General features: G+C 45.6%; 4 protein-coding genes and 1 non-coding gene across 6 annotated transcripts; 2 read left to right on the top strand and 3 right to left on the bottom strand.

Moving 5' to 3' along the window:
- Positions 1-12335: 12335 nt before the first annotated feature.
- On the bottom strand, positions 12336-26604 carry LOC126548059 (selenoprotein F). Of its 2 annotated transcripts, XM_055063204.2 has the most exons (5): positions 26478-26604; positions 26028-26204; positions 25910-25924; positions 23148-23211; positions 12336-13057 (listed from the first exon to the last, which is right to left on the bottom strand). In XM_055063204.2, the coding sequence occupies exons 1-5, from the start codon at positions 26586-26588 to the stop codon at positions 12879-12881; spliced, it is 546 nt and encodes a 181-aa protein (XP_054919179.1). In that variant the 5' UTR covers positions 26589-26604; the 3' UTR covers positions 12336-12878. The 2 variants fall into 2 exon arrangements, with proteins under 2 accessions (XP_054919179.1, XP_050052097.1); XM_050196140.2 differs by lacking the exon at positions 25910-25924 and having other exon boundaries at positions 26478-26603.
- Positions 26605-26668: 64 nt separating this feature from the next.
- Megf8 (multiple EGF like domains 8) lies at positions 26669-247950 on the top strand. The gene is made up of 34 exons (XM_050196139.2): positions 26669-27218; positions 38150-38476; positions 50882-51045; positions 53930-55118; positions 70475-70655; positions 74450-74537; positions 75590-75791; positions 81342-82204; positions 83948-84051; positions 84595-84744; positions 93912-94066; positions 97045-97258; positions 107654-107845; positions 112127-112303; positions 116371-116535; positions 131734-131900; positions 132895-133142; positions 137594-137881; positions 143141-143305; positions 150965-151139; positions 159496-159674; positions 159966-160110; positions 162744-162996; positions 175735-175879; positions 176615-176822; positions 185604-185818; positions 190352-190616; positions 200695-200872; positions 201706-201931; positions 220328-220498; positions 230746-230885; positions 231776-231914; positions 238434-238539; positions 239239-247950. Exons 2-34 carry the CDS (start codon positions 38272-38274, stop codon positions 240234-240236), a joined length of 8460 nt encoding a protein of 2819 aa, XP_050052096.1. The 5' UTR covers positions 26669-27218; positions 38150-38271; the 3' UTR covers positions 240237-247950.
- TRNAS-UGA (transfer RNA serine (anticodon UGA)) lies at positions 29623-29695 on the bottom strand. Its single transcript has one exon. It is a non-coding gene; the product is annotated as a tRNA-Ser (tRNA).
- A 9479-nt stretch (positions 247951-257429) lies between the features above and the next one.
- On the top strand, positions 257430-261065 carry LOC126548492 (leucine-rich repeat-containing protein 14-like). The gene has a single exon (XM_050196701.3). The coding sequence runs from the start codon at positions 257704-257706 to the stop codon at positions 259066-259068; it is 1365 nt and encodes a 454-aa protein (XP_050052658.1). The 5' UTR covers positions 257430-257703; the 3' UTR covers positions 259069-261065.
- A 47944-nt stretch (positions 261066-309009) lies between these two features.
- LOC126548226 (histone-lysine N-methyltransferase SMYD3-like) lies at positions 309010-368281 on the bottom strand. Its single transcript, XM_050196371.3, has 12 exons — positions 368028-368281; positions 335320-335383; positions 332853-332963; positions 327559-327628; positions 326183-326310; positions 326039-326106; positions 324817-324925; positions 324601-324702; positions 320455-320536; positions 314260-314446; positions 311851-311959; positions 309010-309650 (listed from the first exon to the last, which is right to left on the bottom strand). The coding sequence occupies exons 1-12, from the start codon at positions 368132-368134 to the stop codon at positions 309543-309545; spliced, it is 1245 nt and encodes a 414-aa protein (XP_050052328.1). The 5' UTR covers positions 368135-368281; the 3' UTR covers positions 309010-309542.
- Between the last annotated feature and the right edge of the window lie 119306 nt (positions 368282-487587).

Genomic DNA, 487587 nt, shown 5'->3' with positions numbered 1-487587 from the left:
GAAATGCGAAAACACCCGTGTACTTAGATTTAGGTTAAAGAATCCCAGCTGGTACAAATTATAACGGAATCCCGCATTACCGCGTGCCTCATAATCAGATCGTGGTTTTGGCACATAAAACCCCATAAATTATTATTTACCATTCCTTAAGGATGTCTTTGGGAGTCGCACAACTCTTGAATACAAGTGTCAGGAGTTGCGCGCGAGGTCTTGAGTATGTAGGTAGCCATTCTGGCGTTCGATATCTGCTAGCCTACATTGCGGCTATCATTACATAGACGGAACGGAAAATGGTAGACAATATGGAGGACAGACAAATCCCGCATATATTACTGCACAATAATCTTAAATAGTGGTCTTCCTTCACGCACGTGGATAACCGTGACAGGACAGTACTTTTACAACTAACTGGAAGTACTGTATGTGTCATGTCCAAAAGTGTACCTGGCCTAGTGGCCAGTAGATGGGACGTAATAATGTGAGCAGCTTCGGCCATAGCATGTTAAGGGACGACCACACAGAGACAGTTTGTACAATTCTTGTGTCGTGCCTTTTGCCTCAAGGTGCAAAACCATCTCGATTTGGAGCTGCTGCGGTAGCCCATGAGTGCGGACAGCAAAGTAGCTAGCGAAATAATTGGGGGCACTTTAACGAAATCGATGTCTAAATCAAAAGCCGTCCACGACGGCGTCTCTCGTAGACGTTGTGCGATGTTCGGAAGTTAACATAATGTGTCGACTGAAGAAAGGCTGCTGCGGGGTGTTTCTTACGATTACCCTAGCTTGTTTACTCCTTAGCGTTAAAAAAAGGGAAAGAAAAGAAGAAAAAAAGGAACCGTATCAAAAGCCCAGAATCAATCGTCGCTCGTCACGACTAAACGCTCTTAGGATAAGTCATTTCCAGGCAACGAGCGGCTATGCTTTATCAAGAACACTGATAACGCCGGTGGGACAAGCATTGTGACAAAGTTCAATACGTAGGGATAGCTTTTAATTATATTATTTTTGTTTTGTTGACGTCATCACGCGTAGCCGCGGGAAGTTTGAAAAGTTTAAGGTCAGTACGCCACATGGTGGAACTCACGCGAACTAAACCCTCGTGTCCATTTCAGCTGGATACAGTGGCAACTTAAGCACATGCCGAGCTACACAACCAGTTGACCCTTTCCAGAGGAAATGAAAGAGGTCCCTCTCCAAGATAAGCTTGGTTCGTGTTGGAACAGAAGACACACGCCACGTACGTAATGAAGGAAAATAGAAGGGAAGGAAGAATTGTCGCTCGAGCCGTCAATGGACATGACAACGCGCTGAATTCCTGAATTCTGGTTTCAAGCTTCCCCTTAGCTTGCTGCCAGTTTTCAGGAGACAGACCCTCTGAATCGAATTGGAAACCTATACTGAGCAACCGCGTTTTCACGGGAAGAGCATGAACGGGCTGCGGACTGGAGTTCAAGTACATGGCTGCACTTTTCGACCTATTCAACCTTGCACCACTCGCCGCGCAGTAACTGTCCACGACAGGCACGTACCCAAGGGGGGGCCCGGGGGGGCCCGGGCCCCCCCCGAAATCAAGTGGCATACCCCCCCCCCCCCCCCTCCCCACCCACGCCACCACTCCTCACACATTCCTAAAGCACCGCCAGATCAATGTTGAGACTTGGAAGCTGTTCATCGGTCAGCATTATGCTGCCTTTTTCACTCCTTTTAGATCGCGGTAGTTATCGGCATCTCTTGTAATGTGAAGGACCGTTTTTCTCATAGATTCCGCACCCGCGCGATTAACTCGAGATGCGTTCATTTGGCACTATCTATTCAACCGTCACGCGCATAGCTGTTGCTTTTGTTAGTTCAACCTTCTTTGTTTACGCTGATGCTGGGACCAGGAGAGGGATGCGGCTGTTACTCAGCTGGTCTGTACTCTCATGGAACGAGGTGCGGCCGGAGAAAACGCCAGTTGCGTTTAACTTATCCCTTTGCTTCATTATTTCCTTGAGTTACGGCTCGCCGCGACGCTGGCAGATGCGCCGGAAGCGCTGCCCGGAACCATACACACGTGATATGGGTTAGATAAGGTGGGAAATGAAATAATGTGAAAGAGCGTCCATCATGAAACCCTGCAATAACCCTTAAACCCATAAGCAAGATGACTGTCGCCCGTTACCTCGTCTGTTTTTCCCTAATTGTATAGCACTTTTCGTGCAAAATTGGCAACTGGAAACAAAAATCGCAAGGAGTTGAGAAATTAAGCGATCTACTAAGGGAGAGAGCCAAGGCAACAACCAAAGTGCGAGCAAAAGCGAATAATAAAAAAGTTAACCGTTGTTTATGAGAATATTTATAGATCAACATCTTTTTATTTAAAAAGGAAATAGAGAAAACGCCGCCGGAAGTGGAGAACAATTGCTTGTTTTGAATGACGCTTCTACAGTTATCGGTCGAACCGCCTCACGTAGCCGCTTCTCTGCTGTGCTTATGTGGGTGTTTTTCTAACCTTTCGCGATGAGCGCAGTACGTCTAGAATCGTAGAGTCCTGCGCTCTATGCGGTTGTATTGGACTGGCGGCCGCACAGCGTTATGCAATTCGCGGAACTGTCAAAACTGATCAACAAGGCGAAAATAACTGATATTCGAAACTATAACATGAGAAAGACTGAAGAAGCCGTAAAAAATGAACGCAGCCTGAAATCAGTAAAAAAGAAACCTGGCATATCTATAGGACAAACCATGATGTATGCACTAAAAGATAAGAAGGATAATATCATCAGCAATCTCGAAGATATAGTAAAAGCAGCGGAAAAATTCTAAGCTGACCTGTATACAGTACCCAGAGGGGTCACGATACCTCACTTAGACACAGTAATGAAGAGGATACAGAAACTCTCCTATAACTAGCGATCAGGTCAGAAGGGCCCTGCAAGACATGAAACGATGAAGAGCGGGAGGAGAAGGTGGAATAACAGTCGATTTAATCAAAGATGGAGGAGACATAATGCTTGGAAAACTGGCGGCTCTTTATACGAAGTGTCTATCGACTGCAAGGGTCCCAGAAAACTGGAAGAATGCAGACATTCTATTAATCAACGAAAAAGGAGACGTTAATGAATTGAAAAAATTGTGGGACCATTAGCTTGCTCCCAGTATTATATAAAATATTTACCAAAATAATGTCCAATAAAATAAGGGCAACACTGGATTTTGTCAACCAAGGGAACAGGCTGGCTTCAGGAAGAGATACTTTACAATGGATCACACCCATGTCATTAATCAGGTTATCGCGAAATCTGCAGAGTACAATAAGCCTCTCTATGTGGCTTATATAGATTACGAAAAGGCATTTGATTCAGTAGAGATTCCAGCAATCGTAGAGGCACTACGTAATCAAGGAGTACAGAACGGTTACGTAAAAAGCTTGGAAAATATTGCTACATGCGTGTGGTATTTGTTTGTTTGAACGAGGCGCGTAGGCGCCATCACTCCAGAAAAGAGGAGGAAGAACGAACTGGGCTCGCGCTGTGAATCTAACCGGTCAGCGCTGCAACCGTTGTTGTAAATATAATCTGTAAATAGTTTCTCGTCTTACTGACTCGTCCTTCGCGTAAGAATATCTACAGAGGTTCTACAGCTACCTTAATTCTACACAAGAAAAGCGGGGAGATACCTATAGAGAAAGGGGTCAGACAGGGAGACACAATTTCTCAAAAGCTATTCACTGCTTGCTTAGAATTCAAGCTATTAAACTGGGAAGGCTTAGGAGTGAAGATCGACGGCAAATATCTCAGCAACCTTCGGTTTGCCGATGACATTGTTCTATTCAACAACAATGCAGACGAGTTTCAACAAATGATTGGCGACCGTAACAAAGAGAGTGCACGAGTGGGGTTGAATATTGATATGCAGAAGATTAAGATAATGGTAAATAGCCGGGCAAAGAAACAAGAGATCAGGATCGCCAGTCGGCCACTAGAGACAGTGAAGGAGTACGTTTACCTAGGTCAATTAATCACAGGGAACCCTGATCGTGAGAAGGAAATTCACAGAAGAATAGAAATAGGTTCGATCGCATACGGCAGACATTGCCAGCTCCTGACTGGAAGCTTACCATTATTATTGAAAAGTAAGGTGTGCAATCAGTGCATTTTGCCAGTGCTGACATATGGGGCAGAGACTTGAGAGCAAGTTAAGGACCGCGCAAAGAGCGATCGAACGAAGATTGCTAGGCATAACGTTGAGAGAGAAAAAGAGCAGTTTGGATCAGAAAGCGAACGGGTATACACAATATTCTAATTGACATCAAGAGGAAAAAATGTAGCTGAGCAGGTCATGTAATGCGCCGGTTAGATAACTGTTGGACCATTCGGGTTACAGAATGGGTACCAAGAGAAGGGAAACGCGATCGAGGACGACAAAACACTAGGTGGAGCGATGAAATTAGGAAATTCGCGGGCGCTAGGTGGAATCGGTTGGGGCAGGACAGGGGTAATTGGAGATCGCAGGGAGAGGCCTTCGTCCTGCAGTGGACATAAAACAGGATGATGATGATGATGATGATGATGGAGGTGGTGGGCCCCCCCCCCCCCCCCCGAAAAAAAATCCTGGGTACGTGCCTGGTCCACGACATCCAAGACGGTACAAGCTGATGCCTCGTCCGGGACGACAATAGACAAATAATCCGCATAGGCAAAGAGTGCAACCGGAGGGGAACCTGGCGGAAGTAGGAACCTGCCAATTCTACTGTCAAAGGACAACCTCTGCAGAAGCGGTTCAAAAGCGAGCACGTAGAGGGCAGGCGAGAGAGGATCCCCCTGCCATACACCACGTCCCATAATCAATGCCTCCGAGACGCGATCATGTATGAGAACAGCAGAAGTCGGTCGAGAATATAAAGCTTGGATCATATCTGCCAAAAAACCACGCTACGCTAAAGCCAGCCTCTTCCAAAACCCGGAACATGTACCTATGGCTAATGATATCGAAAGCCTTCTCCTGATCGAAGGAGCACAGAATACTTGGAAGTTTCCTGGCATTTGCCTAGAGGAGAAGGTCCCCGACTGCTGAACCGTGAAGCTGAGTGGAACGTCCCTGGACACAACATATGTCTGGCATGGACCCAAAACAGTGTTGCGTACTGGAGTGAGTCGCATACACAGACACTTTGCTATGAGCTTGTAATCACAGTTCAGAAGTGTGATTGGACGCCATGATCTTAAATCGGTGCTTCTCGACTCATCCTTACAAAGGAGAGTGATTATATAGCCCCCCTCCTTGAGACGCTGACAGAATCCCTTCACTGAGTAGCCTGTTCGCCAATGCTGTGAACGGCTTCCCTAACCGTGTCCAAAACTTCACATAAAATTCAACTGTCAGGCCAGCGGATCCTAGACTGTGATTATGCTTCATAGACTTGAAAGCCGAAAATAGTTCGTCCTCGACTATGACTGAGTCAGACTTCCGGCGGCTCAACTGGTGAAACGAATTGAAAGAGCTGGAGTGGCAGCTAGTTCGGCATACAAGTTCGTGTAAAACTGCCTCGCCAGAGCAGCAACTCCGTCTGGTGAATTTACTATGCTTCCATCACTTGGATCTACTATGGAAGAGAGAGTCGTGCTCTTCATTGAAAGATGTCTACATACGACATTTCTGCTGCACCACGCTTCCATTTCGCACTGCTCTGCTCAGGTTGTGGCTCTCAAGCCATCCCAGCATCGCTGCAGGTGGATCCGAAGTTCCTTTCGGAGTGAGGCCAGCACCGGAGCAACACCAGGCCCACAGGACAGTGGCTTCGAGAGCAGGAGGATCGCGTCGGAGACGATTTTAATCTCCTCGCGCGCTCGACGCTTGCCCAAAGACCTGAAGCACTCGCGGACACTGGCCTTCACTTCATCCCATTCTATGCCATCTAGATTCTCTCTTGCGCAGCGATCGCAAGAGAATGGATGATACATCTACGGTTGCCTGTCTGTCCTTCAGGAGCCGTGCATGGATTTAGACGCCACGGTCTCTTCCCTTGCGAGACTATGTTCAAATCTGCAAACCGCAGAATTAGGAAGCAGTGGTCACTAAAAGCAGAAGGAACCAACCATGAAGAATGCATACTGGAAGCCAGTGACGATGAGACGTAAAAACGATCGATGCGGCTCTGCAAGCCCCTTCCTCATTCCCGACTGTCCAGGGTGAATCACGTGCCAAGCATCGACCAGTCCCAGCGCATCGACGAGCTATCGCAGTACAGCATTTCCAGCCCTATCATTGAATTTTGGAGTTCCTCTACGGGAGACGCGATCAACGTGTTCTAACACACAGTTGAAATCTCCCACAAGAATAAGCCGAGAGGGGCCTACCAAGTATGGATCTAATGCAGCGAAAAACTCTCTCTGACCTCTAGCCTTGTTTGGAGCGTAAACATTAACAATTCGAATGCCACAACCAAGATCCACTGACAGGATACGGCCCTCGGCATCCCTGGCATGACGAAGAACAATTGGCAGCTAAAAGCCGGCATCAAAATGATGACAGTACCTCAGCAGCCCGACTCGCCATAACTCCAGAAAGACCCGGTGCGGAAAATCCTGTCAAAGTGGCTGATCTGACCTAACCTATGGACATAAGTTTCTTGGAGCACGAGAATATCTACCTTTTTGGATTTAGCTAAGTTGACAACCTCTAACTGTTTGGAACACGGAGGAAGGAAACTAAGGAGAGGCCCTGACGTCACTCTTTGTGAAGCAAAAGTGAAGCCGGAATTTGGCGTTGCTCATGGCGATGCTCCGCCTTTTGGGCCACCCTCCTCTCTTGTTTACATCTTTCGCGAAACCACGCCGCGCTGCGCGTGGTGTCGCGCGCGGAGCGCGCGCGCTCGCGCAACATCTGGCAGAGCACGGTGCAGGTAACACAGCGCAACAAGACACGGTGACTAACGCAAACCCGCCCACTCAGCGCCTTTGCCACGGCCCGAAACCTACCAGAGCAACACGTGTGAGCGCTCAAAACCATAACAACGCCGCCATTGTGGCCCAAAAGGCGTGGCCATACAACAAAAAAAATAAAAAAGCAGCAAAAAAATGAGAACCTACTACGTCATTTCCGCCACACTTTTCTCCTAGCGCGCGGAGGGGGTAGGGCCTCTCCTTAGTTTCCTTCCTCCGTGGTTTGGAAGCTCGAGACAAACCTCTACAATTGAAAGAAGCTATAGCGAGAGAAGGAGCCATATTGGGTGAAAGAAATTTAGCGGAAAGCTAAGAAGAGCAAAGGAAAAACAAGAAAAGGGCTAGAGAAAGAAAGAATTGGTTAGTATTGAGTAATACTAGCCGAATAAGTTACAAAAGCTAGAACTGCCTATGAGGTAGTCTCCGAGATTGGAGACCCCTCATAAGAAGCGCACATTGTATCTGACATATCGGAGTAGTCACTTCCGATCCCCTTACTGTGTACACTAGTAGAAGTGCTTTCAGTGACCTAAGAGACGTCAGTGTCCGAGTCTGAATCTGAAGGTTCCAGAGCAGTGCGCTTGAATTCAGGAACGCCAGGCTTCGAGCCAAGGGAGCCACCGCCATCCGAGTCCGACGCGCGCCGCGCGGCCACGTCCCCGGCAGCCGAGCCAGCGCGCTTACTGCGCTGTTTTATACGCTTCTTGCTCGCCTTCGGTGTCCAAGGAACACCGTCAGCTGCGCTAGTCAGCGGCTCCGGCTTGCCAAGGCCGCGGCCGGCGCAGCGGGCGCCGTAACAACTACGGAGGCAGCAGCGACAGTCGCGTCAACCTCCTCGTCCACTCCCTCTTCGCACGCAGACAGGTAAGTGCGCGCGTCGGAATCCACGGAATCGTCGCCGCCCTCGGCGGTGTCTGCCACGCTCAAAGAAGCCGGCTGTCCCCGTCCTCCGGGTGGGCTGTTGTGATATCTACCGGCGAAGCAACCGCCTCCACTGCTGGAGGTTCCTCCTGCTGTTCTGGCCGCGCGGCCACTGACGAGTAGGTGCGGCCACTACACGCCGAGACCGCGTGGTCTCCACCACATCGTACGCACGCCGCGTCGCAGGCCACGTGGCCGAACTGCTCGCAGCGCGCGCACATCGGCGTGTCGCACACGGCCGTGTGCTGGCCTTCCAGGTTACACCTACGGTACAACCCAACGACTCCCCTATAGTCAAACTCCACGACCCGCTCTCCATCCGAATGCGCCAGTTCCCCGTGCCAATGCCAGAGAACCCCGGCACGCACTCTTTGGAGATCCCGTGGATCATACCAAAGACCTACAGCTCGGTGACAAGAGCTTGGTCTGGAAGATCCGCTGGGTAGCCAAAAACCCTTACAATCTTCACAAGGGCACCTAGGTACTCGAAACGAACCTCTACATCGCGAACCTTCAATGCAGGATCAGTTGAGAAACGATCAACCGCGGCCTTATTCTTGAACGTCACCTCAAAACGACCCGCTCTCCCAAATCCTGAAACGACTTTCGCAGTCCGAAAACTCGCACAGCGAAAAGCACTGCACAAGCGCCTTAGAAACGTCAACATTGGTCGCGCCACCATCGCGGCGAAAACCACGTGGCGCCCGCGCCTAGCCGAATAATACTAAACGAGTCTAAAAGCCAAAAGCATCGGCTAAACGCAGGAAAAACAAACAGAAAAAAGCCACGAGGGCAGCTCACCAAACGGATGGATACCTGGCTGGAACCCTCAGGAACCCGCGGCGTATCCAGACATTCTGGGACGAGACGACGTGGAAGGAATCAGCTGCTCATTAACTCACAAACTCCAATGTTTGCTATAGCAGAACCAAGAATTTTTTTTTTTTCCACTGCGAAAAAGAGGACTGCCGAAGCGAGCGCGCGGGTTTTTTATCGACGAGCAATGACGTCACACCATCCGTGTCCGCGCCGCTTCTCCCCCGCTTGGCTCCACCCACCCTCGCCGCTTCGCTATGCTGCGCGATGCTAATCTTAAAGCGAAAGCTTTACTGGCCGCGAACTTGCGATTTCGCCGTGGCGGTGCTCCGAGGCACATGACGTCACAACGCGCGCCTCGCCGCGGATATTTCTCTCTCTCGCTCCCTAGTGACTACTGCGCACGCGCCACTAGTAGCACCGAGCCACAGGTCTTCCGCCGCTGCGCAGCGCCTTTCCGCCTCCGCCATATGGTATGACGTCACACCGCGTTCCTCGTCGTTGAGCTCGCCTCCGCTCGCTTCGTCAGCTGCGTCGTATGCCTGATAACGTGTCGGAGGATTGCAAAGGAGAGCTCGCGTGCGCCGCAACCACAGTTGAGGCGGCAGTATGGACGGCGACAATTCTGATAAGCAGGAGGAGGCCTGGAATCGACATCGGAACGAGATGAAGAGGAAACGAATCGCCCAGGAAACCGACGAACAGCGCGCCGAACGACTGGCTAAATGCGGCAACATAACTAGACAACCAGACTAACCTGGACTTGCAATCAAGATTAACCAAGGCTAACCATGCTATGCCTTAGCTTTCGCTACGTATATCCTGGCATAGCCGAGCTAAACCACTGCCAATTTTTATACTCTGCTTTCACTCTCTCAGATCTCTCCCCCAGCTCGGCGATGCTGCAGATGTCAAGAGAAACCCAGCGAGGTCCTAACAGCTCCACTGTAAAAAAAAAAAGGGGGGGGGGTCTAATAAACAAAGCGAAACGGCCCCAACCGTGGCCAACACAAAATGCAGTGCACGTGTTGCCACGGTCGAGCCAGCCGAGCCAGACGAGCCGCAGAGCCACCTTCTCAGAGCTGTCGCTTTGCTGCGGCAGATGGCGCCAGAGTAGCTGCAAACTCGACTGTACGGGTGCTGCTGCATACCAAATGCACAGTCTCTTGTTTGATACAGCGGTAAACAATACATCTCTGGAATTAAAAAATGTGTCAGCATAACAACACGTACAGACCCACCCATCTACGTAGTGAATGCAACCGGCAGCCTACCAGTATGGCAACATACAGATATTGGAACAGCGCTGCCTCGCTGCTTGCCACTTGTTGTGTATGCACCGTGCGAAGTGAAGTGTAGTTGATTTCAAATCGCTAAGGACAAAATTGAACTAAAAAAGCAGTTTCCTTTGTCCTAACTGCTTACATTTCAGCTAAAGTCCACCGGTAGCGGGTGCATGAACACGATGGCGCCAGGCTTAACCTTTGCTTAAAAGGTTAGACATTGGCTTAAACTTCATGTGCATGGCTTCAGAGGGTTGAAGCTTGTGCATTTCAACTTCATAGGCATGTTCTGACTCATTTTGAGTATGCTTAATTATATATACAAGCAAAGGCGCTGTCGCTATCACGCTGTCAGTTCGATGGCCGATCGCACAGGGTTCGGCCGAACGATGGTCGGCACACCGATTTTGTCAGTGCTGTCCGGAAGTTGTCGAAAATGCACGCTCGTCGGTTGTATTGTTGTCAGACTGGTAGGATAAAATGCTTTCAGTGACACACTGTACTGAATAATTGGTCAATTGGTGACATGAGCGTCCTGTCGGTCTTGTATCAACCCAGTGTTACCGCGCCTTAAACAAGTACGTGAAGTCAGGCACGCGCTGCCACCACCAGTAAGTCAGGACCGACGCTGCAAGAAGACTCATCAGCAACGTGATGTTTTTAAGCGTCACCCAAGTGTAACGTGCGGGTTTTTCATTAAATTTGCTAGCTATCAATTAAAGGCAGCAACTACCTGGCTCTTGGTGCAGTTCGAACCACTCGGACGAAGCCCTGGTCACTTTCCGTTTTAAAGTGGAGTTGCAGTCTTACGCACTGCACATTTTCGGCACTGCAAAGACGTTGAGCTACCAGTGGAGTCTCAACATGGTACATGGCATGGGTGTTTGCAGCAGCACGTGTCCGAGCGCTCTTTTTTTTCTTTTTTTCGGGGGACTTTCTGACACACGGTGACGTGCGCGACCCTTCCAAAACGTTTTGCGATAAATCCACTAGGGCAGGGCACAGGCGCTGTCGCACTATGAAAAAGGCAGATTCTAAAGTTGCCAATAACTTCGGTGGATGCTAAGCGTTCCTTTTCTGCATGCAAACCAATACTGAGTGAGCAAGTGCGCAACATGAAAACCGAAAACCTTGGGAACGTGTTTGTTACTGTTTCACAACTTTTCTCGTGGCGCATATTCACACAAAATTTCAGATAAATCTTGTAACTACGCAACTTGTCTCATCCCATTTTATTGAGAAACGAATTTCACAAAATGTTTTCACAAAATTAGTAAGCTGTGTTCATTAGAAAACATTAATTTCTCCTCATATACATGCGTGCGCCGTGGACAGTATTGACAGCTTTAGTGCCGGCTATAGGTACCTAAAACCAGATTTTAGTGCATATAGCATCCACTCACTACTGATTAATAACCCGAATAGTAAGCACGTCTCTTTGTTCTATTAGTACATTCATGAAATTGCTTACATCTGCACAGTTAATCTGAATTCACTAAAGAGGTAGTACCCCTGGCCTAGCTACATCATATGCACTGTCACTAGCAAACTCATTCATTCCTCAGCTCATTACTGCTCTCGCAGAAAAACTTTTTGTTGGAGAAGACTCATAAGGTGATGCCCTCTGGTACAAGACATATTTCATACCTTTTCATAAAAGGTGTTGTGGGGCCCCTTTAAGCACCAGTCATTTATTACTACAGTCTTGTGAGTCCACTAATAATTTTGTTAAAAAGCACTAGAAGCCTTCATATTCAAGGCTTAGAGCAATCTGCTCCTGCGTTCCCTCCATTTCCATTTTAGCTGCTAGCATACACACGAGCTGCAGGCCAGGACTCGATCAGTTGTTCTGCCTTCTTGCATATTCTGACAGTGTGTCACATTCTTAGAAGAGGTCTAGGGCATGAGAACAGGCTTCTAGATGGTTAATGGCAATAATTCCAATGCCTGATCAGCAATACCTGCAATGGCAATCTTATCGCAGCAGCTGTTGCTGAGGCTGTGCACAAGACTGTAGTGCATTGAAGTGCGTGCTTCTATACTTTATACAGTAAGACAAGTAAACTGCAGTTACCCCATAATATGACAAGCTAATACTGAAAGCCAAAAGCAGGTCAAAGTTAGCCCTACAAGGCAGCTACAATGTAATATTGCAACAGAAACAGTCTTCATGCATCATGGCACCTCCAAGAAATTACAGAGCAATTGGCTGCAAACTTTTGTCTGACATACACAGAATGTGCACTAACTAGTAATACCAGTGGCTACCATGTGACGGTGCAGTTAAGTATTGCTGCTCATGCACTGCTGCTAACAGCGAAGAGGTCAGTATGTGGGTGGAAAGGGTGACAATAAAAGGTTTTGCCATTTCAATGACTTTCAGAGGCATGTAGAACATTTGTACTCAGTGTAGAGTGGTTTATTTAACTGTGAAGAAAAATTTTTTTCAACAATAAAGCACTGGTAAATGAAGCAATGACAATGTATAAAGCTTACTGTCAACATCATTAAATGCATTGCTCCTCAAAAACAGTCGCACTCCTACACAATGCAATAGCAAGTTAAAGTAAAAAAAAAGGTATTCGCAATAGTTGTATTAACATAGAAGTTAAAAGTTAGCATTCAAAACTGTACATGTTTGTATATATCTAATAATTGAGCCTTGATAGCTTTTTTTTCTCCATTTCTTCATGTATGCCCATAAACTTTCTTGCATATGAAGGAGCTAAACACAAGACTGCAAGCACATGGCATAAAAACAGCTCAGAAATATTTTGAAGCAGCATGTGCCCTAAAAAAGTGTCGGCACTTACTGCAAAAGCAGCATTAAAAAGGTAGCCTACAGGAGGAATCCATGGTTCAACTGTTAGCGCAATTTTTCACACCCCCCTCGTGCCTATCTACAGAAAATTCTTTACAGAGTCTCCCAAGCCGTGTCACGGAGCTAAGTGCTCAAACAGAAATTCCTCGATCGTGTCCGTGTCCCACTTCTTAATGCTGAGTTCCTCTTGTACTTCTCCACTTTCATCATAGAGCTTGATGATAGGATCAGCACCTCTTAGGTACTTGATGGTCAGGTTCGGAAATTGCTTTGGCTTGGGTCCACGACAAAATGCTGCAAAACCAAAGTTGTCGTTATTTACAAGCTTGGGCAAAGCACAGATGTAATATTACATGAGTGTGCTACTATACTCATATACTCAAAGAGGCATGGCAACACTTTTTGAACTGAAAAGAAAATGTTTGAAGTTTGTAGGCAATGACGCAGGAATGGAAAAAATATTGCAGTTCTCCTCTTTAAGCTTGCTATTTGATATTTTGACTTGATATTTTTGACTACGAAGTCTTTGTGTTAAAAAAAGGTCCTAGACCTCTAAACCATAGAAAAAATAGTGACAAGCCCCAGAGCACTCTTAATAATTTAATGCAACAGCTTTTCTACAGTGAGTTTTGGCTTCACTTGCCAGGAGGATACTGTGTCATGACGTCACAACGCAGTATGTGAGAGCAGGACACTGCAATGTTTTGACATTCACTCTTGCTCGCTCGGTCGTCCGCTGTGCTGCTACATCGGCCCTCACAATGAGCAGCAGCATACGAAGCGACTGAGCGAGCCAGAGTGGTTATCTCACATTGCAATGTCCTGCTCCCATGTGACCACATACTGTGTCGTGACGTCGTGTATCCTTATAGGAAACCAGTTTTAGAAAAGCCATTATACTGAATTGACGATGCTCTGAGGCTTGTCACTATTTTTTTCTAGGGTTTAGAGGTCTAGGACCTTCATTTAACACAAGAAAGAAATATTAATAGTCATAAATATCCTGTCAGTAAACCTTTAAAAGCTAGCTTGCAACACAGTTCTTAAACTAAGCTTAAAGAGGCCCTCAACTACCCCTCATGCTTGTTGAAAAAACACAGTCTGCGGCTAGCATACACTGCTGTGAATATCACAGTCAAATTTTGCAGTCGTGTGCAGTACGTGGATCTCGCAAGCAGAGCGCAAAGCCATGTTTCTATCAAACACTCTTTTCAACAGAAGCCTGCTCCTCACTCTTTCCTGGACATTTTATTTCATAATATAGCAGATTCCCATACACTGCTGATACTGGCTAATAGCCAACATCAATCAAGAAGGGTGCTTGGATCAGTGCACTTCTTCCGACTGTTACTGTGTTACTTACTGATGTAGTTTAATGAACAAACTGATGTAAGCGAAAATCTGCTTTTGAATTTTGGTAATAATTCCGCACTTCCGGAAGAAGCAGACTATCATCTGCTCATGCTTGGCCACGGCCACCCGTACAGGAATTCAACTTTGGCCGCCCTACTTATCGGTGTTTTAAGGTCAGACAACAAGCACGCTTGCCAGCGCACTCATGGCTGCTCCTGCTCCTGGAAGCCTTGGCAGACTTCGCTCCATAATTAGCTATTGATAGCGCTTCAAAATATGCAAGTTGGACGTGACTAGTATTCGTCAGTCAAGCTGGTGCAGGACAAAGCCAGTCTGCACCTCGCAGCACAGTCAGACGGGAGCATATGAGCATGAGCACACACCCTAGACCAGTTTTGCACAAAGCAAATGCTGCAGTTGCATGTAGCGTAGATACCACGACGGCCGCAGGGTGCTGCAACAAGTCCACTGGCTGAGCGCACTACGGCTCACTGAGGACAACCATGTTTGGTGCATCGTAGGTGGCAAAATCAGAAATAGTGGTGTCTATGTGAACATCCAAAATCAAATTTAAATTGCTCACCAAGGTGACGTTCAGTAGGCAGAACGTTGTGGGCACACCCCCCTCTGCCATAGCCTTCGCAGTGCAAATCATTGAAGGAGTGGAAGCACCGCGAACGACATTGTTTGATTACCAATAACTCCGCTTCTGCTGAATGCATTGAAGAACTTTGGGCACCAAAATAATTCTTAAATAGTCTAATTGGACTTCAAATGCATTCTGGACATTGATGGAAAGTGGCTCAGGGGACGGCCCTTTGAGGTGATCGAGACTTTGGTGGGTGGCATCAGTGCTCGCAGAAATCTAAATCACAAACGCGCTCTGCTTTAATATTTCATGGCAGGAATTTGACAGGTCTAAAGACTCTGAAACAAATCAGTAAGCTCAAGATATTTGCATGCATAGGCACTTAGCATGAGGCCATGTGGCCAGAGCACCAAGAATTTATGGAAAGTTGCTTTATGTTGGTTACACAAGCCGCTAGTAGCATGTGGCCAGCACTCATTAGGGAGTGGTCACACTTGCTTTGGGTACTTGGTTGCTCTATTTGCTTTTCACATTTTTATTAGCTTTTCCAATGCCCTTCAGTCTCCCTTCTATGTGTGGGGAGTGAGCAGCGTCTCCTTCACAAGGAAAAATAAAATATAATAATAAACAGTGGAATTTTCCGTAAAACAGTGACAAAGCTTTTTCAGTGCTGTGAGTTGTCCACAGCAGCTCACATAAAAAGACGAAAACAGAGACGATGGCAAAGTGAGAATCTGGGCCCACAAGCTAAAGGCATGAAACAACAATTAATTTAATACAATAAGCAACACCACTTAATTTGTGAATATGAAGAAAAATTTTTTGCAGCAGCAGAGCTCATGCTGACAAAACACCTCTGCAGTCCTCTGAATGGCAGAAACATGGGCCAGGCGTCGGTTGTCCGGATGCTTCAAAATCTCTAGGAGCTGCTAGCCTTTATTCCAATACGATCTATGGGGGCAAGCATGACGACTACGTTCAATGCCTCAACTTCAATAAATGCCTTTTCCAACAAAAAAAGTACTCCTGCTTGGGTAAGCCTGCCTCATCGATTCCTGTGTGTGATCAAACGATAGGTGTCGCGTGACGAGGACCACAAAAGTATAGACTGAGCACAAGGCCATGATCACAAGTTCCATCCAGACACCTCTTAAGTAAATAAGGATGCCATATGTCGGGCAGCAGGCCGCCAAACGTGAAACTTGGGTGTTGCAACCCTTTGGACAGTAGCCTCATGAGCTTGACATGAGCCTATTGATGTCTGCTTGGGTGTGTATGTTTGTGTGTATGAATGTATGGTGGATATATCTTGAGTGTGTATAAAGAATTTACATTCATGTTTCTGTACTGGATGCATATGTAATTCTGCATACCTTTCTTTAATGCATTGTGTACTCATTTCCTGAATATAAAAACTTCACCACATGAACAAACATGTTGACTCCCCTCCTTCCCTTTTCAGAGGGCGCAGGTGGGGAGGGGGTGGGGGGAGGGCACATACCCACTGCGCCTCCCTCCCCACCCTTGGCTACACCTTCGGTTGCATGCATGTGCAATCGACGAAGTTCTCTTGGACAGTCACGTCTCATTTTCAGTACTCGACGACTTGACCATACAGGAACTGTACGGAGTTCCTTAGCACCGTGATCGGAATAACATGCTACAGTAAAACCTTGTTAATATGTAGTTGGCAGGGAATGTGGATCAGGCACGTACTAAGCAATGTACTAATTAACTGATAATGGCAGATGAGTGGCTATAGATGTACCGTAAAATTTCGAGCAAGTGCCCCCACCCGTGCAAGCACCCCCCCCCCCCCTCAACTTTACTGCTAATTTCAAGTTTCTGCGCCGTTCTGGAAAACTAGCCATAGTAGCTTCTGGAGGTGAAGCTGCCTTGTTGACCCTGCCCTCAAATCCTCTGCTCATGCTACCTACGAACCAAAACCTTTTAGAGGTTGACAGCTATCCTGTCACTGCACTGATCGATACAGGAGCCCATCTTTCTATTAGGAGTACTACCTTCCGATGACGACTTGGAAAGCTCCTTATCCCAGCATCGGCACAAGTCGTCTGCATGTGTACAGCACATGTCAGCATCGCCGTGCACCACACTCCTGTCCTCTTCACCACAATTGCTCATTGCCCCCATGACCAAATTCTCAGGCTCATTTTCTTTCTGCGCATTTGGCTCTCATTGACTGCTCTGCCAGTGCCCTTCACCATGAGTTGCTGATTCTTCCAGAACCTTCTGATGCACCCCCATGTCGCTTATGCACTACCGGCTTTATTCACCTGCCACCAAAGTCATTAGCCTATATTGGACTGTCATCTTCACCACCTGTTCCTGATGGCAAGTACCTCATCACTCCTCTGGCCGACATTCCACTGCAGTATGATGCCACGATGCCTCACAGTGTTCTTACTATTACTCTTAACTGGAGTCACATGCTTATTTTTAACTTTGGATTTGCAAAGCAAACTATACAAGATATTTGCCTTGCCAACGTTGATTCCTTCGGTGACCATCCAGTGGCGGCTTTATCAACCAATGATTCTTGCGAGCTGAGCAGGCCCCTCATGCCGCCCTTGGGCACCGATCCCAATGTAAAGAAAATGGTTGCGATGGACCTGCCCTTTGTGCAGGCTGAAGACCTCTGTAAAGTTTTATTGTCCTACAGAGAGATTTTCGACATCGACGTTCGCCCTTTAGGCCAGACGTCCATGGTCAAGCATCGCCTTCATACTGGCAATGCTACAGCTATTCACCATTGACCATATCATGTTATATGCGTAGGAACACCGAGTAATTTAAGTAAAGCCAACAAAATGCTAGATAAAAACATCATTGACCCTTCTTCGAGTCCCTGGGCATCACCTGTCGTGTTGGTTAAGAAGAAGGATGGCACGTGGTGCTTTTGTGTAGACTACAGTCATCTGAACAAAATTGCTACTAAGAAAGATGTTTACCCATTCTCACGATAGACGATGGCCTTGACTGCCTCCACGGTTTCAATTACCGTATTTACTCGAGTCTAACACATACTTTTTTTCTGATAAAACGGGTCCAAAAATTGCGTGCACGTTAGACTCGAGTACGACCCTAAATCTGCGTTACCATATCGCCATCGGCATTTCAAAATCGCCGCCTCGCATGGGCTCTGAGCCTAGCTGCCGTAACTTTCTCCATGTGCTGTAGTATGTGTGCTTAGGCAATGCTTCCTTTGGCCTAGATTAGTGCACTGTCCATCTTCCTGTTTGCTGCGTTTGCTCTATCAGCATGGAAGTGCAGACTGCAAAGACATGCTGAGTTCATCACGATGCCGCAATTAAAATGAAAGTGATCAGATGTGCACAGACAGACGGAAATAAGGCCGCATCACGGGCATTTGTAGTTTCCGAAACTTGCATGTGGGACTGCCGCAAACAGGAGAGGCGTTCTACACTGGAGGCTGCTACGTATGGCATGGCCGCGCGGCCCCTATATTGAAAGTGATCTGCGGCGAAGACAAGAGTCTAGACATCTAGGCAAAGCACACTGTGTCCTCGTCGCTCAGTTTGCATCGAAGCAAGAGGCTGCACAAAGGTCAATTCCCTCGCTCTTGCTACCGCACTTCCTCACTCCAGCGTTTAAGGAGTTTCCGCGGTCATTGAGTGAGACGTGTTCATGCTTGTGTGCATGTGACACCATGTTTGTTAATTTAGTTAGCAAGCGAATGCTTAAAAGTTTATACGGCTGATAAAGCTACTATCCTTACTTTTCGTATGGCTGTCTACTAATTTGCTATCCTAATCGATGCTTCGCCTTTTGCGCGAAACTGCGACTTTATTTATTTATCACAACTTTAGTGCACTGGAACTAAATCTTTGTTTTTTCCAAACGAGAGAAAGTTGTATTTCTGTATGAAAGAATGAGGTGCGCGGTACTGTAAAAGACTTTTCTTTCTTTAGGTCACGGCAAACAGGTGAGCGTTACAATCGAGGGCGTTTTCCCCCCCTTTTTTCTGGTCACGAAAAACGGGTGTGCATTACAGTCGAGGACACGTTAGAATAGAGTAAATATAGTATTTTTCTTCTACTGATCTTCGTTCTGAACATTAGCACATTGCGGTTGACGACACGGACACAGAAGAGACCTCGTTCATAACACCTGATGGCCTATACCAATTTAGAGTGATGCCCTTTAGATTATGCAATGCTCTGGCCACCTTTGAGCATATGATGGACTCCTTGCACCAAGGTTTTAAATGGTTTGCATGTCTCTGCCACCTCAATGATGACATCGTCTTCTCGCCAACATTCAACACTCACCTTGAGCATCTAGCAACTATACTCGACGTTTTTCGAAAGGCGAAGCTGCAACTCAACTTGTCAAAATGTTGTTTTGGCTGCTACCAAATTACTGTCCTGGGACATCTCGTCGACGCTTCCAGAGTAAAGCTTGATCCCGACAAAACTCACGCTGTGCGAGACTTTCCAGCTCTGAAGACAGTCACAGACGTCTGAAGTTTTGTCAGGCTATACTCGTACTTTCGTCGTTTTGTTCAAGATTCTGCGGCAATTGCTAGACCCCTCACGAATCTTTTGAAGAAAGGCGTACAATTGTGTTCTGGAGTACTTGTCTCATCACTCTTCTCACCTCCCCACCCATCCTCACCCACTTCGACCCTGATGCCTCTACAGAACTGCATACAGGCCAGCTTGGCCAATGGGCTTTGAGGCAAGGCTACAAAAGTTTTCACATTCCATGGTTTACAAGTCTGGCTGCCTGCACCAAGGTGCTGACAGCTAGCTGCGTTACCCTGTGGACGACTCTGGCCCCTCAAATACTGACAGTGCTGCCTGTGTTTTCCTTTCTCAGCATCACAGCTCCTTCATATCGCTGACGTGACGAGCAATGTCATAATGCCTACATCAAAGCACTCGACTGTTTTGAACATTCTCCCGGCCGATGCTACTCTACGCATCTTCGTCCTCCGTGACGGTACTCTGTACTGTTGATAATATTCATCTGGTTGGCTCCAATTTCCTACTTGCATTACCTAAACTGCTCAACTGTTCTAGAAGAGCTTCTTGATGCACCAGCGGTGGGACACCTTGGCGTATCTCAAACCTACGACCGTGTACGCCACCGTTCTTTCTGGCCAGGCCTTGCCGGTTCTGTAAAACATTATGTCACCGCTTGTGACCTATGCCAACGAAGCGAGAAGCCATCCCAGCTCTCTAGTGGTTACCTGCAGCTATTCAACTTCCCGGCCGAGCCATTCCATCGTATCAGCAGACCTTTTTGGCCCATTTCTGGAATTCACATCAGGGAACAAGTGGGTTGCTGTAGCTGCGGACTATGCAACCCGCTGCGCCATAACACGCACTCTTCCGACCAGTTGCACAACTGATGTTGTGCAACTGGTCGGAACACAATATCATTTTGATGCATGGCGCTCCGTATCAAATACTCAGATTGTGGCCGTACATTTTTCTCCAAAGTCATTGAGGATATCATACATGTCTGCTCTATACAGCATAAAATTACCACCTCCAACCATCCACAAATGAACGGCCGCAATGAGCATTTGAACCGAACCCTTACAGACATGCTATCGAAATACGTTTCAGCCGACCATCGTGACTGGGACCTTGCTCTACCTTACATTACCTCTGCTTACAACTCTTCCTGTCTCAAAACTGCTGGCTATTCTGCTGTTCTACCTCTTGTAAGGCCAAGAACCGATGCTACCAACAGACACTTTGCTTCCGTCCCCCCCAGCTTCAACTAATAATTATGCCCGTGATGCTATCGCCTGTGCTAACCATGCTCACCAACTTGCATGCACTCATCTGCAAGTGCCTCAAGACGAACAGAAGCACTGCTACAACCTCCATCACAGTGATGTCTATTTTTCGCCCGGCACCCTTGTGTTGCTTTGGCTACCATCTCGTAAAGTTGGCCTTTGTGAAAAACTACACAGGCCCATATCGTTACACAGGCCCATATCGTGTGCTCCATCAAGTGACTGATGTCACCTGTGAAATTGCTCTAGCCATGTCCACTACGTCCTCCGGTGTGACAACCAAAACATTGTCCACATCGCCAGACTCAAGCCTTACAACTTTCCACGTGCCTTAGATATTTAACAGGACCGGGACGGCGCTTTTTCTACCAGGGGGGTAGTACTATTACTATATCAACAACAGATACTCAAGAGATGAGCAGCGACGAGAAATAGGAAATGTCTGGGCTCTTGGCGTGAGCGAGTGTCCACCTGGCTGCCAGCTCCAGTGTAAATACCACGTAAATAGTCTCTTTTGTTAATGTCTTTCCATATGTAACAATGTTTGAACCGGAATTACTTATTAAGTGGGTATGTGTTAACGAGGTTTTACCATACTGAGCATAACAGTAGACCATGCAAGTCATGCTGAAAGTGTACCAAGAGTAAAAAATTATGGAGTTTTATGTGCCAAAACCACTTTCTGATTATGAGGCATGCCGTAGTGGAGGACTCCGGAAATTTTGACCAACTGGGGTTCTTTAACATGCACCTAAACCTAAGTACACGGGTGTTCTTGCATTTCGCATCCACCAAAATGGGGCCGCTGTGGCCGGGAGTGTACCAAGAGTTCTATAAATACCAAAGTCACAGTGCACAACCATTTGGCACTTCCCTCAACACAAGTTTTCCGGCTTAACATTCTTTCAGGATGGTACTCTGCAACTACAATTTTTGGTAAAGTCAGTACTCAGTGCAAGTTAGCTATACAGAGAGCTCACACTATAATGCAAAGCCTGATGACAACCGAAAGCAAGCAACCTCACAAGGTTCTAACCTCAACTTTAATTGAGGTGATGCTGAGGAGGGGTTAGCAACTTCTAGAAACTGCGAGTAAGGCCAAGAACTCTGACCGCAAGCTCGCATCTGAGTTTGAGGCTGAGGCCGCATGCTTGGTGAGGTGGAAATTTGAGGTCAAGCTTTTCTGGAGCTATTAATGTGCATATCTACTCCTACTGAACGAATGAGCCCATGGTATTTAGGAGACTTGCTTCTTACGTTAAATTTTACATCTTTAAAAATTTTTGTACCTGCTGGTATAGTTCACCAAAGTCATAAGATGCCTTGACATAAAATCTCCCACTGAACAAGCTTTTCCTTGAAGCATGATACTTAATTTGGTGTTTCATGGCTTTTAAGCATCCTGTGTTGGAGATATCAGAGAATGCTTAGATAGGTTCAAGCATGAGAAACACAAACACAATGACATTCAACATAGAGAGCCTGACCTCGAACTCAGGAATTGAAGATGAGCTGGAGAACTCTACCTAAATAGTAAGGTTGAGATGAGGCCACTTGCAACCGCTGAAAGTTTAGGTGAGGTCTTCTAAAAGCATATCAACTTTATGGGATGAGGTTGAGTGAGGTCGTCAAACCAGACTGGAGGTTAAAGAGTCTTGTGAGGTGCTTTGCTCAGCTTTGGTCATGACACAATTTCATTTGCCTTTTCATTTGAATTCAAATAAACTTGTGGGGGTTGTGGCGCTCCCCCTGCAACGATGTGCTAGTGGTGCCCATTCAGTGGTGTGTCACTTTTCATGGAAACCTCTACTTCCCGTTTCACCTGGGACGGGGTGCTCATACTGTGTTGGGTGTCGCTGGAGGCAAATAAACCTGTCCTCCGTTAACTTGGGCAATATTGTATTTCTTGTTGCACTGCACTCGGTGCCCTTTTGAGGCTGAGCATGAACATGCTGCAGGGCACCAGACTACACGAAGCGATAGGTGATCAGGCCCTGTGACTTTCTAGGCCCAATTGATTCATGGAGTTTATTATTCCAAAGCAACTCTGGCTATGAAAGACACCATAGTGGAGGGCTGTGGATTAATTTTGACCCCCTGTGGTTTTCTAATGTACACCTAAATCTAAGTACACGAGCATCTTTGCATTTCGCCCTTGTTGAACTGCAGCTGCCGTGACCAGCAAACGAACCCATGACCTCGTGCTCGGCAGCAGAACACCATAATCCACTGAACTATCGTGGTGGGTTTGCTAGCCTTGAACCTGCAGTGCTCACTACTCCTGTGAATATAGAAGTCACCTCAGACTCTTCAAACACATTTTTACAATGTGAGCCTTTGTTGTTATAACTAAAAATCTCTGCCATCAATTCTCTTTAACACAGTTCCGATTTACTGCAGCCAGTATAAGAGCCAAAACTGTTTTTTTCTTGTTAGTTCCCCCAGAGATATTTGCATCCTGCTAAAACAAAACAAAAAATGTTTTACAAGACGATACATGCAACACTATGACAGTCTTTGTGAAGTAAAGTAGCATATTTCTTAACTATGAGGCAGTCTCAAACAGCATGAAGCATCTCTGACTGGGAACACATTGAAACAATCAACACTTTTAAATGAAACATGTTATGATGAGGTTAAGATCCCATTACCTTCAATCTGAGGCATATGTCCAAACTTGCATGCGCATACTTCCAGCACAGCACGGGCATACCTCTGCAGTTCGAAGAAAACAGAAGTGCAAGAACGCAATAAGCAATAATATTTAATGAAGAAAAATGCAGTTCAGCACATCATGAAGCAAATATAAAAATATGTGCCAATGAATTTAATCTAAACTTTAAAGTTGTGACTAAATATAATCACCATGAGGGCATATAGTATCACAGTTGCCCCAGCTGTAACCATTGTGAGCTAAATACACATACAAACGGCAGCTTTGCACGTCTTGATTGATAACAACATGTGAAAAAACATTATGCAGGTGTCACACGGAGCACTTTTGATCGTGATCGAGCCTCATCCAGATCTAATTTCTTGGTTGTGATGGGCTCTTTTGCACAAGTTGTAGGAGGGACATAATTGCAGTAGAGAATTTCGATCTGGATTGGGCTTGATTGTCATCGGAAGTGGCCTTGTGACACCGGTATTAGTTCTAGACTGCAGCAGCCTAGTTTTTAGTTTTTAGTCTTTTAGTCAGCTTTCTACCAAACATGCCTTGAACAATAACCTTTTTTAACTCCTGCAACTACGAAATCTTTTAATGCGATTAGCATTCTTCACAAATGTGTGGTATGTCTATCTGTCCCCGTCTAACCTCTTTCATGCCAACTTGGGTCACTGGGTAGTGCATCGAGCTGTTGCACTAAGGGAACCCAGTTCGATCCAAACTGTAAGACCAACTTGGGCCACTGGGTATAAGTCGCTCTTCAATGACAATAAAGAATCCTTTAAAATTTATCCAGTGCTAGGCAGAATGAATCCCATGTCATATATACTCAGAGAATCTTATCTGAATAAATATCAGATACGCGCAACGTGCGGACCTTGCGGCGGCACCAGATGGTGCAGTGTGTCCATACGAAAGAATGCTAGAATGAAAAGCATGTATTATCCCCGAGAACAAACTACAGGGGTGCTGCGAGCACCGCTCGCGTGACGTCGCGCCTGTCGTCTGCTGCAGTTCGGGTGGTGTCCGGGCGCCTTCTGCAGTGTTTTCGTTTGTTCGCCCTAGTTCTCTCTGCTTGTATACTTATGGCAGTCGTCTCAAACATATTTTTACGATGTCTTCGCTCGCTAAAATTTATTCAAAGAATTTATTTCTTAGACGACAACGCAGCTCTCAAAGGCAATGCTACAGTTCCAGCCAAAGGAGCGCAGACCAGCCCATTGCAGGTTTTTCGTGCGCGGATCGACAACCGCAAAAACATAGCATATAAAAATCCAGTTATGATACCATACCTGCTGCGGTGCAACAATTATGTCAGAAACGCTGCCTATACATGACTTCTACAACAGTTACCTTGATTTGAAAGGTTTGCTCACGATGACTAGTTCATGGTATAATATAGAATTTTTGCATTTCTTCACAGAAACGCTCGGCAGTAACACGAGGACTTAACACTGCAGTTTAGATTCTACAAGCACCACCTGCTTCTCAAAATTAGGCAGTTCTTCACGTGTTATAAGTGGCGGTAATTTGAAGCAAGGATAATGAAGGCTTACAGCTATTTGCAGAATACAACAAGGAATGTACCAAGATATATTCCCTTTTTCGTGCTACACGTTCAACTCATTTGTCAAATTTACTGGTGCTTGCTGCTTGAGGAATATACATGACGAATCTCTTTCGTGGTGAACTGATACAGGCTGCTCGGCCCAAATTTTTTTGTGAACTATGCCTTTTGGACCGTATGGCTGCAGCCAGAAAGAAGCCGAAGCGTCAATCATTAGTAGCATGAGACATATTGAAGATATCGTAATTCCCCGGTAGAGGGTCAAAAATGAAGTGAAATATGTAAGGCTTGCAGTGTTTTCTTTATGAAGGCTTGCGAGGTTCTCTTTTATGTACCGATGAAGCGAATAGTTCTCCGTTTGCATAATTAAACAACGCTAGATCGAGACATGGTGAGGCAGAAGGTCCTTGAATTTTCCTTTTCCAGACAATCTAAGCTGTGCTTTATTACCTCAAGAATACTTTAGGCATTCCAATTGGCGCTGTAAAAAACTGCTTTATGATTTCGATTCGAAGTTGTAGTGAATTGATACGTTTCGCGAACAATGTGTGCCTCGCCACAACGACATTTGGTTGCTACCATTGCCTAAAGGTGTGGCATATTGTCGATAAAGGCTACTGACGGCCACCATGAAACATTCCATCGCTTGCAATTGATTGGCTCTCGACCTTAACCACAATACTTTTCTTTCACGTGATTGCTACTATGGTGTTGGTGAATTAACTATGTAAATACTCTACGTGACGCGCCGTTGTGTTAGCAGCCATGAGCAATTCGTGTTAACTCAAGCAGGCAATGTGACTGTCACCACCACGTTTCAAAGGGGATGCCGATAAATCACCATCACGACGAAGCGCGGGAGAGGAGCCCGGCTGCATTCACACCCTATACACGACGCGTTTCAATGGTGGCATACGGTGTGTCGCTCGAGTGCTTCAATGCTAATCGCATTAACGTCGACATTCATCGTGAGATTGTTTCTGCCGGAATATTTTTTTTTCCAACAATGTAGCAGGCAATGTCGCATACCGATGGCTAAAGCTTTCAGGTCACGGACAGGGCAAAAAGTACACGTATGCACAAAAGTATTAGAACGAGTAGACACATAACCATTACAGAATCATGTAATTTGTCATACAGCAACCTCAGAAAATGAAAACAAGCAGACAAGTCCCTACCTTTCTTTCAAATGCCTGGTTTTGCGTTCAGAGAGTAAAATGAGAAAAGACGAACACAGTTAAAACGAGAGCCGCGAGCAATTCTCGTAATATGTGTTGATTATCATAAGTTAATTACCTTTGCAGTGGCCCGCTCCTCGGTTTGCACACAGCACTTGTTGCAGTCTTCTTTAAGAAAGTCGAGATCAAAATTTGGCAAAATCCTACACGACGAGCATATCAAATCAGGTTTCCTAAATCCACGCGCGAGGCACTCCTCTGCCGAAAGGCCGCCGGTTAGATCCAATGCCAGCACCTGAAACCAGACACAGAACGAATATAAGGAGAGCGTGCGTTCAACGCCGAGCACACAGAAGAGTCAATACTGGTTATGAGAAGCTAGTGCGTGCAACTCGAATATCACAGAATCACCGCTACACGATTAAACAATACAACAGAATGCCGTAACTCCAAAAGTCAAGATTCACGGCAAAGCATGTATATTTTACCAGTTAAGGACAGGGTTTTGCTGCGAAAGTACAGTATTCATCCGGTAGTCTTGTAACACGAAATTTCACTTTAAACTCACAGTTAGCGGTGCTACGAACAGCTGAAGCAACACGTATAGGCGGGCCATTTCATGCGCGGCGTCGTAGTCGTGGCCGCGGCGGTGACGGCGACGACTGCTGGCTTCCGACATATTCAGCCAGCTTGGCCGCTGGCGCCATTTGCGTAGCTTTTTTTTTGCCAACATACTTATACATTTTAAACGTCCTGCTTTGCACAAATAAATTAGCTTGTAAGTTGTACGTACATTTTTCAACATAGTGTACTTACGGCAAAGCTCATTGCCCTCAGAACAAATACCAGGATTTCCCATCACCACCAATATCATGGCTGTCAGTTCGTTGTTTTGCTTGATATTTCGCTTTTTGCTCTGTGGGTGTTCGTGTTTTGTAGGAAGCTGTGCGGGCAGTACCGACATTCGCTTTGTTGTTCCAAGTTTTGCCTAGCCTACCCATTTGCGTGCCGTGTGACAAGAAAAGCGAGCAGAGGGTTCAAGCTCGTGCATGCGCGTGTGAATGGTGATCGCGAAGTGATCGCGTCTGTCTCGCGCTCTAAAGTGGGCACCTCCGGAGACTCCGGCGGATGCCCATTTTTTGCCAGCTGTGCTGCGTCGGAACACTGTGCCCTTGCACAGTGCGCAACGATCAGAAAGTTCCAGTTATACTGTTTTTCGGTGATTGTGGTTCCTACTGATTTGCACTGGAAGTGCTGGAAGCAGCGCAGCGTCACAGCAGGGCGTCACAATATGGGTCGTTGTCATCTGGTGCGTAAGGGTGTCCTGAAATAAGTTTGTAGCTTTTACAGTTGCTCTAAAAAAAGCAGGCGGGTAATGCATTTCTGCCTGAATACAAATACACTGTTCACATTCCTGCTGTCGTCTGCGGTTTACTTCCGCGCGAAAGAAAAGCGACGAAGGAAAAGTTTTAAAGCTTCCGTCCAAGAGCTCAGGTAGAAGCAGTAAAATTCCATACGCGGAACAAGAAGAAAACTTAAGCGCTCTACTTGGGTATATACAAAATTCCGTATATTTAAACGCGCAGATAAACGTTTGTAAATACGTCGACGCGTGCAGGTGTAGTTGACAAAAAAGTAGAGCTAGAACCATCTTTACTCTGACAAGAAAATTTCCTGATCGGGTGTACATAAAATGCCTACGCCAAGCATTTTACTAAATATTTCCATGTAACTACCGCCACGCCACCCGTTTTGTCAATTCTTTAAATAACTGCGGCAGTTTACATCTGAAAGTACCCCTCCCAGTGAGGCACATTGCAACTTCTGTTGCGCATATAGTACTAATGTAGTAATGTGCGAAATAAGCAGTGTGGCTCTGTTGCTACATATTGGAGTCCTAAGTAAGGCAACATAACAATTTGCAATGCCTGCCTCGTAAATTTGTACCACAGCAGTGTAGCAGTGGTACAAGTTCACGCAGGTTCAATGCGTGATCGTGCTGCCAATTTACTAGACGTCACAATGATGCTTTGCCATTTTTTGTATGTAGAGGATTTTTTAAGCTTATAAGTTAGCACTGCCAGCCATTTTGTGCCTTTTATGTCTTGCTTCTGTAATCTTTTTGTTGATGCTCTACCGATTTCAGCAGATATTCAAAAGAATTTTCTTTAAGCAGGCAGTTAAAAAATTAAAATGAATTTCTGCCGCAGTGTCCACACTTCATTCTTGAAACTGTCTGATAAAGAAACATAAACAGTAGAAAACCTAATATATTTTCAGCTTACCTGTGCATGTAGCCATAGTAGACATAAATGTCATCAATACTAGCAATTCACAGTACTCTCCAGCACATGAATTTACCCTGCAGCGCAGTTGCCTTTGAGATCTGCATCACCGTTTTTATTTTACTTGTTCTTGGTAACTGCCATTTCTTGGTTTTAAAGGGAGCTTAAAGTACCTCTGATCAAAATGGCACTTTCCTTGCATTTGAGGCTTTCCTGCACACATTCGTATTGCTAACATTCTGGGCATTGCAGGGGTGTGCCTGGTGCCACATGTGTAAAGCTCTCACAGCTCACTACATAGTCATGCTCATCCTGTTGTAATATCCCAGCTTGCTGTGCTCTCGTAAATATGCACCTCCCTCACATGAGGAATGTGCCGATGGAGACATTTAATCTGTTGCAAGGGTGCAACAAAGCCATGAGAGTGCAGAAAAAAAAAAAAAAAAATGTGTACATGTCAATACTTAAAGGGTCCCTGAACCACTTTTTATCAAAGTGGAAAAAGGCATTTGAAGTGAAAATAGGCTATTTCAGAAATATTTTGATAAAAAAGTAGTTAAATGCGTTCAGTAGAAGTGAAGTTATTGACAATCAGACACGGCCTCCACTGTGCTCCCGTTCCTTCTTCAATGCCTTCCACTGCGAAGGCTACGGCACAGTGGGGCGTGCCCGCAACACTCTGCCTTCTTAATGTCACCGTGGTGCGCAATTCAAATTTAATTTTGGATGTTAACGTAGACACCATGACTTCCGCCTTTGGTGCCTACGACGCGCTAAACATAGGCCAAATGCTGTTGTCCTTAGCGAGCCGCAGTGTACTTAGCCAGTGGACTTGTGGCGGCACCCCATGACAGCCACAGTGTCTATGCCATGTAGCCGGCCACAGCTTGATGTCAGCTAAAAGCAACCATCTAAGGGAAGGACGAAATAGTGCATCCGATGACAAAATAGTGCATCTTGAAGAGAGTGAGGACAGAGCGTTTGAGAGAAAAGTGACTTCGCAATCCGCTTGCAAGCTCCACGTACTGTGTACAACAGCAAGGTTTGGCTGAGATGGTGACAGCAGTGTGTGGTACCCGCAGACTATGTTATTTTACTAAGCCCGAGGAGTGGTTCAGGGCCCCTTTAAAGAGCTCAGCAAATCTAATAGCTGTTTTATCCCTAAAACCTGGGCAAGTTTTTCAGTAACTGCAAACACTTTAATTGAGCTGGGCTGCAGAGCATATGATCTGTGGGCCGCGTGCTGCCCTTGAGCAGACATTTAGCAGCCCGTAGACAATGACACACACTATTGTGTGCATGGTGCTGCAATTAGCACATGCCCATATATATATATATATATATATATATATATATATATATATATATATATAGATGAAATAAAGAAACGATAAATTAATGGAAATTAAAGTGGATGAAAAAACAACTTGCCGCAGGTGGGAACCGAACCCACAACCTTCACATTTCACGTGCGATGCTCTACCAATTGAGCTACCGCGGTGCTGTTTCCCCATCCACTTTCTTAGGTGTTTATGTGTACTAGTAGAACTCTGGGAGTGTTAGCCAGCGCCCTATATATATATATATATATAAAATGGCACTGTTGCTACGAAATATGCGACACGGCATGAACCGTTGGTGGCATCAAGCAAATTTAAAGAAGGAAATGATGCGGGAGTGTGGGATCTTTTGTTACGTATAGTTAAGGGTATGCGACTGATGGATGTACTTGTCAAGTTAATAACGGCAAGACTGCATTATTGGCACAACGTCCATAATTGAATTGAACATATGTTTTCCCAGTATGCTTTGACTGAATGATCACGGGTGGTACACCTGTGAATTGATACTTTTGCTTTTGTGTCTTTGCCTGTCTCTTTAACGTTCACAAATGTTTGCTCCCCCTGCAACGCATTGTAAGCTTCAATTGAGGTTCTTTCAATCTGTTAACATTGGTACTCTTGACGTAGTTCGTTTTATGCATAGGAGGATACAAAGGGCATGTCTCTCTTCGTCAGCACACATTAAGGAGCTTGTAAGAAAATAATGAGGGCTTGACAGACTGATTTCTTGACATGATGCTAACCCGAAGGTATTCAAATGCGCATGTAGCCACGTCTCATCCTTTTGAATTATGAAAGATACTATCCATCTTGTATTTAAAATCTGCAAAAGAAGTATAGTCTTCTCCAATAATTCTTAGCATCAGATAATGCTTTACAATTCGAAGATAAACATTCATTCCATGGAGAGGAAAACATAACGCCAAATGGGCAGAGCTCCAACAGTGTTTGAAGACATTTGAAGGTGAGAAACAGGACAATCACCTATTTGGTGACCATCTTTTGGTCATGCTGGAATACTGCAACTACGCAATGTAGCTGGAGCTCGTTGACCTGTCAGAGCCAAATAGCCCACACCAGGAGCAGCCCTTCCTTCGGTTTTATAGGAACCTTATAAAACAATTGCAGAACCACAGCTAACAAAATGCCTTGAAACTGGCCTCTCTCTTTGGAAGCACCTACGTCTGTAAGCAGATGGTCTCTTTCGTGACTGTATTTTCATCCTGTGTACTTCCAATGATAGTGCACTGAACCAATCCTGAAGGTCGTGATATCACTTATGCATACACCAAGTACTCAAGAACTATGTAGTGAACTGTTACCAGTAATTCATTGTAATGTGAGCAAAAATGTGTTGGAGCTGATGCAATGAAGAAGCATTGTACTAATATTTTTTTTTTGGCTGCTGGCACTGCCAGCACCAAGCATGATGATGTTAAGAAGGTTTAGTGCAATGTAGATACAGTAATTGTACTGTGCATGGTGTACCACTGTAAAAAAAAACATTATAGCACATGCATATTTGCCCCCAGATATGTCTACTGTCAATATATAATAATTGAAATTTTATCATAGTTGTATATGACATCATTGTCAAGCATTGGTTGTCATAGTTGGCTGATAAATTCATGTGATTATGAATAATGACAACAAACTTTGTAATTATTAGCAGGACCAAACAAAATGGTTTTGTAGAATTAGTTCAGCACATTCTTGACCAAGGGCATTATTCTTGAGCAATAAATTGGAGATACTTTCACTTCCTAGAGATTTCACATGACTAGTGCCAGATGCATTGGCACCTGCTGAAGATGGCATTCCTGGCTCAATGCTGAGCATGCTGTCTTAACACAGTGCCAGGAGTGTTTTCACCCATAAACGCTGATTCCTACAGTGCTAGCTCTGCGAACTCTCTTGAAAGTGAAAGTATCCGAAAGCGATTGCTCAAAAATACCGCCCCAAGGTTCACCTAGCTGCACTGTTCTAACTGGTCTGAGCATAGGCATAAACATTTTTCTGACATCTTGTATTTTTGGTGGAGGATATTCGCCAAATTATAAGTGGTGTGCCTTACAAATAATTCTGACATTGTTTTAGTGTAAACAGTGTCAGAATTATTTGTACGACACACCACTTATAATTTGACAAAAATTGTTTAAACTAAAACAACAAGCACTCACACACAATGTACAGTGCTCACGGAATGAAATGGGACACGGAACATTTAGTAGAACCATACATGTGTGCAAAGTACGCGAGAGCACCATGTCATGTCGCTAAGAATTTGGTCACCAAAGGTGACGAGGACTCTGATGTAAGTGTACGCGCCGGAATTACGTCGATGTGACACGAACTGTAGCCGGTTGAAACGAAAGTATGCGCATTACTTAGCCCTAAATTGACGCGTTTCATTCCGTGAGCACTGTACAAGTGTAATGCTCATCAGTGTTAGTGTTGCTATTGCTACCGTTCGTTCCCTCATTGCCCGACTTAGGGATCAGCTGACCATCTTTCTCATTATAAGGTGAAAGTGCAGTATTCTCTGACCCTTGGGCACTGTTCGTACCTGCCTTTGTGACAATTTTTTGGGGGTCTCAAAATGATTGATTCACTTCTTGGCAAAGATCTGACAGCCCTGTTCTCAGTTGCTTAGCCAAAGTGGCGTGGGCACCCTGCAACTGTGTTTTCAGCTTTTAATTTCTGCATGTCTTGGAATAAAGTAAATGTGTCTTGTTTATTCAAATTTAAAGGACTACCAACACAAAAATCTTGTATCTTGTAGAAGTGCCCGAAAGCTGGGAGCCTTTGAACATTTATTAAGATAACTTAATCACCATATTTGATCTCTCTTCTATCTTCCTCTTCTTTGCTTCCTTGACCGCGTTGTTATCCGTCTTCATCTTCATCTGCTTCCATTCCTGACCAGAGAATCTCATATCCTCCCCGCTTTCTGTTGTCATTCCTCCGTGGATGGTACGGAATAACGTTTTGGATGGAAGCTTCTTCTTTCTTCCCTCTCGGTCCTTCGTAATAAAGTTTTCAGGACCCTTGTTGCCTGGCTGTTTTAGTAAAAGATACAGGCCAGAGAATGGAGTCCTTGAATCAAGGCCTTTTTTCACCCAAATCCTGCTTCCCGGAGTTATATCCAGTATCTTGGACCGATTCCGTTCATCAAAGTTCCTTTTCATAGCACGGCGGTATCTGTGTTGGTGCTCTGTACACAGCGGCTTTTCCCGAAGTGTAACATTGTCTATAACCCTTAGTTCCTTATCGGCTGCAAGCCACACAGACCTTCCAAAAGCAACGAAATGAGGGCTACAGCCTAATGCAGCAGTGTAGGAATGGTTATGATGTGAAACAGCCACTTCTGACACACACTTCAAGCCGCCTTTGTAGTCACGGTAGACAGCCAAAAATGTCTTCAGGTCACGTATGACTCTCTCTTTAAGAGAATTGGCTTCTGGATGATACAGGATGGGAAAAAAAACCTAGTTCAATGCCGTGTTGCTGGGCCCAAGCATGAAGCTTGTCACTATGAAAAGCGGGACCATTGTTGGCGACAACAACTTTTACATTCCTAAATATATCCCTTTCAAGAAGCGAAATGATGCAGTTCGTGTCTTCCTTGCTGGGCTTAGCAGCCACAAATCTGGTGCATTCATTTATTGCCACCAGAAATGCTTAGGTCTTTCTGTAAAGCAGTGATTTGGGCTTGTTGGTAAGACATCGTGAGGCTTATAGCGCGTTAAAAAGACAAGGACGAAAGTGATAGCCTATGTGTGTCACGTCTCACTTTCGTCCTTGTCTTTTTTAACGCGCTATAAGCCTCACATTAGGTCTTTCTTACTCCTTCCCCTTTCTTTTTAAGTTTAGCGAAGTCAACATGAACTACTTTGAATGGGGTGTCAGAGTAGGTTGGTAAGACCACAAGGTTTTCACGAGATCTAATGTTGCCTTGTATATTTGGCATTCATGGCAAGTCTTGATGTACACAGCCACATCAGTTTTCATGATTTTCCAAATAAACTGTTGTGTCAGTTTTCGGTTGGTCCTCCAAAAACAGTTGTGCCCTCCCGACTTGGGACTATTATGATATATATGCAGTATGGCTGGAACATATGTCTCAGGTACATACACCCGGCCATTCTTTACTTCTAAGTCTTGTGTTCCCTCTCATTGCTTTGCCAAGTTTATGCTTTCGGTGCTCGCTGCTTAGGATAAATGAATTCTTGACAGCGCATCAGCATCCCGATGATTTACCCCAGGGCGATGCAGCACTTCGAAGGTGAATTGCTGGATCTCGCTGATTCATCGGGCCACCCTTTCTTTAGGCTGAGTTAGTTGAAGAGGGTGTGTCAAGGCTTGATTGTCAGTGTAGAGCTTAAAAGTGTGCCTTTCCAAGTAGCTCTTGAAATTCTTAGAGCCATGACTACTGCGAGTGCCTCTTTTTCTGTAGTCACGTAGTTCACCTGTGCTTTTGAAAGCGTGCAGGAGTAGTAGTCAATCACTTGTTGCCTTTCACTGGGCTTCCGTATGTCTTGTTAATAAAGAAGAGCGCCAATTGCATAATCTGATACCTCAGTATACAATTCGAAAGGCAAATTAAAGTCCAGCAATATGAGTATTGGGTCTGATGAAATGGTCCTAACGAGTTCAGCATAGCAATGTTCACTCTCTTCGGACCATATGAAAGGAACGTGTTTCTGCATTAAAGTTGTCAGGCACGTTGTCGTTGTAGCGTAATATTTAAGGAACGCTCGGAAGTGTCCTGGAAGTCCTAAGAATACTTGAAGAGAGTGCAAGGCATATGGTTTGACAAGTTGCGAGATAAGTTGCACAGTTTCCTCCTTGGTGCTCTTCGTTCCTCTATCGAAAACCCTGCTGAGGAAAATAACCTTCTGGCAAAAGAACTCGCTTTCCTTGATAATAATTTTCAGTCTTGCTTGACTGAGTGCTTCAAGGACTTCCAATAAAGGGATCACATGGTCATCCCTTGTTTTCGAGTACACAATTATATCATCAACATAGACACTGCCGAACTTTCGTACACAGGCTTTTAGAACCAAATTCATGATTTTTTGGAACCAGGCTCCAGAATTTTTCCACCTGAATGGTAGCCTGTTGTACTCGTATATTTCAAAAGGTGTAATAAATGCTGTGAACTTCTTTGTATCTTCTTTTTTAATGGAACCTGCCAGTATACTTTACACAGGCCTATTCTCGAGAAACATTCGCAGCCACCCGTGTCATCAGTAATTTCGTCTATGCGTGGCATTGGAAAAGGGAAGAGTTCCGTTTGCTTGTTAATTAATTGGTAGCCTGTGCATAAGCGAAGTGATCCATCTTTCTTGGGTACGATGGTTATTGATGAAGCAAATGGTGAAGTTGATGGTCTAATAATACCAGAATCGAACATTCCTTGAAGCTATTGTGTAAGCCAGAACTTCTTCTCTTAACTTAGGCTATATGGCTTTTCCCTCACAACGGACACACCTCACAACTAAAATGGAACTTCTATAGTCGTCGTAGGTGGTAGGTATGGGCCCACACATATTAATTGTGGAAAGTTAGATGCAACATCTTCAGAACATGACACAGTTCTTCTTGTCTTCTCAATGGTTGCACAATTTCTGCTTTGTACATCTGTAGTGATCACGTCATTCCACAGTATAGTAATCTTTAAATGGTTCATGTCTGGTCTTGATAAGAGAAAATCAAACTCGCCTCCAGACAATACCAAAATTTCTGTTGTGATCTCATGGTCTCTAATCTAAACCTTTGCGTCTGTCCATTGCTTCAACTCCTCTGAGGCTCTATCATAACTGTAGACTTGAACTGACTTTCCTGTGGTAATGTTCGCCTCATATACAATTTTTGCATTTATGAGGATGATTCATGCGCCAGTGTCTGTGAGTGTCTGTGAGTGCTGTCATTTTTTATCCATATACAAGCATAGGGCCAAAAAGAATGTTTGTCATAACAATAAAGATACTCTGGTTTTGATAGCTTCATTGTCATTGCAATGTGGCTTCATAACGGGTTCCTCGCATTCAGTCAATTTCCTTTGTGAAATTGAGGTCTCGCAATGATGCATATACATTGGGTTACTTGGCACATTTCTCATAACCGATTTGTCTGTCCTCTGCCTTGTTGTCGAGCATTTTCGACAGAAAGTGGTGCGTCTGAGATTATGACATATCTTAATAAGTAGAGAAGGTCATCTGTGATGGAAGGTCACCTGATTTGAACCTATTGTCGACATTCATGTCTCATTCCGAACATGACAAGTGGCACCACTGATGATTCGGGAAGCATGGGTTCTGCTATTTGCAACAGACAGCGCTTTTCAAAAAATTAATTCAAAAGACCCTCATCTTTCTGGTTATAAGCAATCGCCTTGTCCAACAAGTGAAGTGGATTTCCTCTAAATGCATACAGAAAGCTCTCCCTCCATGCCTTTATTTAAATTATGGGGTTTTACGTGCCAAAACCACTTTCTGATTATGAGGCATGCCGTAGTAGAGGACTCCGGAAATTTCGACCACCTGGGGTTCTTTAACGTGCACCTAAAACTAAGTGCACAGGTGTTTTCGCATTTCGCCCCCATCGAAATGCGGCCGCCGTGACCGGGATTCGATCCCGCGAACTCATGCTCAGCAGCCCAACACCATAGCCACTGAGCAACCACGGCGGGTCCCTCCATGCCTTCCACGACTGCTTCTTGTGCTCGGAGATGCGAAGGTCGAACCATTTATTAGCATTTCCTCCAAGGTACTTCCGCAGGTGAAACATGTGATCAGTATCGATGTACCAGTTATTGTGTTCGCAAGCGTACTCATAGTAGTCGAGCTATGTAGTGACGCTAGACTAAACATTGTCGAATGGCTTAGGTTCCACTGGTAATTCAAATCTTCTGTAATTTGCAAGAGCAGATATAAAAGCTTTCTGCTGCTGAGTTTGTTCCATTTGTATTGCGGCAAGCTTGGCAAATGCATCTGAGAGATTAATGGGAGACGAAGGCATGCTTACGGTTGTGTTACAGCTTGCAGAAAGACCATGGCTTGTCTAAAGGGCTTGTTCGCTCAGTCCCACATTGATTTTTGCAGCACCTTTAGCGATGACATCTTCCATTGTAGTATTGGTCCTGGTGACGATGACGTTGAGCAGAGCTAGGGTGGGGATCTCGTCTTGTGCACAAGCGAAGTCCTCCCCACCCGGCTTGTAGCCTGTGATGACTGGCTGGCCTCCTTGCTGCGTCATGTAGAACATCACCCTCATGTCGAAGTCTGTAGCCGACTGCACCAAAATGTAGAAATTCCCGAAAGCTGGGAGCCTTTGAGCATTTATTAAGATAACTTAATCACCATATTTGCTCTCTGTTCTATCTTCCTCTTCTTTGCTTCCTTGACTGTCTTGTTATCTGTCTTCATCTTCATCTGCTTCTGTTCCTGACCAGGGAATCTTATATATCCTTCATTATTTTTGCTTTATGAAATAGCTGGCAATCCTGTAACAACAGTATGATGCCAGAATTCATTGAACACACAACATATTGTTGATAAGATCCTCATATAATGCTAAATGCAGTGCAGATTCTTTGGTGTAAGGTGTGTTTACAAAGATTCCTCTTTACATCATAAAAACTGAAGGTAACGCTAAAGTGCGATCGCATTCTGCGGGTGCACATGCCAGTCAGGCTGATGCAGTGGCCGCAAGCCACACAATTACCGTGTCACGAAAACCTTGGCAAACACAGCATTGGTAATTTTTTTCATCTTTCACTCTGTGCTTCTCTGCATTCGATGCAGGATAAGTATGGTCCTCTGCTGTTGTTTCTCACAGACTGTATAGCGCCATTCTCACCTTTTGTCTCCATTATCCCATCATCTAGAGGTTTTAATAAGACAGGAATGGTGGTTTCGACCACTGCACAGACCCATGCATCAGCGATTTTACGTGACCACCACTCCTTTATTTTCGTGACTTGTAGGAGAACCCTTCTAACACACTATGCAAGAAGCCATGCTTCATTTGGCATGCGATTTGAATTCGTTGCATTATAAGATGATATAATTAATGACTTGCTGTGCATTTTGGAAATTCGGGCCTCGTGTCATGTGTACAGAGTCGGCAACTATATAATATAGCAAAGAAAAAAAAGATGGGTCTAAAAGTTTTGTGTCAGTTCTCTTTTGAAAAGGAGCGGCATGCCCATTTTTCCTTTTTGAAGTGGAACTTTGTTTATGCACTAAAGCACACAAACCCTACAGTGAAAGAAAACTGATTTGTCTACAGCAAGGCACATGCACTTATGTACAATCAGGAAAGGAAATGGAAAATAAATTGCAAAAAAATGCTGTGACACTTTGATAATGCCTGGGAAAGCCTCGGTCTTGCTAGGTCCTGCTGTTATTACTAACCATGATCGTAGCATCAGATAGGTGACATGCCAGGTACATGTCGCTGCGTGGATATTATGAATAGTGCTTCATGGATCTCTTTTATTCTTATTTCTTGAGATACCATCAGTTGTAGGAATGTGGAATTTATTTATTTGTATATGCATTCTGAGTCATCTTTAGCAGTGGTTAAATTTTTTAAAATGGACACAGGTGTGGCAGTTATTTGATGGGGGCAGTGAACAAGGAGCTGCATGGCCTCGGTTGGAGCACCCGTGTGGCTACTGTCGGTCTGAGCCGGGCGCAGCCGTCTGGTGGCCAAAATGAGCTAGGCCATGGCCATATGGCTGCTGCTGCCCAGCGGGGCCGGGTCGCTGCTGGTGCCACTGCTGCTGGCATGTTGCTTGCCAGGCCCAGTGGCTGCCAAGCCATCGGACACCTGCAACCGTCATCGCAAGATCCTTACTGCTCCCTGGGGCATCATCACTGATGGCAACGACAGCTACCGTAATGACTCGCACTGCGAGTGGCTCATTAGAGGTGGGTGGCAGGCGACCAATAGCTGTTTCTGTTTGCATGCTTTGCCTATTTACAATAAAATTTTTAACCTTGATGATATGCAGTGTTTAATTTTATAAAAGGCAGAAGCGAGCTAGAAACAAAAATAGTGCTTTTTCTACTTCTATAAAGCCACTTAAACACTTCTGCATGTTCATGTCTCCTGGAGACCATTAACATATTATTTCTTTATTTTTGTTTTAGGGTAGCGGTGTCGAAGAACGTGGCATAAGTTTGCACACATCCCTTTCCTGCAAGCTTGCACCATGATTATTGCATTTCTTAATGTTACCTACACTTCTTAAATTGTGTTTCCTATGTTCCTGCTTTGGTTCTCCCTCTATGGCTGAATGGTCAACAATACTAGGGATGCACGAATATTCAAAACTTTCGAATAACAAACTGAATAGTGTCCTATTTGATTTGGTCTTTGAATTGATTAGCCACTATTCATAAATGCAAATATTTTTCGGATACTTTTTGAATATTTCAGAATGTCAACTTCGCACAGATATACATAAAACTTAAGCAGAAGCACAGTAAATATTCACGCCCGCAGGCATAGTATAGACATAAAACATGAGAACTTGCTTAGCGGAACAGGCTATGTCAATTAGGTAGCCATACTTTACAGGCTGTACAATCATTCGCACTTTCTGAAGAGCCCTGTGCATGTGAAGAAACTACTTGTTTGGCAACAATGCGACATTTATGCTTTTAATAAACAACCCTTCATAACATACTACTTAATCACAGAAACATGCTAACTTTCAGAATACTGGGTTGTGAACATTGTGTTAAATTAATTATGATAAAGGCTATCTATTATTTGAAAAGTACTCAATATTTGATTCATATTCAATTCAGTCTCAAAAATCACTATTCGCACACCCCTAAACACTACATCTATAGGCAGTAAAATAGCTTGTTTCAAAAAGGGTCCTTTAAGCCGAGGTGATGTTGAAGTAAGTTCTTAAGTATTCCACTTTTGGTTTGGTTCTAAAATTGTCAATCTACCCTGCAGGGGCGTCTGCGTAAGCAAGCGTTTGGTGTGTTGCGACACCACGTACCCGAGCACACGAGGGTTGGACCCTCTCGCGTGTAGCCATGCGCGGCTTAACCGTGTCTGGGGAAAGGGGGATCCTGGGGGTTGAGCTGATGCTGGGTGTTTGGACCTTAAAGCCCCCCCGGCAGAGGCAACACACCTCTTCTGCCTTTGCTTCACATAGACCGCACTTCCAGACTGACCCACCTGGAGGAAATCGACAGTTGCCTTTTCCTGTCCTCCTCTCCAATCTTCGTCTTTTTCTCCCACTTTTCCATCTTTCCTGTCTTCTATTCATTTCTTTTAACTTCCTATTTTCTGGGCGGCAAGAGTTAACCTTGTGTAATATATCCAGTCTTGGGTATATATATATTAGGTTATAGTGGGAACGTACCGCTGGTGTGCGCAGAATAGAATTTTTCTAATCCTTTGACGTCCCAAGGTTGGGCTCCGAGGTGGGTGGTGGGCATTCCTGCCGAATGCAGTAATGCTACATATGGCTTCTGGTTTCCCCCCACTTCCTGATCGCTCCCTGAAGAGGGGGCACACTGATAAAACGTTCAACTTTCTGATGAAACCAAAAGAAATATTTCCCAAGTACCATGTAATATATAGTCAACATGAAACCAAGACAGTCCATACTATATCCCCATTTGTTGTCGCAAAATGTCTGACAGAAGCAATTGGCTCTGGTTACAAAGTAACTAAGATGAGAAGTGGCGACCTTCTGCAAACTGACAAAACTTGTTGCGTTTGGTGACATTCCTGTCTCTGTATAGGCCCCCACAGATCAGTGAACACTGTGCGTGGTGTCATTTCTGATGACGACCTCTTTGAACTCAGTGAAAGCGAGCTGTTGGATGGATGGCAAGACCAAAACGTGGTAAAGGTGCAACAAATTAAGTTAAGGCGCGATGATAAGGAAATTCCAACAAAGCATGTAATAATAACGTTTGGAACAAGTGAACTGCCTGATTCAATAGAGACCAGATATTGTAAACTTCGCGTACGACCGTACATTCCCAATCCGCACCAATGCTTCAAGTGTCAGCGTTTTGGGCATGGGTCTCAGAGCTGCCGAGGGCATGCTACTTGTGCAAAATGTGCATCTAAAGACCACACCTCAGACAACTGTTCTTCCGCAACCCACTGCACTAACTGTGACGGAGACCACCCCGCGTATTCGCAATCGTGCCCTGTTGTAGCTTTGACGGGGCAGCCGGACGAAAGGTTTACGGCATGAAGCCTAAACGGCCGGGGCGCGCAGTGCCGCAAGAAAGAGCCGGACTGCTTCAGTCGGGGACCAGACAAAGAATGCTCTTTTATTTCTGCGAGGGGAAACAGGAGGCAACTTGCAGCGTTTGGCGCTGAGTGGCGCCCTGACGTAAACGACCCAAAACCGAAACCAGAAGCTAACACAGGATACCACATCACCTCTCCCTTGAAAGGAAGAATGCTCTACTCGCTCTCCTCGCAACAAAAGTAAGTCATGAGTCAAAGAACACATGTTAGCACTGTAACACACATGTTTAGTGATGACATCTTTACACAATAGAAAATGACATCTTTGGCTTCCCCATTTAAGAAAACACACATGAAAACTGAATATGAACTATTGCACTCCAGTTCTGCAGAGTTTCAGTACCCGTCTTGGGAAGACGATGAGATGCAGCTTTGCACACACAGATCACACATGAAAAAAAATTCGCGAAGTACAAAAGTAGACAGTACAAACATCTGTGTGCCCCCTGAGACAGCACTGATTGGTGGCTCATTTGCCCTGAGCCTGACTCGAGACAGTCTCTGTGGCTGTCGTGGATTGGACATTGTGCGTAAAAGCACTTTACACTCCATAGTCCCCCCCGTAAGAATGCTAAGGACTTTTAATGTTTAAAAAAAAAAGCTTTTTGGCATGAAAGACAAATTCGTATGGCGGTCAGCACCATAGTAATGATGTGCGTACTGCACGATTACGCTACAAGAAATGTAATGTATCCCCTATACCAGTAGTAACTGGAAGAAAAGGTGGGAGACAATCATCAAGGGAAAGGTAGTCACTGGAGTGACTCTTTTCAGTGAATTTTCCAAGAAAATCCTGTAGTGCAGGGCATTTCACAAGTTTGGATGCATTCCATCGTTTGCCATTTTCAAGCGTGAAAGTATTGGGACCTACCCTATGGTAAATCTTAAATGGACCCGAGTATTTAGGACCGGACTTGCTCGAGTTACGTACTCGGACAAGATCTCCTGGACGAAATTGAGGGCATTTTGATGCACGACGACGGTCCACATATGTCTTAACACTTTTGGCATAAGAGCCAGATTCGCATGCAATCACCTCCTTAATAGTCTGGAAGCTATACTCGGTATCCTGATCCCAGACAAACAGTTGTCCTTGCTTTAGCAGTTTCCTAAGCGGCTCTACCAATTCAGCATACTGGGGAATCAGTTTAGCGTAGTATCGCGTGACACCAAGAAATGAATGCAGCGACTTCTTGTCAGTTGGCTGCGGTGCCTCAACAACTGACTGAACTTTGTTTTCCAGCGGCGAAATACCGTTTGCAGCGCAGACTTGCTCACGGAGAACCCGAGGTTGAGGACGCAGTTTCGCCGAGACTGGTTGCATTAAAGCTCGAAGATGAACGTCGTGGATGAAGTCATTTACAAGTTACGATTGTCCTGAGTACGACTGGGCGAACTCCGAGGGAGCGTTATGCGGAAGAGACAGAAACTGAACGCTTGGGTCAGCTGGAACTCCTGACACTTGTTGGCATGTAGCGAAATCAAGCTGCGTACGAGCAGGGGACTGTCGATGCTTTCGGTTCCTCGAACGGCAAACTGAAGTGAAATGTCCTACTTTTCCGCATGCACGGCAGGAAACGTGCTTGGCTGGACAGCCTGGATCAGATGCGATGTGGTGAGGTGAACCACATCGGTAGCAATGGCCCGCGATGTCTCGACTGGCTTCGCGGAGTTCAGGCTGTGCGCCATGTTGGCCGGCCTCCCCAGGTCGCGACTTTCCGCCATGCCGCCGAGCGCCATCTTGAAGCCGCCGGGTCGAGGGAGAAGGGTGGCGGGAACCGCCATCTTGCACGCCCGAGCGAGGAAGGTGATGGCTGTCAACGCCATCTTGGCGTTGCGTCGAGACGCGCTGAACAGACGAGCTGTTAAAGACTTCAAGTTCTTTGTGAACTTGTTGTACGGTTCGTCTGATTTCCTGGGCCTTCTTGAGCGTGAGGGACGCTCCTTCGTAGAGTAACCTTTCTCTAATTCTTGTTGATGCGACGCCTTGGAGGATTTGGTCGCGAAGGGACTCGTCGTGCCAAGCGCTGAACGCACAAGCAGGCGCTAGCCTTTGTAGCGCTGTGACGAAGTCCTGAAAGGTTTCTCCAGGTAGTTGCTTCCTGTCCCGGAAGATAATGCGGTGCACCAGGGGATTGATGCATTCTTCGTAGTGCTGGTCGAAGATGCGGAGAATGTCTTAGAACGGAGTACGTGTTTTTCCGTTTGCGACGCGAGGTCGTAGTAGAGACGCTGCCCCTCGAAGCCTAAGTTACTCAGTAAAATGGCCTTCTTCCTCTCGTCTTGTAGTGCCTCGCCTCCGGTTGCCTCGAGAAACATGCAAAAGTGCCGTTTCCACGTGAGCCACGGTACTGCAGGAGTACTGGGTAGCTGCAGGAAAGGCGGCATGGGGGGTACGAACGCCATGCTGGGCACCGAAAACAAAGGCGTAGGAGTTGCGGTTGACGGAGGAGACGTAGTTGCGGCGTCTTGCATGCCGGAAGCAGGATGAAGAGCAGAAGTACGGCAAGGGCACGTAGGAAGCAGAGTAATGGTTTACCTCGTCGCCAGTTTGTTGTAGCTTTGACGGGGCGGCCGGATGGAGGATTTGCGGCATGAGGCCTAAACGGCCGGGGCGCGCAGCGCCGCAAGAAAGAGCCGGACTGCTTCAGTAGAGGACCAGACAAAGAATGCTCTTTTATTTCTGCGAGGGAAAACAGGAGGCAACTTGCAGCGTTTGGCGCTGAGTGGCGCCCTGACGTAAACGACCCAAAACCGAAACCAGAAGCTAACACAGGATACCACATGCCCGTCATGGAAGAAAGAAAAGAAATAATTTAACTGAAGGTCAAACTAAACAGCTTTTTTCCAGAAGCCCGCAAGCGTTATTCTGTTCACAATCAATCGAATCCGTCCTACAGTGATGTGACATGCTGGAGGGCAGTGCCACATCCTCCAGCGGCCGTGCGAGTCACATGGAGTGTGACGCCGGTCACGCCATCAGCCCCCCTGCCACGAAGGGCCAGCAGACCTCTGGGCCTGCCGGTCCCAGGGCCACTGCTCGTGCAGACAGGACCGAAAAACCCCTGAGCGTGCCCGATGAGCAGGCGTCATCCAGCGCCTCTGAAGAGGCGATGGATGTAACAAACACTACTCCGGCGTCTGAGACACTGAAGGAACGGCGTAGCTCCGTGGAGCGCGCCAACAAAAAAGAAAAATCCCTTATCACGGGACCTGGAAAAATCTCGTGAGCTAACCTAATTGATTTCTCTTGACGCACACCACAAAACACTTCCAATATGGCCACACAGATAATGCATTGGAATGTGACAGATCTAATAAGCAATCTTGATGACATTTAGGAACTCCTTAACAAGTTTAATCCAAGGGTGCTGTGTGTGCAAGAGACACACCTCAATCATTCACACACTAACCTCAGACAATATGCAACTTACCACAAAGATAACAGTGGCGCTTTTGCCTCGTCAGGCGGTGTTGCTATAATAGTTGATAAGGGTATCGCCTGCCAGCATTTACATCTGCATACACTCCTTGAGGCAGTGGCAATCAGAGCTGTGCTGTTAAATAAGCTAGTCACAGTTAGCTCTCTGTACATGTCTCCCAGCCATCAGCTTTCCAGAACAGGATTCCAGGGCCGCTATTTTGTAGCTATGCCTTATGCCTTATTCTATGCTATTCTTATCATCCACCACACACGGCCGCCTGATCCCATTGATAATGTGGGCAGACCGTCGCTCTGACCACTGGCCAAGCGCGAAAAGCCTGAAAAAGCATAGAATAGGAAAAGGTATCGCTACAAAATACCGGCCCAGAGCTTTATCGCGGAACTCCCCGAACCTTACATTGTAGTAGGCGATTTAAATGCACATAACACCCTCTAAGGAGATTCTCAGTGTGATACGAGAGGGCGCTTATTAGAAAATTTCCTTTTATCCACAAGTGCATGCTTACTAAACAAGAAAGAACCCACATTCTGTAGCGTGGCAAACAAAACGTTCTCATCTATAGACTTAAGTATAACATCAAGTACACTCGTGCCATACCTGGAGTGGAACATGATCAAAAATCCATATGGGAGTGACCATTTCCCAATTGTCTTAAATTTAAAAAAAGGCGATAAGTGTTCTCCACATCTGCCCCGTTGGAAGGTCGACTGTGCTGACTGGAAACGATACAGAGAGCTGACACATTTGACCTGGGATGACATCTGTACTCTCTCAATCGATGATGCAGTGTCATATTTGACGGCATTTATAACTGATGCTGCATCAATATGTATCCCTGAAACGAATGGATCGCCCTCTAAATGACGTATTCCTTCGTGGAATGAGCAGTGTAAGGAAGCCCGTAAAAATCAAAATAAGACTTGGAGTCGCCTTCGCGACTGTCCAACTACCGAGAACTTGATCAGCTTCAAGAAAATAAAGTCGGAAGGTAGAAGAATGCCCCGCTGTGCCAAAAGGGAAAGCTGGCAAAAATACATCTCTAGTATTAATTCATATACAGACGAAAGAAAAGCCTGGATCAGGGTAAACAAAATAAAAGACTGCGGAACTCATCCTCTACCATTGGTAAATACACAAGGAGACACACTTATTGACTAAGCTGATTCTTTAGGGGTACATTTTGAAAAGATTTCTAGTTCATCCCACCACTCAGATACATTTCTGAGATACCGGCTACAAGCGGAGCTACTTCCCCTGGGTCGGAAAGGAAATAGTAATCAATTTCAGGCTGCACTAAATACCTGTAACAAGTCCGCTCCAGGAAGTGACAGAATATTGTATGAAATAATGAAACACCTACACCCTAAAACCCACAAAACACTACTGCCACTTTTCAACTCTGTCTTCTCTGCCGGCTGCATTCCATCCGCCTGGAAGGAAGCAATAATCATTCCAATACTAAAAGACGGCAAGGACCCGACTTCGGTCAACAGCTATAGGCCTATAGCCTTGACGAATTGCCTATGTAAACTGTTTGAGAAAATGGTTAACTGGCGTCTCCTTCATTTTCTTGAAAGTAACAAACTATTAGATCCCCTACAGTGTGACTTCAGGGAAGGTAGATCCACAACTGATCACCTTGTCCACATTGAGACGAATATTTGTGATGGTTTTGAGCATAAGCAAGCCTTTTTGTCAGTATTTATTGACATGGAGTAGGGTTGTGACACCATGTGGCCTTTCGGAATTCTCCGTGACCTGGTTGAGATGTGAGTACGGGGCAATTTGCGGAATGTCATCCAAAGTTATCTGTCTAACCGCACATCTGTGTCAGAGTTTGTGATGTGCTGTCTCGTTTATTTACACAGGAAACTGGTGTATAACAAGGTGGTGTGCTTAGCTGCACTCTATTCGTTGTAAAAATAAACTCGCTTTATGCTATCATACCACGTGGGTACAATGTTTTATTCTGTTTATGTGGATGATGTACAAATAGGTTTTGAATCATGTAGTATTTCCATCTGTGAGCGACATGTACAGCTTGGGCTAAACAAATTGTCAAAGTGGGCTCATGAGAATGGGTTCAAATTAAACCAGCAAAAAAGCATGTGTGTTCTCTTCTCGAACAAGAGAGGTATATTACCTGATCCCGCTGTTTACCTTAATCGACAACAGCTCCCTGTGAGCCATGAACATAAATTCTTGGGCCTCATTTCAGTCTCTAGATTAACATTTATCCCCCACTTTAAATATCTGAAGGCGAAGTGCATTAAGACAATGAATCTTCTGAAGCTCTTGTCCCGTACATCCTGGGGAAGTGACAGAAGGTGCCTTTTGAGCTTGCGCAAAGTCTGATAAGGTCACGCCTTGACTATGGTCCTATAGTGTGTAGCTCTGCTACACCTAGTGCCTCGAAGATGCTAGATTCGATTCACCACTTGGGTATCCGTCTTGCTACAGGTGCTTTCAGGACTAGTCCTGTAGAGAGCCTGTACGTTGAATCCAACGAATGGTCTCTAAGTCTACCAAGAACATATTTAACTTTCTTTTACGCCCTGAAAGTTAAATCAGATATTGAGCATCCATGCCATTTTACAATTCGTGACTTGTCCACTGCCAGGCTATTCCGTAACCGCCCAGCCACCACGCCTCCTCTGTCCCTCCGATGAGAAGCACTGTCAGAAGAAGCAGGCACCCCTCTTTTAGAGAATGTCCTAACGGCTCCTACTCGGCTTCCACCGCTTTGGGAGTGGCAAACTATCCAATGTGACATCTCTTTCTTAGAAATATCGAAACGAGCACCTGAGGCTCACATACATTCACATTTTCTTAAACTTAAAGAGAAGTATTCTTGTGCTGAATTTTACATAGATGCTTCGAAGTCTCCTGGTGGTGTTGCTTACACAGCTCTCGGACCCTCATTTTCAACATCTGGGGCACTAAACCCACACACATGTATCTTTACAGCGGAAGCATACGCTATACTCTCGGCTATTAAACACATAAGGCTCACAAATGTCGCTAAGGCTGTTCTCTTCACAGACTCATTAAGTGTCGTGAGAGTCCTGATTATGTTACGAAAACATAAGAGTTCTGTTTTGAATGAGTTGTATAACTTATTGTGCTCCGCAGATGTGTGCAACCAAGCTATTGTCTTATGCTGGGTACCCGGCCATAAAGGTATAAAAGGCAACGTAGCTGCTGACGAAAATGCTACGTCAGTGAGTTTTAGAGACACAGATAGTAATGTCCCCATCCCTGCCACAGACCTAAAGTCTTTTCTACGTCATAAACTGAGGAGTCCTTGGCAAGGAGAGTGGGATACACAAACATTGAATAAGCTACACGTGGTAAAGCCAAAACTAGGGAACTGGATAAGCAAGAAAACAGCACGATACAAGGAAACACTTCTTTGCCGATTAAGAATAGGACACACGGTACTCACTCTTACCTCTTGACTGGGGATGATCCTCTGACTTGTAGTAAGTGCGGCAGTAGTTTGACAGTTCTCCGTGCCCTGCAATAGAAACAGAGAGGAAAAAGTATTTCCGTTCTGCATATTGTGAAAATATACCTCTTCACTCTGCATTTTTTCTTAGCGATGAACCGCTTTTTAACCTGAAATTAGCCTTAAGACTTTTTAGCTGAAACAGATACTCTGAAAATCATTTGGGCAGGTAATTTTTAGCACACGACTAACAGCCCTTCTATTCAAGGGCTCTCTTGAAGCTCTAGTGTCACTGTCCATGTTTTGTTTTGTTGCATCATGTTTTTAACAAAACCCAATTTCCATCGCCCATGTCCCTAACTAATCAGTGTCATCATTTGAGTACCTATATATTTTATGCCATTTACAGCGACAGTTTTTAGGCCCTTTTGCAGCCATGTCACATCTACCATGATGAATTCACTGTCCACGTCATTCACAATACATTGTTAAAATTACCATTTGCCATGGCACTCTTTGGCCATACCTGGCCCTTGCGCCATTAAACACCACATATGAAAATTGTCAATCTAGTCTTGATGTTCATATTTGAGTAGTGATAAATATTTTTAAAAATTCAGAAAGTGAGCATAGGTTTTATTTCGTCTAAGGGATCAGTATTGTTGCAAATAATGGCAGTAATGCTTTTGGCAATTATGGAAACATTGCTGAAGAAACAAGAAAGAGTTGTACTAGTGGCCCTTGTTGTAGGATTGTGCTTATCTCACACATGCAGAGAGCTTACAGGGGTGGGACTCCTGCGCCAATAGCACCATTTTGATACAAATGAAGATTCCTGCACCGACGTGCACCAAGCACAGAAAGTTGTTAGTAATTGCACCGCATGGCACCAGACTGGCTTTGGCATGTGTGCTCCTGCAGTTGCTACGAACAGTGAGGGGATTCAGTCTCCGAAAAAGAGTGCAACCATTCACATTCCGCACACCATGTGACAGCGCCTCCCGCACAGTTTCTCATAATTTTTGCACTGGACTTTTCAGCGCTTCCAGCATGTAGCTGATTGTGCGGCCACTCCCGGCTGTTGTCGCTGCTGTTGGAACGGCCGGGGCGGCTGTATTTAGAGTGTACTAGAACGCGGATGAGTGGGCCCAGTGGCGTGGCGCCTCCTGCCTGAGGTGCAAAACAACGAAAAGTAGCAAACAAACTAGATATTATCGAGGCATGTGATGCAGCGCGTGCTCTGAGTGTGCGTCCCTGTCCCTAGGGCTGGTATAACATAAGACCATTGCAATCTGTTTTTATGCCCATATTGGCGAGGCCTTAGCCATTCTGACATATCATGAAGGGCTAATGGAAGACTGGGAATACGAACAGATTGGAATAGGTTTACGTTATACCAGAAAGTTAAGTGTTAGGGGCTTTAGAATCACCCTGATTTATTATGTAGAAATGGCTTTCAATAAACCACAGTAGTTCATAACTCCAGCTTCTCCGGAAGTGCATCTCTGGGCACCTCACCCATACTTTCGAGACAGTAAAGAAAATCGTATTTATAAAAATATTTTTGGCTACCTTTCGAAACTTTGGACTCACTATTGCAGAATATGTTTTTTGTAATTGCTACCACTAATTAAACATCTACAGGCACTATTACCAAAATTTGCATGCACTAGACGGTTTCTGTATCAGGGTAATCTGCTTTAAAATTCAGCTTAAGAAGTTGCTTAAGGCAGTTGCAGTACAGCGCTCGTGTTGGTTTATTCTGTGTTTTGTTGTGGTTTTGAAGTGCACTGCCATATTGCATTTTACACCAAAATTCAGATTGGTCTGCTCTTAACTGCTTCAAAACAAAATTGTATCTGCTCCAAATTGCTCCAAAATTAAATTTAGTCTGCTCCAAATGGCTCCATAACGCAATTTTACTTGCTCTGAAAATTGCTCCGAAATGACTTTGGGCAGTCCCACTCCTGACTTTACCAAATAATAAACATTTTGCCAATGTTGGGCGCCTGTCTTTAATTGTATCACATTTATGCATAATTAACTGTCTTACACAAACGACTTGACATTATAATCAGCTTCAGCCATAGATTGCCTGATTTTTTTATATAACCTAGCGAAAGTCTGTCTTTGTGTTAACTCTTGCTTTGCAGCATACAATGAATGTTGTTTGACAGCACTGCTCATGAATATGTTAAACAGCACTCTGGAAGAACACATGGGCATCCTCATCCTTTATGGGGAGCGGCAGCAATAGAATCTGCCCGTCACATTTTAGCTTTGTAAGTGGCACTTTAGATTACATGTGGGCAATTGTAAAGAAAGAAAAAGGATTTAGAAAAGATATGAAAGAAATTTGGGGAGATCAGTGCAACTTTCACCAGCTGTACTTCGTTGACAACAAACTGGTTATGCTGCTGACTGCAGAATTACACATTGGTGATTACCTTGATACTGAGGCTTTCTGGGCTGACAACACCACCACATGCCTTGACTGCTATTGCTGGTTGGGTTCTTAAGGCTGACACTTTACTGCACTTCTGTGGAAACTGCAGCTACCCTGCACTTTCACTTCCCTTCTATCACCCCATTGCTAGTTTAAGCTCGTCTCATGCACTGTGGCACGTTGGGTGCCCTGTGAGCCTTTGTGGCTTTTAGTGCTCACATTTTTCATGGCTTAGTTCGATGGAGTGCCAATATTGAGGAGGAGAGGTTCCAAGTTCATTACCAGTTGCAGTGCTTTCTTTTCCTTGAACTTCTATATTGTGTTATCATTGTCAAGACAACATTATGATCATCATTTCTTGTGTACATACACCTGGTTGCAGATGGGGCACATCTGTACAGCTGTAGTGTAGTTGGTGTTAACAGCTATTTGCTGTAAAATTCGCTGTAAATGTCTGGGTGACATTTTTTACTTCTGGTAGTTGAAAGAGTGTGATTATGTGAAGACAAAGAGGTCAGAAACTTTTGCTCAAATTCTGTATGATGTAGAAGTGTAGCCTAGCAGAACAAATTAGGCAGGTTTGCTTTTTCCAATGTGCTATACTTGCATGCTAGTCAGTCTATTTTACTGGGCAGAGAGCACGTTATGTTGTTTCCACATTATTCTTTAGGCCCTAATTGAGTGATTACCTCTGTTGCAGCTAACTCCAGCAAGCTGTACATCACATTGCGTTTTCACGAAATGGCTACAGAATGTGCCTATGATCATGTGTTTGTCTACGACGGTGACTCCTATAGCAGCCCGCTGTTGGGAACCTTCAGTGGCGAGTCTATACCCCCACCTGTGACGGCAACATCTGGTTCTGTAAGTTGTTCTCTTTATTGAAGCACTGCTGTAGGTGGAGTTTATATTTCTTCATTTCTTTGCAAACCATCTTTCTTTTTCTGGAGTGTTTGTTTTTTGGCATAAATTCGTACACGTGTACTCTGTTTTTAAAGCTGTAATAAATGGAGCAGCTGTGGCTTATTGGCCATTAGTTTTCAGATTATAAAAGCCACTTGTCAAATCCTATGCAGAAGCGTGTTGTTTATTTGAAGACTGGTGGCAGTGCTCAGATATTGATAATTCCCCTTCGTGCTCCCTAGTGCCATTAGCAGCCTTCAGCAAAGACTGAAAAGTCGCTCATTAGAGAGAGAGAGAGAGGGGGACAAAAAGGGACGGAAAGACAGGGAGGTTAGCCAGTGTAAATGCCAGCTGGCTACCCTGTGCTGGGGAAAAGGGTAAAGGGAATAAAAGGAGAAAGAGGAGAGAAAAAAAATAGAAAAATTCACACAGTTACGCAATGTTACGTGCAACAACAGTCAAAGGCGGTCGCCCAATTCACAGGCCCTTAAAATCTTCAGCAAAGGCCTTAAGGCCTTGAGTGCCGAAACCCGTCTGGACCAGTGTTCTAGAACTTTCTCTTCCGTGAAGGGGCGATTGTCCAGTTTTTCGAGCGCGGTCACAAGCACCTTTCTTGGCACCTTGCAACATGGACAGTCACAGAGGAGGTGTGTGATCGTCTCCTTGCAGCCACAGGTGTCGCAAGCAGGGCTGTTGGCCATTCCAATGCGGAAGGAATAGGAGTTCGTGAATGCCACGCCGAGCCATAGGCGGCACAGAAGTGTTGCTTCGACTCGTGGTAACCCTGGTGGAAGACAGAGTTGCAAACGTGGATCCAAACTGTGAAGACGTGCATTTGGAAATTCACTGGTGTTCCACAGAGTTTGCGTAAGCTTGCGTGCGAGGGAGCGAAGACTTGTGACTGCATCTGTTCTTGACAGTGGTATGGGTATAATATGGGCACCATCGTGGGCCGACCGGGCAGCGTCATCCGCACTGTGATTTCCCGAAATTCCGCAGGGACCCGGTATCCACTGGTAGATGATGTTGTGCCCCCTTGTCGATTGTGTGACGGTGGAGTAGCCGGATGTCTGCGACTAATTGCACATTAGGTCCGCGGTTGAAAGGAGACAGCAGACACTGGAGAGCTGCCTTTGAATCACAAAAGATGGATCATGAATGTGGTGATTTAGGACCAATGAACTCCAGAGCAACACGAATAGCTACGAGTTCTGCAGACGTCGATGATGTAACGTGAGACGTCTTTAATTTGATGGTGACAGATTTAGCGGGAATTACCACTGCTCCAGCTGAACTTTCAGAGACAAAACCGTCCGTGTAAACATGGGTGCGTTCGTTGTGCTTGTCATGTAGGAATGAAAGCACGGTTTGTTTGAGGGCGAAAGATGACATCTCCGTTTTCTTTTTGATGCCGGGAATGACAAGAAGGGCCTGGAGTGGATGCAGGCACCATAGCGGTAGAGATAGTCGTGCTTCGGGTGCCAAGTTTGACGGTAAAATTCCATGGTTGGTGGCAATAATTCTGTTAAACGCTGAACGAGGTCGAGCGGCAGGAAGGGAGGCGAGATGATGCGATGGAAGTCGGGCGGAGTGCCTGATGTGCATCCTTAAAGAGTAGACATGAATATACTTATTGATGGGGTGGTCATGCACGATGGCTATTGTTGCTGCCGTGGATGCACACCTGGGAAGGCCAAGACAAGTTCGCAGAACTTGAGCTTGCACAGACTGGAGGGTTCGGAGGTTGGTCTTGCCGGTCCCACCCAGTACAGGTAAGCTGTAGCGTCGAAGACCCAGGAGCAGTGCGTTATAGAAGTGGAGCATCGCACTCACAGACGCACCCCATGATTAGGATTTTAATTGCTCTGGTTGGAAAGCTTGCTTGTTCCACAACTGTTGATGCTGGCTACAGTAGAACCCCGCCAATAAGCTGAGGGACTGCAAGAAAAAAAAAGAAGTAACAGCTGGGAAAACCTAACACTGTAAGGCCCCAAATCGCGCTGAAACAGCTCTGAATGGCTGCCTGTGCTGTTATTAGATGTCTCGATGGTCGTACTGTTACCAGAGATGGTGCATGCATGCGCGCATAATTAAGGGACACGTAGCTACTATGTTCCTTGACAATGGCCCCTTTCCATTCTTAATATTCTTCACTGCAATATTTTGCATATGCTTCTATGGATAACAAACCTGTATTACGGCAAAGCTAACTTTAGAAACCGGCAGAACCACAATCGCGTCAAAACTCTCTTGTCAGGACTGGCGGTTGCATACTTCGGCCATTTTGGAGGCGGGGCCATGGCTGTGGCTTGACAGGCTTAAGCACTTGTATACTTTTATCTCCTTTGTAGTAACGTGTGTGACCGAATTTGCCTCTGCACTGCTAAATTTATGTGACTGCATTAAAAACGCACCATAAGATGTAGGAACATTACAGAATTGTGATGTATCAACTGGGAACATAATACATGGAAGTCAATAGGCTTTAGGCGGGGCCGCGAGAAATGTGACGTAGCAGCCGGGAAAATGCAACAGCGAGGAACGTAACAATGGGGTTCCACTGTACAAAGGTTCTGAGGAAGCCATAACAGATGAGTGTTTAGCAGCCCTTTGTGCAGGCCTGTTTGGTGTGAAGCACAAACAGTCTTTGGTGAACTCAGTTTTGCCGTCATTTATGCCACTCTTTCATATACTGCATAGTAGAGCTGATGCACTTCTTTTAATTGTTCATTTCCTTCTGCTTTGAAGTCAATGTTCATGTGCAATTTGTATATCCTGATTGTGCATTCAGCTGCCGGTAGCTAGCTTTTTTCTCAGTGGACTGTTTTTGGCTTTCTTTCTGCAGATGCTGATTCTTCTCTACAGCGACACTAACTACGTCCTCAAGGGTTTTGTGGCTGAGTACTCCATCACACAGTGTCCATCCAACTGCAGTGGCCATGGCAGTTGTGGTCGTGAATCATGCGTGTGTGACCTCACCTGGGCAGGACCTGACTGTGGCACACCTGTCTGCCCTAGCTCCTGCCATGCTGACCAAAGCCAGGGCAAATGCAGCTTTCCTTGTGCCACAACAAGCTCCCCAGGATCATCTGAGACTCCAAACTGCTGCCGCTGCTCCCATGGTTTTGCTGGGATCTCTTGCAGCTTGCCTGAAAACCCGAATGACTCTGCTGCTGGTTGGCACCTCCTCTCAAGGGGCAGTGTCCCATTTGTTGCCCGTGCAGGACATGCGGGCGTCTATTTGCCTTTCACAGATCAGTTCTTTGTATTTGGGGGCCGCGCGTTTGGGCGTGTGCTGGGGGACTTTCTCGTGTACAACTTCAATGAGAGCGCATGGCACGATTTGACCATTGTGAAGCCACGACCTGCAGCTCGCTGGGGTCATGCGATGGCTCCTTATGCCCACACCATTGCTCTTCATGGGGGTGAGCTTGCCAATGGGAGCCTTTCATCTGAGCTGTGGCTCTACAATGTTGCCAAAAGGGAGTGGACACTTGAGTTGCCTTCACCTGCTGGCCAGTACCCACCTGCTGTTGCACTGCACACGTTGACTCCTGGTGACGGCAATCACCTATACGTCTTTGGTGGTAGGACAGCTGGGGGTGTGTTCTCAGACGCATTGTATCGAGTGAATCCACGAAATGGTACCCAGTGGGAGCGTGTGAGTTATGTAGGTTCTGTGTCTCCTTCAGTTGGCCATGCTGCAGTGTTTCATGCTGAGTCACGATCTCTGCTGGTGCACGGTGGTGTGGTGGTAGACTATGCACGCTTCAGCAAGCTGAGCTCGGCACTGTGGGCATTTCATGTGGATGCCAATCGATGGACACGTCTTCAACGAACACCTCTTGGTGGTGATGCACCCACAGAGCGGGCATTTCATGCAGCAGCCCTTGTAGGTGGCTACATGGTCCTCTTCGGGGGTTATATGCACAAGCACTCATTTGAAGAAAAGTGCTTTGACGACGGCATCTACTTGTACCACTTGCGCTGCCACAAGTGGGTCTCATTCAAGCTTGTCGCGGGGGATCTTCTTGGTAAGTCCGCGGATTGTTCCAAGTTGTCTGCTCGCTCTCATTTTACTTTGTTCTTGGGATGTTTCAGGAATGGGGGGGGGGAAGTGCTTAAAGCCCAGCGAAATGTCCCTTCGGCCAGATTTCTTATAAATGAGTAATATGTACTACTGAATCGATCTTGCCAATGCTACATGGCTGGTAATTGTATAGTTTTCTTGTTAGCAACCTTCAAACGGCACACAGCAACGTGTGCATGTGGCGATTGTCGCTACGACATGTCCCAGCTTGCTACCTCTGTGACTTTTCAGCATGCCACGGGCACTGCCTTATTTCGGAGGTCCTGTCAAGGAGCCCCGTGTTCTAGATCATGCGTAACTTCAAACAAGCAGTAACAGTGTGGATTTTTTGCAGTTTCAGTATCAAAAATGGCTATTTTTGCAAGCTTTTCATTACACTTTCGATCACATTTCAAACATCAAATTTTGCACGGCGCCTCTTCTATATCTACACTATCTTCAACTAGGCTTTTGACGTAGTCCAAAATTTCATTGCAGTTAGCTTAGAATGGTACCCTGAAGGGTCAACTTCTGAAGCAGTGCGCTGATTTTGCTAAAAAAATTTCAAGATGAATAAGCTTACTGCCACTAGAACATATTTCAAATTTTATTACTCTTGAGTGAGCGAGAAATAAGTGGTCATCACATTGTGCAACTGAATGTCTCAGCTTAAGAAAGCTATAATTTCAAAAATAATATATAATAATTTCTTCTGAATAGACACTTTGTCGATTTTCTATAGTACAGGGTAAGCACAGCTAACTATTCTACACATTTTTCATAAATATTGCATAATTTGAAAACAAAGTGTTACTTCCTTGTTTTCAATGTATGTCAGAAATCGGATTTTTCTTCCTCTTTGAAGCAACTTAGAAATTCAAGAAGTACATAGTCATGCTCCTTGTTAAATTTCAGTCTAGAAACCATCATTAAAGCATGTCTTGCCAATGCGGTTTGCAAAGCATAGTTTTCCTGGATGCTGAGTTTGGGTGAAAAAGCGTGAACTGAGAATAACAAACTTGAAAGATTTCAAAGCGTGCCAGTTGATTTCCCGGGCCATTGTTATCAATCAAAAGCTTTTGCTGCATATTTTGGGCCCTCGTCTTGTACTCGACATTGCTCAACGGCAACTGCTTTAAGCTTTCTCCTGTTTCCTAACATCTTAAACCTGTCAAGAGCCCTTATCTGTGTTTGTGAGATGCTTGTCTTAGTAACTTGCTCAATATGCTTGCTTGTCTGCACTTCATAATACAGCTCCAGCTTCTCAGAAATTCTCTCTATGCTTTGTACCCTCGAACTAAAGCACAGCCAAGGCTGCTGCAGTCTCCACCATTCCCAGGGACACCAACTCAGTCTTCAGGCATCTTTTTCACACTAAAGCATTAGATGATTTATTTGCATTTTGCATCTGCACCCTGGAACATTGGGCAAGAAGCCCTGGCTTACTAAGCTTGTTGTAAATAGGCATAAGCTTTTTGGCAATGTCTCTGTTAAAGCCTGGACGATGGGTGCTGGCTGTGAGGACTTGGCAGCATCAACTAGGACCAATTCCAATCCGAGTATTTGCCAAGCATGATCCACCAATCTGAGTGTCATTATTGGCTTGCCAATCAATCCGGACTCACCACAATTGAATATATACCTCTTTTTTTTTGTTCTCTTCCCACCAAACTGAGTTTTAGTTTGTTGTTTAATCGCAACTCGCCACAGACTTTTTCTAGCACTTTTTCTGCAAGTCATGCTGCAGCCTCGGTAGGTCTTTTAAGCCAAAAAGTGCAAAGAATTATCTTTCGAACAAGGACATTCATTCCAAGTTCAGTTTCTCTTGTGCTTCGTGGCTGCATTTTGACGACAGCATTCATGGGTGTTTTTGTTGGCATGTGCATGCCATCATCACATGCAAAATGGTAATTTTCTTCTGTTCTACAGCACAGATAGCAACCAACCTTTTTGAGAATCTTCTTTATTAATTAAGTTGAGAAATCCAAAACAATATAAATTTAAAACTTTATATTTTTAGTGAATATCCAGATTTTAGCTCCACATCCTCTCTTTTGTTGCAGAAGTGGAGTGCTCTTTGGGTCAAGTGCCATGAAATTGAGAAATACTGAACAATAGTCAAGGGTATTATAATTTAGTCAGCTATTTTTGTATTCCGTTACCAGTGAATAGGCTACAGTTTGTAAAGTTTGAGATTGCAGGTTGGAAATAGGTGTTGATCTGTTGTTGACTGGCTGACTCTTTATACGTGCTTTCTTGGCATCATTGCTTTATTTGCAGAATTAGAAGGACACCATAGTTAAAACAATTTACTGGGTTGTGCTGGCACATCATGCTTTTGGAACTCTTGCAGCATTCATTAAGCACAAAAAGATTACTTATTAGTAGTAAAAATCTAAATTGAAGCCCCACGGGCTCATTTTCAGTTTCTTTTGTGTTAAAACTGTAGCAGCAATGATATGATCATCATGTGGTGTCCCAGATTTCACTAACTTGGTTAGCAAATAATTAACATTTGTTAGTCATCCCAATCTGTGACCTGCCTTTCATATTTACTTTTAGGTAATTTTCTGGCATACACATTTGCCATTTCAGAAACACTCCTAATAATCTAGCTTGAGTTCGTATCTTGCTGCTTCTTGGCATGAGGTCTTTGTATAATTCTTCTAGAAGTTTCTTAGTAAAAAATGTGCAGATCCCACGTGCTGTGGGAATTGATGTTAGCGAAGCTTTTCGTGCTGGATGCTTTGATTGGCGATAATTAGTGGTGATGTTGACAGCGAAAGCTTAATTTCTTCAACATTTAGGCTAACACACAGTTTATGTTAAACGTTACCTTGTGTGCACCACTGCTGTTTGTCTGCGTAGTACACAGAACACACAGGGAGAGGTGTTTACTTGAGGCATTGTTGTACGCCATATTTTATAACCTCTGAAATGGTTGAACATTGTCATTGCCTCACATGGCACATCGCATTGTGGCAGAATTATTAAACTTGAATTGGATTATAGGGCTGTACATGCCAAAACCACACTCAGATTATGAGGTACGCCGTAGTGGCAGACTCCGTATTAGTTTTGACACCGTGATGTCCTTTACGCTGTCCCAAAGTCTAAGTGCATGTGCGTTTTCTATTTCGCCCCCATCGGGATGCGGCTGCCGCGATTGGGATCAAATCCACGACCTCTAGCAATGCCATAGCCGCAAAGCTAATGCGGCGGGCACAGAAGTGTTGATCTGACGATCGACCGCTTCCATAGTGTCTCCTGGACCCTGCGGTGCGCTTTAATTAATGCGGCTCTGCTTTTGCATGCCCCGCGTAAGTTGCCCGCTTGACATATTTGCATGCCGTTTATTTTTCAGAAATAGCAGCGACGTACTGTACCGTACCTTGAACTTAAGCTTATCCTGTGTCCCCGCAACCGCTGTCGTATAGTAGTGGGGTTTCCTTGCCTTCTCACGTCACCTCCCCTTCTCTTGTATGGGAACAGCCTCATCTCCTCCCTCTCCTTCTTCTCCTTTTTCTTCTCTCTACAGTTCTATCTGTGTCCCCTCTGGCCTCACACGTTAGTAGAAAGGGAAGCACTGCACTTTCTGCAATGCTTCTGAGGCGAGTCACAGATAATTACAGTTGCCAAGCAGCCATTGTGGCGACTGCCAGGCAGCTCCAGAGGGTATTGTGCACATTCAACGCGTTTCTTCCGTCTCTCCCGTCGCCTTTCCTCTCTTGCTTGCGCCTGTCATCTATATACACGCTCTCAACCACCCCCGGACTCGGTGTGCGCCACAGCAGCAGCACCAGCAGCAGCAGTGGGAAAGTTGAAGGAAGAGGCAAAAGAAGCTTCGCTTTAAAAAATTTCACTGATGATTACGATACTTTGTAATGCGAATTTTGAGTGCAGCTGTTTAGGTGTTTTGAATTCACAATATATTGTGGCAAAGAATTTGACACTAAACAAAAGGGTGCTCTCGGCGGCGGTTCTGAGCCTCTGCTTGGGCAGCTCGTTTAGCAACATTTCCACCAGTTGCCTCACTCGTTCAGAAAGAAAGCGTGAACATGGGAACGCGTAGCTCGCATGGAGCGCATTGTCTAGCGGTGGCGGCGGAACCACAGGTGAAATTGCGCATGTGCAGTCGGCCCGAAGCCCATGCCAGCGCTTTGTTTCCGCGCTCGCCACATGCCTGGTCACCACTGGCACTCCACTTTCCTCCTCACCCTTTCACCATACCCTCCTTTGCGTTCCACTTCATAGTTCTGCTGCACCCTCCTCTACACCTTTCTCCTCGCGCCTTTTCTCTTTTGCCACTTTTGGTGTGTTCGTTCGCTCGGATACAAGTGACGCCGATGCTCGCCGCAGGAACGGCCGCCTAAGAGTGGTGCTCTAAAATCAACGAGAAAATGGTCATTCGCCATCATGTGATGCCCTTACCCTTGCATGTATTAATCCCTGTGCCAGTTGCCTTTGTACTTCCATTCTGGCATCACACATGACATAGTAGGTAGGGCCCTTTATTTTTCAGTACAGCTATTTTAGACAATTTTTGCACCCTTGTTACATATTTATGAAAGGTTAAAGGTGATTCCTCTGTGAACAGCTGCATTCAGAAAATGTAGTTGTCAAATGAATAAGGAAGGCTCTGGAGTCTGCACACCAAGATCTTGGTCGTGAATGGGCTTTGGCCCCTCCTAGAAGTGTATAGAAAAATTCAAAATAGTAAATTTCAGCTGCTACACTTTATAACCTTGTCAACATTAAGCTGCAGTAAGCTTGACGTAATAGTTCTGCGGAAACCCGCAAGGTGGAGAGAAGTAATTAATAAAGGGCCCTGCCCTGCCATCTGCTAGCCGCCTGGTTGGCTCAGATGGTATAGCTGCTGCCCCTGAAAGGTGTTGGTCCTGGGCTCGAGTCCCGGACCAGGACGAATTTTTCTTCAACTCCGAGGCTTTTCTTTCGGGGAACCTGTACGGGTTTCCTTTGTAGCAATTGCTACGAACAGGTGGATGTCTGATTTTCCCTTTATTAATTACTTCTCTCCACCTTCCGGGTTTCTGCAGAACTATTACATCAAACTCTTGCCTTTGCTTCGAGTTGTTGACAAATTCGACTTCACCCTGCCATCTGCTAGCCGCCTTGTTAGCTCAGATGGCAGAGCGGCTGCCCCGGAAAGGCGGTGGTCCTGGATTTGAGTCCCGGACCAGGACGAATTTTTCTTCAACTGCAAGGCTTTTCTTTCGAGGAACCTGTACGGGTTTCCTTTGTAGCAATTGCTACAAACGGGTGCAGTAAGCTATTGGAAGACTTTCAGTAATAACCATATAAAAGCAATTAGGCCAAAGCTGCTCCAAATATGTTCTCCAAATGGTATGGCACAATGACATGGGTTATTGGCTGAAGAAATATCAACTTACAGTGCCAAGTTAATAGCTATCCTCCGCTGATTTGAGAGTATCAGATGAATACATGCTACCTCACATTAGACATATGCAGCTTTTACTTTGTTGCAAATATTAAATGGCTGCTATGCTCAAGTAATGTGTATTTAAAACTACCACAAATTTGAGATAGTGACATTCAGTATTCATGGTGAAGGAACAAAAGAAAATATAAGTTGGACAATGCTTCCTTGGAGCAACCTGTTAAGCGTGGTTGTGAATAAAGCCTGTGGAGTATTCACTGTTCTGTTGAGCAGCAAATGTCTAATTAGAGTAGAGAAACTATTTAACCTCTTAAGTAACAATATAAGCACGAAACCTTCAATGCAAAAGTTGTAAAGCATGTTTAAAAATATTTCATTGAATGGTTTTAACGAAGATAGCTATTGGGGCTATAAGTTTATAAAGCTGTAAAGGGAGTAAATGAGGTTTTTAACCTTCCACATGACTAGATAATTGCATACAGCAATGTTTATGCCTTGAAAAAAGGTTTGAATGAAAGATCTATGCTGCAGGGTGTGGGGTTCTCCTCCCGTGCTCTTGGGACAAAGGAAAGACAACACAGTAGTGCAAACAATCACAAGGGCATTTATTGCACCTTTCATAGATCAATGCCAGCTAGCCGAGTTGCTATCCACAAAACATGCCGATGGGCGCGCGACAAATCTAGAAGTCCGACTCACCGCGACCGGATAGCGAGCGAATATGTTTGCCCCATGCTGGATCCCAACGCCTGGTCGTTCGCGCGTACTGTCACGCGAGACGGTCTCGCAGAAGCATGGGTCGGCGCACGCGTGGCACGGCACGTCCGTCCCGTTCGCTGTCCCAAATCCAAGAGAGAGCGCCTTGTCTTACCCGCACCCAAGTAACCCCGCAGCGGCGCGACACTCGCGCCATCTCTCGCGCTGCGCTTCAACCACATCGACCGCCGCGGGCGTCACGGAGGCCACGCGGCGAAGCGGGATTGCAGGAGATGGGGGAAAACAAGATATCTGGGGACGCGCGAGACTCGCACATCCCCACAAGGGGAAACTTGGAACGTATCTATAGGCTGTGAGCAAAAATAATGCATAGAAGGCAGCAGCCATGACCACATCGCCATCCACTACAAAGACACCCTCATGCCCTTTCTGCATTCTGTCAGTAGCAAAAAAGGTGACAAGTTTTAAAGATTTGCCATGCGCTGTCTGTTGCAATCTTGCATGGTGACATCACTTCAGCACATAAATTATCTTTGAAAATTGGGATGTTATGACTGCCATCTTGTATCTAGGACTGTCACAGCTTATGAGTACATGCTGTCTATGTGTAGAAGCAATCATTTAGTTGAAACATGTTTGAAAGCGTCAACATCACTTCTTGTAAGCACTTACTCATGTGACACTTTATTTAATCTGTGGCTTTCTGTTTGAGCTTGGAATAATTAAAATTCTAAGAGTTGTATTGATGGAAGTAGCTGATTAGGATGTTTTTTAATGAGGTCTACAATTTTTTCATCTGAGGTTTTTTGATGAAGACAGTGGGTAAAAATTTAGCTAAATAATTTTTGTTTATAAAGCTGCTAGAATCACAGAAAAAAATTCTTGAATTGTGCAAACTGGCAGTGAATGACACTGTGTTGGTTGTGTCTGCCTAGTGTGCATCTGCGTTTTTTTTAAGGCTCGGCACAAGTTACCGAAACCTTATCTACTAAGCAGCTCATTGTTTGGTACACGCATGTTCTGCAAGTATAGTAGCACTCTTTTTACAATAGGACTCCACTAACATGTTTCTCAATCATAGGTTTTCTCAGTTAAAACGTCACCAAAGTCTGATTCTCATGATGCTAACAACATGTTTGGATAATCTGTTCCTTTGGCACTATGTTCTGTCACATGGCCCTGTGAAAAGATATTGCACTGGTTCTACTGTATACCCTATTCCTGGTAGCGTGCAGCTCATCGTTTGCCATTATGATCATAAATGGCAAACAAATTGCATGTCAATTGTGCATTGGAGATTGCATAAAGTTTGCAATTTATTATAAAATGTGTAAGGAATACCAAAAAGGATAAGTGTATGAAAACTGGCATTAGTACTAATGGCAAAAGTGAGGGTAGCATATGGTGCTGAAATAAATCTGGATGTGATTACATATGAAGTAGGCCTCTGAAATATAGCATGTAGTATTAAAGTGTATGTATGTACACAGTAATACACCCATGAGCTCCTTTGTGTTTCCATGTCTTAACACCAGCTAACACAGGGCAGGGAGCTTTGAGATAAAAATGTGAGGTCCAAGAAGCTGCTGTAAGAAGTGTTGTGGATGTAGGTGGGAAATCAGTCGTTGATAATGGTCAAGCCCTTTTGTCCATGAAATCTCTCAAGCTCCCATTATGGCTGTTCATTGCAGCAATTGTCCACTGAGGATGGTGGGCATTGAAATCTCCAGTACCATTATGAGGGCCTGTGGAAATTTGCAACAAAGATGATAGGTAGAAAAGGTCAAGTCTTTGTCTAGGAGGTGGGTAGGTGCTGATAATCAAAAATATGTCAACTAAGTTTCAATATCACACAAATCTATTCGTTGCTGTCATCTAGGTCAAGCATACGCCGGACGTAGTTATGCTATAGTGTACACAAATGAACACTTTGGTCTTCACAAGATGATAGGTTAGTGTATCCTGAAAGATGTAATTGGTGGTATGAAGTTTGACCGTACACCAGTATATGGGCAGATGAAGTCGTTTGTACTATCTGCCGCATCTGCCATGCACTGCGCCGATTGGTCCACTTTCCGTATAGATGTTAAACAGCATTGTGGTGGCATCACTTCGCCACCTGATATAGAAGGCCTTATTGTATCGTCAGTGCAGGAGACAACAAAGTTCATTAGTACACCTACTTCAGTAACGACAATTGATCTTGAGCATAAATTCCCCCATGCAATTTTTTCTTGAGTGGAAAGGAAATGTAGGAGGACTAGGTCTTCATCACATTTTGTCTTATGTACGTGAGCACAATAGAAATTACTTTGTCACCTTCAAAAGTTGAAAAGGAATGGTCGAGGACTTTCTCTTCATCACTGGATCCACAAAAACTACTTTCTATGATTTGGCAAATAGTATGAAGTCTTCATGTTTCTCAACAAGAACATAATTTCTGGGCTTTAGCTCGTCACCAGTCTTGGATAAAAATGAGTGCAGGTCGCAGGAGACTTCTTTATGAGAGAAGTTCATATAATACAACCATTTCCTATCCGACAGACTCTCACTGCCTTCTAGAGGTGGTCAGTCAACTTGATTTTCCTTTCACGATGCTGAGGTTACTTATTTATCACAAGATTTTTTAGGCTATTCTAATATAGATGATGCCGTATCATACTTTACTCATTTTATTATCGACGCAGCACAAAAGGGCATACGACAAACAAATGGTCTTTCATGCAGAAGACGTGTCCCCTGGTGGAACGAAGATTGCAAAGAAGCACGAGAGAGGCAGAATAGGGCATGGGGCACACTTAGTTGATTGCCAAATGTGAAGAATCTAATTTAATTCAAGCATATGAAATCACAAGGGAGGCGCACACGATGACAGGCAAAAAGAGAAAGCGGGGTGAGCTTTCTATGAGGTATCACTTCTTACACACAAGAGAATAAATTATGGGATGGTGTAAGAATGTTCAAGGCACAGCAAATTCAACCATTACCTTTGGTGAACGATAAAGGACATAGCCTGGACGAGCAGGCCGATGCTCTTGGAGAGCATTTTGCACGTGTGTTCAGCGCCATCCATTATTCGAAGTTATTCCTAAAACACAAACAAATAGCAGAAATGATTGTACTTGATTGTAAATGTACACTGAATGAGCCATATAACCATCCTTTCAGTATTGCCGAGCTGAGAGCTGCCTTGATCGCATGCAAGAGCTCTGCACCAGGACCTGATAGAATAATGTATGACATGATTAAGAACGTACACACTGATACACAACTGACACTACTTGCGCTTTTGAACACTATTTGGGCTGCCGGATATCATCCACCCGCATGGAAAGAAGCGATTGGGGTCCCAATTTTGAAGCAAGGTTGGTGGCAAGTTACCGCCCGATAGCTCTCACAAGTTGCCTTTGTAAGCTGCTTGAGAACATGATTAATCGGCGGCTCATACATTTCCTTGGCCTAAACAAAATGCTTGATCCCTATCAGTATGGATTCAGAGAAGGAAGATCCACAACCAATCACCTTGTGCGCATTGAGAGAAATATCCATGACGCATTTGTACACAAACAGTTTTTCTTATCCATATTCCTCGATATGGAGAAGGCATATGACACAACGTGGTGCTACTGAATCTTGAGAGACTTGTCGGGAATGGGCATCCGTGCCAATATGCTAATCCTAATAGAAAGCTATTTGTCCAATCGTACCCTCCGCGTTAAAATCGGGAACATATTTTCACGTCCATTTATGCAGGAAACTGGTGTACCTCAGGGAGGCGTGCTCAGCTGCACACTCTTTATAGCTAAGATGACCACACTTTGTGCTTCATTACCACAAGCCATTTTTTATTCTGTCTATGTGGGTGACATTCAAATAAGCTTAAAATCCTGTAACCTTGCAGTGTGCGAGATGCAAGTACAGCAGGGCTTGAACAAGGTGTCTGAGTGGGCAGAAAAAAATTGATTTAAAGTGAACCCCCACAAAAGTTCTTGTGTTCTTTTTTACAAGAAAGAGAGGCCTGGTTCCAGATCTGTGCGTGTAACTATGTGGACAGCAAATACCTGTCAACAAAGAGCACAAATTTCTAGGTGTAATACTTGACTCTAAGTTTACTTTCATCCCACACATAAAATATCTCAAAGCGAAATGTCTAAAAACAATGAACTTACTGAAAATACTATCTCACACAACATGGGGTAGCGACAGGAAATGTATAATGAATATATACAAGAGCCTCATTCAATCATGGCTAGGCTATGATGCCATAGTACACAACTCTGCCGCCCTGAGCGCACAAAAGATGCTGGATCCCGTCCACCATCTGGGTATCTGCCTGGCTACAGGCACCTTCAGAACAAGCCCCATTGAAAGCTTATATGTAGAATCGAAGGAGTGGTCACTCCATCTGCAGAGATCATACATCAGCTTCACATATTTCTTTAAAGTGCACTCTAATCTTGAACATCCGTGTTCTAAAGCCATTAATGATTTGACGTGCACTGAGCTTTTCTATAATCGACCCTCTGTGAGACGGCCTTTTTCACTGTGTGTAAGGGACCTTAGCATGGAAATGGATGTCCCACCCTTCGAACATCGCTTAATGCCTCCAGTGAAGCAGCTACTGCCATGGGAGTGGCAGGTAATTGAATGTGGTATATCTTTTGTAACAGTTGCAAAATACGCACCAGAGCTGGAAATTCGAATGCATTTCCATGAACTCCATTCAAAGTACTCTTGTTTTGAATTCTACACCAATTTGAAATTGATTTTATTCATTATAGATTACAGGTTATAAAATAAAATAATATACAGAAAGAGGTCCCATAGCCAATGACTGTATCGGGACCTCCTGTTATTTATAAATATGCATTTTATAAAGCAACGAATAGAACTATATTAAAATCATATATAAGCAAATATGGAAGAAAGTAAGTACTGGAGAATGCAAAACAAGATTAGGAGTTAGTTACAAGAAATATAACGAAGGAAATTATACAATTGCAAAGAGCAAATGCAGCAAAACTAAATGAACTAAGCGAATTTAACAGTAATGGACAAAACATTTTACCCAAACATGCAATACAAAAAAAAAATTTCAAATATACATGACCATAAATACAACAATAGAAACAACAACAAAAAGAACTTCGAAATACACATGACTATTAATAAAAATGAAAGGTATCAGAACAGCAGAATATTTGAAGTAATAAGGGTGAAGAAAAAAAAAGAAGAAGAAAAGAAAAGAAAAAAAGTTAATGTTAAATATTTTCTGTTAGAAAAAAATTTTTCAGGTGTTTTTTAAATATGGATGTTGAACGCGAAGTTTTGACGCAAAGTGGTATGGAATTCCAAAATGAAAAAGCTGCAAAATGAACTCGCTGTTTGCCATAGTTGGTGCGCACCTGAGGTAAAATGAGATTATTGTGTAAAGCAAATCTAGTGACATTAGCGTTTATCAGGCACGTTTTAGGAATTATACATGCACTTCATTATTCAATAACTTAAAAATAAGTATACCCAGATTATACAACACAGTTTCTTTGACGGACAGAATGTTATTAGAGGGTAGCAATCGGAGAGCTCTAGTAATATAGGGACTAGAGGTGACTATTCTAATTGCTTGGTTTTGCAAAGTTTGAAGTGAACTGAGGTGAGTATTATATGTATTTCCCCAACATATTAACAAGTAGTTAATGTGTGAGTGTATAAAAGCGTAATATAGTGAGACAAGTGTAGAACAGTTAAAGAATTGGTGGGCTCTAATCAGTAACCGAATGCCGTAAGCAACTTTCATTTAAATATTCGAGACATGATAATGAAACTTGAGGTTAGAGTCTAGTTCTACCCCTAAGAATGAGCAATGAGTGCTAGAAGGGATTAAATGGGAACCAAGAATCGGCAATGGAACTGAACAAGATGGTTTCTGCGGGGAATTAAATACAATAAACTTGGTTTTCGAGGGATTAATAACAAGATTATTATTTATACAACCAGTTTGTAACCTTAGCCAAGTCATTATTGAGTTTAGTAACCAAGGATTAAATATTTTTATCGTAGTTAATAATTGTTGTGTCGTCGGCGTACAATACACAGTGTGAGGATGTTAGACAGTCAGGCAGATCATTAATGTAAATTAAAAATAATAAAGGTCCGAGAATAAAACCCCGTGGTACCCCTAGGTTAGTAACCTTAGCTTCGGAAAAAACATTAGAAATTTTAACTATGTTATGTCTATCCTGCAGATAGGTTCGTAGTAACATTAGTGCTGGTCCAGTTATGCCTAGAGCTTCCAACTTTAAAAACAAAATGTGATGGTTAATAGTGTCAAAAGCTTTCGTAAGATCAATAAAAACTGAACCAGCAAAATACCCTTTATCAATAGCTTCCTTTAAGCGGTCCGTTATGGAGATAAAAGCAAGGTCGGTCGAATAGCCAGGACGAAAACCATACTGAGAATTGGAAAGAATATTAAATTTAGACAGGTAATTGGTTAATTGAGTAACAGTCAACTTTTCAGTCACTTTACTAAAGAATGGCAGTATACATATTGGGCGGTAATTTGTTAGTAATGAATGATCGCCTCTCTTAACTGGAATTACCTTTGCTCGTTTCAGCTCAGATGGAAAAATGCCAGTCCTGAATATTAAATTGATAATAAAACATAAAACATCACACATGAGATGAGCAACTAGTTTTATGTTACTAGGATGAATATTATCAAGACCGGCACTGGTTACTTTGAGCTTGCGAATGACATCAAGAACCTCATGGGGAGTTGTAGGGTAAAGAAAAAATGAATGCGGCACATGAGTCATTGACAAAGGACGGCTACTGATGACTGGTTTGTTCGGAAAAAAGGCATCACTGAACGCTCTTGCTATCTCAAATGGTTGATCATATGTAATGTGATCGTTTGTGATGGTATCGATAAATGAGAGTTGTTCATTTCTGCGCAAAAGGGAATTTAAAGCTTGCCACTTTTGTCTTGAGTTACTGCCAGACTGACCAAGTTTGTGCTCATAGTAGCTCTTCCTTGCATTCTTTATTTTGCTGTTGAGTGCGTTGCAAAATTTTTTGTATCGTGCAGAGAGGGCGACATTAAAAGGTTGCCTTTTAGTTTTTTTATATAGGTTGTCACGTTTCCGCATATTGGCTAGTATGCTAGCATTTAACCAAGGGTTTTGAGGAAGGGAGAGGATTTTCTTGCATTTTTTCTTGACAGTATGTGAATCGATTAATGATAACAAAATTACCGAGAACAATGCATCAGAATCGCATGTTGGCATGTCTTACGTGGCTGTTGGTCCCTCTTTCTCTGAATCAGGTGTATTGAACCCCTATATGTACAAGTATCTTTACTGCAGAAGCCTATGCAGTACATCTGCGGTTAAACACACAAGGAAATTGAAACTGGAGAAAGCAGTAATATTCACAGACTCGTGAAGTGTCATAAAAGCACTGATGTTCTTAAGAAAACACAAAAATCCTGTTTTCATTCAGCTTTACTCATACTTGTGCAATATTTATTCATTGCATAGGCATGTGATAATATGCTGGGCTCCTGGCCATAGATGTATCGAAGGTAATGTGCTGGCAGACCAAATGGCCACATCAATTACATCTCAAGCTGCTAGTCCTACTGCTGCTATTCCTGCCACAGATCTCAAGCCTATTTTCCGAATGAAACTGGGAATCCACTGGCAACACTTATGGGACAGTGAAACAAATAATAAGCTTCACTTGATTAAGCCAAAGTTAGGTTTCTGGCCCTCTATTACAAAAACACAACGAACTGATGTTCTGTCCTGTTGTCTCAGAATAGGACACACACATGGTACTCACAGTGTTCTACTGACAGGCAATGAACCTCCAACCTGTGGTAGATGTGGTGAGAGGCTCACCATACTCCACGTGTTTGTGGAGTGTCAGAAAGCCAAAAGCGAGAGAAGAAACCATTTCCCTCTAGCATACCGCTATTGTATCCCTCTCCATCCTGCTATGCTTCTTGGTAAAGAACCACTTTTTAACATCAAAGCTGTCCTAGGTTTCTTGAACGATGTTGTTTTTCATGTAAATAGCCCATCCTTTGTCAGAATTTGTCAGAAGCAAAAAATTTTCAAAGAGCACTACTGCCTTAACAGAGCCCTTGAAGCGCAAGGACCTGAAGGCTTGTGCTACAGAAGGACTACTATCACAGCAGCATCCTCTGGGGAGGATACTGGGGAGGATGCTGCTGTGATAGTAGTCCTTCTGTAGCACAAGCCTTCAGGTCCTTGTGCTTCAAGGGCTCTGTTAAGGCAGTAGTGCTCTTTGAAAATTTTTTGCTTCTGACAAATTTTAGTATATTGTTGTAAATTCTTTCACAATGTATCTTTCGTGTCCTTGGCATGCTTCATAGTCATTGCCATAATTGTATTACATGTAACTTTTACACACTTTACAGCGACCGTCTTTTAGGCCCCTTTACAGCCCCGTCAAATCTATTGCTCGTACTTCATCACTTCACTTCTAACTCATTATCACTGGCCTGGCGCTCTTTGGTCATACTTAGCCCTTGCGCCACAAAGCACTATATTCATCAACTCCACCACCTGCTTCATGCGGCAATGTTACCTTACAGAGAATCAGTGGTACCATTTTTGTTAATGCAGGTAGGGCTGTTTTGAGGAAGGCTGTGCTTTATATCAGCAGCATTTTATAATTTGTCGAGAAAGCCTGAGCAATGTTACAGACAGTTCAGCAAATCAATGTAGTTTGAGTTGAAACTCATGTGTGTAACAGTCCTCTGCAGCACTTACTATAACTTTTTATTGGTCTTACCTAAAATACTACATACTGAATGGCATTCTTCTCACAGTGGGCAGTACTTCTAACAAGGCAGATGGTTTGAGCACTTGCACACATAGAGCTTGATATTTCATGGTTGCAACAAGGTACACTTTGAGGAACTTGTGATTTGGTGTTTGTAAAAAGGAAAACAAAAATTCCTTTAGGCCTACACAAACATTTTCACAGAATGCTAGCAGCGATTACCAAGTGGCTAAAAAAAAAAAAGGCAGTACATACTTGAAATGGTTTCTTCACTGGGCAAATTTTTTTGTCTCTGCCCTTATTTAAGGCAATGGAGCTTGCCTTAACCCTGTAAGCACCTACACATGCATCTTAATTTTACAATGTTTAAGGTCATGGCCGCGGTGATCGGTGTCCCGGTGTGTACTCTCACGTGATGGCTCTCCGTCGTGGTCACACTCTCCTGGTATTGGGAGGCTACCGAGGAGTCATGTCCTCTGACCTCTGGGCTTTTCTCTTACCGACCACTATTACACACGCTTATTCAGATTCAGCCTCTGGAGCCTGCATTCGGTGAGTGTTTGCTCTTTATTTTTTCTAGATCTTGCATTCTCTTTTTTTGTGTGCCTCTCATGCCTCCTATCATGTGTGACAACATATGGAAAGCTGTTCTACTTCTGGCAGCTCTACCCTATAGAAGAAAATGGGTGGAAGCATGATTCTTACATTCTCTTTTTCTTGTATGTGGTAGTACATGATGCTTCAGTAACCACAGTACACAAGATTAGCTGGTGTGTGCTGCATAATAATATAGCTTCATTACTGTGATTTTTTACTTTAAACTGTTGGAAGCAAAAGCTGCATGCATATTGAGTCACAAAACATTACTCTACACCACATGGATCAGAAATTATATGGGCTTGCACTGCAATGCACTGGAACTCTGTAATTATATACTTCTCGGGACATGTTTGCTGTTTGCAAGCTAGAACACATACAGCTTGTCATTGACAATGAGCAAGAAGAATAAGGGGATCAAAGGGGCTGGTGTTTTTGCTAGTCACGATCATACAAAAAAGCAGAAACTGATGCCAGAGAAATCATAGGGGAAATCAATTGTTACGTTTAATAGAAATTGAAAAATAATATTGTAAAAGGAAATAAAAGTGGGGAAAAAGATAACCTGCTACAACAGGGATCCAAACCTACATGTTCCGCATTATGTATGCATTTATTTAGCAGTTAACCCTTTACCCGCCGTTGACGAGTATAGTCTTTATGAAATTTTGTACCAACGTAACCAGTGACGACTATAGTCGTCATAAACAAAAAAATTGTCACACAGCGAACCTGTGGTGGCTCTACTCGTCCTATTGCATATAGCGTCGATTCCTGATACTAGATGGTCACACTTGTCCATGATGTGCCATTTGTGTCTCGCCTTTCATTATATTGCCACCTCGGACACCGCTGCATAAAGCATGGCTTCATCCTCGAAACGAGGCAAAGAAATTGTTTTGATCACTCCTCATTAGACGACAGCTCTGTAGAGTTTTGCGCGGAAATGGAAAGGGATGTGTTCTCATCTGAGGAGTCTGATGACGATGATTCTGTAGATAGACCAGAATACCTTACGGCTGTCCGTGAGTCTCCAATATGAAGACAGCCTACTAACTGCTTTATGAGCTGCCGAAATTTAGCCACTATTCATGTACATGTTTTGGCACCGTTTAGGTTATTTTTTGTTCGTATTCTCTTTTTTCTTAGTGTTTCAAGCCCTGCAAAATGCTTTTATGCAAGACACTAGGGCCATGCAGTGAAGCCTTCTTCAAACGATCTTTTTATGCAATTTGTGAAATAAGGGAACTCCATTGAACTGTAATAATGGTGCTATTTTACTCAGAAAAAAAAAAACGCTTTACAAACGAAGTGAAAGAAAGTATCAGGTAAATTTGGTAAAATTTTCTTTTTTTTTCGCAGTAGGAAAAGGGTTAAGCTACCACGACACCATCCTCTTGTGCAATTTACTTCGGTATTGAGCAGTTTGGATCCACTCATTCTTATTGCTCATTGCATAGCGAGGGTCTCAAATTTGACAGTCTTGATGCCAGGAGCTAGCATACGAGTGCTTATTGGCCATTCGCCTGCTCCTGAGCTTAAGTACTATATGATGCCTGTGGTTAAAATGATGTTCCATGTGCGATGCCTTGGCTATGAGTGGTGTTGGCTAACACTCTCAGGGCTAATCTTGCACGCATACACAGACACAACAAAATGGCGACTAGGCTGGGAAGCCCAGTAAAGCAGAAGTAAGAAGGCTCTCAGTTTTTAATAGCATGGCTGTTACCATTGTTGAATCACATGGCATGTGATTGATCTAGCTCTCCTGCTTGAAAGCAGATGCCTGGATGCACTCAGATATAAATGTGTGTGCCATGCTTTGGCTACAAAATTTGGTGTACTATACTCATGGAATGAGATGCGACAATTAATTATTAAAGTAGAACACCCAATAAGTGCAATATGCGAGTGTGCACTGTCACGCTGCTATGCATTTGGTTGCTAAAGACGGCATGAATTCTGGTCTAAGCATAAGAACAAAAACTATGCCAGTGTAACACAATCTGAAGGTTGTAGAAACGAAAGTATGCATATTAGTTAAGCCTAGATTGACACGTTTGATTCCGTTAGAGTAGTACATGTTTTGAATTCCATAATTATTGGCATATGGACACAATTACCTCTTAAACATGAATAATTATAGTACTAAGTATTTCGCTAAAATTGACAAAATTGTATTTTAAATTACCTGAAGGTATAAGTGGCTAAATTACTGTAACAGCATTACATTACAATTACTTCCAAAAAATAATGAAGTTACATTGAAATGGCCTTTCAGTTCATGTTTGCATCTATATAGAGTCAACTTGTGTCACATTGACTTCTGAAGTGCATACTAATTTAGTTATCTGTAGTCAATATTATCAAACTTCCTTACGAATGAATTGTTCAAAAACATAGACACCTTCTGAGACTTTTGAATATGATAAAATTAAAAGAAAACAAATTACCCAATGGCTTATGAACAGAAGTAGATTTGGTATAAGTGTTTGCACATCAGGGCTGTCTTAATGTATGGAAGAGACTTTATGGTTTGAGTGAGCTTCACGGAAAATGTTTATGTATAACTGCTAAGTGATACAAAGAGAAGGTATACACACTCACAGAGTGTGTATGTTCCTCGCTATATTTGTTCAAGTAGTTTAGTGCATGCACTTTAAGGTGCAATGCCAACTCACTCAAGAATCTCTTGACTTGCAGTGTCACCTTACAGCAAAAAATGCACCGACGATTACGATACTCACTCGTGCGAATTTTGAGCGCAGCTGTTCAGATGTTTTGGATTTGTGATATATTGTGGCTAAGAATTTGATTCTGAACAACAGGACCTTCTCAGTGGCGGCATTAAGCCTCTGCTCGAGCAGCTAGTTTAGCAGCTGTGGCAGACAAAGGACTTCCACTGGTTGCATCACTCATTGTTCAGAAAGAATTGGCTGGCACTATTTTGTATTATGATTGTATTGTCGCGTGGTAGTGACAGTGAAGAACAACACAGTGTCGAAACTGTGAGTTACAAATTTAACTTCTTATTGGGCTAACTTGTGCCCAGTAAAACAAGTAACACTCGGGCACAAGAATAGTGGTGAGCAGAGTCGGCGATCGGCAAAAATCTGATCTGTGGGTCAAGCCCACTGGCTTTTATACATGACTCGTCGAAAGTTCCAATGTAATCACTGGTGCCTGCGTGGCTTCTAGAAAGTACTAAACAATTCGCATCCCGCATACAATCAGATTACAAAAATCGCAAACCACGACAATCGAAAGAAATGTGAGCGAAAGATGATGCGAGCAGACAATAGTACGAAACGAGCAGTCGGGCGGGTCCGCATGACAGCAGTTTCCCACGCGCATGTCACTAAAGGGGCCGCTCTCATTGGTCTCCGCCGTTCGCGGCTCGTGTCTTTCATCTCTCGCTCTGTGTTTGCTCTTTCATCTTTAGCTGTGCTCGTCTGCTCGGTTGCGCCACCGACGCTGACGCCGATGCTCGTCGTAGGAACGGGCGCCTGAGAGCTTGAGAGCTGCGCTCTAAAACACAACAGTTCTTTGCTTTGAAAAATATAACTAAATAAATTGAGTAATTATTTTATGGAATTTCTACCTTGAAGTAATTACCTAAATTTCTGACATGGAGAAGAATTCATTGTCCTGTGTTATTTAGAAAAACTAAATTACTTACCTCTGCCTTGTGTCAGTTTATTGTTTTCAAATATTTTTTGCCTTCGCATTTTTTACCTTTAATAACGCAGCCATAGATTTGAGACTGCTTGCCAGGCGAACCCTGCCTGTGCCTGGTGTGGTGGCTCTGGTGTCTGTCTGGACCGAAGAAAAGTCAAGGTATGCTTTCTAGTAAAACTCACAAACTCTGCAGCATACTGGGCCTCATAGGGGGGAAGTTAGTGTTTGACAAAGAACTTAGTTCCAGATCCCTGAATAGTTCCTACAGCTAAGAGGTATATCCCAAAAATAAAATTCACGTGTTGAGCATATTTGGATACAGTGTTGCAAAAAGAAAACATGCTACAATTCAAAGCAAAGTGCAAAATTCTCCCCAAGTGACTGTGCTGACCAGATAAAATTGACCATAACAACCAACATTTACTATTTTATCATAAAATGTATTTTTAAAAATCATTTACATTGTCATATTGACACCAATTATTTTTATATTTATTTTTATTATTTTTGTTTATTGTGTTTGTTATAATATTTAATATTTATTTAATTATTTTTATTTCCATCTAGTTTTGAGCAAAATCGATTTTAAATAAATGCAAATGCAGTTGCTGAGCAATTTTTCGGACCCAACAGTTATATGGATCTATCCATGCAGCAGCAATATCAACCCATAGTATCAGTGTAAAGCGGCAAGCAATATTTTGGCCACCATTACATGAATATTTCATGAATAAACTTCATGAACATTCCAGTTTGTCTGTGACACAGATCATAATTGCTGTGACTATAGAGCAGAGAGTCTGTTCACAGTATCCACACAGAACCAAGTCTGTAAATATTTAATGAAAAATCAACATCTTGAGTAATCAAGGTGTTTTTAGCATTTTTCACCAATTTTAGTACAGTTTTGCCTTCGACTATAGCATCTTTCAATTTGTAAAGCTGGCAGGTCTGAAATATAATATACTCCCCCTAGGACTCCTCTGTCAAACCCAAGTTTTCTATATGCTTCACAGTTTGAGAATTTTTACTGAGATCTGATTTGTTGAACTATTAACAAAAATTTCTGATGTGAAACTGTAAGTCAGATGTGCTAGGTGAATTCACAAAGATTGAACACCGTGCATTTAGTGCTGTTGTATACATCTTTGCTATTATATATGCCAGTTTACAGCAGGATCATCATGTCTTCTTGCCATTGGCCTGTGCAGGATTGCCGTTCTGGTAACTTCCGCCCGGGTAGCTGCCCTGGCTTATGTGCAGCTCTGGGTGATTGTCAAAGCTGCATGATCTGGGGTGGCCATAACAGCATGCCTATGGGTAGCAATGAACTCCGGGGTCTCTCTGCCAAGGCTACTTTCCCACAGGCCTGTGGGTGGTGTGTTGAGGCATCAGCCTGCCATCCCATTCATGGTAAGAGCTCCTTTCTGGCACTTGGTGTGTTGAACGCAGGCCACTTCAGGTTACCATTTTTTTCCTTTTGATGTGAAATGTATTTCATTTCTGTTAGCATAGGGGGATTTCTGGCTAAAGCTGAATGTAACATTACATGTTTGTAACGAAAACCTGTAATAGTAATATTAATATCACTTATATCTTTGCAGCCGTACTACATGCGCACCTTATTTTGGTATGATGGAGTAGAGGAACAAAGACATTACTTGATCATGCATGTGTTGCATGCACAGATCGTGCTGTTGTTGCATCATGCATGATGTAATTGAAGCTAAAGTTAGCCTATTGCTTAGCGTTCAGAGAGGCATGGCTTGGCAGTACATTTGTCAATCCAAGCAGGACAGGTTGCGTTTTAGAGAGCTCACTCAGCCATAGTAGGTATAATCTATCAAACTCAAACCTGCGCTCATCAGGAGTTACAAGGCCTACAAGTGTGCAATTTTTTTGCTAAAATTTCACGCTTGCTCGTCTATGGCACCCTCGCATTTGACACCTAGGATCCAGAAACGGCCTGAAGAGACTCTGGCAGCAAGTGAGAGGGATGCCAATTAGCACCCACCGCCGTTGACCACAGTGGGCCCGTTATAAATGGGGAGTGAGCATGATTGCAAGATAAGAACATAGGACACCCAGTAGCTGTATAATAAGTTAAGCTTATGACTTATAAGCTTTGTGATGCATGAATGAATGTCAGTTTTGTATTTGGTTAGGTCATTTTTGTACCCTAGTGCCCATACATTCTCAGTAGCACACACAAGACATTTCATATACCCCACTGCGGCTGCATCCCTGATACAGCCTACCCGATAATTGGTTTTTATTTTTTAAAGCAAAGCTTTCTTTGTAGAGTCCAATGGGTTTAGACGCTGTGGTAAGTGATAAGGATGATCAGACGCTGGAAAGAATGGTTACCATAGCTTGAAAGAGTGTTTTATACATAAAGTGTGAGTTACCTTATCTGCCAAGCTAAGATCTGGAGGACTGAGCCCCACTCTGAGGCATACAAAGGATACCATGGTACGTTCTCAAACCTCTGACACAGTGTAGATTGGCTCATAGTATTGGGGTCAACAAAAGGCTTTTTTTTTTCTTGGAACGCACAGTGTACAAGATGTATTATCAGCAGACAGTGAGGTGTGAGTACAATCAGCTTCCATTAATTCAACCCTGACGGGACCGACAAAATTGATTGAAATATCCAGCGGGTCGAATTAAACTAGATTTTAAAAAAAGTCACAACATATTGCTGATTCATTTCGCAGTATTTTCCCAATTCTAACACGCCCCCGATTCAAACGCGTGCGCGCCTTCTATTTGTCCAAATTAGAAAACTAACGTAGAAATGACAAACCTCGTAGACAAAGTAAAAATCTAATCCACACGCCATATTTTTTGTACAGGAAAAATGTGCAAGGGTCTAATATGTGTTGCACAATAGTGGCCAATTTTCTAAAGTCAGCTTCGCCGCAACACAGTCGTGTTACGTGGCACAGCATACAGGTGCTGCGAACACAGTTTTCGGTATAATTTTCTTGGGAAAAAAAGGCAAGCATTAGAATTTGATAAATACTGTAATCAGACATTGTGAGCTACCGTTATTGCTTGGAAATCTTCCTAGAGCAGGCTGACAATAGGGATTTTTGGTGGGTGATGTGTGTTCAACACATTCACTTTCTCCTAAGCTCTGCAGAGACAGACGCTGCCGATATAAGGGTCGCTCTTGTGGTCACCATAGGGGGCCAGGCACATGCATGCTGACTGGTCAAGCTCTAATTATCCGGTGAAGGCCAACTTTAGGATTGAAATAATGTAAGTTTGGGCTTATAGAAATGCATGGGGGCCGGATGTGACCTTCGGTAAGGATCAAATTACCCAAACATTTGAATTAACCAGAGTCAAATTAATGCGTCTACTGTATAAGTTGAAATTGACTAAGATTCATATTTGAATGTTTAGGTTTGCCTGCATTTGTAATGGCTTCATGGTTCAGGATCTGACGTTGTGGGGATGCGCGACTCTCACGCCTCCCCTGAGATCTAGTTTTCCCGCATAGCTCGTCTCCTGCAGGGCGGCTTCGCCCGCCGCGTGGCCTGGCGCCCGCGGCGGTCGGAGTAGTTGAAGCGCAGTGCGAGAGGTGGCGCTAGTGTTGCGCTGCGGCGGGGTTACTTAGGCGCGGGAAAGAAACGCTCTTGCTCTTGAGCGGCGGACTGGCGAACGCACCGGACGTACCGCGCGCGCGCCAATCCATGCTTCTGCGAGACCGTCTCGCGTGGCCGCCTTGGAATGCGCCACCGTTCGCGTTGACAGTACGCGCGAACGAGCAGGCGTTGGGATCCAGCATGGGGCGAACATATTCGCTCGCTATCCGGTCGCCGGTGAGTCGGACTTCTAGATTTGTCGCGCGCCCATCGGCATGTTTTGTGGATAGCAACTCGGCTAGCAGGCATTGATCTATGAAAGGTGCAATAAATGCCCTTGTGACTGTTTGCACTACTGTGTTGTCGTTCCTTTGTCCCAAGAGTACGGAGAACCCCGTATCTCCCACAACGTATACTTAGATTTCTGAATACACCTTGTATAGAAGCTAAAGGCACAGGTGTTGCATATTACACTCTAAAGTGATTATGTGTAAGGTGTCATAATTTTTTGTGTTTATATTTCAATTCATGCTGATGGTACGCTTGTGTGGCAGTTGCAGCCTGTTGTTGAAGGCCCCAGGGAAGGCCACTGCATCACACATGATCGTTGGAGGGTCATTAAAAAAAGTTCTGCTGAGGTAAACGTGGCACAAACTACCAGTGTCCAACTTTGCTTAAAAAACACCTGATACACTTTTTGAAGATTTAAGAAAACGTTGACAATTTGTAGAAGAGGTGCCTGTGAATATGTGAGCCAATATTATTGCACTGCATGCAGCAGGGAATTTACAATCTTGTGTCAAAAACAGTTCAGAATCGCTTGCTCTTGCCTTTGCAATGCCGTCATCGCAAGTAGTGAAGCTCACCAACAGCTATTGGCTGATTTTGATGGCTTGACATTCTTAGTAATACTATTACTCCTAATTTTGAGGTAAATAAATGAAATATATATTATTTTATTTTTTATTTATTTATAAATACTGCCACCCTGATTTGGGGTTTCAGCAGAGTGGAGTTAAATTTGTTGGGCTTTGCAAATTGGCAAACATCTGTAACAATAAAGGAAATACACGGAAAGGAAGTACATAATTTGGCAATGTAAACACAATGATGAACTGGAACCAAGCACAAAAGCATATAATAAGCTTAGCGCAACATGCGAGACAAGTCACTGCTGTAGGTATACAGCAAGAAGGTTTACGGATGGTTGTGGAACAACTTCATTTGTAAGTTGATTCTGTTCAGTTATTGCCCTATGAAAAAACGAATACTTAAATGTGTTATTTCGAGTAAAAGAAGGAGTTATGGTCAAGGCGTGTCGCTGCCTTGTAGCATATCCTGTAGAAAAAGAAATTATCTGTAGTATGTCCACCTTATAATAGCCTTTAACTAACTGAAACAAAAATTTCAATCTCAGAACACGATTTCTTTTCATTAGCATTAGGAGGTTGGCTTTTGCTAATAATGATGTGATCGAAGTTCGCCCAAAGCTGTTATAAATAAATCTCACTGCTCTCTTTTGCATTTTTTTTTTCAATTTGATTAACATGTTTCTGAGTGTATGGGTATCAAACTATAGATGTGTAATCTAAAGTTCGCTGAACAATTGCCTTAAATGCAATGAGGCGAACAGCGGGAGTAGAAAGTTTGAGAGCTCGTCTTAGGTAAAATAGTTTATAGTTAGATAAGCTAATTACAGCGTTTGTGTGTTTTGTGCACCTAAGGTCATGTGAAATCCAAAGATTAAGTTACTTGTAGTGCTCCACTTCCAACAGAAAGATGTTACAAGCTGAATATGTGTAATGAAGAGGATTATGTTTATAAGAAATTTTCATGAATATGGTCTTTTCAAAATTAATGGACATTTGCCATTGACCACACCAACGAACAACCCTTTGGAGTGCTTCGTTTAAATGAATTTGATCTTGCTGGATTTCGATTTTTGAGTAAAGGATGCAGTCATCTGCATATAACTTAACTTTTACAGGTATGTCTTGTATTATATCATTCATAAATAAATGAAACAAAAGGGGCCCGAGCACAGAGCCCTGAGAAACACCAGAGTCAACTGGTACTGTGTGAGAACAGCGATAATTAAAGGAAACATACTGTTTTCGATTTGAGAGATAAGCAGAAATCCAATTTATATGTTGAGAGTTTTTAAACATTATATCTAATTTAAAGAGTAGTTTATTGTGAGAGACATTATCAAAAGCTTTAGTGAAATCCGTTTTCCGGAATTAATAGCTTGAGTGAAATCATGTACGGTAGTTACTAATTGAGTGCAAGTAGAAAACCCTTTCCTTAATCCATGTTGAGAACTTGACAAAATATTGTATTTATCTAAAGATCCCGAAATATGCTTATGTATTATATGTTCAAGGATTTAACGTGAAGTGGAAATTAAAGAGTTGGGGCAATAATTCGTAACGTAATCTGTGCTTCCACTCTTATGAAGGGGCTTGACTCTGGCTGTTATATACTGAAGCAGGGTTTGGGTACGGGCTAGTTGGTATTTCTTTGTAAACATCACTTACAGCGCGTACATAGACAGAGGGACTGAAAGAACGACATATACAAGCACTGAATCGACAGCGCTTCTATTCATCGTTCTTTCGGTCCCTCTGTCTGTGTACGCACCGTAAGTGATGTTTAATCTGGCAGTTACCCAGTCACCTGGAACTCGGCTCTCATTCAAAGATTTAGAGAATAGAATTGTCAGATAGTTTGACACCCACTCTGCATAGCGTCTTAGGAACTCATTCGGTATTCCATCCAGCCCAAGAGATTATTTTACGTCAAGTTGCAAAAGTAATTAAAAAAAACTCATTAATCGTAATGTCAGATATAGGTGGACACGACACGTGAAAACGCTCAAGGACTCCATTATCCTTAGTGAATACTGATTTAAAATGAGAAATGAAAGCATTAGAAATAAAATGAAAGAATGCAGGAAGTGAGAAAAAGAGTGGCCAGCTCCTTTGGCACCACTGCCATGCAGGGCATCAGAAACAGGGAAAAGTGAATAATGCAAGACAACAAAGTTCATTGCAAGATGTCACTGGCTGAGGTGGTGACCTTCATTGGCCATGTTGATGAGCCATGCCTTGCCACCTGTGCACTGACCAAAAGGGTTGGCAATAGGCAGCTAAGCCTGCGCATGTGCATGCAAGAGAACTGGGACTCACTGTGGCTCCTTTGAAGTGCATCTAACCTTCGGGTTACTGGTGCTTTGAGCTACATATATTTATGGTGGAAATTACTTTCCAGCGTATTTATGTTAATGTTTAGATGTTGCCATTCACTGTATCGATGTGTACATGATACGTTCATTCGAGGTTCATTTTATTTCTCTTCTGCCTGTTTGCAGAGCCTCCTGGAGTATGTCGTCCTCCCCATGATGGTCGCCTCTCAGCAGAGCAAGCAGGCTTCTGGGGTCCGCATGGCCAAATTGTGGCCTCCTTGCATGAATGCCGCACATTTGACTTTCGGCCAGGCCTTTTTCTCCTGCAGTACAGGAATCCAGTCAACCTCTCTCAACCAGATCAGGTGTCGTACGTGAACAACAGTAGCCAGCATCTGATGTTCACCTCCGAGTATCAAGATGAACAGGAAGGAGGTGGCGAGCACGTGGCACGTCTACTAGGCTTTCTGCACCCTCGGGGAGCCCTGCCACCATCGGGGGGGCCACTGCGCCTCTTCCTTGATATCAATGGAGGACGTGCTGCACTGCGCTTGGGCCAAGCCGGAAACGCCCGCCTCGAAGACGCTGAGCTGGTAGCACAGTTGAGTGCACATAGCTACAATCGAACAGAGGCAAAACGCCCGAGTGGCCAGCCGCTTCTGCTACCGTCAACAGCAGCGCGGGAGCTACGTTACCTTCTCGATCTCTCTCTACATGCACCAGCCAAGTACTGCACCAAACACTGCGATCGCAACTTAGATCTACGATGGAATGCTCATGACTCTCATCAAGTAATCTCCAGCAAACACCTGGAACCATATCGCAATGGGACCCAGTGCCCATCACGGGGCACCTGCCTGGCATGCCTGAGTGATGCTGGCTGTGGCTGGTGCCCATCAGCTTCGGCTTGCGTGCCACGGCAGCCGACCTCATCATCCACTGCCAAGGGGGCAGCACCGTGTGCCCCAGGGAGCACACAGCTCTTGGTTTTGGAGCCGCACCACTGCCGCACCTGCTCAGTGTTCATCTATTGTCACGACTGTGTCCAGGTAAGCCACTCATGTATTCTTTGCACTGACGTGGAAAGAAAGTGTGTGCAACAAAGTTGTTTTTTCTTCATTGAATGACATTGTTATTAGTTAAGAGCTATTTTGCCTGTTGCACTACTTAGTGTTAACAGTCACTCATTTGCCTTGTCTGCTTCTCTTCGTACTCACATTCATTGGGTAAACTTCTTATTGAATAATTTGCTGAATTATTTTGTGTCGATCATGACCAATATCTGTGCATTTTGTCCAACAAGTGATTTTGTCCATTTGCTATTGGCTATGACTCACATTGAACGATACCTTTTCCAGCAAAATGCCCTGGGGTTACAATTGGAAGACCTTTACAGTCACATTTACTTGAGACCTCCTTAGCACAAGCTGTTGAGCTGAATCTCCTTATAAGCTACACTTGAGGGCATTTAGTATTTAGTTCCCGATAGGTGAATTATAAAAGGAAGTCTGGTTAACATAAACCATTTAACTCATGGGTTGGAAAATGCAAGCTCTCACAATGCCACAGGGATCTAACATTCTGCAACAGTGACTGATTATTTTGTGTCATCTCACTGCATTATACTTAGAGGTAACAGTGTGTGATACTGGGAGCAACAACATGAAGAAACTTTCAGAGTGTAATTACACAGGCTTTTGCATTAAGACGTACACGCTCCAGCCTGGCATGAATAACGGTAAATCATAGGAGGGTATGTACACCTGTGAGCAAAAGTATACAGATCACAGGTTTGCTTAAAAAAAAAGTGAATGTCTTCATAATTCAGGTACACAAATTGAAATGGTTTAGTGCAGTAGAAAGTTCACAATGCCAAGTTTGGGCTGCAGTCCTCACTGTCCTGTTACATTCATAGGCAAAGAAAAAAATTGGCTTTATCGTGGAATTCTTGGTCTGTATACTTGAGCTCACGGGTGTACATGATGAGTAGTAAGGCCCATTATGCTCTGTAAACACACCTTATTAGTCAGCAATGTGGAGGTTGGGGGCAATTCCTCATGAACATTGGGCAGAGATCCCCTCTTGTGATAACAACGCAATTCACACTGAAAAATAAAAAGCCACAGCTATGTAATTGAAGGTTCCTTAAGAGCTAGCTGTTGGAGATCTACAAAAGTGACTTTTCTCAGAGAATAAATAGTAAAAGTTGCTCTGTAACTTCCTTTTACTGCATCTACCTTACCTTAGTTTATCCTAATTTATGTCCTTCCCTGCCTTATTGAATATGTATACCGAATAGTTTAGTACCTGAAGTAGACATAATCTGTTATAAAGTTTCATTGTATTTGTTATCTTGGTTGCATGCATTTTTTGATGCTAGCAATCACTAATGACTTGTGCAGTTTAAAGCAAAGCTTAATATTTCAGATTTTTTTTTCACCTTCCCTCTTTGTTTGCTGCAATTAATTGCAAAGTATGTTTTTGTTGTGGAGTTATGAAGTTGTAAACTTGCCATGACAATTTTTGTGAACTGTGATTTTGTCAACATTTGTGAAATATTTGAAGGCCTAAACCAAAATGCTTTAACCAAGAATTGCTATATATATATTGTTTTCAGTGCAACACGTTTTTTTTTTTAAGTGGTCCAGTGATGGCCTACTGAGAAGGCATATCTGTGCTTCATAATAGGCAAATCGGAGTCGGGTCCAAGCTAAAGTTTCTTGTCAAGTAGGATAGCTATGCAGTGCCTTGAACTTTGTGTGCTACTCATGGCAGTTATTTCTTGATTACAGGATCCATTCTGTGAGTGGATTGTGGAGGGAGCCTTCTGTGTACGTCGAGGCCGCCACAGTTTGGCTGTCAGGCATCCGGATCTTTGTCCGACTCCATGTCACCTGTGAGTTGAGGATGCTTTCTTACTGTGCCTTCTGCTAACTTGCCTTCTGTGCTGGGCTAGGAGACAATGTGGGAACAGTGGACTCTTGGTTTTCACAAATGCTTTTCAGGTATGCATTCCAAGTCTAATGGAAGTGCTTCTTATTAGATAACCCTGCAGTGTGATCATGGCTCACTACTTTAACCAAAGCTTTAGTCACATGTAAAATGCCCATTAGTGCAACAAACCAGGTGGAGTTGACCCTGTTCTAAAACAGTCAACTTACAATATCATGATGTTATATTGTCTTTGCAATCCTGATTCAAAAGTGCCCAAACAAGGGAAACCTCAGCCTTCAGTCAGTGTTTCTACAAAGGCGGATTGTCTTCATGAGGGCATCAACTTTCGTTCAAAGTTTGTGAAAATTAGTCTGCGAGTTCTTATCGGAAACTGAAAGTGGTTATCAAATGTGATAAGGTGAGCCAGTCTGGTTGCCCTACTGCTCTATAAGTGGATGCACTCTGAGCAATTTGTCAACAGTGGTTGGGCCCTTCATCCTTGCAGGCGAAGAGGATGCATTTCATGTCTGGGGGACCCTGGGCGGTGTGCCTGGTGTCGAGAGACGCAGAGCTGCTTCCTCTTCTCCACGTACACCACCTCCTTCATGTATGGTGGCTGTCGTGAGTGGGTTGATGAGGACCACGGAAGCCCCAAGTGAGTGCTGGAGGCCTGAGTTTGTTTGCTGTTTGTGATACCAGAAAATTCATTGGAATCTTTCATAAGAGCTTCGGCCATTTTGGATGCACCAAATATGCTCTCCTGCATGAAAAATACCAGCATTAGTCAGCCCTTTTCCTGAGCATAAAGGGCATGGGCACAAAGCTCTTTGTGCTACAGTCCTACTTGTTCATATCAATCCTGCAAAAAAGTGCCCATGAGTTCATGAGTGCAATATGTTGCGAGTTCCATACATATGGCATCGAATTCTAAGTGAATGTTTAACAAAATCTAACTATTAAAACCACATCTGCTATCTTTATTTATATTTTTGAAAGGAACTCCTTTACTATGAGGTATGCTGATAGGCTGTTTGGTTAACATTCTGACATCATGAAGTCACAATATAAACCATTGCAGACAGAAATATGGGGACTCTGCATCAACCTATGTATAAACCAAATGTTCTTTTTTTTTTTTTGGCGGTGGAGAAGGGGGATTGTTGACTTCACTTGTCTTTATGTGTGACAACGACATTGGGGAATCCACATGGCATACTTCATGGCTGCAGCAAAAGTTCTTATATTGTTTTTTCTTTCTTCTGTGTAAGAAAGCCAACTTATGGAACTGTTTGTTGCTGTGTTGAGTTCAAACCATTGGGTGGGAATGATGTTTTCAATCAATCCAACTCTACGTTTTGTTATACTGCATTTTTCCACTAATAACCCGCATCGAAAATTTTCAAAATTCAACAGTAAACTTGGGATGCAGGTTATATGTGAATTTCGCCTTGAGGTGTGACTTCAAGGCAGCACTGCATGTTGCCATGAAGCCATACTTCAAGGCAAGGTTCTCTGTCATTTAACATTTCATTACCTCCTAGGAAAATCCACCTTCTCCTCACGTTGTGCGTTCAGGCTCCCTTCTCCCTTCCTTCATGGTCACCCATTCTCCTCCTCTTTACGGGGCGCCATTTTGCATTTTGAGTTAGTGAATCGTGCATGCGGCGCCAGCAACTAGAAGTTGGATCACGATGAGGTGCACTGAATGCCATCCTTTAAACAGGATGCACAAGAAGCATGTGATTGTGGATGAATCAGCTATGGGACATGTGACGCGAATCGGATCACTTTGCAGCTAGGATAAAAGCGCAGACTGAGCAGCCCTTGCATGGGCGATGGCGATGGAGCAAACGTGACCATGCCAAAAATCCCATCAGTGATTTGGCTGTCCGCCGTATTGTTAAGTGCTTCGCACGGACTGAGGCAGCACCATGAAAACGGGTGGTGTATGATCACGTGATACTATGATCATGTATGATCACATGATCAGTATCTTCGACGCTATTTCTTTGAGACCCGAAACATTTGGGGCCCCTATTCTAACCTGGTGTTAACAATGCAAAACGTAGAAGGGACACGAGACGAGAAGACAACACCACAGCGCTTGACACCACAAGCGCTGTGGTGTTGTCTTCTAGTCTCGTCGCCCTTCTACGTTTTGCGCTGTTAACACCAGGATGGAAAATCAACAAGCCCAAGATGCTATTCTAGCCGTATTCTAAAACTCTCTAATGTATAAGAATGTCTGAAATTCCGGACGAAAGAACCTGTCGGCCGTCTGCGTTTTCGGACTTTTTGATGTGACTGCAGATCCAAAACAGCATCAATTAAAGCCATCACAGCCGCCGCTTTGATTATCTCGCCGCCTTGAACCGGCACTCTCGCACGCACATCCGCTGGCAGCCATAGCCACTACCGCGGCAAACACTAGGCCTAGCTGCTTCGATGTTCGCTGCTAAGCTTCTTGCCGTTCAGCGCCGTGTTTTTCATTGAAAGAATTCGCTGCTGTCAGCAATGGCACCGACTCTGCCTTTGTGGTCCTCGCGGTTGTCTTCGAAGTTCGGAAAGCACGGCACGTTGCATAATGCCTGATCCCAAAAGTCAGGTTCGCCTTAATACAGCAATGTTACACGGTGGAGCATACGCGAAAGTATTGCGGTGAAGCTTGGGAAGGGAGGCAATTGTAATGGGACACAGTACGTATTCCTTAATTATACACGCGTCTACCATCTCATGGCACAGTACGAGCACCGATATGCCTAATAAGTGCACTGGCAGGCCTTCCCGGATGTCCCTGTGGCGTTTTGAGCCCTTAAGGGTAGTAAAAGACATGCATTCATTTTTTCGCACTGTCCGATTTTTTGGACGTTTTCGTGGCCCCTAGGGAGTCCGAAAAATCGTACGTTGACTGTAAAACTGACCAAGAGGATGCTTCAGATGGTCCGTGGGGCAAACACACGGTGGAAGGAGGACGAGAACAGAAAGGACCTACGCACTGAGGAATGAACGGGAAAGGAAGCGTGCCACCGCTTCTTTCAAGGAGCTTGAGCTCAAAAAACAAAGTGTTGGCTGATGCCGAGATGCAGGTGTCCCTCATACAAACCAAAATAAACTCTTTAAAGCAGTGAAATGCAACACTGAGGGGTTGTGCGCGGGATGAGAGTATGTCAGGGCAGTTGAGGTTGACCCACCAGCTGTTGAAAGAGAACCTCACTTGTGAAAAAGTTCGGGCCTCATACCAATGAGGTTGCTATCAGTTGATAGAAATAGCTCACATCCCCTTCAGTCACGCTGTCCACATTTGTGGACGCAACCTATTTTGCCATTTCTGTGCAGTGGTGGCAAGGAATAGAGCACAAACATTAAGCATAGAGTAAATTGAACATTCTGATAAGCTAAATTCCCTTTTACTTCTGATTAATATCTATCGTTACAGAGTACCACATTGGTGAAGGCACTACTGTGTTTTACGGAACGTTTGACATGGAGCATGTTGATAGCAACCTCGAAACATGTATATTTTTTTCTTTCTTGAAATGCTTGAGGCCAATGAATAACTTGTGCATGTAATTCGAGCAGGGGATTTAATCCTTTTTATGAAGAAACGTAGGATGAGTGACTTTACATTCATTCACAAAACTTTATTAGAGTCCTGAAGCCCGGTCTTTTCAGACCGAGGCGGGCCGCGTCCACGTCGGCACCACCAGACCGAGCCTCATAGCGTCATCGTGGACCCTCTGGACAGCCTGTAGTTGATCTTGATATGAAGAGCTTGATATCATCTTGTGCCAGTAAAGCCATTATTCTTCGGGGTCGGCGAGAGTCGCGGGACAGCCCGCCAGCATGTGTCTGATGTCAATGATGCCATCGCACATGTTACATTCTTTCCTAATTTCTCTTTCGGGGTGAATTTTATTTATGAAATACGGAGTGGGGTGCGTCCCAGTTTGCAGTAAACGTAGCGTGACTGCCTGAGCCCTGTTCAATTTTACGTGTGGCAGTGGGAATTGCCTACGCCCCAAGTAGTAATATTTAGTGATGTCGTTGTAAGTTAGTAAGTGATATTTATGCTCCCCGGAATGGTATTGGGCATTGGTTCGGTTCTGACCGGCACGGCAAGCAAGTCCTTGGGCCAGGTCGTTCGTCACCTCGTTGAGGTTGGCCCGAGTTTCGTCCACTTGTCCTATATGTGCAGGAAACCATCGGATTTCAGTTTTGATAGTTTCGACCTTGTCGATAATTTTAGCCGCAGTCCCAGCGACATAGCCTTTGTCAAAGCTCTTAATTGCTGCTTTGGAATCGCTATAGATGAAAGACCATTTACGGTTCCTGATGGCTAGTGCAATCGTGGCTTGCTCCGCCACTGTGGAATCCTTAGTGAAGATGGTGACGGCGTCCCGTACCTCGCCGCGGCTGTCGACCACCACGGCCGTGTAGGCCTCTTTGCCTTTGACCCAGGCAGCGTCTACAAGGGCCGCCTGTTGTCCTAGCTGTTCAATTTCTTTCAACAAAGCTTTCACTCTCGCTTTTCTCCTGCTAACATTGTGTTCCAGATGCATATTTCTCGGGAGGGGGGTGGTTCTGATGGCGTCTGTAAGGTTCGCGCTCAATTCTACCTCGGATTCCTTAGGGTTCATCGATCTATTGGGGTCTATTCCTATCGCTTTGAGTATAAGCCTGCCCGCTCGCGTTTTCGTCAGTCTTTCCTGCTGCGCCATCTGTTGCGCTTCCGCCATCGCTTCTATCGTATTGTGCACGCATAGGTTCATGAGCTTCACGTTCGAGGTGCTGATGGGTATACCTAGGGTAGCTTTGACTAACTTTCTGATCATAGTGTTGAGCTTGTTCAGCTCGGCCTGCGACCATTTAAATAGACCTGCCACGGAGGTGAAGTGACAGAGAGCGAAGGCGTACACTAGCCTTAGAGCACTGTCCTCACTCAGGCCTCTGTGTCTGTTGCTGATTCTCCTTATTAGTAACCTGATGACTTGGTCCATCTTGTTTGAAATGTGTTGAATGGCATTGAGGTTGGTACCTCCCACTGCTATGTGGAAGCCTAAAATTCTAATCTTTTCCACCTGCTTGATCGCGGATTTGTCGTGACAGCGTAAGATAATCTTGGGTTCCTCCCAGGGGACGTAGCCCCTGGGTCTTCGACCCCTGCGCCGATGTTTTAGGACCAAAAGCTCCGACTTTGCCGTCGAACAGTTGAGTCCCATCTCGCCTAGCGTGCTTTCCACGGCGTGTATGCTCTCCTGCAGTGTGGTCTCCGTTTGGCCTACGTTACCGTTGGCGCTCCATATGGTTATGTCATCGGCGTACATTGCAAAGTGTATACCTTCTATACTCTCCAGTTTCCTCGCGACTCTGGTCATTGCTAGATTAAATAAGAAAGTATGGCCCCTTGCGGGGTGCCCCTGTTTCCCAGGTTCATCACCTTCGATTTTAGTTCTTCTAGCGTGAGGCTCGCTTGCCTACCGCCCAGAAACGCCTTGACTACGCTGAATAGCCTCTCCCCCAGCCCCAGCTTGGACAGGACCTCGAGGATAACCTTGTGCTCTATGCGATCAAAAGCTTTTTCGACGTCTAGTCCCAGAATCGCTCTCGCGTGCACCGGACTAACGTGTATGAGCTTGTGTTTGATCAGGAGCATGGCGTCCTGAGTCGATAGTCCGGGGCAGAAACCGATCACGTTATACGGGAGTATGTCATTTTGCTTGACGTATATAGTGAGTAACGTGTTCCATAGCTTTACCTATGCACGATGTAAGCGAGATTGGACATAGGTTATCCAGATGGAGTGGTTTACCCGGTTTTGGTATGAGGATGGTGTTGGCCCTCTTCCATTCCTCCGGATAGTCTCCCTTTCTCCACAACTCGGTGAAATGATCAGTCAAGAAAGTGATCGACTCATCGTCTAGATTCATTAAGAGTTTATTGGTAATACCGTCGGGTCTGGCTGCCGATCTACTAGAGACCATGGAGGGCGGCCCGTACCTCACCCTCGGTAAAATCGCGGTCAATTTCCTCGCCCGGTCCTCCCATGTACTCCACACGTTCGTTGCTATCGCCCGGTTGTTTGAGCGGGAGATATTTGTCCGCGAGCTGTCTCATGACTACCTCCTGAGTTGTGTACTGGCTGACTTGATGTACTAGTTTTGTAATTGCCGTTCTCTTGTTTGACTTAGTGTCGCTCTCGTTCAGTAGATGTTTGAGGATGTTCCAACTGCCTCCATGTTTGATTCTGCCGTCTGCCAAGTGGCAAACTTCGTCCCACTGCTGTTTCACGAGCATTCTTAAATGCTCCTCAATCTGTCTGTTTAGCAACGCTATCTTTTTCCTGAGCTTTTGGTTCAGTCTTTGCGTTTTTCATCTTTGCAGGATGGATTGTTTGGCCTCGATGAGATGCGCGAGCCTACTATCTATGCTCTCTATGTTTTCTTCGGTCTTAATTTCTTTAGTGGCCTCCCTGAGGTCCTCTTCGAGCTGGTTGATCCAGGTCTGGAAGGACTGTCTGCCCACTTCTATCGGTTCCGATTCTAGTCTCTTCACTCTAACTTTCCTAAAAAGGTCCCAGTCTGTGCACCGAAAGGTACTAGTCTCTTGTTTCGGCATACCTATACCTATGTATATGATATAGTGGTCGCTGCCTAGATCGGTGCCCGAGTTTTCCCAACTAGCTTGTTTCGAGTTGTTGACAAAAGTTAGGTCGGGTGTAGAGTCCCTGCACGTGGACGTGCCACAGCGGGTGGGGAAAGCCGGATCGGTGATCAGGCACAGTCCCAGGTCCGTGGCAAGGTCCCATAACCCCTCACCTTTCTTTGTATTCCAAGCGTATCCCCACACTTGGTAGGGGGCATTAAAGTCCCCTCTGATGATGAGCAGGGAGCTCTTTGCGACTGCGAGTGCCTTGTTGAAAAGTGCCCTAAAGCTTTGTTTCTTGTAGGTGGGACTGCTATAAATGTTTAGGTAGAAGATACTCTGTGCCCTGCCCTTGTGCCTTTTGAGTACGTCTTCCACTAGGATATACTCGATTTTACTCAATCCCAGATGCATATCGTGTTCGATAAAGGGTAGCTGTTTGTCAACGAGGGAGGCCAATCCCCAATCCCCTCCCGCAATCTTTTTGTCTACATACTGATTTGTACCCGGTTAGCTTTACTTCATCCGCTAAAATTTCCTGCAGCATAATTACTTTTGGCTTGACCCCCATCGATCTAATTAATTGGAGCAGCGATGCCTTTTTGTTGAGGAATCCGCGACAATTCCACTGCCACACACTAAAACTGTGGGCGCTATCCATGATTATTGTATGGGTTAATTTTGCTGTTACCGGCGATCGCTCTTTGGAGCGCCCTCTGACGTTCCGGAGAGCGATATAACGCTTCCTGATTCTGACGGCAAGAATTCATCGTCGTCGCATCTCGTTTCGAGTTTCTTGAATCGCTGTTCGGCCGTTAACCTCCATTTCCATAGTTTATCCACATTAAAGTTAGTCCTTTCCATCGTCTCTCTAATTTCTTTGATTACATCTTTCAGCTTGCTGAGGACTGAGAAAATCGAGTCAGTTTCGGGGCTTACTGCTCTTTTTTTCGGGGCAGGGTAGTTATCTCCCTCGCTTGGTTCGTTGCTTTGACCTACTGGTATGGCTACTGCTACGCTGGCAGGGCTCGGCTGTGCCTTTTTTTTCAGTTCTACTACCTGTTTGGTCAGCTTTTCGTTAGCTTTACGCAAAGAGTTTACCTCCCTAATCAACTGTTCTATTGTGGCATCATTGCTTTCAGTCACTGCCGGCGTAGTGGCGCCACCGATGATTCTCACCCTACCTTTGACTTTATCCACCCAGGCGGTCCCAACTGTCGGCCTGGCACCAGGTGTTCCATCTTCTAAGCGCGCCTGCGCTCCTCCTTACTTGGAGCGGCTTCTCTCCCTCGCAGCCGATCGCGACCGGGCGCGTTCCCTTTGAACCTGCGCTCCTCCCGACTTGGAGCGGCTTCTCTCCCTCGTGGCCGATCTTGACCGGGCGCGTTCCCTTCGGCGAGCTCGTACTACATAGGGTGTTTGAAATCTCTGCTTGCACGCCTTGTCTCCGATGGGATGGTCTCCTCCACATAACTTACACTTGGGCATGCAAACGTGTTCCGCTCGTGGTTTGAGGGTTCCACACCCTCTACACTGAACAGAGTCCGGCGTGGGGCACACGTCCGAGCGGTGTCCTACCCTACCACAAGTAAAGCACACATCAAATTGTTTCCTGTGGAGATAACATCTCAACAAGGTCGGCCCGTAGCGCACAAAGTTTCGCACTCTCAGTCCATCGAAGAGGACGATGACTGAGCCCGACGTCTTGATGCGCTTGGCGGCCGAAGCGAGTGGGTTGCGCTCATGCACGATATTCCTTGTGATGGTGGACTGGGAGTCTCTGATGTCGACTCGTCTAATCACTCCTTTGCACGTGGCGTGTGGGGCTGTCTCGTACGCATTGACTTCGTACTCCGTTTCCACGATTTTGAAGGACTTGATTCTCACGTACCTTGCCGCATGGTCTGGTTCAGGTGTGCTCACCACCACAATATTTTATGTGAAGTTGGGGCACACCATGTCTTCACTTGCTTGTTCTGTCGTTAGGCCTGAAGCCTCGATCACTGTAGTTCCTATAGCGGTGGTACTTACTTTGCTCAAATTTAGTCCTCCTCGTGGCCTGATCATAATCTTCCGATGCTCCTCGGGCAGTTGGGGCATCCTTGAGTCCTTGACTATATGATTCTTGATCGAGCCGGTGTTGGTGGCGGGTCCCTTGCTGCCGCCGGTAGCGGCGTCTCCGCTGGACGCTTGCGAGGTACTTGGCGTCGCGTTGGCCGCGTTGCTGCTCTTCTTTCCAGCATGAGATCATCGTCTGGTAGCCACTTGCCAACCGAAATCTTCCTCGTTGTTGTCCTCTTCCTCTTCCATATGGGAGTCTGCCATGTCCGCCTGGCACGTAGGCCGGCAAGGCCTAATGGGCCCTGCTCCTCGCTAGGGTTAGCTCCGCACGTAGTGGGATGAACAGAGAAAGTCCAATAAAATTGTCAAAAATTGGTTCCCACCTCGAAACTTCGTATCAGTCGAGTCTGGGCAACTTCACGAATCTGATGATGTGCTTGAAATCGTCGTACCTCGAAAAATTGGCCAGCGGAACATCGAAAAAGACGGAGCCGATGTGAGAGACGTGTAATTATGATAACTCATCATAAAATGCTCAAATAGTAATTCTTTTGCTTTCAGTAGAGTCTCAAGCAACATCTATGTTTCACACATGTATCGACACTTGATCATAATTCGTGACTGAAGGGGATATACAAAAATATTTGTTTCTGTATGCATCTCCTTTTTATTCGTATTTGATAATGTTCAACTCGATTTGCAATTAGTTTTATTATTTTTTTCAAAGGTGCTTGTATTCGCTGTGCATTTTACTAACCCCTCCCTTCTGATTTCTTTTTGAATAAAATATATGCTACTGCTTACTATTCAAACTGGATTAAGTCATATTTAAAAAAAATTTTTAGCATGCTTACTAGAGAGGGACAGCATCGGGCAACACGGTATCAGCCTGTCTTGACATAAAACAAGGTTCTGTGTCACTCAGGGAATTTTGCAAGGGTGCTGAGGGAAAACCTGGAACACTCAGAGAATTTGGCAATGTCAACTTGGTAGACACCCTCGGATCTACTAGATCTGATTTTATGACATATAGCATACAGCAGACATCATTTTTGAGTTTTTTAAATTACATGCATTTTTTTTCTATGTTAGCAAATCTTCATTGCATTCCCTTTACAGAGGAGCAACATTCCCAGGAGCACAGTGTCCCAATTGCTCAGCATTTAAAGACTGTGCTGGCTGCCTGCAGAAGCTGGGCTGCGGTTGGTGTGGCAATGACTACAACCCAAACAATGGGGTCTGTGTGGAGGGAGACTTTTCTGGACCTTACGTGGGTGAGCTGTTGACTTTGTGTCTCTGAATGCACCTATTGTATTCACTAACGAAACCAGTATCCAGTCACTTGTGAAGTATGACTTCTTTTCATCCATGACAGTTTCAAGTTCAACATTTTGGTATTGAGAGCATTATTTGCTACTGGCCATTGGACACTGGTAAATAAATAGCACCGAATTTGGTTTGGGTATCATACAAACTAGGTGTAGCAGTTCTGAAGTTGTGAACCAGAAGTTGAAGAGAAGTGTATGGACAGGAAGCACATTCCAAAAAATTTGAAACCACATTATCATGCTTCTGGTTTCAACTTCGTGCTCTGCACTGAATACCATATATTTTTGTTTAAGGGCTGCACTCCTACATTTAAGTTTAAATATTTAAGAAAAGGTACAATGCATTGACTGCATCTGCCTTTCCTATGTGCACACTTTGTCGTCTGTACCAACTCAGCCTGTGCTGTGTTATATCAATGCACTTAAGTGTGGAGTGTCAAACTCCTCTTCAGTCTGTGGTTTCTGCATCTGATAGCCTGTCAGAGAAGTCAGGCATGTATTCCATTTGACCTGTGATCATAGTGTCACATGGTAGTGACGGTCAAGAACACAGTAGCAAAACTGTGATTTGCGAAACTAACTGTTTATTCGACGAACTTGTGCCCAGAAAAACAGGCTACAATGATAGCGGCGAACACAATCGGCGATCGGCGAAAGTCCGATCAACAGGTCAAGCATGTCGGCTTTTATACATGAGTCATGTTCCAGAGTAATCGCTAGTGCCCACGTGTCTTCTTGAAAGTACTACACTATTCGTGTTGTGGATACAGTCAGATGACACAAGGTTCAGTGACAACAGACAGCGGATAGAACCATCAATAACATTCGAGAAACTTTTGATACATGCGTGTGTGTCCTGTGCTGAGTGATAACATTTGTTAGACAATGAAAAGTAGTCAGCCGAGAAAGATAAACAAGTACACGTGTCAATAGTTTAAGTGTATGGCGTCTTAGTTCAGTTGAGCAGTATTCAACTTCATCGCATCTTCATAGCATGGCATCTTCATAGCATGGCACTTTTTGTCTGAAAAAAGTTGTTTTTCATGTCATTCTGATGCATCCGCTCATAACTTTGCACATAAACAGTAGCATTGAACCATTTGTTATATTTTAGCATTGACAGTGAAGTGTGTTGAATAAACCAAAAACATAATGTGAGCATTGATTGGTGAGGGTTGTGGGGATGTGCGACCCTCGCGCCTCCCCTGATGTTTTCCCGCATAGCGCATCCCCTGATATGCTGTTTTCCCGCACGGCTCGCGTGGCCTGGCGCCCGCGGCGTGGTACAAGCGCGGTGCGAGAGATGGCGCGACTGTCGCGGCGGGGTTACTCGGGCGCCGAAAGGGAAGGCGCTTGGCCTCTTTGGGTTCGGGAAGCGAGCGCGACGGACGTGCCGTGCCGCGGGTGGAGCGACCCTCTTTCCCGGCGGGTCGGGCGCACGGGTGGACGTCCCACGCGCGCGCGGCGACCCATGCTTCTGCGAGACCGCCTCGCGTGGCGGCCTTGGAGCGCGCCTCCGTTGGCGTGACCGAACACGCGAACGACCAGGCGTTGGGATCCAGCATGGGGCGAACATATTCGCTCGCTCGCGGTGAGTCGGACTTCTAGATTTGTCGCGCGCCCATCGGCATGTTTTGTGGATAGCAACTCGGCTAGCAGGCATGGATCTATGAAAGGTGCAATAAATGCCCTTGTGACTGTTTGCACTACTGTGTGTTGTCGTTCCTTTGTCCCAAGAGTACGGAGGAGAGAACCCCGTATCTCCCACATCTGGCGCCCAAGTAACCCCGCCGCGACAGTCGCGCCATCTCTCGCACCGCGCTTGTACCACGCCGCGGGCGCCAGGCCACGCGAGCCGTGCGGGAAAACAGCATATCAGGGGATGCGCTATGCGGGAAAAACATCAGGGGACGCGCGAGAGTCGCGCCTCCCCACAGGGTAGAATTCAGCTCCTGGCAGATTTATTGCCATTACACAGTTTTCTCGAGACCCTACGCATGTTGCACCCGCCACAGTAGCTTAGTGGCTAAGGCGTTGTGCTTGAGGTCGTGGTTTCGATCCTGGGCGTGGTAGCCGCCTTTCGATGGGAGCAAAATGCAAAAAACGGTCATATTCTTATTAGATTTAAGTGCCCGTTAAAGAATCCCAGGTTGTCAAAATTAATCCGAAGACCCCACTACTGTGTGCTTCATAATCAGATTGTGGTTTTGGCACCTAAAAGGCTAGACTTAAATATTTTTAACCTATGCACATTCATATTTCTACTGTCGGAGCATTAACATCTCTAGAGGATGAATACGTATGTGTTGCCAACACTGCGGTGTATTGAGTGTTTGCAGAGAAGGCACTTGGAACCTGACCTTGGCATTGTGTTCTGGAGTTTTATTAGTAGAGAATTCTTTGACTGGATATGGGGGGGGGGGGGGGAACCACACCTAATATTTAAAACTTCTTAACCACCTTGAACTGTTAAAAAAATGTGCCAAGAGACTGCAACATGTAAAATCTTTACGTGCGAGTTGAAGAACTTGCCTCATGCCCAGCACTTGCTGTGTAGTCTTCAGCTGTTGGCCGTAGTCATTGCATGTGCATTGCATGAAGCAATTATTTTAGCCTCATTAAATAGTGGCTTACAGGTATGTGATTGTCACGTAACCTGATTTTTGTTGTAGCTTGTCTCTTAATTCTGCCACTCTGGCAGTGGTCTCAATGCCTTTATTCTTTGTTTTGTGCAGTGTGGCTGGTTGTTGACCTTAAAAGTTATGTGTCCTTTTCTTTAGAAATTAACTTTGTAGTGAGTCCTGTCTGCATGTAGCTGCTACCTCCCAGTTGGCATGGCTTCAATGTAGCTTCTTTATATAGACAGCGGTGGTGTGTTTGCCCCTTGTGAAACGGGCGCTGAAATTTTTTTTACATTGGTGCAGGCACCTGCTCAGAGCGTGTACGCAAGCAATTTCCTTCACTGGGGGGCCCCCGGGAAGCATCATGGTCTTATGCACAATGCCCTAATGTGAACGAGTGCAAACTCAAGCTGGCACGCTGCCACCCAGATGCTACCTGCTACGACACTGTCCACAGCTATCGATGCCAGTGCAACCGGGGCTTCAAAGGAGATGGCACCATGACATGTGTTAAGACGTAAGTTTCTTTTTCCTTTTATTCTTTCTGCTGCCTGCAGAGTTTGCAAATCTGTATCTGCCATATCTGTTCCGTTCTTTTTATTGTGATGGCAACTATACAGACACTCCGGGAAAGTTTGTGCTGCCACTACTGCTATCGTTGCCATCGTGTTGTCTTGGGTGCGACGGTGCTTGCATGGCCCATGCAGCTTGTATCGAGCATGCTAGCAGAGGCCTCATTGCAAATCCTTTTCCACGTGGTGGTCACTGCATTTAAGTATCATTAGTCCATGCAAAATAAGATGACCATTATAGAAATGCTAACAGTGAAGCAAAGTCCATGGGCATGTTTGTGTCGAACAAGACTGATACAGTGAAACTTCGTTAAACCGTAGTTGGCCAGAGCTCGGAAAAGGTACGTACTAAACAGTAGTACTGTTTAACCGAAATAGCATCAGATCGCCCACTTACATGTCGAAAACGGAAAACGGAACTCAAGAGAGAGTGCGATGAAAGGGGGAAAAGAACATGCAGTATTTATTCACTTCACGCAACAAAAGTGTTATTTTCGTTTGATGCTGTGGTGGCCTAGCATGACGACAGCGGCCTCAAACTTACTGAAGCTGCGTGCCAGCTTTTCAGCCAGCCCCCTTTTCTCGGCAAACACTCACATGGCAGATTCCTCGTTGGTGTTACGTATTCTCCGTGCACGCGCGCGGTATTGCTGCAGAAGCCCCGGGGCACCTTTTTCATTGCCGGGTGCTGTTCTCGTCGCGACGATTGCATTCATGAGGCTGACGTAACGTGCAGCTTCTGCCACTGTCAGGCCTGAATCGCCCTTGCTGTCACTTTCCATGTCGTCCTCATCACTGTCGCTAGTCGACACTTCGGCAACAACAGAGGCAACGATGGCGAAAAGTTGAACCTCATAGCCGATATCTCTTCGCGGTCACAGCAGTGCTGCCGAGCAACTTCTTCGCATTCCAAATGCCACACACCGTAGTCAACAGCAAATCCCTGTCGCGTACCAGCGTAAACTTCTTCGTGTCACGTTCGATAGCACGGACGATGTCTAATTTTTCTTCTATGCTGAGCACCCAGCGTCTTTTTTATCCGAGCTTTGGCATGACACGAGTCCTCGCTTGCACGATGCCACAACGCTCTCTTGTAGAATAAAGAACGCTCTCTGGCACGGTGCCGAAGTGATGTTGATGTTGATGTGGCTTCACGCGCAAACACACAGGGTGCTTGGAGGCCGTTGTTCCGATCTCTGAGGCTTGTTCTGCCGGGCCGCCTGATCGAGATGACGTACCGCCGTGTTTGCACGACGAAAAGTGGAAACGCTACGTTTTAAACGATGCGTACGCAATAAGCTGGTACGGTTTATACGGATACAAAACACATTATGTTCAATGGCCGCTGAGTCGGGGATTTGACTTTACTACTTTTAAAACGAAACTACTGTTTAAGCGGGTACGGTTTAACGAGGTTTTACTGTATGTGCAAAACAGGGTTTCCCCAGGAATTTTTGAGGGGTGGACATAACACTGCGTTGGCCGCATGCCTTCAGAACTGCGTAGTCACCATTCGTAATTACGCCGATAGCAACCATGTTTTCATCTGCAATGGTAGTGAGCTGTAGTTTCATTCTGACTCGTTGCAATGCACGTGTAATGTCAAATGTGACGGAAGCTGTTGAGGATGAAGAGTGATATTACTGTGGCCTGCATGCTGGCACCAGACACACCAGCTACATCGTGATGCTGTTGCCAGATGGCTCACTGGTGAAAAAAATTATCGAAATGTGTGTGAGGCAGTGAAAAGCATATCTCTGATGAAGACATGGGTCTTGCGTCGCAGCCACACTGCAAAGGAAGTCGTGAGCCTTTGTCGCTGCAAGCGCCTATCAGTCACAGCATGACGAGAATTACAGCTTCTACACTGCTTTTGTGCAAAATAGAAATAAGATTTTCCGATTCATTCAGTAAATCAGTAAATAATACAATCGACTCTCGTTACAACAGACCCTGATAATCCGACAAAAAACGTCCGCTTTATCCGAAGTCTGTAATATCCAAAACACCTCACTTCCAAAACTTTCATCATGATGTCGAGCAACTTTATTGCAGAGAGTGAGTAACGAACGTCCAAAGTAAAAAAAAAAAACAAAAAAAGTTGCAGTTTTGCCCAAAAGGCGAAGCATCGATTACGATAGCAAATTAAGCAAGATAAGCACGGCAGCAGCAGCGAGCGAGTTGACCTTCGTGCTTTCTCTCGCTTCAACGCAAGCTAAATGTCGAAAGCGTAGCGCATATGAAGCTACCGGCACTCGGTGCACATTGTCCACATCGCAGATCGCTTTAAAGATGAGACCCGCGCGGGCGCGCACTTTGTCCACGTCGCAGATTGCTTTCAAGATACGGCACCTGCGTGGCCGAGCACTATGTCCACATTGCAGGTCGCTTTCAAGATACGTTGGCCGCACCGTAAGCAGCCGCCAAGTTGAACCCCCTCTCTCGCCTCCCCCATACCTCACGCACGAAAAAAACAGCGTGTTTCCACCCTGCCTTCCTCTCTCACGCATGCGAAATTGAGCTCCGATCGTCGGCTGGCCCTCGCAAGTCAGTTGTCAGCCCTTCTCGACATGGCAAAAGAACGTCTTATGCGCCTGATTTTAAAAAAAGTTTTTGCTAATTTCGTCCGCTGTAGCCGATAGTCCATTATAGTGTGGTTCGTTAAAAGCGAACTTCATTGCATTAATAAAATAGGTAGAACAAACCAAGGCTGCAATATGGTCCGTTATATCTGAAAGTCTATTGTACCCGGGTCCGTTGTAACGAGCGTACATTGTAGCATGTTAATCTGGTTGTCTTGATTGTTCTCTTGATTCCTTCGATAATTCGACATTCGGTTAATCCAGACATTTTTTCCTGTCCTATAAAATTCGAATTAAAAAGATTTCTTTGTAGTGTAAAAATTGCAATCACTTATTTCATTATGCTCCAGATTTTGAGTGTTCTGCAACAAATAAGCTGCTCCAAATTTTTCAAATTTGTAACTCTGGAAATGTTCTTTTCCTCTCTATTCTAAATATTCTGCTCCAGAAATTGCTCCAAAACCTGTTTCAACTGTCCCACTTCTGCTTTTTAGTAATTAACACAGTAAATTGCGCATCACTAGATGATCATTGAACTGATGATTTATGAAAGGAAATGGTCGTAACGGTAATTTGCTAATAAAGTTTTACATGTAAAAACTGCACAGTTGGCTGTGAGAGGTGTACGCTCAGTATGAGTTGCAACACGAGAATCCGTTTTTTCTCCTGTGCAGGCACTGCCATGCTGCCGTACAATGCCCTTATGGCAGCATGGCAGTGCCTACCCAAAAAAATTGCTGAGCACCATTCCAATTACCGGTAGCACTCTGTTTACAAGAAAAATGGCACTTGTCATTTTATTATTGAAAGAACTGACAGGTGTATGCCCATGTTGCAACTCATATTGCGTGCGATAGCACATGTACCTAAATATTAGTTCATGAGCTTTTTTTTTTATTCTGCGGCCATGAGATTGTGGCCACAGCAGCTTTACACAACCACTAAGCCTCAGTGGCAGTAAAGTTGGTTTTGTATGGAAATAAACATTGCAATACTTGCTGGTGGGCTAGTCAGTCATTGTTAATTTTCCCGGAAAAAGGTGGAAAAAGTGCTAGGTGCAAGCTAGGCACACATAAGGAAGGACAGGATAGCTGCATGCTTCTGACTCACAAGATGAAGTTAGCCATAGGATTATAGGTACAGGATGGCAGAATAAATTTAGTCACGAGTGCAAATCTTTTGTGCCCTTTTTCCTTGTTTGTGCACGCCATCTGTGCTAATGACTGCATTATCTATGTAAACATAACATGCTGGCACTGAAATAAATTAGACCTGCTGCTGTAGCTCAGTGGTTATGGCATTCCACTACTGAGAACAAGGTCACAAGATTTATTCCAGGATGTGGTTTCCACATTCCAGTTCGGGCAGGCTTCATGAACACTAAGGGTGTGCCAATACATTTGAAATTGTGAATATGAATTTAATAGTCCTTTCTGTTCCTAATTGCCAAATAACCATTTCTGTTAAAATGTAGGAGATAAAAGTGCTTATTGGAGTCTCACGGGAGAGTGATCAATGCAAGAGAGAACTGTTCAGAATAACTTTGCTACAGAAAAGCCATGGTCGTTGTGCAGAGGCACCAGTTCCTGAGTGAATGCATCGATCAGATAATTTCTCAACGATTTCCAGTCATTCAATAAGAATGCCTCACATTTAGGCAGCACAGTGGAACCTCATTATTAGGTAGCTGGTGGGAACGTATCATAAGGATACACTATATGGTAGTACATAGTAACAGGCAACTACACATTGGCATCTCTCTACATGTGCCACCACCAACAAAAAAAAAAATGTGGCACCACTGTAAAGGTTAACTAAAATACACACTGAGGGGGCATCTCTTTTGCTTTTTTTCTGAAAGCGGGTAATCAGGACAGTCGATACCAAGCAGCATTTTGAAACTTTGATAGAGGAGCACAGCAGCAGAGTGGACAATGTATCAGCTCGTGAAACTTTCCCCAATGTTTGTAGTACTGGTCGTCCAGGCGGTGGTGTATTAACAGCTGTCCGGGATACCGTTGTTTCCAATGTTATTATGGTTGACAGTAATTTAGAATTTATTAGTACATGTATATTTATAGGGCATAAAAGGTTTATCTTCAGCGTGTGTTATAGACTGCCAATGTCTTCTACCACATTTTGTCACGAATTACATGATGTCCTAAATAAGCTAACTGTGCAATTTCCCAACTGCCCTTTGATTCTTTTCGGGGACTTTAATTTACCCACTAATTATTGGACTACTGACCCGCCAAGCCTCGTAGCAAACTCGTTGGAATATTTGTCATTTTTAAATATTTGTCGGGATTTCAACCTTAGGCAACTTGTCCTTCAGCCTACCCGTTGCTCACCTCATTCTGCTAATGTACTAGATTTGCTGCTTACGACAACTCCAGAACTTGTTTCACCCCTATTTATTTTGCCTGGCCTAAGCGATCATTGCTATATTAACTGCAATATTCAGGCCTGTATGCCTCACAAGAAGCAGACTAAATTTATTAAAGATTACAAAAATGTTAATTTCTCTGCCATAAATAACGAACTAGCAGAATTCATTACTGACATCATGCCGAGGTTTTACAGTCGCACCGCACCATTCAAGAAAATTGGTCTCTCTTTAAAGAAAAAGTTGCCTTCTTTATCGATTGCTACATTCCTAAAATATGCATTGTTTCTTCTTCCAAAGCTCCATGGTTTAATGCCCATCTGAAGTGCTTGTTAAACAAAAAGGAAAGAATGTTCCACCGAGCGAAGGTGGCAATGACGCCCGAACGATGGCACGTGTACAACTGCACTGATCACGAGTACAAAAGTGGCATTGCGCAGGCAAAGTACATGTTCCACAATTGTACCTTGCCCACTCTGCTTAAAAGGACAATAAAGGCAGATACTAAATCGACGTAGACTGTTTAACTACCATTCCAGAGACCTCATAATGCTTTTTTCATGCCAAGAAAAGACTTAGTTTAGGTGAAAATTGCATCTGAAGGGTCCAAATACCTTTTTCGAAGTTCAAATCTCCTGCCACCCTACCAGAGGAGTGGTGATGTTGCATAGGCCATCACCACCCTTTGCTGCCGTCAGTGAGTAAAACGGCACCTGACAGACGGTGGTACCGAGCCATGACGGAGCGGTGGATTCGCCGCTGCAGCTGCTTTTTGGCCAAATGGCGTAGACCGTTAGGGCATCCCGCGCCATCACATAGAAGTTGAATTCTCTGCTACTTGCAGTTTGCGCGAGTTTCGCGAGCCAGCTAAACCAGCGCAGCAGTATGCACTAACGAAACTACTGAAACACGAAAACGTTTTAGTAGAGTCGAGTGAAAACGAAACCTTTCGAACGCCCGCATAATTTTCAAGGGTAAATTCAATGAATTCTTTTTTCTAAATATGAGATAGAACTGGACAAGTAGCATTTTATTTCATCTTATAATACAATACAAGGATGTTTTTTGCAACTAGTAGTTGAGTACTAGTGAGAGAATTTAACTGAGGAGTGCTTTCGTCATCGAGCAAGTGCTTAAAGGGACAGCAAAGGTTACCAGAAAGTCAAGTTAAAGTGATAAAGCAATGCTCTAGAACGTATAAGGCGTCAATATAATTGCGAACAGAGCTTTAGTAACCGAGAAATTCAGGTAAATGCATGACACGATTTGAGACCCTCCAGTGACATTCTGGTACTAGCCCCATGAGGAAAGTACTCCTCATCATAATTTATGTCACTAGTACTCAACTACTCGTATTAAAAAGATCATTTCATTAGATTATAAAATGGAAGAAAATGCTACTTGTCTACTTCTATTCAATTCTAAGAAAAAATATTTCGACGTTACCCTTGAGTAGTATGGGTGATCGAAACGTTTCGTTTTCGCTCGACTTTGCGCCGCGCGCACTTTGCAGTTTCAGTTGTTTCTTTGTCGCTTCATGCTGCGGTTGTCCTGCTGGCTCGTGAAACTTGCATTTGGAACAAGTAGCGAGAATGCCACGTCCATGTGATGTCGTGGGATGCGCAAACGGTCCGCTAAACTTGGCCAAGGGCAGTTGCAGCAGCGAATCCAACGTTACTTATCACTGTGTGCCAACAAGTGAACCTCTCCGTTCGAAGTGGTTAAGTGCCGTACCTCTGCCACAGCGCGCTGGCAAAGAGCCGAAAAATCACGTAGTGTGCTTGCTGCACTTTCGTCCAGAGGATTACGAGTTCAACGCCGACTTACTGAAGTCGCGTGAAGTACCTTTCAAAGCAGGCCGTCGTCGTAGTAGTACGCAACGACACCGGCAGTGTGAGCCCTCAATAGCAGGTCACGTTCATCAGTACTTAAATCGCTGAACTCGAGCCCAACATCACCAGCTAATGTGTCGTCAGGGTCATCGATTGCAACGAGCGTCGAAGTTGGCGTCATAAAATAAAGAACCAGCTTATCGTCGTGCGCTTTCCCTTCCACTAGCCATCATAGTTTCGCTTTTGCGCTGCTGTCGGCTCTCTCTTGGCTCTTTCTGGCTGCACATTTGCGTTGTGTGCAGAAAAGCCATAGTGCTGTCTGCGGGAGCCGTTTTACTCACCGGCGGCGCAACGTCACTATGAGACCATGACGTCAATACTCCTCCATCGGAGGGCGGGTGATTTGAACTGCGCTAGAGGTACGCGGACGCTTCAGGAGGCATTTTCTCTTAAAGTAAGTCTCTTCTTCGCACGAAACAAGCGTTTTGAGGTTTCTTGGATGGTAGTTCAACAGTCCACGTTGACTCAAAATTAACCTTTAGTGTCCCTTTAAATGTCCCGTGGGAGTCTCTAATCATGTCCTGCATTTACCTCAGTTTCTCAATTTTTAAGGCTCTGTTCGCGATAATATTAACGCCTTAGAGATTCTCGAGCACTAATCTATCACTTTAGCTAGACTTAATCTTTGCCTTTAGTGCCCCTTTAAAGACAACCCTCGACTGTTTTGGAATGTATACTCGCGGACAACTTTCTGTGGCAATGAAGGGAAAGCTACGGAGACAAAGCACGCATAAGTGAGAGCATTTCTGAAAAGAGTCCCCTGTTTTCATCCACATTAGTTTAAGCTGGGGAAGAGAAAACGTAAACACTTTATTAGCAGCAGTTAAATAAGATAAAACACGGCACTGGATGTAAATCTTTACTTATTTTGCGGCTTTTCCCTTCCACGTCTGGGCAAACGCAAAACTGTCGCACATGAAGCTTTGTCGACTCAGCGTTTGTTCTGAGCAACCAAAATCACTGTCAAACGCTGGCGGACTACTTGGCACCGTAACACATGTGCAGCAGCCACGTGCCCCTAGCTTTTCCTTCATTGCCACAGAAAGTTGTCCACCAGTGTAGTTCGTGGCAGCAAATGTAACACAATTCGCTTGCTCGACAGCAATGGTGATGCTGTTCCTAATGGTGACTGCTGCAATGTGCTGAACGACGTTCTTTTTCTTACTTTTCTGGCTTAATGGCCTTTTCTATGCCAGTGGTTTTTTCTGGTTTTGTTCCAATGGATTTCATCTTTGTAGATTCAGCTGGGGTGTGCTGTCTGATAGAAAATTTCAAATTGTCTAGCTCTGCAGGTAATGACAACATAGAATCAGAATCAGAATCAGAATCAGAATTTATTGTTAGAATTTGGGTCATATTACAAGTATTTAGTATGCAGGAGGAGGTCCCATAGTCAAAGACTGTATCGGGACCTCCATAAATTCAAGGTTCTCAAAAATTACAGAAGTTTACTGTTCCATCATACTTGCTGAACTCTATTCGCAGTCTTTACAGACTTCCACTTTGCCAGATGATGGGAAGGTGGGTAAGGTGGTTCCACTTCACAAATCAGGTAACACCCATTCTGCCCTAAACTCCAGGCCAATATATTTAACCAGTCTACCCTGCAAACTTCTCAAACACATCATTTATTAAAACTTGGTATCTTTCCTTGGATCATGTATGTTTTTTTCTCCTTGTCATCACGGTTTCAGGAAGCACTTATCTTGTGAAACGCAGTTACTCTCTTTTACTCACAATCTTTTTGGAGCTTTTGACAAAAATTTTATAACCAATTGCATCGTTTTAGATTACGCTAATGCCTTCGAGACTGTCACACAAACTCCTCGTACTAAATATGAGCAAGCTCAATATAGATCCTGATATCCTAGACTGAATTCAATGCTTCCTGACTAATCACTTACAGTATGTTCACGCTAATGATTATGACTCCCCTACTTTTCTTGTTACTTCAGGCGTACCACAAGGATTGGTTTTAGGCCCATTACTATTTCTTATTCATATTAATGTCGGTATTAACTCTCGCATTAAACATTTTGCTGATGATTGTGTGCTTTATCATGTAATTAATAACCCACAGGATGTTTCTATTTTGCAATCCAACATTGACGCTATTTCTAACTGGTGCAACAAATGGCTTTAAAGCTAACTGGTTCAAAATGTAAGGTCATGAGAGTAATGCATCACAATGAAGTTAATGACAACTTCGCTTATACTCTTAATAGCTCCGCTTTAACCCCTGTTACTAGTTACCGGTATCTTGGCATGCATGTAACTCACAACCTGTCATGGAATATACACGTTGAACATGTAATTAACCACGTTAATTGCATGCTTGTATTTCTATGCTGAAATTTTTTCTCCGTTCCATCCTATTTAAAGGTAAATTGTACGCAACTCTAGTTAGATCAAAATTAGATTATGCTTGCTCTATTTGGGACCCATCTAGCTCTGCATTAATCACCACCCTTAAATCCGATCAGAACCGCACTGCCTGATATGTGCTTCTAATTACTCTCGCTATGTCAGTGGTTTTTTTTCAACGAAAGCTAATTTAGGTCTACCGACACTTCGGTCACACCGCAAGTGCTTCCGCTTAAACCTCTATCAGCAAATGTTTTACACTAACCCAACACTTAAAAACGATCTTTTTCTCCCTCCAGATTACGTGTCCTCACGGATCGATCATAAACTCAAGGTTAAAATTCCTTTGTCGCACCAACACTTGCTATGCCTCTTTTTCGCTGCGAACAAGTAGTGACTGGAACCACCTTCCCCGCTCCGTGGCTGCAATCAAAAACCTTGCCGCCTTTAAAGTTGCGATTAACAATTTATTGTTAGAACACTCCTCTCTGTAATACCCTCAGGTTCTGAGAGTATGAAAATAAATAAATAAATAAATAAATACATTGATCTACTGAGTGAGAACCAGTGGCGCTTCTTTGAAACATGTGGTATCTGCTGTTGCATGGTACCGATCATTCCGTGCCATTATTAATTGTGTGCATTGCATAACCTACTAATCACACACTGTCCTTCTTCTAGTAAGTTTTCTGTACGCATTCACCAGAGTGTCTGTCACTTCATGCCCAGGTTGCTCCTGGTTGTACACTGATGCATGATTGCAGCGCACAGTTTACTTTGAGCCAATAGGGCGGCTTCAAGCTGCGAACAAATATCAGTTTCAAAACATATGTTATCACTTTGTCATATCTGGGCTGTAAAGACAAAAACTTAAAAACCTTCATTATATTCTTTTCTAATCACATACATATGTATAAAAATGTTGTGAATAAATTTTCAGGTCATTTTCAGAAATTTTGATAAAGTACTATGTATGGATCCGAAGAGGTTAATTGAATCTCATTTGTCTGTTTTTGTTTCTATTGTTACTAACCTTATAAGTGGGTCGAATGATAATTTCCAAGTGATCTCTCTAATCTTTCAACTCGTCTCTCTACTCATCTTTCAACTCTCCAGGTGTGCGGAGCATTGTACTCACGGTCACTGTTCGGAGGCACCTGATTTCAAGTGTATCTGCCACTTGGGCTGGACAGGACCACGATGTGATGTTGACTGTGGCTGCCACAACCACAGCAGCTGTGAGCGTGGAGTGGGGCGTTGTGATAGTTGCCACAACCTCACTGAGGGAGACCATTGCCACCTCTGCAGGTGTGACAGCCTTGTGTGGCCATTTGACACCCTCAGTCATTAATCCTGCCCTTTTGTCTGAGTGTTCAGGCTGTGGTTTTCTTAGTGTTTGCCAGTATACTTAATATCTAGTAATTGCTATTTTAGCTTCAAGTGCACATGTATTGTTTTTTGTTCTTTAGGCTTCTTTAGTGCGTGTGTGTGTGTGTGCATGCGTGCGTGCGTTTTATGCCCTTACTCTCACACAGACACTAAGCGAAGGTTGCCACGTTCCCTTGATCACAGGGATCATGACTGCAGCTGATTAGATAGAGAGCTTTAGTTTAGGGGACACAATGCGTTGGGACCCCTAGCGCTTGGGTGCGTTTGCGTACGCAAGCAGAAACATGTTATATGTTAGCGGCCCCAAACGCAAGCCGCAGTGAGGTCGCATGCGCTTGCAGCGCCATCAACGTCTGATCTTTGCTGCGTTATCATTTTTGAAAACATGAAATCAAGCATATGAAGTAAAGCACATAAGACTATTCTTATTAAAAGCAGTTAATAGAGAGGTTTAGAGTGTCCACTATTCGGGTAAACGCAGGCGGACGGGGCGTTGGGGCGGAGCTGTAAACAGGAGCGGTGTTGTAGCTTCGACGGGGCGGCCAGACGAAAGGTTTACGGCATGAGGCCTAAACGGCCGGGGCGCGCAGCGCCGCAAGAAAGAGCCGGACTGCTTCAGTCGGGGACCAGACAAAGAAGGCTCTTTTATTTCTGCGAGGGGAAACAGGAGGCAACTTGCGGCGTTTGGCGCTGAGTGGCGCCCTGACGTAAACGACCCAAAACCGAAACCAGAAGCCAACACTGGATACCACAAGCAGCCTGCATGGTGCAGCGACCTGGTGGCGCAAAGCTCAAACAGACAAAAACAGCTGACATTGCTGTAACCAAGTGCATTTTACTTTGCTGTGGGTGTAAATTTTTGGCAGCAACACGATTACGCCAGTGCCGAAAATTTACACCAGCAGCGAAGTAGAATAGACTTGGTTACAGCAATATTAGCTGCTTTTGTCCGTTTGAGCTTTGCACCACCAGGTGGATGCACCATGCAGGCCACTCCCATTTACTCCCCCGCCGCAACGCCCGAACTGCGTTTATCCGAATACCAGACACGCTAAACTCTTTAATACCGTATCTACTCGATTCTAAGCACCCCCTTTTTTTCACGATCACAATGCCCAAAGTGAGGGGGGATGCTTAGATTAGAAAAATCTAGAATGACCCCTCCTCCCTCTTTTCGCTGCGACATCACGAGACGGGTGTGAGAAATAACATTTTATTTTGCAAACATTCAAAAGAAAAATCGGTGCAGACAGCGAACCCACCACTTGTGTCGGATGCTCAGTCACTTTCACTGCCACTCGAGTTTGTCATACCGCTTGAACCGCCGCTCTCAGTATCCCACAGCAGGTCGTCGAAGTGGTTTGTAATCAAGCACTTCTTAAATGATTTGACCACAACGTCCACTTGGACCCGCTTCCACGCGGGTCCAAGTGGACGGCTGTTCCAAGTCGAAATCGCACCGCGGATGCCTTTCCACCTCGGGACTCCGACGGCTCCGGCTCGATGACAGAGTGAGTAAGCTCGCTTGGCGGCCTTGGCTACGCGCTCTTCCTAACAAATGGGAGGTGCTTAGATTCGCATGCAAAATTTTTTCCCAATTTTTTCGCGAGAATAGAGGGGGGGTGCTTAGAATCGCGAAAATACGCTATATATAAAAACAATGTCTGTCGACACTTGGCGAAAGATTCATAAGATTATCTTAGAATGACAGAAAGCTGAGCTAGTTGGTAAGGATTCATTATGCAAAAAGGGTGATGTGTGCAGACAGGACACAAGAGAAAAGAAGTGGACAACACGAATGCCGACTATCAACTGAAGGGAGCATTGAGGCGAAAAAAAGAAAGAAGACACAAAACTCATATGCGCAAGCTCTGGAATAGTATCACCACGTGTCAGTCGGGTACATGTGCCGGTCTACGTGAGAGATAGCTGTTAAGGCACTTAATCTCTTCCTTATATAAAGCAATCGAAGGCTGACTCATGCACGCACTTCCACCATTATAGATATGCCATGCCTTTACCATAAGACTCGTATCCTCATTCTTGTGCCTGTACAAAATCGCGCATTCATCAAACTCAGGCGTGCAGTTACAATCTTGGCAATGTAGGGAAAGCTCGATCCACCGGTTAATGACCTTTTATGTTCAATTAGCCTCTGATTGATACACCGCCCGTTTGCCCTATGTATAACTGCCCACAGCTAAAGGGAACTTTATAAACCATACCCACAAGACCGCCAGTAAAACTGTTGTTCTTATTGTGCTTCAAAGTACAAATATCTGTTCTCTTCTTGCCTTTTACCTGCTCCTTCTTCCTCTGCACGGCAGCGCATATCTTACCTAGCTTATTAGGAGCAGGGAAAGCAACATTAGCATCATATCTACTTGCAACTTTTTTAAGCCTGTGCAATACTGAATGAATGTACGGAATAGCCACTACTCTTTCTTTTGCTATTACTTTTTTTTTTGCACTTTTTTGTCCAAAACAATTGACGCAAATTCAGGGGTGCGATCATTACGTGGGTTAAATTTCCGGCAAAAAGAAAAAAAAAATTTTTTTCATCTCGCATTTGCTACGGGATGACAACAGGCTAACAAATAGGGGGCTGCCGCTGTATGTAGTGCGGGACACCAAAAAAAAAAATGGCGGCCGGCAGAGCAAGCTGAACGCGCCAAACGCGATTTTTTTCTTCTTGTGAGTACATTATGTACATTGAAACAGTTTCTTCTGTATCAGTAATGAATAATATTTGTTAATATCGGCAAGTTTGCGGCAATAACATAGCTATGTCCACTTTGAGGGGACAGAAACAGAGGGGCTCACTTAGCCGCCAGTGACATATGAACACATGACGGGCATGCTGCGGAAACCGCAGCATTTGTCTTCACTACTATCCTAATACGGCACGTTGCCGCTAAGGGTGGGCGAATGTCTTAGCTGTGTTACAAGCGTCAGCGTATGAATAAGGTACACTTCTAACATATCAGTGTAAACGTGGCTGTTATCGTTGCTGCTCGCGATTTGTTGCATGCCCACGAGTGCAGACGAGAAGAACTGAAAGGCGCCTTTTTTGTTGTTGTTGTTCGCAAGTTGGCAAGTTCGGGGTGCGATAATTACACGGGAAATTAAAAAAAAATCGAATTTTGACGACAAAATTTAGGATTGCAATCATTATGCAAGTAAATACGGTATATGTTTGCGCACATAGCTTGTTCTTATGCCGCTGTTCATATTTTGTGCTGGCTTGGCTTGTGTTATCTTGTGTTATCCTATCATATGTTATTCTATAATGCTGTCACCAGTAACATTATCTTTGGTCTTTCTGTTTCACTTTTCTTAATTTTCCTCTCTTTCCCTTCTTGCACACTATATTTGAATTGAGTTTTATGTCATCGTTGAAAATTTTGGATTGAATTATTTGTGGTAAACTATCTATTGCACAGTTACTTTTCCTGATTAAACGTAACCTCACAATATTACAAGGAAAAAAAAAAAAACATTGACCATGCAAACCTACATGCATTCCTCTGCAGTGCTGCTCTCACTAGTGCCCTTGTAGTGCCTTACATTTGCATCATAATGCGCACCTCACCAAGCATCCACAGTCTCTGCATATAAGGGTGGGGGACCAAGGAGCAACTTGCACAGTTTTGCTCTGGTTACATTCTGAATGCACTTCAGATGAAGCATTATCTAAGCACCAACATTTCATTACTATGTTTACTCTTTTCTAAGCTCCCTGTCTTGTTCACAGCGACTCGAATAAAGGGCAGTGTTGGGCTGTGGCTGGGCGGTGAAGAAGGGCATTTTTCACTGATTGCACTTCTTCATTAAATGTCGGGCATCAAAAGCAGGTTATTGCTTTAGTTCCTTTGTCAGCATTGTCTTCAACTTGCCATCTCATGCACGTACAGGTGCATGCAACAGCTTCCACACAATGCTTCTCTAATTGAGTTTCACATAGAATTCTTTTGCAGCTTGAACTAGCCTTTGGCATTTTCTCATACTTCCACATCATCTTGGTCACAGTGGTCACCGATGACACTCCATAATATTAACTGTGCACCATGGTAACACTTCTCTCTCATTAATCTGAAGTTAACTGTAGTTCACTTATTTCAGTGACACATTGATGTCACAAGTGTTGTGTGTCTAATCAGCAGCTCCCATGTGCCTCCTGTCCTGTTTCCCACCAAGCAGGAAAGGGAGCTTTGGGAATGCCACCAGTCCTTTTGGCTGCCGTAAGTGTGCCTGCAATAGACATGGCGATGCCACACGAGGCACATGCGACTCAAGCACAGGGGATTGCTACTGCCTGCACAACACCCATGGGAAACATTGCGAGTCTTGCCATCCAGGGTACTTCGGTGATCCCAGGTACGTTAACCCAGAGCTTGTATGGGAGTGCATGCAGTGGTGGTGGTGTGTTTCACAAAGTTAAACAGTTAGCCAAAAGAGACAGCACGCTAGGAGAGGAGCCTGGCTGCAGTACACGGCTCATACATGATGCCTTTCGGAGGTTGCAGTATGATGTGTCACTACATTTATTGAATGCTAATTGCAGCAGCGTCGACGATCATCGCGAGATGGGTTCTGCCAGAATTCTTTTGCTCCTTTAGGTCAACTTTCAATGATGCTGTGCAGTTTCTCGGTTGTAGCGTGCTCTTTAGGCTTTATAATCACACTTCCAAAAATGACATCTTATACACATCTTATTGTCCCAGATTGTTCACTTCCTGCACAATAAGTTAATTGGAACAACCTATCATTGCACCTCATTGTAGAAGTTCAGTGGAAGCCACAGGGAACTGGGATCAGGAGAGTTCTATTAGTAATTACTCTTGTCCAATGATAAAAGAAGCCACTCTTGCCATGAGAGGAGGTTTGATAAGCCAAAAAATTCACTGACGATTGCGTTACTCCCTAATTTGAAATTTGAGTGCAGCTCTACCCGTGTTTTCATTTCGCGCTAAATTTGCTGGTATGGACAATCTGTCTCATGCGGCACGTTCCAAAAGGAGTCTTCTGCCTTGCTAATTGGGAGATTGCAAGAGGCAGCGCGTGGATGACACGTGTGTGACACTTGGGTGCGATTCACAGCAGCCACCGCAGACAGATGCAGTGCAGTGCTTTGTTTCCATGGAGACGCAGCACGCTACTCTGGCACCATATTGTAGCCATCGTCGCCTCACAGCCTGCCTTGCTCGGCACTACACTTTTCTTCTTGTGCTTTCATTCCACCGACGACGAGAGTAGCCCTTCATCGTGGGGAAGTTGTGCCACCAGTGTCAGCAGTGACAACACCCAAGGGAGTGTCACATCGAGCTCACCATTGCCCCTTGCAGGAGCAGCGATCCCCGTCACACACGCTGGTACTGCGGACTGACCTCAGCAGCTGACGCCGTGGACGAGCATAGCCCTCTCCAACTTACGCACCCTAGGTCCCCCCCTCGGAAGCACAGATGAGATTGCCCACACAGCTGCGGATGCCTAGGCTGCTGGCAACTCTGCGCATGTGCAGGCCATCTCCCCTCCGCTCCTCTTGACTTCACAAGCAGCAATGGTCTTGACATCCTGAACGACGGCTCACCAACATTTTTTCGTGGCACAACATACAGCAGCCGTCTCAATTTAGCTATCGCTTCACGATGCCTTTCGTCTTCTGCTGCCTACAGATGCACAGGTGCACAGATGCTGAAATGTATGGCAGTGATCACCTACCTACTTATGTACAACTGAGATGGTTTACAAGGCTCCCAAGTTCTCATACACGACGCACTGACTGAGATGCTTTTCAAAACAAGCTGGAAGAGTCCTGCAACCATATAATTTCTCCAAAAGGGATTGAAGAACGCATTACAGCAGCAATGCACGCAACAACGCGCATCATCCAAACATCAAATTCAAGAACATCTGTTGACGTTAATATGACGAGAGATGAGTAGCAGGCTAGAGACACGCTCTCCAGGCCGACCTCTCCTCCTTTCTCTTCATTAAAATCTATTCTTCCTCCTCCAGGCAAATATGGAAGCAAATGAGAAAAGAGAAAGTAAAGATAACTTGATCCGCAAACAAAAGCATGGCGTTGACATCACCAGGCTCCTTGCATCGTAGCACAATGTAGGCTTGCATCTACATGGCTATCATCATCTTAGCTCTCTAAAAAAATTTACGTGGTCTGACTGTTCTTGATTAAAACCAGACATCTGTATTCACTGTACAAAGATCTTGGCAATGAGATAGCAGTATTCCTAAATAAATAAAAGTTCCTAGAAAAAGAAAATTTGCATACTTCTTTATTTTATTTTTTATTTTATTTTAGCTTCACACCAAAAATGCTGAACCCTAGTTGTAGCATATCAGTTTGTTGATTGCAAAGCGTGAGTGACTGCTTGTGTGTGTAGATGAGTTAAATAACTGCAGAAGCTTGTACTGCAAAGTTAGTTTGGACTTTAACAGAGATAATATCGTCAGACTTTAGCATAGTTTATCATGATTCTTTGCTCGTAATCTTTGTGCACCCTGAATTTTTGTGAAATTTCGCATTGTAATGTTCCTGAAAATAAATGGGCCATGAAATACATCTGATTTATAGTGGGCTTTGTTATATCGCTACAGCACTCAAAGGAGTGCTGGCCACTATGTGTTTGAGCTTTGTGAGCAGCAGGACCATGTCAGCTGTCATTTCACCTGAACTGGGGCACTGCAATGAGCTTGCACTCTGCCTCTAAAGGGCACCGAGCACCATGCCGCAAGAAACTCAGTATTGCACAAGTTGACGAAGGACAGGTTTATTTGCACCTAAGCTCTCATGACACTTTTTATTGTACAAACACCTGGTCCCAGTCTATTTATATATATATACAAAGTCCCCTAGGGCAAAGTTTGAGTAGACAGGATAGGTGCCACTAGCATGTTTATTATTTGTTATTTATTTATTTATTACTGCCAGCCTGACTACCAGGTCTTTGGCAGTAGTGGGTGTTACAGATGGTAAGTGAGTAGCATGTCACCAAGAAAATAAAGCATCTGCAAGGACCATTTCATACATACGCCTTAGTAGCATTGTAACATTGCAAATGATATAAAAATGAACAAAAAAAGAAAGAAAGAAAAGGAAAAGAACGCTGCAATATCAGAATAAAATATCACAAAGTACAGAAGTGCTGCCAGTACACTGCATAGAGGGAAATAAAAAGGAAGCCAGGAAGTCATGCAAGTGGATGCATGGTTGTAAAATGGAAGGACACAAACATGCCGTTGCCTGTCTGTTATCGAACAAAATATTTGCAAGGCTGATATATGGGACAAAAAATACTTACAATTACAGTTTTGTGAGTGCATGCATGAACAAAGGTAGCGTCAGACTCACTGCTGTTCTTTCTGGCAACGTGTTCCATTCGTGAATGGATCGAGGAAAACAAATTTTTTTTAATAAGCTGGTTTGACACAAGTATTTATTTAGTTTCATAGAATGAGAAGAGCACGGGTGCCTGTTGTAGTGTTCTCTATACACTACTGTTACAGGAGGAAAGCTCTCATGAAATGCTGCAGGAGTGGGGGGGGATGCTCGCAAGGGTTATGATGCTGTGCACTTGCGCAGTCACCAAAGGGCCTCGTCACGATACCATAGGGCAATCTCCTTCAGGTGTTTGCCTTTGATGAGTGCAGCATAGTGTAGTAGGAACACACACGAGCAGTAAACACACATATTTGGCTTAGTGTTGAGAAAGGTGCAGTGCAGTGTGCATGCTCACCATAGATGGAAGCACCATTGATGAGCTCAAGTCCAAACAATGCCTAAGTGGGCTGTCTGATGAAACAAAAGTATGTATGCACCTTGCACTGTCCCAGAGAGATCTCTGTGCTTGCTTTCAAGGTCGTGCTGTACGTGGCCAGAAGAGTGAGGGCTCAGTTCCTGGCAAAGAAGGTTCAGTGAAAACTGCCTGCTGGACCTTTCAATGCAGAGCAACAGCTGAGTGACAGCTTGGCCATGGCTGGAAAGGGAGGAGGAACAGGGATGGAAGAATAGGCAAACACCCACACAAAGGCAATGGGGCATCTCACAATCCTGACAGCTTATAGTTTTCAAAGGAAATTACTGATGAGAGCTCAGTTCTACAGGTAAACAAATAGTATTAGTCATGATGACAGTCAGTGCACTATGCAAAGGGACAAAAAAAAAAAAAAGAAAGCGTTCTTGTTACCTTCTTGGTTTTTTGTCTCTTGTTTTGCATAGTACGCTGACCACCATCATGAACAGTTGGAACTGTTCCAACTCGCCCAAATCACCATTCTGTTAACCAGGGTGACCGCATTTCAATGAGGAAATAGTGTGCCACTTGCTGTGGAACAAAATCCTGTGCAGCTTTTTGAGGGAAACAGTTATAGATGCCTCTTTCTTGCTTCGGGATTCTCATGCTTCTTTTTATTGGTGCACACAGGAATGGAGGCCGCTGCTACATAGACTGCAGTCCCAAGCGTGTTGTGTACGTGGAGCCAGATGGAGGTGGACTGGGTGTGCCAGAAATGGAAGGTCCAGTGGAGGCCCGCCACTGCCTATGGATCCTCACCAGTACTCTAACCAACAAAAGCAACACTCTCTCTATGTGAGCCTCCTTGTGTGTAATAATCACCACTATGGTCACTGATGGCTGATACTTCACCATTACAGCAAAACTGCATTATTATGAACACAAGATATACAAATATTTCAGCTTAACGAAGTTGTCTGAAACCTTGCGCCAACTGTCTTGAGTTTCACTGCAAAAGTATTTGAGTACTACAAATTTCAGAATACAGGCAACTTCCGTTAAGGGGTCCTCAACCATCCCTCAGGCTTGGTGAAAAAACTCAGTCCACGGATAGCATACACTGCTGTGAACAGCAGTTATTCAACGCTCATGTTAAAAAGATTGAAACCGAACTCGCATACAAAAAGCAAGGCACAACTGTTGTCTAATCACACGGCGAGAAAGAGGAGGCACTCTTCGGAAGGATCAGACGAGCTGGCATGCTAGCTGGTGATTGGGTCGCACGAGACAGTAAACGTCAACACATGGTGCAATCCCATATCGCGTAGGCAGTTTAGTGATAGCAAAGCAAAGCTCTGTGTCATCGTGTAGTGAACAATGATACGATGCAGATGGTGCACATGTGCTGTACAGCAAACCGTACAGGACTGTGGACGAGGTACCAGCGCTCGTTCCTGCAACTTTCCACGCAGAAGCGGGTTCTTGCCGTCAAGACCCTGTTCTGAGACCAAGTACATATATAATATCATCATTAGTGGAAACAGTGCATATGGAGCACTTAGAACGTGAACGACGTGAGACAGTGCCTCCGCGGCTTATGGTTTGTGTTGAACCTGATGTGGGTCCCATGTGTGTACCGTATTTACTCGCATAATTTGTGCACTTTTTTTCGTGATTTTAGAGCTCTGAAAAGGGGGTGCGCAAATTACGCGGGGATTTCACGAACACATCCGAAATAATGTGCATTATGTAGTAGTGCGTGCAATATATACATTAAAAAGAAAATAAATTATAGCAAAAACGAAGGATACTTCTTCCGGTCATGCACGGTGTAGTCGGAATGACTGGTCAAGAGGTCCCACTGGAAATCACCGTCGCGGCTGCTGTCACCGCCCTCCCGAAACGCATCGTCCTCGGTTCCGTCGGGCACGTTCGTCTTCTTGAAGCTCTTCTCGACAATAGTGGGAGAAACCAGGTCCCACGCTGTGAGTATCCACTCGCAGACCGTCTCTAGTAGCGGTCTCTTTATTCTGCCAGTGGAAGTGAGCCCATGCTCTCCGCTGGCCATGCATTCCACGTACACCTTGCGCACGTAGTCCTTGAAGGGTTTATTTACGGAGGCATCCAAATGCTGCAGAACAGATGTTAGTGCGCCCAGGATAATGGCCAGGTTGGTCCTCATGTCCCGCAACTTCTCCTTTACGCTGTCCACGAGATGGCCTGTGAAACTGTCGAGCACCAACAGCAATGGCAGTCGCAGTAAGGCCCCTGGTCGCTTACCCCATACAGTGTAGAGCCAGTCATTCATCAGTTCTTCATTCATCCAGCCTTTTTCTTGGGCGCGGATGTGAATACAGCCTTCAACCTTCAATTTGGGTAATGTTTTCCGCTTGAAGATCACGAACGGCGGGAGTTTTCGGCCATCAGCTGTCACGGCAAGCATAACCCTGCGCGTTGCTTTTCACAGCCGGTTGTTTTTACAGGAAGGGACAAGACACCTTTCTCGCTCCCTATTGCATTAAACTTCCGAAATCAACCAAAGATGCTCTGCAGCGCATACGCAGAAAACGAGGGGCAACGAGGGGAAAAGTTGGCGCGACTGGCCCTTGCACGCCTCCGATGCAGCAAATAGTCTGTGCCATGTCACGTGCATGCATTACTCATGGCGGGAGAGAAGGGGAGATAGAGGGAGGCAAACGCTCGAGCAGTTCCGACAACCCGTGAACTGGTTCTCGTCTTCGGGTACGGTACCTAGAATATAATATTCTAGGGACCGTAGTTCGGGGGCTTCCAGAGAAGGGACTTCGCACTTGCAGCCCGTCTTGTGTATGACTGTGCTCACCTGCGCGGCAAGGGGCGTGACCGTCCAAAGTCTATCCGTGCTATCGCGCCGGTGAGCTGGCTCAGGTGGGACGGGGAGCGCAAAATATGCAAGTAAATCTTTTTGTGTGTAAATCTGGGTAAATATTAGGGGTGCGCAAATTATGCGAGGGCGCAAATTGTGCAGGTAAATACGGTATTGTTGACTGTGGTGAGTTTGGCAGTGCGGTTGCCACCTTCGGAAAACGAATGCTTTGACATATGAGCAGGGGATTTTTAAATTTTTATAAAACAAAAGTTAATGGAGGTGCCTTTATAAAAAATGTTCCATATTGTTTCCTTGCAGGACACTGGAACAAGCACATGAAGTGGTAAATGCTATTTCTCATGCTGGTTCTAGGGCCAATACAGGACTTTACAAAAAGCTTTTGCCAGGTTTTTGGAAGAGTACAGTCACATATTTAATATGGTAATTCACACGAAGACTAGAGCTACAAAACATTGTCATTAATATTGCTGTAGCTGCATTCTAGCAAAAGTTACTGCTGTGTAAAACTTCAAGTGCATTTTTCTAGGTTCTATATTTTTACGCACTGCGCTCAGCTTTACAGAGCTTTTTTCTATGTTGTTGTTGAGTGACAGTATTCATATTGTAATGATCTACAGGGTGATGCTATTTCTATTACTCTAGCGCCAGTTCACAAACTGCAATAAAACAGTAATGAGAGGAAATTTACTAAATATATTCACAGTAAATGTTGATGTTTCCTTATCTACAGATTGCTTTCAAATCAATAAAGATAGCATCACCCCGTAGAATAAGTCAATGGCATTGGGGCTACGCACTTAGCAAGACTAAATTGCCAAAAAGCCTGCAAGAAACATGCATTAAATTTGTTATCTATTATGAATACAGTGCAAGAGAGCAACAGACAGCTTGTCTCAACCAGAGCAGCTCAGGCAAATCTCGAGCTCGCGCCTCCCGGACGACTGGCGATGTGGCTGCAGCGCCGGGCATTTCTCTTCACTACAATCGCCCCCCATAGGAAAAGGAGCCATCCTGGCAACTCATGGTGAACATAGAATCATGGGGTCGTAACACGGCTTCAGGCGTTGTACGTGGACGGTTTCACGACCACGACAGCGTTGGTCCGTAGGTCGCGTGACAGGCCCGACAATATAGTTCACAGGCGATGTCTGTGCAACAACACGGGAGGGTCCTTGATATTTGGAGACAAGCTTGGATGAGGGTCCAGCAGGAATGGCAGGAACCCAAAGCCGCACAAAAGACTCCGTACGAAAGTGACAATGCGGGTGATAATTTCTCTTCACTACAATCGCCCCCCATAGGAAAAGGAGCCATCCTGGCAACTCATGGTGAACATAGAATCATGGGGTCGTAACACGGCTTCAGGCGTTGTACGTGGACGGTTTCACGACCACGACAGCGTTGGTCCGTAGGTCGCGTGACAGGCTCGACAATATAGTTCACAGGCGATGTCTGTGCAACAACACGGGAGGGTCCTTGATATTTGGAGACAAGCTTGGATGAGGGTCCAGCAGGAATGGCAGGAACCCAAAGCCGCACAAAAGACTCCGTACGAAAGTGACAATGCGGGTGATAATTGTCGCGTCAAGATTTTTGTTGCCATTGGTCGACGGCTGTAAAAGAACGGGGGAGCTGACGGCATTCTTCTGCGTGGCGGGCAGCTTCAGAGATGGGCGTACATTCAGATGAGTCGGGTCTGTACGGAAGAATGGTGTCAAGGGTAGTCGAAGGTTCGCTGCCATACAAGATGAAGAATGGGTAGAAGTTTATGGTCGCCTGTGGTGCAGTGTTGTAGGCGAACGTAATGAATGGCAAAATGAGGTCCCAATCAGTGTGATCAGAGGCGACGTGTTTGGAGAGCATGTTGCCAAGGGTGCAGTTAAATCTTTCCATCAGACCATTAGATTGAGGATGGTAGGCGGTGGTGGTACGATGAACAATGCGACATTCAGCAAGGAGCGTGTTTACGACTTCGCAGAGGAAGACACGTCCTTTATCACTGAACAGCTCGCGAGGTGCACTGTGACGGAGAATAAAGTTTCTCAGGAGGAAGGATGCTATATCACGAGCGGTGGCAGCAGGCAGAGCGGCTGTTTCTGCGTATCGCGTCAAATGGTCGATGGCGACGGCTGTCTAGCGGTTTGTGGAAGCTGTGCTCGAAAGGGGTCCATACAGGCCAATGCCAATGCGATCGAAGGGCCTGGCCAGGCCGGATTAAGAAAAATGGGGGCCCTGGGCGGATGCGCATGCAGGCCCCCTTTCCCTGTACTGACCCCTCCCCCCCCCCTGTCACCTTCTACGCTACTGGAAATATGCTGTGTTTCATTTTAATTCCACTAAAATTAAAAAGAATGAAGTGCGATCAACGGGATTATTATTGTTATTATTATTATTATTATTATTATTATTATTATTATTATTATTATTATTATTATAAGGAAAACAACAAAACTTGCTTGAAATGCGTGCTGTTGTAAACACCAACACATATGTTCACTTTGTGATTAATCTGCATTCTCTTTTCAGCAAAAGCTAGGCTTTAAGGAAAAGTTTAGTGCACTCAAGACGAATAAGAACGTAGAAAAGACAACACAGCTCATATGTCGATCCTTCTGAAACTAGGCTTTGTTTGCATCACTAAGTTTAATCCCGTGAGGAGACGCATGGTTGTATCCAAAACATTCTTTATTAAAATTCAAGCATCAGACTGCAGTAATCGTTATACACATTACTCTATAAATATGCAATAGATATATACAATACTTAAGGCAATACAAACACCATAAAAATGCACTAGAGTACAGATTGAAATTACCAACTGTAATTACAACACATTATTTGAAAACATTATCGTTAAAGGTAATACAAGCAAGCACGACACCAAATAAACGTGGCATTATCAAAAACAACAAAAATACAGTTCTTTATAAGCACGCTAAATATCACAAGAAGAACAAACAAGAGACGAACAACGAAGATTTCCATATCTTGAATTACACTGCTCAGCGTTTCATTGGCAACGTGGAAGCTTGGAGGCGACACTACGAACTTTTTGGAACTATTCATGTATAGCGCAAACAGTCCTCTTTTAAAATGGCATCTTTCGTGCCTTCGCTTTGGCGTAATCAGATATAGCCTGTTCGAAGGATAGATCACGGAGGAGGTCACTTTCAATGGACATGATAGCAAGCGAGACATGATAGCAAGCCATCAGATTCATCATCATCTGCTATCGGACTCATCCTCCCCCGCCCAAATTACAATCACGGTAAAGAAAAGTCGAATGGGAGGCACTGTTGGGTACTGCAGCACATCCTTTCTATGAGAAGGACAGTGGCAGAACTATTTGAGAAGTGGAGGGTGGCGTGGTGGTGACGAGGGGCAAGGGAGATTTAGGTCCTCATCCCACATTACATGTTTTAGGTGTTCCCCCTTGCCCCTCCTCTCCAGACAGCACTGGACAGACAGACTGACAGGAAACCACGAAAACTCTTCCAAGCAAACGCACCTCGCTTCGTAAGATAGAGGGCCCCGCCGGGGTGGCGGGGGATTCCTGTTTTTGCAGCTCGACAAGCTCTCCCCAAATGATCAGGCTAAACGCATGCTATTACATTAGGCGGGGAGCCCGTCTGCTCATTCTTGTTTTCTCACGTCATACATGTCGCTCGAAGTTCCGTTGCCCATGGTTCCATATACTAAGCAGGTTAGAATAAATGGGCCCCCTTCTCCTACTGTCCGAGGTGAGGCCCTGGGCTGCAGCCCCCTTAGCCCCCCCCTTAATCCAGCACTGGGCCTGGCAGTACACGGGATTGGCTGGAGTGGACCAGTGACATGCTGAGTAGGAACCTTGCAGCGTTGGCACTGAGGGCATGACTGAATGTACTTGCACACAAAGATGTACATGCCAAGCCAATAAAACCTGAAGTGAAGTTGGGTGTACGTCTTGAAGACACCCGCATGTGCACACTGCGGGTCAGTATGGAAGGCAGAACATATTTCACCACGAAGATGTTGAAGTATGACCAGCAACCACTTGCGGACGTCAGAGACATAATTCCGGCGATAGAGAAGTCCATCCCGAATTTCGAAGTGAGATGCTTGATGGCACAAACTCGAGAAGGTGAAGGAACAGTCGACGGGTTTGAAAGGAAGCGGATAAGAGCACTAATCCAGGCTTCCTTGCGTTGCTCCGAAGCCATGTCACAGCCTGCTGGGAACGAAAGTACTTGGTCAACGGCAGAGAGGCAGGCATCGCTTTCGGTTGACATGGGCGAACGGGAAAGCGCGTCGGCATCGGTGTGGCGGCGGCCAGATCTGTAGACAACGCGCACATTGAAATCTTTGCAACCGCAAAACCCAGCGAGCTAATCGACCTGAAGGGTCCTTCAATGTGGACAGCCAACAAAGTGCATTGTGGTCTGTAATCACATCGAAGGGGCAGCCATTGAGGTAGGGTCGAAATTTACCAAGTGCCCAGATTATGGCCAAACATTCCTTCTCCGTAGCAGAGTAATTCTCCTTGGCTTTGGTGAGGGTGCGACTTGCATATGCAACGACGTACTCGTCGAATCCAGATTTGCGCTGCGCGAGCACAGCGCCGAGTCCAACACCGCTGGCGTCGGTGTGTACTTCGGTCGGAGCTGTCGGGTCGAAGTGACGCAGTATAGGCGGCGAGGTCAGTAGACGACGCAACTCTTTGAAGGCATTGTCACAAGCGGACGACCAGGCGTGATCGTTCAAATCGCTCCGTAGAAGCTGATTCAAGGGAGCGGTGACGGACGCAAAATTCTGAATGAAGCGGCGAAAGTTAGAACACAGGCCAAGGAAGCTGTGAAGTTCTCTTACGGAGGCAGGTTTGGAAAAATCAGCAACTGCACGGAGCTTGGCGGCGTCAGGAAGAATACCGTGTTTAGATACTACATGACCAAGAATGGCGAGCTGACTTGCGCCAAAGTGGCATTTCATCAGGTTGAGCTGAAGGCCGGCAACAGTTAGGCACTGTAACACTTCCTCCAGCCTACAGAGATGGGTGGGAAAATCGGGCGAAAAAATAACCACATCATCTAAGTAGCATAGGCACGTTTTCCACTTGAGACCACAAAAAAGGTTGTCCATCATACGCTCAAATGTTGCGGGGGCGTTGTAAAGCCCAAAAGGCATGACACGAAATTCATATAGTACATCTGGCGTTACAAAGGCCGTTTTAGGTTGGTCTTCGGGTGCCATGGGGACTTGCCAATAGTCGCTGTGTAAGTCGATAGAAGAGAAGAACTCCGCGCCTTGGAGACAGTCAAGGGCGTCGTCAATTCTCAGAAGAGGGTAAACATCTTTGCGAGTTATATTGTTAAGATGGCAGTGATCCATACAGAATCGAATCGATCCGTCCTTCTTAGCAAGAACAACGGGAGATGCCCAGGGGCTATCCGAAGGCTGAATGACGCTGCGCTTGAGCACATCAGCTACTTGGTCATCGATAACACGGCGCTCTGTCGCGGATACACGATATGGTCTTTGTCACAGTGACGCACTGGTACCCGTGTCGATGTGATGACAAACAGTTGACGTGCAGCCCAAGGGAACATGCTGGCAGTCAAAAGATGAATGGAACTTGTCGAGAAGGCGTAGAAGCTGGGCGCCTTGAGAAACAGTCAACGTGTCGGCGATGGAGCTATGTAAAACATTGGGCGAAGTCTGCTCCTGCACGGGGTTACAGGTCACTCTGGCGACCTCATTAGTGGCGATGGAACCAGTTGGCATGTCAATGATGGCAGCAGGGTTGACACACTGGGCACGGCCAACGCACTCCCCACGCAGTAAAGTGAGAGGACAGGACAATCGGTTGGCGACGAGCAGTCTGCTGAAGCCGCCATGGACATCCAAAAGAGCAAAAGGCAGCGGGGAACATTTGTGACGAACGAAAATTGCAGATGGTGTAAAAAGTGCGTTGCCATCAGCAACAATGTTGCATGACACTGTGGCAAAGCCGGATGAGTGCGGTGGAATTGTAACATCTTCAGCAACAAATACTTTATCTTCAGGTTCACGAGCATCAAGGAGTGGGGCATGACACAGCGTTTGAAATTCCACTTCAGCAAGAGAACAGTTGATGATGGCCTTATTAACAAAAACAAAGTCCCAGCCCAAAATAAGATCGCAGGAACAAGAACACAGGGCCAAAAATTCTATGATGTAGAGGAGGCCGTTGATCACAACACGAGCAGTACACACAGCTGCAGGCATGATGTGGTCTGTGCTGGCAGTACGAAGCGACACGTTTGACAGTGGCGTCGTAAATTTTCTGAGCGAACGGCAAAGTTTGGCACTGATAACTGAAACTGCGGCACCATTGTCAAAGAGGGCAAGTGCAGCGACGCTGTCCCCATATACATCAATAACATTAGTCGGAGAAGGAAGAGTCCTTGGTCTGTTCGTGGGTGACGCAGTTCTTGCCTCTGGAACTGCGATGATTAGATTTCCCATTCCGGCGTAGAAGGACGACGGCGCATCGGCAAAAGCGAGCGGTGTCGAGGTGATGGCGAATGGCGGTCAACAAGAGGGCAGTGGTCCGAGGAGGAAGACATCTGGCTATTGTTCTGAGACACGGAGGATGACGGGAATGGGGAAACGTATGGTTCGGTGTCGAAGCTACGGTGGTAGGATGTTGCGCGGCGACGACAAAATCGTGCAACGTGGCCAGGTAGACCACACACAAAACATATTGGCCGGTTGTCAGGAGTGCGCCATTGTCCACTGCTGTGTCGTTACCGCGGCTGAACGAAAGGAGTAGCTGGACGCAGTGGCACGACTGATGGGTCGGAGGTGGTGGCCGCGCGAGAGCTTCGGCATAGCTGAGAGGTGCTGTCACCTCGGGAAAAGCAACGGGTGTCGGCACCGGCAGAGTCTCGCGGGCAGAAGGGAGAGCAGTGCAATCTTGCTCCTGGATGACCTGGCGAAGTTTGGCCGGCAAAGGCAAAGGTGGTGGTGTGGCTGAGGACAGCAGCGAAAGCTGATGCCATTTCATTCCTTTCATTACTTTCCGCACTTCCATAAAAAAAAAAAAAGCTACAACCAAACGTGCCTCGGCTTTATTATTTGTAGGCTTCATAATGGTTTTGGTCAACAACAACAGCATAAAGAGTGCCTTTCGATTCTTCTCATCTGCACTCGTGGGCACGCAATAAATCACGAGTGACAATGATAGTGGCCACGTTTACACTGATATGTTAGAAGTGTACCCTATTCATACGCCGCCGCTTGTAACGCAGCTAATATGTTCGCCCACTCTTAGTGGAAATGTGCCGTATTAGGATAGCAGTGAAGACAAATGCCGCAGTTTCCGCAGCATGCCCGCCATGTGTTTCTATGTCACTGGCGGCTAAGTGCGCCCATCTCTGTTTCTGTCCCCTCAAAGTGGACATGGCTACGTTATTGTCGCAAGCTTGCCAGTATTGACAATATTATTCATTACTGATATGGAAGAAACAGTTTCAATGCGCGTAATGTACTCATGAGAAGAAAAATAATCGTTTTCAGCTTGCTCCGCCGGCTGCCATTTTTGTTTTGGTGTCCCGCACTGACAGCGGCAGCCGCCTGCTTGTCATCCCGCAGCAAATACGGGATGAAAAAAGAAAATGTTTCTTTTCGTGGGAAATTGTACCCCTGAAATTGTACCCCTGAAATTGCGTCAATTTTTTTTAGAAAGAAGTGCGATCATTATGCGAGTAAATACGGTATATATATATATATATATATATATATATTAAAAATTGCGACTGTGAAGATAGTACTATTTAGGTTGTACCCTGTACTTCTGCTTGCACACTAGCAAAATGGCTTTTAGGGCTTCTTGAGAGCCATACGGCCGCTGCGAATAGATTTACGCCGCCATACCACTAAAATCGTAACTTTGGTGGCTGACACCCTATGAAACAGTGTTAAGGCCAACAGCCAAGGTAAGCGCAGCGGTGCAAACCGTTGCAGGAAATTTGCCGCTCATTGGGGATCAGTCCCGAGATCATGCACGGGCTAGACTGAGGACCATAAAATTGGCGAGCGGTCCTACCAAGTTTGTCCGTGTGCTTATAGAATGGGACGGGTTAAGCTTGTGTGAAACAAACTTCGCAGCAACTTTGTCTACAATGACAGAATTGTAGTATGCACATTACCTATAAATGTACCGTGCTTGTAATCAGCCAAGCCATATTAAAAATACTGCTTTATTGTTAAATTTGAGGCTCTGACTTACGAATCTTTGTCAACGTGGACTGGTTGGTTCTTCGGCATATTTTAACAAAAAACAATGTGTAGACGAAAAAGCACTCTTATTTTCAGAAAAAGACGTAATTCTATCCCCATTCCAGGCAAAAGGCACTTAATTCCATTCCAATTCCATCCCTCCAAGCATTGTCACCATTCCAGGGTTGCAAAATGTGGAATGATTCCGGAGTCATTCGAATTCCGAAGTGGCAGCTCTGCAACACTGGTTTGCACAGCTCTCTCGTTTTAAACAAACGATGCCAATATAAACCCGACTATGCGAGCAGCATAGACGTGTTTCCACAAGGCCATGTCCACAGTGTTGGCTCCATTGACAGCCGCCGGTGGCTGATAGCCAGCAGGCGTAGCTCACTGGGATGTCGAATCAGAGACCAGTGGCGTTTGCGATACGACTGCAAGCAGCTCATAATAAAGCGCCTATGTTGGTCAGCACAACATGTACACAACTATGTCACACTTAAAGGGCAATACATTTGATTTTATTGACGCTGATGGAAGCGAACGTGCAAGCCAGGCGAGCTTGTGATTGCTGGGAGATGGTGTAGGCCTGGCTCGCTGACTCCCCCCCCGAATCCGGGGCCGACAGCTCGTGAATTTCAGTCGGCGAGCGAGCGAGCCTCCCCCCCCCCCCCCCCCCCCCTAACGTTTCTTGGGTCATCTTTCACCATAAGGAGAGTGGGGGGCTTGCTCAGAATTACTATTCGCTCTGACTTTGCTTTGAACCCCCCAAAATTATATTTGCATAAACCTAATAACGATGTTTCAGAATAATAAACAGATTTACACTGTGCCATGAAGTTCATCATTCCGAAATTTCTCTAATATTCTGTCCTTTTCTCAATACAGTGAAATCCTGATTATTCCAAATCCCTAAATTCAAATTGACAGATAATTCGAACTGATTTGTTGGTCCCAGCAAATCCCTATATGTATTTGAATAGAGAAAAAAAATTCTGCGGATTCCAATTCCAAAAATGGCACAATGGTTATTTCAAACAAACTTTCTTACTCCCATGGACTACGTAAAACTCGAGCCAAAGGCAGATGTTAGATGCGTCGCCAGCTACCGTAGTGTGGATTGCTGTAAAAATTATGAGAAAAGAGCTGAGAGCAAACCGGAACAAGCAGCGCGTGCGTGCCCTCCTTTGCCATCCGGCTTAGAGGGAGCAAGAAACAGCCCCCTAGCGCACGCTTGATCACGTTACCGCGCACTCGCCTGCGCCCCCACCCCCCCACACCTTTAGCTTGCACTCACCTGTCGTACTCCCACCCTCTTAGCGCACGCTTCATCATGTTACCATCACGTCATCTCCGTCGGAGGACAGCGCACATCTAGCCAGCAACCTTCACTGCTCACCATCCTACGTTTTCCCTCGCACCCACGGCAAATGGCGCACAAGGCATGATCTTATCGCAAGTGGACGTTATACGGAACCTAGGCTTTTCCTGCACACGTCGTCGCCGTCGCGCGCTGATGGAGGAAAGATATGACTTCTTCAATGCGAGCCCAGTCACAATTTTTGTTTAGCGCGGTGTATCTCGCAGTTGATCGGGTGCTATATTTAAAGGGATTCTTTTACCGTACTGAAGATAAATTACTCTTTGTTCAAACATTACAATTTTAATATAGTCAGTCGACTTCTGTTAATTCGACCTTGACGTAACTGACGAAACTGGTCGAATTAGCCGGCGGGTTGAATTGAACAAAAAAAAAAGGAAAAAAAAGCGCCGTAACACGCCGTTGGTTCACTTGGCTGCATGTGCCTTTAAGGTTAGCTTCGCCACTGTACAGCTGTTGTGTGCGGTGAAGCATATCAAACGGTGAAAGGTGCCAACGTTATAGAACATAGCTCGTGTTCCTTAATTTACACACGCACTTGCGCCTCTCCAATCGCAGTACGAGCACCGAGACGCCTAATAAGTTTACTGGCAGGCCTTCGTAATTTTAGATATACCCCCGCTCTTTTGTTGGCCCTAAACGTCCCCTCGACAGTTTTTTTCATCTTACCGCCTTCCTTTTCGCTAGCTTTCCCAAAACACAGATGGTTTTTCTCCGCTTCTCAGGGTACGGCTCATGCGCGCGCGTATAATTAAGGAACGCGTATAGGCCTCGTCAACGATCTCATAAACAGAGCTCAAATAGCCACAGAAACATAAAGAACATCCCTGAATGGCTTCCAGTATGCATATTTTGCGTCTAGGGGGTTGTACTGTGACAGGAAATGGCGTGTGCACGCGTGTATAATTAAGGAACGCGTACTGTGTCCCGTGACAGTGGCCCCTTTCTATTCTTAGTATGCTTCACCTCGTAACATCGCTGTATTGCGGCGAAGCTGACCAGTCAAGTTTGAATTATTTGGCGAATGCTAATTTTGAAATCAAGATAACTGAAGTTAGGTTCCCATAGGAATGTATGGGAACCTGCCGGTACCTTCGGTCAGGATCGAGCTAAATGAAAAATTGAATTAACTAAAGCCTACTGTATTCGTATTTGGTTCAGAAACCACATATTCAATATTTTCAGAATATTCAACATGACAAGAATGTTTGGAACTGCAAACTATTTGAGAGTGCACTTGCAAGCACCAGCTTCCATTTTTTTCACAACAAAGCTTATCGTAACAGCACTATGGGGACTTCAGGCATTGTTTATTCATATTGCTGGCCGTGTAGTAGTGGGCAAGGTTTTTAAGCTTGAAATGATTTTAGCTCCCATTGTCGGCAACCTTCAAGTTACCTTGAGCCAAAAGCCAGAGCCGTTATCTGGACACTCGAATGAGAACATCCGAGCACTCAAACTAAAACATCCGGGCAAGTTGCAAGAGCAAAACAAGATCATCCAGGCAACCAGTCAAAATTTTAAAAGATGAGGTCCCTATGTACAGGACTGCATTGCATACGCTAGTTACTGCCCAAACAAGTTACAAAAAATATTGCTTCTGAGTTCTTCCTAATGTTTGTTCGCAATATCACTCAAGCTGTAACCTCTAGTACGCTGAAGTTTTATTTTTCATTTTGAGTAGGGCAACATTCAAAAGGCATATACAGGGCACCATACACTTCATTATCTTTTGGTGCTGAAAGCGGAACACCAGCGGTCTGCGAGTTCCACAGCGTGGGTTTTGTGCCACCTCGAGAGATGGTGCCATGCTGCGTGGCGCCTCCTTCAGGCGCTTCTACCTGCCGCAGTGGTTTAGTAGTTATGGTGTCATGCTGCTAAGCACGAGGTCGTGGGATCAAATCCAGGCCTCGACGGGCTGCATTTCAGTGGAGGCGCAATGCAAAAATGCCTGTGACCCATACATTGGGGGCACTTTAAAGATCCCCTGGTGGTCAAAATTAATCTGGAGTCCCCCACTACGGCGTGCCTCATAATCAAATCGTAGTTTTGGCACGTAAATTCCCAGAATTCATTTCATTCTTCTTCTAGCTGGGCAGTGCACTCTGCCTCCCTGGCATCTTTCGTTGCCTGTTGTGCGGCCTTCAGCCGGTTTTCTTCTTGCTGTGCAACGTCCATGTGGACCAGTGCACAGTATGGCGTGGTGCGGTTTGGTGCAGTGTGGTGTGGTGGGGTGGGGTGTGCTGTGCTGTTGCAAACATGCACTACACAAATTTTTAGATTGTGGATAGTATCATCTCCCACCAGTCTGCTTTGCTGGTTGCCATTTCATGCTTATATCTACTCTCGATTATGGGAGAGCCAGCAATTTTTTGTTTGTTTATATCTAACGTACCATTGGGTACTGGATTTTGTGCTACCTACTTTGCTCACTCGTGTCATAGTGGATGGCATGATTAGAGTGCGATCTTCATGGGAGGATTGACACAATGGACATACTTTTGAACAAGAAGGCCATGTAATGGCAAGTGTGTACACAGCAGGGTGCAATAGCAGGTAGCACAGCTGACGAGCTGGGCAGCTATGAGCTCTGCCACACGTTCCATAGCCAGGCTAGAGACTGCTCATGTACTGTGCCTGGCCATGGCCTTCCACACCCCCTGACAACATATTCTGAGAATGGATGATGCAAAATGTAGGATCAAAGGTCTGTGTGCTCTTTTCATAACTGTTCGGAGAACCACAGCAGTAATCCTTCAGAGTGGCAAGGGCCTCACAGCATCCACAATGCTATGAGGGTGATGAGTTGGAAAAAGCACTTTTGCCCAACAAAGCACGATTTAACAACTGAGCACATCTTCTGACTATATTTAATAGCTGTTGAGCTACCTGGCTGCCTTGCATTGAAGGAAAGTCAAAACAGCGTGCCATATCTGCCATGCCTCAGGAGCTGTGTGCATGCAAAACCAAAAGAAAAAGAAAAACTAAGTGCTCCCGTCATGCCTTTCCGAGCAATGGTCACAGTGATACACTTTTTGTCACTTTGGCTTGCTTAAATGCTAATGCCGCTTTTGCTGCATTCATTTGTCACCACATTTTTGGTGGTTGCTGCATTCCAGGGCAAGCGCACCACGTGATGAGTGGCAAGCAGCTGAATGCCTCTGAATTAAAGAATAATAATGCAGCTGAATAATGCATGTGGTAATAAAGCCAGATTGTGAATGGTTACTATTAAATTTTCTGAATTAGCAAGGGTTAAATTAACTTTTGCTATAATGACTCGCTGGTTCATTTCTATTCTTGTCAAGATTGTTGGGAGGATTCAACATGTGAAAATATGTAAAGATAAGTAAATGTATCTGCATTTGATTGTTCAATATATAAAGCTTTGCATTCATATTCGGTTTGTATTAGAAAAACTTCATGTAATAAATGGGGCAGGGAGGGGGGTGAAGCTTATATCTTGTACCCAGTGAAGAACTCGCAAGCGTAAAAACTTAATGATGAGAATGATGTTTCATGTGTGTAAATTGAGTGCCTTTCCTTTTTCTTCTTTTTGCTTACCTAGGCAACCAGGAGCTACCTTGGAGTTAACACTGCTTCCAAACCTGAGGGTTCCATGCCCTGAAAATCATATCTATGTTTACTCGGGGGTTCCACCTTTCGTGCTTTCTGCTGTGCGTGGCAGTGAAGAAAGTGTGCTGCTGGGAGCGTTTTGTGGTACCAACCTGACAGGTAATAAGTAGCTCACTTGTAGACAGTAATGTTGATATTCTAGGACCACATTGTACAGGATCTTCTTTTCTGTGGCAAAAATTGTACAGTATTGCCGTTCTGTGCTTTGTGAAAGCATTCTAGCTGTTCTCTTAGTGCTCTTCCAAGTATGACAGCCGTAAAGACGCAATCAATTATCTTGCCCTGATGTTGTTCTGTGTGTTTCTCATTCGTTTACTGCTCTGCACATAGTGTGCATCTTAAGTGTAGAATTGAGGTGTTGATTTCTGGAACTCTTGTAAATTGGCAAAACATTATTAACAGTGACGTACCTCACCAAATGTGTGATAATTAATGAAAACTACTTTTAATTAATTGCATCAGGGCACATGTTCCAGTTGTAAAATTGAAGTCAGTCTGTGCTTAAGGCATGACTACTTATTAGGTGTCTGAAGACTAGAACAAGTTTTGAGATATATCTTCGTGAAGTTGCAGGGAAATATGTTGTATTTGTGCACTCCAGGACATAACTTACATGGAAAATGAATGTGATGATGTGTATGCTGTTTAGTGATGTGTATTGGTGATTTATGCAAGTAATTTGTGATGTGTATTTTGCTTTGTATATTTCTGTATGTGTATTTCTTGGCTAGGTGCATTCTTGAACACTGACTGGCCTCAATTCTACAATTCCTATACTGCCCAAAATTAATTCAATGCAATTGTGCAATTTCAAAGAGATTATCACACATTTACAGATGTCTGCCTCCATTAGTATGTGTTTCCAAAGAATTCATTGACTGTATTGTACTGTCTCCTAGAAAAATGAGACAATCTTCGTCAAAACAGGTGGTATAACCTTTTTATTCTGATGTGGGCCTTCTTTTTCCATGTCTCTGCTTGCAAAACAAGACAGCACTTGAAGCTAGATCTAGTGTTCGGGCCACTTACCAGCATGGGTGCACAGCCATTGAGTTTTGTGCCTGCAAACCTGATGGGTTTTCCCTATGTGCAGCAAACATCACACTGGTGTCACCAACAGGCTGGCTTTCGGTGTACTTTCGGCGGGGCCGCTTGCCCCAAGGGTTCAGTGCTAGTTTCCGTCGCCTGGACTGCCCCAGTGCGTGCATGTCTGAGCAGCAGCGCCACTGCAGCCATAGTGGAGAGTGCGTGTGTGGCCGTGGCTATGTCGGCAGCCACTGCCAGGTTGCCAGCTGCCCCAACGAGTGCTCAGCCAGCCAGCGCCATGGCCTCTGTGAAAAGGTGCCACGATTTGGTAGTATGCATGCTGCTGTGTCTAGCTGGCGCAGATAACACATGTGTCATGCGAAATCTAAAGCTGGAACTTGATCCTCTTCATAAAGGTGGCTTGCTACTCTTACTGCATAGAGGCAGTGTTGTTTGTGTTACGTGAAGACTGCAGAGAGATCAAAAGATTCCACATGTCATGTGGCTAATAACTCCTTTACCTTTTACAGTGGAACCTTGTTAATAATATACCTGGTGGGAATGCAGCATAACTATGCATTAAATAGTACTAGTAGGCACTAACCAGCAAGTACTAATTTGCATCTGTTTACCTTTGCCGCTGCCATCAAAGAATGAAATGTGACACCACAGTAACTGTTACCTTGAATGAACACAAAGTTTTTTTTATTGCTTTTGTTATTTTTTTGCAAAGCAGGGGAAAAAAAAGTTATGGCTCTTTCGCACAACCGTGCAACCGAGAACAGGCACTATACCAAGCACCACCTTGAAACTGTGGTAGGGCCCAGAGCACAATGGAAGAGCAGACAATGTATAACTCGTCAAGCTCTGCCCATTGCATCATAAACTTTCCGCAAATTTTTCAAACCATTGAAGGTAATTAAAACCAAAAACCACTTTGCCATGTTAAAGATATGCTTAAAAGGGTATTTATAAAAGCGTAGAGATTGCATTATTTCCCTAGTTAGCCAAAGATCGTGCCACCAGTGTCAGCGGCGACAACACCCAAAGGAGCATCACATGGAGCCTTATTCGTAGCCGCTCGCCATCACTCCTTGCAGGAACAGTGATGCATGCCACACACGCTGACACCGCGGACGAGCGTAGCCCTCCCTACCTCACGCCACCCTGGCCCCCCCTCGGAAGCGCAGATGAGATCGCCCACGTGGCGGCGAATCCCTTGGCCGCCGCCAACTCGGTGCATGAGCAGGCCGTTTCCCCTCCCCTTCTCCTCCACTTTCCTCCTCGCACTCTCTTTCATCTACCGCTGTGCTCTGCGTTCGCTTTTATCTTTCGCCTGTGCTCGTTCACTTGGTTACGAGGTATAGTGCCACCGCTGAGGCACAATGCTAGAACGGGCGCTTAACTCTTTCTCTACTGTGGGGAAAATTTCCCTACTGTGGGGAAATCTTCTAGGTTACACCAGATTTTTTTTTTCTGAAGGAACTACTGCACTCAATATTTTATGCAATACATAAACAAATAGCAGAATGAATGCACATTTCACACACAAATGTTTTATTAACGAGATATATGTCATAAAAAAGATATAGATTGCCACAATCAAGATTGTGGGATAAAATTGAACAAAATTTGTAAGGACACACTTGTATCTACTAAGAATATTATGTAAAAAAAAAATTTGAGATATCCAAAATGTATTGCTGTCTAATAGGCAGTTTCTCCAAAAAATAAAAATTTTTCGTTGAACAGGTATTCCACTACAAAAATTTAACTGCAAGCACTACAGTTGGGCTTGCCAGACTGTGGCCGTCTATGTTCCAGACTAGTTTGCGTTGTCATCACTCTCAGAGTCAAAGTCTGATGAAAAGGCAGCATCCTCAGACTCACTCCTGCTTGATCCATCCAGCCTCTGAGAGCATGCGCCGCTCCTGGAGGCGGCCATTTTTGCTTTCCTCTTTGACAATCGCAAAACTTCAGAGCGCATTAAAATATCACCGCCTGGTGGGAAAAAAAACGAGCTGCTTAGAAAACAAAAACATAGTTCTCCTCCTTCATATCCAACAGTGCAGTGTGTCCGTGAGCAGCACGGAAGGTCTCGAAAGCAGCGATTCCAACTATCGTTAGCAGGCTAATGCACCATTGGGTGCGGTAGGGAAAGAGTTGGAAGCTGCGCTCTAAAACAATGTACATCGTATTCTTCTCTCTCTCTCTCTCTCTCTCTCTATATATATATATATATATATATATATATATATATATAGTTCTACCTTATCTATAAGTTTAATACCTTAATACCACCGCCTCAGGTATTAATCAAATCACCTGGAAACTCACCTGCTTGCCATCTGATTAAAACAAAGTTGTTATAGTCGAAAGGAAACTCCTTGTAATTTAACCGCAGCACATGCAAAATGATCTTGTTTCGTGCTGACATGTCCACATATCCTCTCTTTCTTTTACTCTGGTTGTAGCCGCTACTGTGTCACATGGCTCCTTCGTACGGCAGGTCTGTGGTAGAGTGGTGTCTCCCTATCTGAAATGATGACGGTCCCCTGAGACTGGGGAAAGCGCTGCCTTAGGTGAGGGCTCATTGCAGCCACCAACATGTTTTCTGCCACCATAAAAAGGATGCTTTCTTTTTCCCCCACTTCTTTGAGGGTGAATACAACGCTTCCTCGTCCATGACTCATCGTAGCCATCTATGTGTTGTGTTCTGTCCATGTGTTGTTCCCTGTTTAAAAAGAAATCTGTATTTTAGTTGTTTATTTATTTATTTATTTTTTTCACTAACACTTTGGAGTCACTTGTCCTATCCATGTGTCTTTTCCCTTTCCAACACTTTGGGAACGAAAGTCTTTTGTAGTCTCGTTTACTCCTATGAAGGCCGGGCCACTGGCCGAAATGTTAGTAAAATAATAGTATTTTGTTGGTGTTAAATGTGTGAGTATTTCTTTCATGATTATTTCTCCGAGTTCAGTGCACCCTACTAATCAAATATGTATATATGTATATATATACACACAAACACGCGTGCACGCAGGCATGTGACAAATATACCTAATTTTGAAGTCAAGTGCATGACAGAAGCACGTCTGGTTGGGATGATACATATACATTTTGAAGAGAAGGGGTCAGGACGTAAACAAAAAACAAAAGGATTTAGAATTGTTAACGTTTTGGCTCCCTTTCGAGAGGCTTGCTCACAATGAGTGAGAACTGGCACAATGCGCTGTTTATGTATGGCGCATAACATGATTAAAGGGGCCCTGAACTAGTTTTTATCGAAGTCTTTTAGAAAGGCATTTGAGGTGAAAATAGACACTTTCAGAAGTACTTTGCCGCAAAAAGTACTTCAATACATTCAACAAAAGCGGAGTTATTGGCAATCAAACACAGCCCCCAAGGTGCTTCCACTCCTCCTTCAATGCCTTGCACTGCGAAGGCTATGGCGGAGCGGGGCGGGCCCACAGCACTCCACCTTCTAAATGTCACCGTGGCGCGCAGTTCAAATTTGGTTTGTGATGTTGACGAAGCCACTTCTGATTTTGTCACCTATGACGTGCTAAACATAATCCAAACCCAGTTCTACGCAGCGAACTGGAGTGTGCTTAGCCATTGAACTTGTTGCGGCACCCTGCGGTGGCCACAGTGTCTATGCTACGTAGGAGACTGCAGCTGCATGCAACAGTAGTGCGTATGCACAGCGTTTTCTATGTGCATGATAGGGCTTGAGTGTGTGCTCGCGCTAATATGCTCGTCTGGCCGTGTTACATGCTGTGGACCAGCTTTGTCCTTCTCCAGCATGACTGACAGATAGTAGCCACAACCAACTTGCACATTTTGAAGCGCTATCAATAAGTCTGCCAAAGCATCTAACCAGGAGTGGCCGGGAGTGGACACACGCTGGCATTCATGCGTGCGGTCTGGCCTTAAGTTTCACTTGGTTTGAGGCTAGTTAACCGTTCAAAATTAGTCAAAAGTAGCTCTGACCCGACGGCTCTGAGTCCGATAAGCAGGGTGGCCAAAGTTTACTTCCTACTCGGATGGCTGTGGCTGAGCATGAGCAGAGATAGTTGGCTTGTTCCGGAAGTACGTAATTATTATAGAAATTCGAAAGCTCATTCTCGCTTACTTCAGCTGGTTTATCGAACTTCATCAATAACTATGCACAGTAACAGTAGGAACAAGCGCACTAATTGAAACACCCTTCTTGATTGATGTCAGCAATCCAATAACAGTCGCACATGGGAATCCGCTTTATTACAAAATAAAACATCCAGAAGAGAGTAAGCAGCAGGCTTCTATTTATGAGAGAATGTTTGAGAGAAAGGTGACTTTGCCCTCGGCTTGCGAGCTCTACGCATTGTGCACGGCTACAAAACTTGGCTCAGATGTTCACAGCAGCATATGCTATCTGCGGACTGTTTTCTCACCAAGCCCGAGAAGTGGTTCAGGACCCCTTTAAGGCATCTGGCATACATGGACGGAAGACTGCTGTCGTTGTGATTAAGGTTGTGGGAAGTGGTTTGGATAATCAATGACTTATTATGCCTTTCTCTTTTGTTACTTATTTTTGTCATTTTGTACAAATATATATATATATATATATATATATATATTTTTTTTTTTTTTCTGGAACAATTGTTTTTTCTTATTTATGCACTTGCATTTTTCCTCAAACCATGTACACAAAGTCAGTTTCTTTTTTATGTGTTCTTGTATCACACCGACCCGTACATTTTATCGTGATCCTGTCATTGCAGGGATACCGGCTCTGCCACTGTGGAGACCAGTATGGGGGTGCTGACTGTGGCCATGCTCTGGTGCCGGGGCAAGTGTCGTGGAGCCTTCTGTTTGAGCTGGAACGACTCACTGGGCAGATTCAAGGGGCCAGTACAGGTGGTGCCATTGAGCTGCCCCACTCACGCCTGGGCCACTCACTCCTCTCTCTTGAGCCCAACCAACTGTGGCTGTTTGGAGGCAGGGACCCTGCACGGGGTGACAGTGATGAACTTTATGTGTATGACCTCGACTTTGATCGTTGGAAAAAGGTGGGCAGCTGATTTTCTTTCATCTCCCCCGCTCCCCCTTTTTAATGATTGGCACAAATTCACATTCTGCTGGAGGCCATGACATTTTTTAATGATTGGCACAAATCCACATTCTACTGGAGGCCATGACATTTGGTTTTACCTGCCAACTTGACAATATGTACTACTTAGTTGTGCTCAAGATATCACAGTCTCGTTTCTGAGAACTGCATATAAAAGAACAGATATGTTGTTCACATGTCCCCTGTGCTGTGAGGCTGGCAGCTCTCATCATATGCCAGGGTGGAAGCACCAGCTCAATCCCTGCTCAGTAACGTGCAGAACTCTGTATGCTAGTGTCCCAGAATAACAAGCCATGACAAGCCAGTATTTTTTTCACTGTACAGCTTTGATAAAGCAAACAGCTGTAACTGTTGTACTCTCCAGCAGCATTCACAATGTTGCCGTAGGTAGTCGCTATACACCTAAACCTCAGTACAAGAGTGTAGTACAAATCAGCATTTTACACTCGAACCTCTTTGTAACGGAACAAGATATAACGAAATAATTGATATAACAAAGTAAATGAAATTCCTCTTGAAATTCTCATAGAGATCCATGTATTCAAAACATTGTTTAATGAAGTGGAACTGACCTGCCAACGGATAAAACGAACTAGATTCGTCTCCGAAATAAAAAATACCCGACCGTTGCAGACCGAGCACAGCGCTTTCCGCGGGGTTCCGCACTCGTTTGCCATGGCAGTCCAAAACTCCCACGACGGCATGTCAAAAATGCTGTTGAGCAACACTGGTCTTACCACCACGCGTAGCTCCACTGACCTCTCTCTCTTCCACGTGCCTGGCTGCGCGAGCCATGCCACACTTTTGCTATGCGTGGCGTTGCGAAAGATTAGTGCATTCACTTCTAATGTGCGGCACGGCATGGAGCCAGGCATAGCTGGGCGTGACCTCTGATACCTCCCTGGCGCAATCTCGGGGGTAACACACATGCCTGTGCCGGTCGTGCCATCGGTCGCTATGTGCGGCGGTGTGAAAGATTAGTTCATTCACTTCCGTCTTTCTCTACGGTGCACCGTCCAGGCAGCTGCAGCTGGGTGTGGCCTCAGAGATCTCACACCCAGGCTGTGCATTCACTTCTACCTCTCCCTGTGGCGCGCCACACGGGCTGGCAGCTGGGCGTGGCCTCTGAACTCGCATTGGCATTTGTGCAATCTTGTAGGCCATGATCCGCCCGAGCCAAGCCAACGAGGCGAAGTTTGTTTGCCTCTTCGAATCACACAGCAGAGCGCTGTGTTGTGTGCCACTTGCTGCTCGATTGCGACGAGCCAAGCGGAAAACAAACACAAAAGACCATCACAATGGAACAGAAGGCAGCTATCTAAAGGCTCTCGCATCAAGTGCTAAGTCACAAGGTTATGCACACTGAAAATTATTTTATTGTTTTATTGAAATTTCATCCTATGTGTGGCTGTGTAGTGGTTCTGTGGGCCGCAACGCCGTCTTCTTATTTCCATGTTTATAACGTGCACCCCATTGGGCATTATTGCAGCAAGTGGCAATAATGGATATAACGAAGTACAGTAACAGATATAACCAAGTAATGTCGGCTCGCCCTTCAACTTCGTTATAACGAGGTTCGAGTGTACTTCATTGCGTAGAAGTTTCGTTACCCTGAAATACCCTATATTTTTCTGTAAGGATCACACCCCTAAATTTTGGGTTCAATATTTTAGAAGAAAATCTATAGAAAATAATTTATGCATTGGCTGCACCCTCTTTTATTAACTCTCGTTACTGCAAGAAAATGGTAGTTTTTTATAGGTCTCGGAAAAAGATTATTTACCACCGCAAACAATATTCTAGCACACATTGCAGCATAGCATACTGTGCAGAATGAAATGCTCTTTCCAAAAACATATGTTGCCAAAGAAAAAAAATTATTAGGTAAAAGAAAAATTCTAGAAAGCGCCATTTTTGCTGCCAGTTGATAAAAACAACAATAAAAATCATGTTATCTACAAAAATATTAATATCAAAGAAAATTCAGAATATACATTTCAAAGATAAATAACCCACGAATAGTGTCGGAAAAAATAAATGCTCAGTACACCTCCGTTCTTCCGATACGAAAAAGAAACTAAGACCAGTTCATCACTCATGCCATGCGGTGAAGCAGTTCCTGGATTTTGTGAAGCATAGGTGCACTCCACAATTTTCCCACAAACTGCATGGTGTTTGTTCAACTTTGTGACACATTTTGCACTTCCGCCTTTTCGGCATTTTCTGAGGATGGTCCGATGAGAAATCCAACGAACATACTTCACCAGTTCGTCTAGAGTCATGCACCTGTTCCAGGACGGATCACTTTCAGCGTAGCTGAGCAACTACAAGATTATGCATCCAAGCATATCTGTTTGCATTTTTGCACATTGTCTTTATCACCTCTGCAAAGAAGAAAAGTAGAAAGAAATCCCACGCCATTGTAAACTGTCTTGCGCTGCTTTGTAGTGCTCGGCCGAGATGTGCTATACGCGGCCTTCTTGGCGTGAACGGAAGTTTCTTTGCTGCCGATGGTAGCACATAATGACCAAGCGAAGTATGCACCCTGAAGATAATCAGTAGAGCTCTCAGGTCATGCAAAAAGATCCGAAGATAAGCACGCACAAGGAGGGAAACCCCTCATGGCGTAAAGGAAACTCGGCGGTGAACAGCTGCGGATGTCCCATGCTGACTCAAAACATTGTTGCCGTCAGAGCTTAAATCTGCTTTTCTGTCGTCCAGAATCACAACTCAACTCCTCGTCACCAAACTCAAGTGTAGGTGCAGCATAGTTTCGAGTGCGACGCTTTTCTCGCGACACAGCTGCATGGGACGACGACATGAGAGCGACTTTCAATAACTGCGCAGTGACACTGGCAGCCCTTGCCGGGATTTTACGAGAGAAACGAAATCGAAACTCTTGGAAACTGGTTGAAAATGGCAGGTCCACATGTTGGACATGCAGCGGACCTTCAGAAATACGCTTTGGTGGAATAAAACGACTTGGACTCCAAACCAAAGCTTACTAGTGAACAGCTGGCTTCATTTTCGGGTAATTATCACTGCTCATCACTTTCGGACGCCAGAGCCAGAGATATAATTTAATTCTTGACTTGCTGGGAGTCATTCGAGTACAAAATTTTGATGCTAATGCAGCGTAATTGTGAGCGGCATACTTTTTTCTCGAGCGTGGCAGAGGGTGACAGCCACACCCCATTTCGTTACAACATACGCACATTAGTTCATGAAAAGGTCCGTTAAAAATCCCAACGTCGCCGGAGTGGGAAAACTTAAACTGATTCTGAAAGTGCAGTGTCTGTACTAACTACTGGATGTCGTTAAGTTGATAAGAAATGGCTACAGCATGTCGAAACTGGTGATCTAAAGCGTTGATCACCGGTGACCGATTTTAATAGGCGTGGTAATGACATAGTTAAAATAACATTACACTCAGTTTCGTTTTCTGCTACTGGCAAATCTCGTGGGTCATCTCATGCTGCGTCTGCAGCTGTCACAACCAAATCTATTGTGACAAGCATCTTCATTTGTCTAGCTGTTTGACCGCATATGTGGCATAGTGCTGTTGTCAGCACACTGCACACTTGTAATAGGCGATAACCCAAATACAGTGCTGTTACCTGCTGTAGGCGGCGCGAAGTGAGCATCGTGTTTTGCTCTAGGCATCGTAGTCTGGCGGTGCCCACCAGCTCAGTTTCCTTTCCGTTTCCCATTGCTGTCTCCAAGCACTACGCAATAGGAAAACAAGGTGCGCCTCAAGCGGCTCAGGCCCCACCAGGTCGAGGAGAGTCGGCATCTCTCACTGAGTGGGCGCATGAAAACTTTCTGCCAGAGTGATCCACCCGAAGAGACTGTTGTCGTAGACTGAATTCAAGGTGCACAAACATAGGCTTGCTAAAGCTGCAAGTACAACAATGCGTGTATTGGGCCATGCGGGCCCCATAAGCTCAGCGAGTGTGGGCGTCTTGTGATGCAATGCTTTGCATTACGCAGATGTTGACTGCAGTTCAGTCTGCCAAATTTTTTAGTGACTCCAGATTGTAAATTTTCCTGTTAGTAATTGTTTCTCACTTTTTTTTCACTTTTTTTTTTTCAGCACGTATGAACGAGATTCTACTGTATTTTGTCTGTGACATAGGTCATTCTAGCTGTAGGCATAGAGCAGAGTGCCTGTTCACAGCATCCCTGTAGAACAATGTCTGCAAATTTATTTAATAAACAGTATGCATCCTAAGTCATAAAACAATTTTCTTTTCTTCTTTCTTTTTGACTGTAGTAGTATTTTTTCAAATTTTAAGGAATACACATCTGATACTAGGACTCAACAATACTGCCAAGAGATGCTGCTTATATTTCTTCTGCAGCCAGTAATCCACCCTCTCAGCAACCATGCCACATGCGCTTGGGCACATTTCGCTTTTGACACACAAATGTAGACATGATACCTTTGGGCTCTGTGCACTTGCCGACTGATTTTTGTGTGACAAGAGAGAGAGAGAGAGAAAAGAATGCAGGGAAAGGCAGGGAGGTTAACCAGAGGTAGTTCTGGTTGGCTACCCTGCACGGGGGGAAGGGTTAAGGGGCATAAAAAGAGAAAGAGAGTGGAAGGGGGAGATAGGAGAGAAAGAGTGACAAGCACAAACAAAGCGCATTCACTACAGAGCGGTAGGGGGTGGCATTCTTAAAGTCTATTGTGAAGCCTCCTAGACTGCAGGAACCTTAATAATGTGAGTAAGGCTTTTAACGCGGATGTTCTTTCACAGCACTGACCTAAAGCTTTCAGTTCTGATAGTGGACGATTGTCCAACTGGTCCAGTACTCTGCGCATCACTTGTCTCTGGGCACTATATCGTGAGCAGACACAGATAATGTATGTGAGCGTCTCATCGATGTTGCATGTGTTGCACGTGGGTTTTGTGTGACAACAATGTTTTTGTGGTTGTCTGGAAGAGTTGGAAGACAATGACATTATAAGAAAACACATGGGTTAGTAACATGTTTTCAGGTAGACACTGTACAGACAAAGGATGCACCAGCTACACTGCCTGTGCAGTTCTTATGTTATGCAATTATGTGTCACTTTAAATGAAGGTTGGTTCAAGTACATCATGTGAAACACTTTGTATAAAATACAGGAGAGAGTTGTTGATCGGCCAGAACTTTTAGCAAGTTGCTTTGTCTTTGGTTTCACTTGTTTCAGCTTAACGTGTCACGTGACATGGGCCAAGCTCCAACGGCTCGTCGTTCCCACGGAGCTGCTATGGTGGCTGGCAACATGTACATATTCGGTGGGCTCAATGCCACTGGTGTACTGGGTGACTTCTGGAAATTTGCCACAGACTTCTACACATGGACTCGTGTTCCAGTAAGCGACAGTAGAGCCCTTTTATATTATTGTAGAGGCACATTTGTAAGGCTTAACTACTTTCAATCTGCTTTTCAGTTACCAGTTTGTAATTATGCCTTTGTATGCACCACATTTATTTGAGAAAAGAAGAATTCTCGACTGGATAAATGAAATTTCTATGCACTCCCATACCCACACATATACTCACATGAATCAGACAAATATGTGATGTCAGCTGATGCACTCCATTGCTACCAAGGCATTGCAATATAGCTTCACTTTATGTCCTCATGGTTTGTGGTCTGCACTTATACAACATGCTAATGTGCCACTCTTGAGTTTGCAACTATGCATACAAGATTTTAATGTATTGAACAAAATTGTGTTGGCTGAAGGTAAAATACCACAAATTAGTTTACGTAGTGCATTTTAATGGGGTACTTACAGACATTGTAGGCAAAAGTGAGACATTGCCAGGCACCGACTTTTTTCCGCCTTTTGTCATCATTATGTCCGACATTTTTCTTAATCTCTTTGTAATGCAGTCGACTTCCGTTAATTCGACCCTGACGAGACCGACGAAATTAATCGAATTATCCGGTGGTTTGGCTTAAACAAGATGCAGAAAAAAAAAAATGCTAAAACATACCACTGACTCATTCGACAGTATTTTCTTGATTCTAATACGACCCCAAATAAAATGCTCATTTGCTTTGTGTGTGTCCAAAGTAGAAAACTAATGGAGAAATGTCATTAACCCTCGTAGTCTAGAATGCTCCTCCACTCAGCACTTGACCTCGACTCAAGAAAGTTGATCACAGTGCCGCCTCTTGACATGATGGGTCACCAAACTTCATTGACACTCCACCGCCGTTCTTAAGAAGCGCAGCGTCTTCTGCAGTCGAGGGGTGGCACTGTGCTCAATTCGGTGGAGTGGGGGAATAGCTTCAAGTCCAGTATCGTTGGAGACTGTGGGAGCAAAGCTCCCAAACAGAGTAGAAATGTCACACACACCTGATGTTTTAGCAAGGAAAATGGGCAACGGTCTAACTAATGTACTGAACCATAACAGCCGGTTTCCTAAAGTCAGCTTCGCCGCAGTATATCTGTGTTATGTCGTAAAGCATGTGAACACCACAAAGGCGGTTTTTCTTTTATGTTAAGCTGCACTGCGCAGGCAATATTCAGCCCAATTTTTTAGAAAAAAATATGGACACACATTAGAATCAGGTAAATAAAGTAATCAGACATTGTGAGCTATGGTTATTGCTTAAAAATATTCCTAGAGCAGGCCGAAAATAGGCGTTTTCAATGGGAGATGATGTGTTTTGAGCAAATTCACTGTCCCCAAGCTTCGCCGAGACAGACACTGCCACTAAAGGGGTCACTATTGAAGTCACCATAGAGGTCATGCGCACGTGTTCCTGACTGGTGACATTAGGATTATCCGGCCAAGGCCAATTTTAGGATTGAAAAAATGAATGTGAAAGTCCATAAAAATGGCCATAGAAAGGCCTGGGTGCAGGCCGAGACCTCTGACCGGGTTCGAATTAACCGAAAAATCTAATTGATCAGAGTTGAATTAATGGAAGCCTACTGTACAGTCAAACCCTGCTACAACAAAAGCCAGAGGCAATGAAACTTGTCACAACAAAGATTTTCATATCCACAGTGAACATCTAAAGAATTCAATGCATTTTCTATCTCACCAGTGCAACGTCACTAAACTGCAATCCCGCTTTAACAAAACTTGTGGGAATGTTAGTCCCTATATTATCTATCCATGTAATGCTGACAGAGTTTAAAAAGTGCTCAAATGCATTTTCTGCCCCCTTAAATTGCATAAAATATAGACACAGCATGTTTGCATGGCCACTATTTTTGTTCGCAAAAACAGCAAAGCTCTGGAAGCACTGGAAACTTGTCATGCCCACAATCTTGTTTGTCAATTGCCTGTTTCAAGTGGTACGTCCACATCACCATTGACTTGTACTGATAGGTGATAACACTTTGTGTGCCATGCATAGTGCATGCGTACTCTTGAGGCTCTGTGTGCATTGAAGTTGACTTGAAGTGTGCTAGGAAAACAAAGTGCTGTGAAAACAAGAAAGTCCACATTCCACCAATGTGGACTTGTTTATGGTGCTTGAGATGGTGGGCACTGCGTGGTGTTTCAACTGTACACCCAGTTTCAGGATTCATGATTTGGGAAGTTACCGCAAGGAACACACTAGACAAAGAAAGGGACAACACGAAGCTGTAATGTAATATAGCAGAGTCTGGGTGTAGGCCAGTTGGTGATTCATGATTTGGGAAGTTACCGCAAGAAACACACGAAACGAAGACAGGGACAATATGAAGCAGTAGTGTGGGCCTAGTGGTCTCGAGCTTGACTAGCAGTAAGGGGCCCAGGCAGAGACATGAGACGATCAATGTAACGAGTACCAAAGACATTTAATTACATCGCTATGGAGCAGTCAGCTCTATAAGCTTCGTGACGGAGAGCGACACACATGCTCTAGTTTGTGCTGAAGGCTGGAGTCCATTGGCAGGGGCATCTTTTATAGTGTCTACGAAATGCTCTCGCTCAGGAGAACAAAAGAATGAATGCTCTCCACGCTTGCGGCCGCCACTCGGTACATGGAAGTAAGTTAACATATTTTTAACAGTCTTTTCACTGTTGCTTACTCCAAGGCTGCGGGTGGCTCGGTGTATTTGAAACATCTGGGCTTTTGCCGTGGCTTTACCGGCTTGACTGAAATTGTTCATCACAAAGGCCAGTTGTAACAGTGGGTTGCTATGCCTCCAGCCATGTTTGAAAACTGGAGTTGTATTGTGTTACCAGAAGGCATCATCCAAGAATACGGCCTCTGATTCAAGCACGCTGGCTTCGGTACTGCCCAGCGGGCATCACGTGAAGGTATGGCGTCACCAGATGAAAATTTGCTGGAAGACTGCCATATTCTTGGCCAATCACTTTCACAACATTTCACTTGACTCGGTACCGAATGTGTCACTGTCTATGGACGACAGTGGGCCTCTTCAATTATGCAGTCCTGGACTGTCCGCAAACTATGCGTGGCTTCCGGTTTGACTAGCTCTGACAGAAGGGTATGTCAGAGACATGTGACCCAGCTGCTGGGGACTGTCCAAGGGGGTCCGGGGTTTCACACGAAAGCACCATGACCAGAATTCAATCTCCTGGCTGCCATCGTCTGCTTATACCCTGCCTATCACTCAGTGAATTCGTTAGTGTGACCTCCGAGATACGGCAATCTTAGAGGCGACGTTGCCGATTCAACCACGAAGCTTGCATAATGGAATATTGTGGGCCCGAGTGTGTAGAATGTGTTCGCAAAGCTTAGTTATAGTGCAATTTAGGTCGCACTGTCTCTTTTCATGCCACTTATAACTACTGTAAGCTAGCTTGTCGGGTGGGAAATTGAGGCGAAATATCTATACAAATGTAAACAAAATCACGATCATACCGCGTCACTGTTCATGAAACAAATGCACACGAATATCATATCTATATGTTGCAAAAGCAACTCATTAGGCTAAGAAAACACAATTACATTGTGCATGGTTCTTGAAGCTCGTGAGAGATTGTCACGAATTCTGGCAAACTAGAGACAGACAGGAACAAGTTGCACATGTAAGGCGAACATTTATAATTGAAAAAAAAAAACATCAATGAAATCAACTCATAACTCTTTTTTTTATGGCCGCAGCACTCCGCTGTCAGGCAGTGCCTGACACGCTTTCTCATGGTTGAATTGCGCGCGTTTTCTAATTATGCATGATGCTCCATCTCTTAGAAAAGTCAGTAAACTTATTTTCTTTCTGCTAGACTTTTTTCATGCTAGAAGGCGCAGCTAATGCATGTGTAAAAAGCTTGGATTGTGCGAGTGCTGCATAGCTCAGATTCTATGCCACTTGCATCGAAGCATGGCTGCATTCTTGCCGAGTGCCTTCTACGGTGATGCCTTTAGCGAAAGGGGTGACGATTGTAGTGAGGAAGAGAATTATGTGCCTGCATCAGATAACGAAAAAAGTAATTCTTCAGAAGCCAGCGACGAAGAAGAAGACAACGCTGGAGACAGTGGAAACAAGAACAACAACACAGGACCACGTGGAACAGGCTGGCAAGCCTACTTGGGTAATTCTCCTAGCTTTGCCCTTCTTCCCTTCACTACCACCAGCCTGGGATCCCAAGTAAGGTCTTCCAATCTGAACTGTGAATTGGACTACTTTAAGCTGTTCTTCACAGACCAGCTGATTGAGGAAATAGTGTGTGAAACCAACCGCTGCGCGTGTGAAAAAATCTCGAGTGCTGGTGTCCTTCTGAAGTACTCGATTTGGAAGGACTGGGAAGATGTGTCCTCGGAAGAATTCAAAGCCTTCCTAGGTGTAATTATCAACATGGCCTTGAATCCCAAGCCGGAACTGAAGGAATACTTCAGCAACGACCTCCTCAAGAAGATGCCTTTCTTCCCACATGTATTCCAGCGGAAGAGATTGCTTCAAATCTTTTGGATGCTTCACGTTGCACCAAGCCCAGATGCCTCTTCAGGTCGACCAACTCGTGGAAGCAAGGTCAGGGTTGTTGTGAACTACATAGATGCAAAGTGCAGTGAGCTTTGCAGCGCCGGCCCCAAAATTTGCATAGACGATAGCACTGTCGGCTTCAAGGGCCGAGTCTCATTCAAGTGCTATAATCCCCAGAAGCCAACAAAATGGGGCATTCACGTTTGTGCACTTGCTGACTGCCAAACAGGCTACATTTCTGCCTTTGAGCTATGCAGTACTACGGCAGCACAACAACTGATAGCCTCTGTCTTCCTGAGCTTCCCTTCACATGCAGGATTGTACTCCACCTGCTGGAGAAAGTGTAGTAAGCTACGCTGGGCAGTGGCTATCATCTATATACAGATAGATTTTATTCGTCCCCAATGCTTGCGGAAGAACTACTTTCGCAGAGTATATTCCTAACGGGGACTGTGATGACAAATCGAAAGCAAGTGCCCCAGCAGCTCAAGAAGAAGCTGAAAAAAGGTGAAGTGGTGGCTTATTGCAAAAGAAACTCGTACATGGCTCTTGCCTGGTAGAACAAGTGTCAAGTGACAATGCTAAGTTCAGGCCACAATGTGTCCACAAAAGAAAAACTGTATCAAGGAAGAAAGCTGAAGGAAAAACACTGACACTGAAAAAGCCCGTGGCGATATACAACTACTCCGAAAATATGAATGGAGTTGACAGGGCCAATCATTATTGTGCAAGTTATGCACTTTCTAACAAATCAATGAAATGGTGGAAGAAGCTTTTTTCGGGGGGGGGGGCTTCTAAAATGTCCGGCTGAAGCAGCAAAAACTGCGCTGTTTGCAGTGACTGGAAAACAAAAGGAAGGAAACAGTGTTCTTCTGCAAAACTTGTAGCAACAATCCTGGACTGCACCCGGGAGAGTGTTTTGAGCGCTTCCACATGCTGCCAAAGTATCGCTAAATGACATCAGGACACAAAAAGCAACTGAAAAAATAAGCATCCTGTGAGTTTTTTTTCTGCAGCTGTTATTTTCTTTCGTGGTGCCCAACATTAGCGAAATAGTTTCGGACCGGAACGACCGGAAAGTGGCTAAAAGTTTTGGACCACAAAGGGTTGAACAAAGAATGCAGACATGTTAGAACACTCAAACTATACAATATATACAGTCTTGCTCGGAAATTAAGTCCTAACCATTTACATCGTCGCTCCCTTTTGGCAGTGTCAGGGCAACCGCCATGGCACAAGACTGGTCAGGTTGCCAGGTGGCTTCCGTTGCACAGGACGGGTCCTGACAAATTGGAGCCGTGACAGCGCAGGACTGGGCTTAGTGCATGGGTGGCCGCTGTTGCACAAAACGGGGCTCGTGAGCAGCGCCGTGGTTAAGCCTGGGCTGGCCTCTGTGGCACAATGGCACCATAACTGCAGCGGGAACCTGCCCAGCTACTCTGATGCACCATCGCAGCACTCTAGGGAGACAGCGAGCGAGTGTGTTGCCAGTGGGTCCCCTATCCTACCAGGTCTTCTAAACCACCTGCTGCCGTCTCCAGAGCATGTGTGGAGACATGTCCACACTATCCCGAAGCCGCATCACCGACTGACCTGTCACCTCATTCACGCATCCTTCTTCCGCATCCTTTTCATTGCGGTCTCGTGCTGCCTGATTGCAGTTCCACTTTTTCACATATCAAGGACCTCTTCACTTCTTCTTTGTCTCACTCTTCTTTATCCTAAATCCGCACATAAACTCATGACAGACCCGTCTGCGAAAGGGCCGATCGCATCACTACATGCGATGCGCATCTCGGGCAGAGTGCATGTGTGTTTTATTGGCAAATGTCATCCTCTACTAATCATGGATGTTAAAAAGCAAACGCTCAAACTTTGCAAGAAAAGGGATCAACACGTGAAGAACACTTTGTGAAGGTCCGATTGTATACCACTCCAGCTACTGGCGAGAAATAGCCACACACACTAGCTTCCCTCACCTGAAAAGCAAAATCCACGTTTACTACACATAGCAATGAGCATGACAGATTTCACAAAATGCATCAAGAAAAGCAAGCATGTGAGTCTGATCGCTGTGCTTGTCTTTTTAAAAGACACAGACTAAAGCGGCAGCAATCACACAACTCATGGAAAGCTTGCATGATGGCACAGAAAGCACCAATGTAGCAGACTTGCAATAGTTGAGTGCACAATATTTGCTGTCTGGAACATGCAACATACATAGAAGCACACGGAATCTTTCATAACATAGTGGCAGATGCCACGTGCATCTTTTTCAGGCAGCCGTCGTCTACTATATATGTTTGTGCTGGTTCAAGCAAAAATCTGCTGACAGCTTCAAGAGTCTGCGGACAGTCTGCGACTTCCAGTCTGTGAAAAACAAACATGATTCTGGCAGCTCCTTGACTGGTGGGTGGAGCTTCTGAAGCTGTTCAAGAAATTTGAATGCGGGGCAGCAGTCCCAAGCAGTCTGGGAATGTCAGGGACTGATAATCGAAGAGGCCCAGTGTTCCACACAAATGAGCAACAGTGTTGTCTGCACCATGCCAAGAAGACACTGTGCTTAGCACTGCAGGAAAGCTGTTGCTTGTGGATGCCAATGCATCCTGTGCTGAGTCACCCAGACTCTCGCAAAAGGGATCTTATCCTTAAAAGTGATAGAGAACACCACTCCATGCCAGTGCCTTCATCGCTGACCAACGCATGGGACTATCTCTGTGCTGTTGGCAATAAGATTCTGGATAGACTCAAGGAAATCTTGGCAAAGTATGTTAACAAAATTTTTTATTGCAAACTTTCGTTTTTCAATGCATTCCCTGTCTATGCTGTCTCATTTCGCAACAACAAATTTCTTGTGAAAGCTCTGCCAATTTTGTTATTGCAAGGTTCAACTGCAATAATAAAAAAAATCACACATCAGAAAACCACTATTGAATTGTCAAGAATTGCTAAGGTCTGAAATTTCATTTTAATTTACTCCTTCCACATGCACAATTCCATGCACCATGTGCTATGTTCCTGTGGTGTGTGTTGTTGAGCATTCCCACCTAAGTGTAGACTACCATTTTATGTTTAGTTGCATAAGTTACATAATTACATAATTAAAGCTAGTAATTACATTTCTACCAGACAACTCCAGATGTACCAGCCTTAGCAGGCCTGACACTGACCAACGTGGACAACCAGCAGCTGGTGCTCATAGGAGGGTTTTCTCCTGAGTATGGATTTCAGGACAAAACACTTGCCTACAGCATTGACGCCATGGACTGGCGGGTCCTCAATACTACAGGCACTGTCCCCATTGGTAAGTAACTTGTTTTACCTTGTTCATATGGATGAAGTTGAATTATTTAGCGAACCTTGTCATCTTTTGTCAAGTGTGTAACTATGGGAAGCTCTTGAACGGGAAGGGTGACCCTAGAAGAACACCCTGCTCCCACCTCATTTCTTTCTTTCTTCCAATACCAGCAAATGCAGTAGAACTTCATTATAACAAAGTTGCATCGACACAAAAATACCTTCATTATATCTGATATTCATTGAATGCATATTTTGTTACACACTGGTATTGGCAAGAAACATTTTAAATTTAAAAGGACAGACTAATGGGCTAGTTGTTATGGCATCATATACCCTGTAATGAAAATGCACACAGACGTCGACAGAAAACACAGAGGACTCATCCTTTCTGTCACTGTCTTTGTGCCTTTTGCGCTACTGTGTACATGATTTTAGGTTTAGCTCGTTATGTCCAATAACTTATATCCAGGCTCATTATATTGAGGCTCAACTGCATTCACTTCTGGAAATTAGCTTGTGTGGTCCAAAGAATGTCTTTCATCTTTCCATACATGTGTAGATCTATGCTGTGCAACTACAGTAAAAATCTTGATAAAGTGGCAACTTTTTTTTTCCTTATCATGAAAAAGAAAACTGGCCTTTTTTGAAGGCTTCAGTAAGGATTTTTTATTGAATACAGCATCAGGGTTACAATAACATGCTATATATCAATAGGAAGCTAAAGAAATGTACTTTGCAGATATGAGCTTTTTTTTTTTTTTTTCAAAATCTGATCGATCGCGAAATGAAAACCCCAGTGAAATTCCGATGACAGTGTGTGCAGATGTGTTGTGCAGTGTCTAATATGCCCGTCAATCACATGAGGTCGTAATTGTCAATTCTGAGCATGCAGTGAGCACGTAGTAAACATGCCTCGCACCATAGAGCTTCCCGCTAAGTGTGAAGTGCATGCTGTCATTCAGTTTCTGCATGCTGAAGGGTGCAGTGTAGCCGAAATTCATTGACAAATAGGTAATGTGTACGGTACAACTTTCATGAGTGACAGCAAAGTGTGGCAGTGGTGAAGGAACTTTGAAGCAGGACGCACAGACTTTCATGATGCAGGTGGGCAGGGAAGGAAGTGAATGTCACCTGACTATCTTGTTCAGCGAGTGCATCAGGCGATTCAAGAAAATCATCAGTTCACAATTTCTGCGTTGAGTGATTTGTTTCTTGAAATTTCATGGTCAGCTCTCTATACCATCATTAGTGAGAGACTCCAGTACCGCAAACTCTGTACGAGGTGGGTTCCCAAAATGCTGACTGACCATCACAAAAAACAGCAAATGGGCACAGCCTTAACGTTGCTCCAGCACTACCATGATGAAGGAGATTTTCTTTTTGAGAAAATTGTCACAGGGGACGAGACATAGTTCTCGAAACTGAAGAAACAAAAGAACAATCCAAACAGTGGATGCAGTCTGATTCCCCAAAAGCAAGGAAGTTCAAGCGAACCTTCTCCAGTAGAAAGTTTATGCCTACTGTGTTCTGAGACAGCAATGGTGTTCTCTTGGTGGAATTCATGGAACGTGGCACAACCATCCCTGCAAATTCGTACAGCGTGACCCTTGAATATCTACGAAAGGCAGTTCAGAACAAGCAACGAGAAATGTTGTCAAGAGTTCGACGAAAGTTCATCTGGTCAAGTAACATGATGATGAAGAAATTGCGGCCACTGACCAAGTCAAGGTGAAAAAACACATAGAGACGTTTCGTGAGTGTGATCAAGGAACCCGTACGGGTCCCGAAACGTCTCTGTGTGTTTTTTCACCTTGACTTGGTCAGTGGCCGCAATTTCTTCATCAAAGAGAAATGTTGTCATCAGGCATTGTCTTTCATGACAATGTGTGGCCGCACAGTGCAGCTGCAAATAAGAAGCTCCTGCAGTGTTTTTGATGGTAATTGTTTGATCACCCACCGTACAGCCCGGACTTGTCACCCTCTGATTTCCATCTCTTTGCTCAGCTGAAATGCTGGCTAGGAGGACAGGAATTTGACTCAGGCAACGAGCTGCAGACTAGCGTACAGAATTGACTGAAAGCGCAGCTGGCTGTGCTGCCTTCTATGACGAGGGTGTAGGAAAGTTGGTACCGCACCACGACAGAAGTCTCAATTGGAGCGGTAACTATGTAGAGAAGTAGAGGGAAAGATGCAATTCCTGCCTGTGGCTGCGCCTCTTACGCATGCGCAATCAGTACGCAGGTCTTCGCCGGTTCCTTTCTTGACCCAGTCCCAACCAGTGTCACCGGAAGCCCATGCTGCGTCTTGGACTGCACCGAGAGCTAATCCCTGGAGGACGCCTGACAATCGTCCCATCTGTTATTCCTGCTGCACTCCCAGACACGTCATCCGATTTTGCCACCGTCGCCCTCAAGCGTTCGGCGACGCCTCTTGGCCGTTCCAGTACGACAGCCAGCTCTTCTGCCAATACGCCACTCCTTCCCCCCAACCGTATCCTCATGCTGACCTCCCAGAATTTCCGTCGCATCGCTCGCCATCCCCTCGCCGATGCTCGCTCTCCCCAATGTGTCTGCGACCCATACCATCCGACCAGGAAAGCTGAACGTCGCAGTTCAAGAGGCAAGAGCTGCACCCCATTCGCACTGTCTACGTCCTTGTGCCTGTCCTGCTAATGTGGTCGAAATTGCTATAGAAGGTGTTCCTGCATTTGCTCTTGTGGATACCGGCGCAGCCTCCAAACTGTGCCGTTCACTGCGCAAGGTGACCACGCCGCGTTCTGGACTGTCGCTTCGTACGGCAAGTATGCAGCACGTCACTCCTCACGCAGCCTGTACTGTATGTGTGCTTATTCATGGCATCGTTTATATCGTCGAGTGTATTGTTCTGCCCGCCTGCTCGCATGACATCATCCTCGGATGGGACTTCTTATCCAATCATAAAGCCGTAATCGACTGTGCACACTCCGAATTTGAATTTTCCCCTCTGTGTGACGCACCATTGCATGAAGATCATGATCGCCCTTCTAAACTGACCGTGCGCGAGGACACAGATATTCCACTTAGCTTCTTCACCCTCATACCCGTATCCTGTGATGTCATCACTGATGTAACAGTCCTCTTCGCACCGTCTGACGTCTTCATGAGCTGTAAAGCTCTCCCACTACTCATCGCTGGCAGCTGCAGCAATATTTACTTCTACAATCCCCTCTGTGCACCTATTACATTACTCGTTGGTGAATGCCTTGGCTTCGTGGAACACCTCGACTCTTTTTCTTTGGTTGACGTCCCCTGAGACTTTTGATGTCGACTCCGGCCAACCATCTGCAATTTCGACACTTGAAGAGACGTCCAGGGATACGTTCTCGAGTGCCGTCGCCGATACCCTCACACCTGCCGAACGCGCCGACCTTCTTGATCTCCTGCACCACTTTAGAAGTTCAGTCAACGTTTCACAACCTCAACTGGGCCGCACGTTAGAAACGCAGCACTACGTTGACACTGGTTCGCATCAGCCATTATGTCAACAACCATACCGTGTCTCTGCCGAAGAGCGTCGTGTCATTACGGCCCAAATCGAAGATATGCTGTGCGTTGACGTTATTCAACCTTTGCACAGTCCCTGGGCATCTCCTGTCTTTCTCGTTCGCAAGAGGGACAGGTCTAGTCGCTTTTGCGTCGACTACAGTCGGTTAAATAAGGTAACACGCAAAGATGTCTATCCTTTGCTGCTCATTGACGATGCCCTTGACAGTCTTCAGGGAGCAGAATTCTTCTCGTCGCTCGACTTGCGTTCAGGGTACTGGCACGGCCGCTCGATGCAAAGCAAAGTGCGGCCAGCTACGTCGCGCCCCGGACATTAGGTGGGCGCGTCTCGGCCGAGTTTACAGTTGCGACCGCTTTTTTTGGTGAGGGCGTCACTGCTCGGGGATGCTTTCGCGACTTCGCGCCGGGGATAAGCGGACGTTGGTTCTCGCGTCAGAACGTGTTTGCCTCGTGCTCTATGCACTAATCTCGTGCCTTTTCGCATGCGTGCGTGTGAGCAAGTTGGTTCGCATCAGAACGTGTTTTCCTCGTGCGATATGCATTAATCTCGTGCTTTTTTGCGTGCGTGTGTGTGAGCAAGTCGGTTTGCGTCAGGACGTGTTTGCCTCGTGCGATATGCATTAATCTCGTGCTTTTTCGTGTGCGTGTGTGTGAGCAAGTTTGCCTGTGCTTGCTGTGCTTTGTTAAGGCTCTTCGGTGTGCGTGTGTGCCGTAGCCAGCCTCGTTCATGTGGCGCGATGCCGCGCAACTGTTGTGTGCCACTCTGCGATACAAATGCCAAAAAGGACCCGACTGTGAAATATCACGAGTTCCCCTGCGACTTGGAGTGTCGAGAAGCGTGGCTAAAAAATATATCTCGTCAAGCAGTGTCGGGAAAAGGAAGCAAGTGGGAACTGAGCGATAGGTCTCTGGTACGTTCCCTGCACTTTACAGAAAGTGACTATAAAAAGAACACGAAACCTAGGCTCCTGCTTCCGAATGCGGTACCGACCGTGTTTTGTAAATATCCACAGTACCTGCAAAAAGAGAATGTGCAGCCCAAAAAACACCATCGAAGAAACTACTGATCACACAGTAGTTGAGGCAAGCGATAATTGCGGCACCTCAGGAGAAAGCCCCAACATCGAAAGTGTCTTGCAGTTTCTCAGCGACGAGGTGGAAGCTCTAGTTCCAGAGACTGCCTTAGAATCATGCTCTGAACATTGTTTTTCTGTTGACCAGACCTACCAAACTACATTAGATATTGTAAACGTCCTAGAACAGTCAAAGAAAGCAGTCAAGAGATTGAAAAACACAGTTGCCCGTCAAGGAGAAGAGTTGAAAAAATTGCAGTCCGAACGGGACGAAATGAAAAACCGCCTCTTATTTTATGAAAACAACAACGAAATTCCGTCCTTTGTTCAGGTATTACAAAGAGCGGAAAAAGGAGACAAAGCTGCTGTTTTTATCAGCAACCAAGTGGCCACTTCAGGGGAAAAAAAACCTGCCTACAATGAAAGAATCCTGCGAAAATGTGTTTTATGGAAAGCGTGCTCAAATAAAGGGTATGAGCATGTTCGAAGCAGAGGCCTTTTGAAGCTTCGTTAAAAGGGGCCTAGCGTCACTCAATATGCTTGGTTTTCATGAGGAACAATCTACTGATGATTATTTGCAATGATAAGCATTTTTATTTCATCTAAGTTAGTTTGCATTACTTGGGAAACTCGGTACAAGTTCTCCCTACGTAAAGTTTTTACTTTGCGTACGTGTTCACGAGAAGTGAATAAAAGTACTGATAGATTGCTTCAAGCAGAACCTCTCGATGGGAGTGCACCACCCAGTCGTGCATCATACGGGCAACCGTCACGGATAGCGTTCAGGCGTATTCTAGAACAGATTTCCACCCCTGTGACAATCTGTTTGTGCTTGTGGCGTAATGAGCACTTCCAATGTCGACTTAAAAGATTTTGTCTGCAATTTCCAAATATTAAACGCATTATTTACACCTTGACTGGAGTGGAGATCGCGTGTGCCGACACAGCTGTGAAGGCGCTCTCTATCAGCAGCCATCCCCGAGCAGCGGCGCCGCAGCGGGCGCACGGAGAACTAGGCCCGAGACGCCGTTCAGGCGCAACGCAGCGGGCCGCACCTTGTGCTTTTGGATCGAGCGGCCATGGTACTGGCAAGTCCCGATAGCTGCGGCCGATTGCAAGAAAATTGCATTCATTACGCCTGACGGCTTATATGAATTTAATGTGATGCCTTTCGGGCTTTGTAACACCCCTGCCACATTTGAACGTCTCATGGACAACACGCTGCGTGGCCTCAAGTGGTCTATGTTTCTGTGTTACCTCGACAATGTCGTGGTTTTCTTGCCTGATTTTTCTAGTTGCCTGCTCTGCCTCAGACATGTTTTGACCTTTCTAATGAACGCTGGCCTCCAACTCAACCTCAAAAAGTGTCGTTCCGCCGCGCGAGAGCTCACCATCTTAGGCCATGTTGTGTATAAGCACGGCGTTCTACCTGATCCTGCAAAACTTCGAGCAGTCACTGAGTTTTGGAAGCCTAAGACCATCAAAGAACTTCGAAGCTTTGTGTGTCAATCTGTGGCATGGTTGTGCTTAAACATAGCTTCATGTCTGCTCTGACGTTTTAGCCAGTTGTGATACTTGCTTTTCAAGTAAGCAAGTCTTTAAAATGCGTGTTCACATGCATATGTTGTCGAAAACTGTAACAACAATCTTACAGCCTTTTCATAGAGCAGGGGAAACACTTCAGCTGTCCCGAACCAAAATGTTTCGAGGTCCATGGTGGCAAACTTTGCCTTTAACAGCATTTTCTAGAAGCTCGATCAGCTCATTTTCAGCATCAACACTCTCATAAGTGAATCAAGTTACATCTGTCTGGAATGGGGCCACAAGCCATGTCTCTGGAGCAGACTCTGGGAAGTACTAACTCATTAGGTGGCACCTGGATGGGCTCAAATCTGTGATTAATGCCTCTTTGTCAGCTGCAGATACTGTCCTAGATGCTGCAAAGTTGCAGTCACTAAGCAACTTAAACCGAGAATAATCATCTCTTCCCACCTGACTCAGCCTACCTTGAAGTTTTGTACAGAAGCCCCTCATTTTGTCACCAGACGATACATCATTACTCCTAACCTATGGTAGTAATGCATGCTGGAGTTTAGCTGATTGAGCTGCTCAAGCATGTCACACAGATAGGTAAGCTAGTGAGGGATGAATGATCTCTAAAAGGCTCTCCCAGCCCCTGGTTTTCTGCTGCTCACTTCCTCTCAGAGCTCAAAAACCCTGGCCAGCACTTCTCCGCATGACAGCCAACACCTTGACAACATGACAGCACTTCCTTGTGTTGTAGCAGGTGCTGGTGGTCTGAACCCATCTCTTCACAAACCACTTTGAAAATGTGACTGGTCTTAGGCCTTGCTTTAAGCTGTTCACAACTTTGACACCATGCTTCATCACACTCACTAACACTTGGCTCAGTTTGTTGGATGCCAAAACCTCCCTGTGAAGTTTGCAATGTATAAATACGACTGAACTGTTAACTGGTGTGGACCGTCCTAGCAAACCTTCCGATCTGCCATCCATTGCACGGGCACCATCAGTGCACACTCCTGCACATATATCCCAAGTCCATGCAGAACAAGTAAACTGTTAAGCATTGAAGAGATCTTGGACCTTTCGCTGTTGCTTCGAGCTTTTTGCACAAAAGCAACTCTTGAGTGATGACCAAGTGATCCATGAAGTACACAAACATGATGTAGCTGTGAGCTAATCTTGTTTACCCTTATTTTTAGCCTTTACCCTCATATTTACCCTTTGTCCTTGTATTCACAAACAGGCCTTGACTTTAAGCTCTTCCTTGTCTCCACTGAGGGAAGCACAGCACCACTTTTTAACTGAAGAAGGCACTGCTCTTGTTGAAGGAAGCACACCATCTTCTTGGCCGCTTTTGTGATGCCTATGTTCTGCGTGCATGAAAGGATAGTTGCTTATGGAGTGTAGCTCTACTTAAGGGAGAGAGAAAGTTTAATGATAACAGTAGAGATTGACTTGTTTTAGCTAAGAAGGAGTGTTGAATAGAGCAACATCCTAGAATATGGGGATGGTATGTCCATTTCATTTAAGAAAGTTAATATGGCCTGTGAGCAAATAAATGAAGTATCAAAACAGAGACTCAATTCAAGATTTCAGCAGCCACTTTTATTGTAATGTTACATCCTATAAATGAACTGGTCCAAATATTGCATTTTTAAAATAATCACAACATTTTGATTTACTGGTGCATGTTCTGGGATCTGTTGGTTTTAACTTCATTCCAATTGGGACTTAACCAGCTTTGATACCACTTGATTGTACCAGACACCATTTGAGTGTCCCAGCTTTATCAGATGAACTAAAGGGTTGTCATATTTTCCATTCAGGATACTACTAATAATTCTTCCATTCAAATGCACTTTGTTTCATTTGAAGATTACAAATGAGTTCAACAGTACTTCTGTACTAGGTTTAGTTGTGTAAAAAAAAATGGGGAGGAGGCTGCCTTACATTGAGAAACAGATATCTTCAGCATTACCAAGAATTGTGAAAGCAGGGTTTAGCTTTGTTGGTCACGGCAGAGCAAGTACATGCTGTCAAAATTAAGCTGTCAGGTAAAACGTGTACTAAGAATAACCTTTGGTAGAAGTGCCGTCTTTTCATTTGAAAATGTGTCAGACATTAAACAGTGTTTATCAGAAAATTACACTGTGAAAAGAAGGAAAATGCTTTTTGTCTTCTTTCACTGTAAACATTGTATTGTGCCTGTTGGATGCAGGTGTGTACGGACATACCAGCAACTACCATCGACCAACGCAAAGCATCTATGTGTTTGGAGGCATTGTGTACTCAGTAGATCGCCCACTGGTGTCAGACCACCTGTACGTGCTGCACATGCCAAGCCGCCGCTGGTCTCGCCTGCCACCTGACGATCGCGCCAACCCAGCATACTCTAGGGTAAGCGCTGCAGCATTAGGCTGATTTCGCTAAATGAAACTGATTTCGGGACCATAAAGTACCTTAACAGCCTTTGTGAGTGTTTAAGGATTGAAATTGTTGCTCATATAAATTCAGAATAGCAGTGCTGAATGGCAGCAAAAAATAAAAACAATTCTTGCAGATTTGATGTGACAGTATAGTAACATTAAAGTGGTGAAAACAAAGAAAATTGGCATCTTACATGCTGAAATTTGCCTGTTTTCTGTATTGAAAGTCTGTTTTGATATATTTTTTTTTGCTTCTGCCTAGATATCCCCTCGCTACTTTCATGCTTCAGCCTCCACTGAAAACTCTTTGTTTATCTTGGGTGGCCGCAATGGTTCTGGAGAGGCAATCTTGGAGCCATTTGCCTATGACTTCAGTTGCAACCACTGGATCCCACTTGATGGGCCATGTAAGTGGATTTACACAGTGTAATATACTTTGGTGGATTTTTTTTTTTCATGGGTTATCATTGGGAGTGTTCGAGTAATAAAATTTCCTAATCGAATCTAATACAAATATTCGAGAAAAATGAGCATCAAATATAGAATTGAATATAGAATATTTTCTTATTTCTAAAGCAGTATCAAATAAGAAGTTTCCATGAAGTCCATTTAATTAAAAAAAAAAGATGAAATCAAGCCTATACGCATTGGCACATTCATCTAATACTGTTACAAATTCGATGTCCAGGAAACTGAGGAGCTTGACAAATGACAAACAATTGATTTTAATTGTTTGAAGCACCATTTCAGTGACAGTAATGTAACAAGATAAACAAGAGAGGAGCATGTTACCAGATGTGCGTACAGTGTTGTGTTCACTGCAGTAGAGGAGTGTGATAATACAGAACTGCACTTGTCTTAAGGGGGTAACACGGGTCGTAGAGACCGAAAAATAGCGGAAAAATCACTTTTTTGAAAACATTATTTTTGGATTCTACAGTGTCTGATGCATTATCTCAGAAAATTTTAACCCATCTTGGACCAATATTTCGGTTGTAATGGCGTTTTATATCATGTCGGCAAACTGTATTTTTACTGATAAATGCAAGAAAAAGGGGGTTCTTCCTGTGACGCATGGTTACTGTTTTAAGTTTCTGATCACAGCCGCCTTGGTCTTGTTTGAGAGCCGCTGTTCTTGTTTAGTTTTTGCTCCATCGCTCCTTTGTGCGCTGAATGGCTATGAAAAAAAAGCCCCTGAAAAAGTTGTCCTGATGTGCAATTCCATTCAACAACTGAGGCATGTGATCGTAAGCATGCCATGCCATTGGCAGATTTTTGCCGTTGTCTGCTCGGGCATGCTAAACTCGGTGCGAAACGATGTCAAATTCAGTTTTCTGCAAGCCATAAATTTGGTGAGCAGAAGAAGAAATGATGGTTGTTAAACTTTCGAAAGTGCGCATTCGCTTTGGAAGATACCAGCAGTATTTTGCTACCCGTGCCGAGCACCGCGGAACCACCCCCCATGACTGCGTTGTAGGCTTAGCAGATGAAAGCGGTTCTGGTAGCGGCCGGTGTTCATGTGGCATTCCAGCACAACTACTGCAGCCCACTGATTTATAGAAAGTGAAGAAGACTCAAGAGAAACTGCAAGTCTTTGCTTCAATGTCGTCTACCAAGCGAAAATCGGATCTTCACGCTCACGCTGATTCAGCTGCGGCTAGCTCGGATGCGATGTAGACGCGCTTCGTTGTTGTAAGACTCGGTTCTATAAATGCTCTGCTGTCTTGTGTAAAGTGCAAGTTGCGGTGCAGCCGTGGGCAAAGGTGAAAGGGACTGCAGTCTCGCCATAGAGATAGTAATCTCGTGTGCAATCTGCGGCGATGCCGCGTCGGCACGGAGTACGCCAAACGTGCACGCCGTTCCTCGTGAACAACCTCGCTGTGTACGAAATGCGCAGCACCGGTACTTGGCAAACGACATTAAATGACATCTTTTGCGAATAAAGTTATTCATTTTGAGTGCGATCTGCGGTGATAATGCGTCGACAACAAACAGTGTAATGTAATTATTATCTCGGCGATTTGCAAAATAAATTGGATATATAAAATAACCACAATACACTGAATGAGCATATGCAGTTTTGTCAGATTTGATCCAGAAATAACAAAGTTATCTCAGTAACCCATGTTCCTCCTTAAACAATTGAAGTGAAATGTTAATTATCTTTGTAACTACTTGACCAGTACTAACTAATACAGCAAAACTAATTACATATTTGAAATCAGCACAAAAATGTTAAGCAGACTGGATAGTTTCATTAATATTGGTGAAGAAAATAGTGATCATTACGGTATTTCAATAGCCGTGACATTTGTTTGTTTTCTTGATTTTCTCTAATTCTAATTTTGCACACCCAGCTAGCAAATTGCTTGCTGGGTGTGCAAAATTAGAATTTCCTCATTGTAGTGAGGTTGACATAACAGTTCTCGTGCCAGAAAAATATGAACATCGGGGATGGTATAGCTAACACAGACAGACCTTTCAAAGTGGTAATGGAAAAAAAGGAACAAGAAAAGAGCACTGCATGTTTAGCAGTGTGGTCCTTGAGAAGTTACATAGACTGGATGTGGCCCAGTGCCAGAGATGAGTTTTAGGCCGCTGATGTACGCTTACTGAGGAAATGCCATCCATCAGGAATGAACTTGGAACCTGGGAACTATCTTTTACTGCTGAGAAGTAACCACAACTTCATGAATATTGCACTTAACAAAGTTTTTTGCTACAAGTGAAACTTGGCTTTCTCAAGTTTTGATTACAGTACCAAAGTTTGTAGTGAATTGACTTACTGCTGTATGCGTTTAACTCCAACCTGTTGTATTCATTTAAAATAAATGTGTGGGGCATGTGAAACAAGTCCAGGAGCAGTTGGTTGTTTTCTTTCATAGACGTTGTGCATGGAATACTGTTTTATGCTCATATCAGAGCTTGGTGCTTTTCTGGCGTCTCTGTGCGCATGCACCATGTTGCAGCAAGAACTGCAAAGTAGAGCCCTTCTGAATTTTCTGTCATATATGTGTGGTGGGGATCTCGTTTATTACAGATGTACAGTTAGTTGGTGAGCAGCCTGCAGCCCTGGTGGGTGCCTCAGCAACCCTTCTCCAAGGCAAGCTGTACATACTAGGTGGGACGTCAGTGCGGCTGCAGCGTGTGACCCTTCCCCAGGATTTGTGCGCCCTCTTCTCGCACAGCCGGCTTGGATGCCTGCGCTCTGTTGGTTGTTCTTACTGCTCTGTCCAAGATGCCCAAGGAAACATCACTCACTGCTACTCCAGTGCCAGGGCAGTCCCAGCCAGGTTAGTAATGAGTGATTTAAAGGTTTATCATCTTTGTTATGAACTGCAACCTTTCTCTTCTAGCAAAATTTTCACAAATGGTTGTTGCTAAATATTGAACTGTTTGGTTCACCTATTCCTTTCACAACTTACCTCTTGGCCTTTTGTTGCCAAGTGGGCATGTGAGTGGTGCCTCTTGTTCATCTGTACTCTTTGACCCAGCTCCCTAGACTGTGTGAGAGTCAAGGGCAGCCCTAAGGGTTACAATGCATGCTCTGATGATAGCACCAATATTTTACTTTGATTTGGTGAGACTGTGCTTCGAAGTTGGGGTGATTGGCACCATGGAGAAAGAAGTATTTGAGGAGAGGAATCTGCTAGGCTGCAACAGCACACGCGGTCAGCTCGATAAGTCACGGTTGGGCGAAGAGGAAATGCAGTTTTTGCTGCGGCAGGACAGGTGAAACATTGGGCACATTGCCATCGTTTACATGTTCTTCTATGGACGCTACACACAAAAGTCATGACATTGTCTCATATATTGTAATTATTTTCCCAGATTTCATCCTATAACATCAATAATTAGAAGTGGCAGACATTTTAGCAGCAGCTATTAATGATTACTGTCCTAATGACATGCAATATTGCGCTTGAAATGAGCTACTAGCAGTAATCCTGGAGCTGACAACGTCTGCTGACGCCGCTACAGTTCAATCACTCGCATGTGGTGCGAGTGCATGCATAGGTGACCTTGGGAGGAAAAGCTTCCAATTTGGGCATGCAAGCTGTTGCGGTTTCTTTTGCGATCTGCAGTCTTTCCGTCGCTATTAGAGCTCTTGCGGGTATCTGCATTGCACCGGCGGTGCTGGCTTTTCACACTTCGCACACTTTCCACGTTGCAACAAACCAAGTGCTTTCCATCCGTGCTTTTTCTAGGACGGGGCAGAAATGGTGTCATGCCGAACTGCAGCAATGGATATGCATCCTGCAAGGAAATGGTAGCTACATTCAAATTTCCGAGTGACCCGGTATGGTTGGAATTGTGGGCTCATGCTATTACAAGGAAGGATCGAGAGCTCAAGTCTCATGATTATGTTTGCGAGAAGCACTTCTCGGAAAACGACATAGAAACTACAGCGGTATTATGACGAACTTGATGGCGAAATCCTTCTAGACAAATTTAAATGGCCTGTCCTGTTACCAGATGCCATGCCATCATTATTTCTGCACTGTGCCAGCTACTTGTCTTCTGTTTGCAAAAAGAGAAAGCCAATTGGATCTGTGGTGAAGTGTGCAAAGCATGCCAAGACTCTTCTGTTGTTGAAGATACGAACATGCACACTGCTTGAGTGAGAAAAATGAGATGGTGTGTCCTGTCACCTTCAACGTTTCCCATTGCTTTCGATCTCGCATTTTCAGAAACATGCATTATAGATTTGGCATTCTGAAAAAGTACATCACGCAGGTAATTGCTCTGTACAAAACATATTTCTTTTGTTAATTTTTCAAGGCATTTGGAGCCGGCGAAGAGGTGCAAGAAACACACCCATTCGTGCCTAAAGCGCTAGTGGTGAATCGCCACCAAACGACCTTGAATGGGCAAGCCTCTTCGAAGAGCATGCCGCGCGCGTTTTGCCTTCTCGGCGAGCGCCGACTCACGACAGAGGGCGCGTCAGCACTATGCCCAAAGCAGTGACTTTATCGGGATGCCCAAGCAAGCATTGTTTCGCCTACCCAATATTTCTTGCTCCGTGGTTGGCACTACGACTCCACTGTCCAAAACATCATGACCTGCCCCATGTGTTCATAAGGATGAGGTGTAAGTCTACTATGCCGTGATGGAAAGTCCAGAGCAAGCTTCCAAGTTTATGTAGCCATTGGTTTGTTGACTTTCATTTTCATTTTATTCAGACAACCAGTACATAGTTGCCTAGCTGACTGGCCTAAGGGCAGAGGTAGCCTGACATAGTGGCCATACTGGACACCCGTTTTCCGCCGCACAGCTTGACCAAAGCGAGACAAAATTTGTACAAGTCAGAAAACATGCATGGCAGCTAGGTACTAGAAATAAAACAAGATAAAGGTAAATATATATGGGTCATTCCACACCAGCAGTCCCAACCATGGCGCTCGACTACCGTCCATTTACTAGAAAAGAAACTTGGGCGACTTGGTGGTGATTCATGTTTTGGAAATTAACAGCGCAGACCAGACGAGGGCAAAAGGAAAGAACATGACACTGGTGCTGACTCACAACTGAAGATTTACTTTGGTGGAAATCACATTTGTATACACCGGCCAACACAGGCCAACATGTCAACAACTAAGCGATGTGCATGTGCATTAGGAGCCATCCTGGAACCATCCATTTCATATTGACAGGGAAAGGGAAAGGTGCGTCAGTAGACCGTCTGTCACTCTTAGTAAAAAAGAATTGAGATATCTGGAAGAAAGTGTTTCATGGTAGATTATTATTAGGTTGACAGAGAATTTTTTCTGTTGGGTTTATGGTATTTTATGTTTTGACGGAATAGTTTGATGCACATTATGACGCACTGATGTCTTCCACGTGTGTATTTTGACAAGTCACCAGGATGGCTCCTAATGCGCATGCACATCGCTTAGTTGTTGACATGTTGGCCTGTGTTGGCCGGTGTATACAAATGTGATTTCCACCAAAGTAAATCTTCAGTTGTGAGTCAACGCCAGTGTCGGGCTCTTCCTTCCCTTTGTCCTCGTCTGTTTTGCGCTGTTAATTTCCGAAACATGAACCATCCATTTCTCTCAAAAAATGACACAAAAATTACATGTATATATAATCATTGGTTGCACATTATTTTCCCAAAGTATCTTGAGCAGAGAAAAATTTTTGGGCATGTGAGGGCCGTTTGAATTTCACAAATTGGTGGAAAACCAGATGCGAAAGAAACTTCGCCAGAAATTGACTGTTTCAAGCATTCTTTCAAAATTTGTGTTCTTGCATTGTATGATCATATTAACCCTTCGAGGGTCGATTTTTTTCACCATATGCGACCGCCCAGGGTCGATTTTTTTATTGCAGATTCCAATTCTTCTTAGAGAGTTATTTCGAAAAAATTTACTGTAATTTTTCTAGAGTGACTGTAAATTGAGAAAAAATATTTTGTGTTGGTATATGTGTACTCTTCATTCATGAATAACAACAATTAAAAAGGAAATATACTTATAAGGATTGAAAATTTGATGCATTGTTATAGTTCAAGGCTTTGAAGATGCACACACAAGAATATTTCGCAAGACTCAAATGTTCCTCCTCTTACACTAATATGTACATCCATAGTGTAATCGAACTGCGTAGGTGCGCGCACTCAAGAAAACTGTGTGGTTATGTGCCCGTCAAAAAAGCAAAACGTGTGACAAACTTCCGCTAATCTTCATCTCAACGCCAACCAGACTCAATTAGTTTTCGCGAGTCTCAAAAAAAAAAAGAAGAAAGCAACGGAAATGTGTGCACGACATCATCCTTCCTATGCGCACCCCCGTGAGCACTAGACGAGCGAGAAACAAACGGTCGCCCTTTGAGAGATTAGTAACGAGATAGCCATCAGTTTCGCAAGCGCAAGAAGCCGAAACCGCCTGCAGAACAAAACCCAGACCGCCACCCGCCAATGTGCGAGTGGTAGTATATAGACGCGCTTTAGCGAACTAGCGCTAAAACAAACCATGCAACGAAAACCGAGAGACGGAGCGCGCGAAAAAAATTCCCTGTATTCCCACATAGCGGCAGCACATGACAGAAAAGAAAAAGTTAGGAAATAGATGCGCTTTTTTAAACGTACTGACAGCGTCGTAAATATACAGCATCAACCATTTTGGATTTCGTTCGTGGCGCCGTATATTTACGTCATTGACCCTCAAAGGGTTAATTTCATTATAAAGCAGTTTCACAAACTACGTACTTTGATTTTTTCAACCCCTAACACTGCGTTAAAAGTCAGCAAATTATAGTGTCTCGGTAAAATTTTTCTTAAAACACAGTCACTGAAGAAAACCTGGAAGTATTTTTGTAGAACTGTCCCTGAAATATACTATCTTCTACGATTTTATTTTTGCCTCTCTGCTGCATACAGGCTCCAAAATATAAGCCTGAATTAGGCAAGAATGGTATTTTGACCTTGGTTTAGACATTGGTAACACACTAAGGTGGTCCATTAAAAAATACACTGAAAAACGGATATAACTGAGAAGCATAATAACTTTCCCCAAGGAAATTTTAATTGAAGTAATTTGCGTTTTCATTGAGAAAAGTTATTTTGATCTTCACAAGTCCCATCATTGCAATATTTTGGTTTGTGAATCAACTTCACCTCATAGCTTATTTGCGAGAAATACAAACCAGGGTGATGCAGATGTTGGTGTGTGCGGTGCGAAATAAAATCGGTGATCACCAGGAGTTTGTAAGGATTTAAATCCTGAAGGCACGCTTGCTTAAGGTCTACCAATATTCTGCAATTCCGCAATGGGAAGTATACATATGCGGCTGCCTACACATAGAGTGACAGAGCAGGCCACAAATTGCTTTCATAAGCGTGAACTGGGAGTACCACTTGCACAACACGCATTCAGTCACCATGAAACCAGTGAAAAACAATGAATACATTTGGTGAATATTGTTGATAGGCAGCTTTATTGAGCATATTTTATAGTTCCATGATATATGTCTCTACTATTCTTCCAGCTACTTGGGGCCAGATAGACAGTAGTTGACAAAGTTTTTGTTTCGACATGCAGCACAGGGCCTTGGAGATGTCACGCCTGAATGAACCATTTTCTCAGACTACTGTTATTGTATGGCCTCATCCGCAGCTTGTTTTCAATCTGTTTTTCTTCAGTTTGTCACTACATTTTGCAAACGTGAACTTCCTCTATTGAAGTGAGGTGCAGGATGTCATTACGACAAGAAGCGTGCGGCTCGATGTCAGTTTGAAGTGGTGATACTGACGCGTTCGTTTCACAGGGATGGCTTTCAGAAACCTAGCAGAGAGCTCTGCCCTTTTTCTCAACAGTACTTCTCAGCACCCAGACGGTACTAATAACTTTAATATTATGTCAAGCCCCTGTGACGAGTTAATGCAGTGTGAGTATCTGCTCATTGTATGGACTTCGCAGTCTGGCTTTTGCTGCTGGACGCTTTACAGTTCCGCCGACATCGTCACGAGCACTCTTCCCATGGCATGTGGCGAAGAAGTTCCTCTACGCCGAGATGTTGAAATTTGTTTTGTGGTGACAGAGGTTAACAAAGTTTTTCTTGTTCTTATATTACAAAGCTGCCCCCGTCTCTGAAATATTAAATGCGCTTAATGGATGGAAGATCTTGCTTGTGTATTTTCAGTACCTGAGCTTGAAATGTGTAAACGGAGGCTGTGTCATGTTCTTATCAGTCTGAAATTACAGCAAAGCACATGACAGAAATTTGGCTGGAAGTGTTGTCTGTTTGTCAGTAACAGACAACCACTGGGTGCGGTGATGCTTGTGTGTTCACCCAGTGAAATAGCTGTAGTGTCCTGCACTAAAAAACTAGTCGCCGGCGGACGTCGAACCCACAGCCTTCGCATTACGCGTCGTGATTAACAATATTAAAACTGTATGCTGTGGATACACCACCTTTTCTTACGCAGCAAATTCACTTGGCTTGTGTTTCCCACCAACGTGCTCCCAGGTGAAATCGAAGTGTGATCCAAAATATTGTAGTGGTAGGACTCAAATGCAAAACTTTTTTTCGGTGAAGACGAAAATTGCTTTAATTAAAATTTCCGTGGTGAAAGTTATGCTTATCAATTATATCCGCTTTTCCATTGATTTTTTTATGGACCACATTAGTGGGTTACCAACAACTAAAACAGGCCAAGATAGCGTGTTTTGCCAAATTCAGGCTTTTATTTCTGAGCCTGTGCGTAGGAAACGTAGGAAATAGGCAAAAATATAATTTTACAATATATTAAGTTTTAGGGACACTTCTATGAAAATTATTCTAGGTTTTCTTCCGTGACTGTATTGTGTGAAAATTTTCGCAAAAATGCTATACTTGTGCATTTTCACTTCGGTTACCAAAGATTGAAAAACATAAAAGTATTTTGTGAAACTGTTTTGAGTCTATACGAGAATGCAAAGCTTGAAAGAATGCGCAAAACGGTTGATTTTTGAAAAACTATTTTTTCACCCCTGGATTTCCACCATTTTATGAAGTTCAGTGGCCCTCATGTACCTAAAAATGTTTTATGCTTAAAATGTTTCGTAAAAATAATGTGAAAATAATGCTTATATACATGTACTTCAGAAATTTTTTGAAAGTAATGGATATTGCTCAAGCGCCACGGTTTGGATAGTTGGCGTGAATTGACCCCATTACAGTTGAACCTCCTTATAACGAAGTTGCATCAAGCAAGAAAATGCCTTCGTTATATCCGATATTCATTATAAGCATACACGCAAATATTTCAAAAAGAAACAGAATCGAGATCAGGTCTATGCAAAAGGAATGCAAGCAGAATGCCACCGACAGGCCAGCAAAGGGTCTCCGGCAGATTTTGGTGACCCTGTCGACCTTTTGCCGTGTCAATACGATGCAAGGGAACAACAATTAATTACATGCATACACTCTGCACCGCTGTGAATACGCAACTGTGCAAATGGTGTTATCCTGCGGGATCAACAAATTGGCACGGTCAATTTTTCGACTGTGGTCCAACCAAGCCAAGTTGCTAGCCAAAACGTACACACTGCAGACAGACTTTTTCGACAAGAAGGGGACTGCATGTGGATCCGTACTTTGCTGCTATAACCATCAGTCTAGCCCATGTGTCTGCTCTCGCGTTTGACGTTTTGTCTCATGCAAACAAAAATTTACTTCGCAATAACCAATACCATGTTGGATGCCACATCTTCTATTTCATTATAGCAGGGGGATACTGCATTGAAATAAAGCATGACCAATCAAATTTTATATTTACTTTGTTATATGCAGTAAATCATTAATCAATCTTCGTTATACAGTCAAACCTCGATATGACGAACCTCAATTTAACGAAATTCACAATGTAACAAAATATTTTCATTCCCATATCTTAGTTGCTCGTAAACTATTTATTTTACGCAATTTAACGAAGTAATTTCATGACACGGTTTTGGTTTGACAAAGTTTTCAGCCATTTCAAGCATGCACTTGGAGCGTATATGTCTAGTAAATCTAGCAAAAGACTATAAAAATGTCGGTTGAGACAAAAGTTATTTCAAGCGTCGTTTTGCTTGAAAAGTTTGAGCAGTCGAGCCACTATCAAAGCGCACATGCCAGGACGTGATGGGGAGGAAATACCGCTGCTACATTTGTCGCATTGGTAAACAACTGCTGTTGGTGTGCGTGGCAGCTCAGAGAGCTTGAAGAAGCACGAGGGCTGATGATTCCTTCTGTGCAAAGGGGATGGGGAAGGAGTGAACACACGGTAACGTGATCAAGTATGTGCTGGGTGGGGTCGGGCAGATGGGGGGCGGGGGCCAAAAAACGAGCTGAAATGGTTGGTGCCCTGTGCATTTTGTTGTTCCTGTGCATCTAGTGATGGCGGTCATATAATCTCAAGTTTCCAAGAGACGGTGTGATGCGCTCGCTCGCATTGTGACTGCAAGTTCATGGTCATCGAGTGAGACCTGTTGTTGATGTTTGTCTGAGCACACGTGACACCGATAAAACTACGAACCTTACTTCATGTAGCTGTCTCCTTGCTGTCGCCATCAATGCTCCGTCTTTCTGAAGAAACTGTGACTTTTCTTTCGTTTCCTTTTTTTTTTGGTTCAGGATGGATATCCATATTGTCTTGCACTTTTGTTTTTAATCTGTGAGCGCCGGCTGCCGGCACTAAGCGTGGCAAGTTATGGCAACCAAGATCTACAGCACCGCACAACACAAATCTCAGACGCCATGAGCCACGTCGATGCACTGCGCTTGGCACAATCTGCATCACATACACTGGCGCTCATAACCGCGCTATTATGGTTCGACCTTCTTGCAAGTCGTTTGTAAGTGTTTACTAACAAGGTACTTATGCACCAGGAATGCTCTGGGAATTTGTGAAGTCGTTTTTAAGGCTGAAGCTTTAAAACCTTGAATTAATGAAGTTTGAGGTTTAACAAAGGTTTTTGCTGGAAGTACAACTTCGTTATATTGAAGTCCGACGGGATTGTGGTTCAATTTATATGCAAATAGATACATACATAAACAGCATAATAGAAATTAAGTAACAGTATACACAGTGTTGTCGTTTTAGAAATATTGTCACTAGATTTAGCGAGCATTTCTTCTATTTAGCCATCAGCTACCTTTTTTATCAATGTGACAGCACAATTGCCAACATTTCAGCCGCAACAATGTTAACAAATTTGCTTCGAAAATTATCCTCTAGAATGCACTTTATTATTCCAAAGCTACAAAAATTTTGCAATTTCGTCCGAAAGGTGAAATATTGATTGCGATAGCAAATTATTAGACAGCTACAGTAGCACTTCGTTCATACGTTTTGGAACAAGATGAGCGGAAAAAAACATACTAATCTAGGAAATGTACGATACGGTCACTAAAAAATTCTGCAGACTCAACTGTAGTTGACACCTATGCAATGCAAAGTGTTGCGCGAACGATTGCACAAACTGATATGGCACGAGACGCCGATGCGCGCTGATCTGGTGGGGCCCGAGTGGCCTGTGACATGCATTGTTGTCTTTGCGGCTGCAAGCTTACATTTGCACTTTTTGAATTTGGCCTGGTTCAGCAGCTTCTTCGGACATGCACTCTGGTGGGAAAATTAACGTGCCCAATTCGTCAGTATCAATGTGGCACAAGAAGCTGACACGCATTGAGCTCATGGGGCCTCTGGAGCCCGAGCGACCCGAGATGCGCATTGTTTCAAGACGGGCACAGGAAAACGAAATGAAATCAAGCTGGTGATCAACGCTGGAATATGATGCCATGGTTCCGCTAGAGCGAAACATGACACTCACTTCGCATTGCCTGCAGCAGGGAACAACGGCACGTTTGGGTTATCGCCTGTTAAAAGCATGGAGTACACTTCCAACAGATAGATGAAGGTGCTTAATACAAAGGATTGGCAGCGATAGCTGTGAATGGCGACATGCGACGACTCACAAGAAGATTTGCTGGTACCAGAATAGGAAACCGAGTGCGTGGCAGCATTTTCACATGACACAGGTAGGCAAGTACTGCAGGGAAGCTGCCATTGTGGGCGTCTACTGCTCGCAGTCGTATGTGCCTTGCACCACTTCTTGTTTACATGGGATTTGGCAGCCATAAAACGTATCATACGATCGCACTTTGGTGATATGCTAGACGTTGGTGCTGAAAAATCGCGTTTTCCATTAATGTAATAATTGTTAAGAAAGAAGGGTAACCACATTGGGTCTTGGGGCTGGAGTAAAAGAGATGCGCACTAACCTGCCCCCTTCTCCACACCTTCTAGCGCACACACATCTCCCCACTCCCCTTCTCCCCTTGCGCGTGTGAGAAGATGGTGGGAACCCTCCCCGCCTTCCTCCTTTGTGCACACAAGAAGACGCAGTCACACCAAGCCACCATCCTCCTCGGCTTACCCTTGCATGCTTCCCCTCGCACCTACAGCATAGGGCGTGTGGCCATGGTCTTATCACACTTGGACTTTATTCAGAACATCACGACAACGGTGGTGGAAATTCGCCTGGAGTGTCCATATAATTCTATCGCAATAAAGGGTGGCAGAAATTGACTCTATGATGCGCGGGCCTCGTGATCATAATGAAGCAACTATGATCTGCACCCACAGAAGCCATACACTGAAGTCAAGTGTGCCGAGGTAAACAGGCTTCACATGGTGCTCATGCACTCTTTTTTTTTCATCCTTTATAAGACTCATTGGAATAGGTCTTAGCACTGTGGGTGCTGCAGTTTCACTTGTCATTTTCGGCTGGTCATTTCGGAGTGCTCCAGACCACTCTTGCGAGCAGCATTGTCTTGAACTGGTCGAAAGAGAGTGCTCAATTCGCTCCGGCCGGTTCTTTTCAATCGCTCTTCTCCCACATTGAGCGCTCTCATGTCCTCTGAGCCTCATTGTCACAGCAGTCGTTGAGATTGAGAGCGTTTTCCACCACGTCATCACAACGCAGCATTGCTGCTGTTGGCTACAGTCCATCGTAACCTATTCCACTGCATGCTGGCGTCTCAACAAACGCTTGTTTTCTCCAGCGCATGGCCATCTTTTCTAGCAGCGTCGTGAGTTTTGGTTAGGTGAAATCTGACTTTTTCTGTAGTAACATGGTTTCGCTTGTCATTTCCTCCTCCGAGAGTGAATCACACTGAATTGAGTTTAAGAAAAGCTGTATCTGTCTAACTCGAGTCCGAGGATGGAGGCAACTAGTCGAAGATATCATAAATATGTTTCATTGGTCGATATTTGCTAGTATAGCAGCAAATAATTTAGAAAACGTGATGCAATCAATTTTATGGACAGAGTTAGAATGCAGCAGGTGAATAATATGGCACATCAATGTAGAAGTGCATATATATCGGAGCAGCTGCACTCATTCATGCAAATCTGAAGGCACCGCCTCAATTTCTCACGGATTTCTGGCAAACCAATACTGTGCAGAGCTTTCAGAGGAACCAGTGGGTGGCAACATAATACTTAACCTGTATAGAGGTTACATAATTGTCATTATCATGTTAACAATGTGATCAAGGTTGTGTCACATAATTCTTTCACAAGCGCTGAAAATGAGAAAATTTGCAGGCATAATGTGTACCACGTGCATCCTCATGCTAGGAAAGTCAGGTGACCCGCATTGCTTTGAACCATGCTGGATTTTTTTATCTTAAAATCTAAAGGTAAACATAGGATTTCAACTGTTATCATGCATCCTTTTTAATACATGAGTAACGTAAATGTTCTCTACACCCTTCTGGTAATTATTCACTGTTCGTTCCTCACCTGCATGGACAGTAGACAAATGTGAAATGTTTCGGAAGATGTGTTACACCATGTTAACCCATATTGTAGTGTTCCAAAAATGTCTACATTATATACAATTCTCTTGATAGTCTTAGCAACAAATTTAGTGACTTTAGCAAAAATTGACTTCTTTGTCTCGGTATAGCGACACGTTCGAAAAAAAGTTGTTAACACTAACTATACACAACTTTGAATTGCAAAAAAAAAACAAAAGAACCAAAAGAAAAGAAAATTGTGCAACAAAAGCAACACATATATGACAGAACCAGCAATAAACATGATGTGAAGTTAGCTTTGGCTTGATAATAAATAGATTTACATCTTCTGCTTATTGTTCTTCTTGTAAACTTTACTATAACACTATAAATGGTTTCATCAAACAAATTGATTGCTAAGGATATTGGCTTAGGAAATGTGAAATTTCAATAGCTAATTTTGTGTGCCGTAGTTAGTATGAAGTCTGTCTTTTCTGTGATTGTTATGTCAGCAAATTATGGCTGGTATTCCTCAGGGATATACTGAAAAAGAATCATATGGATTAGATTTGATTTGGTGATAAATTGCCCTTGCTGATTTTTATTTATGACATTATTAATTATTAGTAATTCATGCTTTCTAAAAACATGTGCTAAATGAGAGTGATATGACACCCGTTCAACCAATCACAGAGCTCTTTCTTAATATACGCATGTGGTCTAGGTTAGTTGCTATGGTTTCCCCGTAAGAAGGCGATAATGAAGGTGTGGACAGACTGTTGCATATTAAGCTGCTTTTTTGACCATATCAGTAACAAGTTGCTTAAGTGCAAATTAAATAAGTAGCACAGTCAGTAGGTTGTCCCTCGAAAGCAATAGCGGTTTCGTTTTCAAGTGCCTTATTATGTCGACAAAATGTAAAATACTTTATTTTCTTAACATGAAAAATAAAAATTCAGCCTAGTATTTGCTATGAGCCATGGACATAAATTCTGCTACCAAGTATTAACCTGCGACTGAGCATCAAAAGCCACCCCAGAGAAATACATTTGTGTCACCAGCATACAAAATAATGTCTTGTGATAGCAATATGCGTACGATGTCGTTGATGTATGTAAATACAGGGTGCTTAAAAAAATGCATTCGAATCTTCTTGTAAATATGGTAGACACAATAATTAAGCAATTTTTTCAAGGTTGCTTTTAGTGCAGTGGTGTGCACTCAAATGTGACTGGAGGCAGTAATTAGACTAGTGATTATGAATATTAAGCCACTTAACCTTTTAGCCAGAAAAGTTGGACAATTGATCCCAATTAAAGACTTGAAGCCCCTTACCCATTTTATTTATATTCAGTACCAAACACGCATTAGGCTGATGCTGCTCATTTCTGCTGCATAATGTATTCCAGCCAATTTCACCTGAAAGCTGAAACTGAACTGCCAAAGAGTCCATTTGTCACGTCCTTAGCAGACTTTCAAGGGAGACATGACTGCTTAAATTTCATCATTAAGCAAAAGTGAAGCAAGCAGTGTCACGGCTCGATAAGGACTTATGTGGTATAATATAAGAATGTTTGTTATACCAAATGGGTACACAGCAAAAACATTAGTCATTGTTGGCTGGAAGACTCCCACCCAGAAGTACTGTATTTGTTCTTCGCAGTAGGCATGCACTTAGTTGTGTCTTTGATTAAGCAAACCAACTGCAGAACTCTACAGTAGTGTTCTCAACCAACTGCTTTGAACATTTATCTAAACAGCTGCATTCATCATCGAGGAGGAACATTGGAGGTGGCTCAAGGCAAAGTCTGTGATGCAGATTGGCTTGGGAACCGCACCTGTTACCAGTACAACAACTGCGAGGATTGTGTGGCCTCATGGCCAGTACATCCCAGTGTACAGCACGTGAGTGCAACCTTTGATGTCTCTATCCACTTTTCTGGGCTATTTGAGCCCAGTCTGGGTGTTGACAAATCAAGCTGTAGGAAGTTGCACTTTTTTTTTCCTTTCTTACCCTCACAAATAAACCAATTTTACATGTTTGCCTTTCTGGTGTAGCCCAATTAAATGCATTGCTCTTTTCAATTGGTAGTGCATGTTTTCGTTTCTATTATAATTTATCTTTTCCTTAGCCACAGGACATTTCAGGTGTCCATTGAAAAGTAAGGTAGTTATGATGCCCATTGCATTTCCTTTCCCTTCCCTGTTTTTCTTCAATGAAATAAACTAAATTACCATTACTACTTAATACAAACTATCTTCCGCTCTCATGTGCAATGACACAGTTGCAATGGAACTGCATGGAGAGGCCTGCTCTTGTTCCAAGAATTCACTTTGGTCATGATGGCTGCAAAGCAAAGGAAGCCATGGAAGCTAACATTCATGGAAGAATAAAAGCCACTTCTGAGTACTGTGGCACACTTTCTATCCAGTTTGAAATAATGGATGTAAGTGGTTCGCACCTCGAGCACTAGGTGGCACTGAGTGTAATGGTCCATTGTGGTGCATACAGCTTGTCGTCAAAACTAGTCTGGAATGTGACAACCATCTTCAAACTTATCTCTCAGTATATTGATGAGTGCCTAATGAGCAAATGCGTCTTTTTTGTGTACATCTCTTTCCTCTATTCGTCTTTCACAGACATGCCAATGGTGCACAGGTTGCCGTAAAGGCCGCTGCTTCAGGGCAGGGGAGTCATCATGTGAGAAGCCCATTGGCTGTGATGGGCCCAGACACCCACTTGTTTCAGACCCTGCTCAGTGTCCACTGCGTTCTTGCCTTGCCTCAGAGTGTGAGAAGTGCAGAGACCTCGGGTCCTGCATGTGGACTCGACAAGTGGTCCGTTCAAGTGAGTACACCTGCTACTATTTGTTCACTGCCATTTGCTTGTGGGCAGATGTCATAGGCTTTGACATTTTAGGAGATAGGATTATTGGCTATAACAATTATATATGGCTACCAGGTGCGTCTGTTGAAAGGAAAAGAAAAACGAAATCCTCAAAAAGAAAAAAAAATACAGAAAAATCGCGATCCACTGCACCCACCTGCATGCTGCACCTGCCTGTGTTTCACGTACCCAGTCCGGCACGTCTTCGCCACATCGCCAGCCTTGTGCCTCTCTCTCCCATCTTTCTTCCACCCCTTCGAAACATGAATCAACTGGGCTGGCAGCGCAGTTGATTCATGACGTCAGACGTCAGAGTGGTGATGTCACAGTGGTGGAAGGGAGACAGGAGAGTGGTGCACGAGGCTGGCGATGCAGCAAAGGCATGCCCACGTGCTGCGTTCGCAAAACACAAGTTGGTGCAACTACTCAAGTTTTTTTTTTTAATTTTTTTTTCAAGGATTTCCCTTTCCTTTTGTTTTGACAGAGACACCTGGTAGCCAGATTTAATTATAGCCAATAATGCGGCATGGGAACATTGCAGTAAGCAATTTATTTTACCATAGAGCACACACAAAATTTCACCAGGGCTGCTTATTCGTAAATCCGAATATTGTCAAAACCGGTAATACTTTAAGTGAGTTTGACCGTACTTGTTTCTCTCTAATTCAAACGTTTCAGTGTTTATCCTCTGTTTCTTTTTTTTTTTTTGTGACTCAGTTATAACAATTATTGGTTATAACAATGGAATTTTCTTTGCACCTGAATATTGTTATAAATGGGTTCGACTGTATAATACATTGCAGCAGATTATCAGTGGCAGGACAGTCATGCCAATTGTGCCAAAGGGCTACATTCAGGACTTGCTGCACCTAGCTGCCCCCAAACCACAAAATTGCATCGATTGTGCCTGTAACTGCTTTGAAACTTTGAGTGCAACAACCACAGGCTCACGTCCAGACCAGTTTCAGCAGAAAGTGACAGTTATGTAGCTGAGCTCAGTTTTGTTAGTTTCATCTTCAGTTTCATCTTCAGGAAGAGGCACTTTTCATCCCGCCTTATACCATACCGACCTACGTTTGGCTGTATTCACATGCAAAAATGTACGACCTTAGTATGCACTCTGTGATGGGACCTGTGAGCACATTACCATTTTTAGTCAAAGGCCCAATAACTGCATATCTGACATCTTCATGCTTATTCCGTGAAATCCCAACACACCTATAGCAGAAAGTGCACGCAACTCTGTGAGGTCTGCAGTAGAGCCAGTAGACCAAACAAACATTGTTGACTTGGCCACCCAGTGTCAAAAAAATGGCTTGTGGTTCTTCTTAAATTAGGTTTCATGCGACAAATTTCAAACAGACACAGATTTCTTTGTGTATTTTACTGCGCAAAGCAGTTAACAGCACAAAGCTGACAACATAGTGACAATAACAACAATTGCATGACACAGACAACAAGGAAGATTGGTGTATGATGATGATGGCGGCATGCTGAATACCGTGGCACAGCTACGAAGATGAGGACAGCGTGAGGACACTTAATTGACAGACATATGAGACGGCAAAGAGCTGTATTTGTGAGAAGGCTGATAATGACTGCTGCCACTGCAAGCTACCACACTTCACTCGGTCTTGAATTAGCCCACTTTAGCAGTTACAGCTATACTAATTACCCCATTACCTTGAAATTTTGCATATCTCATCTTCAGTTCAACTGCCTCCATAGCTGTTAGCTGTTAGTGTGCCCATGAGAATTATTTAAATTTTGCACTGGTTATTAAACTAGAATGTGATGTTACGGACACACAAATTTGATTTCTTAGTACATCAGTACTTTGTGCAGTTATACTCGTTTTGCTGATTCAACCTGCGTATTTATTTTGTGTAGGTTTGTTTTTCTTGTGGTGTTATAGATGTATGAAATGGGGCCATATGTATGCATTTTAAATGCATTTGCAAAAGCTTCAAGTGGGCTGTGCATCACCTTGGAGGAACATTGTAGCAACACATCAGTTATGTTTGTGTCTGATGACATTCAAAGCCGTTTGAAGTGCTTGTGTCACAAAAAACTTCAGCAGTATTTATCAAATACTAGTCGCTTTTACTTGGCTAGGCCTATACTAAGGCTGTTTTGTGTTACAGGTTTTTGGTAAGCACTAGAAAGTCCAAGGCAGAAGCTTTTTATGTTTCATGTTTCATGTTCTTTACTGGTCCCCGATAAATCTAAGCACTTGTGTCAACATGTATTCATTGAAATTTAAATATTGTACTTTATTGAAACCAGACCTGCCACAATGGTTTAGTGGCTATGGCATTGTGTTGCTGAGCATGAATTTGCAAGTTCAATCTCTCAGCCATGGCGGCCTCATTCTAATAGGAGCAGAATGACAAAACGCTTGTGTTGCGCACTTTGGGTGCACTTTAAAGAGCCCCAGTTAGTTAAAATTGATCCAGAGCCCTTCACTGTAGCATCTCTATAACCCATTGTGCAGTTTTAGGGTGTTAAACTCCACAATTTAATTTTTTATTGAAACCAGTTTTATGAAAGCTGTTGGGCACCTTTTTTAAGAACACTAGAGGGGGAGGATGGGGTTAATGCTAAGGAAGTACAGTGAAATCCCTGTACTAATTTGAGTTATCCTTATTGAAATTGACAAATAATTCAAACTGCGCAGTTAGTCCTGGCAGAGTTGCATGTATTTCAATACGGAAAAATGCCTGTTAATTTGCACTCCCAAAAACTGCCCAACGGTTACTTTACTGTCCCAAGGGACAGTAAAGGCAAATATTAAGTTAAGCTAAAGTTATAGATTAGTGCTCGAGTCTCTAAGGCATCAATATTATTGCGAACAGAGCTTTAGTAATCGAGAAATTTAGTAAATGCAGTACACGATTAGACTCCCTCGGGACATTCAAGTACTTGCCCGATGACGAAGGCATTCCTCATTTAAATTCTGTCACTACCGTAAAATTCTGAGCAAGCACCCCTACCCATGCAAGTGCTCCCCCCCCCCCTCTCCCTACCTCCACTTCCGAGTGATTTGCAATTGGCACCAACTACCGGGCAAGCGCCCCCTCCCTTTCTTCACCCTGTTTACTGCTTCGTGCATTTTCACCAGACCGCTTCGCTTGCTTTTTGTCAGCTTTTTACGAAATTGCATATTAAATTACGTAAAATGACACAATTTAGTGAGAAAGAAATTTAGTGTTTCGCCGCACTTCTGCTGAAGCTGCCCGATAGTTCACCGTAGCCGGGTAGTTGCATAGCCATACTCATGCCATAGCCTTCGTCAGCTGCCATTTTGGTAAAATGTGTGAAGTCGGAGTCCGACTTGCCGCATGCGACAATTCAGGGCACATGGTACGAATGAGCAGCGCGTAGCTCCGCCCAGAACTGGTGCCCCTGCATGGACGCTCGGAATGACGTCACAAATAAAGTGAAAACAGACGTATTTGCACAGATCTCTCGTTTTAAACAAAAGATGTCAATGTAAACGCGATGATGCTAGTATCGTCAACATGTTTGCGCAAGGTCATGTTCGCAGTATCGGCTTCATTGACAGCCGCCGATGACTAGGAGCCGGCAGACTTAGCCTGCTGGGCCATCGGATCAGAGACTGGTGGCGCTTGTGACACGATCACATGCAGCTCGTAATAAAGCACCTATGTTGGTCAGCACGTGTTCACAATTATATTGAGCTTAAATTGCAATACATTTGATTTTATCGACACCGATGGAAGCAAACGAGCAAGCTAGGCGAGTCTGCGATCGCTGGAACACGGTGTAGGCTTAGCTCGCTGGCCACCGGATCCGGGGCAGACAGCGCTTGAATTTCGGTCCACAACCGAGCAAGGGCCCCCTCGCAAGCTTAATTGGATTGATTATCTTTCACCATAGAGGGGGCACTTGCTCGGAATTTTACTGTAGTACTTAACCACTCGTTATAAAAACATCATTGTATTGCATTATAAGACAAAAGAAAATGCTAATTGTCCCGTTCTGTTTAATTTTTAGAAAAAAAAGAACTCATTGACAATGATGTGGGCGGTCAAAAGGTTTCGTTTTCGTCCACGCTTCGAGTTTCAGTAGTTTCGTTATTGCATAGTGCTGCACGGGTTTTCCTGGCTCGTGAAACTCGCGCAAACTGCAAGTAGCAGAGAATTTCACGTCCATGTGATGTCATGGGATTCCCGAACGGTCCATGCCACTTGACCAAACGCAGCTACAGTGGCGAATCTAATGCTTTGTCTTGACTCGATTTCTCTATGGCCGCGCATTTGCATTGTGTACAAAAAACCGTACCGCTGTCTGTCAGGCGCCATTTTACTCACCAAGGGCAGCAAAGGGTAGTGATGGCATATGCAATGTCACCACTCCCTGGTTGTGTGGTGGGAGATTTTAATTGCGATAAAGGTATTAGGACCTTTCAGATGCTATTTACTCATAAACAAAGTTTTTTCTTGGCACAAAACAAGTGCTGTGAGGTTTCTGGAATGATATTTAAACAGTCCACGTAGACTTAGCATTTGCCTTTAGTGTCCCTTTTAAATGACATGTCTCACTCCCATAGGCTGCCTTTCAGAAAAACATAGCCTATAGATTATAGTCCGATGCATCACTAGACATCGTAATGTCGTGTACCATGAGAGTTTAGCATTTTAGCTTTGCACGATACTTTGCTGTGATAGATGATACATTATGCCTACAGCGTTGTTGTGGACCTACTACAGAACTGAGGTAACATGCCACATGCTCAGTGTTTTAGCATGCCATCATTACGTATCATGCTTCACCGGATCAGTGAATTAACGATGCAGAGGAGAATTGGGCTTTTCTATGTGGCCAATGCATGACCAGTGCTAAATGCTGTGGCCCCATCGAATATGTAGAAATAAAAACACTTATGTAGCTCGTTGGCGTCTTAGGCGTAACAGCTTTAAAGCAAATAGTTGATTTGAAAAATAATGACAATACGTCACAATACTTTGTCCTCGGCGTGAGAGGCTACGTGATGGCCAATTTTACCATTTATTTCTTGCTGTCATAACTGAGAGCAAATAGCAAGAGTGAATTCAGATTGGAACGGGTAGCCTAGGCACTGTCATATTGTTGTGCAATTGCACACATTTGCCAGCGCTAGCCTCCGCTATCACTGTGATTCACTGGTGCACATCGGTGTGTTTATCCTTCTCTTTGCTTTCCATGATTTAATTAATTCCACTTGCTCAGTTATCCATCATATCATGAGAAGACAATAAACAAAGACACCAAGGAAAACATAGGGTAAATTACTTGTATTTACTAATGGAATTAAAGAAATTATAAATTAATGGCAGTGAAAGTGGATGAAAAAACAACTTGCCGCAAGTGGGGAATGATCCCGCATCTTCACATTACGCATGCGATGCTCTAACCAATTGAGCTACCGCAGCGCGATTTCCCCAAACACTTTCTTGGGTATCTATGTGTTACTACTAGAAGGGTAAAAGCAGACAAATTTAGGCTGGTACTTGCAAACAAATATGCGGCCTTAGAACAGAGAGATGATGATGATGACATAGAGGTAATAAATGAAACTGTAAGGAGGCTGGCTTCAGAGGCAGCAATTGAAGTGGGAGGCAAGGCACAAAGGCAACCAGTAGGCAAGCTCTCCCAAGTAACAAAGGACCTAATAAAGAAACGACAAAGAATGAAAGTGTCAAACTCAAGAGATCAGATAGAATTTGCGAAACTGTCAAAACTTATCAACAAGGCGAAAATAAGTGATATTCGAAATTATAAAGTGAGAAAGACTGAAGAAGCCGTAAAAAATGGACGCAGCCTGAAATCAGTGAGAAGGAAACTTGGCATAGAACAGACCAAGATGTATGCACTGAAAGATAAGCAGGGTAATATCATCAGCAATCTCAAAGGTATAATAAAAGCATCGGAAGAATTGTATACTAACCTGTACAGTACCCAGAGGACTCGGGAGTACTCTATTCGAAACAATAATGAACTGGATGCAGAAACTCCTCCTATAACTAAAGATGAGGTCAGAAGGGCCTTGCACGACATGAAACAGGGAAAAGTGTCAGGAGAAGATGGAATAACAGTCGATTTAATCAAATATGGAGGAAACATAATGCTAGAAAAACTGGCAGCTCTCTATACGAAGTGTCTATCGACTGCAAGGATCCCAGAAAACTGAAAGAATGCAAACATTATACTAATCCACAAAAAGGGAGACATTAAAGAACTGAAAAAGTATAGGCCCATTAGCTTACTCCCAGTATTATGTAAAATATTTACCAAAATAATCTCCAATAGAATAAGGCCAACACTGGACTTTAGTCAACCAAGGGAACAGGCTGGCTTCAGGAAGAGATACTTGATAATGGATCACATCCATGTCATTAATGAGGTTATCGAGAAATCCGCAGATTTCAATAAGCCTCTCTATATGGCTTTCATAGATTACGAAAAAGGATTTGATTCAGTAGAGATACCAGCAGTCATAGAGGCATTGCATAATCAAGGAGTACAGACTGCTTACGTAAATACCCTGGAAAATATCTAGAAAGAGACCTTAATTCTACGCAAGAAAAGTAGGAAGATACCTATAAAGAAAGGGGTCAGACAAGGAGACGCAATCTATCCAATGCTATTCACTGCGTGCTTGTAAGAAGTATTCAAACTATTAAACTGGGGAGGTTTAGGAGTAAGGATCGACGGCGAATACCTCAGCAACGTTCGGTTTGCTGATGACATTGTTCTATTCAGCAACACTGCGGACGAGTTACAACAAACGATTGAGGACCTTAACAGGGAGAGTGTAAGAGTGGGGTTGAAGACTAATATGCAGAAGGCAAAGATAATGATAAATAACCAGGTAAGGGAACAAGAGTTCAGGATCGCAAGTCAGCCTCTAGAGTCTGTGAAGGAGTACGTTTACCTAGGTCAACTAATCACAGGGAACCTGGACCATGAGAAGGAAATTCACAGAAGAATAAAAATGGGTTGGATCACATACTTCATTGATTGCTTTCTTCATAGGGAATGGCACTTTTCACCTCTTCAATTTACGAATGAAGCCTGTACTGGGGAAAATATGGCAATTGCTTTTTTGACCCTTTTGTTTGAAATTGTGGGCACAGTTATTAGCATTGCATGTTGTATTGAAAATGACTACTTTGCATTTTTTCGTCCTCTTTCTTTTTTGAGTGTTAGGGTAAAATTATCCCATCAAAATTTTCATATAGAATGGTAGCAGTGTTGTTTCTTTTCATTGAACTTCATTTTGTCGCCACAGACCACATAACAAATGACCCATTTCATTGTACAGTTTTATTAAAGCATAATCATCCTTGGCATTTCTATCCCAACTGTCACAATTGATTTCCACCGAGCTCAGCGATAGGCACATCATGGGCATGTTTCTGCTGCTTTCTAATCTTGTACTAGAGCTGCAAAAGTTCATGCTGAAGTGTTTCAAGAGAACAAACATAAATGGTGCATGGCATGTTGGCAAATTTATGTGAACCAAGGAAGTAGTTTCAAGCATGACATCAAAGCGCACACATGATGTGCACACGCATCATTTAAAAAAGGGCTATTTAATTTAGTGGAGCAGCTCGACAATGTGCCGATCATAACTTTGTACTGTATTTAATACATCAGTAAATATCTGACGATGTCTTCAAAATATGCTTGAGCTCACACTAGCTTATTCCAGGGGCTTCAAGAACTGCCAGATAATCCTATATAGGTTAGAGGTAAAGGGGCAATATTTTTCATGATTTGTGGTATTGGAAGTCAGAAAGTGTGAAATAATGGCTGGTAAGCTTATTAATTAATTAAAATGAATTAACTCTTGAGTCACTAACATTGTGAAACATGCTCCGACTATGGAACTGGTACCAGCCAATGCCCAAAGCATGTTAATTTACTAGTGGTCCTTGGGACTGGCATCAGTTTCAAGGTTTTTGTCCTTGAAATCTGTGGCTAAATGATGTGGTGGCTTCATGTAGCAATGTCATAAGGTGCTCAAAAGGTTTGGGGGAAAAAGCTACCCAAAATACTAGCATATCTTGCAGCCTTGGGCATTGTCTAGCAATTTGGCAGTTGCAGCATGTTGTGTAAAGTTTACCGTTTGCTTTCCAAGAGGATATCATTCAAAACACATATTTTCCCCTACACTGTCCTTTAAAGTAAGAAGTGTAATGTATTTTTCTACTAAAATTGCAATTTTACACCTATCTCATAAGTCCTGTTATATGGTGTATTACACGCATATGTTAATGTAAAGACTCATTCCATTGATAAATAAAAGAGGTATTAATAGTAATAATAATAGTAGTAATGGGATTATTTCTTATGAAGTGTAGCCTTAAGTCTGTGGCCAAATAAAAAAGAAGGAAACTTCAGTAATCTCTTTTACACTGTCTTTAGGAGTTTTCAGAAATCTTTATAAAGGCATGTGGTAGTGAATACTGATGTGTTCTGCAATCTTCTTCATGTTCAGCATACTTAAGTTAACTGCATTGATGGCATGCAATTTTGTTTCGAACATTCTCAGATAGGTTTAATCTTGCTGCTTCTGTACCAAAAAGTTTAGCCTTTGTGTCTGGTGGCAATGCTTGACATATCCAGAAATATTCTAAATTCATGCACGTTTCAGAACTGTCATGAAGGGTGTATCTCTCTGTGAATTGTTGTACAGCCGCTGATAAAAAATTGTGCTGCTGGGCTTTTGTGCAGGTGAACTTGGTCACACAGTTAATGTTCGTCCAATCTTTGACTGGACCTGTGTGGGGAGAACATTGAAGGATGCGTCGAGTTTCCCGGTGGAGTCAAATCCTCCACGGCCCTGCCCCAAGCGCTGCAGCCAGCACACATCTTGCACCGAGTGCCTTGCCAGTGCAGGAGGTGAAGGTGGCTGGCACGAGTGCCGCTGGAGCTCTGCCCTGGCTGAAGTACGTTCTCAGTCTTTGTAAGGGGAACATTTAAGCTAGTATGAGCCAAACTAGACAGGGAAAGTCATAATGTGCAGAGCCCATTGTCTCTTGTACAAGATCTTCTTGTGCTACAAATACTGTGTTGGGTGTGGACATTACATAAATGACCTCCTGTGTTAACATGACAGTAATGAGAAGGGCATCTGGCAATACATTGCAAAGAGTGTGGCGGCAAATTGAATTTTGTTGGCTGCATAGCTATTGGTAGAAATGGAGAAAATATTACTAACAAAGGAAATATAATTGAGGTAGCTGAGATGGTGTGATATACCAATACCTTGACAAGTTTCTTCGAAAATCTTGTCAGTAAGTGTATCAACCTTTTTATTCCTTTAAGAACAATGAAATTAACTGAAACAAACACTGAAATTCCTTGGATGACTAGTGACCTTTCGTATTTATCACGTCGTGTGGCCAGATTATGTTGATTGAAACGCTCTGGTGACTCAACTAAACTTATGCAATTCCATAGCACTAAAAAAGAACTCTGTTCTAAAATGGTTGCCGCGAAAGAATTTTATTACAAGGTAACCTTGCTGAATTTAATGATGGCTAATCCCCATAAATTTTGGAAAGCTATCCTACCATCTGGGTCATCCTCGGACACGTTAATAATTAACAATGTTGCAGTTTTTGGTTCACAGACAATAGCTTCTTCTTTTAACACCTACTTCCACTCTGTCTTTACGACTGATAACTCTGTAACCCCTGTTTTTTTATTCCGAACCATACCCTCCAATCGACGATATATCACTGTCTCCTGAGGGTGTACTTAACTTAATCCTAAACTTGGACACCAAGAAGTTGTGTGGTCCTGACGGTATCCTGACTGTTTTTCTTGTTCGATACTCTCTTTGGTGCAGCGGATATCTAACAATTATCTTTAGAAAATCTCTCTCAACCGCCACCCTTCCTTCCTCGCGGAAACTTGCTTCAATTCTGCCCTTATTTAAGTCGAGTAAAATGCAATTTTATCTAACTTATAGGCCAATCTCATTAAAGGGTCCCTTAGCAGGCCCCATAGCAAATTTTCGTTATATGCTGGAAGTTGTTACGTGTACTCTAGGGAGCGTTCCGCTGAAAAAAATTTTTCAGATCAGCTCATTAATAGCCAAGATTGAAATATTTCAGTGCTGCGAACCCATGATTTCAGCAGGTGGGCTCCACTGCCAAGCAAAACGCTCTCTCCACTCGCCCCGTCTAGCCTCCGCAAGCGAAATTCCTTCCCTGCTTTCTACCATACCAGACCTCATGGATCGCGTGACGCATACGTCACAGGCCCTGCCTCTTTTTTTTTTTTTTTTTTTTTCTTTGGCGTTACACACTTCCACTGATGGCGTCGCGCACAAGCTGTTGCCTCAATCGCACAGTGCACGATTTTGCGCGCTGTGCACAAGGAAACATGACTAGCGGCATAATTCAGTGCTACACGAATACTGAGGCAGAATAAGCGGATTGCAGAGCTTGATCACGCGCTGGAGCATGGTGGAAAATGGCATAGTTTTAGTACCTGCGCACGTGACTGCACAACCGTGGGAACAAGCAGACGATGTGGAAGTAAATCTCTCTTGCTTCGGTGCGAAGTCAAACAAAAAGCACACAGACATTCCATTTGTATGTTTTATTCTTTCTCTAAACTTCAATTCGTTAATTCAAGCAACAAATCACACAAATAACAGATAGTGCCTTGAATAATTCTCGAAGTCACGTGTCACGACGAGGGACATCACACTGCGAACCTGAGTACGTAGGCGTATGGACGCGAGTATGTCATCCTCCAGCTTGGAGCGCGGCGGCCACGAGGAGAAGAAAAACCAGCATTCGATTTGAAATTTCAGATCTTTCCGCGGCGCCTAGCGATGTAATACTTTGCAGACACGATCGTTATTGCGCAGTGTATACTCTACGCTTGTCAGCTCAATATGGCCAGACCTGGTGGAGGCCCTTTAACAGAACACTCATGTAAATTACTTGAACACATTATCCTTAAACATAATGTGGAATTTCTTGAAACTAACAAAATTTTATGCACTTTCCAGCATGGTTTTAGACGTGACCTTAGCACTATAACACAACTGACAGAATTCGTTCATGACATCAGCAGCTCTTTAGACATAGGTGACCAGATTGATGCTATTTTTATAGACTTTGCAAAGGCCTTCGACACTGTCTCACACCCTAAAATTATGCGCAAGCTGTTTGCTATACTAAAATATGCATCTTTGGTTGGCTGGATATAGGACTTTCTTTCCCAGTGTTCACAATATGTGTGTTTCAACTCTACTAACTCACCCTTAATGCCTGTTTCATCAGGGGCTCCCCAAGGCTCTGTACTGGATCCTCTTTTATTCTGGCTTTATATTAATGATCTCCCCATACACACCACAGTTAAAATACACCTTTTTGCAGATGATTGCATTTTATGTCATACGATTAAATCTCCGTCTGATCATGTTGTCCTTAACAATTATATAGCTGACTTCGGTAATTGGTCCAAAGCATGGCAAATGAATATCAACTTTTCCAAAACTGTCTCCATGCCCTTTACATGACGCTCATGTCCTTCCTTCTGTCCCTATGCCTTTAACAATATTACTTTAAATAGGGTCTTCGAATTCAAATATTTAGGTATCCTACTAACACTTGATTTGTCATGGTCAAAGCACATTGATGTCGCTTGTAACAAGGCCCTTAAAACACTAGGTTACTTACATTGTATTTTGCATCTTGCTCCTCAAGAAACTAAACTTCTTACATATAAAATCCTTGTTCGCCCCATCCTCGAATATGGCTGCGTTGTATGGAATCCACACAAACACTGTGATGTCAAAAAACTAGAATCAGTGCAAAAAAAGAAGGCACTGCATTTTGTTTGTAGGAGATATGACAAGGGATTTTCGCCGTCTAACTCTCTTCCCCTACTTGGCCTCACTCCTCTTGCAGAGCGCCGCAAACTTGAATGCCTAAAATTCCTTCACACGTTAATCAATTCTCCTCACCTATTCTCTCTAGATAGCTATTTGACTTTTTCCAAACCCTCATGTACGAGGAGTCACTATCCTCTAAATATCTCAACCTTTTTTGCCCGTACTGATTCCTTTAAATACAGTTTTTTTTTCCATCAACAATTGAAGTCTGGAATTCATTATGGGCAACATCCGTTCACTACCACTGAAACAATTCACGCAAGCTTGTTTATAAATGTTTGTATGTTTGTTGTTCATCCTACTCCTGCAATAGCCTCATTGAGGCTGCAGTATGTATAAATAAATAAATAAATAAATAAATAAATAAATAAAATATGGCAATATGAGTGTAAGTGTGCCATCAGTTGTCCTCAACGTTAACAAGATTATTTGAACATCATGCATGCCTCTATCATGACATAAAAGATTTGGTGGTTCTCTTTAGTGTGATTTGGTGACAGTCTTGCTTCTGTTTTTAGTTTTTTTTTTTCATAGCACACTTCCTACACAAGTGTTCTTTCTGCTAATAATAAAATAAGTTCGAAGTCAGCACTTTCCGTGTTGTTTCCCACTTCCATTCGTCCTTATTTTGTATGTGTGTGTTTTATGTACTTTTAGGTTTATAACCATTAGCTTCGTAGCATGTAGCTGTCATTTTAGTTTCTGGCAATTGTCTGACAGCCACATTAAATGAGTGCCTAATGGACCGGATTTGGGAAAGCATGGCAAATGGGGCCCGCACCTTACACTTTCCACTACCTGTGTATGTTAGGAGGCAACCTATGGCATATCTAGGAAGGGGGTATTCACACAAGGGAGAGATACCTTGCTGCATAGGAAGGCCACTACGAGAAGATGTCAAGCCTTTGTCAATCGATGTGGCCATGCAAAAATGCAAAACTTCACCTGGGCATGGGCAGTTGTTCATATGACAGGAGCAAAATGCCACCATGGCTGAGGAGACATTTTCTAGTGTGTTTAAATCAATGGCTTCATGCTTATGCAATAGAGGTTAAGCTGTATTCTCAGACAAAAGCCAAAGGTACATGGATATACACATATTTTGTCCTGAGCAATTTTTTTTTTTTAAGAGAAGGATAACAGGTGGTTGTTTCACTGCATTCTGTGTTAGTCATGGATGCTGTTTGTAGTAATGGATGCTCTTTGTCAAGAGTTTATAGTTGCAGGTAAAGCAAAAGCTCACTCGCTGCAGAATTCTGAATGGCAAGAGCTGTCATTCTTATTTCTTAAAGCTTTGCAGTGCTGGGGATGAAATCGGAGACCTTCTGCATAACCCAGTCAACTTTAGTTTCTTATTAAGTATGCTATAAATGTATAATGAAGGGTCACCTTACCTTTGTCTCAATGATGTTCCTTTCAATATTCGTTCAGCACAGGATTGAACAGTGCTGCTAAAAGAATATCCAGTGCACTATTTATATCTATAGAATTTTGTACATGCAGTCTGTCCCCCAGGAGGGCAAAATACTCATGCATTTTGAATGTTCATTTTGGTTGCGTGCAGTGCATGACTCCCAGCTACGTGGGCCTGCGGTGTGAAGGAGGGGCATGTGGACAGGTTCTCGGTGGGTCTGTGGAAGCGTGCGGGGTGCCGTGCTATGTTCATGGCCAGGCAGCCCATTGCCTGCGTGATCCACGGTGTGGCTGGTGTGGTCTCCGTGCCCCGGGTGCCAATGGAAGGGGCCTCTGCATGCGTGGGGGACATAGGGGGCCCACAGGTGGCTCTTGTGGTCCAGCCTCTGTCTTCTTGCATGGCCATCCTTTGCCAGGTGAGTGGCCATGCTCAGCTCTCTTTTTGCCATTCCAAGGAAGCTGTTGGACAGTAGAGGAAATCAATCATAGCGATAACAAACAATCATCATACTGTGCTGACTCTCAGGCATCAACAGCCTTAAGTGGTAATCAGAGCTGTTCTCTTTAGGGTTTCTCATTTCGTTAACATTTGTGCAAAGTAGAGTGATAGGAGGGGTTTGTCTTCACTCTTTTGCACACAAAGCTAGACGTAAGAGTGACAGGACAGAAAAAAATTCCAATTCTTATTTGACGTTGACATGTTATCTTATACTGCAGTTGAAGTGTGTTTAGTCTGGAGAGAATTTAGGAAGCAAGATATACGACAAAAACAAAACAAAAGTGAATGTACAAAGAGGTGACTACATAGTATAAGAAGTAAGGAAAATCATTGTGGAGCAGATGGAACATGCAACTAGGTTTGTGCAGGGAGACCAGATGAAATAAGGCCAACAAGTGGGTAACCTTCTAAAAACAGATGTAAATAAGCAGCACAGCTGTGCAAAAAAATCGCCAGAACTATTTATATATATGTAAACAAAATTAAGGCCTCAAGGGTGATTTAAATATTAGCCCCAAACGCCTTAAGTGACACCCTCTCACATGTGACATCAGTGGGGGGACTCCGCAGCCCCGCGGCGCGTGCGCCCTCTACGTGAAAGCTACTTGACACTGTCAGCCAACCTGCTCTGCTCAAGTTATTGAACTCTGCAAGTTTGTAGAACAGTACGTACGGAATGATCCAGGACACTATTCCCTGCGAAATCAAGCAGAGTCATCGTATTCACCACATTTAGGGTGGATTGCTCCTGGCGTCGTCTGCTAGTCATCAGTGTGTACACGTAGATGCATGGCATTGGTTTCTCATCATTGCTGTTCTGTTGTCGTAGCACACTCATAATGATTTGTCGGCCTGTCTTTGACGAGGAACTGCAGCATTTCACCTTCAGCTACTGTGTCTGCTCTGCAATACTGTTTGTCTGTCCAGCACGTGCTGCGCATTTGCTCGCCCGCTTCGTTGGCCACAAGGATTCAAATTTTCTTGCTGTCCAGCACATTAAGCATATCATGAACGACGTCTGATACCATTCTCAGGAAACTAGGTGGTCACTGAAGTGTGTAAATGCATACACTGCTTTAGCGGCATTGCATCAAAATGTGATCTACAGTGTCTGATAGAAGGGCAAAATTATTGGGCAAAACAAAGTGACAAAATCTTGTGCTGTAGTACTGACCTTCACAAGATAATTATTACCCGCCGTGGTTTCTCAGTGGCTATGGTGTTGGGCTGCTGAGCACGAGGTCGCGGGATCGAATCCCGGCCGCGGCGGCCGCATTGCGATGGGGGCGAAATGCGAAAACACCCGTGTACTTAGATTTAGGTGCACGTTAAAGAACCCCAGGTGGTCAAAATTTCCTGAGTCCTCCACTACGGCGTGCCTCATAATCAGAAAGTGGTTTTGGCACGTAAAACCCCATAATATTTTTTTTTTAAATGATCATTATTAGGCATGCCGTAGTGGAGGACTTCGGATTAATTTTGACCACGTTGGGGTTCCTTAAATTGCTGCTAAGTCTAAGTATATGCATGAGCGTTCCTCTGTGGAAACACCATAGCCACAGCGCTACCATGTCGGGTGGTCACATGGAGGATACATTAAGTATACAGTGAAACCTCATTACTGTGAATACCACAATAACAAACTTTTTTCAGATTAACAAACTTTTCAGAAATCCTTTGCTAACTGCTTATGGTTTCAAAGCAAAAATACGATTTCAGTAGTATGAACTTCAGAATAATAAACTTTTCAGAATAATGATCGTTATTCAGTTTCCGTGTCATGTTAACAATGAATCAGTACTACGAATTAATATTTAAATATCTGGTGATTCTTAGATTCTTGTGTATCCTTCACGGCAGCTGGAACTGTAGGCTAGCACACAACAAGGCACAGAAAGCGGGCACCGTGTTGCATGAGTTCAGAAAGCCTGAGACGGCGGAGGAGAAAAACACAGCGAAGGACCTTTTTTTTTTTCGTTGCCCCTTCCCCATCCCTTTTCCTTTGCGGAGGCAGTGGTGTATCAGGTTTTGCCAGCACATGCTCCGCCCAGATAGTCACTGGCCCAGACATGTGTTGCCCAGCAACCAAGGCACGTCGCTTCCTTCTTTCTGCGCACGCCTTTCTTTCCTTTTGCACTTCTTTCTGCGGCTGCAAGAGCTACGTGTGCAGAAGAATATAACCTCCGTGCTTATGGGGGTGTCACACGGTTGCACTTTCCCAGTGGTGTAGTTTACATGCGCTTGTGCTTTGGAATAGTTCAATTGTCTGGCTTGAGCGAGACAGTTGCGGTATCCACGGACAAGGAATGTGAAAAACAAACAAACAAAAAGAAACATTGCACTTTGGAGGCAACGGGAAGCTTCCTCCTTGTCAGTGGTTATGTCAGCATGAGTGTCCCTTTTTCAAATGCCACCCTTACTATACAATGCTTCATTGGTGTGTGGCAATAGAAGCTATGGAAAATAGCAACAGCACGGGTTGAGAGCCAAGAGTGACATTTTTGTAGATAGCTCATACGATGACAACTGATGAACTGGTGGGTTGATGGGCGGAATGGTTGATTTTGGGGCATTCACTTTAACAACCTTTCAGAATAACGAATAATTTGCCACGATCTCCTGAAGTTCGTTATATCGAGATTTCACTGTACATGTTTGTTGTCCTCCTAATGCTGCCAATCATAAAATTTACACTAGGAAAAAAATAGAGATAGTAATTTGAGAATGGCATGCTACGCGCTCACAAGGTCAGAGCATGAGCAAATGCATGTAAATGAAGCTATTCTAGCTGAAGCGTAGCAGATGACAAAGACAGGTCCCCTGTTTAACGTCACCGGAGCGCTTTCGCAGCGCCACCATTGGTCACGCATGAGGCTAAAAGTACACTTTGCACATTATATTTCTATATGAACTTTGAAAGATGATTGAATTAATAACACATTATAAAAAAATGTCAAAGGTCAGTTGTCATCTTTGATTGCAAGGCTACCTTGCCCTCCTAAACAATGATGGTGGCATCTCTTCTGCCGCTCTTCTCATTCCTAATGAGAGTTCAGGAATCTAGCAGTTCAGGTTGCCTGGTTATTTTACCTTGTCAAAGGTCTCATGAATGCTAGAATTGTATGTTGAATTAAAATTTTTTAAACACTCAAATATCAACAAGCCGCCCAAACAACATAAGGTACAAAAAAAGGTTACAAGCAACTCGGCAGGTGCAACAAGCCTAAACCCACTAATAGTAAGCAGAACCTGTCACTCTAGGGTTGAGGAATCCATAAATGTAGCACTTGTAAGCACATTTTATATTGTGTTTACATTAGAGGTGGGCAAATATTCAAAGTTTCGAATATGAATAGAATATTACACACTAACTATTCATAGTCATTTTTGAAAAGAAGCTATTCAGTGTATTAGAAACTAACCAAATGTTTCACAGTGATGGAAACGTTAAAAGTTTGGTTACTAGTCTTTGTGTACTAAACAAAGGATTGCAAATACATGCACCACACGCTGTAAAACAGATAAGTGAAGATGCTTATCACGATAGGCTTGGTGGAGATTTGCTGGTACCGGAATGAGAAACTCTGCGTGCCGTCGTTTTCACATGAGATAGGCGGCTAAATACTGTTCTTGATTGCGTGTGTGCCTGGCACCATTTATTTTTCGCATGGGGTCTAGCTTCCAGGAAACGTATATGATCGCAGTCTGCAGTAAGGAACAGTGGCGTGTTTCAGTTATCGCCTATTAAAAGCATGCGCTACGCTTCCAATGGCACCACGCGCTGTGAAACAGATTGGCGAAGATACTTATCGTAGTAGGATTGACGGTGGTAGCTGTGAATGCCGCGTGTAACATCCCCGGAGATTTGCTGGTACCGAAATGATAAGCTGAGTGCGTCCCGGCATTTTCACGTGAGACGAGCGGGCGAGTATTGCTGTGAAACTGCTGTGGCGGGCAGCTATGTACTGTGCTCAATCGCACGCGCCTCGCGCATTTTCTTGTTTACATGGGATCTAGCAGCCGGAAAACTTATCATACGATTGCAGTTTGGTGACGTACTGAACGTTGGTGCTGAAAAATCATGTTTTCCGGGAACGTATGAACCGGTAAAAAATGAGCGTAACTCTATTGGGTCATTTTTTGTGTTGTCGATTGCGAACGTTGGCTGCGGGAAAATGTACATAACAGGGACATATCGACGACGTTCTACTGTATATGTTATGGAAATAATTTTTCATAAAGACCTAGTACAAGCGTAGATACTATGATGGAAATATATACCCTTCAGAGAAAAGAAGTATTTTAGAAGGGGAATTTGTCCTTCTGTAACAGTGCATGTGGGCAGTGTCGTAGCATCACAGTTTGGCATGGAGGAAATGCAGTTTTCATCGCAGCATGGCAGATGACATGGCAGGCACATTCCCATCGCTTACATGCTCTTCTATGGGCACGACGCACAAAAATTGCAATATCATCCCATATTTTGTAAATTTTCCCAGATTTCAGTTGATAAAGTTGAGATACAGAAGTGGCGGACATTTTTGCAGCAGTAGTTGCTTAGTACTGCTCAAATTACATGCTGTGCTGCCCCTGAAAGAAGCTACCAACACTTTCCCTGTGCAGGTTACGTCTGCTGGTCCCACGAATTCACTCGCTCACATGCAGCGTGCATGCATAGGTAAACTTGGGAGGCAAAGCTTGGATTAGTGGGGGCACAATGTGCTCTGACGAGCAAACTGTCATGGTTTTCTTCGCGGTTTGCAGGCTGTCTGTCTCTCTTGTTTTTGCGGGCCATATTGGCCAGCGGCGCCAGTTTCACAGACATGCACGCATGCTTTTCACATTACTACAAAAGCAAGCACTTTCCATTTCTGACATTTGAGGATTAGGCAGAAATATGTTGGCTGAACTGCAGCAGTGGCCATGCATCCTACAAGGCAACCTTCAATGTGCCTAGTGACTTGGTACATTTGTAAGTGCGGGCTCATGCGATCCCCCCCAAAAATTGAGAGCTAATGTGTTGCTAATATGCTTGCAAGAAGAACTTCTTGGAGAGCAACATAGAGAGGAGATGGTATTATGGTGAACTAGGGGCTAAAGTTCTTCTAGACGAGCTGAAACAGCCAATTTTTGGACTGTCCCAGCTAGTTGTCTTTCATTCACAAAAAAGAAAGCCAACTGAATGTGATGTGACATACGTCAAATACACGAAGCATGCTAAGGCAGAGACTTCTGCAGGTCAAGATATGAGGATGCGACCTGCTTGCGATGGTGAGCAAATCGAGATGCCACCTGCCACATTTGCTACGACTATGCAAAATGTTTGTGCCATTGCTTTTAAATGTGGGAAAGCAAGGGCCGGTATCAAAAATGAATGCATCCATTCATGTGTAGAAGCGACTAGCTGCAGATGGTCCCGGATAACCTTGAACCGGCAAGCCTCCGTGACGAGCGCACCGCACACGTCCTCCTGTTCTCCATGAGCTGACTTGAATGATGGAGGGTGCGTCAACGCTGTTCTCTCCATCGTGACTTTATTGACAAGCTGAAGCAAGAGTTTTTCAGAATGCAAAACAACGGAGCAAGCGTTGTTTTGCATCCTGAAAAATTCTTGCTCCATGCCTTTCTCATTCCTCCTCAATGCCCTCAGTTCCGAAGAAACAGGGCAGTGCCGATAGCGGTGCCCTGCCTAGAGCGTTAGGTCACCTGGTCAACGTTGTGTTTCTTCTTTCAGCAGAAATTGACAGGTGCTGTGGGCACCACATACTTCCAGTCGCCCCCCCCCCCTCTCTTTTTTTCTTTTTCTCCCTAAAAAACGAGGTGCATGTTAGATTTCTACTTCATTTCAGAGCTTTAATGTAATATATATGTTATTTTCTGCTTTGGACACATGGAAAGCTGGCGCGTGTCTGATTCTGGGGTGCATTACAATCAGTCAAATACTGCCAAATGAATCTACTGTGTTGTTTTGTCATTCCTATTGCACTTATCTCTACTACAGTTACACAAGTTCTGAGGCTGGAAGGAAACATAATCGTTATGTTTGGTTGTGCGAGTACATAGGCAATGCACACGTCGGCTTAGTGGTGGGTACCACACTCCAGACTTGCGTCAAAAGGATTCCTAACATAACAAGCTCCAACCATGATGGCAATGCACCTCGAAGGTGTGCAACTCGGGAAGCAGACGACGTGTTCCCGTCAGATTGCTTGATGCAGGACCTCCTATTTATCTATCTTGGCAGTTTTTTTACTGCTAAGATGCATAAATAGGAGCTTCTAAAGCAACTTTTCATACATTCTTCAGGTTCTTGTGAAGTTCTGTGAGGCTTATCATTTCACACAGTTGTAAATCCTTTTCTTTCACCTTAGCAAGCGAAACATCAATCTGAATGAAATTCTTGACAATTGCCTGCTGTGCCTTCTCCTGGTACATTGCAAATGGCAAGACTGCAAAGCCACCTTCTTTTCAGCAGTTAGTAAGGCAATGTCATTTGTCCTGAGGTAGTCAGCTGTTTCTTTGGCACGCTTATTAGGAATGAAGGAAGTTTGTTGGGATATCAGATAATCAATTCCTTCAGTACATCTTTCACATTCCTCAGGAATAGCACTTTCAGCTACATCTCTGTCAAGAGACATGTGAACAGCACTGTTCCTGGGCTCATTTGCAAACTTTGGACCACAGTTCAAGAGACTTTGAACATTATCAGGAAGGCAGAATCCACCGAGACACATCACCTTTCCAAGCAGTTTCTTTTGTCTCCTCTGTTCTGCACCAAGCATACAGCTTAGAAAGCAGAATGTTCCAAATGGTCTAGGAATGCTAACGTTCTACCTTTTCTGTCATCCTTTTTCTCTGCACGTCTTTTCAATTTTTCTGCGTGCCTCATAATAAAATCATTGTTTTGTCACGGAATACCCCAGAATATAATTAAAATATTTTTCTCTATTTTTTTCTGTGTGCTAGAAGGTGTATCTCTTTGTTGTATTCAGCTGTTGACAGCACTTCAAAATGCACAATCTGGATTTGCCTACTATCCGTGCAGGATAAAACTGGTCCAAGTCATGTAGCACAGCCAGACTGGAGCACGTGAGCATGCACTGCAGCCCTGCTATGCACTTAACAGTTGTGCGTAACTGCATCTGCTGCATAGCGTAAATACTGCGGCCACTGCGGGATGCCGTGACAAGCCCTCTAACCATAACGTCGTAGGCGAGTCACCGCCACTTTACTGCCGCTTTCACTGCTCCACTCCTTCAGAATGGAGGATGTTGAGGGGAAATAGGAAAGGTTGGCATTTTCCCTTGTTTTAAATAAATCAAGTGGTTAGAGGGATGCGTTAGTGCCACACTTTAGCGACCTGTGGCGATGCATTGATCTCTCCGCACTCTGTGATACCATGCAACGTGAACAAGGTGGTAAAAAAGAAAAAATTAGTTAGCAAGCACTCATTATCATGTTGTACACTTGATATTATAACTGCATCATAAATTCTTGTGATAATTTCACAACTATCGATTAGTGGTTATGCAGCGACCTGAGGTATTCTTTTAATATGTGGTTTGGATGCCATGAGAGTGAGCTTATTTTGCCTCACGAGTAAATCGTGGCTTTCTTTGTTTTGACTCATTGCTATAAAAGCAAAGCTAAAATAGGATGTTAGTGAGGATCGTGTGTGGCAGCAGTCCCCAGGCACAGGATGTCATAACACTGTGTCAAAAGGTGCAGTTACTATAATTTCCTTTTGCTTTTCAGTGTGGAGTTGTTAGCTGGATGGAAAACAGGCCATTATTAGCTGAAATAAAACAACCTAATGATTTTAGCTTCTCAAATAATTACAATTTTGCACGTAGCCATGCAAGGGCAGCTTTGTGCTTACATTACTCATTTTTAGTGTTATTGCAATAAAAGTATTCTCACCTGAAGCAACCTGGTAAACCTGCTAACGTGCTGTCACTCACAGTGGTCTAACTTGTGTAATTGAACTCATTAACTGTTTGCATTTTGCAACGAATTAAAACAGAAAAAGGAATGGAGATGTATGCCTAAAATTGATGTTGTAAAGTGTGCGTTACCTCACTACATCAAGTTCATTGTACAACAATGCTGACTTTTTTATAAGATTGCACAACAATTTAGCAGAGCAGGCAGAATGCCAGCGAAACATGCACAAAAAGCCTCAAGGAAGTGCCGAAACACATTGTTTGGCTGAATGCCAATCCCCCCCCCCCCATTGAATGGTCATTTGCGCTTCTTTCAAGTAAAAAGAAACTTTCGGTGCATTTCGTGCAAAAATACGGCATTGGAGGGCCATTTATAATCAGTTCACTGCAGTCAGCGCATTTCATTACCATAAAATTGGGCCAATTCGTTCACTGCAATGCGCCGCTGTGTACATTTCAATGCATGCCGCCAACCGCCTATCCACACTAATGCGGCAACAGTGCTGCTACCTGTAGCTCTATCTCACTGCAAATAGTGCCTGATGCCAAACTTTATTGTTGTAGAATACTGTCAGAATTATGGCTCTTCAGATGTTCAAGTAACTGTGGGTATTCACAAAAAAATACCGTTTTGAGTCCACACTAGCATTCTGTATAAAATTTAACCCCAGAAAACTCTCTAAAGCGAAGTGTGTCTAATGTGACGTAGAAACGATGGTTCTTGAAGAAAACTTGCAAAGAGTTGCCGCAATGACGTTGCCAAAAAAAGCAAAGTGAATGAAATGCCTTCAAAGATTCAGATTTTGTTTGCCTAAAACCTTCTGGAACATATGTAGGGCCTTCTTGTATACTGCATTGTTTCAATCTTCCAAACACCTTTTTGGTCACTTTTGCACATGCTTCTGCATTTGCTGTCGCCCTGAGCTTTAAAGCTCTTTTCTAAATAATGTACCGTGTGTGTGCCACAAACAGTGGCCAACTTCTTAAGCATTCTCTGAAGCCTTTCTGTTCAACATTTAATTTTATGACTGCCAGGACTGCAGCCATTTGAAACACCAGAGCTTGCTGAGCAGACACGTCTAGCATTGGGCAAGAAGTCGCTTAATTTATCTCTCACGGTGGCCTGGAAAGTCCGGAGCGCAAGCCACTTTTTCATGCGGTCACTCGCCCACCACAGGCTGTCCCACTTGGCTTCATGAAACAATGCTGGTTTTCAAAGGTGTACTGCATTTCAATTTCAGGGCCATTTCACAAATGCAAATGTGTTCACCTGAAATGCCAAAGGGACTAAAAGCACAACATGCACCAAAAATAACAGTCAAAAAGGCTTGAATGTGGGAGGCTGCATCTCCTAGGGAATTGGGTGATGACGTAAAGCCTCATGTGGTGGTAAATTACAGTCAAATGATAATGTCTGGGCCAACAGTGCCTTGAGTTTTGTTTTCTTTGCAGTTACTGCCCAAAATTTGTTGCTTTTGTCTTCATTCATCAGCCTTTGCACACATCCTATTGCATCCATGATGCCGCTGCTTGAGCTTATAAATAAGAGAACCTTTATAATAATGGTAGATATTTTATATTAAGTCTTCCTTGTGCCGTGAATGCATTTCTAAAATGGTTTTCATGTGGAGATTTCTTTTATCCGAGATGCCACTAGCCCATCAAAAAATACAGATTATTGCTTTATTACCCGTGCAGATGTGGCTGAAATTTTGCTGGTACATTCTTGAATAGTTGAGGGACCAAGAACTACAAGAAACTTGAAATGTGTTATCTGGCCAAAAATTTTGATTTTTTTTGCACCATGTTCCCCTCCTAAGTCCAAAATGTGCCATTGGGTTTTTCGCCTTGGTGACTAAACACCAACCACACTTGGTAAAAAGGTGTTGTGTCTGGTTGTGACTGAAGAACAGTCTTGAGAGTGGGCCAAGCAGTAAGCATGGATTAAAATTACTGTTGGAAATGCTTATCTTTAGTGACAGCAAGGTCATTGGAGCTTATTTTGTGTGTGCACTATTTCACTCATGTGAACTGACTTCTCTTTTCCTCTAGCCAATGTATCCCACTGGCTTCAGACACTCGGGAGTGAAGTGCACTGGTACTACTTTGTGCGGCCTCCTGAGAATGAGTGCACCAATGGACACCATACATGTGATGCCGAGAGGGAGGAGTGTGTTGATACACCGGATGGCTTTGAGTGTATCTGCAAGCAAGGCTATGCCATCAGCAGGTACGATTCTAACAGAATGTATTCATGAACATTGAGAGTCAGGTGGTACTTTTCACCCTTTGTGTGCAGTGGAGATCAAATGTGTTTTTTTTGCAAAGGGGAGCACAGAAGTGTTGCGGAAAAAGGAGACCTGGACAGGAAGGACGCCGAAAGAAATGTGTTGTCTGTAAAACTGCTGCTTCATGAAATCAGACTGTTCATGCTGGAAAAGCTTTTATGTCACATATCATGAGCTCATTTTACTTCATTTAATAATGTGTGAAGCTTCTTGTAGGCAGGGCTTCTTAGAAACTAGCCATTTATTAATGTAACCTGTTACAAAGCTGAATTGACATACTATGCTGAAGTAACTTTTTTCCAAGTGAAGTTAGTGTAAAACCCAGTAAAAGCCAGTGTCCAAATGGTGAACATTTCCTGAGCTGCAAGCCCTTTGCACTGCTTCACAAAAGTTAAAATGAAGTGAACAAAACAGTAAAGGTGTTTTCTCAAGCCTCTAAAAATATGGTAGGAGAGAAAAGAGCTGCTTCTTGTGGGGTCTCTGGGCGGAGAGTCGTCAGAATGAGATTACAGAGAGAAGCTTCAATTTCTTGTTTCCTTTCTCTGAAATTTTCTAGGTTGTCTTTTCTTTTCTACAAAAATAAATATCAAGTAAAGTGCATTAATATTTCATGCTATACTTTTCATAGGATGTATGGAGAGAGGACCACTCCCTTAGAAATTTTTTACTTATAGCGAGAGCTTTGCTTAACTAAACGCTTCTTTCAGTCCTTACATTATTTCTTGCAATTGCCACTGCAATATTTATTTGAAAGTTTTATAATTGTATACTGCAGCAACAGCAGCAGTGCTGGCAATGGTGGCGCTGCTGGAAGCCCAATGTGTGAGCCTGTCTGTCCTGAAGGATGTGACCAGGGCCAGTGTGTGCGACCAAATGAGTGCAGATGTAACTTTGGCTACGTTGGGCGCAACTGCTCCATACTCTGCCACTGCAACGGTCACAGCGACTGTGCTGGCCCTGACCACCTTGATGTTTGCACAAAGTGCCACAACCACACAAAGGTAAGCTCACAATGCAGTCAACAAGCTGGGTCATTTTATCTTCACCTTTGAAAGTTGAAAGCCTATGTGACTGATATTCTCAATATTGTCACGTGGTAGTGACGGTGAAAAAAGCAGCAAATTGTGAATGGCGAAACTAGTGTTTTATTGGGCGAACCTGTGCCCTCAAAAACAGGCTACACTCAAAGCACGGTAGCGGCAAACACAGTGGGTGATCATCGAAAATCTGATTTGCCGGTCAAGTGCGTCGGCTTTTATACACATGTCATCGAAGGTTCCAGAGTAATCAATGGTACCCACATGTCTTCCAGAAAGTTCTACATAATTGACATTTCACATCACACATGCAATCAGATTACACAATCTTCGGTGACAACAGAACCATCAATAGCATTCGAGAAACTTCCCATACAGGCGGGCGCATGCTGAGTGATAACATTTCTTAAACGGTGATAAGTGCTCACCCGTAAAAGATAAACAAGTCCACATGTCAATGCCCCCCTCTCAAAAAGCATCGTCCCGATGCTACAAACATAACAGGAGAGCGAAACAGAAAAGGACACTTATTTAACAAAAGTAACAAAACAACAAAAGCCAAAGGCCTAAGTAACACAGTCCAAAAAAAAAAAAAAAGTCCAAAGTTCGTTAGCGCTGATAGAATGACTTAAGTCACACAACATGGACTTTCAGGTCGTGAGCGGCACCACTGTAATAGTGAAATGCCATTAGGCACCACCTCATAGTCAAGTGCACCAATGTGTCGGATGATCTTGTAGGGTCCGAAATAGCGGTGTAAAAGCTTCTCGCTGAGTCCTCTTTGGCATATCGAGGTCTAAATTCAAACGTGGTTGCCGGGCTGGTACTCAACGTAGCATTGTAGAAGGTTGTGGTGTCGGCTGTCGTTCCTCTGCTGGTTCATGATCCGCAGGCAGGCGAGCTGTCGGGCTTCCTCGGCGTGCTGGAGATAGGTGGCGACGTCAAGGTTTTCTTCGTCAGTAACATGCGGCAACATGGCATCGAGGGTCGCCATAGGTTTCCTGACATAAACCATCTGAACGACGTGATGTGTGTTATTTCTTGCACCGCCATGTTGTAAACGAAGGTTACATATGGCAGGACCGCATCCCACGTCTTGTGCTCGACGTCGACGTACACCTGTGAGCAAAAGTACTGTATTTACTCACATTATGATTGCACTTTCTTGTCAAAAAAATTTACCCAAATTCAGGGGTGTGATCATTACGCTGGTTAAATTTCCCACGAAAAGAAACATTTTCTTTTTTCATCCCGCATTTGCTGTGGGATGACAAGCAGGCGGCTGCCGCTGTCAGTGTGGGACACCAAAACAAAAATGGCGGCCGGCGGAGCAAGCCGAATGTGCTGAACGTGATTATTTTTCTTCTCGTGAGTACATTACGCGCATTGAAACAGTTTCTTTCTCATCAGTAATGAATGATATTGTTAATATCAGCAAATTTACGACAGTAATATAGCCATGTCCTCTTTGAGGGGACAGAAACAGAGATGGGTGCGCTTAGCTGCCAGTGACAGAAAGGGAGAGTTCTGACTGGTGTGGTAAAAGTCTGTTGCCAGATTTGTGGGTCAACGTTGCCAGGCTGCCTGCCAAATTTGACGGTGAAAAACACCCTCAAATGTAGCGAATGCAACGACGCCGTTTCTGAAGCGCACAGAGTTACCAGGTCAGGAGTATAACACGCGCACTCTCCCAGCTCCCGATAGTACTGTAAAGTTGCTGCAAAACCTTCATGCTTTCGAATTGCTTGTTCGTTGCGGGCCCGGTTCTCCGATGGCATGAAGCGCTTTCTTTCGCTGCGCACGCTGTGCCTGGTCCGCACGGGATGAGGCTTTCGCTCGATCTGAAAGTGTGACGTGTTACATACACTCGGGGTGCTTTCTATCGCTGCGTGCGATCACTGCAATGGTAGGAAATGGCTGCATTGCCTTGCTTTGCATGGTTTGAGAGTTCTTTATTGTGCATAATAATAAGGTTACAAATGGGGATTATACATACATACAGAGGGAGGTCCCATAGTCAACAGACTGTACAGGGGACCTCCCATTACAAATGAGTAGGATATGTAAATACAAAGCAGATATATGCAAACACAAAAGACACCATATTAAGTTAGTCACTAGCTTATGCTGTAAAATATTTAACGACACAACGCACTTATTAATATAATGATAACGATCAAGTTGTTATATTGAGTGAAAAAATTTACGAAGGTTTGATTTGAATGTGTAAAAATGAGAGAATATCTTAATATGACACGGTAATGAGTTCCAAAGTAGTGTGGCTGAAAAATTAGTAGTAAATTTACCATAATTAGTTCTAGGTTTTTGTAGTAAATAGCTGTTGGTAGAAGCGAAACGGGTAGACATGGAATACGGATACTGGCTGTTAGTAATTATAGGGAATGGGGGCGTTCCGTTAACAGATTTATAAACAAGTATTCCAAGTGAGTATTTATTTAGTTTCTGTAACGATAAAATGCTGTTAGATCTGAGCAATGGAGATGCTTCTGATGTGTAGCTGCTACGTGTAATGATGCGAATTGCTTGATTTTGGGTATGTTGTAGTGGAGTTAAATGTGTGGGATACGTGTTTCCCCGTGATGATATGCAATAATTAATATACATGTGAATAAAAGCATAGTAGAGGGAGATAAGTGTCTTCATATTAAAGAAATTGCGAACGTTAATTAATATTCTAATTCCATATGCTGCCTTCTTTGTTAAGGATAAAACATGCTCGTCAAATTTGAGGTGTTTATCTAATATGACGCCAAGAAACAGTACACTATCAGTAGGATAAAGTGCACTGGAAGCAAAGGTTAGCTATGGATACACTGAGATATGCTTTTGTTTAGCTGAGAAGATGGCGAAGTTAGATTTGGCAGTATTAATGTGTTGTCTGTTTAGTCGGCACCAGGTTACAATATTAGCCGCGTCGTGATTAAGCTTACACATCAATGAATCAAGACTTTTGTCTGAGGAGAAGATGGTAGTGTCGTCAGTGTAAAGGATACAGTCAGAGGACTTTAGGTACTTTGGGAGGTCATTCATGTATATTAAAAACAAGAGAGGTCCTAATATAGATCCTTGTGGTACACTAATGTTAGTTGTTTTAGGGTGCGAGTAAGTGCTGGAGATTGATACAGTATATTCTCTATCTTTCAAATAATTATGTAGTAATTGTAGTGCCGGGCCGGTTATACCAATTGAGTCTAATTTAGCAGAAAGGGTGTTATGAACAAGTGAATCGAATGCTTTAGAAAGGTCAATACAAGTAGAAGGACAAGTAGAAGCAGCATATGTATTATTATGCAGGTAAGAATAACTTGCAGGTAGCATTAGATCCGTGCCGGCGCGCGACACACTTGTGGCAGAAACCACGTGCGTAGCAAAAAAAAAAGCCCCCGGGGTTTTGCGTCACGTTTCAGAAATAATTGCTACACAGAGAAAGGCACAGCAGACACTTTGCCCTGTTGCAGCTATCACGCAGAGCGATAGAAAGCGTCCCGAGTGTTATGCAGTGCGTCTCAGTTTCAGAAAAGTATGTATTGCAAGCAGCATAAGCCCCAAGAGATTCTTTGTGCAAACCAAGGCAATGCAACCGTCTCCTACCATTGCAGCGATCGCACGAAGCGATAGAAAGTGCCCCGAGTGTTATGCAACGCGTTTCAGTTTCAGAAAAGTATGTATTGCGAGCAGCATAAGCCCCAGAAGATTCTCTGCACAAAGCAAGGCAATGCGACCGCTTCATCCCATTGCAGCGATCGCGCGAAGCGATAGAAAGCGCCCCGAGTGTTATGCAACGCGTCTCAGTTTCAGAAAAGCATGTATTGCGAGCAGCATAAGCCCCAGGAGATTCTTTGTGCAAAGCAAGGCAATGCAACCATTTCCTACCGTTGCAGCGATCATGCATAGCGATAGAAAGCGCTCTGAGTGTTATGCAACGCGTCTCAGTTTCAGAAAAGTATGTATTGCGAGCAGCATAAGCCCCGGGAGATTATTTGTGCAAAGCAAGGCAATGCAACCGTTTCCTACCGTTGCAGCGATCACGTGAAGCGATAGAAAGCGCCCCGAGTTTTATGCAACGCGTCTCAGTTTCAGAAAAGTATGTATTGCGAGCAGCATAAGCCCCAGGAGATTCTTTGTGCAAAGCAAGGCAATGCAACCATTTCCTACCGTTGCAGCGATCATGCATAGCGATAGAAAGTGCCCCGAGTGTTATGCAACGCGTCTCAGTTTCAGAAAAGTATGTATTGCGAGCAGCATAAGCCCCAAAAGATTCTCTGCACAAAGCAAGGCAATGCAACCGCTTCATCCCATTGCAGCGATCGCGCGAAGCGATAGAAAGCGCCCCGAGTGTTATGCAACGCGTCTCAGTTTCAGAAAAGCATGTATTGCGAGCAGCATAAGCCCCAGGAGATTCTTTGTGCAAAGCAAGGCAATGCAACCATTTCCTACCGTTGCAGCGATCATGCATAGCGATAGAAAGCGCCCCAAGTGTTATGCAACGCGTCTCTCAGTTTCAGAAAAATATGTATTGCGAGCAGCATAAACCCCAGGAGATTCTTTGTGCAAAGCAAGGCAATGCAACCGTTTGCTACCGTTGCAACGATCGCACAAAGCGATAGAAAGCGCCCCGAGTGTTATGCAGCATATCTCACTTTCAGATCCAGCAAAAGCCTCATCCCGTGCGGGCCAGGCACAGCATGCACAGCGAAAGAAAGCGCTTTGTACGATCGGAGAACCGGGCCCTCAACCAGCAAGTGATTCGAAAGTGCCCAGGTTATGCAGTAACTTTGAGGTACTGTCGGGAGCTGGGAGACTGCACACGCGTTATACTCCTGTTCTGGTAACTCTGTGCGCTTCGGAAACGGCGTCGTTGCATTCGCTACATTTGACGGTGTTTTTTGCCGTCAAATTTGGCAGGCAGTCTGGCAACGTTGACCTGCAAATCTGGCAACAGACTTCTACCACGCCAGTCAGAACTCTGCTGACAGAAACACATGGCGGGCATGCTGCAGAAACTGCGGCATTTGTCTTCACTGCTATCCTAATACGGCACGTTTCCACTAAGGGTGGGCGAATATTTTAGCGGTGTTACAAGCGTCGGCGTATGAATAGGGTACACTTCTAAAGTGTCAATGTAAACGTGGCCACTATCGTTGCTGCTCGCGATTTGTTGCATGCCCATGAGTGCAGACGAGAAGAATCGAAAGGTGCCCTTTATGCTGTTGTTGTTGTTGACCAAAACCATTATGAAGCCTACAAATAATAAAGCCGAGGCAAGTTTGGTTGTAGCTTTTTTTTTTCATGGAAGTGTGGAAAGTGTTGAAAGCAATGAAATTAGGCATCTGCTTAAGAATGTTGGGTGCATGCAGACCGCTTGGTATGTCTTCAAGAGTCGTTCGCGTAGCATTTTACAGATGGTAAGCGTGATCATCATTAGCTAGACTTGGCACACGACATATTACTGCGACAAGTTCAGGATGCGATCATTACACGGGAAAGAAAGACATCTAATTTTGACGACAAAATTAAGGGGTGCGATCATTATGTGAGTAAATATGGTATACAGACCAGGGATTACTCTATAAAGCTGATTTTCTCCTCAGTCTGTGAATGCAATTTGAAATTAAGGACTGCAGTTCAAACTTGGCATTGCGAAATTTCCAGTACATCCATCAATTTCAGTTTATGCCTGTTAATAATGAATAAATTCAATTTTTTTCGGTGACCCTGTGGTCCGTATACTTTTGCTCATGGGTATACATTGCTAGCATGTCGGCGAGGGTCTTGTTCAGGCACTTCGTAAGACCATTCATCTGCGAGTAGAAGGCAGTTGTCCTCCTGTGGCTTGTCTGGCTGTATTGCAGAATGGCTCAGGTGAGCTCTGCTGTAAAGGCCGTTCCTCTGTCGGTGATGAGGACTTCTGGGGCACTATGTCGCAGCAGGATGTTCTCGACGAAGAATTTCGCCATTACGGCTGCGCTACCTTTCGGCAGAGCTTTAGTTTCAGCGAAGCAGGTGAGGTAGTCCGTCACCACTATGATCCACTTATTTCCGGATGTTGACGTCGGAAAGGGTCCCAACAAACCCATCCCCATCTGCTGAAATGGTCGGCAAGGAGCTTCGATCACCTGTAGTAATCCCACCGGCCTTGTCAGTGGTGTCTTGCATCGCTGACAGTCTCGGCATGTTTTGACGTAGCGGGTGACGTTGGCGGTCAGGCGCGGCCATTAATATGTTCCTGTATCCTCGATAGCGTCCAGGAGAATTCGAGGTGCCCAGCGGTCGGATCGTCATGTAGGGCGTGCAGTACTTCTGGATGGAATGTTGAGGGAACAACAAGAGGGTAGTTGGCGCAGACTGGCGAGAGGTCTTCTTCACGCAAGTAGGTTGTTTTGAAGCAAAAACGAAGACTCCTCGCTTAAATGCCTTAGGGACAACGTAGTTGTTCCCTTCCAAATACATGATGAGGCCTTTTATCTCCGAGTGTGCTCGTTGCTGTTCAGCGGAGTCTTTTGTGCTTACTATTCCAAGGAAGGTGTCGTCATGCTCGTCGTCTTGCAGGGGAGGGTCGATGGGTGCGCCTGATAGGCAGTCGGCATTAGAGTGTTTTCGTCCAGACTTGTAGGTAACAGTGATGTCATATTCTTGCAGTCTGAGGCTCCACCGTGGCAAGCATCTTGAAGGGTCCTTTAAATTCGCTAGCCAACACGACGCGTGATGGTCGCTGATGACTCTGAATGGCCTGCCATATAGGTAAGGGCGGAATTTTGCTGTAGCCCAAATGATGGCGAGGCATTCCTTTTCAATCGTAGAATAATTGCCTTCCGCTCTTGATAGCGAACGGCTAGTGTAAGCTATCACTCATTCAAGTCCGTCTTTCCTCTGGACTAGGATGGCACCAAGGCCTAGGCTACTTGCGTCAATGTGGATTTCAGTATCAGCGTCCTCGTTGAAGTGCACAAGTACCGGTGGCAACTGCATGCGTCGTTTGATTTCTTGAAATGCGTTGGCCTGCAATATTTCCCACTTGAACTCAACATCAGATTTAGTAAGATGTGTCAGCGGCACAGCGATGCGTGAAAAGTCCTTGACAAAGCGCCTGTATACAGTGAACTCTCACTTGAGTGAACTTCAAGGGACCGAAGGAAATAGTTCACTTAACTGAAAGTTCACTAAACCGAATATTCACTAGACCAACATAAGACATGGCATACAGAGTCAAAAGTTTGAAGTGCAATTCATGGAGCAAAAGACATTGCATCCATAGTGTTAGAAATGTGTGAAATGTAATTTGTACATATCAATGAAAAACACACCACGTGGGTTGTATGTGTGCACACGCGGAACCGACGAGAATGGAAAGAGAGAGACGACGACCATGCCACGACTAGCCGATCGGAAAAAAAACACACACCACGTTGTTTGTGGTGTGACAGATCACCGCTTTGCTCAGCGGTGTTGTAAGCGCCAGCGATGTTACTTCGTTCATGGCCTCCGAGATTACATGTTTGCTCGTTTTGTGCGGGCGATCTCGGAGGCCATGCCTCATTGCCGTTCGTTTTCCGAACCGCCGCTTTGCCCCAGGGGCGCTGTAGCAGCAGCGACGTTACATTGCCGCTGGAGCGGCGGTTTGATGAGGGTGGGCATCGGTTGCGCCTGCACTGCAGTGCAGTGCAAGCCTTGGTCCTCTGAGCGAGTTCGTTAAACTGAAATATTGACTGTTCCGAAATTCGTTTAAGTGAAACATTTTTGCATAGAATCTATAAGAAAACTGCCGGGCATTTTAAAAAGTTAATTATTCTGAAATATTCAATAAACCGACGTTCGTACAACTGAGAGTTTACTGTAGTAGGCACGCATGCCAAGGGATCTACGCACTGCCTTCTTGTCGATGGGCTGCGGGAACTTTGCAATGGCAGCTGTCTTCTGCGGGTCGGGGCTGACTCCTGACTTGCTGATGTCATGGCCTAGGAACAGAAGCTCATCGTAAGCGAAGCGGCACTTTTCTGGCTTCAGAGTGAGCCCTGATGACTTGATGACCTCTAGTACTGTCGCAAGCCGCCCAAGGTGATCGTCGAAGTTCCCAGCGAAGGCGACGATGTCATCCAAGTAGACAAGACAGGTCTACCACTTCAACCCTGCTAAAACCATGTCCATCATGCGCTGGAACGTTGCAGGCGCCGAGCACAGACCCAATGGCATGACCTTGAGCTTGTAAAGGCCGTCTGGAATGATGAAGGCGGTTTTTTCTCTATCCCTCTTGTCGATTTCTATTTGCCAGTAGCCAGTTTTGAGATCCATCGACGAGAAGTATTTTGCGTTGCAGAGTCGATCCAGTGCGTTGTCTATCCTTGGGAGGGGCTATATGTCCTTCTTCATGACCTTGTTCAGTTGACGATAATCGACGCAGAAACGTAGGGTTCCGTCCTTTTTCTTCACCAAGACCACAGGAGATGCCTTTGGGCTCTTCAACTGCTGGATGATGTCGTCGCGTAGCATTTCGTTGACTTGTCTTATAGCTTCACATTCTCGTGTTGAAACTCGGTAAGGGCTCTGGCAGAGTGGTCGAGCGAACTCTTCGGTTATTATGTGATGCTTTGCAATTGGTGTTCGTTGAATCCTCGATGATGTCGAAAAGCAGTCATTGTATCGTTGGAGAAGACTTCTGACCTGTTGCTGCTTACTCAGCGGGAGACTTGGATTTATGTCGAAGTCTGATTAGGAAATTGTGGTCGTAGAGGTAGATGCGGCAGAATCCAAGAGGACAAACGCATTGCTGGTTTCCACAATTTCCTCAAGGTATGCGATCATCATGCCCTTGTTGACGAGCTTGAACTGCTGGCTGAAGTTTGTCAGCATCACTTTCGTTTTTCCTCCATGCAGTCGAGCGATCCCTCTTGCGACGCACATGTCAGGATTGAGCAGTAGGCGTTGATCGCCTTTGATAACGCCTTCTGCGTCTGCGGGTGTTTCGGTGCTGACGGAAATGACAGTGCTGGAGCGAGGCGGGTTGCTCACTTGATCTTTTAGCACACTCGATGCATGGTCACTATGAAGGTTCTCTGACGGTATCGCTTGACCTTCAGATAGCGTTATCGACTTCGACTTAGGTTGATGATTGCGCCGTGTTGGTTCAGGAAGTTCAGGAAGTCGAGAATGACGTCTCGTGAACACTGTTGGAGGATAACGAACGTGGCAGGGTAAGCTCGGTCACGAACGGTAATTCTTGCTGTGCAGATTCCTGTCGGCGTTATTAGGTGTCCTCCAGCTATCCGAATTTGAAGGCCTTCCCATGCAGTCTTAACTTTCCTCAACTGGGAGGCGATGGTTCTGCTCGTGACACAGTAGTTGGCTCCTGTGTCCTCTAAAGTGGTGGCTGCGTGGCCATCGAGAAGCATGTTGAGGTTGGTGGTTCTTTGTAGTGCATTGCAGTTTAGTCTTGGCATCAGATCACAGTTGCATCGTGTTGACCTGTGGCTGGAATGTCGCATCGTCAGATCTTCTTTTGTTGGCGTATTCCTTGCTTCTAGGTTTCATCGGAGTGGCAGCGTCTCATTGATATGTCGTTGAGGTAGTCTTTTCAGCGTTTTTTTGGCGGCGGAGGAGGATTTTTGTCAGTTCGACAAACAGCAACCACCCCTCCATCGGTTGCTGCTTTTAGTTTTCGGGATATGGGGTGACGGACCGGCCCCAGGCTGGGCCAGTGTGTGGTCGGCACTGCGGCGACAAGTAGCGGCTTCGTGACAGCGAACGGGATGGTCATCGAGGGCTCCACCGAGTGGCGGCAATGTAGTCGACGATGCCATGTGGCCGCTTACCAAGTTGTGGGTGTGGCGCGTTGACGGCAAATTCACGTAGTTCCATTTTGCGGTATGGGCACTGGCGGTAGGCGTGGCCCGCTTCTCCGCAGTGGTAGCAGAGAAGGCAGGGGTCAGGAGTGTGTCAGATGTCTGTCTTGCTTTGGTAATTGTGCTAGACAACTGGTGGGCGAGCTGGAGGCAGTGGCGGCGGACGATAGAACTGCGTCGTTACGGGACTCTGGCGTGAGCGGAGAAAATTACTTTGACGGCAGGCGATGGCGGCGTAGGTCATCACTTCAGGCTGAGCCTTTGGCGATTCCAGCTGCCGTTCAGGAAGTCCCAATGACCACTGGATTTCTTCTCACATGATGTCAGCGATCGAGGCAACCTGAGGCTGCGATCTTGGGAACATCCTCTGAAATTCCTCTTGCACGACTGCTCTGATGGTCTCGCGTAGGTCGTCAGTGCCCAATGGTTGAACTTCAGCTTAGTTCGTTGGAAGCGTGCGTCGGTTGAACTGCCTGTTCCTACTTTCGAGTGTTTTCTCGATGGTTGTGGCCTCGGAAGCAAATTCAGAAACTGTCTTGGTCAGGTTGTGTATCAATCCGACAAAGAGCTTGCTTGACACCTTTCATCAAAAAGAGAACTTGTTTCTCATCTGGCATGTCGGGGTTGGCGTGTCTGAACAGGCGAGTCATCTCCTTCGTGAAGATCACAATGCTCTCGTTAGGAAGTTGCGCTCGGGCTTCTAGGAGAGCTTTGGCCTTTTCCTTGCGCACAACACTTGTAAAGATCTGCAAGAAGCGATTGCGGAACAGGTCCAATGTTGTCAGGGTTGACTCTCGGTTCTCAAACCACTTTTTGGCGGCGTCTTCTAAGGCGACGTGTACATGCCGCAGCTTGTTGTCAGAGTTCCAGGTGTTGAACGTGGCGATTCTTAAGTCTCCAGCCAGGAGTCTGGGTCTTCAGTCAATGATCCATAAAAGGTTGGTGGATCCTGAGGTTGTTGCAGCAGAATGGGGGATGCTGGGACAGCCATTGGGGTTGTCTTGGCCACAATATTTTTGGTCGTCTCAGGTAGAAGTGCATGCTCAGGAGGCAGCTGTTGCAGTCGGCAGCTTGCTCAATGATCCGGGACGATGTTGGTGTTGTCTTTGCGGTCCGGGCTTGGATCACGGCTTGTCGGGGGCATCCAGTACATGAACGAACTAGTACCTTCACCAAATGTCACGTGGTAGTGACAGGGAAGAAAGCAACAAAGCTGTGAATAGCGAAACTAGTGTTTTATTGGGCGAACCTGTGCCCTCAAAAACAGGCTACACTCAAAGCACGATAGCAGCAAACACAGTCAACGATAGTTAAAAATCTGATTTGCCGGCCAAGCGCATCGTCTTTTATACACAAGTCATCGAAGGTTCCAGAGTAATCGGTGGTACCTGTGTGTCTTCCAGAAAGCTCTACGCAATTCGCATCACACACGCAATCAGATTACACAAGCTTCTGTGACAACAGAACCATCGATAACATTCGAGAAACTTCTGATACATGCGGATGCATGCCGCGCTGAGCGATAACATTTCTTAGATGGTGAAAAGCGCTCACCCGTAGAAGATAAACAAGTCCATGCGTCAATATGGTCAAATCTTGTGTAAGGAGACAACTCTTCGAGATGTTTGGTTGTAAAATGTTCACCACTATTTTGAACCCGTGACAATGATTTTAGCTTAATAAAACTGAATTTCAGAAACACTCTTTTATAAAGGGGCACAATCTAAACAATGTTCAAAAGTTTCATCCATAACTTAGTTTTCAAGGCTTGAAGCTATGAAGATAAAGAACTGCATTAAGCCCCATTAGAACAAAGTTTCTTGAGGTCCCGCTGATGTGCTTTTGTGTTGAGATGCATTGGTACGAAGTGAAAGGTCTTAAGACTTTACTTAATAGGAAGGTCAGACCACTAAACCCCCTCTAGTTCACAAAGACACTTACCATGATGTTTACTGTAGTGGCAAACAATGCTGAGAAAGTATCACCTCCATGCTACACAAGCTCCTTCAGTCTTAATATCTTATTACAAGATGGTAATGTGTGGCAGGAGAGCCAGCTGGTGACTATTGTTTACCAGTACCATGGGCTTGCTCTTAGCATGTCATCTTGGTGGTACCAAACATGAACGGGCAAGCAGGTGGTAAGGAACAAAGAAGGCGAAAGGGTATGGAAACAGGAGATGTGGTAGGACAGTGTTCAATGAAAAAGGTGAGTGGTAAGGGACCCTTCAATCACTCTTGCCAACACTCATGCACATTTTTCAGCCCTTGGTGTTGCGAAACGTTGCTTACATCAAAAGAAAATTGAATGCCATGGCTACAAATGCACACAAAAGTGTCATCAAGACCACTGAAACAGGCACTACTTACACCTGGACACCTGGGAGAAACTCAATAGATGCTACATAGAATTATCTCTGAGCTAGAAGAAGTGATCTTACCAGCAGAGCACACCAATTGGCTTCAAGGTCTTTAATACTCTCAAGTGCAAACCTGGACATTACATAGCACCCATTTGTTGTCTTGGAGTTCATACTAAGTGAACTGATCGTAAAACTCGAACAGCATTCAAAACATGAGTGCAGTTTGTTTGAAAAATACCTGTGATCACAATCAACTCAAGGAATTCAGGTCCAGTTTATCTTTCATTGACAAGAAGTATAACCCTTTTCAGGCTGAACGAAAGAAAGTTCTTGAAGAAAACATAGATCTTAAGAAACGATATGACAAATGAAGGGTGTTTGATGCTGTGCGAACTAATGCTAACATTGAAGTAAAAGGAATACCAGTGGAAGCTGGCGAAAAGTTGACTGAGATAATGTCAAAGATTGGTAATGCAATCGATGAAGACATTACCACGGCAGACATTGAAATATGCCATAGGGTCACCGACCCTGGCAACCCGTCAGCAAAGAACATAATAGTTCAGTTCGTTCACCGGCAAAAGTGGAACGCATAATTGAACGACGAGAAGAGAAAGACAACACGAACACCGTGAAATGGTTTTTCAGAAAGACAACATGAATGCAGCGATGGTTTTTCGTAACCGCGCATTTTCTAGACTAGCAGCCATCCAGTACGATGTACCACAGGGAAGCATTTTAGGGCCTCTACTGTTCCTTCTATACATTAATGATATATTTTTGCCCCTCTTGCAGTGAATATCATAGTGTATGCCAATGACCTCACTATGCTAAATTCAGGTAAAACAGAATGAGAAGTATTTAACAAAGGCAAATATTTTCTGGAATGTTTGCAGCAATGGGCACTCCAACTGCTTAAAGCTTAATAGTACAAATAAAACTGAAGGCATTCTGTTTAGACCGAAAGACAGAATATATCACTGTAGTTTTGATTTTATTTTAGGGAATAGTAAAATTGAGATCGTACCAGCCGTAAAAGCCTAAGTGTGGTTTTTACAGAATCGCTTAGTTTCAGGGTGTCTACCAAACGGGAAAACCGGGAATTCTCAGGGAATTTGAATAGTGTGGAAATACTCAGGGAAAACTCAGGGAATTCGCACTTTTATCAGGGAAAATTAGCTGTAACTTTATTGAAAGGGAACAAAAGTCGTGTTAATGCTGGCTCCAGTAACAGAGGAATTGCAACGAATCGTCATTGATGCCGTGTCATCTGCACGAGGTATTGCCAGAGTAGTTAACGACCGATTTTCCAGACGCCTGATTTTTCTAACATGCCCGATAATTCGCACGGCTTTGCGGCACCACCACGTACTCCATATAGTCAATGTATATTGCCTTGACGGCAGGTCTGAAATGGCATTAATCAAAGCCACCATCGCCGCCATTTTGATTATCTCGCCGCCTCGAACTGGCACTCTCGCACGCAGATCCGCTGGTAGCCGTAGCCACCACCGCGGCAACGTTAGACCTAGCTGCTTCTACGTTCGCTATTAAGCTTCTTGCCGTGCGGTGCTGTGCTTTTCATTGAAAGAATTCGCCGCTGTCAGCAATGTCACCGATTCCGCCTTTGTAATCCTCGCGATTGGCTTCGAAGCTCGCAGAGCACAACGCATTGCGTAATGCCAGTCTCCGAAAGTTAGCTTTGTCTTAGTGCAGCAGTCAGGGTGTCAACCGGGAAAACCGGGAGAACCAGGAATTCTCAGGGATTTTGATTAGTCTGGAAAAACTCATGGAAAACTCAGGGAAAACTCAGGGAATTTGTGCCTCTATCAGGGAAAATTAGCTGTAATTTTATTGAAAGGGTTGAAAGTCATGGTAATGCTGGCTTGAGTAACAGACAGGAATCATAATGAATCGTCTTTGACGCCCTGTCATCAGCTGGAGGAGTTGCCAGTGTACAGTCAACGACCGACTTTCCAGATGCCCGATAATTTGGACGGCTTCGTGGCACCACCATGTACCCCATAGAGTTAATGTATTAGAACGTCTGAAATTTCGGACGTAAGAACCCTTTGCTGTCCAATTTTCCTTACTTTTTGCCGTGACCGCTGGTCCGAAAGAGCATTAATCAAAGCCACCACCGCTGCCGTTTTGATTACCTCGCCGCCTCGAACCGGCGCTCTCGCACACATATCTGCTGGCAGCCGTAGCCACCACTGCGGCAACGCTACATCTAGCTGCTTCAACGCTCGCTATTAAGCTTCTTGCCGTTGGGTGCCGTGTTTTTCAGTGAAATAATTCGCTCTGTCAGCAATGGCACCGACTCCGCCTTTGTGGTCCTCGCGATTGGCTTAGAAGCTTGGAAAGCACGGTGCATTGCTAATGCCGGTTTCTGAAAGTCAGCTTCACCTCTTTACAGACATATTACTTGGTGAAGCATACGAAAAAGTATTGCAGTGAGGGAACGGGCTATTGCCATGGGACACAGTATGTATTCCTTAATTATACACTCGTGCACCCAGTATCTCCTGTCACAGAACGAGCACCGATATGCCTAATACATGTACCGACAGGCCTTCAGAGTGTTTTTGAATGCACCTGTGGTGGTTTGAGCCTTTAAGGGCAGTAAAGGACATGCATTTATTTTTTCCAACTGGGCGATATTTCGGACATTTTCGCGGCCCTTAGGAAGTTCGAAAAATCGGACGTGGACTGTGCAACTGACCAAGAAGATGCTTCAAATGGTCTGTGGGGCGAACGAGTGGTGGAAGGAGGACAATAACAGACAGGACCTACGCATTGAGGAATGAACAGGAAAGGAAGCGTGCTGCCGCCATTTTGAAGGAGCTTTAGCTCAAGAAGCAAAGCGTTGGCTGACGCTGAGATGCAGGTGTCCCTCATCCAAACCAAACTCAACTCTTTAAAGCAGTGAAACGCAACACTGAGGCGTCATGCGCGGGCTGAGAGTATTCAGGACAGTTGAGGTTCACTTACGAGCTGTTGAAAGAGAATCTCAATTGTGACAAAGTTCGGGCCTCATACCGATGAGCTTGTTATCAGTTGATAGAAATAGCTCATATTCAAAAATATTTACTTATGTATGCATGTCCTTTTCATTCGTATTTGAAAATGTGCGACTCAATTTGGAATGGGTTTTACCATTTTTTTCGCTGTCCCCTCTGTTTTCTTTTTAAATAATATAGCTATTACTCCTTACTATTCAAACTGGATTAAGTAATTTTTTTGTTTCAACATGCTTACTAGAGAGTGACAGCATTGAGCAACATGGTGTCAGCCTGTCCTGACATAAAACAAAGTTCTGGCTCATTCAGGGAATTTCGCAAAGGTGCTCAGGGAAAACCTGGAAAACTCAGGGAATTTAGAAATGCCAACTTGGTAGACATCCTGAGTTGGGATGCGCATGTAGATAGTGTAAGATTAAGAATAAACAGAATAAATGGTATAGTAACTCTCCATAGACACGTACTTCCTAAACAGGCAAAGATTTTGATAAATAATGCTTATATACTACCAATCATTTCGTACTGTTTTACTATATAAGGCAAAATGAAAAAGCAAAATGAACAAAAAATTATTGTTGCTCAAAAGCTAGCAATACGTCTAATCGCGAATGTACCATGGTACAGACACACTAACCCTTACTTCAATACTTTTGATGTCCCCAAAGTATCCCCACAAGTTGTGCATGTACAAAACCGTAGTTGTCAAAAATAATGACAGACTCTTGTCCTTGTTCAAATTAAACCGTTCCATACCAGCTTACGATACCTGACAGTCTGTCCAATGGTGTCAACCTTTTTGTTGCACTACATATCGCCAACAGTCTCTATCTTATATTTTACCTAGGTACCTTAATATTCTTAATGCAAATAACATTTCTGTTGAACAAATCCCAAAAGGGCAAGGTGATTAACCACCTTTACATGTTTGAAAATGTTTAGTAATTATTTCTCTGACCTGTTTCTAGCTGATCAGTGTTATAAATATCACTTCCTTATTTATCTATACAAATGCTTGTATTAATGGCCTACTGATACTAGTATGTTTCAGTAGGAGTGTCTAGGTGTTGTAAGTACGAGAAGAAAGCGGGTTAACCAAGAGGCCTGATTTTTATTACTCATTTCATAAGAAGCCAACAAACACTGACACCAAGGACAACATCGGGGAAATTACTTTTGCTTAATAAATGAAGTAAAGAAACGATAAATTAATGGAAATGAAATTGGATGAGAAACAACTTGCCATAGATGGGGAACGATCCCACAACCTTCTGCTACTGCGGCACCGTTTCCCTATCCACTTTCTTGGGTACTTATGTTTTCCTAGTAGAACCTTGGGAGTGTTAGCCAGCGCCATCACTCACAGACCTTGCCACAGTATAGCCGTGTAATGTGGAAGGCATACAAATGCAACAAAGGCAGTTCTTGGCCCAATTTTATCAGAGAAAAAAAAAAAGAATCTGTTAGAATCAGGTAAATACCATGATCATACATTGTGAGCTACCATTATTGCTTGCAAGTCATCCTGGGACAGGCCACAAATGAGTGTTTTCGATGTGAGGTTACGTGTGTTCATCGTATTCACCATCCCCTAAGCTCTGCCGAGATACTTGCTGCCAGTAATGAGTTCGCTATTGGGATCAACATAGGGGTCAAGCACGTGCATGTTGGCTGGTCAAGTTTGAATTATCTGGCGAAGGCCAATTTTAGGATCGAAATAACAAAAGTTTGGGCCCTTAAAAATTCATGGGCACTGGCTGGGACCTTCGATGGGGATCGAATTAACTGAAAAATGGAATTAACAGGAGTTGAATTAAAGGAAGTCTACTGCAGAACAGACTTGCAGACTTGAGGACCAAGAAAGCAGTGGGTATGTTCAGTTATATTGGAACATCTACCTGGTTTGAATTATACCGTATGGGCTCATGTAAGGGCTGCACTCTTTTTTTTTTTTTCGATTTTGACAAAGTGCGGCTCTTACATGGGAGCGAGCCATTTGAACTAATTTTTGCAGTAACAAGTTCCAGGAATTTGCATGGTTTTCCATGGAACGCCTTCCTCAATTGTTCATTGCGGCGAGCTCCTCTTTCTACTTCAGCCACCCGTGTACGCACTTGTCATTGACACCAAAGTTATAGTCCACTGCTTGCTTGCTGTGCTCCCCGGCGTATCCAGCAACCTTCAGTTTAAACGCAGCATCTTACACCATCAACTGCTTCCTCTCCATTGCGGACTCCCGGTAGCTGACTGCTGAGCCAAAGGAGCTCGCTGCGAAAACTGCACAAAGATAGGATGGCGCCGGCAATTAGCGCACTGTCATAGAAGGTGACGGAGGAACCGGTTGTGGCCATGCCTCAGATGTTAGACATCAAAATTCAGCTCTCGTCATCTAGTAGTGGCACATGAAAGTAAGCTGTGCACAATAATTTGCTGATGCATATGCAGCATTAGCACGTGCATCAGTACGTGCAACACAATTGCTTCTCAATTGGAATTTTTTTTTCTCTCCAAATTTTGGACCGCCAAGTTGGGGGTGTGGCCCATGCATGGGTGTGATCCTCACTGGAGATTATACAGTACATCAAAGTAGATAATGACACACGTTGATAGCTGTTGTGTTTAAAAACATCACACATTGCACCAGCAACCTGTGCTGCAAAGCAGGAACGTGAGGCTTGGAACAGGCCTTTGTCCTGCAGTATGCTTGATTAGGCTATAATGCTATGCTTCCCAATCTTCACACCACATGAGAAGTTCTTTCTGCTGTGTGGTGATGCATCATGCATCATCCTTTGAAGGCATTTTTACCTGTTGTATCACCCCGGTGTGTCAAGTTACAGCATTGTCTCCAGTGCAGCAAGGGCACAAGTAGATAGTAATAGAGCATCTGCTGCCGGAGCCATTTGAAGAATTTAGCTATGAATTCACTTTATGCAAAACACTGGTGCTAAGGTTATTACATGAACTTTGTTTTGGTAAGGGTCAATGAGGCCTTGCAATCTCTCTCATGGTTGCTTGTGCAGTATGCAAGGTTGCTCAAGACATTGGCATAACACCTATACTAGTAGTTTGTTAATAATTTCATGAGTGACATTCATAGCATGTTGTGCACTGTGTACAGGGCCCCCAGTGCAGCCACTGTGAACCTTTCTACGTGGGTAACCCTGCCAAGGGAGGCCGCTGTGTGCCATGCCTTGAGTACTGCAACCAACATACAAATATCTGTGTTGAAGCAGGGCAATTAGACTTCAATGAATCGGCCGGCAACCTTTCACCTGCTGAATTCCTGGAGGTAAGTTTTCTATGGTGTTAGTTTCCTGGCTATATCATGAGGCACAAGTACTTGCATGTGGAATTCTCTTTGGAAAGTCTAAAGTCAAGCTGTGTCATTGTTGAATAGGCTCTGATGGAAGCACTTTGCGAGTTTGCAAAATTGTACCATGGAGTGAACAATGATATGTTGTGCCATATAGTATATTTCTCATGCAGTTGCTACACCAAGCTTGCATGTTCGAAAGTACAAGAACATAAGCCACCAATTTATTTCAAAAGCTTATCATTTCATGTCTAAAACTAGAATTCTGAGCATTAGTTATTGAAATGATAAGACAAGCATTTTTTTTCCATTTGGACATTTTTGCCAAGCCTTTTAGGGTGCCCATTAGGGTGCCCACATTTAACATCTGTATGCCAGAGCACTCAGTCATGGTGCAGGTGTATGATAGTCTCAGAAGTAACCTTTTTGAAGATCACTAAAAGGAGCTAACTTCTGGTCTACCCAACACTTTGACCTCGTAAGCATCTCAAACATCTTGAGTTGCAGCAGCACTCTCAAAGCAAAAGTCAAGCCAAATTGACAGTTTAACATTGCAAAATAATAAATGTATCATTTTCACCTAATTGCATGCAAGGCTTCAGAAAGTTTTTAAAAAATGCAAAAGCACTAAATTTTTGTCACCACTTTGAATTCCAGAGCTTGGTCTCTTAGATGTAAACCTGTTGACAAACATTTTTGGAATGTGGAAACTGCAGAAAAGTTTAAATGCACTGTGGCCTGAGTATACAGCCTGCACTTTAGTGGTGCATTCTGCATTGCAGGGTCAAGGCATCTGCTAATCCTAGGCTGTAGCTTAGGTCGTCAAGTACTACTTGAGTTCACTCATCCCCTTCCGGGGCGCCCTGATACCTGTGCCACACAGGCGAGGTTAATGCCATTAAAAGTTTAAGACATTAAGCGTTGCGATGGCGATAGCTGCAGTGAAATGGTTAAGTTTGCTTGCCAGTCGTAATACAATAAAAAACAGTTATCTAGGGAGCAGATGTTTAAGAAATGGCATGAGAAACATTAATCGGTGTATTGTATGTAGTTTACTTCAGGAATGTCATTGCTGCACCTAGCCGTAAACTGTTTGAAGCCAAAGCTAGCTCGACGGCCAATCCATAGCGTAGCCAAAGCATTGAAATTGGAAAAATAGCGCTCACAGCTTCCAAGCTCTCAAGCAGCGATCCTGAAGAATTTGACCGTGTGCTCCAGTTTGTTCTGGTGTATGTGCTTCTTCGAGTCAAGCATCGTCGAGAAATTCGAAGGCTTCAGTATGAGGCCAACAAGGCAAGGAGCCGCCGCCGTGCAGTCGAACAGCTTCTCCTGGCTAATGGCTCATGATTAGTGCTCTAGCCGTGAGTAGCAGCAAGATCACCAGCTGATCTCTACGAAAATACAGAGCTCCTTTTTAAAAAGTGAAGAACATATTAGTTGTTTTTATCTACAAGTTTGCTTAATATCGTGAGAATATGGTCACTATGGCCATGGCGGGGACATTGTAAACGAGAGTATGCATTCGCCGGCCAAGTGAGTTGTAATAATTGTAAGAATGCACTACACCGCGAGAAAGAGCAATTTTTTAAAGAAAGTGAAGAATATATTAATTGTTCTTCACTAATAATCTGTTTAGTCTCGTCAGAATGTGGAGACATTGGGATCGAGATTACGCATTTGACGGCAAAGGGAGTTACGAGAATACACTATGTCGCCAATGGCATTAAGCTTTAATGCCATTAAGCATGTCCATGTAGCACCCCGCGAATGACATTAACGTTTAAGGCATTAGCCAGTTAATGTCATTTTCTGTGCCCGCATGGCAGGGGTATGAGCTCATATATACTGAAAACTTTTGTGGGCAGATGTGCATTTTCTACCAACAAGCATCAGGTCAAACATAAACACGTGGTGTACAGTAGGTGTGAAGCCAGTTTGCACTGATATGGTATGAAAGTAGGCACACACATGAACTTATGCACTATGTACTAACAGAGTGCCTGAGAGGGCTCACAATGGCGCAGCACTTTGCAAATGAAGTTAAATGCTAGTGGATTAAGGTCACTGAGAGCATGAACCCATAGAATGAAACAAAAACCACAGTGCAAGCTAAGATTTTTAAGGCACTAAAAATAGAAATTGTGGCTGCCACCATTCGAGTCCAAGTGAACAGTTCGTATTAGTCACATTTAAAAAAAAATGATTATCATAGCATGCTGCAAAAGAGTGTGTGCAGCTTCAACAGAACAAATGTACAAAACGAAAGAAGGTGAGTTGAGAAAAAAAAAAAAATATATAAACACAGTGACACTGGTTGCCAGGGGCTTAGCCAGGGGGGGGGGGATTTTATGAAACTCAGCCCCCCCCCCCCCCCCGAAATTTCTTTGTGCTGTCATGCACTGCCGACCAAAACTAACCCCAGTGCCGGAAATCATTTTGGATTTTGTGTACAATGTCTCTTTCACATTCTAAAAGACATTTTGGCACAAACATTTCGAATTTGGGCTGAATTTCGTGGCAACGCCCTTGCACCTGGATTCACATAACGCAAGGAACCCCATCTGAGCACAGTTTCAAGGGCATTTTGATAGCGAGCGAGCTCGTCACGGCATCTTTGGTGGCCACAGAATCTACGGAGCGCATGGATTTCAATTCTGGAACTTCGTGAGTTTAATGTTATAAACATTTGATGCCAAAGGTGCATTGACTTCTCTAAAGTTGTACATTGGACCATACAACGAGACAACCAAAGCAACACACTATCAGACAAGTTGACAAAGCACGCAGTGAGGTCCGTTGAGACGAAGTGTTGTGGTAGTTCATTTGTGCTGTCATGTCACAGAAAAGAATATCAACATTTTTTTTCATCTGCGCCAAAGCATCCATGTCAAGACGCTAAAGCCAGCAAAAGTAACGGCATTCTTATTTTTTTCTACTTTGACTTTTATTCGTGAGTACACATTGAGCCTCTTCAGTTTTCTTGTTTTCGCTACCCGTGGTCTTCCAGAGCCAACCAGAATGCATGCGTTTTTTTCGTGTTGCCCCGACCACCGCGCGGCACACTTCGCTGGGCGTTCGTTTTTCTCTGGCCGAGTGGATTTTGGCCTGGCAGAGTTTTGGATGCTTTCTGGCTAGCAGATGAGAAAAGAAACCGGTCGCTCGCTGCCATCACTGTGGGGACTCAATGGATTGCAACGCGTTCGCTTGAGGGCATCACCTTCATTTCAATGTTATCACAACCTCTCCGGAAAGTCTTTTGTCTCGCCGGTGTAGGATGCCGAGCACTATGCGTATGGTTCTCAGTGGACCAAGCGTCTCGCGTTTTCTTCGATATTCCTTCGGTAGCCACATTAGGTGCCCAAAGTAGGCATTCCATTGTGAGCAACATGCTTTTCTTTGCATGTTGTCATTTTGGTGCCCACGCCCCACAAAAGAAAAAAAAAAAAACATGTTGTGGCGTAGCGAATAGTCGCATGGTGAAAGTTCGATTTTGTTACTTCTTCTTCTTTTGCGGAAAGTAATGGGCCACATGGGGGGGGGGCGTTCTTCAGTTGTCAGATACTGTTATTATGTTATTGCGATAGCACTTACATGGACACAGCAGGCGCATTCCTGCCATCGCTATAATGTTGCATATAAAGCCCAAGGGTGATAACATCGTCACCACGCATCGCATGCTGTAAGTGCGAGTGAAAGCATGGGGGTAGGGGGGAATGGGTTAGGTGACGATGGTGGCTCAGTCTTGTGTACGCAAGGGAGAAAAGCGGGGAGGAAGTTCGCTGCCTTTCGTCACGCATGATGCATTGGGGGGGGAATGGAGGGAATTGGGCAGGCCTTATGATTCTATGATCTATGAATCTGTGATTGCGCAACATGTTTATTTGCCTTATTTGATGCATTATGTACAGTGACTTTTGTTTAGATACATCATAGATTTATTGAAGACTGATACGTATATTTAAATATTTTCTTGCAAAGTTTTGTGTATACAGTTGAACCCACTTATAACGATACCTGTTTTAACAATATATCGGTTATTACAATGAGATGCTACTGCATCGTCAACTTTTGTATGTTTGTCATGGTGAAATAACCCACTTACTATGATGCCCCGATGCCGCATTATCGGTTTTAATGATGAAGTGTGGCTGCTGGGTGTCCGAGCCGAAAGGTAGCGAAATGTGAAATCCTTGAAAAGAAAAAAAAAAACGAGAAATTCGAGCCGCTGCACAATGGGCCGCTGCTCCAACAGCCACCGCACACACATTTTTCAGCCATCTCCGCGCGGCTCTCACCCATCGCCCCTCTACCCCTCCGAACACGAATGGACCGCACCAACTGCGCCGCCTGCAGATTGCTCGTATGTTGCTCATTGATTCCTCGTTCAGCACAGTTCTGCAAATAGCTTAATCGCTCGCATTGGTCTTTGTTGGTTGCGTCGAAATTGTTGCTGGCCATGCGGTTTCTCAGCCTCGCTTGACTCGCCACTGAAACAGAAGATGGCTGATCCGCACGCTGATCATCGGCAATGCACAACATTGCCGGTGAAAAGAAAGCACACGGTTATAGACTTGGGAACTAAATGCTTCTAACCGATGATGCGATCATTACGAAGGTGCTTGCATCAGATAGTGACGGCGACGACGGCAGCGGTGACGCGGTAGGGCAGGCTGCCTCAACGTTGTCCTCACAGGAGGGCCTGCAGATGATTCAATCCCTCCAGGGATTCGGATTCAATCCCTCCAGGGATTCGTTTTCACAAGAAACCTTCCGCTGCACTACGTCGAGCACCTAGATGCATTGGAGAAGGATGTTGGCAAGCTTCGCAAAAAGCATGCAAGGCCGATGGACATAGGCTTTTCTCGTGCAAGCCAGTGAGAAGTAAGTGGTGAGATGCTTGTGGCGATCTCTCCTCAGCGTTTCTTCTGGATTTCTCAAGCTGACAGGCTGCCGCGGCAGCCTTTTCGCAATTTTTAAAAGGCCCCTTTTGGGGCTGCCAAAGCGATGCCTCGGCGGTGCTCGCAAATCGCTTGCCACCCGTGACGCCCCTTTGCAGTTGTTATAGCAGTGCCATTCTTTAACGCCGACAGCCACGGCTTGTTTCACGCGATCGGAGTGCCCAGAAAGCAGTTAAACGAGTAAACACAATCAAAAGCCGGATGGAGGAAGTTGGTGGGGAGGGGAACTGGCCTCCCCGCCATTATAGTTTTCTCACATCAGCTCTGCCATCCACCTATTTTGATTTTTTCATGCAACCCGGTTATAACAGTTATCGGTTATAACAATGGAATTTTTATGGCACTTAAATATTGTTATAAGTTGGTTCGACTGTACATGCAGTGAACTTTGTTTCCAGTGACACTTTCTTTCCCTTTATCAGGCTGTAGCTTCGCATTTGTATATTCCACTGTGTCTTCACATTTCTGGTGTATATTTTGCAGAACTCCTGCTTTCTATATGTGCTCTCGGTTGCAACTATAATTTCGGTGCAATTGTACTCACAATACACGACCAGTGACAGCTGCTCCTGCACATTACACCGGAACGAAGGGCAGTGTCAATTAGATTTTTCCCTGGCCGTTGCATATGTACAAAAATGTAAACAAGGTTCTTGAATGGCAAAGTTTCATTAAAATATTTGTCCTCAACTTGTTCATTTCATGGCCTTTACATTTTTCATATCATTGGCATGCACTGCTTTGCTTCGAACTGATATAGTTGTAAAGTTCCTGTGATATTTTCTTTACTTATTAAATAGACAAAAAATATGGAAGCATTGATATCAGTTATTTCTGGCACAATTTTTGGGACATACGAATATATTCTTTTCTTTAATGAAAAAATACATCTTTTACTTGTCTTGGCTGTGCGTAGCGTTCAAGAATTAATTTACAGCATCTTTAGCAATGGCAATGCAGTTATTGTTTATGTATTTGATCCCTCGACAAATTCTATAAGGAGGAGGCCAAGCTGCAACGTGAGCCCCCCGCCCCCCTCTGAAGTTTCTGGCTACCCCACTGATGGTTGCAAAATTAAATGGCATGAGCAAGTTGTGCCGAGAGGAGCACTCTGTGGTGGCATGCATTGTTGTGTTTGTGGCCAAGTAAAATGGAGAAATTCAACCTTGTGTAGCAGTTTCTTCCATTACTGAATTAAGCTCCAAGAGTTCCACTAGAGTAACTTACCAGTTTACTATGGCTTCATGGTAGACTGTTTGTTCTTCTAATAAAGTGCACCCACTTCAGGTTTCATTGCAGGTACCTAAAGAGGAATCGAATGACTGGGCGATTTTGTTGTTTGTACGATAGAAATCATAAAGGCAATGAATGTACTGCATTGCAGCACTATCATCCTAGCACTTCACTTTGTGGAGGCTGGCACTTGGGACTTTGTTATTTAGTCTCTAGGTGATCAGAAACGGATCTGAGCCTTTATTAATTTACACTGGCAACCAAGTCAGCGAAGTGATACTTGCGCAATAGTGCAAAACTGGTTTCTAAAACCAGCATAAAAAACTAAATGTAGCGGGGTGTGAAAATGTCAGTTTTTGAGACCGAATCGGATGTAAATTGAGTAGTGACAGAAATAAATCAAATAGAAGATTTTTTAGATGTTTGAAAATAATGTGCAGCCTTCTCACCATTATTATCAAACACTTTTCACATCGTGCTATTTACAACAATAGTATGTTTGTCATTACACTGCACATTATAAAGCATGCTTTATTAAAAGCACAAAGGAGGCATTAGGAAATACATGTACTAAGCAGATTGTTTGCAAACTCAGGGCTCCTCAGGAGCATATTCGGTCATGCATTATCATATATAACATTCTTAAGGTAACCTTGTGGGCCAATTAATATCTGTGTATACCTTCGCTACCCAACCAGACATGTGTGTTGTCTGCAGGGATGGCAGAGTGAAAAGAAAAGCACTTTTTCTCAAGTTTGAATGGTTGCAACCGGTGGTGCCACTTTTCTATAATGTATGTTGCAATGAAACATATTCCGGTTTAATTAGATGAAAAGACAGAGATGCTGTATCTACAAATAGCACCAAGCAATAAATACCCATTGCTGAATGCCATGTATAAATAACATTTTATTGCGAGTGATCATGTTTAGCTGAAAAAGTCTGGCTGACTGAGCAACACGGTGTGCTCTAGTGTGTTATCTCCTTTGTGGATGGAATAAAAGTTATTGCATTCTTGCTTCAATTTAATGCTTGATTGTGTACCAGTTGACAACACAAAGTATTTGAAAGATATTTCAATTTTCGAATAGTTACTATTTGATTCAAATACCAAATGAAATAAGACAATAGTATTCAATTCATTATTCGAAAGTTTCAAATATTCACACACCCCAGAGCGTAGTTGCAGTTGAATGCCTCTACAACGAACACCTTTACGAAGTGACCTGTATAACAAAGGACTGGTTATGTCCCAGCAGAATTCCTATCTTTCATATGCATTGTGAACGCCTCTACAATGAAGACCGCTACAATGAATTGGCCTGTACAGCGAAGGAATTTAGCCACCCTGGCAGCTGATTTGTTGCTTTATAACAAACTTTAAGTATACTGACACCACTGAGCTGTGTTCTGCGCTAACTGCAGTACTAGCGACACACTTGATGAATGTGCCACTGCTCCAGGAAGTCCTGCTGCGCTGCTCCGGGAAGCGCTGAACACGTATGCTGGTTGTTGTAACACAACGAATACGTCGCCATAATGACGTCGTGGTGGTGTGATTTTAACGGACGGCTGATGACGATTTCAAAGGCATCTTAGGAGGGGAAAGGACGAAAATTGGCAATGGAGGCAATCGTCATATTCACCAATCTGCAGCTTTACCTGGCGTTTCTCCCACGTGTTGCCACAAAGCATGCCTTGATCCAAGATCTAATAAGGCTGGCTGCAATTATGCATCTTGTCAGGCTATGTGTGCAGAAAATATTACGGACTTATTTCATAAAGTCTCTCTAAAGTTCAAGTTAAAGAAACGTTTTGTTGCCTGCTGTATTGCGAGCGATATGGTACATAATCTTTACAAAGAAGTGATCTGTATTACAAAGGATTTTGCAGGTCCTAAGCACTTTATTATAAAGGCATTTGAGACTGTACCATGTTGTGTGTTAGTTTACACGGCTAGGCTGCCTGCATTGACCTTTAATAAAGAACTGACTGTGCATCTTGCCATTAGCCTTGACCTACTGCGCTCATGCAATATTAATGCTGTAGTTCTGTCACTTTGTTTCAGTAGCTTGAGGTAGCTTAAGTGTGCATATGTTTTCTTTTAGTTATGGTACATTGGTTGTATAACTATGCAAGATGGCAGCAAGGGGGAATATCAAGCTCTACTACAATTTTTTTTTTTTATTTATGGGCACACCCGCCGTGGTTGCTCAGTGGCTATGGTGTTGGGCTGCTGAGCACGAGTTCACGGGATCAATTCCCGCCACGGCGGCCGCATTTCGATGGGGGCGAAATGTGAAAACACCCCTGTGCTCAGATTTAGGTGCACGTTAAAGAACACCAGGTGGTCGAAATTTCCGGAGTCCTCAACTACGGGGCCTGCCTCATAATCAGAAAGTGGTTTTGGCACGTAAAAACCCATAATTTAATTTTTTTTATTTATGAGCACATTTTGATCAACTTGCATCACATATGTATTTTTACATGCAGATTTAAAATGTGCAATTTATTTTTCTGCACTACAAGCAGTCTTTAATAAGAAATTTGTTTTTTGTGTGAGCTAGTTTAGAAGTGACCTCTCTGTGGAAATTCTGGTCATTATGAAAGAGACTGGTATATCAAAATAATGTTGAAGTATCAGAGTTTGAACTGTTGCAATAAATGAATGTTCTGAAGTTATTTGGGCTGAAGTTGTAGCATGTCAAACATTTTTCAATAATAACCTATAATAGCATGCAGGACAAATGGTTACTTTTTGAAAATTTCTCTTATATGTTCATATTTTAGGAGTACTTCACTCTATAACTTAGTCTATGTTTTTGTCAAAAATATAATGATTGTGTTAGGATAAGTAGAACCATAGATATTGTCACTCCAAAACTGTGACACCATCAGAAATGCTGTTTTGAGAAAACAAGGAAAAATAAATGCTCTACACAAACCTGGAGCACAGGAGTGGGAAAATATTTGTGGGCATACTTTTGTCCCCAGTCTCTTCCCTTAAGTGTTATAATTTCTACTGAGTTTATTTCTGTACTGACAATTATGATATCATATATTTTAATAACATGAAAAATTATTTGTCCTGCTAAAATGTAGAAGCATCACTGTAATTTGCAATGTAAAAAAATTTCATGTCTAAATTACAGCATTATTGTATCAAGTTTATACTTTGATATTTACACAATATCAAAACATAAGGTAAAGCAGGTAAAACATTCTTATACTTCAAAATTTTTAATTGCATCGATCCCTCAGCACTCAGCTAAAACTGCTATGTTAAACTCTTCTTGAGCAGACAGCTTTTTTTACCAGTTATTGAGGATGAGCTCCTTGGTATTGTCAAGGGCCCTAGGTATCGTAGCTTTCTTAAAGTACACCTGCAAGATGGTGTCATATAGTCATGCTGGGCTCTCACTATTTGTTGTACCCGCTGTGGTTGCTCAGTGGCTATGGTGTTGGGCTGCTGAGCACGAGGTCGCGGGATCGAATCCCGGCCACGGCGGCCGCATTTCGATGGGGGCGAAATGCGAAAACACCCGTGTACTTAGATTTAGGTGCACGTTAAAGATCCCCAGGTGGTCCAAATTTCCGGAGTCCCCCACTACGGCGTGCCTCATAATCAGAAAGTGGTTTTGGAACGTAAAACCCCATAATTTAATTAATTAACTATTTGTTGTCACAGCAGTGGCAATCTAGTCAGTAACAAGTATTATTTATGAGCCTATTGGTACAATGACTCAAGTACTGCACCCTTTAGTGCAAGGTATCTGTGCTAAAATGTTGCATCTCATCCTGCTTGCCATCCTTGATGCACATTACATAATTTATTGGTTACTTCTACCACTAAATTATAAAGTGATGAGTAAACAAATTTTAAAGGGCCAATGACCAGCAGGCTTCACATGATAATATGTCATAGTTATCCGTAGTCTCTTGTCTTTTTTCAGTCTCCTTCGATTTCTTCATCGATTTGCTTTGATTCATTCGATTGGTTATGTTCAACTCTGTGCATCTTTCTCTCTACAGTCGTTCAAGCAGATTGAGCATGGTCCACTGGAGTTAGCTGTGTGTCGTTTCTGCCAGAACAACACGATGGGTGCTCAGTGTGAGGAATGCGTCGAGGGCTACTTTGTTGTGGGCAAGGACATCGCTCGTGGCTGTCGACCGTGAGTAGTACCATGCCTGTTTTGTGTGTGTGCAGGGCTGTGTATATGTGTATGTATTCTTTAACATTAAAGCTCTCCTTACCATTTTATTGCACATGTAGCTGTTAGCCTAATAATCAATAGTTTGGTATTCACCCTTTAAACTGCCTTCATATTTACATTCATTGCTTCTTTAATTAAAGCCAGGGTGTGAGCTATCGCTCCTAACGCAGGACTATCATCACAGGCTGCGTCTTGTCCTCTGTGCTTCTTTTATTTGTCTGCTTGCCTTTCTGTCATTTTATACTTCATTTTGTGTGTGTTTTTTTCCTCTTTTTCTCTCTTCTCCTGTGGATTTTTTAACGCTTTCATCTTCAACAACAATGAAAGCAAGTATTCAGGGAAAGCACGTACTGTATGTAAGGAACTAAGGAATATACAGGGGTGTCCCACATAACTTGAGCCAAGAAATTAAAAATGAAAGGTGCATCGGAAGTGAATTGAACCGAATACATACTATTTGCAGTAGCCTATAGTAACTCAGACAAGTCTTTGTTTTCCCTGTAACTCACTAATTAATTAAGCTTAATTATCCAACTTTTTAACTGTCGGCTGAGGACCCCAAGTATGAGACGTAGATTTGTAGAGCACCTTCAGAAACCACCGATCGAGTTGTTTCCTTTACGGTACATCTCACGTAGTAACTTTCGGTAAACTTTTTTTTTACAAAACTCATAACATGCATTGCATATCTAACTGCAAGTGCAGGCAGCATAGCTTCTTTCCACTGCACTGACACTTGACATGCTTTTTCAACTTCCAAGTAGTTTTAGGCAGTCAGTTGCACTCAAAGCAATTTACTGTGACAAATGTGCTTGATTTGCCAAGGCGCTGTTGTTGACTGTCACTAGGTGCGAATGCCACGGGCATGGGGACACCTGTGACCGGCGTACTGGTGAGAATTGCAACTGCAAGAACAACACGGAAAATGACCGCCAGTGTAGCCAAAAGAGCGGCAAGAACAGTGCCAGCCCCTGCTGGAACCTCCAGGTGTGTTGCTTATGTTAATTCATATGCAGTTGCTCTATCCACAAACTTAGTTACTAGTCTTTTGCTCATGGCAGTTTTATCCTATAGTAGATTACTGATGGCTTAGTTGTAGGTGCAGTTGGTAACGCTGCTTGGTAACCCCGAAATCGTGCACTTACAGCAGTCATGTAAACTGGGAATGCGTAGCAGAACCTCGTTCATGTGTATTAGAAAAAAACACAAGAAAAAACATACTAACCAGCAAAACGTATAATCTGAAGTCAAAAATATTTGGCAGACTCTACTGTAGCTGACATGTACGTAATGCAAAGCATTGTGCAGATCGTTACAGAATGAGACGCTGATGCGCGCTGAACTGCTTTGGCTGTCTATTGGCTATCTGTTGTATTATATTTCAAGAAGTATATTTTCTCCTCTCTCTGTGTTCAGTCTTGTTTTTTGTTACTGGCTGCGGAACATGCCCCTGTGTGGGAGGGTGCATTGCCTCCTGGACTTAGTACACCGCTACGGCGGCGATAATCCATTCAAATATTCGTGCCCTAGCACTTGGCCACCACTCTTGCATGCTTCTGCCATCTGTCATATATATAGAGAAGGTGTTCCTTTTTTTTTTCATCGGCTACTATCTTAACTATGGCGCGCCTTCTTTCCAGCAACGGGGGTGCGTCTTTTGTCGGTGTGCTTTCACCATACTGGCGTTGCCCTCTGTTGAATCTCTTTCATCTGTTGCTCTCTGTTTCATGTGTTGCTCTCTTTGCTTTGTCTGGTCGAGTTCGAATAAACGAAAGCACTCTTTTCTTGACTGCAGCCAGATGATCATTTTGAGATGACTGCTCGTGCAGCACCTTCAACTGTTGATTGGAGTAGCAGCTCTTCTGATTCCGAATACGAGGAAGAGGCAACTTCATCGATGTCAGATTCTGACCTTGGCATCGTGAAAACGTACTAAGAACAACGGTGTTTCTGAGTCTGCTGCTCGTTTTATGCCTTATGTCGGATAAGAATGGGAGGACCATACTGTTACGTTTCGCCTACGACGCGCGGTATAGCCGGCGCGGATGCAACTGACGCCGGGGCTTCATTCAAAGCGGCGGACATTTTGGCCCGTTCAGCGCTGCCGCAACGCCTCCCCGCCAAGCGCGTCCAGGCATGTTTCAATGCCACGTGTCTTCGTGTGTGCGTGTGTGTGTGTGTGTGCATGTTGGTGCCCACGCTTGTCAAAGCGCGGCAGCCGGGGAGAGGAGCTCCCCCAACTGTGAAGCGAGGAGGTCTGACCGGCGCCGGCCCGGCGGATGCGTCACCTACTCGTCTCAACGTGTCTCTCAGCGTGTCCGTGCCCCGCATCACGTGCGCCTCTGACGAGGCGTTCCTTCTTGCCCTCGACTCCGAGAGTATAAAAGCAGCTGCCCCCAGACGCCAAGAGAGAGGCTCCGATTTCTTCTGTCGAGTAACGTGCTCTCCAGTCTCTCCACTTCGGTCGACCTGACTGCCCGCTCTTTTGCGATGCTAGAATAAACAAGTTGTTCTGTTAGCAGTCGACTCATGCTTTGCCGGGACCTTCGGATGCTTCCAGTTGTGCCCCAGGCCGCCAGGCCAACGCTACCCTTGGGGCTTGCGACCCAGTTGCAACAACTCGTGCCAGCGGTGAGATTGCAACAACTGGTTGCTAGTGGTGAGATTGCGACAACGGAGGCCAGCAGCGAAGATATGCGGTTGACTGTATGCTGAGCAGCACAACGACCATCCGGGAGCAGTGCAATGAGCCCTGTGTGATTACTGGTTGCCTGCAGCGGAACGACTGCGCTGAATTCTTGGCTGTGAGGTTTGGTGAGTGCAGGACTTTCTTCTTCTGAGTTTTGCCAGGCTTTTGTTAGTGTCAGAAACAGAGCTGGTAATTGTGGTTGTCGTTGCTGCCGGGTTAGCTTGCGGCAAGACAATAGTAGGCAGTACAGAAAGCAGCATTCAGAGCAGCCATGGATTGGAAGTCGTTGCGCAAACCGAAATTGCTGGAGCTTGCAAGAGAGTTGGGTCTGGATGTCTCAGACAAACTCAGAAAACCAGAACTGCTAAGGGCTATTCTTGAGTTAGAAGCTGAGGATGACGAGCTGTCGGAATGCCTTGAGACCATTGAGGAAAGGGAGACGGCAAAAAGACAGGAGCGCGAACAAAAAGAGCAAAAAGAGAAACAGGAGCGCGAACTTAAAGAACAGAAAGAGAAAGATGAGCGCGAACGAAAAGAACAAAAAGAAAAAGAAGAGCGCGACCGTCAGCACGCTTTGGAAATGAAGCGTCTCGAGGTAGAGATGGAACGCGCTCGTAATGGAAGTGAGGCACACGGTGCAGGAGAACGAGTATCGTTCAAAATGACTGACCTGATGCGGCCGTTTAAGCTTGGAGAGGACATTGGTTTGTTCCTGGTTAACTTTGAGCGAACGTGCGAGAAGCAGGGGTTCTCTCAGGAAACGTGGCCACAGCGCTTGCTCACTTTGTTACCCGGCGAGGCGGCCGACGTAGTCGCTCGCTTGAAGAGAGAGGAGGCAGAGGATTTCGACAAAGTGAAATCGAGTCTGCTAAAAAAGTACAGGCTGTCAGCGGAGGCGTTCCGTCGGAAGTTTCGGGAAAATGAGAAAGGCAAAAGTGAGTCATATACAGAGTTTGCCTACAGGCTTATGTCAAACATGCAGGAGTGGCTCAAAGAAGAGAAAGCGTTTGGTGACCACGAGAAAGTTCTGCACTGTTTCGGGCTGGAACAGTTTTATAGTCGGTTACCTGAGAACGTGCGGTACTGGGTCTTGGATAGGCCAGACGTTAGTACGGTTGCTAAATCCGCTGAGCTAGCCGAGGAGTTTGTGATGCGTCGGGCTCGCGGAGCTAAGGACGGTCAAAACGGTGAATTTGGCTCCAAGTTTGAGAGGCCGAAGTTCACACCCATGAGAGCAAAGGGGAACACACGTAGTGCGGATGCGAGTGAAAGCAGTCCGACCGAACCTAAGGAGACAACGGCAGCCGAAGCCGAACGCAGAAAGCGGTTCGAGACGAGGCAAGCGCGCGTTTGTTATACGTGCCAGAAGCCGGGCCACTTTTCGGCGCAGTGTCCAGAAACAAAAACAAAAGTCGTGTTTTTGTCATTACGCAGCACTGACGAGAACATGAAGCTGCTCGAGCCTTACATGCGAGACCTCCTCGTGAACGGGAAAGAGTGCCGAGTGCTTCGCGATTCCGCAGCTACAATGGATGTAGTTCACCCCTCTTACGTAGAACCCGATATGTTCACGGGCGAGTGCGCATGGATCAAGCAAGCCGTGGAAGCTCATAGCGTGTGTCTGCCCGTAGCAAAAGTGCTTATTGAAGGACCTTTCGGAGCGCTTGAGACGGAGGCCGCAGTGTCATCTATGCTGCCCCCCCAGTACCCGTACCTATTTTCGAACAGGTCCGATCACCTCCTGCGCGAGAAGGGGCTTTTGTTTGGTGAGGCTAGCGTGCAGGCCTTAACCAGATCGAAGGTTCGGGAGCTCGCTGCAAAGGCGGTAGTTGCGGGGCCGACGTTGTCGAACAATGAGAAAGGGTCAGAGGCGCAGCAAGCTGATATTCTGAGCACGTCCGAACTGAATACAATTGAGCCTGTAGCGTTGAAGGCACCAGATACTGGAGAGGAAATGCCCGACACGGGAAAGTTAGAAGAGCTATCTGCAGATTTGCTCATCGCGCCTACGTCAGACGGACTTAATAGGTTGCTAAAAGTCAGCCGGTCGGCTTTGATAGCCGAGCAAAAAAAGGATGGCAGCCTAGAAAACATACGCTGCATTGTCAAGGAAGGTATCGCCAAGAAAAATGCTCGTTTTGTGGAAAGAGGTGGGGTCCTGTATCGGAAGTATTTAGACCGCAGGGGAGTGGAGTTCGATCAGCTGATCGTGCCTCAGTGCTACCGTCAGGATCTGTTGCGCTTGTCGCATGGGGGTTCGTGGTCCGGACACCTAGGAGTTAAAAAAACTAAGGACCGTCTCTTGCAAGAGTACTATTGGCCAGGGTGTTTTCGGGATGCAGACCACTTTGTGAGGACATGTGACACCTGTCAGCGGGTGGGCAAACCAGGGGACAAATCGAGGGCGCCGTTGAAGTTGGTACCTATCATTACGGAGCCTTTTAGACGGCTCGTTATTGATACAGTGGGACCTCTGCCGGTAACAACCACGGGGTACAGACACATTTTGACTGTGATCTGCCCAGCGACAAAGTTCCCTGAAGCAGTGCCGCTTAAAGAACTCAGCTCAGTTGAGATAGTCAATGCACTACTGTCCATATTTGCGCGAGTTGGTTTTCCTGCGGAAATCCAATCAGATCAGGGCACAGTGTTTACTAGCGCTTTGACGACAACTTTTCTCGAAAGGTGTGGGGTAAAGCTGTTACACAGCTCAGTGTACCACCCACAGTCGAATTCCGTTGAGAAGCTCCACTCCGTCATGAAGCGCGTGTTGAGAGCATTGTGTATTGAACAATAAACTGACTGGGAGCTGTGTCTGCCTGGGGTAATGTTTGCATTAAGGACCGCGCCGCATGCGGCTACGGGGTTTTCGCCAGCTGAGCTGGTGTACGGTCGCTCGCTTCGGTCTCCGCTTCGCATGCTTCGATACGGATCACTGCCCTCTCCAATGGCTGCAGACCATCTCTTCCAAAAATGGCCGCCTCCTGCGCTGGAGCCTCGCTTTGCAACAATATTCTTTTGAGGTGCGTTATAAAAAGGGGAGTCTCAACGGTAACGCCGATGGCTTAAGTCGAGTCCCCTAACTTAGGAATCAGCCTCAAAGTTATTTGTTACTGATGTTTTTCTTCCTGAGGCAGGATTTTTAACATATTGCTTTTGTTTAGTGTTTCAAAGTGATGACGTGCTTTCTAGTGCAATTTTCCAATTTGTGGATGCGTTCTGAGTGCTGCTAGACTGTAAGGAACTAGGCAGTAGTATAAAAGGGGAAAGAGCCTGGCAGGGCTTAGTGAGGGTTGTGTCGTGCTTGCTGACTGAGCGGTTGAGTTTCGGCGTAGTTCTAACGCTTGCTGGGAACGAGAACAAAAATGGCAACTCTCCCGAAGTCACTTTGCAGTGTCCTGTGTGAACCTGAACGTGAGAACGAGGCCTTCTCTGTGCGCTGCGCTCAAGAAACGCCGAGGGACGACCGACTTCAGTTATGAGCATCATCGAGCGACATCCCTCCGGACAGCGGATGCAGTCCCCTGACCATCAGGATCTCCTTCCCCCGGCGGGGCGGTCTGTTACGTTTCGCCTACGACGCGCGGTATAGCCGGCGCGGATGCAACGGACGCCGGAGCTTCGTTCAAAGCGGCGGACATTTTGGCCCGTTCAGCGCTGCCGCAACGCCTCCTGCCATGCGCGTCCAGGCATGTTTCAATGCCACGTGTCTTTGTGTGTGCGTGTGTGTGAGTGTGCATGTTGGTGCCCACGCTTGTCAAAGCGTGGCAGCCGGGGAGAGGAGCTCCCCCAACTGTGTAGCGAGGAGGTCTGACCGGCGCCGGCCCGGCGGATGCGTCACCTACTCGTATCAACGTGTCTCTCAGCGTGTCCATGCCCCGCATCACGTGCGCCTCTGGCGAGGCGTTCCTTCTTGCCCTGAGAGAGGGCCAAGAGAGAGGCTCCGATTTCTTCTGTCGAGTAACGTGCTCTCCCGTCTCTCCACTTCGGTCGACCTGACCGCCCGCTCTTTTGCGATGCTAGAATAAACAAGTTGTTCTGTTAGCAGTCGACTCATGCTTTGCCGGGACCTTCGGATGCTTCCAGTTGTGCCCCAGGCCGCCAGGCCAACGCTACCCTTGGGGCTTGCGACCCATTTCCAACAATACGAAGAGAGCATTTGTCATTATCGGTGTCATTTTTTCCCTTCTCCATAACCAAAAATAAACCATTGTGTGCGTGTGTGTGTGTGTGTGTGTGTGTGTGTGTTTTAATACCTGGGAAAAGAAGCCCAATGCTAGGGGTGTGTCACCTCTGAAAAAAACCCTTCATCTGTTTGTTAAGTGTTGTTAGTTTTACATTAAGTTGAAAGGCTGCTTGTAAGCACTGCTGTGTAAAGCATAATCCATTTTTCATGCTGATATTATAGTAGATCAATAAATCTGTTCATGTTCATACTCACATCTGCATTTTTTTTAGAACGACAGAAAGCTGAGCTAGTTGGTAAGGATTCATTATGCAAAAAAGGGAGGTGAGGCGTGCAGACAGGGCACAAGAGAAGAGAAGTAGACAACACCGTGTTGTCCACTTCTCTTCTCTTGTGCCCTGTCTGCACGCCTCACCCCCCTTTTTTGCATAATGCGTTTTTTTATTGCCTGAATCTAGATTACCATTAGTCCTTAGTGTCCAGCTTTTCCCATTTTTCCACATTTAATACAAAAAGCTTTCAAAATGCATTTGTAGTCTGCCATGCAAGAATGCGTACACTTGCTTGTACCGTGGTGTTGTTTAGAAGGAAACACTGCTAGATGTAGATGCCCATGCTATCTCTGCTGCAGTGCTCCAAGTGCAAGGAGAATTTTCAGGGTGTTCCTACCAATGGGCACCAGTGCTATCGTCACATGCGTCTCGAGCAGGACTACTGCTTGGACCCAGAGACACAGGGTGAGCCTACGAAATAGCCATACTGGCTATGCACCATTTATGAACGTGCACATAAGCAGGAAAAAAAGATCTTATGCTTGCAACAGCATATTCATTGCATGTTCCTTGCCTGTTGCCATTAGTCTTCAACCATTGGTAACAGTAGTAAACTAAGAGCATAATGAAAGATGCCACGAACGTCTTCACTGCTCTTGTGCTGTTCTGTGGTTATTATTCTGACAGCTGCATTCTCTGCATCATGTGAATTTGTGCAGTAGCTATTGCTGTGCAGATTTTATGCAGGAAATTAACTCTTATAGCAGCAATCATAACCCAAGAAGCTATGTTCAAGCGTTAAAACAGTACTAGTCAATTGTTTGGTTACTCTACATGTTATCCTATTCAGGTATTCTATCCTGTCCTGTAAAATTAAATTGATGAGACTTAACTGTATATCATATTTTGTCATCATCAAAAGATGTGCATAGTGATTCTTGTGTCACAAGGTCTCAATCAGCTTAACCCATAAACTTTTTGACAACTTCATTACTATTTGAATTGCAGCCAACTAATGTTTCACAATTTGGCAGAAATTGCATTGCGGCTATTCCCAGAGCTGCTAACTGTTCTGTGATGGTCAGATTAGGACCTTTGTCTTTAGTTTATTTGCATGACTGTTGCCACCACTCTACTAAGATTAGACATCTTTATTGCTTGCAGAGTGCAGTCCAGACCCAAACCTGCTGCCTCAGGGTCGCACCATGTTCTTCGTTGTTCAACCTCGCTATATGAACGTTGACATTCGTGTCATTATGGACATTACCTCAGGTGCAGCTGATTTGTATCTATCAGCTAAAGAAGACACCTTTGTCATTGAAGTCAACCGCACAACTGGCATACATGTAGTATCAGTTGATCGGAAGTATGGCGTTGGCTTAACTGGAGACTTGACAGCAAACGTAGCAGTTCCAGCTGCAGCTTCGCTCCGTAATGGTACCGATGCCCCTTGGCTTCTGCGACCTCGCCATGCCACACCTGCAGGGCTAGCCACCTACGTCACAGTGAGGGACCCGCGTGAGTTCCTGTTGGTTCACAATCTTCGGCACCGTCTTGTTGTTACTGTGCCTCAGAATGTGTATGACTTACGAAGCACGCGGCTCTACCTCGTTATCTCAGGTGCTAGTGAAGTACCCACACGTGGAAGCCTTTTCTTCCGTCAGGACCAGACACGCATCGATCTCTTTGTCTTCTTTTCTGTATTCTTTTCCTGCTTCTTCCTTTTCCTGGCAGCCTGTGTTGTGGTGTGGAAGGTGAAGCGTGCTTTTGACATCCGCCGAGCTCGTCGTTTACATGCAGCACAAATGGAACACATGGCACGTCGGCCATTTGCAAAGGTGTGCCTGTCCATTTTGGATGAAGAGGAGAGTGGTGACAGCTTTCGGTCACCATTACGTAAAAAACCTCAACGTCGCGCCCTCAGGGACTCGCCTAAGGGTGTCCCAGCATCTTGTGGATCAGTGCGGCCAGTTGCTGTGGAACCCACAGGTGATGGTGCAGCAGCGGTGACTACATTAATGGTGCAACTTCCTGGAGGACTGAGTGCTCCAGTGCGACTTGCACTTGCTTCTGCACTGGTGGCTGTGCGTTCTGGGGGAGGGGGTGCAGCAGGTGGCATCCGAGCTGCGATGAGGCGGAGGACAAGCCACATAAACTTGTGATATTGGACATGCTGTAATGTTCTTTATTGGAATGTTATACTCTGAACTCATTTGGCTGGATAGTAGTGGTGCAGTGAGTGCAGGCCATGTTGCAGCCTGAACTTTGAATCCAGCTCAAGCATGTGCTGTGGCTGTTGTGACCAGTGCGAGTCCCTTTCTGACACCTGCTTTGTCTTTGAGAGGACTATTAAGATACTTTTTTTGTAGAGAGTGGTATTTAAAAAGATGATCGTGGATTCAGGGCAGCAGCTTTCGGGCGTAGACTGCCAGTAGGCAATTGCAGTGCTTTCTCTTGGGCTTGTAGTTTAGTACTTGCTTTTTTGTATTGGCCCTGTCTGCAGGATCGGGTCTTAGAAGCCCACTATCAACTGCACACCTACAAGAGCACTGCTGAAGATTTGCAGTGTTCCTGTTAACCAACCACAGAGACAATGTTTTATTCATAGCGTGCGCACCATATGTCCGCCTAACTCAGCAAACATGACTAGACGTAGTTGCAAATCTAAAATGTTCGTTAGTTCATCAATTATATGAAAAGTCACAATAGCAGTGCCTCAGCTGCAGTCTTATGCTTTGACCTCAAGCATGAGAAATCAGATGCTCATGTTCTTTGCCATATCGTAGTTAAGTTTTATAATTACTTCCTGTATTTTCAGGCCACAATGCACATCATGTATTTACATATCCTTTCGTTTTCTTTATAATTTTGAGTAAGAAACTCAACAAAAGTTGTCTAAGTTTAATTCAATATATCTTTTACCTGACATTGAATGTTCAGTTACCTCTCACTTTATAATTGCATACTTCACAATAGCTTACCCTAATTAGACTTGTATTGATCTGCTGTGTAGTACTAGCTTCAGTGGCAGATTCCAAAAACAAGCTTTGTTTTATGAAAGGTCCTGAAGGCCTATGACTAGCCATCATATTTTATTACTTAGTTCATGCATGAGTATTAAACTTTGCTCTTGCATACTTTGTTTGATGACACCATGTTTGTCTAATGGTTGCAAGTAATCAAGAACTTCGTGTCATCCGTGCTGAATGTTTCAGAGGGAGATAAGTATAACTGCAAAGTTGCCACACAACACATTTGGTCATGTTTTGCACACTATGTTTGGTGCCAAAATTTTTATGACTCCAACCTGCAGTAGCCTATTTGATGTCCCTGCAACCTTATTCCATTCATTCTTTTCTTCACGATAATCAGGTATGGACGGATTCTTGACCAGTGCATGGAAAACAAGCTAAGATCTGTCAGCAAGCGATATCTTTCACTACAAATATGGCAAAAAAAAAAAAAAACTTTCTTCGTGTACTTTTTTATTTTTTATTGAGAATAGGTTTCTTTTTCACTTAGTTACATGAGCTCTGTAGCTCAATAATTCTATCTGGTGTGTGAAAGCTGCTTCAGAATCTATGCGAATATAACTGGTATTTTCATGACTGAGCCATGAGGAATGGTTTGTAGCACTAGTGGCCTATACTGAATAAGCCAGTCTGATGTTCCCAGTTTCAAGAATCTCTTATGCAAATTTAGTTTGTCTCTATAAATAAAGTAAATTAGCAATGGATATGAGAAATTTTTTTAACAAATACAAGTGTCCTCTGTCCCATGCATGAAAAATGCAGTATACGTCAAGCTGGTTATCAAGCTCCTGATGAATTATCTTGAACATTTGTTGTCAGTACCTGTGGTAACTGCTATGCTAATGTACACCTGCAATTTCATGCTGGGTCATTGCACATGAAGTTGTAAGGGGGGGGGGGGGGGGCACAAAATTTTTTGTGATGTGTACCACTGTTTCTTCCAATAAGGGCACCTACCTAAATTTTTATTTTGGAAATGAGCTTTTACTCCTGAGATTGTGCCTACTGTTTCTGTATTGGTTTTTCATCACATATACATACTTAAGCCTTGTTCTTAAGTGTTCTGACATGCTTTCTGCAAACTTGCTTATATGACAATCAAGAACAAAGAATGCTGCCTGCTATTTTTATTCTTCCATATCATTAGTGCAGGCAGCCCACAGCCAACAGCATTGAATACAATGATGATGCAATTGTCTTTAACAGGTGCCCTTGCAACTATGAGCACTCATTATGATTAGTGTACCACACCATTTGAAATCAGGAACATCATTTTAGCTTACCTTACTGTTGCAGAAGTGAGCACCTGGCTGCCATCCTGGTCATGTTGCATTTGTGAGATAACATTATTTCAGTCTCTGGAGTTTGTTTTACTTAGCTGAAAAAGGGGGAAGGAAAGAGGACTTCATTTTCATGAGTTGACTGCGCTTTAAGGTGAAGTTCACCAATGAACATTCTCTCTGTATTTTGTTTCCCTGAAAAGAAAGAAATGCACGGTTTTTGTTAGTACATCTTGACGAAAACTTTTCTTTCTATACGTTACTGTCATTGTTCATGCATTTCAAGCCCATTACAACCTCAGGCTGTTCTCAGAATTAATGCTGTCAGGTACCATTTCTAAATGTCTTTTTTTACTCATGATTTTCAAGGCCCTAGCGTTTACCTCTAATATTCATGTGGACGAAACAATGTTTACAATCTGCGCTAATGTGACAAGTATGCAATGCTTTATAGCCTAGTGCACAACACTCGGCACTGGCTCAGGCTTGTTTGACATCACCTATCTAGCAAGGACTTCAGGAAGTATTATGGAACTCTTCTCTAATTTCCTGTGCAGAATGAACACTTACTGAGACCAGAGTAAAGCTGAGTTGAACTTTTTTTCCAACCTTCTTGTCGTATATTTTAGCTCTGACGATCAAGGTAATTTGGCATGGTGTACAGCTAGAGCAGAAATTGGAATGGCATAGTTTTGTTGCCCTACTGCATTTGCCTCTAAGTCAGTGGAAACCAGACCACATATTTGGGGTGCCCATATGTGGCGTTAGCACTCATGCGGTCTTGCGTGAACATGTTATATCTGCGATTTTTCACTGAATTACTCGTAAATGCCGTTCCACCAAATCACGTTGCTGTTTACTTTTTGCACTGCTTGTAGATGACATGATGCAGTCCTTTGTTCTGAAATGTATAATGTCTTGTCCATTTCCATTTCTGTGCAATTAACATGAAATACATTTAAACCTGTATGTTATCTCATTTCAGCTGGGTCAGTGCAAATGCTTTAGCTGCAATGTAGATATAGTTTTCACTGTTTGCTTGTTATTCCATTCATTTTGTTTTTCCATGCAATGTGCTGTGTAAGTTTTTTTGTTTTTTTTAAGCTTCTTTCATAGCTCAAAACAGCTACAGTTCCTAGTGCGATGCTTTTTCCAGCACGTTTACAATGTCAGAATAGTTCTGGCCTTTGTTGTGACGAGGTCTCATATTATTTTCTGTGTGTGTTGCTATATACATTGCAGTGCCAAAAAAAGTATGTATTTCATTGTATGGTGTAATGTTTTAATGTTTCCTTTTTAGACTTTTACTTTTTGATTGCTAAAAGCAAACTGGGCAGAATAACAATAATTTTTCTAGAAGTCGGAGGACACTGTAGTGGCAGAGCTCGCCTTTATATTCACTTGTGCTACAGCATAAGCAAATAATTGTTATAATCTTGCTGCTGATTGCGTGACATACGGGTGCAGTGGAACGAGTGACGGGCATGTTTTTACAGTTTGCTTTGTCGTGTTAATGTCATGTTTGTACACTGCTGAGCTTGGTTTTGTGAGGATCACACCATCTGACAGCACTGCGTAAAGTTCAGGCCATTGTGCACCATATAATATTTGCATCAGATTTTTACACATTTGTTTGTACTCGTTAACCAAATCATTACTAATTCAAAAAAATATTCGTCTGCAGGATGGAAATTATATTCTCCCTGAACTTGCTATTATATGTTAATATGTCTAGAATGCAACAAGGGAAAACACGGGGAAGGTGGGAGATGGAAATTCAAGACGATGAGCAAAACGAGAACAAGGTGAAAGCAGGAGCCAACGTTTCGACAAGTGGACTTGTACTCTACATCTTACAGTCAAATTTCCGTTCCGAACGAGAAAGAAAATACAGAGAATCATACCTTATCTATAAGATCAAGACATTGCAACCAATAGGCATAAACGTTTCAAAGGAAGCTTTAGAATTTATTTGCTATGCTAAATTTCAAGCTATAGGCGTTTTTTTTTTTTTTTTCCTTCTTCTTCTTTCAGTTTTTTCCCCCTTTATTTATTTATACCATTTCAGTATTCCCCTTTTCTTTCTTTTTTTTTTCTTTTTTTTCGACCCCTGGTTTCTGCTGCTCCTTCTATTATCTCTTTCAGAGACATGATAGCCTACGACCACCAGTGAAAGAGGTAATAGAGGGCTGCTTGCTGTGCACGCCGTTGACACGCCGGCTGACACGTGATTGACAGACGGCTGGGTCCCTGGCCTCGTGCACAGCACTCCTTTATTCTCAATTCGACACGCTAACACACCTTCGCTCGTTGCCGCAGCCACCCGCCTTACGCCCTCTCCCCTTTAGAAGAACCCCACCTATATATACTGTGGCGAGGAAAGCATATGTCGCCTTGAAGAAGACAAGTCCACTTGTCGAAACATTGGCTCCTGCTTTCACCTTGTTCTCGTTTTGCTCATCGTCTAGAAGGCAACAAAAACAAAGCACACATAGCACAAATCAACAGAAGAATTTGAAAAGAGATTGCATTCATACATTTCATCTTAGCTGCTCACCAAAAGTGCGTGTGCACATGCGTCGGTGTGCTGTTGAATCTTTAAAATTTGTTAAACAGTGCTGTAAAAAGAGTGAAAATGAATTTACAGTGCGGATGTTCTGAATCTACTTAAATGATCTCAGAGTATGTGCAACATCAGTGTAATGTGTATTTTCCTTGTAATACATTGCATCATGAGCACCTTGCTTTAACAAAGTGTGGTGAAATGCAGGTCTCCTTGGGCGTCACAAATGCTGTCATTGTAGCTCTACAAAGCATGTAATGGTTTTAGCTGATTGCTTTATGAAACCAAATCTTGGTTAAAATACTTGTTAGCCTTACGACTATTGGCTAATACTACATTGGTCATTCCACACCAAGTGTACTAACCTTGGCAATTGATTATCTGTGATTTCTCTTCAAACATTTTTAGGTGCTTGGAGTATAATGCGAAAAGTCATTCCATAAAATATTTTTCTTGAAAAAAATTTGCCACTGGCTCGAGCACCACTCGAATTTTCTCGTAAGGCACGAAAGTATGCACCATAACAGGCATTGCCATAAACTTCAAACCAATAATAAAAGATGAACGCTTAATTAACTCAGGAGAATGAAGGTAGGTCTTACACCACAAATTGCATTAAGCACTTTTTAGCCACTCCTCCATCTTTATAAGCCATTAAATTTGGGGAAATTAGTCCATATTTGGTATTATTTTTTTCAATAAAATGATCTTATACAAAAACAAAATTTTTCTACAACATAAGTGTCCAGGAACTGTACTTTACGTGAAAAATATTTTTAGGCAGATATATAGCACAGGTGGCAATAAATATGCAAGAAACTCATTTTTGGCCTATGTTTAGCCGTAAATGTAACATTCAAGCGATCCAAGTAAAAATATGCTAAATAGCGCTTCTGATAGTGCTTTGCATTCTTTTAAGACTGAGAAAGCATTATAAAATTACTTTTCGTTTTAAGCGAGAAAAAATCTTTTGAAGGTGTGTCCCACTGCTCTTGAAATTGGCATCCGTTTCATCTTCACCGCAAAGCCTCTTGGCAGCAAATATAATACATATGGATGCGAGTGTTCATGTGCCAATAGAGGGTTGTATGTAGGAAGCCCCCACTGCTTCTAAGTTGAATTCTTTACGACTATAAACAAGCAGCATTATATACAACCCAATGTTGCTATCCATTGTCGACCTGCTTGGCATCTTAAGATGGCAACGAGAAGCGCATTGGCAGTCATGCTATATGACTGCCTACGCTAAAAAACCTATGGTTGTGAAAGGTGCAATAAAATAATGGTGCCTCAGTCTCCTGAGAAACTTAAGTGTTTATTATTGGAATGCAGTCTTAGCAATGCCTATTATGGTGCATACTTTTGTGCTTTACGAGGAAGTTCTGGTGGTGCTTTCAGCTGGCGAAAAAAAATTTTTCTGGAAAAATATTTCTAGGAATGACTTCGTGTTATACACAAGTGGCTAAAAAATTTTTAAAAATGAATCACAGATGGTCGAGTGGCAACATTAGTACAGCTGGCATGGAATGACCCATATAGGGATTGGAACAAAGCTGTACCTGAGGGGTGTAATTGTTATTTCAATTCTGTGAGAGACTTGTGAATCATCACAGATCACATGTGACCTGCACGAAAATGTACATTGTTATCGGACCTGAGATAGTGAAACATGTGGTGGCCCACTATAGAATAACTTGGCACTAATTTACAATATCTTGAATGCATACTTAGGCCATGTCTTTATGTTCAGTGAATTTTGTATAACATTTCATAAGTTAAATAATTACATTAAAAGGTCTGGTGTTATGCAGCCTTCAAAATTGCAGACAACTGGCTGTAGGCTTAGGTTGCATGTGGCACAGATGTGTTTTCTCTTCCTGCAAGATCATCTTGGTGGTAGAACCTAAAGAAATTTAATGCACAAATGGCAGTGCAAGTGACAAAAACATGCTGCAAATTGCAAGCATTTTATTGATTCTTTTAACTTTATGTTTAGGCTAAACTTTGATCATGCAGCATAGGTAATGGCAGTATTGTTCTTCTAACAGCCGGAAAGCTTGTGCCTGTTGCAAGTGTTGTCATTGTACGTATTAATTACACTGCACATTAATAGTAGCAGAGCACTGAATGTGTTCAGGATTGTTGGCAACAGGCTTAAAAACCAGTTTCTGTTCTGGAACCTTGGCAAGAAGACAAACTGTGTGGCAATTGCTTCCGTACATGGTATGCAGAATAAATTTTTTAAATTAATTATTTTTAAGGCATTTTTTAAATCTTGCAGCGAGTTTAATTTCAATGTTCCCTTGGGTGTATTGGGTGTATAACTTTCGTTTTATAAATTTAAAAGTAGCTCAATAACAAAATGTCAAAGAGCCAGTTGTTATCGGCAAGGTGCAAATCAACTGGACTGACACTTTGTTGTATTCTAGCATCATTTTTGCTCTGCACAATTTTTTCTTCTCGCAGTACACATTTGAGCAGCTGCTCTGCAGTTTTACATTCTTTTCAATCATTTAATTATTGACTCACTGAGCATTAGAATAGGTTTTTCACAGAGTTCAGCTGGGCATACTGCATTCACTCTGTAGGTGATCGCAGTGAACCAGCCTTCATGCTAGAATATGTGCAACTTGTACATATTACCTCTACTGTTTGCACGTTTTACTATGGAATACTCTCCGTCCTCGAAATGTCCCATCACGAGGTAATGCTGATAGCAAATTAGCAGACAAAGGAAACTGAAATTTTTAGGACCATTTATCACTCAAATGTGCACATTGTGCTGTGGTAGATGATCAATTATTTTCAAATATATTGTACAAAGATCAAAGGCCGCTTCATCTTATGTTGGGGAAAATGTGGGTTAGCCTATGGAAATATATTTTTTCCAGTTGTGTGAATGCTGTGAATGTTGCAGCATAGTAGAAGCAGGATGCTATACACAAGAATCTCACATTGAACATTTGAAAGTAGAAGCAATAAAGGAAGTTAATAAACCTTACCTACATTTGTTCTGATTACACTGATAAAATACAACCTTTGTTCAGTGGAAAACTGAGAAAGTTGTATTAAGAATTGCGTGTATGACCAATTTCAATGTGTGTCAGATATGTGGAGATAGATACTGACGTTGGGCGACAAAATTGTTGCTTCAGCATACTTGTGGCAAGTACATCAATCTGGAAGATAATCTGACAAGTTGGTGGCACCTTTACAATCAAAAGTATGCCAAACAAGAGCAGTGAGCAACGCATCACAAGATATTTATTTGGTGAAGATGCATTCACTATGATGGCAGGCGAAGTGCACTCCATTGTTAAGAGTGAATGGACAAGTACACTGTATGATCATGGCATGATTTTTGCAGCACAAAGCACCGAAGTGCGGAAAGAAAAGAATGAAGGGTTAGAAAAAGGACAAACACAAGCGCTGACTACCAACTAGATTTATTGGTCAAGAACACACAAACATATACAGAAGGTGATAGGGTTATCATAAATTGTATCAGAGGCACTAGTCACATTGGTAGGTTGAAACCAGTGGTGAATATTTGTCAAAATTTTATTACATGGCAAGAATTTTCAGTAGGTTAGAAACCGAACAAGATTAGTGTTGGCATAGGCTCAAAAGCGCGAACTCCTTATCGTGTAAAGCCACTTATGGTTGTCTCACCCACATATCACCATATTTCTTATATAATAGGCCTCAGAAATTTTCCACGTTCCCTGATCGTGTAGGCAATTCAACGCATTTCCCTCTTCAAACTGAAGCTAACAACCGCAGCCTTTGCAGTGCAACACTAAGTTAGATGTTCTTCCTTTCATTAAGTCGTTTTCTTGTTCCTCCAGTCTTTTGTTTATGCAGCACCCTGTATGGCCTATATAACTTTTCCTTTTCTTTCTGCACTTAAGTGCTTCACATGGCAGAAATCACACTGTGAACTTGACCAACTCGCCCACGTCACTATTCTTATCCAACACACAGTATGAGCAAAGCATTGCTTTGGGATAGTTGGTAATCCATACTTCTTAGTGTTTTAGTGCAGAATCTACAAAAAGGCACACGGAGACACAGACAGAACAGGTGCTAACTTCTAACTACTGTTTAATGCCAGATGTTCTGAATATATAAAACAAAATAGACAAAAAAAAGAGAGAACACAATCACTCGATCATACCAACATGTATGTGTTACTAAGCACTTATTACCAGCTGCCCTCAAGAAAACTTACCTATTTCTTTGGCAAATAACAAAAGAGATGGTGCGCCGATGCACTCATAATCGTTATCACAACACAAAACTGGTTGCATGTGCCAAGGGTATTGTGTATCGAATACCGATATCATGTGGCAGAACGTATGTAAGGCAGGCGGAACGATGCCTACGTGAGCACTTAAAGGAGCGCAGCAGGAACGTGGCAAAGGCAGGACAGGGACACTTGGTGTTACGCTGCTGTGACTGTGGGTGTACTCCGTATCTTGACAACACTGCAGTCTTATTGAGAGACAAACATCGGTGCATGCATGAGATTGTGGAAGCTGCAGTAAGGAATAGGGATGATTGTGAGTGCATCAGCTCACCGTCTCTTCTGTTGGTATCTGCCAAAGAAATAAGCTTTCTTGAGAGCAGCTGGTAACAAGCACTTAGTAACGCACATGTGTTCGTACAATCAAGTGATTAGTTATTTTTCTTTTTATCTGTCTTGCTGAGTATATTACCGCGTCTGTAGTGCGGCAAGGACGATGTCGATAAGAAGATATATTGGCATTTAAAAGAAACATGCGAACAAGAAGAAGACGAAGTAGTGACTAGGGCGCGGTATTAAACAGTCCGTTCTTGCTACTGTTCCTGCTGACTTGTGCATTTGTCCCTCGAGTTTCCGACACCGCGACAATATTAAGAAAATCTGCCATTAAGCTTTAGTCGGAAGTTAGTGCCTGTTCCATTCGTTTCTCTGTGTGCCTTTTTGTAGATTCTGCACTAAAACACTAATAAAAACTGTATAAGTAACATTCTGTGGGTCTGGAAGTGCCAAGCTCCACAAGAGAGGATGCACCTGAGGCAGTTATGGTTCCTCTCTGCACAATGATGCCGCACTGCTTCTGCATGCAGCCACAGCTGGCACACCTCACAGAAGAAGCTGCAGTGCTTGTGTTCACTTGGAGGGGACCATGCTATGTGAGCTACGGAGTTTCAGTATATCCACTAAAGTCTGGCATTTATGACAGTCACTTATAAATACTAGTGAAGACATAGGGATAGCTTGTGGAAGGACTGGAACACTGCAGTGAGGAATATGGCAATGCTCACATATGTTATGTATCAGCACATTATATCATCAAGTCACAAAGTGAAATCTATGCGATATTAGTACCCAAGTGACTAACACCCATCATATATATAAAAGAAGTTAGCCAATGTCTGCCACGAGCTTCTGCATCAATACAACACACAGCCAGGTGTGTTGTATTCACAAGGTGAATGAAGCTCATCAAATGCCCATGTTTTCAGGCACTGAAGGATCTGCAAAGTGGTATGAAGTTTAGAGATTTAGAGTAACATTTGCGTGAGTGACTATGCAGCTGTTCACAGTAATTATTTTTTCATAGTGTATATATAGTTTTATGAATTGATACGAGAATAGGAATGTTTAGGGTTTAGAGGTTGCATGTGGTCAACTGGTGCGAGAGAGTGGTAAATGGTGATATCGGTCAGAAACCTTTATCCTACAGTGGACCTCACTGAACATGACGATAATGGTGCGCATGTGTCATGCTGACTTAAAGTCTCTTGAAGTGCGTTGAAAGCTATCTGTGTGTCAGCCAATCAAGAACAACAGCTGCATGGTGCTGACTTAAAGGTAAAATCAGTGACGCATTAGTAGCAAACAGTGACCAAGCCCTTCTTCTTTCCTTGAGACGTGCGCCATTCTCATGCCTGGTTGGCTGATACAGCCTGCACGTTTAACTGTTCTGCACGAAGTTGGAAGAGATGGAATACAACCAATACATCATATTCACCTTCTGGATAGGCTAAGCGTTATGCGTGGCTAGGGTCTAGTGCAGCAAATAACAAACTTGTGAGCAAGTACAGTGCCACAAAAGCTATTAATAATAATAACCTTTAATAGCAGAAACATGGTACTCTAGACGGCTAGCAAGCCTAAACAGAAAGGCTGAGGCACATATGCTAGAGCAATAGCCAGCTGTCTAGGGCAGAAATTTAATGCAGAAGGAAGGCTGAAATTGCTGAGCTAAGTACACTCTAGCTGAGCATTTTCAAAACAGGTCCCACCATAATGCCAGGAAACTGCTTACCACTTCTAGTACGTTACCAAAGCTAATGAAAAGAATGAAGTGGGTGGGCGTGACCACACAAGGCAACATGAAGAGGAAGCTAGTCTGTTCGTGAACGTTGATTCGGCTGCGGTACTCGCCTGGTGTGAAGACCAGCTTTTCCTGTGAGTGAGTGATTGGTCAGGTTTTTCGATACCTCAGTTAGCTTTTGAGCTTTTCTCTATGTATGGGTCATCATGTCTGTTAACTCCCCAGGGGGAGGGTCGACAGTCTGGTTTGCCAGTTTACCAATCGAAGACTAACCCCTGGAATGTTTGAATGGCTTATGTGACGTGGTGTTTGTGCCAATTGGCAACGGGGCCACCAAAATAAAGAATGCTGAAGTGATTCAGAAACAGTTGTGCACATCTACTAGCCACTATCTTGAAATTTCGGAGATCAGATCGTTTGGCAGAAGGGGAATTGTCTGCAAATCCTCGGGTCTGGCTTGTGTGTCTGACTTGCTCCGATGCACAACCTTTGCGTCGTTACTGGTAAAGGCCTTCATCCCGGAACAACTGGCATGTACAAAGGGTATTGTTCGTGGTGTGGACCCATCTTGCTCTCCCCAAGAAGTACTAGAGGTCTTCCAGGAAGCTGACGTGGGGATTGTTTCGGTGTACCGCTGCAACAGGGTGGTTGACGGCACTTCAGTGCCGACAGAGTCCACAATAACAACATTTGCTGGAACAGTCTTTCCTACAGAGCTAAACGTGAGGCCTATTATCTATAGGGTAGATCGTTTGGGACCATGCCCTCTCCAGTGCAATAACTGTTGGCGTTTCGGACACAGCAGCAAAGCCTGTAAATCTGTGACACACTGTTGCAACTGCGGCACAAATCATGCATCAGAAGTCTGCTCCTTGGATTTGCCGAGCTGTTGCCTTTGCCAGAATGTTCTCACAGCGGATGATCTACAGTGTCGAAAAAGGTCTGATGAGGCCAGAATACTGGAAAATATACATCACAACAGGTGCTCCAGAGCAGCTGCATATGCACTTTTACAGAGCAGGAAACACATACGCTGATGCAATAAGACCACCTGGAGGTATTCTAGAAGAATATAACATCAGTAGTTGCAGCTGTGGAGAGGGCAGTGAGTGGCGTACTAGATCACTTAATGACCATCTTTTCTGATGCATTATCGCAAGTTTTTTTCAGCCAAAGTGCAGGTCGCTGAATCTCCTACAGTTATAAACTCAGCTTCCCAACCTCTTTTAACTTCTGACGTACCTTCTGACCTGCACCTTCTGTTTCGAGTAAATCACCTATAATGATGCCAACCATAAATGACCTCACTAGCACGTATAAATCAAATGTTAGCACTGATGTGGAAATGGCGAATGTGGCTTAGAAGTGCAGGGCTTCTAATTTCTCCGCAACCAAACATGATCATTCTCAGACAAAAAGCAAGAAAGGTTCTTTGAGCATGAAAGAGATTGATGTATTGAAAGTGGCTGTTTCCTCTTCTGTCTTGTAGTAATCATGACCGAGTTAAAAATTATCCAATGGAATTGCTGCTCTGTATTGTCTTCTTTAATTGATCTTCAACGCCTTATTTATGCCTGTGACCCAGACATAGTTCTTTTACAAGACTTGGCTGACACCTGTCAAATCCTTTTGTTTGAATAATTTTCACATCTTCAGAGTAGACCGAATTTATGGCCGTGGTTGAGGGTTAATTACTACGGTGTCCTAAAAAAAAGTTTCACAGGGCTGTTATACATCAAGAAATCATGAATCCGGAATGTGAAGTGTTGGCTATTGATTTAGTTCTTCCCAGATGTGCTCCCTTTACCATAGTAAACATTTACTTTCCTACGGGTGTCTATAGAACAGACTACTTCCATGGTTTATTGAGTAAATCAGACAGAGTTGCCATTGCAGGGGACTTTAATTCATATCATATCACGTGGGGTTACCGCTCGCATACGAGTGGTGAACTCCTGTGGTCATGGTTATCATCAAAAAATGTTCGCTGCTGCAGTAAACGGGCTGTAACATTTATGCGCGGAGATTGAAGGTCCGTGATTGGCCTGACTCTGGCAGCTGCTGGAGTTAGCGTGACATCATGGATATCTCTAGATAGCGGGACCTTACAGTGATCATTTCGCTATTCTTTTTTCTATCATGTGTTCCCCGTAGAGAGTGAGTGATAAAACATTGAAATTTGTCAACAGCGGTACATATTGTGGGCTCAGGGCTGTGGCTTCAGAGCCAGTGACCAGCTGATGCTCTCGGAGACGACACAGAGCGCGGGAGACATGCAAAGGACAACCTTTACTGTCTGGAGTGCAGACCAACTGAGCCCAAAACCCAGCTTCCTGATCGCCGCTCCCCATGCGAGGCTCACTGCACGTGGCCTGGGTGCATAAGCCACGCTCCGATGATGATGGCGGCATCGCTGTGCCACCATGCGGCCGGTGTCCCCATAATATAAAAAGATTGCTAAATCTACTATTTACTCATTAACTTCACCTGATAAGGCAGAGCACGAGGAGCAGGTTCTAAAATGCCTGATTGATGCAGCAGAATAGTCCACATTTTCTATAGGCGTTTCTACTAGAAACATAGGGTTCCCCGTGGTGGACTGAAGAAAGTGAAAGGGGATATCGTCTTGGGAAAGCTGCATGGAAGAGCCTTCTTCATAACCAGAGCCCCCTAAATTGGATTAACTACAAGTTTTATGCGACCTTCTTTAAGCGAACAACCGTGAAAGCTAAGGACAATTATAATGCTAATTCAAACACTTACTTATCTGACGCAAAAAACTGGAAACCCCTACAGAGATTCATGGAGCACAAGAAACCTTCTGTCAGCCATATTTTGAACTCCGTTGTACTGACCCCAGTTGAAGCTAAGACTAATCCTGATTGCATAGCACGTGGCCTTCCATTGTGATTCCAGGCACAGTACTCAGTTGTGTTCAGAATGCTGACACAGTGCAATGAGCTTGAAGAGGTCAATACGTCAGAACTTCTATCTGTCGTAGCTTGTATGAGATCAGCAACTCCAGGTTATGATGGTATACCTGTTAGCATGCTCAAAATTCTTGGCACGTAACTTTACAGGAGTGTTGCTAAATGTTGTGAACATTTCCCTTGAGAAAACATGGCTACCTGACGAGTGGAAGATAGCTAAAATTATCTTGCTTCTAAAGAATGCCGGTAAAAGGCTTGATTTGGACAACATTCGGCCAATTGCTGTAACTTCTAATATGGTAAAATTAATTGAAAGAGTTGTTTATAACCGTCCATTAAAGCACATTTATAAAATTATTGCTTTAAGCACCTCTCAGATTGGATTTTGCAGTGGTTGTTCTATTTGGTCCGTGCATCTCGATTTAGAAAGCAAGATACAGTTAGCTAAAAAAAACTTAGAAGTTTTGGCCCTCGTAACACTAGATGCTGCGAAAGCTTATGACAGCATAGAGTGTAGCATTCTACTGAAAAAACTTGCTGCCTTAAACCCTCCATTGCAGATCATCGCTTGGATCAAGGATTTCTTGCACGGAAGAACATTTTTCTGCACAGATGGAAAGTATCATTCTGAGTGATTCTCCCAGACCAGAGGTATACCTCAGGGTTCAGTGCTTTCCCCACTATTTAATATACTACTACACGATATTCCAATAATCCGGGATGTCATGCTGTTTGTGTATGCAGATGACATTGCATTCTTTGCTTGCTCCAAAGGTATTCACGTGCTTTACCAAAAGTTGCAAGCGTATTTAAATCTTCTTGTGGTCTGGGCTGGATAATTTGCGCATGGTCCTTAGCATTAACAAAAGTGCCCTTCTTGTATTCACTACACATCAATTGGTTTCCTTATCCCTTGTATATCAGAATCAACCGATTCTGAAGATAGACACTATAAGGTACCTGGGAGTCATTTACGATCCTGACCTAGATTGGTGTCCTCGTATAAAAAACTTTCAAAGGAATGATGAAATCCTTCTTGGCCGATTGATGAGAAAATGCAACAGGAAGTTTGGTATGTATAGGGATACTCTACATTACATATATCGCGCTTATGTAAGACCCATTCTTGAATTTGGTTGCGTACTGACATCTAGCTCTCCAAATTATAAGTTGCAATCTTTTATTTATGATAGAGAGACGGGCCCTACGTCAGTGTCTTGGCATTTCTAAGTATGTTGCGAACTCTGTGCTGCATTTAGTAGCAAACATGCCAGATTTAGTGTCGAGATTTCAGCTCCTAACAGTAAAAACTTTTTCTTAGAGCATACGAACATGTTCCTGGGACAAGTTACCCGGTGTTTGTTGCACAGCCAGCACTATTTTTTTTTTCTATGTGGCCAAGATACAATTAAGCTCCCCCATGCAAGTCATGTCTACACAGAGTCTATTAGAAAATACAAAGGTTAACCAGTGATCAGTTCACTATGGTGTTGGGCTGCTGAGCACGAGGTCACGGGATCGAATCCCGGCCACGGCGGCCGCATTTCGATGGGGGCGAAATGCGAAAACACCCGTGTACTTAGATTTAGGTGCACGTTAAAGAACCCCAGGTGGTCAAAATTTCCGGAGCCCTCCACTACGGCGTGCCTCATAATCAGAAAGTGGTTTTGGCACGTAAAACCCCATATATTATTATTATTACAGTGATCAGTTCAGTGTGTCGCTTCGATAAAAACATCTAATACTTTGTAAGTTTGATGTCTTTCCAAAGAATGTTAAATTCATAGCCAAACAGACACTAGTCGGACTCTTGAATGAGTATCTGGGTGATTTTCCCTCATACATTGTAGTGTACGGATGTCTCACAAAAAGATGAGAAATCAGTAATAGGCATTTGCTCTCAAACACTATCATGGAGCTTTGCTATTTGTTTTCCCGATTACACTCTAACTTATGTGCTTGAATTCATGGCCATATGCTTGACAGTATACAATATTCCGAAAAATGTGTTGCACATAACATTGCTCGCACACTGGCTGTCAGTTCTTATGTCGCTAGAAAGCACAAATACATTATTGCACCGATCACTACACTTTCTTTTATTCCACATCATGTTAAAGAAATTCGCTTTTTGTGGATACCTGGACATTGTGGATTAGCTCTTAATGAGATTGCAGACAGCTTGCCAAAGGTAGTGCTTGGTGGGCCAGTGAGTTTCTTTATACCCAACCTTACTCTGCTAGCTGTAACAAGATTCCGAAGGCAACAAGTTGTAGGTAGAAAAATGGTCCCCGCCTTGCTGCACCGGATTACGAACATTAAGCATTCCCCTGGAATGTCTGGTTTTGTCCCTCTTGGCAATGCGAAGTTTCCATTACACTATTACGATGGCGAATACCGTAACTAAATTTGTACATGAGTAGGTGTGGATTCGCACTAGCGAACCTTTGTGCATCATTTGGGGATATAGAATCACTGGACCATTTCCTCCTCTTTTGCCGATACTTAGAGCAGCCCCTATCGCGCATGGGCCTCCCTCTCTCGGTGACTAACATTTTATCTTCGGGGCAAGTACCCTTGGCCGAGCAAGAAAGGAAGTGTGTCGGATTGTACATGAGTACATCATTGCGACTGGGAGACTCTCATGTTAAACACATTTTCCTGATTATTAATGCTGAATCGCGTTCTTTTTGTAATGTAGCACCTTCGTCAAAATTGGCATGACCACTATCCAAGAAACGGAAACAGAAAATAATTTGTATTCACTATTAATTAAATATGGATAGTACAGATCAATAAGTTAACAGGAAGCAAGAAGTTCACATTGTTTCCACAACTATTCTTACACCGTGGTTTCCACTGAGAACCATAGCCAATCCCCCCCCCCCCCCTCCCCCCATAAGTTAACAGGAAGCAAGAAGTTCACATTACGTTTCCACAACTATTCTTACACCGTGGTTTCCACCGAGAGTCATGGCCAATCCTCCCCTCCCTTCGTGGGTACGTGCCAGAATTTTGAAGATGAAAGCCTTTGTAAAAAAATTACACGGACGTGAATTTTAACGTTTGCTTATTACTCTACTCTTGCATATCTGATCAGAGATAATAACTTGAATATTAAGACGTGCCGTTTTACGTTTGTAAGAACCACGACCTATACTCTCGTGGTAAAAACACAGGAGTTAAACTTAGTGCACCGCTAAACGTAGCATAATATGGCGCGAGTCTTCAAACATTGATATCGAAAGAAGCTCGCAGTCATGGGAGCGCGCCTTTCTAACGCAAGTGCGACTACGCCTCCGTCATGAATTTTCGAGACATTTATTATCTAAAGTTCAGAAACTGTTAAGGCTTTGTGCCTAGCGACAGTGCCAACTGTCCGATGCAGTTATATTTGCCATCAACGAGTGTGGCAGCGCTTCCAAGCCGCCGAGAATGAAATGTCAACGTGAATATTACTTTTGCAACCGCTGAGTGTAATGGCTGGGACATATCACCATGTCTACGTTGGAATACCGAGACTCGCCGCACCGATCGCCGCAGGAAACTCTTTACGGGTACTGCTGGTGCCGCAGTGTCGCCGACAAAGTGCACAGTTTGAAAAGAGCATGCTGCGGCGCGCTTGTCCGAGACGCCTATGTCCTACTTCGCGTCCTGCCCTCCCTGCCAGTCACTTTTATTCCCGAGCTTCTTGCGAGAGCCGTGGAAGATGGACGGGACAGAGCTGCGCAGCTTTTGGTCTCTTTCTGGCCTGATAGCTCGCTTGATCTGCCTGCCGTTCTCGGTGGAACCTGCCCTCTCATTCACCACCCAAAACGCGTTGTGGCGACGACAGCTATTGTGCGGGCTTTTGTAGAGCTCTCACTCAAAGGAGACAAAGATGACCTGTGCTCTCTTAACGTCACAGGCTTCCAGGTGGGTCCCGAACTGTTGGAATTTGTACAGCGCAAGATGGCTGTGTTCTCGAGGAAGGAGTCGTGGAGAAGTCCACGCAACCTGCAGTGCGACTTCTTCATTGGTGAGCCACACTCGTTCGACGTCTTCACTTCCCTTTTGCAGCACCGGTTGAGCAAGAAAGTGTTGCTCTTTGAAATTCGCAACCTGGAGGTCGAGGGCGTTGGTGAAGCGAGGCTGCTGCAGCTCCTCGACATGCTCGACTCGGACGCGCTCACCGGCCTCAGTGTGGCGTACAACTCTCTTCAGAACCAAGGGTTGTTGCGAGTTTCGGAGCAGCTGCGGCGCTTCCGTGGACTCGTCGCACTCGATTTGTCATCCAATGGCGTCCGCCGCGGGGACGTACGGCACTACGACTACCTTTCGGATACCATTCGCGTTATGCCGCGACTCCGGCGACTCAACATCAAAAGCTGCCGCATCGGCGGCTACCTGAACACGCTTGTAGCGCGCTGTTCGCGAGAGATCACTCACTTGGATCTGAGTGCTTGCGGCCTGCGACAACAGGACCTCAGGGTCATTGGCCACTTTCACAGCCTCACCAGCCTGTTGCTGTCAGATAACAACTTCTTCAACATGGTTGCGGAACTGATCAACGTGCTGTTTATGTTAGAGCGCCTGCAAGTTATGCATCTGTCCAACTGCGAACTGCGAGCCGATAGCTTTAATGTTCTTTGGGAGTCGCTGAGGGTTTCAGGCAGCAATTTGCGCTCGCTTGACCTCTCGTGGAACAAACTCTCGGAGGACAACCTTGCAGTGATTGTACGCGACTTTGAAGCCGGCTGCCTGCCTGATTTAGTTCACCTGCTGCTTCCTGTACCAAGCAATCCTAGCCCCGCCTACTTTGAACTTATCAAGCGCTTGGAAGTAGTGAGCCCCCATCTTAAAGTGCAGCCTGACCTAGTCTAAAGCAGGTTGCTGCTGTGTATAATATCCTGTACTATCTTGCAGGAGCAAAATAGCTGACACATTTTCTATTCTCTAAGCGCTAGTACACTGACATGATAGCAGTAATATGTCGCTGAAAGCTGTGGCTTCTGGTTATATTTGGAATCTGATATGTGTGGAGTGCTTGAAGCAAAAGGTGTTGGATCTGGCCAGTAAACAACAGTCCTCCTCTGAAAGCTCAGTGTAGTCTGTTGACTTGTTTATCTGTTCTTTCCTTATAGCACCAATGCTTTTGTTGCATTTCTTAAAAAAAAAAAATTGTTGCTCAGTAAACTTGCTTGCAGGATAATTTTGAATACTGCTATCATATTCTTCATAGTGCATTGTTAAGCAGCGGTCTTTCCACGTTCCTGCTTTCAGGTGCTGTCGAAAATCAATATTGCCTGCTACGAATGCTCCTGTGCAAAAAAAATTAAATAGATGGTACTTGAGGAAGCTATATAAATTTTGAGGTAACTTTTTTTAAAATATTTGGTGCAACTTCAAACTGTTAAATTTTTCTGAACTTTATATAACATGCTATGCAAGCTATGCAAATTTGAATTGTACAAATGCTTTATGTTCCTTGGTGGACACAGTGGGGAAACTATCATCAGAAAGTATAACTGACTAGAATTTGTTAGCCTTTTCATTTTTCATTTACAGTGTTCATTTATATTATAAACTTGAAAGCAATCCTATTCTAAGGCAAGAACATTTTGTTTAATTTTTCTACGAAGCTGGTCTTCCAAGATGTCCGACCCCAAATTTGTCGGTGATCTTTCTGTTATGTGGCAACAATATCAAATAGCAAAGGCCCCAGATTCTTTGTGTATTGCACGCTGCTTTATGATGGAGCTAATTACAGTTTCTGTGCAGTGAGCAAAGGGAATATGGAATCAAGGAGCTTGATTCTTTACTAGCAACCACAGAAAAACACGAAGTCAATAGACATTGATGCAAAGGTCAACTAAGGCATCATTATATCATGGCTTCATGCGGATTCATTGGCCCATGTAGGAGGAGGCAGGAAGAAGCTTTTGTTTTGTATGCTTGCCATCGGTGCACCAATTGTTTTGTTATTTTTTTTCTCACATCTAAGCAAATATGTTTTTCGTGTAGCACATGTCTAAAATTAATATATCCTCTTGAGTGCTGAACACATTCTTACAGTACAGGAAACAGGTTTGCAAAGCAGTATGGTTGTGCACCGTATAAAAAGTATCAAATTTATCCTAATGCCTTTGGAAAACCATGAAGCCAAAGATGCCCTCCAATACATTGCAGTTTTCTGTTTTATCAGTATTAGTAGCACCACCATTTCCTTGTAATATATTTTCACAGAGCTGTATTAGGCAACAAAAAAGTATTTGAAGCTATGGTTGTTCATGCAACAAATAAGAATTGCAGTGAACACTGGCAAATAATACTCGAGGTTCTACAAAATCCTAAGATTAAAGTGAATAAAAGAATAATCCATGTTCTAAAAGTCAAGAGAGGTGGCTACTACTTTACACACATTGCAGATTGGTCTTTTTTTTTCTCTCTCTTCTATTAGTGAAAGCGCAGGTACATGTTGCTCTCAATGTGCCCCCTCCCCCTTTTAAATCAGCTCATGTGTGTGACACATCGCTGCACTATGCTTAGCATCAATTGTTGGAAGCAGTGAGCATGGATAGAGTAACCTAAAAAGCATGAAGGAAGGAATGGCAGCGAGGAGTAGTAAGACAAGAAAGAGGGCAGTTTCACCTGAAAGGCAAAGCATTATAGTGATCGCAATGTATTAGACAATTACATGAAGTAAGGTTCATTGTTTTGTCGGCTGTATCAATTGTAGTAACCATTTGCCTAACTAAACGAGCGTGGTGTCACGCACGCAGGGACAAAGGTTTCATGCTGCCACTCGTCCTTAGCGCTGGCAATGCGCCGAAGGGGATCTAAAATTTTGAAATTAAAGGAGTGATTGATTGAATCCTTTATTCCGGTGTTTCTGAAACCGTGAGTCATGACCCCCATGTAGATAATGAGCCTCCTTCTGGTGGTAATTGAGGGTCCAACTATATGTATATTTCGCTTGCCAAAACAAAAATGAATTTTGAGTCCCAGTGCCCATACGTTTCCATAGCTGTTTTCTTTAAAATATATTTATTTTTTATTTATTACAATACCCTCAGAGCCAACAGGGGCGTTACAGAGGGGGTGGGTGGAAAAACAAAACAAGCAAAAAGCAAAAATCATTATGCAGATGCCTGTTCAATGATATGCTTGGTGATGGCTGTCTTCAATGCAGGCAGTAAGAGGCGGAAGGTGGTTCTACTCTGCGTTAATCTTAGGTAAGAAAGAATCAAAAAGTGCATTTGTTTTGCAGCTAGGGACGGCAACTTTATGCGAATGATCAACACGTGATGATATATATGATGGGATTGAAGAAAAAGAATTCCTGTTGTAGTGTCTGGTTATGAAAGAAAATGCTGTGGAAAAGACTAAGGCATGCAATTTTTCTACGAACTGCAAGATTAGTTAGACCAAGTTTTGACTTCATTAAAGAAACACTAGCTGTGCGAGAATAACTCGAAAGGATGAAGCGAGCTGAGCGATTATGAACAGATTCTATAGCCTCGATTGAAGTAAGCTGTACGGGGTCCCATATGGATGATGCTTATTCTAGCTTAGGCCATATTAGTGTTTGATACAAAAGTAACTTCAGATGGGATGGAGCCTGAGAGAAACTTCTGCGCACGTAGCCAAGGGCGGGGTTTGCATTGCTAGTGACATTGTCGATGTGCATGTGCCAGCATAGGTTGTTAGTAATGTGAACGCCAAGATATTTGCAAGATAAGACACTACAATGAAACTCTGTTACTCTTGTATTCGAACGTTTGGGACGGATAAGATTGGTGTGAGATGGACATAACTTTACACTTAGATGGGTTAAGAACCATACGCCATTGCTCACACCAATTAAATATGTTGTCAAGATCGCACTGAAGGGTGCAACTATCGTTAGGGTCATTTATTGCGCTATAAAGAACACAGTCATCAGCAAAAAGCTTAAGGGAAGAGTTAATTCCAATCGGAAGGTCATTAATATAAATTAGAGTAAAGGACCCAAAACAGAACTTTGGGGAACACCATATGTTAAGGTGTATGGTGATGATAATGAGTCGTTAGCTGATACAAACTGAGAGCGGTTAGTCAAGAAACATTCAATCCATTTGAAAAGGTTAGGGTCAATATTCAGGGAACTAATTTTAAGAAGGAGTAATTGATGTGACACCTTATCGAAATCCTTAGCAAAGTTTGGTTAGCAAACCACTATCTAAAGACGATGCTAAGATATTAGCGAAAAAGACGAGTTGAGGATAGGACAGGAATAAACTTTATTTGTCCACGGTTATTGCTGTTGGTGCCCGGGGCTACGCTGCCAGGGGTTCATCGCCCGAGGAAAATCTTCTGAGAGCCTCGGCAATGGCCCTGACCTGCTGGACGGCCCACTCCTGGTCTTCGAGTGCCTCGCTGAGGAGGGTGGCTTGCCATCTCTCAGCAAGGTGCCCCGCTTTCGAGAACCGTGCTGACAAGAACTGAAAAATGAGTTGCTATCAAGAGAAGAAACGAGTTTAGAATATATAATGTGCTCTAAAAGTTTACAGGGAATGCTTGTTAATGAAATAGGCCTGTAGTTGGGAGAAGTCGGATGACCTTGTTTGAAGAGTGGAACCACCCTCGCTACCTTCCAATCAGCCGGCATTGTGGAGTGTTCAGCAGACTGGGTGAAAAGGTGTGCTAAGTATACGCTGGAACAAACAGCAGTATTTTTCAAAAACTTTGAATTAATGTTGTCAACATCACAACTAGAAGATAACTTCAGGGCCTGTATTGACGTCACAATACCTGTGAAATCAATGACAATGGGGTCCATGGGGGAAAAATCGCGCTTAAGCACTTCTGGGGCCACATCAAAAGAACAATGGGAAAATGATTTTGCAAATGCGACGTTTAAGGCAGCATAACATTCATCGCTTGTCATAGTATTCCCAGCGCTATCAGAAAGCTGAATGACATTTCGTTCTTTGGGTTTGATAATGCTCCAGAATTTAGATGGATTTGCGGAAAGAAGTGAAGGCAGTGTGTTATTCAGAAAGACATGCTTGGCTTCTTTGATAGCTAGTTGATAAGTTTGGAGAACATTGCTGTATGTGCGCCAACGTTCCGAAATGTTAACACATTTTGCAAGTTGGAAGAAGCGTTTCTTCTTACTCAAAAGTCGTTTCAGGGTGATGGTGAACCACGGTGATCGGGAGTTTTTCGCAATTAGGCGTAATGAGATGTACTTATCAACTAAGGACACGACTGTAGCCCAATTTTGATCAACTGTTCTCTCGAAGAAGGTAGGCATGCAGTTTTCAATGCAGAGTGCAAGTTCGTTGTTAATTGATGCATAGTCACCTCTCTAATAGTCTCTAATTGTCTTGACGCTTTTAACTTTCTTTGTAGTAAGCACAGTTATTTCGAAGTGAATAAGGCAATTGTCACTCAAACCGGGAATGTAAGTAATAATATACAAAAGGTGACGAGCAATGGTAAGAATTAAATCTAACAGGTTAGATGTACCAGAGCCAAACCTTGTAGGTCTTGAAACCAGCTGTGTAAAATTTAACTGCATGCATAGGTTCAAAAAGGATTGGCTGACTGTGTAAGTGTCAAATTGGTCAAGAAGAAACACGTCAACTTTGAGGCAGTAAGGCTAAAAGCAGACAAATTTAGGCTAGTACTTGCAAACAAATTTGCAGCCTTAGAACAGAGAGATGATGATGATAACATAGAGGTAATGAATGAAACCGTAACAAGGCTGGCTTCAGAGGCAGCAACTGAAGTGAGAGGCAAGGCAACCAGTGGGCAAATTCTCCCAAATAACAAAGGACCTAATAAAGAAATGACAAAGAATGAACGCGTCCAACTCAAGAGATAACATAGAATTTGCTGACCTGTCAAAACTGATCAACAAGGCGAAAATAAGTGATATTCGAAATTATAACGTGAGAAAGACTGAGGAAGCCGTAAAAAATAGACGCAGCCTGAAATCAGTGCGGAGGAAACGTGGCCTAGGACAAACCAAGATGTATGCACTAAAAGATAAGCAGGGTAATATCATCAGCAATCTGGAAGATATAGTAAAAGCAGCGGAAGAATTATATACTGACCTTTACAGTACTCGGACGACTCAGGAGCGCTCTATTCAAAGCAATAATGAACAGTATACAGAAACTCCTCCTATAACTAGAGATGAGGTCAGAAAGGTCTTACAAGGCATGAAACGGGGAAAAGCGGCAGGAGCGGATGGAATAACAGTCGATTTAATCAAAGATGGAGGAGACATAATGCTAGGAAAACTGGCAGCTCACTATACGAAGTGTCTATCGACTGCAAGGGTCCAAGAAAACTGGAAGAATGCAAATATTATACTAATCTACAAAAAGGGAGACATTAAAGAACTGAAAAATTATAGGCCTGTTAGCTTACTCCCAGTATTATCCAAAATGTTTACCAAGACAATCTCCAATAGGATAAGGGCAACACTGGACTTTAGTCAACCAAGGGAATAGGCGGGCTTCAGGAAGGGATTCTTTACAATGGATCACATCCATGTCATTAATCAGGTTATCGAGAAATCCGCGGAGTACAATAAACCTCTCTATATGGCTTTCATAGATTACGAAAAAGCATTCGATTCAGTAGAGATACCAGCAGTCAAAGAGGCATTGCGTAATCAAGGAGTACAGACCGTTTACATAAATACCTTGGAAAATATCGACAGTGATTCCACAGCCGCCTTAATTCTACACAAGAAAAGTAGGAAAATACCTATAAAGAAAGGAGTCTGACAAGGAGACACAATCTCTCCAATGCTATTCACTGTTTGCTTGGAAGAAATATTCAAGTTATTAAACTGGGAAGGTTTAGGAGTAAGGATCGACGGCGAATACCTCAACAACCTTCGGTTTGCCGATGACATTGTTCTATTCAGCAACACTGCAGACAAGTTACAAAAAATGATTGAGGACCTTAACAGAGAGACTGTAAGAGTGGGGCTGAAGATTAATGTGCAGAAGAACGAAGATAATGATGAATAACCAGGCAAGGGAACAAGAATTCAGGATCGCCAGTCAGCCTCTAGAGTCTGTGAAGGGGTATGTTTACCTAGGTCAACTAATCACGGAACCCTGACCATGAGAAGGAAATTCACAGAAGAATAAAAATGGGTTGGATCACATACGGCAGACATCTCGAGCTCCTGACTTGAAGCTTACCATTATCATTGAAAAGGAAGGTATACAATCACTGCATTTTCCCGGTGCTGACATATGGGGCAGAGACTTGGAGACTGACAAAGAAAGTTGAAAACAAGTTAAGGACTGCGCAAAGAGCCATGGAACGAAGAATGCTAGGCATAACTTTAAGAGACAGAAAGAGAGCTGTTTGGATCAGAGAGCAAACGGGTATAGACGGCATTCTAATTGACATAAAGAGAAAAAAATGGCACTGGGTAGGTCATGTAATGCATAGAGTAGATAACCGTTGGACCATTAGGGTGACAGAATGGGTACCAAGAGAAGGTGTTGCAATCTCAGCGCTGACACCCGTTGTTGCAAATGGGTCGCAAGCCCCAAGGGTAGCGTTGGCCTGGCGGCCTGGGGCACAACTGGAAGCATCCGAAGGTCCCGGCAAAGCATGAGTCGACTGGTAACAGAACAACTTGTTTATTCTAGCATCGCAAAAGAGCGGGCGGTCAGGTCGACCGAAGTGGAGAGACTGGAGAGCACGTAACTCAACGGAAGAAATCGGAGCCTCTCCCTTGGCGTCCGGGGGCAGCTGCTCTTATACTCTCGGAGTCGAGGGCAAGAGGAAGGCCTCGTGACGAGACCACGTGACGGCGGGGCATGGACAGGCTGAGAGACACGTTGAGACGAGTGTAGTGACGCATCCGCCAAGCCGGCGCCGGTCAGACCTCCTCGCTTCACACTTGGGGAGCTCCTCTCCCCGGCTGCCGCGCTTTGACAAGCGTGGGCACACACACGCACACACGAAGACACGTGGCACTGAAACACGCCTGGACGCGCTTGGCGGGGAAGCTTTGCGGCAGCTCCGAACGGGCCAAAATGTCCGCCGCTTTGAACGAAGCCCCGGCGTCCGTTGCATCCGCGCCGGCTATACCGCGCGTCGTAGGCGAAACGTAACAGACCGCCCCGCCGGGGGAAGGAGATCCCGATGGTCAGGGGACTGCATCCGCTGTCCGGAGGGATGTCGCTTGATGATGCTCATAACCGAAGTCGGTCGTCCTTCGGCGTTTCTTGAGCGCAACGCACAGAGAAGGCCTCGTTCTCTCGTTCAGGTTCACACAGGACACTGCAAAGTGACTTCGGGAGAGTTGACATTTTTGTTCTCGTTCCCGGCAAGCGTTAGAACTACGCCGAAACTCAACCGCTCAGTCAGCAAGCACGGCACAACCCTCACTAAGCCCTGCCAGGCTCTTTCCCCTTTTATACTACTGCCTAGTTCCTTACAGTAGTTTAGCAGCACTCAGAACGCGCCCACAAATCGGAAAATTGCACTAGAAAGCACATCATCACTTTGAAACACTACACAAAAGCAATATATGTTAAAAATCCTGCCTCAGGAAGAAAAACATCAGTAACAAACAATTTTGAGGCTGATTCCCACGTTAGGGGCTTCGACTTAAGCCATCGGCGTTACCGTTGAGACTCCCCTTTTTGTAACGCACCTCAAATGAATATTGTTGCAAAGCGAGGCTCCAGCGCAGGAGGCGGCCATTTTTGGGAGAGATGGTCTGCAGCCATTGGAGAGGGCAGTGATCCGTCTCAATGATAAACCTCGAGCCGGCTAGGTAGCATGACAATTTCTGAACGGCCCACACGATACACGCACACTCTTTCTCGGTGGCGCTGTACGCCTGCTCACGACTGGTCAGCTTACGACTAGCATACAGGACGGGGTGTTCTACTTCTCCATTTTCCCGTTGGCACAGTACAACGCCCATGCCTCGCTCACTAGCATCGCACTGAACAACGAACCCTTTTGTGTAGTCGGGCGATCGTAGCACAGGCTGGCTTGTTAGGGCGCTCTTTAGGGCGCTAAAAGCTCTTTCCTTTGTCTCGTCCCAGACGACTGTTTGCGGCTCTGTCTTTCTTAGAGCATCCGTCAGGGTAGCCGCGATATCAGAGTACCTGGGGATGTACCTCTGATAGTAGCCGGCGACACCTAAGAACGACCGAATATCGGTCTTCGTGCGCGGTTGCGGGAAGTCTCGCACAGCGGCCACCTTTATTTCAGAGGGGCGGCGACGACCCCGACCAATCACGTGACCCAGGTAGACAACCTCGGCCTGTGCTAACTGGCACTTGGGAGCCTTGACTGTCAAGCCCGCTTCGCGCAGGCGGGTTAGCACTGCCCGCAAGTGTGCCATATGCTCAGACCAGGATGCGGAGAATATCGCTACGTCGTCTAAATACGGTAAAGCGAATTCTTGCTGTCCCCGCAACACTTTATCCATGAGGCTTGAAAAGCAGTATGGCGCGTTCTTCAAACCAAAACTCAAAACTTTAGGACGGAATGTCCCCATTGGTGAAATGAACGCCGCATACCTACTAGCCTCTTCTGTAAGTGGAACCTGCCAATAACCCCTGACAAGATCTAGGGTGGAAATAAACTGAGCGCTACTAACTTTCTCAAGGCGCTCCTCGATGTTAGGGATCGGATAAATTTGATCCTTAGTGATAGAATTAAGCCTGCGGTAGTCGACGCAAGGACGAGGTTCCTTGCCCGGTACCTCAACTAAAATCAAAGGGGAGGTATAATCACTCTCACCCGCCTCAATAACACCGAGCTGTAGCATTTTCTTAACCTCAGCCTCCATAATATCGTGCTGGCGGGGTGACACCCGTACGCCTTGGATCGTACTGGCTCTGGGGAGGTAAGTTCTATGTCATGAGTAAGGACAGAAGTCCTACCAGGCCTCTCAGAGAACAGACCTTGAAACTCTTGTAAGAGCTGGTGTAGTTCGGTTTTCTGCTCAGGCGACAGCGATGCTTTACTGATTAAGTCACTAATGACTTGATCGGTGTCTTTCCTGTTCGTCACTAAGCCTAGTCCCGGAAGCTCGACCGGAAGCTCTTCGGGAACGTTTACCATCATGCACACCACTGCTTCCCGTTGTTTATAGGGTTTGATCGAGCAGATTACAGTGGTAAACTTGCTGTGCTTTCCGCTTTCCTGGCAGACTCAACACGTAGTTAACGTCCGACAGTTTTTGAACAATCCGTGCTGGGCCCTCCCACTGCACGTCGAGTTTGTTTTTTAGCGACGTGCGCAATATCATGACCTCATCGCCCACCTCAAAACGACGGGCCCTGGCTGTCCGATCATAATAAACCTTGGCCCTCTGCTGGGCCTTTGCCATTGCTTCACCTGACAACTCCTGTGCCCTTCTTAAGCGTTCGAGGAGCCTAAGCACGTACTCCACCACGACTGGGTCGTCGCCCCTGCCTTCCCACGATTCTCGAAGCATGCGAAGCGGAGATCGCAGCGAGCGACCGTACACTAGCTCAGCTGGCGAAAACCCCGTAGCCGCATGCGGCGCGGTCCGTAATGCAAACATCACCCCAGGCAGACACAGCTCCCAGTCAGTTTGATGTTCAAAACACAATGCTCTCAACACGCGCTTCATGACGGAGTGGAGCTTCTCAACGGAATTCGACTGGGGGTGGTGCACTGAGCTGTGTAACAGCTTTACCCCGCACCTTTCGAGAAAGGCTGTCGTCAAAGCGCTAGTAAACACTGTGCCCTGATCTGATTGGATTTCCGCAGGAAAACCAACTCGCGCAAATATGGACAGTAGTGCATTGACTATCTCAACTGAGCTGAGTTCTTTAAGCGGCACTGCTTCAGGGAACTTTGTCGCTGGGCAGATCACAGTCAAAATGTGTCTGTACCCCGTGGCTGTTACCGGCAGAGGTCCCACTGTATCAATAACGAGCCGTCTAAAAGGCTCCGTAATGATAGGTACCAACTTCAACGGCGCCCTCGATTTGTCCCCTGGTTTGCCCACCCGCTGACAGGTGTCACATGTCTTCACAAAGTGGTCTGCGCCCCGAAAACACCCTGGCCAATAGTACTCTTGCAAGAGACGGTCCTTAGTTTTCTTAACTCCTAGGTGTCCGGACCACGAACCCCCATGCGACAAGCGCAACAGATCCTGACGATAACATTGAGGCACGATCAGCTGATCGAACTCCACTCCCCTGCGGTCTAGATACTTCCGGTACAGGACCCCACCTCTTTCCTCAAAGCGAGCATTTTTCTTGGCGATACCTTCCTTGACATTGTAGCGGATGTTTTCCAGGCTGCCATCCTTTTTTTGCTCGGCTATCAAAGCCGACCGGCTGACGTTTAGCAACCTATTGAGTCCATCTGACGTAGGCGCGATGAGCAAATCTGCAGATAGCTCTTCTAACTTTCCCGTGTCGGGCCTTTCCTCTCCAGTATCTGGTGCCTTCAACGCTACAGGCTCAATTGTATTCAGTTCGGACGTGCTCAGAATATCAGCTTGCTACGCTTCTGACCCTTTCTCATTGTTCGACAACGTCGGCCCCGCAACTACCGCCTTTGCAGCGAGCTCCCGAACCTTCGATCTGGTTAAGGCCTGAACGCTAGCCTCACCAAACAAAAGCCCCTTTTCGCGCAGGAGGTGATCGGACCTGTTCGAAAATAGGTACGGGTACTGGGGGGGCAGCATAGATGACACTGCGGCCTCCGTCTTAAGCGCTCCGAAAGGTCCTTCAATAAGCACTTTTGCTACGGGCAGACACACGCTATGAGCTTCCACGGCTTGCTTGATCCATGCGCACTCGCCCGTGAACATATCGGGTTCTACGTAAGAGGGGTGAACTACATCCATCGTAGCTGCGGAATCGCGAAGCACTCGGCACTCTTTCCCGTTCACGAGGAGGTCTCGCATGTAAGGCTCGAGAAGCTTCATGTTCTCGTCAGTGCTGCATAAAGACAAAAACACGACTTTTGGTTTTGTTTCTGGGCACTGCGCCGAAAAGTGTCCCGGCTTCTGGCACGTATAACACACGCGCGCTTGCCTCGTCTCGAACCGCTTTCTGCGTTCGGCTTCGGTTGCCGCCGTCCCCTTACGTTCGGTCGGACTGCTTTCACTCGCATCCGCACTACGTGTGTCGCCCCTTGCTATCATGGGTGTGAACTTCGGCCTCTCAAACTTGGAGCCAAATTCACCCTTTTGACCGTCCTTAGCTCCGCGAGCCCGACGCGTCACAAACTCCTCGGCTAGCTCGGCGGCTTTAGCCACTGTACTAACGTCTGGCCTATCCAAGACCCAGTACCGCACGTTCTCAGGTAACCGACTATAAAACTGTTCCAGCCCGAAACACTGCAGAACTTTCTCGTGGTCACCAAACGCTTTCTCTTCTTTGAGCCACTCCTGCATGTTTGACATAAGCCTGTAGGCAAACTCTGTATATGACTCGCTTCTGCCTTTCTCATTTTCCCGAAACTTCCGACGGAACGCCTCCGCTGACAGCCTGTACTTTTTTAGAAGACTCGATTTCACTTTGTCGAAATCCTCTGCCTCCTCTCTATTCAAGCGAGCGACTACGTCGGCCGCCTCGCCGGGTAACAAAGTGAGCAAGCGCTGTGGCCACGTTTCCCGAGAGAACCCCTGCTTCTCGCACGTTCGCTCAAAGTTAACCAGGAACAAACCAATGTCCTCTCCAAGCTTAAACGGCCGCATCAGGTCAGTCATTGTGAACAATACTCGTTCTCCTGCACCGTGTGTACATTATTCTAGTACACTATAACCGTGTGCCTGACTTCCATTACGAGCGCGTTCCATCTCTACCTCGAGACGCTTCATTTCCAAAGCGTGTTGACGGTCGCGGTCTTCTTTTTCTTTCTGTTCTTTAAGTTCGCGCTCCTGTTTCTCTTTTTGCTCTTTAAGTTCGCGCTCCTGACTTTTTGCCCTCTCCTCAATGGTCTCAAGGCATTCCGACAGCTCGTCATCCTCAGCTTCTAACTCAAGAATAGCCCTTAGCAGTTCTGGTTTTCTGAGTTTGTCTGAGACATCCAGACCCAACTCTCTAGCAAGCTCCAGGAATATCGGTTTGCGCAACGACTTCAAATCCATGGCTGCTCTGAATGCTGCCTTCTCTACTGCCTTCTATTGTCTTGCCGCAAACTAACCCGGCAGCAACGACAACCACAATTACCAGCTCTGTTTCTGACACTAACAAAAGCCTGGCAAAGCTCAGAAGAAGAAAGTCCCGCACTCACCAAACCTCGCAGCCAAGAATTCAGCGCAGTCGTTCCGCTGCAGGCAACCAGTCATCACACAGGGCTCGTTGCACTGCTCCCGGATGGTCGTTGTGCTGCTCAGCATACAGTCAATCGCATATCTTCGCTGCTGGCCTCCGTTGTCGCGATCTCACCGCTACCAGCCGTTGTTGCAATCTCAGCGCTGACACCCGTTGTTGCAAATGGGTCGCAAGCCCCAAGGGTAGCGTTGGCCTGGGGCACAACTGGAAGCATCCGAAGGTCCCGGCAAAGCATGAGTCGACTGGTAACAGAACAACTTGTTTATTCTAGCATCGCAAAAGAGCGGGCGGTCAGGTCGACCGAAGTGGAGAGACGGGAGAGCACGTAACTCAACGGAAGAAATCGGAGCCTCTCCCTTGGCGTCCGGGGGCAGCTGCTCTTATACTCTCGGAGTCGAGGGCAAGAGGAAGGCCTCGTGACGAGACCATGTGACGGCGGGGCACGGACAGGCTGAGAGACACGTTGAGACGAGTGTAGTGACGCATCCGCCAAGCCGGCGCCGGTCAGACCTCCTCGCTTCACACTTGGGGAGCTCCTCTCCCCGGCTGCCGCGCTTTGACAAGCGTGGGCACACACGCACACACGAAGACACGTGGCACTGAAACACGCCTGGACGCGCTTGGCGGGGAGGCTTTGCGGCAGCTCCGAACGGGCCAAAATGTCCGCCGCTTTGAACGAAGCCCCGGCGTCTGTTGCATCCGCGCCGGCTATACCGCGCGTCGTAGGCGAAACGTAACGAAGGGAAGCGCAGTAGAGGACGACAGACGACTAGGTAGTGCGACGAAATTAGGAAATTTACGGGTGCTGGTTGGAATTGGTTGGCATGGGACAGGGGTAATTGGAGATCGCTGGAAGAGGCCTTCATCCTGCAGTGGACATGAAATAGGCTGATGGTATATACATATATATATATGTATATATATATATATATATATTGCCGCTGATATGTTTATTATGAAGAATAACTGGTTGCCACAAGGAAACTTGACTGAACACAGCCTCCCAACCACAGCCAATTTTGTCTGTGAAACTAGAATTGCGGGTTCAGCAGATATGTTTGTTTCAAGGAAGCAAATACATAATTCATATTGAAAAACAGGATTAAACCAACCGTTGTTAAATAGATTAACAAGTATTTTTTATTGCTCTCTCTCTCCTGGGGTTAATGTCTTTGAAATGAATAACATATAAACCAATCTGCGTGATATAAAAAAATTTTTGGTAGGCTTATAAAGGGGGGGGGGGTCATAGTTGGTTCGGTACTACTAAAGGGGTCACATACTGGAAAAGTTTGAGAAACACTGCTTTATTCAAACCATATTATTCGAACAAAGGGTATTATGGCCTCAATATGGAAAAAAATATATTCAAGAACCTGTTTATTTTTCTAAAATTTGGAAGTGCTGAGAATAACACTTAACATAGTGATGGTAAATGTAAAAAGCATTTTAAAGCATTACGTTTTATTAAACATGACCATTTGTGGCACTGACCACCTTAACCATTCAGGTAACGATTTTACTAGAGTAGATTTCTGGATGTTCACGAAGTTTTCCAATGCTTTTTGCACCATTCCAAGTACTCGTCTGTCATTAAATGCACTGGTGTAGACGGGGAGGGGGGGGGGAGGGGGTCTACCCCCCTTACCTGCTTTCCCTTTTCCCCTTTCCTAACCCCTTTTCCACTGAACAGAAAGTTTCAGGAGGTGGGCTCGGAAAGAGAGATATGGGTGAAAGGGAAAGCTTGAATGTGAAAGCAAGGCGAGGGTTAATGGCGGTGCGAAGCGCGCGGGATGCGAGGGTTGTTTTATGGGGGCGATCCCCTCTCCCATGCCCAGAACATTGCGGTCCCACTCATGGCGCGCCTCTACGTCATTCTGGATCGTGTTAACCATAACTGTTGAGAGGGATCAGCACTAAAAATTCCACACACAAATAAAGATGGGACGATCGAGCGCGTGCATACAACTTGGAGGCATGATTGTTGCCCCCCACCAGGCCCTCGTGTTGTTGAAGAGCTTCTTATTTCTAGTACTTGACCGAATCGTCGACCACGCTGAGCGGAAGAAAAGCATTCCGAAAATATTTCGACTTGCTTGTCTAGGAAACGCATAATAATCACCCCCCCCACTTCTTTTTTACTTTTTCTTGTCTCTGACTTTCATTATGTTAATGAACTTCAGAAAAACTTGCTGTTAGGCTAGTTTGTGCATGATGTTAAGAATGAAAACGGCAAAAACGGGACAAGAAAGTAAGACCTACGGAACGCCGATTTTCGCACGGCAAAATATATCAAGGACGGGAGTGCTGGGCCAGGGAGGCTAAACGAAACCGCCACAACAAACAGGTCAGAGGGCAGGTAGGTGAATGGCCTCGATGTTCACGCAGAAAGAGAAATATAGGAATGTTAGGGGCCGACGTGCCATTCAACAACCCGGTGAACGTTGAAGATGTGTGACAGTACCTAACGGTGGGGTGATGGATACGAGGAGGGGGGTGGGAGGAGAACGCTCATAAATGACGTCAAGATCGAAGTTGGCGGATGATTATAGGCATAGGGAGAGCGTCTCGTCACTGCACGATCGCTCGACACCAGACGGCCGTGGCCAGTCGCCTAGCTGAGGCTCACCTACGCCGTCGTAACACGTGCTGCTCGCTGCGGAGAGCCCATACTAACTAAACGTCTCGGCAATTTTCAGAATAGACGAGTGTCGGAAGATGTGACACTTTCAAATCTGTCAGAGCTACTGGCCCTTATTTTACTGCAAACTACGGATGCCATAATTTTCACAAAGGCTTCTAAACCGGAAGCAGCCCTGCTTCGGACTGTCTGCCCCATAAATTCCCGAGTGTGATCAGATAATAGTATACGTGGCATGATGACTACAATGCCATGATTGCAAGTTACTTCCAAACATCTCTTCAAACAAATTGGACAGCAGGTCACTGAAACTGAGTGAAACTTGCATCATATGATCTGTGGAAGTTCTAGCGCAAAGCTTCGTTCCTGTATTTTTAAATCTAGAATAATATAGCATGCCCGTACAACGGCGAAAGCTCGATTGAATGATGGCGACTTGCAAAATAGTGCCCGTCCTCTTCTGTACGTAGCCGTGGCCGTAACACTCACTAGAATATCTAGCTGGAAAACAACTGTTATCTCCATTGCTACCTGGGCTGCAACAACACTGGCCTTGTTAAGAACGGCCACCTGCAGTGCAAGTTTTGCCGGCCAGTTGCGACAGTGGCCGCAACTTTCCTGGAGCGCCACCGCCAACCTCTAGCCACTGCGTGACTAAGTCGACTTTGTGTCGGGAACAATACGCGCGTCCTCCACTCTCCGTCGCTTCAGCTAGGATGCGTTTGACGAAGCAGGCTTTGTGCTGAAACCGCCACCGTTACGCTCTAGCCTCGTCGCCGTTGTGACTGAATGAGTTCGGCGGGCCAACTATTGTTACCGAACCCACCAACGCGGACCTGATCTGCTATGAGTGGGGGAGTTGCCGCGGGAACGTCGTCAGAGACCTCTTCCCACGCGCCGACCAAGACGCAAGACAATGGCTACCCGGGCGCACTGCGAGAGTCCGCTCCGAGTTCTACGAAATCCGTGTGATGTCGGTTTCGGACCGTGAACCTGTGTGTGTAAACCGTCCCGCGGAGAGGCAGCATGTTTACGATGACTGGACGAAGGTTTCCGCCACCTTGGAATCGGGGGAGGACCGAGTGTTTATAAACGGCTGTTGTGCGGATGCTCGATTCACTTTATTAAGCAGTCATGTTAGACTGAGACACTCTCTCAAGCAGTCGTGTTAGACTGACGTACTTTCTCTCGCAGTCATGCTAGACTGATGAACTGCATGTAAATACTGTAAATAAAGCCTTTTTTCCTCGTCCTCGGTGAGAAGCAGTCCTTCCCTTCATCAACGTCCTCAGCGTGGATAAGTTGGACGACGGCATGGGCCAGCTACCTTCTAATTCATGCCCGACTCCAATCTTGACAACGGATCACGAGCGATGGGATTGAGCCCCCAATCCTAACAACTGGCTGACAGCGGTGAGATGGACTTTGCGACGTGGCGCTATGTCTGCGGTGAGTGCTTGGTTCTTGCTTTGACTCTCTAGGCTTCATTTTGTGGTTGTTCTGTTTAGAACAGTAGGGAAGCTAGATTGTTGAGTGTTAGGTAGGTTGTGTTTTCCTAGCTAGATTTAGTGAGCAGGACCAAGGCAGTAAAGCAGCAATCATGGAGTTAAGGAGACTGCTGAGAGACGAATTGTTGATTGTTGGTGAGGAACTGGGCCTAGATGTGCGCAAAGAAATGCTAAAATCGGAATTATTGGAGCTAATTTCCGAACAGGCCAGTGAGGAAGAAATTGAAATGGAGTTTGAACTTCTGAAAAAAAGAGAGAAACGGGACAGAGAAAGAGAAGAACGGGACAGAGAAGAACGGGAAAGAGAAAGAGAGGAACGCGATAAAGATCCCGAGTTAAGAAAAATGCAACTGGAACTTGAAAGCAAACGTTTGGAGTTGTCTCAAGGAAGTGAAGGGGCTCTGGGACGATCAAGTGAGGCAGAATCATACCGCATGGACAGGCTATTAAAGCCATTTGATGTCGGGACCGACATAGGCTTGTTCCTATGCAATTTTGAAAGGACTTGCGAGAAGATGAACTTCGTTCCGAGTACATGGCCACAGCGGTTGCTGTCTATGTTGCCGTGTGAGACGGCGTAAGTAATCGCCAGACTCAGTGCACAGGATGCATATGATTATGCAAAAGTTAAGGCTTGTCTCCTGAAGAAATACCGCCTTTCAGCCGAAGCTTTTCGGCAAAGGTTTAGGAGCACAGGCAAGAAAGATAGCGAGGGGTATCCGGAGTTTGCATACGGCTTAAAGGCCAACATAGTCGAGTGGCTGAAAAGCGCGGAAGCTTACGACAGCAGAGACATGATCATTGAATGCATGTGTCTAGAGCTGTTTTACAAAAGCATCCCCCAAGCTGTGAAACTGTGGGTGCAAGACAGAGGGAATGTAAACACTGTGGAAAGGGCGGCTGAATTAGCCGAAGAGTACGCAACGCGTAGAAAGTTGAAAGCCGAGGACGGTGATTGGGACGGTCGAAATGGATCGCGGAAACCATTTCCGTTCAAAAAGGGTCCACAGACTAGACGATCGGAGCCTGTAGACGTGGAGGATAAGCCCGCAGAAAAGAGCGAGGAGAAAACTAACGGGGAAGCCGTACAAAAAGAGCAGAAAAGAAAATTCGAATCTTTTAGGCCAATCCGCTGTTATAAATGCCACAAACTGGGACATATAGCTGTAAACTGCGGGAAGCCCAGTGTAGTTTTTTCCTACGTAGAGAAAAAAGACGAGAATATGGAACTTTTAAGCCCATATCTTCACGACCTGCAAGTTAATGGCAAATCATGCCGAGTGCTAAGAGACTGTGCCGCCACGATGGAGATTGTCCATCCGTCTTACGTGACGGTAGATGACTTTACTGGAGAAGTAGCATGGATCAAACAGGTTGTAGAAGAACACAGCGTGTGTCTGCCCATGGCCAAAGTCAAAATCAGTGGACCATTCGGGGAGCTAGTGACCGAGGCTGCAGTTTCCAAATTTTTGTCCCTGCAGTACCCTTACATCTTTTCGAATCGTTCGAATCAGTTACTGCGTGACAAAGGGCTTAAACTGGGAGAGGGCATAGTACAGGCATTGACGCGAGGCCAAGCTCGTAAAATCGCGTCGCTTTCGGCTGAAAATGCACAAGCTGCTCCAGCGGAAGCAGAAAAGGGGATAACTTCAATACTCGAATCCGAGCTAGGCTCGAGGGATGAAAAATCAGTCGAGGAGAGCCTGCCAGCTGACCAGCTCAATGAGAGCGTATCACTAGAGTGTCAAAGTTCAAGCCTGCAGGAAAAGCAAGCTGACGCAAACGCAAGCGAGACAGGGTCGTTATTATCACCGGCCTCAAAGAACTTTGATCAGCTCTTACGAGTGGATAGAGAGTCACTGGCAGCCGAGCAAAAGAATGATCACAGCTTAGCTAGATTATATCACGCAGCTAAAGAAGGCATTGCTAGGCGCAACGTGACGATACATGATAGAGGAGGATTGTTGTATCGGCACTACAGAGATCGAAAGGGTAGGATTTTAGATCAGTTAGTCGTACCTACTAAGTACAGGGAGGACCTTTTGAGTCTCTGTCATGGAAATGGGTGATCCGGCCACCTAGGCATAAACAAATCAAAGGAAAGATTGCTTATGGAATACTACTGGCCTGGTTGTTTCAAAGACGTAGAAAACTTTGTAAGATCATGCGACGCCTGCTAGCGCTCGGGTAAACCAGGAGAGACATGGAAGGCTCCACTAAAGGTAGTGCCCTTAATAACGGAACCTTTCAGACGACTTGTGATAGACACGGTAGGGCCTCTACCAAAAACAAAATCGGGTTACAGGTACTTGTTTACCATGCTGTGTCCGGCTACAAAGTTTCCAGAAGCAATCCCTCTGAAAGAGCTCAGCTCCACCGAAGTAGTAGACGCGCTTTTGACAGTGTTTGCACGAGTTGGGTTTCCAGCCGAAATTCAGGCGGATCAAGGGTCAGTATTCACCAGCGCACTGACTTCCACATTCTTGCAAAAGTGCGGGGTAAATAAAGTTAATACACAGTTCCGTGCATCACCCTCAGTCAAACAGTGCAGAGAGGTGGCATTCAGTGCTTAAGCGAGTTTTGCGTGCGCTCTGTTACGAGCACAAGGAGGACTGGGAGAACTGTCCGCCGGCAACTTTGTTTGCTTTGCGAACTGTTCCACATGAAGCGACAGGGTTCTCGCCAGCAGAACTAGTGTATGGGAGGACACTCCGTTCTCCACTAAGAATGTTAAGAGAGATGTGGGAGGAAAGAGGAGAGAGCCCTGCAGTGGTTGAATACGTGCTAAATCTGCTGGAACGGCTAAGCGCAACCCAAGAACTAGTCGGAAAGAACATGGGAATAGCTCAAAAGGACGCCAAATTCTATTACGACAAGAAAGCGAGGCTTCGTACGTTTAACGCCGGAGACCAGGTAATGATCCTCAAATCTCCAAGAAAGAACAAGCTTGAAGTTCACTAGGACGGGCCCGTTAAAGTGTTGCACAAACTTTCAGATACTAACTATGCTCTGAAAATGCCCGGTCGCAAGAAGGAGGTGAGGATATATCACTGCAATTTGATGAAACCGTATGTAGAGTGGAGCGGAGTCGTTAACTATACCATCAAAGAGCAGGATGGCACTAGTACCAAGTTTAAGGAGTATAGGGCGACCTCCAACTCTGAAATCGGCCTAGAAGAAGTAGTAAAACATTCGGTAAGCTCGCACGCTCTAAGACCCGAGCAGCTAGATGAGCTAAAAGGGGTGTTAGGGGAATATATCGACAGGTTCAGCGATCGGCCGGGTACAACCGAACTAATAACGCATGAAATAGAGCTGATATCAACCGAACCCGTAAGATCAAAGCCTTACAGGGTGTCTCCAAGACAGAGAGAAATTATGGAGGCAGAGATACAGCGCATGCTAGAGTTGGGAGTTATTGAGCCCGCTGAGAGTGACTGCACGTCGCCGCTAATACTGGTAGAAACCCCTAACAAGGACCCTCGTCCGTGTGTTGACTACAGGAAGTTAAATGCCATCACTAGGGGTCAGCTGTACCCGATACCCAACATTGAGGAACGAATTGAAAGAGTTAGCGCTGCTAAATACATTTCAACTATAGATCTCGTGCGGGGGTATGGAAAGTTCCCCTTTCAGAAAGTGCCAGCCGCTATGCCGCATTATTCTCACCTGTAGGCATTTTTCACCCTCTCGCACTCAGCTTCGGGCTGAAGAACGCGCCGTTTAGCTTCTCTAAGTTAATGGATATTGTCCTAAAGGACTTGCAGGAGTTCGCCTTGCCCTATCTTGATGATGTAGCAATTTTTTCGGACAGCTGGGAACAACACGTATCGCACCTCAAACAGGTGTTCTCACGGTTGAGGGAGGCCAGCTTAACAATGAAAGCGGAAAAGTGTAGGTTTGGTTGTTCACAGGTTACTTATCTGGGCCATGTTGTTGGTCAGGGCATGAGACGGCCGGCCGAGCTGAAAATAGCTACGATTGGAGAATTTTCTCAGCCGCGCACGAAAACAGACCTTCGTTCATTTTTGGGACTTGTGGGGTACTATCAACGGTACATTCCGAATTACTCGCAAATGGCGAGTCCATTACCGGACGCCCTCCGAAACGGAGCACCAAGTAGCGTACACTGGGATAAGGACAAAGAGAACGCTTTCCAAAGTTTGAAAACGCTATTGGTTTCTCGTCCTGTTCTTCGCGCGCCAGACTACACAAAGGAATTCATAGTTCAGTGCGACGCAAGAGACAGTGGTATGGGCGTGGTACTTAGTCAGGTCGGCGACGATAACGAGGAGCATCCTATCCTCTATGCCAGCCGTAAACTTAATGTAAGAGAGGAAGCCTACAGCGCTTCAGAGAAGGAATGCGCTTGTTTGGTTTGGGCCGCCCAGAATTTGTCGTGTTACTTGTACGGAGCGAAGTTCATCTTCGAGACCGACCACTGTCCTCTGACGTGGCTCAATCAAATGTCACACAAAAATGGCCGGTTGCTCCGATGGAGTCTCACTCTCCAAGAGTACAACTTCTCCGTTAGATATAAGAAGGGAAAGTTGCATAGCAATGCGGATGGGTTCAGCAGGCTAATTTGAATTCTGCGTTTGAGGGTCCCGCCTAAATTTTAGGGTTACTAGTGTTAATTTTGTTAAGCCAAAAAGATCCCCTCTCATTTAGCAGGATTCCCTCCATGATTGCTGAATTTGTCGGCACGAAAATGTTTCAGAAATTGGCATAACGAAATGCAGCATTTTTGTTTCTGCACTTATGTTTTCTTTGAAGCCTAGCGGGTCTAAAGTGAGAGCTAAGGTACGTCATCTCGGCGCAGAGCCGTGTTGTGGGGTTCGTTTTGCAGTTGCCTGTCCTTGTTGGATGTTTTGGGGTGGTGACATCATTACACAAGTGGTCGCTGCGAGCCAAGGCATCACCCCCTGGCCACAAGCCGTTCTCTTCCTGCCCAGCGGTTATCTGCGCTAGACAGTCGTGATTTTCCGGGCCATGGAGGCACTGTTAAGAACGGTCAGCTGCAGTGCAAGTTTTGCCGGCCAGTTGCGACAGTGGCCGCAACTTTCCTGGAGCGCCGCCGCCAACCTCTAGCCACTGCGTGACTAAGTCGACTTTGTGTCGGGAACAATACGCGCGTCCTCCACTCTCCGTCGCTTCAGCTAGGATGCGTTTGACGAAGCAGGCTTTGTGCTGAAACCGCCACCGTTACGCTCTAGCCTCGTCGCCGTTGTGACTGAATGAGTTCGGCGGGCCAACTATTGCTACCGAACCCACCAACGCGGATCTGATCTGCTATGAGTGGGAGAGTTGCCGCGGGAACGTCGTCAGGGACCTCTTCCCACGCGCCGACCAAGACGCAAGACAATGGCTACCCGGGCGCACTGCGAGAGTCTGCTCCGAGTTCTACGAAATCCGTGTGATGTCTGTTTCGGACCATGGACCTGTGCGTGTGTGTGTGTGCGTGTGTGTGTGTGTAAACCGTCCCACGGAGAGGCGGCGTGTTTACGATGACTGGACGAACGTTTCCGCCACCTTGGAATCGGGGGAGGACCGAGTGTTTATAAACGGCTGTTGTGCGGATACTCGATTCACTCTCTTAAGCAGTCATGTTAGACTGAGACACTCTCTCAAGGAGTCGTGTTAGACTGACGTACTTTCTCTCGCAGTCATGCTAGACTGATGAACTGCATGTAAATACTGTCAATAAGCCCTTATTCCTCGTTCTCGATGAGAAGCAGTCCTTCCCTTCATCAACGTCCTCAGCGTGGATAACTTGGACGACGGCATGGGCCAGCTACCTTCTAATTCATGCCCGACTCTAATCTTGACAAGGGATCACGAGCGATGGGATTGAGCCCCCAATTCTGACAGCCTGCAAACAATAAGACACACGATAGCACGCTGTCTTGTTTTTGTTTGGCCCCTTTTTTAGCGCTATTCGTTTTTCCAAGTTATGTACCAGCTAGGTCACCGACATACATTATATAAATGCATCAATTCGTAAAGGAAATTTTAGTTTCTTTTTTAATATTCTTTTTAAATATAGCATAAGGATGATAGCATAATTTGACGCGAAGTGGCTGCACGCCTTAGCAATGAAAAACTTTGGTCAGAAATTAAGCAGAGTCCATATATATATATATGTATGCACACGGTGCGAATGGTGGCGCGTTCGAATGATCGTGTTTCTGCATTCCGTTGTCCTGATCCTAGGCTTCGCGAGACGGTCTCGCAGAAGCATGATCTGAAGTGAAGGCGTTAAAACGACGGTGGACGAAGAAGGAACACACACACACAGGGCGCCACTTCTAACTATTTAATCAGGTAAAAACGCCACTGATTTATACTAGGAGCGCAATCACAGTTTCTCAGTGCGCAGTCGTGTTCAGGTAAAGCAGTTCTTTGCGTGATAGTCATATGGATGCAACACTTACGCAGTTATCACCTGCTTGAATGATCCTTTTGGCCACAATTATTAATCGAACTCATTTGTCATGGCTTCTGGCAACCACAGCGCAGGCGTGGAAGTCTGGCTTACACTTGCAATTTCTACAATGAATTGCCAGGTGGCCCTCCCTCCCATTGTTGACTTTGTTATTGTGTTGCCTCAGCCTGTCATTCAGGCACTGCTCTGTTTGGCCCACGTACTTTCTACCACAATCTAAAGGAATCTCATAAACGACTCCAGCCTGACAATCTACGTATTTGTTATCGTGTTTTGTGACACAGGCCGGTGCCTTGCGGGAAACAGGGTTGGTCATTCTACAGAGCTTAGAGAGCTTGCACGGGACATAAAACACGACATTTACGTTAGCTCGCTTTGCAATCTTTTTCAAATTATGCGACATGCGGTGTATGTAGGGTATGACAGCTACCTTTTCTTTTTCGCGGGGTGAGCCCTGGTCCGGTTGCTGAGTTCGCGACTTCTTCAGGATTGTTTCCGCTACGGACACTAAAACAGGTTGCGGGTAGCCTGCCTCTTCTAGTCGGTCAATCTGCTTAAGAAAACTCGCCGCAGCTGGATGAGGACAGGGCTTCTTAAAAACATTCAGCAGGCACATGTTAGCAATGCTGCGTTTAACTAGCTTAGAGGGAGAGGAACTAAAAGGTAGCAGAGGTTTACTAGCCCGAGGTTCATACTGCCAACAGACGTGGTTACTTGCTAAAAACAATCTAAGATCTAAAAACCTCATGGAGGAATCTACTGAAAGTTCGTGGGTCACTTCAATGGGAGATAAAATCTGCCTGAAGGTTGTCAATGTTTGACTGACGACCAAGTCGGCGTCACTATAATTCTTATCTACCAAAATTAGAAAGTCGTCAACGAATCTAAAAACGTTGACTACGCCACTACCCTCGAGACTGCTAGAAATGGTTCTGCCAGCACGAGCTAAAAATAAGTCACTCAGGATCGGAGCTAAACACGAACCGAACTGCTTTACCTGAACGCGAATGCGCACTGAGAAACTGTGATTGCGCTCCTAGTATAAATCAGTGGCGTTTTTTCCCTGCTTAAACATTGTTGGAAGTCGCGCCCTGTGTGTGTGTGTGTGTGTGTGCGCGCGTGTGCGTGTACGTGTGCGTGTGCGTGCGTGTGTGTGCGTGTGTGTGTGTGTGTGTGTGTGCGTGTGTGTGTGTTGTTCCTTCTTCGTCCACCGTCATTTTCACGCCTTCACTTCAAATCATCCTTAACCAACACGCCCAACTATCCGTCCTAACGCAGAAGCATGGATCGGCGCACGCGCGGAACGTCCGAACCGCTTGCCGAGCTTGAACCAAAGAGGAATAGCATTCTCCCTTTTGCGCGCAAATAAGCACGCCGTTACGGCGTTAGCAGCGCAACATTCTCGCGCCATTTCTTGTACCACTCTGCAATCACACCGACCGCAGCTGTAAAGCCACGCGGCAAAGCCGGATTACAGGAAACGGAGCCATGCGGGGAAAACATCAGAGGACTGCGTGAGAGTCGCGCATCCCCCCAAGATACAACAGGAAGCAGATGTATTCAATTCATATTCCAAGTTTAAAATATTCGCTCGCCTTTAATTATCAATTCAACACAATAGAAAGGCAACCTTAATTAAATATAGTGCACCTTTCAAGAACATCCACAACTTTCCACAAAGCCACTGTGTCTCAGTGGCTTTGGCGTTATGCTGCTAAACAATAAGTCGAGGGTGGGATCCCCCGCGGTCGCATATATATGGGGTTGGTATGAAAAAAGAAAAAAAAAAAACCAGGAAAGTGTCACCCAGGTATCGATGCTATAAAAGACAAGGACGACGTACATGGTGGTTCAAATGGCTAAATGTTGATTATACAGCTCTATTCAGACCGTGTCTCTCATTCATGTTCATTACTCACTCATTTCATATCTTATCCGTATCGTATTTCCTGCGCATTTACTTCAAGCATTTCTTCCTCAGTGTCGACGCTTGGTAAACTTTTCTTTCTTCTTTTTTTTTTTCTTTTGTGACCAAGACGCCAGGTGGGCCGATCTCGTAGAGAGTGCTGTTTATGGTGCGATGTGGTTATATTTTCGACTATATCGGTGCTATTTACGCATGTATCATTAATTCTACCTACTCTGTGACTGATTCTCGCTTCTTGTGGGCGTTAGCGAAGCCACCTACCAGGCATTATTGCCTCGTGCGAGCCCTGCTCAGTATAAGCCAACTCGCTTCATTTAGCAGAAATGTGCCGTACGGTGGCTTCGCCTCAACGTGCTTGTACATACGGTGGTGCATTCTTTACAGGGGTATTGTGCAATGTCAACTTTCGACTATATTGGTGCTAATTACCCCTGTACCGTTAACTTTACCTGATCTGGACTAATTATTACTTCTTGTCTAGTGGAGATATACATTTTGATACTTTTTGTTACTCGCTACGACGCTCTGGAGGTGCGAAGGGGCTGTTTTTTGTTGTGTAAATGGTTACAAGATCATGCGATCCCTGATATGCCAAACTGTCTTTTCAAAAAAAAAAAAAATAAGAGAAGAAAGAAAGCTGGTGTATTATGCTTTCGGTGCACGACTAAGAACCCTATATGACCGAACTTAATCGGGAGCCTTCTGCTATAGCGCCGCTCATATCTTCGAACAGTGCAGCGCAAAAGATGGAACAAGTCGAGTGGCAAAGGCACACAGAGCGACTCCATCAACGGGACAAGGCACCTTGTCCTGTCTTTTGAGATATTACGTTAAGAGATGTCTTAACTAGCTCGGAGTCAGAACTTAGTGCGTCCATCATAGCCCTATTGCATCTTCCACTTGTTAAGCAAATCTTGGGCGAGATTTTGTAGGGGCGCCTTTTTCGATGCTGTTCTTTTCGCGCTCCGTCAGTAGTCAGAGCGACCACCCACGTTATCAAGGGGATCAGCTGGCCGTAGATGATGTATGAGATCGAGTAGCATAGAATCTAGCAGAAGGCACCGCTATAAAAATTGCGGTCCCTAATTTATTTTAAACCCAGGTGGTTCCATGAATGGGAGCCGGGTATGTTGCGTGAGAGTGGTGAGGGTCGTTCTCCGACTAATGCAAAACTATTCGACGGTGACCAATCTCAAACGTTTACAAGCGTATTTCTAATATGTCTATCCCCGACGCGATACTTTGAAAATTGTAATAATGGTGCTGCTACTTCTAAAATCAGAAGATTGTGTGTATTTACAAATGAGGTAGCATAGTTGAGCCGCAAGTGCAGGCAATGCACGAACGAAAAGCTCCAGAAAAGGTGGCCAGCCTGAACAGAAAACCGGTATATTTTTCTTTTCGGTTTCTATCCGCAGCGAAAAAAATTTTGACATTCCGGGTCATTTCAGGTTCGAACAAAAATAACTTTTTTTTACGTTTTCCATTCAGTTCCAGTTCGATACCCTGATTTGTGCAATGTTAATAAATGGATGGAGGAAAGTAAAGTAATCGATTACTTTTTAATAATTAATTACTTTTGTGGGGCTGTAATTGGTAACTGTAATCATTTTACATTTTTGATAGAAGCAATTGTAATTTTCATCGGTTAATTTTTTTCTGTAACTTGCACAAGTTTAATGATAAGGATGCGAGATCATCACTTCCATACCCGGTTATTCTCCTAATATAGCTTTAAAGCTATTCTTCATCCGCTTCGTAGCATGGCTGGAGCGCTCTCAACCAACCACCCGAATGTACCCGAACTTAATTGTTTTCCCGTGTGAACCAAGTACATTGCGGACATTTGATAGCGTAAAAAACATTTACGCTACGAAATACATTTGCGTTCCATACAACAGTTTCCCCGAAGCACGTGTCTATCAGTACGAAAAAATCTTAACTGGACCGCCAAGGCATCTTTTAGCAGATTTTGGTAACGGATATCCCGAAAGAGGATTCGGTGTTATTTCCGCTAAGCAGGCATCGCTTCAAATTAGCAATTACATGAGCCCTAAAGTGAGTAATTTACTAGTTAATTAGCACATATTTGGGTAATTATCAATATTATATCGTAGAAGTTTTTTTATTGCTGCTATTATATCCATTTATAGTCACTTAGCGTATTTGCAAAAACGGCAGGGGCCTAGATATGACAGCTGCTTTTAAGAGAAAGCGTTTCTCATAGAAAGAAACATGGGCACCGATTTTATAGCGATGCTTTTCCCGATGTCATTCCTTTTCGCGCTTTGTCAGTGGTCAGAGCGACGCTCCGCGCGCGCATTGTCAATAGAATCAGCCAGCCGTGAACGGTGTATGATAGCAGTGACATAGAATCGATCGATTGGAAGGCACCGCTAAAATTGTGGCCTTGGTATAATATAATGAGATATAGCCAAGTTGTGCTGAGCGGTATTTTGACAGAGCGATAATTTCGGCTCAATAACTTCTTTTTTTTTTTGCGAGTTGGTGCTTGCTGGAACGACATGGTATTGTAGCTCGAACAACAGGGTAAGAAAGATTTCAAGGGACAGACAGAAGAGAAAGAAAGACGGCGCTACACTCACAACTGCTTATTAGCTGTTAGATACGGGACCTTTTCCTGAGCCTCCTTCGAGTTCACCAGACCACATCGAATTGCGCCACAGCTAATTAAGGAGTGCAGAAGCACATCTACCCCGTTCCTGAGGCGCGGAACGTGCAAACGAGTTGGCGTCCCCCACCTCGTGCGCCGCAGGTGGAGCTATTCACTGCTTGACTCTTCCCGAAAGTGTATCGAGAGCCTGGCACTGTTCCAGGTAACGTGGGTCCCGAGGCAAGACGGCTGTAATGCACCGTGAAGCCCTGGCAGCAATCCCGCATCCGCCTTTGTGAAGGCAGTTGCAGACCGGGAAGGCAATACCGCAGAGAGAAGTAAGCCCTCGGACAATTGGGGCCCAAGCAGCGACTCTGTGCGCCGGGTGTGACACAATCGCACGGGCGCCTACCATTGGCCGAAAATGACGACACCCGAGCGGGCTCGCCGATTGGCCGAAAATGGCGTCACCTGAGCGGGCTCGCCGATTGGCCGAACGTGACGTGACTTCGAGACACCGAAGGACTTAAAAGCCAGAGACCGGGAGCAGCAAGAGGGCATTCCTTGATTCATCTCTTTCGAGCTTCTTGCCACGGGCCGCAGCGTCCGAGTTGCTGCCGGCCCGTAATGACTTTATGACTGTTAATTTCTTTGTTCTCTCACTGTAAATAATGTAAATAAACCTCCAGTTTTCATCTCAAAGTCCTCCTCAACCTCGGCCAACTCCCGCACCCAACGGCAAGGTCCAAATATCTGGGGGACAGCAATTGGGATTGTCCTCCAGATCCAACAACTGGTGGCAGCGCTAGGGATGAACCTTCGTCCAAAGAGATCCAAGATAGGCACAAAGCTTGCTACATATATACCGTGCACACTCTCGACATCACGGGACAGCAGAGAGCAAGCGACAGGTCATCTTGTTTGTGTCAAATCCAACAATTTCATTTCCGCATCATATACCGAAACAGATATTTGACTAACACATGCTTGATCACTGATATTAATGGGATATGCCTCTAGCAGTTCCCGCGCGGTTTTATTTCTACTTCTACCTAGGATTCTCACCTCAGAAAAACGTGGCTTACAGCAGCACGATCTGCAATGCCCTGAGAGATGGGCGCTCATATCTGTTTTTAAATTCTTTGCTTGTTCCCTCATTCGCTCGTTCACAAAACGGCCAGTCTGCCGGACGTAGGTTTTCCCAGAACTTAGCGGTACCTGGTGAACCACAGCAGTAAAACACTTTTCCACGTAGCGTTTTGCGTGGTTGACTTTGCACGTTTGCACAGCACATCCCGTTATTCGGGGCATAGGCGAGCTAACTAGTTCGTTCGGGGCGGAAAACACAACAGGTACCCCACACCTGTTCGCCACCTTCATGAGGTTGTGGCTCACCTTGTGGTAATAAGGTACCACCTGAGCCTTTCTTCAGGGATCCTGCTCACCTCCCTCACTCCCCCTGGGATTATTGCTACGTTTGAGCTTCTGCAGCAATTTTTCTGCCACCGAGGGGATGACCGAACGAGGAAATCCGGCATTTAAAAGCAGCTGGACCTGATGCTCGAAACTAGACTGGAGCTAGACTGGACGAGAACACACGTCCTTCTAAGCGCGGACCCTGGGCAGAGCGTCGGTATACGTCTTTTAACAATTTTCGAGTGAGCAGAGTCATAGGGCAAGAGTTGTTTTTGCGCTCGCGGGGAATAGTGCCAACAAGCATGTTCATTTAAAAATCTGATGTTTAAATCTAAAAACTGCAACTGATTATCAGTAGGAAGCTCATGCGTGAAAGGTAGGCCATTACCGTGGAGTTTAAAAAGATCGAAGACCTTGTTAATTTCGTCATGGCAAGTTAAGGAATACTGTTGGTCCCAACGTTACTAGACTAGCTTCTGGTTGGTCCATCATAATTAAAAAGTCGTCTACGTATCTGAAAACGCTTAACACATGTATGCCCTTAAGGCAGTCGACAAGATTTCTATCCATTTCAGAAAGAAACAGGTCACATAATAAAGGTGCTACGGACGAACCTATACAAATGCTCTTCTTTTGCAAGAACAGCTGGTTGAGAAAAAGGATAAAAGTGCTACTCAGATAGGCGTCCAGTAAGTTTAAAATATTGTCAGCACTCATACCAACAGCATTCTGAAACTCGAGTTCACCTCTGTCATCAATACGTATCTTTAGAGAAGCATACAAATTCACGGTGTGGTATATATAGAATAAAACAGGTCTTCTATATCAGTCGAAAACGCGAAGCGAATATTGTTGTCGTCACGAAAAAAGGAGGTGATAGCATCCGAGTTAGGAACAAGGAAAGAATCTTTCACTTCTAGGTTCACAGGAACTTGCTGACCTGAAGTTGCCATGTGTCACGTTCACCCCACAAAACTGAAAGGAACATCAGTGTTGTGCGTTTTTTTGCACTGAAGGAAACTGTGACGGAATCTTTCTTGCTTTTCTCTATACATTTTGCTAAGGTATTTAAGTCGTTATCATGACAAAAACGCAAGAAGTCTTTTTTTTAGCCGCGACACCTGAGTTTTTTGTGGTTCCAAATTTTTGTTTACGGCCTGCCGCGTTTTTGCTTTATAGACATCTTTCGTTAGGACGACGAAACCGCCTTCCTTGTCGGCTTCCAAGAGAGATAAATCTCTTTCTTTAAAATACCTGACATTACATTACATAGGGGATATCGTATCTCTGCACTTAGGATTCACAGCAAACTTATGCAGGCATTCAGCACCTTTAAGCAAACACCTCTCACGCTGTTCTGCACCTGCTCGTCCTGCCATGGAATGGTTCATTTCTGCCAAGTCATGCACTGAAGTTGTTGGCTTAAGTCCATATTTAGGTCCTTTTCGTAGCACATTGGTGATACTTTCCGGGATGTGGGCATTGCCAAAGACATGAAGCCTGTTGTCCAGCTGTTTGTTTTGTTTGGTATTTTTATGGACCCTCAGTAGCTGAACCAAAGTAGTTTTCCACGACGATTCAGTGAATTGGGGGATGACGCGTCTGAAGTTTTGCAGCTTTTTGGAAGCCAGCCACCTTGGGTCTTGAGTGAAGCAAAGTATACGTAGCCAATCATAGTAAAGTCGAATCTGCCGCCAGAGTTGGCAACGATGAATCTTGCTCACCCGTTTGATGTGTTGCCATGACGGCTGAACAGGTCTGAACAGAGTGAGACATTCTTGAGGTACCAGGCCTTTCCGGACGCAAAGCCCGATAACCTTTGCCCGGCACGTCGCCGTCACGATGCAGTTCGAAAGTGTTTGCACATTATGAAGAAAAATTGTTGTGGACGAAGGAAGAGAAGGGCCCACTGCATAAGAAATATACTGCAGAATAACTTTTTCTTCAGCGAGTTGGTGCTTGCTGAACGACATGGTATTGTAGCGCGAAAAATTAGAAAAGGAAGATTCTAAGGGACAGACAGGAGAGAAAGACGACGCAACACTCACAACTGTTTATTAGGCACAAAGAGAGGAAGAGAGAGAGAGAGGAAAGGGGAAAGGCAGGGAAATTAACCAGAGGGGAAGATCCGGTTTGCTACCCTACGCTGGGGAGAGAGGGGAGGGGAGGTAAAGTGATAACAAAGTAGAGATAAAGAAAGAAAGGAGCACAGACATACAATCACAGTCGGTCACTGTTGCTGCATACTGTCACCGCACAGCACAGTAGCACTTGCAGCACTATAAACATCTGTTCAGGATACATTCGCTTGTCCAATTCTGTTGCCTTTAAAAACTGCAACAGTGCCCTCGTCGCCCTCTGCTGCGATGGCTTGTGATGGAGGCATTTTAAAATAAGGTCCTCCGTTAGAAGTATTCGGTCAACACGCGCTATCTCGATTGCGAGCGATCGTCTCTGTAAATTATAGCGAGGACAGTCACAGAGAAGGTGTTGAAGAGTCTCCTCGTTACCACAGTCATCACACGAGGCGTCGTCGGCCCATCCGATTCGGAAAGCAAAAGACTTGGTGAAGGCCACCCCTAGCCATATTCGACAAAGCAGGGTAGCTTCGTGACGGCAGAGTCCAGCTGGAATGCAAAGGGGTAGAGAGGAGTCTAGGTTGTGCAGCCGGTTGTTTTGAAAACTTCCTGCGTTCCACAAGGAGAACGTGATATCACGGCTGAGCATTCGAAGATGCTTGCTACGTAATTTAGGGGTGTGTCAGAACGCCCCTATAACCTTCCCCCTGGTTACGGCCCTGACCGTCGCTCCAGAAAGCATCGTCACGCTATGCAATAATGAAACAAACCGAGAAACTGATCAGTCGCGAATGCGCCCCCTGTATGTGACTGTCGCGTATAATAACATTTTGCTGTTACATGTAGCTGCAGAGTTTATATTAAGGGTGTTTATATAGTGAAATTATCAAATATAATTCGAATTTCCGAGAAAAGCAAGCTTAGAATATCGAGTCCTATTCCGGACAGTATTTTTTTGCTTGAGGCGGGTCAAAAGTAGCTCGAAGAAACAGTGTCAAACGCATTAGATCGACTGACAGCTCTCGAAGCAAAGACGAGCGGTTCTACAGCATTTCCAGATAGGGCTGACGTGCAAAACCTTGTAACCAAGGCTGTTCTTGATGAAAGTTATCTTCTTCGGACACGCTTTGACGAATTTGAAGATCAGTCTCGAAGAGATAATTTTATATTTTATGGTGTTGATGATGCAGCAGATGAAACATGGGCGGAGTCTGAGCAGAAGATACCTACGCGCCTTCTGATCTCCTTTTTTTCTGGAACTGCCTGATGAAGACATTGCAAGGGCACATCGCCTTGGAACTTTCGTTTCAAACAAATGCCGACCTATCGTTGTGAAGTTCGCGTCGTTCAAAGTTAAAGGTAGCATTCGGACTCGGAGATCAAAACTGAAAAACACTGGTGTGTCTATACAGGAGGACTTTTGCAGAGCAACTAGACTCTCGCGAAGAAAGCTCATGGACTATGGGAAAGCATGTGGCCACAAATATAACTTGCTGTACAACAGGCTGCACGTTAATAATAAACGTCATGTATATTCTGCCGACACTGATGCCGTATGCGAAGTAGAGGCACCAAATGCGCGTGCCTCTGAAAATGACGCTTCAACTTCGGCTATATCAACTTCATTTTCCGGTTCGGCATAGCAAAATGTGGCCGCTCACGTACAGCTGAAGCTAAATTTTCTTGATAGAGTTACCACATGAGTAATTCTTTTCTTTACTACGCATATCCCTGCTTGGACAGCGAGGATTGTCTTTTGTGCCTTCTCGGGACGCCCTGTAGCGGACGACGCGCGGGATTCGCCATACACGCTCGCCTTGCGGAGAACGCATGGCGCTGGGCATTTCCCGCTCTAACAAACTGTCAGCTTGCGCAACTTGCATCATGCCCAGGTTTTTGGGACCGCTGTATCCGTATTCGAAAACACAATCAGCTTGCTTCATTTAACCTGCGGGCGAGGGGGACGTCCGGATAAAGTATTATAATCAGCCGCGCCCAACGACTGTTGTGCCTTACGGCATGAAAATCGTTGGATTATCAAATGCTGGAACTATTTAATCTCTGTCCAGAGAGAGCCTACATAAGCGTTGCAGTCTCAGTATTTTATCACGATCAAAGATCCGATCAAACCTCTTACAGGTATAACTGTCGAATTTCATTTTGTAATTACGACTTATCGTATATATGCTCATGAAAATGACCTTGGTCGGACATGCAGAGTCATTTCAATACCAACAGAACGCTGACGAATTTTTTCTGAAGGCATGTGTCACTTCTGACTTTGAAGATTTCCATTTTCAGACTGTTTCTATTTATGAGCTACACTAGTACCTATTGTTTCCCGGCAGGAGCAAAAACAGCAGGTTTATTATTTAGAAAAAACGAGGGACACTTTTTGGTGACGTGTACCGACAATTTGCACTGTGTAGTTTGCTTATGTGCACTGAAAACATTTACTGAATAGTCGCTTTCTCCCAATTTTTATGCGTTATACACGGATTTAGTTGTCTTCCCCCGGTATCCTCGGTAAAATATGCGGGGCACGGTGTTTATATTTATTCGAAGTATATGAAACAATGTTCCGAGTGACGAGCGTTATATGTTCATTCTGGGTATGTTCATTACAGCCTTTGTAGAAAGTTACTCGTTATTCTAAATGTTTCCCAGACTCCTAAAACAACAGCACGAGATACGGACGTGAAATTCAGTGAAAATAGGAAAATTTTAAGCACCAATGCGCTGCAAAACTTTCACTTTCCTGCTTTAAATGCAAGGGACGCGGATAAATACCACACCTTCATTTTTTCATGTGTTTTCGTGCATACTACGAGATTCGTAGTCTGTTTCTCCGGTGTCCTCGGTGAGCTAAACAAGACATCTTGTTTATATCTCGGGAAAATTAGTGGCATGGTATGGTGATTGTATAGGCAATATTCCAAATGGGTGGGTTAAATGTGCATATTCCAGTAGAATACGGATCCAAGTGGTTCACATCGTTATTAGTCTGCTTTACAAGCGGTGCAAGACTTAGGTGGCTGCGCTGGCATAATTACAACTACAACTAAGGTCAAATTTTTCGACCATAAGTGGAACGATAGAGCAAGTTTATGTGCGATGGTAAATGCGTGTTGACCAAATACAGCGTTAAAAAATTGCAAGCAACTATTCGAATGTATCACACTGCTGCTATTAGTGTTGCGTTCTCCAGGGTACCTTACCCCACCGCTGCCGGCAGTTGTTGCGACGCCGTTTCTCGAAGCTCGACCGACGTTACTATTGGGTAGCGTGGCGTTGTCGGTGGGCTGCAGGCGTCCGGTAGACCACGGCGATCAGGCAGGGACGAGACGATTTCTAGTGCGAAACGTGCACGGTTTATTCAATGGCTGGTGAAAGATAAGAGAATGAATTTTTAAAGAGTACATTGCGGGGTCCTTTAAATAGGCCCACTAAAATCGTAGGCGGGATCTTACTTACGTCAACGTCACGTGACACGCACTGAGTCACACGGTGCTTGGCGGCGGCACCCACTTTCCCAGGACGATGTTTTCCCCAGCTTGCCTCCGCTGGTGGCTACCCGCGGGTCCTGGGAATCGTAGGCAGCTGATCCCTTCTCTTTCGCGCGTTGTTGGTTCGTGGGAAGGGCGTCTGGTTGTAGATGGGCTCTTGCACCCTGTCCCAGGTGACGTTCGCGCGTGCTTCTCTCCGCTGGCGGCTACACGTGCGTCGGGGATCGTAGGCGGCTGAGCCCTTCTCTTTCGTGCATCGTTTGTTCGCGGAAAGGGCGTCTGGTTGTGGATGGGCGGCTGATCCATTTTCCCAGTTGACGTCTTACGAGCGTGCCTCCGCTGGCGGCAGCCCGGGGGTCCTGTCTGGTTCGCGGAAAGCGTTGACAGTTCGCGGAAAGGGTTTTCACGCACACACACTAAGGGGCCTGTGAACACTGCGGGGCGTCCGCCAGACCGGCATCCATCGAGACAACCTAAGCAAATTAAGAATCCATCCTTCGTTTCGCTTAGGCATGAACACACACGAAGGTGCCTGTAAGTACTGCAGTGCACCTGCCAGACCGGTAACCACTCGAGACAACCACAGCAAATTAGGAATCCACCCTCCGTTTCGGTGAGGCATGGTGGTTGAGCATCCTTTTTGCCCGGGGTGTTACACGCCAACCGTAACATTAGCTAGGTTTCCCAATGTCCCAAGAGAATTCTGTGTGTGAGAGATTTTATACTTTGAAGGATTATGCAGCATGTTAAGTGCAATGTGCCGCGTAGCTTTAACGTATCTGGCTTATTTAGAAGCGTTACGAACAATTATTGAACCCTCATTTTTTTTCTTACTTTTTTTCATGTGTGATATAGTAGTTTCTCCTGGTGGCCTCACTGAACTAAAGGACTCACAGCTTCATTATGTTTGGTGACTGTAAGGAGAGGTTAATTAGTGATCTGTAGGTCAAGCTCAAAATAAATGGATAATTGAGGGCTTCGCCATAAATTACGTATGCAAGCACTCATGAGTGTTTGAGCGTTTCTAACGTGCGGGGAAGAAACGAGCCCGCTGTCCTGGCAGCACTATAAGAGCCGCCAAGACCAAATTTAGCGAAATGTGGTAGTACACTATGGAAACTCTCTGTGCGAAATTAAATGCGGTCGGATCAAACACAGCCTTCGTAAAAAAATTCTTATTCAAGTGCTAAAGGGTGTGATATATGGTCGCTATCAATTATGCTTCCCATTGTACCAACATAGTTGTAGTTTACAACAGGTTTATATTGCGGAAAGGGGAGGGGGGACATGGTAACTGCAATCTGCGACAAAATTTTTACGTTCCTGATACGGTTAGAAGCGTTGCAAATAATTACTGAGCCGTCGTTTCTCTTTTCCTGTTTTCAGGCGTCGTAACATGTTCCGATTTGGTTTCAGCGATGTCCTCGGTGGACAAAACATTTTGTTTATATTTGGCGAAAATGAAGGGCGCGTTATGGGTAATATTTTGGTAAACTTCGAAGGCACGGGACTAATTATGGAATTAGCAGTAAATTACACACGCAAGCGATACGGAGCTTTATGAATGTGTTTTGCGAAAAATTATATCACCACCGTTGGCGTCACCGTTCGGGTGAACATATTCGCTCGATATCCAGTCGCGGCGAGTCTGAATTCCTAGATTTGTGGCGTGCCCATCGACATGTTCTGTGGACAGCAATTCGGCTAGCAGGCATTAGTGCATGAAAGGTGCAATAAATGTCCTTGTGATTGTTTCCACTACTGTGTTGTCGTTCCTTTGTCCCAGGAGCACAGGTGAGACCCCACAATCTTCAGAACAGAGACACGATTTTTCGAGTTCTTTAGTCCAGCATGTCAGCGGGCAGCCTCAAAATAGTCAAACATTATCGTATAGCGCGCACGCCCATTTAAACAAGTGGCCCCCGGTTACACATGCGCGTTGGTTTCACTCGTTTATCACCGCCACTCGATAACCACAACACGTGTAACATATCGCGATGTGAACACAACATTCGCTTTCTCGCATATACATTAAGTACGGCCGTAACCCCAGCTATCAGGAGGACGGCGTTGCCGGCATCCTTCTTCGGAGCGTCGTCATTTCAGATTACTGCGTGCGCCCCGTGCTTGACTGTTGTTGTGTAGGTGGGGGAAGCGTCGACGTCAAAGTATTTGGGTCACGTTCTTCGAGCACATGGGGTAGTTTGAACTCGTAGTCCTCAGCTGGCTCTTTGTCCGGTTCCAGGCACGAGTGGCGCAAATGATCGGAATGCACATATCGCGCACAACTTCCCACCAACACATAGGGCATGCCAATTTGACCGCCAACACTTTGCCCAGCAACAATCCAGCCTCCCCTCACATTGATCGTACAAGTACGCAGTCATCCACAGCAAAAGAACGAAAAAATAAAAAAATAAAATAAACGCGCGACGCTTGTAGGTGGATGTTTCCGCTTTCACTGCTTGGTCAGTGAAAGTGGAAACTGCAGATAAGCCTTACTCGAGTCAAGAACCGAAAACACGGCTCCGCCTTGTAAGCTGGTGAAAATATCCTCAGGCAGAGTTAATGGTGAAATTCTACGATAGGATTGACGACGACTTTAATCATCGAGCAGTCGAATCCTATTATTCTTTTTAAGTACTATCACTAGTGGGGTCGCTGAAGTGCTGTATCTTACACGGTGCATAATGTTTTCCTTTTCCATATTAAGCAACTTTTTTTCTATCCCGCTCGCGTGAAGAATTGGTCGCGTATCTGGTCATAGTAACGATAAGCGGATCCTCAGATTGCGTCGCAGAAACATTTCCGCTGGTGATCTGACACTGTGGAGAAATAACAAATGGTGTCTTCCTGTTCTACCTCAGACAGTGGTAGCCGTGACAAAGCATCAGCATGAGTGATGGCCGTTGATGGCCATTGACTACATGCGGCAGTACAGCTATGGTACAGGTCCTAAGCCATACTCTGAAGCGTCACACGTCAGCTGAATTTATTTTGCCACATTACATATCTCAAGCACACTTTCATCCGTCGACAACGTTTTGCACTTGTTGAAAGCATCGTTGCATTGACGGGACCAGCACCACGCCCTGCGAAGTTTTGCAGAGGCCGCAATACCGAGCTACATTTGGCAAGAATTTTGCGTAAAAGTTGACCAAAGGAAAAAAAGAAGGCGTTTAATTGCGTGATATTTTGCGGCTTGGGCGCATTCTTTAAGGCCCTTACCTTCTCACTGGTTGTATGTAACCCATTGCTATCTACATCGTGTCCCAAATATGTTACTCTTTGTTGGAACAAGTTGCACTTTTCCGCATTGACCTTGATATCGTGTTGGCTCGGGCGCACGAGCACTTGCTCAGCTCTTTCACAGCACTTATCGTAGGTCTCTCCTGCTATGATTACATCAAGATAGCTGGCTATGTCCTGCAATCCACGCAGGATATGGTCAATCACAGACTGAAAGGTGGCCGTTGCACAGGCTACACCATAAGGTAAGCGCCGGTAACGAAAAAGGCCCATATGCGCGTTGACTGCGAGCAGTTCCTGAGCGTGCTCATCTAATTCAAGCTGCAGATAAGCCTTACTCAGGTCAAGAACAAAAAACACAGATCCCCCTTGCAAGGTGGTGAAAATATCCTCAGGCAGAGTTAATGGTGAAATTCTACGATAGGATTGACGATGACTTTGATCATCGAGCAGTCGAATCCTATTATTCTGTTTAAGTACTATCACTAGTGGGGTCGCTGAAGTGCTGTATCTTACACGGTACATAATGTTTTCCTTTTCCATATTAAGCAACTTTTTTTCTATCCCGCTCGCGTGAAGAATTGGTCGCGTATCTGGTCATAGTAACGATAAGCGGATCCTCAGATTGCGTCGCAGAAACATTTCCGCTGGTGATCTGACACTGTGGAGAAATAACAAATGGTGTCTTCCTGTTCTACCTCAGACAGTGGTAGTCGTGAGAAAGCATCAGCATGAGTGATGGCCGTACCTGGCTTATGCGTAATCCTGTAGCGATATTCTGCCAGAAATGTCAGCCATCTGTGCACCCTGGCGGTTGCCACGGCACCGCAGTGTCGGTCGTACAGCACCGTCAGTGGTTGGTGATCCTTTAAAACTTCATATGCCCTGCCATAGAGATACCTGTGGAATTTTATCACACCAATTAGACGATGCTGTGTGCCTCCTTTTCTATTTGTCCGTAGTTACGCTCGGGCACCGACAACGATCTTGACGCGAAAGCACTAGGCTTCTCTTCGCCATTGACTACATGCGGCAGTACAGCTATGGTACAGGTCCTAAGCCATACTCTGAAGCGTCACACGTCAGCTGAATTTATTTTGCCACATTACATATCTCAAGCACACTTTCATCCGTCGACAACGTTTTGCACTTGTTGAAAGCATCGTTGCATTGACGGGACCAGCACCACGCCCTGCGAAGTTTTGCAGAGGCCGCAATACCGAGCTACATTTGGCAAGAATTTTGCGTAAAAGTTGACCAAAGGAAAAAAAGAAGGCGTTTAATTGCGTGATATTTTGCGGCTTGGGTGCATTCTTTATGGCCGTTACCTTGTCACTGGTTGTATGTAACCCATTGCTATCTACATCGTGTCCCAAATATGTTACTCTTTGTTGGAACAAGTTGCACTTTTCCGCATTGACCTTGATATCGTGTTGGCTCGGGCGCACGAGCACTTGCTCAGCTCTTTCACAGCACTTATCGTAGGTCTCTCCTGCTATGATTACATCAAGATAGCTGGCTATGTCCTGCAATCCACGCAGGATATGGTCAATCACAGACTGAAATGCGGCCGTTGCACAGGCTACACCATAAGGTAAGCGCCGGTAACGAAAAAGGCCCATATGCGCGTTGACTGCGAGCAGTTCCTGAGAGTGCTCATCTAATTCAAGCTGCAGATAAGCCTTACTCAGGTCAAGAACAAAAAACACAGATCCCCCTTGCAAGGTGGTGAAAATATCCTCAGGCAGAGGTAAGGGTCAACTTCTACTATGGGATTGACGGCGACTTTTATCATTGAGCAGTCGAACCCTATTATTCTTTTTAAGTATTATCACTAGTGGGGTCGTCCAAGTACTGTACCTTACACGGTACATGATGTTTTCCTTTTCCATATTAAGCAACTTTTTTTTCTATCCTGCTCGCGTAAAGCGTATGGCACTGGGCTCGCTTTACAAAAAATCGGGAGTAATGCCTTCCTTAAGAACAATGCTAGCGTTAAACGCTCAATGGCACCGTATCCTGGTTGAAATAGCTCACAGCATTTATCATTGGGCTGTGCTTCATCACAGACGTTCTTCACCGTTACTAAAATCGGCCAGTCTAGTTCTATTTTCATTACTCACTCACGACCTTATAATTTTGTCATTCGGGTCCCTGTGGTATCCTTAGCAATCACCAGTATCAAACGAACGCGCTGGTCTTGGTATTTTACATAGACATAAACGATACCTTTTAGAGATAGAGAGAGAAAACAAGGATAGGAAAGGCAGGGAGGTCAACCCGAACAGCATCCAGTTTGCTACCCTACACTGAAGGTGGCGGAAAGGGGAATAGAAAGAGGAAGAAAGGGAGAGAGTAAGCACTGAGTACGTGTGGGAGGGACACCATACACAAGGACACTATAAACGGTCTCTTAAGCCGGTGCACTTCAAGTACTGCACTAGTGCACGAATCGCTTTTCAAGCCAGTGACGGGTGTGGCCACGGTTCGAGTATCTTTGACTCGGTGAACGGTCTCGAGTCCAGTCGGCGTAAAGTTGCCCGCAGAGAGAGGCGTTGGACATCGTAGCGAGGGCAGGTACACAATAGGTGCTCGATGGTCTCCTTGCACCCACAGAAGGCGCACATCGGGCTCTCTGCCATTCCCATACGGTAGGAGTATGCGTTCGTGAACGCCACTCCCAGCCACAAGCGACACAGCAAGGTTGTTTCGCCGCGGAAAAGGCTAGATGGCAGTTGTAGCCGTAGTGTGGGGTCCAGTTTACGTAATCTGCAATTGAAGGCAGTTGAAATCCAGAGATCTTGTGACTTCTTGCGTGCAAGTAGGCGAAGTTCTCTGGCAGCGTCCGACCTCGCCAAAGGTGTTGGACGCGTCTTGGTATCTTCGTGGGCACACCGGGCAGCCTTGTTAGCTAGGTTGTTGCCGACGATGCCACAGTGAGCAGGGATCCATTGAAATATAATGTGGTGTCCTCTTTCCAGAGCATGGTGGTGCACTTCCCTGATGTTAGATATCATCTGCTCGTAAGTTCTGTGACGTAATGCAGACTTGATGCTGTGAAGGGCTGCCTTAGAGTCAGAAAATACGACCCATTTCTCTGTTGGCTTTTCGGTTATGTACATCATAGTGGCATGGAGAGCTGCAAGTTCTGCCGATGTAGATGTAGTCGTGTGCGGCAATTTGAATTTAACTGTAACGTTCTTGGCTGGAACGACAAATGCGGCAGTTGAGCTGGTAGGTGAGGTCGAACCATCGGTATATATATGAATGTGGTCATGATACGTCTGGTGCAGTAATAGGAGCGTAAGTTGCTTCAGAGCCGCCGCTGGATGATTGGACTTTTTTGTAATTCCAGGAATAGCAAAATTCACTTGAGGCTGTCGCAGGCACCACAGGCGAGAGGAAGGCTTCGCCGCCGGTACGAAAGATGCCGGTATGCACTCTTGATGAGCGCTAATCACTCGTGAAAAGGTCGCTTGAGGTCTTTCGGCTGGTGGGGAGGCCAAATGATGGTCGGGGATCCTTGAAAGATGGCGAATGTGCGCTCTGAGAGAGTCGACAGCTACATGTGTCTGGATTATATGATCTCCCGCGATGGCGATTGTTGCTGCTGTTGAGGTGCACCGAGGTAGCCCTAAACACGTGCGTAGGGCTTGACCTTGTATGCTCTCCAAGGCGCGAAAGTTCGTCTTGCATGCATTTGACAACACTGGTAGGCTGCAACGTAGGAGTCCGAGAAACAAAACCCTGTACAGCTGCAACATAGAATGGACTGGTGTACCCCAGTTTTTACCGCAGGGAAATTTGAAGACCTGAGCAATGGCGACTAACTTCTTCTTCAGATAGACGCAGTGAGAGCTCCACGAGAGGTTGCGGTCAATGATGACGCCCAGAAAGCGATGCGTCTTAACATAGGATACAGCTTGACCATTGATGGAAACAGGATAGAATGACATTTGTTTGTGCGTAAAACCAAGTAATGCGCACTTTTCAGTAGACACACTGAGGCCTTGTTCTCGGAGATAAGACGCCGTCATGGTTGCCGGCCGTTGAAGCCTGGCTCTTAGCTGAGGGCGAGTCACCGCAGAGGCCCAGATGCAAATGTCGTCGGCGTATATTGAGACATGAACTGTCTGCGGTAGGTAATCCGCTAGTCCTACCAGGACGAGGTTGAACAAAATAGGGCTCAACACTCCACCCTGCGGCACACCACGGCAGATGTAATGGTGTGAAGTTGGGCCGTCTTCGGTCTGTAAGAAAAAACGCCTCTCAGTCAAATAGTCCCGAATCCATTTATATATCCGGCCACCAACTCCAACAGTCTCAAGTGAGTTCAGTATGGCCTCATGGGCGACGTTGTCGTATGCTCCTTTTATATCTAGAAAAAGTGCCGCAGATAGACGCTTGAGGCTTTTTTGATTTTGGACCCATGTTACGATGTCAATGACGTTGTCGATGGACGTGCGACCTCGACGAAAGCCTGTCATGGCGTCCGGATAGATGTTGAATCGTTCTAGGTACCATTCCAAGCGAGCAAGAATCATTCTTTCCATCACTTTGCCGACGCAGCTCGAAAGTGCAATCGGACGATATGATGAGAGCTCAAGCGGAGACTTTCCAGGTTTCAGAATGGGGATCAAGCGGCTCGATTTCCATTGTTTAGGAACGACGACGTTCTGCCAAGACTCATTGTAGTAGTTGAGCAGCTCATCACGTGCGTCATGTCTAAGGTGGCATAGGGCAGCATACGTGATGCCATCAGGTCCTGGTGACGAAGAACGCCTGCAGGTCGCCAACGCAGCCTCGAGCTCTTTGACTGAAAATAGCACGTTCATTTCTGGTACACGTGCCTCAGGGATGTCATTCAATGCTGCGTCAGTAATGATGGCCACGGACCCAGCAACCCGTGCACCGAACTCTTCAGCCACTTGAAGTTCCGAGCGGAGTTGGTAGAGGGCCAGGGGAGCGAAAGGCTTCCTTTGATGCGGAGATGAGCGAAGACCCCTAACCGTTCTCCATATGTGCGAGAGCGATTTTCGGGGATCAAGCGACTGACAGAAACTTTTCCATCGCTTATCTTCCAGTTTATCCATGCGACACTGGACTTTCTTTTGTATGCGTCGGGAAGCCCTCAGATCCAAGACGGACTTCGTGCGCCGATACCTCCTCTCCGCCTGTCGGCGTGCCGCACGCAGCCTCTCCAGTTCCATGTCCAAGTCTGTTCGCCTTGTTGACTTTGTAAGCGAGCAGATGGATGTTTTCAATGCCTCTGCGATTGCTTCTTCGATAGTGTGTGAAAGGCCTTCCCGACATGTGTCATCAATATCCTTCTTCAATTTTGGCCAATCAACTGTACGCAAGACAGTAGAGGAGCGTTGCTCAACTCATCTAATCTTTATGTATGTTGGAATATGGTGGCTTCCATGTGTTTCTATGTCCGTAAACCATTGGACGCTCGAGGCAAAGCGCCGTGACACTAAAGTTAAGTCCAAGCAGCTACAATAGGTCGTGCCTCGCAGAAATGTAGGGCTGCCGTCATTCACACAGCACAAATCATAGTCGGCGGCAAAGGAGGCAAGACTCCTGCCATTGGAGTCAGTTTTAGTGCCTCCCCATAGCTGGTGATGCGCGTTGAAGTCACCTGTGATAACCCAGGGGCCATTGTTCATTAGTAATATTTTCTTAAGTCGTTCGCCGTCAAAGTGGCCCGCTGGGGATATGTAGGCTCCAATTAGTGTAAATGACACATCCCTCTTTTGGACATTTAGGCAAACATATTGGTTGTCGTCATGAGGCTCTAACGCGTTAGCGACATATGTTAAGTCCGTGCGGATGTAGATGATCACTTTCGTGCTCGCACCGCATGTGGACGAGACGAAAGATTCATAACCGGACAGTCTGAGTGGAGTTGATGTATTTGGTTCGCAAATGACCAGTATGGGGAAGCCATTTGTAAAAATGAATTGGCGAAAGTCTGATATACGGGTCCTTAGACCCCTGGCATTCCACTGAAAGATCGACGCACTTTTAAGTTCAGTGTGGAAGGGGACTATTGGTCGAGCCATGATGCTTAAAAGATGCTAGCAAGCACTGGATTGCGTGTACGCTGCAATGGCCGCCACTTCCGCGTACACGACCGCCAGAAGAGCCGCAGAAGAAGCCGCCCCCAGTACAGCAATGTGCTGTATCCGAGGAGTCGCGGAAAACAGATGAGCAAGTGATAGCACTTATTAGGCCTTTAATGAATGCCATTCGCGTGTTGCTAAGCAACATGCACACACCGTCTGCCAGAAGTGCGCTTCAAGTACTGGACGCTCTGAGTCCGGTGTTTGCAACCCTTGAATAGATCATGGCTCCACAGCCACGGTCGTTTAGGGAAGAGGTCCGACAAGCAGCTATTTTTCAGTGTAATGCGCGCGGACTCAGAGCGCGCCTTTCGGATTTCCGTCGCTTCGTGTGCGCCAATATGTTTCCCATTATCGTCATTTCCGAGCCGAACTTATCGAACACAATCAGGCTTTCTGGATATGAATCATTTATGTCGTCAACTGTGTATGAAAACAGAAAGGTTTTGGTGTTTATTCGCCGTGACCTCACCTACACTCATCAGCCTGTACCACCTAATGACAATAATCATTATATATGTCTAAACGTAAGGAAAAAGAATTTGGCCTTTACTTTTGTGGGCGCCTACCTATCTCCGTCAAGTCGATTTGATTACAAAAGACTACAAGACATCCTTTCCTCAACTTCCAATCCCTGGGCCATCATTGGAGATTTCAACGCCCATCATACACTCTGGGGAAGTCCGATCATCAACGCAAGAGGCAACGCTCTGGTATCTTTCGCCTCCAGTAATGAACTTTGGCTGCTGAATGATGGAAGTCCTACCTTCTTACGTGGCTCCACGTACAGCAGCTGTCTTGGCTTTCGTTTCACGAAGCCTTGTCAGACGTGCAGGGTGGTTTGCGGACATAGAGACGCACGGAAGCGACCATATCCCCACGTACGTCAAGATCAGAGGATTGTCCCCTTCCAAAATACGGGATACGATCCAAAGAGTGGACTGGCCTAAATTTCAGTCTATTATGGAAGAACACTGCGACGCCAATCCATCTTTCGACTTGGAAGAGGCAATCAAGAGCGCGGTGCAAGACACTATGCGTACTCTCACATGCTCTTCGAAACTGAATGAATTTGATGTGGAACTAGAACGACTACGAGCAATCCGACGACGTGCTGAACGAAGGTACCGACGTACGAAGACAATGGACGATTTACGGACCGCCAGGCGCACGCAAAAGAAGATACAGCGTCGGTTAGACAAGCTCGAATCGCAACGTTGGACTGCCTTCTGTGAGTCGCTAGATCCACGCAAACCTTTATCGCAACTATGTAGAACGGTGCGCGGTCTCCGGACACTCCCCGTACAGCGATTCCCATTCAAGGCGCTTGCCCTCTCTCAAAACACACAGCTACCAACATTCCATCGCCTTCGAGTAGCTGTCCGCCACGACGTGATCACCGGATGGCTCTACCATTCTCAATCCACGAACTTAAGGCAGCATTAGCTTTGTGTAGCCGCACATCAGCGCCAGGACCTGACGGAATTTCCTACCGAGCTCTGTGTCACCTGGGGGAGCGAGCGAGAGGAGTTCGCCTTGAGGTGTACAATGAACCTTGGAGAGATGGCACACTACCAACCTGGAAGACAAGTTGTCTTGTTCCACTGCTGAAGCCTGGCAAGTCGCCGTTGGAACTCTCATCATATCGCCCGATCGCTTTGGCGAACTGTGTGGGCAAAGTAATGGAGAGGATGGTCCTAGGACGCCTGGAGTGGTACTTGGAGTACCACAGCACCTACCCAGATGCCATGGCGGGCTTTCGACGCGGTCGATCATCGATCGATAACGTCGTCGACCTGGTCACCTACATTCAACATGAGAAATGCCGTGAGCGTATCTGCGCTTCTTTATTCCTCGACGTTAAAGGGGCGTATGACAACGTTACGCATGAAGCCATCCTCTCTGCTCTCGCAGAGGTAGGAGTGGGTGGTCGGATGTTTCAATGGATACGGAGCTATCTATCCATGCGATCCTTTTTTGTAAGCACCGAGGAAGGCCATACTTGCCTGCATTATAGCTACCGCGGCGTCCCCCAGGGCGGTGTACTTAGCCATGTGTTATTTAATCTAACACTAATTGCTCTCCTTGAGCACGTGCCAACTACAGTCAGGCTATCAATGTACGCGGATGACATCTGCATATGGACGTCTGCTGTAACACGCCTACAGTTGCGAGCGAGAATTCAGAGAGCCGCCACACAAACTGTTATCTACCTCCGTAATCGAGGCCTGGAAATTTCCTCCGAGAAATGCGCACTAGTGCCATTTACGCGCAAACCCATGGCAAACTACAGTGCAATGATAAATGGCCAAATAATACGACGGGTGCGATCGTACAAGTTTCTAGGTGTCATAATCGACAGGGACTTGTCATGGAGCCCACACGTATCATACGTGAAAAAACGGTTGACAGGCATCTGTCACCTGTTCAAGTTTTTCGCTGGCAAGACCTAGGGAATGTCGCCAAGTGCCATGTTGCAACTGTACAGGGTGCTTTTTCTAGGATTTCTGCGATACAGTCTGCCAGCAATAAACAACGCTGGTAAAACAAATCTACGCACAATACAAAGTCTTCAGGGTCAAGTGCTCCGGATCTGTCTAGGCCTGCCTCAGAGTGCTTCAACAGTGGCTACGATAGCAATCGCTGGAGACCACTTTGTCAGGACTCACATTGAAATTGAAGTACTCAGGACCCATATAAGGCATCTGGCCAGGACTCCTCGTCACCACTTGACCTCCCTAACGGCGGACAGACCACACACATCTTTCAGCCAAACGATAACGGCATATGATGAATCATTGCCAGCTTGTTTCACTCCGGCTGCGAGACCTTCGATTCCTCCATGGTGCCTCGCTCAGCCAAAAATCAACCTCACAATACCTGGTATCTCGAAAAAAGCTGATCTATCATCGCCAGCCCTTAGACAGCTCACGCTGCTATATTTGTACGAGAACTACCGTGACTCTACGCATATTTACACTGATGGATCTGTCCTTCCAAGCAGCTCCGCGGCGGCAATCGTCATACCAGCGAAAGCTACAACAATCAAATTTAAGACGACCCACGCGACAACATCGACGGCAGCAGAGCTCGCAGCGCTCTTTACTGCCCTTCATCACATTGGTGATGAACCACCACACAAGTGGACAATATTCTGCGATTCGAAGGCGGCACTGCAGTCTCTACTGTCACCTTTACGACGCGGACCGCACGAACAACTAATATTCCATATTACAGAGACGTTACAACATATAAGTGAAGCAGGCCATGAGATAACCTTTCAGTGGCTTCCAAGTCACTGCGGGGTTATCGGCAATGAACGGGCAGATCACGCTGCCCGCTCAGCCCATACTGAGGAGCGCCACGTCCCAATTCCTCTTTCTAGAACTGACGCAGCACGGAAGCTCCGCCTACTTGCTCGGCAGTGCACCGCGTCGCAATGGAATGAGCCACATTTAAGAAATACGCGACTGTACTCACTTGATCCCACACTAAGTCTTCGAGCGCCATCACAGCTTCGCCGTAGAGACGCCACGCTTTTATATCGACTTTGGTTGGGCGTTGCCTTTACCAAAGCCTATGCATTCCGCATAGGGATGACCGACAGCCCAACCTGTGACCACTGCGGCCATGAAGAATCAATTGGCCATATTCTGTGCGCCTGCCCGCAGTACAGTCGACAGAGGGCATGCCTTCGCCACGAACTTGACCAACTGGACGACCAACCGCTATCCGAAAAAAGAATTCTACAACATCGAAAGCACCTACCGTCACAGAAGAAGGCCGTGCAAGCGCTATTGCGCTTTTTGCGATCTACCGGCCTGTGTGAACGACTTTAACTGGAACGCCTTTTGTGTGTGTGTCTCCACGTGTGCGTGTTTTTTTTTCCCTTTTTTTTAGCGTTTTCCTCTCTGTCATCTTTCTAACCCCTATCCCGCATCCCCAGTGTAGGGTAGCAAACCGGATACTCATATCTGGTTAACCTCCCTGCCTTTCCTCTTCATTCTCTCTCTCTCCCTGAAACTTCCGCCGGGAAAGTGCTTTAAGCAGTCTGCTTCGTACATTACTGATACAGCTGCGCCTGTATCAAGCTCCATCGGAATCTCTTTTCTGTTTACTAGCACATGTACTACAATGGCAGGTGTGCGAGACTTTCGGTCTGTGTGACAGGGTTAACCATTGCCTCATCATGCGCTGCATCATTCTCTACGAAATGAATAGGCCTTGTTTTGCACATTTTGGCTACATCATTTGAAACACCGGCTGTTCATGAAAGGGCAACTTACAGGAGAGTACCGCCCACCGCAGCGATGACACCTCTTAGTCTCTAGTTGAACGGTTGTTGACACAGTTTTCGACGTGGCAGTCCTGGCGTAGTCCGCACTGGATGCGTGCCGCTGCGTCGTTGATGTTTTTTTGTGTCAGTGAACGTCGCTCTCAACTGGTGTCTTCGATGCGAGGTTCGCCACCATTTCCCGAGTGCCTCTGGCAGCCGATTCCATGGCTGCTATAATAGTGTAGGAGCGGTCCCGGGTTAGCTCGGCATCAGGCGTAGAGCCGGCAGCGTACGGCGTCGGAACATAATCAAGCGATGAGACGATCTCGCGGGGCTTACACCCACCGTGGTTGCTTAGTGGCTATGTTGTTGGGCTGCAAGCGCGAGGTCGCGGGATCGAATCCCGGCCACGGCGACCGCATTTCAATGAGGGCAAAATGCGAAAACACCCGTGTACTTAGATTTAGGTGCATGGTAAAGAACCCCAGGTGGTCCACATTATTCCGGAGTCCCCCACTACGGCATGCCTCATAATCAGATCGTGGTTTGGCATGTAAAACCTCACATTTAAAGAACAAAATTTTAGCAGGACTTGTAAAATGTACCAAATTCACATGTTGCTGCCAATCTCTTGAGTCTAGCTACTAGGAAGTCGCTGATATTTTCTTGTGGCTGTTGTTCCCTTCGGTTGAAACGATAGGTTTCCGTGACCACGGACCTATCGGGGTGTAGTGCTTTCTCTACGTGGCGACGACGTCTCCCAGGTAGGCGTCTTCGGCAGAAGAAGGCACCTGAGCGTGACGTATGCTTTCTCCCCAATGGACGTCAGGAGCACTTTGGCATCAACTTCCCCCTCCTATGGTGTTGGGCTGCTGAGCACAAGGTCGCGGGATCGAATCCCGGCCGCGGCGGCCGCATTTCGATGGGGGCGAAATGCGAAAACACCCGTGTACTTAGATTTAGGTGCACGTTGAGGAACCCCAGAGGGTCCAAATTTCCGGAGTCCCCCACTACAGCGTGCCTCATAATCAGATTGTGGTTTTGGCACGTAAAACCCCATAATTTAAGTAATTTTAACGTTATATTTTAATACATAAGTGCGAAAAGCCCATTCTTCTGTGAGGACATTCTTGCTGCCACAGCCCCAGTTCCCATACCTTCTTCTCCCATACTCAGCTCCCATGTCTCCAGTTAGGCAACGAGCCATTCTTTACAAAATAAATAAATAAATAAATAAATAAATAAATAAACAAACAAACAAATAAATAAATAAATAAATTCATTCATTCATTCATTCATTCATTCATTCATTCATAGCTTTTATCTTGCAACACTGGCGACAGGCGCCGCGATCTCGTTTTCGGAGACAAGTCTGCTTCGCTAGAATTTGGACTTCTATTCCGCAAGGCCGCACAAGTATGCTGCTTCTATCTTCTTTTTTGTTCCTTTCCTCCTGATATGGCGAGTGCGGTATAACGGGCTCGGATCTCACTAGTTCGACATCGCTCGTCTCCTAGCGCGCAGGCTCTCTGATGTCGATCTGGCCCTGTGCAGCACGGGCAACGCCCTTGATCCTTGGGCAATCACGCACACACCCATGCTAAAGTTACTAGTATTTTCTGCCGATTCGTCTCTAAACGTAATGCGTTCTCCATTTCAAGAAAACCTGTGCCATTGGTGGCTTCAGCTTCAATGACGCACTTATCGTGCATGTATGGACTAAGGTATAAGTTACTGGCGTACAGGTTTATTTGGTACAGATGTTCCCCAGCAGGTATTCTCTGAATCTATTGGTTCTATTTTCGTGGTTACACAGAGCAGAATTGCGAAAACACCTTCTCCCCTTCACAATCGCACACCAGAACATTGAGAGACCAAACTGATATTAGTCATCTTTGTGCTTGATTTTCCGAACTTGGATCTCTTCTTCTAATTTTACATTACTTCTTTCTGTTATGGCTACTTGAAAATAAGCAGCCGTCGACATTTTAAGATGTCTAAGTCTCCTATATTTTTCTTTTATTTCAATAGCCAAAAAAATTAAGAGGGACCAAACGTCCAAGGCTTCCAAAGTGGATGTGTACGTAGACACGTGGTGGAAACCACGCACGTGAGATTTTTATATCAAGCCTGCGTCTTCACACTAAGATCTGACGGCATGGCGTATACTGCCTTTTTCTTTAGTCAACCTACCACAGTAAGAAACTGTTTTGCTAATGTGCATGCACGTCGATCTGTGCGTAGCGCTGTCCTGTCGCAGCCAGTCATTTACAACCACCAGGAATGCCTCTGCGGTTCAGCTTCCGGAGTTGCTGAAGTTCCCGATAAGTCGCATGTGTCGTACCATGGCTGATCGAGATGCTTGAGCTTGCCTGTTTAAAGAAAAATAAAGGAAATTAATATAAGAACGAAGGAAATATACACAGCGTTTTCTTAACCTTTAACCAACAACGCTAAAATTGGTGTACTCTTGAATGACTGTTTGGAAATATATCGGTGCAAATCACAGATGTCCTACAATACTCCCCAGAGGGATAACGCTAGAGGACTTCCTCCCTGGCTTTTCTTTCTCCACTGCAGCTGATAAATTTGTATATAATGAATGCATCCGAAAAGTTCGTTTAAGTTCGTTATAGGCGAGTTCGGGTATATCGAATTACATGATATATTGAGCTATTTTTATCTCATCGTTTTTTTTCGTTATAACTGTATTCGGACTGACAAGACCACATACAGTGGCAGACGGGATGCTTCTAGCATTACAGGAGAAAACTGTCTGTATGCGGAGGCCCCATTTCGTGGTAATGCCAGTGCCAGCTTTTCCTTGTGTAACAAGCTCTACGATGCGGACACTTACACACAGACCGTTTCAAGCCGCCACTTAGGAGGAAACTTTAGCTCGGGGCTTACTCTTGATTTCTCTGTTCAAATACGCAAAACGCAGAAGTGCTCGCGATACACAGCTTCTGGATGATATTAGTAGACTAAATTTTACAGGCTCTTGTAACTGGCATTTTGAATACTGGAAGCATCTCACTACACTGAGGGGCTGTTTCGCTGCCGGTTCGATGACAGAGTACACCGGGTATTTCAGCTAACCCGTCCTAAGCTTTGAAAAATACATGTGTGCGTTACGAGCACGCGAGCTGCTTGCATACTCCGGCACTGCTCTCTCGAACAATTCAGCGTTCTTTTTTTACTTGTTTAAAGTATTGATTTAAACTCAAATTTTCAATTGAGAAGTTGAGAAATATTAATATAATTTCTTTCCATGGTGACATCTGCCGTTGCTTTAATTGTTCGGGGCTGCAAAGATAGTGCTCGAGATTTGAAAGAGTACCACGTGACTATAGCCACTTAGGGCAGCGACATTAGTGCCCTTAAAAATGCTACCCCTGATCAAAGGATCGATGCTCCACGCAGAGCAAAGCAATGAACAAGCCTTGAGCAACGGAGATGCATCGAATAGAATGGTCTTGACTTCCACTTTTGACGAGATGGCTCGTTTGTTGAAGTTATGAAGCCAATGAAGCGATGTGATAAGCGATAAATAACGCATGTCAATTCTTGAAGCTCTGTCGGCGTTTATGCTGCAGACAGACAGCGTAAAGCGCGAGGAAATTTTGGCGGCGCATGGCGATGTATCGGAAACGACGGGCGTCGCCATCGCCTGTCATTTTTGCATGGCGGCCTAGTCATGCCTTCGATCTGCGTGCAGCATCGATAATTCGTAGTTGGTAGCATAGATGAGGGCACTAATGTCGGTCCGCGCACGTGCCTATAGTCAACTGGTACTTTTAAAAGTCTCGCGCACCTTCTTTGCAGCCCAGAAAAATGAAAACCACTGCAGCTACCACCATGGAAGAATTTCTTGAGATATTTGTCAATATGCTCTACAATTTATCTGTTAAAGATTTTCCGTTCAAGCATCACTTCAAAAGTTGAATAATTAACTATGCTTAATTAATTACCTAAGCTCAAAAAAAAAAAATACGCCGAGTTGCTCAAGGGGACAGTCAACAATTCTAAGTCGATAGCATTGTCATAATGCACATATGGATTTTTTAAGGCGTGGAACGGGGGAGTTAGCAGAAAAACCCTGTATGCAGGGGTTGAAGTGCCCAAGAAGGTGAAACCATTCTCGGTGTACTTATGAAAGCTGACTAGCGGCTCTGTTTTATGTCGCAGATAAAGGACTTGCGGAGTTATGCCTGGGGCGGACCATGCGGGAAATCCTACTTGGCGGGCTCGCCTTGTTTTTATTTTTAGCCCGCGGGTGCGCACTTGGTCGCGGGGCTTTATCAGAATGCAATCATTTTATTATACCCAAATCATAAGGAATTAGGATTTTCATTTGTCGTTGGTTTCCCCGCTATATACGTTCATTTGTCACTTGGGTTCATCACCCCGTCAAACTGTTTTCGGACGCAACCTATTTATTTTATTTTATTTCAATTTATTTATTGCGAATTTCGCCGCCCCTGCATACAGGGAAAGCACAGTCTAATTTCACCAGTAATTTTCTCGTAGGAAAGCAAGCAGCAGCAGCGCGAGGCCAGGTTGAGGGTATACCATTTGCAGGAAGTTCTCTGCACTGGCGTTGTCTCCGGAATCATTGTACAGTTTTCCAATGTTCACTAGGTGAAGGCCGTAAATGGCGCTGTACATGCCATAGCAACTCCTGCATGAAAAAGAAAACAGACAAGCAGTCAAACCCATTTACTTGCATGTCAGGTCACCTGGGAGTTTACGACTATCATTGAAAAGAAACGTGTACGACCACTGCATTCTACTGGTGCTAACATATGGGAAGAAACTTGGAGGTCGACAAAGAAGCTCCAGAACAAGTTAAGGACCACGCAAAGAGCGATGGAAGGGAAAATATTAGGCGTGACGTTAAGAGACAGGAAGAGAGCGGTGTTGATCAGAGAGCAAACTGGTATAGCCGATATTCTAATTGACATTAAGAGAAAAAAAAATGGAACTGGGCAGGCCACGGAATGCGTAGGGTGGATAACCGGTGGACCACTAGAGTTACAGAATGAGTGCCAAGAAAAAGGAAGCGCAGTCAAGGACGACTGTAAACTAGGTGAGGTGATGAATGAGAAAATTTGCAGATGCAAATTGGAATTGGTTGGTGCAGGACGGGTAATTGGAGATCGCAGAGAGAGGCCTTCGTCCTGCAGTGGGCACAAAAAGGTGATGATGATGATGAGGATGACTTGCCGATTACGCTGTTGTTTTGCTGGACGCCGCCGTACCGAACGGTGAGCAGCTAAGAATCACCCGAAGTTTCATATTGCTTTATTTATAGGTATACTGAACCAGCTTTTTCCTTCTTCTCTTTTTTTTCTTTCTTTTTTCTCTCTCTTTATTTTCAAGCCTCAAGAACACCTTGTAACACTTTTTGTGCCTCGGAGGAATATTTTACCAAAATATATATATTTTTTTCAAAAAGACCTAGTAGGAGGCGTAGATACGAGCGTCGCAATTACTTTTTTAATTCCCCCTTAACGTCCTTCGTTCCGACGGAGCGGATCACCAGGTTGCACATTTCTTACCGGAGCTGCTGGAGCTGCCAATGGCAACGACACCCCTGAACATTACGTGGGGTCCCTCCTACTGACTCTGGGAAATGGAAGTTGCATTTGGTACCTTTCACAGAAATTTGGGGACTGCCACTGGGCGAGAACGGCAGCGAAGCGGTGACGGGAGAGCCGTAGCGTCAACGACATTTTCTGTAGGCATGGCAGGTGTTGGCCAGACACTTCCGCTCCATGGGAACAACACCTGCCAGGCGCGTATCTTCACTGGATGCAGGAGTAACGTGAGCTCTGCCCTGGCAGCGTTCGGCCAATGGGAGCCGTCTATGGGACTCTTGCATATGACTACACATTCCAGTCGCCAGCAGCTTCGTAACGGATGAGGAGAAGGCCTCCGGATTGAAAAGAGGGTGTTTGAGAAGAAGGTAATTTCGTGCTCCACTTGTGAACTCCACGGGCCGCGTACGACTGCCAAATTTGGCCGAAATGTTCACAGAGCTTCGTATGTTATCTGCAGAATGTGTTTTTTCACCAAGCCCGAGGAATGGTTCAGGACGCCTTTGATGGTCGAGGGGGCATGATGTTTAGGATATTCTCGCATATATGAGCTGCTAAACCTTGCTCACGTGTATGGTATTGAACGAGACCAGGAACCTCGCAACGCTGCGCGCAGCGCTGATAAAATTTCTGCGTGAAAAGTTTAGCAGTTATAATTCTGTAGTCCATGCACTCACAGAAACAAGAATGGTCACTGCAGTTTTCTGTGCCTGGTACTATGAAATTATTGTTGAAGCCACCGCACACTGTGGATTACACTCTGTACTCGCAGTTGTGTTACTTTTGTAACGTCAATTTGGTAGTGCTATGGCTTACCGCATTTCCAAGCAGTACAAGACTTCACATTTACTGAGACGTGTAAATTTCCATGCAAAATCCATTACATTTGCCATATGACGTGCCCCCCTGTCTTGACCTCCTTATCTGGCTGACATGGAGTGAACAGCAGGACCAAAGACATATCCGATGGAGCTTAGATTTTACTATGCTATAACATGCTGTGATACGGGCACCTCCGTCCATCCGACAATAGTCTCCGCTACGTATTTTGAAGAGGACCAGCACAAGTGTTCTGTTATTGTTTCAATGATGATGCGGCACTGGAGTGGAAGCCACAAGGTGTGCTCTAGCGCTCGAGGATGTCGAGGATGAGCAAACGATGTTTTGAAATTTGTTACATGCAGTTCGTGCAGCGAAACACTTACTCGCATTATCGCGCTATTCGTGGACGCGAACTGTAGCTTGCAAACTAGTGCTACATTCGTGGGGGCGAAAATTTAATAGCGGAATCACAAGGCGGTATAGATTGTAACACTTTTTAAGGTGTGTCTGTTTGCCGCTTTGCACTGCATGCATCGAAGGCTCCATGCATGGCACTCGCCTCATGATCTCCATGGCCTGAAGCGCAAAGCCGATGGCTTCGGCGTGCGCTGCCATTCTGGTACCACACTGGAAGCCCAGCAGCAGGGTCTCCACCTTGGCGATGTCGTTGGTGGGCAGCTCTTTGCACTGGCACTCCAAGATCTCGCGACAGCGGCTAGCAATGCGCTCCACGTCGGCCTTGCTGTCTGCGGGGCACGCGACCAACTTTACATTGAAAAGGTAGACACGTCGACAGCGAAGAGCTCTTCCGACGTGAATGGGATGATCATGGCTGACAAGCAATTTCGGGTCAGGTGAACGAGAAGCAGCGCGCACCTGCTGCCTGTCATAAATTACCGCAGATCCAATTCTTGTTGCAATCAAAACATTTGGATTAAATGCTGCTCAAAGATACACATCATGCATGAAATTTTATTTAACCTATACAAGTACGCGCAGAGAACTGTTCACTTTTTCTTCCCATCGCAGAAGTTTTGGGTCATTTGGCTTCCGGTAATGTGCATGTGGCTGTTCGCGCTCTGAACCACGTTTTGCAGCACAGCGAATACGTTCTTGTCCAGTAGGACGACGAGAGGCGGACTGCCCCCACTACGTGACCCACGTGACTGCGGTTTACTGTCTCCGGAATCGGCATAGTGTACTTGGTGATAAACGGGCGAAGCAGACGCGCCACAACCCAGGAAGGAAGGCACAAGAAAGATTCGCTTTAATAAATAAATTATGCGCTTGAAGGCGAAGATTTTTCGCAGTGAAGATATTTAAGCACCATTTGTTACTTCATTACGTAATTCCGTATAGAAGAGAGCCGGTCACCGGCACAATTGTAGGGGTAGTGCGGATTGCTATATTCGTTATACAAGGTGTTTCAGCGAACATTTTCGAAAATTTATAAAGGTTGCCTGTGGCAGATAGCACAACTCTAGTTCATGAGCTGGTCTACTTGAAGAGGCGGACATTACCTTCGCAAAAAACTGAAACTTGAAAGATTAATAAAAAATTGCTAATTAAGATTTTAACGAATTATATTATGACCCATATTGCAGTTTACGGATTATAGCTGTGGAGTTCCCAAGGCGGATCCACTTGGAACGAATTCTCTGGATGACACCAGTTTCGAACTTCCCGAACTTTGCGGAGAAATGCATTGGCGTTCCATTTACTTTCTTAACAAAATGTCGTTTTATGCATTGAAGCACAAAGGTAATCAGTTTGCTCGTGCTCTTTTGAATCGTGCTCAATTTGGAACCTCACAACTGAGGATATACGCGCCGACTTTCAGCTGTCATCGTCCATTCTCATGTAAACGTATACACTTGCTCACTGTAAACGAAAATAAACCCGCCTGGGAGTTCTTAACAGCTGATGTGCCCTAAAGCGTCCCCATCCTTGCATATTTACTCTGATGTATGGGAGCAATACAGCGGCATTCGCTCGTTTCACTTCGTTGGCTAGCTGCGGGACGATTAAGGGGACATGACGCGATTTTACTCCGCTTCAAAATCTTGTTCGCTTGCAAAAACTTCGCACAAGGAGTTTTTAAAAACACCCACCGCCGAAAAAGGTTGGTCACGTGGCGCTTCCCATGAGGCTGTGCGCCGCGCCAGTGACCGCCCACGTTCGGCGGTGTAGGCAGTGATCATGGCTGATGGTTTGTTTAAATCTGTGAAGTGGCATTCTGTGACACTTTTTCGTCAAGTTGTTTGCCGCATTTCCTTCCAGAAAGTGTTATATGCGTGCCTGGAGCTCACTGTATGTCAGCTTCAAGTACGTTAGCTGTGATACTTTGCTGAAAACGATGAATGCAAAAGCAACGTTTTCAAGTGTGGAAAAGGGCTTAGGTATACCTAGGGCTCCGTGTTTTCTGAGTTCATTTTTCTTGAAATTCGGGGGGTGTTTTCCGGAGTTTATCTTCTGGCGGAAATTGGTCGTTCATTCGAGTTAATTTCTCGTAAATCCCCAATTCTCCGAAATTCGGAGTTTAATTCTGCATTATTCTCAATACTCCAAAATCTTAGATGAAATGATATCTGAACACGAAAACATCAGAACACACGAAGCGTATTTTAGTTGTCTGGAAGGTTTTAACGCACAAACACATTTACACACAAGCACAAATACTTAAATACGAAACACCTACGTTTGTGCGTATTGCAACATTAAAGCTTGTTGTAATAGACGCAAGCATACTTTACAAGGTTGTTGTCACTGATGGAAGCGCGCTCCTTTCGATTGATGAGGCTCAGCTTTGAAAATGCCCTTTCAACGTTTGCGCTAGAAACATGGAGAGCCAGAAGATTCGGCACGCAGCGAGAAAGTACTGGCCACTGGACAGTGTGAAGTCTCCAAAACGACAGGGGTTCAACAATGTTGCCGATTTCACAGCTCTGATAGTTCGCAAAATCACTCATAAGCTGGCTGATGTCGTCAGTTTCAATAAACATTAACTTAAAAATCGGCGCATAGGTTTCGAACACGTGGGGTAGCTCATGCTTCACATTTGGATTCGCAATTCGAACCCTGTACCAAAATGATTCACTGGAGCTGGACGTGGCGTTGTGATTGTAGATGCTCCGCCATTCTCAAGGCACCCTTGCCGTTGGCAATGCTAACTGTCACACGGCAAAACTTGCAAGCAATGACTCCTTCAGATGACGTTGACTCTTCAAAATCCCTAAACTCCTTTGTAGTCGCTGGAAAGCTTTCGTTTTCTTCCCATTTTGCTTGCCCAAAATTTCTGTTCACGCGCTACAGAAAGGCGTCATGTGAGCTTGCCATGCTTTCCGCCAGCAGGCTAACCGCGCTCGATTCGGTCCCCTGGCGCCCGAGTGCCGTCATGGGACCGTACATCAAGATGTCGTCTCGCGTTCCCGGGGGCGACAAGCCCTTTCTTAAAAGTGCGAAGGGTGCTGCCTACGAGTCGCATTTCACGTACTGAAGAACGCAAGCCAACGTCAAGCAACACGAAAGCACAGTCAGAAACCTGAGCCGACATCACTAGTCAATGAGCAGCTTCGAGGTATACCTATAAGGCGCCATGTTTTCGGATGAATCCGAAATAATCCGATTAACACTCGCCGGTAAAATTTTTGACGTTTCGGATTTATCCGAAAAACGCCGATTTTAACGGCCAATATGACCCAGTTCCGTTCTTTATCGAAACCCTTTCGATAAAGATAATGTTCTAAGCGGTCACTGATACATCGGCCGGTTTGGCCGTTATAAACTTTACTTCACGTCAACAGTAGTTTCGGACTCTGCTTTCGTGTTGCGTGACCGTGGCTTGCGTTCTCCAGTACGTGAAATGCGACTATAATGTCCTTGTGAGTACATTCTGACAGCGTCAGGCGTAATGTTTGAAAAGACCGCGTATAGCAGTGGCAACAGCAGCCACTGTTCGAGCGACGACGTCCGTGCTATAGTCGCACATGAATGGCATATATTCCAAGTTCGTTGCGGTGCTGTGTTGCCAGTGAGAAAGACCGGAGTACAAGCAACTGTTGTTATGTGCCTGTGTACGGATGTCCTCGCCCAAGAAAAACGGTAGGACATAAGTATGCGTACTGTAAATAAAGCTTCTTACTGAGCGATGTGAATCGAATTCTTATCGCGCACTTCTATTTTGATCACGTCGTTACATCCGATATTGCATTAATATTATGGTCTATCCCAGACACTGGTTTAGAAGCATGCCTGCAGGTTCCGAGTGTGAAGATTCGTTCGACAGCGATGTAGCTCCTTTTCACAACCAAGAGACATTGCTTGGACGCTGAGCAAGCAGTGCGGTCAGAAAAATGTATGTCTACGCACTTTTCGGTGTTACATAGGCTGCGGGTCATGTTCACACGAAATAAATTCTTCTACGCTACCGCTATTTCGCACAAATTTTGCCATGAAGCATATGTACTTACATTTCCCTTGCTTACTGCAACTAACGGGCTACTTTTTGGCCGCGAACGCCGGCCGCTTCAGTACTCACAGAATGGCCTCCAAATTTTGAAAAATTATGTCATCAACTTTTTTGTCACTATTCTGCATTAACAGTTTCGTGTTGATTAAGGTCTTCCGTTAATTTCAGAAAGGCAGTTCTCGTATGAATGAGCATGTGAGTCGTAATTCTGAAAACAGCACAGCTGCTCGCTAGGCGATTTCGAGGCACACAGTATCGTGGCTATATATATACTGGCAGCGTTCTTCTTGTGTGTCGCGTGTACGTCGGATGTCTTTCAAAGTTCTGCATTGGGCGTTTCTGAAATGTTTGTGTATGTCATGATTTATGTCCTTTCATTGACTTGTTTCATTGAATTTGACGCGGTTTTGTGTGTATATTTCGAAATTTGATCAGTAGCACTCGCATATAAATATCTTCACGAAAATTGACGCGATAGCTCTTTCTTTACTGCCGTTGCACCTCGAAAAAGCTCCATCCAGTGCAAAGAAAAAAACAAAAAAGACAGAAAAAAAAACTCCCATGGTTCCGCGCAAAAATTCCGCTCGCCGCCAGCAAAAATTCTACTCCGATCATACGGAGTATAATAAGTTCCCAACCGGGGAGTTGTTAGAGGACAAGCAATATACTCCCCACCTTAGAGTTATTTCCGTTTACAGTAGTAATGTGAAAGCCTACTACACACTGCTGGTAAATTCTCTGTTTATTCCTCAATCGCACGTTAGGGTACACAAACGCGAGACGTTTCGGTAAATGATTTACTCCATGCTAGCGTATATTATAGTGTTCTAAGAACGCCTACGTTACCTGAAATTTATTCATAAGTTTTAGTGACAATTTCAGCCACACTCCAGCAATAGTTAGCAGAAATTTCATGACTTTTCTTCTCGCTTTAGCGACATGCTTAAAAAATTATGGCGACGCTGAGCAAAACGCAGGAAAGAAACACTGGTCATGGAGCTGTGTACCACGAATTTGTACCTGAAGGTCAAACTGTCAATGCAGCTTTATATGTGGAGGTCCTATAAAGCGCCTGAAGGATACCATGTGCGACCAAATTTGTTGAAAGAGAGGCGCTGTATTCTGCCCTACGATAATGCCCATGAGCACAATGCATTGAGAATGTGTGAGTTTTTGCTTGAAGTAGTAAAGGCAAGGCGCAGAAGACCAGGACTCAAAAAGAACACAAACGACAGGACCGGCGCCGGACCTGTCGTTTGTGTTCTTCTTCTTGAGTCCTGGTCTTCTGCGCCTTGCCTTTACTACTTCAAGCATGAGCCAACTAGCCCAAGCAAGAGTTTTACGTGAGTTTTTGGATTCTAATTCCATCATCCCTCTATACTAACTGTATTTAACCACCTGCAATTTCTTTTTGTTCTTGAAATATAAGCTGGTGCTCTGGAGGCGACATTTTGGGGATGCGAGGACAATTCAAACGGAAACTACATCGCAGTTGAAGCGCTCAACAAAACAGGACTTCCATAGGCACTTCCAGCAATGGTAGAAAAAGTAGAACCAGTGTATTGTGTCAAATAAGGGATGTTTTGAGGGTAACCACACTGGTGTATCTTAAAGGTAGTGAAATTATTATTTTTTTAGTGCACTACACTGACTTTTGGGACAGACCTCCATACTTCACGGTCACTTAAGCTAACTGCCGGAAACGGGCGCTCGTAGTCACACAAATCACGAAAAAGCATCGAGAAAGCAAAAAGAAAGCAAGAAAGAAGGATGGAAAGGAACCCGTTTGGACACACTCTGGTTATGCTGCGCGTATGATGCGTCATTTTCCTTCTCTCTGAGAGACGCGTTACGCCAGCCACGGCCGCTCAATGGAAACAAGGTTGTTTCTATTGAGCGGCCGTGCACCAGCTATATAGCGCAAAGCTCTGCCCGGCCGGTCAGGGGACTGCTATTCTTATTTATTTCCTCGATTTCTCTTCTTTAGGAAAACGTGGTCTCAGGTAGTCTGGGACTGTCCAGGAATGGAAAACGTGTACCATTTTCACTGCAAGTTAACTCGCCCATCATATTTTTTTCTCGTTATTGAGAATTAACACTGGCCGTGGACCCGCAAATCCGAAACAGCGGATCGCGATTGGCCGGCACCCCAAAGGGGACAAAGCCCAGGCCCCGTTCGCACATCGCGGTCTTCCCATGCACGTGCGAACACCCACGTGAACCCGGCCTCCGGTTACCGAGAATTTGCATCCACGCTCGAGCTTGAGCCCGCTCGTATGCACTGACCTGCCTTGTCCAGCTCCAGCTGTAGGTTGCGGACGCACTCTGTCAAGCCGCTCCACTTTTCTGTAAGTGGATCCCTCGCGTCCTGCAGCGCATAAGGATCCTGTTTAATTTTGCAATGCTACGGGATACCTAGGATGCATGTAAAAGGAAGCAGGCACTATAAGTATTTAAAGGGAAAATCAGACATCCACCCCTTCGTAGCAATTGCTACAAAGGAAACCCATACGGGTTCCTCGAAAGAAAAGCCTCACAGTTGAAGAATTCGTCCCCTGAGCTAATTGAGCCATCTGAGCTAACCAGGCGGCTAGCAGATGGCAGGACGAAGTCGAATTGGTCGACAACACGAAGCAAAGGCAAAAGCTTGACGTAATAGTTCTGCGGAAACCCGCAACGTGGAGAGAAGTAATTAAGTAAATTAATTACTTGAAATTGAAGCACAAATCTAAATTTAAATATCACTAAGTAACGTCACTAACATCAATAGGAAAGGTTAACATATGAGGTGCTTATATGCACTTAGAAATTTAATCTCAAAACATTTTCAGTCTCAATATATTTCTCGTGAGAGTTGTCACGCATGAAGCATATAACAGTCCCTTTCCGATAACTCGTTTTTCTTAGGAGGTAATCATCTGCGCATGCGTGGCGACTTGGTGCGCTCGAATAAATTTGTGCTCTTGAAATATAAACCTTTGTTAGTAGTGTGCGCCCTTTGTGCTGTCCTGTCTTTTTATCGCTCGTTCCCGCTGGGTTATAGTTTCGTCGTTCACAGTTTTGCGACTGTTTTCTTCATTGTCACTACAACGTGACAATACTGCTACCAGTATGTTTCAGCAACTAGCTCAAGCAAAAGCTTTGCTTCACCTGGCTTGCAGCCTTGAATAATGAAAATCAGGGGTCGAATTCTCAAGCCTTTCGTTGTAAAGTGTCCTTCGCCATTGGCCGGTCGCCTGTCGCTCGAATAATAATCCAGCATCAGGATTAGTTGGAATTTTCTGTTACAAAAATTCACAAGCTATATATATATATAAGCTGTATTTTTAGCTGCACCCAATTTTCAAATATTGCCTGTGGCAGACAACACAGTTCTAAGATTTGAGCTAAATTACTCGATGAAGCGGTCACTACATTAACGAGAATCAACTTATTTAATTGAATAATGATCACCCCAATTACGCTAATCAACTTTTAAAATTAGTTACCTTACGGCACGTATGTCAATCTGCGAATTGTAGCTAGTAAGTGCTCAAGGCACATCGACTTAGAACGAATTCTGAGCATGGCACCGGTTTCGTGATTTTCGCCGTCAAACTTGCGGTAAAAGTACACTGTTGTTCCACTTTGTTAAGAAAACGCTGTTTTATGTATTGAAGCGTGAAAGTAACTGGAACGCCAATGGGAAGGCGGGAAACAGTGACGGCGCACTTGGGGTTGTAATTTTGCGCACTATCTTGCTCTGTAGACAGGCGCGCCCGGAACGTATGTTCCTTTTGCTCCCTTTAGCAATAGAAACAAACCCTGTGCAGGCTATGTCCATCTAATGCGTTTTGCCGGATCTGTACGGCCAGCATATGCCGTTGTCGATTACGTAAATCAGTTTTGCTTGACGTGTCAGTGCGTAGATAACGGGAGATCTCAACGGTATCACGCCAGTGACCTGCTCTTCAAGAAGAGAGTCATGCCTTTCACAAATGATCAGAAGGCTAAAATGATCCTGGCTCTGGGGGCGGCGCACGGCGACAAGAGGAAGGCAGCCAAGCTATTCCGGATGTGCCATTGTGGAAGACGCCCTAGTCCGTCAACGATGCTTAGTATGTACGAAGTCTTTTGCGAGATGGGTAGCTTCACAAGAAAACGACACAGGACTGCGACGGTAGCTCAAGAAGCGGAAATGGATGTTTTGGCATTCTTTGTTTCTAATCCTCACGGTAGTGTGCGCGACGCCAGTGTGGAGGCCTGAACCTCAAGGTCATTCAGTGTGGAGGATCTTAAATAAAGGCCATATGCACCCGTACCATGTACATCTTCATCAAAAACTTGAAGACCGAGGTTTTGAAAACAAACTTGACTTTTCCAATTGGATTTTCACGAAATGTGGAGAAGAACTGGACTTTCTCACTCGCGTGTTTTGTACGGATGAGGCTAATTTCTCCAGAAACGCACAAGTTAATATTCACAACGCGCACTGCTGGAGTAATAATAATAATATTTGGGGTTTTACGTGCCAAAACCACTTTCTGATTATGAGGCACGCCGTAGTGGAGGACTCCGGAAATTTTGACCACCTGGGGTTCTTTAACGTGCACCTAAATCTAAGCACACGGGTGTTTTCGCATTTCGCCCCCATCGAAATGCGGCCGCCGTGGCTGCTGGAGTGACAGTAATCCCCACTGGCTGGCACAAATACGATGCCAATACCAGTGGTCGTTTAATGTGTGGTGCGGTATTTTTGATGGCAACATCATGGGAGCCATCTTTTTTGACAACACACTAACGACGCAACGCTACGTGAACGACATACTCGAGGGCCCCGTGAACGACGTCTGTTGCAACGTTCCACTAGCGCACCTTCGGAACATCGATGGTGCTCCTGCGCATAGTAGTAGTCAGTCTCGAGCGTGGCTCGACAAGCTTTTTTCCTGGACAGTGGATTGGCCGGAACGGACTTGTACCCTGGCCTGCAAAGTCACCGACAACGCTGCACTTCTTGTGGGCCTACGTGAAAGATCGCGTGTATAGCAGCGAAACTACCAGACTGCATGGACGCTCTAAAGGCAAAAATAAGCAGAGTCTGCCGCGAGATTCTAACGTCGTTCGTCAAAGCTGCAACAGCATAAGTGTTAGAAAGAAGTACTGTATTGCTTCAGACGGTGACCTGTTTCAGCACGTGCTATAAGTGACAGTGGGAAATAACCGCTCAAAACTGGTGTAAAACGTGACTCTTTGACGCACCTTCATAATCTCACCCTATCATTACATAAAAAAAAACTTGCGACAAAAAATAGGTAAAAGACTGCTCTGTTTTGCTTCTTTTCTGGGGTTCAAGAGACAGAAAGGGTAAATGGCTAAACTAGTTGCACCTTTGGATGCTTCTTTGTGGGCGACTGAGACGCCTTACGTGCTTTTGGATTATTTTTTATTGAAATAAACTCCTGAGTAGCTCTTTTCTGTTCTTCCGAGAGCTGCCTTTTTGTCTTTTTTTCGTGCTTTTTACCGCACTGTTTTTTTCTTTTTAGATCGGTTGAATTTCTTTTCTAGCTTTGTTTCATGATACGCGAAGGTTAAAGCTATCCCGAGTACCTCATGATCGAGCGCAACATTCTTGCGTCCGCAGATGCTGACGCTTATCGCACCACGCTACTAAAACTTCTCGAGCCATCCTGCGTAACGAAGCCTTATACGATGCGGCGGTAAACGAATGCAGCCGCATGTCTTTCAAAGGTTGCTTGGAGGCGCTTGAGTAGCGGTGCGCGAGCGCGCATCTATTTCATATTTAGCGTATTTCGCGGGCCTTTGTTCTTTCCTTAAAAAAAAAAATAAGGACAACCAGGCACACTTCAGCATGAAATAACTGCTTGATTCGGAGGTTACTTAAGGTGCTCTACAACATTGTAATTGACATGTTCGCGATTCAAGGAATAATTAAAAAGTACACTAATTAAAATCAATTAATTAATGTATGCTTCGTGATGAAAAGAAAAGTACTGGCTGTAAGTACAAACGACTCCTGCTACATCATGCAAAAAATAGGTGAGGCGTGCAGACAGGACACAAGAGTAGAGAAGTGGACAACACTTCTTGTGTCCTGTCTGCACGCCTCACCTCCTTTTTGCACAATTAATCCTTACCAACTAGCTCAGCTTTCTGTCGTTCTAAACACTGCTGCTACTATGCAGTCGGTACGATTTCTCTAGAGCTCTTGTGTTTTTCAAAAATCTTGGTTCAAGTTAACTGGGACACGCAGTATATCGTAAGATGCCAACAAAGACACCAAGGACAACACAGGGGAAATCACTTGTACTTACTAATTGAATTTAAAAAATTATAAATTAGTTGAAATGAAAGTTGATGAAAAAACAACTAGAAATGCGCTCACGCGAGCCATCGTAAACGGAGCGCCCCGGCTTATCGACATGACGTACGTACCTCCTTGCAGAAGACACAGTTGCAAGTGAAGTAGTACTGCCTCTGGAGCGCCGCTATCCTGTCCTCCTTCAGAAGAAGCTTGTCCACGTAGCAGATGTATATCTGTTTCGTAAATGCGGAGGAGGGCGCGCACGCGCGTCAATCTCTCGCAGGGAAGCAAGCGCTCACTAGGCGGGAGTACATCACATTCACAGAGGTATGCAAGTGAGCGCCTACCTCTCGCACGCTGTTTACGCTGAGGCTCCTGGTTGCTCTGACCGTGAGACGCGTCCCTTCAAACACGTAGGCCGCGTCCGGATCGCAAGAATGGTCGAATATCGATGCCCTGGGGAGGCGAATGCATCACTTTCCACAATGTCCAGCATTAGGCGGCCCAAACGGCATTCCCACTATTTAGGCATGCACGCAAAATTTGATGCAGCGCGAGCTTCTCTGAATCGTGCTTGCGTCTGCAAACTTTGACCATGCTGGCATGAGATATGCAGCGAGGAATATCACGCCGATTGATGAATCGCAGGTGTCACCACCAGCCAGTAATGTGCACGTCACTTACGTTCACGCCAGGTAAGTGCCTCAAAGGCCGTCGTGCAGAAACGTCAGTTTACGTAAACAGGGCTTATAGTACATTAGTGGGCACGCTTCGCTTACAAATTAGGCGATCACCCCTGATCGACTGTTGAGAGCTTTGCGGATCATGTGATTTTTTTAAGAGTCAACAACATAAAAAAATCATGTCGCTTTTGGACATGCTTTCAAGCAAGATAAAGCATAGGCTTTTACAAAGATTTCACCCGTCTGTACACGTGAACGGAATGGGTTACAGATCCCTAATACATATTGGGCAGGTCAGCCTGCAAACTTTTGAGAAACGAAACTTATCGAAAATGTCGCAGTAAGCATACGTTTAAGTGTTTTTTTATTAACGCCACCTGGAGGCTTTTACGCATGCGTACGACTTTTCTTCCGCCAGCAGAAGAGAAGACGGATTGCTAAAATTCCAATAAAAGGCTGCCTACAGCATCACGCTGACTTAGAACAAGCGGTGAGAAAGTGCGGTATATGTTTTCTTGTTAAAGAATTAACCGCTTTCATGGCAAGATGCATACTAGTCGTCATCATCGTAATAATAATCAGCAGCAGCAGCTAATTTTATGTCCACTGTAAGGACAGCCTTTCCCAGCGATACATTTCTTCCTGACTGCTTGTCGGGAGACCCAGAGCATGCCTTTCTGTCTGGCTCCTACCGACATAATACAGGTATTGTTAGTGCGTCTCTGAAAACGCGAGAACTACTTGCTCGGATTGTCGCTAAATACAAATATGTGTACAGTATGACAAAATGGTTCATCGGATTCAGCTTTCGTGTCCGCGCTTTACTCAGGGTAAGTTTGTTGCATTTGCGCTGTCGGCTTGGCGCGTCGTCATCGCCAATACCCACCCGATGTACAGGCCTTGACCGACGGGCTTTAAGTCGCTGTCCGTTATGCAGAACCTGTTGATTACCATCTGAAACAGAACACAATCTCGTGAAAAATACAAACCTTTTGGTGGCTCAACAAGGCAGGAAAAGTCCACTATGTACCTTGCCGAATATTTCTAACCCGTCGAGCAGAGGCGGCACGTTTTCCTCCCCTAAAATGTACTTGACTGTGGCCCAGCTGGCATGGAACTTTGGCAGCATCACCGCGTCGTTCAGGATGTCATTCGAGTCTGCAAGTTTTGAGAAGGGCAGAAAGAGGCGCTTCAACTTTGCGAAATCCCATTGGCCTCACATAGAGCCCCAACCTGAATGGACCGTTAACGTGCATATCTTGATTCGGGGGCCTTAGGCAACCTAGTACCAAGCACATATTCGGGACGTCCCTTGTCTTCCAGTGCACTTCCAGCCTACTTCGCATGCCAAGTTTACATACTGTCGCGTGCCGAGCATGTGAGAGTAATAAACTTTGAAAATTTTACAAAATATTCTACACCTACTATCCTCGAATATAGATAGCATGAAAAGTGCACTGCTGATGGTCGCCGTTCCGCTACCAGCTAACGGTGAACTATCCAAGCAGAGTTTTCAGGAAATCTAGAAAATAGCGGATTATTGCTACAAACGATAGCAACACTTTCCTTGCGTTCTACAGCTATTTGCAAAAGCAATGGTCCTAGTCATCTTAAAACTTTTTGTGCGCAAACAAACAGTGACGAAGAATAGGGGCAACACAAGGACGAGCGCTCGTCCATGTGTTGCCCCTATTCTTCGTCCCTGTTTGTTTGCGCAAAAAAAGTTTTAAGATGAATCTGTTCCAACTAGGCCGACTCGCAGTTATAATGGTCCTAGATTATGCAAGTTGGTTACTCAAGCTGGTTCCTTAATCTGACAAAATTTTTAAAAGACAATGTAGTAGATATTAAGGCGTATTTTTTTCTGTACAGAACTATTCGCGGCAGCGGACGTGAGAATAATCTGAAAGTCACGAAGTAAAATTGAATCATTAACTTTGAGGCGAAGATTGTGTCACAGAATCAAAGTCAGCCAGTATAATAGTGAATGAATGCTCGTCATTCTCTCCTAGAAATCCTGAACTTCGCACCAGTTTTGTTATAACTAATTGCTTCTAAAATACACGTCGAAATGCATTGGTGTTGCAAACAAAACTGTGACGAATTAAGCACACAAGAGTACCAGAAAGTCTCCCTCATTAAGAGAGGCTTTCTGGGTATTGTAATACACGGAGCCCCCTCCCCCTTTGTTTTCCATAACACAGTGATAAAACGGGATTGGACGTGGATAAAGGTGGGGCAATCCTTGCAGAATAGTTGCCTCTCATCAGCACGTATACGTAGAGCATGTCAGTTCCATTTCTCTGAAGTCCGCCTAAAGTGGCGTCATGTCCGCTGGGCCAGTGCGGCGCAGAGGCAGAGGCTCGTCCATGCCGCACGCCATGAGCGTGCCTGTACTATACGTACGCGACTCCATCTCTTCGAGCGTCCGCATGTGTCCCTGCACCATTTCCTTGCAGTCCTTCATCTGTTCCTTCTAGGGAAAGGGACGAGAGAACGAAGAGAGAATGGTGTTTTATCAAGTAATCGGCGAAGTTACGAACATCGAAACTGAATTTGTGTTCTCTTCGAGTAATGTAATGCCATAATGAATCCTTACAACACGAAAGCATGCCTCTTTTGCCCCTTTCGCGCATAGTCATGCCTTTTTGCAAGAACAAATGCACATATTCATGAAGAAAATAATATTAAAAACAACAGAAATAGAAGTCTCCGCAGACTTACCGCACAATACCAATTACTTTAACGAATTTTCTGCAACGCTGGCCTTATATCGAGTGCAATTATAGGCTATACAACGGCTTTTGAGGATTCGGTAAACACGGAGCGAGCTTGCGGCGATTGCGTGTGATCTTCATATTTTCGTGCTTGGTAGGCGAGGCGAAGTATAATCATGACAGATATTCTGCATTGTAGAACGAATTTTCATGGCCATCACCTTTGTAAACGGGGTGATCACTAGTGACGCCATAGGCTCATTCTCTTTCCCTTTCTGCTGCGTATATTTCTGGCCCATTTCGGCCCTTTGTCCTGTGCTGCGTTGCCTTTACGCTACCAATCTCCCAGCCTTTTTTTACTGCTCTCCATACTACTGTAAATCCGAGGCCCGGTTTCATAGTCTTTCGTTCGTGTTTCTTTTTATTATATGGTATTTAGGATATATTGTCGCCTTTAATAGGCGCCGGCTACTCCTTTTCACATAGGAATTTAAAAAAATAAATCATAATAAAAATAGTGAAACCATAACAACACAAATTCCAGTAACATAAGTACACTAATGTCACACTATAACTGAAAGACAACTCCAAATCATAAAAACACAAAGTCCAGTCACGTAAGTAAACTAACGCCACACTAAAACTGAAAGTCACCTGAGGTACACAGCAACACAAAGTCCAGTCACATATGTGCACTAAAGTAAACAAAAAGCCCGGTCACTTCGACAGACTAAAATCAGGGTACATAAGAAATCAAGGATTAAATTCTTGTAAAGGTACAAAAAACCAGGCATTGGATTTGCTAAAGTCGGGTAAAAGAAAAATATAGAATGCGCTGTCACATTTTAACTTTCTGAGAATAATGCTCGCTTCAAGAAATCTTCGAAGGGCCAGTAACGCTCGTCTTTGCAATGAGTATGTTGGCCAAGCACCTAAGATTTGCCTGAGGTTGAGGTGCCTGCGATCTAATGCCACTAAATCAAGTGCTTAGCGTTCTCTGTCTGTGTCGTGTCGCGGACATTCTACTATAAGATGCTATACACCTTCATCTGCGTGGCCACAAGTGCATTCCGCACTATCAGCTCTTGAAATTTTATGTAGAAAGTGTTTTGTGTACGCGGTACCGAGTCGCACACAGTGAATCAGCGTTTCAAAGGCACTGGTTGTATTTCATGTGGACGGGATTTTAAATCGAAGTGATGGGTCAATGTGAAATAAATGTGAAGATTTCAAGTTCTAATCAAACCATGTCACTTTGCAACCACGGGCTTGGGTTAGAGGGAGGTCATGTGTGGCGTTATTAACATGCACTTGTTCAGCTGCCTTGTCTGCTGCAGCAATCCGAGAGATATTGCAGTGGCCAGGCATCCATTGGAGCATTACTGTGCGATTTTCTTCACTTGCTTTTGTGAATTCCTTTAGTATCTCGTTAATTAATGCCATGGTTTGAGGATTACTAATGTCGCTATGAAGTGAAGACAAAGCTGTCTGCGAGTCACAAAGGCTGATCCACTGTGCCGCTTTTTGCATTGAATTTATGTAGTGTAATAAAGACAATATTGCAAAAAGCTCTGCTGTTGATGACTTCGTGTGAGATAGTTTAAACGTTTGTATTTGGTTCCATTCTGGAATGACTTAGGCAGCTTAAGAATTTGTTTGGCAAGCCATCTGTATACGCTTGAATATAGCCAGAGTATCGAAAGTATACTTGGTATAACGCCAGTTGTTGTGCTGCTAGCATAAACATATCTCGTTTGCGTTGCACCACTCGCCTTTAGACAGGTAAGAAGACTGAGAAGAAGCCGTCAAGAGCGACGACCTTCAAGTCCAGCTTCGGGCTGCCCAAAGGGCCTGCGACAGGGCTGGAGATGACGGTCTCCCGCCTCCGGCCCGGCCGGCGACTGTTCGCCCTGTCTCTCAATTAGTGCACTTACTAGCGGGTGCCTTTTGGGCTGCACTGAAACGCGAAAGTAATGAAGACAGGTTATCAACCGTCCTCATAATAGGAACTGGAGAATGACGTGCCTCTGAAATTACTAAGAGGTTGCTCGAGGAACGCCTAAGCATGCTCTAAGGCTCCTAGCTATTAATCGTTGGAGTCTCTCTTCAGATGAACGGGAGATTCCATGCAGAACAGGTGAAGAATATGCTATCTTTTGTTTTATAAGTGCATTATGTCCTTTTAGTAAGGATGAAACCTACCCTCCCTCGTAAGCGTTCTTTGCCATTGGCCCACCGTCTTCGCTACTATTATGTCCAGCAGTAGGATTAACTAGCATTTGCTCTTATGAACAACTGTAGCGTTTTCGTGACTACGGGCTGCGGACATGAACAACCAGTGACGCTAGCGTCCGTGAACACGAAACAAGCGCTGAAACGCAGTTTTTCATGAATAACTACAACAGAGCTCATGGAACCGGAGCTTAGACGTGGAAGTTGATTGCACCCAGACATCCGTCACGCATGCAGCAATACAATATTTCGTCCCCCTCTCCCCTCCCCTTCTTTTTTTATCCGAATGCTTAGAAAGTTCGAATAATAAGAGCCTTCATGAATGGTCGTTTTGTGCAGAAAAGCGCAATCTGCGAACAATGTACTGCGTGAAGTAGCAGAATTTAAAAGCCGTGACACATTGTTTAGAGACTATTTTCATCTCTTTCAAGCAGCGCGTCCCTTTGTAGCACAAAATAAAATTTGTAGAGTCTCGCGGTTTTTAAAGAAAAGGCAGAACTTAGGCAAAATGCTCTTCTATAAGCTTACCCACATTAGCAACAAATGAAGAAAAGTAATAACACGTCTGCCCGAGCAATGACCCGTGAGGTTCTTGCGTTCGCAGGTGTAGCTATGTGATAACGCAAACGTGAGTTCTCTGTTACGATTCCAGAAGTCGTATTTTGAAGTCATATCCATTTATTCCTTTTATTATTATTCTTTTCACCCATGGTCACTGGCTATATAGATAACCTTGCTGCTGTTATTGCTGGGATAGGCTACACGACGTTATGGAAACGAATGAGCAATGGAATCGATCATTCGAGAGTACGGCCCCAGCGTAAATATGTCAATTTTTTTCGTTACGTTGGTAATGAAATTCAGCGGTCGTTCGCCCACAGTGAACTACGCCAATGCTTGCGTGACTCCGGGAATCGTTTAGGGAACTTCGTGGCACCCCAAGAAGGCTGTTCAGCGCAGCAGCTGGATCCAAAAGTACCCGTATTTACAAAACCTCCCTACTGTAGAAATGTTTGTAAAAGAAATTTCTAGCCAATCCAGATGATGCACGTATCATTAGCGAACGGCGGACGACAAAGACAAGCAGCACCTATACGAACGAAAAGCTTTGTAAATAAGGGCCCAGGGCCAGTGCTTACAAGCTCCTACGCTAGAAATGTTCGTAAGGAACAATTCCAGACAATCGCGATGCTGGCATATTATTAGCAGAGGCGGCCAGCCAATGAGAAAAAAAACGAGAAGAAAGGGAGTTAACCGAGGGGCCCGATTTTTATTAGTCATATCATAAGAAGCCGACAAACACTGACACCGAAGACAACATAGGGGAAATTACTTGTGCTTAATAAATGATCCCACAACCTTCGCATTTCGCGTGCGATGCTCTACCAATTGAGCTACCGCGGCGCCGTTTCCCCATCCACTTTCTTGGTTATTTATGTTTCCTAGTAGAACCCTGGGAGTGTTAGCCAGCGCCACCACTTACAGATCTTGGCGGCGGACCCACGTGGAACATCCTTTCTGCCGCAGGCGTCACGAGAACGTGATCTTTTTTTTTTTTTGGGGGGGGGGGGGGGGTGAGGGCCACCGGTCAATAAACCCACACATGCTACCTGAAGGCATCAATGTTGCCGGATTCGAGACCCTCGTTATGTAATAAACGATAAGAAAGGGGGTTAACTGAGGGGCCTGATTTTTTATATGACTTGACCTCCGCACAGCTCTAAACCAGTTAGAAGGAAGACCTTTCTCACTGGACCAGATCTTGGGACTATGGCCTCGCATATCACAGAGCTCAGCAAATGGTCACAAAAGCACTACTGCGATTTGTGAAGGCTACCGGACTGAGCGGCCGTCTGTGATAGAGAACTGTCAATATGTTGGCGACATAAACAGTTGACTTTCTCTTCGTATCTTAATATTTTCCTCCCCTTTCCCCCGGAACAGAGTGGCCAACAGGCCTCAGTCCTGGTTAACCTCTCTATCTTTCATTTGTCCTTCCCCTCTCTCTCTTACGGAGCATGGCGAACACCTTCCTTCCATCTGGCTTGCATGAAAATGATGATGACGACAACGACTACAGAAGCCGTTGTCTCCTCATTCGAAACTTTTCTTTCTTCATCGCCGTGGCTGCTTCCTTTCGTACACTCAAAGTATTGGTCGAGCCTTTTCCTCGGGCGCCTGCGCCGCACCTCCACGCCATCATCGCGGTCTTTTTCGTATTCAATTTTCGTGGCAGTAGTGGTTTGCCGTCGTTTCCTGATTCTGCTCTATTCCGGATGAGAGACTTCACGCTCACGCGTATCACACATCACACTTTGTAGAAGTTGTAATTATTTACTTGTACCATATTTCACTAAATTTTTACCCGGACAGGGGTCCGTCCAAAAATAGTTTATTCTCTTGAGAGAGCGTCTTCGCGCTCTGCTATGGATCGAGTGCGTTCACTTTGCTAAGACACGCGTTAGGATGAACGTACCCCACGTGCGTGCGTGAGTGCGTGCGTACGTTGTGCGTGTGTGTGTGTGTGCGTGTGTGTGTGTCAGTACAGAGTGTTACTCGCATTCATATAGCCAAATTTAAGCAAAGCGATCTTGCAGAAGTGCGTACGCAATCTATTGACTTTCTAACGTCCTGTTTACAAGACTTATCCCGCAATTAAACATTAGTCAAATTTGGTCATGCGCCGCTCTAGATTTTTTTTTTCCTCTGACGCAGCGTGTACACAAGTGTGCGCATGCCTGCGGCACTCACCTGCAGTTTGTGGGTGATTCGAGTGAGGAGCCGCACCGTGACGTCTGGAATGTCGGGGAACACTTCCTCGAAGTAGCAGCATTCAGGCAGGTGCTCGGACAGGGCTGACGCCTACGGAAGCCCGCAGATGACGCGGCACAAATTATATGTATTGCAGTGCCAATTCTTGTTTGCTTTCACATCAAATAAGTTTTCAAAGAAAGTCTCCTGTAGGCAACACGAGAATAATAGGTCTTTACAAAGCAAAAACCAACCACTCTGCAGAAGCAAAAAAAAAAGGGGGGGGGGGGAGGGTTCGAACACCTCAACTGGCGAAGATGAAATGGTGTCTATTACATTTACCTATTATCCCCAAAGTAACGCTAACACTTTCGTTATATTTACGCCCTTCCTCCTTTGTCGACGAAAAGCATGCCATATAACTCAATAAGCGAATGCATATTTTGCTTAAACTGTCATGGACAGTCGCCTTACCAAGTTAGTCGGTTCACATGACAAATACGTCTTTTTCACGTCGTTTTATTTGTTTAATATGAAGAATCTTTTTTAAGTACATATATCTCTAACCTACCATTAATACATGTAATGGAACTGACGTCATCGCTGGCGAACAGTTAAACTAGCAAACAATCTTCTTAAGGTTCTCTTAAGGAAAATAAAGAGCCTGTAAAACATTTGTGCAGAAATCATGAAAAACGATCGTCAAAGTAAGCGAATAGCTTCTGCGGTGTCCAGAAATTAAACGGACGCACTAGCGATACCTCCGAAGTATACTGCATGCAGATTTTGATAATGATGTTTGACGATGGTGGCACAAATAATCGTCGACATATTCTGGTAGACGGTATGACAGCGCAGCATTAAAGCTCCTAATACCCCTTCCCCCCTTTTCGCCCAAGACTCTCTCGCCCCGGATATGGTATAACGTTTGCAAAGATTTGTGTATATTTCGGGCAGGGGTAAACCAGACCCTATGAAGCTTCCGAAGTGTGTGAGAACTTGACTTTGATGCACGAGTTGCTCGCATTTCCGTACTTCTGCGAAGTATTCTTCTTTTTTTACTTTTTCGAACACTCTGTGTGTTCTTGTTTACGTCTTAATCGTGGCTCATTGTGCCTGATATTTCTTCCACGCATTCCACGCATGTTCCCATGCCCAACGTCCTCCTCCTGTTTAGTTTATGTTAATGTGCGACATGCATCAAACAAATAACAGACATTCATAGGTCTATGCAATAGCACGGGTGAGCAAATTTTCTGGCAACACGCGCCCTACTCGGATTCCCCTTTTACGAAATTTGCACCAATCTTTACAAGGGTCAGCGGAGGGGAAGAGCTGGCGCGAGTCCATCTGGTCATCTTCCCCTTGACACGCCAGTGTTGAGCAGTGCTAATCAGCACGCCGCGTGTCATACGTATAGCCGAGCATGAAGCAGGCTCCGTAGATGAGTGACGTAATGCTCTGCAGTTCCCTGCGAGGCTGCGACACTATATTTGAGCCCCTCGCTGCCCAGCCAGCGGAGAAAGAGAAAATCCCCGACAAGCTAGAAATGCAGCTCTTGTTCAATTTTCTCTCGAGTAGCTATAAATAAATAAATCGTCCACAACACTTTGAAAAAAAAAAAGATGGGGGAAAGAAATATCGTGTGCGCGCCTCGTCTCGATTTAGGAATAAATATGTTTCAATTTAGGAATAAATATGGCGCGGGAGAGTCATTCTCGCTGTCGACAATATTCTGGACGACAGCCACGGGCGCGCCAGCATTGCGTGTGAGCTGCGCGTAGCTCGTCACGTTCTAACTCAGAAAGTCAGGAGCGCGACTAATTTATGCGAGACGACTGGGCCAACAGATAGACATCGGAGAAACATGGCTCACGAAGCACGTTTTTACACTGGATATAGTGCACACTGACTTAAGAACAGCTTACAACAAAGCAGCCTGCGCTCTTTTCTTCTATTCGGGCCTATTGACACATGCAGCCGAAACGCGGAGATAAGCACGAATAACAGCTGCAGCGTTACGAGTTGGAAGAGGAACCACTTGCCTAGTGGCGCTTGGTAGCATACGTCACAAAATGCGTTCGTATAGCTCAGTGCGAATTGACCGTGTCATTGCAGGGGGTGTAGACGCGCTAAACGTTAAGGTTATGTTTCGTATACTTATCGGTTCATACATCCGTACTTGCAATTCTACCTTCACCGCGAGACGAACAGCCTCTCTATATTGAAAGTGGGTTGGAACACGTCGAGAAGCTTCCCGTCCACCGATTTCTACAGCGCGTGGGACCCACACGATATTTTGTTCTTGTCTGGATCATCCTTGCATGCGTTCAGCTGAATCACTCTGTGAGTATACACCTAGCATGCAAACAACAGGCGTGCCATACTTGCCCGGATTCAAACTCGATATCCAGCAAAATTCCACGCGAAACATAAGTGCCCAAGTATACTCCGCCCATCCTCTCACCTCGCACAGCTTGTTGCAGTAGTGTGCCACGCGACACCTGGCGCAGGGCTTGAGGCTCTCGCACCTGCACCATGCAGGGAAGACGCGCGCAGAGGCATTGCCGTGAGTTTAGCAGGGAATGGTGACAAGTCATCAATAACGCTCTCTCTCTGAAATCGAGCCGACAACCAAAAGTCACTTTCATTGGGCGCCCGCAACCTCTGGCGCCCTTCGCTATACCGATCTGGCATTTATGCGCGCCGTTAAGCCTCTCTTTGATCCACTTTACTGTTTACTCAATTCCTTGTAATGACGTGCTGACGACTTGAACTTAAAGTGCTTAAAGATTGATCTCTTTCTCTCCCACAAAGAGAGAGAGAGGGGGGAGGGGGAGGGGGAGGGAGAGAGAGATAGAAAGAAACAGAGGCCTCGTGAGCACGCACAATAACGTGAAAACAATGCGTCCCAGTTGAGTGCCGGGTTGAGACAGCTTCCGACCCGCAGCAAGGAAGTGTTTACATGAATATTTTAAACAACGCGGGTGGAGACAGCAGCGGCAGCCTGTTAAAGGGGCCCTGCAACGTTTTTTCGACCGCCTTCTGTAGCACTGGAGTGCGTTTATTATGGAATACTGAGATGAACGCAGAAAGAATGATAAAAATTGGCAAACGGGAACTTGAGTTATTCGCCATCAAAGTTCAAAATCCGAGCAGACAACGGAGGAAAACTTTCCCTTTCGCATTTCACTCTCCTAGTGACCTCATTGGTTGTTTCCAATCACTGCGCGCCTCTTATAGAGATATGCATGAAGTCTCGCCTCGTAGTGGCCTTTACACACCTCTCTTTTCGACGGCGATGTCACCATGGTTACAACGAACCACGTACGTCGCACAAGTTAGCAGACGCTCCCGTGATTTATCGTGTAGTGTCGATGGTAGCGGCGTTTATAAAGTTTATAACCTTTATTTTCCCGTCAATACAGGAGAGAGAGAGAGAGAGATATGAAGAGGAAAGGCAGGGAGGTTAACCAGATATTAGTCTCCGGTTTGCTACCCTACACTCGGGTTGGGAGATATATAAGAGCTAGAAAGAGGACAGAGAGGAAAGGGCCAAAAAAAAAAAAAGAATGCACACACAGAAAGTTTCATGTGCAATTACCACAGCTATATACCACAGCGCAGAGGGAATTATGGTGATACCCAGAGCGTTCTCGTTGAAAAGGTCTCAGTACACCTATTGCCACCATGCAGTACAATATGAAATGACGATGGAGGAGATGGGAGTAAGAGCGACAATCACTGATTGCGCGTCTCGTCTGAATCGCAACTCGTCGTCTGCGCCTGCGTGCCTTCACAGAGTGGCAACATGCCGGCGCCCTTGCAGTTACCGATTTCAATGCATGGGCGCTATGGGGAGCTTTTCCACTAGAAGTGGTTATACAACTAAAACTCAATCTAACGAAACCCGATTTTACGAAGTTCCCGATCTAACGAAGAAACTTACATTTCCCGGCAGGTACCCATAGGGTTCAATGTTATCATCAACCCGAATAAACGAAACAAACTTGGCCGAACTCGATTTAACGAAGTTTTTCCTCAAATAAATGAGTAAAAAAAGCGGTGATTTGTGTCTAATTTTGACACAGACAGGTTCTTCTTCGAAAGTGCGCTCTAAAGCTGTCGAGTTCATATGGTCACATCCCTAGCTTTATTTTGACGAGGCTACACGCCGCGCCCATGCACGGAACAGCCGATTCAACACCGCCTCGGCCGGGGTGGTGGTTGCTTTCGTTATTTCATGATGGTTTAGGCGACGGATGGCTGGATTAGCGGCAAATACAATGCCGCGGTAGCATTTGCGTGTCACTACGTTACAATTTTAGATTTCGAGGGACCGAAAAATTTCTTCCTTGATTTTACGAGCTTCCCGATTTAACGAAATAATTCGAGCGTGGTCATCACTTCGTTAAATTGAGTTGCAACTGTAGACGTTTTCATCGGGGAGAGTGAAAACCTCCTCTCTGAACTGTTGCGCGGGAGTACAAAGGCACGTGAAGGCAGCGTCTGCAATGCTTGAAGGACAAAACCAGTAAAAAAACACAAAGGACAAGAGGAGAGGTTCACACCACAACGACTGGACTATCAACTGAGCTTTATTAGAAAAGGGCGTAGTACCAGCAAGGCAAGCAGAGCATGCGCAACCACATCATCGCTAATCACAGAGCATGAAAACACAAGATATCGCATCTATCGTGACCGACCTAGAAATACAAATTCTTTTTCAAGTAATCGCACCGAGGTTGTACTAATGCAGTCGTCACCTAATAAACTGATGTACTACCCTTCCAAGATTTCTCGCTCTTCTTTGCCCTTGCCCCTACCAAGAATCGTTACATTGCTGAACAAAGGACTGGCCTTGCTGGGACTGCGCCCTTTTCTAATAAAGCTGCGCTTGATAGTCCAGTCGCTGTGGTGTGAACCTCTCCTCTTGTCCTTTGTGTTTTTTTACTGCTTTTTGACTGTTTTTTGTCCTTTGTGTTTTGACTTTTTCCTTCAAGTATGTACCAACTGGCCCGGATTTCAACCCTTCTGCAATGCTGTTGCGCGGATGTTCACGCGCAATTACCACAGCCCAAAGGGCATTATGGTGATAGCCAGAGCATTCTCGTTGAAAAGATCTCAATACACCTATTGTGACCATGCAATTCTTTTCAAAATACGATATTCAAAAGCAGAAATACTTTTGTGTTTGATAAAGCATAAAGTATGTTTTCATTTGTTTAAGGGTGACTTAGCTTGGACCATGCGAATGTTACCTACGGCCTGGCGTGTCAAGCCAATCAGAACGCGCAACCACTGGCGTCAATGTCGCATGTAACAAATGTCACTTCCACTTCCAAAAATCGTCGTTGTGGGTATACCTGTGGTCGGAGCAGGAGGCGGTTTCTCCGGTCAGATAAAATAGCAAATACTTTGCTTTCAGCGTTCTCGATGGTTTTACGATATCGCCGCATTCCATTGCGCAAGAAGAAGCAATGACCAGAATGTGTTGTGAGACGTTGATGAAAATGAAATGGCCATGAGTTATAGTGATAACATTGAACACGCTGTTCACGATTTAAGTAGGAAGTGTAATTTTAATCTGGAAAAGAAAGTCTCAAACACCAGTACGTGGCGGGGCCTGGCAGATAAATATTCGTACTTTGGATGCAGTAGATGAGATTACTGCACGTAAGTGGGCTAGTTATTAAGAAGAGCATACTTATTGCTTAAAATTGCAGTTCGTATATTATTAGGTTTTTGCACTTTATGCATTGCGCATTACAAAGTAAAAAAAAAAGTGCACGCTAACGAGCTGTTCAATGCATCGCGGCGCACATGAGGGCTGTAGCACGCGCGCAAGTTTGCGAGTTAGTATACCCCGAGTTCTGTGGTCTCTGCGAGATACAAAATGCCGTCGACGAATTGTGCCGTAAATGCGTACCAGTACTGCAATAATAGCACTACTTAGCTTGGCTTGGCTGAAAGAAAAAAAGGAAAGCCAGGCGCATGCAGCCAGCAAAAGCATGGCCTTCGACTTCAATTTGTGTTACTTGGAGGGAGCCGTCGCTGGGGTGCATGTAATTGATTGATTGATTGATTATTGATGTTTAATGGCGCAAGGGCCAGGTATGGCCAAAGAGCGCCATGTCCTTGGTGATGTATTCGCAGTGTAATTATGAGTTCTATGAAATTGGTGTGACGTGGCTGTAAAGGGGCCTTAAAAATAGTAGCGCTAAAGTGTGTAGAATCTGTATAATAAGATTATGGCAATGACGTATGACGTGCGCTATGAACATTAAGATGCATTTAGGAAAAATCATACGATGTCTAAAAATATATCAGGTTATAAGATATGCTAGAGCACTACTGCCTCCTTAGAGCCCTTGAAACACAAGGGCCTGAAGGCATGTGCTGTACAGTACAACTATCCCAGCGGCATCCTCTAAAGAGAGGAAGCGCTACGAATGCATGGGACTAATAACATGTAAGACCACATCTCTGAGGAAACCTAGGACTGTGTCTGTATTAAAAAGTGGTTCTGCACCGAGAAACATTACAGGATGAAGAGGAATGTGCTGCCTGTGTGCTAAGGAAAAATGTCTCATTCTCTCAGATTCGGTTTTCCGACACCCCAGAAGGACGTGGAGCACGGTCAGCCTCTCTCCGCATCTACCACACAATGGAGGCTCACTTCCGGTGAGTAGAAAATTATGGGTGCCAAATGTGCGTCCTATTCTGAGACGACAGAATAGGACATCTGTTCGGCGCGATATTGTAGTAGAGGGCCAGAATCCTAACTGCGGTTTTATCAGGTGGAGCTTATTATCCGTTTCCGTCTCCCACATGCGTTGCCAGTGGTCTCTCAGCGTCCTTCGCAAGAAAGGCCTCAGATCTGTGACAGGCACCTCAGCGGTAGGGTTAACAGCTTGCGATGCGATTGACGTGGCCATCTCGTCCGCCAGAACGTTACCCTCGATGCTCCTATGGCCAGGCACCCAGCATATAATGATATGCTGGTTAGATATGTACGCTTTACATAAGACGGAATATAGTTCATTAAGTACGGGATTTTTGTGTGTATAGAGTGACACCAGGGCCTTCACGACAGTTAGGGAATCTGTATATATCGCTGACTTTTGAAGTTTTGATTTTCTTATATGCTTCACAGCAGACAGTAATGCGTAGGCCTCGGCCGTAAACATACTTGTTTCCGGATGTAGTACATCGGATTCTGAGAAGGATGGGCCGACGGCTGCATAGGACACCCCGGCATTAGACTTCGAAGCGTCTGTGTAGAACTCTGCGCAGGAGTGCTTGTGCTGGAGTTTAGGAAATGCGTTCGTATTTCGATCTCTGATGCGTGTTTTGTTACTTCTAAAAAGGATATGTCACATTCTATGACCTGCCACTCCCAAAGTGGTAACAACTTGGTTGGATGCATTAGGCGAAGCTCGAGGAGTGGGACATGTATTTCATCACTAAGCTCCCTCACACGAAGCGAGAAAGGCTGTCTTACAGAGAGACGATTATGGAAAAGTGTAGTACACGTCATATCGTTAACAGTGTTAAAACATGGATGTTGATAATTGGAGTGTATTTTCAGGAAATATGTAAGGCTGATGTAAGTTCTCTGTAGATGGATGGACCATTCATTTGATTCCACGTATAAGCTTTCAATCGGGCTTGTTCTGAAAGCACCAGTGGCTAAGCGGATACCTAGGTGGTGGACAGGATCTAGGATCTTTAGTGCGCTCGGAGCGGCAGAGTTATATACGACGGCACCATAGTCCAATCGTGATCGAATTAAGCTCTTATAAACATTCATCAGACACTTCCTGTCGCTACCCCATGTTGAGTGGGATAGAATTTTAAGTAAGTTCATTGTCCTGAGACATTTTTCTTTAAGATATTTAATGTGCTGTATAAAAGTAAGCATGGAGTCAAGTATAATACCTAGAAATTTGTGTTCTTTGTTGATAGGTATTTGATGTCCACACAGTTGAACACAAGGATTTGGAACCAGGCCTCTCTAGTAAAAAGAACACAAAAACTTTTGTGGGGGTGGATTTTAAATCCGTTTTTGTCTGCCCACTTGGAAACCCTGTTCAAGCCCTGCTGTACCTGTCTCTCGCACACTGTGAAGTTGCAGGATTTGAAGCCTATTTGTACATCGTCTACGTATACGGAATAAAAAATGGCCGGTGGAAGTGAAGCACGTAGAGTGTTCATCTTAACTATAAAGAGTGTGCAGCTGAGCACGCCTCCCTGGGGTATACACCAGTTTCCTGCGTAAAAGGACGTGACAGTGCATTACCGACTTTTACACGGAAGGTACGATTTGACAAATAGCTTTCCATAGTGTTCAGCATATTTCCACGGATGCCCATTCCCGACAAGTCTCGCAAGATCCCGTAACGCCATGCTGTGTCATACGCCTTCTCCATGTCGAGGAATATTGATAGGAAAAACTGTTTATGAACAAATGCATCGCGGATATTTCCTTCAATGCGCACAAGATGATCGGTTGTCGATCGTCCTTCTCTGAAGCCACACTGATAGGGATCTAGCATATTGGTGAGTTCAAGGAAATGTATGAGTCTGCGATTAATCATTTTTTCGAAAAGCTTACAGAGACAATTTGTAAGAGCTATCGGGCGGTAACTTGCCGCCAAGGAAGGGTCTTTACCCTGCTTAAGAACAGGGACCACAATCGCTTCTTTCCATGTGGATGGGAGGTATCCCGCAGCCCAAATAGCGTTGAAAAGTGTGAGAAGTGTAACTTGTGTGTAAGTATGTAAGTTTCTGATCATGTCATGCATGACTCGGTCAGGTCCCGGTGCAGTGCTTTTGCATGTGTTGAATGCAGCTCTCAACTCGGCAATACTGAAAGGCTGGTTATACGGTTTCATTCTGTGTGGATTTTCGTATGATTGGCTTACGTTCTTCTATTTCTTTAAGTTTAAAAAAGGATTAGGAATAGTGGATTGAGCTCGACACGCGCTCAAAGTGCTCCCCAAGTGAGTCTGCCTGATCTTGCAGGGTATCGCCTTGTGTGTTTACCAAAGGGAGTGAATATGTTTGCCGCCCTCTTATTCTATTAACCCTGTTCCAGACTTTGGCCTCATCTGTATACGAGTTGATGCCCGATAATAACTTTTGCCAACTCTCTCTTCTGGCCTGTCGGTGCGTTCTCCTGCCTTGGGACTTTACTTTCTTAAAGTTAACGAGATTCTCCGCAGTGGGAGAGGCGCGTAGCAACCCCCACGCTTTGTTCTGTTTCTTTCGAGCGATCCTACATTCGTCGTTCCACCACAGGACACGCCGTTTGCACGCCAAGCCATTTACTTCCGATATGCATTTAGATGCGGCATCTATTATGAAGGCTGTAAAATACTCCACAGCAGCATCAATTTCTAACGAAGACATGTCAGCCCATGAGATACTAGTGAGAGCTCGGAATTTCTCCCAGTCAGCTGTATCAATCTTCCACCTATGTGGTGGATATTCGTTTTCTTTAGGTGTTCTTAGCAGTATGGGAAAGTGGTCACTTCCGTAAAGGATTGTTGATAACTTCCCATTCGAGTTCAGGCAGTATACACGGGGAAACTAGGCTGAGGTCAATTGAAGAAAATGTTCTGTTTGCGAGAGATTAATATGTGGGTGCCTTCTTATTCAGCAGACACGCACCGGAAGGAAAAAGGAACTGTTCAACGAGGCGACCTCGCGCATCGGTACGAGAGTCTCCCCACAAGCTGCTGTGTTCATTGAAATCGCCAAGAACATAAGGTTCTGGCAATTGATATATAAACGATTGAAATTCATGTTTGTTTAATTGGTCATGCGGGGATATGTAAAGCGAGCAAATGGTGATGAGTTTGTTTAGGAGAACAGCTCGAACCGCCACTGCTTCGAGGGACGTTTGTAGCTGCAAGCGTTGACATGCTATGCTTTTATGAGTAACAATGGCAACGCCGCCTGATGATGCGACAGCATCATCGCGATCTTTGCGAAACGTAACATACTGTAGGAGAAAGGTTGTGTGTTTCGTTTTTAAGTGTGTTTCCTGTAAACACAACACTTTTCGATTGTATTTGTGGATAAGTTCTTGCACATCGTCAAGGTTTCTAAGAAGACCTCTGACATTCCATTGAATAACTTGTGTATCCATAGGCGAGTCTAGCAGTGTTATTGGAGGAATTAGAGGGTAGTAAATGGGATATAATAGGGCTCAGTGAGGTTAGGAGGACAAAAGAAGCATATGCAGTGCTAGAAAGCGGGCACGTACTGTGCTACCGGGGCTTAGCGGAGAGACGAGAACTAGGAGTCGGATTCCTGATTAATAAGAAAATAGCTGGTAACATACAGGAATTCTATAGCATTAACGAGAGGGTGGCGGGTCTTGTTGTGAAACCTAATAAGAGGTACAAAATGAAGGTAGTACAAGTCTACGCCCCTACATCCAGTCATGATGACCAGGAAGTCGAAAGCTTTTATGAAGACGTGGAATCGGCGATGGGTAAAGTCAAAACAAAATACACTATACTGATGGGCGACTTCAATGCCAGGGTAGGCAAGAAGCAGGCTGGAGGCAAGTCAGTGGGGGAATATGGCATAGGCTCTAGGAATAGCAGAGGAGAGTTATTAGTAGAGTTTGCAGAACAGAATAATATGCGGATAACGAATACCTTTTTCCGCAAGCGGGTTAGCCGAAAGTGGACGTGGAGGAGCCCGAATGGTGAGACTAGAAATGAAATCGACTTCATACTCTGCGCGAACCCTGGCATCATACAAGATGTAGACGTGCTCGGCAAGGTGCGCTGCAGTGACCATAGGATGGTAAGAACTCGAATTAGCCTTGACTTGAGGAGGGAACGGAAGAAACTGGTACATAAGAAGCCAATCAATGAGTTAGCGGTAAGAGGGAAACTAGAGGAATTCCGGATCAAGCTACAGAACAGGTATTCGGCTTTAACTCAGGAAGAGGACATTAGTGTTGAAGCAATATGAACGACAATCTTATGGGCATCATTATGAAGTGCGCAATAGAAGTCGGTGGTAACGCCGTTAGACAGGAAACCAGTAAGCTATCGCAGGAGACGAAAGATCTGATCAAGAAACGCCAATGTATGAAAGCCTATAACCCTACAGCTAGAATAGAACTGGCAGAACTTTCGAAGTTAATCAACAAGCGTAAGACAGCGGACATAAGGAACTATAATATGGATAGAATTGAACAGGCTCTCAGGAACGGAGGAAGCCTAAAAGCAGTGAAGAAGAAACTAGGAATAGGCAAGCATCAGATGTGTGCGTTAAGAGACAAAGCCGGCAATATCGTTACTAATATGGATGAGATAGTTCAAGTGGCGGAGGAGTTCTATAGAGATTTATACAGTACCAGTGGCACTCACAACGATAGTGGAAGAGAGAATAGCCTAGAGGAATTCGAAATGCCCCACAGGTAACGCCAGAAGAAGTAAAGAAAGCCTTAGGAGCTATGCAAAGGGGGAAGGCAGCTGGGGAGGATCAGGTAACAGCAGATTTGTTGAAGGATGGTGGGAACACTGTCCTAGAAAGATTGGCCGCCCTATATACACAATGCCTCATGACCTCGAACGTACCGGAATCTTGGAAGAACGCTAACATAATCCTAATCCATAAGAAAGGGGACGCCAATGACTTGAAAAATTATAGACCGATCAGTTTACTGTCCGTTGCCTACAAAGTATTTACTAAGGTAATCGCAAATAGAATCAGGAACACCTTAGACTTCTGTCAACCAAAGGACCAGGCAGGGTTCCGTAAAGGCTACTCAACAATAGACCATATTCACACTATCAACCAAGTGATAGAGAAATGTGCAGAATATAACCAACCCTTATATATAGCTTTCATTGACTACGAGAAAGCGTTTGATTCAGTCGAAACCTCAGCAGTCATGGAGGCATTACGGAATCAGGGTGTATATGAGCCATACGTAAAAATACTGGAAGATATGTATAGCGGCTCCACAACCACCGTAGTCCTCCAGAAAGAAAGCAACAAAATCCCAATAAAGAAAGGCGTCAGACAGGGAGATGCGATCTCCCCAATGCTATTCACAGCATGTTTACAGGAGGTATTCAGAGACCTGGAGTAGGAAGAATTGGGGATAAAAGTTGATGGAGAATACCTTAGCAACTTGCGATTCGCTGATGATATTGCCTTGCTTAGTAACTCAGGAGACCAATTGCAATGCATGCTCACTGACCTGGAGAGGCAAAGCAGAAGGGTGGGTCTGAAAATTAATCTGCAGAAAACTAAAGTAATGTTTAACAGTCTCGGAAGAGAACAGCAGTTTACAATAGGTAGCGAGGCACTGGAGGTGGTAAGGGAATACATCTACTTAGGACAGGTAGTGACCACGGATCCGGATCATGAGACTGAAATAACCAGAAGAATAAGAATGGGCTGGGGTGCGTTTGGCAGGCATTCTCAAATCATGAACAGCAGGTTGCCACTATCCCTCAAGAGGAAAGTGTATAACAGCTGTGTGTTACCAGTACTCACATATGGGGCAGAAACCTGGAGGCTTACGAAAAGGGTTCTGCTGAAATTGAGGACGACGCAACGAGCTATGGAAAGAAGAATGATGGGTGTAACGTTAAGGGATAAGAAAAGAGCAGATTGGGTGAGGGAACAAACGCGGGTCAATGACATCTCAGCTGAAATCAAGAAAAAGAAATGGGCATGGGCCGGACATGTAATGAGGAAGGAAGATAACCGATGGTCATTAAGGGTTACGGACTGGATTCCAAGGGAAGGGAAGCGTAGTAGGGGGCGGTAGAAAGTTAGGTGGGCGGATGACATTAAGACGTTTGCAGGGACATGGCCACAATTAGTACATGACCGGGGTAGTTGGAGAAGTATGGGAGAGGCCTTTGCCCTGCAGTGGGCGTAACTAGGCTAATGATGATGATGATGATGATTTAAAGTAAATGAGTGCTGTGTGTACGGAAACGGAAATGATGCCTTAGATTACAGAGCTCTTTCGAGGCCCTGTAATCGGGGTTTTGCCCTTTCTGAGGCCTTCGAGGGAGCCTCGCCGCTCCTTAGGCGTTTGGTGCGCCTTGAGGACAGGTGTAGTGCCCATTGCCTCTAGTGAGGCGCCGGACACGTGCTCTTGCGAGTGAGAAGTTACCAGGGAGAGTCCTGCCTTGGAGGGCAAGACCCCTGCACCCACCAGCCCGGAGGTCGATGGGGCTCCCTGAGGGATTTGGCTGCGCCGGCTGTTGCCAGCGCTGGAAGGGGCCGGGGAGGTTGGGGCAGCCTCGGCTGCGCCCACCTTCGGGTCGATGGTCCCTTCTGCTGGGTTGACGGAGCAGCGCTAGCTGCAACCGCCGCGGGGGCAGATGGCGTAACTGCCGACTCACTGCTTGTGGGTCGAACAGCCGCCGGAGGCCGTTGTGACGCTGCCCCCTGACGCGTCACTTCGGCAAAGCTGGTCTTAGGAAGGTATGCAACCCGCCTGCGTGCCTCTTTGAATGACATGTTTTGCTTTACTTTTATTGTGACTATTTCTTTTTCTTTCTTCCAAGACGGGCATGACCGCGAGTATGCGGCATGCTCGCCATCACAATTCACGCAGTGTGGAGCGTTTTCGCATGTTTCAGAGGCATGGTCACGGGAACTACATTGCATATGTCTGCCGGCCTCGGCAGTTCTGGGATCTGTGGCCTAAACGCTGGCATTTGAAGCAGCGCAGAGGATTTGGAACATACGGCCTGACCCGTAACATTACATAGCCGGCCTCGAGTGTCTCAGGCAGAATGCTTGAGGAGAAAGTCAGTACAAGATACTTGGTTTTTATCTCCTTCCCGTCGCGCCTTAGCATGATTCTTTTAACATTGGTCACGTTTTGCTCACTCCAGCCTTCCAACAGTTCGGCTTCTGTGAGCTCCATCAAATCGTCGTCAGAAACAACACCACGGGTGGTGTTCATAGTTCGGTGTGGGGTTACTGTTACTGGGATTTCCCTAAATGACTCAACTCTAGGAAGATTTTAAAACTGTTTCGGATCGCGGAGTTCCAAAAGGAGATCGCCGCTAGCCATTTTCGATGTTTTGTAGCCTGTACCAAGAGTTTCAGTGAGATACTTAGACACGAGGAAAGGAGAAATCATTCTCATGGTCTTTTCAGGTTTGTTTGAATGAATTACATGGAATCGGGGGAAGTTTGGCGGTTTGTTTCCAAGAAATTGGAAAATATCTTCGGTGCGCCCTCATTTCTGAGGGTAATCAGGTAGTCGGGGAAAAGAAGTGGCCATTAGAAGTATGGTGTTTTCGGCAGGGATGGCCGCCGCCCACCATGGAGCCTAACCAGGGGACGACACAGGACGGCAATATTCAGTTCTGCGCACGCCAGCGGTGCAACCCCGCTATAACCGAATACATATACCGAAGACTGGATATAGTGTACAAGGTTAACCCTCACTGCCTACGAAGCCGGAAGTAACACGAAAATAAAGAGAGGACAGGGAAGATTGAAAGTGAGAGAAAGACGAAGGTTGGAGGGAGAAAGAGAAAGGAAAAGGCAACTACCGATTTCCCCCAGGTGGGTCAGTCCGGGGGTGCCGTCTATGTGAAGCAGAGGCCGAAGAGGTGTGTTGCCTCCGCCGGGGGGCCTTAAAGGTCCAAACACCCGGCATCGGCTCAACCCCCAGGATCCCCCTTTCCCCAGACACGGCTAAGCCGCGTGCGGTTAGACGCGGGAGGGTCCAACCCCCATGTGCTCGGGTACGTGGTGTCGCCACGCACCAAACGCCTGCTGACGCAGACGCCCCTGCGGGGCGGGGGGCGGGGGGGGGGGGTGTACATTCGGACACCAGCTATTATTGTAAAAAATAACTCGGCGCTTCATAAAACATGAACAACAGGAACATCGGCTTGACAAACAAAGTATGACTTTCTTACATCTAGAGCCGCACGTGTCGTCGGCGACCCACCAATGCCGGCGTATAATCGCTATCGCGCTCCCATATCCCTGTTTCCGACATGTTTTGTGAGCACGACTGCATCCTCAATGCAGATCGGAAAATTATGAAAAAAAAATGTTCCACGGCGTTTTCGGCGTTATAACTATATGATTGGACATTTAGAGCAGTAAACGTTCCATTGCACAAAAATAAAAAAACGGGCACCTTAAAATTGGTTTTCAGTCCCCTTAATTTGTTTCACAGGGGAGAAAGCGGGACGCGGCAACATAACGAGTATGTTGCTGCCTGCGAACTGCCGTCCCGACACCGCGTTTACTTGAATGCAACAGGCAAGCAGGTCGGGCTAAGTCAATTCTATACTCCGTGCCACGCGGACTCGCCAGCTTGAGTTAGCTGCCGTGCAGCGTACGCAGTGAAAAACGCTGAACTCGCCATGGTTAAAAATGGTGCAATGGTGCTATGGCGCAATGGTGCTAAAAGAGAGTTCTTTTTTGTCTTTACGCCCTCCATTACATTCACTTTGCACTAGTGCATACTCATAATACCCAAAATAGAGGTGTATGCGAGGGAAAAAAACAATAAAAAGGGTAACACCCATAAGGTTGCTGAATAGATGTTTCAAAATCAACACATGTTGTTCCATCCTTTACACACACCGTATGCAGGGTGTTTATGTTCACCCTATAAGAAAAAAGCGTAACGATTGTATTTTTACCAATGCAAGATGCGTTCTAATGCTAAATTTCTTATGGAATGAAGCAGCTTGATGATGGGAAAGCTGCTTTTTTCTCTTTAAAATAACTACTTTGTATGATAAATAACAATCACATTACGGGATATTTTTGTATGTCCGCCCTTTATAAAAAAATAAAAACTAGCCTTAAGGCTAGTTGTTATTTCTTTTCCTTTTTATTTCTGTTTTTTTAATAGCCGCACTTAATATTCCAGGCTGCATTACTACTCCGACAGAACAAAGAACACTGAAATGTAATTACATGCAACGACGTCGCGCTTCCGGCAACTTAATACGACCAGTTTGCAGGCCTCTACACACACCCTTTACGCCTTTACAATGAAATGATCTGTATAACGAAGGTCGCCGTATGTCCCGCAGCCGCATTCCTATGTTTCATATGTAGTGTGAACGCCTCTATAGCGAAGTCTACACTACAGCAAAATTGTCTGTACGACGAAGGATTCAGGCGTATAGCGGACGGCTGATTCGTTACATTACAACGAACGCACGTAGTGACGCCACCGCTATCCTCCATAGCTGCGGTGCGCGTAGAGAGAGCGCTGCAGCCAGCACGACGACCGCGCGGCAGAGTCCGGACTCTGCGGTATCTATGGCATAGAAACACCATAACGTGCTTTGTCGAAATCATCCTGGTGAGGAAGGAGGCGAAGGTAGCGGTGATAGAGAGCCTGTCGACGAAACAATTTTAACAAGGGAGGCAAACAGGTGACATAGGGCGCTCTGTATATACTGCACCTTGTGTCGCTCTCTGGTTTCACCGCGGTGCATAACGTGAGCAGTGATGCCGTTCGGTCGGTTGCAGTTGCACATTCCATTGGATCAATTGTGAATAAGTAAATCAGCTACTTGTTTAGCTACCTCTTGAATTCGTGTTAAATAAAAGTTTCAGTTTGCTGAGCGTGCTCATACTATATGGCTGCTCTAATGCAAGCGGCACAGTATCCGATCTATACAATAAAGTGACCTGTATAACGAAGGATTGTGGAGGTCGCAAGAGCTTCGTTATAAAGACGTTTGACTTATTATCAAATGTGTTGCTGGGCTCGGGCAGCGCAGAAGTTGCAATAAAGCATCACGCAAGTTTCGGGACGAATTATGTGTACACCTGGCCACCATGAAATCTGAGAAAAACCTGAATATCTCCGCAGCCTCACAACGTACCCTGGTATTTGCATTTAGGGCCTCGACTAGAATATGCTAACAACATTTTCGTGTACAGTCTCACAGGCTACTACTACAGGTTGTTCAGTAATTTAACGTTTTCTGAGATCCCGCGGTCTGTAAACTTTTGTGGCCGGGTGTACATATACCAACATCATTCTGAAAAGCTGCAAGGTGTCTGCTGTATGGCGGAGCGGTATTAGAGCGTTTGGCTTCCATGCGAAGTTCCTGAATTCGGATCCCTGTATTTCTTCGGTAACCTATATAGATGAATTATTTGCTCTTTGATTGAAGTATACGTAGTAATGTGAAGTATAAGATATGAAAACTATGCGGAGCACCATATTTTTTTTCATTTTGTTCCCATATTTCTAACACCGTTCCTTAAGTGTGTTAATCTTAACACCCCTTTTTTGAGGTCATGGCATGCCACCATAAGAATACATAACCGTGCAACAAACCAAAAGTAGACTTAAGCGTGATACCTTCTGCGTAGATTTCGTAAAGCTGTCAAGAAGGTATCGATGCCACCCGAAATTTCTATTAAGTAGAACCAGATTGTGGTGTCCGCAATTCCTAAACCAGGGAAACCATGCCAACATCCTCAGCACTTTGCACGCTGCAAGCAAGTCAGCCTTTACGCGGATAACCTACCATCTTGAGAAAGAAAGAAAAGAACCCAAATTTTAGCTGCGCCACAATAAATTCCAACAAGACATTTATGCATCTATAGACAGCCTCTTCTTGCTCTACCGTTTCGCAGGGGCACGGTGAGGCAGGCAAAAGTATCAAGCATTCTGCTAGACGCAGGTCTATAAGCTATCTACTGGCTCCCCGATGGACGCGACCACCCTACCTGGACTCCGAGCAGAAGCACGAGTTACTCAAACAGAAAGCGGAAGAGTCAGCGTGAATAGAGTGCTTTAGTTGAGCGTCTTTAAGGTACGCTCCGCTCTGAGTCGCCCGGCTAAGCCACAGCGGAGCGGCGGGCGATTTTCACGGTTTAGTTGTACGTTTAGCGTAGCGGAGCGGACGGATGGATGGATGGATGTTATGAGCGTCCCCTTTCGAACGGGGCGGTGGGTTGCGCCACCAAGCTCTTGATATTATACTGCCTAATATCCTACCTATAGGTTAAACAATGAAAAAAGAAAAAAAAAACACTATGAACTACCACGCCCAAACTTTCTGATCCACTATTGTGAGCTGTGCTTTTGTACGTCTCCGTCTTTTGTCGTTTCCCTACTTTTCTTCCACCAATCCTCCAATCGCCTGTTACTAATTTCTATTACAGACATGTTTGCTTTACCACTGCTCCTGCTGAACCCAAGCGCTTCAAGGAGGCCAGTGGTGCCTAAATCGAGCGCTGGGTAGACGTCTTCACATTCTAATAAAACATGCTCCGTCGTTTCCCTAGCTTTACCGCAGCAAGCACATGCTTCTTCTTCGTTCTTATATCTCGCTTTATAGGTTCGTGTTCTAAGGCATCCCGATCTCGCTTCGAAAAATAATGAGCTTCCCTTTGAGTTATCATAAATGGTTTCTTTCCTGATTTCGTTTTTTCCTCTTAAGTAGTTACTCATGGCAGGTTTCTTTCCCATTGCCGCCACCCATGAGATTATTTCAGCCTCTCTGACTTTCCGCTTCACCGTCTTTGTTGCTGTGTTGCCCACCCTACAGGCCGCATACTTGCTGGTAAACTTCCTAGTTCTTTTCCTCCACTGTGAATCAATGTTTTTCCTGTACCTGAACACCCTCCCAGCCCATTTACTTTCTTCCATATTCCTCAGCCGTTCTTCATACTCAATTTTACTGCAAGCTTCCCTCACTTCAAAACTAGTCCAGCCCATATCACCCTGCAAAGCTTCATTTGTAGTCTTCCCGTGAGCACCCAATGCGAGGCGACCCACTAACCTTTGGTTCCTGTCGAGTCCTGATTGTACCCCTGATTTAAAGCAAACAACTGCATTTCCAAACGTAAGTCCTGGAACCATTACAACTTTCCACATACCTCGGAGGACCTCGTACCTATTGTATCCAGATAGCGCTCTGTGCTTCATTATGGCTGCATTTCTCTTCCCCTTTACTGTTATGTTTTTTCTCCTGTGTTTCCATATATCTATTGCCTTCGTTTATCCATATACCAAGGTATTTATATTCTGTTACCCGAGGTATTTCCTGGCCCTGTATCTCCACTGTCTGTTCACTGTTTTCATTGAATACCGTAACACCTGATTTTCTAACACTAAATTTCAAACCTAAATTGTTGCCTTCCTGTCCACAGATATTAGCCAGACGTTGCAAATCACTTTGTTTGTTAGCTAGCAACACAATGTCATCCGCATAAAATAAACCTGGGAGCTGCTGCTCTACTAGTGCACCCGCCTGTTTGTATGAGAGATTAAACCCGATATTACTTCCTTCTAGCGCCCTCTCCATCCTCACCATGTACATCATAAACAGCAGCGGGGATAAACGGCACCCCTGCCTCAGTTCCTTGTTGATATGAACTTTCTCCTCGCTTCTCATCCGTTCCCATTCAACGCAAACGGTATTTTCTAGGTAAATCTCTCTCAAAAGCTGTAGACAATCGTCACCTAAGCCTTCCCCTTCCAGAATATCCCACAAAATGTTGCGGTCTACGTTGTCATAGGCTCCTGTAATGTCTAAAAAGGCCACATACAACGGTCTGCTTTCTGCTTTTGATATTTCAATACACTGAGTAAGAAAAAACAAGTTATCATCCAAACGCCTACCTCTTCTGAAGCCATTCTGAAGCTCTCCCAAAATGCCATTATTCTCTGCCCATGCTTGAAGCTTTAATTTGATTGCCTGCATTGCTAGCCTGTATATTACCGATGTAATGGTCAACGGTCTATACGAGTGAATTCTGTCTTTCTCCCCCTTACCTCTATAAATTAAATTCATTCTACTTTGTCGCCAACTGTCTGGTATTCGTCTATCTTTTAAAGATTTTTCCACTGCTTTCACCAGAGCTTCCTTACTTTTTGGTCCTAGTTCATTTATCAGCCTAACGGGAACCTCGTCTAGCCCTGTGGCTGTGCGCTTAGGACTTTTCTCTTCCGCTTTCTTCCAGTTTAAAGTTGTCAGCACCAGCTCCTTTTCCACTTGGGTCTCTTTCATGCTCTTTTTTTCTTCAAGTACAACCTCGTCATTGCCTTGGAAAAATTCGACTGTTACTTTTCGGATGTAATTTATTGCCGCTTCTCCTTCCAGTCTGTTTTCATCTTCGTCTAGGATATGTTGTTGTATTGTTGTTGACTTCCTGCCTAATAATTTTATGTGGTTCCAAAATATTCTAGGTGCGGCCTTCTTTTTCTCACGTATTTCTGACAACCAACGTTCACTTTCACCTTTTAATTTTCCTTGCACCAGTATTTGAACCGTAGACTTTTTCTTTCGGTATATTTCCCATTTAGTGGTTACTTCATCCTGCGGCAACTGCGCCTTCTTTGCCTGCCTGTGCTCTCGAGATGCTTTCTGTCGTTCGGCGATCGCTTCTCGTATCTCCTTGTTCCACCAGCTTTTCGGTTTCTTTTTTCCTTTGCAATGAACATGTTGTTTCTCTTTCCGTATTTCTGTCGTTATTACACTTAGAAGCTCACCATATTCCCATTCTTTACTTGGCCATTTGCGAAGTTCTTCCTCAACTCTAGTGACTATATTTGCTATTTGTTCAGCGTTCAAATTTGGACTGGCCATGTTGCTCTCCTTGCTCTCTTTCCCAGCTACATATCCAATTTTTAAAATGATGCGTTTATGGTCACTCCCTATGCTGCTATGCCCTTCCTCATCAGTAACCATTTCTCTCAACTTATCATGAATACCTTCTGTTATCAGGCAGTAATCAATGGTTGATTGCCGGTTTCCCACTTCCCACGTGATCTGCCCTTCACACTTAGGCCCTGTGTTCACGATAACGAGGTTATGTTTCTCACAAAGGTCTAGCATTGACTTCCCGTTATTGTCGGTACAGCCATCTAAATCCTGTATGTGGGCATTCATGTCACCTAATAGGACAATTTCAGCACCATTCCCGAAGCGCTTAATATCAGCGCTTATGCATTCCACTAACTCTTTATTCTTCTCTGTGCAATTTTTTCCGGTACACAAATACGTAACGCCCAGCCAAGTTTCTTTCCCACTCATTGTACCTGATAACCAAAGATGCGCTTGACATTGTGAATTTACTCTTTTCCATTTGGCTCCCTGATGGATGAGCATTCCGACTCCCCCTCCCTTTCTTTCCGACTTAGTTCTGTTGCGCCCTTCCCAAACATAATTCTCAATAACTGGCGGCTCTTCTGAGTCTCTAAGGTGCGTTTCTGTAACCGCATACAGCCCTATTTGTTCTCTGTGTAACTGCTCCTCAATCTCTGCCCACTTTTCCTTTCTTCTGCCGCCCTGCATGTTTATGTATAGCCTATTGCATGGCGAGCTCTTTTTCTTGCTTTCCTCCTTTTTCTGTTATCGACGGCGATGATCTTGTGATGTTCCCCTAGCGGACCTTCTTCATTACTATCTGCTCTGACCTCCTGAGCGCCCGCGGGCCCCCTAAAAAAGCAACAGCGCGACCACCAAGTCGCCAGCCCATTTCTCGTGCCAGCCTGTAATTGAAGTGGATCCCGTCTCGTTTAAAACCACCACAACTTCTCACTTCCCTGTTTACTTCGACAACCTCGAAGCCTTTCTCTCGGCTCATTTTCCATATTGCCTCATTAGAAGCCATTACGGCTATTTGTACGTGACTGTCACGTACAGGCACCTCCGGCACCGTGCACACCACGATCTGCACCTGAGGGGATAGCTCGCGCAAGTCGTCCACCCCCTTCGCCAAGCGCTGGGCTAGTCCTGGCCCTTTCCGGTTTAGGACGTCATTTAGCCCACCTGCTACTATGTCAAGGTTGCGCACGTCGGCATATTCCGCGAGCTTTTCTTTTGCTCGCTCCATGACAGAACCCAATGTCCGCCCTGGAAATGTCCCTACCGCCACTATTTTGTCGCCTTTCACCTTCTCCACAATTGCTTTTGAGCACCCAGCCAGGTTTGAGTCGGCAGCGATAATCACCTTTTCACTCTCTCCTACCTCGTCCTGCTTCCCTTTGTCCTTTTCCGCGTGATTCGGACTCGACAAGGGGCATTGTCCCCTGGGCTCCTGCTTTTTCCGCGTGGCGGCCTCAAGGTAGGTGCCGCTCTTTCCAGCTAATCCTTCATCACGCTGCATGCATTCCACGTATTTCGCTGACCCTTCTCGCCTGTCGCGTCGGGGTCTGCGTTCCATTGTCACGCACATACTCGTTCACAATGGCGGCCCTGTTCAGCTTTTCCTCGGCTGCTTCAAGTCTGTTTTCAACTACCTTCCGTGCATCACACTCCCCGTTTAGCTCATTTTTGAGCTCTTGCACCTGTTTGAGAAGCTCTTCCTGGAGAGCCTCCATTTTCTGCAGCCTAATATCGACATCACATTGTGTGCCGGTTGATTCGATGCACTCTCCATTCTCCTCTGTCTCCTCATCTGCCTTGAGGGACCCCCCACGCACTGCTTGCTTTACCGTCTTTCTCGCCATGTATTGCACGGCTTTTTGCAAATACGACAATACTATAATAATGCTACTACTGATGCAAATACTATAATACTATATCAATGCAGAGCGCGTGCCATTTAGCAAAGACCGATATGCACAGGATCCAAATCCTCTAAATGTCGCAAACCAACTCTCACCACTGTTTTCAAAACAATCAATGCCGCGGAGACCGAAGGTATGACACGCTCTCGCACGCGCTCAACCACGCAGCCACGCTCTCACTTTCCTACCAAAACACGCACAGTAAAACAACTAATAGCTATTTGTCTTGCCCCTTCCAAGCTACCATTTAAAGACTACAAACACTCAACGTTCCACCCGGCTGCACGTGGCATGAAAGCACTCTCTAACCATCCTGCAAAACAAATGTACACCAAGCACACCCGCGCACCCGAACTACGAGACAAAAAAAGGAAAGAAAAAGAAAACCTCCCAATTACAATTTAAAGGCAAAAAAATCAGCAAATAAAAAAACAGAAGCAAGCTCAAAGCATACAGAAAAACTTATGATTTCGTCGCCGCCACGGAGCCCTGAAAAGCACGTCCATTCGCCACAAAATCCAAACAATGCTTTTTAAAGTAGCAGCGCCCTTTTGTAGTTGCAGCGCCCTCTGGCCAAATTTAGGTTAATGAAAGAAAATAAGAACACCCATTGATCACTTTTATAAGGTAAAACGTATATATATGACTTATTTGTCCATTAAGTATGTAGACGTACGTGCGCTTGTAATGCGTTACTGGTCCATTTTATCCAGTGGAAAATAAAGCGCCGTCTTGGGGAACGCCACGTGATAGCCAGCGAGCTTGCTTTCTGCATCCAATCCAATCCTTCCCGACGCCAACGCTAGCCAACCTGCTGCGCAGCCCGCTCCGCTCAACCGTGTTTGTCGCTCCGCTAGCCCGCTAGCCCGCTTGCGGCTAAGCGGAGGGCGCATGCGCATTTGCGCTTCCGCTCCGCTTAGTTGCTGAGCGGAGCGCGAAAACGCCAAACTAAAACACTCTAATCTGCCTCGCGATGCCCTACCCAACGGAATCGCTTCTGAGACTCAAGTCTTGGATCACAAGGCAAAAACTGGCTCAGCCCTCACAAGAGGACATCATGGCCAATCAGCACGCATACACCGCCTCAAAGCAGGCATGACGTTTCAGGCATGAAGCAGGTATGAAGCAGGCAAATTATAATCGATGACCACGTTTGCACAGCGAAGAGGAGCAAGACACCACCCGGCGACACCTCAGCATCAGCCTTGCGGTGTCAAGTACGTTGTTATGATCGACCTGTAAGGTGTGAGAAGCATTCAAACGGGCTTCCCCACGTCAACATAATTGCCCTCTTCTCCGAATCGACGCCACCTCGTTCTCCACGAGCTGACACAAACGGATAGAAGCAGAAACCGAACAAGACGACGTCACGCTTTTACCCGAGCTGACACAGAAGGATAGAAGAAGAAACCGGAGGTCAAGACGACGTCACGCTCTTCCCTGAGCTGACACAAAAGGATCGAAGCAGAAACCAAAGGTCAAGACGACGTCACCCCTTTTCTCCGAGCTGACACCAAGGATGGGCAAAAGGGAAAGACAGGCTCCGGAAGAAGACTGCGACGACGACAGGACCGCCAGAGGTTATTTAAGGCTGTGCTGGCCCACGTGTTATTAAGAACCGCCCGAGACTCAGATGAAAGTCACATCCATGTACCAATGAAGTGAATACAACCTTTTTTACTTTTTGAAGCAAAGCTTTCTTTGCCTCTTCCTTCGACTTTCCCATTGCTGCTGCGGGCTGCTGCTGTCGCGCACACCGCGTCGAGGGGTGGTTCAGAGCGTGTATATAGATGACAGGAGCGAGTAAGCAAGGAAACGCGACGGGAGAAACTCGGTTTCACCCCACCGCGTCGAATGTGCACAATGCCCTTTGGAGCTCCCTGGCCGTCGCCATCATTAGCCGCTTGACAGCTGTAATTATCCGTGACTCCCCTCATAAGCATTGCAACTGCAGCGCTTCCCTTTCTACTAACATGCGAGGCCAGAGGGGACGCAGATAGAACTGTAGAGAAGAGGAGAAGAAGGAGAGGGAGAAGAAGAGGCAGTTCCCGTACAAGAGAGGGGGGAGGTGACGTTAGAATGCAGGGAAACAGCGGGGGCGCAGAAAAAGGATAAGCTGGAGTTCAAGGTACGGTACAGTACGTTGCTGCTATTTCTGAAAAATAAACGCCATGCACATATGTCAAGCGGGCAACTTACGGAGGGCGGGCAGAAGCAGAGCCGCATTAATTAAAGCGCATGCCGCAGAGGCCAGGCGACACTACGGAAGCGGTCGACCGTGAAATCAACACTTCTGTGCCCGGCGCGTTAGCTTTGCGGCTATGGCAATGCTAGAGGTCATGGACTTGATTCCAATCGCGGCAGCCGCATTCGACGGGGCGAAATAGAAAACGTAGGGGCACTTAGATTTTGGGACACGTTAAAGAACATCACGGTCTCAAAATTAACTCGGAGTCCCCCACTACGGCTTGCCTCATAATCAGAGTGTGGTTTTGGCACGTACAGCCCCATAAATCCAATTCATATTTAATACTTCTGCCACAATGCGATGTGCCATGTGAGAAAATGACAACGCTCAACCCTCTCCGAGGTTATAAAACATGGCGCACAACAGCGCCTCAAGCAAACACCTCTCCCTGTGTGTCCTGTGTACTACGCAGACAAACAGCAGTGGTGCACGCAAGGTAACGTTTAACATCAACTCACCACTCTCGTGTTAGCCTAAACATTGAAGAAATTAAGATTTAGCAGTCAACATCACCGCTAATTATCGTCAATCAAAGCATCCAGCACGGAAAGCTTCGCTTACATCGATTCCCACAGTGCGTGGGATCTGCATATTTTTTTTTTTCATCATCACCACGCCCGGCTTCGTCGTCGTTTCCTGATTCCTGCGGTGAAGACCCACCTCACCCGGTCGAGATCATATCAACGTATACTGTATGTGATACTGGTGCCCGTCCTATAATATACTTACGTTCAGGGACGCTGTGAGAGTACCCTTGCATACTTAGAGACAAGCACAAAAAACGTAGCATTACTCCATTTCATGGACGGCATAGTAGACCGCCATGTCTCTCAGGCACCAGGCAAGCACATGGAAACAGCTGAGAACAGTATCGACGCACTCACACACGAGAGAAAAGCCAGCTGAAGGTATCCGGGTTTTACAGTTCACATTCTAAAATGAATACTGCGCTGTAATGTTCACAATTCGCTGTGCGGAGTGTGGCACTTGCAGACACACGGCTGCAAGGTCACCGTACGGAGCCGGAGCAATGAATGCGGAAATGTGGCCTCCGCAGACGTTCTTGACGTACACCCCCTGACACCATCTGCCTGTCTCCATTATCACGCTAATTTCCCCTTGCAGTAAAATGCACCTGTTTTATTATACACGCTTTAGTATTACGAAAAAAGCAATACGAAATATGTCCCTTCTTTTTTTTGTCCCGCAACTTTTCTCTGTTCTGCGAATCTCTACGATTCAAGAAGCCAACCCACTTGGCATGCGCGTCGAAAGGACGGTAACGGAGCAGTCATGTTGCGCACATTATGTGTTCGAGCAACGCAAGCGGACATCAGTCAGCGTCTATTTTAGACGTAATGTAGAACCACCTCTAGTCACTTCTTTGACCTACCACAAGAAAAGGGTGCAAGGGCGGTTGCAATTAGATAAGGAGACGAGATACGTGGTGCAGGCGAGGAACGAAGCTCCGCTGTCAGACGTCGTGCCAAGCAAGAGAAAAAATCACCGCTCACGCGGCTTTTCGCGTACACTATAAGTAAACAAGCGCGCGCCCACTGCAGAGGCAGCTGGCGCGTATTCTGGGGGAAGTGCATGGTGCATGCAACAGGAGGCCGTCAGTCTTTCGCGAGCGGAAGGAACGAACGTGACGGAACTCCAGCGGCGATGCCGCGCTTCGCTCACTCACCTTGAACATCAGGCTGTTCTGCGCAGTGTTGGCTGCGTGACAAAAGCCTCCTACGCGGCGAAGCTCATCTTTTTCACCATTGCGTGCTTTGCCGCGGTCTTTAGCGGTTCGTTCACTTGCCTTCCGCCTTCGTCGGCTGACGACGAGGACATACAAGCTACATCGTCGGAACTTGAGGTGTTGAACCTTGAGCGTTACTGCTATTGACTGATTCACTTTGTTTGAGGCTGCTTAGGGCCACAACTATACGTTAACTAAACGTTGCTGGCCTTACGCACGACTTTTTACTGTGCAGGTTAGTACAACTGACAGGCTCTCTGCGTTTTCGTTGCACTGTCGTTGCTGCCATATTGTTTGGTAGTCGCTTGTTACGATTGATTGTGTTGCGCATATCTGTACCACTTAGTTGAATTCTGCGCAATGCCTAGTGTTGCTGAGCTGAACAAAAAAGTTATTGAGCTTGAAGCCAGACTCGACGAGTGCCCTGATGATTTGGTTGACGCTATCTTTAACAAGTTCATGGTCAAAGCACAGCTTTCTAGTGTGAACTTCTCTGATATAAAAAAAAAACAAATCAATGAGCTGGTAGCCAGCACTGAGCACATATGACCTCGTGGAAAGCTTGCGACAGGATAACGCCTCTCTGATTGCGGAGAACAAGACATTGAAAGCATAAAATGCGGCGCTATCTCATAAAGTCGCGCAAATTGAGCAATATTCACGGATTGCAATTATGGGGTTCTACGTGCCATTCTGATAATGAGGCACGCCGTAGTGGAGGATTCCGGAAGTTTCGACCACCTGGGGTTCTTTAACGTGCACCTAAATCTAAGCACACGGGTGTTTTCTCATTTCGCCCCCATCGAAATGCGGCCGCCGTGGCCGGGATTCGATCCCGCGACCTCGTGCTCAGCAGCCCAACACCATAGCCACTGAGCAACCACGGCGTGTAATATTCACGGATTAACAACGTCCAGATCAAGGGAATCCCGGTAACGGAAGAGGAAGACTGCGCAGCAATCATGCAGACTATAGGTGATAGGATTGCGTGCAAACTGGCGCCCTCTGATCTTGACATTGTTCACCGTGTTGCGACCGTGAAATCTGGTACAAAAAAATCTGCTTGCTCGATCGTTTCTGCTCCCGAAAGAAAAAAGCTGATTTCGTGAGCAAGGTTCGGAAGGCTAAACTGTGCCTAGGGGCTTTATTCTCGACACGCATGGCAGCTGCACGGCCGCCATTATCCGCCATGTTGACTCTCTGATTGGGTGTGGAGAGCTCACGTTCCTTGAAATTTGTGCCGGGAAACGGAAGTTTTGCAAACCGCAACTTTGCGTTTTCATCAAGATGACGAAACGTGACGTGGAGCTGCAAATTTTATGGACTAATACATTTTTTTGGTCCTTGGCAGCTGTTTTCGACGTTGGTGCTTCAAAAAGAATGTGAGCGGTAGCGTACAGAAGCCAGTACAATGCATCTGCAATTTCGCGAATATGTGGTGGTGACCCAAGATATGCGCCATGCCAGCTAGCTGGCTGATTGGCTGAAGGAATATGCTGTGGGGAGCGTCACAGGAAGGGCCGTTTTGTAAACGTCAATTTGACGTTGCGTGACGTTGCACTGGGCCGCCATTGCAGAGATTTTCCGCCATAATGTGTGGTGCGACGAGCCGCGCGAATTATGCTAATGAGCAGCCATATGCAATGGCGACCGAGTGTAATGCGTATCGCCACATTTTCTCCGTCGTTTGGCGCCATGAAAATCTTTTGTTCATAACGCGTGCTCATAGTATTTGCATCGCTCTCGGGTGGTGTTGGCAGTTGTGTTTTGGGCCATCATATTTTATAAGAACGCATTTATACGAAATAATATTGGTTGAACGTAGCAAACTTTCTGCAACGTTGTCCACTTTTCCCTGCCGCGCTTGTATTGTAATCAAGATTAATGCCTTTTCGCACAATCAAAATTTATGACAACGGCGTCTTTTTAATTTATAAAAAGGAATGCACGTAAGGCGGCGCCTTGAAGTTTCCTAACGCGCAACAAGAGATGGCAGTGCCGGCGCTTGCGTCGCTCAAGCGGATACCTCTGGAGCGTGCAACGCTATCGGTGATATTCGGCCTTCCTCAGCCAGCCGAGTCGGGCTGAGTCCCTTACGTTTCGCGAGATAGCGATAACGTGGCCTAGAACGTGCGCGCATCACCACTGTTGACTCAAGGAAGAAAACAAGCGCATTGGCGCCAACATACGATAACTGATTCTATTTGCCGGGGACACACATCCTTGTTAATAAAGAAGACGACGGAAGCGATAAGCGTTTTCGACGGAATAACGCGCTTTGAACTAGCTTCTTTATTTTTACTGCGGAGGAAAACTTTTGCTTTACCGAGTACCTTACGTTCAGTGCCTTCATTTCAGTTTATTAGGCAAAATGTCAAGTTGGCGTCATGTTACGAAAGCAAAATGGGGCCATCAGCGCCATTTTATTCGCGTCGCGTCTACGTCACGCATCGAAGAAAATGGCGGAATGTCCAGAATAGCGCCCTCGGAGACATTGTCTGGATCCGCCAATAGCCCTGTCTACATTAACGACTACCTCACACCCGAAAACAAAGTACTTTTTTCTCAGGCACTCTCCCTAAAAAAGACGAACAACTGGAAGTTCTTATGGACTGACAACTATCAAATCAAAGCCAGGAGGACTCCAGGGAGCAAGGTGCTCCGCATTACTTGCGAAGCAGACCTATCCAAAATCTGTTAGCAGACCACGTTCAATTTGAAATTCTCCCTCTGTTGTAATTAAGTCCATCCAGTTATGGCTACCTACTTCTCAATAGGCGAACTCAACAGCTTTCTTTCGCCTGTCTCCCACTCTGCTATTCATTTTAACGCAAGAAGTATCCGTAAACTTTTTAACGACATACAGCATCTTCTCTCGGCTCTTAACAATCCTTTTTCACTTGTCAGTATTTCTGAAACCTGGCTTTGCGACGACGACAAAAATCTGTTTTGTCTCCCTTCATACAAGTCTGAATACTCCAATAGAGCAAGCAGCAATCATGGAGGTGTGTAGCTATTAATATCAATTCTAACACGTACTGTAAATGACGACATGACATTGAGTTAAATGTATACTGACTGCGAAAGTGTCTGGGTAGAATTCAACCATGATTTTCTCAAATTATACAACAAGAGTTTCTCTTTGGATGCATTTATCGTTCCCCATCCTTGTCGGTCATTAATTTCTGCGAAGCTTTCCACAAAGCATTACATACATTAGCCCTTGAATGCACAAATGTAGTGATTATGGGTGATTTCAACATTAATTTACTTGACCTATCTTCCCCTAAATCTTTGAAATATTCCAGTGTCTTTCATAGTTTCAGATACGAATTTTTAATCTCCCTTCTCACTCGCTGCATTAATGGTGGAAGCACCCTAATTGATCATGCACTTTCTAATCTATCACCAGCACCGGATGCAGGGGTTCTTAATGTCGACATCACTGATCATTACCCGATTTTTTTGCGCTTCAGCTTTAACGCTACCCCAACTTGCAAATCCTTCGCCATGCATGTTTTAGACAAGGAATCGTTCATTGATGCCGTTATGCGCACTAACTGGCCCTCAGCAATACCCTTAGATGGTCCACAAATTGCCTATTCTTTGTTTTCATCCATTTTTCTTTTGTCCCTCATTCAAAGTCATACGCAGGTTTGTAAATGTAACAAATTATACGCTAGTCCTCAGAACCCTTGTATTACTGAAAAATTATTGAAATAGCTGAGAGCCAAAGAGAAGCTTTATAGAAAAACAAAACGAAAGTCTTTTAATCTAAAACTATATTTGCACGTTACGAAAAATTTTGCACCACTCTTATATTACGGCTGAAAAATGCAAAAAGGATCTATTATGAGCGAAAAATTGAAGATGCTGGCGCAAATGTTAAGAAAAAATGGGAAATCGTTAACACATTCTTGAACAGGAACGAAGGCAATCTAGCATAAATACTATTCAGTACAACAACGATACGTACGACAGCCCGTTAGAGATTGCTGAGGCCTTCAGTAACTTCTTTTTTCACTCTGACGTCAACCCCAATGCTGACTATCATCTTCCCCTTTGTCGTGTACCACAATCCTTCTTATTTTCGGCAACATCTCATGAAGTTCATGACGTCATTCGCAACCAGAAAACAGCAAGTGCTGATCTTGATGGTATTCACCCAACCCACATGAAAATGATTGCGCATGCTGTTTCTGATATTCTGGCAACCATTATCAACCTGGCTTTCAAATCTGGCATTTTTCCTGTAGTACTGAAGAGAAGTAAAGTCGTTCCCGTTTTTAAAAAAGGTGACTGCACGCTTATATCCAACCATCGACCAATTTGCATACTACATTTTTCAGTAAAATATTTGAAAAATTACTTGAAATTCGCCTTAAGAAATACCTCAATAAATTTCAGATTCTATCACCTTCCCAATTTGGTTTTCGTGAAGCATATTCCACTGACCTCGCTTTGTTATCTTTAACCGAAAAGCTAAAGAAAGCAATTGATGGTTGCTACTGCGCAGGTTCTGTATTTGTAGATTTCACCAAAGCATTCGACACTATCAACCACCACATTCTTTTTATGAAGCTTGACACAATAGGCAATAACTGGTCCCACACTCTCGTTAATAAAAGATTACTTACTCAACAGAAGTCTGGTTGTTAGTCTGTTAGGTTATAAATCTAGTACTAAAGTAACAAATATAAGAGTACCCCAAGGTTCTATTCTCGGCCAACTTCTTTTCATAATTTATATAAATGATTTGCCAACTTCTCTTACTACTTCAGAATGCTTACTTTATGCAGATGACACAACCATTGTTAAAACTGATAAATGCCTCCAATCTCTGACACACAAACTAAATAATGACCTGTCAAGCTTGGCGGCTTGGTGCTTCCATAAATTGCAAATTAATCCCACTAAAACAAAGTTCGTTGTGTTTCCCTCTCACCAACATGTACATAATTATATCCCTCCGGTATTTTTAAATCAAATTGCAAATGAAGCAGATGAAGAGGCTGCGTTTTTGGGAATTCAACTGGGCCGTCACTTGAAATTTCACTCGCATGTTGCTCACCTGCGAAGAAAAATGGCTTAAGGCATACGTGTTTTAATTCAATCTCGCGATATCTTTTCTCAACCTACATTACTTTCGTTATACTACGCTTTTATTCATTCCCATATTAATTACTGTATCACATCTTGGGGCAATACCTACAGCAGCCACTTGTCTCCCTTCAAAATTTACAAAATCAATCCATTAGAATACTTACCCCTAGTCCCTATCGCAGTGACGCGAAAGCACTCTTACATGCCAACAACATCCTAATGGTTGATAACACTTTAAAATGCAAGCTAGGTATATTATTATTCAAGGAAATCCACAATCAGCTTCCTGTGTTCATCATACCTCAATCCAATTTATTGAATACTAACTTGACAAGGTTTGCACATATTCAGAATTTAATTTTACCTACTGTTCATACGAACTATGGAAAACAACCGGCACACTTCACCGGAATCCGTCTCTGGAATACCATACCACCGGCAATCAGCTCTCAATCAATTGGCATATTCAAAAAAAGAACTGAAAGCTTTCCTCACACCCATGCCATATTCTGCATAATCGTGGTTATTTCTTTTTGTTGTCCCGCTCCCTATCATACCTACCTGTCCACAACCTTTCCTTGATGAAGTATCTCATCAGGGATTCTTTTACAGTGCTGAAAATCAATGCGACTTCTTTATGTATTCTTTTTTCGTATAATTTAAGTATTTTCACCCTGTAACCACCCGACAACTGCTTAGGAGTGTTGAATTACCTTTGCTTTTACCCTATCTAAATTGGCTTTTGGTTCCTTTGTTTGCTTCTTTTCTTTTTTTGTCTGCGATGTATTTTATTGTTTGATTTCGCTACTGGTGTTTGCTACTTTAATTAATATTTCTGCATTCACTACCATAGGAGATCCCGATTCAGTCCCTGACTATGGGACCTCCTTCTGTATACACAAATTTTTGTAATTCATTTTATGCTTAAAGAAAACCACTTCTGATCCTGACTCTGAACAGTGAGTTCGATGATTGTTGGAGCTATTATTATTATTACTATTATTATTATTATTATTATTATTATTATTATTATTATTATTATTAATGAAAACATATATACTCTAAACAGGAAAGGGAAAGCGAGAAGCAGGCTGGCAAGGAATGAATGATCAATGAAACAACACACTGTTGTAGTGGCGTCGGTTCCTTTCACATGTTTCTGAAGTTCCTTAAGAGACGTTAACATCTCTTTTAGGGCGCAGCTGATGCAAAGTTGTCCTTTACAAATAGCTTGCACTCGAAGAGACAAATGCGCCTATGCTGGATTCGAACCTTATAGCTGCGTATACAGCGGTGCTTAGCGCTGTAAGAGTGAACGACTGAAACTTCGCCGGGGAGAGGTGTATGTAAAAATCCTTGGCTGTGGTTCTAAACAATGTACCGTTTTGCCAAATACATATAACTGTTTCCCTTCTTATATAGAAACGCTGAATCGCAAGAAAGGGCGGGATCAAAACACATTAAACGTTTCATGAACTACGACTTGAACGATAGAGCGCATGTCAAAGTTGTTCAACGCTTTATTATTTTGATAGCAATTATATGCGTACTTCACGCGAATTTTCACCGTCGGTGACGCCGTGAGGTTCCATATAAAGTCGAACTGCGATAAGATCCCATCGTGGCTCGCGCGCCGTATGGTGTGAGTGCGAGGGAAAGCGTGCGAGGGTGAGACGAGAAGGATGGTGGCTTGATCACGCGTCGACCTCCCTGAGCTCAATAATAGCGCGCAAAAAAAGAGGGGGAGGGTGGGGGGCAGGGAGGGATTGAGAACATGGTAACATGATCAAGCGCGCGCGCTGGGGGGGAGGGGGGAGGCACGAAGCGCGTGTCTCCTCCTCTACCCCGACCATGGCTGCGCAGGACTGTCCGCGCTGCTGAGCGCTTACGCAGCCCGCGCACCCTATCTTCAAGGCAATCTGCGGCGGGTACAAAAGCTGGGCTAGCCGAGATGGCTGATCGCTTCAATGCGCTGTCTTTTCCAGCGTACCTAGGGCCGGAGGTAGCGTAAACTCAAAATTCGGAGATGTGTTGAAGCAATAGGCAGCACGAAGTAGTGTTTTTCACTCCCCGAGGCCGGCGCTCTTCATCATGCCGTGCAGCGTTGGACAACGAGTGCTCGCGGTCGAGTGATATTTGTTCATTTTTGTCTGTTCACGCAAACAGATAACTGTTAATTTAATTAGTAAGCAAGTGTTTACTGCAGTTTATGGTCAATAAAACTACGAACTGAACTTCGTGTAGTTGCCCAGTACTTTGCTATCGCTACCTTTCGGACGAAAGTGCGACGTTTTCTAGGTATACGCAACGTTGCCGTGCCTTCCCTTTATGCATAAATTTAACGGCAGATAATAATATACATAAGCTCACAGAATTCTCGCGCCTATTCTCAGCGATATTTTTCTTGCTTCAGTGGACCACCGTTTGAACGGTAGTCTTTTCGATACCGCGGTACTACAGGCACTCAGGTACGTAGATGACTATTTAGGTATACATTGCAGGAACTACAGGGTACAGTATTCGAAAACACGATTATAAAAAAAATGGAAGATAAACTGGAAAGTTTGTTAGGCTTATTGCATTAACAGGTGCACAAAAAGATGCGTTAGCATGCCATCAGTGTCCTTGACGAAGACAGAACTTTGTTTCTTGGATGGAAGAGGATAAACATTGATCGTGGTTATGGGTGTAGTACAATCGAGCATTTCTTCGTAACTGTTTCCTGCAATCTGTCAATTTTAGTTTGGGTGTCTGTTGGCTGGCATTTCTTTCCACACTTGCCGGTTTTCCTTTGCTTAGGTTATTTTCGGAGATGGTGTGCACGCACGTTTTAAATCGACAAGTGCGATTTGACTGGTCTTAGTGCTTTGACAATTGATAGTTCCAGGGCTCTCAAACTTTTCTTGTTAACGGCAAGAACGATACTCTGAGGAAACTTGCGTGGCACATGTTGATGTCGAGCATTTGTAAGCGTCTGTAATGGCTTATAGAATACAGTTGGAAGTTTGTGCCCGTCCTGTGTACTTGTGTCTTTCTTGGTCCATGTTTTTTGCACTGCTGATATAATCTCGACCGGGTCAGGTGGGCCTTCACCGCAGGAATTAGGAAACGACGACGAAGCCGGGCATAGTGAGGATGAAAAAAAGTAGAAAAGGCTGTATTCACTTCATTGGTACATGGATATGACTCTCATCTGAGTCTCGAGCAGGGGTATAACAGGGGTATTTAATAAACAGTGGCTGTCAAACCCTTAAAGCGTAGAGCAGCGTATGCTGATCGAAACTGAATCTAAAACCGCGAAATCCGTTGTCGTCTGCTACGGCGGCGCATGTCTAGAGGCACACGCCGCGGGGGCTTGACGTCAAAGCAGAAAAATAAATCTCGTTTGCTAAGAAAGTGGATCGTTGTGCCTTCTGTCGGACGAACACTTGCACTTCTCTGCTTCCGCTTTCTGCAGCGGCAGACACGGCGGTAATCCTACGGCATCTTGCGTTCTATACAGCTTCGATTTCGTCGGCCCGTCGCGACTGACATGATGCGCGCGCCACTCACCTCTTGAAGCAGTAATCGCACACCCTGCCGGCTCCATTCAGCGGGTCTACCACATATGCGAACGGCGTCGAAGAGACGATCAGGTCGCCCGGCTTGTACGACAGCATGGCTGCGGGTTTTGAACGGGCAGTAGAGCGGCCCCTCTCCTTCTCTTCGACGAAACCGTCGACAGTCGTCGTCCGTCTACTCAGACCTCGTCGACGCTAGAACGGGCCTGCTCTTGGCAGCCGCGAACCGGGGCTGTTGCGCGTGCGAACTCCGGTTCCCAACTCCTGGCGCGGACCCTGTCCTTCTCCTCTCTGCGCACTCCTCCCCCACTCAACCCGCCCGCCACCAGCTCTGATCCAGACCTCGTAGGTTGCGCCACACCGTGCAACCGCCGCCGCCTAATGTTCCGCCAGATTTAACGCGGGACGGCGCGTCGAGAGGGCGCCCTTCAGCGGATTTCTTTCGCCATGTTGGTTCCGACGGGACATGGCAAAATTCCTTCGGACGGCAGTTGTCCGCGGCGTTTTGACGGACGAAATAAACGCTATTGTTCAGGCTGTCGCACTAGAGTTAGCCTGCGTTAAGCGGAACAACCACTGCGGCTGGGTGACCTGCAGGCTGCCGCGACCAACGTCGACCGCACACTGCACTGTATTTCCACCACACAGCGGCCGTCGGAGTTGCGAAAGAGCAAACTTCGCGGCCTACGCTTCTGGAGCGGCTGCCATGGCGCGATGTCGAATAAACTTGAATTTGAAACTTGAATTTGAAGTGGGATGGGTTTAGGCGGGAGAACTCATTGATCGCGACGTCCACGGGTGCCGCTTTCGACGTGAGCTACCTGCTGCTAAATGAACAAGGTTTTCTTTCCTAGCCGACACTGGTTGAAAATTCAAAATTGGAAATGCTGGCTGGTTCTTTCCTCTGTTCTTGGTGATTAACTCTTGTGCGATCTTACAGCTGGCGTCATTGCACATACCTATAAAAACGAGGACATTACCGTCATTTTTTCTTTGCACATAACTGTCAAACAATAATATAGAAACGGGCAGACGAAGTGATTTATGAAAATCTCCGCTGCTTACTGGTCGCCGCTGAAGCTGGCGGAAAACGAGTGCGCTTTGTTGCAAATGGACTAACTGCACAACTGTAACAATACATCTTCCTTTCTTTTTCTCCTAGCATCTTTGCCTGGATTAAAATTTTCTGGCACGCAGTCACTCAATATTTGTATGTAAATGCTCGTCCCGTTTCGTCTTGTCCCTACACTACCAAGCGTCTATCACTTTGTTACAACGAAAGCTAGAAGTACGCGCCACTGGTAAGTTGAAAATGGCTACGCAGTATTTTTAAGTTTTACTGAATTTTGGAAAATCACCTGCTGCAGATAACATAATTCTAGTCATTAAGCTGGATTATTCAAGGAGACGGACATTAGTTGCACGAGAAACCGAAACACATGTTCAACTAATTAACAAGCATTCATTAATTCCCACTTATTCATTAAATAATTTACGCCACATATTGCAAGCCGGTGAATTCGCAAGGCGTATCCACTTGGAATGAAATTCCAGAACAAGTTTGGAGATATGCGCCATCAAATTCGCAGTAACAATTCTCTGTTGTTCCACTTACTTTTTAACACAGCGCTTGTTTATGCAATGAAGCACAAAAGTAACTGGAACGGCCATGTACTTAGCCCCACGCTTTATTAAACAATATCTCGAAAGTGGTGTCATCCTGAAAAATCAAGCTGATAAGCCTTGCAATTTCACCGACTGCAATACGTAAATTGCAATATGAGCCGTAAAGTAAGTAATTGGGAAGTCAACTAGCGCATTTTTGTTAATTAGTTGAATATGTGTTTCGATTTCTCGTGCTGGTAACGCGCGCCTCTTCGAATAACCCACCCGAAGGACAAGAGTTACGCTATCTGTTACGGGCGATTTTTTAAAAATCCGTGAAAGTTAAAAATGAACACCCCCGTATAAGACTGAGTCAATGCCCTCTATGGGGACCCTCTTGCGTGACACTACCAAATAGTGAGCTTGAGCTTCGGCACGCATGCACACAGGCGAGCTCAATGAAGCCGGCAACGGGCGCGCACCTCGCGTTCATGAATCGCGCTGTCAGCCACGTTGTAGCAAAGCGCAGCGCGTCCGGCGCACGTAGCGGCATCGGCGCGAAGGGCGCGGTGCATGAGCTGCGGCAGGTGCCCAGTGTTGCCCGGCTATTTCCAGCAAGGTCGACGGCTCATTCAGGAGCTCGACCGCCTGAAAATAGCCCTCCTGCGCGAGCCCAGCATTGCCGCGGCCGAACTGCCGGCAGGTGCGCCGCGCGGCCACCGCATCCAATCGCCGCCCCTTCCAAGGCCCACGGCGCGGCAGCCGCGGCCGGTTTATTTTCACGGCCCTCGTTTATGAGTGCAGGGCCAAGCGGGCCGCGACGGCCCGCGGTAGTGCATTCGTTCACCGGGCTGTCAGATGTCGGAAGCTGGCTGTTAAAAGACGCAGCGGGGTAGCGTCGATTCGGAGAGCCTGCGCCAGTAGCCCGTCGGAAACACGGCCTTTTCTCGTTTGTTTCTGTTCATAAAAGAAATGTAAAAAAGAAAAGTCCAGCAGAATCCATCTCACGATGGATGTCTATCTTAATGCGGTTAGCATTGATGCAATGCAGTGACACACCGTATACATTCACCGCCGAAACGCGTCACGCGTGTATATGCAGCCGGACGCGCTTCCCTCTTCCACTGTGCTCCGGCATGCGAGTGGCTTCAGGTGCTGCGCTAAGAAAAGCCCGATTGTTCGCGTAAGCATTCTCTGTACCATATCTGAGTTCTGCGTATGCAACATGCGCAAAGAAACTTGCAGCATATACGCAGTATACCGCACGTTTTCTTTACGTTCGAGAAGATATTTAAAGAGAACACGAAACAGCAACACTAGATCATGTTATGCTGGTAAATTTTCCTTTCCAAACTTTATTTTCATTCATTTGGCGGTAAAATGTTCACTGCTACTGCAATAATTAACGAACAAGCTTTGCTTTCTTGAATATCGCGCCGAAAACTGGGCGCCGGTCACGGCAATGTGGCTTAATGAATTTCAAAACAGTTTAGCATACTTGGGTGGCTCTTTTAGAATGGAATGGAGTCCTTCCTTGCCGATAAACAATTAACTAGAGCAGTGTAGATACTGTCGAAAGTCGTGATACGTACCGGCGTGCTCGGATATCGTGGATAGTCTCGCAGCCAAATATCTCCCACTTAAACAACCTAACGAAGGAGACGAGAGCACCGAGTATACGAGAGGCATATGTGAAGAACTTGACCGGGACTTCACTGAGAGTGAAGTGAGGGCGGCTCTTCACAGTCTTAATGGTAGATCGGCGGCTGGACCTGACGGAATAACTAACAAGATATTAAGAAATCTAGATGATGAATCAATTTCTTATCTAACTGAACACTTCAATGAATGTTGGAGAAAAGGGGTATACTCAGAGGAAGGGAGGGTGGCCAATACTATCCTCATACCAAAGCCAGGCAAACAACTCACTCTGGACAACCTCCGTCTTATTTCCTTAACGTTATGTCTAGGCAAAGCTATGGAACATGTCATCCTAAATCGACTCACGAAATACGTTGAGCAGAACGACATCCTCCCATACAACTTGATCGGCTTTCGTCCCGAGCTGTCAACTCAGGATGCTATGCTGCTGATCAAACACCAACTTATACAGGCCAGCCCAGCACATACGAAAGCTCTTTTGGGATTAGATGTGGAAAAAGCTTTTGATCGTATAAAGTATAAGGCAATACTTGACGTTCTCTCGGAAATGGGTTTAGGTAAGAGACTTTTTAACATGATCAAGGACTTTCTTAGAAATAGAAGTGCACAACTCATGCTGGGTGAGCTTAAATCAGAAGCTAAGAATTTGGGAAATAGGGGCACTCCACAAGGGGCTGTGCTCTCACCCATGCTATTCAATTTAGCAATGTCCAAGGTTGCAATAAATCTGGAGAAAATTGAGGGTATACATTATGTGATATATGCCGACGACATAACCATATGGAGGGCCAAGGGTAATGTAGGACAGGCAGAGACCAGATTACAGGAAAGTTTATATGTTGTAGAGAACACACTGAAAGACATGGGGTTGAAATGCTCGGCAGCCAAATCAGAACTCTTAGTCATTAAACATCGCAGAAAAGGTCGTAAACCAAGAGGTTACATTCCGGAAGATGAGCCAAGACTGTGCTTATACATTCATGAAGGATCCGCAATCAGGCTAGTTGAAAAAATCAAGGTTCTTGGGTATCACATAGACGGAAACAATGCTAACTATAGAACAATACAACATATCTCGAATAAAACAGATGAAGTCATTAGGTTACTAAGGAGAATTACCAATAGACACAGAGGCTTAGCAGAAGACAGCGCTTTGAGGCTAATACACGCCTTTGCTCTCTGTCACTTCACTTATGTGGCTGGATTATTCAAATGGAAGCAGGCAGAACTTAAAAAACTTCATGTGATGCTCAGGAAGCTCGTTAAAGTAGCCCTAGGGATACCCAGTAACTATGCAACCGACAAAATCATGAGTCTAGGGGTGCACAACACAATGGAAGAAATCGCGGAGGCCCAACAGCTAGCGCAACACGAAAGATTGACAAAGTCACGAGCTGGCAGGAACATATTACAGGCAATAGGTGCACGACAATAGGGCACGACATCGCTTCTAGTATGCCTTCCTCACCAATGCCATTGTTGCAGATTGCCACGACATGGGCCTACTGCTACATCATCTTCGGGGCCAACCAACAAGGCGAAACTGGACCGCTCCCATCCTGTGACCTGGCTGCGCACGCAAGGCCTAATATGGATCGTGCTCGACTACTCGTCTGGCAACCTGGAACTGACACTACAGTCGTCACAGCCAACGGGGGATTTAAAAGCCAGCCAGCCATCGTCCGCTTCGGGCACGACATCGCTTCTAGTATGCCTTCCTCACCAATGCCATTGTTGCAGATTGCCACGACATGGGCCTACTGCTACATCATCTTCGGGGCCAACCAACAAGGCGAAACTGGACCGCTCCCATCCTGTGACCTGGCTGCGCACGCAAGGCCTAATATGGATCGTGCTCGACTACTCGTCTGGCAACCTGGAACTGACACTACAGTCGTCACAGCCAACGGGGGATTTAAAAGCCAGCCAGCCATCGTCCGCTTCGGGCACGACATCGCTTCTAGTATGCCTTCCTCACCAATGCCATTGTTGCAGATTGCCACGACATGGGCCTACTGCTACACCATCTTCGGGGCCAACCAACAAGGCGAAACTGGACCGCTCCCATCCTGTGACCTGGCTGCGCACGCAAGGCCTAATATGGATCGTGCTCGACTACTCGTCTGGCAACCTCGAACTGACACTACAGTCGTCACAGCCAACGGGGGATTTAAAAGCCAGCCAGCCATCGTCCGCTTCGGGCACGACATCGCTTCTAGTATGCCTTCCTCACCAATGCCATTGTTGCAGATTGCCACGACATGGGCCTACTGCTACATCATCTTCGGGGCCAACCAACAAGGCGAAACTGGACCGCTCCCATCCTGTGACCTGGCTGCGCACGCAAGGTCTAATATGGATCGTGCTCGACTACTCGTCTGGCAACCTGGAACTGACACTACAGTCGTCACAGCCAACGGGGGATTTAAAAGCCAGCCAGCCGTCGTCCGCTTCGGGCACGACATCGCTTCTAGTATGCCTTCCTCACCAATGCCATTGTTGCAGGTTAGTTACCTGGCAGGTGCTGCTTCGGTTAAATCTAGCGATTATTGTATCGTAGCGATGTCGTGCCCGACAGAGTGGACTGACGCGTTTAAGCGGTCGGTCACTTTGTTATCAAACATGTACTTTACTTTGTTTGAGCTGTTACTTGTCCTCGCGGGTGACGTCGAGCAGAATCCCGGCCCAATGTCGAAGGTTGAGGCGGACGCCTTCGCTGCTGCCTTGGAACGAATAAGTAAGCTTGAAGACGCCGTGGCTGCTATGCAAGCCGATTGTAAAAATTTCGGAAAGGGACAGGCAGCTGCTTTGGAAACTGCACGCAAACATGCAGAAAATGAGAAGGCTTTGCGCAGTGACTTGGTGCGAGCGAACGAGGAACGCGCTGCCGCTGTAAACGAAATTAAACTGCTAAATACGAAGCTAGTAGCGTTGGAATCATCTGTGCCATCTCAACCAGCTGGGGATTCTGGAACGTGTTTGGAAACATTGCGTGACGTTTCCAATCAGCTGTGTAAAATATCTTCTAGATGTGAAAATGCGGAAAACCGTATGCGACGATCCAACCTGCTCTTTTTCGGAATAGCAGATGAGGCTAAGGAAAACTGGGCAGCTTCAGAAAAAAAAGTGATAAAATTTTGCCCCGAAAAATTGGGTACGGAATTCACGACTGCGCAGTTTGAGAGGGTGCACCGATTAGGGAAATTTGCGGAAGGCAGGGTGAGGCCTATTATTGCGAAAATGACGTTTTTCAAAGACAAAGGCCGTATCTTGTCTTCTGCACGCAAACTGAAAGGATCTGGTTTTTCAATTCGCGAGGATTTTTCGCCAGCTACCCGGCAGGCAAGAAAGCAGCTAATTGCTTTTGCGAAAACTGAAGCTAAGCCATTTACGTTGTTAACCGATCGACTACGAATTGGGGACGCCATTTATATTTTTGATAGCACTCGGAATACAGTTGTTCCTTGTGTTAAATAGCAGCAAACCACACTGCATGATGTGAACTGCAGGAAGTCAAAGCCACCTGTCATCGCACCATCATTATCAATATCTTTCACAAATATCCGAAGTCTGTTGCCTAAACGCGACGATATTGCCTCATTTCTTGATGACTGCAGTTCAGATATTCTTGTTCTTACTGAAACATGGCTACACTCTGAAATAACAGATAATGAAATATTTCCACATGATAGCACATTTAACATTTTAAGGTGTGATCGGACCGGAAAGAGAGGTGGTGGCGTACTCCTTGGTATCAAAAGAACAGTTACCTCACAAGTTATTAATGTAGATTCCAGTATTGAGATAGTATGGGCTGAATGTCAAACCTACAGAAACAAGCTACTGATAGGATGTTGTTATCGTCCTCCCGATACAAACCAGTACTTTCTTGTCGAACTGCGCAATAGTATTTCTAAAGCCCTTGAGCTCTGTCAGGCTGACATCGTCTATGTTTTTGGCGACTTTAATTTTCCTTTGATCGACTGGAATAACCTATCATCCTCTTGTCATACGTCAATGGAGTTCATTTCTTTAATGTTAGATTTCAATTTATTCCAAATAATTACGCAGCCCACCCGTGGCACTAACATTTTAGATTTAGTTTTCACTAACGCCCCTGAAACAATTGGTGAAGTTGTTTGCTTAGACGGTTTCAGTGATCACAAGCTACTACAACTTACTCTTAACATTCCCTTGAAATATACAGGCGTCTCAAAGAAAACCATCCGTGATTACAACAGGGGAGACTATGGCAATATCAACAAAGAACTTGAGACTTCTTTCTGGCACCTTTTTAGCTTCGTTTTCTGCTCGGGCAGTCAACGAAAACTGGCTTCTCTTTAAAGAAAAGCTGTGTGCTTTAGTGGAAACGTATATTCCCCAAATCAGAATAACAGGCGATAGACGGAACCCTTGGTTCACCAAGTACCTTCGACGGCTCAGAAACAAGAAACGCAAGAAACAAGAAACGCAACCGCAAAGCGTACAAACTCACCCGTGGTATGGGATAAATATAGCTCATTTTTGAAAGTTTACTGTTCATCTTTAAGAGAGGCTAAAGAAAAATACTACTCTCAAGATCTACCTTCACTACTTAAAAACAACCCCCAAAAATTCTGGCAGGTGATTTCACCCAATAGTGGCTCGCATCACATTTCACTAAGTGATGGGAATCAAGCTCCAATCAGTGACAAGGAATGCCCAGTCATCTTTAATGAATTTTTTTCATCCATATTCACAATAGAAGACCATTCTAATCTGCCGGAAGTCACTGATCAAGATTACCAGTACATGCAATCCATAGATGTAACAGAGGATGGTATCGCAGGTCTCATAAATAACCTTAAGTTGACTACTTCTTCGGGTGTCGATAATATTAACTCAAAAATTTTAAAGAATACAGTCACGCTATCTAGCAAATTTTTATGCAATATTTTCCGCCAGTCGTTATCATCAGGCCAGCTTCCCTTAGACTGGAAAATAGCAAAAGTGATACCAGTCCACAAAAGTGGTAGCAAGAATTCCCCAGAAAACTATCGGCCAATATCATTGACAAGTATATGCTGCAAAATGCTTGAACATATCATTGCATCTCACATATATCATCATCTGGAATCAAATAATTTTTCTTTATTAACCAACATGGGTTTAGGAAAGGTTTGTCATGTGAGACGCAGTTACTAGAATTCACTACAGACTTGCATTTTAACATGGACCATAATCTTCAATCAGATTGCTTTTTTCTCGACTTCTCCAAAGCCTTCGACCGTGTGGCTCACTGCCGTTTAATTTCCAAGTTATCCGTTCTCAAATTAGACTGCTTAACGCTCTCCTGGATTCGTAACTTCCTAACAAATCGCCAGCAATTTACAGTCGTTAATAATTTTACGTCACCCCTTGCATATGTCAGTTCCGGTGTACCGCAGGGTAGCGTACTAGGACCCATGCTTTTTCTTATTTACATCAATGATCTGCCCAATAACATCTCATCCTGCATGCGTGTTTTCGCCGACGATTGTATATTATATCGACCAATTCGCAGCCTTGATGACCATCGCATTCTTCAAGAGGACCTTCATCTCGTTACCAAATGGTGTGAAGACTGGCAAATGAAACTTAACTCATCTAAATGCCAACTAATGACATTCACGCGAAAAACATCAACTCATAGGTTTTCCTATTATATAAACTCAAATATAGTATCTCGGGCATCAGCATATAAATACCTAGGCGTAAATCTTACACCGAGCCTTTCCTGGGCCTTTCACATTTCAAACATATGCGCAAACGCTTCTAAATCTCTTGGGTATATTCGTCGCAACTTGCGTAATTGCCCGTCTAACATTCGTAAATTGGCATTCATATCATTTGTACGCCCTCAGCTTGAGTTCGCGTCCCCTATATGGTCTCCCTACCATGAATACTTAGTCCGCATGTTAGAAGCCATCCAAAACCGAGCTAGTCGATTTATTTCCCGAAATTACAGCTACCAGTCAAGCATTACCCAAATAAAACTCGACCTTTCCCTTCAATCACTGAGTAGCCGACGTGACATAGCACTCCTGTCCTTGCTCCATCGATATGTTTACCAAATCAAGCCATCAAACTTGCCACTGGAACGCGCGTCTTGCACATCACGACGACTTTATAATGATTTAAGCCTCACTCGCATTTATGGCAACACTAACGCATTTAACTTTTCGGCTTTACCACGAGCGATTCGGTTATGGAATTCGCTTCCTAATAGCACTGTCGCTCAAATGAGCAATAATAAATTCAGACAACTACCAAACCTACAGTCATCATAACAAATATATTCATCTGTACATATGTCATGTCACATAATACGTCACTTTTTTTTCTTCTTGTTATTGTGGTTTCAATTTTTTTTTGCTTTGTGTACTCGCGCTATGTATGTTATTTTGCGCGAGTGTTACAGCGCTTCTTATGTTAGGGTGAATTGTACTTTTCATTCCTTTCCAGATAACTCTTTGTATTGATTTAGCGTTTCTTTTTTTACACTGTTTTGGAAGCCTGTGATCATTACAAACATTTATAGCTCTCACATTTTTTAGTGCTCATAGATCTGTTTCCTCTTGTCATTTGTTCATTGGCGCCCCCCTTACTCAATGCTCCCCTTGGGGCCTGTAAGGTACTTTGAAATAAATAAATAAATAAATAAATAAATAAACTGAATACATCAAGGAGCCCAATAGAGGCTGAAGTAGAATTAAGGACTGAAGTTAGGAACAAGATCAGAACCAACCCTCTCCCCAGAAACATGCATCCAGAATATAATGTCGAAAGGAGAAGGGCAAGAGCTAAAGCACTCTTGCAGGAAATAGAGCAGCAGAACCAACTGGCAGCTATAGTTGATGCTGCCTGGGTGAAAGGTAAAGAAGCATATACAGCCATTGTATCAAATTATCAAGGGAAGGTGCAAGACGCTCTCACTATTTTTACCAAGGACCCCATGGTGGCGGAACAAGCGGCAATTGCTCTAGCCATCAGGAGTAATAAATGGGCCTGCATTTACAGTGATTCGAAATCCGCTGTAAAGTGATTTGATAAAGGCTACGTAGCTGGAGTTGCAGCTAAACTTTTTGAAAACATTGGGATTATGAGAATTGAAATCCGATGGTTTCCTGCGCATATGGCGAAAGTGGACGACACTCGGGTAAACCTCAATGAGGTTGCTCATGACTTGGCACGAGGACTTGCTAACCGTGACAGTCACAACCGAGCTGTTCACCATCAAGCCAGGGAATCTAGAGATAATTTAATAACATACAATGACGTTACCAAACATTACTATTTAGGACGTAGACAATTCCCATTGCCACATTCAAAACTGAACAGGGCTCAGGCAGTCTCACTGCGCTTATTGCAAACGGGTACATATCCCACGCCGTACACTATTAATAAAATATATCCAGAGAGAGAGATTAAGATGGACTGCAATGATTGTAATGGCATCATTGGAATCAGACATATGCTGGCGGGGCGTCCCGCGACTCTCCCCAACCTCGTTGAAGAATGGACACAGTGGGAGAAAAGGATTCAAAGCCAATTGTTTCAGGACCAATTAAGGGCAGTCCAGAGGGCCCATGATGTCACTGAAAGGCTTGGCCTGACAGTGCCAACGTGGGAGCGGCCCGCCTTGGCTTAAGAAGTCGAGCCTCCGTACCTCATTACAATAAAAGTTTTCACACACACACCGGCGTGCTCGGGCAGGAAATTCGGAACGACATCGCCGTACGTCTTCCTTTTTTTTATTGTTTGTTGTGGTTCGCCAAACTTTCTATTACAGTAAGCGAGTGACGTCGCTTTGCTGTTGTACAAGGAGTGTAATTTATTAGTACGGCTAAATTTTGAAAATCGTCTGTGACAGACAGCGCTGTTCCGCCTTTTCAGATTGATAGAAACCACAATGTCCAGACAGCTAATTAGAAAGATTTACTAGCTAACTTTTTATTTTCTCGTTTCTGGGCACATGTTGAGCTTGCGAAATGAAAGCCGAGGAGCAATTAAGCCATGTCTGCTTAGCAAAAAATCCGCAGACTAGCACCACTTACGAGATATGTTGTCGGGATAAACTAAATGACCATTTTTCATGAGGGCAAAAGGTTCCTGTCATATTCAATTCAGCACTCTGAACAGCTGATTATTTTTTATTTTTACTTGTTTTCCGTGTGGTGCCTTTTTCACTGTATTTTTCTCGTGTATTTATTGAGTGTTTCATATATATATATCTATATTTTTTTCTCGTGTTTCAATCCCGTGAATTTTACTTTGCATTGTATACGCGTGACAAGAACATTTAACTGTTACATACTCTTTTTTTTGTTATTGTTCTCTTTTGTAAATTTATTCTTTCTCTTTGACCTTGATTTTGCTCCCCCCTTATGTAATGCCTTCGGGCCTTTAAGGGAAAAATAAATGAAATGAAATGAGAATATGTCTTGCCGTTGCAGCTAAAATAGTTGCGAACTTCCAGACTGTGTTCTTATATTCTCGGCATGTAAGTAGTCATCGCAACGCCTCAATGTTTTGTCTGCAGATATTGGTTTCTTCATTACTCAAAAAGTCATTGTGCCTCGTTAGTTCATGACTCGTCCCTGTTTGTTTTGTTTTCACTGCAGTGCGCGAGAGCTTTATTACACCTCGGAGGCGAGCTTGTGTTTTGCTTTGGTCAGAGTTATATACGTTTTTTCTTTATATATATATATATATATATATTGTTACGTGTGGAAAGACACAGACGAAAGATGCTATTTACACGCTATTTACACTGGAGCCAGGCAGCCAGGCTGACCCTCGCTCGTGCCAAGGGCACCGACCAACTTCTTCGTCGTTCTCGCGGCGGCTCGTCTCTTCAGCATCGCTCAATGATATCGTAATATTACCCCCCGGCGGCAAAAGCACCGTCACGGGGCTGTTAAATATCCAAGGTGCATGGAGAGTTGTAGGGCTTGAGTCGGGCAACGTGGACAATGTCACTGGTTGTCACAGCGGAGGACGTAGTGGGCGTGGCTAGAACGATTTCATAGGTGACATCGGTTACTTTGCGTATCACGCGATATAAGCCTGTGTAACAGCGAAAGCAGTTTTTCACAAAGGCCGACTTTGCGCGATGGAGACCAAAGCAACACGACGGCGCCGGGCACAAAATGGACATCACGGTGACGGAGGTCGTAACGTTGTTTCTGCTTTTCTTGAGACACTTGTAGACGAGCGCGCGCAAGTTGGCGAGCATGGTCAGCATGGGCGATTGCATCACGGGCATAACCGCTAGTTGAAGCTGTGGCGGACGGAAGCACAGTGTCCAGTGGTAGCGTCGGTTCGCGGCCATACAAGAAGTAAAACGGGGAAAAGCCAGCAGTTTCGAGACGGGAAGAGTTGTATGCAAAGGTAATGTAAGGTAGAGCCAGGTCCCAGTCACGGTGGTCGTCTGAAACGTATTTGGATAGCATGTCTGTAAGGGTGCGGTTCAAACGCTCAGTGAGGCCGTTCGTTTGGGGGTGGTAGGAGGTGGTAAACTTATGCTGTATTGAGCAGGCACGCATTCATTAAATTATGGGGTTTTACGTGCCAAAACCACTTTCTGATTATGAGGCACGCCGTAGTGGAGGACTCCAGAAATTTCGACCACCTGGGGTTCTTTAACGTGCACCTAAATCTAAGCACACGAGTGTTTTCGCATTTCGCCCCCATCGAAATGCGGCCGCCGTGGCCGGGATTCGATCCCGCGACCTCGTGCTCAGCAGCCCAACACCATAGCCACTGAGCAACCACGGCGGGTAGCAGGCACGCATGCTGTCGTCACTGACTTTGGCCAAAAAGGTGCGGCCGCGGTCTGTAAGCAATTGACGCGGAGCACCATGCATCAAAATGATATCATGTAGGATGAAGTCCGCAACATCAATATATATATATATATATATATATATATATATATATATATATATATATATATATATATATATATATATATATATATATACAAGGGAGCGCCATTTATTTGATAATTCTCTGAAGTCATCGCTGTGAACTCGGTGGGTAGGTAAAGGTGGTTCAGGAACCCAGAAGCATTTCCAGGATCATACCCAGGAATTATGGACATACGTTCAGTTTCCTTTTCGCCACCACGTGGCGTATCAACCTTAAATAATTAAAATTCACTCCATGACGTATGTCATGACGCACAACTAAAGAAAACTCCATAAAAAGAAGCACACCCTGAGACTGTTGCTTCACCTCGGTACTTGGAAGCGAGCGCGCTTATACATCAGCGTTATCTCAAAGACGACCAGCTACTTGCTCGACTGGGAATGAACCAACAGTTTTGCTAGACACCTCGCCAGACAGCTCGTCGGCATTTCCGATTAGATGTCTGGCTGAGATAACGGCTTCCGCAAAGCTATCGTTGGGTTTTCTTTCGTCATTGTTTTTTTTTCTTATTCGTGCGCCACTGCGGCCGCGGCCTTACGTATAGTCAGCGTTATGTTTCGTGGGTTTCATATAGAACCGGTGTGATGCATGAAAAGAAATATTTAGCTCGGGCCTGTCTTCGATGCCGGCTGCTCAAATATATGGAAAACATTTTATGAGAAAACTGCTCAACCGATATGAATGAGAATTGTTGCATTTGTGAACGTTAAATCACAGTGATTGCTGCAATAACAATTTTGATTTAGGCCATGACATTTTTGACAATAATTGTCAGAAATCAGTAAACCGGAAAAAAGTATAACTATGAAGTTAACGAATCGGTTAGTTAGCATCAAAAGCTAATATCGCACCTCTATGAACTGCATCCCTTGGAGCATCTCTATCGGACAAATTTCGCATATGAATTTACAACTTATATGACTTTGTTACAATTCTTGTAAAGGTTTTGCGAATGCCATATTCAAAAGTTAGTGGTGTATTTCAGGGTGGCATATATGATACATCATTTTTGTCCGCAATAAATGAAATATTAGGTGCAGCTTAAAGAATTGCAATATCGTTTTTAGTTGCTGAGATACAGAATTGTATACTTCAAGTATAGTTTCTTGGAAATTCGCAATCTTTCAAAACTGATGTAAAAAAGTGAAAGATAAATAAAGAATTCGCTTTCTGAAATTGCATTTTAACTCTTTCTTTTAAGTTCAACATAACTCATTATTTCGGTGCATTGGTTGTCAGAAGAAAATATTGCTAATTTCCCATGTTGTATATAAAGCTTCTCATTAGGTTCGATATAGAATAATATTGTTGCTGATGGAAAAGGCAAGACGGGTAACGTACAGTTTGGCGGCCGCATCTCGATGGGGGCGAAATGCGAAAACACCCGTATACTTAGATTTAAGTGTACGTTAAAGAACCCCAGGAGGTCGAAATTTTCCCGAGTCACCCACTACGGCGTGCCTCATGACGAGATCGTGGTTTTGGCACGTGAAACCCCATAATTTATTTTATTTGTTTATTTACAGTATGTACAGTAATTTACAGTACTTTACAGTAATTGACAAAGAGAAGCATATATACAACAAGCTAGTCACTGAAGCGTTGTGTTCTTCAGTCTCAAGCTCGTGCTCATCTTCTCAGCGTTGTGCAGAGCTATGCAACATATTTCTGCCCGGCGTGGAAGTGCCGTCTCGGTGCTTTTTAGGCAGAAAAGGACAAATAGCGTTTTAGGCGACTGACATGAACGACGTCATGGGAAGTCTTGATGGAGCGAGTAGTAGGTGTGACCGGAGAGACCTATCCGGTCACCTGACGGAGGACCCAGTAAGGACCGCAGTAGCGGGACATTAGTTTTTCCGAGAGGCCGAAGCGGCGGGTGGGAGATCGCAGAAAGACAAGATCTCCGAGAAAATATTCGGCGTCCCGGTGACGACAGTCACAGATGCTTTTCTGCTTGTTCTGAGAAGCACAAAGGTGATGCTGAGCAACTTGGTGTTTCTTCGGCTCGAGCAATGACATCGCGGGTATACTGAGACACGGACTCTTGAGCGGTAGGCAACATTGTATTAAGAGGCAATACTGTATTTCGGCTATACAAGAAATATAATGGCGAATAACCTGCAGTGTCGTAGCGTGATGAATTGTACGCGAATGTGACAAAAGAGAGAGCAGTATCCTAGTCACGATGGTTATCAGAAATATACATGTAGGACACGTCCCTTATTGTTCGACTAAGCCGCTCCGTAAGACCGTTCGTCTGCGGATGGTGTGCAGTACTAAGTTTGTCTTTGGTAGAACAGGAGTGGAGCAAGTCGTCCACAACTGTAGAGAGGGAGGAGCGACCCCGCGCGGTAAGAAGTTAACGAGGAGCGCCGTGGTGAGCAATGGTGTTGTGCAACAGGAAGTAGGATACGTCTGTTGGAAGGAATCTGGTGATCGCGAACCGCGTTGCATAATTAGTTGCGATGGCAATCCACTTGTTACCATATCCAGCTTTTCTGGACACGAGGGGTTAGGTCGCGTGAGTGCCACCACGTGGCGTACCTTAAACATTTCAAACTTCCCGCGGTGACGCGTGACGACGTCAACAAAAGGAAAATAGAATAATTAAAAACTATCCCTGTGCATTGAACTTTGCCACAATGCTTGCCCCGCAGGCGTTATCAGTGTTTTTGATAAACCGTAGCCGCTCGTCGCCTGGAGATGACTTATCCTAAGAGCGTTTAGTCGCGACGAGCAATGATGGATTCTAGGCTTTTGATACGGTTCTTTTTTTTTCTTTTTTTTTCTTTTTGATGCTACGGAGTAAACAAGCTAGGCTAACCGTCAGAAGCACTCCGTGGCAGCCTTTCTTCAGTCGGCACACATTGTTAACGTCCGAACATCGCACAGCGTCTACGAGAGACGCCGTCGTGACGGCTTTTGATGTTGACCTATCGATTTCGTTAAGGTGCCCCCAATTATTTCGCTAGTGACTTTGCTATCCGCACTCACGCGCTATCGCCACAGCTGCAAATCGAGATGTGCTGAAGTATTAAGACATATACATGGATATGTTGGTTTTGCACCTTGACGCAAAAGTCCCGACACAAGAATTGAGCAAACTGTCTCTGTGTCGTCGTCTATAAGCATGCAATGGCCGAAGCTGCTCGCAATATTACGTCACATTTACTGGCCAACAGGCCAGGTACACCCTTGGGTATGACATATACAGTACTTGCAGTTAGTTTCCAAGTATCCTATGACGGTTATCCACGTGCGTGAAGGAAGACCACTATTTAAAATTATTGCGCAGTAATATATTCGGGATTTGGCTGTCGTCCATGCTGTCTACCATGTTGCCAGACCTTTATAACACAGCCGCAATGTAGACTAGCAGATATCGAACACCGTAAAGGCTACCGACGTACTGAACGACCTCGCGCACAGTTCCTGACAATTACTTGTATGCAAGAGTTGTGCGACAGCCAAGGACATCCTTAACGAATGTTACATAACATATTATGAGATTTTAAGTGCCAAAACTACGATCTCATTATGAGGCACGCCGTAGTGGGGAATTCGGGAATAAGTTAGACCACTTGGGGTTCTTTAACACGCGCCTAACCCTAAGTACACGGGTGTTTTCGCATTTCACACCCATAGAAATACGGCTGCCGTGGCTGGGATTCGATTCTGAGACCCCGTGATTAGCAGCCAAACCCAATAAAAACTAAGCAGCTACGGAGGGGAAGGAATGTTGGCAGTTCGAGGAAGGTGACAGTCGGCACGTGAGACAATTTGTTCCCATCCTCGATTGCACGAGAATCGGTACCAGCCGTCGAAGAATGACTCCGTAGAATGCACTGTATTTAATGTGATGGAGTCCGCGTCCAATATTTCAGACCCAAATCACCCTGTAACTGACGACCAGGCATCTTGTTTATAAGTGCAGTCGCCTCACCGTTGTCGGGCGCTGGCGTCGGCCACAGGACCTATTTGACCTCTTTTCAACACTTGCCGCCATTCTCTCCTTATTTTGCACCATCGGGTTTCACCTGAACTGCTTCAACAGCCCATTTATTTTTGCCAAAATTTGGCCACCCTGTCAACGTAATGGTTTCTTATTTTTAGGTCATCTTTTATATTTAGGCTAATGCTGTCCTGAGATATCCAGCAGTTTCACCTTTCCAAAAATGCCCGCATCTTTGTCGGCCTCTGTTCATATTTTGGAGGATATTTAATAGACGTTGAAACCATTGCATGGCCCCCTGACCACGATGCTCAAAAAGTTATTTTATTTCCCTGCGGTCTTGTGCAAGCTTCTGCCTTCTTACCGTTCATCAACCTTCGGGTTTCCCTGTCACTTGTATCCCATTTTGAGGACTACAATCCCACGGAAGTTGGCAACGATATAATGTCCATGGGATTAAAGCCGTTTAAATCAATTCTACCGTGGAGACGACAGCCGCTTTTGCTCACTGTGAATGCAAATATTGCATTAATGAGCCCCATTCTTAAGCATATAAATTAATAGTCTAAAAAATTATGCTGATCTCACGTATGTGCGAATTGATGTAAACGAAGCTTTCTGTGTTCTTTGTTGTCATTGTCGTACGTAATCTCCACAGAGTAGTCAGGCACCTTCTAATTAAGGGCTGTCAATGTTTGCCTGATTACGCCCGCCATTGTGATGCAAATAAATGTAACATCAACTGATTTTCTCAGAAATAAGCGCTGAATAAAACGCTGACGTCATCCTGAACAAGGTCATCAAGCGCAGTAGGGCTCGATGTTATGATGCCTCTATTGGCGAGGTTATTTTCGTGTGCTTTTCTTTTTTTTTGGGGGGGGGGGGGGCGGGGGCGGGGCGATGCGCTCTTGTACCGTAGAAACGTCCCTCGGACGTCTCTAATGTGCTCGTTTTTATTTTCAAGCACCCAATGAAAACAGGCATCGCTGCAACTTCAAGATGTCCTGGTGGCAGGCCACCATGGCGTGTCGCGCAAGTATGACCACGCTGATTCATTTGGGTTGGCATATACTATTTTGTGCGTCATACTTTGCCACATTCATTTTTCAAACTATGCCAGAGCTCGAAAAGGCCGGCCAACTCACTAGGTCCCTTTCCTCTGTTTACTTCCGGAAAGTGTGCATCTATCGCTGTGGTTACCAAATATGCCCAGCGGTATGCTATTACTCAAGCCTTCCTGGCGACCTGAGCAACTGAAGTCGCAGGCTTTCTTCAACCGGCGTCGAAGTTCAATATGGCTATCCTCAAGTACTTTTCGCGGACTTCGCCTCACCGCCTTCTCTCCAGTGTCATCTCTTACACTACTCGCTCCTGCTAGACACAACACAAACACGGAACTACCTTAATGAAGTATCAATTACACGCTAGCTGACATGCTGGCGATATACCTTTCCGCTGAGCACCGGGATTGGAGCGTGGTCCTGTCTATGGGGACTGTTACGTTTCGCCTACAACGCGCGGTAATGCCGGCGCGGATGCAACGGACGCCGGGGCTTTGTTCAAAGCGGCGGACATTTTGGCCCGTCCGACGCCGCCGCAACGCCTACCCGCCAAGCGTGCCCAGGCGTGTTTCAGTGCCACGTGTCTTCGTGTGTGCGTGTGTGTGTGTGTGCCCTCGCTTGTCAAAGCGCGGCAGCCGGGGAGCGGAGTTCCCCGAATGAGGAGCCTGGAGGTCTCTCGGCTCAACTGTTCGCGCCGTCGTGTGGGTGAGGGTTGGCAATGCGTCACTACACTCGGTTCAGCAGGTCTCTCGGCCCGACAGTTCGCGCCGTCGTGGGCTCCTGCTGCGCCGTCCCGTGACCTTCATCCCGTGACCTTCCCTCCTTCCCTTTTGGACCGCGACGCCGGGAGTATAAGAGCAGCTGCCCCCGGACGCCAGAGGAGAGGCTCCGATTTGTACTGTTGAGTTACGTGCTCTCCCGTCTCTCCACTCCGGTCGACCTGACCGGCCGCTCTTTTGCTATGTTAGAATAAACAAGTTGTTCTGTTACCAGTCTTCTCATGCTTTGCCGGGACCTTCGGATGCTTCCAGTGCCCCAGGCCGCCAGGCCAACGCTACCCTTGGGGCTTGCGACCCATTGGCAATAACGGGCGTCAGCACCGAGACCCCAACAACTCGGGCCAGCGGTGCGATTCCAACATCTGGTTGCCAGCGGTGAGATCGCGACAACGGAGGCCAGCAGCGAAGAGATGCGGTTGACTGTATGCTGAGCAGCACAACGACCATCCGGGAGCAGCGCAACGAGCCCTGTGTGATGACTGGTTGCCTGCAGCGGAACGACTGCGCTGAAGTCTTGGCTGCGAGGTTTGGTGAGTGCGGGACTTTCTTCTTCTGAGTTTTGCCAGGCTTTTGTTAGTGTTAGAAACAGAGCTGGTAATTGTGGTTGTCGTTGCTGCCGGGTTAGTTTGCGGCAAGACAATAGTAGGCAGTAGAGAAAGCAGCATTCAGAGCAGCCATGGATTTGAAGTCGTTGCGCAAACCGAAATTGCTGGAGCTTGCGAGAGAGTTGGGTCTGGATGTCTCAGACAAACTCAGAAAACCAGAACTGCTAAGGGCTATTCTTGAGTTAGAAGCTGAGGATGACGAGCTGTCGGAATGCCTTGAGACCATTGAGGAGAGGGAGGCGCAAAAAGAGAAACAGGAGCGCGAACTTAAAGAACAAAAAGAGAAACAGGAGCGCGAACTTAAAGAACAGAAAGAGAAAGATGAGCGCGAACGTAAAGAGCAACAAGAGAAAGAAAGAGAGCGCGACCGTCAACACGCTTTGGAAATGAAGCGTCTCGAGTTAGAGATGGAACGCGCTCGTAATGGAAGTCAGGCACACGGTGCAGGAGAACGAGTATTGTTCAAAATGACTGACCTGATGCGGCCGTTTAAGCTTGGAGAGGACATTGGTTTGTTCCTGGTTAACTTTGAGCGAACGTGCGAGAAGCAGGGGTTCTCTCGGGAAACGTGGCCACAGCGCTTGCTCACTTTGCTACCCGGCGAGGCGGCCGACGTAGTCGCTCGCTTGGAGAGAGAGGAGGCAGAGGATTTCGACAAAGTGAAATCGAGTCTGCTGAAAAAGTACCGGCTGTCAGCGGAGGCGTTCCGTCGGAAGTTTCGGGAAAATGAGAAAGGCAGAAGTGAGTCATATACAGAGTTTGCGTACAGGCTTATGTCAAACATGCAGGAGTGGCTCAAAGAAGAGAAAGCGTTTGGTGACCACGAGAAAGTTCTGCAGTGTTTCGGGCTAGAACAGTTTTATAGTCGGTTACCTGAGAACGTGCGGTACTGGGTCTTGGATAGGCCAGACGTTAGTACGGTGGCTAGAGCCGCTGAGTTAGCCGAGGAGTTTGTGACGCGTCGGGCTCGTGGAGCTAAGGACGGTCAAAAGGGTGAATTTGGCTCCAAGTTTGAGAGGCCAAAGTTCACGCCCATGAGAGCAAAGGGGGACACACGTAGTTCGGATGCGAGTGAAAGCAGTCCGACCGAACGTAAGGAGACGGCGGCAACCGAAGCCGAACGCAGAAAGCGGTTCGAGATGAGGCAAGCGCGCGTTTGTTATACGTGCCAGAAGCCGGGTCACTTTTCGGCGCAGTGTCCGACCGAACGTAAGGAGACGGCGGCAGCCGAAGCCGAACGCAGAAAGCGGTTCGAGGCGAGGCAAGCGCGCCTGTGTTATACGTGCCAGAAGCCGGGTCACTTTTCGGCGCAGTGCCCAGAAACAAAACCAAAAGTCGTGTTTTTTTCATTAGGCAGCACTGACGAGAACATCAAGCTTCTCGAGCCTTACATGCGAGACCTCCTCGTGAACGGGAAAGAGTGCCGAGTGCTTCGCGATACCGCAGCCACGATGGATGTAGTTCACCCCTCTTACGTAGAACCCGATATGTTCACGGGCGAGTGCGCATGGATCAAGCAAGCAGTGGAAGCTCATAGCGTGTGTCTGCCGGTAGCAAAAGTGCTTATTGAAGGACCTTTCGGAGCACTTGAGACGGAGGCCGCAGTGTCATCTATGCTGCCCCCCCAGTACCCGTACTTATTTTCGAACAGGCCCGATCACCTCCTGCGCGAGAAGGGGCTTTTGTTTGGTGAGGCTAGCGTTCAGGCCTCAACCAGATCGAAGGTTCGGGAGCTCGCTGCAAAGGCGGTAGTTGCGGGGCCGACGTTGATGAACGATGAGAAAGGGTCAGAGGCGCAGCAAGCTAGTATTCAGAGCACGCCCGAACGGGACAAAATTGAGCCTGTAGCGTTAAAGGCACCAGATACTGGAGAGGAAATTCCCGATGCGGGAAAGTTAGAAGAGCTTCCGGGACTAGGCTCAGTGACGAACAGGAAAGACACCGATCAAGTCATTAGTGACTTAATAAGTAAAGCATCGCTGTCGCCTGAGCAGAAAACCGAACTACACCAGCTCTTACAAGAGTTTCAAGGTCTGTTCTCTGAGAGGCCTGGTAGGACTTCTGTCCTTACTCATGACATAGAACTTACCTCCCCAGAGCCAGTACGATCCAAGGCGTACCGGGTGTCACCCCGCCAGAACGATATTATGGAGGCTGAGGTAAAGAAAATGCTACAGCTCGGTGTTATTGAAGCGGGTGAGAGTGATTATACCTCCCCTTTGATTTTAGTTGAGGTACCGGGCAAGGAACCTCGTCCTTGCGTCGACTACCGCAGGCTTAATTCCATCACTAAGGATCAAATTTATCCGATCCCTAACATCGAGGAGCGCCTTGAGAGAGTGAGTAGCGCTCAGTTTATTTCCACCCTAGATCTTGTCAGGGGTTATTGGCAGGTTCCACTTACAGAAGAGGCTAGTAGGTATGCGGCGTTCATTTCACCAATGGGGACATTCCGTCCTAAAGTTTTGAGTTTTGGTTTGAAGAACGCGCCATACTGCTTTTCAAGCCTCATGGATAAAGTGTTGCGGGGACAGCAAGAATTCGCTTTACCGTATCTAGACGACGTAGCGATATTCTCCGCATCCTGGCCTGAACATATGGCGCACTTGCGGGCAGTGCTAACCCGCCTGCGCGATGCGGGCTTGACAGTCAAGGCTCCCAAGTGCCAGTTAGCACAGGCCGAGGTTGTCTACCTCGGACACGTGATTGGTCGGGGTCGTCGCCGCCCCTCTGAAATAAAAGTGGCCGCTGTGCGAGACTTCCCGCAACCGCGCACGAAGACCGATATTCGGTCGTTCTTAGGTGTCGCCGGCTATTATCAGAGGTACATTCCCAGGTACTCTGATATCGCGGCTCCCTTGACGGATGCTCTAAGAAAGACAGAGCCGCAAACAGTCGTCTGGGATGAGACGAAGGAAAGAGCTTTTAGCGCCCTAAAGAGCGCCCTAACAAGCCAGCCTGTGCTACGATCGCCCGACTACACAAAAGGGTTCGTTGTTCAGTGTGATGCTAGTGAGCGAGGCATGGGCGTTGTACTGTGCCAACGGGAAAATGGAGAAGTAGAACACCCCGTCCTGTATGCTAGTCGTAAGCTGACCAGTCGTGAGCAGGCGTATAGCGCCACCGAGAAAGAGTGTGCGTGTATCGTGTGGGCCGTTCAGAAATTGTCATGTTACCTAGCTGGCTCGAGGTTTATCATTGAGACGGATCACTGCCCTCTCCAATGGCTGCAGACCATCTCTCCCAAAAATGGCCGCCTCCTGCGCTGGAGCCTCGCTTTGCAACAATATTCCTTTGAGGTGCGTTACAAAAAGGGGAGTCTCAACGGTAACGCCGATGGCTTAAGTCGAAGCCCCTAACGTGGGAATCAGCCTCAAAATTGCTTGTTACTGATGTTTTTCTTCCTGAGGCAGGATTTTTTTTAACTTATTGCTTTTGTGTAGTGTTTCAAAGTGATGATGTGCTTTTTAGTGCAATTTTTCCGATTTGTGGACGCGTTCTGAGTGCTGCTAAACTACTGTAAGGAACTAGGCAGCAGTATAAAAGGGGAAAGAGCCTGGCAGGGCTTAGTGAGGGTTGTGCCGTGCTTGCTAACTGAGCGGTTGACTTTTGGCGTGGTTCTAACGCTTGCCGGAAACGAGAACAAAAATGTCAACTCTCCCGAAGTCACTTTGCAGTGTCCTGTGTGCACCTGAACGTGAGAACGAGGCCTTCTCTGTGCGCTGCGCTCAAGAAACGCCCAAGGACGCCCAACTTCGGTTATGAGCATCATCGAGCGACATCCCTCCGGACAGCGGATGCAGTCCCCTGACCATCGGGATCTCCTTCCCCCGGTGGGGCGGTCTGTTACGTTTCGCCTACAACGCGCGGTAATGCCGGCGCGGATGCAACGGACGCCGGGGCTTTGTTCAAAGCGGCGGACATTTTGGCCCGTCCGACGCCGCCGCAACGCCTACCCGCCAAGCGTGCCCAGGCGTGTTTCAGTGCCACGTGTCTTCGTGTGTGCGTGTGTGTGTGTGTGCCCTCGCTTGTCAAAGCGCGGCAGCCGGGGAGCGGAGTTCCCCGAATGAGGAGCCTGGAGGTCTCTCGGCTCAACTGTTCGCGCCGTCGTGTGGGTGAGGGTTGGCAATGCGTCACTACACTCGGTTCAGCAGGTCTCTCGGCCCGACAGTTCGCGCCGTCGTGGGCTCCTGCTGCGCCGTCCCGTGACCTTCATCCCGTGACCTTCCCTCCTTCCCTTTTGGACCGCGACGCCGGGAGTATAAGAGCAGCTGCCCCCGGACGCCAGAGGAGAGGCTCCGATTTGTACTGTTGAGTTACGTGCTCTCCCGTCTCTCCACTCCGGTCGACCTGACCGGCCGCTCTTTTGCTATGTTAGAATAAACAAGTTGTTCTGTTACCAGTCTTCTCATGCTTTGCCGGGACCTTCGGATGCTTCCAGTGCCCCAGGCCGCCAGGCCAACGCTACCCTTGGGGCTTGCGACCCATTGGCAATAACGGGCGTCAGCACCGAGACCCCAACAACTCGGGCCAGCGGTGCGATTCCAACAGGACATTATCGGTCTACAGCCTCGCTCAACAACACTGCTCGTTACTCATCACTTCTTTTTTTACGACAGGAGCATACTGTATTTCCTCTGAATATACTTTCGGCTTTAAGTGTGACCTAGCTTGCACGCCCGCTTATTCTGTTACGTTGACGGCGACCGTTGTCGTCAGGCTGCCGCCTCATTCTGAGCTTCACCCTCACCAGAAAGCACAGAAAGTTGTTTTCACAAACAAACCACGGGGATTCGAGCCCATGTATTCGCAGCATCCTCCATTTGGGAGCTGGGCACGCTAACTATTACGCTACCACCTGCCTCCACCAATTTCTGTTTATCTGCCTTCCCACTTAATGCTTTTGCCGCAGACGCAGGCAGAACGGATGCAGAAACGAAAAAAAAGTAAAGATTGCTTGAGCCGCCAGCTGACACCTGACCTTAACTTTGGCACGTTATTCTCATTGGAGCACATGTAGGCTTGCGGCTGCGTGCGGATTGCAGAAAGTTACTGCAGAAAATAGCGTGTCTTTATCTCCATAACAACCCTGTCCATCACCTGGACTCTCACATCGCAAAACAAAGTTGCTGTGTTGTAAATGGCTGGGCATCACATATACAATTTTCTAGGAATGGCCAGTAGCACGGCGGGCAATTTTCGGTGGGTGACGAGACAGTATATAGAACATCTTCCCTGCCATATCCACACTCAGTGCTCTGCTTCGTGAGCAACTATTAGCCGCTACGACGAAGTACGAAATGAAAGAAACCTAGCTGGGCTGGTCGCGGGCAGCTATTTTTGGATTCGTGAGGCGTCGATTTAAAATATGTATATTTCTTATCTAAGCCTAAATGACAGCGATATAGGCGAGGTGAGTTACGGTAGCTCGTTGGTTTGGACTAACGACGCTCTTCACGCAGCACTTTCGTCTTATGCGTGTTTGCGAACGGGAATGAAAGACAGGAGGGTAACACGCCTTCCTGAAATGAAACATTCGGAATAACCCTTTGTTTGGCGGTTGGACATATTTCGAGGGTCCCCGATACGAACCACCTGCATGTCTGTATCACCTTGCAAAGGGTACTCAGGTGAAACGTTGTCAAACGGATAGGCTTTTAATTATCATAAGCATATATGTTTTTTGAAATTCCTTACCATGAGGTGAAAGCCGACTAATAAGCATTTAAATTTTCTGTGTTATTAAAACATCCTGTTAATAAAACGTTGCTGTGCTTTACAGCCCCCTAAATTAAAAAGGAAGTTATGAAAAATATATTGGTGTGGTATAAATGTGTAAACGCAGGCGCAAGAAAAGGCCTAGTCCGTTTCCCAGTATTCACTCAATAAAGATGGAGCACCTCTATACTCTCACGTTGTAGTAATGTCAAGAACAAAACACTTCCAAAAGAGTCAGTCACGAATGTTACTTATTATAAGATGAGCTTGCGCTGGAAAAGAAAATAACACTCAAACATAACGGTGGCTGCGCGCAAAGTGCTTCCTCTGACTCCGATCTACGGATCAAGGCGTCGGTTCGTCAGATTGGAATGCTCGTACATTGCAGCGCAATCTAAGGTCGTCAAATGTGATGGAGAATGTACGCCAGTATTCGCTTCACGCGCGCAATCTGTTAAGATAACGCTCTTTCGCTATTGAATCCGTGACAACATACTCGATATTAGAAACACATGCAGGCGCATCTTGAGCTAACTGATAACTTTGGAACTGTGGTTAGACTCTAAAGAAAGCCCCCCCCCCCCCCTCTAAAAAAGAATACAGCTGCTTTCAATATTAGCTGAAACATAGTACTTGTGGTTTAAAAAAGGCCCCCAACACTGCACAGCGGCGCCGACATACAGAAAATTCAAGAGCGAACCACTTTCCAATTACTGGTATTTATCAAACCAGCATATATCGTGGTTCAATGTAGCCCTGTAGTCCAGGGGCCAGTTCCACCACGGGTACAGTGTCGGAGCTCATATTTCATGTCAGCATTATATGTCACAAAATCACAGTATTTTTTTCTTTAGATCTTATCATTAGACAGCTAAAATACATCCAGCTAAACCCTCACCTTAATATTTCAGTACTTTTCGTTCTAACGTACATATCCGTGCTGATCTATATGTTACAAAGTACTGAAAATGTAGCCATTGCTTTCCGCTAGGAAGCTGTTTTTATTCCTTATGATGCCAAGAAACCGAGCCTGATGCCACCAACGCTCAGAAACCCAATCGGGAGCGCGCACAATGTTCGCGCACACCTTGCGGGATGTACCGTAGCGCTGAGGTGCTTCTTGTATAATGTATGAGAATCGGTTGTAAAGACAGACGTGCATGGTTGGGCCATGTGCTTAAGCTCATGAAGTTGATTTGTGCCAAGCTAACCTGTCCAAGCTTTCACACTTACTTTATAAGAAGTCTACAGCACCATCAATATGCCGGCTGCTTTTAACTGCACGAAATAAAACTATTGAAACGATACAAACAATGGTAATATCATTTTATCATTCGAGTGTTCAGATTGGTAACCTCTAGATGCGGAGTAAGTTGAGAAGTTGTTTGCGTAATTAGCAAAGCTACGTTAATTAAATTTTCAGTAATGGTTCTTACTTGGATAAAGAAAATGAGCAGTTTGGAGCCCGTCGTCGAGATTATGCAGCCAAGCGAAAAAATTTGGACTATACATGGTTCTGTAAGAGCCATGCGAACCAAAAAATTTTTCAAGTAAACACTCTTGGAAGACGTAACAGACACAGAAAAAGAACATCTTAAAAGTAACAGAAAGAACAGCACTTCACGACGGAACACAAAAGAGGAACTACAAACTGCGCTAACTTTAAGCGCTGTTCTTTATGTAATAATGAAACAACTAGCCTATCAGTCATTCCTTCCAAACCTGTAAAGTCAACCTGACCACATCTAGCCTTTTGTGATGCTGTCATTAATATTATGGCCCCGTGAACGTGTTCCCTATGGCCACATAGTCGCGTTCCATTTTTATTCATGCTGCTTTCTCGAAGGCAAGGATTTTAAAGTTTTAGTGTCGGCTGCTAAGCACGAGGTTGCGGGATCGAATCCCGGCCACGGCGGCCGCATTTCGATGGGGGCGAAATGCGAAAACACCCGTGTGCTTAGATTTAGGTGCACGTTGAAGAACCCCAGGTTGTCGAAATTTCCGGAGTCCTCCACTACAGCGTGCCTCATAATCAGAAAGTGGTTTTGGCACGTAAAACCCCGTAATTAATTAAGTTTTAGTGTCAATACGGCAGTGAACGTGTGGCGCCGAAAGTTTGCTTGGTCGCAGAAGCGATGCATGACGGAATGATGTTGCAGATTTAGCGCGTCGCTGGCATCAAGACAATGCGCTGCCACCGAGGGAAGGAAGATAACGAAAGTGAACAGCTTGGTAGCTGCTCACGGAGCCGTGCCGATGGTGGCGGTGCCATCATGACGAAATATGAGGCGGCGATATTGACGGCTGAGGCGTTTTTTTTTTTCTTTTATTCCTTTTTTTTACAACGAAGTCGTTAATAGTAAGCTTTAACTCTGGCCCAACTCCGACGCGGCCTATTCAAATAGATGTAAAACGCCGAAACGCTTTTCTGAGATAACCCCTGGGCCGATATTAATGAAATTTGCTGGATTCGGGAGAGAAAGGTAAATTCTAGTGACTATTGGAAGCGGAATTTCTATTTAGGGCTTGAATTCTGATAAAAGATATTCAAAAATTCGAAAGTGCGAAAAATACAGAAGCACAACGTTTACAAATTAATAACTCCGCATCAAGAACTGATATCGCGGTTCTGTAAGCAGCATCCTTTAGACAATCCAATATGCCAATTCATATCTTATGTGAAGTCGTTACGTTGTGAACAAGGGCTGTGTAAAAGCTGTATTTCCACATTACTAAATTTTTTAGATTCATGCGTAATATATAAATTTTGTCCGCTTTAGATGTGTTGTTAGATGCAATGTACAGAATTGTGATATCAATTTTCATTGCCGAAAGACAGAGTTGTAAATTTAATGGTTTCGTTTTCTGAAAATTTGCGATTTTTGCCAATTTTGAATAAACAAATGATGACCTAAATCAAAAACTCTAAACCAATAGTCACTAGACATTAAGTTTTTCTTTTAAGTGCAACAAGCCTTGTAAAATTTGATGCAGTGGTTGTGGAGAAAAACGAATTCTCCTTTTACATGTATTTATATAGGACCACCAGAGCTAAAGGTTCCTTTTAGGGCTACTTTCCCCACTATCGCGTCCGCGTGTAGAGCAAAATCCCCAAGATAGCGTAATACCAGCCTGACCCGCAGCGGAGGTGAAGCAAGCATTCAGCTCTCCCCATACGTGGGCTGATCCCGAATGTAACGCCATGCCAGGCCGATCTGCGGCGGAGGTGAAGCAGGCATTAAGCATTCCCCATACGTGGGCCGATCCCGAAGACAGTGCAATGCGGGGCCGATTTACGGCGGAGGTGCAGTTCGCCATTAAGGGGCCCACATACACAGCTTTGCTGGTCATTTTTCTTCACAGAGTTGGAGGGCACTGAGATTTTTTACTTATCAAACATCAGGTCATCGACGGCGAAACCAGGGACACCAAAGCCATCCTCGGGCTCGACCTAGAAAGCGCCTTCGACAAAGTGACGCACTCTGCCATCCTCGCGCAGGTATCCCATCTAAACCTACGCGAGAGGTCGTACGAATATTTCAAAGACTTCCTCACCGGCAGTACGGCGGAGCTCAGAGCCGGCGACCTGAAGACGGACGAGAAGACATTAGGGAGCCAGGGCACTCCCCAAGGCTCCGTTATCTCACCCATGCTATTTAACCTTGTTATGATTCAAGTTGCCAAAAGACTATGCCAGCTTGAAGGACTGAAGCACACGATATACGCGGACGACTTAAGCTGTGGGTGGACGGGGGCAGTGATGCCCTGGGGCGTAGCCAAGGGGGGGGGGGGTCTTATGGGGCTTCAGCCCCCCCCCCCCCCCGAAATGTTTTCGTGCTGTCATGCGCCGCTGACCAAAACAACCCCCGACACCGGAAATCATGCTCGATTTTGTCTAGAATGTCCTGTTCCCGCTCGAAAGAACATTTTAGCGCGAAAATTGCGAAATCGGACTTGATTTTGCGGCAACGCCTATGCACCGGGAGTCACATATCGTAACGCAAGGAGCTCCATCCGAGCACAAAGTTCCAAAGGCGGGCTCGTCGAGGCATCTCGCTGAGGCCGCGGATCCTAGGGAGCGCTTGGATTTTAATTCTGAAACTTTATAGGTATAAAGTTCTATTAAATTTTTATGCGAAAGGTGTATTGACATTTCCAAAGTCATGCTTTACATTTTCAATTCCGGAACTTTGTGAGTTTAATGTTGTTATAAACATTTGACGCCATGGGGGGTGCATTGACATTTCTGAAGTCGTACATCGGACCATACAACGAGACAAGCCAAATCACCGCACTGTCAGACAACTTGACAAAGCACGCAGCGAGGTCCGATGCGACGAAGCGTTGTGGTGGCTCATTTGTGCCGTCATGTCACAGAAAATAACTTTTTTTTTCACCTGCACCAAAGCATCCATCTCAAGACACTAAAGCATGCAAAGGTAACTACGTTCTTATTTATTTTTTCTACTTGGACTTTTATTCGCTACTGACAAGGTTAGGTCGCGACCCAAGGAGGCATCTCGATCGATCCGCCGATATACCCGACGAGATCCGTAAGACCCTGCAGGTCAATCCCATTCCGAAAAACATGGATCCAAATCTCCACGCGGCCAGAAGGCAGGCGCGGGCAGACTATGTGGAAAGGCATTTAGCCCAGCTAGAAAACACGGTTTTCACGGATGCAACACTGTATCCATGGAATAGACACACAAATTACATTAAGGCAGCTTCGGTAGTGGTAGCCAACGCAGGCAAGCTAATCACCTGCGCAACTACACGTAGCGACAGGATAGTGGAAGCGGAGGAAGTCACTCTTGCGCTGGCAGCGGCTGAGGACTATCGAAAAGACAAATCAATGGTCATTTTAACGGATTCAAAAGAGACATGCAGGAACTACACAAAGGGTAGAATCTGCAGGGCTGCCTTAGCTATCCTCCGCAAGGCAGAACACCTCAGACACACCGCAACCCACAAACTAATCTGGATTCCGGCACACACGGGGATAGAAGGAAATGAAAGGGCAGACAGCTTGGCTCGCGAGATCACGTACCGAGTCGAGCGGCCACACGCCCTGGGACAGCACTTCACCGTGGAGATCGGCTATTCAGAGTTACTGAATTACCACAGAGGCAATAGAATTAGATACTCCCCGCCACACAAAGCCTTAACACAGCAAGAAGCAGCTAGTTGGCGGAGGCTGCAAACGGGAACCTTCTCTAACTTACATATATACTAAGCAAGATGTATCCTAAACAATTTAGGAACACTTGCCCGTGGTGCGGGGCAACCCCCCCGCTTTACCATATAACCTGGGAGTGTAAATGTAACTACACATTCCACCAACCCAAAACCCCGAGTGCGGAGCAGTGGGAGAGCCGGCTCACCAGCTGCGAGCTCGCCGCCCAAAGTGCAATGGTGCAGCACGCAAGCGAAGCAGCGCGGCTCAGTGGAGCCCTGGACTAGGGGCCCAACCCTGCTAAGAAGGTCAAGCGCCTGCAGCGTTGAAGACGAAGACCGAACGCTAAACCCTTAATGAACCAAATAGTTTCTCTTTCTCGCAAGGACACATTGAGGCTCTTCTTTTTTTTTTTCTCGCTATACCGCGGGCTGCCGAACCAGCCCGAGCGCATGCTTTTTTCTCGTGCTGCATTGACCACCGCGCGGCGCATTTCGATGCGCGTTCGTTTTTCGCTGGCCGAGTGTATTTTCGCCTGGCAGAGTTTTGGACGCTTTCTGGCTAGCAGACGAGAAAAAGAAACAATGCATGGTCGCTCGCCACCATCACTGCGGGGACTCGATGGATTGCAACGCGTTCGCTTGAGCGCAACCTCTCCGGAAAATTTTGTCTCGCCGGTGCAGAATACCGAGAAGTATGCGTATGGTTCTCTGAGGACCAAGCGTCTCACATTTTCTTCGATATTCCTTCGGTAGCCATACTAGGTGCCCCAAGTAGGCATTCGATTGTAGCCAACATGCTTTCCTTGCCGTTATTTCATTTCGGTGCTCCCCGCCCCACAAAACAAAAAGATATTGTAGCGGCGCAGCGAATTGTCGCACGGTGAAAGTTCGATTTTGTTACTTGTTCTATTGCGGAACGTAATGGGCTGCGGGATGCTTCAGCTACCGGATACTGTCATTATATTATTGCAATAGCAATTATATAGACACCTCAGGCGAATTACTGCCGTCGCCGTCGCCCTCATGTTCCATATAAAGTCCAAGGGCGATAACATCGTGACCGCGCGCCGCGTGCTGTATGTGCCAGTGAAAGCTTAAGGGAGGGGGGGGGGGGGCGGCAGGGGTGAGCCGACGATGGTGGCACAGTCTTGTGTGCGCAAGGGAGAAAATCAAGGAGGAAGTGCGCCGCCTTCCGTCGCGCGCGGTACATCAGGGGGAATGGAGGGGAGGGGGGGGGGGGGCTTTGATCTGTGAATCTGTGGTTGCGCAACATGTTTATTTGCCTTGTTTGACGCATCATATATAGGGACTTTTTCTTAGATACGTAGATTTATTGGAGACTTATACGTATATTTAAATATCTTGGTGCGAGGTTTTGTGTATATGTGCTGTGAACTTTGTTTCGAGTGACACTTTTTTGCCGTTTATCAAGCTGTATCTTCGCATTTGTATATCCCATTGTATCTTCGCATTTCTAATGTACGAAGGCGATTCAAATGAAAGTGAGCCAACCCACCGTGAGCAATAATGTTTCGGTTCATTATCTGCAAGGCATACGCGTGGCACAGAAGCATCTCTCATTTACAAAAGTGACATGCAGGTGTGAGGATCAAGGTGCTTTAATGCTCTCATACACTGGGTTGAACATGATTGCGTGACACAATGGACACTCCCAAAGTTGAACTGCGTGGTGTTGTGAGGTTTTTGACAGATGAAGATGTTTCCAAAAAAGAAATTAGTGGCCGTATGGCTGCCGTGTACGTTAAACATTGCATTTCATTGGCCACTGCAAAGCGTTGGAGCAAACGGTTCAAAGAAGGACTTGAAAGTTGCAAAGACGATCCAAGACCGGGTCAAAGCCACTGTACAATCACCCCCAACCCAATTGCAAAGGCTGATTTGGCAAGAACGGAGGATAAGCGTCGATGAATTGGCAGGGCGGGTGAACATCAGTCACGGTTCAGGTCACACCATAATAATTCATGAACATCTCGGTTATCGGCTCTTGTGTGCGGAATGGATGCCCAAGATATTGAACCACCACCAGAAGACGGAGAGGTTCCGCGCTGCCTTGACTCATCGTTCATAAGGCATAAAATTATAAAAATATAATATTTCTACACTTTGCAGATTCTAAATTCATTTTATTTCTCAAATACTGCCTTCAAAATGTCCTAGTGTCTAGTACAGCTTTAACACCAAAATTCAATTCTTCCAATACAAGAAATAATGATACGGGGTATGTTCCGAGGTTTCGTAATATATATAGCCTACAGTCATTACAACATAATCTGCCATACATTTTAAATAAATATTAAGATACATATACTTCTTCATCCAAGGAACAGCGAATGCATTTTGTAAACGTGTGATCACTGATTGTTTATCGTTTTTCAGAGCCAAATGTGTTACTGATTTTGTAACCTATACACATATATTTCTATCTTCTGGTGTATCGGATATGTATTTTTTAGTCTGTCAGAGCGAATTGTATTAGCTTTTTAATAACCCTTGCACACATACTTCATTTTTTCTGATGTATAAAATATGTTTTTTTTTCTCTTGGTCTCTATATTATTTTCAGTCTTGTTATTGTGCATTTATGTAAGTAATTTATTGTGAGTGTCTAACAATGTTAGTAATTTTGATGCAACCACCATGTATGCCTTGTAACGGACCATCGGCCCAGTTAAGGTGTTTTTCCAACAGCTTTTAGCCTTTGGTATCCACCAGAACCCTTGCATTTCTGGAAATACTGTATAATCTATATCTATCTATCTATATCTAATCCGGTATCACGATGAGGGTCACAACTTTTGGTCTGCAATTGTGACCTGGGTCGAATCATGGTGCCGCTACTACGAGCCTGAAACATGACGGCAAATCTTACAGTGGAAACATTTGAATTCACTACCCCCAAGGAAAGCAAAGGCCGTCATTTCTGCAGGAAAGGTGTTGTTGACTTTTCTTTCGATTGTCAGGCGCCATTATTGATTGAATTTGCTAAACCTGAAATGACTATCAATCGTTTCCAATATCGTGAAACGATGGATCGGCTGCGTGTCGCAATCAAGATCAAACGACGTGGAAAATTGAGGAATGGGGTCATCTCGCTCCACGACAATACCCGTCCCCATGTCGCTGATGTAGTTAATACAAAACTGGCAAAGTTCCAGTGGGAAACGCTTCGACATCCGCCATACAGCCCAGAGCTGTCGCCTTGCGACTTCCACATTTTGGAGCACTTGAAAAAAAAAAAGAACAGCTCAGGGGAACTAGATTCGTGTCATACGATGACGTGAAAGAGTCAGCTACAGACTTTTTGAAACAGCAACCCAAGGCGTTTTATGAGACGGGAATCACCCGACCTGTTAATCAGTGGGACAAATGTCTAAATGCTCATGGAGACTACCTTTAAATAAAAAACCCCGTTTGTCATATATTCGTATTGGCTCACTTTCATTTGACTCGCCCTCGTATATTCTGCAGAACTCCTGCTTTTTATATGTGCTCGCTGTTGCGACTATAATTTCGGAGCAATTACTCACAATACATAACCGATGACAGCTGCTCCTGCGCAATACATTCTAACAAAGGACAGCGTCATTGAGATTTTTCCCTGGTCATTGCATATGTAAAAAAATGTAAACAAGGTTCTTGAACGACAAAGAGAGAGAGAGAGATATGCAAATGAAAGAAAGGCAGAGAGGCTAAGAAAGTTTTGTTAAAATATTTGTCCTCAACTTGTTCATTTCATGCCCTATATATTTTTCATATCAGCGGCATGCACCGCTTTGCTGGTTTCAAACCGATATAGTTCTAAAGTTCCTGTGATACTTGCTTTAGTTATTAAACATTAAGAAAACATGGAAGCATTGATATCAGTTATTTCGGGCACAATTTGTGAGACATAGGAGTGCATTCTTTTATGAAACAGTACTTATTTTACTTGTCTTGACAGTGCGTAGCGTTCAAGAATTCGTTTGCAGCATCTTTGGCAATGGCAACGCAGTTATTAATAACGTTTAATGTATTTGATCCCGCGAAAGTTTCTATAAGGAGGAGGCCGAGCTGCAAAGTGAGCCCCCCTCCCCCCCCCCCCCCCCGAACAAAATTTCTGGCTACGCCACTGGCACGTATGTATAAAAAATTGCGCCCGAAATAATTTATAGCAATGCTTCCATGTTTTCTGTATATTTAATAAGTAAAGCTAATATCACACGAACTTTAGAACTATATCAGTTTGAAACCAGCAAAGCAGCGCATGCCGCTGATATGAAAAATGTAAAGACCATGAAATGAACAAGTTGAGGACAAATATTTTAATAAAACTTTCTTAGCCTCCTTTCCTTTCTCAAAATGTAAACAAGGTTCTTGAATGACAGAGAGAGAGAGAGCTCTCTCTGTCATTCAAGAACCTTATTTACATTTTTGTGCACATGCAACGATCAGGGAAAAATCTCAATGGCGCTGTCCTTTGTAAGAATGTATTGCGCAGGAGCAGCTGTCACCGGTCGTGTATTGTAATTGCTCCGAAATTATAGACGCAACGGAGAGCACTATAAAAAGCAGGATTTTTACAAAATATACGAGGGCGAGTAAAATGAAAGTAAGTCAATGCGAATATATGACAAACGGGGTACTTTTTTTTAAAATAGTCTCCATGAGCATTTAGACATATGTCCCACTGACTAACGAGTCGCGTAATTCCTGTCTCATAAAGTCCCTTGGGTTGCTGCTTCAAAAAGTCTGCGACTGACTTTTTCACGTCATTGTCCGACACGAATCTGGTTCCCTTGAGCTGTTTTTTCGAATGCTCCAAAATGTGGAAATCGCAATGCGGCAGGTCTGGGCTGCATGGCAGATGTTGCAGCGTTTCCCACCACTTGAACTTTGCCGGTTTTGTATTCACCACACCAGCGACGTGGGGACGGGCATTGTCGTGGAACAAAATGACCCCATTCCTCAATTTTCCACGTTGGTTGTTCTTGATTGCGACACGCAGCCGATGCGACATTTCACAATATCGGAAACGATTGATAGTCTCTTCAGCTTTAGCAAATTTGGTCAATAATGGCCCCTGACGATCGAAAAAAAAAAAGTCAACAACACCTTTCCGGCAGCAATGACGGCTTTTGCTTTCCTTGGGGGTGGTGAATTCAAATGTTTGCACTGTAAGCTTTTTCGTCGTGTTTCAGGCTCGTAATAGTGGCACCATGATTCGTGCCCGGTGACAATAGCAGACAAAAAGTCGTCACACGCATCGTGATACCGGATTAGATGAGTCAAGGCAGCGCCGAACCTCTCCGTCTTCTGGCGGTGGTTCGAAATCTCTGCCATCCATTGCGCACACAAGAGCCGATAACCGAGATATTCATGAATTACACTCTTAGACAAAGGTACACCCTTTGGGGTGTATATCTGCCACAGAACAATAATCGTCATCTGCCTTGCTTGCGTTTCCTTTCTTGAAAACGCCGCGCCCGCTACTTTCCCATCGGGAATGCTATGTCATGGTAATAATGCGCATGCCGTTCGTTACTCTGAAGTACCGGGCTCGCAGCGTTAAAGAGAGGAAATGCGGACAAGACAGATGACGTTTATTGTTTTGTGGCAAGATACGACCCAAAGGGTGTCATTTTGTTTTAGGGTGTATGGTGAGACCCGAATCGTGACTCATATTCACACGCCCTGCCAATTCATCGATGCTTATCCTCCGTTCTTGTCTAATCAGCCTTTACAACTGTGTTGGGGGTGATTGAACGGTGGCTTTGTCCCGGTCTTGGATTGTCTTTGAAACTTTCACGTCCTTTTTTGATCCTTATGCTCTAACGCTTCACAGTGGCCAACGAAATGCAATGTTCAACGTACGCGGCAGCCATACGACGACGAATTTCTTTTTGGGAAACATCTTCATCTGTCAGAAACCTCACGACACCCCGCTGTTCAACTTTTGGAGTGTCCATTATGTCACGCTACGATGTTAAACCCAGTGTATGAGAGCATTAAAGAACCTTGATCCTCACACCTGCGTGTAACTTTTGAAAATCGGAGATGCCTCTGTGCCACGCGCATGCCTCGCAGATAATTAACCGAGCCATCATTGCGCAGGGGGGAGGGGGGGGGGGGTTGGTTCACTTTCATTTGACTCGCCTTCGCATTAGAAATACCTAGATACAATGCAATACAAGAGAGAGAGAATAATGCAGAGAAAGGCAGGGAGGTTAACCAGAGGTAGTTCCGGTTGGCTACCCTGCGCAGGGGGAAGAGTTAAGGGGGATAAAAAGAGAAACAGAGTGGAAGTGGGAGATAGAAAGAAAGGGAGACAAGCACGAACAAAGCGTGTACACTACAGAGCGGTAGGGGGCGGCATTCTTAGAGTCTGTCGTGAAGCCCCGTAGACCGCAAGAACCTTAATAGCGCGAGTAAGGCCTTCAACGCGGATGTTCTTTGGGAGTATTGGCCTAAAGCTTTTAGTTCTGAAAGTGGGCGATTGTCCAACTGGTCCAGTACTCTGCACATCACGTGTCTCTCAGCACTGTATCGCGGGCAGACACAGATAATGTGTGCGAGCGTCTCGTCGATGTTACATGTGTCGCACGTGGGGCTGTTAGCCATTCCTATGAGGAAAGCATATGAGTTTGTAAAGGCAACGCCTAGCCACAGACGGTAGAGCATGGTTTGTTCACGTCGTGGTAATCCAGGTGGGAGGTGCATCCGTATGTCCGGAGACAACGAACGCAACCGACACATGGTGAAAACATTTGAGTCCCACAGGGGCAAAGTACACTCATGGGACATCAATCGCAGCTCAGCTGCAGCGTCTGTTCGCGAAAGCGGAATGAATACTCGTTGACCACTTTGATGTGCAGATCGGGCGGCTTCGTCGGCGTGGTCATTCCCGCTGATGTTACAATGTCCTGGAAGCCACTGAAAGATTATGTTATGTCCCTTGTCATAGCTTTGATGATATATGTGTCGAATTTCTGAGGCCAGTTGTTCATTGGGTCCATGGCGCATTGGGCTTCGTATGCACTGAAGGGCTGCCTTGGAGTCACTAAAGACTGTTCATTGTTGCGGTGGCTTCTGCTTAATGAAATCAAGTGCAGCACGGAGTTCTGCACCCGTCGATGTGGTCACACGTGAAGTTCTTAATTTGATTTCCTCAGATTGTGCCGGGATGATAACTGCAGCAGCAGAGCTGTTGAGTTTTACTGAACCATCTGTGTATACATGTTGCCGGAATCTGTGCACGTGGTGAATGTGCTCCAAAGTTGCTTGTTTTAAAGCTTGCAATGGCCCTCCAGCTTTCTTTCTGATTCCTGGAATTGTCAGTTGCACTTGCGGCCGGTGCAGACACCACAATGGATCTGACAATCGTGTAGCGGGCGTAAATTCTGATGGCAAGTACGACTGATGTCTTACAATAGTTTTGGCAAAAGTTGAAAGTGGCCTTTTTGCTGGCAAGCAAGCAAGATGGTGTGAGGAAATCCGAGTCAGGTGTCGGATGTGCGCTCTCAGGACATCTGTATCAATGTAGACTGTCAAAGGAGCGTCTCTGGCTATGGCTACTGTCGCAATCGATGACGTAGTTTTGGGAAGACCGAGACAAGTCCTGAGTGCTTGGGCTTGCACGCTCTGGAGTTTGCGAATATTCGTAGTGCAAGTATTTCCTAGTACAGGTAAGCTGCACCGCAGGAAGCCCAAAAACAGTGCTTTATATAGTTGCAACATTGACGGTACTGTTGCGCCCCAGGAGTTCCCGCCGAGAAATGCAAGAAGGTCCACAATGGCGGCCAAACGCTTCGTCATGTACGAGATGTGAGGGCTCCAAGACAAGTCTCTATCAATGATGACGCCAAGAAATCGGTGCGTTCGTCTATAACGTATAATTTGGTCATTTATCCGCAAAGCATACGGGGCCATCGATTTGCGAGTAAAAGCAACGACTGCACATTTCTCAGCGGAAAGCTCCAGGCCTTGTCTTCCTAGGTATGTTGCCACAGCCGTTGAGGCTTTCTGAAGTCGTGCGCGGACTTATACACGTGTGACGCCTGAAGCCCATATGCAAATGTCGTCTGCATATACGGAGAGCTGAACGGTTTGCGGCAACGAATCAGCGAGACCAACGAGCACCAGGTTGAAAAGGGTAGGGCTGAGAACTCCGCCTTGCGGTACACCACGACTGGTATACCTAGGTGGCGTTGGTCCGTCTTCAGTCAAAATAAAGAAAGATCTTCCATTCAAATAGTTGCATATCCAGCGAAAGGTGCGTCCACCAATCCCTACAGCTTCTAAGGCGTCCAGAATTGCATGATGATCTACATTGTCGTAGGCACCTTTAACATCAAGGAATAGGGCCGCAGTGATTCGTTTCAAATGTTTCTGGTGTTGTACGTATGTTACCAGGTCGATAACGCTATCTATTGACGAGCGGCCACGTCGAAAACCAGCCATTACCTCTGGATAGACGTTGTAAAATTCCAAGTACCATTCTAACCGTGTAAGGATCATTCGCTCCATTACCTTGCCGACACAGCTGGCCAGTGCTATTGGACGGTAAGATGACAATTCCAACGGAGATTTGCCAGCCTTGAGGAGTGGAACAAGCCGACTGGATTTCCACGTTGTAGGGACCAGGCCGTCACGCCATGATGTGTTGTATAGGCCAAGAAGGGCATCTCTGGCCTCTTGACCAAGGTTTGCAAACGCAGAGTACGTGATGCCATCGTGTCCTGGTGACGAAGATCGCCTGCACCCAGCAAGACAAAAAAGTGTCACTGCAAACAAAGTTCACTGCACACATACACAGAACCTCGAAACAAGATATTAAAATATACGTATAAGTCTCCAATAAATCTCCGTATCTAAGAAAAAGTCACGATATATGATGCGTCAGACAAGGCCAATGAACATGTTGCGCAACCACAGATTCACAGATCACAGCCCCCTACCACTCCACACCCCCTGATGAAGCTTGCGCAACGGAAGGCGGCGCGCTTCATCCCCGATTTTCTCCCTTGCGCACACAAGACTGAGCCACCATCGTCGACTCACCCATGCCGCCTTTGTGCCCCTTTACGCTTTCGCTCGCACATACAGCATGCGGAGCGCGGTCGTGATGTTATCGCCCTTGGACATCATACGGAACATGAAGGAGACAGCAGGAATGCACCTGGAGTGTCTGTATAACTGCTATCACAATAATATAATAAGAGCACCTGGCTACTAAAGCGTCCCGTGGCCCTTTACCCTCCGCAAAAGAAATAACGAAATCGAACTTTCACCATGCGGCAATTCACTGCGCCGCAACAATGTATTTTTTTCTTTTGTGGGGCGGGGGCACCGAAATGAAGAAACGCAAAGTATGTTGGCCACAATCGAATGTCTACTTTGGACACCCAATGTGGCTACCGAAGGAATATCGAAGAAAGCGTGAGACGCTTGGTCCACAGAGAATTACCATACGCATACTCCTCGGCATCCTACACTGGTGAGACAAGACTTTCCAGACAGATTGCGCTCAAGCGAACGCGTCGCAATCCGTCGAGTCCCCACAGTGATGGCGACGAGTGACCAGTAATTGTTTCTTTTACTCGTCTGCTAGCAAGAAAGAGTCCAAAACTCTGCCAGGCAAAAATCCACTCGGTCAGACAAGCGAACGCGCCCCAAAGTGCGCCACGCGGTGGTCGGAGCAACACGAGAAAAACGCATGCGCTCTGGCTAGCTCTGGGAGCCCGCGGCTAGCGAGAACAAGAAATTTGATCTGAAGTGAAGGCGCTAAAATGACGGAGGACAAAGAAGAAACACACACACACACACACAGGGCGCCTTGTTTCTTCTTTGTCCTCCGTCATTTTAGCGCCTTCACTTCAGACCATGCTCAACCAACACGCACAACTATCCATCCTAACAAGAAATTTTAAGAGGCTCAATGTGTACTCGCGAATAAAAGTCAAATTCGAAAAATGACTAAGAACGTAGTTACCTTTGCTGTCTTTAGTGTCTTGACATGGATGCTTTGGCGCAGGTGAAAAAAAAAATGTTGATATTCTTTTCTTTGACAAGACGGCACAGATGAACCACCACTACGCTTGGACTCATAGGACCTCGCTGCGTACTTTGCTAACTTGCCTGACAGTGTGTTGACTTGGTTTGTCTCATTGTATGGTCCGACGTACGACTTTTTTAGAAAACTCAATGCACCTTTAATTGGCGTGAAATGTTCATAACAACATGAAATCCGCAAAGTTCCGGAATTTAGAACCTAAAGCACGACTTTGGGAATGCCAATGCACCTTTCGCATCAAAAGTTTAGAAGAACTTTATGCCCATAAAGTTTCAGAATGGAAGTCCAAGCGCTCCCTAGATTCCGCGGCCTGCGCGAGATACCGCGACAAACCCGCTCGCCATTAAAAAGCCTTTGAAACTTTGTGCTCGGATGGAGCTCCTTGGGCGTTACGATATGTGACTCCCGGTGCATTGGCGTTGCCGCGAAATCCAGCCCAATTGCGCAATGTTCGCGCTAAAATCTCTTTTCGAGCGTGAAAAGGACATTCTAGGCGAAATCGAGCATGATTTCCGGCGCCGGGGTTCTTTTAGTCGGCGGCGCATGACAGCACGAAACAATTTCGGGGGGGGGGGGGGGGGGGGGCTGAAGCCCCATAAGCCCCCCCCCCCCCCTGGCTACGCCCCTGATACGTGCATATTCTCTTATGAAAAAATACATATTTAACTTGTCTTGACAGTGTGTAGCGTTCAAGAATTCGTTTGCTACAGCTTCGGCAATGGCAACGCACTTATTATTAATGTTTAATGTATTTGATCGCTCGACAATTTCTATAAGAAGGAGGCCGAACTGCAAAGTGAGCCCCCCCTAACGAAATTTCTGGCTACGCCACTGCGGGCAGCGTGCACTTCCAACGCTCGGCGCAGCATGTCGGGTGACGAGAGACTTCAAACAACCTGGGTCATTTGTAACTTTACATAAGAGCATATGCCTTCCAGTTCTTGAGTACGCCTCCGTGGTTTGGGGTGGCACTTGTAGGTCAAATTGAGAACTTCTCAAAAATGTTCAAAAAGAAGTTCACATCTATATTTAAACATCGATTCTGTCAAAATCCTTCCATCTCTATAAAACTAACACAGGCACTCACGTTACCTACCCTCATCTGTAGACGCAGTAAATCGGATGTTATTTTTCTTCACAAATTATAACATGGAAAAATCTGCTGCTCGATCTTGCTTTCTAATGTGCGCTTTCACATTCCGCAGAAAGCCGCAAGGAAACAACGCGCCTTTCAGCCTTCAAATTTTGTGACCCTCCATCTACAGTGCAGGAGACATATAACGCCCATGCAGAGTGCCTGGATATCTTCGTGTCTAATTTTAATATTTTCCTGAAAGTAGTTGCAGAGGTATTTCAATAACTGAACAAAAACTCTCATATCTGTTGTGTGTTCCATCATTCTATAATCTTTTTTTCTGTTTCTCCACTTTTACTTTGTAGTCTCTTCGTGCACAAATTTTATGCTATATTAAAATCTGTGTTCGCGAAATTATTATTTTATGTGTGCACCCGTGTACATGTGTGTATGAGCTTCCATTGTTCTTCATGTACATTGTATTGCCGAGTGCGCCAGCACCAAAACCCTCGAGATTGTGCCTGAGCACTTCAATAAACACCCTTGATTATTATTATTATTATTATTATTATTATTATTATTATTATTATTATTATTATTATTATTATTATTATTATTATTATTATTATTATTATTATTATTATTATTATTATGGGCGGAGCGCTTGAAGCCTGCTTCACCTCCGCCGCGTGACGGCCCGATATTCCACAACCTCTCGGATCGGCCTACATTTTTGTCCACGCACACGACAAACACATTGCGGGACAGAGGTATACAGCTACGCTGTAAAAGCGCCTGCGCAGACAATAGAGAATTTTAGGGCGTTCGGTATTCCGGTATGCGCGGGCGGTTTGCCGGATGAGCGGGGGCGTAAACGTGAGCGGCCAGATTGGTAGCGCCAGCTGGTGGTGCAAAGTTGAACCATACAAACACAGAGCTAATTACTATATTCTGCTTAGCTGCTGATGTATATTTTCGACAGCGGCGTAATCGTGTTCATAATTATGTCGCTGCCATAAATTTGCACCAGCAGCGAAGCAGGATATAGAAGGTTATTGCGATTTTAGCTATGTGTTTGTCTGGTTGAGCTCTACGCCACTAGGCGACTGCACCGCTCCGGCGCTCACGTTTACGCCCCCGCACATCCGGCAATCCGCCCAAACTACCCCCGTTTGCCGGAATAGCGGACAAACTATTCACACGACACATGACATGACAAACGTGAAAACACGTTCTTTTTTACTGTCAAACGTTTCGGCTGGTGGGCCAGTCTTCGTCAGTGATTATATATATATATATATAGATTGTACTGAAGGCACTGGGCAGTGGGCATAGTGCTTGCGAAAGAGAAGACGAGAATTGCTGGCTTCCCCGTTTCGCCATAGTACCGACCTGTTTAAGCCTACCGCTACAACCTAGAACTAGTGCTGCTAGGGAAACACCCCGTTGTATTTGGTGGAGATGCTGGGTTTCTCTTCGACATCCTGGGACTCCGCAGTCGGACGCTACCACTAGCTCTTTCAATAAATGAACCGGGACGACCGACCCAGGCTGCTGCTCCCGTGTCCCCGGCGATCGTTTGCTCTGGCGTCATCCGGCAGCGCGATCCGGCCATATCCGCGCCAAGCTCACAAATGTCATCTTTTACTTGACTGACGTGGCAAACCTATGGTTCCGCAATCATGAAGCCGATTTTACCACCTGGTCGGCTTTCACGACAACTTTGGCAGAGGTCTTGGGCCGTCCCGCCGTTCGCCGGCTTCGCGCTGAGCAGCGCTTGCGTGGCCGAGCTCAACGCCAGGACGAGATTTTCACTAGCTATATTGAAGACGTGCTTTCGCTCTGCAAGCGCGTCAACACATCTATGGACAAAGCAGACAAGATGAAGCACGTCATGAAAGACATCGATGATCATGCCTTCCAGATGCTCGTCGCGAAGAGTCCCCGGACGATTGCCGAAGTCATACAGCTTTGTCAGCAGTACGACGAGCTGCGCAAGCAGCGTGCATCAACACGCGCTGCTCAGCAGGACTCCGCGGATCTATCTCCGTTGGATTTCGGCCGCGACGCTGCCGACATCTCTGTTTTAATGCCAGAGATAAAGCAGTTCATCCGTCAGGAAGTGGCACGCCAGCTCTCTCTGGCGAATAGCGCACCCGAGCCGTTGACAACCTTGGCTCCTTCGCTTCGCCACGCCATTCAGACACAAGTTGCCGCGGCGCTACCATCTGCCCCTCCTCCGCAGCCTGCAGCTGGACCGCTAACTTACGCTGACGTTGTCGCCCGGCCTTACGCTCCTCCGGCTCCTGATGCCTACCGGACCACCGGCACCTTCCATGTGCCGCCCCCACCTTCGCGTCCGATTGCCGTCCCTTACTCGGCCGCTGGAACCCCTGTCGTCAACCCTTGGCGTACACCTGATAACCGGCCAATATGCTATTACTGCCATTTTCCAGGCCCCGTAGCACGATTCTGCCGCCGTCGCAGCCACAGTTTACATGACGGTGGGGGCGACTCAAGCTACAGGCCTGCTCGACTTCCGCGTCAGGACCCACCTAACCTTCCTCCGGACTCGTCCTACAGTCGCCACCCCTTCGATTCACGCCGGTCGCCTTCCCCACGTCGCCGATCCATTTCCCCGATGGTTCGCCGACCCAACCCAGCCCGAGAGGAAAACTAACAGTCGCAGTTCCAGAGGCAAGAACTGCGTTTACGTCGAACATTTCAAGGCCTCATTCTGCCCCGGCGAACGAAATTGAACTGTCCGTAGACGGCGTCACCGTACACGCACTTATCGACACCGGAGCCGCCGTTTCTATTATTAGTGAAAATCTTTGCCGCAATTTGAACAAAGCGACCATTCCCCTTACCTCTTTTTCTCTGCGTACGGCAACTTCCCATCGCATTCAGCCTTCAGCGTCGTGCACAGCCCGGGTCGTCATTGAAAGCGTTATGTAAGTTATCGAATTTGTCGTCCTTTCTCGTTCCTCGCACGACGTTATCCTTGGATGGAATTTCCTATCTGTCAATCAAGCTCTTATCGACTGCGCTCGTGCCGAACTTACGTTATCAGTACCGTGCTTTGACCCTGACGACCATTATTCTCCTAAAGTTGTTGCCGCCTCTGACATCAATATCGCACCTTTCTCCGCCGCTCTGGTCCCTGTGTTATGTAACTCTGCTGCGAACTCATCTGTTCTGTTTACACCGTCGGCCACTTGTGCGCGCCGCCGGAACTTTCTGCTTCCGTTTGCTGTTGTCACTTCTGGCGAAGGTTCTGCTGCCCTTTACGTGTGCAATCCGTCCGCCTGCCCATCATCCCTGATCCGCGGCGAGTGCCTGGGTACCTCTGAACCTTTCGATTGCGTTCTCCCGGCCACCACGTTTGGTGATACAGCATCACTTCCGATTTGTGCCGTCACTCCTCCCGCCGCGACCGATGCCCCTGTAGACGTCTTCACTCGTGCCGTCGACGCAGAACTCACACCTGTGCAGCACACAGAAATCATCAAGCTCCTCCAACGTTTTCGTGCCTCATTTGACATTGACCAACCATCCTTGGGCCGAGCGTCCGCAGTCGTTCACTGTATCGACACCGGTCAACAATCTCCATTGCGCCTGCGTGCATATCGTGTGTCGGCTGCTGAACGCCGTATCATCGACCAGCGCGTTGACGACATGCTAGAGCGTGGCCCCATCCAGCCCTCTAACAGTCCCTGGGCATCTCCGGTTGTCCTCGTTAAAAAAAAAAAGATGGCTCTATTCGGTTCTGCGTCGACTATCGCCGCCTTAACCGAATAACGCGCAAAGATGTCTATCTTCTGCCGCGTATCGACGATGCCTTGGACAGTCTGCAGTGAGCGGAATTTCTTTTCCTCGCTGGATCTGCGCTCTGGGTACTGGCAAGTGCCAATGGCAGAGGCCGATCGCCAAAAGACAGCCTTTGTAACACCTGATGGGCTATATTAATTTACCGTCATGCCGTTCGGCCTCTGCAACGCGCCTGCCACTTTCGAGCGAATGATGGACGCCATTCTTCGAGGGCTGAAGTGGAAAACGTGCCTCTGTTATTTAGATGACATTGTGGTTTTTTCCACCGACTTTTCGTCGCACCTCAGCCGCCTTGAGCAAGTCCTTGCGTGCCTCTCCACTGCAGGCCTGCAACTAAATCTGAAGAAATGTCACTTCGGCGCTCGCACGCTTACTATTCTTGGCCACGTAGTTTCAAAAGACGGTATCCTCCCGGACCCCACGAAACTTAGCGCCGTATCCGAGTTTCCTAAACCAACCACCATGAAAGAGCTTCGCAGCTTCATCGGCCTTTGCTCATATTTCCGACGGTTCGTCCGTAACTTTGCCTCTATCATCGCCCCCTTGACGCAGCTTCTCACCGGAAGTTCTGACCTGTGAGCCTGGACCCCGGCGTGCGATGACGCATTCCAAGAACTGCGACGCGTTCTCACCTCTCCTCCAGTGCTGCGACACTTCGATCCCTCTGTTCCAACTGAGATCCATACAGACGCTAGCGGTGTCGGGCTCGGCGCTGTTCTTGCACAACGCAAGGATGGCTTCGAAGAGTACGTCGTCGCGTATGCCAGTCGCACACTTACCAAAGCCGAGGCGAACTACTCGGTTTCTGAGAAGGAATGTCTGGCCATCATTTGGGCTACAGGAAAATTTCGTCTTTATGTGTACGGGCGTCCATTTGACATCGTGACCGACCATCATGCCCTATGCTGGTTATCTTCACTAAAAGATCCAACTGGTCGGCTCGCACGTTGGGCATCGCGCCTACAAGAGTACGACATCCGCGTTGTTTATCGCTCAGGCCGTAAGCATTTAGACGCAGACGCTCTATCCCGGTCACCCCTGCCCTCTGGTCCTGTCCACTCGTCTATTTCCACCTGCGGTGCCTTCTCCCTCAATATTTCCGACATGCCATCAGAGCAGCGCAAGGACCCATGGATCTCTTCGCTTATTGACTTCCTGTCTAGACAGCCACCAGCGCCGATCTCTCGGACGCTCCGTCGTCAAGCCGCGCACTTCATCATTCGGGATAACTTGCTGTACCGCCACAACTACAATTCGAGCGGCCGCAAGCGGTTGCTTGTTATACCCCGACACCTCCGCTCCGACATCTGCGCCACGTTCCACGACGACCCACAATGCGGCCACGCTGGTGTATTAAAGACATACTCTCGCCTCCAGCTTCGGTACTACTGGCACGGTATGTACCGTTTCGTTCGCCAGTATGTCCGGTCATGCCTCATATGCCAACGACGCAAGACGCCAACTCAACATGCCTCCGGCCCCTTGCAACCCTTACCATGCCCTGCGCGCGCGTTCTACCGCGTCGGCATTGACCTATACGGTCCGCTTCCCAACACTCCAAGCGGCAACCGCTGGGTTATTGTTGCTATCGACCACCTTACGCGGTACGCTGAAACTTCAGCCCTTGCATCTGCCACAGCAAAAGACGTCGCCAGTTTTATCCTTTGACACCTGATTTTACGCCATGGAGCACCTCGAGAATTACTGAGCGACCGCGGTCGCGTATTCCTCTCCGACGTCATTTCAGCATTGCTAAAGGAGTGTCGCATCATTCACCGCATTACCACGGCATATCATCCTCAATGTAATGGGATGATAGAACGTTTCAACCGCACCCTTGGCGACATGTTGGCCATGTATATTTAATTTGACCACTCGAATTGGGATCGCATTCTGCCTTTCGTCACCTACGCTTACAATACCGCCACGCAAAGCACCACTGGGTTCTCCCCTTTTTTTTTCTCTTTTACGGACACGAACCTTCATGTACTATGGACACGATTTTACCTTACCGGCCGGATGCTTCGGAGTGGACGACTGTTTCTAGAGCGGCTGCTTACGCCGAAGAATGTCGCCAGCTCACTCGTTCGTTCACATCCCTGGACCAGTGGCGCCAAAAGCATCGCCACGAGAGAGAGAGAGAGAGAAGTTTAATGATACGAAATGCCGAGAGGTCGGCCTGAGGTATATTCCTCTAGCCAGCTACTCGGCATTAGGGGAAGGGGAAGAGGGAAAGAAAGAGGGAAGAAAGAGGCGCATGATGGGTGACGATGACGATAGAAGGAAGATGTAGAACATATGGCAAGCAATTTGGCATGCTCAAAGTGTGCTATCCAAGCCCGTAATTTTTAAAAAGTTCAGTAATGCCTGGATGGCCTTGAAACTCGATTGAGCATCTGGCCAAGGGCCTAAAATAACGTCCTCCGACAACGGTGCGCTGTCGAGACGCGTAAGGTCGTTGTCCAACCTTTCACGCTCTTCCACGTATTTAGGGCAATCACAAAGCACATGACCTATAGTCTCAGTCACATTGCACACCTCACAGTGTGGAGACTCTGTGCGTCGCATGAGGTGCACGTATCCGCGCGTAAACTCTACCCCCAGCCTTAGTCTGTGCAGAAGACTGGCACAGCTTCGTTGAACTTTCGGTGGTAGCCTAAAATTCATGGTAGGGTCCAATCTCTGGAGTCGTCTGTGGCGATTATCCGGATTGCCCCAGTGCTTTGCTGTCAATTTTCGGATGACACTGGAGAGGAGACAGCTGGCGTCCGCTCTTGAAAAAGGAATTGAAAGCAGTGACTCTCGTTCTTCGAGTGCTTTCTTCGCTTCGGCGTCGGCCAGTTCGTTGCCCTGTATACCACAGTGACTGGGAATCCACTGAAATGTGATGTGGTGGCCATTCATCCACTACGGCTACGTGCTTTGCTCCTGACTGGCTGGTCTGGTTGTGGGGGCCCTCTACCCCTCCAGGCCTTTCCTCCAAGCAGCTCTCCAAGTACCACGGTCCTCTCGGATACTGAAACAAACATCCGCGGTCAACTACCTTATCGAGTCAATGGAAGCGCCTTCCGACCAGCGTCGTCGCGGCCAGGAAATTGTCCACGTCTCCCGGCTCAAGCAGTGCCATGACCCCCCTGTGTTCTCCTACCCTTAGGTCGCCAGGATGGCTCCTCTTTCGGCGGGGAGTGATTGTACTGAAGGCAATGCGCAGTGGGCATAGTGCTTGCGAAAGAGAAGACGACGAGAATTGCTGGCTTCCCAGTTTCGCCATAGTACCGACCTGTTTAAGCCTACCGCTACAACCTAGAACTAATGCTGCTAGGCAAACACCCCCGTTGTAATATATATATATATATATATATATATATATATATATATATATATATATATATCATAGGACGCCAACAAACCATGACACCAAGGAAGACATAGGGGAAATTGTACTCACTATTTGTATTAAAGAAATGATTACTTACTACAAATAAAAGCGGATGAAACAACTTGCCGCGGATGGGAACGATCCCACGTCTTCTCATTACGCGTGCGATACCCTTGCCAATGCTCTTACGAAGCGTTCGCTTCTCGCTGCCGGCGCTCTTCATCACGTCAGCGTTGTGACAGCGACTGCTCGTGGTCATCGAGTAAAATGTGTTTGCCTGTACGTGCGTGGCATCATGCTTGTCATAGGTGTATCTACCGGTTCGGTGGAGGTGTGCCCCTCCCCTCACAGTCAGAATTTAAAAGGAAATGTAGGCCATTTATCCGCACCCTTACGCATACACACTTGTGAAAGTGGGCACTGTCAGCTGCACACTGCACAAATACAACAACACAACAGCTGAAGCCAAGTTTTCTCTCAGAATTGGGCTCACATGGGTACGATTTATTTATTACGTATCTCCTGCTTTCGGGCCTCGCCTCCGCGTGCTGTAGTAGATGACGCGTTACTCCGTACTTTGCGGGGCGAGACGCCTGCGGGACGTGCCTTGCAAGCCGTCATTGCAGAGAAAGCTATCGCTAGGCCGTCCAAAACAAGTTTAATCCACCATCACTTGCATCATTCCGTGTTTCTTTGGGCCGTCTAACCTAACCATTTTTGAAAACGCAAAATCAAATTTGCTTTTATAATTTACCGGTATTTTATCAGTTTTGCCATTTTAGCGATTCTGACGCTAGATGTGCCTTTTTTGGCTGTTTACGGCAAACTTTGCTATTTAGCAAACTGATTTTTTTAGTGACTTCAATGAACAAATGGAGAAATTTAAAAAAAAAAACTTCAAAGTTAGAAAGATTGCTTGGAAAATGCACTTCAAGAACGTGCTTTGATAATTAAAAGCTACATGCAAGTGGCCGAAACTCGCTGTACGGTGCATAGGCTCCGTGACCATGATGAACCAACGTTTGACTTCACATAGCCTTCACATTGTGACAGTGCTTCACAGCGCAGTGGTCACCATAGCCTTGGCATTGTGGTCACAAAATTGAAGTTTATTTATTATTTACAAAACATATTGAATGTACATATAATTGAATATTACAAAACCTATGGTGTCACCCAAATCCATTCGATTGGTAGACGCTTGGCAAGCGTGTCAGAGAACTAATTTACCAAAACCAAGTGGACTAAGTTTTCTGTTCAGATTTAGAACACAGCATATGAATAAGACATATCGACCGTGTAAAAGCGTAAATATCGGAACGGCTTTGCTCGTTTACGTGCGACTGAACAAAGCGCTTTCGTTTCTCACACCTTTCGGACCAATCAGTACTTCACGGCGGCCTTCAGCTAGATCAAGGGCGAAAATATGGTATTTAGCCTGTACAAAGCTCGGGTCATTGACATTGCCATGTTAACAACACGCGGCCAAGTGCGTTCCACAGAATCTAGTTCTACTACCACGAATGTCGACAAGCACAAAAGAAATTAGGGATAATATGCAGCCTAAATGTATTTTTATGCTAAGAAAACTACGTTGCCGGTGTTCTCTTGAATCGTGCTGTATTTGTAACCTTCCAATCTGAAAATAATGAGAACTTTAAGCTGTCATAATCCAGTATGTAAATATTAGACGCAGACGATCGACTATCGACTTTTTCAAATGCGAATTGAATACGAATAGTAAGTATCGAATACCGAATAGACAAGCGCAGACGGACATATCTACAGCAGGAATATTTGTTTCAGTATAATTAAGAACACGCTTGCACTCAATAGACGGTTAACTATCAAGCACAATTAAGATCGATTTAAACACAAGATCACAACAGTCATCAAAAGGACTGCACGAATAGCGGCTTGACACCTTTAAGCCTGGTGGCGAACAAGCTCTCCAAGAATGACAGGCCTTTGAAACTGACGAACTTTTTAAAAACGCATAGTAAATAGTTGTTCAATATATAAGAAGTAATGAAAAAGTAAAAAAAAAAACGCTAAGGAGGTATTTGTGTGCCCTAAAAAGAACACAAAACCTTTTACAAGAAAAAAATATCACTGGTAAATTAAGAGATAAAACTCCTACATGACTAGGCGGCAAAAAAGACTAATTGGTATATATAGGCCGTAAGCACAATATAGCCGATTGTCAAGTATTAGACGAAAAGAAAGGGGAACCGAGGGGCCCGGTTTTGTAAAAACGCTCGCACGTATTTGTTAGTTTAAGTTCAGTTCAAGTTCAAGTTTATTCATCAACGATGTCAGTTTTACAGAGAATTGTATGCAAAATTAGCACTACACAGGGAGTCCCAAAGTTAGAAACTGTCAGGGGGGCTCCCATACATGAATAAAATGAAAACAACAACCGAGATACAGATCAAGGATTGGTTACGGTGGCTTGACAGACAATTTTATAAAATAAGGAACAGTGCGAAAAGACAAGACCATATAAAGCTGTTTAGTAAGACAAAAATTGCGAAGAAAACTGCTCTAGTGAACCAAGCAATGCAAATTTACAATACAATAAAAATAGGAGTAATATAACATGTAGTATAATAGCTAAGTCAATTATGATTACAATCAGAAAAGCCAGTTGTTAGGATGAAGAGAGTTGCTGCATAAATTATTTCTTAACTTGATTCTTGAATATATGCTCTGTGGGGGATGATTTAGTGGTATGTGGAATAGAATTCCGTAGTTTTATCCCCGCAAATGAGTTGGTGAACTTGCCATAGTTTGTGCGCACTTTAGGTAAAAGACGATTATAGAGTTCAGAGAACCTAGTAGTCTTAGTATTTACAAAAGTTTCAATAACAAAGTTATCTGTGTGTGTAATATTACGAAATGACTTATAGATCACGATTGTTAACTTTAACTGAAAGAGCTGATGAAGAGGATGAATGTTTAAACTGCAATTAAGTGGCGTTGCATTCGACAGGAAATGGCTGAAAGTCATGAGGCGAATCGCCCGATTCTGCAGGCGTTGAAGTTGGCTGAGGTGAGCGAGCTATGCGTTTCCCCAGGCTGATATGCAGTAAGATAAATGGCTGTGAACGTGTGCATGATAAAGGGAATGGATAATGTGTGGCTGAAAATATTAGCCGGTTTTGATTATGACGCGTATTCCAAACGAAATCTTACGGACAAGTGACTGCGCATGAAGATTGAATTTCAGATGCCTGTCTAAAACTACGCCAAGAAACTTTGTGCTATCAGATATTGGTATTAAGCTGTTTTCAAGACACACAGATATAGATATCGAAATTAGTGTCGGGAAGGAATGAAAAACCATAAAAACCGTTTTTAGCGGATTGATGCATATGTTCTTTCGACACCAGGAAGTTATGTTATGCAGATCAACGTTAACATTTCGCTGTAGCTCGTCGACATTGTTAGCGCAAGTAAAAATAGTCGTGTCGTCTGCATATAATGTACAGTCGGTAGTGGTCAGAACATTTGGCAGGTCGTTAATAAATAGAAACAGCAGCAAGCCAAGGATCGAGCCCTGAGGAACGCCTTGATACGTGTTCTTAGAAGATAAGAGTTTGCCGTAAATCTTAACAACTTGAGTACGATTGGTTAGGTAGCAAAAAAGAAGCTGAAGTGGCGGGCCAGTTATGCCGTAAGATTCAAGTTTATGTATTAGAATTTTGTGATTAATGGCGTCAAAACCTCTTTTTAAATCTATAGGTACATTTACAACCAGCAAGCCTTGGTTCTGTTGCCTTAAATTGTGGGGTTTTACGTGCCAAAACCATTTTCTGATTATGAGGCACGCCGTAGTGGAGGACTCCGAAAATTTCTGCCACCTGGGACTCTTTACCGTGCACCTAAATCTAAGTACCCCTATCGAAATGCGGCCACCGTGGCCGGGATTCGATCCCGCCACTGAGCCACTGAGCAACCACGGCGGGTTCGATTGCCTTCTTGACTTTATCGATGAAGGTTAGAAGCGCAAGCTCAGTTGAGCAACCCTGCCGAAAACCATGCTGTTTAGGTGATAGATTAAATTTTGCTAGGTAGGATGATAAACGTGTATGAACTAATCATTCAATTATTTTACTGAAAAATGAAAGAATACAAATAGGCCTGTAGTTATGCAAAAGTTCACGATTTCCTTTTTGTAAACAGATGTTATTTTACCAACTTTCAGAGAACTGGGAAATATGACTGCTTTAAACATTTTGTTAACAATATCTGCTATGATAGGAGACAGTTCATTAGAAACTAACTTGATACGAGGTGGGGGAACAGATTCTAGGCCAGGTCCAGCAGACCTAAGCGAATATATAACATGAAGAACTTCCTCTGCATTCGTAGGTCGCAAGTAGAAAGAATGAAGATGACGATGCAATGTCGGTAATGGGAGATCTGTTTGAGAATCGCAAGTACTACTAAAAACTCACCGAAGGCATTCGCAATATCAGCTGGGTGGCAGTATGTTTGTGTCTCAGTTTTTATTTTTGTTATATGCTCACGGCATTTACTATTTAAGAATTTGTTGATGACCTGCCAGTTGCGCCTCGTATTATTGTCATTATTCAAAATCTTGTTCTGAAAGTAATCTCGTTTAGCACATTGTTAGATACGGGACCTTTTCCTGAGCCCCCTTCGAGTTCAGCAGATCACATCGAATCGCACCACAGCTAATTAAGGAGCGCAGAAGTACGGATACCACGTTCCCGAGGCGCGGCACGTGCAAACAAGTTGGCGTCCCCCACCTCGTATGCCGCAGGTGGAGCTATTCACTGCTTGACTCTTCCCGAAAGGGAAGCGAGAGCCTGGCACTGTTGCAGGTAAAGTGGGTCCTGAAGCAAGACGGCTGTAATGCACCGTGAAAACCTGGCAGCGTCGCCCCCATCCGCCTATTGTTACGGTGCATTGCACGTCAGCAAGGCAAGACCGCAGGGAGAAGTAAGCCCTCGGACAATTGGGGACCAAGCAGCGACCCTCTCCGCCGGGTGTGACACCATCGCACGGGCGCCTACCATTGGCCGAAAATGACGACACCCGAGCGGGCTCGCCGATTGGCCGAAAATGGCGTCACCTGAGCGGGCTCTCCCATTGGCCGAACGTGACGTGTCTTCGAGACACCGAAGGGCTTAAAAGACACAGACCGGCAGCAGCAAGAGAGCATTCCTAGAGCATTCCTTGATTCATCTCTTTCGAGCTTCTTGCCACGGGCCGCAGCGTCCGAGTTGCTGCCGGCCCGTAATGACTCTAAGACTGTTAATTGACTCTCACTGTAAATAATGTAAATAAACCTCCCAAGTTTTCATCCCGACGTCCTCCTCAACTCCTACAACTGGTGGCAGCGGTGGGATCCGAACCCACCCCTTCATCAGACTGGTGGCAGCGCTACGGATCAACCTTCGTCGAGAGAAATACTGAGGAACCCGGAACAGCGAAAAAGAGCCTTCGTCCAAAGGAGTCCCGAGGAACTTGGAACAGCGAAGAAGAGAGAGCCTTCGTCCAAGTAGTCCTGAGGAACTGGGAGTAGCGAAGAAGAGCGAGCCTTCGACCCAGGGAGCCCGGAGGAACCGGGAACAGCGGACCAATGAACCAGATGGCAGGGTGCTGCAACCGTAAGTGAGCGCGTGGTTGTTTTCCTTTTGATTCGCCAGACTTCAAATGTGTGTTCATTTTGATAGTTCTAGGAATCAGGAATTTGTTGCATTGTGTGTTTGCACAAATTAATTAAGGAACACAGTTCTAACCACCAGTCGGGGCAGCTGCCATGGATCTTAGAAGGTTGACGAGGTTAGACTTGTTGGTGTGCGACGATTTGGGAGTTGAGGCGGACAAACAGATGAAAACGCCAGCTATCATAAAGGCGATTGAAGATAGTGGCAATGATGATAAAAGCATTGAGCTTGCTTGGGAGGTGATACAAGAACCACGGGAGCGTGAGCGTCGTGAACGTGAGCGTGAGCGTCGTGAACGTAAGAGTGAGCGTACGCGTGAAGAACGCGAGAATGAACGGAAGCGTGAGCTTCAAGAACTTACTCTTAGGTGTGAGCGTCAAGAACGTGAGAATGAACGTGAACGTGCGTATCAAGAACGTAAGCGTGAGCGTGAGCAAAAGTACGAGAGAGAGAAGGCAGCATTGATCAAACAGATACAATATTGTGACCAGTTAAAGGCACAGAGACAACGGCTGTCTGAGAATTCTGTAGGTAGTACAGGGCAAAAAAAAATTAAATTATGGGGTTTTACGTGCCAAAGCCACTTTCGCATTATGAGGCACGCCGTAGTGGAGGACTCCGGAAATTTCGACCACCTGGGGTTCTTTAACGTGCACCTAAATCTAAGTACACGGGTGTTTTCGCATTTCGCCCCCATCGAAATGCGGCCGCCGTGGCTGAGATTCGATCCCGCGACCTTGTGCTCAGCAGCCTAACACCATAGCCACTGAGCAACCACGGCGGGTAGCACTGAGCAAAAGAATGAGGAAGTATCTGGCGGGTTTTCACAAAAAGCCGACGAGAAAAGTAGTGCCTGTGAGATTAGCGGCCCATTCATACGCGAACGGAAAGGGCTAGCTGCTAACGATGCCTTAGTGGCAACAGAGGCCGTCAAAGGCCAGAGTGAGAGCGATGAGGTGCTGTGCCAACAGAGGACTCGAGAGACAGCTAGGCCAGCTGCGAACAAATTGCCACAGTTACCGCACGTGTGCGTCGCATCTCATGATATCGAGGTCGGTAGCGAGGTACAGGGTACTGTTGACCCGACAGACACGAGCACCCATGTTGAGTCAGATCTGCGTGCCGAAGTGAAGTGCCAGCTGGACGATGCAGTTGAGGGTAGTTCTCAGGACTGCGAGCTATGTAGCTCAAGAGAAGAGAACTGCATTGTTCAGGGATCGGTGCAGCTCTCCGCCAGTCTAGATAGCCTAGATAGGTATGATTCAGTTATTAATCATTCGGACTGTGCGCGTGAGACAGCGATCGATACCGACGGGCTGTGTGCCGATGCACAGCGGGAGCTGGGCAATGCAGTAGAGGGCAGTTCGCAAGAGTGCGAGTTGCATAACTCGAGTAAAGCCTGCTGCATTATTCAAGAGTCGGTTGAACTGTCCACCAGTCGAGGCAGAGAGAGTGTTGATTTAAATGAAAATCAATCAGACTGTGCGGGTAAGAGACCGATCCGGACCGATGAGATGTGTAACGGCCAGCACGAGGCGCCAGAAGGCGACATGAAAGAGAATTCAAAGAGAAAGCGCCGCAGAAAGAAGCGCCGTAAAGATCGGAATGCGGTGGCTAATGTAGCGAAGCCAAAGACGGCGACAGGCACGAAAAGGCAGGGCGCGGAGAAAAGAAAGGTGTGGTCGTCACTGACGATGTTGACGCATCCTAAACGTTCGAGCCACAGGTCAAAAAGAGACCGAGAAGCATGTTCTGCACGGACGCGGACAAAGGGCACGGGGCAGTTAAATTCCTCGTTGTTCCGTCGTTTTTTTCGAAGCTCAGCGTGTAGTACAAAGAAGCGCAAGGTGGCAAGACGAGACCAGGTGGGGAGTAGCTACGCGGTTAATCGAGTTCGTGATGAAAGCGGGGCGCCAGGACGCAAATTGGCAGGGGACTGTAACGTCTTGGGTGAGCTGATAGTGAGTCAGCCCTTTTGTTGTTCCTCGGTAGCCAGAGTAGCTTTAGGACCGCGACCACCTCGGGTACGGCTCAAAGTATGAGTCAGACGTAAGCGTTTGGAACTGGAGGCCAAGAGAGCTTCCGTAGAAGTAAAACATTCTGTTTTGTTTTATTTTTTGAGCATCGGATAATTTTCGCGATTTAAGTTTATTTCAATATGTAAAATATGAGCTTTGTTTGTGTTTTTGTTTGAGAAGCTCCGAGAGTTGAAAGAGGCGTTTTAAGTGAACATGTAGTTTCGCGAGGTGTTCATCAATAAGTAGATAGGATTTCTTTTTATGTGCGTGAGTAACCTGAGTGTCAAGGTTATTGTTGAGAGGCCTATCGTAACGCGCGTGTGTATTAGTTAACCTTCCTTTTCTTTATGCGTTTTTTTTACTTTCTAAGGTTAACCGCGTAGGTTTTCAGTGACTGCATGATTTGCACTGAGAAGCGTTCTTAGTTCCATTAGCGCGTGTCCTGTGCGTACGGAAGGAAGCAGATTTTTGACTGGGTTGCTCGTGTGTGTTGAGGGAAGCCGCATTCTGACTTCTTTAGTGAGCGTGCGTAGAACTAATTAGGAGAGGCATTTTTTTAAAAATGGTTTTGCGGAGTGCGTAAGTTACGCAAATTAAGTTCTCGTTTAAGGTACGTGTCCTGTATAGACTAGAGAAAGACACGTGAGAAGGCGTAATGAAAAGTTTGCCTACGACGCAAGTACGCGTTCTGAATAGTGACCACAAGGCTAGCGCGCTTGTGATTACGTACTTGTGAAGATGGCCAGACTGTTCAGTGGCAACAGTACGTGAGATAAGTACGCCACTGCGCTAGGGTGAGAACAGGCTGTTCGCGAAATTAGGCCACTTAAGTATGTTCGGCTGTTTTCATTGTTTGTTTGCAACGACAACGACCTTTTGTTTTGCAACAACAATAGCCCTCTGGTCTTGTCGGCATTCAGGGAGAAATGGATAGCGGTTTGGAAGGGTGGTTGGAACTGCTTTGTCAAAATTGGGGAAATAAAAAATCATGGTTCATTTTGACTCAGTAATAGCCTGGCGAGTCAGGGGTGAAGAGCCTGCGCTTGCACGTGGTGCAGCGCTGTGTTGTTTTGTTTGTTTGACGTACGTTCTCCAGGGCCCAGGATCCCGAAACGAGGCTCGACACCAATACCCTGCAGGTTCTTTCAGCGTTCCTCATGGCCAGCGAATTGAGTTCACCGGCCATTCCGAACTTTCGGGGCGAGGACGAGCTGTTAGATACGGGACCTTTTCCTGAGCCCTCTTCGAGCTCAGCAGACCACATCGAATCGCACCACAGCTAATTAAGGAGCGCAGAAGTACGGATACCACATTCCCGAGGCGCGGCACGTGCAAACAAGTTGGCGTCCCCCACCTCGTATGCCGCAGGTGGAGCTATTCACTGCTTGACTCTTCCCGAAAGTGAAGCGAAAGCCTGGCACTGTTGCAGGTAAAGTGGGTCCCGAAGCAAGACGGCTGTAATGCACCGTGAAAACCTGGCAGCATCGCCCCCATCCGCCTATTGTGACGGCGCATTGCAAGTCAGCAAGGCAAGACCGCAGGGAGAAGTAAGCCCTCGGACAATTGGGGACCAAGCAGTGACCCTCTCCGCCGGGTGTGACACCATCGCACGGGCGCCTACCATTGGCCGAAAATGACGACACCCGAGCGGGCTCACCGATTGGCCGAAAATGGCGTCACCTGAGCGGGCTCTCCCATTGGCCGAACGTGACGTGTCTTCGAGACACCGAAGGGCTTAAAAGACACAGACCGGGAGCAGCAAGAGAGCATTCCTAGAGCATTCCTTGATTCATCTCTTTCGAGCTTCTTGCCACGGGCCGCAGCGTCCGAGTTGCTGCCGGCCCGTAATGACTCTAGGACTGTTAATTGACTCTCACTGTAAATAATGTAAATAAACCTCCGAAGTTTTCATTCCGACGTCCTCCTCAACTCCTACAACATTTAAGTGCGGCCGCAAGTGTGTTAGAATATTTTTTTTTTGAAACGAGATTTAAGTTCACAGTTAAATGGCTCATAAATTACCCTTTTGTGGAGCCGATTTTTCTTCAAGATACATCGAAGTAGCGCTTTCGTGACCCAAGGTTTTCGAGGGGAACTGAAAAAACGAGTTATGATAGATGTAGTAGTGCATTCATGAATGCAGCGTGTAACTTCAGCCAAGAACAACTGATAAGCCTCTTCAGCGCAAGATTCACAGAGTACTGCGTGCCAGTCATTTGACTGTATCATAGAGATAAATTTTTAGAGTCAAAATGTACTCTCTCTTTCTTTTCAGTAGATTTAGAATTTTCTGTACCTAAAGTCAAAAATATAGGTTAGTGGTCGGTTATGCTGTGCTCGATGACGCCTGCCATATGATCTATATAGTAGAGTTGGTTAATATGTAATCAATTAACGTATTAGATCCTGTCATGTCACAGCTAATTGGAGAAGTAATTAAAGAAGCAAGGCACGCGAAAGAAAACACGCGAGATAATCAGAACATGATGGAATATTAGGGTCGATAATGTTTATGTTGATGTCTCCGCAGATAATGACATTTTTGTTTTTTCGCAACAGTGTGCAACAACTTTTCAAACTGTAGACAAAACTCAGAGTATGACGATGATGGTGAACGATAAATGCACGCTAATACTGTGTTCCGGCCATCAATTGAAAAAACGCTGCACTGATCAAATTCTAACCATATCGACTCGCAGAGCAAATTAGAAAAGGCAAGATCATTGCAGCATTTGTATGACAATGACGATTTAATAAATAGGGCAGATCCGCCGCCACGTGGCATAGTACGATAGCAGTACTCTGCATTGTACTCTGGTAGCGCATATAAATTTCTATCGTCCAGTGACAACCATATCTCAGATAGACAGATAAAAGAGAAGTTGTGATTAATTATATAAAGAAATACTATGAGGCTGTTAGTTTTTTCTTAGACAACGAATATTACTAATAATATGTATCAGCGATAACTTGGGAGTTTCATCACTGAAATATTTTTTAAGATCCTCACAAGAAAACATTCTTGCGCAGGTTTAAGATACGCAGCCGCAAACACTAGTAAGCTATGTGAAAACATTAAGATCACCCGCACTAGAGATACGGTAGACACGGCTGTCATCTGTCCTTCGCGCCTTGATTACGCAGTGGTCTGTCCAGAGGTGTTTCCAGCCTCTCATACCCAGGAATTCTGGACATCCGTTTAGTTTCTTTTTTCGCCACCACGTGGCGTATCGACCTTAAAGATTTGAAATTCGCGCCGTGACGTATGCCATAATGCAAAACTAAGGAAAACATAATAAAAAGAAGCACGTGCACCCTGAGACTTGCTTCACGTCGGTACGAGCGCGCTTATGCATCAGCCTTATCTTGAAGACATCGACTGGCAATGCATCGATGATGTTGCTAGACTCCTTGCCAGACAGCTCGCCGGCATTCCGGGTGAGATGTCTGGCCGAGATAACGGCTCCCACAAAGCTTCCGTTGGGTTTCCTTTTTTCGATATTTCTTTTTTCTTATTTGTAAACCACTGCGGCCGCGGGCTTCCGTATAGTTAGCGTTATGTTTCGTGGGTTTCCTATATAACTGGTGTGATGCAATAAGAAGCTTTAGCTCTCCTTGCTAGACTCCTTGCCAGACAGCTCATCGGCATTCCGGGTGAGATGTCTGGCCGAGATAATGGCGCCCGCAAAGCTTACGTTTATTTATTTATTTATTTATTTATTTATTTATTTATTTGTGATACCCTCAAGGTACATAATTGTACATTGCAGAGGGGAGGGGCGAGAATACATTCGAAGAGTAAAAAATGCAGGATTAGTTCAAGGAGTTTGCAACGAACAAAAGCAATATGAAAAAAGTAGTAATACATTCATAACAAATATCAGAGGCTTACATAACATGATAATACACAAATAATACACTTTAGCAAGCAGACAATGTTCACGAATAAGCACATAATGATGCCATTTGCTACCATACATTATTTTATGTTGATTAGTGCATTCTTAAAACGAGTGGGGTCACTGATGCTTACTAATGATGTTGGTAGATTATTCTAGTCGACTGAAGTCCTAGGAAGGAATGATTGTGAGCACGCGACGGTGTTATGACGGGGTACGTTAACTTTATGTAAGTGGTCACGACGAGCCGAATAATAAGGCGCAGGTTGGATCCGAAGAGGGCGAAGAGATGCGTTGTGGTAGTAGATTTTATGAAAAAGGGAAATGCGTGATTCTTTTCTGCGAAGAGATAATAATGGAATTTGAAGGGTTCTCTTCATTAATGTAACACTAGCAGTGCGATGGTAGTTAGCTAAGATGAAACGAACCGGGTTTCCTTTCTTCGCGGTTTCTTTTTTCTTATTATTTGTGAACCACTGTGGCCGCGGGCTTCCGTATAGTCAGCGTTATGTTTCGTGGGTTTCAATAAAAGCGGTGTGATGCAATAAGAGGAAGCTATAGCTCGCGCTTTTCTTCGATGCCGGCTGCTCAAATACATGTAAAACGCATAAATGATTTTATGAGAAAATCGCTCAACCGCTCAACCGATCTGAATGAGAATTGTTGCATTCAAGAGAGAACGTTTGATCACAGTGATCGCTGCAATAATGATTTTGATTTAGGCCACGGCATTATTGACAAGAATGATCGGAAATCGATTAATCTGAAAAAAAGAAGTACGAAGTTTACAAATTCGTTAGTTAGCATAAAAAACAGATATCGCACATCTATAAACTGCATCCCTTGGAGCATCTCGATCGGACATCTTTGATGTATGAACTTATAACTTATGTGAAGTTGTTACAATGCTTGTGAAGATCACATGGTAGTGACGTTAAAGGACACAGTAGCGATACTGTGAAAGACAAAACTAACTTTTATTGGGCGAACCTGTGCCCACAAAAACAGGCTACACTTAAAGCACAACGACAGCGGCGAACACAGTCGGCAAAAACAGTCGGCGATAGTCGAAAATCTTATCAGCGGTTCAAGCGCGTCGGCTTTTATAGATCAGTCGTCGAATGTTCCAGAGTAATCGCTGGGACCCACGTGCCTTCCACAAAGTTCTACACCATTCGCGTCGCGCATACATGCAATCAGATTAGACATGGTTCGGCGACAACGTGACAATATTCAGGAGTTAGTGGTGTATTTCAGGGTGGCATAGAATATACCATTTTTGTCCGCTATAAATGAAATATTAGGTGCAGCTTAGAGACTTTTGATATCGTTTTTAGTTGCTGAGATACAGAGTCGTATACTTCAAGTATTATTTCTTGAAATTCGCATTTTTTAGAATTTAAGAAAGTGGCAGCTAAATAAATATTCGCTTTCTGAAATATCATTTTAATATGTTACTTTTAAGTTCAACATAACTCACGAATTGCGGTGGAGTCGTTGTCAGAAGAAAGTATTGCTCATTTCCCATGCAGGAACTAAAGCTTCCCGTTAAGTTCGGTTTAGAACAATATTTTTGCTGAGAGAAGAAGCAAGACGGGTAGCGTATTTACATTGTGGCAGCCGCACTTCGATGGGGGCGAAATGCGAATACACCCGTGCACTTAGGTTTAGGTGTACGTTAAAGAAACTCTGGTGGTCGAAATTTTCCGGATTCCCCCACTACGCCGTGCCTCATAATCCGACGGTTATTTTGGCACGTGAAACCCATAATTTAATTAATTTACAGAATGTACAGTAATTTACAGTAATTCACAAAGCCAAGCATACAGCAGGGTAGTCATTGAAGCGTTCACTTCTTCAGGCATAAGCTCGTGCTCATCATCCTCAGGGTTGTGCAGAAGTGCGCAACATATTTCCACTTGGCGTGGAAGCACCGTCCCACTGCTTTTGAGGCAGAAAAGGACTGGTAGCGTTTTAGGCGGCTGACCTGAACGACATGTTGGGAAGTCTGGATGAAGCAAGTGGTAGGTGTGTCCGGGAACATCTCGTAGGGTTACGTCAGTTACCTGACAGACGACCCGGTAAGGGCCGGAGTAGTGGAACATTAGTTTTTTCGAGAGGCCGAAGTGGCGGTTGGGATCGAGATCACACAGTGACAAGATCCCCGGGAAAATCATCGGCGTCCCGGTGACGATTGTCACAAATGCTTTGCCGCTTGTTCTCAGAAACACAAAGGCGACGGTGAGCAACATGACGTGTTTCTTGGGCTCGAACAATGACATCACTTGTATACTGAGACATGGACTCTTGAGTGGTAGGCAGTATTATATTAAAAAGCAAGCGAGTAACCTGGCGTGATGAATTGTACGCGAATGTGACAAAAGAGAGAGCAGTATCCTAATCACGATGGTTATCAGAAACACACATGCAGAGCTTTGCCGTTATTGTTCCAATAAGCCGCTCCGTAAGACCGTTCGTCTGAGGATGGTATGCTGTACTAAGTTTGTGTTTGGTAGAGCAGGAGCGGAGCAAGTAGGCCACAAATGTAGAGAGGAAGGAGCGACTCTTGTTGGTAAGAAGTCGACGAGGAGCGCCGTGGTGAACAATGGTGTTCTGCAACAGGAAGTAGGCTACGTCTGTTGGAAGGGCTCTGGTGAACGCGAACAAAGTTGTATGATCAGTTGCGACGGCAATCCACTTGTTGCATCAGTCAGATGTCGGGAAAGGTACCAAGAAGTCTATACCAACGCGATAGAAGGGTTCGGTAGGAACGCCAAGAGATAGGAGTAAACCAGCAGTGAACACAGATAGCGCCTTCTGGCGTTGAGATCACTCGCAAGAAGCGACGTAGCGGCGGACAGATCGGTACAAACCAGGCCAAAATAATTGTCGCCGGACACGGTCGTACGTGCTGATTCCCAGAGGGGACCAAACGTTGGTAGATCGTGCAGCTTGGACAGAACAGTGGTGCAAAGATGCCGGGGAATGACGAGCACCATCTAAAATCCACTAGGGTACATGCTGTGCCGATATAGAGTACCGTCCTGGAATAGGAACATGCCAAGAGAAGGATCACATGACCTAGGTGTGAGCTTGTCCATGATAACACGTATGCCTGGATCTTGGCACTTTTTGGTAGCGAGGTTAGCGAAGCAGATAGCAAAAATACAGAAGCAGAAGGTGGCAGGAACATCAGGAGCATCGTCTGGGTGGTGGTACAAGCAGTCGGCATCTTGGAGTAAACTCGTACAAGCAACTCTGTACGAGTATTCCTGTACGCATAGCGCCCAGTGACCTAGGCGATCGGTAAGTTCTTTGAGAGACGAAAGTCAGCAGAGCGCATGGTGGTCTGTGGTGAATGTAAAGGGCCGACCATATAGGTAAGGGCGAGATTTCGCCACTGCCTAGAGAAGTGCAAGGTGCTCACGTTCAGTAATGAAATAATTCCGCTCAGCTGGAGAAAGCAGATGGCTGGCGTCGGCAATGACGCGGTGGTGGCGTCGTTACGTTGGCAAAAAATGGCACTGATTCCATAACCACTGGCATCAGTGCGGACTTCTGATGGAGCAGGTGGGTCGAAGTGCGCAAGAAGGAATGAAGATGTTAGGAGAGAGATAAGCTTCGAGAAGGCAGTTGCCTGTTCAGGTCCCCAAGAAAATGAAACGTCTGCCTTCAGAAGAGCAGAGAGCGGGTGACTTCCGCAAAATTGTGCGTGAAGCGGCGGAAGTACGAGCACAGGCCCACGAAGCACCGGACATCTTTAGCACATGTTGGCACGGGAAACGTCTGTACGGCACGAGGTTTTTTCGGGTCTGGGCGTACACCAGATGTATGAACAAGATGACCGAGGATAGTAATTTAGCGGCATCCGAAGTGACATTTAGACAAATTAAGTTGAAGGCCAGCATTGAGAAAAGCAGAAAGAACGAGCGAGAGGCACTCCGGGTGCGTGGCAAATGTAGGAGCAAAAACGACGGCGTCATCTAAGTAACAAATACAGATGACCCACTTGAGGTCATGAAGGAGTGTGTCCATCATGCATTCAAAAGTAGAAGGAGCATTACATAAGCCGAAGGGCATAAATTTGAACGTGTATAAGCCATCGGGTGTTACAAAGGCGGTTTTCTGTCAGTCCATGTCGTTGACGGTAATCTGTCAGTAACCGGAACGAAGGTCGATGGAAGAAAAGTACTTCGCACCATGGAGGCAGTCGAGGGCGTCATCTAAGCGTGGTGGAGGATAAACGTCTGTAGTCAGCAGAAGCCTGTAGTCAACGTAGAAGCACCTGCTGGCGTCCTTTTTAACTAGAACGACAGGGGACGCCCAAGGACTGGATGATGGTTCAACGATTCCTCGAGGGAGAATCTTCTCGACCTCCGTTTGAATGACTTGTTCGTGCAAGGGCAGACGGTATGGTCGCCTGTGAATAGGGTGCGCGTCACCGGTGTCAATATGGTATGTCGTGAGAGAGGTCTGGCCTGAAGGGTGACCTAGGTCAAAAATGTCACTGAACGATGAGAGCAGCTGGCATAACTAGTTGGCGTGGTGAGGCGGAATTTCGGGAGCAGTTACCTTTGTGAGCTGAGGAAGGACAGCCGGCAAAGAAGAAGAGTCAACGGGAGACGACTTAATATAAGCAGTCAAAGATGAAAACAGGCAAGCTTGGGAGGAAGACAGTGTACCTAGGGCTATGCGTTGTGGTAGGACGTGGTAAGTGATTGCGAAGTTGACGAGATTAAGGCTGGCAGTTCCTGGTGATACTGACGACGGTGTGCGGAAGAGCAACCTGATGGGCAAGGAGGACGTCCGCGAGAGGAGATACAACACAGTCACCGTCAGGCACAGGTGGAGCTAGATAAAGCAGGACGTTGGTCATGGCTTGTGGGGCAAGTCGAATGTGCTCGGCGAAGCAGACCCTGCTGAGAAGTTCCTCAGGAGGGTCAGGACGAAGAAAATCAAATGGAACAAGTCCAGCGGAACAGTAGATAAGGGTGGAGTGAGCGGATAGGAAATCAAGGCCTAGAATGACGTCATGCGGACACTCTTAAAGAACAGCAGGCAAAACAGACAACAACGCGAGCGGCACACATTGCTGTTGCGGCTAGTATTCTTCCGCTAGCGACTCGCACAAGACAGGACGCCGCAGCTGTTAGGACTTAAGTGAGCTGTCTACGAAGCTGGTCGCTCATCACATAGATGTGCACATACCCACACCCAAAGTACATTAACAAAATCACAGGGGGCAAGGAAAGCGACCAACCTAGGCTCTGTTCAGAAACAGGAACACTCACACACATAATGTGGGAATGCACCTCGCTCCCGTTTTCTCATACCCCCGTCAGCAGCGAGACTGACTGGACAGCCTGGCTCAGTTCCGGGGACGTCGACCGACAGCTTGAACTGGTGGACTGGACGGAGAAGGCCAAGCAGGCCCAGGGCCTTACTTGAGCCCAATCCCTCAGCCACGTCCCCCTTTACCCTTCCCCTTTTCAATAAAGTTTATCACCACCACCACCATAGATGTGCTTGCCTATATCAAGCAGAGTAGTAACAGGGACATCATCTACGTCACATCAAGTAAATTCCTTTCCGTCAGTAAAATCAGTAGAGCAATTACAATCCCGCTCATTCTAGCAGCGTCACTCTCGAAGCTGCACCCTTCAGTTTCCCGTAGAGTGCAGGTACATGGAGGACGGAGAACGGCAAATAGTGGATGAGCGAGGCAGGGGTCGTCGTGGTGTGGGTGAACGACTCTGCCATGTAGATGAGGATGCCTGCGTACAGTTGTATGGCTCTGTGGAATCTTGCGGTGATAGACAAGTACCTAGGGAGTGGCAGTAAGGTTGGAGTGCAGACTGATATTGGCATGGGGACGTCCAGGTATTGCGGCAGTGGCGGGAAATGTGGCCAACGCGCCGGCACTTGATGCATATCGGCCGGTCATCGGATGTTCGCCATTCCGCTAGGTTGCGAAAAGGCCGACAGGGGTACTGGCCTCGCGAAGAAGATATCGTAGGAAAATGTAGGTGTCCGCTCGGTTGACGGAATAGAGAGGCTGAATTCCAATGTTCGCCAGCTCGTCGCGCACAACAGACTGCACAAGGGAAATCGTCAGTCGACAATAGTTCGAAGAAGTCTGGAAGTCAACCGGTGCCGCGGCTCCGATATTCTGGCGAACGATACGGACGAAGCTTTCAGGCGTCGGCGGCTGATGCGCAGAGCGAAAGTCCTCGCACGAAGACGTAGCAGCCGTATTTCGAAGACGGATCAACTGGTGTGCGATGCGACGACTTTTTGCATCTTCGATGCGTCGCCATTCATTAATGACGTCGGCTATGGTGGAAAAAATCTTATGCACGAAAAGATGACAAGCGTATTCTGCTATGCTCTTCCGCACGTGATTCACTTTGTCTTCTTCTGGCATGCTCTCGTCAATCTTGCGGCAAAGGGCGAGAACTTCCTGGATTTATGTCACATGATTCGGTCGACGCCTCTACGCGGGACCCAAGTTCCCTTTGCGCAGCTTGCTGACGGCCAACAGGTTTCCCGAAGAACTCGTGGAGCTTTTGCTTACATTGCTCCCAGCTCGTCAGTTCTTCCTTGTGGTTTCGAAACCAGAGCCATGGCATTCCTTTCAGGTAGAAAATTATGTGAGCCAGCACAACACTTTTGTACCACCTGTTGTGGGCGCTGATGCTCTTGTACATTTGTAGCCGCTCATCGACATCAAGATTGTACGTCCCGGTATACGTTCCTGGGTTGCGGGACTGCGACGAGATGACTGTTGGCGTTGCAACCCCTTCTAACAATATATGCGCTTATGGCACTTAGTAGGAACATCGGTGGTGCGTTAAAGCAGTGTTTTGGTCAGGGATCGGCGGTGAAGTCACATTTCACTTCAGGAGCAAATTGTTTACCACCCTCCCGGCAGAGGGAAATGTAGGGCTATATTTTTAACCTTCACTTCCTGCAGGCTCGTGTAGACTAGTGTAGTGCTGGGCGTAGGCTATGATGTCGTGTGCTGCACTTGGCTCGCTGGACTGTAGCCAATCACAACATACTGCGCGTCGTCTTCTGCATCAGCAGACGAAAAACTCCTGACTTTGCACTTACCGGCTGCATATTTCTGTGTTAGCGGCGACAACACCCAAAGGAGCGTCGCATCGAGCTTTACTCGTAGCCGCTTGCCATCGCCCCTTGTAGGAACAGGAATCGCCATCACACACGCTGGTATCGGGGACTCAGGACGACGCGGACGACCGTAACATTACCCGCATCACGCTACCCTGAAACTAAACTCCAGTGTACGATTTTTCTTTCGTCATCAAATCTAGACAAACTGCAGCTAAATACATGGTGAATTCGCAGTGCACGAAGTCAGCGCGCAGTCTGAAACAGCCTGCACCATCCATGAGAAAGATCATTTTACCTTCTTGGAAGGTTAGCTCACCTCCCTCTGTGACACATGGTCACGGTAGCACTTCGCTATCGTCTTTGCAGCGAGTATTTACTATCGTCGCTATATCACTAATATTGTTTGACGTCCGCTGCCTGCATTCATCGAAAGCGCCGTGTAGAAAATGTAGTTTTCATGCTACACTACAGCTCTAAAAATGACTTCTTGTAGGTAGGCGGAGCTAAACTATTCTACGCCAAGTAAAAAAATGGCGACTTCCTACACTAACTACACTCTTGTAGCCAGTGTAGATAAAAACATAGCCCTATTGACTTCAAGAAGCATGAAATTTAAACCGTAAGGCGATATATTAGAGCTGGCGTTGGAACTGTAATTGCACAGCAAGTGGGATTCACTCCGCATGCAGTAGCGTCTTGAGAGGCAGCAGGGAGGGAGAGGGAGTGTATATGCGTGTGCACATCTTGAGTGTGCATGCGCGTGTACTTGAGTTTGTGTGTTCACCCGTGCTTGTGTCTCCGTATTTGAATATGCGTGCGCACGAGCACCTTTATGCGTCTGCGAGGTACGCGCATTTCTGTATGCGTGCATTTCCGTGTGCGTGCGTGCGCACATTTTTCTTCGTGTGTACATGGGTGGGCGCGTGTAAATGTAGATGGAGGAAAACGTGCCTGTTATCTGTGCGCCTGTATGCTTGAGAGAGAGAGAGAGAGAGAGGTGAATATCTGTTTGTGTGTATAGGTGTGTGTGAAAAACTAGCATTTCCTTACTTGCACCTACTCTCGGGTGCAAATGAAATATCGACGCTCAAATTATTGGGTTTTTACGTGGCAAAACCACAATCTGATTATGAGGCACACCGTAGTGGGAGACTTCGGAATAGTTTCGACCACCTGGGCCTCTTTAACTTACACCTAAATCTAAGTACACGGGTGCTTTCGCATTCCGCCCCCATCGAAATGCGGCCGCAATGGCCGGCATTTGATCCCGCGACCTCGTGCTTAGCAGCCCAACACCACAGACCCTAAGCAAGCACGGCGCTGATATAAAGCTTACTTGAATCTTATTTATATCCACAGAGACAAGAACGAATGGCACTGCCTTTATACCATTATCACTTTCTGAAAGCGAAACCGACGCAAAAAGAAAAGAAAATGTTAGGCGCCATTCCACTCTGTGAAGATGGATGACCAGCTAAGCTGTAGCACATCACACAGGATTAGACAAGGGGTCATGTATTTATTTTCACCATTTGGTAATGGTAGTGAAGATAGCCTTGTTATTACTGTGATATATACGGGTTGGTCTGGTTCCAACCTTAGACAGTATCTTGGCCAAAGTAGAATCTATGCACAACCGTTGTTACTTAATTGAGTTACTTCGATTGGTCTAGGACTTCAAACAAAATTCTTCTTGCACAAACTCAGGAAACCATTTCTTAACTGGTTTTGAAATGCCCACATTGAAGTCTCCAATGGTGATCGCAAGGGTAGTGTCATCACGGCTAACCAATGCAAAGTGCGTGGTCATGAACTTCTCGATACCAAACATGGGTGTGCCTGAATATATATAGACAGTGGATATCATAATTCCGTCTTTCGTTTGTACGGCACAGACAACCCCATAGTCGGTGACCCTCTCCTCTTACGACTCAAGGTAGTACGGTAGTATACATACATTATCTCCTTTGCATATGTGGCAATGCCTTCTGCGCGTGAGGCCATGTGCGGTTCACAAACGATTCCAGCATACCCATGGACTGGAAACAATGTATCTTTATTATTACTATTATTATTATTATTATTTTTTTATTATTATCATTATTATTATTATTATTATTATTATTATAGGCGGAGCACTTGAATCCTGCGTCACCACCGCCGCACGACAGCCCGATATACCCCGCAACCTCCGGGATCGGCCCGCATTTTTGCTCCCTGACACGACAAATGCGTTTCGGGGCAGAGGTACACAGCTTCGCTGTGAGAGCGCCTGTGCAGTAAGTATTGCCGCCCGGTATTTTGTCTCGATGGTACCATCACCATCGGCACGATCCCGCGAGGAGCTGCTAGCGGTTCGCGTTCGTTATCTTCCTTGCCTCTTGACGGCGATGACGCGCTAAATCTGCACCATCAATGCGTCGTGCATCCCTTCTTCGACCAAGCAAGCTTTCGGCGGCACACATTCGCTGTTGTATTGACATTAAAGCTTTAAACTGCTTGATTTCGAAAAAACAAATGTACATCGAAAGCGGACTGGCCGCAAGGAACGTACTCACGGAGCGATGCCATTGATCACACTATCACAAAAGACTGGGCTTGGTCAGGTCGCCCTTAAAGACGTTTTTCAGCGTCAGTTATGCTTTCAGAGTTCATCTGCAAAACATTTGTGCAAAACAGAAGCATCTCTAATAATTTTTCGCTCAGCTAGATAATCTCTAGGACTGGCTCCAAGCTACTCATGTCCGTTAGCCGCCTAAGATCAATCATTGACAATTTAATTATCGTACCTTCGTTTATTACGCAAACTGCTCAACTTACTTCGTATCTAGAGGCTACCAGTTTCAACACTCGAATGATAACAATAATGTCAGCTAGATTTACATTGCTCTATTAAAGTTTGGCGCCGTTAAAAATAACTGCCTGTATATTCATGGTGCAGTACGCTTTTTAAAAAATTGGCTGAAGGCTTAGCTTGGTTAAGCCTGGAAGATTGCGAAAGCAATACCCTTGGCTGCGCCTTGGTTCAGCTGATGGTGTGGACATGGTTGCCCTTTGTTAAACTTATGGCAATACATCATCCGACATAGCGCAAGGCAGCGCGCCGACCACTGCGAGGAGCCGAGCTGTAGCCCCATTTATCCTCCTAGCGTGACGTCACCCCAGCGAGCGCCCTCTCTCGGTAGCGCCGCAGCAGCGGCGCGCAAGGCTTCGCCTCCACCATCGATGCCGCGAGCTGGGGCCCCATGGGCGTCTTGCGCTGGAGTTTGAGGTATAGTAGCGGCGCCTGGTGGCGGCGCGGGAAACGACATCTGGGTCGTACCAGCTTGGGTTGTATTGAGCCCTGGCTGTGGCGAAGCACGTTTCTAGGCCGAGTTTTGCGTCGATTCGCACTTTTTTCTGCCCTGTTGCGAGTGCGAAAAGGCTCGTCACTTCTCACAGACCACGTCGACCACGCTGCGAGCTGGTCGCAGCCTATAGTTTAACGAAAACGGACTCTCCGTGTGCCGTGGGACGTAATGCTGGAAGCAGAAGGAATCGGCGACGCCGATCCGGAGGGACCTAGCTCAGCATCGAAAAAGCGTCACCATCGATACTGCTGCGTCGTGGGCTCCCATGAACAAGAAGACCTGAATCCCAACATCTATCGTTTCCCTTCAAGGCCTCACGAAGCGGAGCGTCGGGCGCGCTGTATAACTGTAGTTCGTCTGCGCTGGGTAAGCGAAACTTCGAGCCATGCTGACTGCTTCACCTGTCTTGAAGCTTGCTTGATTATAGATCTGCGTTCTAAAATTCGGTCTTTTGCACCTACAGTCCCGACGGCAGACCGACATAGTAGCAGGCATGGCTGGTGATTCACGATTTGAAACCCGGCCACAGCGACAATTAACAATTCGACCGGTGCGAAGTGCTGAAGTGCCCAGGTGTGTGCAAATGACCACAAATGGCCGGGTTGATTCGGTGATAATTCATTACCCCACTACGAGCAGCACAGGTTAGAGAGTTAAATGTGCTCATACATGACCTCAAGCCAGCATGTTAATTGAGGCAGCGCAGCAAGATAGTATTGATTACAGCAGATCGATTTTCGAGCGTTGTCATTAAAAGCTACATCAAGCGAGCAGCGCACGAGCTCGCGCTGCGCGATTCGCACGTACGTGCGAGCTCATACGCGTTGCATCAGTTATTACCAGTTACTAAAAGGGACAGATGACCGCTACTACAACGCAGGCCTAACTACTTGTTTAGCGGCATGCAGTCAACAAAGATTGCAGAAGACCCGCCGTTTCGCGGCATGTCGAAAGACCGCTGCCGTCGCGTCGCGTACGATCGTGCGCTCGAGCAGTTCGTACATCGCGGCATGCAGAAAGACCGCTGCCGTCGCGGCGCTTGCCGTTGTGTGCTCGAGCAGTTCCGTACACATGATGTCTGCTTATCGCTGCTGTGGATTCATTTATAGCAAGCATTTCCTCGCGTTTGTGCGCCTGAATCTAGCAGCGTGCAAACCTTACCTGAAGTTCCACTTCGTACGCGACTCGCTTCACTTGCGATTGACACCGCGCTAGAACTTCGCCGCTTAATTCTTAAACGGCATATACACGTATTCGGCACTGCATAATTTCTTGCCTTTACGCAGCGTGCCACTCCTGAAAAAATCTTCAGCGCCCGATATTCGCTGCAGGCCGTGATACAACACAACCGAAAGTGGCGGGTCCATATTGCAAACGTGCTTTCCGAAGCAGACGACCGAGCTTGGTACGACCCATTTTAGGACAGAGGGCGCTTTTTAGCACCTTTTTCGCAGCGCCCCCTGGGCAACGCAAGAGCCCCATGGAGGAAGGAAACTGAGGAGAGGCCCTATCCCCTCCGTGCGCTAGGAGAAAAGTGTGGAGGAAATGACGTAGCAGGTTCTCCTCTTTTTTGCTCATTTTTTATTTCTTTACCGTAGCGGCCACGCCTTTCGGGCCACAATGGCGGCTTTGTTTTGGTTCTGTGCGCTCACACGTGTTGCTCCGTAGGTTTCGTACCGTGGCAAAGGCGCCGTGCGGGCAGGTTTGCGTTGGTCTCCGTGTTTTGTTGCGCTGCGTTATCTGCACCGTGCTCTCCCGGATGTTGCCGTGGCCAGGCGGGACAGGAGGAACTAAAGTTCGTGAAATGAACGCGCACGCAACGCTGTACGCAATGTACCGTGCCACGGCAATGGCTACTGACGAAGGAATATCCGTGGGAAATTTTGCCCTCTTTGGCGGAATCATGCTAACGTGCTAACGATTGTTTAGTATTGCTGCGGAGCGCGCGGGTCCGAGCAGCACGGTTGCGCGCAGCGCGGCGTGGTTTCGCGAGAAATGTAAACAAGAGAGGAGAGCTGGCCCGATAGGCGGAGCAATGCCATGAGCAACGCCAACTTCCGGCTTCACTTTAGCTTCACAAAGAGTGGCGTAAGGGCCTCTCCTGAGTTTCCTTCCTCCGTGTGGGGCCCCGTCTCTCGGTCTGGCGTGACGTGACACGGTCACATGACGCGCAGCTGTGTAAGGAGGCGCCACGACCACCGATGGGCCGAAAGTGCGAGCAGTATTGCTTTCGCAATAAAAGCAGGTGCGATAGCTTCGACGGGTTTTCTTGGCGCAATTCAAGTTCATCAACTTAAGCACGTGTGCCCAACAGTACACTTCTGCTTTTACGTCGGACTCTCCTACGTTATACAAGAAGCACTTCAGCGCTACGGTATACCACACAAGGTGTGCGAGAACATTGTGCGCGCTCCCTATTGCTATATGAGCGTTGGTGGCATCAGGCTCGGTTTCCTGGCGTCATTAAGAATAAAAACAGCTGTCGGGCGGAAAGCAATGGATAATTTTTTTAGTACATTGTATCAAATAAAGTAGCGCGCACGTGTGTGTTAGAACAAAAAGTACTGAAGTATTGGGGTGAGTGCTTTGCGGAATATATTTTAACTGTCTATTGTTAACACATAAAGAAAAAAATACCGGATTTTTTAAAAGAATTAATGCTGATATACGTACGCAGTCAAGGGAAACATGAGTTCCGACCTAGTTCCCGTGGTGGAAGCAGCCTCAAACCGCACGGCTACATTGGCACACGAAATATTGGTTTATTAAGGCCAAGGGCTCAAGTGGCTCGTAGCAATGGCTCATACCCGAAAAAAAAAAGCGGTGTCTCGTCCAGTGATACAAAGTAGAAGAGTGATACAAGAAAAGTAGATGAATGGCACAAAAAATAGCAGCAGCAATCGCGCCTTCCCGAAAAAAGAACGACATAATCAGGGATGGATAATACCCTCGTAAGCAAGCAAAGATGCAATGGCTGAATATGAATGAAGAAACAAAAGGAAAAAAGAACGAAGAAAAGAAAGAAGGAACAAAAGAATGAAAGAGAGAACAAAGAAGGAAAGACAGAGAGAAAGTAAAAAAAGTCATGAGCCATTCCACTCCGTGAAGGTAGTTGACCAGCGAAGCTGTTTAGCACACGACTCGGAGGTGACACGTAATTTTGAACAAAAGGTACAAACTCATTTATTGTCTTGAGGCTCGTCATTATTTCACTCGCAACTGCAATCACATTCTTTGATAATGTCAAATCCATGCACGTACGCCGCTGGGTGGTCGGTTGGGCCGGATCAGTGTGGCATCGCAAGGGATATGTCTGCAACACGGAACCCGTAAACCGCTCCCTTTTCGGTAACCACACATACACATTGAAAGCATCGACAACGACAACAGATGTAGTGTCATCGCAGCTAATTCACGCAAAGTGAGTAGCCACAAAACTTACGGGACTATGAGTCATTGCATTTTTTGCTTGCTGACTGGGGTATGAGCCATTGCTCACGGGGGTTTGAGCCATTGATGATGACATTTCTCGACATGCTGTTTTGTATGTTGTATGCGTGATTAGAAAGAATTTAAGCACTGTTCGCTTCACTTTGCTGAGTGCTTGTAGCCTCTGTCTTACGGGGCTATGACGCATTGCATTTTTTGTTTGATCGGCAGTTTTCATGTTGCTATACAATTTTCTCATCGACACTTCTCACCGAATTATAATATTTGTTAAGTTGATTAATTAATTAAGGCTAATTATCTAATTCGGCCGAATGAAAAAATTAATCTGAGTATCTCCAAGCGATGCCAAACAACGTTTCCTTGGGTGTTTTCAGCTACGTTGTATTTGCATATTTTTAATGTTTGGCTCAAGTTACTTGGGACACCCTGTCTATACGCACAGGTATATACATTATTTGACTATACGTATGACTTGCTGTTGAATTGACACGATGTAATTATTCGTCCTTTCATTAAAGATCAATGCGCGCCTCGCCATAACGACAGTCGGTTGCTTCCGTTGCGGAAGAGGTGAATAATTCCCGATTTCTCCGTGCTATATTTAAAGCCTAGGTTTGTCGCTGCGTTGCCACAAATATTCCCAAGTGTCTAAATCACATGCATTGTCCGCTAGTGGCAGAATGTCGTCATCATACATCAGTCCGGGGACCTTCTGTCGCGCAATTTGTCAATTACTCATGAAAGATAAATCAGACCCTAATTCACTGTTTCCCCCCCCCCCCCATCCTTCCCGACGACAGTGCAACTTTGAAGTGATCGCGCATCCCGACAAGCTTGGAGAGGCCGCTTTTCACGCCTCCCAGTTCTAGCCTACCTAAAGCAGGGACTTTGGCGTTGCGCCGCTTAGCCCGAGGGTGTGGGTTGGAATGCCAGCCGAGGCGGCTGCATTTCCACGGCGACGAAATTCAAGAAGTCTAGCGTACCGTGCATTGTGTGGAAGTTGAAAGAACGGCCAGGTGGTCAAAATTAATCGGGAGCCCGCCACTACGACGTGCCTCATAATTATATCGTCGTTTTTGCTCGTAAAACCGAAGGATTTATTATAATTCACCTTAAACAATGAATCTATTTGCAGCAAAGCACTCATCCTAAAATTTCGATATTTTCCATCCCAACCCAGATCTAATCGGGTCCGCACTGCCCCATCTGTTGCGAATTAAGGAAAACAAATATCCAATGCTTTCCCCCAGACAGATTTTATTAAGGTAAATAGCATTATTTGCCTATACTTCAGCCATTTCGAATCCGTCCGTCCGTCCGTCCGTCCGTCCGTCCGTCCGTCCGTCTGCCTGTCCATCTGTCTGTCATCTTACGCCGACCCAGTGACGTAAGTAGACTACCTGCTTGGGCCTCTAGATATGAGCTCATTTCATTCCTGATGCAAGTGTAGTTTCTTTCAAAGCTCGGTGACGTATTTGGGTCATAAAGTGACTACGGAGGGCATTTACCCTACTGACGCCAAAGTACAGGCAACCGTGGAAGCGCCGGAGCCAAGTTCAGTCTCCGAACTGAAGCCGTATCTGGGAATGTTGAATTTTTATTCAAAATTTTTGGATAACGTGTCCACTGTAGCACAACCACTTTACCAGCTTCTAAAAAAAATCAAGAGTGGTCGTGGTCTACAGATTGCCGCGACTCGTTACGATCCACCAAAAAGCTGCTCACAATCAGCGAAGTGTTAACCTTCTACGATGTCAATAAGCCTATCGGCATGCTTTGCGACGCCTCATCTTATGGCCTGGGCACTGTTATCTTTCATGAGACGCCAGACGGCAGCGAACGTCCCATAGCTTTTGCCTCCCGAACGCTGACAGCTGCGGAAAGGAAGTACCCGCAATGTGAGCGCGAAGCCTTGGCTTTAGTTTTTGGGTTGAAGAAATTCCATCGGTATTTATACGGCCGGGAATTAACACTTACACCGACCATCAGCCATTGCTGGGAATCCTTGGCCAGGACAAACCAACGCCTACTTTGGCCACAGTGCGCATGCAGCGTTGGGCCATGATGCTTGCTGCCTACAGTACCGCAAAGGCAAGAACCTGGAAGTAGCGGATGCACTCTCCAGACTACCGCAGGCTGAGAAGGAAACTGATGTTGCAGAGGACTGCTTGGCAGTGTTTGAGAGCCTGCCGTTATATGCTGCGGATGTTGCTAAGGCCACAAAGAGGAACTTGACTTTGAGTCGTGTGCCTGAATACACACTGAATGGTTGGCCGAACCAATACCTTGAAGAAATGAAGGCATATCACGTGCGCCGTTATGAATTGTCCCTTGAGCAAGGGTGCCTAACATGGGGTACTAGGGTAGTAATACCGGATCAGTTGAGAGAACGCGTGTTAGACTTGCTTCATGACGAGCATCCTGGCAGCACTCGCATGAAAATGCTAGCCAGAAGCTCTGTATGGTGGCCGGGTCTGGATAAAGCCATCGCGATGTACGTCAGGAAATGCAAAATCTGCCAGGCAGTCCAACCAGCTGCCCAACCCGTGCCGCTCAATCCTTGGAGCTACCCGTCGAAGTGTTGGGCACGAGTTCACGTTGATTTTGCATGCAACAATTCTCACATGTTCCTTGTTTTAGTTTATTCTTTTTCTAAATGGGTGGAAGTTTGGCCGATGCCCTCAACGTCTACCACGAAGACGGTTGAGAGACTAAGAAATGTCTTTGCAGCCTACGGGCTGCCTGAAACGTTAATCAGCGACAACGGGCCTCAGTTCAAGTCTGTTGAGTTCTCGGACTTAGAGCGCAATGGTGTGAAGCCTGTCCATGCTCCGCCATATCACCCCGCGTCCAATGGTGCGGCGGAGCGCACCGTGCAGACGATAAAACGGGCGCTGTTAAAGCAAGTCATGGAGCGTGGTGTCACTCGCGTGCGGTCACTTCAGGAGTGTGTTGATAATTTTTTTGCCGCCTGCAGAAATACACCAAGCAGTGTGACGGGGCAAACACCGGCACAGTTATTTCTAAGGCGTCAACCGCGCACGAACCTTTCTTTGCTCAAGCCCACCTTTGTCGGTGACATGCGGCAAAAGCAAGCTGACATGAAAAACAAGCGTGATGTGTCGCGTGGTGCTGATCGTGTGTTTCGCAAAGGTGATTGCGTGTACGTGAAGACGGTGCGAGGGGAACATGCCTCTTGCGAGGCAGGTGTGGTTCAACAAGTTGTGAGTGCTGTGACATACGTTGTGGAAGTGCACGGGCATCTTCGATGCACCCACGCCGACCATCTACGCCCGCACCATGCTGATCCAGCGGCAGCCCCAGAGCGGCCAGTTGCAACAGAACCGTCAAATTGTCGGCCTCTACTCAGCGGTCCGTTACCTAATGAAAGGGCTCAATCAGCTCGAGTGCCAGAAGAACAGAGTCCGACCACTCTTCAACCTCCACTAGTGGATGACGTAGTGCCGACCTCTGTTAGTGCAGGCCTGGCACCACAGCAAAGCTCAGGGCAGCTGCAAGTGTCAGAGCCAACGCCACCTATAAGGGAAGAACCAATCCTTCGTAGAAGTACTCATTTGCGCAAGCAACCGGATCGGTTCAGACACGAGAACATTTAAGTAGAGCCTGTGGGGGGAGGGAAATAAATGTGATAACGCGACGCTGTGTTGTGGCGTCATCGCGGTCTTTAAAGAACCATGATTCCATGCTGTGTTATCACGCCTCTCGGGCCTATATATATTCCTGCGTACTGTTGAATAAACGTTCTTCGTTCGTCGTCCATGTCTGGCGTCAGTCATATCAGCACTTCAACCTCCAATTAATATTTTCCAACAAAGCAACATGTCATTAACACGTTAAATAAAAGAACGTGTCACTGTTTATTGGTCAGCGGCCGCTTCAGCGGCATCTACCCAACCCCCCTCCTACCCGCGCTGTGCGCCTGCTCGCTCCATTTCCCTTGGAAGGAGCCCTACGTGTCAGACTCTATATGGTAAAGCGTAATAGGAAAATCACTTTCCAATATATATATATATATATATGTGTGTGTGTGTGTGTGTGTGTGTGTGTGTGTGTGTGTGTGCACGCCTACAACGGCAGCTGCACTATACTCAAAACATGCATATAATTTCGCCTTATATATATATATATATATATATTTATATATATATATATATATATATATATATATATATATATATATATATATATATATATATATATATATATATATATAGAGAGAGAGAGAGAGAGAGAGAGGGGGGAGAGGGAGGGAGGAGACATAACTTGACCACCCCCCACTCGAACAATAGTTGGTACGCCATGGTACAAGTGGTATTGTCCAGCAGAAGTCACAGGTTCTTAGGGGTTGTGATATTGACAGAGACCTGTACTGGACTCTTCACGTGAACCAAGTCTACTGTTTGCTGTTTGTCATCTGTTCAAGTTCGTCGCAGGAAACAATTGGGAGGTGTCCGCACAATCCATGTTACAGCTGTAGAGGGTGTTGTTTGGGTTCCTCCAGCACAGTCTGCCTGTTGTAGCTAAAACCTGCAAAACTAATTTTTGTACAATTCACAGCATTCAGGCTCAAGATTTTAGGATATGTCTTGGATTACCACGCAGTGCGTCAACGGCTGAAACTATGGCCATTGCGCAAGATTATTCAATCACGACGCACATCGCCGTCGAGACAATGCATATACATGTCAGGCGCAAATCCCGGACCCCTTGCCACCACCTCGCCGCAATCACCGTGGAAAGACCCCGCACGTAGCACAATTGCCAGTGCATATCGTGCCTCGCTTGCATCGGGGTACACACCTGCGGCCAGGCCGGTGTCTCCTTCATGTTGTTTGTGCCGTGCACAGAACTCCAACACTTCAGAAAAAGTCAGATCTGTCACGGTCTGCACTAAAACAATTGACGTTATACTCCGGTTATAGGAGAGACACAGTAGCCACGTACATATCTATAGTGACGGATAGACTACATCAACCAGTTCTGGCGGTGCTGTGTTCATACCGACGAGAGGGATAACGCTGCTATTGAAGACGTCACATGTCACGACATCCACGGCTGCAGAACTCACGGCTCTGCGCCGTGCGCTTCAATTTATTGATGCAGAGAGTCCTGGTACATGGACCGTGTTTTCTGACTCGAGACCGGCTTTACACTCAATGGAGTCAGCTCCGTAACGTGGAGCCCATGAACAGCTAGCACACGAAATTGTCAAACTTCACCACTACGTGAAACAAAAAGGCCACGAAATTATTTTTCACTGGCTACCTGGCCACTGCGGGATCAGTGGAAATGATCACGCAGACAAGCTGCCCGAGAGACACATTAAGAACAACACAGCGTTCCCATTCCTCTTTTCAGGACAGACGCTGCAAGACAGCTTCGTCACACGGCACGCAAGCTCTCTCTAACTGAGTTCAATAGCCAAATATAAGGCGCACCAGAATGCACGAACTTCACTACAACTCCGACCTCCACCCGGGCTTCACCGACGGGAGGCATCGCTTCTATACCGGCTGAGGTTGGGAGTGGCTTTCACGAAGGCGTACACTACTCTGATAGGAAGGACCGACAGCGCTGCGTGCGACGTCTGCGGTGGTGAAGAGAACATCGAACATTATTGTGCCACTGTCATTGAAGATTGTCCCCATCGCTTGTCGCCCCACAAAGCTGTGAAGGCATGTTTTCTTGAAGGCGACTGGCCTGTGAACGCCTTTGACTTGCTCAGGCCTTCCGCGTGCGTGCGCGAGCTCACCGCGACTTTGCTCCCCCCTCCTCTCTCTATCTCATCCTTCTATTCTCTCTTTCCCGTTCCCCAAAGTAGGGTAGTCCACCGGACGCGTTTCTTGTCAACGTCCCTACTTTCTATCTATCTTTCCTCCTCCTCGTCTATATACCGTTAGCCATAAATCCTGAGACGACTTGCGAGTTGTCTTAAGTGAATCAAGAGATAGAAAAATAAAGAAATGGACGCACTTCATGTAAAGCGGGGCAATAATGTACCAAGTTCTCCACCGTAGCTGTCGCCGACAGATGGTGCTAGTCGGGCACGAACCCAGAGGGGGGGGGGGGGGGGGGGGCGCCTGCGAAATTAAGCGGTATAACCACTTAACCCCTCGCCCACGCCACCACTCCTCACACACATTCCTAAAGCGGCGGTCAACATTTTGCTGCCTTTTTCACTCCTTTTGAATAGCGGTAGTTATCGGCACCTACTGGGGTGTGAAGGCCAACTTTCTCATCGATTCGGTGCCTGCGCGATCAACTCGAGATACGTTCAGTTGTCGCCACCTATTACACCGGCCACGCGCATCGCTGTTGCTTCGTTAGTTCAACCTTCTTTGTTTAGACTGACCCAGGGACCACAAAAGGGATTGAGTTCGTGGTCAGCTGGTCTGTGTGCTCGTGGAACGAATTGCGGCCGGAGAAAACGCCAGTTTCGTTTAACTTGTCCTCTTGCTTCATTATGTCTTCGAGTGACGGCTCGCCGGGATGCTGGAAGATCCTCATAACCATATATTCGTGATATGGGTTAGATAAGGAGAAAAGTATAATTATGCGAAAGGGCGTCCATCGTCACGCCCTGCAATAACCGTTAAAGCCATAAGCAATATGAATGTCACCCGCTACCTCATCTGGTTTTTCGCTAATTGTACAGCACTTCTCGTGCAAAATTGGCAACTGGAAACAAGGGTCGCAAGGAGTTGAGAAATTAAGTGATCGACTAAGGCAGAGAGCCGAGGCAACAGCCAAACAGGAAGGAAAAGCGAAAATTAAATAATTTAAATGTTGTTTGCGAAAATATTTATGGATCAACATATTTTTATTTAAAAAAGGAAGTAGAGAAAAGGCTACCGTAAGTGGAGAAGGATTCCGTGTGTTTTGAATGACGCTTCTGCAGTTATCAGTCAGGCCGCCTGACGTAGCCACTTCTCTGCTGTGCTAATGTACGTGTTTTTCTAACCTTCCGCGGTGGGCGCAGTACGTCTAGTACCGTATAGCGTCCGACGCTCTGTGCAGTTTTACGGGACTGGCGGCCACGCGTCTTCACGCAACTTCCCAAATAATGATATGAGTCAGTTTTGGCACCTAACTTGGTAGAGCAGTAAACGAGGTATCCAAAAGAACGGTGATTGTTCCGCGAATATATATTTCTCTATAATTCTTCCAGAGCTAAATAAAAAAACGCCAATTTGAAATCTTTATTTTACACTTTCGCTTGTTTACCTTTTCTTGGCAGTGTTTTTCCTGCGCTTCTTTCCTGCGCGATCCGTTTGATGTGGTTCCTTGCTTGTCAAGTAGAGGAGAGGTGTATCTCACAGGCGTACTTGTGAGATACACGTTATTTCATTTCTCTTTTGCAGGTTTACGCGTCTTTACGGCGAGCGGTGAGCATTATTCACATTTGTCCCGGTAAAAGTGCCCACCCCTCCATTTGGATAGAAAAGTTACCTTTGGTTGCCCCCCTCCCCCCCGAAAAAAAATCCTGGTACATGCCTGGTGATAGTTGTCGATCATGTTCCAAATTCCTGGACGTGGGCCAGATGACGTGGCTACCTTTCTTTTTCTTTTTATTGACATCCTTCTGAACGAGGCAGACATGTTGGGCGTTTATGTGAAGAGGTGTTAACAATTCGGTTGCGCTGTTCGTCATGACCTCCCTATGACCATGGAATTTATTTAATTTGTACTGGAGAAGAAGGAGCAGCAGGCACTGCTTGGTTGAAAGCCTTGTGCCTGTGTTGCCGAAGCTCTGTGTCCTCTCGCTGCGGTGCTCTGCTACCTGAGCGTTTTAGCAATCGAACTATAACGCCTCTTGACATTTGGTGGACGTGCTGGGCCCTTCCCAAACCTGGAACTCCGCAGCCGGACGCTCCCTACCGTTCCTGCCATGCCTCAGGACGCCGCGCAGCCCGATGCTTCCCTGGCATCGCCTGTCGTCTGCTCCGGTGCTCTACGCCAACGAGACCATCCGGTCTTCAGCGGCAACGACGTACGACCATGACGTGGAGGATTGGCTCTCGTCATACGATCGCGTGAGTGCGCATAACAAATGGGATGACAAAGCTAAACTGACTAACGTCATCTTCTATCTTTCTGGAGTCGCTAATCTCTGGTTCCAGAATCACGAATCCAACCTTTCCACCTGGACAGCATTTACCCATTGTTTCAAAGAAGTCTTCGGTCGCCCTGCTGTGCGCAAGCTTCGCGCAGAACAACGCTTGCGTAGTCGCGCTCAGCAAAAGGGTGAAAACTTCACCAGCTGCATTGAAGACGTAGTTGACCTTTGCCGGCGCATTAATCCCGCCATGTACGACTCTGAAAAGATCAAGAATGTCATGAAGGGCATAGAGGATGACGCCTTCCAAATGCTCTTGGCGAAAAATCCTCAAACGATTGACGAGGTCATTACACTGTGCCAGAGCTACGATGAGTTCCGCAAACAACGCCTTACTACGCGCCGAGCTGCCGGGTCCGACGACACGATTTCGGCTTTAGCTGACACTTCCAGTGCTGCTCCCGCCCACTCTTCGTTCCTCGACCAAATCAAGCAATTCGTTCGCGAAGAAGTCACGCGCCAACTGTCACTGCTGCCTGCTACCCAGTCGTCTGAGTCCTCTTTGTCCCCGGAACTCCGACGCGTCATACACGAACAAGTCAGCGATGCAATGCCTCTCGCTACTCAGCCACCTTCAGCGCCGGTTCCGCTAACGTATACACTGCCGTCGTCGATAGGCCAAGACTACCGCCTGAAGTTGCGCACTACACCCCCACAAGCGGCTTCTACGCCTCGCCTTCTCCAGCTGCGAACTACTTGCCCAGAAGCGGCTTCTGCGCGCCTCCGCAGCCCCTACATCATCATCATCATCATCATCAGCCTAGTTACGCCCACTGCAGGGCAAAGGCCTCTCCCATACTTCTCCAACTACCCCGGTCATGTACTAATTGTGGCCATGTTGTCCCTGCAAACGTCTTAATGTCATCCGCCCACCTAACTTTCTGCCGCCCCCTGCTACGCTTCCCTTCCCTTGGAATCCAGTCCGTAACTCTTAGTGACCATCGGTTATCTTCCCTCCTCATTACATGTCCGGCCCATGCCCATTTCTTTTTCTTGATTTCAACTAAGATGTCGTTTACCTGCGTTTGTTGCCTCACCCAATCTGCTCTTTTCTTATCCCTTAACGTTACACCCATCATTCTTCTTTCCATAGCTCGTTGCGTCGTCCTCAATTTCAGCAGAACCCTTTTCGTAAGCCTCCAGGTTTCTGCCCCATATGTGAGTACTGGTAACACACAGCTGTTGTACACTTTCCTTTTGAGGGATAGTGGCAAGCTGCTGTTCATGATTTGAGAATGCCTGCCAAACGCACCCCAACCCATTCTTATTCTTCTGGTTATTTCAGTCTCATGATCCGGATCCGTGGTCACTACCTGCCCTAAGTAGATGTATTCCCTTACCACTTCCAGTGCTTCGCTACCTATCGTAAACTGCTGTTCTCTTCCGAGACTGTTAAACAATACTTTAGTTTTCTGCAGATTAATTTTCAGACCCACCCTTCTGCTTTGCCTCTCCAGGTCAGTGAGCATGCATTGCAATTGGTCTCCTGAGTTACTAAGCAAGGCAATATCATCAGCGAATCGCAAGTTGCTAAGGTATTCTCCATCAACTTTTATCCCCAATTCTTCCCACTCCAGGCCTCTGAATACCTCCTGTAAACATGCTGTGAATAGCATTGGAGATATCGTATCTCCCTGTCTGACGCCTTTCTTTATAGGGATTTTGTTGCTTTCTTTGTGGAGGACTACGGTGGCTGTGGAGCCGCTATAGATATCTTCCAGTATATTTACATATGGTTCATCTACACCCTGATTCCGTAATGCCTCCATGACTGCTGAGGTTTCGACTGAATCAAACGCTTTCTCGTAATCAATGAAAGCTATATATAAGGGTTGGTTATATTCTGCACATTTCTCTATCACTTGATTGATAGTGTGAATATGGTCTATTGTTGAGTAGCCTTTACGGAATCCTGCCTGGTCCTTTGGTTGACAGAAGTCTAAGGTGTTCCTGATTCTATTTGCGATTACCTTAGTAAATACTTTGTAGGCAACGGACAGTAAGCTGATCGGGCTATAATTTTTCAAGTCTTTGGCGTCCCCTTTCTTATGGATTAGGATTATGTTAGCGTTCTTCCAAGATTCCGGTACGCTCGAGGTTATAAGGCATTGCGTATACTGGGTGGCCAGTTTCTCTAGAACAATCTGACCACCATCCTTCATCAAATCTGCTGTTACCTGATCCTCCCCAGCTGCCTTCCCCCTTTGCATAGCTCCTAAGGCTTTCTTTACTTCTTCTGGCGTTACCTGTGGGATTTCGAATTCCTCTAGGCTATTCTCTCTTCCACTATCGTCGTGGGTGCCACTGGTACTGTATAAATCTCTATAGAACTCCTCAGCCACTTGAACTATCTCATCCATATTAGTAACGATATTGCCGGCTTTGTCTCTTAACGCACACATCTGATTCTTGCCTATTCCTAGTTTCTTCTTCACTGTTTTTAGGCTTCCTCCGTTCCTGAGAGCCTGTTCAATTCTATCCATATTATAGTTCCTGATGTCCGCTGTCTTATGCTTGTTGATTAACTTAGAAAGTTCTGCCAGTTCTATTCTAGCTGTAGGATTAGAGGCTTTCATACATTGGCGTTTCTTGATCAGATCTTTCGTCTCCTGCGATAGCTTACTGGTTTCCTGTCTAACGGCGTTACCACCGACTTCTATTGCGCACTCCTTAATGATGCCCATGAGATTGTCGTTCATTGCTTCAACACTAAGGTCCTCTTCCTGAGTTAAAGCCGAATACCTGTTCTGTAGTTTGATCCGGAATTCCTCTAGTTTCCCTCTTACCGCTAACTCATTGATTGGCTTCTTGTGTACCAGTTTCTTTCGTTCCCTCCTCAAGTCTAGGCTAATTCGAGTTCTTACCATCCTGTGGTCACTGCAGCGTACCTTGCCGACCATGTCTACATCTTGAATGTTGCCAGGGTTCGCGCAGAGTATGAAGTCGATTTCATTTCTAGTCTCACCATTCGGGCTCCTCCACGTCCACTTTCGACTAACCCGCTTGCGGAAAAAGGTATTCATTATCCGCATATTATTCTGTTCTGCAAACTCTACTAATAATTCTCCTCTGCTATTCCTAGAGCCTATGCCATATTCCCCCACTGACTTGTCTCCAGCCTGCTTCTTGCCTACCCTGGCATTGAAGTCGCCCATCAGTATAGTGTATTTTGTTTTGACTTTACCCATCGCCGATTCTACGTCTTCATAAAAGCTTTCGACTTCCTGGTCATCATGACTAGATGTAGGAGCGTAGACCTGTACAACCTTCATTTTGTACCTCTTATTAAGTTTCACAACAAGACATGCCACCCTCTCGTTAATGCTATAGAATTCCTGTATGTTACCAGCTATTTCCTTATTAATCAGGAATCCGACTCCTAGTTCTCGTCTCTCCGCTAAGCCCCGGTAACACAGTACATGCCCGCTTTTTAGCACTGTATATGCTTCTTTTGTCCTCCTAACCTCACTGAGCCCTATTATATCCCATTTACTACCCTCTAATTCCTCCAATAACACTGCTAGACTCGCCTCACTAGATAGCGTTCTAACGTTAAACGTTGCCAGGTTCAGATTCCAATGGCGGCCTGTCCGGAGCCAGGTATTCTTAGCACCCTCTGCAGCGTCACAGATCTGACCGCCGCCGTGGTCAGTTGCTTCGCGGCTGCTGGGGACTGAGGGCCGGGGTTCGATTGTTGTATTCATATAGGAGGTTGTGGCCAAGTACTGCACCAGGGTGGCCAATCCTGCTCTGGTGAGAGAGTGCGTTACCGGTTCTTGTCACCGGGATCAGGCCGCACTCCAGGCCTGTTTGTGCAATTTTCTCAACACACGTTTTTTTTTTTTTTTTTTTTTTGTATTTTCCGGTGGAGAATTGCGCGGCACCGGGATTTGAATCACGGTCCTCTTGCACTGGAGACGGATACTCTACCGTCCCCGTAGGAGTTAAATTAAAAATTAATTTATGGGGTTTTACGTGACAAAACCACTTTCTGATTATGCACGCCGTAGTGGAGGACTCCGAAAATTTCGACCACCTGGGGTTCTTTAACGTGCACCTAATTCTAAGTACACGGGTGTTTTCGCATTTCGACCCCATCGAAATGCGGCCGCCGTGGTCGGCGGCCCCTACGCCCAGCTCAAAACAGTGCACCGCTACCTAGGCCCCTGTTGATAATCCGTGGCGTACCCAAAACAACCAGCCGATCTGCTTCGCGTGTGGCTTTGCTGGCCACGTGGCACGGTTCTGCCGCCGGCGGGGTTGGTATCCTCCCGACACTGCGAGATGTCAACGGAATGCTCCTGACTCCCAGTCCCGCTATTCGCCCCCCCCCCCCCCCCCCCACCATTTCCGCACTTCGCTCCTTCATCTCCTGTTCCCCGAAGCTTCAACACTCGTCGGTCTCCACCTCCCTGTCGACGTTCCCTCTCCCCCATCGTCCACCGCCCTCCAGCTGTGGAGGAAAACTAAAAGGCGCAGTTCCGGAGGCAAGAACTGCGATCTCTTCGAACTGCTCAAGCCCTCGTTTATTCCCTACGAACATCATTGAAGTTTTTGCCGAAGGTGTCGCCGTTCACGCGCTTGTCGACACGGGTGCCGCAGTGTCTGTGATTGCTGACCAGCTTCGCCGTACGCTCCGAAAAGTCGCGACGCCGTTTTCTGTCATCTCGCTATATACGTACAGCAAGCGCTGAGCCAATTGAGCCCTTAGGATCATGTACCGTCCGTGTCGCCATACAAGACAGTTTACACCACATTGAGTTTGTTGTTCTTCCCCGCTGTTCTCATGCCATCATTCTAGGATGGGACTTCCTCTCATCTCATCACGCTGTTATTGATTGTGCCCGTGCAGAACTTGCGCTGACTCCATTTTGCGGCAGTCCTTCTGAAGATTTTCCTCCACCTTCTGCTCAGGTGTTCGTCGCCACCGACGCTGATATCCCTCCTTTCTCTTCCGCCCTTGTACCCGTTTCCTGTGCTGCTTAATTTCTGCGAGCAGTTCTTTTCACGCCATCTCAACTTGCTGCACGCCGTCATCCCTTCGTAATTGCTTCCCTTTGCCCTCCTTCCCTTTCGCCAGGGCTCCAGCGCACTTTACGTTTCGAATCCATTTTCGTATCCATCAAGCTTACATCGTGGCGAGTGCCTCGGTTTTGCTGATGAATTCGACACGAGCTCTGTGTAAGATGTGCCTGATGACTCGACTCCTCTTCACGTTGACGCCATGGTTCTCCCTGTCTCTGCGCCTGCGCCTGCATGTGACCGAATGTTTGCTCCATTTATTGATCCTAACCTCACTCCGAGTCAGCGCACGCAGATCGTCGACCTCCTTAACCAATTTCGAACTTCTTTCGACCTCCAAAAACAATGTTTAGGACGTACCTCCACATTCGTTCATCACATCGACACCGGCAGTCACGCGCCTCTACGCCAACGTCCATACCGTGTGTCCGCGACGGAGCGCCGTGTCATCGATGAGCACGTAGGAGACATGCTTCGACGCGGCGTAATACAGCCATCACACAGTCCCTGGGCTTCTCCGGTAGTGCTGGTCAAAAAGAAAGATGGGACTATTCGTTTTTGTGTGGACTATCGACGTCTAAATAAGATAACCCGGAAAGATGTCTATCCTCTTCCCCGTATCGACGACGCACTGGACTGCCTCCAAGGCAATGAATTCTTTTCGTCCTTAGACTTACGATCCGGTTATTGGCAGGTCCCCATGGCTGACGCAGACCACCCGAAAACAGCATTTGTTACGCCTGACGGCTTATATGAATTTACCGTGATGCCCTTTGGCCTCTGTAATGCGCCTGCAACATTTGAAAGAATGATGGATAACATCCTCCGGGGCCTCAAATGGCAGACATGCCTTTGTTATCTCGATGACATTGTCATCTTTTCCCCGGACTTTTCTTCTCACCTGTTCCAACTCAAACGCGTGCTCACTTGCCTTGCCGATGCTGGACTGCAGCTCAACTTAAAGAAGTGTCGCTTCGCCGCCCGGCAGCTAGTCATCCTTGGCCACGTTGTTTCGAAAGATGGTTTGCTCCCAGATCCAACCAAACTCCAAGCCGTTGCCGAATTCCCACGACCAAAGACCACAAAAGAACTCCGCAGCTTCATCGGATTATGCTCCTATTTTCGTCGTTTCATCCGTAACTTCGCCACCATAACAGCGCCTTTGACGCAGCTTCTCGCGGGTAACCACGACCTCTTGGCCTGGCAGCCAGTTTGCGATGCCACATTCACGACGCTGCGTCGTCTTCTAACCTCATCCCCCATGCTCCGAAATTTTGACCCAAGCGCGCCGACAGAAATTCACACGGATGCCAGTGGCGTCGGCATTGGCGCTGTTCTTGGACAATGAAAGACTGGCTTCGATGAATACGTTGTTGCCTTCGCTAGCCGCGCACTCACGAGAGCGGAAGCAAACTATTCCGTTACAGAAAAAGAATGCCTTGCGATAATTTGGGCCATAATTAAGTTTCGTCCTTACCTCTACGGCCGCCAGTTCGACGTCATCACGGACCACCATGCACTCTGCTGGCTGTCGTCCTTGAAAGATCCCTCAGGCCGCCTCGCTCGATGGGCGCTTCGCCTCCAAGAGTATGATATTCGAGTGCTGTACCGCTCTGGCCGTAAACATTCGGACGTGGATGCCTTGTCTCGCTCCCCAGTGTCAGGCCAGCCCAATCATCAGAAAGTACAAATATGCGAGTCCTCCCTCACCGCCACGGATATGCTTTCGAAGCAGCAGAAGGATCCATCGATTGTTGCTATGCTGGCTCTTCTGTCAGACCCATCATAGCCTTCTACTGGCCGGGCATTGCGTCGCCAAGCACACCACTTTGCTGTTCGTGACGGGCTCCTATACCGCCGTAACTACCTCTCGGATTGGCGCAAATGGCTACTCGTGGTTCCTCGGCATCTACGTTCGGATATATGTGCAGCGTTTCACGATGACTCGCAATGCGCACATGCAGGAGTACTCAAAACATACGCGCGCCTGCGAATTCGTTATTACTGGCGCGGGATGTACCGATTCGTCCGCCAATATGTCCGCTCCTGCCTCGCTTGCCAACGCCGCAAGAATACCCCTCATGCCTTAGCTGCTCCACTGCAACCATTGCCTTGTCCAGGGCGGGCCTTTGACAGGGTCGGAGTTGATCTTTATGGGCCCCTTCCGTGTACTTCAGATGGCAACCGCTGGGTGATAGTGGCGATTGGCCATCTCACACGCTACGCCGAAACTTTGCCTCTGCCCAACGCATCTGCGCGGGATGTTGCCTGGTTCCTTCTGCGTAACATCACACTTCGCCATGGAACCCCCAGAGAGTTGCTGAGCGACAGAGGCCGCGTTTTTCTGTCTGATGTTATAGAAGCCCTGCTCAAGGAATGCAACGTAATTCACCGTACCTCTACTGCATACCACCCGCAAACCAATGGCATGACTGAGCGCTTTAACCGCACTCTTGGCGATATCTTAGCCATGTACGTCGCATCTGACCAAACCAATTGGGACAGAATTCCACCCTTCGTCACGTACGCTTACAATACCGCCACACAGACCACTACAGGATTTTCCCCATTCTTTCTTCTTTACGGACGCGAGCCTTCCTGCACAATGGACACCATCCTTCCGTATCGCATTGACACAACGGAGGCTACTACCCTCTCCAAGGCTGCTGCACACGCGGAAGAGTGCCGGAAGCTCGCTCGCACATTTACTTCGGAAGATCAGCAGCGACAGAAGCACCTTCGGAATATTCCCTCTTCTCCGGCACCCTATGCCCCTGACTCACTAGTCTGGCTTTGGGTTCCCGCTACTAGCCCTGGACTTTCACCCAAGCTTGTGTCCAAGTACCAGGGTCCCTACCGTGTCGTCAGTCAAACGTCTCCTGTGAACTATTTGGTAGAACCCCTTGAGCCGCCTTCCGATAAGCGCCGCCGAGGGCGCGAAATCGTACACGTTCAGCGGCTCAAGCCGTACTTTGACCCACCTGTGCTATCTTGCCCGTAGGTCGCCGAGACGGCTCCTCTTCTCCGGGGAGGCAATTGTACTGGAGAAGAACGAGCAGCAGGCACTGCTTCGAGAAAGACAACGACAACGAGTGGTTGGAAGCCTTGTGCCTGTGTTGCCGAAGCTCTGTGTCCTCTCACTGCGGTGCTCTGCTATCTGAGCGTTTTAGCAATCGAACTATAACGCCTCCTGACAAATTATTTTCTATTGCAGTGCTAGGCTGCACATGTACGATGAAGTTAAAATGGCACATCAAAGTAATTATAACATGGCACCAAAATAGGCACTTTCTTAAAGGGACCCTGAAACGATTTTGACGATTTTGTACAAACGTCATTCTTTAGTCGTTTAGACGTCAGTCGTTAGAGTAGGTCCTTCTGATCATTAATTGACGCATCTAAGTGATCCGCTTAAAGCATGTAATTTATTATAAGGTTTTAAATATGTACATCGCTGCCGGTCGCAGCACACTGCTCGGCGGAGTTTTCAGCCGCCCCTACCCATATGACGTAAATCACCCAATTGACGTCAGTAGGGCGAGCTATCCGATTGGCTGCCCAGGGCGCGTCATGGATAATTTTCCCAACTTTGTGGTGAACAAATGATGTTCGTAATAGTTGGAATGTTAGTCAATTTGTTTCTGTAAAAGGTAACAGAAAGAGAATGCACATGAACAATTTCTCACTATACTTGAGCACTTCCGGCACACAGCAAGCCTCGTCTGCTTGTGTTACAACGTGCTCCATTTTGACGAGAGCTCCGCGGTCAGAGTCGGTCTCAGTCTTTTCGCGAGCACTAAGATTCGACTTTGTTGCGTTGTGGACTGCAAACGTAGCGACTGGCAGTATGTCAAGCTGCGGCATCGTGTCCCTCTGCAAGGCAGCAGGCAGGCGGACTGGCTGCAGCGCATCGGACTGCCGCTATCCGATCGGCGCCAAGATTTGCGTGTTTGCGGCCGTCACTTTACATCGGAAGGTTACTAACGCAATAGCGTTTCGCGAGTCCGGTATTAAGGTAAACGCAAGCGCAATAACGGGACAGAGCCTGGCCGTTTGACCGTTTCGTTTCACGGGATGAGCAGAAGCGCAAATGTGAATGGTCTGCACGGTGCAGCCACCTGGTGGCACAGAGCTCAAGCACACACAGTAGCAGTAACGAAATATATTCTTTGCTGCTGGTGTAAATTTTTCGCAGGAGTGTATATAATCGTTAACACGTTGTTTTTGTAAATGTTTAAAATGTTTTACACTTGGTTAGAGCAAGATTAGCTCTTTGTTTGGCTGGTTAAGCTCTGCGCCAACGGGTGGCGGGACCGTAGAGACTGATCAGGCAGCTCGCTAAAGTTCCTTCATCAGCTTGAGTTTGTCTCCACCGTTCCGTCGAAACGCCCAGCTCGCCTGTGGTTACCGGAATACCAGACACGTTCGGCGCTGCGACAGAATGCTCGAAATGCACGCTGCTTCGATAGCTCTCACTTGGGGTCGACTGCCAAGCTGCTGGCGGAGAGTTTGGGGAGGTTTCGCGCGCTCGCTGCTATACTTGCGGACAACTTTTCTTGGCTATGAAGCGAAGGCTACAGAAACTAAGCGCGCCTCTTTCACCGCTGCTGGAAGCAGTCCCGCATTTTGTTCACGTTTTCTTACGTAGGAAATAGAAAACAATATTATTTTTGTTTTTACAGCACATAATTTGAAACGATACGTAACATTCACCAGTCAGCTATTGGTATTTTACTGTATATTTAGTTTGCTCTTTCGATTTTCATGGTGCCTATTGTGGACGACGAACATCAGTCATTCAGCCAACCAATCACTTTACAAGACTGCGGCGTATCAAGTGTCGTGGTTGCGTGCCATGTAGACCGACGCGTGCACCTGCCTACGTATATGTTTGCGAAGCGCTGAACTGCGAACAGGCTCAATTATACTTCGCGAGCGAAGCACTCAATTTTCATTCTGCCCTTCAGTGTGGAGCCAGTGGTCTTTTTTTTTTTTTCTTGCTTTCCTGCATTCCGAAACTTTCTTTGAGAAAGGGGACGTGTGCGCGTGCATGCCGCGATACGCAACGTGATAGCGAGGAGGATTTTCCATGAATTGCCGCCGGTGCACGAATTCGGTTCGTTAGCAAAAGACTAGCGTGTTTTGCAAACACGAGCCGTCCATATCGCGCGCGTGTCAGTCCCCCCCCCCCCCCCCCCCGCATATCCGTAACGCAATGCTCGCTGCCTCAAATTAACCAGGGATTGGAACCGTTCAAGTGCAAGAATTCCAGGAATGCTGCTGCAAATATGCATTTTACCTATTACCTATAATATATGCGTCGCGGCTCGCTCAGAGCCGGGAAAAAGTATGTCTACGTCTTCTTCTTTTATTATTATTATTATTATTATTATTATTATTATTATTATTATTATTATTATTATTATTATTATTATCGCCCGATTTAATTTCTGTGCCACGTCTAAGATTTTTGAACTTGCTCTTCACAACATATTGTCTTTTGCTGTGAAGAACTCATTGATTCCGAATGAGCATAGATTTCTCCACAGGCGCCGACTACGGAGGGGGGGGGGGTTAGGGCTCCGGGGTCCAAGCCCCCTCCGAAGTGTTCAGAGGGGAGGCAGAGCCCCTACCCCCTCCTGAAGTGTAATTACCAGAGTTCTGTCACCTACATCATTTGAGGTTTCTTTTGACTTTCATCGACCTTTTCACTTAAAATTTTATTGTGGCTAAAAGCTTACTGCATCATTGTTGGCGAGGACAAGCACGCCTTTTAATTATTACTTCCGCTTTATTTCTGCAAATCCTGGCAGTAGGAGGACAAACGCATTAAAAGCACCAGCGGCAGCTGCCTCATTCATATTTTTTCACTTCAACTTTAAACAACATGCACAGACACAATATATTTAAATATATACACAGGAAAATGTTTATTATATTTTTAAAAAGAAGGAGGTAGCCAACTAACAATTACTTATTATGGTGCGGATAGTCTATGCCTAGAGAATGAATATGTTGCTGTATGTTCACCTCGCTTCAACTTGCTTTGCGTGCTTTTTTGACCCTGAAAAAAACCTGCAGACTTCAGTGACCTCTTTGGCAGAGTCTTCTATCGTGGCGTATGAAATGCACGTGAATGATATGTGTCTCAGTATTGTTTCTCTTTCCGGTAAGCAATGCTAATGACTCATGAAAAAAAAAAAAACTCTTCTAATAATTTATAACATCTATTAGGGATGGGAACATCGCCAGTTGTATGCAGAGGTCATAAATATATGTAATTCACTCAGTAACCAAAATGAGCCCAAGCCGGATTCACTTGAAATCAGAATAAATAGCAGTCATGCGCAACAGCACTTATACTCGGACTCACAGTAAAACAAAGAGAGCGAGAGAGAGGCTGCAGTTTCTTCGGAAAGGCGAAGCAGTATTAGGGATAGCGAAGTATACGACAATTACACGAAGGAAGATTACACCACCGAGAGACGCCAGATTCTTGGTGGTGGGAGGGAACTCAGGCTACTATAAGATCCCGTAAATACTCATATAAAGCCGTCACTTCAGTGAACAAGTCTTCGAGGTCACGCGAAGTATATATATATATATAACTTTAGTAACAGTTGCACTTGAAGAAACTTCGCGTGACCTCGAAGACTTGTTCACTGAAGTGACGGCTTTATATGAGTATTATATATATACTCATATAAGAAATAGAAAGAACGTCATTAATAAAAATTCTTAAATGGAGTGATCCTAATACTGATCCTTGAGGGATATATATATATATATATATATATATATATATATATATATATATATATATATATATATATATATATATATATATTATTAATGACGTTCTTTCTGCTATTCGGAATTATTTCCTTGTATGTGCCGACAAAGGTTTTTAAGGGAATTGATACTGTTGATGAGTGTCGCATCCTGCAGCCTGACCTGTTTTTTTCTGTTTTCTTTTTCTAGATGGTGCAAAGATAATAACCTCACCTTGAATGCTGCTAAGACCAAAATCATTACCTTCATACGCGAAACAGCGACCATTTGTTTTTCTTAACTGTAGCTTCTGTACTATTGTGTAAGGTGTGCGAGATCAATAATCTCGGTGTACTTTCTGACACAACCTTACACTTTTCTGCCCACACTAAACGCATTGCAATGCGGATGTTGAGCTGTTTCGGTTCTAGTTGCAGTCTATCGAGATAATTCAGTTATCCTACATCGTTCCGCAAGTTGTACACAACTATGTGTGTTCCTCAACTCAGATATGCGTCGGTCGTCTGGAATGGCATTTCTAGATCCAACAGTGACATTATAGATCTGGTACAGAAGAAGTTTCTAAGCGTATATCATCACCGCTTTGCTAACACGGGCACTGGACTTTGTTCTAGCACTGTTGGATTATTGCCATGGCCCTTACTTCGCTGCAGACGTAATCGCGCTGACATTCTATTTCTTTTCAAACTCCTTCACGGCATCCACACCTGCCCCGAATTCCTCATCTGTATCATGTTTCGTATTCAGTGCAAGATGACCAGATACACACCTTTCTATGTTCCTGCCTGTCACCACCAACACTCAACCGTCCACAGAATACAGTGTTTATAACGCTTACTTTCAAGATCTCGATATATTTCATAACTCGCTGTCATTGTTCTTTTCCGAGTTTGCGTTGTTGTGTCATAGTTTCACACATTGTTCAACTGGCCTTCTCTTCCTTTTCCTTTTATATTCACCTTCCGCTTTGTCGTATGTATAGCCTTCTTTTCAAACTTGTCCTTTCAATTCATTTTTTTTTACTTATATTCCCATGCAGGTTTTTTATTTAATGTATGCGTGCGCCAGCTCTCAGACTTTGCGGTTGTTTCTGGACACGGTTATTTATTTATTTATTTATTTATTTATTTATTTATTTATTTATTTATTTGGGGGGACTGGGGTTGTGGAAGAGACATACATTTCTTGATGTCAAACTGTTACGGTGAAGGCAGTTTGACATTACCAAGTGTAGCTCAGTGAATTTAGCAAGGGCCGATTGAAGCCATACTAATGAATTTATCAGTAAGGTAATGCAACGTTTATTGTTACAACATGACTCGTCACTTCACGCTTTTCTTCCGGTCATTCTTTGTTTTTTTTACTCCTATTCTGATTTCTCCATTGAAGCACCTTAACTAAGACATACCTTTTTAATCTACGAATCCATCGGGTGATGTTACTGTCGCGGATGTTTTTGTCGAGTAGTTATAAAAAAAGAAGGAGAAAAGAAGGAAAAACAAGCGAGAGAGGCGTCATCGCGAACATTACCGAGGCGTACGTGCATGGATCTATGTTTATTCCGAAGAGCCAACAATGAGGCCTGTGGAGCAGGAGTAAAAAGTATCAACACTTATCGAACTTCCATGATAGGATTTCCTTCTCATGGAATTTGAGCTCGTAAGGAAATCTCCAGACGAATAAAAATGCTCGTTGGAGTGCATACGGCAGGCACTAACGAGTTATTACCGGCAGATTACCGACATCCTTAAAACGTGTACAAACGCACTTTACCAGCCCCAGTAAGTACTAATTACCGATGGGGCTGGAACTGGAAGTATACATAACACAGAAACTTGGACAGAAAGACGGAGTGGCAGTATACGGATAGACAGCAAACGCTTGAAGCTGGTATTCCATAGTTGGGATTAAAAGTAAGATGCGGAGTACGGCTGGTCATGTAATGCATAGAACAGATAACCGGCTCATAGCATCCTCGTCAGACTCGAGACTCGCTATGCAGACGAAGCTTCGTGGTCTGCACTCTACACACGACGCTATCGGTCAATACTCGCTTGTCCTATTCTCGCAATTTGTAAGCGCCCTTCCAGTTGATCCTCGTGCAAAGTGTTGTAAACGGCGCAAGTGGTCCATGCCTCTGCAACGTTGGCAATCACGATTACTCCATCCAAGAACGTGCCAACATCACTGGCGGATTCAGAGGGGGCCCTGCCACATTTAGTTCTCCCGGGGCACCGTATACGTACTGCGGACTTCGTAAAACATGAGTATAAAACACTTTAGAACGCTCCTATTAGTCATTCTTTTCCAAAGCCCCTAATTAACCCACGCTTTTCGAACTTAGCCCGCACCCATGACCTCGAACATTCCCTCCATTCCATTCCAAATCAAGCTTGCTGCCACACTTTGCTCTCCCAATACACCAACATTCTACCCACAGATCGTATAATGTAGGCTGTTTGCTCTCCCCCCCCCCCCCCCCCCCCGCTCAAATTTTTGAAAACGGGTATTGTCGCGGTTGTACTCTAGCAAAACCAACAAAACAGAGCTGAGGCCAAGTTTTGTTTCAGAATAGCGCTCGGCCCATGTGTGTATGTGTGTTTTTGATTACACATCCCCTGCTTGTGCAGCTAGGATTGTCTTTGGGGTCTCGCCACGACCTACTGCAGCGGATGACGCTCGGCTGTTGAGGGTTCTCCGCGGTGCGAACCGCCGGCGGGACGTGCGGCTTGCACGCCTACATTGCAGAGGAGACTGCCACTGGGTGCTCCAAAACAAGTTGCACCTTCCACCGCTTGCATCATCCAGTGCTGTTCGGGGCCGTCTAAACTAACCATCTTTTAAAACACAAAATCAGCGTTGCTTTTTATAATCTACCAGTCTTTAATCAGTATTGCCGTTTTAGTGATTTTCTTGTCTGTTTAGCAACAAAGTTTTCTATTTAGCAACTGTCCATATTTTTTAGCGACTTAAATGAACAACTGGCGACATTTTAGCGACTTCGAAGTTAGGAAATATGCTTCAGAGTTGGCCATCTAGAACGCAGTTTATTATTCAAAAGCTTCTTGTAAGCGGCCGGAACTCGCTGTAGAACGCATAGGCCCTGCGCCCATGATGAATCGACGGTATCTTTGGTAGCCTTCACATTGTGATTGTGCTTCACAGCACATTAGTGATCACAGACCTCACGTTGTGCTCACAAAATTTGTTTTCTTGTTCATTCTTTACAAAACTTATTTTAATAGGTTTAAATGCTGGGAGCTCTGCGGTATCACTAAATGCATTCGATCGGTGGACGTTCGCAAGCGTTGCAGTAAATTAATTTACCAAGACGAATTGAAATAAATTTGATGTTCAGATTTAAACACAGGTGAATAACACAGATCGACTGTACAGAAAGGCGTACATGTATACTAGCGGCCGAGCTCGTTCCCATTAGTCTGAACAAATGGCTTCAGTTTGTCACGGCTTTCGTGTCAACCAGTTTTAGGGTATATAGATCAAGGGCGGAAGCGTCGTACTTGTGTAAAGCTCGGGCAATCGTCAACCCCGTTTTAAGAACAAGCGGCCAGGCCTGTTTTGCAGCATTTAGTTCTCCTATCACGAACGCCGCGAAACAGAAAAATTGAGGGATAACGTAGACTAAGCGCCTTTTTTTTTTGCCAGGAAAGCTAGGTTATTTGTGCTCTTTTCAAGTGATCTTTTGAATCGTTTTGGATTTGTAACCTTACGGTCTGAGAGTAAACGCTGACCTTAAGCTGTCATCATCCGTGATGTATATAAAGGATGTTATATATATATATATATATATATATATATATATATATATATATATATATAGTTGGGAGCGCAGCGAACGTGGCGTTGTTGCAAAAGGAGTTCTTAATCGAGTTGGACATATATATTGTCACGTGGTGGTGACGTAGAAGAACACAGTAGCAATACTGTGAACGAGAAAACTAACTTTTATTGGGCGAACTTGTGCCCACAAAACAGGCTACACTTATAGCACAACGAAAGCGGCGAACACAGTCGGCGATCGTCGGAAATCTGATCGGCGGGTCAAGCGCGTCGGCTTTTATACAGAATCGTCGAATGTTCCAGACTAATCGTTGGGACTCGCGTGCCTTCCACAAAGTTCTACAGCATTCGCGTCAGGCGAATAAATCAGATAACACAAGGTTCGGCGACAACAGACTGCGGATAGAAGCATCGATAACTTTCCAGAAACTTCAGATACATGCAAGCGCGTCCCGCGCTGTGCGATAAGATTTGTTAGGCGGCGAAACGTGGTCGCCCGATAAATATAAGTACACGTGTCAATACCCCCCTCTTAAAAAGCATCGTCCCGATGCTACAAATATAAGAGAGCGAAACACAAAAGGACACTTACTAAACATAAGTAACAAAACAACGAAAAGAAATCAAGTCCAAAGGTCAGTTACGCGAAGTCCCAAAGTTCGTCAACGCTGGTGGTACGGCTTGAGTCGCACAACGTGGACAATTTCAGGTCGTGAGCGGCGCCGCTGTGACAGCGAAATGCCGTCTGGCACGACCTCATAGTCTAGTGCGCCAATACGTCGGATGATCTGGTATGGTCCGAAATAGCGACGCAAGAGCTTCTCGCTCAGTCCTCGTCGGCGTATAGGGGTCCAAACCCAAACACGGTCACCGGGCTGGTACTCGACAAAGCGTCGTCGGAGGTTGTAGTGTCGGCTGTCGGTCCTCTGTTGGTTTTTGATCCGCAGGCGGGCGAGCTGTCGGGCTTCTTCGGCGCGCTGGAGATAGCTAGCGACGTCAACATTCTCTTCGTCAGTGACGTGGGGCAGCATGGCGTCGAGCGTCGTCGTCGGGTTCCTGCCGTAAACCAGCTTAAACGGCGTGATCTGTGTTGTTTCTTGCACCGCCGTGTTGTAAGCGAAGGTTACATACGGCAGGACCGCGTCCCACGTCTTGTGCTCGACGTCGACGTACATTGCTAGCATGTCGGCGAGGGTCTTGTTGAGGCGCTCCGTGAGACCATTCGTCTGCGGATGGTAGGCAGTTGTCCTCCTGTGGCTTGTCTGGCTGTACTGCAGAATGGCCTGGGTGAGCTCTGCTGTAAAAGCCGTTCCCCTGTCGGTGATGAGGACTTCTGGAGCACCATGTCGCAGCAGGATGTTCTCGACGAAAAATTTCGCCACTTCGGCTGCGCTGCCTTTTGGTAGAGCTTTAGTTTCAGCAAAGCGGGTGAGATAGTCCGTCGCCACGACGATCCACTTATTCCCGGATGTTGACATCGGCAACGGCCCCAACAAATCCATCCCAATCTGCTGGAATGGTCGGCGAGGAGGTTCGATCGGCTGTAGTAATCCTGCTGGCCTTGTCGGTGGTGTCTTGCGTCGTTGACAGTCTCGGCATGTCTTGACGTAACGGGCGACGTCGGCGGTCAGACGCGGCCAGTAATACCTTTCCTGTATTCTCGACAGCGTCCGGGAGAATCCGAGGTGCCCAGCGGTTGGATCGTCGTGTAGGGCGTGCAGTATCTCTGGACGCAGCGCTGACGGTACAACAAGAAGGTAGCTGGCGCGGACTGGTGAGAAGTTCTTCTTCACGAGTAGGTTGTTTTGAAGCGTGAACGAAGATAATCCACGCTTAAATGCCCTAGGGACAACATCGGTGTGCCCTTCCAAATACTAGACTAGGCCTTTTAGCTCCGGGTCCCCTCGTTGTTGTTCGGCGAAGTCTTCCGCGCTTATTATGCCAAGGAAGGCGTCGTCATCCTCGTCATCTTGCGGCGGTGGGTCAATGGGGGCGCGTGATAGGCAATCGGCATCTGAGTGTTTTCTTCCGGACTTGTATGTTACAGTGATGTCGTATTCTTGTAGTCTGAGGCTCCACCGCGCCAGCCGTCCTGAAGGGTCCTTTAAGTTAGCTAGCCAACACAACGCGTGGTGGTCGCTGACGACTTTGAATGGCCTGCCATAGAGGTAAGGGCGGAATTTAGCTGTAGCCCAAATGATGGCGAGGCATTCCTTTTCAGTCGTAGAATAATTGCTTTCCGCTTTTGACAGCGACCGGCTAGCATACGATATCACCCGTTCAAGTCCTTCTTTCCTCTGGACTAGGACGGCACCGAGGCCTATGCTACTGGCGTCAGTGTGGATTTCGGTATCGGCGTCCTCGTCGAAGTGTGCAAGTACCGGCGGCGACTGCATGCGTCGTTTGAGTTCTTGAAATGCCTTGGCCTGCGGCGTTTCCCACTTGAACTCGACATCACATTTGGTTAGATGTGTTAGCGGCTCCGCGATGCGTGAAAAGTCCTTGACAAAGCGCCTATAGTAGGCACACATGCCAAGGAATCTGCGCACTGCCTTCTTGTCGGTTGGCTGCGGGAACTTTGCGATGGCAGCTGTCTTCTGTGGGTCGGGGCGTACTCCTGATTTGCTGATGACGTGGCCTAGGAACAAAAGCTCATCGTAAGCGAATCGACACTTTTCCGGCTTCAGAGTGAGCCCTGATGACTTGATGGCCTCTAGTACTGTCGCAAGCCGCCTCAGGTGATCGTCGAAATTTCCGGCGAAGACGACGACGTCATCCAAGTAAACGAGACAGGTCTGCCACTTCAATCCTGCTAAAACTGTGTCCATCACGCGCTGGAACGTTGCAGGAGCGGAGCACAGTCCGAATGGCATAACCTTGAACTCGTAGAGGCCGTCTGGGGTGACGAAGGCCGTCTTTTCGCGATCTCTTTCATCGACTTCTATTTGCCAATAGCCAGACTTGAGGTCCATTGACGAGAAGTATTTAGCGTTGCAGAGCCGATCCAGTGCGTCGTCTATCCGTGGGAGGGGGTATACGTCCTTCTTGGTGATCTTGTTCAGACGACGATAATCGACGCAGAAACGCAGGGTTCCGTCCTTTTTTTTTCACCAAGACTACAGGAGATGCCCACGGGCTTTTGGACGGCTGGATGATGTCGTCGCGCAGCATTTCGTCGACTTGGTGCATTATAGCTTCACGTTCTCGCGTCGAAACTCGGTATGGGCTCTGACGGAGAGGTCGAGCGCCCTCTTCGGTTATTATGCGATGCTTTGCGACTGGGGTTTGTCGAATCCTTGATGACGTCGAAAAGCACTCTTTGTATCGTCGAAGTAGACTTCTGAGCTGTTGTTGCTTAATCGTGGGGAGACTTGGATTTATGTCGAAGTCTGGCTCGGGGACTACGGTCGTCGGGGTAGATGCGGCAGAATCCGAGAGGACAAACGCATTGCTGTTTTCCAGAATTTCCTCGATGTATGCGATCGTCGTGCCCTTGTTGATGTGCTTGAACTCCTGGCTGAAGTTTGTCAGCAACACTTTCGTGTGTCCTCCGTGCAGTCGAGCGATCCCTCTTGCGACGCAAATTTCACGGTCTAGCAGTAGACGTTGGTCGCCTTCGATGACGCCTTCTACGTCAGTGGGTGTTTCGGTGCTGACCGAAATAAAAATGCTGGAGCGAGGCGGGATGCTCACTTGATGTTCGAGCACACTCAAGGCGTGGTGACTACGAGGGCGCTCCGGCGGTATCGCATTATCTTCCGACAGCGTTATTGACTTCGACTTCAGGTCGATGACTGCGCCGTGTTGGTTGAGGAAGTCCATGCCGAGAATGACGTCTCGTGAACACTGTTGGAGGATAACGAAGGTGACAGGGTAAGTCCGGTCGTGGATGGTAATTCTTGCCGTGCAGATTCCTGTCGGCGTAATCAGGTGTCCTCCAGCGGTCCGCATTTGAGGGCCTTCCCATGCAGTCTTAACCTTCTTCAACTGGACGGCGATGTGTCCACTCATGACGGAGTAATCGGCTCCTGTGTCTACTAAGGCGGTGACTGCGTGGCCGTCGAGAAGCACGTCGAGGTCGGTGGTTCTCTGTCTTGCGTTACAGTTAGGTCTTGGCGTCGGATCACGGCTGCGTCGTGTTGAACTGAAGTTGGAACGTCGCGTCGTCAAGTCTTCTTTCATCGGTGTAGTCTTGGCTTCCTGATTTCGTCGGGACGGCGGCGTGTCGTTATGTCGTCGAGGTAGTTTCGTCGGTGTCTTCGTCGGCGGCGGAGGATCTTCGTCAGTTCGACGAACAGCAACCGCACCTCCATCGGTTGCTGCTTTTAGTTTTCCGGATATGGGCTCGCTGACCGGCCCCGGGCTGGGCCAGTGTATGGTCGGCGCTGCGGCGACAGGTAGCGGCCTGGTGATGGCGAACGCGACGGTCGTCGAGAGCTCCACTGAGTAGCGGCGAGGTAGTCGGCGATATCGCGAGGTCTTTCGCCAATCTGTGGTCGCGGCGCGTTAACGGCGAACCCTCGGAGTCCCATCTCCCGGTATGGGCATCGGCGGTAGATGTGCCCTGCTTCACCGCAGTGGTAGCAGAGCGGGCGGTGGTCGGGGGCTCGCCAAATGTCCGTCTTCCTCGCGTAGGTGCGCTGGGCGACGGGTGGTCGTGCTGGCGCTGGCGGCGGCGGACGACGGAACTGCGGCGTGACAGGGCCCTGGCGCGGTCGCGTAGGGGGACCTTGACGGCGTGCGACGGCGGCGTAGGTCATCGCTTGCGGCTCAGGCTGCGGCGATACAGGGGCTACTCCAAGTTGTTGCTGGAGCTCCTCACGGACGGCGTCGGCAATCGAAGCCACTTGAGGCTGTGATGGTGGGAATAGCTTTTGTAGCTCCTCCCGCACGACCGCTCGGATAGTCTCGCGCAGGTCGTCGGTGGCCAGTGATTGAACTCCGGCGTAGTTTGTCGAGTTTGTGCGGCGGTCGAATTGCCGGTTTCGCATCTCGAGTGTCTTCTCGATGCTGATTGCCTCGCGAAGAAACTCGTCGACGGTCTTCGGTGGACTTCGTACCATTCCGGCAAAAAGTTCCTCCTTCACACCACGCATCAGCAGGCGGACTTTCTTCTCCTCGGGCATGTCAGGGTCGGCGTGGCGGAAGAGACGGCTCATTTCTTCCGTGTAGATTGCGGTCGTCTCATTAGGGAGCTGCACCCGGGTTTCTAATAGCGCTTGGGCTCGTTCTCGGCGTACGACGCTTGCGAATGTCTGCAGGAAGCCGCTTCGGAAGAGTTCCCAGGTCGTTAAGGTGGCTTCTCGGTTCTCGAACCACGTCCTGGCCGCGTCTTCCAAAGCGAAGAAGACATATCGCAGTTTGTCGTCGCTGTTCCAGTTGTTAAAGGTAGCGACTCTCTCGTACGTCTCAAGCCAGCTTTCCGGGTCCTCGAAAGTTGAACCGCGGAACGTCGGAGGCTCCCTGGGCTGCTGCAGCACGACGGGTGACGCTGGGGCTGCCATTGGGGTGGACGTGGTGGCCATCTTCCTAGTCGTCTCAGGCAAAAGTCCGTGCTCCGGGGGCAGTCCTTGCAGCCTGCGGCTACCTCGCTGGTTCTTCGCGACGTTGGTGTCTTCCGAGTGAGGGCTTGAGTCACGGCTTTGTGGGGGCGTCCGGTACATGAACGCAAAGCACCTCCACCAGATGTCACGTGGTGGTGACGTAGAAGAACACAGTAGCAATACTGTGAACGAGAAAACTAACTTTTATTGGGCGAACTTGTGCCCACAAAACAGGCTACACTTATAGCACAACGAAAGCGGCGAACACAGTCGGCGATCGTCGGAAATCTGATCAGCGGGTCAAGCGCGTCGGCTTTTATACAGAATCGTCGAATGTTCCAGACTAATCGTTGGGACTCGCGTGCCTTCCACAAAGTTCTACAGCATTCGCGTCAGGCGAATAAATCAGATAACACAAGGTTCGGCGACAACAGACTGCGGATAGAAGCATCGATAACTTTCCAGAAACTTCAGATACATGCAAGCGCGTCCCGCGCTGTGCGATAAGATTTGTTAGGCGGCGAAACGTGGTCGCCCGATAAATATAAGTACACGTGTCAATATATACTTTACCGCGTATAACCTGCGCTTCACAAGACTAATTAACAAAATTTCCTTAATTAACTATTTTATTAGTGGCTTAGGGGCTGTTGTTTAAACGGCAAATTTGGAGGCAGTCACATTTTAATGTGCCCTCATTTTTTTTTTTTTTTGAAAAATCTTGAAAGTTAGAATTTCAGCGGTAAATCCAGGCAATACCGAAACCGAACTCGCCGGAAGTGCCGAAAAGGCGGCCCCGCTATCATGTCAGGCGGAAACGTCCCGCGCAGGACGGCAAGCGCGACGAGGCTTCAAGCTGAACGTCTCGGCCAGTCGCGGCAGCTATTGATACGGCCCGCTTTGCCTGGCAGGCATGTGCGGCTGTGTGCCGTGTCAGGATGTGCCGCGACTTGCCATCATTCAAACTTCGCCCCACACTTTCACACGGGGCGTTGCAGTCTGACACGCCGCGGGACGCGCTCGGTTTCGACATTGCCTCGATTGAGCTTTGACATTCGACGATAATATCGCGAACTAGGTTTGATATTCAAGATTTTTTACAATATGGGCGCGCATTAAAATGCGACTGCCCCCAAATTTGCCGTTTAGACAGTTGCCCCCAAGGCACTAATAAAATAGCTAATTAAGAAAATTTTGTTAATTAGTGGCAAAGTATGTCAGCTCGCCTGGGGACTCCTTTGTAAAAATGACACGTTTGCTGCCCTCATAACTTCTTTCATAGTGTGTGTGTGTGTGTGTGTGTGTGTGTGTGTGTGTGTGTGTGTGTGTGTGTGTGTGTGTGTGTGTGTGTGTGTGTGTGTGTGTGTGTGTGTGTGTGTGTGTGTGTGTGTGTGTGTGTGTGTGTGTGTGTGTGTGTGTGTGTGTGTGTGTGTGTGTGTGTGTGTGTGTGTTATGGCTTATGGACACTGGGATACCCAGAAGTTTATTTCTGGAGGGAGGGGTTTCCCGCCGCCGGCTACCACTCCCTTCCCTCTCATTCTCTCTCTCTCTCTCTCTCTCTCTCTCTATATATATATATATATATATATATATATATATATATATATATGTGTGTGGGGGGGGGGGGGGTTGTACATCACGCAGAGGCAAACTCCCCAGTGAAGAATGCTTTAAAAACACGTTTTGCACGTTTTGCAGCCACCGCGCATCAAGTTATGCTATCATCCTCATACTCTATATTTTAAACATGATGATATTAAAAAAAATTTCGTTTACGAATCGATGCACTTATATATTCTGTGTCGATGACATAGCTGGTGCATGACTTGCAAAAACGAACAGCGCTAAAAACGGAGCCATACAAAAACAAGACAGCACAATATCGTATGTCTTCTCGTTTTCAGGCCTACTTGTTGCAGCCCAGGTAACAGTGGAGATCACCGTTGTTTTTCAACGAGACCTCCTAGTTAGTGGTACGGTCACGGCTACGTACAGGGGAAGGCGGGCACTAGGTTGGAAGTTTCCTATGACTAATCGCGCTTTCGGCGTTGTGGGCGTGCTATATTATTCTAGATTTAAAAATAAAGAGACAAAGCCTTGCGCTAGAAATTCGATAGTATCATATCATGCAAGTTTCCCTCACTATCAGTGACCTTGCTCCGATTGGTTTGAAGAGATGTTTGGAAGTAACTTCAATCATGGTATTGTCATTATGCGACGCATATTGTTATTTGATCACACTCGGGAACTGATGAGGCAGACAGTCCGAAGTAGGGCTGCTTCCATTTTAGAATCCCTTTTGAACATTACGGCATCCGTTGTACGCAGGAAAATAGGGGCCATTAGCTCCGAGGGATTTAAAAGCGTCGTGTCTGCCGACGCCCATCTATTCTGAAAATTGCCGAGACGTCGATGGGCTCTCCGCAGCAAGCAGCACGTGTTACCACGTGGTAGGTGAGCCTCCGCTAGGCGACTGGCCACGGCTATCCGGTGTTCAGCGATCGGGCAGTGACGAGACGCTCTCCCTATGTCCATAATTATCTGCCAACTTCGTTCTTCACGCATTTTATGCGCGTTCCCTCCTCCTCGTATCAATCACTCTCCTGCGGCTTCTTAGCATTCTTTTCCGTTAGTCACTGTTACACTCTTCAACATTCACCGGTTTGTTGAACGGCGCGGCGGCCGCTAACATTCCTATATTTCTGTTTCTGCGTAGACTTCGAGGCCATTCTCCTACCTGCTCTCTCACCTGTTTGCTGTGGCAATTTCTTAGCTTCCCTGGCCCTGCACCTACGTCCTTGATATAACTTGCCGTGCGCAAATCAGCGTCCTTTTAAATCGAAGCTTTTTTTCTCTCGAAAGCTTGCCCCTCTCGGGGGTGGTCCAGAGCTTGTATATACGTGGAAGGAGCGTGGCGGAGAGGAAAGAAGACGCGAGAAACTCCTTTGAACCTTTGCACCGCGTCGAATGCGCACAATTCCCTCTGGAGCCCCCTGCGATCGCCACATTAGCCTTTTGGCAGCAGCAATTATCCGTGACCCCCCGCAAAACCACTGCAGCGCTTCACCCAGCGCTACTTCACCCAAGTCTAGAGGGGAGCTAGATAGAATGGTAGAGAGGAGGGGGCAGAGAATGGGTAGAACCGACGCAGTCGCGAAACGAGCGAATAGAGAATTTTAGTGCGTCCGGTATTCTGGCAAGCGCAGGCGGTTTGCCGGTTGAGCGAGGGCGTAAACGTGAGCGGCCTGATTGGTGGCGCCAGCTGGTGGTGAAAAGCTCATCCACACAAACACAACCAATTACTATATTCTGCTTAGCTGCTGGCGTAAATTTTTGACAGCGGCGTAATCTTGTTCACAATTATGCCGCTGCCGAAAATTTGCTCCAGCAGCGAAGCAGGATATGGTGGGTTACTGCAATTTTATTTCTGTCTTTGTCTGGTTGAACTCTACGGCCACCAACGCCCCTGTACATCCGGCAATTCGCCCAAGCAGCCCCCGTTTGCCGGTATAGCGGACGCGCTAAAAGTATGATAACAGCCTTGCCACTCTTCACTCGCAGTTCCCATTCAAGGGGGGGGGGGGGTAGGGAATAGGGAAAAGGCGACGTGAGAAGGCAAGGAAATGCTACTACTATTGGGGGCGAGCTCCACCACTGGAAAAGCTAGCGCCACCGTCGGCGTGACGTGGCATGCGGGATCACGTGGACACAGCGGCCGCGTCGGCTGCTTCGGAAGCGCCGAAGCGAGATGAAAACGAAAGTTTCAAGTCCCACCTGCGCCGCGGTTCTGATTAAGTGATAGGCTTTGCCGCCTTGTGTGTCTGCTGTGCTTCACCACAACCGAAACGCATGCTGGGCGTGCTCTAAGAACTCCCGCAAGCCCCGTGCTCTGTGAACCACCAAGGGAGGAAGGGTCGCTTCCATCTCCAAGCATTACACATTTGTGATACGAGCTCTTCAGGCCGCTTACTACGCCATGGCCATTTTTGTACACATGTGGAATGCAATGATCGGACACAATCCACGAAAAATACGACCCGAGTTTTTCATTTCTTTGTTTTTTTTTCTTTTTTGTAATAGGTAAAACACCTGATAAGACGAACCTGGTTAAGCCAAACTTTTGGATATAAAAACAAATCATCAACAGTTGGTTTGGTTTTCAAAGACCGAATGAAATATTACTACTACTGCTGCTGCTGCTACTACTACTACTATAAATAATAATAATAATAATAATACGAACAGCGAATTCGGTTAAGCCGAACTTCCGCGGTCGCATTTGGTGCCTGCTGTTACTCGATTCAGCGAGACGCCCGGATCGGCAGACTTGTAGGAGGCCACTCTGCTGTCTACATGAACTATAGTAATTGATTGTTTATTAAAATGAATGAAAGAAATGAAGGAAAAAGAAGCGAAGAAATTAACCGCACTGTAACATACTGGTGAGGGACAGGGAGAAAAGATAAGAGTAAAAAGGGGAACTATTTACATTGCATGAAAACTTTGAGGGCTTAACCAACACCCTCTAGACTTTGGCTTAACACCTATCCAAACTAAAAAAGCCACTGTTACGCACGAGAGGCGAAGCAGCGATTGCGACAGCAAATTCGTCGACAGTTATACGAAGTAAGGATAGTAGTTTTATCGACCGTATAAACTTGGAAACAATCGCTTACTAATTTAATTAACAAGCATGGTGTTAGCGCGCACAGGCAAACATGAACACATCACACTCGATGACCGCGGACACTCGCTGTCAAAACGCTAGCGTGAGCAAGCGCAGCAGCATCAGCGAGCGAAATGACCTTCGTGCTGTCTATCGTTCAAACGCAAACAGCGGCGAGAAAACAGCACGTAAAAAGGTATGAGCTGTATGCAAATCGCTTTCAAGATACGGCGCGCGCGACCGCGCGTCGTCGCACAGAGTTTACATTTATTTACATTTACAATTTACATTTGCCGGAGTAAAAGCCGCCATCCTTCTCGCGCTGCCTCCCCACTTTCCTCCGTTTTCTCTTTCTTCTCGGCTGGAACATGAATCCCGCGCACCATCAACCCAGAAGGCTGGCACGCGGATCGTTCATCCTGCGCGAAATACGTGATAAGAAGATCTTAGCCTGTTTTGTAGACGCGGCACAGTACCCTACCAGGAAGGCTTTCGTTGCCACCACGATCAATAAGCAGGGTCAAGTCACAAACGCTCTCAATGTCAAGACCCACAAGTCCGAAGTAGCAGAACAGGTCGCCATCGCACTCGCGCTCAGAGACCCGACTACCACCCACGTCTACAGCGATTCACGCTCGGCCGTCAAAGCCTTTCAGAAAGGAGCAATTGCGAGCCAAGCTCTAAAATAATTAATAGATCCGCACCGCTGCAGCATCACACCATCTGCTGGTTCCCGGCACACCTTGGAAATATCGAGGACGCCCCTCGCAATCTCAATGAGATGGCTCACAGGAGCGCGCGAGACCTAACCCTCCGCGACGCCACCTATTCTGGTCGTGACCATCCCAGCGAGAATCGTGACCCTCCCTCCACATATAACGAGATAACAAAGCACTTTTATCTAGACCGCAGAATATACAGCACACCTCACAATAAGCTCACCAGGCCTCAAGCCCTCACGTTCAGAATGCTTCAAACAAACACGTACCCCACGCAGAACAGACTACATCACTACATGACTGACCTATACAAAACATCATATTGCGAAAATTGCCATAGCACACTAGACGTACATCACTTGCTCTGGCCGTGTGGTCGGACCCACGCAAACAAGGATCAAGACTCCGCCAGGCTACAAGAAGCATTACGTAGCACGGACCTGGCGGAGCAGCTCTGGGCCGTCCAGCGAGCCCACGATGCGGCCAGGGAGTTACAACTCCCGCTCCCAACGTGGGAGTAGCCCGCTCTATGGGACCTTGCGTCCCGTAGCTCGCAGGACCTTTCATTAAAGTTATTCAATCCAATCCAATCTCTGCTGGTCGCGAGCTACATGCGCTAACTGTTCGCAATTAAGCGGTGAACAAAATGACACTTTTTAAGGCAGCCTACTCTCGAACGATTGGCGCAGCCGGAGGGGTGCCAACCCCTCAAATATTTAGTTTGTATGTACACAATGTAAGGTTTTGGAAGTCGTTGTAGGGAGGACCTGGCTCTTCGTCAGGAACCGCGAACACTGTACAGGATTTATTTACATATTTACATTAAAACATGAGACACATTTCAACAGTCTAGCATGACTCCCAAATGGAGCACGCAAGACGAAGCACAAAGCACACGAGCTCCAAGCACCAAGCACCCTCCTATAGCAGCCGACAAACTGCTGCTTAAAAAGCCTCTGTCCTCCCTGGATCCCTAGGGGAGGGAAAACTGCTGTCCAACCTTCGTCCAATCGGACCGTCCACAGTCGTTGGGGCGTAGTCGACCCGCATTTGAGGGGTAGGGCTCACACTCTCACATACGCACTTGGATTCCCAGAACCCACTGAGTTGAGCGGGTCCTCGTAGCCAGGTTGTTACGCTTGACCCCAGCCGGCGCCTCTTAATTCCAGAGCTCACTTCTCCGGTAGGAGTCACGAGTGTCAGCAGACTGTGACGAATCCTGGGGCTCGAGGAAACGCACCCCAATACTCTCTTTGTTAGAGTAGCTCTCTTGCTGCAAATCGACCATGAAGGCCACGGCAAATCAACCAACAATACACGGTCCGCCAAACGTGGCCAGCCCTGCTGGCGTCGCCGGCTCTCCGAAGGAAGTGCATGGTGGATTAACGCTGCTGTGGTCTCCAGTTCTCTGAAGGAAGTGCATGGTCGGTTAGCGCTGTCGTCGTCGCCGGTTCTATTAAGGACGCCACCTCCGCGGGTCGATCGAAACAACCCATTGGACCACAAATCTCCAGTGAATGTCCAAAGGACGTCCTACAAAGGATATTTTGATGTCCGTCGGACATCCCTAGAAGTCCCGATGATGTACTACGGATGTCCATAGGATCGTCCGACGCAAGAGAATTGCACATCCCACGAACGTCCATCGTACATCAAAATCAAATTTTCATACGTCCGCAGGACCTTTGAAGATAATCCCATTGGAGCATGAGCGTCCTACAGATGCCCAGCAGAGATCGAAAACGGGACATTCGGACGTCCCTGGGATTGACGTTCATAGAAACGTCCCCCGAACGTCATAATGGGATATTCGGACGTCCAAGAGATGTTTAAATATGGATTATTCTTATTGCATAACCCCGAGTACACCCCAAGGACATCTTTGTGAGGATGTAGGACGCTTCTGGGACATTTGGTTGGGGATTGAGGATATCCACAGGGCGTCCATATTGATTATAAATTACCATAATTAGGACATTCCTCACAATGGACCCTACAGTGCAGCAAGCCTGCTGCAATCTACATACCATTAACAAAGTAAGCTGATTTTGTGATGACTTGTGGGCAATTATGAAAAGGAACTGCATGGCTCTTGAAGATCCATCCCAGCGGTCCAATAAGGCGACCAAATATTTTTGTCATGCAAAAGCTGAAGTACCAGGAGACAAGCCAGGAATGCAGCCCACCGCATCTCAAATCACGTTAAATGAAGACTGCAGTGCAACTAAGCATTGTGCATAAGGTTCCCTGCAACGCTAAGCAAATACATTACATACAACTTGATAAAAATGCATTAATTAATAACATATAGACATGCAACCTATACTTTTTTGTGCTAACAGGGACGAAGCTACAGAACGAAGTTCTGCAGACTGCTGAATCGTTTGACAATCTCATCAAAAATACAGCATTTATTTCAATAAAACAGTTGCAGGAAGATCACTCTTTGAACTCTAAAATGCACTCAGCAGTTTTCAGTAAAACCCAGCAATGCAAACAAATAAAACTCTATAATTTCTTCATGCAAGCTCAGCTATTAGGAATTATTTATACCACACCATGGTTAGTAAAAGTGCACATTAATCCAACTCTTTACAAATGCACTTTGGGTAGCAAGAAAATTTCAGAATTCGCAGTGGGCCCACTATGGAACTTATCACGAGGCTTGCTGTGGGCTCACTTCCGTGGTAGCAGGCACATCAATGCAAAATTTGCTGAAAAGTTTAGATATGTTAGCCACTTTAAGTTGCCAGAGCTTTTCCCTAGGCCATATTCAGTAGTTACATAAACGAACACAAGTTATGCTAAATTAAGATGTCACAACTACATTAGACATCAACAAAATTACTCAAGGCTAGTTCAGTGGTCATATATAGATAAACAGCTGCTGTATAATCATCCATTTACACTCTAAAAACAGTTGCAACCTTTGGGGTGTATATTTGCCACAGAACAATAATCGTCATCCGTCTTGCCCCCATTTCCTTTCTTTAACGCTGCAAGCCTGGTACTTCCATGTCAGGAATGGCATGCGCATTATCAGCATGACAGAGCATTCTCGACAGGAAAGTAACGAGTGCAGGGTTTTCAAGAAAAGAAATGCAAGCAAGACACATGATTATTGTTCTGTGGCAAAATTACACCCCAAAGGGTGCAACTGTTCTTAGAGTGTAGAGCAAATGCACTGTGCATCCATAACAAGTTCTGGTAAAGGTCACCAGAGCAAACATCGACACTTTCGTGTGTAGTGATAAGACCATTTCAGTTGAGCTAATAATACGCAGATGCACCTCGGGCAGTAAAAGAACTTTAAAAGCCCTATGCAAGGGTGGGGGGGAGGGGGGTACAAAGGAAGTTAGTAGGAGGGCTACTGTGGGCTGGCTCACTTTAACGGTCGCGGGCACATAAATGCAATATTTGCTGGAAAGTTCAGAGGTGTCTTAGCCATGACGGAAGCTACTCCACTTCCTGCAGGCCTCCTTAGCGGTTGCACACAGTAAAAGTACTAAATATTTTACAGACACACTGGGCATTAAAAAATTACTAAAGGATCACTTAAGTAGTTGCAAACACGAACATTACTGGAGAGTTCACAGATACAAAAGCAGTTACAAGACACTTGCTTCAACACAATACCAAACTGATGTCACAAGTACTAGAGTTACGAGACACTTGCTGCACTTGAGTGGTCACAAACGCAAATTCACCATAAGTGTTCATAGGCTTGAAGGCCTCTAAGCAAGTCAACAGAAGCTAAATGCGACCTTTCCGTGGTCACAGCCAAATATTGCTAAACCGCCACAGGTATCTTGGCGACTACAGAATTAACTAAAACCTTGCAGCATTCTCGCTTCAGCAGTTATAGACAGAAAAATGCATTATATGAGTTCACCCATATGAAAAGCTAATAGAGGATTTGTGTGGGCTTGCTTCAGCGGCCACACATAAACACAATTTCATCCTAAAAATTGACGGCTATCAGACAGCCCCGATGGAAGTTACCAGAGGCAGAGCATGACTGTTCTTCAATGGCAGCAGTTGCAACTACTTGTGAAAAGATCACAGGTATCTTGGCGACTAAACATTTCACTAAGGCTCACTGCAGACTGGCTCAGCGGTCGAAGACGACTACACTGCAGTTCACGTGTACTAAGAAATTTAGTGGGGCATTTCTGCGAACTTGCTTGAACAGTCACAAAGACAAAAATTAACCCAGAGTTCACAGGTACATCGGCCCATAAGGAAGTCGCCACACGCTGGGTGAAGCCTTTCGTCCATAGTTTCAGATGCAGAACAGAAGAGGTCACGGGTACGCTACACAATTTACTAGTCATCCTGAAGGATCGGTTCCAGTGGTCGCAGACACGAAAATACATTGTTGAGATCAGAGGTACTAAGAAAGCAGATTTCCGTGGGCTTGTTTCTGTGCTGATCCTCAACAAAGAATGATGTCGACTCAAAGTGACACCAGGCTGATGGCAGGAACACAGCATGACTGTAAAGTATGCAATAAAAATGTGTTAGAAATGTTTATGAAAATTGCTATCGTAACAACCTGCACATTTAACAGCAACCTGCAGGTTCTGACAGCAACTTTGCTTCTTTGTGGCTTAATACAAACTCGTTGAGCGAACAGTTATCAGAAAAGAAGTAATGATTTCATCTCTGTACAAAGATAAAAGGAATTCTCCTAGTCGCTACGTCAGCATAGCATAGTTTCGTCCGAAAAGCGAAGCAGCGATTGGGACAACAAATTGCCAAACGGCTATATTTAAGCAGCTGTACGTGTTATCGCCACTTTAAATTACAGTAAACCTTCGCTTCCTTGTTAAATTAACAAACAGTGTCGTGCGCAAAGCCAAACATGAACACATCTCCCTGACGGTAAACACGGTGTATGAACGCTGGCGTGAAGCGGGGCAGCAGCGACACGCGATCGCTTCTTGCTGCTTCCAGCCACAAAGCCTTTCCAGAGCCAAATTTACGCGAACTTCGACACTAAGCTGCGCGGGAACAGCGCCCACGAAGCCACTACCCACCGCGGCGCACGTCCGCGTCAGCGGAATTTCATCAGGAGTGTCCGTACAATTTTTATCGCAAAATAACACAAAAATTAGGCGATTGTCGGCTATATAACTCCAGTAAATATACAATGACAATATGGAGATGCAACAGGCTCGTAATCTTGTCCAGCGTGTCGCGCACACATGTCAGCACATACGCTGGCCCAAATGATAGCAAATGCGAGAAAACTGAAGCAGCACGGTTGGTCAATCGCCCTGTCTGCGAGGTGCTGCCATTGAAATACAAATGCCTACAATATAGGTCCGGTATTTGGAACTTCCACGATTGTATTGGTCTTGCAAACGCGATTATGCGAAGAAAACTCAAACGATAGACAAAACTTAGGCGACACGGTAAATCACCTGACAGAGTGAGTGAGTGAATAAACTTTTATTGGGTCCAGCAAAATGCGATAAAGCGCACACCCGACAGAAATTTAATTAAAAGTCAAATTAAATTATGGGGTTTTTACATGCCAAAACCACTCTGATTATGAAGCACGCAGTAGTGGGACTCCGGAAAGTTCGACCACCTGCGGTTCTTTAACATGCACCTAAATCTAAATACACGGATGTTTCAGCATTTCGCCCCCATCGAAATGCGACCGCCGTGGCCGGGATTCGATCCCGCGACGTCGTGCTCAGCAGCCCAACACCATAGCCACTGAGCTACCACGGCGGGTAATTAACTGTCAAAAGAGACAAACGTCCACCATTACTAAAAAATAAATTATTGGGTTTTTACGTGCCAAAACCACGATCTGATTATGAAGCACGCCATAGTGGGGGACTCCGGAATAATTTGAACCTCCTGGGATTCTTAACATGCACCTAAATCTAAGTACACGGGTGTTTTCACGTATCGCCCTCATCAAAATGCGGGCGCCGTGGCCGGGACTCCATTACTAAATATACGACAACGTGCGAATTCGGAGCGATAGTCTAATAGGCGCAAACGATTCGATCGTTACAGACATCTGAGACGTAAGCTTGACCTCACCAACATACTAGCATGCACCTGAGAACGTGTAAATAAGCAGCAGTTCCATGTCGCCCGAAATTTCGTTATTCCCAAAAACGAACGTGTAGGGCATTGTATGACAGAAACGCGTTGAAAATTCAGCAGCGCGGCAGGCCAACCATCACGTGGAACAAGTGCTGCGATCGCGGTACAAATGCCCACAAATGTTATTTTAACCGCATGCCATTTTACGATCGCTCTCGCAGTCGCGGTTACGCAAAGAAAACTCAAACAGCAGACGAAGCTCAATTGGCGACACGGTTAATCGGAAAGGGTGGGCGCGTGACGCAAATTTAGCAGTCAGCGAAGATCGACAAACGTTCCCCATTATTAATACGAAACAATACGACCACGTGCAAGCGAACTATAGTATAAGTAGCGTAAATGTGTCGATCGTTACAGGAAGCTGAGGCCTAAGCTTGGTCTTATTACCCTCATAATAGCATGCATCCGTCCACATGCAAACAGGCAGCAGCCTAACAAGTCGTCCAACAGTTTCGTTATTTCGAAAAATATGCATGTCACTGTTTGGCACATATATGTATGATGTACGTAATGGTTAAGGGGCCGGCCGCACTGCTGAACTTTACCACGCTTGTCTTTACGGCTGGTATACCAACCGTAAAGACAAGCGTGGTAAAGTTCAGCAGTACCGCCGACCAATTAGCCATCACGCGTAGAAAGTGCTCCGATCGTGATACAGATGCCTATATCTGTATTCCACGTCCCAAGTTCACGTACAAACGTGCACGGTTATTCCTTCTTCTAAGGTCAGCGACAACCTGTCCCATCATACTTCAAACCCCGATTTCCACTTATTGTATAGAATCCCACCCCTCTTTGTAACGCTCTGCGTGACATTAAGAGTATTGAAATAAGTAAATTCAGTTAATCCATCCTTACGCAGTTTTTACGATTGCTATCGCGATTGTTAAGCAAATAAAACAGCAATGGCAGACGAAGCTTAAGCGACACGGTTACTCATTACGAGCGTGTGATTGAGTCAACCCTCACAAACTCCTATAATAAAAAAATTGCTACCACGTGCGAACGAGCTCATCAGCGCGCACGTTTCGTCGTTACAGAGCTGAGACGTGAATTTGACCTTAACACTATACTAGCATGCATCCGTTCCCGTGTAAATATGCAGAAACCTAACAAGTCGCCCAGATGTCTCGTTATTACGACAACGTGCACGGCACTGTTAGCCAAAAACAATACCAGCGGTAAATACACGAGCTGTTAAATTCAGCAGCGCGACCAGCCATCACGGGCAGCAAATTCTCAAATCGCGATACAAACGCTAACAAAGTTCTATTATACCGAACGTACGCAGTTTTACGATTACTTTGGCAATCGCTGTTACGCAAACAAAACGCCACCAGCACGCGTAGCGAAGTTTAAGCAACCTGTCCGTGGTGTGGAGCTAAACCAACAATATACCACATTACATGGGAGTGTACAAGAAACCAGGCATTCCACAAACACAAAACACCAAGTGCGGAGCAATGGGAGAGCTGGCTCACCAGCCGCGAGCTAGAGGCTCAAAGAGCTCTAATAGCGCACGCGTGCGAGGCGGCCCGGCTCAGTGGAGCCCTGGACTAGGGGCCCATCCATGGCTGAAGAGGACCCAAGCTTCAAGAATGAAGACTTCGGCCTCGACCCGCTAAAATTAAAAGACTCAATAAAGTTTTCCATTCCATTCCAAGCGACACGGTTATCAGTACGAGCACGCGAAAGAATCGGTCAAGTGAGAAAAAGTTTAGTGTTACGTACTAAAAAATACGACCACGTGCGAACGGGCAATTAAGTAGGCGCAAACGTTTCGTTCGTCACAGGGAGCCGAGTAGTAAACTTGTCTTGAAGTCTAACAAGTCGCCCTAAAGTTTAGTTATTCCATGAAACGTGCATGCACTGTTAGTAAGAATACAGCAGCCCTAAAGACAGGTGTATTAAAGTTCATCAGCGTTGCCGGCCATAACGTGCAGCACGTGCGCCGACCGCGATACAAATGCACACAGAATATCAGCTATTTCAACCTTACGCAGTTGTACGATTGATTGCTCTCGCAATCACGGTTACGCAAAGAAAACGCAAACGAAGCTGAAGCGAGGCTATTCTGGACAGTGTGTGTCGGGAAGCTATTATAATTAATATTCATTTTCTTATTATTTGCCACTGTTCAGCAAAGACAACGATAACTCTTGCGGACTCATCCTGTGGGCAACATGCGAGTTAACGGTTCTAAAGTTACGAATTCAGATTTTTTTTTTTTTTTGGCGCATCTCAGCGCTGCGCAGAAATATAGGACAGAGTAAGCTCAGAAGTTTGCAGAAAAGTAGTACGATGCGACCAAACGCAACACAACGCATGGTCAATCGCCGATTGATGTTACCGTCGCTGCAAAAGATGGGGATGTACTACAATGCCCGTCATTCGATTATGCGCAGACACGACACTTGCAGGGCTGCTAATAGAAAAACATTGATTTCATGAACTGTTACTTACCTCTTGATAGGCGTAAGACGTACAGGTGCCGCAGAAATGAGCTCCAAAGCGCATGACAAAAACGTTCACCTGGAGCTGACCAACGCTCACCCTGGAACTCATGAGCTCATGGCACGACGGTGCAACCACCACGTTCAGAGAAAGCGCGCGAACTGAACGTGTGAGAGCGCAGAGCACACAAACCCAGCAACCTTCAGGCGTTGGCATTCCGTGCTTACACAGAAGGGCGAAGAGATCCAATAAGACGGCGTCGTTACGTCGTGTGACTGACTACGCGCAAATCAGCGCAAAGCGTGCGTGTGAATGCAACAGACAGTGGCAAAGGAGGCATTGACAGTGGTGATTCGACTGGGTAAAGGCAGTCACTGCTCTGTACAACGGCAGGGGTTGCAGGCGTTGTAGAGGTTGCCGTACTCTTCTTTCTCGACATGTTCGGAGAGTGTAGGAGCATAGAGCACGATTGATTGCAGTAGGTGGTAATGCGCAGTCACGGAGGAAGGGAACTGCGCAGTTGTTCCGGCGTTCTGCTGCTGTTTCTTTGCAACGTTTCCTCCCAATGTGCTTGTGCAGTTTCGGTCGTTCATTTCAACTTCTCCATTTATCGTCTGCATTGGAAGTTTGATTATGAGTGCAGCAACATCACATTGCTGGCTGTCATGTCTTTACGGAAGAGCGCGCGCTGAAGGCAGCCGTGGTAGAGATTTAATATGCCGCGATATGATCACGTAGTACGTGTAGGACTGTGTGTGTTGGTCCCACATATGGCCGGTATGGGACATCCCTTTGAAAACATCCTTCGGACATCCATAGGATTAAAGTTTTGGGATTTTGTTTAGATCCCAGAAGTTCAATCGTGTGGATGTCTGAAGGATGTCTTAAATAGGACGTCCCGAATTGAATGTCCACATGTTACCCTCTGGACGTCCTGAGCGGGACTTGGACGTTCGGATCTAATCGGGATGTCCAGAGGATATTCGTGGTCCAATGGGAACTGCAGCGGGCTGAGATCTGCAGAGCAGTACCCCTGCAGGCCGATCGTATATACACGCCCCCAAGAACGTACATATAGGAGCCCACTCGATCCCTCGAAATCCTGACTGCGCCCGTGACTCGAACAGCTCAAAAATTCGCGTGTAAACGCGCATTACCTTGCAACAAAAAGCGGTGCAATGTTTTTTCAGCATGTATATGAAGTTTTCTCGCGGAGGCCGGAAGGCAAGAAATGTTTTAAAGGGTGTTTAAAGAAAGCTTCGCACATGTGTGGTGGACAATTATGTGAGCACATTTTGCCTGCCGCAACCAGACGAATAATTATCGTGGACAAGAGAACTATCGTGCCTGCAGTTATGTCAGTGACCTTTAACCGTGACCGTTATTCATCACTAACCGTCATTCACAACTGCTACACATTTTCGATGGAAGCAGCTCAGAGTCTGCACGTTGATAGTCACCCATGCGCACCACGTCGACGACACCAAGAAACGGCAAATCTAGCTCCAAGTCGGAGGATGTCAAGGGAATAGGAGAACGTGACAAGCAGTCAGCGTCGCTATGCTTATGGCCGGATCTGTAGACAACAGTTATGTCGTATTCCTGGAGGCGGAGGCTCCAACGAGCGAGGCGACCTGACGGGTCTCGTAGATTGGCAAGCCAGCAGAGCGAGTGGTGATCACTGATCGCTCGAAATGGCCGGCCGTATAAGTAGGGTCGGAACTTGCTGATGGCCCACACGACTGCTAAGCATTCTTTTTCGGTCGTTGAATAATTAGCTTCTGCTTTTGTCAGACTACGACTCGCGTACGCAATTGCACGTTCTGCGCCATCTTGCCATTGAACCAGAATGGCCCCGAGTCCTACGTTGCTGG

This window comes from Dermacentor andersoni, chromosome 1, assembly GCF_023375885.2.
Source record: "Dermacentor andersoni chromosome 1, qqDerAnde1_hic_scaffold, whole genome shotgun sequence".
NCBI classification, from domain to species: Eukaryota; Metazoa; Arthropoda; class Arachnida; order Ixodida; family Ixodidae; genus Dermacentor; species Dermacentor andersoni.
Note: the sequence above shows the minus strand (reverse complement) of the source record. Positions and strands in the feature narration are given on the sequence as shown.

Excerpts from the sequence above, each read along its gene's own strand:
- LOC126548492 (XM_050196701.3), top strand. The coding sequence starts at position 257,704 with ATGTCTACGTTGGAATACCGAGACTCGCCGCACCGATCGCCGCAGGAA.
- LOC126548059 (XM_055063204.2), bottom strand. The coding sequence starts at position 26,588 with ATGTCGGAAGCCAGCAGTCGTCGCCGTCACCGCCGCGGCCACGACTAC. Across the intron at positions 26,205-26,477 it reads TGTTCGTAGCACCGCTAACT|GTGCTGGCATTGGATCTAAC; the intron begins GTGAGTTTAAAG and ends GTCTGGTTTCAG. Across the intron at positions 13,058-23,147 it reads ACATATGCCTCAGATTGAAG|CATTTTGTCGTGGACCCAAG; the intron begins GTAATGGGATCT and ends TTGGTTTTGCAG.
- Megf8 (XM_050196139.2), top strand. The coding sequence starts at position 38,272 with ATGGCCATATGGCTGCTGCTGCCCAGCGGGGCCGGGTCGCTGCTGGTG. Across the intron at positions 94,067-97,044 it reads CTTTTCTGGACCTTACGTGG|GCACCTGCTCAGAGCGTGTA; the intron begins GTGAGCTGTTGA and ends ACATTGGTGCAG. Across the intron at positions 238,540-239,238 it reads CTTGGACCCAGAGACACAGG|AGTGCAGTCCAGACCCAAAC; the intron begins GTGAGCCTACGA and ends TATTGCTTGCAG.
- LOC126548226 (XM_050196371.3), bottom strand. The coding sequence starts at position 368,134 with ATGCTGTCGTACAAGCCGGGCGACCTGATCGTCTCTTCGACGCCGTTC. Across the intron at positions 332,964-335,319 it reads ACTGCAACAAGCTGTGCGAG|GCGTCAGCCCTGTCCGAGCA; the intron begins GTGAGAGGATGG and ends GGGCTTCCGTAG. Across the intron at positions 326,311-327,558 it reads GCTCGAAGAGATGGAGTCGC|ACTCGAATGACATCCTGAAC; the intron begins GTACGTATAGTA and ends CAAAACTTGCAG.